A 576,716-nucleotide genomic window follows, 5' to 3' on the forward strand; every position below is an offset into this window, starting at 1 on the left:
GTACAATTTTCGAGCAGTTTTCCTTCCAGTTCAAATCTTCAGGGACCTTCCCTGTGTTTTGTCACTAGCGTGCCCCAGGCGACATGCCGATCCCACTTATCCCTCCCTCTCCAGCACTCGCCCCCCCCCACCCCCGCCCAGTGCCACCTCACTCCGTTTGCTTGGGGTTGGCTATCCTGGATGGTGGGCACTCTTCGCGCCCAGTTTGCCAACCAGAGCGATCAGCCCTAGGAGGAGGGGCCTGCGTGAGGGGGTGGGGGTGGGAGGTGGCAGCCGCCGCGGTCAGTTTCACTGTCTGCCCTAGTGACACCCAGATCCCAGCGCGCCCTTCTCCCTGCCGGGAGAGCCCGGCTGTCTCAACTTGGGCAGCTGGCGGGAGGCGAGGAGGCGCCGACTTCCCGGACTGAGATTCCACCGTTCGGTGCAGGCAGTTGCCAACAGCGGAGTCCCCAAAGCGTAGGTGACGACGAGCGCGGGCCCGGGCAGCGCTGCGGGGACGACAGGTGCTGGGAGCAGAGGGGCTAACCGGGACGGGCTGGGGGGTGCGACGGGCTTCGATCTCGGCGGCCGACGGTGCGAGCCCGCTCCGGCGGCGCCCGCGGGCCCGGCCTGCCCAGGAGGGGCCGGGGAGTAGGGGGACGCCCGGCCGCCACGCTTGCCCGCTCTCCGCTGGGCTCGCCGGGGTTTTGCCAACCGGCGGCTGACGTCGGCGCGCCCCTGCCGAGCTCTCCTTTTACTACAGCCGGCAGGCGGCTCCGTGCGGGCCCCGCCCTCGCCGGCCCCCGCCCCCCGCGTGCCCACACCTTGCCGTTTATATAGAATGCGCCGCGGGCTGAATTCGCGGCTCTCTGGGACCGGAGAGTTCTTGGGAAGGAGAGCGCGAGCGAGGGAGCGGGCGAGCTCCGAGGGGGTGTGGGTGTAGGGAGAGAGCAGGTAAGGGCCATCGGTTCCCGCTCCTCCGCTCGCGAGCCACTCGGGCCCCCCTTTTGGCAAAATAACAGCAACCTGAAAATTGATTAAACAGAAAGAAAGAGGCGACCCTCCCCTCTCGATTCTCCACGGGCAAGGAGCTGCGCGGCTCTGCGGTGTAACAGGCTCACACGTTGCTCATCACATGTTCAAACATTTCCCTTTCGGGGAGGCTCGTTATTTTTAAGTGAATATTTTCGTCTTTGTTTTGATTTTTTTTCAGCCTTCCTCGGGTTTTTATTTTGATTGAGTTGGCGGCCCGCAGCGGATTGAGAGAGGCGGGGGGAAAGCAGCCCGCCGGTGCGCGGGCAGCCCACCCAGGCAATTCCCCGCGCGGCCCGCGCCGGCCCGGCGAGCGGCCCGCGCGGAGCCCGGGGAGGCCGGCGGCGGAGCCGGGAGCCCCGGCCGCACCTCTCGGCGGCCCCGGGGGTGGCGAGCGCGGCCCTGGGCGGGCGGGCGGGCGCGGAGGGAGCGCCGCGCCGCTTTGTCTCTTCACTTCTTGAGCAAGGCGAGCGGCTCCTCCCGCGGCCGGCCGCTCGGGCTCGCGGCGGCGGCGACGGCGGCGGCGGCGGCTCCTCCTTCACCCCTCTCCTTTCCTCCCCACTCTCTCGTAGGCAGCGGCGGCGGCGGCAGCGGTGGGGAAAAGCGGATCCCGCCCCGAGCCACACCGAGGGGAGCTCGCGGTCGCGACTTGCCGCCCTAAGCACTCTCCGAAGTCCGGCCCGCTCGGCGAGGACTTCTGTCTCCTGGGCGACCCTTGTCAAGCAAGCTGGGATCTATGAGTGGAAAGGTGACCAAGCCCAAAGAGGAGAAAGATGCTTCTAAGGGTAAGCCCGCCCGCCCAGTCCGCCGGCTTCCCTTCCCTTGGTTTCCCTCGCCCCCTCGCGTGCGCGCCGCCCTTCGGCGGCTCCCTGCCTCCCTGCCGGAGCCTAAGCTGCCCGTGACCTCTGCGACCCCGGGCGAGAAAGGAGGGGGGGGGCGGGCCGCTGGGGGGGGGGGGGCTGGGGTTGCACCACTTTCCCTCCTTCCTCGTGGAATTGTCGCCCCGCGAGTGCCTCCAGCCTCTTCCACTCCCCCTCTGGACGCACCGTGGTGGCGCTGCGGGCGACCCGAGCTGCTGCAGCCCGGAGCGCCAGGAACAGCGCTGCCTGCTACGGGCCGGCCGCCTGTCTGTGCGAGTGCATGTGTGTGCGTGTGCGCGAGTGTGCATATGTGTGCTGCGCGGGTGCAACATGGTGACATACTCAGGAATCTGCCCCACTCTCAGAAACCCAAGCTCGAATCCACCTTCAACCCCCTCTCCCCGCCCCCAATGCAAACAAAGAGCCTGGCCGAGACGCAAAACCCCTCCCCCCACGCTCCTTTCCCCCTCACACCCCCTATTCCCCAACTCTCTACCCCCTCCCCAGAAGGCAGGAGCTTGCAACCTTCGACACGCCGCGTGCAAAAGTGAGCAATCCTGGTGCCCCGGCGCCGCCCGCGCTGCGCCTCGGCAGCGCAGCCTCGCCAAGCCCCCGGAGAACAAAGGCTGTTGTCCCCTTGCCACTAGTGCCCAGCGGGAGCGGGCCTCCGCGGGAGGGGACAGTCCCCTCCCTCCGCTTTCTGGGGTTCAGCCACCTGGCCCGGGGCACCCGGCCGCCGGTCCCCCGGAGTGTGCATCTCGGCCTGGGGCCTCCCACCGGCGGGTTGGGGAGGCGCAGCAGAGCAGGGCTCACACCCGGGAGAACTCAGAAGAAGGAAGGGGGGGTCCTCCTGACCCCCGCCAGCACTAGCCTTTGCCTTGCTAAGGACCCGGCTTAGCTCTGGAATGTAAGCTGGAGACGAGCATCCTTGGAGCTCCGGGTGCAGGGAGAGGCGCAGAGAGGGGTGTGGTAAGAGCAGTTGGGAAACGGCAGGTGCCTTAGAAGCAAGTGTCCGGAATGGTTACAGAGCAGACGCCGGAGTGGGCTGGACCGGTTCTGAGGGCCCCAGGAGCGCTGATCCGCAGCGACCCACACCGAGTCCACGCTGCAGAAATGGGACTGCAGGGAGGGAGCCCCAGCTTTCGTTCACGGGGCCCTAATTCCTCCCTGCACCCTGGGGCCCCCTTCCCTCCCACTCCTGTCCCTATTCCTTTTTCTCATCTCCTCCTTCTCGCCTCTCCCCATCTCAGAGCTTTCTCTCCCCGGGAGATTCTAGGGCAGCACCAGCCCTCCCCCGCTGAAAGTTGTCAAAAGTCTTCAGCTCAGGGCCTTTATCCTTGTTTCTAAATGGAGTCGATCTCTTCCAATTAGGCAAAGCCTTGAGGAAAGGCTGGCAAGTTTGTGTGTCTGTGTCCGGGGGTATAGGTCTGTTGTCCTAAGGGTCAGTGTTGCCACTGGCCTGGCTTCAGGCCAGAGTTCAGCCCCTCCGGACCCACTTCATAGGTGCTGGCTGTTTGAGGTGCGCAGATGAATTGAAACAGTCACTTAGAAAGTAGAACTCTGGGTGTACATTTCCAGAGCTTTCCTCATTGTGGTTTGTCTTAAACAGGCATTCATAGGTTTAAGAGAAAATGACTTCAGATTCGTTAAAAGGTTTTGTTTTGCCATGAGGGCCCAGAGAGGTAACAGCAATGGAAGATTGTAGCACCAAACTGATCTAGTCCAGTGATTCCCCTTCTGAATCTGGGAGTACTTCGGGTTTGTTTCTAGAACTTTGGTTCCTGATTTCCAGCAGGTGGTTACCTAAGGTTTATTTCAGGCTGCCTTTGGGAGGGCCCTGAATCCAAATTCATTCATGGAAAGTGAGTTGCTCTTTTAGGAATATAATTTGCAATTGTCCAGAATGGAGTAACAAGTCTGGAAACATTAGGACAGGTCTCTGTAACTCAATGATGAAAATTTTTACTAGGCGCATGTCGTAACATTTTCTCATGTTGACTCACCACACTTGAAACCGAATACCTCTCTGTAGGAATTATGTAATTAGCACTTGGAATTATGGTTGAAATTAGAAGAAATTAAAGTAATTTTATAAGACAACTTTTAAGAAAGGAGTTTACTTTCCCGAGGAGATGGGAATCTTATGGATGCTGAGAGCGGAGTTCCATTTCTGCCTCTGTTGGTTGTTGAATTTAGAGCATTTTGAAAATAGTCAATGCGTAATAGTTAGCTTTTTATCCTTTCAAGTATGTTAAAAGCCTTATGTGACCAACTTTGAAAGACTACTTTTTATGTTAGAGATGAAAGATAGCAGGTCTTATTTCTATTTTAACCAATAAAGTTTTCCGACCATATTCATGAAGAGGTTTGGTTATTCACAAATTTCCTATGTATGGGTCATTTTTGAATTTTTTTTTTAAGCTTAAGGGACTCATGAGCACACTCTTTGCAACATGGCAAGACACAGGATTGAACATTTAATAGATACTTTGAATATACACACATTTGATTTTGAACAACAGTGTGACAATGATTGAATCAAGTCAATTATTTGAATGAATTTCATAATCTGTTTCAGAGCCTACTGTTTATTTAAATTCAGCCTCCCACCCCATCATCTGGGGTTCATGCCCACAGCCTGGAAGACTATAATATAGTGTTTCTAGAGTTCTTAAAGCACAGATAGTAGGTAATCAGTAAGTTATTTCATGCTGCTGAATGAAATTTGGCTTTCAGACACACAAATTGCCGATTGTCTTTAAATGACATTTTCTTCATCTCATTGAGGGTAAGACCAGTCTCAGTGATGGGCAGTGATCTTTTTGATAATCTTTTCAATAACGTAGTGAGATGAGATAGTCTGTCCTCTTTGTTGGGGGGGAGGGTGGGAATCTTGATTTTGTTTGAAACTATGAAAATGGCCTCTTGTGTAGCAAATCACCTTTTGTGCATTTCTTTAGGCTTTACATAAACTTTTAATTTGGCAGATATGTATATAGTTAGCAGCACTCAGCTTCTGAACAGGAGGACCTATTTCCATTTCAGGGAAGAAGAAAGCATAACATTTGTTTGTTCAAGTCGATATTCACTTAGCTTTGACTCACTCTTCTCTACCTTGTCACATACAATCTTCTCGGCAGTTCTCTGTTGGAAAAGCACTCAGTTAAGGCTGGGTCTGGTTTCCTGCAACTGTGTTATGTGGCATTCAGAAAACGTGTAGCCTGCTCCAGATAAAACCAAATGCATCCCTGGACTGAGTAAAAGGGCTAGCCAGTTCTTGATTTCAAAGCTGCCATTTGGCTTGTAGCTACCTGTTTGGAGTTGGGTATGTGTTTTCAACCACCTTTTCCCCTTGTGCTTATGGAGAGCCATCTCAACCAGGCAAGTTTCAAGGCCCCGTGATGTGGGCTGTGGGTTCTCTTGGAGAGACAGTCGGTAATAGCGGTCAGGCTGGGCTTCTGCTGGCTGCTGGGCATGGAGGACAATTCCACGCATAGTGCAGGAAACCAGCCACTTGCACAGCTATTGCTGTACTTGGTTGTGGTGCCAGCATGCTTTTATGGGTACGGCTCATTTTCTGCTCCTTTCCTGGCCGTTCCCAATAGCCTGTCTAACCATACCTAAGGATGGGGCATTGTGGTCAGGCAGCCAGCATATCAAGTACTGAACCCCGAATGCCATTCCCAAAGATCATCTTGGTCTTGGTGGTTTGCTGTAATAGCTTCCGTCAAGTGTCTTTCTCGGATTTGGGCCAGGCAAAGCAGGTGCTTGGAGGTATTTTACCCACAAGAAATCATGACGTTGGTGACTTCTTACTAAAAACTAACAGTCATAATCTACCTATTACTCATGTAGGGACTTGATTTTTTTCACCTTGTGGATAAATCCTCATGGACCAGTGGTTTTATGGAGTGTCATAAACCCCATGTTTTCTTCTATGCTGAGGATAGTGGTCACCGCCTTGGTGAGGGTGTGTGGCCAAGGAGATCTCGAATCAGAAATGTCAGTCTGTTCTTGGGGATAGGTGCAGAAGAGGAGTGCACAGTGCCCACCCCCCCAGTCCTCTTCATTATGATTTCTAGTGGTGTGCAGCTTCCTTATTGGCAGAGGCCGAAGCGAAAAGGAGGAGCACATTGGGACGTGGGTTAGGGGTGCTGTATCTTCTTACTGAGTGTTCCTTCCTCTAAGTCTCTTTCTGGTACAGTTCAGATCCTTAAAGGGGCTTAGGGCGCATCCTCAGGGTGGAGATGTGGGTGAGGTTGGAGTGGGAATGGACTTGGGGTTGGGGCCGGGGTGAGAAGCAGAAAGTGAGCTGTGGGGCGAAGGGGAAAGGGTTGAGGCCCATGCCCAGGGCAGGGAAATGTATGGTGGCCCTGAGAACAGGCTCAGAACAGGGAAGGGAATGGGGATCAGGGTTTTTGGGTGGTAAGCTGGAGGGCCGAGTTGTGTGGCAGCGAGTAGGGAGATGAAACTGTTAACATTCCAGGTCTCTTTGCAGCTGTGCTGTTTTATGTTCAAATCAACTCCTCATTCTGGGAATTACAATCAACATAGAACAACCAGAATGTGTTGCAGCTCTTCAAATGTATCCAATAAAAAGGCTTTCTAGTGTCTGCTTCATTATGGCTTATATTTTTGGAGTTGAGAAATTTGAAAGGAATACAAAATAATTGCCACGATTAAACAATTCAAGGAGAAAAATTCCCATGAATTAAAATACGGCGGGTGGAGGGGATCCCACATGTCTATTACTTTGCCAAGCTTAACATGCTCTTTGAAATGTAAAGCTTAGGCACATACTATGGTTTTAACATTTAGTAGAGAAGACAAACATCCGCATAAATCGTTGTTTGCAGTCACCAATTTCTGTTTGTCTCTCCAGAAGACACATTAGCCCCAGGATTTCTCAGCACGGGCTGAGGAATGGACTTCAGGTTCACTGTACTGAGAAACATGATTTATCTTAGTCCTCACCAACTTGAAATGTAGCTTATCTGTTTGTGATATCCTGGTTCTACAAACTCACTTGAATCAGATTTCTGACTTTTTTTTTTTTTTTTTTACTGTGGCATTTTTGTCACTTTGGTGAATGCCATATCTTGATGAAACATTCATTAGGGATGTGGATTTCTGGGTAAATGCATTAATTTCCTAGAGAAGGTGAAATAGTATATAGTGATCATTATGACCACTCCAGCCTGCTGGTCTAATTTCTCCTTGAATTGGAGGGCCATTTATTTTTTCTCTAAAGCAGTGTTTTCCAGGGTATTGACCCTGAAAATGGCAGTTTCATATTAGCAAAGAGATAAATTCTTGGTTCTTGGGGCACAATGGAAATGGGGACTATTTTATTAAGAATCTGGGTTTGTAAGAGACAAGAAACCCAAATTACAATTACTGTAGGTTGAGATCACTGTAAGTAAAGGCAGTCCTCATACCCTACTCATGCCTCTGCTCTTTGAAATTACTTTTAGCATTGATTTTCAAATGGAAGTGGTCTTAGCGTCACTGGCTAATGACCTTCTCCAGAGGCGGGGGGCAGAGGGTAGTAGGTGTCCTTGTTGATTCTTTTAAACTCTTTCAGCACCCTTGGCTTCAGTTGGTGTAAGGTTTGAGTTGACATTCTAGGAGGTGTAGTAGGGCTGGCATGAGCTGGGTTGCTTGCTTGGGCTTCCTACTCTCACCCTTCTGCAGAGACCTCAGATTTAGTTTGGACAGTCACTATTTGGCCTAAAGGAATTCTTGGGTGTACATGTCTGTTCTTTCTGGATCCTGGCAGGAGGGCCTGGGAAGAAAGAACAAAAAATCTGGTGAAAGGCAGGCCTGATCAGAGGCCAAATTAGAAAATAGTTCATTTTTTTAAAGATTTTATTTATTTATTCGAGAGAGAGAGTGAGAGTAAGAGAGCACAAGGGGCGGGGAGCAGCAGAGGGAGAGGGAGAAGCAGATTCCCCGCTGACCAGGGAGCCCGATGCGGGGCTCCATCCCAGGACCCTGGGATCAGGACCTGAGCTGAAGGCAGACACTTAACCAACTGAGCCATCCAGGCGCCCTGAAAACAGTTAATTAAAAAAAAAAAAAGGAACCCAATTTCCTTTTGTGTAATTGAAGATTATACACAGTAACTTACACAAATCTGAAATGTGCCTCTTGATTAATTTTGACAAATGTTTACACCCATGTAATCAGTATCAAAATCAAGTTATAGAATATTTTCATCACCCCAGGGAGTTCTCTAATGTTCCTTTCTTGTCATTCCCTCTTCAGAGGCAGCTTCTCTTTTGATTTTGGTCATCATACTTTGCCTGTTATTGAATTTAATTATCAATGGAATCATGCAGTATGCATTCTCTGTTTCTGACACCTAGTCACCTCTCCTTTCAGGAAGCTTCCTTTCTCACTTGACACCCTTTCTCTGGTTTCTTGGGCACCCCTCCCCCCCCACATACTAGGGCACTCAACAGGGTCTTGTACTTGTCAGGCCCATAAGGAGTATTTGTTGAATATTCTCGGCAAGGTAAGGAATTTCTTTAAGCAGGGGTATGTTTGATCATCATTTAATAACAATGACAATAATCATCATACTTATCATTAGTATAGTAGCTTCTAAATTATTGAGTACTTATTTAGTAAGCATATATTATTTTTACATATATCTCATTTAATCCTCCTGATGGCCAAAGTAGCGATTAGTGTTTATGGGCTTTAGAGATGAGAAAATTCAAGTTTACAGATCGAATGAGGTCACATAGATAGTGGATTGCACCTAGCACAGTGATTGGCATTGTAGTAATTAATGAGTAATTGTAGAATGCATGTAGCAAAACTCATTGGTCCTGTGCTATGTTCATTTCCAGTTTGTTGTCATATCAGAAAGCTGTGTGTAACAGAATGGCTCTGTCACTGTTTCACTTTGGTGTAATCTGATAGATGGCTGGGGATATTTCCATTTTAACTAAGGATTGCCAGAGGCTGAGCTTTAACCCCAAGGAATTAATGTCTAGTTGACTTTCTAGCATCTCGGTTGGTTGAAGAATAATTTTGGTTAGGGTCTTAATAGTTTTATTAAACACTAAGGGATTTGACATGAAATATCTCCTGAAATCTTCCTAACAGTCTATCAAGGATAGATACACATACTATTATTATTCCCATTTGATGGATGAAAAAACCGAGTCTCAGAGACTAAGGCCAGTCTGAGGTCACTCAGCTAGCAAGACGGTGGAGTTTGAGCCAAGTTTGACTGACTTCAAATCCACCTCTTTTTTTTTTTTTAGAGGGGGGAGGGGCAGAGGGAGAGATAGACTCTTAAGCGGGCCCCATGCCCAGTGAGGAGCCTGAGCTCACGACCTGAGCCGAAATCAAGTCAGACACTTAACCAACTGAGCCACCCAGGCGCCCCTCAAATCCACCTCTTAACCGCTGTCATAGTGCCTCCCCACGCAACACGGGGGATGCTTTATCTAATCTCGGTTTGCACAAAGACAAAATTATTTCCTGTTTACCAATGTGGACATGGTTAGGAAGAGCGTGCCCAGGCATACATGCATGACTGCTCCAGGGCTGTGGTCCTCGTGCGGCTGAATGAGTCTCTGAACATTTGTCTGAGTGACTCTTCCCAGCCTGGGTGCACAGAGATGAAAGAAACTCAGTCCTACCTTACGGTTGCCCTTCCTTTCCCTTTGGCCTTGGACATTCTGACTTTTTACTTTTCATTGTGTATCTTCCCTCAACTGGCCATGACTGTGACTTGTAAGATTTAAGCATCTGTCAGTTTGAAAATAATGGTGCTTTTCTCCAGAACTGTGTCTGGGAATTTGTTTCACCTGTGTTCTAAAGATTACACTTCCTCTTAATTCACTGCTGGGTAAAACTCCCAATTGTTTATTTTTTTCCCTATTACATGGCATATGCTTTCAGTCTGCCTCTCATCAGAATCATCTGTCTCATTTCCTTCTCTTTCTCAACCCTACCCCATTTTCTCTCCCTCCCTCTCTAGAACTCCCTCTCTCCTTTTCTCTCCCCCCTCCTTTCCTTGTCAACAGATGTAAGTGGTCATTAGCTGAATGGGGTTCCTTCGGGTATACTGGGCTCAGTGGAGGATTCTCATTTCTGCATTTTCTCCCCTGATAGCTATATTAACTTGAGTGAAGAAATCCACCCCTTAAAGTGCAGCTCCACAGAAGAGGCTTTTCACTACTTATTATATAACTCATTTTAAATGGAAAAATAAAAAAGTGCGAGCTTTATTTATTTATTTTTACTATTTATGCTGCCTTCAGTTAGATAATATTTCCAAAAATATATCTTGTTAATGGAGACACAGCCTTGAACGAGCATATTAATTATAGTTCTCAAAGTTAGGAATCATGTAGTTCTCTGTGCTGCAGAACCTATGTTTAACAGCTGTAATTAACAGTGATGGGTGTATTGCATGGTTATAGGTAAGTTTAATAACAAACATGAAACCCAGTTCTCAAAAATCCCTCCAAATTATGGAGGTAGCATTTCTACTGCTCTTGAACTGGGGGTTAGTAAACAGATCGAGTTCTTAAAATATTTAGCTTGCTGTTAAAAGTGGAAGTAAACAACCTAAAGAAGGCAGGCTGAGTGCAGTTCTTGAATATGCCTATAGATATTTTCAGAATCTTCTTTCAAGCCTGACTTGGAAAGTATTGTGACTTGACCTGCTTCTTTTGCCTTTGGCTTGGATTCTCTGTGTGTAAGCCTGCCTCTCCCCTTGGGGGAGGGGGTGGTTTTTCTGAACACTAAGACTTCCAAGAGCTTGGATCTGCGCGTGGTTTTCAGAGCGCTGAGGACGAGGTGAGCCTTTCTCCTGGAAACAGGGCCGGACGCTCGTCGATGCGGTCAGTCCAGGGAGTATTTGTTTTCCGACTAAGCTGGGAACCGGACGGTAGCGCTGAACGTTCTGGTGACCAGCGTCCGTCAGTCGCCGTGGATCTGGCAGGCGGGTTTATTACAAACCTCGGTGTGCTCATTAGCCTCGTGATGTGGCGGCTGCCTAAAAAAGAAACACGGAAAAGTTGTGTCACCGAAGGTGAAACTTGGCGAAGCGCTGCTCGGCGCCCGGCATGACAAAGCTCCTTGCAGGCGGCGGGCAGCGGACGGCTTTGCCCACTTGCCCGGGTGCCCACGGCCCGGCCCGCCGGCGTGGGGACGCCGCCGCACAGTGAGCCGCGGCGCGGGCGGCCGCAGGCGGGGGAAGGGTTCGGTGCTCGCTCGGCGCAGCCCTCGGCCTCGCTCGCGATCTGGCGGCGGGCGCTTTGCCGCCGGTGGGGGGCGGCGTTAAGATGGTGGCGGCCGGGCGGGGCCGGAGGGAGCGTGGTGTGTGGCCCCCTCCAGGCCTCCGGGCGTCCGCGCTCGCGCTGCGCCTGACCCACCCGCTGGACGCCCCAAAGGCCGGCACGGGACGCAGAGTCCAATCCAAGCCTGGAAGTCGGGGCTTGGCCAAGACGAGAGCGTTGCTTTCTCTGTCTAATGGTCAATGCTAATTCGGTTTTAGCTCTTCAGAAACCTAGGATGAATCTTGAAGCAGAACATTCAGGGCCGATTTGAATTCATCGGGGCGCTTTTCCCTTGCTTATGTTTCATCGCATCGATTTTTTTTTTTTTTTCAGATTACAAAATAATGCATGTTGAGCGGGGACAATTTGGAAAATCTTACAAGCATAGATAAGAAAATACCACCCAAGGGTTCCACTCCTAGGTTAATTTGTTGCGATTTTCCTTCCAGTGTTTTTTTTCCTCTGAGTTTTAGAATACATGCATATACGTGGGTTATTATCTTTGAGAATGTGTGGGATCACGCAGTATATACTATAACCTGCTCTTTTCACTCAACAACATAATAGAATGTTTTTCTATGTTATCAAATAATCTTCCACACCATCTTTTTTAGTATGTGCACTCTGGGTGTGGACTTGGGGGTGATGAAGGAGAGATGGTGATTTTTGTGCCTGTGGGTGTGAACAGTTCTGTACCGCCTCGAGATCCATCTCACTGAGCTCCACAAACATTATTAGTATTTTATAAATGTACATTTATGAATATCCGTATATAAAGATCTATATATGCATGAGTAGATCTGTAAATATAAAATTAAATACATGTAGACAAACATGCATATGTCTACATAAATAGACATACAATATACTTAGAATAAATCCTCAAAGAAAAGACACCAAAAGGAATCTCTCGGTGGTTGCTTATAGAATATTTATAGCTTTTTTTTTTTAATTTGTATCTTCTATTTTCTCTACAGTGGATATATATAATGATATTAATCATATAATAAAAAATAATATAGACAAAATATTGCTCATGGATTGTCTTCAAACTGCCTTTTCTGCTCCAGCTCCCACCATTTCTTGATCTAGAATGTTCTACCTATTCTTTCTACATTTTATGATTCTCCTCTTCTTCCTCCAGGAAACAAGCCTCTCTTCCACCCTCCCCGCAGGAACTGCTTACTCCTGACACTGGGCTTCTGGCAGTTCCCATGGGCTACTGTGGATAACTCTATGATGAACTTTTCACCTGCTTAGGTTTTAGCTCCCCAACTAGATTGTAACCTCCTCAAGGGCCCTTTTCACAAAACACATGTTCAGTAAATGTGTTACTTAACTGCAGCGCTCAGCATCCTTCTTCGGTTTCTTTAAATGTTCCTGTACTTTGAAACTCCCAAACTGTACCAAAAGCCCTTAGACTCACAGCAACATTCCATCTGGATTTAATATTGCTAATTTAATTTGGGGTATAATTCCTATTTTACAGTATGTCATCTTCCATATAAAAGTGGCTACATGGTTAAAAGCATGGATTTGAGAGACTTGGGTCCACATCTAAGTTCCTGTACTTATTCGCTGTGTGATCTTGGGCAAATAATCTTTCTAAGCCTCCCCAAAATGGGAGATAGTTACATTTTTCTTACATGCCTGTTTTAAAGGTGGAATGAGATAATGTATGGAAAACATCAAAGACAGTGCCAGCTACATAGGGCTTGGTCCATGGTGATATTGATAATACACTACTAAAACAGTAGTGATTTTCATATGGATTATTTGAGTTAGAGGGTTCCTTTTAGCAGGCTTGTTGGCTGTAGAAACAAATCTATAGATTCACACATTTGACAGTCATAGTCCAATTTTAATGGATTTTAGTTCTACTAATTCATCCATTAATTTGCTTAATATTTATAGAACTTTCTATGTGCTGTAGACACTGAGAATGCAGCCGTGAGCAGAACAGATAACCATCTGTGCCTTCGTGGAGCTGATACTTTGCAAGTTTACTTTGAAGAACCAAACTATCGTTGCACAAAGCACTCTGCTCCATGTTGGCGGTATGTCAGTGAATGACCTGGTGCCCATCATGGCCATTCTTATCCTCAGGCGAGTTGGAAAAACATTGTCCTGGAGACAACACAGGACCCCTGGAAATTAGGTGTAAACGTGCAATTTTTCTGGTCAGTGGGGTCCATAGCTTTCAACTCCTCAAAGGGCTCAGTGTCTCCACAACTATTAGGTGAGTTGGAGCCCTGAGGTCTCCACCCAGCACTGTTAATGAGCTATGTGCTGTGGGTCCTTGTTTTCTCCTGGGTTGAATTAACCTTACACATGCAGATGCTTTGGTTGGGAGCCTCCTTTCTCTTGTGTGCTCCTCTTCTCTCTCCTCCATAGCATCACCTCCAGTTCTTCTTCTCACTGTCTTCTCTGTAGGAGAAACTAAGGAAGGAAGAAAATTTCTCAGTCTGGTTCCCCCCCCCCGAGAGGGCAGGGTTGGCGGGGAGCTGGGGGGGGCGCTATCAGAATGGCTCAAATAGTTTGACCATTCTGGTGGCTTGAACCTCAGTGGTTCTTTATGTGGTGGGCTCCAGGGGGTGAGAGTGGGACTTCTCAGATATCCTTCTGCCCGTCTGGAGCAGGTGGGCAAGGGAACTCCCCTTCTTGGGTACCATTTTCCTGTCTATATTTGTCTGGCAAGAGGTGGGGGCGGGTAGGAGTGTGTGGGTTAGGTCAGGCCTAGATACACCCCAAGCTCTTCTCGTCCTCTAGGTCCCAAGCAGTGTCCCTCTAATTTGTTTATGACCGATCAAGTGCATTGACCTACTACTGCTAGTTACTTTGAGTTATAAATGGTTTTTTTATTTCTCCTATGGAATCGGGGGTTCAGGCTGTATAGAATGACCTGGTTTGTATCACAAGAGCCTTTGGGACTTTGACAGATTTCACCACTTAAAAAACACACAGCTTTCTCCCTCCGCCCCACTGGACATAAAAGCAACCTTTGAATTCACAGAACAAAGAGCATGTCTTTAAAGGGCAGCATGCACAGAAAGGGAGGAAAGGAAGTAAGATAGTCCATCCTCTTTTCTGAGGCCATTGTCTCCAGACAAGTGACAAAACCGAATACCTTGGAAAATCTTGTATTGATTTTTAGTGCAGAGGATATCTCCCTAGGATCTGAAAACCCTGGCAGAAGATAATAAACTTGTTCCTCTGCCTTTGAGCCAGAAGTTGAGTTGCTTAGTTTCCATGGCTGGAGGAAACGAGAGTAATTGCCCTACGAGAGTGAGATTTTGGCTAGGGTGCATGGCTCTTGACCATATTGTAATATAGGTGAGGCTCAGTTCACGAAAGCTTTACCTATGCAGATTGGACTCAGATGGGTGAATGGGAGGTAGTTACAGTATGAATGGAGTTACTTTCTATGAAAAATCTTTCTTTTAGTAGCATCATCTCCGGTGTATCTGAATGTTTCTTTGGGGATCAAGGATCACTTGAGTAAAAATAAAGAAATAAAAGCCAAGCCTAGAGGCCTCTTGTTGAAGCGTTTGGGTTTCCTGCAATTCTGTTACTGCTCAGAGTGGCTGTTTTTGCTTCCCAGGTTTTTGAAAAATTTTGCTTATTTTATTTTTGTCAAAAGATTTATTTATTTATTATTTTATTTTATTTTTAGATTTTATTTATTTATTTGACACAGAGAGAGGCAGCAGGAGAGGGAACACAAGCAGGGGGAGTGGGAGAGGGAGAAGCAGGCTTCCCACCCAGCAGAGAGCCTGATGTGGGGCTTGATCCCAGGACCCTGGGATCATGACCTGAGCCGAAGGCAGACGCTTAATGACTGAGCCACCCAGGCACCCCTATTTATTTATTTTAGAAGGGAGGAGAGAGGGAGAGAGAATCTTAAGCAGACTCCGCGCTGAGCACGGAGCCCAATGTGGGGCTCGATCCCACAACCCATGAGATCTTGACCTGAGCCGAAACCAAGAGTTGGATGCTCAACCAACTGTTACCACCCTGGTGCCCCCCCCAAATGTATTTATTTTTAATTTTTTTATTGTGGTAAAAGAGACAATATAAAATGTACCATTTTAATGATTTTTAAGTGTGCGGTTCAGTGGCATTATGCACACCGACATTGTTCTACAACCTTCACTGCTGTGCTTCACAGGTTCTTAATCAGAGATTATAGCGGTTGGAAGGGACCGTAAAAACCATCTGATCCAAGTTTCCCATTGGGGAGAAGAGGGAATCAGGCCCACGGAGAGGCAGTGACCTGCCCAGGGTCCTAGAGCAGGTTAGTGGCAGGGGCCGGGCTTAGTGCATTTCCTCGTACCCACACTGATAGACTGAGGCAGGTGACCTCCTTTACCTTACGGATAGCAGAATCAAGGATTGGCATATTTAGGATGCTTCCCTGATTTTTTTTAATCAAGTAAGCAATCAATTGTTACGATTTAGAGCCAGAAGGCCCTTCAGACACCATCTAGTCCAAATTCCTAATTTAAAATATTGGCTCTATTTGTTCTTTCTAAATCCAAATTGAACCTCAAAGAGATGCTAACATTCTAATTTTTAAAATCTGGACAAATTCTCTCTAAATTCCCTCTTCCAATGACTCCATGGCATTCCATGGTTGAAACCAGGTCCTTTGTGGGTGGCTGTTATTAATAAGCTTTCTTTGGGATGTTTACAGTAACTGCTATGACCTAAATAAGATTGCTTGTATTGTTTTTTCCCCCACAAAGGCAAGAACATTTTTAAAAAGTGTGTTCATCTCCTTTCATTGTACTTACCCATGACTGAAAGAACTGAAGCATTGCATTTTTTCCTATCTGTGCATTAAATTAAATTTCATTAGAAGGAGTAGAGCATTTCTACACGAGTTAAACATTTGGGGCCTTTGTGTACCATAACCAGTTTTTCTTAGAGGTTCATGACACTGTACCATGTATCATTACAGCATGTTCCTTTTTAAAATTTTTCTTTTGTTTCTAATTGTGGTAAAATACACGTAACATAAAATTTACCGTCTTAACAACCATTTTTAAGCATATGGTTCAGTGCTGTTAAGTGTATTCACATTGTTGTGAAATCTCTCTCTGGAACTTTTTATCTTGCAAAACTGAAACTCTATACCGATTAAACAACAACCCCTCCCCCACCCCCCCTCCCCCCAGCCCCAGGCAGCCACCGCTCTACTTTGTGGTTCTAAGAGTTTGGATGCCTCGTATGAGTGGAATCATACAGTATTTGTCTTTTTGTGACTGGCTTATTTCACTTGACATAATGTCCTCCAGGTTCATCCGTGTCATAGCATGTATCAGAATTTCCTTCCTTTTAAAGGCTGAATATTTTGTTGCATGTCGTTTTGGGGTTCTCCAGAGAAACAGAATATACCTATTGATGTCTATATCGATATCGATATAGACCCGTAAGAGGATATTTATTCCAGGAATTGGCTCACATGGTTATTGAGCCTGAGAAGTCCCATGCTCTGATGCTATCCCTCAGTGCAATCATGAAGGTATGAGAACCAGGGCAGCTGATGGTGTAACTCCTAGTCTGGGCCTACTCTGAGGGAGGCGGCTGGTGTAAGTCCCAGAGTTTGAAGGCCCAGGAACCTGGAGGTCCGGTGTCTGAGGTGAGAGGACAACATCCCAGTTCAAGAAGAGATAGAAATTGCCCTCCCCCGACCTTTTTGTTCTATGGGGGCCCTCAATGGAGTGGATGATGCCTGCACATGTTAGTGAGGGCCATCTTCTTTACTCAGTCTATTGACTCAAACGCTAATCCCTTCCAGAAATACCCTCATAGACACACCCAGAAATAATGTTTTCTCAGCTTTCTGGGCATCCCTTAGCCCAGTCGAGGTGATACACAAAAGTAACCGTCACATATGTATATACCAGGTTTTCTTTATCCATTCATCTGTTGATGGGCATTTGGGTCGTTTCCAGCTTTTGGTTTTGTGAATGATGCTGCTGTGAACATGGGTGTTGATTCTTTATTTTTTCAATTGATGGGAGAAGTTGTTTTAACACACTCAGTTTGTCTCCTCAATCTTTAGTCCTAGGTGATCAGAATAGCATGGTGAATATAGTGAAGGAAGAGCCCAAACCCTCAGGAACCCGGAGAATTGAGGTCTTAATCCAATGACTTGCAAGTTGGAGCACCATGAGAGGAGTGATAGGGCTTTACTTGGTCCTCTTAGGTCTATTTATTGTTTCTTGTCCGGTGATTTTCCTGGTAGAAACAATTTAGTTCCTCTGTGATAACCTCCAGACCCTTCATTCCTGCATTTGGAGTGGATCGTGCCTTCCTGTGCCCTTTGCAATGTATTTCCATTTCCCTTTTGCTTTGTACGTCTCTCCTACCATACTGTAAACTTCTGATGCTGTCGTTCAGCTCTGGATTCCCAGTCCCTAGGACAGAGCCTGGCCCACCAAGCAAATGCAGTAAATGCTGGTTTGAATAGAAATTTGACTCATTCTGTCATTTGGAAAATTTAAACTTCCTAGTTAGTCTTGGAACAATTTGACATTTTTATTTGTTTTTTCTGCTGCTTTTATGTGTGAGACATGGCTTCTGTTCAGGAGCACAAATTAGGTTTAAATATGTGGCAATTACGTTTTTTTCTCAATGCTTTGCGGGGAATGGGAGAAACGTTTGCTGAGTTCTTGGCATCAAAAAGGGGAAATGGCCAAGCCTGGACTTCAGCTTTGATTTGTGTAGATTCGTGTAGCCCCCTCTGATCTTTGTCACCGTGCAGTCACCTCTCAGCCGCCTCCAAAGCCGGTGTGAGCCTTCATGTTGTGCAGCTAGCGCTCTGAGCACCGGGTGTGTATCGGCGCCCAGATGCCCCACTCCGTGTCTTGGCTCCCAAGCCTTGTTTTTCATGCCCCCTGCCATCTTCTGAACCCTCCCTAACACCTTTGTATGCTCCCAGAAATACAAATCTCCCAAAGTGGGCTCCGGTTTCTAATAAAGCCCCTCACAGTGCTTAATATGTTCTGTTTCCCATCGGTGGGCAGAGAGTGCGCAGATGCGTTTGTCTCAGGTGAGAGACACCACTTTAGAAACACACGCCTGGGAATCTGGACACCATTCCTTCAGAGAGCACCAGCCATATGGCAGGCTCAGTGCCAGGCCCCGGGGAAACTGAAGAGGGAGAGAGCCCCTGCTCTGCTTGCACGGAGCTGACTGTGGGAGAAGGAGACAAGGCTTGGGAAGCTCACAAAAAAAGGGAGCTAACCTAGTTGGGTGGTAGTAGTAGTGGGAACCTGAAGCCAGCCCCTGAAGATGGGTAAGGGTCTGCTAGTTGATGAGAAGGCAGAGACGTGTCCTGGACAGCGGGAACAGTACGCGCAGAGCGGGCAGCTTACCTATCCAACCAAAGGAGGTTGAGTGTTCGAGAGGAGCAAGTCACCGTCGTCCATGGACAGCCCTTGCATGTGCTGAATTCTGCCGCTCTCAGCTCCGTGGACTTTCCATTGATTCCAGTATATCAAAACTACCATTTCTCCGTGCATTACCAAGCAGGTTCCCTGATAGGAAGGGATGGATGAAGAGGCAAGTGACTCGGAATTCAAGCAGGCTCAGTGATAACTTAATAATGTACACGTTTAAATGCCAACTGTGAACAAAACCGTGGGATACCATCTTTTTCAATGAATAAAACACGTTCGATTTTAAGTGGAATCCTGTTTCTTGTTATTGTCTATTTTTTGCTGCTAGTGTCAGAAGCGTTGGAGTTCTGTCAGTTTTAGGCTCCATGATCAGAATCCATATATGTGTTTGCAGTGTGACTTTTTTTTAAATTGATAACCAGAGTGAGAGGTAACCTTTTAGCTATCGAGAATATGGATTGTTTAGCGGGCAGACCCTCCCAGTGCAGAAGGCAGCTTAATCAACTTTATTCAGACAAAGGTACATAGTTACATGGCCAGTATTAGTAGATCATGAATCTTTATTAAGTCAAAAAGACCATTGATATTTACAGATAATATCATTCTTGAGAGTTGGGGTTATAGTCAGGACACAACTGATTTCTGACTCCAAGTTACATCCGTTGGCTTTCAGCTTTGACTTTAGCAGTGGCACGAAAGTTAAGTTGCCAGACGTTGCCACATAGGACTTCAAGATGGTTCCATTCATATCATTTGTTCATCCACCAAACATGTATTGGGAACCAGCTCCATGTCAGGCTTGATTCTAGGTGCCGATGACACAGAGGCAAGCAAGCTATAGCTCGTCCCTGCTCTCATGGGGCTCACAGTCGGGTGGGCAAGACAGACAAGGAAATAGCCAATTGGGATAAGCACAGCAAGAGCAATGGTGTCATGGAAGCCTAGGACACTGTGCGAGCCCAGAGGAGGGCAGCTGACTCAGCTCTGAAGGGTCAGGGGAGTCTTCTGGAGGAAAGGACGTTTAACTGAGGTCAGAAAAGTGAGCTAAGAGCTGGGTGGGCAAAGAGGAGGGGGAAGAGAATTTCAAGCAGAGGAGGGACCATCACGCTTGATGACAAAGAAAGGGGAGGAATAGAGGGAAGGAAGAGAGAGAGCAAGGGAGAGGGAGAGATTGCAAATATAAGTATAAATGTGAATAATTGACTAACACTCATTGTGGCTAGAGAAGCATGAGGTGCAGCTCGAGATGTAGGCAGGGGCCAGCGCACAAAGGCATTGAGGGCTTTGTCAGGGTGAGGAGTTTGCACTTCATTTTAAATGCACTGGGAAGCCTCTAGAGGGTTGTGTGGTAGGGCGCCCTACGATCTGATGTACATTTTTACATTTTACGGACGGGATGGCAGTGGTCCAAGCTTAGACTCAGTAGGGTAGGAATGAAGATGGACAAAGTCTTTAGATTTGAGAGCACTACTCAGGGGTTGGAGGAGATTGGGTTTAATGCTAATAACATAAGTGGTCCATTTATATCTCAATTAAGGGGGAGAGAGGAGTCAAGAGTAATGACTCTGATGTTTCTAGAACCCAGTTCCACCTCTAGCACTTATAAACTGTGTAATTGGGCAGTGTCACCTCTCCTCTTGCATCTCCTTCTATTCATCTCGTCCCCAGTGTGATTGCAGGCCCATTTTCACTGGTGACTGATCATGACCCTGATGCCATTTACTTCTAAGGTATATAACAGATCCTCAGTAAATGTTGGTCAAATACATGAAATAACATTAGCCAATCACCCCTCATATTTTATGCAACGACATTTCTTGGTTAGGTACGTATTAGCATATGCAGTCTCTCTTATCTACAGCTTACTGCTGGGAATATTATTTTCAAATGAGGAGTAACCCAGTAAAAGTGAAAATCAAACCTTAGGTGGAGTGTCTTATAATGGTCCTCATATTGGAGTGGGACTGGAGAGCTCAAGTTTTTTGTCCTACTTTGCTGTTATCTTGCCTTTATTCAATGCAAGAGAAAATCACTTAAGAGGTTGATTTCAATATTGGTGTCTGCAAAATGTAGATGATAATGCCAGATTCTGACTCGAGTTTTAAGGTGTGCTATTATTAACAAGATAATAGCATTTAACATTTAGTGTTTATAATAGACCATTCCCCTATAATAGATCATTCTTTCAGAACTTAAGGGTGGTTGTCATTGAGGATGGGCTCAGGCCCAGAATAGAAATGCCTGAGGCGCTTTCCCAGAGAGCCTGTGTCCTGACTGTGTGGTCTACTTTTTGCCCTGGAGGTGAGGCTGGACTCCCACAGCCGATGCCTGGGTAATCCCTCTGCTCACTCCGGGAGGAGGGGCCCTGCTCTGCCCGGTCCTGGTCCTGTGCAGCTTGGTCTTCTCTTGTGTCAGAAACACCAAATGTAAAAGCCGAAACTACAACTGGTAAGAACCCAATCCCAGTTAAGGGGAAAGGTGCAAGTACTGGTATTGCAATTAGTGGAGGCTAGATTTTAAGGTCAGCACCGCGAAGTCCCATTGCTTTGGAATCATTGCATTAGGGGTTGGTGACTTGTGAATGGTAGAAAGGAGAGCGGGCATTATACAGTGGGGTGAAAGGAAGACTTAAATATGCACGAGCGTACAAAGTAGCACGAACTTCTAGCTAGCAAAATTTTATAGATTTCATGGATTTTGTGATTTTGCCATAATGAATACATACATATCTTTTTAAATTTTCTTATGTTCTTAGAAAGTAGTTATTGCTAGAGAGGTTGGCCCAGGGTTGCAATGTACTCAGCATACTCTTTCCCCATAGGTAGCGCAAGGTTGGCCCCTGTGGGATTTGTGAATTCTGTTAACATTGAGTCTCTTTTAATGAGTTTTGCTCGGGTGCAAAACAAAGTTAATACGGGTACTGCCCAGGGCTGGTTTCATCTGTGCATGAGCTAGAACTAAATGGTTTGTATTTGAGGCTACAAAAGTGGAAGTTGTCCTGATAATGTGTTCTGGAATATGCGTTTGAGTGTTTTCTCTGAAGAAGACAGTCACGTTAAGGCCGAAATGCATTGGTAAATATGAAGAACTGAGAAAAAGGTTGTTCATTCTGAAATAAGAAAAAGTTTGTATGGGAAAATTTTATTTCAGTGTTGAATGCAAGGATTTTTTCATGTAACATTCGTTAAACACATACTTACTGAATATCTACTATGTACCAGGCACTGTTCTAGATATACATGATATAGTAGGGAATAAGACTAAGATCCTCGCCCTTCTGGGTTTACGTTCGTGTGTGTGTGTGTGGGGGAGCATATAATGAGTAAAATATATAGATAAAAAGATATGTTGGGGCATCTGGGTGGCTCAGTCAACTGAGATCGAGCCCTGTGCCCGGGTCCACGCTCAGCAGGAGTCTACTTGGATAGTCTCTTCCTCTGTCCCTTCCCCCACTTGAGTTCTCTCGCTCAAATAAATAAATACAAATAAAATATTTAAAAAAAAGGTATGTTATCTGCCAACAAGTGTTATGGAGAAAAATAGATGTAAGAATGTGTGGTGGTGGTGGTGGTAATTGGCCACAGTTTTGTGTCTGTGGTCAGAGATGGACTCACTAAGATGGCATTTGAGTGAAAACCTGAGAGACAGCTGTGCGGATATCTGGGGGAAGAGGATTGCCAACTTTTGCACGTTGCCTGGGGAAAAAAGTGTCCGAGAATAAAAAATGTATTACGCAGCAGTCAGGCAGTCAAGGCTGTTTTTTTTTTTTTACACCGAACAGAAGTGAAGTCGTCCTTTCTGCATTCCTGTATAAATTGTGCAAGGCAGAATTTCAAGTGTGGTCCACAGTTATGCGAAACTTAAAAATGCACAGGTTTTTTGTTGCGTTCTCTGATTTCTGTGTATATGCATACACATAACATTTGCATGTACTCAATTGGTCTGTACCCATGTACACACCTGCTTCAGTGTTGAAAACTACCTGCCGATTTGCAAATGCAAGCATGCCAAATTTTCATTTATGCAAAAGAAAGCATGAACCATTCTGATATCTTGGAAGAATGAGCATCTCCCTGGTATGGGAGGTTTAGTTTGAGCTACTTTGGACCATTTGACTTCTGAAAGGAGGAGCGAGCATCGGTTAGGTAGATGAGCTTCTCCTGAGGACCTGAAAGGTGCAGGTGAATGCAGTGTTGCAGCATTTGCACTGAGTAGGGAGTGAGTCAAAGCCATGTTGGTGAGAGGTTCTTGTTAGTATTTGTTGTGGGTTAAGGCTAGAATTAGTAGATGTGTATTCTTTTTCTCTCAACAGCGCTGTGCTTAACCCTTGCCGCTTGCGGGTAGATAAGGTGAGAAGGCCCACTAGGTATGGAAGGGCAGAGTTGATTCTACACTGGGGAGACCACAAACCCAAAGTGAGAAATCTTGGCCTCTCCTGGACAAGATCTGGGCATGTGATGCTTTATCTTTGGTACAGCCCGCCTGCTTCTTGTGTGCAAAACACTAAGAGCGTGGGAGTGGATGGGTGTGAGGATAGTCGCTCTTGTAATTGGGAAGGGGCTGCAGCTAGACCTGCCCCTCTTGTCTTCAGTTAAGTGCTCATTTGTTAAAGAAGGATTTGAGTGGGATGGGGGAGGGGGAGGAGGAGGAGAGAATTGTGTGTATTTGTGGAAAGAGGACAGGAACTGGGTGCCCTTGGGTGAGCCTCTTTGTCTCAGTGGGTCTCAGTTTCATGAACCTGTACAATGAGAGGAATGTCTTTAAACACCTGCCAAGCTTGTTGGAGAAAAAAATGAGATATGGCATGTGATAGCTCTCTACACATGAGGGGACTTTAACAAATGAACAGGCTTGCTTTTCCAGAAGGCCTTTATTGCTGGAAGATTGTTACAGATGACACGTGGCCTTTTATCAGGAAATTCTCCCAAATTAGCATTATTCACATATGAAGTTGCATGTTTGTTTCCTAAGATTTCATCCCTTAGATAATTTCATTTTGATACTTTCCCCACCCTGCCCCAAGGGATCAAGTGGGCAATTTACTATTGACAAATAAAGATAATATACTGTGAAAGTGACAGGCCCGAATCAGCAGGAGAGCTTGCATTTCTGTTGCCTTGCTGTCATTCAGGGATGGAATATTATAGAATGTTTAGCACTATATGTACTAGAACAGTATGCAATTTTGAAGAAGAAACCTTATGACACTTCAGTTTATTTAACATAAAAGACTGATGGTCCCATTGAAGTTCAAAGATTGGGAGGTTTTCAGTTTGAAATATTTTCAATTTAAAATATTTAGGATATGCCTTCCATTGCCCCCTTTTGGGCTTTACCCTTTGATATTTAAGCGAAGGAAACCATGAGACTCTCACTAACGTCACTTTCACTGTGTGGAGCTTCAGCATCTCATAATAAAGAGACAGCATGGTGTAATGGTTAAGCACACAGTTTGTGCCTCAGTTTTCCCATCTGTAAAATGGGAATAACAATAGTGCCTACCCCAATGGGTTGTTCTGTCCATTAAATCAGTTAACATATATTATACTTAGAACAGCGTCAGACACATAATAAGCATTATATAAGTGTTTGCTGTTATAGTTATTACTTAAGCCCTGATTACCAGGATTATTGGCCTAGAGGGTCTCTGTCAAAGCCACAGTCTGGGTTCTGTTAGAGAGGGAAAAGAGGGTGATAAAGGAATTCTGTTCTGTAAATAACCAATGGGATCTGTCACAAATGTTCTTTTCTACCTCATCCACCTGGCAAAGCCCTTCAAGGCCCAGTTCAAACATCTACCTTCCCTACCTTCCCCACGCTTCTCCCTAAACCTAGTGGATAATTCTTACTATAATATCAACACTTTATCTAGTAAGTTCCTGGACTATCTCATTTACTGTACTGCACTATATTACCTGTTTATGGGTCTGTCTCCCTCACTAAACTGTGGGCTCCTTGAGGGCAGGGACTGGTGTAACTCCAGCACAGTGCCTTGGTACACAGTAGGCACTCAATTTGTGCTTGGGGGATAGCTGAATATGGCTGGGCAGGAGATTTCTCTCTTGGTGCTGGCCTCTCTGGTGGTCACTGCCTTCCCCACAAGAGCAGATTAGAGCCAGCCCCAAGCAGGCTCGATTCACGGCCTGGCCAGAGGCCTGCACTCTGCGGGGGGCAGCTGGACAGCTGAGGAGGTGGTGGTCACAAGCAAGGTGGGTGGCGGCAAGTGCTAGGGTAGAGAGAAAAAGAAGAGGCCGTTATAGGACAGTGTATCTCTTCCTTCCTGGGGTGGGGGGCTGGAGGGTACCGCTCTCTCTGTACCTCACTCCAGCTAGACTGAGCACTGCCTCTCGCATGGCTTGCCCAGAGTCCCCATGCAGACCTAGCTGCCCCTCCTCCTATGTGCTCACTGCATTGTGAGCAGCTCCACGGAAGAAGCGATTTTCCTGCATCGTAAAGAAATAAGAATACCGAAATCATGCTTTATTGGCCTGTCTGCTCCTCACTGGACTGTGAGCCACAAGAGGGCAGGTCCTCTGTCTTTTTGGGCTCGGTTGAACAGCCTGGGGTAAGTGGTTGGTAAATGAGTAAATGAATAGGGGAACTGGTTTATCTTTCTGCTGTGACTTCCGCGATCTGCCCAAATACATTGAAAAGCATATCTAATGACTTGTTTATCAGCCATCTTTTCTGTTCGTCCCAACCTTCAGCAAAGTGGGGACCCATTCTCTCTCACTTGGCACCTGGTACGCAGGAGGGCTTCAGTGAATGGCTGTTGAATCGAATGGTACCTAAGAGGGGTGCAGGTGTAGGGCACTTTTGCTTTCTGGGTGTATTTGGTGACAGATCCATATTCCAGGAATACAGATCGGTGACCCAGAGTGCAGTAGTCCCTGGGGGGAGCAGACCACGGTGCAGCCTGGGCTGTTTCGAAGTGGTCAGGGCAGTGAGCACACACAGTCAGGTAGGCACCAGCTACACTGGGCAGCCCCGTTACACGTCACCTCCCCCTGCATCTCGTATGTACAGCCCGTTGGAATACCGGTGCTGGTAAGGTGGCCAAATTATGCGTGAGATCCTCTGCTTGAGAAGTTAAAGAAGTATATAACATCTGTGAGAATGAGTTCTTTCCTCCAGTTCTTTTCATCCATCTCAGTACAACTAAGAAAAAACGATAACCCCCAGTATTTCAGGAAACTCAAAATTTGAGGATTCTGAGAAGGTTTGCAGTGGCCATCCAAGCTTAGAACGATTTGCGCATGGAATACCCCTAGGGAACATCAGTTCTAGAAGGCCACTGTTTAGCTGAGTGCCCAGCACAGTGCCACTTCCACAGATTGATAAGGCCTGGTCTTTGTCCCCAAAGAGTTAGCATTGATCTCAGGAGGGGTTATATCTGAAAGGGCAGTGAGCCACTTGGAAGGATATGAAATGTGAAGCTAAGCTGCATGTTTCATGCATGTGTGAGGTGTTCAGGGGGAGCATGCTGTGGGAGGGATGAAGCAGGGAAGGCCCTATGAAAGGAGGGGCCCTTGGATGGCAGTTGCACTCCACTGGGGGCAGTGGGGACACGGGACTGGCAGTAAAAATGATCATGGGCGTTAGTGATGGGCCCAGCCTGACAGGATCATTCATTCATTGATCAGGAGAGATTTATTTGACCAATGACTTTGAGCCACGTCCTGTGCGGGATACTAGGGAACAGATGCGTAGGACATGGTCCCTGCTCTTAGGGCTGTGGGGACACATAGGGACTGCATTCCTTCACTTACCACTCATTCGTGCCTTCATCAGACATCTAATAAGTGTGTCATTTGAGTCTCGATGCTGGATATTGGGCATACAGAAATAAATCAGATCCATATTCTAGGTAGATGCATATATTCAAACATGCAGTCAGCCATTGGCTCTCTGCAAAGCGCTTTTTCACAGAGGAGGCAGGTCTAATCTTTGCAGCAATCCCATGAGGTCGTTTCCATTATCGTCCCCATCTGGCAGATTAGAAAACTAAGACCCAGAGCAGTTAAGCGATTTGCCTGTGATCGTGCTGCTAAGAAGCAGTTGAGCTGGGACATGACCCCAGTTCTTCTGTATGTTTTTCCTTCTATCCTGGAATTACAAGACTACCCGACTCAGAACTGTACGAGCAGAAATAAAGCTTGAAACTGATTGTCTGTGGTAAGAGATGCATTTTTTCCCAAAGAGATGAAAGTATGATTTCTCTGAATGGGAACATTGGCTGTCAACTCATGGAAAGTTATGAAAAGTTTGAAGACAGGTCATGGGAGGGTAACGAAAGTACTAAAAATAGGAAGGGCCGCTTCTGGGTACATTTCTTCCCTAGTCCACGGTGAGATACTCACCTTGGATTTACCATGATCTGTGGTGCATTCTGTGCTGTTCTTTCTTGCCTAGGAGCTTGGATGCAATTGTGAAATCCTTCCAGACTGACTCCTGAGGACTATAGCAATCTTAATGTTTGGGGAGGACTTTGATTAAAAACTGAGAACTTACCAGACAGGAGCCATTTCCATGTGAAAAGTCTTCCCCTTCACACCACCCTTGGGATCGTTGTGATCTCTTCCTTTCCCCGAATAACCAGTGCTAGGTTGCTGACAGATGAGTCGATGGGCATCATGGAATATTGACCGTAGAGTTAAATGTTCCATAAAGTGAAACTGTTGTTAAAAAGTCACTTGGGGCATCTTATCACCTGCAAGGGTCAGTGTTTGATCTTGGCTGCCTTGCAATTTATCAATAAATTTTTTAAAAGAAAAACTTTGTTAGGTAGTCTGGGTGATAGATCTCTCTTACTCTACTTTTCCTTTTTTCCTCCCTCCCTTCCTTCCTTTCTTCTTTCTTAGGCTGAGTCAGTAATTTTCAGGTAAGAAAGAGGTATAAAAAGGGTCTAGAACACTGATGTGCAGTTTAATCCCTTATTCTTTCCTGCAATCAGAGGATAAAGTAGAGGGATAACTGGAATGGGCTTGTGAAAAGAATGGAAGAAAGAAATTGACTGTGATTACACACCTCACACCAAAATATGATTATAGATCTGACACCCAAGTTATGCAGATTGAGACCACACGAAACACATGGTGTCATGTTTTTGTAGGCATCGTTCGCTTGGTCTGTCTCTACAGCCCTTAGACATAGAGCTGACTGTTGAGAAATTCTATCGCTGGTAATGACAGTCTGGGCCTGCCCCCCTTGAGATTTTAATGGAGAGTGTCCAACTTCGCAGGAGTGCAAAAATTTCCTTATGTGACATGGTGGTGTGGAGTGTGAGCCCGTGGCTCTAAGTTGGAGGTGGGATTGTTGGGGTGTTAGCATGAAAATACCATATACTTGGCAGCATTCTCCCTGGGGCTATTAGAGCTGAATGGATAGAAATACCCATTGGTTTCATTAGAAGTCTCCTCTGGCAATATGGCGCCAGTGCTGTCCCTCACATCCTTTCTTTCCATTTTCTCTGTCATCATCGTAAACTCAGCGACCTCAGAGATCATCCAGCCTTCTAACAGTTGAAGGAACTGAGGCCTGGAGAGGGTAAAAAAGGATGTGCCCAAGGTGTTTTTGTATAGCAAAATACAGTTTCTGGAAATGCTTTCCATTGATCATATCACTTGATCTTTAAAACAATTTGACGAGCTCAGCGGGGCAGGTAGTTTTATTCCATTGTATAGATGAGACACTTGAGAGCCAGAGAAGTCAGATTGCTTGTTCAGGCTCCAAGTGGTAGTCAGGGTACAGCCGGGACTAAAGCCCAGCTCTTCTGAGGTCTGGTGGGATGCCTTCATGCCTCTGAATCCTTTTCTTTCAGAGCAGACATTTTTGTTGTTTTGAGTTTGTCAGAGTACCTCCTACGACATTTTTTGACGCTATTACTCACTGATGCTTGTAAACTGCCTTAGATTGTAATTAGCCTTTTCAGTTGGTCGGTATTTTGTTTCTCCAACTGTCTTAGTGCATCCGAGCTGCTATAACACAACGCCACAGATTGGAAAGCCAAGATCAGGGCACCAGCATGGTTGCGCAAGGGCCCTCTTCTGTGTTGCGGATGTCCCGCTTTGCCCTCAGATGGCAGAAGGGGCTAGGGAGCTCTCTGTGGCTGCTGTTCTTTTCTTTTCTTTCTTTCTTTTTTTTAAGATTGATTTATTTATTTCAGAGAGAGAGCATGAGTGGGAGGGGCAGAGGGAGAGAGAGAATCCCAAGCAGACTCCCTGCTGAGCGCGGAGCCCATCATGGGGCTCGATCTCATGACAGTGAGATCACGACCCCAGCCAAAACCAAGAGTGGGATGCTTAACCGTCTGCACCACCCAGGCACCCCTCTGTGGCAGCTTTTTTAAGGGTACTCGTCCACCTTCCTGACTTAATCACCTCCCAAAGGCCCCACCTAAAACCGGCACCTTCAGCATTACATTTTCAACATACGGGTTTTGGGGGGACACACACATTCAGACCATTGCACTAACCATATTGTAATCTCTCTGAAGATTGGAGACAGGCAGGTTTTGTACAGCATTTAAATCCCCCTTGGTACCAACCACATAATATATGCTTGATGAATTTTTGTTGAATTCAACTGGGGGCTGGGCATATGTCTAAAATAAATCTGGAAATTAAAGTGTCTTTTGGTTCTTGGCTCAGGACAAAAAACAAAAAACATGGGTAATAGAATTTGCAAGTCTCTTAGCCTAATCAGGTGTTATGTAAAATTTGTATCTTGATTTGAGAAAAATCTGGGTCTGCCAGTAGATTCTGACTGTTAGAACACGAATATACAGATTAATTTGTGGTTGCAGAGTTCTGGTGTAGGGCTTGTGGAAGGAATACCATCTAAATTATCCTCCGAGCTTTCTGGTATCTGCCAATAGTGAACACATTGATCTTGTTTCTCTTTTAAAAATTTTGTTTTCAGAGCTTTGTGCACAGGTTCACTGAGTAATGTTTTACTCCTCAAACCAGGACCTTGGAAACTGAGGATGGATCAAATACCTGGTTTCTGCTAAGAGCCAAGAAAGCAGAAGCCAGATTAGGCAAGGGTGGAAAATGGAGAGAGAGAGAGAGAGCAAGAGGAAGGAAGAAATGGAAGGTGTAAGTGATGTGAGCAGGAGTCCTGCGTAAGCCTATGTTGGAATCAAGAAACAGCGCCCTGGTGGGCCTGGTGGATTGTCATCTCCGCACATGACCAGCTGGCCAGAAAGGGTTAATAAGTATTCCTTCACTAAGGCTAGCCTTCCAGCTTGCTGCAGAGCTAGCCCAAGAACTATCAAATTCATCACGTATAACTTTCTACTCAAATTGGATTTGGGTCCTGATGTTAAGGAATAAAAAAATAACCACTTCAAATGTTTATGAAAGTATATGGGATTTTTATGGACCAGTAGGGAACGTACTAGAAATGAGAGATAGAGTAGTGTCTGAATTTTTATGTTGGAATCATATCTTGATGAAGCTAATTTTAAACAACTGTATTTATTGAGGACCCACTGGAGGCAAAACACATTCTATGTATGTTTTTCGGTTTGTTTGTTTTTATTTTATTTTTTTTCAGGAAAGAGACAGAACCAGTCACACTGAAGTGACTTGAATGTTTATAAAGGAAAATAATAGAACAATGCATATTCTTTACCCTTGAAAAGCTTATGAATCAGCTGCATGTCAAAGCAATATCATAATCACAATGCAGAGAAGATAATCCATTGTTTTCTTGTATAGAGTCATTAACATTCTAACTTATTCATTCATTCGGAAATCACACATTGAAAACAATTAGCACGCTCTTTCACTTGCCTGTGATAAGTCCTCCTTACTCAGGAAGCTGTTGAGTAAGGGGCACGCTGACTTGTTATTAATGCCTTAAATATTTTAGAAAAAAGCAGCAGATTTAGATATGACCCTGAATGTTTTCCGTTTTACAAAGTACAAGTCATTATGAGTGGCCATACGGAGACAAGCAGGTAGACAAACCAGGCAGTACGGCAGAGCTCAGATTGTGGTGTAGGGTCTGTTCACACCCCCATTTCTGCAGAGAGGAGATCATAGTTGAAGAGCATTCAGTAAGGGGTTGGATTAGAACCTCAGATCAGAAGGTATTCATAGGCATTCCTTCCCCCACTCCCTTGCACTTGGTTCTTTAACAAGCCTTTTCAGTATTCTTTGGGTACTCTGTTGTACAACCTACGAGAAATTAGGCATCTAATAATAGTTTTCTTAAGGAGGAAAAAGGAGCACAATCTAGACTTTGCATTTCACACGTTCCTAATAAGGATTCTTCTTTTAAAAATAGCCATGAGAATGGATCCTTATTCTTTCATCAAGCTTGCACTGGGCACCCACTGTCCGCTCTGGGGACACAGAGATGAATGGGACATACCCTGCTTGCCAGGAGCTCACAATCTAGTAGGCCCCACGGGATGAGACACACATAAAGACACCATCGAGGACCTATGGGAATTCAGGGGAGGAGGAAATTGATTCCTGCCTGGGGGACTCGCAGAAGAGGGCAATGGAGCCGGTCCTTGACAGCTGGGTTGGATCTGGATATGCGAAGAAGGGGGAAGGCTGGGGGAGCAGTCACAGGGTTGCGAAAGCATGTGGCCTGGTGGCTAACAGCGAGAGGTAGATTTTTCTTGGGGAATAGGTCTCGGGAAAGGGAATGGATGGAAAGTCCAGTGAGTAATGTAAGTTGAAGCTAGACTGGTAAGGACAGCCTTGAATGTCAGGCCAACAATGTCTTTTGGACTGTATTTATTGGCAGTGCTAAGACATAGCCAAATGATTAGCTAGACAGCCTTACAAACAGATATTTACAGCATATTATGGCAAGAAGCATAATAGAAACGAGTGCAAAGTGGTTGAAAGCACAGAGGAGGGAACTACTCAGCTGCCGAGGTGTGGAAGGCCTGGCACACTCAAGAAAGGCTTCATGGAAGTGATGACACTTAGCTGAGTCTTGAAGGCTGGAGATGAATTCTCCAGGGGATGGAGTGGGGACTAGCCTTCCAGGCAGAAGGAACAGTACCTTCAAAGGCCCAGAGGTCTGTGAGAGTCGTTATGCCAGGGCATGATGGTTACTTTGGTAGAGACAGTGTAGGTATATGGGAAGCAGGGAGCAAGAGATGAGACTAGGAAGAGGGCGGGGACCCCATCACGACAGACCTGGCAGGCCTGGCAGGCCTGGCTAAGCAGCTTGAACTTAAAGGGCCACACGCAGGAAAGAGGCCTGAGCAGACGTGTGCTCTAGAAACAGCACTCTAGCTGAGGTGAGGAGGGCGTGTTAGCACAAAGGAGGAAAGTTTGGCTTGCTTGGGTGGGAGAGGGATGGCAAACAGTGGAGAGGGGCTTAGAGTCTGGGATAGATGCGGAAGATGGACTGAAAGGATTTAGGGGAATGGTTTTTTTTTTTTTTTTTTTTTTTAAATTTTTTTTTTTTTAAAGATTTTGTTTATTTATTTGACAGAGAGAGAGACACAGCGAGAGAGGAAACACAAGCAGGGGGAGTGGGAGAGGGAGAAGCAGGCTTCCCGCGGAGCAGGGAGCCCGATGTGGGGTTCGATCCCAGGACCCTGGGAATATGACCTGAGCCGAAGGCAGACGTTCAACGACTGAGCCACCCAGGCGCCACCTAGGGGAATGGTTTTTATATCTTTTATTAATACTACAGTTTGAGCAATAGGACTCTTTGTTCAAAGGAGATCTTACACAAACTCTTTTGATGGTTTGGGCACTGCGAATGCAGGCTTAGATGGGGACAATCAGCATGGTTTCTCTTAGATACTCTCTCTGTCCCTCGTGGCTCTCCAGTGAGTTATCTGGGGGTATTCTTTGATACCTAGGTCATCGTAGATCCCAAGGCATTCTGAACAGTTGTTTGTACTCCAGTCAGGCTGAATTTATGAAAGGGTTTTCAGGGCTCTAGGAAGAAAGCAGGGCAAAAGTGGTACCTAGGCCAGAGGTCAGCAAGAAGAGCTTATTGGAGGGTCATTGCACCAAGGCTCCTGGCTCTTGGGGTGAATGAGGCTGAAATCCAGACAGTGCTTGGCAGCCTGGTGAGGGTCTGGTCTCCTCCAGAGAGGATGCCTTTTTCTAATTCATCAGGTCGCATTATGCTCTAGCACTGGGTATCTGGGAAGACAGTAGGAAGAGGGGGTGAAGAGCGGGAGAGAATTTAGGAGTGAAATTGGACTCAGATCCCTGCCCCACCCCTTACTAGGTGTGTGCCCTTGTGTAGCTTTCCTTACCTCTTAGGGCATCGACTTCATTATCAAGCAAACATAGATAATACTAGTATCTCATTCAGAGGGATTTTATGAAGGTGAAAGAAGAGAATTTGTATAAAGTGCTTCACACATATTAAGTGCTGCATACATTTTGGCTACTAATATTCTTATTTGTAATCAGAAGAGTGTTCACTCACTCAACACCAGTGGCTTCAGACATCGTATCTTGATAAATTTCTCTTTACGAAGAAAGAACGCCTCTTGGTTCAACAGTGTGAGCATCATTTATTTTTAGTTATGTCCCATAAAGGGAATTCCAGGAATTAACACCAGCCCTGGTTTTTTGAAAATTATTAGGAACTACTTCAGATATAAAAATGGTATGAAGAATAATCTAGTGAGCACGAATATTACGTGACTAAATATTATGGATACGGTTGGAGCTCCTTGTGTGTCCCTCACTGATCATATGTCTGTCCTCCCTCCCGCCTGGAACTTTCCAAGATTCTGAATTTGGCACAAGTATTTCCATGCATGTTTTTATGTTGCTATTCCATTTGGAACTACCCAGAAAATATATCATTTGTTTTTCATTATTTTTACTTTATGTAGAAGACCTCTTACTGTATTTATTCCTTTGCTGCTCACTTCCCCCCCACGTTTATTACGTAGACATTAATATATATTTGTTGCAATACGTGAGGGAGGGAAGGAAAACCTTTGTTAATTATTATGGAGAAGACCGTTGCCTTTTTATTGTAAAATGGAAAGAGTTCATATTTTTTAAATAGTAAGGATATTTGAAATTGACTTTCTGTGTGTTCTACACAGCAAGAAACTCCGATTTTGGAATTTTATCTGATACACGTACAGGCCAATCATGAATCCAGTGTGTCAGTGCTTGCACCTTACTAAACCTGGATTAGATGGCTTTATTGATGAAACTTCCAGAATTTTGTTTACACAACGCTCCCCTGGATTTAGAGACTTGGCGTTTTGACTAGTAAGTGTGAAACTTTCATGAAAAGTAATATGAAAAATAGTTCGGGTCACAAGTGGTTATAAGGAAACACCATGCATCTGGAAACTGTCCTCTCATGTTTAGTCATTTGAGCATGAAATAGTATCCTAGTTTTCATTTTGAATTCCAGCATCTTATATTTGTGAGGTATGATGTCTTCTCAATAAGTGCGATTGTATAGTTTTTGAAAAGATAGACATGTGTAGTTTATATTCTGATAAATTTGGCAGATTATTACTCCACAGCATTTGCACTTGGGTGTTTGAGAGGAGACCCAAGCATTGTTATTTTAAAAGCAGTATATGGTGTGGACAGGATGACATCGACCCCCATTTTTGCTGCGTGGAATTTGTCTGGCTTTGTGGGCTGATAAAGGATGCCGTGTTTATCTTCCGGATCAAACATGTGGCTGGTCGGTGCTGATATCACATATGGGCTCTGAGATTGCCAGTTGGGGCTCCAGAGACATTGGACATTTGTCATTACATATCACATGAGAGATCGGGGCCACTGGAGGTTTTGACACCTGGCCATGAACCGTGGGGATGGAACTCATCTGGCAAACTGTTATTACCACCATCCCGAGTGAGATGTCCTCATTCTTGAGGTGTCGCCACCATTCACATCTCAGATATTGGTAACAGAAAGTTGCCCGGGGTGAGTTGAGATGATTGACATTGACTGAGCTTCTACTTTGCTATAATTAATGCAGTGTTGACATATTGGCTTGATGTGTGTGTACGCATGTGTGCATGCAGGAATGTAATTGCTGACTTGACTTTTGCTTATCTTCTTCTCTGTAATTACAATATATTTTGTCTCGATGTTTAGATTAGACTTGCCATTTTCCCATAAACATTTTCCTATATGTCAGCTACTGTGCCAAGTACAAGGTGCATAGAGATTATTTTACCCTTGAAGAGTTCACAATCCAGGAAGGGAGACAGACAGTGTACTTTGGCAGGTTCTTCATTTGAGTTACATGCAGCAGAGGAACACAAGAGGGAGAGGACTTGAATTTATAGAGGATACATGCTAAGGGAGGCTTCTTGGAGGAGGGGATGTTTGGCATGAGTCTTGCTGGATGAGGAGAAATTTGCCAAATTGAAATGCAAAGAGAATACTACTTGCGAAGGCACAGAATCATGAGAGAAGCGTGAGTTTGGGAAGCATGTGTGGGGGTAGGAGGACTGGAGATCCAGGCCTGGGCCAGGTCTTAAAGGACCCTTGTGTCATGATCAGGAGCTTGGATGTTATCTCTTAGGTAGTGCAGAATTGGTGGAGAGATTTTTATGGCAAAGTGGAATGTTTGGATTGGGTTTTAGGAAGAGCTCTCTGGTGGCAGCTTGGGGGAGCTATACCTGAGATGGTGGTGGAAGATAGGGCCCCATTATGGTCTGGTCTAATGCAAAGAGCCTGGGGCTAAGTCAGACTTAGTTTGAGTCCTTGCTCTACCACTTACTGGCTGTGTGACATCGGACAAATGATATACCTTCTCTGAGCTTCAGTTGGCCCTCAGTGAAGTGGGAATGACAGCTTGTCCCTCGCAGAGCTGTCGTGAGGACTAAATAATGTCAGGCCTAGTGCGTGGTAGCTGCTCAGGAAATGCCACTTCCTTTCCTAGTCTCACGTCTGCATTCCTACCCTTCAAACGATGCCTAGAATAGTCTATTTTGCTCTGATATTTTCCCAGCAGCATCTGTCTGGGTCTTGTTCTCCTCAGATGGCTTTGTGGGGTTTACTTTATTTCACTTAGCTTTTGACTCTTCATTTCAACTTGACGTAAACAGCAGCTGAAGGACCCGTTAACTTTTTCTTCACCTTCATTGACTGTGGTCTGTAAAGCCCGAAGGTGTTGGCTGTGGATGGCACTGTATCTCGTCTTGCCTTAGATTTTAAGTCCGTTCTTCATGGCCATGCACAGTAATATCTGCAGGCAGGAAATTTGTTTGATGGCACTCTTTTTCCTGTAAAATGCTGAATTTAATTAGGAGTTGATGCCCCATTGGATCCAAACCACACTCACCAGTTTCCAAAAGATGTAATGAGTTACTTGCTATAAATACCCTGTAGGTTTCATTTCATTTCAGCATTCCTTTTATTGAGTGTCTGCCACATCCAAGCCTTAGGGTTGAGTGATGCAGTGAGCGTTGATTCATGCATGTCCTGTGCCTTCCCCATACTTGCTTTCCACGGTGACGAGAGGCATGTAGACTGCTATGTGATTGAATGAAAGTGGAATTGAATGAGTGATAGCTGAATGAGCAAATAAGCTAGCCAAGGACTTGCTGTAGGAAAGCAAAGGAGGGGGACATTCATCAGGAAGGGATTGGGCAAGCACTTCCTGGAGGGGGTGGCTTTGACACGACTGTTAGAAGTTGAGTGAGACATCTGAAGATGGAGAGGTGGCAAAGGAAGGGGCTTCACTCCAGGCCAAAACAACTGTATAAGCAAAGACACGGCATGTAGTTGAGGAAGAGCACGTTGTTCTTTGTGATCGGAGGATAGATGTATTTGAAGACAAGGCCGAATAAAAGAGCAAGGGTTCCGGATGGCCTTGACTGCCTGATTTGGCAGCATACACTTGACATTGAGGGCGTCCTAGACATTATTTACAGATCATTTTGTCGTGTGTGTGTGTGTGTGAGTGTGTTTTAGTACATGCTCATTATAAGAAACCTGGAAAATATACACAAAATCCAAAGAAGACAGCATAATTTACCCTGGGGAGAAACCACTCAAGTTTTTGGTGAATTTCTTTTCAGTGTTGAATTTATTCAGTGGGGATCATACATGTTTACAGCTATACTTCTTACATCTTTTCACCTATCATATTGTGAACATTTTTTGATGTGATTCAAATGTCCTTAAAACGTCATTTGTCATGACTGCATACTGTTCAATCATATGGGTGTATTGCATTTTATCTAATCGTTCTTTTATTGTTGGCTGTTTCAGAAGTATATAATTCTGTATATGAGGGCTGTGATGAATGACTTGGTAAATCTTTGCATTTTCAGTGAAGGTTTTTGAAGAAAGGCATCGACATGATCCAATTTCAGTTTAAGGACAATCTTTCTGGGGGTACTATGAAAAATAGATTAAAGAGATGGAGAGATTTGAAGCAGGGGGAAAGAGTAGATGGGAGAATATTCCATTAGTACAGGTAAGATCAGAGACACAGCAAGCAGGTGGCAGTGAGAATGGAGAAGAGGTGGTAGACGAGAAGGACTCCAGGCAGGAAAATGAACAGGAATTAGGATCCATTGTTTGGCAAAGTGTGGCTTCAGAATCACCATTTTGTAAAAAATTGATTCCGAGTCTCATGCCCCCCACTAGCATTGCTGAGTAAGACCCTCTGTGGGTGGGCCCTGATTTTTGATGAGCTCCCCGACTATTGTGCACACTAATGTTCGAGAACCACTTACTTAGGCCTATGGGTTGTTGGATTGAGGGCCTCGGTTTTTTGTTGGCTGGTGGCCAGAGGCCACCCTCAGCTCCTTGTCATGTACATGGGCCTTCCCAACATGGCTACTTGCTTCCTCAGAGCCAGCAAGGGAGAGTCTCTTAGCAGGAGGGATGTACATTCCAGTGCACTGCAATCGTACACACGATCATGTAGGTCCTGTCACCTTTGCGATGTCCTATTGGTTAGAAGCAAGTCATAGGTGTCCCCCACACTCACAGGGCAGGGATTGTATAACGGCAGGACACCAGGAGGCTGGGCTCCTGGCGACCACCTTAGAGTCAGACCCCCACAGAGTGTGGGAGGAATGGGAGATGGTGAGTTCAGTTTTTCACATGTGACCTCGAAGGTACTTGTGGGCAGAGGTGGATTTATTATGAATAGAAATTTCAGCTTCAAAGCCCTGTACTTGCTTGGCCCCTTCCAAGGCCATATGACTAATTTTATCGTCAGAATTTTGTATTCTATTTCTAAAAAGAGTCTCAAATTGGAAAAGCTTTAGGCCTCACAAAACATAGATCTGCCCCTGCCGGTGGGAGATGTCAGGTAGGCAGTTAGCTTCTCGGGTCTGGAGCTTAGCAGAAAGGTCAGTCAGTGCTCATCTAGCGCCTGGGTAGCCCATTGCAGGAATGGGAAAGCTGTCCATTGCCACCAAGCATAGCAGGTCCCCAGAACCCAGCTTCCGGTGAGTTCTTTGCTCTTGTTGGAGAAGTCTTGGCTGCCCAGAGCTCACCATGACAAACAGCCCCTAGCTGTGGCTTGCGACACCTTGGCCTAGCAGCTGTTACCAGGAGGTGGTCATTAGCAGGGGGAAATCCCTAAATCATTATCCCAAGCACTTTCTGAAGAGTGTAGAGGACACGTTCCAGAAGACTATGTTTGTATCTGGTCCAGCATTCTTCGGGAGCTCATGCTAAGCAAAGAGGAGAAAATAGAAGTCTCGGGCAAGTGTTTGCCACGCTCGTTTCTACGCATCTGTTCTCCACTAGGCGTCTGCATCTCCAGGGCCAATGTGCCTTTGGGTCCAGGCTCCTGTGCTGTGACCAGCAAGAGCCTTTGAATGTTTCTGCGTTTCTTTCTGTATTCAGGACCTTACAGGTTCTTAGCCCAGGATGGTGAGTCAGGGAGTCCACATTTAGCTACAGTCTCTGGGAGATAACTCATGGAGGACAACCTAGCAAGTCAAATAAGTCACATCCCTCTACCTCCTGTCATCTGAGTGCTGGGGGATGGCTTTGCCTAAGGTGGGGAGTTGAGGGGCTTTTCTTCTAGTAGGTACTTGACCAGCACTTACCTGGCAGGGTTTGAGATTCTACATCTAGAACACATGAGCTGTGTGATGTGTGACGATGCTGGACAAACTGCTTAACTTCTCTGAGTCTCAGCTTTGTTATCTGGAAAATGGGCACAATAATAATACGTATCTGAAAAGGTTGCCGTCACGCTTCAGTTAGATTTTCCCAGAAGGTTCTTAGAACAGCGCCTGGTACAAAGTGTGTGCTGTAGGTGTTAAATTTTGTGATTACTGACGTGCATATGAAAAGAAGTGCTCAGTGCATTCTAGCTGTTTCTGGCTCCTGGTTTCTCAATCAAAGGACACGAAAAGTACAGCTGTTGTCATGTCCTTAAATGCAGAGCTGGGGTGGGGCCCAGGGCTCCTGACTAGTTGCCGAGTCGTTTTGCTGTTGCAGTCCCAACTTTTAGTCTCTTAAAGCCTTTGCTTAATGAAAAGAAATTGAGCTTTTTGTTGTTCCGGGCTTATTGTAGTTTAGGAAGCGCATTTTGATATTGGGGACCTCTCGAACTGACAAGCAGTGATTGTCTGAGCACTCTCCTCCTCAGGTAGGAAGGGCAGAAGAGCCCTTGTTCGTAATTGTTTCTTTCCACCGTCATGGTATATATTCATCCAGCCCTTTCCTGAAACAATGGACGTGTCCTGGATACCTCTCTGTTGCTGATTTGGGGTTGATAAATACACGGCTTCGTTGCTGCTCCTAAAACGGTGAGTTATTGTATGCTTTGTGAGCAGCACAAAATGTTCTGAATAGGAAACCTCCTGGTAACTCTAAGTAGGGCAATTTTGAGCCCCCGTTGTCCACTCCTGCTCATGTGCTTGCGTTCTGTGTAGCCAGAACCCTGTGTCACTAACACCTGTCCTAGGAAGTCCTGTTACCTCCAGGACCCACGGACATGCCAACCAGGGTTAGTCAAGGGGTGTTAGGTCCTCGGTAAAATGAGAAGACCTTTTCTGTATTTGTGTTTTGTTTTTTTTTTCCCTCAAGATGGCACCTGGGTTAGTTTCCTAGGATTGCTAGCAAATTACCATAAATTTGGTGGCTGAAAACAACAGAAATTCATTGTCTCACAGTTCTGGAGGCTAAACATCTAGAATTCGAGGTGTCAGTGGGGCCGTGCTCCCTCTGACGACTCTAAGGGGGAATCCTTCCTTGCCTCTTCTAGCCTCTGGCATTGTTGGCCATCCTTAGCATTCCAGTCTTGGCTCCCATCTTCCCATGGCCTTCTCTCCTCGATGTGTGTCTCCTTTTTCCCCGTGACCAAGTGTCCCTCTTCTTATAAGGACACCAGTCATTGGATTAGGGTCCCCCTTAATCCAGTATGACTTCATCTTACCTTGATTACATCTGCAAAGACTCTGTTTCCAAATAAGATCATATTCACAGGTACTGAGATGTCTTAGTTCGGGTGGCTATAACAGAATACCATAGTCGGGGGTGCTTCAATAACAAATATTTATTTCTCATAGTTCTGGAGGCTGGAAGTCCCAGATCAGGGTGCCATCATGGTCAGGTTCTTGATAAGGGTCCTCTTTCTGGTGTATGGACAGCTGTCTCCCCACTGTCTCCTCACATGGTGGAGGTGGTAGAGACACCACCTTGTCCCTTGTAGAGACACCAGTCCCGTCATGGCGAGTCCACTCCAGTGACCTCATCCAATCCTAATTACCTCCCAAAGGGGAGACAACATGCATGGGGGTTAAGATTTGAACACATGTTTTTCGGGGACACAGTTTGACCCACAACAGTAGGTATACCCCTTTCTTTCTTATTTTTCCTATTCTATTTTTTAAAAAAGGAAAACTCCCCTCAACCCCAACAAGCTAATGGTACAGGAATAACTTGACTTGTAAGTTAGGATGAAAAGTCATAGACTGCTAGAGCATGAAGAGGAAGCTCTAGAAGATACCATCCATTTCTTTTATTTTCTAACTGAGGCCTAGTGGGAGGAGAGTATTTGGTTATGGTCAGAAATCTGGTGAGGGGTAGAACGAGTCATCAATCTCCTTAGGTTTCCTAACTCTCAGGTCAGGTTTTTTTTTTTTTTCATTACTCCTTGATAACGATGCTGATGGTTGTGGTTGAAAACTTTCATGTGGCAACAGTGCATTGAGGCAAATTCCTGTAAAACCAGAAATAGCTGGGAAAGTGGGAGCCAAGGTTGGTCCTGCCAATAGTTGGAGTTCTTGGCTGTCTATTGGGGAGGGGGGAATTGACAGCCAAAAGCCCTGCCAGGTTCCCAACTCTGTCTTCTGCCCATTTCAGCTCAATGCATCAATATTTTTATTGAGCTATTAACCCGAACGAGGCCCTGGGGATTCGCTGATGAGAAGAGTAAACACTGTCCCTGCCCTCACAGAACTCACAGTCAAGCAATGGCTGAAACAGTGCTAGACTCAACTCATTTATCTGAGAGCTGGGAGAGGAGAAGGGCCTGACAGGGGCACCCAGTTCAACTGGAGGTGGGGGAGCTGAGGCCCAAAAGATGATTAGGAGTTATCCGGAAAATGAAGAGTGGAGAGCGCTTGGAGGTACAGGAGTGTGTTCCCGACAAAGGGAATGTGTGCGTGATGGCTTGGAGGTGAGCAAGAACAGCACAACATGGAAGGACTGAATGGAATTCAGTTAGGGTGAAGCACAGTGTATGGGGGGGGGCGGGCGTCACGAAGAGCTTTGCAAACTTTATTTCAGGGATTTGATTGGATTTCCCCTGAGGCAGTGGGAAGTTATTTCAGGGGGGTCTAGGTGTGGAGTAAGCATTCAGGATAGGGACTCCAACCCCCAAATGAGAATGAGCAGAGCTTTATTCTGAATAAAGAAGGCATCAGGATATCTCCATTCAGGGTAGAGCCACTTTCCGGTCTTTTACTCTCCATATATGTGGGTTCACAATTAGCTCCAGCATCTGCCTCAGGCCCTGGAGCTAGAGACTTCCCTTGAGAGTGTAGTGCACAGGTTGTAGTCTGTGGTCCTGTGTGTGCGTGCGTGTGCGTGCGTGTGCGCGTACGCACCCTTATGCTGGCCCACACAGGAACACTTAAAGCCTAGTACATATTAGCCTTGTTTTTTAACTTAATAGCCTTGGTAATTGCCCCAGGGCCTCTTCCATCTTTTTGCAATAGTTTGCTCTGAGCTTAGAGTTTCTCTGGATCTACTTTTACCTTCCTGTGCAGGATTTGAGCTACGGCTTCCTCTTTACCTGTCGATCTGAGCTTCTGTGCTTTTTCCATCTCCAGGGAATTCCTCAAATTCTAGTACAGGGAGCATCCTCTCGTCTCCCAGTTGTTCACAGTGCTGCAGTTAGATCCTGTTAGGCAGTGGAGATTAGTTCATCGCCTTTTTAAACAATTATTGTTCCCCTAAAGAGCCCTTTTTTCCCTAAACCACCCCCCATGGAATTTTTTTTTTTTTTTAAGATTTTATTATTTATTTGAGAGAGAGAGAGGGATAGAGCACAAGCAGGGGGAGCAGCAGAGAGAGAGGGAGAAGCAGGCTCCCCGCCGAGCAGGGAGCCCGATGCGGGGCTCGATCCCAGGACCCTGGGATCATGACCTGAGCCGAAGGCAGATGCTTAACCGACTGAGCCACCCAGGTGCCCCCCCCATGAAATTTTAATACCAGAGATAGGCTGGGCTGCATTTCTCTTTGTATATTATATGTATATCTGTGCTTCGTATATAAAAAGAATAAGGCTTAACTTACATTTTTATAACATGCAGGATTAAGAATGACATTTTAAAGATAAAAGTCAAATTAACAATTAAAAAGCTACTAACAATAAACATATTTGTTTATTTGTAGTTGCAGAGTAACTTTTATATACTTAAAAATTGCAATGGGTCAAATTGCATATGTAGCTTTCCAATTTATAGAAATGTGTAATAATAGTAACAATGTGACCAGATTTTAAAAAAATCGTTCTAAATTGTTTTTCTAGTAAAAGCAAACAAATGGAAAAAAATAAATTCACTTCTTAAAAACACTTCCAGTGAACTTTTAACTATTCCTTGATCTGGGAAAATATCTTCTAATTTAATTGGCTGCTAGATATTTACTCAGATCTCGCCTACAGTTTCTTTGCATTTGACATAATTAGTGATTAAATAGTGTACTAAAATATAAATCGAGGACCAAATGTAAATAATATTCCCAAGGCAGCCAACGGCAGCTAATAGGCACTCACATGCCACCTCTTGCTATATAATTTCTAGGATGAGCAATCAATCCAAAGAAAGTCTTCCAATCACAACTATGTATTGATCATAGTTTTGTAGTACTGATCTTGCATATGTTTTTTGTATCATCTATGAATTAATTGTCAATGCTGCTCATCTGATAGCCGAGAAAAGCCAATGGGAGAAATTAAATTCTAAGCAATAAGATTTTGTTAAGGAGGGTGAAGTTCAGAGGACCACAAGCCATTGTAATATGTAAGTTTTTTTTGCTTCCCTCCCTAAGAAACAACTTTCACCCTCTTGGAGTCTGTATTGCCTCCAGGAGACTGCATGGTTTATCGGATTATATCCTCTTAGGAGTCTTAATTCCCTAATATATAGGGCCTAGGAAAGCTGGGTATTAAAAGGATATAGGGCAGAAGATCAGAAAAGATTCAGGGCATGAACCATTGTCCAAGCAGGGTACGGAAACAAGGGAACTCAGCCTACTTCAGGGGGCAGATGAGGGTTGTTTTCCAACAGGAAAATGGAAGGTGCACTATTTGATAAGAATCCCAAGCCACCACTTCCAGACAAAGCCCTTCTCTTCCACACCAACTCATCTACCTGTGCCCCAGGGAGGAAGTCACTGTGGATAGCTGAGTTTGACTATTTGCCCTTTAGGTACCAAAGGAGTTTTAATGTGAAAAATTTGAGCAGGTATCTTTCTCAAATGTCCTAGTCACCACTTGAAGCAAATACTGCTGAATATAACTTACCTTTTATTGGAGGCTTAAAATCTTCCTAAGAAGAATCAGTTCTTGAGGTGTGAGGCACACTTTATCTGCCAAATGGTCTGAGACCACTCTGGGTTCTCTTGGGCTGATGTTTCTGAGTTTTGTTTTTGTTTTTGTCTCCTTTCCTGGCAGGCCAGTACCTGTCTCTTTGACTTGTTAGTGGCTTACTGGTAGCACTCATTCTCCTCGCTGTCATTTGATGGTTCTCAGATTTCAGATGGAGATCAGTAGCCAACCCTGTAAAAACTTTGTATAAAGTAGGAGCAAGGAAGTTCTCGGTGAGGGGCTGTCCTGTGAATACATTTTGTAGGACTGTGTGTGTGTGCGTGCACGTGTGCTCATGTTCTGCTCCTCTCCCTGTTATCACCTGAGCTCTGCATTGGTGAAATGCACAAGTAAGTTTTGTGCTGGATAAGCAAGTGATTGGTGTACTGTCTTCTCAGAAGAGTTTATAGAAAGTGTACATACGAAGAGGTTTATCTCAATGGGCCACTCAAGACTACTTTTGAAGGGCTTCGGCCTTGAATCGGGCTACAAATTTCCAATTCATAAAAAAAGTAACCCATGGGAGTACTAGGTTGTTTTGTACATGGTGGTATGTACCTGCTCAAGTAATCTTTTCAAGTAGAATTATCCAATGGTGTTATTAAGAAGTGCTAATTAACATTTGGTTCGGAAAATGTAATTACTTGAATGGGAATTTTGACCCAGATACTTAGCTGCTATTCTTAGGCCATTTTTCACTTAAACACACTTTTCTTTCACTAAACATACTAACCAGATATAATGTTAGTAGCCCTTATAAGTGTGAGCACTTTAAATTTTCAGCATTTGTCAAAATCAAGTCCTTGTGTATTGACCCTGTGTCTGTGTAACGAAGTATTCTCAGTGTAACACAGTACGTGGGGCCTCTTGATGTCAATTCCATGTTTCTAGTTTAATTTTTAAACCTTTAATCTTATGTATCACAATAGTATATATTACATAGATAGGTCTTGAAATGGAAAACCTTTGAAATGGTGCAAATTAATGATGTATTAAGTATCACGATTTGAAGAAGGCAGTGAAAACATCCTGAAAGAATAGAGGAAGAGTAAAGAAAGGAAGAAAAGCGAAGAGAGACAAAGAATCCTCAAGGGGAATAATAGGGCTTTGCAAGTACATTGCCAAATCACCAAGACTGACAGCAGAAAAGGTCAAGGCCATTTTAACATTGCAGGAGACGAAATCCAGGTTGCCTTTGAGAAGTAATGCTGTTTTGACTAACTCAGAATTCTACTAAAGATTTGCTGTTGGCGACAAAAGGGAATCACAGCAGGACTGAGGCCCGCTACCTCATTGTCTGACAGATTCTTGTGTTCTGGGCAGGGCGGGTCAGGACCCTATTGGGTCTGTCCCCAGGAATGTCAAAATACTCTCTAGGCATCCAAGCCTCTGGGGATTGTCAAGGCCTGTTGTGCGTTGAGGGCTAAACTGACATTAGGGACTCACTCATTACTGCCAACAGCTCAATTACAAGTCCCCCAATGTGGCTGAAACTTCCTGGCCTTTCAGTGTTAAAGATGGACACACCATATTTATTTGTTTCTGTTTTTCGACGGACTTTGTGTTGCTTTACCATAATATTTCATGGTTTGTCGTAACCACTGGCCACTGACAGTGGAGAGCCCGTTTACATCGAAGCATGCTGGATCGGTGCTGATTTGGGAAGAGTTCTTAGGGTAATTATATTCAGAGTCATTTTTTCCCCTTTATTCATTTGGAAAAAAGGTGGCCTTTAGGATTTCTTGTGTAGGCTGCATACACCAAACATGCCCTCTCACTGGGAAATTCTATCCTTCTTGCTGAGAAATTTTAGCATTAAATTATAGTCCCGAATTATAAGGAGGCAATTCCTGGATAGCATTTGAATAGGCAGGTGTGTGTTCTGTATGGGGCTGACCATGGGGGTGGGGTGAATAAGGAAACGGGGGCAGAGTGGGAGGAAGGTAGGAGCTGAGAAGAAAAGCGGTTATCATCCACTTCTGTCTTTCATTTCCTCCAGGCTCACACATTTGGCAAGTAAGCGTGTAAGTAGAGAGCCTTCTGTGAGCCCAGGGCATCCCCCTGTGAAGGGAGTCCTTGGCTACTCATCTGCATCTGCAGAAAGAAGGGAGGATGTTCCCACGATCTGGGGACCTACTGTGTGCCAGACACTTCCACACATGCTCCGTGTATTCTCCCTGAAATTCATATCCAATCAGAACCCCAGAATGGGGCTTTCTTTGGAAATAGAATCCTTGCAGTTGTAATCAAGTTAAGATGAAGGCCGTACAGAATGAGGGCGGGCCCTAAATTCAGTAACAGGTGTCTTCATAAGGAAAACGAGATTTGGAGATAGACACCTCCAGGGCCCTGTGGAGATGGGTGCAGAGATTGGAGTTAATGCAGCTACAAGCCAAGGGACCCTACAAGTTGCCGGTAACCACCAGAAGCTCAAAGAGGCTGGAGGAGCCTTTGGAGGAAGCATGGCCCTGCAGACACCTTGATCTCAGACTTCTGGCCTCCAGGACCGTGAGGGAACGCATTTCTCTTGTCTGTGGTATTTTGTTACGGCGGCCCTAGGAAACCAATACATTCTGTAAAAAAGGCCTGAGGATGACCCGGGTAGGTGGATCCTCTCAGATGCCATTTGTAGACTGAGAAGCTGAGTTTTCTGCCTCACTTGCGGCACAGATATTTCGTGAGCACCTGCGATGGGCCAGGTACTTGCAGGGTTATAGGTGGCTAAGTGTGGCCCTGGCCCCCAGGAAGCTCCCTGAGTGTGTATATGGCGTCGTGATCACTTCCTCTATATTGCAGGGAGGGGGAGCGCTAAATGGAGTTAGATTTTCCTCAGAGGCCCTGTAACACTAGGCTGTTAGTCCTGGGCTGTCTTTATCGGTTTATAGGCTTCTTTGATTGGCTTTTTTGGGTGTCTCTTCTTGATTCAAAGAAGACTAACAGGAGATGGGCCAGTCTGAGGAAATCCAGATGGAGATGTGCTCCCTCCCCCAGCTCCTCTCACCTGATTCTTTCCTCACCCACAAAAGTTGAGGGGACAATAGCTTAATTTTCCTTCGAGAGAGTGTTAGGATCTAGGAAGGTTTCTTAGGCTGGTGACATTTCATGCAGATTTTGAGGAATTTCTCTGGTGGGAGAAGGGAGGGAGGCAGAGGGTGGAGGCATCCTTGGTGGGGAAGGCATTTCAGGTGGAGGACAGAGTGGGGAGGGGAAGGTGCCGGGGCTGGCAGGGGCTGGGCTACCGCACAGCTGGGGTGTACGTTGTGTGGCTTTGTCGGGAGTGGAGGGAGAGGAGGAAGAAAGCGAGGTTGAGGCCATGATGAGCAGTTTTTTTCTTTTTTCCTGTTTTTAACATCTTTATTAAAGTATAATCGACATAAAACAAACAGCATATATTTCAAATGTATACTTTGATAAGTTTTGCTGTCTGTGTATGCCGTGAAAGCATCACCACAGTCAGGACAGTGAGGGAGTCTGTGAAGTCCTACCTTTTCTAATTACGTATCTGTGTAAGACTGAACTTTCGTCACGCGCCTCAGCTATAACAACCTATCCCAGCAAGTCGAATGCAGAAGCAAGTGTGAAAATCCAGCTATCCTCTATTAAAGCAGACATGAAAGAGATTTGCAAAAACACAAACCATTGGTACTCTTGCCTCCATTTTTGGTTGTTTTAAAAAATATGGTTGTTCTCAGTAAAATGTGGTTATTTTTAATAAAAATTGTATTTATGTAACCACGTAATTCTTTATATTAACATGTAGTAAGTAGGTTTATAATGGCTAACTTTAAATGTATTAATACCTGAATAGATTATGAACTTTCAGTTTTAATTTATTTTTTCAGTTATTTATTCATTCATTCATTCATTCATTCATTCATTTAAGTAATCTCTACGCCCAACACGGGGCTCGAACTCACGATCACGAGATCAAGAGTCACATCCTCTTCCCACAAAGCCAACCAGGCGCCCCTCAGTTTTAATTTCTAGTGTGATGAATATTGACAGATATAACCCATATAAATAAATGCCCTTTGGGCTCCTCAGTTATTATTTGTTTCAAGAAATTGTCCTGTTTTTCCCCCTGCCACCTCTCAATTATTTTTAAGAATCTGAGATCACAGCATTTGAGGATTGTTGCTATAGAGGGCTTTGAATGCTATGCTGAGGTTCATGGAATTTTTTTTTTTTTTTTTACCTAAGTGGTGGGGACGAATTGAAGATCTTTCCAGCAGAGGAGTGATGGGCTCTGCCTTAAGTATAGAAGGATGCCTCTGGCAGCATAGAGATGGGGAAGACCGCAAGTGTTCAAGCATGGGAGGAGAACCTGCCCAAGGGACCTGGCCATGGGGCTGGCGGGAAGTGCTCTGCCTTAAGGGGTAGTCAGGACAGAAGGTACAATCCCAGGATATTGTTCTCAGAGTATGTGGTAGTGAACTGGCCCCCCAGAAAGGGGAGGGTCTCAGGCAGTGGTTAAGAGGGAAGCAGCTTCTTAGTTCCAGGGTTTCTGGCTAGCATGTAACAGCTCTTCCAAACTAGGGGGCCTATTACCTGGGCATGAGTAATGTGGAATCAACAGCCCAGATTACCAAATAAATATCCAAACATGAATGTGCTCAGAGACCCTGGCTCCATCCTCAAAATCTGCATAGCAGGGTTCTCAGAGGCAGGAAGTCCCCCAGTGGCCTTTTAATCTCATGGGTTCCTTGTACTGTCCATCCAGCTTTTCCAACTTAGAGGGGAGGTAGTGTTTGCATTGCTGAGCCCTAGCTTTGCCAGTGTGTTGTTTCATTATTATTTTGAATGGCCTGAGACCACTCTCCAAATGCTCATTCTTCTTTCCATTAAAGAAAGACCTCTGCTTGCCAATATCGCTTTAGCTTTAGCCCATGTTCTATGGGGATGATGGCAATTAGCACCACCACAATGAAAACATTTTGATGAGTGCTTATTCTGTTCTTTTCATATAATACTGTATTTAATCCTCATAAAACCTATGAGGGTGGTATTCTTTTTATTCCATTGTACATGTGAGGAGGAATCCAAGGCTCAGAGTGGTACCACCACTTGCCCAAGGTCCCGTGGCTTGAAAGTGGCCACACCTGGCATTGAACCCTGGTGGACCGGGGCCAAGTCATCTTTCTTAGCCACTGAACTATACCTGAAAACCACAAATCACTTCTCCCCCCAAACAGTTAAGAGTTAGAGAGGTCTACTATTTAGTGGTGGATTTGGAAGAACCATGTACTTAATTAAAGTTTTCTTGGAGAGAGTACTTTGTTATTCTCTGGAAGTTTGCACCTTGTCTATTTTTATTGTGTGCAGTTCCATTTATGATGTTTTTATGTGGTTGTGTTTTTATCTTTCCCTTTCTGCGAGCTGTCATTTTTATCTATAGAACCTATAGCTGATTATGCCATTTTCTCACATGACAACGAAAATATTGACAATAAACTTCTCAGTCATTGCTTGCAGCTTAGAAAAAAATGTAGTAAAACACATTTATCATAACTCTGTTTTGGGTACTATCTGTCTTCATATTCAGGTGACAGATGCACTTGTGAAGAACGGGTGTTTACAGCACTGATTTAGATCTCAAGGAAGGAAGGTGGTGGTCTCGCTTAGCCTGTGGGCTCCTCAGCAGAGCCTGTACCTTGAGTTCTTGAGCCCTGCAAAGTCTTAATTTGGCCTGAGCTCCAGGGAGCTCTTTTTCTGGTTCTCAGACTAATCCGTGTATCGGTCCCAGGGTGCACTAGACCCGTGACCTTATGTTCACAGAAGTGCATATGGCTTGAGGTGCGTCATCAGGCACATGCTTTTAGCAGCCGGTTAACAAATCTTGACTGAGTACCCACTATGTGCTTATTAGCACCAGAGTACTGAATTAGATAGATATGATCTCCATCTTCATGTTTTATTAGGGGAAACAGAACATCGAAGAGCTAAACAGAAACCCATTAATAAGAGAAGTGGAGAAAGGCTGCAGAGAAGATGCACAAGACTGGGAGGGCTGCCCTAGTCTAGGGATTCGGAGAAGGCTTCCCCAAGAAAGCAACTTTTCAGCTGGAATGGGAAGGATGTGGCGGGGTTGATCTCTGATGAGAAGGGAGGAGAGCATTGCTGGTGGAGGGATCCACAGATGAGAGGGCCCATCAGTGGAGGAAACAGCAACATGCTAGAGAACTGCAAGTCCAGCACGGCTGGAGCAGGAGAGTGAATGGAGGGTGGCCCGAGATGATGCTGGCTTTGCACCTTTTCTATGGCAATGGGAAGTCACTAAAGGAGTGTAGGCCTGGGGTAACATGATCCGATTTGCATTTACATTTTGTAAAGGGCAATGCGGTTACTATTCATTCCACAAATAATTAATGAGCATTTACTACATTGCAGTGTTTGTCCTGGGTTCTGGGCATAAGTCAGGGAATAAAACAGACTAAAAAAGTCCCTGCCCTCATGGGATTTATATTTGCGCGTGCGTGCGTGTGTGCGTGTACGTACCTGCGTGGTGGGGGAAGTATAGTAAAGAAAGCAACAGGTACTTATAGAGAAGCAGCAGTGGTCCGGGAGTGTGCCCTGGGGGAAAGGGTGCCTGTTTACATAGAGCCGTGATGGAGGAGCTCAAGCTGAAGGCCGTGTTTCAGCAAAGGCCTGAAGGAAGTGAGAGACGGAAGCCTGACGGAAAAGTGTCCCAGGCAGATGATAGCAAGGTACAGAGGCCCTTAGGAGGGAAAATAATGGGGATGTTCAAGGCCCAGCGACAAGTCCAGGGCGGTTGGAATGGAGTGAGCAAGGGAGAGTGGTGGGAGCTGAAATCCCTGAGATCGTAGGGACCCAGGTCATGGGAAGTCTTGTTGACTGGGATAAGGATTTCAGCTTTCCCGCTCAGTGAGAGGGGAGCCATCGGAGGAATGATGTCAGCTGCATGTTGGCTTGACAAGGTCAGTCTGATTGCTGCCCACCCCTGTATTCCCTGGCCGCCCTGTTGTGGACAGAAGGAGATGACAACTTGGACCAGGGCTTTGTGGGTAGGAGGCAAGCTCCGAATGACTTAGTACAGAACGGATCTGTAGAAGGGGAGGAAGAGAAGCAGGGAGACCTGGGAGCAGCCTGCTGCGTGAGTGGGGGCCCTGGGGATGGAGCGGTGCGGGCAGGTCTGAGAGAGAGTTAGAGCACAGAGCTGACCCACAGGACTCGCTGATGGGTGGGATGTGGGGAGTCAGGGTAAGACTCCCAGGTTTCTGATTGGAGCAACTGGGTGATATCATTTACTGGAAGCACTAGACAGAGCAGTGAGTAAGGTGGGTGCCTGATTCCACTTTGAATTGGGGTTAAGCTGGAGATACCTGTGAAACCTGAAAGGGGAGAAAAAGAGTAGCTCATTGGATGGATAAGTCTGGACTTCAGATGCATGGTGCATGCTGGAAATGTAGATTTGGACCTTGACGATGAAGATGTGAAGGCCAAGTTAAGCCATGGATTATGGATGAGCTTGTACAAGAGTAGAGTGTGCAGAGAAAAGGGCATGACCCAAGTTGAGGAACACTCTTTTTTTAATGTTGGGAAAAGCAAAATCGGTAAGACAGAAATGAAATGTCCAAGGGAGTGGAAGGAAAATCAGAATGATGTCCTTCACAGAAGCCAAGTGTTTCAAGAAGAGCAGTTGCCAGGCGCCTGGGTGGCTCAGTTGGTTAAGCGACTGCCTTCGGCTCAGGTCATGATCCTAGAGTCCCGGGATCGAGTCCCGCATCGGGCTCCCTGCTCGGCAGGGAGTCTGCTTCTCCCTCTGACCCTCCTCCCTCTCATGCTCTCTGTCTCTCATTCTCTCTCAAATAAATAAATAAAATCTTTAAAAAAAAAAAAAAAAAAAAGAAGAGCAGTTGCCTTGGTCTGTTGCTTTAGTGCCTTTGTAGATGCTGTGCTTAGTACCTGGGCTTCCCTTCTCACCCCGCCCTGCAGATTTCTCCCACATTGGGCCTCATTTTACCTTTTGTGCCTATCAGCTAGTACAGTGCCTGGCGTGTAGTTCTACTTCAGTGCTTGTTGAGAAAATGGATTAATGAATCTGTAATAGACCCACAGTGATGACAGGTCTTACTACGTTTAAATTATCTTTTTCTTTAAGGTACATACGAGAATCATTTTAAGATAAGCAGAACAAACACTTTCTCCCCCTTTCAGTCATCATTGTACAATTCTGGAAGCCTGACCATTCTTAGTACCTTTAATTGGCTGCCCTCCTTTGTGTAGTCTACTTTCAACGCTGTAAGGAATTTGACACTTCGTGTAGTAAGCTCTTTTAAAAAATATGCTAACATTTTGTTGTATTTTGAGTGATCTGACCATTCCCAAGTGTCTCTGGATACAAGTGAGGACACATAGCTCATGCCTATTTTTGTGGATTCCCGGGTGTTTCTTATAGTTCTTTGTAGATAGTGAGGTGCTCAGTAAATCTTTGCCTGACTTGCAGGGTAGGATGGTGACAGCTCTGTATTGATTAGTAACGAAAGTGATTTTGTATGGACAAGCTCAAGGGTTGGACTCAGAAGACCTGGGTCAGAGTCCACACTGCCTCATACCAACTGTGATCTGGACAAGTCGCTTGACACCCTTGAACCTCAGTTTCCTCTAATCAGAAGCGAGGGGCTCACACCTCACTCAGGAGGTATCCAGGAGGATCAGATGAGGTCGTGCAGGCGAAAGTGCTTTGTAACCTGGAACTTGGTCCCCCATGGAAGGTATGCCTGTTATTGAAACCCCAGCCAGAACATTCTGAGGCCTAGGGAGACAGGAGCCTTACCCAGCCTGTGCCAAGATGTGACGTATTGAGTTTTGGTAACTACTTCAATCCCCTGCGCACTTAGGTCTATATGGAGGGAGCTGTTCTTGTGAAAAAGGCTGATGGGCTAGGGGCCACAGAACTTCTCTTTGGACCCAGTGTGGACCTGCCGTGACCACACTGTTTTTGTCCTTAGTGCAGAAATAGCCCCTGGGTTTGGGGGGGAGGGACAGACTGGCTAGATCCCGCTGCCTTGTTTCTTCAGCTGGCCTTCTCTACTTCCACACAAGCTTCTCTAAGGCAGTGAGAGAGGTGGGTAGTGACTTGGGTGTTGTAGTCGAGTAGAAGTGGGTTTGAATCCCATCTTTATGACTTATTGGATGTTTGGGCTTGAGAAACTACTTAACCCCTCTAAGCCTGTTTGCTTCTCTGCACCATGGGGCTAATACAACTCCCTACCTCACAGGGCTCTTATGAGAAATAAAAGAAATGATGCATGTAATGTGCTTAACACAGTGCCTGGTGCACCCAGCAAGTGCTTAATAAACAGTGGTTGTCATTGTTATTATTGTTGATGTCAATTCCAGTGGGTCCTTTCAACTTTGCATCGGGAAAGGACTATCCCTAGAGTTCATCTTGGGGCAGGAGAGCGAGGGAACGTCCACTGTTGAACCCTTACTCTATGACACAGTCTTCAAGGATGGTGACTGGAACTTGTTCATCTCCGTATCCCCAAGGCCCAGGGTAGTATGCTGGCCAGAGCAGGCACTGAATAGAAGGCAAAGAACTTGAACTTGAACTGGATACATAAAGGTTGCTTCACAGTGATTTGGAAACTTTTCCCTGAACATCCATGACACCCAGCTCATTAGATGAGTCAGTGCATAGGCTCAAAGTCAGCTCCATCATTGGGTATGAGGGTCGACACAATCAGAATGTTTTTGTGAGGAAGTTGGCAAAGGTGAATGAACGTTCCCAAAGTAGGGCCTGAGGACCTGGGAGCTTCGGCTGCTTCCAGCTTCCCACCCCTGGGCCAGGTCCCAAGTGGACCCCTTTGGTGGGCTTGGTCTGCTTAGCCTGACAGGCACAGCTATGCATGTGGCATGTGCCCGAGGTCTGTGTGGTGGTGAGGGCTGTAACAGCCATCGCCCTGCTCAGTGGCGGACTCAGGAGAGTGGCTGCAAATCAGAAGAGGACCTAGCAACTTCCACATCAGGCAGCGCATGAATGCCTCTTGAGAACTTTTGGAAATTTCTTTGGCATGTGTCCTGCAAGTTGAGTAGCTTCTGTGGGTGTGTGTGTGTTTGCCTAGCCATGCTGTTTCTTCCGCCCGACTCCACTCGTGAGATGCTCGTGTAATCCTCAGTGGGTAGGCTGTTGTGGAAAAGTGCATAAGGCAGCCGGAAGTTCAAATCCTAGTCTTGCCATTTTACTGGACATGTTGTTTAACCTCTCAGCCAGTTTCTTGTCGACAGTTAGAACAGTAATGCAGACATTGTGGAGTGATGGTGAAAAGTCATGGGATTGCCAGGGTAAATTGACTACTTAAATGTCTGACATTTATTCATTCTTCCTACACTTACTGAATGCCTCCTGTGGGCCAGGCTCAGTGTGAAGTGTTAGAGATTCTGCCGAGAAGAGTGAGCGCAGCAGGCCTGACAGCTGTCCTTCAGAAACCTGCTTACAAGGTGGGTCCTTGGCTGGTATCAGGGAATTTGGATTTCAGGAGGGTTCCCACCATTCTCTAAATGATAAGAAGGCTCACTGTGCCTAAACTGTTTGTGCAAACAATGTGGTTTATGCTGAATTGAGGGAGTCTGAAATTTTGATAGGTGCTTGGCAGAGTGTCTACATTACTGTCCCCAAAGAGAAACCTTGGACATTTAGTCGAGTGAGTTTCCCTGGTAGACAGCATTTCACTTGACTAGTCGCAACTTGTAGCTGTAGGAATTAAGCATGTTTAGTGTGACTTCCCTGGTAGAGGACTCTTGGAAGCTTGCATCTGGTTTCGCCCCTGGACTTCACCCCAGGTGCTTTTTCACCCTTGGCCGATTTTGCTTTGTATCCTTTTGTTGCAATAAATTACAGCTGTGAGTGCAACAATCTGTGGAGTCCTGTGAGTCCTCCTAGCAGATCTTTGAACCTGGGGGTGGTCTTGGGGGACCTCTGGCCCATGGATAAATGTAAATGTAAGGCACTTTCTTTGCCCTCAGAAAACTCACACTTTTAGATAGAAAGACCACCATGTAAGTATTTAATTACAATATAGTGAGTGAGGTTAGTGCAGGGGGCTGTGGTAGCTCTGATGAGGGGCATTGACTCTGGCCCCAGGCGGGCTGGAGAGCTTTCTGGAAGAGTTAACATTTGACTTGAATCTTGAAGGGTAATTAGAAGTTAGTTATGTGAAGTAGGAGGAAAAGACTTTATACACCTGTAAAGTCTAACATGCTCTTCTAAATCATTTTAGATTTGATTCACTCCTTTCTGTAATGGTATTTAATGGCACTAGGCTCACTCATTCATCAAACCTGGGTTGAGGACTGTCTTAGACCACTGCATATTAGGGCTCCAAGAGTGAACAAGAATGGCCCCTGCTTTCAAGGCAGGTCTGGTAGTTTTTGGGTTGAAGTGGCTGGGTTTTGAGGAAATCATGATGCAAGGTGATATACACAATGATGAGAATGCCTAAGCTAGCCTGGGAGTAGGGAGTCAGGTAAAGCATTCTGAGAGGCAATGCCAAGATGAAAGGAGAGAGAAGTTTTAACCGAGATAGGAGAGAGGCATTCCAGGAAGAGGAAACAGCCCATGCAAAGTCCCAGTGACAAGACAGACCATGATGTCTTCTGAGAACGCTAAGTAGTTCAGGGTAATCTGGAGAGGAGCAGGTGAAAGGGTGGTAACAGGAGCTGTATTTTATAGGTAGCAAGGTCAAGTGTAAGGAAACAGGTGAAAAGATGAAGTGAGCTGTATTGAGGAATGGGAGAGAAACTGGAGCAGGGCATATGAAAGGGTTGTTGGCCAGGGTGAAGACACAAATAAGGTTGGACAGCATGAATGTGTAGTAACACCACTCCATATGGTTCCATGACATATGTTCTGCCATGTTGATCTCGAGTTGGGGGTTTGCCAGGTGGGAGAAATAGAAGGAAAAGGAAGCGCAGAAGTTAAGGATGTTGCCAAAAGAGTGAAGTCAGGGACTCCAGTATCTAAGATGGAAGCAAGAGTGGCCTAAGAGACTTCACGGAGCCTTCGTCATCTTCTGACTTCTCTATTTGCTAAGTGCTGAAGTGTGAGAGTCACAGGCTGAGAAAACTAGTGACCAGAAAATGGGCTCTTTGAACCGAAGCCATTAGAGTTGAACTGTTCCAGGTGAGTACAAATTCTAGAGGTCAACATGGATAGATGGAAGCGACCTCTGGAGATGAGGAGAGCAAGGAACTGAGACGCCAGAGGTCGGACATGTTATCCACGGGCACACTGAAGTCATTTTGAGTGCAGGTGGGACTTACGGTGGAGTGTGAGCCTGGGAGCCCCGAGTGAATGGGAGGGAGTGCTCGTGAGGTCTGAGGTGACCATGATGGGGAGCGGGAGAAGGCACTGTATGTAACTGCATGGTTGTGAACCTCCAAGGAGAAGGAACATATTTCTTATAGCATGAAGTTCTTCTTCCTCTGCTATCTAAAGCTCAGTTTGACCTGGGACAGTCTCTGCTTTTGGTCCTAAGGAATGGACACCCTTTGGAGTCTGTAGAACAGTCACCAATGCACTCTTTTCACTACCTGCCCCCATATCCTCTGCATTTGTTTTGCCCCAGCTTCCTGGTGAGAAAAAATTTTTCTTAGGGTTCTGCGAGAACTATCCCCTGCTTAACTTCACTGGGCCTCCTGCTGGGGCAATTGTGTTTGCTTGGGGGAACTTTAGAAAACTGCTTTTGTTATTCACCAATAGTGTTTCCCAAAGTGTATTCCATGAAAATACTAGTGCTTCAACATAGTTAGCGATGACGGGTTCCATGGTCAAATATTGGGGGACCTATATACCTTTTTAAGAAAATCATAATCTCCATTAGTACATAAAGACCCTAAGAAATTTTGCAGTAAGGAAACCTTAGTGTAAACTAGCATTTCCAATGTATCTGACCTCTGAAGCCTTCCCTCCCCCATTAATAGCCTATGGATGTACATTGGAAAGTACTGGTCAGCTGTCAGGAAAGAATTATGTGGATTTTTTTCCCCCTGTCAACGGCTATTATCTAGAAGAGGAACATATTGCAACACTGGTGTATTTTGATACTACTAAAATGAGATTTCACTGTGTTCCCAAGTTTAAATACCATGGCTTACTACATTTAGTTAGAATTAACACATTAAAATGTTTTGTTTAGACTAACTGTCATTCTTATGTTAAGTGGCAACATTAGGAAATTAACTAACAGCATTTCATTTTCCTTTGGAAGAGTTCCCATAACTAAGATTAGAATCTAAAGGAGAAAATGCACATTTTTCAGGGTCCTCTTGCTCTTACTTTAATTAAAAATGACAGCATAAATTTCAAACTAATCACATTATTTACTCTTAAAGTAGTGATAAAATTTCTTTGCAAATGCATGTGGATCATTCATAAAAATTAATGATATGCCTAGATTTAGATACATATTTTGAGAATATAAAAAGACAAAAGTACTAAAAAACACTTTATGAAGCCGTAATGAAATGAGAAATAAATAAGGGAAATTAACAACATGCTCTCTTAAATAACATCTTCTGAGAGAAGTGCAGAACCCAATAACCCAGACTTTTTAATAAGCAGAACAAACATAAATATGAACAAATCAAAATACTGTGGGATGTTGCCAAAGTGGTGCTTAGAGGGAGATGCATTATTCTAGTTGTTTATGTTGCTAAGAAAGGAAAGGCAAAGCATAACGAATTAAGCTTGCATCTAGATGTTTTCGAAGAGGAGCAACGTCAGAAGCCAGAAAGAGTGGGCAGAAGTAATAAACCTAAAGGTAGAAATAAACTGGAGAAAAAGCTGATAAACCCTATGGCTGGTTTTTGAAAAAAATGAACAGTGGTTTCATCACAAATTCATTAAATTAGAAATGAGACAGGAGATCTGACAACAAATGTAAAAGATTTAGAAATCTGCAGATAAACAGTACTCTTTACGCTAATAGATCAGATAAATCAGACCGGGAATGAATGATGCCTCACAAAATTACAAAATATAAAAGCTCATGCAAGATTAACCAGAAAACATGACCATACCAATTACAGAGAAAGAAACAAGAAGTTATTAAAGTCTTATAGTGAAACTCACACAAACCATGGGTATTTGGACCACATATATTAATAGAAAGATCCCAAATTTTGAAAGCCATGGTATGTTTTGACCGCCTACTATGGACTAGATCATTTTACAAACACACACACACATCTATAGGTTCTGATCCACACAATGATTATATATGGGAGCTATTAGTAACACCAGTTTACAGCTCATATACTAGGCTTTGAAAAGTTAGATGACTTGCCTGAGTCACACAGCATGTAAGTGGTAGAGCTAGGATTTGAACTGAGATCTATCTGGCTAAAAAGCTTATAATATTTCTCTACAAGTATGAAAAAATCCTGTCTCCTCTAAATTGTTTTTAAAGTCAAATTGATGCGGTTTACTCAATTCCCGATTTACTTTTTGAGGAAATATGATTTCAACCCCCAAATTGGTAAAAAGTACAAAAAAAGAAAATTATAGGCCAACTTTACTTACAGGTATTCATTATTTATTAACAATTATAAACAGAAAATAATTCCACTTAAAAATTTATCTCTGACCAAGTGATATTTAATCCAGGAGCACAAGATAAGCTGATAAAATTAAAATTATTATGACAGTTCATCATATTAATACACAAACACTGTTAAAATGATATCTCAATAGATGTTGAAAAGGCCTCTAATAAATGGAACAACTATTCTTGGACAGTGTATTTAGCCCTCAAAAGAGTCTGATTTTCATATATTTAAATATAAAATCTAACACTATCTTTCATAGAGAAGAGAGATCCATATAAATAGGAAAAATTACAACTGATAAAGTGAGGACTCTTTCATTTTTTTAAACATTGTACTAGAAATATAAGCCATAGTCATTGGTAAGGAAAAAGAAATTAGATGAGCACCATCAGCAAAGAAAGCCATATTTTCTTCAGTAGGCCCAGCACTTATTGTGATAGATACTGCTGGGATACCCCAGAAAAATTGCACTTCTAGAACATACAAGGTCATAATATACTAGTTGGTATAAATGAGGTTAACAAACGTCTTGCAATTCAAGGCAAATTAACACAAGCAGTCATGTTCCTGGTTGCAAACAACTGAAGAATGTAATGAAGAAGAGAATTCATTTGCAATGGAGACAAAATATGTTAAATACTTGGACATTAATTGAATTTGGGACGTGAGATTTATTTAAATAAAATTATGAAATCCAAAAGGGAGGAATAGAAGGCACTAAATAAATGAACGGAGAGATACCTTGTTCCAGCTGGAAAGACAAAACATGGGAAGGATTCCTGTAGTCTCTGAGCTAATGTAGAGTGTCAGTACGTGCCAATTAAAGGCCTGGTGGGATACTTCGTGAGATGTGACAAATTGCCAGCAAAATTCATCTAGAAAAATAAGCAGGAAGAAATACTAAACAGTTATTTGAAATTATACTTTCTGTGATGTATTTGTTCGATCTTGAATTAGTCTTTCTTTCCATATCCATCCAGTTCCTAGCACTGTGCCCGACTCAAGGTCCTCCATAAATATCAGCTGAAGGAAGAAGGGGAAGGATCCTTATTGTGTATGGGCTTTGAAAATGAGGTAGGGACTGACTAGTGGCTTTCCCCAAGGTGTCAGAGGGCTAATGAGATGGAGCATTAGTGACTTGGCCTCATCTTTAAGCAAGCCGGCAGGAGTGGTCATAATCAGAAAAGAGAAGTTCCCGGGATCTCATAGTTTGCCTGCTGACGTTTTTCAAGCAGAAGAGGGACCTGCCTCCAGCTCTCTGCCTGGGCTTTTCCTCAGCACGTGGAGTGCTCAGGCATTACCACCACGGCACTTGGGAGAGCTCTCACTCATCAGTCACCATGTTCATAAAGAAATGTGAGAAGTTTGAACGTGAGCACCAGTCTGCATCTTATTGCCGTCTACTGCTGCTTTGGGTCTGGTCCCTCTCCTCTTCAGATCTAAGAAATCCTCCTTTGTTTTCTGAGGTCTATCTCTGCTATGAAATCTCTTTCTCAAAAGCCCCTAACAAACATGCTTTACACTTCTATAATAGTTTACTTGTTCCATGAAGAGCCCAAAGCAGGCCATGTTAACTTTCATACAGGCATGCCTCCCCACACAACTTCCTTGGGGGTGGGATTTAGGCCTTCCTCTCTTTTTTTCTACATCACATCAATTATGAAGCTGGGCTGGTTCTCAGAATCACCGGAGCCTTCAAAGAGACAGATATCTCTGATCTTGGTGATTGAGATTCTATGGGTCTAGGAGTATAATATGTATATGATGAATGTATTGTATTATATGTTATACTAATATATATATATATATATATATATATATATATATATACACACACACACACACACATACATACATACAGAAATTTCCCAGATTATTTTGCTGAAGAACCAGGTTTGGGAAGACTGGTTCCACAGCACTAGACAGAGTATCTCCACAGGGGAGGCCCCCACACAATTTATTGAATGAAGGGATTAAATTAGGTACAATGGTCACAGTGATTATATTGTGTTGCTGTGCCCATGTGGATGATCCGGGTGCTGGAATATACCTCAGGGGCTAGTAAACACTTACAATGGGATGGTCTAACCAGCATTTTCCTTACTATGACTGACTAGCACAATGTCTCGCACATAGTAGGCACTCAACTATTTAATGAATGAAAGTAATTTTTTTTTTTATTAATTCCCACAGTGACCCTTTAGGATGGGTACTCTTCTTGTCATTTCATAAATGAGGAAGTTGAAGGAGGCTGATGCGTTCACGGTCATATAGCTTGTGAGCAGTAGAGCTGCAATTTTCCTTCATGTCTTTGCCATTCCAAAGCCCAAGCCCTTACAAGTTACGCCATACAGCGGAAGGCGCCTTTCCCGTCCATGGACTGGGCAGCTGTCAGGCCAGGAAGGACAAGGATACAGGTAGCACATGCCCCAGGCAAGATAGCACAAGCGCTGGGGAGAATAATGTGTGGCAAGGCCTTGGAGAAAATGTAGAGTATGGTATCTGGAGATACCACCGTGGGGTTGGTGACTGGAAGTTGTGGCAGTATATAGTGATTGGGAGTCCCGCTCAGGACTGAGAATATGCATTCCAGGCCCTCAGAGATGGGGAAAGAGTAAGACAGGAGCCCAGACCTGGAGGAACCGGGAACATTGTTAGCCTTGGATGTAAGAGGAGCAGGATGAGAAACAAGTGACTGGATTTGGAGGACAAGGCAGGGTCTCACTCTAAGGAACAAGGCATAACTCCAGCAATGAGAACTAGAGCCCAGGGTCAGTCCTAAGGGTGATGCTGGTGCTGAGGCTGAGTTTCCGAAGCTCATGCCCTGGGCAAATTGTATTTTCTGACTCAGAAGAGGCTGGGACCCAGGTGAAGGTAGAGCAGTGCCTGTGAGTCCAGGCTGAGGAACTATTTAGAGATAGAGAGAGAGGTGGACTTGGGCCAGAGGGCCTAGAAGCACCTTCAAAGCTGGGGGTGTTCCTAAGGTGACCTCTAGTCCCAGACCAAAGTGAAAAGCAATGGCAGGACTGGCAACCTTTTTAAAATGGTGGGACATGGTTTTGACTCCTTCTGATGTGCTGGGGGTCAGTGGGGAAATGATTAAGGTACATGCTTAATGCTGGTCTTGGGGCAGGTGGCTACGGCTGGCTTATTTGCCCCTGAAAGGTAGGCCTATATCTTGAAGTTAGTAGCTCTTGCTCGAGCACAGCTTCCAAAGGATGTGCTGAAAAAAATGAGTTAAGGTGTGTTCAACACATTGTTCTCCTCAGCCCTCTTAATGGCCAGGAACGTGGGCTTGGGTTCCCTGTGGTGGCTAGCAGCCTCAGCTGTTTGCCCCAGCATGCCACGTAAGGTTGGCGTTCTGTGTAGATGCCACGACATGAAAAAGTTGGGAAAACATCACTGGAGCCCCATTCCTTCTTGGCCTTTTCTTCAGCACTGACAGTTGTGTCCACTTCCATCTGTGCAGCACCAGAGTGGCGCCATTCACCCTTCATCTTGCCCCAGACCCTTGAGTGACAGCACCCCTCCAGTGGGCCAAGGTGCTTCACCACAGCTCTGAATCTCAAGAGAGGAAGACAATGTTCCAGATCTCCCCAGAGCTGGATATGGTTTGAAGAAGCCCCTCAGATGACTCTGAAATGTCTTCCTGGGAGAGGGGCCATGTTCCTATCATTTGAGAATTAGTACTTCCCGGAGCGAAGAGCATTTTCACTCCTACGGTCTCACTTCCTCTGATCCGGTAGCATTATTGTCTCCAAATTATAGAAAAGGAACGTGAGGCCTGAGGTGCCCAAGGTTCTCACAGTTAGAAAGTAGGGGAGCCAGTAATAACACCTGGGTCTTCTGACTCCAAGTCCAGTGCTTTTTTTCTGTGGCACTGTTCCTTATCCCTGATATTAAGATTAGTACCTGAGAAGAAAATGTCAAGGTCAAAAATCAGGCCCATGGACATGCTAGCATACCACTAGGAGGTTGTACTCAAGACATTGTGGGTGTGGCGCAACTGGTGGGTGATTGGCCAGACCAAGGTGTGGTGAGCTGGAGTGAAGGAGGTAAGCCCTTTGGAGAGGCAGGGGGACCCAACAGCCTGCGATGTGCCTCAGCCAACAGACCCCTGGGCAAGCCATGCTCAGGGCTGAAAAGAGCTTCTAGGGCAGTAGGCCTGGTGGATGAACCTTCTCTGCAAGCAGCAGGGGCAGGTTGGACTCTTGTTGATGTCTCTTCAGCCATACTTGGTTGCTGGAGAATAGCTTCAAGTTGTCGTTATTCTCACTGATGGGCCATGCCCTTGACTTCAACAAGTGCCATGGGATTGTTGACTAGTAGGTGGTGGAGGGTTGTGTGATATTACAAATACAACACAGCCAAGTCCGTTCATTCCGTCAGGATTTATTTAGTGCCATTTCTGGGTTGAGCCCTGTGTGCTGGTGTTCAGGGTCCATAGATGAATGAGCCACAGTCCCTGCCCTCAGGGAGGTCACTGTCTTGGATAATTCCAACCCAGTATGATTAGTGCTTCACGGGGCCATGGACTGAGTGCTGAGTGGGGGTGGGGTGCATATAAGAGGAAGGCTCAAATTTCCTTGTAGGGATGGTGGGGTGAAAGGTCTAGAAAGGTTTCCTGGAGAAGAGGACTCTTGAGCTGAATTTTAAAAGATGAATGGGGGGGGCGCCTGGGTGGCTCAGTCATTAAACGTCTGCCTTCGGCTCAGGTCATGATCCCAGGGTCCTGGGATCGAGCCCCACATCCAGCTCCCTGCTCAGCGGGAAGCCTGCTTCTCCCTCTCCCACTCCCCCTGCTTGTGTTCCCTCTCTCGCTGTGTCTCTCTCTGTCAAATAAATAAATAAAATTAAAAAAAAAAGATGAATGGGATTTATTGAAGTAGGAGAAAGGGGAGGGCATTCTAGGGCAGGGATCTACAAACTTTTTCTGTAAGGGGCCAAATAGTAACTATTTTAGGCTTTCTGGGCCACAAAGAGTCTGTCCCAACTATTCAGCTCTGCCTTGTAGTGCAAAAACTGCCATAGACAGTAGGTAAACAAATGAACTTGGCTGTGTTCCAGCCATATAAGGTGTAGGTGCACTTAGTGTCCCCATTTGACGCGTGAGCAAATGGAGGCTCAGAGGGGTGCAATGACTTGCCATCCAGTCGCTTGTGTGTTAAGCACGTCACCTGAGCAGATGAGAGATTGCGGGCACTAATAGCAGGGGCCAGAGGGACACCTGAGATAAGCAGGTGAGTGAGTTGGAGGAGGCGGACATGGACCGGGCCACGGCAACCAGGGCTGGTCCTAGCACTTGGAGCTACTGTTACTCTCTACCCTTGTCCTTTCCACCTACTGGACTTCTTGTTTCCAAGGCCGTGGCTCTGCAGCAGCTGTGGGCCCGTCAGCCATACAGCTTCATTCAGGCTCTCTCCCTCAATGTAGGACCTGGCACTGAGCGGGGGCCCCGCCCCCATTCGCTCCATTGATTTACTTAGGATTCATTGAATGACTGGGTCGTTTGAAGTACTGTGTGTAATATAACTGGAATCAAAATCTTTTGCTCTTACCGTTTGTTTTAATTGATGCAGCTTACTGCTCATAAAAACTAAGACATTCAACTCTGTGGAACTACATCATAAACATAGGATCTCTTCCAGATTATATTGGAGTTTCCCCAAAGGGAAAAAATAGTTTTCATTCTTAACTAATTATTTTTTAAATGAATGGCAGGTGGAACACTACAAAATCCATAATTTTACAAGCTGAAAATAGAACCCAACATCGTTTGCTTGCCAAAAAAAAATTTACTGGTGTTGGTGACAACAGTTTTTTTTTTTTTCCTGGATCAGACTGAAGACATTTATGAAATAATCAGTCCTAAATATGAATATTCCCACAGGGAGGCTGTTTCTAAGGAGACTTAAAAATACTCCTGAAGTCAGATGTGTGGCAATTTCTATTTCTGTGACTTCCCCCACCTCGCTCCCATCATGGATTTCAGTTGGTTGGATCCTTGTGCTATGTCATGACCATTTTGGCTTCATGATTTTGAAAACAAAACTAAACTAAACTAAAAGGGTTTTTTTTTCTGTCTCATGAACAGAAGCATAAAACAGATTCCATGGTTTTGGTCATTGAACTCTTGTTTTGGAGCCTGAAGATGGTTCACTGTCCATGCAGTCGGAGCGGGACTCGGCAGTAGTACCCTCTCCCCAGAGAGTCCGTTTGGAAGCCCAGGCTGCCTGTGCTCATCCTCAACTCACTGTTGCCCGCCCTCCATCCCCAGCCCCTGTTCACTCCTGTGTACCATTTGTCTTGTCCTACTTGATAGTGGTAATAATAGCAAAACAGCAAGTGTTTAATGAGCAGCAGCTCTGGGCCAGACACCATACAGACATGCTTTCGGTTGAGCCTCCAGAAAACCTTGTGAGAGTCTTGCTGTCATTCCCATTTTCCAGATGAGCAAACCAAGACTCCAAGAGAGGAGGGGAACTGGCCAGGGTGAGTGGAAGCCACAGGGTTCTGATCTGACTCCAGAAATTTTGTCAACTTTGGAGCGGTGATGTTTTCATTTTAGTGGCCAGCCCACTTGTGGCAGGAAGTGCCTATGCTTCGTTGTAGGCTCTGCACTGCAAGGCACATATGATCTCGACCTCTCGAGTAGCACGTGAGGGTGGACAGTCTCAAAGTCAAGGCCTGTGTGGGTACTGGAGGCACTGAGTGATGTTGATCCTGGGAAAGAGAAGACTCAGAGTGAAGTAACAGCTCGGTTGCCATCTGCTGGGCTTTAGCATGAAGAGATTTCTTTTTTTTATTTTAATTTTTTATGTTTCTTTAAATATTTATTTATTTTAGAGAGAGAGTGCATGAGCAGGGGGAGGGGCGGAAGGAGAGAGAGAGGGGAAGCCGACTCCCCGCTGAGTGGGGAGCCCAACACGGGGCTCCATCCTAGGACCCTGAGCTCATGACCTGAGCCGAAACCAAGAGTCGGACGCTTAACCGACTGAGCCACCCAGGCGCGGCACAGTGAAAAGATTTCTGTGTTCCTTTATACATTGTTCGAATTGTCTCCTAATTTGCCCCATTGGTGAGGGAGAGATTTGTGCCACAGGGTTATGGGGGTGGCCTGACACAACATCTGCCCCGGGACAGATGAGATGGACAGCGGTTTATTAGTCAGTCACATGTACTCACAGTGCAGGGCAGGGGGCTACCACCCTCCATGCAATGCCGTGCAGACTGAGCAGCCAGGGACTGTGGGACACGGGCTTTGCTATCAAGAGAGGGTGGGACGGTGCCCTGACTCTGGGAAGATGTGATTGGCTTGTTTGAATGATTCCATAGGCTGGCAGGGAAGTGAACCTCACTACTCACACATAAGACAAGGACCTAATGCCGGGTGGTACTAAATGCCTTGAAGGCAAAAGAAAAGAAGGGGATAGTGACTAGGGTACTGTTTTCGCTGGGAGGGGCCTCCCCAGGGAGGTGACATTTAAGCTCAGACTGACGTGTAGTAGGTGAGCATCTGAACAACTGCAGAAGAGCCTGTCTGCAAAGAGAAGAGTGGGTATAAAGGGTGTGTGCTCGAGGTCTGCTTGTCGTGCTTGAGGACCAGCAAGGGGGCCATCATGCGGGGAGCAGGGGTGGGGACAGTGGCGGGAGAGGTGGGCGAGAGCCTGATCATGTAGGGCCTTGTAAGCTGTGATAAGGACACCAGCATTTTTAAAAAATGCGATCTCGAGCCTTCAGAGGATTTTGAGCAAAAAGTGACATGATTTGACATCTTTTGAAAGGATCCGTGGCTGCTCGTTTGAGAGTAAACCTTAGGAAGGCAGGCGTGGGAGCAGGATGTTGCCCTATTCCAGGTGAAAGCTGAAGGTAGCTTGGATTTAGGTAAAGGTGGTGAGAAGTGATTGATTTAGGGCAGTGGTTCTCATCTGGGGCAAGAAAGTTTGGGTGGGAGTCCCGAAGAATTCAAATGTGAACGTGTTAATTTGGAGAAGGCTATTATTTATCTACACATTCTTTAGAGGAGCCCGAGGAGGGGTAGCCAAAGAGGCAGAATGGGAATCTAGAGAGTTCTGGTCACAGTAGCCCTGTACCCAAGTGTCTCAAGTGCCACTGAGAACTGCCTATTGGATTTGGCTCCATGGAGATCATTGACGATCATGACAGATACGGTGCTGGTGGAGTGGTAGAGATGAAAACATGCTTGGAGCAGGTTCTTGAATCAAAATTGGCCTTCTTGTGATTTCTACCCAGCAGTTCAACTTTTATGTGGCTTTGGAAGGTCATGGAGAAGCTTGCGCTTAGAGGGTATGGACTCCTCCCACCAACTCCATACAATTGTTGCTAACCCGTGTTATAGAGAAGGGGACTGAGGCCTTGTATTAACCATGCCTTTTATTTCTTGTATCTTGGTGCTTTGACATCTTGGGGCCTTGCCAACCTCAGAGGGAGGGACTGCTGTTCCCAGGGTCACCCCTTCCTAGAGATGGCAAACGAGTTTCCTTCCAGTGCACCTTTCTGAGGCAGACCAATCAATCCAGACCTCATACCCCCAGCCACCTCCGTTACGGGGCTTGCGCACTCTGAAGATTTTTCACCTGCCCTACTGACTCCAGGGCCAGGTACCAGACATCTATGGGAGCCTTGCTGCTTCAGAGTCTGCTGAAATGATTAAAAGGAGCCCAACCTAAATCTGCTTACCTCGTGTCACCTGTTCCTTCCCAACGAAAGCACAGTAGGGGCTCTTGCTCACATTTTCTTCTCATTGTCTCTTCCTCCTGGCTGGCCCCAGTGCTTCCCCGCGTGGCCCTAATGGCATGGCATGCCTCGTGCTTCTAGGGGATTGTGAGTCCTGTACTAAACTTCTTCTTCATGACAGCCACTTCCGTGTCTGTGTGTCTTACCATGTTTGCTTAAAGCAGATCCTGGGGAGCATTAAAGCAGGCCTAGGGTGGAAGCTGCCTTGCTTACGAGCACACAGGTAGTGCCAGTCATTTCTGGAATCCAGATCTCCCAAAATACAGAAGCCTGCCCTTTCTTATTTCTTATTTCACAAAGAGCGCAGAGGTGTTGGTCTCAAGAAAACACCCCAAAACATTTAAAATCCTGTCCAATCTTTTCATGGAGGATGAAAATTTGTAACTCATTCTGTGACAGGCTGTATGGATGAGGAATAGAAGGAAATGTAATAAATTATAGTGATGTCAGATTGTAACACTGGAAGCCCTTAGGGGAAATAAAAACAACAATAAATGATTATATGCTTCTCCCCATACCACTCGCTACTATAAGATGGTACTATTGCATACGGAGTCATCCTTACTTGTCAGGAGAGTGCCACCTGAAATTATTAGTGAGTAAGGTTATAATTGTACGTTTGTGGTTTAAAAATGAGTAATACGCTTGTCATTTTTCCTGCCTCCTCTGCCTTCATTAGTCATCTGTGTTTCAATAGTGAACCTGGTTGTCAGTTTGGGCCTGACTTCAATCTGGGGATGGGGAGGCAGGGGCTTTGGGCCTCCTGCTGTCTCGCAGCACACAGGGCCTGGAGGGCTGGGAGGCCCCGGCTCTGCAGCTGCCCTTGGGGTCCAGCTGCAGTGGACCTCCTGGTGGGGAACCTCCTAGAGCCAGCGTAGCTCGAAAACCATAAATACTCTTTCTTTGGCTAGAACCTGCTGTGTTTGGGGATGGTTTAATAAGGGATATAGCTGGGGAGACCCAAGAGAACTCATTAGGGCTCATTAGGGTTAGGGCTACAGTGTGGTGCTTAAGAGAATGGACTCGAGCTAGACTGCTTTGATTCCGATCCGAGATCCTCTTCTTATTGGCTGTGTGACCTCAGGTGGGTTACTTAACATCTCTGAACCTCAATGTCCTTATCTATAAAAATAGTGAGGGTGGTCCCTGCCTCATAGGGCTGCTGTGTAGATTAGAGGAGTTAGTATACAAGAGGTAAATACAGCGATTAGGGAGAACATCTGGGACCTAGACTGCCTAAGTTCAAATCCTCACTTGACCACTTAACTAGTTGTAGGGCCTTTGGCAAGCGTCTTCACCTCTGTGCTCTACTTGCCTTGCCTCATCTGTCAATTGGGGATGCAATGATAATAGGGTTGTTGGCAGGAATAAATGAGCAGCCTATGTCAAGCCATTCAAAGGGTTGCTGCCACAAGGAAGGACTATTTCAATGTCTGCTATTATTATTATTATTGCTAATTTATGCCCATAACAAAGGCGGCATGGACAACAAGAGTTGCAGACCCTGTGTGCTTCAGAGTTCAGAGGAACAAGGGAGCTCAGAGACTGGGGGCTCAAGGAATGCGTCACAGAGCTGGTAGGCCCTAGGACACTGCCTAGGTTGCTGGAGAGCAGTCGGGCTGTGGGGCCTACCAGGACTAGGCGACTAGGCTTGCCTCCCTGCTCAGCCACTCGTTAGCTGGGTGACCTTGGGTACCTAACATCACCTCTTTGTGTCTCGGATTCTCCAGCTGCAAGATGGGGATGATAAGAGTGCATCCTCAGAAGGCTTAAGTAAAGTCATACATGTAAAGCGCCTGGCACATGGTTAGTACTGAGTAAATGAAGATGTTGTTTACTAATTACTACTCATTCTATGGTTGCAGTGAGTGCAAGGAGTAACTCCTTATTAGCAGGCAGATTTCCAGCTGCCTCTGTGAAAGGTAGGCAAGGACGTGGGTGCTCAGGCAGGAGAGCTTTGGGTACTAGCACAGGCTGAGGGGGAGAGAAGCTCCCTGGGGAGTTTTGGTGGTGAGGAGCAGACCAGTTTGGATCCCTTAGCAGCTTCTTGTAGTGGGACATGTGGCTTAAGCTAGGCAGTGAAGGGCATTGGATGCCAAGGTAAAGAATTTGGTTTTTAGTTTGCTGACAGTAGAGGCTATAAATCATTGAATAGGGGGTATGTTGGGGATTTCCGGAAGATTCTTTTGTTTTGCTTAAATATCAAAAGCTCTAAAACTAGAGTGGATGCCAGGCTCCTTTGCAGTCTGTCTCCTCCTCTGTGGATTCTCCCAGTTGCCTAGTACATACACTTCTGTAGAGAAACAGTCTGCTGCTTGCCTCTGGCTATGCAGGATACCTCCTCCAGGAAGGCTTCTCTGATTCTCCTAGATGCCAAATGTACTCCTTTCCTCCTGTGGCCTCTCACAGCACTTTGTAGCTTCCGGAGACTCTTATCCCAGTTTGCCGGGTAGAAATGGTTCATTGCCTTCCCCATCCTCTGTGAACCTGGGGAGCCCTTAGCGGACCTGGACTGTGCCTTGTTTTTCCCTAGATTTCCTTGATCCTCTGCTCCTAGCTCCAGTTTAGTGCCTTGTACCAAGGAGATGATAAGAGGAGGATTGGATGCATGAGAAAGTAGGAGAGGAGATGCTTCATTGAGCAACCAAGTGGGCAGTGATTGAGGGAGGGCAGGGAGCTCGTTGTCTGGGTCCTGAGCAGCAGGAAGGTATGACCTCAGGCATCCGTGGGATGTAGTGTGTGTGTTGGGGGATGGGGGGAATCACCCCCTCCGCTCTGATTATGGCTGTGCTTCTCATCTGAAAAATCATAGTAAGAGGACTTAACTCAGAAGATCGTATGTTTTTCTGGACAGTAATGGGCTTCTGGGAAAAGAGAAGCACCTGCTTCCGTTTCTCTGAAAATACCTGGGGATTAAAGCAGTGTTTTTCACACTTGTCAAAGTAGCAGGGCCCTTTATTCAATTGAAATTTTAAACTATGGCCAATAGATGGATGGATAGAAAGGTAGATGTATAGATGATAGATAAGAATGACTGTGGACAGGGGCGCCTGGGTGGCTGTCGGTGAAGCGTCTGACTCTTGGTTTCGGCTCAGGTCACGATCTCAGGGTAGTGGGATCGAGCCCCACATCGGGCTCAGCCCTCAGTGTGGAGTCTGCTTGAGATTCTCTCCCTTTCCCTCTCCCTCCCCCTCTGCCTCTCTCCCTGCTCAGCTCTCTCTCTCTCTCTTTCTCTCTCAAATAAAATCTTTAAAAAAAGAGAGAATGCCTATGGACAGGACATATTCCTTCCGGACCTTGATCTCCTCTGTGCCATAAGGGGTAGAGCTCAATCTGGATTTCTTAAACATTGACATTTTGGACTGGATAATTCTTTGCTGTGTGGGACTGTCCTGTGCATTGTAGGATGTTCAGTGGCATCCCTGGCCTCTACCCTCCCCCACCCCTTCCCCAGTTATAACAACTAGAAATGTCTTCAGACACCACCATATGTCCCCAGGGGGCCCAAACCATCCCCAGTTGAGAACCACTGAGCTAAATGGTCTCTGGTGCCTCTTTTTTTTTAAACATTCTAAGTGGTTACACCTACAAGGTCCTTAGCACAGCGTCAGGCCCATCTCAGGTCCTCAATGAATGGTGGCTATTGTTAGTGTTACGTATGTGCTCCCCTTTAGTAGGCCTTATAGCTTGGCCAGTCCTCGTCTCCTACTGTAGCTGATATTTTTAATGTCCAATTTGGTAGCATATCTCATCTTGGAAAGGAAAATGGTCTACTTTGCTTTCTCATTAGCAGTCTCCAGGGAAGTCTAGCCATCAGTAATCAGGTGGTTGCCATGGTGGAGACGGAACATGGTCACTCTGTACCATTCTCCCTCCTGCTGTATGTTCTTCAATTTGGCCTTTCCTGTCCTCACTAACATGCCCCCTGGTGTTCTCTTCTCTCTTCCTGGTTAACTAGACACAGTGCCAAATGGAACTTTTCCCCACTCCCCCGGTTTTCCTTTCTTTACCGACTAGAAACAACAGGATTCAACCTCCACAACAATTTCCACTCTTACTTTAGGTTGCTGCCACTGAAAACCCATTAAAATCAGCTTTTAAGTTTGCAAGGAGAAGGGGCATTTGCTATTTTTATATTAATATTCATGTTTTTTTAAGATTCAAAAAAATGCCAAAACAATATTCATGGGAAGAATTCATCTACCACAATAGACAAATCCACAACGGAATTATTATAGTCTGTCATATATTAATTACCCAAAACAAGTTGGTCTTTTGGGATAAATGAGAAATATTTGTTTCTGTATTTTCTTGATCTAGGAGGAAAAATACCAATGGAAAAAAAGTATGTTAGGAATGAGCGAAATAAATTAAGGATATTAATCTTAATGCCATAGTATGAGCATCCCACTATTTTGGAACTTGTACATTTTTAATGAAAATAAGCAATAATCACTCATCATATCTTCCTTGTTAAGATTTCAGAGTAGCTCATGATCAGAGTCTGGCTGCTTTTGCTAACTTGGTATTGAGGTAGAGAGATTTTGTGTGAAGTCCGATGAAATGAATATTTGGGAACGCTTCTCTTTAGTCCTTGCAATAGGGCCTCGTACCCAGTGGATGCTCAATGAACTTTTGTTGAATTGTATCAACAGAAGTGATCCTGACAATCTGTACATTTACTCACTGAGTTAAAGGCCCCTCATAATTTTTCAAAATGGGAGGAGACCTGATACACCCACTGTAGATCATACCATATTTAAGCTACTTGAATTGTTTATTTGAAAAATATTTATTAAGCCCCTTTTATGCTAGGCACACGCTAGGAGATGCTAAGCCCAAAAGACACAGTCTCTGTAGTCATAGAGCTGACATTGTAGTTGGGAAGAGACAAGCAGCAGTAACAAAACCATAAAGAAATAAATAAAAATGTTAAGAAATGTTATGAAGGGAACAAAGAAATATTTGAGCTGAGAACTTCTATCAGAAAAGTCATTCAACACGAGACAACAGAAACTTCTCAGAATGACAGCTTAAATATGTTTCTCTCACATGGAAGAAATCTGGAGGTGAGCCTTCCAGGGTAGATAGAGTGGTTCCATGGTGTCATGAGGACACAGACACTTTCTAGCTTTCTGCTTTTCTAAGTCCTCTGGATTTAGACTGGGGCTTCCATACTTAAAGTCATGTCTTAGTCTTTCTTCCAGTCAGGAAGGAAGAGAAATGAGGTAGAGGAGGTAAAAGGGCCCGCTTCCCAGCTAAGTCAGTCCTTGGAAGAGCAATCCTTGGAAGCCCCACCCAACAACCGTCATTGACATGCCAGTTGCAAAGGAGTCTGGGACATGCTGTCTTTTGGCTGGACATGTGGCCAGAATAGAATGAGGATTTTGTTAGTAAGAAAGAGATAATAGATTTTAAATGGTCAACTAGCAGAATTTGCAGGAGACTGAAAGGATGAGAAGGAGGTATCCATGTGAAGAATAGGTGTACTTAGATGGTGAAGGCTGGGAGGAACAGGTCTGGGAGGGAGGCAAGAGTTCAGTTTGGGACTCATTAAGTTTGAGATGGCTGTGCGGTTTCTGGCGGAGTTTTCAGGCTGACATACCACTGAGCTCCAGGATGACATATGCAACTACTTACTTCTTGTGGCACCTCCAGGAATTCATAAAAGGACTTATGGTTGGAAGGGCGAGCTTAGAGATTTAACTCGAAGATGTATAATACACACACTTTTTAACTTAGATTGTTTTTTATGGAATTTGCTAAAAATAGTAAAGTTTCCTGAATTTCCTTCCTCCCTCCCTCCCTCCCTCCCTCCCTCCCTCCCTCTCTCCCTCCCTCCCTCCCTCTCTCCCTCCCTTCCTCCCTTCCTCCCTTCCAGAACTATCTGATGAGAACTTACTATAAGTAAAGCACTGTTCTAAGTACTGGTGATATAGATTAAGAATAAAACAAAGATCCCTGTCCTCATGTAGGGCATTCTAGTGGAGTAAGACAGACAAGAAATAATGTAAAAATAATCGAATTGTGTAGGTCATCCTTTACATAAGATTAAGAAAACATCATGGGTACTATGGTTATGGATTTTTATTGTGTTCAGTTTCTCCACTGATTGCCTCATTGACCTCTCACATCAGTCGTGTAAGGCTGACTTCATTCCCCCATTGAACAGATGAGGAAACAGGCTGAGAATATGGGTAAACAAGTTCAAACCCTTGCTCAGGTATCACCTCCTCCAGGAAGGCTTCCTGTTTAAGTGTCTGTCTCACCCATGAGACAATGAGATCCTTGATTTGACTGAGTTTAATCACTGGACCCCCTGACCCAGGACCTGGCACTTAGTCAGCACCCAGTAAATGTCCAAGCATTGAATAGAACTGGCTCAAGCTCACATACCTCGCATTTAATTGTCAGAGCCAGTATTTGATTCCATCCAAGTCTGTTGGACTACAAGCCCATGTTCTTCTGTAGTGTGAGCAATTGCCTCTGATACATCTATCTTGTACATTTAGATTTTATTTTATTTATTCATTTTTTCAGACTGCCCTGGATTATTAATAAAATATTACTGTATGTCTAGATTTTAGATAATTATGTTTTCTTTAAAGATTTTATTTTTAAATAATCTCTACACCCACCGTGGGGCTTGAACTTACAACCCCGAGATCAAGAGTCGCAGGCTCAGCACTGACTGAGCCTGCCAGGTGCCCCGATAATTGTGTAATTATGTTTTCTAAAGCAGACCCAGTTCCTTTTTTTTTTTTTTTTTGAGTAATGTAGTTTGTTCACTTCAAGGTAAAACAAGTTGGACTCTCCAAGGCAAATCATTCTGCACAAAGGGCATTCTCTCTGTGCCCATGAATTTCCTCTCATTCCCTTTAGTGAGCCAGCTTCCAGTTATCCGGGCCCTAAGGCTGGGGATGGAGACCTCAACTCTCCTCTCTGCTCTTCTCTGAGGAGTTCATGATTAAGTCACTTGATGACTCGTCATCAAAGGCTGTAAAGACATTAATTATTTAAATTAAGTGGGTGTTAAGAGAATCTGAAGTCAGTTTTGCCTTGCCTAGAGACATCAGCGAATTGGAGAATAATATTAGAGCTGGAAGGACCCTTAGTCATCCCTGGTTCAGTCCCCCTCACTTCCCAGGAAGAGGAAATGGAGATTCAGAACAGCAAAGGCACTTGGCCAAGGCATACTCTCCTGACTCCCACTCCAACGCTCTTTCTACTCTGTCATGCTGATGCTCATGCAGCACATTAAAAGGGATTCTTACCCAGTATAAGGAATTGTGAATGGACTCTTACTCAAGAATGAAGAGGTGATTTGTTACAATTTAACCAGGTATTTCAAATATAATAAGCCAGGTATAGTTAACTCCCAACCTGGTTTGAAATAGCATTTGTGTTATCTGCCACCATTGTAGAATACACGAAAAAGGCAACCAGACTTTTCTTTTTTAATTCCTGAAAAAGCATGAATAATTCTAATAAGGAAGCAGTGGGAAGTAGCCAAGGGAGCATAGACGCTGGAGTTAGGCGGCCTGGCATTGAATCATAACTTCATAACCTACTCTACCTTTGCTAAGAACCTTCTAGAAGCTGTTGGAGAATATGGCAGGTGTAGGTTCAGACACTTGAACGATTTGAGAAGGGCTTATGGCGAGGGAGATGACGACTTGGTCTGGATCTCTAGAGTGTGAGTTAATTCCACTTGGTCTCTGTGGCCGAATTTAGACAGTGATTATGATCATTTGGAGCAGCGTTGATAGACACAGCCCTTGGATGTGCTTGCCTCTAGTTGGCCTTAGATGTGAACGTTTCCTTTTGCTTTCATAATATTTTACTAATATTCAAGAAGTCACTCACAGTTGTTTTTTTTTTTTCTGGAACAGGATCTTGTCTGAATGAAAAGAAGCACGTGTACTTGCATGCATGTGTGTACATGTACACAACCGCTGTATGATTAAGTGATTAGTTCATGAAGTAGTGTGCTTACTGTGCAAGGCACTATACTAGGCCCTAGGGATGCGTTGTAATAGAGTGATAAGGAAAAACAGGTGAAGAAGGGGAAGAGGAAAAGAAGCAGAATGAAAGAAAAGGTGCTCACTTGTGGACCAGCCATATAAATGCTCCTATATATGCATTGTCTCACCAGATCCTCACAGCTAGCCTATAAGGTAGGTACTGTTGTCACGTCCCTTTTACAGTGAAGAAACTGAGGCCCAGTAAGGCTTAGTAACTTGCTGAGGATCACACAGTGAGCAGGTAGTAGACCTTGGACTTCAAGTCAGTTGTGACTGGCTCCACGGGGATTAAAGAGGCAGTATATTGACTGCTCATGGGTAAAAGGCTCCTTTTTGGGGTGACAAGAATTAATACAAAAAATAATTACGTCGCATACTTTAAATAGGTGGATTGTATGATATGCATATCATTATTTCAAAGCTGTTATTATAAAAAGGTAGGTTAACTTGGTGGTTAATTCTAATTGAGAGCTTATTCTATGTTGTGTACTATGCTAAGAGTTTTATAAATATTATTTTAGTAAATGTCATAACAGCCCTGTGAAGTAGGCGTACCATAATCCCCATTTTACAGATGAGAAAATCGAGGCTCAAGTAAACTAAGACACTTGCCTGAGATCACGTACCTAATAAGCATTGGAACCAGGACTCAACTCCATGATTATCTGACTCTAAAGCTTGGGCTTTTTCTGTCTCCCTAAAACAAGATAGAGATTGGTTTTCTTTTTGGTATCACAGAAACATGGCTTCAGTTTTTATTGGCCTTAGAATTTATAATCATTTCTACTGCTAAAAGGTCATGGCCAGAAACTTCGCAATGTTTCTGCCACATTACCAGTCACATGTATTATTTGTTCATGTAGGAGAAGCTGGCATGGTTGGGGGTGTTGTTCATCCAGCAGTTTAGTGATTAAAATTTAATATGTCAGGTATAAGCTGAAGATTGACAAATGCTTCATGTCTGAGGAATTTAGAATAGGGAAATGTGTTAGCTATTTGTTGTGCTCAATTTTGGTAGTACTGAGGCATTTTATTTTAAATGTACTGCTCATTTTGTGTTCTGTTTTGTTTCTCTTATGTAAACTTGCCCCATTTATGACACATAGCAGAATTTTTTTTTTTCTAGAAATAGATAGCATTCATAAACTGCAACAGTTTCATTGGGGAGATTTTCTATGGCACTGCGACAGACCGTCTTGGCAGAAATACTGGAATCCTATAAAATAGAGTTAATATTGATATACTTTAATCAAAAATTTCTGTTTAGAAGCAATAAAATTGTTCATTGTTCGGCAGCCCAGTTCTATCCTTATCCCTCCTGCTAAAAACATCTTTAATCTTTGGAGTATGATGCCATAACTATCTATCTCCAGATTTTCCTTCCCTGGTAGTAATAGAGAACTCTTTTTTTTTTAACTTTATTGAAGAATAACTGACAAACACAATTGTATATAATTAAAGTGAACAGTGATTACCAAGATCAAGATAATTAGCACGTCAGTCAGCTCACATAGTTAACATAGGTAACTGTTTGTGTGTGTGTGGTGTGTGTGTGGTGAAAAATGCTGCAGACCCACTCTTAGCAACTTCTAGGTGTATGATACCGAGTCGTTAACTATAGTCACGATGCTGTGCATTCAACCTTCAGAACTTACTCTTCTTATACCTGAAGGTTTGTATCCTTTGACCTGCATCACCCCATTTTCCCATCCCCGGGCAACCACCATTCTATTATGTGTCTGAAAACTTTTTTTTTTAAGGGGGCTCCTATGGGTGGTGATGGCACTGATGGTCACCCAGCCTTGCCTCAGGGGGGTGTGTACAGTTGTTCTCAGTCCCCTCTGATGACTGATAACACAATCACGGGGTTCATTTTGTTGCATCAGTCCCCAGAAAGCAAACCTTCGCCTGGCGGGAGGCACCTTCTCCTTATGCTCCCTGGACTGCATCCTGCACATTCCTGCCCTGCCCACTAGCTGGGGCGGGCTTACTTTCTCCACTCTGTCTCTGCCTTTTTTTGAGGTCTTCCCCATCTGTAGCAGTCAACACTCATCTGAAGGCAACAAAAGGTGCTCTTGCTGTTTTAGGCAGGTGCGTATTTGAGTGCTGTTCATTAGGTGCTTATAAAATCGCCAAGATGGGGGGGGGTGGGGAGGCCTCTAGGCCAGCTCTCCAGGAATAACACCCAGGACACCACCCACCAAAGGGAGCCTCTCCTGCTTTCGCCTCCAGGGAGCTGGGGAATCAGGAAGCTTCCACTGGAGCATGGAGCTTCCGGGCACACAGCTAGTGTGGGGGCTCAGGAGGACCGCCCCCATAGCCACCACCCTTGTCTCTCAGCGGCCACACAGCAAACACCTTGACCCTGAAACACAGCTGTGGAGTGCTCCGTGGCTCCACCGCTCTGCTTGCCAAGGAAAACAGAACAACTGGAGATGTGGGAAGATGGCCGTTACCTCACTCGAGTCTTCCAAACATAAGTATAATATATAAATAAATGAATTACTATATGTGTATGCATATATGCCCCCACAAATACACGTACATATATATTCCAAATTTAAAATATATTAATATGTTAAAGATAAATAAATATGTATTCACTCTGCTAACCCTTTGAAGTAGGTATCATTATTGCCCTCACCTTTTCGATGAGGAAACTGAGGCACAGAGATTAAAGTAACTCTCACAGACTGTAAGCATTTTCACCTACGAGGCATAGTTTATGACTGCCCCCTCCCCCCACAGTCCTAGAAGAGTGTTTTGCCCAAATGTTCAATAGATGTTTACTGAATGCATGGCCAATAGATGTGTGTCATTGGTAAACTGTCTTCCCCTCCGTGGGCCTTTGCATTCTCTGAGAAATGAAGGGCCTGGACTCAATGATTTCCAAGTTGTTTCCAGCTTCTGTACCTGAGGACTCCTTGGTTGAGTTGCGAGGGCACCCACAAGAAGAGCTCCCATTGTCATTCTCTCCCTGTGCGCCGGGCTCGGTTCGAAGCACTTAACGTGCCTTGTCTCATTTGAGACTCTCACCAACTGCGTGAGAGCGTTACGGTGGTTATGGTTGTTATGCATTCCTATTTCATATGGGAGGAAATGGGTGCTCAGAAAGGCGGGAAGTGACTGGTCCCTGGTTACACCACTAGTGAGTGGCTCAGCCCAAACGCCATATCATGTCTACCTGACCTCAGAGCCTGTGCTCTTAATCACTCAGAAAGTCTTCGTTTTCTCAAAGAGAGTGGGATCTGGGGCATGGTTTTGTCTTCTCCTCCTCCTCCCTTCCCATATATTCTTTTTTCATCTTCACTCTTTATCTTTGTCGTCATCATCATCCAAAAACCCTGCAGGTGCCCTGGTTTATATCTTAACGATTCTCACCCTTTTCTTGGTATTGAAGTGAAGAATACTTTTGTTGGTACTGAATGCATTTGACATGTGTTGACAGCTGGGAGCCTTTTCCTTGCTGGGTTGGTTGTTAATAAACACTAATGAGCTGGCCCCATCTCCCAGAGCGGGGACAGATACCACAGGACCTAGTTCTAACAGCTGTCAAGAGAATAAAAACTAGAAAACATTGTGTTTTCCACACCATCTTATCCCATTTTTTCCTTGTGTTTATTATCTAATAGTCTTCTTTTTATAAAACCCATTTATTTTTGTAATAAAATATCCTTACTTTTAAAAAAGATCACCACGTATCGTCGTCTTAAAGATCCATGTTTATATGTGCGGAATGAAATGTGAAAATACATATTCAAAGGTATCACCCATGGTTATATGTAGGTAGGGCAGTTATGACTTGAGTTGATTCTGTTTTCTTATATGTATAGTCTCATTTTTTTCTCTTATGAGTTTGTGTGACTTCCGTAAGAACAGAAGGATGATAAAAACGAAATGTTGTTTTTTTTATTATTTTTTTTAAAACAAAATGTTGACTGTGGTTTGTATTGGCATGTCCTTAAAGCTGAATCCATCCCATGTCTTTCATGTGCCCTGTCTCTGAGCCTGTCACATGTGGCACTCTTCTGTGTCAGCTCCCCAGGTGGAGCCGGGGTTACGAAGAATTAGGGATTCATCAGAAGCCCGACTAGAGCACGTACCAGAATGTCCATAGCCTAGAACTTCCAGTGACCAGAACTCTGTAGGCTTGTGACTATTGACCTCCAGACTATATTTTCGTACATGGTTTCATGTGCCTTATTTGATGTGGAAACAACAAAACTGGACTCAGTTAACTCACAAGGGGCTTGAGAAGGTACATTATTTTATGTCACAGTTAAACAGTGTTCCCTATCGGGAATAAAAGTATTACAGGTAATAACTAACGTTTGGACAAGACTTTAGAGTTTCTTTTTTAAAAAAATTTTATTTATTTCTCAGAGAGAAAGAGAGAGAGAGCACAAGCAGGGGGAGGGGCAGAGGGAGAAGCAGACTCCATGCTGAGCAGGGAGCCTGATGTGGGACTCGATCCCAGGACCCTGGGATCATGACCTGAGTCAAAGGCAGACTCTTAACCGACTGAGCCACCCGGGCATCCTAGACTTTAGAGTTTCTATGGCCCATTCACTTCCATCATCTTATTTGGTCTTCACAGTCTTCTAAATGGGTTAGGACAGGGATTGTTATTTAATTTTACAGATGTGAAAACTGAGGTCCAGAGTGGCCAGCTAGAAAGTGGCAAAGCCAAAACTTGAATCCACATTTCTCTACTCTTACCATTTCATCTTCCTTTTCATTACTGTTGTCCTTGTCTTCCTCTTCCTTCTTCCCTCCTCCTCTTCTTCCTTCTTCTATTCAATATCTTTATGGGCGTTTATATTTTATATATTTTGAGATACTGAGTATCTGTTCCCAAGTGAGCCCTCATCATTCCCATGTATTAGAACCCCCAGAAGAGGAGGGGTGACGTCAAAGGCACAAAATCATCCCTCTCGCATCTCCTTCCCTCTCTTTCCTCCCTCTCCCCTTCCTCTCTCCATGCTTCTTTCATTCTTTAGTTAATTCTATAAATGTTTATTTTAAACTCTCCTTCCCAAGATTCACTGGAGATTCAGACTTAGCCCTGGCAGATGGCCTGAGAGGCCAACTTTCATAACCTGATCCTTCTCTTTTCCGCAGTGAAGGATAAATATTTCATGATCAGCATATTTTATCGATGGCCTAAGGCTTTCTGATTACTTTCCATCTGCGGGGCCTAGTTTATTTTGTTGCCTTGGCTTTTTATGAGATTGCTTGTATGTAATGTATTCGTGACAAATAACCAGTTGCTTTTGTTTCAACGAAACTCATCTTAGAGGAGCAAGTTACACTATGCTTTCTCCCCACAACCGTAATTTTAGATATTATAAAATACCATCTGTAAGTACTACTATAAGGAGCCCGGTGCCCCTCATGCTAGTACCCTAGCATGTGCCTCTGTAGATCATTCTGTGTTATACTTGTCAATATACTTGTCCACACCCCTCCTCCTCGCTCTACTGTGTACTCCTTAGGGGTAGGACTGCGTCTTAATCACTTCATATCCCCAAGATCTGATACATATTAAAAGTAAAATCACAATGAGAAAATAACATGGCCTGTGTACAAAGGAGAATTTACAAGCTTCTGAAGCCTTCTGGAAATATCCCAAGGCTTGAGTTCTGCATCTGTTCAGCAGGTACAATAGTGATTTTACACAGTAGCTCCCAGGGACTCTTGCTGTTCTCCCCCAGCTTCTTCTTCTTCTTTTTTTTTTAAAGATTTTATTTATTCATTTGAGACACAGAGATATATATAGAGAGAGAGCATGAGCAGTGGGAGAAGCAGAGGGAGAGGGAGAAGCAGGCTCTCCGCCGAGCAGGGAGCCTGACGTGGGGCTCGATCCCAGGACCCCCGGATCATGACCTGAGCCGAAGGCAGACGCTTAACCATCTGAGCCACCCAGGCGCCCCCCCCCCCCAGCTTCTTCTTAGTCTCCGTGGTCTCCTTCTTGTCCTTCAGAGCAGTCCTTGCAGTGGCACATCCGGCCTCCTTCACACTTGGCAATGAAGAATTTAAAATCTGTTTGTAAACTGAAGGCCCATTTTAACTCTGTATAGCAGCTTTCACATATTTTCCTTGGTACATTTGGAGTCCTAACTAGATCTTAGAAGTTGTGTCTTTGTTCACATATTCTCTGAGCCCAGCCCAATAAAATGATTCATTAAAATATTTAAATCAGCTACCAGAAACCATAATGAGGATAAACATCTCGGAGGCCCAAATCGATTATCTCGTGCTCCCGTTCCATCTGTGAAGACTGGTTCTCCATCCGGCCCTAAAAGTTTGTAAGTGTGAGGGCCTTAAGACCCTAGTCAGCAGGAAATTACAAAACCTGGGCTCCTCCAACCAAAGCCTAACCTTTCCTTTAGAACTTTATGGCACTGGAATGGAACAAATTCATGTCGAAGGTATTGTGAGTGGTAGCCGTGGATTTTGAATACCGCCGCTATGGCAGGCAAGTTGGATGGCCCTGGGGAGGTCACCAAACTTTTGTATGGCTCGGGAGAGTCATCTGGCAAATGAAGGGTAATCAATGTGGAGTGCCTCTGTGGAGTTAGGAGGGCAGCTCTAAGGGGCCTCTGGGTCTGGAATGTGCTCCACGTGCTGGAGGGCGCTGTCACGCACAGGGCAGGGATTTGTCTTGGGATGGCTACTCAGTCACAGATCTTACATTAGAGGCATAGATCTGCTTTAGCTTGACAAACATGCAGGATTAGCCTTCCCATGCTGTGTCACTCACATTATTTCTGGAATCCTGCTATTGCCAACAGAAGCCAACAGAGTGCTTCCCCTCGATGTGTACGAAGCATGCCGTCTTTTTTTTTTTTACACAATGGAGGTGATTTTGAAGAATTGAATGAAAATCACATGGTCATGCAGCAACTCATATTTACTTAAAGGAAGTTCACGTTTTGCAGGAAACTCGAAGGGAAACCTGCTGAATTATTTGATAGAGGAAAAAGTCCTTTTGTAATGGAAATAATCATCTTCTATCTCTTCTATAAATTTAGATTTTTTTAAATAATTTTTTTGTAGTATGCCAGCCTGTAATGTATTCTAAGGTATTAGACTGTAAAATCATGGGCTCTAATATATTCTAAAAAGATGATGATGGGGTTTAAATAAAAGGCAAATATTTAGTTACTGTGGTAGTAGTTGCTCTTGTTTATTGACTGCTTACTATTGGGCCCCACACTGTGCTAACTGCTTAATATGCTCAATCTTATTGGATCCTCGCTATTTGATAGATGTCGTGAAGGTGAACTAGAGTCATTTATATTGTATAGAGTTTGGAACCTGAGTCATGGGGCTGGGAGGGACCATAAACGTTCAGAGGAGGACTCTGTGGCCCAGAAAGGGAAAACAGTTTTCCTTGAGTCACTCAGGAAGTTAGTGGAAAGGCAGGGATTAGAACTCAAGCTTCACAGTTCCCCGCGCAGTGCCTGTTCCCCACGTGGCCCCATCCCTACTGCACACAGCACCTCGTGATCTATGCATGCCAAATAGTGGCAGTTGCAGGTTAAAGAATGAATGAATCATCAACAGGTTTTATTTTTTAAAGTGCCCAGAAGCCTGGGGCACCTGGGTGGCTCAGTTGATTAAGCCTCTGACTCTTGGTTCGGCTCAGGTTATGATCTCAGGGTCCTGGAATCAACCCCCCCCTTCCCGTCAGGCTCTGTGCTCAGTGGGGAGTCTGCTTCTCTGCCTCTCTCTCCCTCTGCCCCTCCCCCTGTTCTCTCTCTCTCTCTCTCTCTCTAAAATAAATAAATCTTTTTAAAAAAGTGTCCAGGAGCCCTGGGTCCAGTGCCTTTGTACCTGAGACCTGTTCAGTGTGGCCAGATAGGGAATCCTACTGAAAAACCATGTTGATATTATTAATGGTCTTGGTAAAACGTGGTAAAGAATCAGAGAGTTTAAAATGGGAAAAAGTTGAAAAAATTGAAAATCATACAGGACACAGTAGCGCACTCAACATAATTTAAACCAGGGTTGGACGAACTTCTTCTGTAAAGGACCACATAATATGTTTGAGGCTTTGTGGGCCATACGGTCTCTGTTCCAACTGCTTAACTCTGCCATTGTAGTATGAAACAAGCCATAGATCATACAGAAACACACAGCCATGTATGCGTTACAATAAAACTTTATTTACAAAACAGGTGGCAGGCTGGATTTGGTTTATGAGCTGTAACTTGCTGGCATCTGAATTAAACCATCCTGGTTTCATAGCAAGGAGTGTGAGTTGGTGTGCTTATGAGCGCTTTGGAGTGTGTATTCTCCTTTTGTCAGGCAGGCAGGAAATGGCCAAGCTCAATTTAGGGTTGAGCAGTCCAGTGTTGCCCAGTGTCCCTGGTTACCCTTGGGTGTGCCAAAGGCCACATTTCTCAGAGGGTATTCCTTACTGATAGCCTGCCTATTCAGTTTCACAGTTCTTTTTGGAAACCCAGCTTAAGAAGTATTTTGAGCGGTGAAGTCAACAGCAGCTAATATGTATCTCAAATGTAATGACAAGAAGCCCTAGCCTTGGCCTCACCAAATACCAGGCCCTATAAACTGCTCCTCTGAACTTAACCCCCTGCCCCCCACGTTGTTCTTCCTGATTAGTCAAAGGCATTTCTGAATAATGATAATGGTAGTTGATCATGGTGGTTGATATTTATTGAAGACCTTCTATGTGTCAGGCAGTTTACCTGACATTAATACATTTTTTTCCTGAAGCTCTCATTCATTTATTTCTCAAAAGCCTGCCTTTGGGAACGTGGGCCCTTGGCCAGATCTTGACTTGTGAAGTTTGTTCTCGCTACCTCTTCTTCCTCCTTCGTAAGCCCTGTACCCGCTGGTGGCCGGCGCCCACTTCCTGTGTCCAACGCATTTTGTTCAATCACAGACCTCAAGGAAGGTTCTCAGAAACTCCTGATATTAATACATTTTCATTGTTGAATTCTTACCACAACTCTGTGAGGCAGATACTATCATTTCTTCCATTTTTTGCTGGGACATTGAGGCTCAGAGAGGTATAGTGACTTGACCAAGGTCACACAGCAAGTAAGTGGCTGAGGCAGATCGAAAGCCCAGGTGGAGTGATGATAAAGTCTATGCTCTTTACCATGGTAGCACACTTCTATCTCTGTCCCTGGTCCTCAAGGGCATAATCTCCATCTTCCTTGGAATCTGGGTCCAAGAATCATTTCTCACTTCTTCCTGTCCCATGTCCTTGACTCTTCCCACTTGGACTTCTGCAGTGGCTCCCAGCTGGCCTTAGCACTATGAGATATAATTCTCATTCTACACAAGTTGCCTACGGTCTATTTCAGAACATTTTTATCACCTCAGAAAGCCCCAAACCCTCCAGCTATCATGCCACTTTACCCCTGTCCCCCGCCCCCCCCCCCCCCACCGCTCCAGCACTAAGCCATCACTAATCTACTTTCTGTCTCTACAGATTTCCCTGTTCAGGACTTTCATATATATGGAATCCTAGAGTATGTGGACTTTTGTGGCTGGCTTCTATCACTTAGCATAATGATGTTGAGGTTCCTGATGTTTTCAAGGTTCATTTCTGTTGTAGTATATGTCAGTACGTCATCCTTTTTTATGGCCGAATGATATTCCATTGTATGGATGGACCATATTTGTTTATCCCTTCATCCACTGGTAGACATTTGGGTTATTTCCATCTTTTGGATGTCATGAGCTAATTGGCCTCTTAAATGTATTCTGCACAGTACTCTCTGGTTAATTTTCCTAAAGTGCAGCTCTCATCATGTCACCCCTCTGATTGAAAGTCATCACTAGGGGCGCCTGGGTGGCTCAGTTGTTAAGCGGCTGCCTTTGGCTCAGGTCATGACCCCAAGTCCTGGGATCGAGCCCTGCATCGGGCTCCCTGCTCTGCGGGAAGCCTGCTTCTCCTTCTCCCACTCCCCGTGCTTGTGTTCCCTCTCTTGCTGTGTCTCTCTCTGCCAAATAAATAAATCTTTAAAAAAAGAAAGAAAGAAAGAAAGAAAGTCATCACTGATTTCCAATGCCCTCTTGGACATTGTTTAAGCTCCTGTGAGTTTGGATTTTGTTGTGGGAAGGTGTGGCATGGAGTGGGTTCTTATTCTGGGGGAGGGATGGCGAGGGAGCTGTGCTTTCCTATGCATGGAGCCTTCCCATGATGGTGCAGCCTCTGTGAGCTCGCCCTCCCTTTTCATCAGCCAGGGCTCTCACCTCTGTTACTGCCCACTTGGTCCTCAGCTTGTGGGGCTGCATACTGGGAGGGAGATGCTTCCCTCTGTATCTCATTTGCTTTGCTGGACTGGGAACCCCTTGAGGTCAGGAATCAAGTGTAAATGATAATCCTGACTGCAAGTATAACAAGAATACATACCATTTGTTTGAGGCATTGTTATGTACTAGACCCTCTACCAGGTCCTTTGATTGGTTAACTAACCTGGGAAGTCCTCAGGGTAAGTACTATTATTCCAGTGTCATAGATGAGGAAACAGACTCTGAGAATCTAAGTAACTTGTATTTGATGACTTGGTAGGTCAATGACAGCACTCCGGTCCATCAGACTCCAAAGTTTGTCATTCCACAGTGCTGTGCTGACAAGGACATCTTTTTCTCTTCCTGCTCCTGCTTTTCTTCCTTAGCTTCCTCCTCCTCCATCATCATGCAACACTCCCATTTTGCAGATGAGGAAATTAAGGCCCAGACAAGTTAGGTGTCTTCTCAGGGTTACATTCTTAGTAAGTGATGTAGCAGGGACTTTAAAATTAGAACTTCTGCCTCTAAGCACATTTCTACTCTCCCCGACTGTACCATGGTATTAGTGTATGTTGGAGCCTCAGCAAGCTGTTTGATGGTGATAATTATCATGTTATAAAACAGTAGGGAGGAGAAGATGCACATACATAAACAAGTAGGGAAACTATAAGATACTATATTGTGGTGAGGATTATAAATGCCATAGAAATTGTAGAAGAGAAAAGTTATGAAGCTTTGTGGATGAGGGAACACTGATGTTAGGCAGGAGTTTAGTGAGGCAGAGAGGAGAGAGGCGGGGGGTGGGGAGGGGGGAAGAGATTGACATCTTCCTGCGGGGCCATTCTCCCAGGCCAATCCTCCCCATGGACCCAAATTCTCTGGTCTCACCACCACCGGGGCAGCTATTAGGAAAGAAATAGTTGCATAATATGGAAATGGGTATGTGGCTCTGTAATATGCTTCTGTTTCTCAAAGGGACAGGCCAAGGACATCGTACATCTGGATGATGTCTGTCAGAATTACTTGAAGTTCTATTTTAAATGAGTTTGTTGTGGTGAATGCATCACCACCGTTTCCGGTGGCTACAATTTGTGGGAGAGTTCACACAAGCAACCATCTAGGCATCAAAGCATGAGTCACGCCCAGACATGGTTATAGCGGTGCTCGTTGCTGTAAGAAGTCAGCCCTCCCACCAAGGGCCGCAGCCCCAAGCAAAGGCCATGGCCTGTGTAGTTCTCCTCTTTCCTCGTGTTGGTTCTGTGTTGTGAAATATGCAAGCAGACAGCACAAGCCTGAACTATTGGATCGGTCCAAGTTTAGAATAGGCCAGGGTGATAAGGAAGCGTAGATAGCCCCATAGACTGCCTTGGTGACAAGCTCCCAGGAAGTCCCCCATGGACCACAGGAAGGAAAACAGCCCATGACGGATGCCTGGGCCTCTAACAGGGCGAGCCTGCGCTGGCTTGGAAGCCTACCATTGCTTTGGGCTCTGTTTTGCATTTCTCTGAAAAGCCTCTCTCTGTCTTCAGAACAATCCACTTGTAAAATCTACTTGATTCTGAAGAATATGTCCTTGTCTAGGTACTTAACTTATATTCCAGAGTCCTGTTTTCTCCTCATCTTCTGAAACCGTTCTGTAGTAGCAGCACCACAGGATTGTTTCAGGAACATGTCTGGTGGCCCGCTTAGATAGAAACCGATTTTAAAAATCTGTAATTAATTTCATTCACTACCGTTTTAAAGGGAATAGATTGAGGCCTTGATGCATTTTTTCCATTGCAGAAGTATTTTCTATTTATTCTGAAGATTTTATAATATCCTCACATTCCATTTTTTATTCCTCAAGTATAATAGCTTTGTCAGTTCTCTTGAAAGGCAAAATAATACCCCATTGAATATTCTTTTTTCAAAATTGTAAACCTGTTTCTCACCTAAAAATATGATACCGTGTCTGATTTAAATGCACAAATAATAGCACGTGTTCAAAACAAATGCTGTAGTTGGAATAACAATAAAATAAATCTCACCAGTTTGTAGGTATTTGCAGCAGACTATTCAATAGCTTTTGGCTTCAAGGATGATTAAAAAGTACATTTATCGATTTCTAACCAAACCACTATATTAATCATCTCTGGAGGCATAGTGGACTATTGGCTTCTTGTCAGAATGGCTTTGAGGAGAATGTGGCCTTTGGTTCTTCTCAGCAGAGGTCAGAGTTGGGTCTCTGGCTCCACTGCATTTATGGTTTAGCAGCAAAGTTTCCCCAATCTTGGTGGACCTGTTCTTTTTGAAGGGACATGAATCATGTTTGGGGACTGGACAGACTCAGAGCATCTCAACCTTACAAAAGATTGCTCCTCTTGCTCGATCTTTGGTTTGTGTCTTCCTGAGATGCTAAGCCACAGCAGCTACCTTTCCTGGCCCGTGGTATTGTGGGAAAAGAGCAAAGGATGAACGGTATCGAGTCTCTTCCACTTGGGTCAAGGAAGGTGGCTCGCATACAAAGTCAGAGATGCCTGTTTCCCTTTGGCATATGAGAGATCACATCCCTGCACCTCTGAGCTTTTACTTTTCTTTTCTTTTTTCTTTTATTATTTTTAGAGAGGGAAAGAGTGGGGGAGGGTCAGAAGGGGAGAGAGAATCTTAAGCAGGCTCCATGCTGGGCGAGGGACTTGATCTCACAGCCCTGAGATCATGACCTGAGCCGAAATCAAGAGTCGGACGCTTCACCGACTGAGCCATCCAGGTGCCCCTCAGCTTTTACTCTTCAAAAAAAGAGGGAAGTATGAAGCTTTTGATCTTTCTTGGCTAGTGCATGGATCCTATTGTTTGCAGGTGCTCATACTTTTCAAAGGGAAAAAAAAAATCTTCCCTGCTACCGTTTGGGGTTTGGTCTACGATCACATTCCCGCTGTTGTTTCACGTCAATGCCACTCAGAGCCTCTAAGTCTTTTGAACTCTCTGTCGTCCCCCTTCTGCCACTTCCTCCTTCTTTCCTTTCCTTCTCCTCTCCCTCCTGTCTTTGGTCACTCCCTCTCACTCCCTTCTTCCGTCTCTCCATTCCTCTCACCGCTGGGTGCTAGGGTGTCCTTACTGAGGTCCCTACTTGGTAGCCTTTCCTTACCTCCTTCATCTTCTGCTTGCGTGTCCTTAGTACGTGGTCTGTGGAACATGGTGAAGCTGTGATTCAAGCTGGGGCCATCTGCTCTGCAGCCCCTGCTCATACCCAGTCTTTGTGTGTCACAATACGCACACTATGATGGTTTCCAGCCCCAGACAAGTTGTTTTGCCTTGCTGCTGGGTGCTACGTGTGTGTGCGTGCGCACGTGTGTGCGCATGTACTTGCTTTCCCCAGTATGGGACAGGATGACCTACATGGCTATTGCATTATTCTGGGAATATGGTTGGGCCCGCCTCACACTCAGATCTGCCTGTCAGTTGCTGCCAGTACTTTGGGTTATGGTTCTGGGCTTGTTAGACTTACTCATCTAGGAGTAAGCTGTTATTTTCATGACCAGAGCTCTTCTAATATAGCAGTTTTCACACATTTTTTGGTATTTTTGCTCTGTATTCTTTTAAGAGGATTTTTTTTTGAATCCTCACTGAAAAATCTTATGCCAAGTCCAGTATGTCCAACAGGTCACGCGGGGGCTGCTGTGTTTGACGTGTGGGTGGGAAATTCAGTGCTTGTCTTCTCCCCCACCCCAGGGGCCCACTGAGGGATACCGCGGAAGAGTGCTACGGGTCTTTGGAGCGGAGTTTGATGTATCCCTGGGCTGGTCCCTTTCCCTTTCAATTCATAGGTGAGATCCAGAGAGCAGGGCAGGGGAGAGGTCACGCTACAGAAAGGCTCAAGGGCAGAAGGTTGAAGTGTCATACCACTAGGAGCCCAGTCATTGGTCCTGAATGAACCAAAAAGGTAACCCTGTGGCCAATCTTGGGACAGAGGATATAGAATTATTGTTCTTTCTGAGACAGAAAGGATCCTCTCCCCTACTATCCCCCACCGCCAAAGCCCCAGACAGATCCAGCCACGGACAGCAAATTGACAGGTTATCATGCCTTTGTTAGAGATTGGTAAAGTAAGATTTGTTCCTATATTATCAGGTTGTTATTTCCTGTATTTATTCTTAGAAGAGAGGCTGGGTCAGTCAGACCCAGTAAATGAATATTTACTCGATACATTTGGCTCTGTTCTTCTAAGGCCCGGGGGAGGATGGGCTGTGCTTGCAGGCACAGAGTTGCCAGACGTAACAAGGCAGGGAGCCGAGATGAGACCACCAGTTGTAGCCATGGGGGGCACAGAGAGAGCGGTTCCACTATCTACTAGTAGTGGGTACAGAGCGGGGCTGTCAGGAAAGGGACTCCGGGGCAAAGGTTGCCCGCAGAGGGGCGACCTCATGGACAGGGAGGTGAGGGGTGGCTCTGGGCTCTGTTCAGACTCCTCTTTCTCTCGCCTTTTCCTCTGAGCTCTGCCAGTTGTTACGCAGTGGATTTCCCACAACAGCCCTCAGCCGGCCGTCGTCGCTGTCCCTGCACTATTCCAGGCCCTCCCATCCCTCACCTGACCTACCAGGAGAGCACAGCACTCATCTTTCTGCCTCCAAACTTTTTGTTTTTTTCATGTTCATGGCGAAACATACATATGGAAAGATAAAATGAACCCCCATGTCTCTGTCCCTGACAACCTTGCTAAATTTAATACAATTCTAGTAATTTATAAGATTCTTTTATTCTATATAATTAATCAAAGCATCAGCAAATCCTGACAGGTTTATTTCTTCCTTTCCAGTCCTTCTGCAATCTTTTCCATTGTTTTGCCTTACTGCACTGGTTAAGACCTGCCGTGAAGTGTTGAATCAGAGTATATCCTGGACATTCCTCTTTTGTTCCTGATTTTAAATGGAATTCTTATAATATTTACCACTGAGTTATCATGCCTCCCAAATCTTTTGTTATGGATAGCTTTTATCAGGTTGCTAATGGATTTTATTGTGGAAGGATGTTGATTTTTATCAGATGCATTTTCTGTATCTTTTGAGATGTTTGTATAGCATAGTTTTTTTTTTTCTTTCTCCTTTAATCCTTTGGAGCAATGCAGTGCTTTACACTCAGAATTTTTCACGTGAAAACAAACTTAAATTCTTGGAATTAACCCAGCTTGGTCATGATTGATTTTCTCTTTTAGACATTGCTAGATTTCATGTGCTGGTATTTTGTTTGTCGTTTTTACATTTATTTTCACAAGTTAGGTTCGTATGACTTTTTTCTTTCTCTATTATTCTTGTCTATGTTTGGTGCCAAGGTGAAAGTAGCCTCATAAAATGAGTTGGGAAATATTCCTTTCTTCTCTTCTCTGGAAGTGTTTATATAAGATTGAAATTATCTGTTTCTTGAGGGTTTAGTAGCTCTTGCTTGTAAAAAACCCTCTGGGGCCTGGCATTTGTTTAATATGATGCTTTAAATTTTTTAAATGGTTATAGGGCCGTTCTTGGGTCAATTTAAAAATTTATAGTTTTCTAGTAATTTGCATATTTCATGGAAATTGCTGAATTTATGGCTGTAAAGTTGCTCATAACATTATCTGATCTTTTGTCCTCTGCTGCATCTACAGTTTATACCCCTTTTAATTCTTAGTATTGTTTATTTGCCTGTCTGATCTCAGTACTTTTCCTTCGTATTTCAAAGTCCACATAGTCTTGCTTTCTATTAAAAAAAAAATCCATTTTCTTATTCATTACTTTGCATTCCAGTCACACTGGATTACTGTTTTTCTCTTGACAGATTTGTAATTTCCTTAAGCAGTGCCTTCATTTATGGCCTTCCCACCATTTTGATCACTCTTCCCTACATGTTCATCCTTTGAACTACTCGTTTCTCAAGGCTCATCTCAAATTCCACCTGTTTTATGAAGCTTTCTCCTATTTTCCTTCAAACAGGATAGCTATCTCCTCCTCCTGTGTTAATCGCATATCCTCCCAACTTCTCCATCGCAAGTCTCATGTTCTGTTTTATATTGAATGAATTGCTCACATGTGTGCAAACTCCTGCAGGTTGTGAGCCTCAGGAAAGTGAGACCCTGTCATATTCATGCCTGCATTCTAAGATCCTAGCAGAGAACAACTCGAGAGTCTGTTAAGTTCAACTGAACTGAATCAAACTGAGTGGAATTGAACAGGTATTCTTCCTTTGGCAAAATGTAAAGTTGAAAAAGTGAATTGTAGGCCGCATGATGCAATCCTGGCTAATGTGAAGATGTCCTTACCCCTGAACACTCCCCTTTCCTCAACTGGCCAAAGTCTGAAAGTCCAGCATTTGAGCTTCATTCATCTGTATGTGCTTCGTGCTTACTAAAAATGCTACCTGATCTGAGGAAGCAGAGGAGGCCTTAGCAGGCATTGATAACCACACCTCTCATGATCTTCACTGTTTCCTACCAAGTGAGTGGATTTACTAGATCCTTTCCTGAGAGCAGATATTGAGGAGACATGGACAAGGAACTTCTCTTAGAGCGAATGAGGATGCAGAAAAGGATGGCTAGGTGTACTCATAGTTGTTATGCTTTAATTAATATCTATTCTCTTCCAAGTATTATGCTAAGTTGCATGTAATCTTTGTTCCAACTCACAGAGGTAGGTACTCTTACCATCTCCAGTTTTATAGACAGAAAAACTGAAGTTCAGAGAGTTTAAGCAATTTAGCCAAGGTCAGTCAGCTAGGAAGTGGCAGAGCTGAGATTTGAAGCAAGGTCTGGCGGACTCTATTCTTGGACTCTCTTCTTTGACTACCCAATCTATCTGTTCTTTATGACCTCATCTGAAAACCTCAGCGATGGATTGGTCACCTGTTATGGGAGTCGCCTCTGCCTGGCTCCCACTATCCTGTGGTCAGTTTTTCAGGCATTTTAGTGGGTCACATGTGACCTCCTGTCTGCTGACTGATCTTGGAAGCTGCTGGAATGGGTAAGAATGTGTGCCGCTGCTTGGGCTACTTCCTGTCCCGATAGCATCTCTCTACTCCTTGACTAGGAGCTTCTGGGTTTCAGAAGGGTCTGGAGCTTCCTTAGAAACAAACGTCTCTGCTTTGTCATACCATTCTCACCTCATCTACAGGCTGTTCCTAAAACCTCAGCGTATAACATCTGGATTTTGGAAGCAATAGCTTCCTTGATTAAAAGGCGGGGCGGGCGGGGGGAGACAGCTGTTTCCAAGTAAGCTGGGAAATAGCTCAGAGGGCCAAGCAGAAACCATGAATGTTTGGGTACTGTGTATATTTGGAGGCAATTTGGGGTTTACTATTTCCAGGTAGTTGTCTGCTGGCTGGGAGAGCACTTTTTCCTCCCCTCACCCCACCATCTGCAGAGCCAATTCAGGAGCTTCCAGATCAATAGCCTTACAGGTCATCTGGTCCAAGCCCATCGTGGTGCAGATGGGGAGCCAGAGGTGCACAGAGGGGCAGTGTCTCACCCAGAGCCACATAGAGTGGGAGTCAAGTCTGAAGCCTCGGGGCTTTTGATGGAATGTCCCAGATTGGGAACCTTCATTGGCCCTCAGTGCACACTGCCCTTTCTTATGAGTTATCTTTCCAAGGGAACAGGCTTTTTATTTTCAGTCAGGCTGTAAGTGCCTTGAAGACAGAAAGCACATTTCCTAATTGATTTTGGACTCCCTACCATGACTTGCACACAGTTGGCCCTCATTGGGGAATTGGTGGCTTGATTGGGTTGGCCTTCTCCTCTTCTGACTCTTACTCTACAGGACTCCTGGTCTCTCTGTATGGCATTGCCCTTGGCAGGTGTAGTCCTCTGCCATATGTACATCTTCTCGCCTGGGGGCGGCCCCTCAGCACACTGAACCTCAGCACTTCCACACCCAGCCCTTCCGTTAGCTCCAGTTTCTTGAAGTCCATTCCAGATTTTGTCTCTAATTCATGCAGATTTGTTAAAATGGTCCCTCATTGCATACACACCGTGTGTGGTGTGTTTTTTTTTTTTTCCACTTAACTTTAGAGCTATATCGTGATTCTTCACACAGCACTATTAAGTAATGTATAATTATGTCCACCATGTCCATAAGGTGCAGAATAATTTGGTTATGAATCTTGGTTTCTGGGTCCTGCTACTTTAAGACAGGAACCCTCCCTTGGGATATCATTCTTTTTTTAAAAAAAAATATTTTATTTATTTACTTGAGAGAAAGAGAGAGAGCGTGCAGGAACACAAGCAGGGGGAGGAGCAGAGGGGAGGGAAAGAAACTCAAGCAGACTCTGCACTGAGTGCGGAGCCCAATGTGGGGCTCGATCTCATGACCCTGAGATCATGATTTGAGCTGAAATCAAGAGTCAGATGCTTTAAAAAAAAAAAAGATTTATTTATTTATTTGAGAGAGAGAGAGGACGCAAGAGCGGAGGAGGGGTAGAAGCAGAGGGAGAGAGAGAATCTACAAGCAAACTCCCCGCTGAGTGTGGAGCCCGACACGGGGCTCAATCTCACAAGCCTGAGACCATGACCTGAGCCGAAACCAAGAGCCTTATCTGACCAGGCCACCCAGGTGCCCTGGGATATTATTCGTAACTATAAGCAAACAAATAAACAGACACTATAGAGGGCCTGCATGTAGGACAACCTTACTTTTGGACGGTAGATCAGATTTGCTCCTTTTTTCTTCATCTATATTTTTATATTAGTCTGAGGTGCTACCCCTTGAATCCTCTACCAAGCAGAGTGACTTCGGTCAAGTCATTTCGTGTTTCCCAGACTCAGTCTCTTCATCCATCGATAGAGATAAAAATGTTGGGAGGCTCCAATGGGGTAATGTCTGTCAAGGCACTTGGACGTGATGTATGTAGTCCTCTGGGCAGTAGCAGTGTGATTGTTCATGATTGGAAAGCTCAGAATATAATAAAATTGAGTTGTTAAGGATCGTTATAAGAGCAAAGCCATTGTTGTGCTCCTGCACACATCCCCTAAGCCCAGAATCCTGAGTGATACCCAGTATGTGTACTTTGCAAGGCTCCATGGAAACCCAACAGGCTGGGGCCACTGACACTTGGCGGTGGTCTGAGGGCATCAGTTGTCCTGGCCCAGAAGAGCGGGTTGGAAAGGTAACTCCAATCCTGCAGTGTGGGTTCTGGGAATCACACCTTCCTTTAATATCCACGTTATAGCTGCCCAAGGACCGTGGTAAGTCCAGAGCCCCCTTCGGCATCTTCGAGAGCCCCCCCCCCCCCCCCCCGCTCCCTGGTGGAGGCAGGAGCTTCTATTTTTCTTGAGGCAGTTCTAGCTGTCACTTGTTTCTCCAGTGTCCCCACGCTCTCCTAGCCAGAGCAGATGGTTCGAAGTATACACGAGCGTCTCTGAAGGCAGCTGCCGGGTGGAACTGTCCGAAGTTGCATGCACACGCAGGGCAGTAAGCTGGAATTACTAAGGGGGCAACTTTGAAGACCAGACATCCCACGGATGTGTAAGCTGGGGTAAAATTTTGATGACAGCCATCCCCAGCCCACCGGAGCCGTACCTCCTACCTGGTGTGAAGCAGAAGGCTGACTGGCCCATTAATTTTACATCTCTGTTCATAGGCATGACTTTGCTTGCGGTGGGTTCTGGTAAATAGTACTCCACAGGTGTTTGTGGCATGCTCCGGTGCTCATCTCTAGAAGACTTTATTATTTCTGTCCCTGCTGATCACTCCAAGCTCCTTTGCTTGCTTGTGGGTGCTCCAGTTTAGCAAGACTCTAGTCTTGCCAAGAGTTGTGAAGCAGATTTTGTTATAAGAAGATTTTGTTATAGATTTGAGATGTGTTCTGCTGTTGTAGACAAGGCTTTATCAAGTAATACTGCCTTATCCGAAGATCAGTAACTCGTCTTAGGAGAGAAAACCAGATCCACCTAGTTCATGTTCAGCAGATATCTTCAGTGAACGTGGGAAGGTTGTGCAAATTGTTCTGAGTAGGTCAAACATAAATATGTGGTGCTGAGGATTGGTCTCTCTGGTGGGGCTTTTAGGTTTCTTGCAGTGTGTAGGAGCTTGGTGGATGTTCCTCTGCTCTATGATTCCCAGCTACCTTTTGCAGAGTTTTAGTTGGTAAATACTGACTTCTGAATGGACATATTTAATTGCCAAGTAGCTTTTCTGTTAGCTTTGATCCTGGGAGGCGGGTGCCTTTTGTTGAGGACTGGTGCAGCGAAAAGCTCCAGCTAGAGTCAAGACCCAGAAAAGCAGTGGTCATAGACAATGGGATGCAATTGTCAGTTTGCTCACAGTGAAAGGTCTGTTGTCTGGAAGTGGCTGGCTTCTGCCTGCGCATCCCATCCCCAGACTCCTCCCTGAAAAAAAAGCAATCAGTAGAAATGTGTTGATGAGGTCATAAAGTTTAGGATGTGAGGATGTAAAAAGGCACTCAGTTATGTAAGAGTTTGGCCAAACACAGCCCAGAGTAGAGGACTGAGTATTCAGAAGCTAGTTGGTCACATCCCTTCAGGGAGCAAGTGCCTGTAAGGAGTATGGTGTGTGTGAGCTGGGGCCACTTACCACTTCAGATCACCGAAGTGCCGCTCAGCAATTAAGCACAGACCTAGTGAAAGAGAAGGAAAAGTCTGCCGAGCAGCCCCCCTCCTCTAAACTTCCCAGGCCCCTGCCCCACTTTAGGCAGGTGCTCATTCCCTCTTGTCTGTGCTGTTGCAACAAAGAGCCTCCTGACTGTTCTCCCACTTCCTGCGTCTCTTTTCTTGGGCCTCTTCCCCTCAGACATTTACCAGAAAGCAGTGGCAAGGTGCATCTTTCTGAGGCCAGTTGTAATTGCCTCAGGCTCATGCTCAGACTCCAGCAGCTAAGGGACAGTCCACCCTCTTCCGCCCCCTGTCCATGGGCTTCCCAACCAATGGAAGAGCTTCGGTTCCTCTGTTCTCCCTTGCCTCTACTCATTTCCAGCCAAACTGGAGCCCCGCCGGCTTCCTGAACACACCTGAAAGTTTTCTCCCTCTGCCATAGCTGTTTACCTAAATGTGTTTCTCCTTCTCATAATTCCACTTGTCGCTTGCTGGTATCATCTCCTTTACTAAGCTTTCCTTGACACCCTGCCCCCCATTGGAAAGGATTCTTCTTCCTCTGAATTCACCTAGCCTGGTGCCATTAAACTTCCTTCTTGGCTTAAATTCCTGTTGCTTGTGACTTGTCTGTCTCCCTCAGTGGACAGTGAGCTCCTTGAGGGCCAGGGCCTGTGTTGGATTCATTGTCATATTCCATCTTGGGGCACTAACAGAGCCCTTGGTAAATGTTGGAGTGGCCCCACCTGCCACTCTGAAAAGCTTTCAAAAACCCCAAGCTTCTTTGGGAGGTGATGAAAACACATTGCTCCCCTTCTCAGGACTTCAGATTTCTGGTCTACCAATCAGGGGCTGGTGTGGTTTAAAGTTTGCTTGCCAAGGTCCTGGCCATCTCCAGTATTCCATGACCCAACTTTACAAGAAGAGTTTATGTGACTGGGTGTTCTACTTAGGGCCCAAATTGTTCCTCTGCAGCATGGGCTCCTGCTACCTTCTGCTATCTTTGTATAAGGACAGAAACCAAGGGACAGCCTCTGCTCTTTTGCTTTCTGGGACCCCACTTCTCCCAGTATTTCTAGTGCCTTTCTGATTTGTGACCCTGGAAACCAAGGCAGTGTTTTATAGTTGTGCACAATCTGCCTAACATAGTTGTAAGGCAGGTTGAACATTGGGTACAGTGTCTGGTAAGCACTCAGTGAAGATTGCTCTTTTCCTTATCATGATTAATAGTCTCTTTCCAGTAAGGAAGGCCTGAGTTCAAGTCCTTGTTTTGTCACTTACTAGTGATGTGACTAGTAATATAACTTTCAGGCTCTAGAGGAACCTCTACTGGGGACTTAGGCTGCAGGTGCATTGTTCGTATGAAGTAAGTTACTTCATATTAAACTGCCTAGCATGGTCATGGTGCTTGACACATCATAGCTCAAAAATGTAGTTATTGTTATGGTGATCATGATTATGGTGCACATTATAGTATAGTAGCTTAATAAATTAATTAAAAAGCCAATTTTAAGTGCCTACTGTATTCTGGGAGCTATGAAATGCACCTTCATAATAATAGTGACAAAGATGATGTTACTATTACCTGTCACTAACATTTATTGACTACTTTCTCTGCTGTGAAAGAGAGATTGAAAGAGATCCTGGGGCACCTGGGTGGCTCAGCTGGTTAAGTATCTGACTCTTGATTTCAGCTCAGGTCATCGTCTCAGGGTTGTGGGATCGAGCCCCGTGTCGGGCTCTGCGCTAGGCATGGAACCTGCTTAGAATTCTCTCTCTCCCTCTCCCTCTGCCCCTAACCTCCCCTCCTTCTTAAAAAAAAAGAGAGAGATTCCTGGATTGGAGACTCTGAGTGGGGCTGTATCATTAACATCTCTTTTGAAGTCTGGTCCACATCTACCTATGAATAGTGGTCAAGTTTAATGTTGGGTGTTATTTGGCTCTTTGGGATTTTTCTTTCAAGTAACGATGAGTGAATCCAAATGTGGCTGGCTTTGTTGAATCTGCTTGGGAAAGCTCTGTAACTTGTTCCCCTCTTGTCAAAAACCCCACTGTAAAATTGGCCGTGGCTCTAAATTGATTTACGCGCACAGATGGGGATGTGTTAATCAAATAGGACTCCCTCCCCTCTCCTTCCTGCTGAAGTTGCCACTTAACACATCATCATTGGCTCTCTGATAGGCAGGAAACAAGTTGAGCTCCTTTTGTCTCGCTCAGAAGTCTAGGGAGTGATGTTGAATCAGCCTATAGGGTTGCTGAATCAGCATATAGGGCGTTGCTGGTGTGGTGTGCAGTGGGTCAACCTCTGGAGGCTGGGATCCAGATTCAATTCAGATCGTTCCCTCCAGATGTATCCAAACTCGTCAGAATGACCGGAGCTGCCCAGATGTTTTCTAAAACCTGCCATTTGCAGGAATGGGCACACTTCAGCTTGGATTCCAAATGGTTGAATGGGGGGCGGGTCACGAACTGCAAATTGGTGACATGTAAATTAACAAAGTGATCAGAAAATCTTTGCTGCCTCTGTCAGGTCACTGCTCCTTTGATTCCAAATAGCGGATCACTGGCCACCTTGCAATTCCACTATGGAGAGACATATTTGAGAGGCATTTGATCACAGGCCTTCTGAAAAATTAATCCGTACAAAGTACAAGTAAGGTATAATTTTCTTAGCTTTTTCTGTCCCTCAAATAAACAATCTCACTGGGTTATGGGGTTAGGGCAATTGTGAGAGGTGCAGATGTAGAAACTGCTGTGTTAATGACAGTGTTTTTGAGACTCAGATGAAACCCGGATCTTTAGCTTTCCCAGGGATAAAGTGGTAGGGCCAAGAAGGTGTGGAGCATTACTGAGTTAATCCACAACCACCACCTGCTTCTCACAACTGAAATAACTGTATTAAACAAGGATGAGTTTGCTCAATACAGCTATCAAAACCCACGGTCAATGTACAGTATATCAAAGGATTTTGGGTGCACAAAGCAAATTCGGGAACAAGGCATGAGGCAGAGAATTTGACTAAACAATAGATAATTATTTAAAAATAACTTTAAAGAGGCTCAGAAAATAAATAAATAAAAGATTAGTAGTGGATGATTGTGGAAAGAACACTGTACAAAGACACTTGGATTCTGAATCCGGTTTTGTAAATTACTTGCGTATTCAAGTTTTCTCTAACCTCAGTTACCAATTCTATAAAAGGAAGTGGCCGAACTGTCTTTCAGTTCTAACATCTGTTGACTGTGATGACATGATAAAACTACATTATCGATAAGTAACACACATCCCCCTGAAACAAAGTGAAAAGTCTTCTTTTAAAATTTTGATCTAGGTGTGCAGAGTATTTACATGTTGGACACACGAAAACTAAAGAGGCACATTTCCCATGTCCATAACAAAATTACCTGTCCTGCACTCAGTGTTCATAGCTTAATTTTAATTTTTATTTTATTGAGGTGAGATTCGCACAACATACAATCAGCCATTTAAAGACATACGATATGGTGACATTTAGTATATTCACAGTGTTGTGCAACCATCAGCTCTGTCTAATTCCAAAACATCTTCATCACGCCAGAAGGAAACCCCACACTCATGAAGCTGTCACTCTCCATTCTCCTCTCTCCCCAGAATGGCATCATTTTAAAAATGTATCTTCAAAGTGAATTCAAAGGGAGATTGGTTGCTTAGGAAGCTCCAGCAAGGAAAGCAACAAATATCCCTGCCTTTATTTCTCTGTCAGAGCGAATTTGAGGGACAGCAAGTCAGCACCTCTCCGTGCTTCCTGGGAGGCCCAGGGCTCCCTGAAACCAGTATGTCATCCTCTGAAACCAAGTTTTGGCTACTTGACAGACTTAGAGACTTAGGGTTAGGGACCCTATCTGTCATGGTGTTGAACAAATACAAGTTCATTCTTTAAAAAAAAAAAAAAATCATAAAAAAAAAAACAGAAAAAGCTCAGATCAGTCCAAAGAAAAGGCAAAAAAATCACCTAAATTCCTAAGATCCAGAGAATCACCATTTAGTGTCAAGTCTTTGAGAAATTTTCCATACATTTTAACATATATACTATATATTTGCAAAAGCAAAGTCAGATGGCACACACTTTTTGTTATTTTATTGCCAAGGTAAAGCATGTTTGTTAAAATTCATACAAGATAGGCTTAATAAAGTATAAAATAGAACATCTGCAGTTCCTAACTTCCCTTTTTTCCATTCAGCAGTGTATCTGGGACCTATTTTTCTGTCAGTATACTTTCAGAGCATTATTTCAATTGCTGCCCGGTAGTATGTGCCTATTTTATGACGTCCTCAAACTCTGGCTCCTGTTTTGGACACTTAGGTGATTTCTGATCATCAGCTGTCATAATGATGCTGTGGCCGGTGCCGAAATTTGTGCCCTTATCTATGTATTAGTTCTTTTTTTTAAAAAAAGATTTTATTTATTTATTTGACAGAGAGACAGCGAGAGAGGGAACACAAGCAGGGGGAGTGGGAGAGGGAGAGGGAGAGGGAGAAGCAGGCTCTTTTTATTTTGTGAAGCACGACCATACCCATTATTTCATTTAATACTACCAATGGCTACTCACTAATATTTATTATACACATATGTACTGGACATTATGCTGTGTGCTCTGGACATAGGGCTCTTATTCAACCTTTCTCCTTATGCACTGTTCTAGAGATGGGAAGAGTCAGGAGGCTAGGAGAGATCCCCTCAATTGCCCAACATGTGATAGTGGTAGAGCCCAATTTTTACTTTTTTTTTTTAAAGTAGACTCCACAGGTGTGGAGCCCAATGTGGGGCTGGAACTCGTGACCCTGAATTCAAGACCTGAGCTGAGATCAAGCGTTGGACGCTTAACTGACTGAACCACCCAGGAGCCCCCCCAAATTTACTTTTGTCTTTTGGATTCTAGATCCAGTATTCTTTCCAGTATACCACAAACCATATTTGAATGACAGGATATTCCAAGGCTATTTATGGGCAAGTGAGTTCAATTCCACACCAGTTAACTTGGAAAGACTCACACATAAGGAAACAACGTGGTATTCATAGACTGTGTCCACTGCCTTCCCAGTCCAGGCTGCCTTCCTCAGGGGATGCCTGCCTGTGGTTGATTTCACCATGTGGTCCATAAGAACTTAAAGTGTGGTGCCTGCCATGCTGGATCCTTTCCCACAGTAAGACTAGAGTGGCTGTGCCTGAGGCAGTCAGGGATGATTTATGGAAGTTCGAAAGGGACCAGGAGCAGAGACTGGGGGGGCGGTGGGGGGAGAGGTCTCATTTACATTAAGAGTCACTGTGAATTAGGTTCTGGAGTCAAGGGCTCCAATGAATTTATCATGAAAGTGCCAATAAAAGGTATTGAAGGACAAATTGGCTGAATTCATTGGATTGTTTCATTCTATGCTGAGGAACAAATGATAGTTTGTGCTGCTTATTTTGTAGAGAAAAAGAAGCTGTAAAATGAGATGTATGTATCAGTAGGCTCCCAGGGAGAATGGCTTCCTGGAAAGAAAGTCGGGGGCTATGGGAAGGCAGCTAAGGCTCCATTCAGGAACCAAAATAATGTTGGCACTGGGAGTCTCTGCCTATTTTCAAAGACACCTGCTAAAGCTCCAAACTGTGTTCTGCTTGGCCTTGGTGCCTGGTGGCTCCACTGACCCAGATCGTGGAGCCAAGCTGGTGACTGCAAAGATTATGGATTTACAGAGGTCAAAGCTGTGAGGGTCACTGCAGATCATCTTCAGATACCAGCTTCTTGCATTGACTGGCGAAGAAACCAGGGGGCAGACAAGGAAAGGGACTTGCCCAGGGTGTCCACGCTGGTGATTCCCAGTGTCAGAGTTCAGGAGTTGAATTTGCTATCTTCAGCAAAAGTTATATTCACCACTGACGCACAGAACCAAATCACATTTCTTCCTTCTCTTTTTCTCCCTCCTCCACCTCTTCTACCTTCTCCACTCCTCCTCCCTTCCCTCATTTTCCCTTTCTCTACTTCTCCCACCTCCTTCATGTTCGTCTTCTCCATTCTCATGTCCTTAACAATCTCTCTGGTGTGTATTTCGCATGCTATCTAATGAACAAACCACTTTTACATCGATTATGTCATTTGATCCTTCATCTGTCTTGGCCACAGTGCACAGAAACGGAACACTTTGTGCATAGACAGAAAGTGCAAGCCCAAGGCCCCCTCCCCATTCAGGCTGGCTGGCTTCCTGAGCCTAGTACAGATGGTATATACGAGCCATGGACTTCCTCCCCGGGATACTTTCTGTAGACATTTGAGGGTTGGACTTTCCCTGGCACAGCCTCAGCCTTGGTGGCAAGGAAGGAAGGAAGTTAAGAAGCTTTCCTGTCATTGGAGCCGGATCCTAAATAGACCTTTGCTTGGCAAGCATACTTCCCATATTCCCCGGCTGGCCCCGTGTGTGGGCCCCACTCACTGGCACTCTTTAGCCAAGAACAAATTCCATGCAGACATCAGCACTCACATGGATGCCCAAGGGATGCCTCCCTGAAGAGCATCACTTTGTAATAGCCTAGCCTCCCGGGACATTAGATTTCTAGCCAGAAGATGAGGGGGTTGGGGAGGGAAGAAGGGGTATGGGGTTGGAGGGACAGAGAGAGAGAGAGAGACCTATAAGCATGCAAAAAGTATTTAGTTTAAAGGACACCTGTGTGGTTGTGTGTTTTTCCAGCCACATTAGGCTGCTTGGGAGCAGGCTTGGAGTCATTATAAAGAGTTGGCTTTAACCTGAGCTCGTGAGAGAAGGAGTGAGAGGGAATTGAGGGTGTATGCCTGCCTCTTCTTGGCTTTTTGTCTCCTTCGGCCTCCTTAATATTTCCTCTTTACCTTTTTGTGTCCTCTCTCATTTTATAACATGGAAGGTAACTCTCCTACGCAGGTATGAAATATGTCCTCCCAAGTTACAAATAAATATGGCGGAGAGAGCGAGAGAATGGCAGAGCTCCACAAGAAGCACATGTATGAAAGCAAGAGATACTGGCACTGAGCTTGTAGAATATTTAATTTTAAGGAACTTTGCGGCAGGTATTTTGGGGGAAACTCACTATAATTCTGCTTTGGATTATCTTCTGAGGTAGCAGTGTCTCCAGTTTGGTCAATGTAAAAGCCTCCTGGTCATTTGTTGTTGTCGTTGTTGTTAATAATAACAACAACAATAATAATAATAGCAGCTACTAACATTTCTTGAGTGCTTACCATGAGGAAGGCACTTCACTAAGTACTTTAGATGCCTAAACTCATTTCATCCTCCAACAGTCATAGGAGTTAAGTACTGTTACCCCCCTCCTTTTGAGATGAGGTTAGGTAGCTTATCCAATATGACACAGCTCACAAGCTTGAGGGCAAGGTTTTGAACCGAGAACTTTATGATTACATAGTCCACTTTCTTAACCACTCCTGCACTGCCCTTCAGCACCCAACATTTTGCATGTTAAAGTTGGTACACTCATCCATCTGTCTGTGCTTTTAGTAGAACTCTCCGTATCCTAGCTCTGGGCTAAGTCACTGTGTCAGTTGCTGGGTGGGGAGAGGGTTGTGGGTGGGGCTCAGCCACCAATCCTTCATGCCTTCTGTGCTCATTTAGAGGTTCTAAAAGAAGCCAGAGGGGGAGTTGCCTTTGTCCCCGGAAGCTGCTCTGGAAACATGAGTTTAAGGCTCTTGGTATATATGCCGATGACTAAGCCTGTGGGACTGTGCCTCTGAGACCTTTATATCTTCTGGTTTTGCTGGTTCTGTGGATAGTAGGCTTCTGCCTTATTCTTCTTTGTGCTGTCATCCTACCCCGTACCCCCTCTCTGAGCTCTCAACTCTTGTAGGAGAGTCTGAGACCTGTGTCTGGCTCCCACTTCATTAGGCTTGGCGTGACAAATTGCCTTCTTCTCATACTTAACGCTGGCATGTAAAATAGAATATGCTTTCTGTTTACATACTGCTACCATCTCCTATATCCATCTAGATCCAGGAAACCTATTTCATCAACATAAAACCCATAGAAGCAACGCATGCTGGGAATCGGTCCTCCATATCAGAGCTGATCAGGATGGATCGGTGAATTCTGTAGATCGCATCTGTCCTAAGCAGCAAATTAGCTATGCTTGACTTCAGCTACCACATTTTGCCTGCTGTGAGCTTGCTCTACCCTTCTATGAAATGTATTTTGTAACAGTGTGGAAGAAATACACAAGATTGATTAGAGTTGGCACAATTTGTGCATACTTCTGCAGTTATTATTGTAGTGGCTGCTTTAAAAGACCCAAAAAAAAATCCTTTTGCCAATTTTGTTCCTCTATAAAGTTTCATTTAAATTTTAGTGGGTATATTTATGTGTAAATTGGATCAGCTTCCAATGATAGCTCCTTATTGTTAGCATTTTGATGTTTTGTTTGCCTGAGCAGATTGATTTGCCATTATGGGAAAACGTTTGAACTAAAAAAGTCCTCTGAACTTTGTTCCACTAATCTTATCAAAGAAAAGAGAAGCAGAACATGTATACAGAAACCTGCAAATTAAATTGACTTTTCCAATTGAAATGCATTTGATCTGCATTCATTATGGAACTAGAGTAGTAGCTGCAACTTGATTCTGCAAAAACATTGAGGTTTAGACTGTTTTCCAAAGTCTTTAAAAATTCACGCAGGAGAAGAATCGGCAGTGTGAACTGCTACTAGCATCTTCTCTTTGGTAAGAAGTTAGGATAGCTCACAGATGATGTCACTGTTCTTTCAGTCCCATCTGTCAGGCTCGGTGAGCACCACGCAATGGTGCGGTCTGTGGAAACATCCGGGCCAGCCTTGCTCTGTGGTGACAGATTGTTCAGGGCAAGCCACGAGCAGCAGAAGTGTTGCAGAAGTTTTGGAACGCTTGCAAACACGGTTTGCAGTCGTGTGACGGTCCCGTTTCTTCTGCTTGACTCCCAGGGATGGGTTAGTCGGCATAGCTCTATTCGGATGTGGAGAACTGCTAATGCCCCAGCTGTTTGCTTCCTTCCTAGCTCGCATGTTTTTCATCATTCTCTCGTTCACTCTTAACTAGGCGTATGAGTCAGGACCGCTGTGGGAACTAAAGTAGAAAAAAAGAAATGCCCAAACTTAAGCCGTAGTGGTGGTGTTCAAGTAGCTCAAGTTCAAGGAGCTCAAGTCGGTGGATGGTAGTAGGAAAGAGGAGGTCACGTGGACTTCAGTCTGAGTCCTGGTTTCGTCACTTACTAGTCATGTGCCCTTGCGCAAACCACCCCAGTAAAACAATGTTTTTTACATTTTTTACGTTGGTCCTGAAGTGTTCGATTAAGGTGCATATTAAAATTTCAGAGATGCCTCCTGCTCTTTAAATAAGGACCACCAAGGGGTCTGGTGAGTAGGCAGCCTACTACTACTGAGGCTGTGTCCTCAGTGCCCGTCGGCGGCACACCACCCTGGCCTTTTGTAGAATAGCGAGTCGATCCAGACACAGTCTGGGGGCATTGATCTGGGGAAAACAGTCCTGCGTTTCCACAAAACCCAAAACTCTTCAAATCTCAACGTTTCAGGGAGAACATTCCCCGCCCCCCCCCCACTCTGTGTCATCAAATAAACACACCTGTGCTAGGCACTGCTCTCCCCACGGGCTGTCGTAGGAGGTAGGCGGGAATACCTCCTCTGAGTCTCCAGGGCCGACCCCGAAGGCATAATTTGTTATGTGTGCCAAATGGCCTCACCACTTTCAAGGCACTGAAAGTTCTCAGAGTTGCCAAAGGAACACGGGAGGGCACCGAGGAAAACATGGGACTTTTTCTTCTCCCCAGTTCCCTGGTGAGAATCCAATTCTTCCAGCCTCAGTTAAGTGATTCTTTTCACCTCTGCAGTGTTCAGATTTCTGTGTGATCATAGCTCATTAGAAACATTATGATTGCGTAGAGTTGCAGTTTACTCATACTAATACTTAATGTTCTTATTTCACTGGTCGAAGAGATGATGGAGAGAACGCATCAAGTCATTAGAAAAAACTTGCCGCCCACTGAGGTTGATTGCTTTGAAGCAAATTAATCCCCGTGCGTGCAGAAGGTGCTGTGTGGTCCTTCCCTTCCCTTTACTTTTTCCTTTTCGATTCTGGTGAACATGACAAACAGTGCTTCAAGTAAATTGTTAGGTATAAAAATGAGTGCAAATTACGCTTCCATACGAGTGCATTTATTCCGGTGATTGCACTGATTGTATTGGACCATGGGATAATTAGGCCACATTCAGATCACAAATTCCCATTTTATACCTTTTGGGTTTTCTAATCCAGGTTGCACTAATGGCTTACAGAGTGTTTTGGTGTTGGGTGAGCGGGGAAGCCGTTGTATGATGTTCTTGCTAATGGGGAGGTTTAAATGTAGGGAAGGCTGCCTCCACACACGGAGGCTCTAAATGGTCAGAGAAGGGCACCAGGATAGTCGTCGGAGAGCACTTTTGCTTAGGGGTATAATGTCTGATTGTTAGGGATTCAAACTACATAAATGAAGGTAATTGGAGAAATACACATACACATGTCATTTGCCGTGGGTTTAAAATTTAATATACAGGCATATATGAGTTTAACATTAAATTATCCATTCCAAACTAATGGGAAAATAGGCTGGAATGGAAAGACAGATTTAGCCTATGGCCAAACTGCAAGTCTTTTCTTTCTCCTCCATTCCTTCTGCTTTCAGTTTTTTTCTTCCATTTAATTATTTGGGTACCTCAGCCAACTCTGAGCCAGGTGAAGTGTATGGACTCAAACATACTGACTGTGAGGGATGGATAAGTCAAGTGTTACCTTCCCCACAGTAGGTTAATGGGCATTTTGGAAAGAGAGCTACATGGAGACAGCCATCCTTATTGGGAAGAAACAATATCCTGATGGTGGCATTTTAGGTATTAACAGGTAAAGGCTTCTTCTCCCCATGACAAAACCTGTCCCTAGATGAGGAGCAGTTGCCAGTGAGTGTCTAGGTGGAACTGGGAATAGCCCCCTTGAGCCACCAATGGAATTAGACAATGCATGTTGTAAGGAGGCCACTGGGATGACAGGTAGGGGACTGAGGAACAGAGGAGTGGAGAAGGACAGAGTGGGAAGGTAGAATCTGGGAAATAGGAGGGAGTAGGGAGAGGGTGAGTCCCTAGTTCAAATCATGGGTCTACTATTTATTTATCCATTTAAAAAATGGCACTAGTGATCCTCTCAGGGCTTACTGTCTAGTCAGGAAGAGAGACAATCAAATGATTCATGCATTCACCACATAGGTATTGAACTTACTATGTTACAAACATGGTAGGTGCTGTGAAGAAACCTGACCTTGTATTGGGGCATCAGTGAACTTCAGTGATGGAACTGCACGACCCTGAGAAGTGAAACTTGAGGTGATATGAAGAATGAAGAGTCGTTTAGTCAAGGCTGTGTAAAGGGAACATTCCCCAAAGAGGGAAGAACAGGCCTAGGAGAATACAGTATGTTCTAATGCATGATGTGAAAGCCAGCATTTCTGGACCATAGCAAATGAGGGAGAATGTGGTAAAAGCTGAGGCTGAAGAGATAGAAGGTGAGCTGAACCTTCCAGGCCTACCTGTCCCTGGAAAAGTGAACATTTTCCTAAGAACAGTAGAAGCCATTTGCGGGTTTTATGTAAGCTCATATTTTAATTAGATGTCTGGCTATAAGGAGGTGGGTGGTGGATGGTGGATGAAAGCAGGAGCCATGGAGGAGACAGGGAGACTACTGAGGAAGTTACTGTGGTAGACCAAACAGGGCATGGTGGTGGGCTAGACTGGGATGGAAGCGGTGGGAGAGAAACTGGGTGGATTAGGTGACCTTGGGCAAGTAGCTTCACCTCTCCGAGCCTAATTAGGGTCATGTTTTTCATGATTTAATTTCATGGTCTAGCATATCTAGTGATTTAAGAGTGGGCTTTGCTGCTAAGATCCTCTGCTATCTATAAACCTCCCTTTAGGTGCCAACTATTCAACAAAAACATCTGTCCACACTTGATATGAGGGAAAAGCAGAGCTAGCTTGGAAGCCTTTAGAATTGTATTTATTGCAATTCAGTGAGGCTGGTGATCTGGATGAGTTCTACATTTTTGTGATAAAAATTGGCTTTGAAATGAAGAAAGGAACACTGACATATACACACCCGTTACTCGTTTCATTCTTAATTGCTAAACAAAAGAGCCACCAGAAGTCTCCCCCGCATTGCACAGTAATTAAATACAACTACACTCATTTAGGAAATTGATAACAGCAAATAGAAATTTACCAGCCACCTGAGAAGAACCAGTCCAAGACTACCTTTTGTTCTTACAGTTAGAAACATTTCCAACCAAACTTAAAAGAAAGTGCCTTTCAGGGTTATAGTGTCTTCCCACAAACTTTTGCAACTTGGCATGCATTTCTTGCCGGCTCCTCACACTAAGCTTTGTCATAAGTTTGATCAATGTCCAAAAAGGAACAAATAGCTCTGTGAGTGAAGATTTTGATTGTAGGTATTCAAACAATGTTCCTGGTGAGGGTAGGAAAACACTGAAGCTTGATGCCTAAGCCTTTCAAATGGCTCAGTTCCATTTGATTGCTATTTGTTGGGGTTGGTGAAAGTTCTCTGGGCAATGCCTTTTGCTAGACCTCTTCAGGGAAGGCAATAATGGGATTGAGCAAGTAAACAAATATTGCTTAGGATAGAGAAGATTTGAATAACTGAATGGTTAAACCTGATCCAAAGGATATGTATAGAGGAGAGAATAAAATGATTAGAGCATAAAAATTATTTTCTAACAAATAGGGCACATGTACAAAGATTCACCTTATACTAAGCCTTAAAGGAAATCTCTAATTTGGTATCACACAGACCAGGTTATCTGACAAAAATGTAATACTGTGTGATATCCACAACTATAAAATAGATTAAAGGAGAAAAAAGCCCTATTGTCCTCTGTCCTCTCAATGGGTGCAGAAATCATTCAGTAAACTTTAACATGTATGATTAATAACAAACAACAAAGCCAGTTAACAAACTAGAAATAGATCCCCTGATGAAGGCTGTCTGCTAAAACTCTACAGCAAATATTATGCTTAATGGCAAAATATTAGATGTCCATATGTCTCTTTGAAGTCAGGAACAAGACTGACAAGAAAACCCTTTTGTTAAAAAAAAAAAGTTTTTTTTATATTTAAGTAATTTCTACGCCCAGCGTGGGGCTTGAACTCATAACCGCAGGCTCCACTGACTAAGTTAGCCAGGCGCTCCAAGAAAACCCTTAATCACCATTTTTATTCAGCATTATAAATGGAATCTTAACCAGCTCATTGGGAAAAGAAGAATATAAGGTTTGAAAGTATATTGTTATTTTCACAGATGGCATGATTGTGCAGATAATGTAAGAGTACATGTAGACACTAACAGAACTAATACAGAGTTCAACAAGTTTTCTGGATATGGGATTGGTATATAAAAATCATTAGTGCCCTTCTATAACAGTAAGAACCCAGGAGAACATGTTATAAAAGACAAATGCTAATTACCAACATGGCATCCAAAATTGTGCCTTGGTATCTCTTCTCCCACCTCTTATTTTCTTTTAGGTCTTAAGTTGTTTTTGTAAGATTTTCCTTGCTTGGGGCGCCTGGGTGGCTCAGTCGGTTAAGCATCTGCCTTCGGCTCAGGTCATGATCCCAGGGTCCTGGGATCGAGCCCCGCATCGGGCTTCCTGCTCCGCGGGAAGCCTGCTTCTCCCTCTCCCACTCTCCCTGCTTGTGTTCCCTCTCTCGCTGTGTCTCTCTCTGTCAAATAAATAAATAAATAAAAATATTAAAAAAAAAAAAAAAAAAGATTTTCCTTGCTTTCCCCCCACTGAGTTTGGGCCATAGAAGTTTGTTCTTCCTTTCAGCCAGGCCCTCCAAAAAAATTAATTTAAAGCAAAGAACAAATGAAGAGGGAACACGGTCATTGGAAAGAACTTCAAGAATAGCCCTTTGCAATGGTTCTCCTCTCAAGTTTGTAGTGACTTCGATTTAGCCACTGCTATGAAAATTGAAAACCCACTGAGAGAATGTGTACCCTCAGCTGAGTGTATTCAAGCAAGAAGTTCACCAAAGTTAGTTTCCTTTCAAACCAACCCCTTTGACTTTTAAAAGCTATTTTGGAAAAGTTCAAGGAAAAGAAGTATTAAAAAAAAAAAAGGAAAAGGAAGACCAAAAGTAAATATAAATACTTCAAGACTTTCACAAATAAATAAGAAACTATTTAAAGTCCTGGGTTCCTGTGAGTAGATTCACAGAATGGAGGGAAGCCATTCATTTGAAAAAAAAAAAAAAAAAAAAAATTAGCCTCTGGGCAAATCATTGCAAGAGGATTTTAGAACTGTATTGAAAAACTGAAGTATGATATCACCTTGAGGAGTCTTTGAAACTTATGAAGGTTTTGAAGATTTAGTAAAAAGAGACCTTGATGATTATAGATATGAATATTTAGATGGCTGTGGATCAATTTCACCTACTGGAGAATCCATTATGGAAGATACATGTTATCTTTAGTATGCAGATGGATGTGATATCAAGTTGGTGGAAGATAGTTCTTGCATAATAAGTACTGAATTACTGAAGAATATGAACCTATATCTAAAAGAAGAGGAAATTGGTGAAAAGCTGCTTTGTCTATAAAGAAGAGATCTTCAAAGAAGAGAAAATTTTAAAAAATTTCGTCACTCCCAATAAACCTTCCACTCTCAAAAAAAAAAAAAAAGATGAAAAAATTAATGGTTAAAATAAGGACAGAATGACTACAAATGGAGAACAGTTAGAGAGGAATATAGATATGGAACAAGGAAAACAGTATTTTTTAAAAAGATTTTATTTATTTATTTATTTGACAGAGAGAGAGACAGCGAGAGAGGGAACACAAGCAGGGGGAGTGGGAGAGGGAGAAGCAGGCTTCCCGCAGAGCAGGGAGCCCAATGTGGGGCTCCATCCCAGGACCCTGAGATCATGACCTGAGCTGAAGGCAGTCGCTTACAGACTGAGCCACCCAGGCGCCCCCCCGCCTTTTTAAAAGATTTTATTTATCAAGGAAAACAGTATTAAGAAGAAACACTTTATATGTTGAAAAAACCAGATAAAGTGTGTTTGCATGTGTATGAAAGTGTACATGTATGCATAATATGTCCTCTAAACCCTTTTAGGGAGAAAAAACATAACTTTGAACAAGCATATATATTTAATGAAAATAAAGGACCAACACATATTCTAAGGAATAAGAAGAAAGACTTTGTATTTAGACCTACCACAATTGAGTGAGTCCTATGCAGGGAAAGTGGAAGCTTTCATAGGAGAAAATCTTTCTGAAGTATAGAAACCATGTCACACTAACTAGAAAGCAGTCTCTGAACACAATGGAAATCGTTCTACTTTAATGAAAAGGATAAAAAGTGACTCTAATTTGGTGAGCTCAGGATGTCAGCTACTTTCAAGCACATAAGCTCTATTTTCTTAGCTATTTATGTAATTCACGAATATATACTAGAATTAGAGTTTATCTGCAAGATAAATCACTAAATTGGAAAGGAAAAAAACCATTTGCAATAGCAGCAAAATCCATAATAAATTGAGAGATACACCTAATGAAACACATGTCTTTTAAGGAAATACTGTGAAATTTCATTGAGCATAAACAATGACCTAAATATAAATAATGGAAGATATATACCAATTTAATGGTTTGGAAGACCCAGTATCATAAAGAAGTCAATTCTCCACAAATTAACTTGTAGATCAGTGCAGTTCCAATCAAAACTTACAGATTTGTTTTATGAGACTCGACAACCTTATCCTAAAATTCTTATAGAAAGAGAAAAGGCAAAGATTGGCCAAGATTCTCTTGGAGAGGAAAAATGAGATGAAGAGACTAGATCTATCGGATATCAAGAATGTTTATTAAACCGTATTAATAAAAGCATGAAATTGGTACAGGGATAGACAAGTAGAACAAAACTGAAATTCCATAAGCAGGCTCACACCTATATGAGAACTTGGTTTATGACAGGGGACATGACAAATCAATAGAAACAGGATGAATCACTCTATAAATAGTCCTTGAAGAATTGGCTATTTAGATGGAAGAGAAGGAAAATTCTATACCCTATACCATACAGAAATATAAATTCAAGGTAGATTAAAGACCTAAATGTTAAAAGCAAAAATTATTTGCTTCTGAAAGTTCTGAAGAATATCTTAATGATCTCAAGGTGGGAGAGGATTTTTCTTTAAACCACAGGATGGAAGCCATACAAAAAACATTGGTGAGTTTGACTTCATTACAAATACAAACTGCAATTGATGAAGGATACCACAAGAAGGGTTAAAATAATGAGCCACAGGCTGGTAGAAGGTATTTTTGGCTCTTATAAACAAGGCAGGATTAATATCCAGAAGCTATAAAGTACTCTAAAAATCATTGTGAAAAAGACAATTCGTGAGAAAAATGTGCAAAGGATATGACCAGCCAATTTACAGAAGGGAAAACCTGATTCACCTATTAAACATATGAAGAAAGATACTTAACCTTACTAGTAATGAGGGAAATGTGAATTAAATTCAAAAGAAGACAATCCTTGGGGCACCTGAGTGGCTCAGTCGTTAATGTCTGCCTTCAGCTCAGGTCATGGTCCCAAGGTCCTGGGATCGAGCCCCGCATTGGGCTCCCTGCTCTGTGGGAGGCCTGCTTCTCCCTTTCCCACTCCCCCTGATTGTGTTCCCTCTCTTGCTGTGTCTCTCTCTGTCAAATAAATAAATAAAATCTTAAAAAAAAAAAAAAAAAGACAATCCTTCACAACCATCAAATTGGCAGACGTTAAAAAGCATGATAATGCCGAGTGGCCATTGGAAGGGCAGATGGAAGCAACTGGGAGCTCTGGTGGGAGCATTAATGTAAACACCTGCTTTGGAGAACGTTGTGGCAATATCTAGAAAAGTTGAAAAAATGTGCATACCTTATTGTGATCCTGAAGTCTATCTTCTAGATCTTTACCATGGAGAAATCCCTTGCACAGGTAAGAAGACATAAAGAAGACTTTACTGTCATATAAGAGATTAATGTCCAACAATACTGAGAATAGATTAATATCATAAATGGCAACATATTTAAAGACTAAAAGACTATATGGCAGTTTAAATGAATGAGCTATATCCATATGCATCAATAAAGATGAATCTGGAAACTAGGGTTGGGCATGCGAAGCAACGTGGAAGAGGATCATATGGTACCTTTGTGCAAAAGGACAGGAAAATAGAGTTGGTCATGCCTAGAGAGTCTCTTGGGGCCTTTGTGTAGTGGGCCACGCAGACCCCATAATGTTCCCTGAGGAGACAGTTGGAAAAGTTTAATCTTATCTCCTGGTGCCTGAGTAACCCGAAGTAGGGAAGCAGGGAACGACCCTCCTGGACATTTTTACTTAAAGAATATTCTCGGGGCGCCTGGGTGGCTCAGTCGTTAAGTGTCTGCCTTCGGCTCGGGTCATGATCCCGGGGTCCTGGGATGGAGCCCCCGTGTACCTGACTCAGTTACACTGTGTGGTGGCTGTCTGCTGGGGAGCTGAGGGGTCAGATGACCCAGGATTCGAGATTAAAAGGCTGAGTTTACAAGCTGCCACAGCAGAACTTAAATTGTGGGGGTTTTTCCCCCTCTCTTTAGGCATCACTGAAAACATTTTGAAAGAAAAGGACCCAGTGGTTATTTTTTTAATCACTGAACTTTTGGTTGGGTTTTGAAGATTAGAAAGTCATTTCTCAAAAATTCCGAATTTTCAGGCTTTGGGCCATATTCATAATGATAGTGATGCTCAAAGTGTTCCCCCACACCCTCCTCCCGTCTCCTTTCTTTCAATCTCAGAATATGAAAGATGAAGGCAGTTCTGAAAAGTAACTTTTTGGTTGATTAATCCCCTTGAACTCAGTGTTACTTTCAAAGAGTGAAGAATGGGAGCCCCGCACAAACCAAATCAGAATCTCATCTCCTGTCACCGTATTTTAGGTGGTAGGGTTCCTGGGTCCTGGTGTTTGTATCTGAAATCCTCCCCACATACATGAAAGAGCATGGCTGGATTATGTATTCATTTGGAACTTTTTCTGTTCATTCTTGGAACCTGCAGTTATGACGTACATTTGTTGATGGGCTGCTTTGTTGCTAATTATAGAAACCATTGTGATATCATTATTGATGTATGGACTTTTTTCGAATCTTATTTCTTACAGCATTGTTTTGGGAACCTGTGTGTATGGACACTGTTTTAATATGACTGAATGTGGTCAAATCAGCAAGCAATGTAGGCAATTAGACCCAGTCCACTGTCTAAGAAAAGACATTTTAGTCATTCAGTGACTAGATCTATGGCTGTTTTTAAAAGTTTAAAAGTCCCAAAAGCCTCAAGAAGACAACTGAGCTTAGATGCAATTTTAGAATTCTCAGTCAACCCTTTGGGTGATATTTTTTGGTACACTCCATGAGGGCATGGGCTTTGGCTGTCTTGCTCACTGTGGGAGGTCCTAGCACATGGTAGGACCTCAGTATCTGTTCAGCAAATGAGTAGATGGACAGATGGACATATAGATGAATGGATGGATGGATGGATGGATGGATGGAAGGAAGGGGAGGGAGGAAGGAAAGACAGTGGGACAAATTTGCTTTGAAAAGGGCTTTCAGGGTGCCTGGGTGGCTCAGTCGGTTAAACATTTGACTTGATTTCAGCTCAAGTGATGATCTCAGAGCCATGGGATCAGGCCCCACATGGGGCTTTGCACTGAGCATGGAGCCTGCTTAAGATTCTCTCTCTCTCCCTCTGCCCCTCTTCCCCCTACCCCTCTAGCACACGCGCTCTCGCTCTCAAAAAAAAAAAAAAAAAAAAAAAAAAGAAGAAGAAAAGAAAAGGGCTTTCATGAAGAGGGTATTCACTTTGTAGGAACATTGTCTTTTATATTTAAAATGTCTGCCCTCTTACTTTGGATACCCAGGGTGCCGGCCACAGGATACTTGCTATTTATGATCCTGAAAATATTCGAAGCCCATTCCAGGGACTAAGGGAAGAAAACCGCATCAAAACTATACCGCTCCTTTTCTGCTTTTGAGTTCAAACACAGCATTCAAGATTATGCAGGTATTTGATTGTATAGAGTTACCATTCCCCGAGAAGATAGAAACAGCTGGATTATAAATAGCCTCTTTAAGTTTTTCAGTAAACTACTTTAGGAGAATGGCATTCATACAGCAAAGTGCACAAGCCCTAAGTGTACAACTCATTACAGGTTTACAAGTTGAACAAACCATTGTGACTAGCACCCGATCAAGAAAGGTACATTATCAGTACCCTAGAAACTCTTCTCCTGCCCTTGTCCAGAACTTACTCCTCACCACAAGGGTAGTTACTATACTTTTAAAAACCAATAGATTAGATTTTTATTCTGGACATTTATATAATTGGGATCGTATAATATGTAGCTTCGTGAGTGACTTTTTTCATTCATCACTGTAATATTTTTATGGTTCATCCATACTGTAGCATGTGTCAGTATGCATTCATTCTTACTGCTGAATAATATTCTATTGTATGGACACACAGATGGAGATTGGGTTTTTTCTCTTCTTTGGCTATTGTGAATCATGTTGCTATGAACAATTATGTAGAAGTTTTTGTGTGGACATACGATTTCAACGATTTGGGGTTTATACCTAGTGGAATTGCTGGGCCATATGGTAACTCTCTGCTTAACTTTTTGATCAGCTGCCAGATTGTTTTCCAAAATGGCTACACCACTTTACATTCTTATCAGTTGCTTATAAGAGTTCTGGTTGCTCACATCCTTGCTGACACTTGGTATGGTCAGTGTTTTAAATTTTAGCCATTCTGATGGGAAATCTATGGTTTTATCTCTTTGTTTTTTTATGTCTTTTTTATTTACTCAGAAAATAACTCCAAAGCTAACTTTTATAAATTAACTAATCTTAGGTCATTTCCAATGCAGGGCCCTAATTGGAGTGACCAGTATTTCCCCATCTTTCTAAAAGATGCGGAGAGACCCTTCAAGATTTAGCTCACTAAATAGATGCCACTTCTACTAGAAGGCTTTCTCTGACTCTTCTTTGACTCTTCTTTACCCAGGCTTCTCTCTGAAGACCCGTTTCTCTTATGTGTCTTTTGGCACCTGCTTGGCACAAAGTTGGTGCCCAAATGCACCTTTGCTGAGTGACCATATTTTACTGGTAGAGTCTTATTCTACATGCCATTATATAAAAGAATATCTGTACCCAAGTTCTGAGAGGGCCTTACAGGTCATCTACCCAATCCCATCATTTTACTGATGAGAAAGTGGGAAGTCAGAGAGAGAACAGGCATAGCCTGTTATTAGTGGCTGAGCTTAGTGGGCAGGTCTCTAGACTCCTCTTCCAGACAGCTTCCTCCACTCATCTTTGCTTCCCCTCTGCTGCTAATTTGCAGAGAATGAAATTAGTCTTTGGCAGAGGAACAACACACACAGGAAAAACAACAAAAATGTATGTTTCCAGGGCTTAAATTCAAAGTCGAAGAAGCAGCTCTCTTCTCGTTGAAAGTTTGCGCGCTCCGGCACTGAAAACTACCATCATTTAGGCCAGGGAAAGGAAACTTAAAGTGACTTTTCAGCAAATACAGTTTTTAATGATACACATATAATATCTTGTTCTGTTTTATACTCTGATCATGATTAAGAATTTCAAATAGCTCAGGAAGAATTAAGAAGATATACACCCACATTATTACTCATAACCACTTAGAGCAAAGAAAGAAATCTTTTTAAAAGATGTTTATGCTTTCATACCAAATGAGAATTTGAATTAAAATGATTCCCAGCACAATCTTTCGAGTTGAAAATACATTCAGCAGTTTTCAAAATCCCTTGTAATAAAAACAATGCTCTGTAATTTCATAGAGTTGGTATTTCTTCAAAGGAGATTAGGGGAAATGCTATAAACATGAACTTCCTAATCCTTGTCATGGATTGACTGCCCTAGATCAGTCTTGTTACACCTGCTCCTCAGATGGAGATGGTAACCCTCTGACCGGCTGGCCAGGTTTCAAGGTTTGACCCCTTGGTTCACTGTGAATTTACGTCAAATAGAAGAACCTTAGTTCTTAAGTAGTTATCTGACTCTTAATTCCTAGGCTGTGATACGTGATGATCATATCCCCATTTCCACGAAGGTATGTAAAGTACCTTGTCCGTAGTAGATCTTCCTTGGCTGGTAGCTACTGTTACATTCTCTGCTGGAAAAGGTTATGGACTAGAAGAAGATGGCTTTGCTGATTCCCCAGTCCCCCAGATATCTCAAGCTTGTCCATTCATTCATTTATTTATTGAGAATAGATCGATAGCTTTCTAATCCTATAAGTGTGGGGGGTGGGGAGCGTGGTGTGAAAACAATTTCCACATTCAAGCATGTCTCATTCTATTTTTTAAATTATTTTTAGCTTATGATTTTTATAAATAACCATTATTACCAGTGCTAAGGTCTAGCATACTAAAACAAGGGCTAACAGTGTTGCGAAGAATGATTCAATAGAAAATCCAATATATCACATATCATAGACAGATGAGTTGAAGTAACTCCTCCTCACTAAGTAAATGTTAGAAATAAAGCTGTAGAGACTTGTAATTTATACTGACTCCTGGATCTGGGATACCCTGTTGTTGGGTCAATGGCCTAAAACAAGTGAAAAAATGTAGTTTTTTTTTTTTTTTTTTTTTGCCAAGAGGACTTTAAGAACATGGCTGAAATCATTCCTATGCTTAACAGGGAACTCATAGAAACCAGCGCTAACTCCTCTATTTTCCAGAGCAAATACAGGGCAAGAGAAATTGCAAGAAGACTGCTAGGGATGGAGACCTGGCTTCTAGTTCCACATAGGTCACTGCTTTATAGTGCAACCCCGAGCAAATCATGTTGATATTGTGGGCTTTAGTTTCCGAGTCTGAAACCCACTGATCTAGCCAAAACTCTTAATTATAAACTCCATGTTGCAGATTCAGAGAGTTTCACAGAGGTGCCTCAGAGATCATTGAAGGAGGCACTCTGAGACCTCGACCCCCACACCCAACCCTAGTGGTTCCATTTTACAATGGTTTATACATATGGGCTCTTCTCAGGGTTACGTTTGAGTGAAGGATTCCAAGGCCTAAGATTGAAAGCCACTAGGCTAAGCGATCCTCAAGGTTATTCAGGTTTTAAGGTTCTATGATATCTAAATAACCAACGTGGGTGCCTGGGACGTCTCAATTACTAATATGTTAACTAGCCTAAGGGCTGGAATAACAATGGTAAATAGATATGCCCACTCTACTACTTAGGTACATCTCACACCTGGATTATTGGATTCAACACAGCATCTATATCATCAAAGAAATATTGAATTTGACTTTATGTAATTTTACTCTTGCATACTTCTGTGTTTAGAGTATATAATGGGGCTCCAAGTATATTTGATGGGTCTTCAATAAGTAGAATGTTTGATTAGTCCTTATGTGCCATCCCCCACCTATGCCTTGCAGCAGGAACTTTATTGAATCAGGCAGCGAACAATTTGAATTTGGGGCAGTGCTTCTCACACTTGTACCGAGGATGTCATAATGAAGAGCCAGAGAAGAGGCGTGTGTATTGAGTGTTGGTCGATTTTTATAGACATATAGTAAAGGCTGATTTATTTGAGGCATAGAGTTATTTCAGACAATCTGAATTTACTATGACTGAAAATGGTTCTTCTGAGCTATTACATTTCCAAGTGACTAAAAAACACTTGCACGAGAGGAGAAATATAGATTTTGTCCGGGTACTCCCAGCATCTCCAGGAAAATCAACTGGAGGCCTATTTGCACATTCTGTTTTCAAACATAGTGGTTTCCCTTTGAGCGACAGTAGTGCTCATAATGTCATTTTACACAGGGGAGAGAATTTTGTTGCACCAGTGATACTTTTTTTGTGCATTTCCCCATTTGTTTTCAGCCTCCATATCTATTTGCCTATTCATTCCTTCATTTTTTGCTTTGCCTTCTTCCTCTATATGTTCTGAGGCTTTTGACAGTTGACTGCATTCATGCGGTCGTGCAATCCAGAACACAGACAGGCTGGTTGCCCGCCCATACGGAGCAAGGCTGTGTGTTAGGCACTGCAGGGATGTAGAGAGAATGACGAACTGCTTTTCTTTGTATGTTATCACATTTTGGACAGGAGTGTTTTGGAGGATAGCACTCTAGGTGAGGTTCTTGTTTAAGACTAGTGAAAGAAAATCAATTATTGTATCCAAAATGGAGGCTGGGGAAGATTTGAAGAACATGAGTTCTGTACATCCTTCTTTTTTCACATCTTATTGTATAACATTGATTTGCTAACATATGTCTCTTCCTTACTAGACTGCCTTGAGAGCAGGTTTTTTGTTTGTTTGTTTGTTTGTTTTACTCATGTGGGATTCCCAGAGCCTAGCACATTGCCTGTAGAGTTGGCTATGCCCATCATATTCAATGAATGAGAAAAAGAGATCTGAGCTATAACTTGGGAGAGACTTCTCTAGAAAAGGAAAATGTGGTGAAGATATATAGCTGTGCATTGTTTGAAATTTTTATTGATATCAAGGATGAAGAAAATTTTAATTGCTTGGGCTTTGAACTCCATGAGGTAGTTCAGGTAAAGATTCCCAAGTGTTCATACCAGTCTTATCCCAAAGGTAGTATTGTTCTCCTGACTGCCCATTACACAAATGCACTGATCCCAGAAATCAGAAGGAATATCATGGGATTCCAAAACTTAATTGCCATCTGTGCCATGTATGGCTGAACTATGAAACGTCATTCAGTCAGCAAGATAGAAATAACATCTGCAGAGGCAGACAACAAACTCAGACCACTTTCCCTCTGAAGACCAGCTGCCATTGTGACTCACGGCAAGTTCCCAGCCTGAAAAAGCCAACAACTACGGAGCAGAGGCACCCTGCCTGGAGTGGAGACCAAAAAGGGCAGGAGCATTACATAAGCCAGTTTTTTGACACTCTTAACAAATAGGTTCCCACTAACTCATTCATTTCCATGGATTCAGGTTGGCAAGTGGGCAGAGAAGAGGGAGAGGGGATGAGTGACAGAAATACTTTATCAAGTTGGGTTTATTCCAGGAATGCAAGGCTGGTTCAACAATTGGAAATCTATCACTGTGATAGATATAAAGCAGAGAAGTCATATTATCAGTAGATCCAGAAAAAAGAAAATACTTTATAGAGGTTTTTAAAAAAATTGTGGTCAAATACATAAAATTTACCATTTTAACCATTTTGAAGCATACATTTCAGCGGCATTTAGAACATTCATAATGTCATGCAGCTACTACTTCCGTCTGATTCCAGAGCATTTTCATCACCCCAAAAGGAAATTCCCAAAGGAAATCTTATACCCACTAAGCAGTCTCTCCCACAGCCCCCTGCTTCAAGGCCCTGGCAACCACCAATCTATTTTCTTTCTATGAATTTGTTTGTTCTGGCAATTTCATATGCACGGAATCATATAATACATAGCTTTCTATGTCTTGTTTCTTTCACTTAGAATAATGTTTTCAAGGGTTCACCCATGTTGTAGCATGTATTAGTACTTCGTTCCTTTCTACGACTGAATAATATTTCCATTATATGAATATACCACATTTCATTTATTCATTTATTTGTCAATGGACATTTGGATGGTGCTACTTTTTAGCTATTGTGAATAGTGTTGCTATGAACTGTCATATTCAAGTATGTGTTTGAATATCTGCTCTCAGTTCTTTTCGATAGGTATCTAAGAGTGGAATCTCTGGAATTTGATAGTTTTATGTTTGACTTATTGAGAAACCATCAAAACGTTTTCCACACTTGTGGCCTTTAATATAGATTTCTTCTCCCTGATTGAGAAGTGTGGCCCAGTGGATGTGCCTCACAGTTAGACAACTTACTCTTCCTCTTTGTGGTAGGGTAAGTCCCCAGTGGGTAAAAAGCCAGGACTATTACTACAGCTGAAGTTCATTCACATGTGCACATAGGACAGGAAATGGAGTACCCTCCAGCAAATGACACACAGCTGGGGCTGACATCCATGTATTAAACAAACTTATTGAGGACCTACAATATGTGATGAGCATTGTGGGAGTGTACACTCTCAGGGAGTGTAACAAGCATTGTGGATACAGACACAAGGAGTGTTTTCTCTTCCCTATAGGTTCATGTTCTAAAAGCTGAGCACAGATTTTTAAAAATGGAATAATAATGCAGTAATCAGAATCCTTGATACATTTAAAAATCCAATTCTCTCAAATACAAATTTAACATTATATGGTGATGTCTTTCAGTGATAAGTGAACTTGTTCTCACATTATGTCCATTCATAAAATATTTAAAGGGCCATGTCCAAAGAAATTACATATAATTCAGTTGAGATGAGCACTGCACAAAATTGAATAAATTCCAGTGGATCATCTGTCTTTTAAAAATAATATTTAAATTAAGAAACCAAATGGGATCATTAGCTGTACTTTATTATTAAAATCAAATATTTTTTCCATAAATGGATGTTAATAGGTAGGCAATGTACACTGCAGTGATGATATTTGTCAGCTGAGAGAATTTACCATCATCATGTAATTTGTGAATCTGTCTCTAAATTCCTAAGTGTGGGTACTACCTATGAGCTGATTACATCTTCCTGTACTCAACTAGACCATTGTCAGGCCCTGCCTGGGATATTATACTAGCACAGCACTCCATTCTCAGGACTCCTGGTCCAAATGACTCACTTTTTGTGGATCTGCCTCCACATACCACAAACCCATGTTCTGCATGATTGGGTACTACATTAGTGTGGACCACAGAGAATACCCATCGGTGGCTAAAAATAACAGCCCTGTTCTATAGATGGAGCATAGCTTTGGCTTTTGAAATGGAAATAGACACAGGTAACAGTGCCTTCTTTACTGCTCTGTGTAAATTTCATCTAAAATCTTAGGTAATGGGGCGCCTGGGTGGCTCAGTCGTTAGGCGTCTGCCTTCGGCTCGGGTCATGATCCCAGTGTCCCAGGATCGAGCCCCGTATCTGGCTCCCTGCTCAGCGGGAAGCCTGTTTCTCCCTCTCCCGCTCCCCCTGCTTGTGTTCCCTCTCTCGCTGTTTCTCTCTCTTTCTCTGTCAAATAAATAAATAAATAAATAAATAAATAAATAAATAAATAAATAAATCTAAAATCTTAGGTAATGTAGATATACCCATTCTTCTAGTTAAGGGCGAAATGCCCAGTTTTGTCAGATACCATGATGCAACTGCTGACCTGTCAGGCTATTTCCTCTCCATGACAAGCTACTAAACACCATAAATAATTTTTTGAAGGTCTTTGACAGAAGAATGAGCATCATTTTCTTTTTAGAGAGTAGATAGATCCTTTTGCAGTTTGGTATTAAAAATCTGGACGAATTCTCTGAGGGCGTTTTCAGTGTTGTTCTTCCACCCACAATCATTAAGTGTCGTGATGTATTCTTCAAATGCCTGCTTTTACAATTAAATCAAATCCAAGTTGACGTGGTTAATGTAATTTGAAAATACCCATTGGGGTTACCTGAAAAAAGTTAGGAACTGTTATCCAAACAGCTGAGTTCTATTAAAGTACCTGGGTTTACGTGGAAGAGCAAAGCGAAGATGTGGCTAAGTGCAGTGCTGAAAATACACTAAGGGCTTAGTAGATGCCATTTAAATGGATGAATACATGTAATTAACAAAAAAGGGAAAGTAATCCAGAATATAATTTTAGGTGTCAGTAGGAGAAGTCCATCCTGAGGAAGAGACTCAGACTGAAATTCTTGTTCCAACAAGCTCACCATATATGAGCCTTAGTGCTTTTGTATACACGTTATAATCCTAGCTAATCCTCTCAAGAGTGCTATCCCATTCATTTAAATGTGTTATAATAGAAAATCTACCTATTCTATTCCACATAATAGGAGATTCAAAAAAAAAAAAAAAAACCTTTGTCGTATCAGCATACATATTGGTCTGTGGAAGGTTGTGTGAGCTTGGGTTTTCTTAGGCAACTCTTGATCACCCCACTCATCCCTCCCCAAGGATTTTGATTCTTAAGTGTCCTTTGATGCTGCCAATCTAATCTACATTCTTTTTTTTTTAAAGATTTTTTTTTTTTTTTGAGAGAGAGAGACAGCGAGAGAGGGAACACAAGCAGCGGGAGAGGGAGAAGCAGGCTTCCTGCTGAGCAAGGAGCCTGATGTGGGGGGCTCGCTCCCAGGTCCCTGGGATCATGACCTGAGCCGAAGGCAGACGCTTAACGACTGAGCCACCCAGGTGCCCCCAATCTAATCTGCATTCTATTCCCAGCTGCTGAATATCTCTCTTGCCCTCCGTCTCTGAGCTCCCCTCCACTCACACAAGTAATGCTTCAGTGAAACCTAATTCCTTATGTTGCCAGTCTTTTAGTTGACCTGTATGCCTGGCAAGTGTCTCCACCTCCCTTGACAGGTTTAGTTACTACAGGGATGATATGGGGCTATTGGGGGGCCAGGCTCTGGACTAGGACAAGGTACTCAACCTCCCTGTGCCTCACTTTCCTCAGCAGTGGAAAGAAAATAATGGTATTACTTTATGGGGCTATTGTGAGGTTTAAATGGGATAACACACTTGAAACACCTGCTCCAGGCCTGCACACAATAAATGCTCAGTTAATGTCACAAAAGATGATGACGAACACTAAGGCTCCTCATGGAAAAGTTCTCCCCAGCCGTTAAACAAACTGCTCTGGGGATGTAGCCCATTGATCTCATCTAATTTGTTTGAGAATGTAAATATTCAACTTTTTGAAAATTGTTTGCCCATCCCTAGTCCTCCAACATGTCTCACATTCTTCATCTTTCCTCGTGTTACAAAGGGTCACTCAGAAATCTAATCTGCAGGTGCTGTCTTTGCTCGTAACATGACCTAAATGGGCAGGTGACTTGATTAATTCATTCATAAGATAGTGATAGAGTGTCTGGTATGGGACAGTTGCTGTTCTAGGGATACAGAGTGAATAAAATGACATCCCTGCCTTCAGGAACCTTCTATCCCAGTCTCCTCACCAGGCTTTGCCCCATCCTAATCATTATTCTCTTATAAACAACCTTGGTTCTGCCTTTTCTAACTGTTAGCTCATTACCTTTGATAGAGCACGTAGAAGCAAAGTAGGAGTCGAAGATCTCTGCTTTCCCTTTCCTCAGGGTACAGTATGCTGTTATTCCCAAGAACAAGCCCAGTACTTTGTTTTTCTTACTGTCTAGGAAATAACAGAATAAGTCATTTCTAGGTAAACCTTATCTTATTCTTGGTGTCGGTGTTTCTGACTCTGTTCTAAGGGCTCTTGGACTTACTGATGCCAAGGACAGGGCTTTGGAATCAGACCCAGGTGGACTCAAATCTTTATTCCTTCCTAGCTGTGTGATCTCCAGCGAGTCATTTTGCCTCTCTGAACCTTATTTTCCTCCTTGTTAATGAAGGATAACAATTACTGCTTTGTAGGGTTGTTGTGAGCATTAAAACGAGAGAGTGTCTATTAAGCAGTTAGTACAGTCCTGACACAAAGTAAGTGTTCAGTAAACGTTAGCTATTATTAGCAAGAGCTGCAGAGTGTAAAGGATGCCTGGTTTCAGTCCTCTGTTCCAAGTTTAGTAGCTGATTAACATTTAGCAAATTACTTACTTTCACAGAGGATTGGCTTCTTTTTCTGTAAAAATGAAATTTAATATCAACTTATCCACATAGTTCTAAGGATTAAATGAGATAAAATTTTTAATGACACTGCAGAAGGTCTGCAGAGGGTCTTCCCCCTCTTATATCTGTCGTTCACTCAAAAATATTTTTTAACCAGCTTGTGCTCAGCCCTGGAGGTACAGTGGAGAGCAAGATAGATATGATCCCTTGCTCTCCTGGAGACAAATTAATTAATTAAACAAGCACAGATGGTCAAATGCTATGAAGGAAACAAGCAGAAGTTATTATAGAGAATAGTAGTTATTTAAATCAAAGGAGCAGGGAGGACTTCTTTTAAGAGAGGACATGGAACACTACATCAAAAACTAATGATGTAATGTATGGTGATTAACATAACATAATAAAATAAAATTAAAAAAAAGAGAGGACATCTAAACTGAGATCTACGTGATAAGAAGGAACTAGCAATGGGAAAAGCATTTCAGCTAGAGGGAACAGCACGTAGAAACGTTCTGGCATGGGAAGAGCTTGGCGTGTTCAAAGAGCTAAAAGAAGCCTGATGTCCTGATTATATTTTTTAAAGATTTTATTTACTTATTTGAGAGAGCGAGAGAGCCCAAGAGAGTGAGCATGAGGCAGTGGAGGAGCGCAGAGGGAGAAGCAGACTCCCCACTGAGCAGGGGGCTCAATCCCAGGACCCCAAGATCATGACCTGAGCCGAAGGCAGATGCTTAACGGACTGAGCCACCCAGGCGCCCCTGTCCTGATTATTTTTAGAGAATACACCTACTCTTCATTTAGAAAACTGAGGAAGAGCTGTTGACATCATCAGTTATTCTAGAGAGGTGAAGGGAGTGAGGGCAGGTGGTCACGGTAAACTTCCCAAAAGTAATTTCAATTATTTTGATCAGGTTCCCAGCAGAAAACAAGTGGTCCACCCAGAAGAGTCATTAGATGATAATTTAATGAAGGGATGATTTACGAAGCTTTGGTCCAGGTTTCGGGCTAATGGTTAAAGAAGACCAAGAAAGGAAGGAAAAGCAATCCAGGGCAAGCAACAGCAAGGCCTTCTTATCGCTGCCTGTTCTGATGAGGCTGAGGCAGAGGTGGTTACAGAGTCTGAAGTGCGTAGCAGCTATTTGGACAGAGCTGTGGCCTTTGGTCGAGGAACACATGTGTCACCGTCCTGCAGCCCAGCACCAAGGAATCTGGTGGTGAGGACTCATACCCAGTGCTCCATGCACTCTCTTGCCAGTGGCTCTTATTGGCCAAACCTCCCTGGGAGCCAGAGCGGAAGGGAGCTGGGTTGATGTAGACCAGCCTTCCGGAGCGTCGAGTGAGAGAGGGGTGGACTGTAGATCTGGAGCGGCCCGTGGAGGCTATCACACGGCACCTCATAGAGTACTTTGTAGGCTGAAGAGTGCCTCCCCCCTTCCCAGAGATGTCCACTGCCTAACCCTGGAACATAGGAATATATGTTGGTATGTGGTAAAAGGGACTTTGCAGATGTGATTAAATTAAGGATTTTGAGATGGGAAGGTTATCCTGGATTATTATCCACATGGGCCCGATGTCATCAGAGTGGTCTTCATAAGGGAACGAGAGGGGCAGAGGTCAGAGTGAGCGACGTGCTGCTGTGAGCCACAGAATCTGGGCAGCCTCCAGAAGCTGGACATTTTTCATGCACTGTTCTCTCAGGGATTCTCCCTTAGAACTTTCAGAAGGACCACAGCTCGGCTGACACCTTGATTTTACCCCAGTGAGACCTATTTTGGAGCTAGGAGAAAATAAATTTGTGTTGTTTTAGACACTAAGTTTATGGTCCGTTTTTGCAGCAACAGGGAAACAAATACAAGAAGCTCTTCTTTCCATGGTGTTTTTCAGTTGAGCAAGCAGGTTCACCAACATCACCTCCTTTTAATGCTCACAGCAACTCTTTGAGGAAGGAATTCTTTTTTTCCAGTGTATAGAGAGGGAGAGTGAGGGTCAGAGCTGTGCAAAGGCTTGCCCAGAGCCAGGAAAGGAGGCAGCTGGAGATGGAACCCAGCTGTCTTGACGCCAAGGTCAGTGTTCTTTCACTCGACACCATACTGATTGAACCGCCGTAGAGAAGTGGCTGAAGGATGCCAGGCTGCAAAGTGTTAAAGGACAAGTAGGTGGCGAAGAGGAAAGAGAGGGTAGAAGAGCTGTCTTCTTCTACCAGAGTCTGCCACTCAATCTAAGCCCACCCACCTTCCATTTTAGGGTGCCGAGCTGAGCGTCTCAGAGACTTAGGGCTTTTTACAAGAGATGAGGTGATGATGGGGTTCCTTTAACCAGAGAAGTTCTGTGTGTATCTATTTTTTAAAAAATTGACTTCAAGGTCAGATTTCACTAAAACACAACAAGATACTGGGGCTAACCAGAAGTTTGAAAATTTTGGTGGACATTCCGCAAATGGTCACTGTAGAAGATAAGAAGCAGCAGACGCTCTGGGGTGATGGCTAATCAAACCCCATGGACCTCAGGGAAAGGGAGGAAGAACAGACTTTTTGGAGTCCCCCAAGAGGCCTGGCCTTCCAGCTTCCAAGCAGGGGCTGGCTATGAGAAGCAGCAGAATGTCATGCATATGACAGCATCTGGGCTGTTATTTGATTTTTAAAGTGGATTATAAAAATTGGAGCTCTGTCACCCACGGGGCTTCAACACATTTGTGATGCCAGGGTGTTTCTGTTGCGTTGGTAAAGGTCAAAATCAATAGAATTCTCCAATCTTCCCCCATTTTATAGGTCAGATGTGCTATTATTCCATAGATCACTAGTGAATTTCTCTGTGATCCTTAAGTATTTGCTTGACATAAAAATGACTTTAAGGTTTACTTACTGGTCCCTTGGCAAATGAAGGACATTTCATATCTCTAATACCTAAAATACATCATCTGGAACGATTGCACATTGAGCCGTTGCTTTGCCTGGCTGCTGAGAAATGTGCTTGAGTTTCAAAGGGCTTCTCTTTTGGGGCTGGTGGGTAAAGAAGCTCTGTTTTCCTGTCTGCTTCTCTAGAAATGCTCTTTCTCAATGAAGTGAGCACATCAGAGAGCTATGTCCCAGAAATGCATCTCAGCCTCTTCTAAGCCCATCTTCCCTGAATTGCACTTCCACCCTAGATGCTGGATTCTCATGCAGCTCTGTAAGAACCGTCCATCAGAGACCTGTCCTTGTGTCAGTGGTAGGGATGGGGTTGGGCGCATTGTCCACTGTATTCCATTCTATACATTTTAGAAGAAACCATGGGAGGGAGGAAGTTTTCTCTGTCCTCACTGCCAGGAAAGCTCTGTTTCTCATGAGCGACTGATGTGTTTTCTAACAGATAGGCATTTGGAATTTTGTTATTCAATGATCAGATCTACCGAGTAACAGAACCATAGTTGTATATTAGAAATGTGAGTGCATGGCCCCACTCTCAAGAAGTTGATTTTTCTAGAGTGAGGATCGTTTTTAAAAGCCCTCCTCCCTCCCTCTAGTGATTCTAATGAACAGCCAAGGTTGAGAATCACTGTTACCACTGGTTGGCTTGCTTCGCTTTGGCCACTGGAAAGCTCAAAATCATGTTTGGGGCATTTTCTAACAGCTGGATAGGCCCTCGTGGTGTGCAGTTCTGAGTGTGTTTCTGATCTGGGGTTGATCTTAGTGACATATTTGGATTTACCCTTTGTCCTTATTTCTTTACCTATTTTTTTTTATCGCATCGTCATTATGAGTACATAATTGGGGCTCTTTGTAATTGATCTTTGATATGAAGCAGCAGATGGATTGGTGGGTGGAGTGATGGTAGAAAGGTCAGTGCTCAACAAGTGTTTACAATGGGTCTGTTCCCTGCCCTGGGATATTTTCACACATTAGATGCTGCAAATGGCACTGTCCTGGTCAGTCCTGCTGCAGAGATAATAGAATACGTTGTCCTCTGTGTTGCTATCATAAAAGCATTCCTATCGTTCTTTTACTTGTTAATTGAAAGGAGGAATGTTAGCCATCTTTTTAAAAATTGGGAAAAAAAAAGGAATTTAAAACATCATTCCTAATTCTACCTCTGCCCAACATAATGAAAACATTTTTTTTTCAGAACACCAATTTGTCATCAGAGGGCTTTTCTTTCAGCAAAATAAATAGGAGTAGAAAATTCAACAAAACAAGTATTTAAGAAAAATCAGCCCAGTATTCAAGATGCTCAAAAAGCCACATTTTCTACCTGTGAATTATGGAGACTGAACTATAGGCCATTTGTTTTATACCAGGCACCATGGTATATAAACCTCTCTAAGAATGGGCCCCTGTTGACCTCTTCAGCTCTCAAACCATTCACTACCAACCCCTCACCCTCACTTTACTCATAATATACTTCTTTCAGTTTCTAGAACATGCTCTTTCTTGCCTCTGGGTCTTCACACATGTTGTTCCCTCTGTCAGAATCATATTCTCTCCCTCTTGCCCGCATTCACCTAGCTAACTCCCCCTCATTATTTCCATGTTTTAGCTTAGATGTCACTTCCTACTGGAGCTTCGCCTGGAATTTCCAGACTTGTCTCTCTGCTGTAGCTATTTTTCCTATTGGGCTCCTTCTCCCAGTGAGTGGTGATTGCCCAATTCGGGTCTGTCTCCCCTTCTAGTCTGTAGGCCTCCAGGACATTGATTTTGTTTGTCACCGAATTTCCAGCAGTGACCACAGCTGTTAGCACAGACTTAAGTACTCAATAAATGGAATTGGCTATTGTGATTATAAAGCCTCTGTTTCCGGTTTGAAAGGCACTTGGTAAATGTGGATAATGCTGATAGAAGTCAGTTTTGGAGCAGGACAGCCATAATCGTTCAGTGAGAGAAGACCAAAGCTCAAGCAGCACGTTGACTCTGTAGCTAGACATTACTTTTCCTGGCCCTTTAGATACTTTGTTAGGGATAATAAGACATACAGCAATGGAGAGAAATCAGCTCATTCCAAACTAATTTTCACTTTTGGTTAACACTTGCTCTATGCAGTGAAAGGTCGTATTAGTTGGGAGCTTGAATGCTTCCAAGCTGATTGCCTATTTCCACAACTGGAAGGAGCTTCTGGAGCTTTGCCCTGTGCTTCAGTCATTAGGTCATGAAGTGGATGGTACCTGAAATATGACAGTGTGGGGGGTAGAAGCACAGTGGTGGGTGTCATGAAATGCCATGTGCATTTACATGGCTTTTTTTTTTTTTTCCCCGGCCAATAAGATTTTGTCTGTTTCCCTGGAAGAACACAATTCTGTATACTGGAAATAGCTTTGAACCTGGACTCAAATTTCTTACCTTTCTACTTCCTAACAATGTTACTTTGGGCAAGTTAGTTATCACTCTGGGCCTTTATTTTCTCATCTCTAACATATGGACAGTAACTTAAGCTTCATGGCCATCTGGGGAATATTTATCAGGTACCTAAATAGGTGATTGATAAAGACTTGTTAAATTCAAATGTCAAAAAAGATCTATGCCATTGGAATGAGTAAGTGTGAACCTTCTGTATTTTCTCTTTCTCAAAGTTTGTGGGTGAATTTAAACATTTTTATTGTTACTATTAACATTACTTATTTACACAGTACCCTTCTGCAAAAAAAAAAAAAGATACAAAAAAATGTCATGTAATTTACCTTTCCAAATAAAATTTATTTGTTTAATAAAGCAATAGCTGCCAGAAACTCTGCTTTTGCTCTGCTTTGATACAAATGCAAACTGGGAGTCTCCCTACAGAGCTGAGGGGAAAGAAGGTCTGCAAATCTCTCCAAATTAGCCCCTGAATATCCACTGCATTTCTTTTTGAGTATAATCAGCTCCTCTGCCTCTAGTCTTCTAATTATTTTACCAGGCCAGAGAAAGAGAACTGAGAAATAAGCCCGATTCTTCCTTGGCACCACAGAATTCAAAGAAGAACAGAAATCCCATTGAAGTCCTCCTCTGTTCTTTTGAAATGCGTTCGATCTGTCTCCTGAGATGGCATGGTTGTGAACTTGAAGGAGGAAGGTGGTAGAGAAATGAGTAAAGAAACATCCATCCATCTCAGTTGTCATGGCTTGTCTGGCATTCAGAGCTCAGCAGAGCAGGAAGGAGTGAGCTGCAAAGTACAAACATGAGCTCCCACTTGCTGCTGCTGATGTTTCAACACTCCTTAGGCTACTCAGCTGCTTGGCTGATGCCTTCCTTCCTACCTGTGCCTCCCAGTGTCTAAGCCAAGTACTCTTTTGTTGGTGGCTCTGAGCGCTCTGCTCTTTCCTTCTTGGAATGTCTTTTTGTCATTTGCTCTCAGTACCTAACAATGTCTTTTTATTTAAGATTGATTGATTGATTGATTGATTTGAGAGAGCGAGAGAGAGCATGCACACAAGCAGGGTGGGGGAGCCACAGAGGGAGAGGGAGAGAGAGAACCTCAAGCAGACTCCCCACCGAGCGTGGAGCCTGACGTGGGGCTCCATCTCACGACCCTGAGTTCATGACCTGAGCTTAAATCAAGAGTCAGATGCTTAACCAAGGGAGCCTCCCATGTGGCCCTCTCAATACCTAACAACTTCTTGTGTAACCTAGCTGGGAACACATCATAGGCTCATTTGGTACTTTGGTACAATTCAGAGATGTAGAGCTACAGGGAAGTATAGAAGTAAATGGGCTCTCAGGGAGCATCCTAACAGCCGTATTTGGTGGTTTTCAAACTCTGCTTCAAAGGCCCTATAGGTGCAGTCTGGAGGAGTATGAAGGACTTCATAGAGAGGAAGTCAGTGGGAGATGGGTGTCAAAGAAAGGCTGAATAGGAAAAGCTGTGGGCAACCTAACATTGCTTTGACCAGAGAAGTCCTGTTTTTGTCTGTATCTCACCTTTGACATCAGTATAAGATTTAAAGATTTATGGGGCACCTGGGTGGCTCAGTCAGTTAAGCATCTGCCTTTGGCTCAGGTCATGATCCCAGGGTCCTGGGATCGAGCCCCGCATCGGGCTCCCTGCTCCGCGGAGAGCCTGCTTCTCCCTCTCCCTCTGCCTGCCGCTCCTCCTACTTGTGCTATCTCTCTGTCAAATAAATAAATAAAATCTTAAAAACAAAAGAACAAAATGCTAGATTTCCATGATTTAAAAAAATATAAAGATTTAAAGAGACAACTCTATGGCCAAAACAATTAGTCAGGAGAGCATTTGCTCAGTTCTGTTTCATATCTATAGAAGGACAGGGATCTGTTCATTGTGAATTATATTATTCTGTACCTGTTCTGGTTGCATAGATGCATTTTCTCTCTCTCCGAATGGAATGTGAGCTTATGAAGACCAAAGTCCATATATGCTGACTGTCTTTATGCATAGACAACTAATCATCTCATTGGGCACAGCTCTGTGTTCTTTATAGATGAATTGCTCTTAAACTTTTTTGAGTCATCTTTTTGGAAAGTCTGATCAAAGTTATAGACCAGCTGCTATGAAAAAGCACTTGTACATAGTATAATTTCCATAGTCTTCCAAGGAATTATGGTGCCAGTGGAGCCCAGCCACAGTCAGAGATTAAGAATCCCTGCAGGAAAGGCTTCTTGACTGACCACAAAAACTACTGGGTAAATGTACACTAAGGAAGCATGTTTTTTTTTTGTTTTTTTTTCCCCTGATCATTAGAACTGCCCAGTATTGGAATGGACTACTTCATGAGAAAATGAATGCTTGATTCCTTTATACATACAGATGGCTGGCTAGAGGGACAGGGTGGCATAGTGGAAAAAAGCACTGGACTTGGCATCAGCTAGAATGGGCTCCAGATCCTATTGCTGCCAATTCCCACATATGTTTCCTTAGACAAATCAGTTAACTGATCTGAGCCTTAGTTTCCTTATCTGTAAAATGAGAATAATGGTATTGCCTATTTTATAATAACCTCAGAGGGTTGTTGTGAGGACTTAATGAGATAATGCATACAAATCATTTATCATGGAATAGTGTACTCGATCAAAATGTCAGTTCCCTACAACTTTCTGCGGAAAGGGCACCTGCATTGTGTGGGAAATTGAAATGGAGACTCTCTCGGGTCCCTTGTGATTCTGAGATTTCCCTTTTGGTGTATCTTTTCCGCCCTATTTGGTTGAATAATCCAGGAACTGTTATTTTCTTGCCTCGGATTTACTCTCAAACAGATTTTGTGAAGAGAATCTTGGGCAATGTTTGCTTTTCGCCTCAAAGGTCAGCTTTTAAAAAAAAAGTCTTAAAAATATCCTCAGCTTCTTTGAAGAGATTTTATATCTTTATTTGAAAGTGACTCTACATGCCCCTTAGGAAGGTGAGGAGACTTTGACCAAAACTTCTGACATGTTGCACTCTGTAGCCAAATAGTCTAGGGAAACACACATTTATGAGTAGATAGTGTAAGCTTAGAGTTTGTGATCTGATTTGGTGTCATGCTTATAAATAATTCAACTAAGGGGCGCCTGGGTGGCTCAGTCTGTTAAGCGTCTGCCTTCGGCTCAGGTCATGATCCCAGGGTCCTGGGATCGAGCCCCGCATCGGGCTCCCTGCTCCGCGGGAAGCCTGCTTCTCTCTCTCCCACTCCCCCTGCTTGTGTTCCCTCTCTCGTTGTCCCTCTCTCGCTGTCTCTCTGTCTCTCTCTGTGTGTCAAATAAATAAAAATAAAAAGATTTTATAAATAATTCAACTAAGTACAATTCCAAACACTTGATCTTCAGAATGGGTACATTTTGACAGGGCTGTGGTAGCTCGTATCCAAAGATGGCATCTAAATGAACCATGCTTCCTTGTCCTTCGGCCCTCCCTTTGAACCTGGGCTGGCTTTTGACCAATAGAATGTGGTGGAAGTGACACCGCATGACTTTCTAGGCTAGATCATATTCAGAAGCCTTGCAACTTCAGTCTGCATCTCTTGGAATACTCTTTCTGGGAGAAGCTAGATACCAGGTAGGAAGTCTGACTACCCTAGTTCCATTGTGCATGAGGAAGCTCGAATATTAAAGGGCCATGTGGAGAAAGAGATGTCTGACCAGCTCCCCACTGCTCCAGCCATCCCAGCTGAGGTGCCAGACGTGAGTGAAAAAGCCATCCTGCACATCCAGCCCAGGTGAATCTTTACAGGACTCCGGCTGCCATCTGACTGCAAGTGCAGGAGAGACCCAGAGTAAGAATGCTTAGCGTAGCCCAGTTAATCCACAGAACTGTGAGACAATACAGTAAATTGTTGTTTGGAGCCACTAGTTTGGGGTGTTTTTTTCTACAGCAGAGATTACTGAAAATGACGTGCAAATCACAGGTGTGTGGACAGACACAAACACTGGTGAATTGTATGCAGTTGCCAGCAGAGTCTCTGGTAGGATTGTTGCAGGGCCTATGGCTTCCTAGTAAGAGGGGCCACGTTAGTTGCCGTGGACTCCAGCTGTTGAGCCTTAACCCTCAAATCAAGAAAATCACTTGTAATTGGGATAAGACTGCTGTGGCAAGAATACAGCTTATTTCTCTCCCACTGGACCACTTGGTATCCAAGTTTATAGCTTCTTTGTTATTCTTAAGACAAGTTCGGTAGAAGATTTTGTGGTATGGTTTCTCCAAATTACTTGCCAGGGTGATATCATACAACTGTTAAAGCCACAGTTGGCCTAGTAGAGTCTGTGGGCAGACCACCTATTCTGTTGAGTCAAGTTTTACTATTTTTAGTAAATAGTTTTACTATTGCTGGTTTCGCACTGCGTTGGCAGACTTGAGTAGTTGTGGCAGATGGTTTGGTGTGCAAAGCCAAAAATATTTACTATTTGACCTTTACAGAAAAGTTGGCCAAGCCTTGGTAAAAGACCAGTGAGCTAACTGGTTGATGACATTTTGGACTGAGAAGTTGACTTTTTGATAATGTGCTTCTTTTTTTTTTTTTTTTAAGATTTTATTTTATTTATTTGAGAGAGAGAGAGTGAAAGAGCACAAGAGGGGTTAGGGTCAGAGGGAGAAGCAGACTCCCCAGCAGGAAACCTGATGCGGGACTCAATCCTGGGACTCCAGGATCATGACCTGAGCCGAAGGCAGTTGCTTAACCAACTGAGCCACCCAGGCGCCCTGTTGAAGTGCTTCTAACCTCATCTTTTCTTGGGACCGCTAAGCAGGTAAATTCAGCTTCAGCCAACATATATTAAAGACCTACTATGCACTAGGTACCTAGTGTTTGGATATGTGTTTTATATTATTCCATTACTGTGTGTAGTAATCCTGGGAGGTGAGTATTTTGTCTTCACTTTATAGAAAAGGAAATTTGAGACTTTTGAGAGAAAAAATGATCGCATTAAGTTCAGGTAGCTGCGAACATGATTGAGCTACGATGTGAACCCAATCCATAGGCTCCAAGTACTGGATTCTTTCTCCTGTACCAGTGCTTTTCAAACTTTTATGTTATTTTTTGTATGTACATGTATGTATGTATGCTTGTGTCATGCAATTAAGGTTTAGCAGCAGAACCTTCTTTTACTCAAAACATTCTATCCATGAGCCCCATATATAGAGAACAGATTAATGCAGAACTTTTTTGATCAAAGTACTCCATAATTATACCCTTTCTTCTTGCAACGTGTGTGCGTGCCTGCGTGTGCCATCCCTCCCCAACTCCAACTTCAGCCTGAACCTAAACATAGTGTGGATCTTCTCAGGACCTATAACAAAAGATGGAATGACATGAGGCTTGGGCCATCATTACTTGGTCTTTGTTTTTCCCATAGCACAGATACCTGATTTCTCTTTTGCCTCAATGCTAGTGACTTTCAAGGCATTCCATAAAATCTCCAATATTGCTAAAAAAAAAAAGTTCAAGGACTACTGTTTCTGTTTGTGTGACTACTTTAACCACTTCCAAGCTTCAGATTTCCCTATTCAAATCCAAAGTAATCTGAATAGTATCGTTTGGTATTTTTTATCTTATTTTTATTTTAGTACATCCACATGATGGAGCTTTATACATAAATATTAACATAATAATTATGTTTATATTGATATTTAGTAATATCAGAAAATACAGTGTAATGCTGATAAAACTAAAAGAACTCTGTATACATTATGATCTCAGCTTTCATGATGGATTTGGGTAGGGTGTGTATTAACTCACTCAGCCCTGGGTAAATAAAATTGGAGAGACCTGTGCTGAAATGTTGGTGGTCATCTCTGGGTGGAGGGGTTCTGTGTGATTGTTATTGTCTGCCTTATACCCGTGCGTATTGTCCCTTCTTTTGAAAGCTGTAGAAACAGTAAATTTACCAAATACAAGTGTCTATATGTACTGTATTGTGATACTTTCTGATATTGTTTCAAACATTTGAGGAGAAATGGCTGGCCTGGAAGAATCCAGACATGGTTCTTGAATTCTTCCTGAGTGTCCCACTGTCCTTTCATTCCTTGTTTGTCTGCATTTGTGTGCCTCTTTATTTACAGTGACATTAAAGAAAGGGTACAAAAGGCCCAGGGCCTTTGATTAGGCATGTTTAAAGATCCTTCTCTACTTCTGGCCTATCAGTAGTGACTGAAAACTTGACTCGAAATAAACCTATTTGTCTCTCAAACAGAAGAAGCACAGATGTTAATTGGCACTGTATGTTTTAAATGTCACCATCATTGTGTTCCTTTGGATGTAAACTGAATTCATGCAGGAACTGCAGAATATGAATGAGGTTTTATTTAGGCAGATAAATGGCTTGAGAAATTTAAAGACTTAAGGACTCATGAAGGATGGTGCGTGACATGCTGTATCACTTTGGACTAAAAGTTTCCTGCATCCTAAAGGGTATTGACTCTGGAGGTAGGTTTTTTAAACATTAAAATTTTTAGGAAAATGTAAAAAAAAAAAGCTGTATCCCATTATGGCAGAGTGTTATATATTAATGCCACTCTCGAATTCAAAAAGATCAGTGTCACATTATGTAAACATCTCTGTATCAGTTAGATTGTAAGTGACAGTACATTTTATAAGGTCTAAGGAAGCTTACATAAGAACAAATATTCTCCCAATACAATCAAATGCCACTTTGAATGAGGGGCACAGTAGAAGAGATGCAATGGATATGTGTAATGTGTGCTAAATTCGTGATTGCCTTGGGCACCACTGAAGCCACGCTGGGTAATTTCACTTGACAGCCCAAACAGAGGGGCTAAAGAAATGTGGCAGTTTCACCTCCTGTGTCTATTCACAAACTCCCATGGTGACCTCATTAATCTCGTGGAGGAGAAGCCCTCAAAGCCTGGCTGCATGATGCCAGAACGACTGCTTGCAAAAAGCAAAATCCAGTCCATCTGCCACTGGTTTTCTTTATGCTGGTGTTTGGCAACTTTATAAAGGGGTGTGTGGGGTCACGGTTGGGGGCGGGGGAGAATGTGGACTGAACACTGGTTGGAGTAGCAGCAAATGTTTCCCAGGCCTGCTGTGCCTGCCAGCCACGGGAGCTCGGGCTCCAGCCCTCCCACCTCTTTGCTGCTGCTGGGTCACACCATGCTGCCAGCAGGAATGGCGGGGAGAAGAATGGAGGCCACCATTGGGCCTGCCCCCAGAGGCAGTGGACTGCCATGACATCATTTGCATACTTGGGATGCTAACCTCTGGCCTGGATCTTAGTACGCCGGGCAATTTGTTGGACTGCTGTGCTTGACTTGCCTTGACTGACTTGGTGTTTTTTCAGCTGACCTATTGTTTAATGGCCAGGGAGACTCAATGACTTTAGATTTAGATTCAGAAACCTTTGTCAGGCGACGTGCTTTCTGCCAGCCATTGTTCTGGTTGCTCTGGCACCTTTATCTCACTTAATTCTCATAATATTTTTAGGGTGATGTTACTATTCCCATTTTTAAATGATTAAACCAAGGCCCTTTCTACTAACCCATGCTGTGGCTCTCCTTACTTTAGGGGGAATTAATATTAGGGAGAATATTAATAATTACTGTTAACTTTGGGGGAGATATTACTACTTTTATTAAAAATTACATAATGTGAGATGAAAATGATAAAGCCATAATCTTTTAAAAGATACTTATTGCTTGAAATCTTAATTAGGCATCAAAAATTTTAACAAGGACACATTTCACTGGTGAAGTGGTGTGAAGGTAGGGAAGTTGGGATGGTGGGAATTGGGATATAATGAGTAACATTGAGCTTACATATGTCGAGGCCAGACCTGAATCCTGTGGCAGGCGTTACAAGAGAGGCCGTGAGTCAGATAGGTGATAGTAGAACCAGGATTATGCATTGTTATGGACACCAAAGAAAGAGGAAGTTTCAAGATGGGGCAGATGTTCAACATTGTGTGCCTAGAAGAGAGGTCCAGAGTGATAAAGTCTGAGAAAAGCCACAGGATTTTGCATTTGGGAGACCAGTGCTGACCTTACTAAGAGCCCTTTCTATGAAATGAAAAGGGCAAGAAGCAGATATTATAGACTGAAGGGAGAGTAGGAAATGAAGGAAGAGAAGACTTAGTGAACAGAGAGAGGAGAAGAATGTGGTTTCTAGAGGACATGTCCTTAAGGGAGGGGCATTTTCTAAAACTGTAAAGCAATGAAGAGACTCTAGCATAACTATAGTTAGAAAGGAAAGGGCCTGTATGGAGAGAATGGTTTGAGATTTGGGAGGGAACTTGAGAGCCAGTGTCTAAGAGGTGATAGGAGGGGATGTGGGCCAGTGCACACAGGGGAAGGATTGCTTTTGAACTGGACGAGGGAACTCCCAAACCTCATTATTGAGGGAAGAAATGAGGAAAGATGCGATTTGTGAATGTTTATGTTGGAGATGTGGGAAATTAAGGACATCATAGCCAAAAGTGCCAACTGTGTTAATGAAACGGGGCCAAACGAGCCAAATATTGAAATGGGAAGGAGTAGGGTTGAGTAAGAGGCTCGTGAATGAGACAGTGAAGGCTTCAAAAGGTCACTGGGGGAGAATAGAGTATGGACTGATGAGAAGTACAAAGTGATGTTGCTGAGACTCCAGCAAAAGTTGGAGATCATGAGTTTGTAATGATGCTAAACTGCCTGGTTTGTATAACTTTCTCTTGTTGGGGAGATCAGGAAGGTAGATTGTAATATTGGACCAGGGCTTGGAATTTGGGATTGTGGCAGAAGGAAGTGGTGGAAAGAAGCCAAGGGGGCTGGGGGGCAAGTAGATTGGATTTGTAACCATGAGATCCAGGCAGGGTAGGGAATGAAGACAGAAGTCAGGTAGACTCAAAGGAAATGCAGGCATCCGTGGCCTCCAGGACTCTCAGAGGAGGATGTCAGGACTCAAGGTAGAAAAGGAAGTGGTAAACCATACTCTAAAATCATCCTGAATAGATCATAACTGTGGAAGTGTAATTAGAAGGCACAGAAAGGTATAGAGCTTGAAGGCAAGCATTTCAGGAGACCAGAGGCTTTTCCATAAGGATTTCAGGAATAACGATCAGGATGCTGGGTCAGTAAACAGCAGGGCCAGATCTGCAATATTCCAATATTGAGATATGAAGAGTAGGTGGAAGAATAACCAGTCTTCCCTTGAGAGCCTGCAGGGAAAGCAGTGCCCTCAGAAGATAGTTATGTTTCAGTAATGGTATGAGTTGGAAGAACATTATGTCAGGGTTCAGGAAATAGGCGAATTTATCTACCATTGTCTAAAGGATCCAGAGCACAAAATGAGAGTTTATGGACAGAGCCAGCAGCGGAAGCTTGAGGCAGAGAGGAGCAGCTCAGCGGGGTGAGATGAGACTCGAGGTGAGGAAGGGTCATGACCAAAGATGACAGGTACGGAATGGAGGACTCACTGAGATTTGCTGGCCTGAGGTTGGTGCATCAGGCCAGTGGGGAAGTTTGTGGAGTTTCTTTACAACCTTGTAAGTTGTAGAGAAGTGAGTCATGGGTAAGAGCTCTTGGGGTGTAAAGCTTGAGTTTAGATAAGGACCCCAAACTTCAGGATAGGGTACTTGTCAATATTTCTTACCAGGCCGACGGTTTCCTTGGATACAGCTTCCTCTTTGACTAGTGATATCTTTTTTTTTTTTTAAAGATTTTTTATTTATTTATTTGACAGAGAGAGACACAACGAGAGAGGGAACACAAGCAGGGGGAGTGGGAGAGGGAGAAGCAGGCTTCCCGCTGAGCAGACAGCCCGATGCGGGGCTCGATCCCAGGACCCTGGGATCATGACCTGAGCCGAAGGCAGACGCTTAACGACTGAGCCACCCAGGCGCCCCTTGACTAGTGATATCTTGAGGACATTATTTATTCATTAATACTCTATCTTCTGGTTGCTTTTGATATTTATTTGTGCCCCTGCCTTATTTCAAGGAAGATCTAAGGTAGGTATTTAGTATTGTGAGGTCCCTGGTACAAAGCATTAAGGGAATTGACTAGGAATGTATTGTTACTTAATTTGGGAAAGCTTTTGAAGGGGTTGAACTGACCTTTTTCCCACCCAGTTTTTGGATATTCTGTAGCTTGAAAACATCCCTGTAAGATTATAAAGAGAATGTAATATCCAAATTATTCACTTTGCAACAGTCTTTTAAAAATGCCTTTCAGGGAAACTTCTAGTCAAAATGATGTTTAGGGAACTATGTGTGGATCTCATTGATTACTGCTTTCCTACTGCTTAGTGGCAGAGCTGTGTGTACCTGATGGTCTTCTGTGGGTTCACTGCTGTTGCCACGGACATAAGATCCAGCCCATCAGGGAGAAAAGTGTTTGTTTGTTTTTTTCCCATGGATCTAAGCCAAAAATGTTTAAAAGCAGGAGAAGAGTTTAGAAACTCTTCAGAAGTTTTATAGCAATAACTGACTGAGGTGTAAGTGGTAGAAGTTTAACTTCTTTTTTCCTGATTATGAAAATAAGACATACTCGTTGTAAATATTTAAAAACAAAGAATATAGAAAAGCAAAAAAGAAAAATCACTTTTAATCATATCAGCAGCAGATATCCATTGTTAACATTTTGATACATATTATTCAATCATTTTTATGTCTGTATACCTTTTAGCAAAAATGAGAACATGGCAACATATTTTTTATGTTTTCCTGATTTTGAACGTGGCCAAATGTCATTAATATTCTTTCACAATATGATATTCAAGATCATATTCCATTGATTTACTGTATTTACTTAACCAGTCACCTCATGCTATTTTCTGGGTGTTTTTCCCCCATCTTTTTAGAATTATAAATCATGCTGGTATGAACATCCTTGAGAAGAAATTAGTCTTGCACACATTCATGATCACTTAATCTTAGAAATATAATGGCTCGATCAAAGTGTCTTCTCTGTCTCTCTTTCTCTTTCTTCTTGCGTTCCTATTGGCTTTTCTTTCTTTTTTTGTTAAAATTTACAACTTGAAATCAAATTTATCCTTGGGAATATGGTGCTGTGGATTTATCATCAGATGTATTACTTAATTTACACCAGGGGGGGTGGAGGGGGGTTAACAAATTCTAGACCATGTGCCAATCCAGCCTGCCTCTGGCTTTCGTCTGGTCCTTAAGCTCAGAAAGCTTTTTTACATTTTTAAAGGATTGAAAAACATCTAAAGAAGACTGATATTCTGTGATATGTGAAAATTATATGAAATTTACATTTCCGTGTCCATTAATGAAGTTTGTAGTACAGCCATGCCTTGTTGTTTTTATATTTGTAGCCTATGGCTCCTTTCATGCTCATATAGCTGAGTTGAGTAGTTGCAACAGAGACAATAGGACCTACAGTGCCTAAAGTATCTACTCTGGCCCTTTGTAGAAAAAGATTGATGATCCCTGATTTAGGACAGAAGGGTTTAGAAAGTTACTATAGATCATAGCAATCCTTTATTTTGACTCTAGATCCATTTCCCTTTATGCTGCTCTCTATCTTATACTGTAAACCTGTTTCCATATTTCTTCATCTGTAGAATGAAGATAATAATGTCAGTCTCACATGGCTTTTGTGGAGACTGAATGAGTTAACGCACATGAAGTGCTTAGAATAGTGCCCAGCTTAGAACTGATAAGCACTGTCACTGGAGAGTGTGTGGCTGCTTTTCAAAGTGTTCACTAATCAGGTGTGCCATTCACTTCAAAGGAGGGAAGTCCAGGCTTGCTTATTTTGGTGAACCTCATAAACGTATGGTAGACATATATTTAACTTCTAAGACCATTGCCGATCTCCCTCATGTGGCTGGGGTGGGAATTGTTCTCCTTGATCAAGGAGCATCTTTGGGTTGCTGCCCTTGGTGGAAGTATCTTGGGTGCTCCTGGTGGTTTAATGAGGTTGAGTAGGTTTCACTTCTGCTACGAAGTCCCCATCAGCAGCACAGGGATTACAAATGTTCACACGATCAACAATTGATAGAAAAAAAGGACAGTGAGGGAAATGATAAGAACTGGGTTGGATAAAGAGTGTATAAAGAAGAGGGGCTTGGCAGAGTAGAGGGAAGCAGAGAGAAGGGAAAATATTGGAGTGTGATGAGGTTTTTTAAACTTTCACTGGATTTAGGACAATCATTTTAAAGATGGCTGTGCTTTATGTGCCCAAAAAAGAAAACAGGAAAAAATATACAGAAAACATAGGCTTTTAAGTGCATCACTAGAAATGACTTCACAACCCAAAGATTGCCATGTAACCAAAGGTTGGTTGTCGTCCTTTTTATGTAACTGAAGTCCTTTCTGTGCTTCTTCCTACACCCATCGTTTTATCCTTGTCTCCCATTTTAGAGGAAAACAGTCTCTCCTTTTCTACCAAGATTCATCCATTGGTCCTACTTCCCCTTTTTCTTCTTGCTCCTGTGTCAACCCTGCCTGGTAAATCTCCCATCTTCTTCATTGGTTATCCCTTAATCTTCAAACATTCCTAGTGATATTTTATTTTTTTTAAAGATTTTTTTATTTATTTGACAGAGAGAGACACAGTGAGAGAGGGAACACAAGCAGGGGGAGTGGGAGAGGGAGAAGCAGGCTTCCCGCAGAGCAGCCACCCAGGCTCCCCCTAGTGATATTTTCTACAGAAACTTTATCACTGGGTCTTCTTTGGTATTTGGAGGACCACAGGGCCGGAAATTGAATATGGATGTAAGAGGCTGGTCACTGACGTCTCCTAACACAGTCAGTTCTCAATCTTCCAGATAGATGGAATGCAAAGTTGATATGGCAGCTCTTTTTTAAGTATATATACCATGCTTACTCTATTCAAAATATTTAAAATCCCATTACAATGTCTTTGATCTATGAATTATTTAGGTTGCTATTTCCATTTCCAAACACACAGCCTAGTAGGTCTCTCTCTTGCCCTCCTTCCTTCTCTCCCTCCCTACTCCGTTGTGGCCACTTGTCATTTGATCTTGGGATTTTGGAAAGAGCTGGTGTTCTTTTTAAAAGCATTTCTTTGGACTTCTTGAGAATGTCTTTATGGCCATTATGTGATCACATTTCCTTAATATCCTACGTGTGCTTGAAAAGAATGTGTATTCTCTAATCATTGGGTGCAGGGTTCTTTATGGTCCAGTTAGATCAGGTTTGTTAATTATGTAGTTCAAATCTTCTATGACTGTATTAATTTTTTGCCTGATTGATTTGTCACTTCCTGAGAGGCGTTTGATAAAACTCTTCCACTGTAATTGTGGATTGATTTTTCCTTGTAATAATGCCATTTTTGTGTCATTTATTTTTAGGTTATATTGGTATATTTTATAAGTAATCATTATATAATAAACCTCTTTATTTCTAATAAAACTAATAAAAATAAAATCTTAAACACTTACCTTTTAGAAATATTATACTATGTAAGGGATGGAGGCACTAATTTTTTTAACTTATAAAAGCAATCCCTGGTCCTTGTGGGAATTAGAATTATTATTGATTTCTTTTATCGGCACATATATTTTAATTACAACCCCATCACCCAGTCATAATCACTGCCAAGACTGCACCATACAGTCTTCCATTCTTCTCTCTGTACATTTTTTTCTAGTTGAGATCATATAAAAAATGTAATATTGTATCTTGATTTATTTAAACTTCACTTTACCAAGTAAAGTTTTCTCAAGTTATTACAGCCTCTTTTTGGACATCTTATTTCCATAGCCTTAACCACCAAGGGCTTTAAAATGGACTTTGGGATACGATCAAATATACCTAAAATAGTGAATAGAACAGAACCAAGTGGTGAAGTACAGAAATTAAAGACTATGACTTGAAAATTCATCACATTTAGATACCACAATTTGGAAAATTTGAATTATAAGACTTGAATGATGGTTGTAGTCCTTGGGGAAAACTTCATTGCAAACGTGGAGTTTCAGCTTAACGTTGCTCTCTTCCTCAATGCTAAGTCACCTCCATTTAATGAAGGTATTAGAGCAGGCGTGAAACAGGCCCTGTAATACAGAATGGGTGATGGAAGGTAGAGCAGGCGTCAGAAAGTTAAGGGAGACCCATGAGCTTCACTCTGGAGAGAGGAGGTATGATCCACTAATCAGGATGGCACAAAATTCCGGAGGACCTAGAATATCAAGACAGTTGCATGTGGCTTTGTTGTTGCCACAGTAAGAAGAGGAAAAGGAACTTTCATGGCTCCATCGGTCATGCTGTCTTAACTACAAATCTCTGCTGAGAAGGGAAGGACAGAGCAGAACCACTTTAAGAAACGGAGGTAAAAACCATTAAGCTGAGTCTACTGGTGAATTTGTAATTCTAATTAAGTAAAAACCAGCACATTTTATCCTTCTTGCAAAGCTTTGAGAAAGTATTATAATTATTCTGATATTAAATAGGAAGTAACCAAGGTTTAAGGAGGTTGATTGAGTGATTCTATGTGTCCATACCATTAGCCAGATCTTAGGGCCCCTAGTTTGATGGTTTTTCCATCACTCTGCACTGCTTCTCCAGGCCAAACATGATCATTTTTAATGATGGTAACACTGGTTGCTAGTCTTTTTATTCCACAATTTTCAAGCCCTTAAGGTGTTAGTTTTTCCTAGAAAAAGTCTGCAGCTCTAAATATCAGGAGGAAAAACCCATAAACATTCCCAGAGAAGGCTAGGCTGATTGTTGTTTTATAATTGACCTCTTTTTTCTAGACTGGGTTCTTGTAGGATTTTACACACACACACCTGCATGTACACACTCCATATTTATCTAGGTATGGCTCTCTTTTCACTGGTTTCGCCTGGAATTTGAGGAACCCATTTTATCAATACGCTCAGGTTTTTCTTCAGCTCACGAAAGTTATCTTCTGTTATATTTTTAAATATCATGTGTCTTCCAGTTATTCTAGTTTCTTCCTTAGGCATGCCTGTGATGCATATCTATTATCCTTTATCTCTTCTTTGCCGTGTTTTAGTCTTTGACTATTACATTCCAGAGGAATGTGAATATTTGCTTTTATTTTCTGTGGTATTAGTTTGCCTCTTTACTTAATGTGTCTTTCTTGACCTACCTTGCCTCTACTTTTACCCATTTCAATAAATGGAACTTTCATCCATCCAGTTGTTCAAGCCAGGAACGCTCTGTCTCTGAATACCTACAGATAATTCATCACAGTCTTTTCTATCAAACATCCAAAGTGTATGTTGAATTATTTCATTTCACAAAGCAAAACACTGGCTAAGGCAAGGCTGGAATCCAGGTCTTCTGGAATGTATAGGATGGAAAGATAAAAATAGCATTGATTTTAGATCCAGGCACACCCTGATTTGTTTCCTGGCTTCACCACTCTCTGCCTGTGAGACCATGGGCAAATTATTTTTCTGAGCTTCCATTTACTTTTTTATAAGAAGTTAAAATAGCCACATTTCAGAGTTATTTTCTTTAAAAGTTGTATTATTCCATGTATATGAAATGTCCAGAATTGGCAAATCTATAGAGACAGAAAGTATATTAGTGGTAGCCAAAGATGGGAGGGTGTGTGGGGGGAAATGCGGGGGTGGGGTTAACTGCTAAAGGGTCTGGGATTTCTTTGGGGGATGATGAAAAATGTTCTAAAAGTGATTATAGTGATGGTTGGATAATTCTGTGAATATATTAAAAACCACTGAATTGTTCACTTTAAAGGGTAAGTTATATGGTTTATGAACTATATCTTAACAAAGCTGTTTAAAAGGTAAAAAATATTAGTAAATAAAGTTTCTGAGATGACAGACAGTAGAGTCCCTTGGGCTGCAAAAGCCCAGACCAACTTTTCTGCCTACTTGAGTTTGGCCATCTGGGTCTTTGGTTCAAAAAAGCCCCAGAAGTACATGGTCCTGGGCCTGGACAGAGTCTCCTTGGCTGCATCATAGATGGCTATGGTGGAAGGATTGCCTCCCTTTAGGAACTACGGCTGGGAAATTTCTACCCCTTTATGGATTTTGGTAGTTGCTTTGCGCAGCTTCCTAAGGTAAGGACAGTGCAAAAATAATTTGTCACCTGGGGCTTCATAGCAGATGGGAGCAAGTGGCCTCCCAAGGTCCCCATCTGAAAAGTTGAGATACACCTCAGGCCTCAATTTTCTAAGGGATTTGATCTTCTTGTCTTCCCTGCCAACTTCCCTGGCCTGATCGTGCTGGTAATTGCAATGCTGAATTACTTGAGATGTTTGATAGAGTTGTTGACATTTGATAGAGCTGAGGGCATACCTTTTAAGGACTTCAACTTGCTTATCTCCACTAAGAAAGATCCTCCAAAGTGGAGTTACTTTGATGCAGCTTTCCTGGAGACATTTGACACAATCTGGAAGATTGAAGAGTTGGGGACACCACCTTGGACCTCCATTTGTAAGGGGTTATATTGTCTCCTCTCCACAGCAAAACACGACCAGGGGGGCTGGAAATAAATGACACATCTTGGGTCTGGGTTTTGTAAGGAGTTCAATCTATATTTCTCTCCTTGAAACCATCCCGTATTAACACAGCACAAAGCGAAGTCACCTGACACAGATTTCCTGAAGACATTCCATATGATTGGAAGGAAGCTGACATGTGAAAACGTCTAGTAGGTCTGAGAAACCAACCCAGCATCATCATGTCCCATTTATAAGATTACTTCAAAGGTTAAATGAGATAATATAATTATAGTTTCTAGCACATAGTAGTCTCTGAAAGAATGCTAGTTCCTTCATCCCTACCTCTGGACCCGTATTAGCACCTTCATTCATAGAACCAAATGGCCATTGTGTGTGTGTGTGTGTGTGTGTGTGTGTGTGTACGTACCTATATACATATGTACATTATCTTCTAGGGTAAAATGAGTAGCTATTTCAGATTAAGTCATTTGAAAGAATGCTGAATAACTGACCACAAAGGTCTGTTTTGAGCATTTGGTATGAGGGAAGAAAACAAATATTTTGGAAAGACATAAAATAAAATGTGATTTGACTGAAAAAAATCAGTGCATCTGCATCTTCCTTAATAACACAGAAACGAAAATTAAGAAATGAGCATATTTGTATGGTGTGGGAGAAAGCAACTGTCCCTTGAGTGGCCCATTTCTTTTTGGATCTCCATGCAAAAGGCAAACTGGAGTCATGCTGGGACCAGGGAGGCTGGAGCAACCTAGATAGGACATCGGTGGGGTGGCCATGTGATTGGCCCTGAGGCACCTCACAGAATGTCATCTCAAGTACTGTTGCGGAGCCAAATGCTGAAGCGAATAAAATATGTTCTAGTTATGCTTGGGAGACCTCCCAGGCCCAGCTGCCTTACTTTCCTCCTCCCTTTGCTTTTTTTTGCCAAGATAATGCTAGAAGGGAAAGGCAAGAGGAGAGGAGAGGGCTGGGTTGACTCCATCACTGAATTAGATATGTTACATTTTTATTTGCATTTGGAAAAGCTTGGATTGCCTACCAGCTCCATGTTAGCGACTTCAGGATGGGAAGGGACAAGGAAGATGCTAGAAGTCCTGATCTTTCACTGACCTTGGGCAAACTGCTTTGACTCTCTCAACATTAACTTTGTTATTTTACAAAAATAGAGATAAGGATAATAATAACTTTCCTACCTTTTGCACATACTACTTGTTATCAAAATATAAAGCACCAAACTTACTTATCATCACTTTAGATGATATTTTTAAAAAAACCGCTTCACAAGATCAAGTAATTCACATTTAAAACGAAACTAAAAGGTTTAGCTCAACTAAAAGAAAAAAGTTAACACAAGTGAACTATTTTCTACATATTAAAAAAGTGGAGATTTTTTTTTTAAAAAGACGACACATGTTGGTAAAGGTAGAGGGAAGTAAGACTTTCATAGTCTTCTAGAGAGGCTAGAAACATGATGCCCTTTCTGAGGACAACTTGGCTGTATGTATCAAAACCTTAAGAAGTTGTGAAGCCTTTGTTTTTTTGTTTATTGAGAGAGTGCCAGCACATGATGGGGGGAGGGGCAGGAGAGGGAAAGAGAGAGAGAATCCCAAGCAGGCTCCCTGCTGAGCACGGAGCCTGATGTGGTGCCCGATCCCATGACCCTGAGATCATGACCTGAGCCGAAATCAAGAGTTGGACGCCTAACCGACTGGGTCACCCAGGCGCCCAAGCCTTTGATCCAGTAACACCACTTCTTGGAATTCATTTGAAATAAAGGATGAAAGGGCGCCTGGGTGGCTCACTTGGTTAAGCGACTGCCTTCGGCTCAGGTCATGATCCTGGAGTCCCTGGATCGAGTCCCGCATCGGGCTCCCTGCTCGGCAGGGAGCCTGCTTCTCCCTCTGACCCTCCCCCCTCTCATGTGCTCTCTCTCTCTCTCATTCTCTCTGTCTCAAATAAATAAATAAATAAATAAATAAATAAAAGAAATAAAGGATGAAAGATGTGCATAAAGCCATTCTTTTCAAGGAAGTTTGGGGCAGGGTCATTTCTCACAGCTGAATGTTAGAATTTTTTTTGTCCAATAATAGGAAGTTAGTTAAGAAATATAATGCAGTTGTTGGGCGCCTGGGTGGCTCAGTTGGTTAAGCGACTGCCTTCGGCTCAGGTCATGATCCTGGAGTCCTTGGATCGAGTCCCGCATCGGGATCCCTGCTCGGCAGGGAGCCTGCTTCTCCCTCTGACCCTCCCCCCTCTCATGTGCTCTCTCTCTCTCATTCTCTCTGTCTCAAATAAATAAATAAAATCTTTAAAAAAAAAAAAGAAAAGAAATATAATGCAGTTGTTAAAAAGCATAATGTGAAAGAATATTTATTGATATAGGGAAATGTTCCCAAAGGTGGAGATCCCTGTTTATGCATCTTTCAGCACATTATAACATTGTTTATAAGAATTATGGTGAAGCCAACTACGTCCTATGCTAGAAGAGGGGTAGTTAGAACTATAATACATGCTCTGATGAAATATTAAGCATGGTTAAAAACCCTAAATTTTCTGTTTCCTAAATAAGTCCATTAGATATATTGACGCAAATGCTGAGTGAAAAAAATACCATATATTTAGTATAAATCACAATTTCTATATATACTCATCATATGTATAGGAAAGTATAAAATATCTTGAAAGTCAGCCTTACAGAATAATGGGAAAAAGACATGAACAGACAAAAAAGATCTAAAGATGGCCCTCAGTTTAAGAAACAAAAGAGATGAACATATGGGAAGGGGAAAAAGGAGGGGGGGGTTGAAACAAGCCATAAGAAACTCCTAACAATAGAGAACAAACTGAGGGCTGATGGAGGTAGGTGAGTGGGTGATGGGCTAGAAGGGGGATGGGCATTAAGGAGGGCACTTGTTGTGATGAGCAGTGGGTATTGTATGTAAGTGATGAATCACTGAATCCTACTCCAGAAACCAGTATTGTACTGTATGTTCATTAATTAGAATTTAAACAAAAATTCTTTTAAAAAAATTAAAAATAAAAAAAAATGAAGAGGGCCCTCAAACATAGGAAAAATGTTCGGGCTCGCTCATAATTTAGAGAAATGCAAGTGAAAGCAACACCAAGATGCCATGTCCCACCTATCAGAATGGTAACAGTTTTAAAGTATGATGGTGTATTCCGTTGGTGAGGTGGGGAAACGGGTGCTGTCATACATTGCTGATGTATGATGTATTGCAAACTGATACAGAAAGGGACTTTTTAAACCACCTTGTGCAGAGGTTATACAGAGGTTGAAAGCAGAGGTGTGTTTCTTTTCTAGTGAAGTTTGGGAGAAGGCTGGTTTACCGTGTTCCTGAAGGTCATTGGTAATGTAAGTTGTATTACATAAGATTGTCCAACAGGCATTTATAGGTACTTGAAATACTTTTCCAAATTCTCCCCATCCCCCATTTTTTAATCATTAAGAAAGCACATTCATGATTGGGAAGCCATCATTGTTGATTTTGCTACCTGTCCTTCCCCCCCCACCCCCCACCAAATTCTGGGATCTGATGTCTCTATAAAATGTAAATGGAGCTATAGAGTCATAAAGGTCAGCGCTGTTAGGACCCTTGGAGATGATCTAGCCCATTCCTGAATGATTCCGGGGAGGAAATGACGCCCAGAGAGTGTCAGCCATTTGCCCAGGGTCACACAGTGAGCTAAACCTGGAAGAAAAGAAAAGGGTCCTGACCAGAATACTCCATAATGTCTTGCAAGTTACTGTAAAATACCAGACACGAAGCAGGCACACAATCTATGAGAGCAATAATAACCTCTTCAGTTCTGTTCCACAAGAGGAACTTGTCTTCTGACTACCAAAGTCGAGGGAAAGTGTACACTTTATTTTTGTGATCATCAGGAATCTTCCTAGAATCCTTACTTAGCAGCAGTTCATTGGCAGTTACATCCATAACATCATGTAAAGCCACCCACAGGGGAGTGTGTGTCCACTACTAAATTCCGGGCCAACCCCATTATCCTTGGCAACAGATGGTTTAACTCCAAGTTTCAGTGTCCATGGGCCTGCACTGGGCCTGGAACCTCCATTTCGAAGGCTCGGAGTTTGTGCCCAAAGATGCCTGGGGAGGGGAGTTGATGGGGGCTAGAATTCAGCCTATGCTCTGCTAACTAAACCATGAGCCCTAACTCAGAACTGCCTCCTTCTAAGAAAGGGGCACTGTTCTCCCATAGGCTCAGTCCACATGTGTCTACAGGGTTGTAGCCAAAAGAGAGCTGAGAGACTATCTAATCCAAGCCTTACCACTTGGAGATAGACCAGAGTGTAGGCTCCCAGCAGTTAAGAGACTGCACATGGTCACATAGGACAGATCCAAGCCTAGAGTTCAGGACTGATAGTCCAGGACTGTTCATACCATCAAAAAGGCTCATACAGTGCATTTCTGGGGGACAAAAAGGAAATCTTTAATTTCTCATATTAGGAGGTCTCCAGGTATGGACACATCCTGCCCAGACAGATTCTTCTAAGATGCCAAAAAACTTCTCCCAGCTTTATTTTTCCAAAGTCTTTTACAAGCTCTGCTTAGAAATCTGTGCTAACGCTTCATTTACTTCAAGGCTGGTCGATGTTGTAGCTTATTTGGGGATTCCAATGTTCAATTTGGGTTTTTTTTTTTTTTTTTTTTTTGAGAGAGTGGGGGGAGGAGCAGAGGGAGAGGGATAAGCAGACTCTGTGCCCAGCAAGGAGCCTGACGCGGGGCTCGATCCCACGACCCTGAGATCATGACCTGAGCCAAAATCAAGAGTTGGATGTTCAACCGACTGAACCACCCAGGCACCCTGAATTTAGGGGTTTCAATGTGACCTGGTGATATGAACATGATTTGGGGTTAGATGAGTCTTGGTTTTTATCTTGGCGTTCCCCATGTTATATAACTCTAGGCAAGACCTTTAACCCCATTGAGATATGTAAATTGCTTTTTTCCCATTTAACAGTAAGTCATGAATATTTCCCTATGTCATTATTCTTTTACGTCATCATTTTTATGTCTGCATAATATTCATTGTGTGACTCAAGTATCACATTTAATCTGTTCCCCGTTATGGTTAGATGTCTGTGCTGTTTCCTATATCTGTGATGATTTCCTTTGTAGATCCAGCTCTGTGACACCCCCTAATTTTGAATGTTATCTTCAGCTGGCATCTTCCCACTCCGGATAAGTATGACAACAGCACAAGGTTTAGTTTGGAAATTTCTAAATATGAAAATTCAATAATAATAGTTACTATTTGTTGAATATTACCATGTTCCAGGTCCTTTCTAAGGAAATACTGTGGGTTAGGAAATTTTCAGAGAAACACCCACTGAGGCTATTGTGCAAAGCGTGGCTGTAGTCAGTGTAGTCTTTGGTGTCCTGGCCAGGACAACTCGGCAGTAAAATAAAATCCCAGGACACCAAATCAGTTGACTTGCTAAATGGAGTTCTTCCCTATTGACAAACTGGCTTCCAGGGAACAGAGTTTTCATTTTTTTTCCAAATACTTTTTATTGATTGATTGATTGATTGATTTGAAGAGAGAGCGCATGAACAGGAGGGAAGGGGGAGAGGCAGAGGGAGAGGGAGAGAGAATCTTAAGGAGGCTTCACGCTCAGTGAGGAGCCTGTCTTGGGGTTCGATCTCATGACCCTGAGATCATGACCTAAGCTGAAATAAAGAGTTGGATGCTTAACCAACTGAGCAACCCAGGCGCCCCCAGAGTTTTCATTTTGATACAATTCATAATGAGTCCTTCCTGATCCTTAAATACAAGTACCATTTCTCTCTTAGTTCTTCTTGGCATTGTTCCTGGTTGGAGATGTTAACAAAGGTATCATTTGCATAAAGAAGAAATCTATCTCCCAACTTGGTATGGCAAGACAGGATAGGTTTGATTCACCTTTAAGTGGCGGCAGACGCCCAAGGATACAAGTTAAAGGGAAAATGTAAAAACCCTAGTCCTCATCTTGCTTCTAAAGCTATTACTTAGTCATTCTTAATTTCTGATCTCGGCAATCTTCAGGATATTTGTATATACTTCGTAGTGACCAGGAAATGAATACAGAAATTCATTGAGACAGGAGCTGCCACAGAGAAGGTGTCCACAGGCATGCTCAGAATGAGGCTGTCGGGGGACGCCTGGGTGGCTCAGTCGGTAAGTGTCTGCCTTCAGCTCAGGTCATGATACCAGGGTCCTGGGATTGAGGCCTGCGTCGTCAGGCTCCTTGCTCAGTGGGAAGCCTGCTTCTCCCTCTCCCTCTGCTGCTCCCCCTGCTTGTGCTCTCTCTCTCTCTCTGACAAATAAAATCTTAGAATGAGGCTGTCGGTGTACAGTTTCCTCCTTTACCCCTTCCTTAAACCTCAAAACCCTGTTTATGCTAGTTCTAGCTCCTTCTTTTTGTGATTGTATTTTTTCAAGGATTTTATTTATTTGAGAGGGAGAGAGCATGCACAAGCTGGGGGAGAGGCAGAGGGAGAGGGAGAAGCAGACTCCCCGCTGAGCAGGGAGCCTGATGCGGGGCTCGATCCCAGGACGCCGGGATCAAGGTAGACACTTAACTGACAGAGCCGCCCAGGTGCCCCATGTAATTGTATTCTTAAATGATGCAGCTGGATGGACTGGCTGCCCAATTCACCTAAGTTTTTTCTTAATTGTGGCATGAACACTTAACATGAGACCTACGCTTTTAACAAGTTTTTTTGAAGTGTACAATACCATATTTTTAACTACAGGTGCTATATTGTACAGCAGATCTCTAGAACTTACTTTTCTTGTGGTTCTTGGTCCCAGAAGTAGAGGAAGTTCGGGCTTCCTGTGGAACATACATGATGTAACAGTCCTATCCACCGGTGCTTGCATAGCTCCCTCAAGCATACTCCTTCTGCATGCTAATGACAGAGCAGAGCTATTTAGAATGACAGTATTTACATTTGGAAACTGGAGCCTTTTAGGAAAATAGTAGCAAATTTTGGTACGTTTACAATCTGTGTGCGTCCCTACACATTTATGCAACATGATTTGGAGATCCCAGCTGAGGAGGCTCTGATAATAGCCTATCATTATATAATATGGATCCATTCACTTATTCATTTGTTCATTCAACAAATATTTATGGGGGACCTGGTATGTGCATATTCACCTGTGGTGAGAATTAGAAGTCTGATTTGCTGACTTAATTGCTTCGTTAGTCCTGCTATAGAGAATAAGGCCATTCAAGGGTCGGTAGCATATGGATAGTTGAAGCCAGAGAGCAGATGACATTCACAGCAGGAGAGAGAATAAAGGAGAAGCGAAAGGGTTTACTGAGGGAGGTTCTGGAACACCTAGATTTAAATGAGAGGTGTAAAAGTGAAAAAGAGCCCACCGAAAGAACACATGATGAGTTAGGTGGAAAATGATTCTGCTTATTTTTGCTGACCTAGGGAACCAGTGAGAACCAGAGTGAGTAGTGACCGAGCTTTGTAAATCAAACTATTATTTTGATCTGTAACAATAAAACTGGGGTATTTTCATTATAAAAAGGAGATTCTTTCCTATCTTTAAAGGTGTTACAAGTTACTAATGAAATCACATAGATTGTGTTTTTGGCCCCTCATCAACATTGGAAGTGAACTCACACATGAAGAGCATATGTTTTACATATACTTGGTTTATCACCAAAATGTTGTACAGGTGTTTTATAGCCAAAATCTGAATAATAGCTATTATGAAAACAAACATTAACCTCACCCACCATCCCTGAGAAATTTCCAATATGAGTTCAAGAACTCATTCCCCTCCCCACCCCGATGTATCTGACATTGCTATCAGCTAATTTGCTAATGTTAACATTTTGTTGTTATTGTTCATCCTTTGGACCAGCAGTCTAGCCACTATTCAGTAAGCCAATAAGAAGTCATTTGGGTCATTGTTGAGATTATTCAACTATAGGAACACCAGCCAAATCTTTGCTTTAGCTGAAGATGATCCGATCTTGAACTTCAAGATTTGATTAAATGAATTTAAGTCATGGCTTGACTCCCTGGAGCTCAACATCTGGAGCGATCTGCAGGCTTTGCCCCTTGCCTTTTGCTGCTGATGCTGCTTCCAGCAGTCCTGGCAGGTATTCAGAAGAACCCAGGGGGTTATTAGTAGATTAGGAAGAGAGTCTAGGAGCTAACACTCCAAGGGAAGAGGAAGGGTGGGGCCGAGCATACAGTGACCCTGGGCAGATCTGAATATGTATTTTTTTTAATTTTTTTATTTAAATTCAATTTAGGTAACATATAGTATAACATTAGTTTCAGGGGTAGAGTTTAGTGATTCATCAGTTGCATATAACACCCAGTGTTCATTCCGTCACGTGCCCTCCTTAATGCCCATCACCCAGTTACCCCCTCCTCCCCAGATCTGATTATTTAAAATAATGAGATCCCTAGAAAAACAGAGGTTGCTTGCTTTCCCCTCCTACTGAAAGTGCTGCTGCCTTTGTGGCCATATCACAACATTCCTCCTCTACCTTCCAGAAATCTTAACGAGCTCTGTCTTTTGTAAGTTGCCTCCAGCCAGTTCCTTGGTATGTACGGGTCAAATTTCCTGGAGTGTGACTGGGCCGTTCAATTCAGTACACGCCTCCAGAGGGACACATGCATTTACAAAGCTGTGCTTTCTTGTCTCTCCTTGGAAGGGTTTTGAGGTTTTGTTCATTTTGAATATTTGTTGCACAAACAACATTATAATAGTATGAAATATTTGGTTTGAGGAGATGGCAGGATAATGGGTGATTTAAAAAAAAAATTTTCATTCTATTCCTGTTAATTTTCCATGTTTCCTTCCTGTGACTCTTTATTTTGATATACTTTTCATAATATCATGTGACAAGAAAATCGAATATAACATATTCCTTTTTTTAAAATGGATTCAATGGGAAAATTGGATTGCTTTACAGAAATTAACTCTAGAGCCTCTTTAGTTGGTATGCCAGGCTTCTCTTTAAAAATATTTCTTTGGGGCACCTGAGTGGCTCAGTCGTTAAGCGTCTGCCTTCGGCTCAGGTCATGATCCCAGGGTCCTGGGATCGAGCCCCGCATCGGGCTCCCTGCTCGGCGGGAAGCCTGCTTCTCTCTCTCCCACTCCCCCTGCTTGTGTTCCCTCTCTCACTGTGTCTCTCTGTGTCAAATAAATAAGTAAAATCTTTAAAAAAATAAAAAATAAAAAAAATAAAAATATTTCTTTATGTGGGAAAAGGTGCCCTTCTCCCTTCCTATGTGTGGCAATACATACTCCTGGTGGTGTAGTGATTAACTGGAACTTGCTAACCCAGTGGAGGGCATGTACATCTTCAAGTGCATGGTGTAAGGGAAGAAAGTCAGGCTGGGGCGATGTGGGATTTTGGCATGTCTGTGCCATTCACTCGTTGTCTGATCTTGTTCTTAGCTTGAGCCTCAGTTTCCTTATGAGTAAAATTAGAGAAATTATGGTAGATGAGTTCAAAGTGCTACTTTGGTTGTAATTACCATGCTCAGGGATGGAGCTTGGTTTTATTACTCTTAGAGAGCAAAAACATAGAAAGGAATGATCCCCCCTGCATGGGTAAGTTTCCGTTCACAGAGGTAGAAACACATATTGGTTAAAGGCATGGGCTCTGGAGCTTGCCTACTTAGGTTTGAATCTTAGTTCTATCACTTATAAGCTATGTCATCTTAGGTGAATTCCTCAACCTCTCTATGCCTTAGTTTTCTCATCTGTCAAATGGGCATAATAATAGCGCCTAGTTATCTGGTTATTTTAGGGATAAAATAAGCTAATGTATGTAGAGCCTGCAGATTCGAGAGTCAATTACAAACAAGGTGTTAAATTTTTTTCATGTAGTCAAGCTATATGGTATCTGTCAATAATGCAGCAGTCTTTTTATCTCTTAAGACACCTTGTAGAAAAAAATGCCATGTTTAATTTTATGACCAGAGGGCTTTTACTCATCAGCAAGATAATAGTTTCTCCTTATAAGATTATTCTAATGCTAATCACTTTATTGAGGAAATAGTATTCTAATTTACTACTTACTTATTTTCAAACAACAATGATTGAGTGATAATTATTCCATTCCTTTAAGACCAGTGTTTGGTAAATTAGCAACAGCATTCAGTAATCACTCATATTTGTAGACAGCCATTTTCCTAGGGCCTGGGAAGAGTCAAGGTCCTTTTGATTGCTTTTTCTTCCCATAGACTGTCAGCTGGAAGCCAGTGCACTTGGGTCGGTGCAAAGCTCGGTGCAGGTTCTGCTCAGAGGTCCCACTTGTCCAGAGTGACCTTGGGCAAAGCCTTGAGGCACTTTCAAGCTCTATTAATCTGTTTGGCCAGCAATATTTCTCATCTTCTAAATTTCCCCAGAAAAAAAAAGATAGTAGGGGATTTTGCTTAAGGGTCACTTTTATTTTTAGTCTATGTAATAGGACCAGAATGGCTGGGGAGGCTTTGTTGCAGTCAACTCCATCCTGTTTACCAGATACGTTATGTGGGAAAACCATCGGCTGAGAGACAGCTGACCTGAGTCGTGTTCCATCCCTGCCACTATTCACTGCCCCCTTCGCTTTAAGTATCTCTGTAAAAGTCTGTGGTTGTGGGAGACTCCTTAGCTTGGCTGGGTAAAACACACACGCACACGCGCACACACACACACCAAAAAAAAAAAAATTACCTAAAAAACTGGGACATCAGTTCCTCTCATGAATCCATGAAGCATTTAGCTCCTTACCACATGTTTGCTGGGATCTAGACTTGGCCTCACTTTGGTCTTCCGCGTAGTCCTAATGGACGATGCTTATGTTCTCCTTCCTGCCTTCACAGCGGCGTCATGAGGACAGGCATGCTAAAAGTAGGGCTATGCCATTTGAGCTCTTTGGGAGGAAGCTACTATATAACCAAAAGGCATTAGTATGAATACGTGCAATGCCATTAATATTTCCCCAAACTATCTTTATCCTGTTAGTGCTGTAGGTAATTTTTGTGGCTGGGGAACATCTCCAGTTGTGCTTTTATTTTAATGAGAACTGATGACAGTGTTGCTTCATAGCTCTTAAAGGGAAAAAAAGAAAACAAAATCAGAAACCCCACACAGTGAACTGACACTGAAGCTTAGTACATCACATTTTTACCTTGCTTCCGGTTTAAAAAAGAAACAAAACACAAGCTAATCAAATGCTGAGGCCCCTTCCAACTCTGGTCTTCATTGCCACCAACTATTCAAAGCTCTGCATTTTATAGAGAAGCCGAGGGTCCGAGAGGAATATACTTTTCCCAAGACTGGCAGCGAGGCCAGTGGTGGAGCCGGGATGAGGACCTGAGCTTTCTGATTCCTGAGTTGTGCTTTTCCCACTCATTTGTGCTGATTTTTGCTCTGCCGCTGGAATATATATGTTAAGGTTTCTCTTCTCTCAGTCTATGAAGGCGTGTATTTGAACATATTTGGCTGAAAGAATGATTTTTTTTTCAACCTTTCTTGTACGCCTTCCTCTATGGCTTCTTTCCAATGCCTTCCTGACTTCCATGCAGAAATCTGTTACTGAAGTGCGGAATCCATTTCTCCCCACTTTTTTGTTGAAAAATTCACATTCTGAGTTTGGGTTTTATCTTCTTTGGTTTTCCCTGGCATGGATGTGCTGGATGAGGATCATGACATCCCGTAGGAGAAGGGTTAGAGATAGTGGCAAAGCAGAGAAAATACGCATGGGATAAGAAAAAAAAAGGAAGTGTAATTATTCCATGCACAGCTACTCCCCTTAACCTGAATCGGATCTATGAATCTTGACAGCATCCAGCAACTCAGATGATGTCCCCTACACCTGTCCATACCCTACCTCTGGTCCCACCTGCATTCCTGACTTTGGGGACCTTCCCTGAACACTGATTAAATCCTTCAGTCTGAAAGAACCACTTCCACTGAGACCATTCTACCCCATTAGTCAAATCCTTAAGTGTTGACTATACTCTACCCTCATGCTCCCCAAAGTGGCCACACCCCAGTAGTACTGAACTTACTCATCCCGACCCTTCTTCCAAGACTTGCCAAACTACTCAGCCCTGGTCAGTTGCCCAGTCTGATCCCTGTTCCTGACTACCTAGTAGTGACTGATTCTGGAAGCCCCTTCTAAAGCGGGGGTGGGAGCAAAGGAATTAAATGAATCAAGGGGTTGTGTGTGAGGGAGAGAGAAGAAGGGGGTGGAAGAAAAGGGTGGGGAATACTGATTATGAGAGGAGTTTCATGATGTGACTCCTGAACCTAAAATTAATGTCCTGTGCTTTGGGGTGGAGATTGAGGATGAGTTAAATACATGATGCAGGCCACTTCCCAATTTCCAAAACCCTGTGGACTATGGACCAAGTGGACTATTGGACATTATCACCTGAACCTGAAAGGAAGGGCTAATTGAAAATTCTGTGGAACCCTGTGTGGGTGAACCCTAGTATAGAATTGCTATCGATAGTAGATGGTGTAGATCATGTAGAATTGGTCTGTGGGCCCTTCATGGAGTACGTCCTACCCCTCTTCATGTCTTCCTCCTCACTCCTGGCATACTGGCATTTACCTGGTGTACAGTATTTGCTTAATAGAGGATCACTTACTCTGGAGCATTCTCAAATTTGTTAGCATGGCATATGGAGCCATGCTCCTTCCCCACCTCATTTCATACCACTATAAGCCTCCTGCCTGATGTTCTTACACACACACACACACACACACACACATACACACACACACACGAACACATTCCCTTGCCATTGCACCTGCTCTTTCTCTGGCTAGAATGGCCTTTTGCTCTAACTCTTGTTCAATCTTCCGGTCTTAGAACAAGCATTACTTTGTCCAAACTTTTTCTGCTGACCTACAACTCCCCAAGGTGTTCCTTCTCTGTGTTCTCATAGCATTCCACTCTTAGGGCATCATTGTCCTAAGAGTGAAATAAACACAACTTAACAGGTTTGTTTCTGATCTCATCCCATATTGAACTGTGAGCTCCTGGAGGGCAGAGGCTGCATCTTATTCATCTCTTTCTATCCCTAGTGACTAAGCCAAGGCCTGGCACACATTAGGCTTTCACCATCTTTTTCCTGAAGATGTGAATGTAAACATTCCTACTTATCTCGTCTGCTCCGTTTGACCCTTTTGTTCACCTCTTCTATTGTTTTTGTCTGTAAACGGAATACATAGATCATGAAGGTACCAAAATTAATGGGCATTGACAAGTGAACCCTATTCATTCATATCATCTAGAAAACAAAAGATACCTGTATCTCTCCAAACATGAATTTCTTCTATGCTTTCCCTCCATTAGTGCCAAAAAGTACGCCTGGAAGCATCCATAGTGCTGACTATCATTACTATTCACTAGAGATTATTAGCATTTATCAACCAGCTGTTTCATGGGAAGCAGTTTAGTAATTGTTTTGCATTTTGTAACTAATTGCAGGAACAAAGTGGCTACCAATGCAAAATTTGTTTTTTAAAAGAAAACATTCTCTCCCTAATCAAGTCCTCATGGTAAAGACAACATGAAATTATTACTGATCAGCACTCATGAGCCAGGGAGAAATGGGGTAAATTCTTTTTGATTCCTACTTAAGAAGTTGAAAGGTAAGATGTCACATATTTCAAGGAAATTTGCAGAATCCAGTGATACAAATGCTGGAGACTTAGAATGAGGTAAAGTTTGGCTCAGGGATTAAAAGGAATGGGTAAGGAGTGCTTTCTGAACATTACAGAAACCCATACTAATAGAGCTGGAAAGGCTTTTAACATCTAGTTCAGTGATCCTCAAATTTTTTTGCTCATATTCCCTCTAAAATGATAAAAGTATTTTGAGAAACTGCATAACTGCTCATGTCATTGTTTTTATTTCTATAAACCATGAGTTTAAGTGAATGCAAAAGGGGGCACCAGGCTGGCTCTGTGGGAAGAGCATGTGACTCTTGATCTCAGGGTCATGAGTTCAAGCCCCACGTTGGGTGTAGAGATTATTTAAATAAATAAACTAAAAAAAATAAATGGTTGCAAAAGACATAATTTTCAGCATATTGTGTATTTCTTAGCGGCTTTAAGTCTATTTTTGTCACAACCTTGGAAATGGCTCAGTTAAATAGCTCCTTCAGTTTTTGGAAAATGTCCACCATATAACCTCAATAGTGAGACCAGTCTTCATTGTCAAACCAATCAGTCAACTCAGATTGACTTTCTATTTGGATCTCATTTTATCATATTCTCCTGTGACAAATGTCACACTACCGAATTCTGACGTGAAGATAGGTAGATAAGCCATGGAACCTTGCCGTGGTTTGTCAACTTCAGTACTTCTTACCTGAACACTTCGCTTTGCTCTACAGGGACTCTCCTTCGGGAGCCTGTCTGTTCTTGAGTCCTTTGTTGTTTGGTATCCCAGAGGATTTTACTCCCTCCGACAGTGCTCCATAGTAAAATTCAGGTCAAGGGGTCTGTCTCTCTTTTGTCAAATGGGAAAAGGGACACTGTGGAAGTAGAGGTGGGGCAGGAGAATCTATAAATGATGGGCGGCTATCCCAGCCTACTCACTCTCTGTAAAGTCAGATACCCAAATTTGAAAATTTCTGATCTTTTGTACTCTTCTCTCCTTTTCCCCTCAACTAAGCCCTAGAAAGAAGCAAGGACTGATTCAAAGTGGCTTGTTAACCAGTGGTGGAGCCAGTCCTGGAAAATAAGGATTTTGATTTCCCAGCTGGTGTGCGCTTCCTACCCCGTGAGGTCTCATTAAGCTGCCCTACATTGCAGTGACTGTAGTCTCTTTAGGCAGTCACCATGGAGTTTCCTCATAGAAGATAAGAGGTCTGACCTTGACATTTCTTCACAGGGAAGTGTGTACACAGAGAACTCAGGGGTGGTAGTTATTTGTTTGTATCTGCTCTGACATTACTTGCAAGCTAAGCGGATAGGGTTACCACTTAGCAAGCCTTCATTCAAATGGCTGTAACTTAACAGGCCTGTTCCTTATTAGTGGAAAAGGTACTTTAACACGGGACCAGAACCTCTTGGTGGTTATCAAGTTTTTTGAATAGTTTACTGTTTACCTCATTTTGTCAGTCTCCTGGATTAAGTTGTAAGGTTTCCGAGTACATAAACTCTGTCTTGTTTCTTTACTTCATAGTCCTCTAGAACACTCAGTAACATGGCACATAAACGTTTCTGGAGTCAAAGTGCTTAGATTCCAATATTGGTTCTGCCGCCTGCCAGCAGTATGGCTTTGGACAAAATATTAACCACTCAGTACCTCAGTTTCCCCTTCTGTAAAATGGGTAGTAAGGATTGAATATATGGTATAAATCAAGTGCCTAGAAGTGTAATTATAATAAGTACTCAGTAAGTGTTAGCTATTGTCATTATTGTTAAATGAAACCATCAAGTAATCTAATCTTAAGAGCATGAGGGGACCTAGCCCACGAAGGATAAGCAGGTCAGAAAGTACATTAAATCCACACAGAGGCAAGCTCTGAGGGAGAGAGCAGGCCTGCAGAAAGGAAGGGGCTAGACAATTTTATGGAAGGTTCATCAGTCCCCATATGAAATAATGGTTTGAGACAATGCTGACCAACAGAACTTTTTAATAGAATAGAAATGTTCCATATCAGCATTGTCTGACATGGTAGCCCCTAGTCACATGTGGCTCTTGAGCGCTTGAAATGTGGCTAATCCTAATGAGAAATTGAACTTGTCATTGTGTTTAAGATTAATATATAGTTACATTTAAATAGCCATCTATGGCTATTGGCTACCATTTTGGCTAGTACAGGTTCAAGACTTCAGCTTTGTTTTTGTCTGTTACCTTAAATCTTTGAGTAGTAAGATAACTTAAATAGACCATGAGAGCAGTGAAGGTAAAATGGACTCAAGGATAACAAGTGCCATGTGGAATTAGGGCCAGTTCCAAGTGGTATGCCATATGCCCCTCTGTCCCTCCTTTTGTTACCACCTTCCTCTCCCTCTAGACTGCTCCCTTTCTCACCTTTCCTCCGTATTCCCCTCCATCATTCCTCCTTGTTTCCCTGTGGTCAAGCTCCTCAGCCAAATATTTTGAGACCTATATGTCCTTACCAATTAAGTCCCAACTAATTAAGGTCAAGGAAGTATATTAAGTTATCTCTGGTACAATGGCCGATTTCTTAGGAATTGAAGCTGATTGTGAGGAAGTTGCAAGCTGTGGCAAAAAGAGACCTTTTCCCATACTATTTTCATATGAAGTACCTTCTATCAATTTACTATTAAGTAGTAGATCCATTAAGTAGATCACAGGCAAGATCATTTAAGATTTTGTAGACTGTTGGGGCACCTGGGTGGCTCATTCAGTTGAGCGTCCAACTCTTGGTTTTGGTTTAGGTCATGATCTCGGGATCGTGAGATCGAGCCCCTCATTAGGCTCCATGCTCAGCATAGAGTCTGCTTGAGATTCTCTCTCTCCCTCTCCCTTTGCCCCTCCCCCTTGCTCTTGTGAGTGCTCTCTCTCTCTCTCAAATAAAATAAATAAATAAAATCTTAAAAAAAAAGAGTCTGCAAAGGCTACTACTATTTACCAGAGCTAGATGCAGATGATATTTCAATGCTTTCTTCATCTCACAACATATATTTTGAAAGTTTAACTAGTCCTTTAAGGGGAAAAAAAAGATTTAATGTAAGTCAGGAAAATGAATTGCACTTATTGCATTTGGAAGATGAAGAAGTACTATCCAGACCACATGAACTGAGAATCGTGCATATTGTCTTCTGGGCAGTGTTTGGGGCCAGTGTTTGCCATGTGAACAAAGTTACAGACCTTCTGAAACAACCCCTTTGTGCATTTCTAATATCCAGATTAAAATAGTTCGTTGTTAGTATTTTGAATATCTTAAATGTGCACTGAGTCATAGTTAATATCTTAAATGGCTTCAACATTTGCTATTGTAAAAGCAGCTATTTTGTAGAGCACCATAAAACCACTTCTATCTGTGGAACCCATCCATATTAAAATTATAACTTTATAGCGGCTTTCTGTGGGGAAAATGGTGACTCTGACATTTTATTCCATTTGACCATGGAGAAGAGGCCATAATTTCAACAATCAAATCCCAAATGTGTTGTTGTGCCCATTTTCTTTATACAAAATGTCATTTCATGTGTCTGCTAATAACCCATCTTAATCCATTTTCAATGACCTCTTTTTTTTTTCAGGAAATTCTCACAAATACTTCTCATTTTCTTTAAAATAGTGGTAACTGTTGTAACTTCTAACACATGTTCAGAGAATAAATGTATTTATTAAAACTGTAATTCACTTGGAAAATCATGAGAGAGTGGGCCTTGCTTTGGGGTGGCCTCCCAGGGTTCAAGATCTTTTCTGAGTCCTGTGTCTGCCACAGGTAATACAGTGCTGGAAGGCCAGAGTGAAAACAGCAGTTGCCAGTGAATGGCTATGAATGCAAGTCCAGGATCTAAAAAAAAAAAAAAAAAAGGTTTGTTTTTTTTTTCCAATTGAGAGACTGTGAGAAGTATCCAATGAACAGTGGCTCAAAATTTAATACGGCAGGTCCCAGACAACTTTCTCAAATCCCATTTTTCTATATAGGTCAAACTGCAGCCTTTCTAGTATATTCTCCATACTACTGCAAGCTTAAGCTCCCTAAAGCATCGCATAGTGTTCTTGCCCTTTGCTATTCTCAAACCTCTGTGCCACCTTAATGTCTATCGGATGCAGTCTTTTCCAGACTAAAAGTCCAGATTCTTCACGATTGTGCTCTTAGCCTCATTCTCAGCCTTTCTCTCTGTTCTGCTCCCCTGCAGCCCCAGGGAACTGCTTTTGGTTCTTGTCATCCCCTGTGCTTTTGTGCTATCCCTTCTTGCTCATAGCATTCTTCCTCCAGGGTCCTTTTTGTCCTCTGGATTCTGTTGGCCAAAGAACTATCCATTCTTCTAATCCTATCTCATATCCTGTCTCCTCCAAGGAACCTTCCCAAGGTCTCCAAACACATGGAAGGGCTTTTTCTCTAAAGTTCTCTGGTATTTTCACATTATGGTATCGTGGAAGAACTATCCATTCTTCTAATCCTAGCTCATATCCTGTCTCCTCCAAGGAACCTTCCCAAGGTCTCCAAACACATGGAAGGGCTTTTTCTCTAAAGTTCTCTGGTATTTTCACATTATGGTATCGTGGAAGAGCTTGAAATCAGCAACCCTGGGTTTGAATCCCAGCTCCACCATTTGCTAGGTGTATGATCTTGGACAAGACATTGAAGCTCACTTACTGAGCCTATGCCTTCATCTGGAATATGGGGATACTACTGCCTTCCCTGCACATGTCCCAAGCTTGCTGAGCACCCGAAAGGAGAGAGTGCTGTGAAAGTTCTCAGTATACAGTGAAATGCCACGAACATGGGCGTGTTGTTCCTTTTATTATTGTTCTTGCATTGAAAAACCATGAAACAATCATTTTGAAAGGTTCAGAGAGAACAAGTTTTTCATGCAATCCTTTGGCATGATTATCAAACTATCCCAGGAACCAGTGTTTCAGCCTCCAAACTCTACTTTCTAGCTGGCCTCCAGCACCAGGCAGGCCTAGAGATTGTTAGTCATGTTATGTGTTCTGATTTAGGGTTTGAAAATCAGGGTGGCTATAGTTACAGCACATGCTTGCACTAGTGAGTTGCATGAGGACAAGGATTGCATCTGATTTAGCTCTGTGTCTTCTACACTGCTTAGCACCGCTGATGCTGATACCTACAACGTGCACATTCTCATAGTCTCCTTTAGTGGGCTGTGACGAATGCCAGAAACTTCTGGTGTCATGCATCTAGCTGAAATCCTAGCTGTTAGATTCCAAAACCCATATTTTGCCAGTCTGATGTAATGTTAGGCATTTCTCTTTCCCTCATTGTCTTACAGAGTTGAGGGGTTTTCCTAACCTTCATTTAATATTCAAGAGTTGAAGACTTCGAAGTAGAGAAGAGATAATGACTCAGTGAAAAGGGAGTTGAGAGGTAAGAATGAGGTCTTAGAGTAGAGACAGGCTTCTGCAGGGTGGCAATCTTGCTGGAGCTCTTGTTCTCAGGGTCAGGGCCTCCTAAGCAGGCTGAATCATAAAGTGAACCAAATGGCACCATCCAGGGAGATCCATTCTCCATCCCACCCATTCTCTTTTAACCAACTCATCATGTCCCCAGAAACCAATAGTGAAGAGTTATGGGGGTGCGCCTGGGTGGCCCAGTCGGTTAACTGTCTGACTCTTGATTTTGGCTCAGGTCATGATCTCAGGGTTGTGAGATCGAGCCCTGTGTCAGGCTTCGTGCTGGGCATGGATCCTGCTTGAGATTCTCCCTCTCCTTCTCCCTCCCTCTGCCCCACCCCTCTTCCCCCTCTCTTAAAAAAATCATTATGGGCAGCCCAGTTCTATTAACAACATAGACTTTTCTGCTTCTTATATTCTTCCCAACTTTTGCCCTATCCCAGCTTCTCCAATTCTGCATTCATCCAGCTGCTGGCCTCTGACCCTTATTCCACTTTCCAGCCCTGAACTCACCTACTGATGTGACTTTGATACTCAGGAAGAAATTGTAGGCTCAACCTTCAAGCTTTCCTCTTGCTCAGTCCAATTCAGGTGTTCTAGCACTCAACTCCAGCATTGGCCAACATGACAAGCTCTTTTGCCCCCCACTGAGGCCAAGGTAGCTGCTGTGAGGAAATTAGCACCCCCTAGGTCTGGTGACCATTTGGGGGCTCTCTATCCTAGAAGCCGTGAAAGATCTGTTTGTCTTATCCTCTCCCCCTTCAGTCAAGGTTCAGATCTCATGGGCGGTAGTAGGGTAGCTCTGGCCCACCATGCTAGCCTGAGACCAGGAATTGCTTTCTGAATGAGCTTCATGGTAATAACCTCTATGCCTTAACTCTGATGGTTTCTTCCACTTTCTACATCAAACTTTCATTCATTCAGTCACTCACAAACACTAACTGAACATCTACCATTCAGGTGGTGTAATCCTGTGTCCCATGTATTTGTCTTACCTGTATAGCCAAAATATAATCTCTTTGAAAGGAGGATCCTCTTGAAGTAAAAAAACAAACCACCTAACTGATTCCTATGATTCTATTAATGTGCTGAAGATAATATTAAAAACACCTAGCCTTTATTCATCCTCTCTGCAATAGGCTCTGAGTTAAGTGCTTTATATGGAACATTTTATTTAATGCTAACAATATCCCTATGAGGTAGGTACATTATCCAGATGAGGAAGCTGGAGTCTTGAGAGGGTAAGTAACTTGCCAAAAGCTGCACAGCTAATAGACACTGGAACCAGGATTTAAGTGTATCTCTGACTTCAGGGCCCTCGGCAACACCCTCTCTTACCTTTCACCAGGGAACACTGGCACGCTGGGCCCCTGTGGTCAGTTCTGCCCCAATTTACTTACACTGTGTTTCACTGTTTTTCTAAGTAATGCTCACTTTCTGAAGTCTAGGCGAACAAGTACATCATGAACCCACAGAATGTTAACAGCTGAGGCCGGGTTTTTGAATTTTACTCTTAATTGGGTTGCCAATGAGTTTGCTAAAAGAATAAAGGAATTAGTGGTAGTGTCATGGGGCCATTACTTAAGCATCTAAATGTAATATTTATCTGGAATGTCTCAACCGTAGTACCTAAAAGTGCTTTATTCCTTGCCACACTTGAAAATAGGATGTGATTGCAGCAAAACGTTTGGATAGTGGGTGGGACTTAAAGAATCTGAAAGGCTGGATGAAAATCAAGTAGACAAAGGTTAGTTCAGAAGTTATTCTGTCCGTCACCAGTGAGACTTGTGTGTTAGTCACTAGCAGATGTCATAGGCCCCCTTGGTGCTTTGTAGGAATAGAAATTTATCCCAAAGTTATATTTGGTGTAAGTGGAAAGATTCTTGTACTAAAAGGATCAAAGGTTTTCATGGAAGGCTGTTTGTGGGGTGTCTGAATCGGCACTGTTTCTCTAGCACACCGGTCCCTGGACATCTCATTGAGGGAACAATGTAGCAGAGTAGACATAGCATGGGCTATAGGGGCCAAGAGCCTCTAAATCCCAGCTGTGCCCCTTACTAATTGCCTGAGTCACTGGAAAATGGGGCTGGATGCCCACCCTCCTTCTCTCTCCCCAGTTATTGTAAAAAAATACTTCTCGGGTGACACCCGTGTGCCAGGCACTGTGGTAGGAAGGATGGCTATCATGGCAAATAAAACTCTCTCCTCACCCTCATGACACTGAAAATTTAACCGATTGTACCAACCTTCCTGTCTTTCTTCTTGTCTTCCCTTTATTCTGGCAGGATAGCATTAGGTGTGCCCGACGCAGACATGCACACCTGCACGTGCGCGCGCACACAGACACGCGCACACTCAGATCCCTGTGACTTGCATCTATTTTAGTCCAAGATTATTGCCATTCGCATGCACAGCGCTCATGGCAGGTGAATCAGCCAGTCAAAAACAGGCTTGATTGATTTGCTTGAGTGACTTGCCTGCCAACAAAGTATGGATATAGTCCTTGAGTCAGGTGGCTTTCAGGGTTTCCGATGGTGTTAGAATTTCAAGTTTAGTTCTCTGCTGCTGGTTATACAAGCTATCAGCTCTGCAATTTGTTGTAGTGACGTGCTAATTAAAAGGCCTCCCTAAGACGTTGCATTTTGGGTTCAGAAGCCAGTGCTCCTATAAGAAAATGATACTAGTAATGAAAAATGCACCATGCTAACCTGTGACAAGTTTCATAAATATGACACCCCACAAACTCATTTGATTTTGTAGGCATTATATAAGTTATGTTGTTGTGTTGCGATTGTATGTGGCTAATAGATCGTCTTCTTGCGCAAAGTGCTTTGCCCAGTGGATTTCAAATCTCTGCGAGGGATGCTACCAAATATGTCAGAGACCTGGAAGTCAGCCTGGACATTTTGTTCTCTGTCTCCCACCTTCTCCCAAATCTGTTCCATCCCAGAGTTCTCTTGAGTTTGCTCCTTAAATGGGTCTCCTCTCCATCCGCAGTGCCACCACTATAGTTCAGGCTCTTGTCACCTCAGTCATCAATGAAGCAACGATGTACAAGGCCTCTTGCCCTCCAGTCAATCCTCCTCCTCCTCCTTTCCCATCTACTACCAGCCTTCCTTCAGAATATATCTCCTACCACTGTGTCCCTTTCCTGTTCAGCATCATTCTGTGGCTCCCTGTTGCCTACACAGAATAAAGCCTGAATGCCTTAGCATGACGTACAGCAGCTCTGCCCAACGTTGCCAATTCTATCCAGCTTCAACTCTCATCATCCCTGTTTGTTCCCCAGTCATACCCAAATACTTCTACTTCATTCACTCAGCAGATCTTTCTGTCTGGACACTGAGTATGCCATGGTGAGCAAAGCAGACAAAAAAGTTCCTTTCTACATAGAGCTTACATTCTAGTGGGAAAACAAACAAGCACATACATTATTTCTACAACTTCTTATCTACCCATTCTTCTGTCTAAAGAAACTTTCTTGCCCTATGTCTGTCTAGATACCACCTACCCCTTTTTAGGAACTAGCTTTTCAGCATGACACCTAAGGCAGACTGAAGCCTGCTTTCCTCTTTTCTCAAGACCATTGCATCCTTTCAGTAGAGCATCTGCTTTGCTCTTGTTTCTTGTTGTGGGCACATCTTACCCAGTCCTCATGATGTTCTCTATTTAATGGGACACTATCTTTCTTCACTTTGTCTTCACGATACCCAGACCTGTGCCAGCACTTAATCAGGACTCAGACAATGTGTTTCAGTTCGTGAAAGAATGAAAGGAAGGAAGGAGGGAAGGAGGAAAGGAAATTGTTTCCCATTTCTTCTTAGCTTGAAAAAAATTTAGGTAGTTTTGAATTACCCAGTAGGATTGCATCGTCAAGAAAATGCCACTGGATTTTACAATTGACGATATTTCTTAAAAAGTATGGAAGGAATGAGTATTCCCCCATGATTTGGTTTATAAGTCATTGTCTCAACAACTTTATTATATTCAACTAAGAAATTAAATGAAATCTTTCTCACACACGGGTTAATTAATCTTTGCCTTCACATCCTCTTCCTATGTAATAATTACCAGAGTTTGCAAGAAATTAGAAAAGCAGAAATCACAAAGACAGTGATTGATACACTTGACATATCAAAATTTTAAAAACCTCCATGCATCATAATACCAAAAATAAAAACAACTCTTCTCCAACACTCCCTTTCATTGGCTCTTGGCATTAAAGAGACTTCTGGTCTTCAGGAGCATCTTCAGGGCCGGCTTCATGGATGTGTGATCTGTGCTTGCTTTAATGTTCTTCTGTCACCAACTTGAAATTCTTTTTGAACAAGGGACAGCCCACTCTTTCACTTTGCACTGGGCTCCACAAATTGTGTACCCAGTCCTGAGTCTCTTGAATCATTCTAGAACCTCCCTGCTCCGGGTGATACTTCTTACATCAGGCCCCCATGTGTGATGCTTGGCGAAAGAATTAGGAAACCACCTGCTCAGTACATTGGACTTAAAGGGGAGTATTGAGTGGGCACCTACATGTTCCACAGCTGGGCAGTTAATGAATTAATTAACTTAATAAACATTTTCCGATTCTACCCTTGGTGCCAAGGACTGTAGTATGCTACATAGTATGCACGCTGGGAAAGAGGGATAGATATGAGGGAATAGAGCGCAGTACAATGCGGAGCTAAGTGCGGAGGGCAACTGGAGCACTGAACAAGGGCCCCTAATACAGCCCGAAAGAGGATTTAAGGAAAGCTTCCGAAGGGAGAGGACATCCAAACTAGTACTCGAAGGAAGAACAGAGGTAGAGTCGACAAGCACAGCCTGGGAAGGGCGGTCAGGTCAAGGAAACCACATGCTCCCATGTGGCGGGGACAGCTGGATGGCCTCTACTCGGGAGGTTTACCCCACTCCGAGCTGCACACTGCTGTGCTTGCATCCTTGCACCGGTGGGACTACATACTGTTTGACCTCTGGTAGATTCTGTGGCAGAACAAAGTAGAAATAGCCACTGCATCCCATAATCTCTACTGCATTTGACCAACCATCTGAATATTGAGAAAGGCCCAGATTTCAAATAGACTCAGATTCTACTAAAATTTATATGAGCCCTTGAAGAGCCAGGCTCCATTCTTAACTTGCAGGCCATAGAAAAACAGGTGGTGGGCCAGATTTGGTCTATAGGTCATCGTTTGCTGATTTCTGATCTAGAGTTAAGAACCCAGATCTTTGATTTGCATTTGCTTTTCCTTTGTCAAGAAAACTCTCCCTCCACCTCCCTTCTGTTGTAGGTCTGTCCTCACTCTCGATGAAACCCTCTTGCTCTCCAGATCGGGCTACAGCTTCATTCACTCCTACTGTATGTCTCTGTAGCATCCTTGCGACTTCCCTATCAAGTCATCCATCATATTTTAAGGACTTTTTTTTTTTTAAGATTTTATTTATTTATTTGAGACAGAGAGAATGAGAGAGAGAGAGAGCGCACATGAGAGGGGGGAAGGTCAGAGGGAGAAGCAGGCTCCCTGCCGAGCAGGGAGCCCGATGCGGGACTCTATCCAGGGACTCCAGGATCATGACCTGAGCCGAAGGCAGTCGCTTAACCAACTGAGCTACCCAGGCGCCCAAGGACTTTTTGTTTAATGTTTAACTCTCCTCATACACTGGAAAGTGAATGGAGGCAGAGTCCCTAGTTCTCTTTTCACAGTTCAACCCATGCTCCTAGCCCTCTGCCTGCCTGAGAGTAGCTGCTTAACAAGTGTTTGTTGAATGTAGGTATGAATGAGTGCGGGACCGCTGTCCTCAGGTTACAGGTGATGAAAGCGAAGCATAGTTAGTTGATCCTGACCAGAGTCAAAGAACTGTTAGGTGGTGAAATAGAAATAGCTTTCTAGTTAACCACACCCCTTTTGAAAACACTGTAAACATTCAGAGGGCATGTTTGGAAGTGAGACAAAGAACACAAGTTAAATAGGACTTTCTATATGCCAAACATCAACTCTGAAGATTCTATTTGATTTGTTTTCTCCTTGTTCCCGTGGGGTGTGCCGTGTAATAAGGGGTGTCAGAGAACTGCATCGAAAAGAAGTCCCACAGTCCAAGGCAGTATGCAGCGAGTACCAGGAGGGTTTGTGTAGGCGTGGGCTGCTGCCCTAAGTCACGGGACTTGCCTAGGCTGCGTCACTCCAGAGAGACCCTTACGTGGGGATTGGCCAGCCAGTACAAAGGGAATAAGAAGCTCTAAGGCAGATGTATAGGGACACGCCTGAATTCTTTCCCAGGTAATTTGTTCCCCAGAGTGCCACGCACCTGTCTGTAGCTGCAGGAGCCCTGAGTGTAGTGAGAGTGGTCAGAGGGCCTTGCTGGGGGGCGCGGTGGGGAAGGTGTCTAGTGGATGCCCACAGAGTTAGTGTAGGGATTTCATGACTCAGAAAAAAAGGACTCTGGGGCCTGAAAGGGTTTCATGTTTCTACCGGTGAATGATTTGGGAGAGTCTCTTAAAACCCATGTTTATTGAGTGCCTACTGTGTGCCAAGAAAGTCAAATGGGGATTCTATTTCTGGTGGCCGAACTTTTCACTCCTATCTGTGTTCTTCATCTTGAGTTGAATATAAATCGGATTTGGAGGTGAAAAGTAAATCTATTTCTGTGCCTGCTCATTCTTCATCCACCTCTCCACTAAATAATACCCAGCAGCTGTGCCAAGCTTTTCTGAATGCCATGAAATCATTTATGCATTTTGATATTGCATTATGGAAGTATTAATTGTTTCTCCTCACTACAATGCGTTCTAATTAGCTTGGACAATGCTCCCAGTCTCCTCTTTGAAGAGATTCAGGCTTGCAATGATTTCTCTCATTCTGATGTGGGAGGTTAGATGATGGGCCTGATCTTTCCCTTGCTCTCCTTTTCTTTTCCTCTCTTTTCTTCTTTGTTTGTAGACATATTCTAATATCCTAATTTATACCCAATCTAGATTTACAGTGAAATGGATTTACATGGTATGAGGCCTTTTGAACATTCCATATCCCTTCTAGCAGGGATCATGGATATCTTTTGAGTATCTGATGAAAGCTATTAACCCTTTCCCAGAAAAGTATAATTTTGCATATATGCATATAATTCAACATACAAGAGTCTCAAGGATTTAGCCTATCCATGGATGTTTCCCCACAGCACAGGAGGACCACAGATTTTTCCGTGCTGGATCAACCCTAGAGATCACTGAGTTCAATGGATTTCAGAATTATTTTAACCCACAGAATCCCCTGGGCAAAGGCAGTAAAAAGGACGGGGAGGCTGGGTAGGGCTCGCCCTGCCCCCCCCCCAGAGTGCTTCCTCAGGAGGGTCTGAGGAAACCCAGCAATCTAGTCCAATCCCTTCATTCCTTCACATGAGAATATTGATCCAGAGAGAGCCAAAATGACCAACACAAGGTCATGCATTCAGTCAGGGGCAGAGCTGAGACTGGAACCCATGCCCCTGACCTCCAGGGCAGAGCTTCCGCCATCCCTCATTTCTCTTCTAATTTTTTTTTTTAAAGATTTTATTTATTTATTTGAGAGAGAGAATGAGAGAGAGAGAGCTCATGAGAAGGGGGAGGGTCAGAGGGAGAAGCAGACTCCCTGCCGAGCAGGGAGCCCATTGCGGGACTCGATCCCAGGACTCCAGGATCATGACCTGAGCCGAAGGCAGTCGCTTAACCAACTTAAGCCAGGCGCCCCTTCATTTCTCTTCTAATTGCAAACCTCCTACCACCCATACCGTATAAGCCCCACAGAGAACCTGGGCACAACACGGTTTAAACCCACAATGATATATGTCACCGCTACCTCAGCAGCAAGAAATGGAACTAAAGCCACTTGTGTGCGGTCGTTCCATCAAGGCCGTCTGCATCTTGTCTCATTTCTGCTGGTTCTCTTGTCTTGGTGACCTGCATCCATCTGACAGCATGGACTTTATTAGAATACCCACCACAATCAAAAGCATCCCCTGTGTCCTCAACCAAGTGCCATCTCGTTGGCTTTCCACAAGCACTCTGCCATAATTCTTGAAGAAGCGGCAGCCGGCCATGGACCTGGTGTGGCGCCTGCTTGGCTGCAGGCCAACCCAGCCAGACAACCCAGGCTATCATTGGGCTGGTCTCCACCCCCATCTTCCAACCTACTTTGTCACTGTCAAGAAACCTGACTGAGCCCCAGCTGTGGTCTCCAGACTCATTATGGACCTGACGATGGGCAAGCCAAGCCAAGTCTGTCTTGGTCTCCTTTGCTGTTTGTTGGTCCAAGATGAGGACAACTGCTTCTGGGTACCAGAGTGGAGAGAGAGAAACAAACAGATGAACTTGAGAAAGCAAGAAGGCAGTTCACAGACACCTTTGTTGGGGTTGGGGGTGAGCTGGTCTCTAGACTTCCTGAGTTGAAGGTCACTATTTCTTGCACTGGAATTTCTCTGTGCTACATCAGAAAGAGAGGTAGGTCATTTGCCAGGCCAGAGAGCCACTTAGCCACAGCTTCGGCCTATCCAGAGGGCTAAACAACTAGTGAAAGCTTGTCAGGCCTGATTTCCAAACCAGGACAGTGGCCTGGTTGACCATGCACACACTGGCTCATATAGATCCAGTCATATATAAGTCTGAATCATGGCTCTGCCACTTACTCTGTGTGTGGACTTGGCCACATTGCCTTATCTTTGTTGGGCCTCCATTCCTTTATCCATCAAAATGGACAGAATAATGTTCAGAGGAGAAGAGTGTTTGGAGGAGTAAAGGAAAGACAGGACACCAAACTTTTGCTCTCCTTTCTATCTTCATCAGAACCCCGAGATAGACTTTGTACTCTGAATGTTGCATTCACCACCGATCATCTGTATCTCTGTTGCATGGAGGGAACATGGGAATGGTGGCAGGGCGTGGATATCAGAGTGCTGGTTTAGCCACTAACTATTGTGTGAGCCATGATTTAGTTCCCTCTCCTCTCTTGGGCTTCAGTTTCCCCACTGGGGGAGGAGGGATTTGCACCTGGACAGTTGTTCTGTACGTGGACCCAGGACTTGAGTACATCAATATTATCTTAAGGATTTTTTCTTTTTAAAGTACAGATGCCCACTGGACAGTCTGGGGGGATCCAGAGTGTGGTAATAGATCTCTAGATCTTTCAAAGCCCTCAGATGATTCTGATGGGTAGTCAGGTGTGGAAACCACTGATTTGGGAGAGTCTCTAGATCCTCCCCTCCCTGACTTCCTTCGGTCTTAGAACTTCTTACTCTCACAAAATTCTCTCCGCATGAATCTGGCAACCAAACGTGGTGGTTTTCACACAAAGTAGTTGACATAGAGAGTATTTACACTTTTTTTCTAGAGGACCTCAAAGATGAGCTTCCTCCCCATGGAGAGTTCCTTTTTATTTCCTTTTTAAGATATTTATTTATTTATTTATTTATTTATTTATTTATTTATTTATGACAGAGATAGAGAGAGCACGGGAGGGGTGGGGAGGGGCATAGGGAGAGGGAGAAGCAGATTCCCTGCTGAGCCGGGGGTCCTATGCGGACGAGATCCCAGGACCCTGAGATCATGACCTGAGCTGAAGGCACATGCTTAAGGGACTGAGCCACCCAGGTGCCCCTGGAGAGTTCCTTTTTTTCTTGCTTTAGTGGCTTGGTATCAGATTTCAGGGGATGTAATACTAGAACACAGTGAACTTTAAGGGACCTGCTTTCTGTTGGCTTCCCCAGAGGATCACTCACATCATTTTAAAACTGCATTTTCTCTGTTTTGTAACTGCCGCTGAAGTAATGAAGTTTAACAATAAATGGAATGGAGTTAGAAGCATCTGAGGGTAGATCATAAATAATAGCTGTTGAACATCTTCTAAATGTCAGTATTTCCTTAATCCTTCAGACGATGCTTGAGATAGGCATTAATATTTTTCCCAGTTTTAAAACAAAGGTAAAGCTCAAAGAGGTAAAGTGACTTGTTTAAGGCCACAAAGCTGATTAAGTGATCTTCACTTGATGAAAGGGAGACAATGATCTTTTGAAAATGCAAATTGGATCACTCTACTACCTCTCTTAAAATCTTTCAGTGACTTTTGGGACACCTGGGTGGCTCAGTCAGTAAAGTGTCTGCCTTTGAATTAGGTCATGATCTTGGGGTCCTGGGATCTGGCTGCTTCAAGGCTCCCTGCTCAGCGGGGAGTCTGCTTCTCCCTCTGCCCCCCCACCACTCGTGCTCTCTCTCTCTCAAATAAATAGATAAAATCTTAAAAAAAATCTTTCAGTGACTTATAATTTACCCTTAGGAAACTATCCAAATAGTTTTATTAGGGCAGTGATTTTTTACCTGTTTTGGTCACTGCTGCATCCGCAGCAATGGGAATAGTGCTTGACATGTAACACAGGCTCAATAAATAAATACTTGTGAAAGAAGTTATGTGATGGTGCCTGGATTCAACCCAAGTCTGTCTGACTTCAAAGCTCACTGTTTCAGCAATTCACACACACACACACATCTTTGACTTAGGTTAAATTTACATGCCATAAAATGTACCAAAATTTAATTTACATAAAATGTACATCTTATAAGCTTTGACAAATCCTTACACCTGTGTAACCCACAACTCTGTCAAGGTCTCAAACCTTTCCATCACCCTAGAAGGTTCCTTTTTGACCCTTCCCAGTCAACTTCTCCACACACACTGGAGGCAAAAGCTTTCTGTTTTTATTTGCATCATGTGTAAGTATTGTGTTTTCTAGTATTTCATATGAATGGAATCATACATTATGAAGCCCCTTGTATCTGTCATTTTTCTCCCAGCATGCTTGTTCTGAGACCTGTCCACATCCTTGGTGTGGGTATCAGTAGTCCCTTTTTATTGGTAAATAGCATTCCACTGTATGAATATACCACAGTTTATCATTCTCCTGTTGATGGACATTGGATTGTTTTCAGTTTGGGGCTATTGCAAATAAAGTTGCCATGAACATTGGTGTTCAGGTCTTTTTGTAGACAGACATTTTCATTTCTCTTCAGTATTTATCTAGATATGGATTTCCTTGGTGATAGGATAAGAGTATTACTTCCAAATAGACTGTCAGCAGCAATGGATGAGAGTTGTGGATGCCCCACCTCCTTGCCAGCACTTTGATATTTGCGGCCTCTTTAATTTTAGCCCTTCTAGTGGGTATGTCGTAGTATCATTATGGTTTTAATGTGTATTTCCCTGCTGTGTCCCTGGTGAGCATAGTTTCGTGTCTTTGGCCATTCATTTCTCCTCCTTGTGAAGTGTCTGTTAGAGCCCTTCGCTATTTTTTATTAGTTTGTTTATATTCTGGATAGAAGTTCTTTATTAGATCTTTGTTTTGTGAATATTTTCCCCCAAACTGTGGCTTGCTTATTATTTTTCTGCTCTTTTGGGGTACAGGATCTTTTCATTTTGATGATGTCTAATGTATCAATTTGTCAATGGTTCACGCTTTCTGTGTCCTAAGAAATATTTGCCAGCCCCTAAACCGTGAAGATACTCTCCTGTAGTGTCTTCTAGAGTCTGAATTTGAACAACTATAACATGCACCCTCTCTTTGACCTTATTTGTTATAGTGGATACATTCATTCATCAGATAATTTTTATCAGAATGAGCTGATGGGAGGCAGTGTACTGCAGAATTCAATAGGACGGCTTTGAAGTTCAGCAGACCTGATTTCAAATCCTTACCAGCATTGCGACCATGGCAAATTGATCTTCCTGTGCATCAGTTCTTTCATTTGTGTAAAGGGGATGATACCAACTGCTCAACTCACAGGGTAATTACGAGTATTAAATGAACAATTGTATGATCACTTCTTTGCACAGGGCATAACACATAGTAAGCCCTCAACAAACGGTTCTTGCTGTAGATATAATAATTTTCATTCATATTATACCATTCTCACCAAGAGCTCTTCATGCTAGAGGCAAATAAAGGAGAGTTGCCTTTTATGCCTTTACCAGACTTGAAACAGAATTATTGAACATAGAGATGACCCACCATGAAGAGACCGGCTGTGGTTATGGACATAGTTCTTTATATGTAAGTCTAAAATCACATCTTTATACTTTGTGTTTTTTTTTAAGAATTCATTTTATTTTATTTTTTTTTTAAGAGAGAGAGAACACACCAGTGGGATGGGGAGGGGCAGAGGGAGAGGGAGAGAGAGAATCCCAAGCAGAACTCCCCGCCTAGCGCGGAGCTTGACCAGAGCCTGACCTGGGGCTCGATCTCACAACCCTGAGATCATGACCTGAGCAGAAATCAAGAGTCAGATGCTTAACTGACTGAGCCACCCAGGAACCCTGCAGTTTTATACTTTTGATTAATACTGATAACAGATTCTCCCAGCACAGATATGATTATACAACTCCCTGGCATAGAGGATACTTTTTGAAAACTGAAATTGTATGAAAAAAACATGTATAATGCTTTTGCAGAAATGCACTGGTGGTTAAATGTGGTTACATGCAGATGTTTAGAAGGTTTTTAAGTCATTGTTGTAGAGTGAAAAGAGCAGAGACTTAAAGATGAAACAAACATGGAACTTGAATTCTTGGACATAGAACTTGATTTTTGTGAGTCTCACTTCTATCTCTAAATTGGAGCTTAAGTAAGTACTGGTGAGTATTTTGTGAGTGTTCCATAGAATATGAGTGCACAGTCTGGCACATAGTAGACCCTCAAAATGGTATTTATTGTCTAGACTCATATTTTTAGTGGCTTATAGTATTACTTTTATACATAATAGTAAACGAAAGTGAGATCGAATTTCAAATGAGTTACATCCTAAGAGGAAAATCATATTTTTTGATGGATTTCTTCTCTGTGTTTGGGAATATATTCACAAAATATATTTGTTTGATATGTGAAGCCATTTGCCAATCACTCATTGATTCAGTGCATTCCTGAATCATAGAGGAGGATCCCTGGCTATTTGTCATGTCTGAATGAGGGAAATAGACATCCAAATGATTCTGTGTAATGGCAGAGAATGTCGTGTTTGCTCCATACATTTCCCCCTTTAACACCTTCCCTTATAACATCTTCCTGTTGTGGGGGGCGGGGCAAAGGGAGGAGGGTGCATGTAAGTGGTTTTCTGCTGCTACCGCTGCTGCTGATTTCAGAATGAAGCGTACACAGAGCCAGAACATAGATGGCTATTGGCTGAGCATTCTGTCTGCCTTTTGAAGGCAACAAAGACTTCAGTAAAGCCTTTGGGAGCTACGTGTGCTGATGCTCTGTCCATGGGAATCACTCTGGGCCCTTCATGCTCTGGTCTCAACCTATCCTCGTAGCCTTACCTCTTTTCTTACCAGAGTAAAACCATTTACCAAATAATTCCCATGTTTTACTGTTTCTGCATCTTTGCTCATGCTGTTCCTTCCCTCGGACTTGAGAAGCCTTTCTTCTCGTGTCAGTCTGCTGAAAACCTAAGATGGCTGTACTGAGTTGAATAATGTTCCCCTGAAAGTCGCATCCACCCAGACCCTCAGAACATGATCTCATTTGGAAATAGGTTCTTTGTATGTGTCATTAGTTAAGATGAGGTCATACTGGATTAGGGTGGACCCTAATCTAGTGACTGGTGTCCTCACAAGAAGTCACTGACAACAAAGAATCACAGACATACAGAGAAGGCCATGTGAAGACAGAGATAGAGATCGGAGTGGCGCAGCTACAAGCCAAGGCGTATCGAGGATTGTTGGCAGCCACCAGAGGCTAGGAAGGATTCTCCCCTAGAACCTTGAGAAGGAGAACGACCCTGCCAACACCTTGATTTTGGACTTCTACCTTCCACAGCTGTGAGAGAATAAATTTCTGTTGTTTTAAGCACCCCAGTTTGTGGTCATTTGTTATGGCAGCCACAGGGAACTAAGACGCCATGTTTCAAGGTCAAGCTCAAATATGACATCTTTCCAGGTCTCCTCAACTAGATGTAATTTCTTACTCTTCTTGACCTCTGTAGCAATACCGTCGTAGAAAGATCACAAACTTTGGTGCCAGAGAAATCTTGGATCTAATCCTAGCCCAACTGCTGACTAGATTTCTTCATCTGTACAATGGGAGTCATAATGCCTACCTTATAGGGTTGTTATGTCCATAAATGTGGACCCCCCCCCACCTCTCTTAATTGACTCACCCACTCTGCCTCATACTGTAATAGTTTTGTAGTAAGAGCAGCAGTCCTGTTATTACTAGTTCAGGTGCTAGAGGGAACATGGATGGGAATGCAAGCAATTTTGTCTAAGACAGAATGCAGTACCTACCAGTGGTAGAGACAAGCAGTGTTCAAGGAGTCAACCTTTCCAAAATGAGGGTACCAATGAGTCCAGTTTTCTATACTGGGGTTTCCAGCCATAAATTTGTAAATTGAGTTATAAAAGAAATGGGGAGGTCTGCTTTTTAGTCTCAGAACTCCAGAGTTGTAAGATCTGGGGTGGCTTTGGTCTCAGGGGCTAAATGCGGAGTGAGACCTTCAGGAATATTAGAGCCCTGTACTGATTGCACAGCTCTAGTGTATGGTGCTGGAACGTCCTTATACTTGGCCGTACATGATAAAGCCAGAAGTTCTCCACTTGGCGTTCTGATCTGTCTTCCTCCAGAACACCTTCCCCATAGGCCTTGTCCCTTAAGGATTTCTGTTCTTTTTACTCTGTTCTTTTTGCATCCCTTCACTGCCAGGCCCAAGTCTCTTTGACTGTCTGGACGCCTCATTCCCCACCTTCACCAGTCTCTTCTAAAAGGTCAAGAGCAGCAACATCCCTTTAAGACTTTTTAGCCCACCATCTCCTTTTCCAGATATATCATCAGAATGATTTGAGAGCCTTTTTGTGAAATCACACTGAAGTGCTGATAAACATTGATTTGTACTCTGGTTAGCGTGGCAGAGTGAATAAGCACAAAACACCTGCCCGCGTTCTGTCTGGGGAAGCCCTTGTATTCGTTTGCTAGGCTGCCATAACAGAATAGTACAGCCTGGGTGGCTTGAACAAGAGACATTGATTTCTCACAGTTCTGGTGGCTGGGAAGTCTGAGCTCAAGGTGCCAGAAGGGTTGGTTTCATTGTCATGTCTCTCCTTAGCTTGTAGATGGCATCTTCTCACTCTGTCTTCCCATGGTCCTTCTTTTGCGTGAGCACGTATCTCTGTCTACAGTTCCTCCTCTTAGAAGGACACCAGCCATATTAGATTAGGGCTTCACCCTAGTGATCTCATTTTACCTTAATTACCTCTTGTTTTAGGATCGGGACCAAAAGGCTTTGAGATCACTTTGTGATGAATTTATTGTTTCGTCTTGGTTCTCTAGAGATCCCATCTTGTGAGACCTGAGACCAGGCTCATGACACATACACAGATATCACTCAAGCACAATTCACGGGTTTTCCTCATCAGGAGAGGCAGACGAATCACAGAAGTGAACACTTGTTGAATACTACCGTGTGCCAAGCACTGTGATGGGATTTTTTATTTGCTCCTCACCATCACTCAGCAGAATAGATATTTATACCCTCCGTTTTTAGATGTGGAAATTAAGATTCAGAGAGGCTAAAGTGATTTACTCAAAGGCACAAAACTAGTAAGTACTGGAGTTGGGATTTGACGGTAAATCGGTCTGATTGTGAAGCCATGCCCTTTCCACATGCATCCCTTATCTGAAATGGAAAAACAAGTTTTTTTTTTTCTCATTTCAAGCTGTTGCATTAAAATGGGGAAAATGCTTTTATGAAAGAGTTTCTAGATTTGTGCAGTCATCATTTATTCATACTTCCATTTATCCTATCCCCATACCTGCCTATGCCCTCTGTGTCATATCGCCTGGCTCGGTGCCTCTGTTTTAAAGCTTGTCATGTAAATTGCACACCCGAAGAAGTTGGAAATGGTGATAGCAAAGTAGTTCACTTTAAATTGAAAAGAGAATGGGGGGTGATAGTGCCGAGAGCCCTCTCAGCCATGCGGGTGGAATGAAGTGATTCAGATTCGTCCTATGGCTTCTGCAATCAAGCTTCAGCTCACTTTGTCACAACAACGTGGCTTGCGGTACCAAAAATGGTCTGTTTCCGTGCATCGTTCCCTACATACTTTTGTTCCCAAACTCTGAAAGTGGTCAGAGATTATACAGGAAACGTCAAGAGCATCCCAGTTCTCTGGACATTTTCTATGATTGTGATACATTTTGTGATAGTATTTCTACCCAGTGAATGGTTCGGTTCCTAAGGATGAATGAATTCTTTGCCGAGGAGGGGGGGGTGATGGCAGTTCAAGTGACAGATAAAATGCATTTCAAGAGACTGGAGGGCCTGTTAAGAATGATGATGGCAGTGATAATAGCAATGCTTCCTAGTGTTGAATCCTTTACTGTTTACAGGGACCTTCTGTGTCTCATTTGATTTTCACAAAAACGTATTGAAGTAATCAGTCCAGGATTGTTATATCTACTTTCCAGATGTGGAAATTGAGGTTCAAGGAGGTTAAATGAAGGCCAAGCAAACTCCCAAGTCTTTTGATCACCCCAACTCCCTTGCTAAATTACTTTTTATAAGTCCAACACACCAATTTCATTCATTTTAAACTGTTGAGCATTTCCAGGAGCATTTCCTCCTGGAAAAAATGGTAAGTGAATTGGAGCCATGAATAATCACTTAGCAGTTTCAAATGCCCAGTGCATGCCAATCAAGATACGGGAGGGGGGGGCTCTTTTCTTCCTAGGCTGTGCAAAGCAGAACACTTAATGAATCCAGTCCATATTCCATTCTTCCATCCAATGCTTTCCTCTCGCTGCTAATAATTCATAACAAATAGCCACCATTTATTGAACATTAGCCATGTGTCAAGTGCTGTCTTTGCATTACTTCTAATTCTCACAAGAACTCTGAAAGAGAGGTATTGTAACCAAACTAATGTGAATTTGCTCCTTGGTGAGTTACAGGTAGAGACTACACTAAGTGGTGGGAGTTGTTGCACAAAGGAAGCTTTATTTGCAAGTAGGGAGATTGGGGGCAGCAGTGGGGGTGGTTTGAATAACTTCCAAAGCCGTGACTCCCTGAGCAAGGGTGAATGGGTTCCTTTAATTTAGGGTTAGGATGAATATTGAGATAGGGGAGCCCTGTCATCGTATGTAGAGGTGGGCATAGGGTGGTGTATGAGCCTTAAGGAAACATGCCTATACATACATTGTATGTTATGTAAATGAGGCTTGTGCTCCTCCTTGGGCAGAGATTTTTAGTATTATAATGAGGTAAAGGTAACTGTCGGTCACTCCATGGTCCATCTGTGCAGGTATGAGTTGGGAGTTAAGTTCCAGCTGGTCTGGGTGTTCTGGGCTGACGGGTAACCTTTTGTCCGGGCAGTTGCTTTTGCTTGAGTGGTAGTTTTGGTTTCCACCACAGGATGCTGTGCCCTTTGGGTCTCCTGTTAAAAGATAAGCTGGAAAGAAGAGCTTAAGGAAAAATGTGGGACAAAGGTTGGTGGCTACAAGCAGGTGAGCAGTAAAGGTTAGGTCTTGGGGTCTAGCTGGTGACAATATTATCACACCTACCTTACAAATGGGGAAACCGAAGCTTGGAGCTGGTAGTCACTTTCTCAAGGTTACGCAGAGTGAGTGGCAGAGCCAGAACTTGAAATTGTCCAATCTGCCTCCAGTTCATTGCTCTTAATCACTATACCTCCTAGACTCGAAGGAGTCCATTCCTAAGGAAGCAGATTGGCAAACATAAATAATAGTCTTGGAAAAGTACATGGAATATGCACCTGGGAAGTGAAACTGTCAACTTATCTACATCATCTAATTAGGTAATAGGCTTCTACAGATAGATGGAAAGTTTATGGTGTAAGCCAAGCTTCTCTGGAGGCAACCCACAGTCACTGTGAGTGCTCGGATGCCTTCATTGCTTATTCCTGATACCAAACTATTTCTTTCTTTTATTTTTTAAAGATTATTTATTTATTTATTTATTTATTTGACAGAGGGAGCAAGAGAGCACAAGCAGGGGGAGCAGGAGAAGGAGAGGGAGAAGCAGGCTTCCCACTGAGCAGGGAGCCCCATACGGTGCTCAGTCCCAGGACCCTGGGATCATGACCTGAGCCGAAGGCAGCTGCTTAACCATCTGAGCCACCCAGGCGCCCCGATACCAAACTATTTCTCTCTCTCTAACCCACGGCATCTTTTTTCCATATGCCTATTACTTCTAGTTGATGTCTAATCACTTAATGAAAACATACTGACCAATATGAGTCTCACTTCCCGGATGCTTTCCTGGTGAAGGGTTAATCACTTCTGTTGGCAAGTGGTGTTAATAAGCATCATAATAAAGAGCCCTGGGTCCATAGAGCGCTGGGCAGTAGATCCTTTCCTCTAGGAATAGTCCCCTCTGTTCACGGAGTAGGCAGGAGTACTGAACTAAATTGCCTTCCTTCAGACTCCGTTGCCTGAATGATCTGTAGACGTTGGACTGCCTCTTTTGTTGCTACCTGTGATTGACCCTCACCATGCACGTGGGTGGAGGTCAGCATCTGTGCTGGAGGAAGGGAGGAGGAGTCCCTACCTAAGTCATCTTGATGACTTTACATGCTGTTAGGACTTAGAGTATTGCCTAGGAAGAGGACTAATGCGTATCCACGAACTCTTCCTGACGCAGCAGTGAAGGACACCACTTGAGGTATAAATACGTAGGAAATGACAATCCAAGCCCTCCATTACATGACAGTTCCAATGTGGGACTGCATTTCTAACTGCAGCCGCTGCCTTTTCCTAGGCTGTTCCTTGCAGGCACACTCAGACTTCCCCTCAGTGTAGGCTGCCTCTGTGTACTCAATACCTCATCTCGGTCTGCCCACCACCAAGCCAGTCCTGAGAGCAATGGTGACCAACAGCTTTTGTGGGAGGTCAAAAGAAGAAAAAGAAAATGATGTATGGAATAAATAGTAGCCGTTTCAATACATAGGACCAAAAGGAAGGAAGGAAGGACAGATGAATGATTTTTAAAATTAAAATGGCTTTATTAATCCTTTGGTGGTGATGGGGTGGTGGGAATGTTTATTCTTAAAATTTTACATTGCCTCTTTCCTGACTAGAATAATAGTATTGAGAAAATTGCCACTGCTTTTCAGCTACTAAAAAATTTAATATCTAAGCATGTCTGAGGAGAAGCAACACAGTAGCTGCTTTTTAATCTTTCATCCTGAAATTAGCCTGCCTGGCTCTAAAATGTAGCCTATGATCTATTGGCTGCTCAGAAGTACTTTAGAGGATTTTCGAGCTGGAAGGGCCCTTGGAGATGATCCAGTCTAGTGGTTCCAAAAGTTTTCATCACCAAGGGCACCTTTAATTAATTTCCCCCAGTATTCCATGTTTTCAAATATCAGGCCCCCTAAATAAATTACATTTATCACATCATAATTTATTTTCCCATTGCTTGTTGCTCAGAGCCATTGATAACTGCCCATTAGAGCATCTGGTCAGCATGAAATAATCAATATGACCACAATAAGCTGATAGAATGTCTTCCCAAAGCAACGGCACTCAATGTTTGAGTTAGCCTGGGGTCTGCCAGACCTCTGGGATCTTTACAATCAATCCATCTCTCTTAGGTTTATTGAAATGTTAAAAATAGCTCATAGAGCTCCCATCATGACCTCGTAATCCTTGTGGAGAGCCATTCATCTTCTCCTCCTATAAGGGTGGGCAGATGAGGAGACTAAGATTTAATAACTAAAGTGATTGGCCCAAGGTCACACAGCAATGGCAAGGAGGACCAGAACTCATGTCTCCTGAGTCTCCGTCCACTTTCTCCACATCCTCAAATTTCATGTGCTTTAAGTCTAAGAGCTTCATTAATATTGCCTTTTCCTCTTTGGTGACAAGGGCTTTTCAATGAGGAGATGGGAACAAGATAATGGCAAATTGTATCTGGAGAACTTCGAGGATGGCAGTGTCGGGTACAGACCTTTCGGAGAGCAGAAGGCACCGAGGAAGCTGGGATGACAGTGTAGTTTTGTGGATAGGGCATGGGCTTAGGAGTCAAAAATACCTGTGTTCGTTGTCTGGCTCTGCCACACAGTGGCTGTGTGGCCCTGGGTCCGTTCCTTATTACCCTGAACTTACATGTCTGGCACATAGAAGCATTCCATAGATATTCGATGAGTCAGTAGAATAGGGACTATGAGGCTTACCTCATGGGGTCGTGTGTGTATTGAATGAGCTGATGGAAATGGAGTGGAGTTCCTGTAACGTGCCTAGCACATAGGAGATGCAAAAATTAACATCCACCGTGAATTCATTAAATAACCTGTAAAATAATACTAATAGCCAACTCTGAGTCCTGAATTTGTACCCAGGCTCCTTCCTGTGAATTGTTTTGGGCATCTCCCTATAGTGCATCTCGGGTGCGGTTGCTCTTGAAAAGGTTCACTCAGGCAGTCAAATAGTGTCCATGTCCTTGTGTTATAGTTTGTCCCCAAGCGCTGAAAAGGCACGGAGTTATTCTCAGCAGTGAAGTTCACTCTCCTCTTTTGCCTTCATCCCCTTTATGGTGATGATCTTTGCCAAAATGATGAGAATTTGAATAAGACTACCTTAGGATGGCTCATTCCCAGTCCTTCTAGATAGAGTCATAGTGAAGAGCCACCTCACTTTTTGGTTTTTCCTTCTCTTAGCTAAATGGCTCTGTTACTGTTTAGATGTCCTGCCGTTCCCCATATGGGACACATGCTTTGCTCACTCTTTTTTTTTTTTTAAAGATTTTATTTATTTATTTATTTGAGAGAGAGAGAATGAGGAAGAGAGCACATGAGAGGGGGGAGGGTCAGAGGGAGAAGCAGACTCCCTGCCGAGCAGGGAGCCCGATGCGGGACTCGATCCAGGGACTCCAGGATCGTGACCTGAGCCGAAGGCAGTCGCTTAACCAACTGAGCACCCAGGCGCCCGCTTTGGTCACTCTTAGTTAATGACATTTTTGATAGATGTACCTACTTGCTAGTAGGTCAGGCAGTAAAGTTTCAGTGATGCATACTTTATGTGATTTTCATTGGAATTCACATTGGGAGCCCTGGTGAGCTCATGCTGTCTTCGCTTAGTGAAATGTTGAGAAACAGGCTTCATTTTAGGGCTTTGTACTATCCTACACGTAGGGTGCTGTTCACATCCACCAGAGTGGGTTGTGCCCAGCCCGCGAGACTAGATGGCCAGACCCTATGACACACTCCACATTGGAGCCCGCAGGGGGCCTCTGCAGGCCCTCCTCATTGGCCATGGGCTGTGGGAGTGAGCCAGCGACATTGTCATGCGCAGTCCCAGAGCCCACTTGGATGCCCCCGTCTTGGGGCAGCAGGCCCTCTCACGCCCCCCACGGTGCAAAAGGAAATAACACAGTGTGATTCTTATAGAGGATTTAGGGTCAAGAGAACAGGTGAGTTTCCCTCCTCCCCTCAGACGTTTAGGTAGAGTTGATATAAATTTCAGGAGCAGAGTAGAATCTTGGCTGGGCTAATGCTTACAGAAACTGTCAGGCTCAAATAAAATTTTTCGGTCTTTTAAAGGGCCTAGAGCAATCCTGAAGATGAAAAGTTATATGTTGCATGGCAAAACAAACAAACAAAATACTTGAAGAGCTCAACATAAAACGTGCCAGTATAATGAGAATTTCCCCAGTTTTGTTTTTCTTGCAATATTGAGGGTTTATTCCCCCCTTGTGAACTAAGGAGATGGAAAAGACCTTTGAGTCTAGTTAAGAACGGATTCTTAATTAACTGTCCAGAGATTTGTTGTGTGAGGTGGAATTCTGAGAAGAGTCCTTTTTACGGACAGGAAGAATTAGCTCTTTAGCAAAGAAACGAAAGGGTGCACTTCTTCTTACTGGCTTTTCTGAGCAAGCCAGGGGAGTATTGCCCCATGAAGGAAGGCATTATCTCATTGCTCAAGTGACCAGGTTTATTGAACCTGGAGCTGTGGCTGAGTCACAGCTGACCTAGGTCAAGGCTCGGAGGCCACCTCCACGACCTCCCTTTCTTTGCCAGATTGTTATGTAGAAGTGCACGTGTATTAAAAACACATGCCAGCTTTGGCTGTTTGGGGGGCGTCCTCTGGGATGGAGATGGCACTGTGCTCATTGACTCAGGCAAGGCATTTTGTTCTAGAGGAGAGTGTGCAGGAGTTGGGAGCTTGGGCTCTGGGGTCTAAGCTCTGATATTTATTATATATATTGTATAGATGGCCTGGACTGGAGAGCTTATCTCTCTCAGCCTCAGTTTGCTCACCTAAGAAATGAGGAGAATAATCATAACAATGTTTCGTGGATCCAATGAGATGCTCCATGGAAAAATCCTTCTGAGCATTCCAGGCATCTAGTAAGTAGTTGCTTCATTCAAGGTATGTGGTGATCATGGCAGTGTTTTGCAGAATAAGGACTGTCTGGGCTTGTAGACCATATCTTTGAATGTGACACTAATGAGAAGACCTCATCTTTGGGGCCAGTAGGTCTCACTCAGGGAAGAATTCTGACACACATCCGCCGACCGCAGGCTTAAACTCTGTCTGGTGCTCCTTTCCATTGAGGACTTGGTTTCAAGGGACTCCAGGTGAAATTGAGCGTAGATACAGTAGTGAAGAGGTGGCCTCAGGCCCCTGTAGATCACCAGAAGTGCCACATTTTCAGAGGAATGAGAGGCCATGGCCACCACCCAGTCTGGTCTCCAACTGCGGGAACAGGGACTACCTACTTGAATGCTACTATGTGAGGCTTGGCGACATTGTCCGTACAAGAAAGGATTTGTAATTTGTAAGATATGAAGCAGCATCTGTAGTTTCTCATTTTTAGCAGATGAATAAAGGCAAGATCATTTGACTTAGGTCCTGTCCTGGGCCACTTGACCTGTGGCTTGGTTTCCATAAATAAATTTTCACTAGGAGCCCTGGCAATGTCAACAGATACCAGGCAAGGCCCAGAATCATTATTTCCCGGCAGTGCGTCAACCAAGCATGAACATCTTTGGATAAATCGCGTTTTTTTGTTTTGTTTTAGGAAATGGCCTTAAATACCAGCCTCTCTTCCCCAAGCACTTTAAAAGCAAAATAAAATTAAAATTGCACTTCAACCCAACCAAGCCGGGAAAACGTCACCAAATCCCTCTCAAGGCTTAATGGGCAAGCTTCTCGTCAGAGCTTATGTGGCCCTCGTGTTATTCTGCACTCCAGCCCACAGGAAGAACTGGGTAGAAAAGACTACATTGTGTTCTGCGTGAGAAACTTACCTAAGCATCTAGGTTTAGGGCCCAATTTGTAATTAGACAGTTTCTTGGCAGTACATCAAGCTCAGCCTCGAGTCAGAACATCTCTTGGGGAGAAATCTGTATTTAGATGTTTCATTTAAAAATTCATCATTGAATAACAAAGTATTTTGTTGCAACTCCTACTTGATACATTCCAAATTCTCCCTAACTCTTTTTTGATTATAATGATGTCATTAATAATAGATGGGATGGGGAGGGTGAGAATGCGCCAGGGGCTAAGCGGCAAACCGAGGGCAGCGCTGGCTGATAATTCATGGCTCTTTGGGGCTGCAGAATCCAGCGAATCTCGGGCCAAGAGCTTGCCACCCTGCCTCTCCTTTCTGGATGCCTGTTATTTGCATCCTAGAACTGCTCTAAGTTGGCCAGGAGAGAAATGTCTTTTTAAGTAGTGGGCAGGAAATGAACTACTAAAAAGGTATTTGGCAAGCAGATTAAATTTCCCCGAAGGTTGGAAGAAGGACTTACTTTTTGTGTCTGTACTGACAGCCTATTCTTCCTCTTCTCCCATTCTCTCATCCCATTCTAGGCATCCCTTCACGGAGACGGCTCTTGTCAAGGTCACCAGGGACCTCCTGTGTTACCCAGTAGAATGGTCCTCTTTTTCCATATCTCCTTTGATCTCTCAGTAGCACCCATCAGTTGACTGCTGTCTTTTTTTGGTTTACTTGATTTCACGAAGTTCTCCTGGTTCTCCTTCCTCACTGGACACTCCTTTGCCATCTCCCTTACTGGCTTGCCCCTCTAACCAATCTCTGAGTGCTTGCTTTCTTCTCCCCAGGTGAACCCTGCCCCAGTGATCTCACCTGCTCTCAGTCCTTTAATGTTTTATGCAGCTGGCTTCCATATTTCTTTCTCCAGTCCTAATCCTTTCCCCCAATGTGTTGTGCCAAGTATTTTCTCTGAAACAGAATACTCAAGAACTGTGAAGATTTCTAACTGTGAAGAACACTGATTGCTTAATGGCTTTCTCTTTCTCTCTATGGCCTTTGGTTTCCCATTTCTAGATCATTCTCCTACAGGTATTCTTTCAACAAATATTAACAGATAATCTGTACTATGTCAGACACAGTACTAGCTGCTATAGAGATTGCGGGTGGGGGATAGAAAATAACAGTGGACTGGGATATGTGATTTCATGGGATGGCAGAGAAGGATATGTTTCTTCATGCAGTCATTACTCATTCAGCAAATACTCATTCAGCAAATTCGAACTGGAAAACTACAATGTACCAGATGCTGTGGCACACACGAGGGATACTGTGAGGACCAGGGCACAGCTCCTGCTCACATGCAGCCTACAGTTTAGTTAGGGGGTGAGAAGGCAATCATAAGGCAATATTAAGGGGCGCCTGGGTGGCTCAGTGGTTAAGTGTCTGCCTTCGGCTCAGGTCATGATCCCAGGGTCCTGGGATGGAGTCCCGCATCGGGATCCCTGCTCGGCGGGAAGCCTGCTTCTCCCTCTCCCACTGCCCCTGCTTGTGTTCTCTCTCTCTGTGTGTCAAATAAATAAAATCTTAAAAAAATAAGGCAATGTTAAGTGTCCCACAGAGATGATTTGAGTACAGAGATAAATATCGGTGAGGGTCTCCAATTCAGCCCACCTGTATTTGTGTGTGTGGTTTTATAAGTTGTGTTGGAAATATTGGTATTTGCCAAGTCCCCGCCAGCTTGCCCCACAATATACACAAAGGAACACTTTCTGGGGCTTTGGTTCTCAACTCGACTATGTAACCCTAGGGCTTCTAAGACCAGAAGGGCTCATTTGTCTAAACTCAGTCTCTCTGGATTTCTGCTAAGCTCTCTAAAGGAGGGGATTAGAGATGGGGTGGAGGGCGGGGAGGGCACCTCTACTTAAGCAGAGGGGGTCTTAGGGCTGCCCCTGTCACACCAGTCAGGTAGAGAGAGATGACCTAGTTTCGCAGGGAGGGGTTCTCCCAGGCAGAGATAACAAAAGCCATACTCACCCTCATTCTTAACCCCACCCCTCAGAGACACAGACTTTTAATCCTTTTCCTCACCAAAGCGTCAGCTCTATCCTACAGCATTGTGACCCACCCCCCCACCCATGGCCTTGCACTCTGTTAGGATCAGTTCCTGGGGTCTTAGTACTGATGGAGGAAGGAGAGTGGTGGGCCAATGGAGCAAACTCCTCATGGAAACCAGTATATGTGGGTATTTATGGGAATTTTCCCATAGAAGGTATGCTTTCACAGGAAGGAGCACCTTCCTGTGGTGCTCAATTAATTGAGGTGCTCAATTAATACTTGTTGAATAAATGACCATATTACAGTGTGAGCAGGAGTTACCTGAATCTATTCTGGGTAGCCATTATGCTGAACACTAGGAAAGTAGAGATGAATGACACCAGGTCCCTGGCCTTGAGGAGCTCAGTTCACGGTTGAATGTGAGAGATTGAATCATTAACAAGGAGATGCCACTTGGTGTTATAATTATTATAATAACAGCTAATGCTTATTGAGCCCGTACTGCATCCAGGTAAGGCTTCATATGAATTATCTCCTTTCATCCTTACAATAACTCTGTGTGAGATGTTTTGTTAGTCCCCACTCTTCAGATGCAGAATCAGTCACAAGGAAGGTAATTTTTTGTTTTTAAAAAAGTGTCAAAGCCAGGATTCAAAGCAGGCAGATGGACTCCAAAACTTGGGCTCTTCAGTGCTATGCACATCTCCTGTGGGTCTGGGCGGAAGCGTCAGGGAGTTTCGGCATGTACAGTGAGAGCTTTCTGTGCGTGCAAATGAGGCAGCCTGGAGATGGAGTTTTAGGGAGAGGCAGCGGAATGTAGTAGGCTCGGGGGTCCGTGGTAGCACAGCCTACGAACGCTATGGGGCCTTCTCTCCCAAAGGTGACTGAGTCTTAGTGAGAGTCTTGAGATGATTCATCTTTGCTCAGGCGCAACTTTGGGGCCTTGGGGTCACCCAGTATGCCTGTCCCTGTCTGTGGCTGTCGGGACACAGAAGGGACCCAGGAGAAGCGATCAGAGAGGTTCAGTCTTCACACGTATTTCTCAAACTCTCAGCCCAGCCAGGCTGTACACTTAATTCCTCACACTTGGAAGTACCAGGGCCTGCCTGCAGTTGGGCCCCATGCACATGGAAATGAAACCCCAGATGGGTTTCCTTCTTCTCATTTGTGTGACATTCTTAAAAACAAACAAACAAAACAAAACCAAACCAGAGTGACATAGAGCAAAGTGATTGGTGGGAGTTGGGAGAAGGGGGCAGGTATGACTAAGAAGGGGCTGGTTTGGGAGGGAGTGATGTGGTGGTTCCCCACACCTATACACGTGTTAAAACTCCTAGAACTGTATGTTAATTTTGAAAACCAAATTCTAAGAAGAACCAAGCATACCCTACATAGATTTTATTTTTCACTTCTTACTTCCTGTACAAAAGCACGGGTACTCAAAGCCTTTGATGATGTGGCAGGGCTGGAAGAAGGATAATAAACAAGAAGATTGCCTAAACTTGGCACCTGATTCTTTTCAAGTCATGAGAAACTCATTTATCCTTCCATGTGCCATCTCTCTTGGAAAGCTACCGGAGGCCCTTCTTTGCAAATGACCACGTGGGCACTATGGGACGATGCGTAATGATATTGCATGCTCCAGGGAAGTCTTGTGAAGCTGGGTCAAAGAGCATCTTGCCCGTCTGCTTCCCGGCTTTCTAGCAGTATTTGTCACGAATTCCGTTGTTGTTTGTATTTGCAGCACAGAGCAGGTGGACCTGGACTTACACGGACCCCGATCCATTGGAGGGGTCACCCACCAAGTTTTCTGCAAAGACTAACGGTTCTGGAAACTTTAGATCTGTTGCTACAGGGCAGAAGGACCATTCCTAGCTGCCAAACTGGGGACTTGTCCTTTCCCCTCTCCTTCTCGTTCCTCCTCCTGAAGTCTTGGGGGTGCTGACGTCCAGGGCAGGGGGAGAACAGAGGAAAAGCTTGGTCACAATCATATTCCATCTAGACTAGCTTTAGTAATACTTAGCATGGTATTTCTGCAAACTTCTCCCCTTACTGGCTGGGGACTTTGCCAAGGCACTTAAACTTCTTTGATTCTTTCTTCATCTGGGACATGTGGATAACAATACTTGCCTTGCTCAACTCACAGAGAGACTGTTAGGATCAGATGGCAAAGGGCTGGGCATATTTGTTTGATGAGAAAAGTGTATCAAATAGGACGTATGATGGGCTACCTCGGATACCTACCACTTCTTCCTGTGAGATCACGTGTCTTGATTTCCAGCCTCCTAAGCAACCACATTACGGAGACATTTTTGTAACATTTAGCACATCTCATCCAGTTTATTTTCAAAGCTGTGAGCAGAGAACCAGACTCCATGAGAAAAACACTTTTGAAATAAAGTACAAGTTCCCATCAAGGTATTCTGACACGTTAGACAAGATGCCAAATTGTTACTGCTCTGCAGAATAATTAGGTGAGATTGAAAAGCAGTTGTTTTTTTTTTTTTTCATCATGATGGCAATCCATTTGTGCCTTGCCCACGTTCGAACCAGGCATTTTTGAGGTGTGGTCATGTGGGATGAGAACATTCCTGCTTCTTCATCCCTATCAGTGTTTTGAGGGGAAAGCACCATCTCCTGCTTCTTGGCTACAAGCCCAGCCCACTCCCTCCTCTGAACTCCCGTAACATGGCGCCGGGACCACTCTGCCTTTTGCCTTATGGCATCATTGCTCCTCTACTTGCTGCATCCCGTTAGTCTAGAAGGCTCCTCTAGGGCAGCCAGGTCTCGCTCAGAGCACTGGGAACAGTGCCTTGTGCATTGCTGATATTTGGGATTGAGCTCTTGAGTAGAAAGTTAAAAGCAAAAGGGGTTACACGGAAGTCTAAGAAAGCAACCTATTTTTTTTCATTTAGAAAAATAAAATTGAATCTGTTGGTTACAGAAACTTTTGAAATAGTGATTAGCCAGACCAAGGTAATTAAAATCATCAGTACTCTACCACTTAGGTAAAAAAGGTTCATCACTTAATCCAGCTTCACGTGGCTAGCTACTGTGGTTGACGTGAATCCGCAGAGGACTGTGGTGTGGTTGGGGCCCTCGGCAACCTCACAGACTGGTGGGAAAAGCAGACACACGAGCTCAGTCCTGCAAGCAACAGGGAGCCAGGACAAGTTCTGAGCAGGACACTGGTGAGACAAAAATATTTAAGGAGTATTTGTCTGACAGCAGTTTGCCGAATTGTGTGAAGAAAATGAGGCCTGAAGCCTAGAGACTGGTTAGGAAGCCATTGCTAGGAGGCCACGCATTTTACTATTTGGCCTTAATTTAAAGACAATGCCATTCACCCAGAGTGATCTCCTCCCCAAGTTACCCACCCCAGGGACTTCCAAGAGTGAGACTTGGAGGATAGCCTTGCCCCCTTCACATTTACTGAGCAACAGGGTGCTCAGAGAGCCGCTCAGTGTAGGGAAAGCAGGCAGTGCACTCTCTCTCTCTCTCTGTCTCTCTCTTTCTGTCTGACTGGTTGGGCTCCCAGGCCACAGTGCAGAACCCGAGTCCTAAGGAACATATCTTTAACCCGCAAGTCAGCCAGTGGGTGTCCATGTTAAGAAATGTCTCAGAGAATCTTCCTAAGTCTGTCACTGTTATCCTCCAAGAAATTTAGACTTTCTTAAAAATCTGGATGCTCCTGGTCAGAAAAGCATAGAACCAAAGACATTTTTCAAGCTAGAAAAGACATCAAGACCTCTCCTTTATGGGTGAGGAAGGAGCCCTGGAGAGGTCATACTTGCCCAAGGCCTCATATTGTGAGTAAGTGACAGTGGTGGGCCTCAAATTTAGTTTCTGGCTACTTCGACCACAGCCCAGCCTGTAAATGTAAGTTGCTTGCAGGCTGGAGGAAATGGCTGAGCCTCTGCACGCCCTGGCTGGTGCTGCTGGGGGACCAGCAATGAAGCCCAGACTCACTGGATTCCTGTTGATTCTTGTGGACACAGAGCAGCGATTTAAAAAACAACCAAGAAGCAAACAAACTCAAAACTTAAACGGACAAAAGACATTACACTCCCGGCAGGCTTTTTTCCCCTTCTATTTTTTTCAGTTTATTTCAGGGAAGGGATTTAGGTTTTATCTTTTTCTTTTTTTTTTATTGTTATGTTAATCCCCATACATTACATCATTAGTTTTAGATATAGTGTTCCATGATTCATTGTTTGTGCATAACACCCAGTGCTCCATGCAGAACGTGCCCTCCTCAATACCCATCACCAGGCTAACCCATCCTCCCACCCCCCTCCCCTCTAGAACCCTCAGTTTGTTTTTCAGAGTCCATTGTCTCTCATGGTTCTTCTCCCCCTCCGATCTGCCCCCCTTCATTCTTCCCCTCCTGCTACATTCTTCTTCTTCTTTTTTTTCTTTCTTAACATATATTGCATTATTTGTTTCAGAGGTACAGATCTGAGATTCAACAGTCTTGCACAATTCACAGCGCTTACCAGAACACATACCCTCCCCAGTGTCCATCACCCAGTCACCCCATCCCTCCCACCCCACCCCCCACTCCAGCAACCCTCAGTTTGTTTCCTGAGATTAAGAATTCCTCATATCAGTGAGGTCATATGATACATGTCTTTCTCTGTTTGACTTATTTCGCTCAGCATAATACCCTCCAGTTCCATCCACGTCGTTGCAAATGGCAAGATCTTATTCCTTTTGATGGCTGCATAATATTCCATTGTATATATATACCACATCTTCTTTATCCATTCATCTGTTGATGGACATCTTGGCTCTTTCCACAGTTTGGCTATTGTGGACATTGCTGCTATAAACATCGGGGTGCACGTAGCCTTTCGGGTCCCTACTTTTGTATCTTTGGGGTAAATACCCAGTAGTGCAATTGCTGGGTCGTAGGGTAGCTCTATTTTCAACTTTTTGAGGAACCTCCATACTGTTTTCCAGAGTGGCTGCACCAGCTTGCATTCCCACCAACAGTGTAGGAGGGTTCCCCTTTCTCCGCATCCCCGCCAACATCTGTCATTTCCTGACTTGTTAATTTTAGCCATTCTGACTGGTGTGAGGTGGTATCTCATCGAGGTTTTGATTTGGATTTCCCTGATGCCGAGCGATGTTGAGCACTTTTTCATGTGTCTGTTGCCCATTTGGATGTCTTCTTTGGAAAAATGTCTGTTCATGTCTTCTGCCCATTTCTTGATTGGATTCTTTGTTCTTTTGGTGTTGAGTTTGATGAATTCTTTATAGATTTTGGATACTAGCCCTTTATCTGATATGTCATTTGCAAATATCTTCTCCCATTCTGTCGGTTGTCTTTTGGTTTTGTTGACTGTTTCCTTTGCTTTGCAAAAGCTTTTTATCTTGATGAATTCCCAATAGTTCATTTTTGCAATTGCTTCCCTTGCCTTTGGCGATGTTTCTAGGAAGAAGTTGCTGCGGCTGAGGTCGAAGAGGTTGCTGCCTGTGTTCTCCTTTAGGATTTTGATGGACTCCTGTCTCACATTGAGGTCTTTCAACAATTTGGAGTCTATTTTTGTGTGTGGTGTAAGGAAATAGTCCAGTTTCATTCTTCTGCATGTGGCTGTCCAATTTTCCCAACACCATTTGTTGAAGAGACTGTCTTTTTTCCATTGGACATTCTTTCCTGCTTTGTCAAAGATTAGTTGACCATATAGTTGAGGATCCATTTCTGGGCTCTCTATTCTGTTCCATTGATCTATGTGTCTGTTTTTGTGCCAGTACCATACTGTCTTGATGATGACAGCTTTGTAGTAGAGCTGGAAGTCTGGAATTGTGATGCCGCCAGCTTTGCTTTTCTTTTTCAACATTCCTCTGGCTATTCGGGGTCTTTTCTGGTTCCATACAAATTTTAGGATTATTTGTTCCATTTCTTTGAAGAAAGTGGATGGTATTTTGATGGGGATTGCATTGAATGTGTAGATCGCTCTAGGTAGGATTGACATCTTCACAATATTTGTTCTTCCAATCCATGAGCATGGAACGTTTTTCCATTTCTTTGTGTCTTCCTCAATTTCTTTCATGAGTATTTTATAGTTTTCTGAGTACAGATCCTTTGCCTCTTTGGTTAGATTTATTCCTAGGTATCTTATGGTTTTGGGTGCAATTGTAAATGGGATCGACTCCTTAATTTCTCTTTCTTCTGACTTGTTGTTGGTGTATAGGAATGCCACTGACTTCTGTGCATTGATTTTATATCCTGCCACTTGACTGAATTCCTGTATGAGTTCTAGCAGTTTTGGGGTGGAGTCTTTGGGATTTTCCACATAAAGTATCATATCATCTGCAAAGAGTGAGAGTTTGACTTCTTCTTTGCCAATTTGGATGCCTTTGATTTCTTTTTGTTGTCTGATTCCTGTGGCTAGGACTTCCAATACTATGTTGAATAGCAGTGGTGATAGTGGACATCCCTGCCGCGTTCCTGACCTTAGGGGGAAAGCTCTCAGTTTTTCCCCATTGAGAATGATATTCGCTATAGGTTTTTCATAGATGGCTTTTATGATATTGAGGTATGTACCCTCTATCCCTATACTCTGAAGAGTTTTGATCAAGAAAGGATGCTGTACTTTGTCAAATGCTTTTTCTGCATCTATTGAGAGGATCATATGATTCTTGTTCTTTCTTTTGTTAATGTATTGTATCACGTTGATTGATTTGCGGATGTTGAACCAACCTTGCAGCCCAGGGATAAATCCGACTTGGTCGTGGTGAATAATCCTTTTAATGTACTGTTGGATCCTATTGGCTAGTATTTTGGTGAGAATTTTTGCATCCATGTTCATCAAGGATATTGGTCTGTAATTCTCCTTTTTGATGGGGTCTTTGTCTGGTTTTGGGATCAAGGTAATGCTGGCCTCATAAAATGAGTTTGGAAGTTTTCCTTCCATTTCTATTTTTTGGAACAGTTCCAGAAGAATAGGTTAATTCTTCTTGAAATGTTTGGTAGAATTCCCCTGGGAAGCCATCTGGCCCTGGGCTTTTGTGTTTTGGGAGATTTTTGATGACTGCTTCAATTTCCTTAGTGGTTATAGGTCTGTTCAGGTTTTCTATTTCTTCCTGGTTCAGTTTTGGTAGTTGATACATCTCTAGGAATGCATCCATTACTTCCAGGTTATCTAATTTGCTGGCATAGAGTTGCTCATAATATGTTCTTATAATTGTTTGTATTTCTTTGGTGTTGGTTGTGATTTCTCCTCTTTCATTCATGATTTTGTTGATTTGGGTCATTTCTCTTTTCTTTTTGATAAGTCTGGCCAGGGGCTTATCAATCTTGTTAATTCTTTCAAAGAACCAGCTCCTAGTTTCGCTGATCTGTTCTACTGTTCTTTTGGTTTCTATTTCATTGATTTCTGCTCTGATCTTTATTATTTCTCTTCTCCTGCTGGGTTTAGGCTTTATTTGCTGTTCTTTCTCCAGCTCCTTTAGGTGTAGGGTTAGGTTGCGTACTTGAGACCTTTCTTGTTTCTTGAGAAAGGCTTGTATTGCTATATACTTTCCTCTTAGGACTGCCTTTGCTGTATCCCAAAGATTTTGAATAGTTGTGTTTTCATTTTCATTGGTTTCCATGAATTTTTTTAATTCTTCTTTAATTTCCTGGTTGACCCATTCATTCTTCAGTAGGATGCTCTTTAGCCTCCATGTATTTGAGTTCTTTCCGACTTTCCTCTTGTGATTGAGTTCTAGTTTCAAAGCATTGTGGTCTGAAAATAGGCAGGGGATGATCCCAATCTTCTGGTACTGGTTGAGACCTGATTTATGACCTAGGATGTGATCTATTCTGGAGAATGTTCCATGGGCACTAGAGAAGAATGTGTATTCCGTTGCTTTGGGATGGAATGTTCTGAATATGTCTGTGAAGTCCATTTGGTCCAGTGTGTCATTTAAAGTCTTTATTTCCTTGTTGATCTTTTGCTTAGACGATCTGTCCATTTCAGTGAGGGGGGTGTTAAAGTCCCCCACTATTATTGTATTGTTGTCAATGTGTTTCTTTGCTTTTGTTATTAATTGCCCTATATAATTGGCTGCTCCCATGTTAGGGGCATAGATATTTACAATTGTTAGATCTTCTTGTTGGATAGACCCTTTAAGTACGATATAGTGTCCTTCCTCATCTCTTATTACAGTCTTTGGTTTAAAATCTAATTTGTCTGATATAAGGATTGCCACCCCAGCTTTCTTTTGGTGTCCATTAGCATGGTAAATGGTTTTCCACCCCCTCACTTTAAATCTGGGGGTGTCTTTGGGTCTAAAATGAGTCTCTTGCAGACAGCATATCGATGGGTCTTGTTTTTTAATCCAATCTGATAGCCTGTGTCTTTTGATTGGGGCATTTAGCCCATTTACATTCAGGGTAACTACTGAAAGATAGGAATTTAGTGCCATTGTATTGCCTGTAAAGTGACTGTTACTGTATATTGTTTGTGTTCCTTTCTGGTCTATGTTGCTTTTAGGCTCTCTCTTTGCTTAGAGGACCCCTTTCAATATTTGTTGTAGGGCTGGTTTCGTGTTTGCAAATTCCTTTAGTTTTTGTTTGTCCTGGAAGCTTTTTATCTCTCCTTCAATTTTCAATGACAGCCTAGCTGGATATAGTATTCTTGGCTGCATATTTTTCTCATTTAGTGCTCTGAATATGTCCTGCCAGTCCTTTCTGGCCTGCCAGGTCTCTGTGGATAAGTCTGTTGCCAATCTAATGTTTCTACCATTGTAGGTTACATATCTCTTCTCCCGAGCTGCTTTCAGGATTTTCTCTTTGTCTCTGAGACTCGTAAGTTTTACTATTAGATGTCGGGGTGTTGACCTATTTTTACTGATTTTGAGAGGGGTTCTCTGTGCTTCCTGGATTTTGATGCCTGTTTCCTTCCCCAAATTAGGGAAGTTCTCTGCTATAATTTGCTCCATTATACCTTCTGCCCCTCTCTCTCTTTCTTCTTCTTCTGGGATCCCAATTATTCTAATGTTGTTTTGTCTTATGGTATCGTTTATCTCTCGAATTCTGCCCTCGTGATCCAGTAGTTGTTTATCTCTCTTTTTCTCAGCTTCTTTATTTTCCATCATTTGGTCTTCTATCTCACTGATTCTCTCTTCTGCCTCATTTATCCTAGCAGTTAGCGCCCCCATATTTGATTGCACCTCATTAATAGCCTTTTTGATTTCTACTTGGTTCGATTTTAGTTCTTTTACTTCTCCAGAAAGGGTTTCTCTAATAACTTCCATGCTTTTTTCAAGCCCAGCTAGTATCTTTAAAGTGATGATTCTGAACTCTAGATCTGACATCGTACTAATGTCCGTATTGAGTAGGTCCCTGGCAGTCGGTACTACCTCTTGTTCTTTTTGTTGAGGTGATTTTTTCCGTCTTGTCATTTTGTGCAGAGGAGAATAGATTAATGAGAGAACAAAATGCTAGCAGGGTAACAACGTCCCCAGAAAATATACTCTAAACAAATCAGAAAAGACCTGAAGCAGTGGGAAAAGGGAAAGAGAGAAAAAAGAAAAAGAAAGAAAAAAAGAAAAAAGAAAAAGATAAAGATAAAAACAAACAAAAGCAGAACAAAACAAAACAAAACAAAAACAGAATGTGATCAAATATGATCAGGCTGGTTTATAGATCAGTGCCACACACTAGATTTTGGGTGTATTTTGGTCTTTTAAAAGAAAGTCCCTCCCAAAATTTTAAAGAAAGAAAAACTTATATATGTACAAAAATAAGGGTTGATATGATGAAGGGATGGAATATGACTGTAAAGATGGAAATTATAAAAAATTTTAAAAAAGGATTTGATAAGTTGTTTGAAAAAAGAAAGAAGAGGATTAAAAAAAAAAAAGAAAAAAGGGAGAGAATGTGATCAGGCAGGGGAGTAGAAAAAAAACCCTACACTAGAGATTTAGAGTATATTTTGATCTGTTAGAAGAAACTATCTCAAGATTTTAAAGAGAGAACAACTTATATATATATGCCAAAAATATGGGTAACTACTATGAAGGGATAGAATATGACTTTAAAAATGAAAAATAAAAATGTTTTTTTTTTTTAAAAAGGGATTGATAAGATGTTGGTTGAAAAAGGGAAAAAGAAAAATTCAAAAAAAAAGAAAAAAGAAAAAAGAAAAAAAGACAGTTAAAAAAAATAATTAACTTTGAAAGACTAAAGAATCATGGTAAAAAAGCCATGAATTCTATTTGCAGTATTCCCCTAGCGCTGGAGTTCTGCCGTTCTCATTGATCGGTAAACTTGGTCTTGGCTGGCTGTTTTCGCTGATCTTCTGGGGGAGGGGCCTGTTGCCGTGGTTCCCAAATGTCTTTGCCGGAGGCGGAATTGCCCCGCCCTTGCCGGTCCAGGCTAAGTAATCTGCTCGGGTTTGCTTTCGGGAGCTTTTGTTCCCTGCAGCTTTTGTTCCCTGTAAGCTTTCCGTACAGCTTTGGAGGTGGAGAGTGAAAATGGCGGCCTCCCAGTCTCCGCCCCGGAGGAGCCGAGAACTCGGGGCCCCGCTCCTCAGCGAGCCCCCAGAGAAAAGCAGTCAGTCACTCCCGTCTCCCCGGTCTCCGGCCACACTCCGCGCTCACCCGGCCTGTGACCGCGCCTTTCTATCTGGCACCTGACCCCGGGTGGAGTCTCCAAACCCAGCAGATCCCCGCGGTGCGCTCCCGCACCTCTCCTCCCGGGGGAAGAAGGTGAGTCTCCCCGGATCTGCCGCTTGTTGGGTCCCTGCTGGAGGAGCAGTGGCCCGACTGTGCCGTGGATCACGGTTTATAGCAACCCCGAGCTGAGAGCCCGCGCCTGGGCTCCGTCTCTGCAGCCGGCTTCCCCGCTCCGATACCTGGGAGCTCTGCCGCACTCAGGCACCCCCGGTCTTTCTGTGACCCCGAGGGTCCTGAGACCACACTGTCCCGCGAGGGTTCCACCCCCCACTTCGCCACCAGAGTGACGTCCCTCAGCGGAGCAGACTTCTAAAAGTTCCGATTTTGTGCTCCGCGGCTCTATCACTTGCCAGAAGCGGCCGACGGAGGCCCCTCCCCCGCCGTCTGTCCTCCCGAATAACGCCTCGGATTCACTTCTCCGCACGTCCTACCTTCCAGAAAGTGGTCGCTTTTCTGTTCAGAGAGTTGTTGCTATTCTTTTCTTCGATCTCCTGTTGAGTTTGTAGGTGTTCAGAATGGTTTGATCCCTATCCAGCTGAATTCCTGGGACCAGACGAAATCCAGGTCTCCTACTCCTCCGCCATCTTGCTCCGCCCCTGGGGTTTAGGTTTTAATGGACCAGTAAACTGTGATCTGGTATGAAAGGATGGGATTAGCGGGCTGTTTTGTTGCCAAAGGTCCTAAGCTCTTCTGACTCTACACCAGGTCCCTCTTATCTTCATGGAGATGTTCGGGTTTCAAAAGACACTGTTGGGAAGGACAAGTACACCATTGGAACTAATCTCAGGAACAGTCAATGGCCATGAGCTCATTTAGAGAGGATACCTCATTGGCTAAAGCCAGCATTTGAGAGGGGTGACCTACCCTAAACGCCACGGAAGAGTGACCTTTATAATGTCGTGTGTGTTGTGGGGGTGCCCAGGTGGCAGCTGGCTTTTCATTCTGTGTGGCCACCTAAGCTGCTGGGACACGCGCACGGGGAAACACTAGCCACAGAGTCAGTGCGCTGTGGTCATTCTTTCCTATTTATATATTTGATTGTTTTGATTTGAGCGCATAAACCTAGTTTTGAATGCTGCAAATCGCCCTTTATTAGGCTCTCCCATATCTCTATCCTTGGGTAAAATGAGAAACACACAGTCTTTGGTGTATCAGTTTACAGAAGCTGATGACTCTATTCACACAGAGCTACGTTAAGCATGTTGGAAGCCTGGAGCAATTTGGCCACAGAGAGTTGTTTTTCAGTTTAGAAGAAAACTCAGCCCCCAAACTAGATAATGTGACATGTTCTATTTTTAATGAGTGTATTTTCCTGTTTCAGCTTAGAGGTGTTGGTTCATCATTTTGATTCTTGACAAAAGGATTCTGCTCAGACTCTCAGCTCCCTGGTGGGTTGGAGTTTTCACAAAGACATCTGCGCTGAAGCAAAGGGGATTCATACTGTCCTAGACGGTGTTCACTAGAAGATTTCTCAGAAACATCTGTAGCTAGAAGAGTCCCTGTCAGTCTCTACTCCCCAGCTAGAGATGGGCCTGCAGTCCTCACCACTGGCTCGGGAAAAGTTGGCAGTTATTAAAAAAGAGGGTTGCCCAACGAAGGCCAGTAGTTGTCGAGGGCCTTTCAACAAAGGACCGAGTCTGCTACGGGCAAATGGGCTGTATCCAGTGCTCAGGTATTTCTCTGAGTACCTCCTCCAGCCTGTCCTCACGCTCACTGAGCATTGTGGGTAGTGAGGGAGTAAAGAGCCCCAAAGATTGGCCTTGAGGGAGAAAGACATGATGAGAATTCTGATTATAGAAAATCATTTTCAATTTATAATCCATAAGAAATTTACTCCAGAAGAGAATTGACTTGAGAGGCCCCCCCCCACACACATTTCTACTGTCCTTTCTTTTCATTTTCCGCTTCCTGTGGACAACCGGTTATTAAATGGAGGCTACATGTGTACCTCAGTGACCCAAGTTGCTAGGGATACATCAAGTGCTTCAGCCCGATGCCGCTGAGGGAGGTGTGGGGTATCGCCATAGCCCTTGACTTTTCAACTTCAATTAGCAATCCGTCTGGTCCAGTTGCGGTTTACCGTGTGTGTGGTCCCAGCGACGGGCGTGCGGGAAAAAGCTCCAGCGCGGGAGCAGCTCGCGGCTGCTTTGTTATCGTGTCTACCAAGCCATCGGGGTCACTGCGTGGGGAGGGGACTCCGTCAGTGAAAGCAGGTAGAGTTGTCAAGTGCAGGTTCTTAGGTTCGGGGAGGGAAACGACACTTGGCCAATGACTGTTTGTGACTTTAAAGAAAAAAAAAGACTCTAGGACTTTCACATCTGTCCTCCCAAATCGCAGCAGAATGTTTTGCTCATATCCCTTTATTTCTGCCTTTTCTCTGGATTCGGAGGAGTCCTTTTTTGCCGGGGGCGGGGGGGGTGGAATTTGCCCATCCAGAGAGCAGGAGATCATATTTTTCATTCTATATGCATTTTACTAGCCCTCTGCCTTGTTTCCATGAACATTAAAATCAACAGAACTCCATACCCTAAATTTTGCTTTTACTAAAGAAGTGAACACAGTTGTTATTAGTTGAATTCAAGCAGCTTTTGGTTAGAAACATTATTCTATTATGGCATAAACACAGCAGAAAAAAAAAATCAGATGCCCTAGCACAGCACATGTTTCATTGGGAGCTTGACAAATATGTTGGCCTCAAAGTAAACAAGCTATATTCTTTCCGACTTGCTGAAGTGCGTTAACTCTTTCAGGCCACTTGCTGCTAGGCACCCAGTACCCTGCTGGCTTGAGTCCATGGCTTCGAAAACTATCCGTTTCCTGCCAAAGACTGGCTCTGAGACTGAAAAAGGCAAATTTAGACTCCGTGCTGCATTTTTTAGGCAAGTATTTATTTAGCGCCTGTTCAAGCCAAAGATAGTGCTAAGGACTGGAAATATACAGAGAGGTAGAAAACAGGGTAGCCCCTGCCTTCAAGAGCTTTCAAGCTGTTGAGAAGATTGAACACACGCACACATGCACACAGGCGCACACACAGCTAGGGCGGGGGAAATAATAGTTCATGACAGTATATGCCTGAGGATCAGCACGAATGGTGTGGACCACACAGTTGCTGTAGAGTAGTTTAGGGAAAGGAGGTCATCACTGTGGTCACAGAGCCAGGGAAGGAGCTCTGGCAAAATAGAGCTTGAATTGGACTAAGGAGAACTGGGACAATATTGTACACACACAGCAGAGGGAGTCATGATGTTGCCCAACGAAGGCCAGTAGTTGTCGAGGGCCTCTTACTTGCTAAATGCTAGGGGCAGAGCGAGGAATAAGCCAGGCATCGTCTGGGCTATCCTTCAGTAGGAAGACAATTATTTTAAATATATTTTACTGACTGAGGTATTACAAATGTGCCAAGTGCTGTAAATAAGTTGAGAATCCATGATAAACTGCTTCAATAAAAGAGGTGATCAGACCGGAGGAGGCTGTGAGTATAGCCTTCCCTTGGATCCTGTGGCTTGATCTAGGAACTGGAAGGTCAAGGACCAAGATTACTTGTTCTGTCATCTCGGGTCATATAGACATTCATTACTGCCTCTAACAGCACTTTATCTCTTCTCCCCTCTTCCCTACACTAAACACACACACACACACACAAACGAGTTTTGTTTTGTTTTTTGTTTTTCTGCTTTCACACACTTATGGCCACATCAACCTCAACTTTAAATCCACTTCCTAGTTCCGGGATCCAGCTGGGATGGACCCGAAGTCCTGTGTTCCAGTGTCAAAGTGGCTTCGCTTAGATCAGCTGTCCCAATCAGCTATGCCTAGTGGGCAAGTCACATGATCTTGAGAAGCGAGCAAGAGAAATGATTGCCTTTCAGCTACAGTCACTGCTGGGGGAGAGAGCCGAAGCCCAAGCGAGGCCTACTATATGACCGGAACGTGTATGTTGGATAAACAGTGGGGTGGCTGCTCTCACTGAAAACCAGGCTTGCTGTGGTGGGAAGTGGTGAGAGGTGGTGAGAATGTAGACTGGAAAGACCGTAGAATGGGCCTGTGTGTTAAGAGATCGTTTTCAGGTGGAAGAGGGAAGTCTTCGTGTCTCATTGGTATTGAAGCATATTCTGACTGCCCAACGCACAGAGAAACCATGGAGAAAAATCCTGCCCTGGCTGGGGAGTTGTGGGCCTGGAGTAAGCATTTTCTAAGATGGCTTCCCAGCGTATGGGTCTTTGATTTGAGGCTCCTGCAGATTCCTCTCTGAGAGAGATTTTAGTGATGTTTCTCTCCCCACAGGGAGTGTGGTGTCCTCTGGGGATCAGGAGACTCCGAGGAGGTGCTAGCACCCTTGGGTTTGGCCTTCTACCTTCCTAGAGCCCTGTGCCAACACCTTCCCACAAGAGGACTGTGTCCTTCAAAGACAGAAATGGAAGCGATTCAAAACTCTCCTGTGCTTCCCTCCCTGACTAGATGTAATGCAGGACACCTATGTAATAGCATACAAACCATTTTTCTTGGAGACCGCCCTCTTCCCAAACTCAGGTCAGTTTTCTGTATTATGCTTCTTGCTCGTCTTAGAATATTTCAATTATTTATTTAATTTGAACATTTATAAATTATACATGTATAAAATTTTAATATAGAAATTAGAATGTTTGCTCATTATGGGAAATTCAGGAAAGTACACAAAGTGCCTGTAACTCTCAACCCCAAAGGAAGATCAAGGTGGCGTTTTGTTATATTTCTTTCCATTATTTCATACATGCAGTGTGTTATTTAAAAGAAAATGATAACAATGTAGTACATTACAGTTTCTCATCCACTTTTTTCTGTAGTATATAATGAGCATTTCTCCATGTCAGCACATATTCCTGGTGGTTATAGAGTGGTCCAGAAATATATTGAAATATTTACTTATTTGGAAGAATGTAATTGTCGGCTTTCCCCCTCCCAGATACCAATGCAAATACATATCTTCATGTGGAAACATGTGACCACATCTGTTTCCTTCATCCAGGTTTCAAGAACTGAGTTTACCAGGGGAAAGGAAGTGAAATGTTAAGGTCTTATTACATAATTCCAAATTGCTTGCTAGAAAGAGTGTACCAACTTATACTCATGGGAATGGCTGACCTGCTTGGTTCTTTCTGGGGCTGTGGAGTAGCGTGGCTTGTGATCTGTATCTGCTGCATAGTGGGAAAGCTTCTCCAGAGTAGGGACTGTGACATCCACTTCTTTTTTGGTGCTGAACGTGTATCAGGCCCGATATGCATGTGTGTTGAATAAACCCCGGTCAAAAGGGAAGGTGGTAAGATCCGTTAGGATGACATGAGATTTGCTCCAGGTGTGTGGGGAAATCAAGGAGCAATTCCTTTAAGCCAGTATAGGAAGGAGCAGCAGAGGGATGGGACTGAGGAGTGAAGGAGTAGTGAGCAATGGTGTGTTAGGTGCATTGGACCTGAATATGAGCAAATAGGGGCAGGGAGAGAAACTTCTTAAAGATACAGGTGGTCTACTCCATGCAGCAGATCCCAGGTGACTGCACAATAGACTGTGAATTGTCTCAGTATAAAAATCAGTAGATTGAACACTGGACCCCAGTTGGATAGGTCTGAGGGTCCCCAGGGCCTAGGACAAAGTGAGGCTGGATAGGCTCCGGGGAGATCAGGTTGTAATAATAAGTCAGATTTTTATATTTATTCATGGATTCAGTCATCCATTTAACGAATATTTTTTTGAATCAGCACCCTTTTCATAGTGGGGATGCCTTCTTTGAACATGGCATTGGGACTTTCCCATTCTGGTAGCTTGTTCAAATGCATTAGGTAGGGAAGCTGGTTTGAGGTTTGTGCTCTGGGCCTAAAGGAATCAACTTGGCTTTCTAAGAGGCTGACTGAACCAGACTCATTCACTCTTCTCTGGCCACAGAGGCCTCCTTGTTGCTTTCAGAAATGCTAGGTGCATTCCTTCCTGAGGGCCTTGGCACTGAGCCTTTGTTCCTTGGATGTGGAATGGGCTTTTCTCAGATGCCCACTGGATCAAATCCTTCATCTCATTCAGGTCTTTGTTCATCTCTTACAATGTCAGTCCGGCCTGCATTGACCACTCTGTTGAAAAGCACAATCTATTTAAAACCTTCAGCTCTGGCACTCCTGATCCCCCTTATTCTGCTCACATTTTCCTTTTTTCATCAAATTATACTATTTATTATACTGTATAATTTACTTTTTTATTATGCTGATTGCTTATTGTCTGTTTCCCCCCACTTCATGAAAGCAAGGATCTTTGTCTGTTTTGGTCATGCTGTACCTCTTAAGTCCAAGCAGTGTCTCACACATAGCAGGGGATCATTATATATTTGTGGGATGAATAACTGATCATGTGATTGGCAGGTGACACTGAAGAGGAATTTGGAAGAGCAGGGGAGGAAATCCTCCATCCCCTGGACTGTGGGCTTGGACTCCAGATCAAAGTCTGATGAAACACCCTCCTCTATTTCTTGGGGGTGGTGGTAAGATCAGCAGGGAGATAGGATAAAACTGGGGAGAACCTGGGGTTCGAGTGTTCTGGGCAGCTATGTCATGCAGGCCAGAATCTCGCAGCTCTTGAAGGGAAGGGCCTCATCCAAATGTGGAAACCAGATTTCCATGGCTGCTGTTGTAGCTTTTACTACGATCTGAACCTTTCCTTGACCATTTCCCCCTCTGACCAGTGGTCTCAGCAGAGGCTCTCTGCCACTTAGCATTTGCATGACATGTCCCATAGCCCAACTCTGCCCTGCCTTCGACACCAGGATGCCGGAAGATTATAAGAGAAAGATTGACTAGGGAGAGACTCTTTGGGAAGTGGCGCACAAGCCTCAGGGTCGGGGAGGCAGGGGGCTTCCTGAGCAAGTTTTGAATTCCTTAGTGAATCTTGGGGCTGTTCTCATCCCTTTTGGGGTGAGGGTAATGGGATGTGGAGAGAGCCACAGCTGGTTTGTGCTGAGTCATACACTTGTATTTGTACTTTGCCTTGTGTGGAGGAATCCAAGGTTGCTTTACAATGACTTGGTTAAAATTAGCACTGTCAGAGAGCTCCTAAAGAGTCTTGTGGAAAGTCTTCCCAAATAAATCAACATGGGCTTTAGTCATCCCCCTTGCTTCTTTCTTCAACTGCAAATGATTTTAATGTGAAGGTGAGGCTGTAAGATTTTTTTGTGGTTGCCAGCTTTGAAAATACAGGTTGTGATAAGGCAGAGGGGTAAGGGGAAGGGGTCACATAGAGGGTCAAATGCCAGCTTGGTCACTAGCTGGCTGTGTGACCTTACCTGAGTTCTTTAACTTCCCTGATATTCATGCGACTCATAAGTAAAAAAGCTGGGAGGCCCTGGCTGTGTAATTAAGTGGAAAAGATGGCACAGATGGGCCCTAAACAAATGGGAACAGAAATGATAATGATAACTGCTTCCCGTCTATCCTTCAAACAAACATGTCCCAAACCACGCTCCTCCCTTCCTGCCCTACTTTCTCATTGAGAGCTGCTACTCCTTGAGTTCCCTGTAGCTCTGGGCGAGCACCATTCTCTCCGACGCCATGATGGCTCATCACTTCCTTTCTATCACCACTGCCAGAACTCTAGTTCTGCCTCTCCTCACTTCATACAGCAGTTTACCAGTAGTTTTTCTTGACGTCCTCCCTACCTCAACCACTTGGAAGTTTACCTGCTAGCATGGTCCAGAGCCCCTGGTTAGGATGCCCCTTAGGGTTTCCATCCTGTTCTGCTTGCTGGGTATGTATTTGAGTTATTTGGGAATAGTATGGTACTATGTATCTTTCAAGAACAGAGATTCGCTTTTACATTCTGCTCCCCAGCCTTTTGACCCAGGCTGGCACCGAGTTGGTACTCTGTAAAGACTGGCTAGAATTAAAATATATGGGAGGCTGGGACCAACGTGTCCCAAGGATGTGTAAAATATCACTACCATATTTATTTCTTTATATCTATCTATCTACCTATCTATCTATCATCTATCTATCTATCTATCTATCATCTATCTATCTATCATCTATCTATCATCTATCTATCTATCATCTATCTCTCTATCATCTATCTATCTATCATCTATCTATCTATCTATCTATCTATCTATCATCTATCTATCTATCATCTATCTATCTCTCTATCATCTATCTATCTATCATCTATCTATCATCTATCTATCATCTATCTATCTATCTATCTATCTATCTATCTATCTATCTATCTATCATCTATCATCTGCTTGCTGCTTGCATTGTTGCCTGTTTTACTCCCATGGCATGTCAGACAGAAGAAGATGCCTGTAGAGCTCATCATTCCCCAAGTCATGCCTCCAAGAGAACAGGGACCACATCTTTGTTATTATTAATTGCTATGTCCCCAGCAGAGAGCCTAGTGCTGCTGGTGATCATCTTTTCCAAATGTGAGAAAATCTTCCTGAAAACAAAGTCAACACAAAGAAAAGCTGAGATACAGAGAAGAGAGGAAGAGAACTGTTGACATTGCTCAAACCCTCAGATCCTGTCATGCCTGAAGCCAACTCGAATACCCCGCTTAGATGCCCCATTTGTGAGCCAATCCATTCCTATTGTTATGAAAGCTAATTTGAGTGATGTCCCTGTCATTTGCAATCAAAAGAGGACTGACTAATACACGCTCTCTCCTCTACCTCATAAAAAGCTTTGGGAAAATCAAAAGGAACTTTTCATCAGCAAAAGGTTATAAGTTCTGGTGTTAAAGTCTCTCCATGGTTATCTTTTTCTGCCTTGATCAATTCAGGAAATCAGAGATAGTGATGCCACTGGAGACAGGATGTCTTGGTAATGGGCTAAGGAGCACCTGAGGTAGTGGGGAGGTTTGCTACTTTAGATAAAAGAAGTGACATTTGAGCTGACATCCGAATGACGAGAAGCCGCCAGACATGTGCTTATCTAGAGGAAGCACGTTCCAGGTAGAGGAGACAGCAAGTACAAAGGCCCAGAGACAGGAAAGAGCTTGGTGTTGGTCTGAGAACTCTGCAGAAGGTCCATGCTGCTAGAGCTTTGTGAAAGGGGAGATGGATGGGAAGAGAGAGGGAGCCAAGGGTCACGTGCATCTTTCCGGAGAAGGCATGATTTGGCAAATGCTGAGTAGCCCGGGCATCTACCCCGTCTCATATGAGACAGGAGTAAAAATTGGCAACCACAGAGATAGTAAGGAAGGCCTGCGTTCATTTGATAACATCACCCGGTGGCTGGGCTGGCTGGCACTGTGTTGTTCAGTGTATCTGTGCAAGATGGTTTCTGCAAGGTTGTAGGAGCAAATCAATTGCTGTACTACCAACCTAAAAAAGTCAGTGAATCATCCTTCTGTTTTGATCATATATTTAAATATATTCTGTTTGATCCTTTAGTAAGTTAGCAGAGCTGGGAATAAATGACTCAGGTTGGAGAAATAAATTAACCTCTCACGTTCACTAGGGCTTAATTTAGTGATGGCCTCCTCGTTGCCCCAGATGGGCCAGTAGTACATCCGATCTCAGTGTGAGCACCTTACTTGCGGAATTTTGCTTGGCTTCCAAAGGGCAGTACCATCAAATATGAACTCATAACATTAATAAATTGGTATTATGAAGCTCATCATACTTCAAACGTGCTGGTGATTTAATAGAATGTGAATATAATAGAAGCGTATTTTTCTTTTTAAGTCCTGGGACATTATGCTCGCAAAATACCTTGAAATCATGTTTATTCCCTGGCACTGAAAGCATCCCTAAATCATTTATGTGCGCATGTTCTGAATAAGGAGACTGCCATTTAAGGAGTTTCAGAACAACTTAGTTCACCTCAATTTAATGAACATACATGAAGTGTTTGGTATGGATTTGCAGTCCCGACAGAAGACTCTTCTGTCTTCTGGAGAATGATTGGATTGGGGGCAGGGCAAGAAATGAAGCAGGGAGTCCTATTATTATGTTATGTTAATCACCATACATTGTATCATTAGTTTTTGATGAGTGTTCCATGATTCATTGTTTGCGTATAACACTCAGTGCTCCATTCAATACGTGCCCTCTTTAATATCCATCACCGGGCTAACCCATCCCCCCACCCCACTCCCCTCTAGAACCCTCAGTTTGTTTCTCAGTGTCCATAGTCTCTCATGGTTCATCTCCCCCTCCGATACCCCCCCCTTCATTTTTCCCCTCCTACTATCTTCTTCTTTTTCTTTTAAACATATAATGTATTATTTGTTTCAGAGGTACAGGTCTGTGATTCAACAGTCTTACACAATTCACAGTGCTGGTACCATAGCACATACCCTCCCCAATGTCTATCACCCAGCCACCCCATCCCTCCCACCCCCCACCACTCCGGCAACCCTCAGTTTGTTCCTGAGATTAAGAATTCCTCATATCAGTGAGATCATATGATGCATGTCTTTCTCTGATTGACTTATTTCGCTTAGCATAATACCCTCTAGTTCCATCCACGTCATTGCAAATGGCAAGATTTCGTTTTTCTTGATGGCTGCATAATATTCCATAGTGTGTGTGTGTGTGTGTGTGTGTGTGTGTGTGTGTGTGTGTGTATACACACACCACATCTTCTTTATCCATTCATCTGTTGATGGACATCTTGGCTATTTCCACAGTTTGGCTATTGTGGACATTGCTGCTGTAAACATCAGGGTGCATGTACCCCTTCGGATCACTACATTTGTATCTTTGGGGTAAATACCCAGTAGTGCAATTGCTGGGTCATAGGGTAGCTCTATTTTCAACTTTTTGAGGAGCCCTCATGCTCCTTTCCAGAGTGGCTGCACCAGCTTGCATTCCCGCCAACAGTGTAGGAGGGTTCCCCTTTCTCCAAATCCCCGCCAACATCTGTCGTTTCCTGACTTATTTTAGCCATTCTGACTGGTGTGAGGTGGTATCTCACTGAGGTTTTGATTTGGATTTCCCTGATGCCGAACGATGTTGAGCACTTTTTCATGTGTCTGTTGGCCATTTGGATGTCTTCTTTGGAAAAATGTCTGTTCATGTCTTGTGCCCATTTCTTGATTGGATCATCTGTTCTTTGGGTGTTGAGTTTGATAAGTTCTTTATAGATTTTGGATACTAACCCTTTATCTGATACGTCATTTGCAAATATCTTCTCCCATTCTGTCAGTTGTCCTTTGGTTTTGTTGACTGTTTTCTTTGCTGTGCAAAAGCTTTTTATCTTGATGAAGTCCCAATAGTTCATTTTTGCAATTGCTTCCCTTGCCTTTGGCGATGTTTCTAGGAAGAAGTTGCTGCGGCTGAGGTTGAAGAGGTTGCTGCCTGTGTTCTCCTCTGGGATTTTGATGGACTCCTGTCTCACATTTAGGTCTTTCATCCATTTTGAGCTTATTTTTGCGTGTGGTGTAAGGACATGGTCCAGTTTCATTCTTCTGCATGTGGCTGTCCAATTTTCCCAACACCATTTGTTGAAGAGACTGTCTTTTTTCCATTGGACATTCTTTCCTGCTTTGTCGAAGATGAGTTGACCATAGAGTTGAGGGTCCATTTCTGGGCTCTCTATTCTGTTCCATTGATCTATGTGTCTGTTTTTGTGCCAGTATCATACTGTCTTGATGATGACAGCTTTGTAATAGAGCTTGAAGTCCAGAATTGTGATGCCACCAGCTCTGCTTTTCTTTTTCAACATTCCTCTGGCTATTCGGGGTCTTTTCTGGTTCCATACAAATTTTAGGATTATTTGTTCCATTTCTTTGAAAAAAGTGGATGGTATTTTGATAGGGATTGCATTGAATGTGTAGATTGCTCTAGGTAGCATTGACACCTTCACAATATTTGTTCTTCCAATCCATGAGCATGGAACGTTTTTCCATTTCTTTGTGTCTTCCTCCATTTCTTTCATGAGTATTTTATAGTTTTCTGAGTACAGATTCTTTGCTTCTTTGGTTAGATTTATTCCTAGGTATCTTATGGTTTTGGGTGCAGTTGTAAAAGGGATTGATTCCTTAATTTCTCTTTCTTCTGTCCTGTTGTTGGTGTATATAAATGCAACTGACTTCTGTGCATTGAGTTTATATCCTGCCACTTTACTGAGTTCCTGTATGAGTTCTAGCAGTTTTGGGGTGGAGTCTTTTGGGTTTTCCACATAAAGTATCATATCATCTGCAAAGAGTGAGAGTTTGACTTCTTTGCTGATTCGGATGCCTTTTATTTCTTTCTGTTGTCTGATTGCTGTGGCTAGGACTTCTAGTACTATGTTGAATAGCAGTGGTGATAGTGGACATCCCTGCCGTGTTCCTGACCTTAGGGGGAAAGCTCTCAGTTTTTCCCCATTGAGAATGATATTCGCTGTGGGTTTTTCATAGATGGTTTTTATGATATTGAGGTATGTACCCTCTATCCCTACATTCTGAAGAGTTTTAATCAAGAAAGGATGCTGTACTTTGTCAAATGCTTTTTCTGCAGAAGCAGGGAGTCCTATTAAGAAACACTTCCGGTCGGGACACCTGTGTGGGTCAGTCGTTAAGCATCTGCCTTCGGCTCAGGTCATGATCCCGAGTCCTGGGATAGAGCCTCATGTCGGGATCCCTGCTCCATGGGAGGCCTGTTTCTCCCTCTCCCACTCCACCTGCTTGTATTCCATCTCTCTGTGTGTCTCTCTTTGTCAAATAAATAAATAAAATCTTAAAAAAAAAAGAAACACTTCCAGTCCTCTGGGGAAGAGAAAATATTTGCACGAACTGCAAAAGTGACAGTGGAGATGGTAAGTGGACAGATAGAGATATTTAGCAGCTAACCTATTAGGGCTTGGTGACAGATTAGATGGGGAAATAGGGAGCAATGGGAATCAAGTGTGTGTCTGTGGAGTCAACAGACCAGGGAAAATGATGGTACTTAGGTCGACTTGGGAACATTTGAGGAAATCTAGTTTGGGAAGATGCTGCCTAGTGGACACCTGGAAGGCAGGTCTAGAGCTGAACATCAGGTTAAGTCCTGAAGACGCAGCATTGGAGATTACCCCCCTCAAAGATGGTTGCTAAAGCCATGGAAATGGATGGGCTCATCCCACGAGGAAATGAAGAGAGAAGAGAATTCCCACAGATTGAGGCTTGCAGAGTTCTACACAGGCCACCCTCCATGACGTCCATCTTGATTTGGGATTCAAGCCTTATACTATGGAAGAGGGAAATTTATGGGAACATTCATATTTTGCCACTGGAAGCCTTTTTGATGGCCGAATGATGGACCTTAAACACTGAGTATAAACATCGCTTCCACCGAAGATACAGTTAGGAATCCCTAATTTAACGTTTAAGTAGCATTAAGTATTTTCAGAAATGGGAAGTGATTTCCTGGAGAGGCTCATTTGGAGGCATAGCCAGCCCCAAAATCAGCTGTTGACACCCTGAGCTATAGACCAAGATGAGGAACAATAGTGCAGGGATTTTGTATCTTTTTTTTTAATTCCATGAGAAAGACCTGGTTGGCCAATTTCTCTGGTTATTTTATGTATGTAAGTGTTATCTCCCCAATGAATTTTCAGTTCTTTTGAAGCCTGGGTTCCATCTCATAATTTTGGGATCTCCCCATAACTCCTAGCACACTACAGGACTAGTGCAGCCACATTCACATATCTCTTGTGGGAAAAACTACATCCCAACAAGTGGAATCATGAGGGTGGATGGAAAGATCTTTGAAACACCATCAAATTTGTTCACATGCCTGTGTGCAGTATTGCAATCAAGCTGTCCCATATATATTGACTTTCTTCTTATAAATCACAAGATATGTTTCTTAGGCTGAGGTAAAAAAAAAAAAAAAAAAAAAAAAAAAAGTCATGTGTAGAAACCATAGCTTCAAGGGTTCTTTATAGCTAGCAGTCAGAAATACCAAGGGAATTAGCAGTAACAGAGACGGGAAAGAATAATTGTAAGACTTACCCTAAGGAACTTGGTAATAGCATTTCTTATAATACATATCTCATCAACATAGTCACTAAAGAGGCAGGGCCACTTTGGAGTTAGAAATAATACCATAAAATGAAATAATAAATTTGCAAGGAACTTGATTAAGTAGCCATAGTATCACCACCTGAGTTCACAGAGTAAAATGAAGCCTTTATGGACTCTGAAGTTCATATTACACAAGTTCTGTGTGATAGCAATGATAAGTGGGTGAATGTTCTAAACCAATTGACTTCTTATGACCTGTTAATTCCCTGCAGGAACTTCTGAGACATGATATTGTGGTCAGTCAGTAGAGTTTGCTTTTAATATGTCATACTTAATGGTTGGACAGATTGACATTAGCTAATTCTTTAGTGTTTTCTATATACCTGGCACTATGTTATATGTTCTATATAGATTACTTCATTTAGTCCTTAAAATAACCCTATAAAGTAGGTTTTATCATTTGTATGTTTACAGATAAGAAAGCAGAGGGGTAAAGTAATCTGTCTGAGAGCATACAAGACGTAAGTGGCCGAGCCAGTTCTTGAATCCAGGGCTAAATCTAAGATCCATGCTCTTAAGAGCTAGGCTGGGACACCTAGCTGGCTCAGTTGGTGTAGCATGCAGCTCTTACTCTTGGGGTTGTGGGTTCGAGTCCCACATTGGGTGTAGAGATTACTTAAAAATAAAATCATTTTTTTAGAAAAAGAGCTAAGCTTACTGCTTATAGAATATATTAACTACCAGCCATTAATCACATTCGTGCTCTATGCCAGGCATGTTATATCCATTATTTTAATTAATCTTACAAAAATAAATCTCTTTAAGGCAGGGATTATTATGCTGACTTGATAAAAGAGGAAACTGATATTCTGAGAGATTAAGTAATTTTGTTATGGTCCGTGACAGATCTAGTCCGTGACAGATCTATGATTTGTAATTAGATATGTTTTAGTCACTGTACACAAGACTTCCTTGGGTTATCCTTTATAGCCCCACCTGCACCTTCTCCCCTCTCCCTAATCTCTGGCAACAGACCTGTTCTCTCTTTAACCTATGCTTTTTCTGTTACCGCTATTATTTATTATGACCACAAAACAATTCAAACGTAGAGTATTGGTACAGAAAATAATGTTACCTGCTCTTACATGCCTATCAAAAAGATAAAACAAAGTTAACATTTTGTCTACTTTGCCTCTGATCTACCCTCCCCCACTTTTAAAATTATTTTAAAATATTTTATTTTTAAATAATTATAGATTCATAAGGGGTTGTAAAGAAGTGTACCAGGGAAGTCCTGTACACGCTTCCCTAGCTCCTTCCAATGTTAATGTCTTACACAACTATAGTGCAATATCAAAATCATTGGTACAATCTTTAGAGCTTATTCAGATTTCACCAGTTATACATGCACTTGTGTGTGTGTGTGTGTGTGTGTAGTTCTTTTTTTTTTTTAAGCCCAAGGTTTGAACTCACAACCCTGAGATCAGGACCCGAACCAAGATCAAGAGTCAGATGCTCGGGCGCCTGGGTAGCTCAGTCGTTAAGCGTCTGCCTTCGGCTCAGGTCATGATCCCAGGGTCCTGGGATCGAGTCCCACATCGGGCTCCCTGCTCCGCGGGAGGCCTGCTTCTCCCTCTCCCACTCCCCCTGCTTGTGTTCCCTCTCTCGCTCTCTCTCTGTCAAATAAATAAATAAAATCTTAAAAAAAAAAGTCAGATGCTCAACCGACTAAGCCACCCAGGCGCCCCTGTGTGTATGTAGTTATATGTAATTTCATCTTCTGTGTAGCCTTGTGTAACCACCAGCACAGTTAATATACCACACTATGCAGAAGACTTTCCTGTGTAATTTCTTTATAGACATACCCATCCCCTCTCCCCCTCCCTCATCTCTGGCAACTAACCTGTTCTCCATATCTGTGATTATGTTATTTCACAAATGTTACATAAAAGGAATCATACAGTATGTAACCTTCTGAGATTGGCTTCTTTCACTCAGCATAGTTCTTTTTTTTTTTTTTTTTTTAAGATTATTTATTTATTTATTTATTTGAGAGAGAGAGTGAAAGAGAGCACAAGTGAGGTGAGGGGCAGACGGAGAAGGTACCGATGTGGGGCTCAATACCAGGACTCTGGGATCATGACCTGGCCCAAAGGCAGATGCTTAACCGACTGAGCCACCCAGGGGCCCCTCAGCAGAGTTTTCTTGAGATTTGTCCAAGTTGTTGTATGTAGCATGCTGTGGTATGGTGTACCACAGTTTAACCAGTTACCCATGGAAGGATATTTGGATGATTTGCAGTTTTTGAAAATAAATCTTCATTTCTCTGGGTTAAATGCCTGAGAGTGCAATTGCTGGGTTGTATGGTCTAGTCCATTTTCAGTTTTGAAAGGCACTTCCAAACTGTTTTCTGGAGTGGCTGAACCTTCTCCCTGTTGTTAACTTGCATTTTCAAGATTATATTGGAAGTAGAACATCTTTTTATATGTTCTTGGCCATTAGTGGTTTCTTTTCCTTGAAATTCATATTATCTGCCCACTTTTTTCTGATGACCTTTTTGGCCCTTTTCTTACTGACTTGTTGCAGTTCTTTATTTATTGTTAATAGTAATCCTTTTTTGATTAAATATTACAAATGCTTTCTGACCTGTAACCTGTTGAGTTAATTTGTTCATGGTGTCTTTTTTTATGTACACATTTTACATTTTAATATAGTCATATTTATCATTCTTTACCTTTATGATTGTGGTTTTTGTAGTCTTGAATAAGAAATCCATTTGCACTTAATTCATAGGTACACCCTTTAGAGTCTCAAACAGTCTCTTGGCTCTTAATTTATACACAGTACTAACTACTCCTGCTGAACCAATTTTGAAGCACCTCACACATTAGAAGCAGTACATTGGAAGGGGTAGGGAAATTCTATCAGCAGATACTCTGATAACAGCAAATAATGATTTTCAGTGAATCTCAATTAATTGTACTATCTGCAGCCAGTCGTTCACTTTCATTCATCCTTCAGGACTTAAGTTAAATACCTACTCCTCTGAGAAGACTCCCTTGACATTTCTCAAGTCTTGTTCCGAGCTCTTTATGTTCCCATGTCATCCTATGCTACCGTCATTATAGCATTTCTCACACTGCAGTGTAACTGTACATTGACTCACCTGTATCCCCCACATGGCGTTGGGTCCATGAGAAAAGAGATTGTGCCTGTCTAAGAGATGTATCCCTCAGTATAGTGTCTGGTCTCATGGTAAGTGATCAGTGACTTTTATTGAATGTAGGGATGAGGGAGATTCATTTAAAATAAGCAAACATCAGACCCCACAAAGCATAGTGGCTGAGTGCACTTCATGCAGAGGCATTTACTTCTGATCCAGGACTTCTTTTCTCCTGGGAGAAGCAGGCAGCCTGGCCAGAGCAGTGTGGGCTGAGATGCTTAGGGTAGAGAACAGGGTCTGGGCGTCATAGGCTGTGTTGTGGGAGGTTTCACGCTCACGGCAGGGGGGGGGCCTTGGTAATGGAAGGGGTCGGTGAAGTTAAACAGTGAAGGAAATCCAGAGAGAACATGTATGAACAAGAAGCCTCAATGCCAAGAGCTAGAGCTACATGAAAATAATAGTGAAGAACAAATAGACAGGGACTCTTACATTCTTTTGTGTGTGTGTGTGTGCTCTGTTTAATGAGACAGAGAAGTATGTCCGTTGTTTTGGAAAGGTTTTGCTCAGAGATGTTGAAACCATCTGGGGGTATGGTTTCCCTCCCCCATTGGATACAGACGCAGAGACACAGACACGTGTTCTTTCCAAGGGAGATGGGTCAGACCTTATAAAACTCCCGGCAGCTCCTTATTTCAGATGACGTGATCATGTACTTGCCTTCCGGCCTCATTGTAACTCATGAAAATTGCTCCGCTGGCAAGCAAGGAGAAAATAGGACCTCTTTTTCGGTCACTCCTGCTGCTCTGGAGCTCCGACTGCCATCGTGAAGTGAGAAGACGCTTCTTAATTAGAGAGCTGGAAGCCGGATCTCATGTCATGGCAACCTGTTGCCCATGAAACACACACTCCCGGATGCTGCCGGGAGCAAAATATGCCCAGAGCCAGGCAACTTAAAAGTAAAAACAGGAAAATAAATAGCAAAATTCAAGAACACGTGAGACAAGATGAACACAATTTGATAATCATTACTGAGCTGGAGGCAGTTGTCCAGAAGTGAACTATCATTTAGAATTTGTGCTAAATTATAGGAAAGTGAATTCCCTGAAACAGGACTTGTCGCTCAAAAAGTAAATTGAAGGTGCGGGAGGCTTGCAGCTAGACATGCATTTATGTAAGTCTTAGACTGCTTAGTTATTTGGTATAATGCTGCTCCTTTTTTTTTTTCTTGATTTCACTTTATTCCTGCATAATTAGCAGTGTTTTCTGAAGCCACTACACAACGATAGTCAGAGTCGGCTTCCAAAAAATCTTTTACATTTTGTACTGTCTTTCTCTTCTGCTCTTTCTTTCTCTCCTTCACTCTTGTTCCCCCCACCCCCCCACCTTTTTTTTTTTGTAATTTAGGAACTACCGGGTTTAGTAAAAGAGCTTTGGTCCAGAAGCTAGAACACATTGGCTGTAGTCATAACTCTGCCCCCAACTCACTCTGTGAACTTGGGCAAATCCCTTCTCCTACGGAGAAACCAGTATTCCCATGTATACAAAGAGAGGATTGGATAACTTGATCTCGAAAGTTCCTTCTGCTTCTGCTCATATTGGTCTCATTGAAATATGATTGCTGCTCAATTGGGTATTGATGCCATGCCTGAACAAGCAGTAATATCATCCTCCTCACTGACACCGCTTTTTTAAAGCAATCAATTTGTCAAAAATGAGTTAATGTGTTCTGCCTGCTTCATATTAATATTTCTATTAGTGATATCTCTGTCCACATCAGAAATAGGAATTCATAATCAATGCAATACACTGACAGCTAGCCCTTCTCTGACTCATTGCTGCCCCCTTCTGATGGTGGTCTGTTAGAATGTGGACCCTTTCTTCGCAGTGTAGTCCAAACACCCCTGCAAACTTCCTTGTGTTATGAAGCCTGTTTTTTTGTGAACTAGTCAACCCACATCAGAGATTTCAAATGAGTTTCCTTCACTTGCCGGCTGTGGTCAGTTGGTGAAAGATGCCAGGAGTCTGTGTTCAGAAGCATTGTGAGGACTGTTTGGTCACTGGGGACTTAGAATGGTCAGAGTGGCTGATGTGTTAGGAATTTGCCATCCCTGATGTGGCATGAGATTTCCAAGTCATCTCCTGCTGTCTGGCAATCGGCTCACTGGGGATTATGGAGCAGATGTTGCTCTACAATCAATAGGCCTCCCAAAGCTCTGGAGGCACCTTTGTGCGACGCCAGCAGGACCAATTGAGGAAAATTACCCAAACGTCGTAGAGCTACTTGCTGTTCACACTTTGCAGCTTCTTGGACCCAGGACAAAAACGAATTTATAGAAGTATTTGCTGTGAAATGGATAACAAGGAAGTGTGATCCGCGAGGGTGCTTGAGCCAGAAAGAAATTGGAGAAACCAAAACAGTTCACCATGGCAATGTAGCCATCATGTTTTCTATGCATACTCTAGGCTAGGCATTTGGAAAGGCACTTTACATTATAGCTAATCCTCGTGACAAGCCTTTGATGGAGGTACAGAAGTTTTAAGTAGCTTCCCAAAGTTCACACGGCAAGTAATGAGTATCTGTGCTTCTCTCAGAGTGTGCAGAAATTGATGACAATGATGAAGAGGAGCCCATGAACTCATCAACTTGAATCCCTGAGGATTTGGAATTCCTCACTTGTAGATTCTTTCCAATAGTGAAAGAGATAAGACGCAAGCTCCCACTGAGGCTTTAGCGGATCAATAAATAATACCCCTTCGGGGCGCCTGGGTGGCTCAGTTGGTTAAGCGACTGCCTTCGGCTCAGGTCATGATCCTGGAGTCCCTGGATCGAGTCCCGCATCGGGCTCCCTGCTCGGCAGGGAGTCTGCTTCTCCCTCTGACCCTCCCCCCTCTCATGTACTCGCTCTCTCTCATTCTCTCTCTCTCAAATAAATAAATAAAATCTTTAAAAAAAAAAAAATAAATAAATAAATAAATAAATAAATAAATAATACCCCTTCGTTCTCCATCCAAGCTCTGAAGAAAATGAGAAATAGTAGTGAGGCAGATGGATATGAACATATCACCTTGATTTCTGATAAAACTATTTAGAGATCATGGCTTAGGTCCCTGGCAAGCAGACCAGAATACATGTTCCTTCAAGCAAGCAGATTCCAAGAGAAAGGAGGGAGCTGAGCTGAGTTTGCCCAGTTCCTTCTTCCAAACTTATAAAATAGACTGGTTGGGGCGCCTGGGTGGCTCAGTCATTGGGCGTCTGCCTTCGGCTCAGGTCATGATCCCAGGGTCCTGGGATGGAGCCCCACATCGGGCTCCCTGCTCCGCAGGAGGCCTGCTTCTCCCTCTCCCACTCCCCCTGCTTGTATTCCCTCTCTCGCTGTCTCTCTCTCGGTCAAATAAATAAAATCTTAAAAATAAAATAAAATAAAATAAAATAGACTGGTTACTCAGTCCCTGGGGGGGGGGTGGTGAGTGAGCTAGTAGAAAGAGGCCAAGAGTGTTATACTGCAAGCAGTCCTTCCACATGGGATCATGAAGATGGCAGAAGACATTTCCCCTAAGAGATGCAGAGTGCACAGTGGGATGGCTGAATGGCCTGAGGTCAGTCACAGGGAAGTCTAGTTATCCAGACCAGAACCAAGAAGTATAGTCCTTACTTTGAGAATCTTCTAGGGTGGCCAGATGGGTGGTATAAGCAAGAAATCTTAGCATATAACTCCTAATAAATGACTCTGAGTAGCAGTTGTTTTTGTTTTTGTTTTTACGATTTTTTTAATTTTTATTTATTTGACAGAGAGAGAGACAGCGAGAGAGGGAACACAAATGGGGGGAGGGGGAAAGGGAGAAGCAGGCTTCCCGTCAAGCAGGGAACCTGATGTGGGGCTCGATCCCAGGACCCTGGGATCATGACCTGAGCCAAAGGAATACGCTTAACGATTGAGTCACCCAGGCGCCCCTGAGTAGCAGTTTTAATATGACATCCTTCGGTGAGCATCTCCAGCTCACCAAGTGTCCCTCCTCGTCATAGACAGTAGAATCCTACTGCTGCCTCAGCAATGCTCTAGCCCCCCCACCCCCCACCCCAGGGCAGAGACAGGCCTAGCAAAACCTCATAACTACCGCTCTTCCCAGACCTATTGGCTTTATAGCAGACATGGTCATGTAGTGATGACGGCAGGGGTTGGGGAGAGGCAGTCATGGGCCTGGGGATAATGATAAGGGTCTTAAGTCAGCTTCTTCCTGAAGTAGACCCTGAGACAGGACTTGAGCTCAAGCAGTTTACTTGGGAGGTGATTCCAGGAAGCACCATTATTGGAGTAGGGAGGTTTAGGACAGGGAAGCAAGGAAATGTAAGCTAATACATAGTACATTATTTAGGAGGTTCCAACTGCAGGCTTCTGGGCTTCATAGGAGTTGTGCAGAACATGCCTCAAGTTTTAAGAAACTAGAGTATTTATTCACCAATTCCTGTGTGTTAAGGGCTACTCCTAGAAACTTTGACTCCCTGGCAATCACTAACTCTCCAGCCTAGCCCAAGCCCAGGCTGAGCAAGTTCCTGTGGTCAGAGAGTACACTCTGGCTGGCAGAAATTGCAGATGTGTGAAGTAGGAAGCTGTCCATGTGTACGGGAACAGGGAGCTCCAAGGGGATATGGGTAGGGTATACACAGCACAGCATTTGCTATGAGACCAGATGGACCCAACCCGGAGGGTTTTCTAAGGGGATTAACCAAGCCTTTGCTTAGAACAGCTCTCCCACTACTTCCTCTCCTCTGCAAGGAGGTCTCACCAGGACTGTCCCAACCTGAGCATGAGGTTTGGTGGTATGTGTGGGGGGGATCCAAATACGAAAGATTATTTTTTCCTTCTTTGTTTTTCTGTTTGTAAGGCAAGAAAGGTCCACGAGAGGCTCAGAAACAGTAGCAAGGTCTTGGCTTTACAAAAGCTTTGGAAACCATTAGTGGGTTTGGAAGCTGTCAACATGCTGTCAGACAGATGGGTTTTAAAGAAAAAGGGCAGAGATAAATGTATCCTGAGCCATGGATGCCCCCGCCCTACTGTCTAGGGAGGCTGAGAAAGAATGTATAGCATGAGGAGCTAGGCTTTATTCTTTGCGTATGGGGAAAGGAACAGGCAGAGGCCAGGAAGTTGGCCTACATCACAGTGTGGGATACCTGCAAAATAATGGCAGGAGGAAGATTCAAGGAAAGAACTGGCTGAGTATTTGTGTGAAAGGCAGTACCTAGGGGCGCCTGGGTGGCTCAGTCAGATAAGTGTCTGCCTTCAGCTCAGGTCAGGATCCCAAGGTGCTGGGATCGAGCCCCACATTGGACTCCTTGCTCAGCGGGGACTCCTGCTTCTCCCTCTCAGTCTGCTGCCCACCCCCACCCCCTCCCCCCATGCTCTCTGGCTCTCTCTCTCTCTCTCTCTCTGTGTCAAATAAATAAAATCTTTTAAAAAGAAAGAAAGGCAGTAGCTGCTCGGGGGGCGGGGGGGGGGCAGGAGTAGGTCAAACCATCTGGTCCAGTGCTCCTTTGCCTGGATCTTAATACTTTCTTGGCTGTTAGCTGCTTGCTCTCCAGGGGAGTGGTAGAAGGTGAAGGTGGGGAGCTCTTTCAGGAGGAGCCCTAAGACTAAGATCTCTGAGAGAACTGATGATTGATCTGTAATTAGTGAATGAAGTTTGTCAAATGCACATGTAAACTTTCCATGGCTTTTTGTATTTATTTTTAAGCCTGGAAAGAGAAGAATTATCTCAGTGATAACCTTGCTCTCATTAACGAGGCATTAGCTCACCTGGTTTAAGCACAGAACAAATAATACTAACAGGGTAGCAGTGAGAGCCTTCCCTCAGGGTCGGTCTGGATTTAATCCTGGGTTAGAGGCATGTTGCTTCCATTAAGTTATTTCATCCTAGAGTCTTATCTTTGCACCAAAATCCAAAAACAAGCTATTGAATTCTTCCAATCATTGAGGATTCACAAAAGGGGTCAAATCATATCGGGTTTTTTTTTTTTTTTTAAAGGATGATTTTAAAATGCTACTTATTCAATGTGGTAGTTGTTTTTCTGTTTGCTTGCTTGCTTGCTTGGTGGGTTTTTCCTTCCCACCCTGTTCATCATTGTAATGATGGGTAATTTAATTCATTATATTTTCACAAGTCCAACAGTAACCCAACTAAATAGTAGAGGTTTCTAAATAGTAGAGGCTTTTTCTGCTCAGGTGCAAGAGAAGAAAATCATAACAAGGTCCTGTCCCTAAAAGGGGAATGATGCTGTCTGGTTACAAATGGGTTTTGAGATGATGTAATGAAAACAGTGTTTGTGGTTTATTGCTGTTGGAATCATAGCCTGGGTTTGAATGAGTTGTCTTTGCTAGCAGCTCGTTTTCTCTTCATAGCAGGATAATGTAAGAGTGAAAAGCACATCCTAAGGAAATGTCAGAGCCAAATACCGGGTGCAACCAGAGGAAGGATCAGGATACTCTATTCTGGAGACTTGTACAGGGCTCTTTAAGGAGTTCTTCTTCCCTGGATGCAGCCGGAGGACTGTCCCTACCTTCTTTGATGCCCCACCACCATTTTGTGTGGGACCTTCAGGGCCAGGCAGAACAGAGCCTGGATGGGACTTCACATCTGACATCTTTTTAGTGATATAAACCCATGGGCTCAAATACAGTTGCTCAACAGAATCACCTGGAAGCCTGTTAAAATGCAGATTCCTGGGCAATGTCTCCAGGATTTGGTGGGTGCTGGGTGGGATCTGGTAGTCTGTGTTCTTTCATCTGCTCCTTGGCTTGCCCAATTTTGGTCAGTTCATGTCTCTCCCTTCCTCGAGTCAATTAAATAATAGTATGTTGAGAGAAGACTTTTTTAACTCTAATTCAGTTATATGTTTCTTCCTTTCCTTCGTATGGACAGCTGGCTTGTTCACTAATATGCCTTCAGAGCCCAAGTTTCTGATGTCAGTGTTCTGTTCTCAGATCTGCCTCTGATTTGAAGGATGACCTTTAACATCTCCGTGGTTGAGTCTTTCCCTGTCTTCTGTGTGTTTAGCCACTCTTGTTTAGCATGCTGAATGCAAGAAGAAAATGACTGTGGAAAGTTCAAAACATAAACTGCCATGGAAACATCATAGTGGCAGTAAAACATGTACACTGTGCAGATGAAGGGGAAGACAGATCAAGGGGATGAAACTGTCCATTCGTCAACGGTGGATTAGTCCCTTTCTCCTTGTCACCTTACATAAAGTGATTTAAGAGGAATTACAGATTTGGGGGCCAAATTTGCCTGGGTTATTATTTTTCATACCAACCCCAAACATTTTTATAAAATGTATTGTGCTGCTTCTGGGATATATGCAAAGACCAGTCTCTAAGAAAGCAGGAAGTTGTTTGCTCAGTGACCTGGGAGGGGGTGTTACTCCTTAGTATCCCCTTTCCCAGGAAGGGGAAGGAGCTGTTCTTTCAGGACCCCTGTTGGGCTTTTATATATCCATTTAAGTTGTGGAATTTTTTTCTGAGTACCTTCTGGGGACAGGGGCCTTTTTCTGGGTGTTTATTATTCTAAGTGTTTCAGGACTTACAGATGTGAGGAATATGCAATCTCTGCTTTGACAAGATCACAGCAATGCTTGGGAAGTTTGGGGTAAATGTAAATTATTAGTTGCTTGTAATACAGGACAGTATATGCCCTGGAGATTCAGAGCAGTGAGGGGTCCCAGCGTGTTGGGAGAATGAACAAATACTTCATGGCGGGAGACCTGATTTAAGATGGACTCTGGAATTTAAATAAAATCTTGGAAGAAAAAAAAATAAAGGCAGACTCTGAAAAAACACACGGGATTTGACTAAATGTAGGCATTGGCACTGGAGGAAACAGCTAGAACAATGGCCTGGCAGCGGGCACAGGCAAAGTATATTTGAAATTGTCTTCAAGATCTATTGAAAGATTTTCAGATTGTCCTAGAAAAAGGGGTAATTTTCCCTTTCTTGGCATAAGTTGGGGCTTCTTTTTACTACTTAGTCATCCAAGGACTTGTTAGGCATCACAACACCTCTCTTGCATTAAAAAAGGGCCTGGGATGTCAGGGCTTGTGAACTGTGGGAAAAACAAGTAGGCCAGCTGTAGGATCCCGGCTAGGATCCAGCACTGGGACAAGTTACCACAAGAGGTCAAGAAGTTTAGGAAAGCCAAGCAACCTGCCTCTCTTCCAGTGTAAATGAAAAAGCCTAGGCTTTGGAATCAGATCAAACCCGGATTTCAATCCCGGTTTTGCCACTTACTTAACCAGTGTTATCCTGGGCAAATGATTTAATAATTAAATATAATGTACATAGTGTAGCTAACATAGCTGGTACCTTAAATGTCAACAAAATTATCTGTCCAAGTCATGTTTGTAGAGGCCAAGTTTCAAAGGGGGATGGTAGATGCTCACTTGTGTTTCCATGGGGCCACGTCTATTTCTCTTGCTGTTTTATAATATATTATGTCTCCTTCACGTCTCAGCTCTTTGCTTGGCTTTAGGCAGGATCAGGATGCCCAGTTAAGTGTTCCTGATATGACAGAAAGAAAGACCACACCTTCCAAACTTGCGGTGGCTTTCTCACTTTGGGATTCTTTCAGCTGATGCTTCCATTTTGCTGTGCTTTTTTTTTTTTTTTTAAAGATTTTATTTATTTATTTGACAGAGAAAGACACAGTGAGAGCAGGATCACAAGCAGGGGGAGAGGGAGAGGGAGAAACAGGCCTCCCCTGGAGCAGGGAGCCCGATGCGGGGCTCGATCCCAGGACCCTGGGATCATGACCCGAGCTGAAGGCAGACACTTAACGACTGAGCCACCCAGGCGCCCCCATTTTGCTGTGCTTTGACATTCTGGCCCCTCCTTGAACTTTCTAATCTTTCTGGTTTTGCCCTCTCTTCATGGGAGCCTGACCATAACCCTCCCAAGGTACCAGTGTTTCCTCTGGGCTAAGCTACCTTAATGTCTTCTTAAATGTACTCCAGTCTTTGCGTGTGGCAAGTATTGCCAGCCAGTCTTACTGATGGTGGTCAAAGGTGACCGACCTGGTCATGGCTGGCAATGACCTGGCAACTCCTGACAGATGATGCCCCTTAGGCAAAGGTAGGAGGGCCTGTGGGTCATAGCTTGATCTATACACTTGGTCTATACACTCTAAAAAAGTTGGTGGTCCAGAATGGCTCCCTTGGGTCAGGCTAGCACTCTTGGCCAGCCTTGAGCTGTCCATGGCGCTTCTGAGCAGATTCTAGACCTCATGATAAAATGGGAAGTTGGTAGTGTGAGACTACAAATACAATAACTTAACTTCATTGTTTTCAAAAATCATTAGATCATGGTACTCTTCCTGCTCATGTACACCCTGATTCACATACAGAGCCACCAACTACCCATTAACGTACCTAGAAAATAGTTTCTCCAGGCTTTAGGAAAATGTCCTCATTTAATCTTCATAAACATGCTACAAGATAGATTTATTATCTTCATTTTATTGGTGCCCAAAGTGGAGTTCAAAGGACTCATCCAATGTCATTTAATGAGCAAGTTACAGAGTCACTCACACCAACTGGAAATCCTTCTGTTCTTCTACCACACTCACTGACTCTACATGCATAAGCCTTGCTATTATTGGCCCTTATGATAGAAACGTCATGTTAGCACAAAGTTGGGAAGCAATACCCTTCCACAGGCTACCCATGTTCATGAGAATCCGGTGTTAATTTAATGCCCTGAATCTTAAAACATTGATAGGCTCTATTTTGGGGCTGAATTGAACTGGGACCGTAAAAAAAAGTCGGGAAGCTTCTTACTGGCATGTCATTCAGTCTTAAAGCCCCAGGAGCCTGCCATGGGGGCTTCTGTCATCTTTCTCTCTGTCTGGGTTTAGAAGAATTCTCAAATGGGAGGAGCCCAGATCAGGGCATAATCACCACCTGCTCTCATTGGGGATTCTCAGCTTCTTCCACACCCACCCCCAAGCCTTTCAGGCCTCTGGCTCTGGATGGGAGTGGTGGTAGAGGCTTTTGCAGTGCTGATCATTATCTTCATGCCCCAGGGACTACGGAAAAAGCACAACAACAACAAATCCTTCTTCTGAGAGGCTTTGAACTCCCTGAGTCATGGAGGAAAACCAGATAGAGACCGCTAGAAGCTCTGTGATTCCCCCCACACACACCCCCAGCAAACTCAGCTGCCCACAATTTTGTTGTACTTAGCATGTCTGAGCAGACTGGGTTCAAATGCTGGTACCTAGCTGTGTGCTTCTCTGAGCCTGTTTCATCATTCATAAAAAGGGGATAATAATACATATTCCTGTTTAATAGTGTGATTGTAAGGATTAAATGAGATAATTGACGTACTTTGTTATGTATGTTTCTGATGAACACTCCAAGGCAGGATTTGAAATAAACAAATTGCTTCAGCTAAAGGCAGATGTTCTGAATAGTTTGTTATTAATCCCACACTTCAAGACCCAAGATCAGGCTGACTGTGACTCACAAGCGAATGCGGATAATAGCAACACCTGCTAGCTCTCGGACTGAGTGTCAGAACCCCGCAGAACCGATTAGCTCCTGCAGCACATGGCAACTCTGGTTAGAGTGACTTGGAATAGTGGTAATGTCCCAGCTCCTTAAATTGCCTACTTCTACTAATATTACCCCCCCCCCCCGCAAAAAAATGTGTTAGCAACACAGGATGTTAGAACTGAAGTCTCGTCCAGTTTCTGCCTCTCCTTTTATAAATGGGAAAACTAAGGACTCCAAGAAGGGACTGTACTTGGCTTCAAAGTGACACAAATAATAAATGATTAAAATGAGATTCTTTCTTAAAAAAATTTTATTTATTTATTTATTTAGAGAGAGAAAGAGTGGGAGGGAGGAGCAGAGGGAGAAGGAGAGAGAAACTCAAGCAGATGCTCAGCTGAGCTCGGGGCCTGACATGGGGCTTCATCTCACGTCCCTGAGATCACAACCTGAGCTGAGACCAAGAGTCGGATGCTTAACTGACTGTGTTGCCCAGGCACCCCTAAAATGAGATTCTAACCCCAGTCTTTCATCTTATATGATGTCAGCATTCTGATTTAACATGCTTATTAGATAAAATCTGAAAGATACAGAAAATGATAAAGAAGAAAAAAACACCTGTAATCCCACTCCACAGATAAGTCCACTGTTATCATTTTGGCACATTTCCTTCCTTTCTGTCTTCTCCCAATGCATTTTCTTCCACCTACTTGAAGACATTAGTAAAACCCAGGCCTTCTGACCTCATGTGCGATGCTTTTCTCAACCATGTCAGGCTGCCTTTGTTTTATAATTTTTTATTTATCCATGTTTTTAAAGTAAGCTCTATACCCAACATGGAGCTCGAACTCACGACCCCTAGATCGAGAGTCAAACGCTCTACCAACTGAGTCAGCCAGGGACCCCCAGGCTGCCTTTCTAATCAGCATCCTTATTTGGTATTTGATAAGCAGTGGTTAGGTTTTTAATTCTCAAAACCAAGTAAAGGTACCAATGATCTTCCAACCCCTGCCCCTCACCCCCACCATATGGCTCATTAAGAAAACAGGTGTAATGATGAGATCAGGAACAAATTAGATCACTAGGATGACCCAGAACAGAAAGCCAAGAAGGTGCTAGACTCTCAGGGGAATCCCCCAAAGCTCTTCCCAGCCCTCACCTCAGGGAGCATGATCAGTGGCAGTGGCCACTATCTGAAGCTGGGCCTCTAAGCTGGCCCTCATCCCAGCTGGAAACCAGAGCAGAAAATGAAAAGGCCACAGGAGATGCTTCGTACAGTCCTGCTGATGTGGGGAATGCAATGCCTAGGCCCTAGGGCATTTTGACTCAGCTTCTGTTTTCTCCCGAGCTTGAGTTGCTGGAACTTCAGCTGCAGCGTGCGCTTTAACTCCTGTCTCTTCCCAGCGCACAGTCTTGTTATCAGTCTGTTCAGGGACGGGGGATTGGGGGGAGGGATTGGTGGGGGGGCGGCTAGTGGGGATATGACTGAGGGGGACTGAGACAAGGCAGAACGTCCCTCTAGTTGATTCTGCCTTAATGGGGGTGATGCTGTACCATCCTGTGCACTGAGAGAGTAGCTCCTGCTCAGTTAGTTCAGCTGAGCTAAGACGGCCCCCCGAGGCTTTTCCTAACAGGCATCCCGTCCCGTGCGCCTCAGTCTCATTGTGTGGCCACAAGTCCTGGGGGAGACAGGAGCCCGCTAGACTGTCCTAGCAGACTTGAATAATAGGAAATAAATGGGCTGGAGAGCCGTGCAGCCTCTCTGTTACACAGCACCTTACTGAAGCAGCCAGCTATTTTTAGAAGAGGAAAAAAAAAGGTAGCGGCTTACTCTTTAGGGATCGGCAGGTGGGGAATAACAATCTGCCAAACTCTAAAATTCATTTTTTTTTTTAAGCTGGGCTGCAAATGAGACTTTCTTTTTGCCTGCCTCCATGTGGTGCCGTCTGCGTCACCGCACACCCCTGGGCGACCAAACCGTGAACGCTGGGGAAATGAGACGCAGAACTGCAGGCCCAGGGAGCCTGCTCCATCGGCCACCTACGCGATAAAACTGAAACAAAAATCCGTGGCCTTGTCCCTGGGAGCACTGAAACCTCAGGTCTCTGGCCAGACGTCACCCTCAGTGAGGTCTTCCCTAACACTCTGTTTAAGGTAGCCCCTGCCACTGACCGTCCCTCGGTCCTGCATTATTTTTTAAAAATTTTTTTAAAGATTTTATTTATTTATTTGACAGAGAGAGACACAGCGAGAGAGGGAACACAAGCAGGGGGAGTGGGAGAGGAAGAAGCAGGCTTCCCACCGAGCAGGGAGCCCGATGCGGGGCTCGATCCCAGGACCCTGGGATCATGACCTGAGTGGAAGGCAGACGCTTAACCTTGACTGAGTCACTTAGGCGCCCCTCTGTGCTGCATTATTGTTCTTCCCTGCACACATCACTACCTGACAGTAGGCTTTTTATCTCTTTACTCATTTTTCGATTGTCTCACCCACTAGAATGTAAGGTCCAAGAAAACAGGGACTTGGTTTTATTCGTTGCTGTGTCCCCAGGGCCCAGAACCGTGCCTGGCGCATGCTTGCGCCCATTCTATCAGGCAATGAACGGATGGTGAGAAAGATGGAACCTAGTGTCAACAAGACAATGAGTACACCAAGGACAATGATACTTTTTGAATGCTGCACATGAACTTCCTATCCTTTCAGCAGCCATGCTGTTCTTATCCCCATTTTTGCAGTTAAGGAAAATTAGGTTTAGGGCTGAAGTGACTCTCCTCTGTGACTTCGGGGTCACAATGTGATTCCATGGCAGAGCCAGGATATGCTCACTGGCCTGGGGACAAGTCCTTTCCTACAAACCAGACTGAGGGTCTGTTCACTTGACAATATTTTGAATTGGAGTCTTTGGAATTTCTTCCCATGATTCTTCCCCAACTCTATAAAGCTCTTTCACTAAAATGGCCACGTGAGGTAGATATGCTTCCTTTGTCTCTATTTCACCTGTCTGACGCCCATGAACTGGTCACCGCAAATCCAAACTAGCAGAGCAGAATATGGCCGCATTGCTCTGTGGACGGAAAGAGCCACATTATTCAGCACAGTCGTGGCTCGATGGCGAAGCCATACTACCAGATAGATAATGAGAGTTACTTTCCTTGAAGATTGGGGAATAAAAATTAATGACCTTTCTGAATGCTGTGATGTTGACTTTCTCCTGCTGGAGACATGGCCTAGACAACCCTATTTACTGGCAAAATATTTTACAAAGCCAGAGCACGTCAGGGCCCCGGTGTCAATTTCTTGGTCCCTCATATTCATGAAAGTGCAATGCGCATCTGCTCCCCCTCCCAAAATAAAATGCGACAAAAAGGCAACAAGCCAAAATACCACACCAAGTAAAAACAGCCCACTGAGCTCCCCAAGGGCAGGGTGTATTTATATGTGCATTTGAAAGTCCCTGAGACCCCCCTCGGAGGCTTATTTCCTTCTGGGGGCTCCGAGGTTCTGTGAGCAGGCTGGCTGGGGGAACGCGCTCGGAGTCTCGCTCATTTCCATCCTGAGCGTAGCTTATCCGTGAGCAGCACCTGGTGCGATCCATTGTCAGAGTAGTCACATCATTATCGTGTGTTTATGGAAATTAAAGTCTCTATCATGCGTTTGTATTCTAATGAGCCAATTAAAGAGTTCTGCTATTCTTTTTAGAGGAGACCTACATATGAGTGAGAGAGAGAGACTCTGTTTCCGTGGAAGATTCAAGGGGTCACTGCCTTGTTACCAAAAGCAAGCTTAAGCACCATTTCTCCTGTGGATCCTGGGCTCAGTCAGCTCCCTGGCCCAAGAATCCCAGATTTTAAGGAAATTTTGTGCTACCTAGCCCTGTCTGGACCTAGATCCCTTCTCAGCATTCAAACCACTAAGATTTCCTGAGCCATTCTTTCTTTTCTTCATGGTTGGGTTGCAATTGTATTTTTATCTATTGTGAAATCACTGAGATTTTAAAGTACTCTTCTATATTTCATATTGACTTGTAGGTAATAAGTAAATCCCTAATAGAAGGAGTAAAGACTCCCGACCCTTGGATTCCTGTCACATTAGAGAAAATTCTTTTTTTAAACCAACTCTTACTTTTCAGTATATTCCATCAGATCAAGTCCTAAATCGTCAAGGAAGAAAAGTAGCCCATGTGATTTGTTCTCTTGGGATGCACATGTCTCTTCTCCCACTAGCTTGGGAATTCTCACCCTGGTTGTACATGAAAATCACTCGGGAGGGCTTCTAAAAATTACCAGTGTGCTGGCTCAACCACAGGCCATGTAAGCCAGAATGTCTGGGGGTAAGGCCAACGGAATTTTATTTTTTTTTAAAGATTTATCTATTTACTTTAGAGAGGAGGGGGGGAGAGAGAGAGAGGAGAGGAGAAACAGAGGCAGAGGGAGAGAGAGAAGCAGACTCCTCACTGAGCACGGAGCCCAACGCGGGGCTCGATCCCAGGACCCTGAGATCATGACCTGAGCTGAAATCAAGAGTTGGCCACTTAACCGATTGAGCCACCCAGGCGCCCCCAAGGCTGAGGGGATTTTTATGTGTGTCTAAGATCAAGAACCACTGAATTACAGAATTTTCAGTGCTCCCACCCAGAGTTTTATTGTGCAGCCAATGCTGTTGCGAACCACTGCGCTAGAATGGAGGTAGCTTATGGGCAGGTCCTATATTTGAATGCTTCTCTTTCCCCAGTGCCTAGTAAAGAGCCTAGAACCTGCCAGGTGCTCAACACATATATGCGAAGGATACTAGATGTTCTAAATAATTCAGTTCGCACCCATCACCTTGTGTCATTGTCAGACATATTGTTGCTGTTCTGACCCTGTTTCATTTTGAACCCAACCACGGTCCCCCATCCCCCAAGCCCACCCCCTCCCATGGTAATCGCACCAATGCAATTACTAAGCCAGTGTCTTCCTGGAAATTGCACGGTGCTTCTTTTAAACTTCAGTTGCACTCCTTCTATGTCACCACACTTAAAGTATCCTGACACAAGCCAGTGTCCTTTTGATCTACTAGTTTGCAGTTTGGGGACTTCTTGTTTGGAAGGAGCAATGATCATGATGTGGCCTGGCCACACCTTCCTGTCTCATGAAACCATGATACCATGTGACTGCAGATGCTTTAACTACTCGAGAAAAGGTCTCTGCCTGACCTGCAGTGTGGGTGAGATAGTTGGGGAGCCTCCGAACACGAACACCCCGGGGTGCTGGGTGATGCTCTGCTGAACGGTTGCGGACCTCGCTGCGGCAGGAGAAACCCCTTCCTAGACTAGGTGATTGCTTTTCGGCTGGCAGAGTATAGTTTTACTGGTCCCTGCTCATTTTGCCATTTTAATTTTTTATAGACTTGTCAGTTTTCTTGTCTTCTGTTCTACAATAACATTTTCCAGCAGTATATCAACCTCAAGATTTAACTGTTGACATATTCAGTAATGGGAATTTGGAGAGCCACTTTTTATTGATGTCCTAGAAGCTTGTATGCAAGGGACAATCACCAATGCCTGGTAACTAGCATTTTTTTCCTGGTTTTAATTGTTAAGCTTCTTTAAACTGGTAGAGATTGGCAACTGTCTCACTGGGAACCAGATAAGTTTTTTCCTCCTTTTTCTTTTTCTTGAAAAATAATCTCTACACCCAATGTGGGGCTTGAACTCACAACCCTGAGATTAAGAGTCCCACGCTCTAATGACTGAGTCAGCCAGTGCCCCTCCTTTTTCTTTCCACCATTCCCAGAAAGAATAGCGAATCTCAGCTTCTCTGAATTTGATCTTCATTTAAACCCTTTTCTTACTATAACAGATAATGAAAAGTGACTCTATGTCTAATCCAGTTCTCTAGATTCAAATATTAATCATCAGGTGCTAATATATTCCACACAAGACATAACATTTTCTTTTCTGTTGATTCTTTTGATACTTAATTAAATGTTTTTCTTTAAACTAGGAGTATTTAGCAAAATGTAGTGATGGGTCTCTCAGAGGCACCTATAAATGATTTTATGGTTTTATGTAAGCATTTAGGTGATACTGCATGCCATTTGTGTTTTGCTTTAACTACAGAAGCTAGTAGCCAATACATCTAGAATTCCTTCATAGATTTCAAAAAGCCATTGCCTGAATAAATGTAATTATGGTATTTAAGAATTTCTACCAAAACGTTTCTTATGCAGGGTTTTAATCACCATGATTTTTCGGTTCTTCCTCTTCTTTCTTCCTACGTGTTATTGCACTGGCAGAAAGTTGGGGAATAAGCAGAGTTCCAATTTAATTTAGTCTTCTTTTTTCCTTCCCTAAAAACAGGTAAAAAGTTGATGGATGGAAGGTTAAAAGGATTAGTGAAAATGAGATTGTGAGAGTATCTGTGGAAAGAGAAGTTGCAGGAGTGCGCGAATCCCGTTAGAAAAGGAAGGATGGGGGTGCCCGGGTGGCTCAGTCGGTTGAGCTTCCAACTCTCTTTTGGTTCAGGTCATGATCTGGAGGTTGTGAGATTTAGCCCCACGTTGGGCTCCACACTGAGCGCTGAGTGTGCTTGTCCCTTCCTGCCCCCCCCCACCACCGCTAGCTTGCTCACTTGCACGTGCTCTCTCTCTCTCTCTCTCTCTCACTTGCTCTCTCTAAAAAAAAAAAAAAGAAAGAAAAGTAAAGAAGGATGGTCTCCTTCAGAGAACAAGGGGCAGATGAGATGAGAATGAGATTGAATTACTTTGGTAAGTGAAACATTCCCTCAGTTTGTTTGTCAGCTGATGGGTAACATTAAGAACATTTGTATGGAAGACACCTAACAGGTGCTGCATTTACCCTTTGGTATAACCATCAAAACAACAACTCTGGAGCGCCCTGCTTTAGCAGTCTAACAGAAGTATCTGACATCATTGAATCTGCAAGTCAGCAGGCTCAGAGGTTTGGATGGTCTCAAGACATCCGGGAAAGTAGAATTCAGAGTCACCCCTCCCAACTGAAAACAAACTTTCCTTAGGTGTCTGTTTCTGTTATTTTACTGGTTTGTCTTTAAATGTTAAGACGTAGGATTAGCTTTACAAATTTAAAGCTATTCAGTTTCTCTACGTTCCTTCCAAGAATTGTAAGGAACTTAAAATGTTTTTTCTTTGATCTCCCAATCAGTATTTATTTAGATTCACTAGCAACTTCTTTGCCTGGCATTTTTTTTTCTTACATTCTACTCCTTTCATTTGCATTCAGTTGCCTTCCTCTTGAACCATAGTATATCCTTGTAATGAAGTTCTCTAAGCAGTAAACTAAGTCTTCCTTTGTCTGAAGATGTTGAAATTTTACTTTCACTCTTTGACCGATAGGTTAGCTGGGCAGAGACGTCTTAGTCCCCGCTGCCAAACTTAGCACTTTAAAAAAGCTACTCCATTTGTTGCCAATGAGAAGTCTTATTTCAACCCGGTTGTCTATCTTTTGTAGGCACTTTTTTTCTTGTTTTTCTTCACTTTAAATATTTTTTTGTTTTCTTCTCTAATTTTGGGTTTCTTCTCTAATTCTATACACTATAATTTCACTACAATGTCCAGATTTCACGACAAAGGTACAAATTTGGTGTCGTGTATCCTTCCTGGAACTTAGTGTGTTTATTAAGTCTGAGGATTCATATCTTTTTCTTTAATTCTGGGAAATTATTGCCATTATATCTTAACAGGTTTTCTCTTCCCCCTTCTCTCTATTACCTCTTTCTGGAAGTCTTGTTGGACGTCAGTTGGCATTCCTCATTTTGCCATACATGTCTTAACCTGGTCTTCATGATTTCCATCTATTTATCCCTCTGTACTACTGTCTGGGTTTCTTTTGTCAGAAAGCTTCCAGTTTACTGATTCTTCAGTTGATTCAAATAGCAAGGATTCAAAATAGCAAGGGATTCAAAATAGCAAGGATTCAAAATAGCAAGGGATTCATTATTTAATTTTCATGATTTCTGACACCTTTCAACTAACTGGAAATTCAACTGGAGTCACTACCAGTAACTGAGGTGTCTGTCGTGGTGGAAAGAGCACTGGTCTTGGAATTTTTCCTGACAGTAAGTGCTCAAGAAATGTCTAATGCCTGATTGAATTGATGAATGAATCAACAAACCCATTCCCCTGTGTAAATGGGAAAACCCAGTCCCTGACCTCATGGAGCTTACACTTTAGAAAGGAAGTCATCCCATTGCTTTGTAATTGTTGATTTACCTGTATGATATAGAGTGGGAATCAGGGGAAAGAATGGGAATAAGGGCAATATTTGCAGAGGCAGCAATGTTTATACTGGGTTTTGAAGGGTCTATAGGAGTTTGGCACAGGGATAAAGCATGGAAGAGAGAAAGGAAGCCCTGCGTAGTCAAAAGCTCAGAGATTCGCAAGAGTCCAGGATTCCCAGAAGTGGGCGTATTGACAGAAGTGGGCTCCTGACAAGGGGACTGCTACGGACATAAGGGGGACATGAAAAAGGTGCAAAAAGGTGGAGGTAACTTAAAACCCTCCGCCCGGACCCCTGGACAGGCAGCTCTGCCCCCCTCCATGCTAAGCTCCCCACCCTCCTACGCAGGTTTCCTGGTGATATATGACAGAGAGAAGTGCACGATGGCCACTGGGCTTAGGGCCTGTGGCGGAACTACCAGGCCTGGGTAAGATTCCAGCAAACAGCCCCACCCTCTGTGTCATAATTTAATTAACTCCATCGGTCCAGATGCTAAATACTGGAACTGGGGAGGAAAGAGGAATTACCGACTTCAAAAAAAAAAAAAAAAAAATCAGAAACAGATCTAGCATGCCTTTCGGCACGTACTCACTGATTATGTGCCAGACAATCTGCTGGGGATACGGCAGTGCAAGAGACAGACCACGTCCCCTAGTCAAGCGCAGATGCTGTGCCAGAGCGAGGACATGTCATACACATGTGACTCACAACATCAGGAGTGTTCTGAAGAGACTACAGCAGGGGGGACGGGTGGAGAGTAATTGGGGGAAGTTTCTTCAGCTAGGCAGGTCTGAGGTGGTATGAAGAGTGAAGAAAGAGTGGTCCAGGCAGAGGGCAGAGGAAGTGCAAAACGCCTCCGAGTCAGGAACCAAGTGGCTTATGGGTGAAGGACAGAAAAGAACAGTGACCTGGGGGAGAGTCAGCGGAGATGAAGCCAGGAAGGTGGGCAGGGCCCATGGCATCTAAGGCCTTGTAGGCCACGCTAAGGAGTTTGGATTTCCTTCTAAGCAACATGAGATGCCACTGGATGGTTTTAAGCGGAGACATAATGCAATCAGATTTGGGGTTTTAAAGGGCTGCTCTGGAGATTGTGTGAATAATTAAGTGGAAAAGTGCAAAGATGCAAGTGGAGAGATAAATTAGGAAGCTGGTGGAGGAGTCCAGCAGAGTGCTGGTGGTGTGAGGATGCTGAGCGTGATCGCGTTCCGGACCTGTTTTTGAGGTAGAACCTGCTCATGGATTGGAAGTCAGGGAGTGGCGAAGAGAAACCCAGCTTCTGTACTGAGTTGCCAGATGGTGAGGAATGGCAGGAGGAAGAGAGGTGAGGGGATGAGGATCAGGAGTTCCAGCTTCCACATGCCAGGGGATAGAGGATCACAATGGAGAGATCCTGTGTATGGACACATGGTGAAGGAATTAGGACCTGATTCTGTGTGGAACTGTGAGTGAGGGGAGGTTTGCACACTGGTGAATAAAACAGTCAAGCCTATGGCAGTTAGAGCGTAGCTGGGCATCCAGCGGAGCCCTGAAGTGTTGGCAGATGTGCAGTAAAAATGGTTTTGACTCAGATGAACAAAAAGAACTTTGCTGACTTCTTAGGCCCTTAGGACCTGTGGTCATCTGTAACTTAAGTTCTTGTTCTTGTTCTCTTCTCCCATTTTCTCTCTCTCAAACTTAGCTCCTTCTATGATAATAAACCCAGGGCAAATGCACATATTCTCACATGCATGAGGACATGGGCACATACACACACACACACACACACACGTAATTATGTCATTTCCAGTTTTCTAACTGAGAGTGAGCGACCTCACTTAGGGAGCTGGCCTAGCTCTCTGTTTCATGCCTCTCATTGCATGAAATAATCTCCTGGGGATGTGCATTAGTTACTCATTTATTAGTAACCTTAGGAAAGGCTAAAAATAGGGTTTTTTGGGGGTAAGTACACTGCGTGGAAGTTTCTTCTTTGGAGAAATCAAAGGTGAAGTTTAGCCAAGTCTTTTTTGCCCCGGCCTGCCACATATATAATCATCTTTGTAACTCTGGCTGCTTTCTGGTTAGAGATATAGAAGGCTTCTCTGGGCACCTGTCATTTGGACCTAAAACATCAGTTTCTCATAAAACCTCGCCACGCTTTCCTAGAATGGCAACTTTGGCACCATTGTTCCAGAAATGGAGAGAATAAGGCCAACGTGACTGCGTTTTTGCACTAGGGAGCAGGCTGAAAAGATGACATCGCCCAGCCGAGAAAGCTGATCTGTGGGATGTGAGGGCTACGTACAGCCCGGCCAGTGTGCTTTGCTTCACACGGCAGGGGGAATTGTAATTGGCTTAACGATCGTTACATTGAATATTGTATTTAAATATAGACTTCCATTTCCCTGTGTTTCTCCTACTCGCACATATCAACCTCAACCCATGGCCAGCAAGTGTCCAGTTTCTTCACGTTCTGGTAAGCCCCCACCTCTCCACACACACACACACACACACACACACACACATAAGCTTTTTCTTTTTCTGCATCTAAGCCCTTCCAGTATGTAAGCCACAGCAACAACCGCCTTAGCCCTGAATAAAAAACTAAATAAAGGCTAGAGGATCTGAGGGAAAACGAGAGAGCGCCGAATCCGGGTTCTGACTCAGTGGACCTGACTGAACTATGAAGGAGCGGGGAGGGCAGGCCGAACCCAGCAACATGAAGGCAAATGCCGGAACGATCTTTCGTTGGTGAGGGGAAATGTTCCTACAGTTTCAGTGGGACAGTCTCCTCCTGAGCCCATGCTGTGGGCCTCAGAGGGACAATAGGAGTAAAGAGAGGGTGACAACAATAAATCACCGAACAGCTTCACTCAGTCATTTCACTCACCAGCGGCCAATTGAATACGGAAGGCAGGTGACGCGGATTCTCTCCTCTCTATCTATAGCATCGCTCTGATGTTTTATGAAGGTGTTAAAAGAAATTGATTCTCCTTTCGATTCCCTCCTTCCCTCCCGCTTATGAATCTCCTCCTCCCCAACAAACTCGGGGCATTTAATCATCTCTAAGTATTCTTGGAACCTTCTGTTAAAAAAAAGGCATGAATGCTTTAAAATAATAAGAAGTCGTCGAGGAAAAGGGAGTCCTGACATGTTGACTTGAAGGCGAACCAATCCCCGTGTCTCTCCCTCAGACAGCTGAGGTATAAAGTGGGTGCGGGGCCCCCCGGGGTCTGCCTCAGTGACTGGATGGAAGGAAGCGTGAAAACCATCAAGTGGGATTTAACTTCAGAGGCCGCTGATGTTATGGCTAAGCTTTGTAAATGTGGAACCATTTGTCAGCAGTGTGCCCGAAAGCCCGAGAGGGTGTTCCCTGATCCAGCAGGTGTTTGAGAGAGTCCTGTGAATGGCCTCATCAAGCAAACACAGAAGCATGAGCTTTGGGGTTCCTTTATCACAGAGGGAATAATCCTGGTTCAGATGTGAGTCTGGACCAGTGCCCTGGCGCATGCGTTCACATGCCAGACCATGATAGCTGGCCATGCAGGCCCTAGACGTGGTGCGAGGCCGGAGACCCATCAGCCCGTTAGTGGTTTGGCAGGACGAGCTCTTTGGGCCCGTGTCCAGGTTAATCAGCAAGTGAGCCCAGCCTCAGGGGGCCTCCTGCCAGTCTTCTCACACCAGCCCAGCGGAGATAGCGCTGGGCCAGCAGACAGAGGCGTGGCGATGAGCGGCATCTGCTGTGGCTCGCTCAGCCGCTCCGCTGCCTCCCGGATGCGTTGGCCTTCTAGATTTCTAACAACTGTGCCTGAGGTCTTGTGGCCTTAGGGCCCCCTCCCGTAACTGTTCATAGTAGTTAGTGATCAGTAGAGTGTGGACCGTTCCAAGCCTGGGATCCATGTTCACTTAGCCAGGCAGAGCAGAATTAAGCACCCCTCCCTCCCCTGAACTTGTCACTGGATCAGGGATTTAGAGTCTACCATCATCTGCCATCCTCTACATTATCTCTTTATTCTCTGTGTGATCGGCCGCTGCTCCGGAAGCACTGGTTGAAGGATACGTGGGAGCCATTCAGAGATGGCAGAGGAAGGGTAGAGAAAGTCATCCTAGGCCGGGGAGTACCATGTAAAAGTTTCAGATGTGGAAGAGCAATTGTTTCCTTATTTTCCAAGTAAGGTCACTGAGGTTTAGAGGAGCTAAAGTTTACATACCTAGTGTGTAGCAGAGCCCAGATTTAAATCCACATGTGTCTAATTCCAAAGCCTGTTGTATTTGTGCATATGGCCCCTCATGAAGGCCAGGCTGAGGCCGTATCTCCGAAGAAGTGGGGAGCCATTGAAAGGTCAGGGAGGAGATTTACATGAAGAAAGCAATGTTTTAGGAAGATGAGCTTGCTGGGCGTGTGCAGGCTGGATTAGCAAAGTGAGAGGCTAGTCATAAATGACTTAAGATTCATTACTATGTGCTAAGCTACTGATATGGACTTTCCCCATCATAATATTGATCAGAGTTGTATTTTTTTAATGCAGGTCTTTGCCCACTGGTCTGTAAGCTGGATGAGGACATGGACCGTGTCTCTTTTACTCGCTGCTTTGTCCTTGGTGCCCAAACAGTTTCAGGCATGTAGTAAATGCACAATAAATACATGTTGGTTGAGGAAATTAATGCAGATGAAAGATGGTGAAAGAAGATTTGAAATGGTTTAGCTGAGATAAAGTAGATAAACATTTAAAACATTAGAGTAAGGATGATAAGAGCGACCATTTCATGCATACCTGTTTTGAGCTAAGCAAGTGCTTTAATTACATTTTCTCAATTCCTCTTCACAGCCACCATGGAAAGAAAGTAGGTCCTATTATCATCCCTAATTTAATGTTAAGGAAATTCCCTTTCAGAAGGAGTCCAATGGAGCATGGTGACTATAGTTGACAACTCCCTATTGTATACTTGAAAGTTGCTAGCGCAGTAGATCTCAGATATTCTCACCACACACGCCAGAGAAAGGTAACTATATGAGATAATAAGGTGTTAACTAACCTTATTGTGGTCATCATTTCACAATATATATGGGTTTCAAATCATCATGTTGTACATCTTAAACTTACACAGTGTTATTTGTCTACTGTATCTCAGTAACGTTGGAAAAAAAAGAAAAGGTAGAATGTTTGGCCACAATACCAAGAAAAAGCTGAGCCAGCATTTGAATCCAGGTCTGACTGACTCCAAAGCCTGTAATTATAAGCATTATATTTGAGGGTCTGGAGGATCTTGGGGCTGAAGGCTGAAGCTGGGAAGTAAGGAAAGAGAATGTGCTCTCTGAGGTCCCTTTTGACTTACTGACCTGTGACTTTGAAGATTTGGGTTTTATCTTGATAGCAGGCCAGTCTAGTACAGATGAGATGCCCAGCTGATGATACAGAAATGGGACTTAGATGAGAAGTCAGGCTAGGGGTAGAAATTTAGCAGGCATCAGCATGTGGGCAACAGTTGATACCCAGAGGGAGACTTTTCAAGACAAAGAATGTGGAGTATGAAGACCACAGGCCCAAAGCCTCCACCTGAGCTGATAATTGTATTCAGCAAATTAGAGGAGGAAGAGGAGCTAACAAAGGATGTGTCTTACACAAGCACAGGCTCCTAGAGTAGTGTAGACAGAGAACCCAAAGCCATAGCAGGAGAACCTGGAAAGTAGATCCTCATCTCTTCCTGTGGTTGGACATCTGGGTAGGGTATAGGCCCAATGGATTGATTGTCTGGGCTGGAGCAGGGACCTCAGGTTCTTCCCAAATAGTTCTGGGCAATAATATGAATACCAATTTCTGAAGGAAATCGCCATGATAGAACCACTAACGCACTTCCAGAATGGGTTGCCAAGTAAGGGGGCCCAAGAGCAGTACTGAGCACAAATACAGAGCCAAATGAGGTATTCTGTATTCCCAGTCTGAATACATAAGTGTGGACATATTGGGGCCATTTAAGAGGCAAGACAAAGTTCAGACTTGAGAGCTGAGTGAGGAGTTAGAAGAGGGAACAATTATTATTAGTGTTTTATGCTGACAAGAGGTCATATGGCCAGAAAATGTACTGATAAAAATGTACTGGAGAGAGAGTCTCTTGAATTGTCCCTGCTACCAGTAGGCATGTATGAACACCCTGATAGCATTACTGTCCAGAGAATCACCGAGTCACTATTACTCTGGGGTCTTGTCTTGTCTTTGGAGCTCTTAGAAATTAGTGTGTCCTCTTACTTCGGCAATCCATCAGAGAGGACAGATATGTCCTTCCCCCTAGTGGTTGCTGAGGCACTAGGGGCAGCATCCATGCCCACTTCCACCCAACCACTTCTACAATATGGCCCTGCATGCTAATTCTTGGCTCCATTGCAAGTTCTTTGCTTTATGTTTTGAGTAGTTCCTGGTTTTGGATTTGCATAATGTTATTAACTAAAAGGTATCTCTAGAAGAATCACTTCTTCCGCCTGTCTCCTTCCACCCACTTAGGACAAAAAAATGAAATGTATCAAAGAAGCTGAAGTTATGCCAGCTGGACCATTCCATTCCATAGACTGAAACAGAAATAAATTCTTTCAACTTTTCTAACAGCTTACCAACTACTAATGCAACTGTTTTCATGGAGAGCCCTCCTTCCTTACTAGAGCTTCACTGCCAGGAAGGAAGAGAAAAAAAAAAAGGCCCTGGGGTCACTGAAGCTCACAGTGACAGAGATATCAGTGTACTTCTACACAAATTGCCCTCTGCCTGCCAAGAACTGCCCAATGTATACCCGCTGTGTCACCCTGCCCATTTCTGCCCTAGTGTGGTGGGCATTCTAAGGGAACATCCTCCACATACACCTTAGCCTCCAAAGCCAACGGCTACCTGTCTGCCTAATATCAGAATCATCCTGAACATAGGATGAGAGCTTTGGCAAAGAGGATAGCAAGGCCTTTATTATCTGAGAGGCATGCGAGCCGTCATTGTTTAATGTAAGTCATTGTTTAGTTTTCCAAGTCCTTGTTGTTTTTCCATTGCACTTAGAAAGGACACTGGTGTGTAGATTCTCAAAGAGAGACAGTCATATGCTCTCTGTTGCCTATATCCTTTTCTGTTCTACTTCTGCCATCTTGTATGTGTGCAGAGTGTCTTCATCTTCTCTGAGGGGTAGCAATAACAAGTAGGTCTAAGGTTGTTAAAAAGAAACAAACATGATGTTGGACTAAACATGCACACACATACACACACGCATTAAGTGTCTCTCAGGAATCTCAGCAGTGGTCAGATATATTCTAAAAATCTGAGCCAAAGGGGCTCTGGCAGTGTTACATGCCCAGGGGCAGTATGGCTTTTCTACAGGGCATTTGGCAAAGTGGTGGGGGTGTTTTGGGGTTGTCACACTGACTGACAGCAACTGTTGGCACAGGGAAGCACTGAAGAGGAAACTGGTGAGGAGGGCACAGGGGAGTTCCTATGGGATTTCTTGGATTAGCAAAGATCTATGACAAGTGGTTAAAGCTGCTTCTCAAAGTGTGGATTCTAGATCACCTATAGCAAAATTGCTTGGAGTGCTTGTTAAAACACACTTTCCAGATCCTAACCAAGATATGCTGCATCAGAATCTCTAGGAGACGGACCAAGGAGTCTGCATTTTAACCAGCACTCCAAGTGATTTTTTGGTGCACAAAAGCTTGAGAACCGCTGGACTAAAGGATCTTAATTTTAAAAAAGAGGAGGCTGAAGGTCAAACTAATTGATCTCTCTATATAAAGTCAGAGAGAAAGCCAGCTATCCACATTGAGGGAAGTAGGCTTGGGCAATAGAAAGCAGTATTTAGGATAAATTTAGGGAGCTAGAAGGAATCCTTATTTCTTCTTCTTTGAAAATATTTAGAATCTCCTTGATTTAAACATGCCCCCAGTCTCAAAAGGCTTAAAAGAATCAATTTACAAAATACAATCTACAAAGAACCAATAAACCTATAAGAAAACATTTAACTTCCTTTTCTAGTAATCAAGGAAAGTCAAATTAATAAATCATCTATTTCTTAGATAAATATATTTTCAATTGATAAATATATCATATTGGCAAAAGGTGAGTTCATTTGTTTGTATTTTACTCATAATACACATTGTTGAAGAGTATTCAATTAAGGCTGGTATTCATGTATACTGCTATTGGAAAGGTACATTCAAACAATCTTTCTGGAAATCACATTGACCAGATGTATCTAAAGCCTTGAAATGCATATATCCTTTGACCTTGTAATTATACATCTTGAACAAAAACTAAGAAATTTCATTGTCCTTTGTCTGCAGATCTGACTTAGATCCTCATTGCTGTCTTATCTATTATAACAAAAATGGAAACAGCTTAAATGTTTCAACATTAGGGGATTGGTAGCATATTATGGGGCCATTTAAAATTTAAGTGTATGATAAATTTTAATAAATTTGGAAAACTGGATAATGCCTATTATGTCATGTTACGTGAAAAGATTAAGATGTGAACGTTTTGCTGTAATTGTATGGGAGAAAAATTAACAATATGTAGAAAAAAAGAACTGGAAGAAAAAATAAGTGAAGGTATCAACAGAGGATTCTCTCTAGTTGATGAGCTTGTGTATAGCTGTTAGCTTCTTCCTGCTTTTCCCAATTTCTAAATTTTCCACAGTGGGCATGTGCAAATTTAGTAAGCAGAAATAAGTCAAGTTAAATATATCTGTGGCACAGACTAGAGGCAGAGAAGGATGCACAGTTCTTTAATTACGTATCAGTAATTTGAGGTGGGATGGGGATCCTAGATTTCATTTAACATAGTGCAATCAGTTCTGTGTCCCCTAGCTCATATCAATATAGCATTATCTAAAAAGGAAATGTGTTAGTGCTTGCTTTCCCCTTTTGGGTACACTCTATTACTGGTCTCATATTGATCTAACTCATGCGATTCCCGGTGGAAAGTTGGTTGGAATGGAGTAGCTACTTGGATGATAGAGGAAAGTTGGGCTTTATTTATTTTAATTTACATTTCATGAATATCAAATAAATTAGATTGACCAGTAAGTTTCAGTAAGCCATCAGGAACCTTTGCAAATGAATGTCACCTTTTGTTTATTTTTTTCTGAGTATGCCATTTGCATTCTAGTCCCTTGAGCTATTTATTGTTTGTAGTGCTCATAGAATTGCTAAATTAAATATCTCTAGTGCTATTTATGAATACAGTACAGATGCAATGATATACTTATGGGGTCATTTTGGCAGGAAGAACTTGATTTTTCAATAAATAAAATACAACTAAAAGTATTCATTAAATTCAAAATCACCAAGACCATATTAATTTCATTTGGAGATTAAGCCTGAAAACGTGAATCATTATTACAGATTACATTTAAAAGACATTGATTGTGCATGTATGCAGTATGATTTTACAGATTCCCAGGAAAATTAGACTGAGCTGCTGCAAATAACAGGAATTGACAGACTAGAGATTTAACAAAGCAAATGGGCTGTAGATGGTATGTCACAACATGTACTTTATTCACTTGTTTTGATAAAGGGAGTTAGATTCTGATTATCTGTAGAACACTCACTGCATTCTTAGTAATCATAACATGGTCTTTATAATCAGATACCTCTTTGACTTTGTCCTGTGAACATGGGGCTGATAAATAGGGTGTAGTAGCTCAGATACTCTTTTTCTTTCTTTCTTTCTTTTTTTTTTTAAATGAAATGTTGAGTCTGGGGACTAGTCAGAAAGACCTGGAAGAAGATTCTTTCAAATCAAATATGTGAAAATACTAAGATGCTTCTATGCCACAGGAAATAGAATTTAGAGGCTAAGGCGACCACAGCGGAGCCTCTTAGATACACCTCTATCTCCTGATTCTGGTGGAGATGATACATACAATAGCCACTGGAGCCCTTGCATGGGGAAATGAAATACACAGTTCAGGCTAAACTGACTGAATCTTTGTCACAGAGTCAGTGGCTTGCCAGCCTTCCTGGTAGATTGAACTAATAGTCTTTTCTTTTGCAATGATTTGACAGTCATTGCCATTACTTAGATTGTTGCTGTTTTAATATAAGCTCAGCCACAGCTGCAGTTCCTAACTATATGATAATCATTTTGATTTTCACAAAGCCCTTTGTCTTATGAACTCCTGGAATATTTATACCAACTTAAATTATCTCCTTAGAAGAATTGTGTAAGATCAGCAGGGAAGGTAGTACAAGTTCCTAGTCTTCTCTCTAAACCCCTTGGGACCCAGTGCATTTTGGAATAGAGAACTTTCTTGGAGTGAGAATGGTAATAAATATTATGAAACAGAAGCTGTTCCTGGCACCCTGACTACCCTGGTAACCTCTTGTGGGCTTCAGGTTGTTCCCTGCTTTGAAATGCCTTCCTTCCTCTTCTTTGTTTATTCTTAATCATCCTCTGGCACTACCTCCTCCATGAAGCCTTCTCTTAAACTTGCTGCTTATACTGATCTTCACTGTGCTGACCTCCTGCAACACTTGTCTTCAGTAGCACTGATTCCCTACTTATTCTCTGCTTTATGTGATACGCATATATATTTCACTAGTATACATTGTTTGCTTTTGGTCAGGTGCTGTATTTACTATTTTATATTGATCATATCACTTAATCCCTACTGCTTAGAATTGTCATTTTGGCCATTTAATAAGGTTCAGAGAGGTTAGGTAGCTCGCCCATGGCTACATAGTTCATTAGTGTTGAAACTGGGATTTGAACTCAGTTCTCATATGAATTCAGAACCTATACTTAACTACTACATTGTTTGGTGTTAATCTATGCCATAAAAGAGCTCACACTATAACTGGGAAGATAATATTTTGATATCATGTAGTCATTGTTAAAGACTGAATGTTTGCATTCCCCCAAAGTTTGTATGTTGAAGCCCTAAGTCCCAATGTGATGGTATTAGAAAGTGAGGCCTTTGGGAGGTAACTACATTTAGATGAGGTCATGATGATAGAGTCCCCAGGATAGAAGTAGTACCTTTATAAGAGTAAATCAAAAGAAAAAAAAATTACTACAATAACTTCTATCACATACAAAAGCTCTACACTTTTAACTCCCCTTCCACATTTTGTTTTTGATGTCACAATTTACATCTTTTTATACCGTGCATCCATTATCAGATAATTGTAGTTAAGTTGTTGTCAGCTTACAGTAGACTTTTGGAACTACAGTATGTTTTGTGTAAGTTTCATTGTAAGTACAAAACAAAAACATATAGTAGAAACACAAAATAAGGAGAAAGAAATCAAAGCATACCACTAGAGACAGTCATCCAATCCCACAGGAAGACAGCAAGAGAGGAAGAAAGGAACAAAGGATCTACAAAGCACCTGGAAAACAACTAACAAGATGGCAATAGCAAGCCCTTGTCTATCAATAGTCACTTTAAATGTAAATGGACTAAATTCTCCAATCAAAAGACACAGAATGGTAGAATGGATTAAAAAAAAAAAAAAAACAAGACCCAACTATATGCTGCCTGCAAGAGACAAAATAGACTTTAAGTCAAAAACTGTAACAAGACAAAGAAGGTCATTATATAATGATAAAGGGGTCAATTCATCAAGAGGATATAACAATTGTAAATACTTATGCACCTGGCATCAGAGTGCCTAAATATATGAGGCAAATGCTAAACGACCTAAAGGGAGAAATAGACAGTAATGCAATAAGAATAGGGGATTTCAGTACTCCAATTTCAACAATGGATAGATCATTGAGACAGAAAATCAATAAGGTAACATTGGACTTGAACTACACATCAGATCAAATGGACCTAAGAGACATATATAGAACATTTCCATCCAGCAGCAACAGAATGCACATTTTTCTCAAGGGCATAAGGAACATTCTGCAGGATAGATCATACTATAGGTTGCAAAACAAGTCTTAAAAATTTTAAGAAGATTGAAATCGTATCAAGCATCTTTTCAACCACAGTGGTATGAAGCGAAAAATCAGTAACAGGAGGAAAGGTGGAAAAGTCACAAATATGTAGAGATTAAAGAACATGCTCCTAAACAACCAATGGGTCAAAGAAGAAATCAAAGAACAATCAAAAAATATCTTGAGACAAACAAAAATGGAAACACAACTTACCGAAACTTACTGTATGCAGCAAAAGCAGTTCTAAGAGGAAAGTTTATAGCAATAAGTATCTACATTAACAAAATAGAAAGATTTCAAATGAACAACCTAATTTTACACCTTCAGGAACTAGAAAAAGAAAGAACTAAGCCCAGAGCTAGTAGGAGGAAGGAAATAACAGAGATCAGGGCAGAAATAAATTAACTAGAGACCAGAAAGGCAATAAAAAAAGATTAATGAAACTAAGAATTGGTTTTTTGGAAAGTTAGACAAAATTGACAAACCTTTAGCTGGACTAATTAAGAAAAAAGGAAGACTCAAAAAAATAAAATAGAAATGAAAGAGGAGACATTATAGCCGATGCCACAGAAATACAAAGGATCATAAGAGACTACTATGAACAATTATATTTTCAACAAATTGGATAACCTAGGAAGAAACCAGAAGAAATGCATAAATTCCAAAAAAACATACACCTACTAAGACTGAATCATGAAGAAATAGAAAATCTGACCAGTTCTGTCATGAGTAAGGAAATTAAATCAGTAATTAAAAATCTCCCAAGAAAGAGAATTCCAGGACCAGATGGATTCATTGGTGAATGTAACAAACATTTAAAGAAGAATTAATACTGATCCTTCTCAAACTCTTCCAAAAAGTTCAATTGTAAGAAATACTTCCAAACTCATTTTAGGAGGCCCATAATACCCATAATAATAAAGCTGGACAGAGCACTGTGAGAAAAGAAAACTAGAGGCCGGTATCTCTGGTGAACATAGATGCAAAAATCCTCATCAAAATACTAGCAAAACAAATTTAATCCCAAGTGAGAGTTATCCCTGGGATGCAAAGATGGTTTCACATATGCAAGTCAATTAATGCAATACACCCCACATTAACAAAATGGAGGGTTAAATCACTTGATTGTCTCAATAGATACGGAAAAAGCATTTGACAAAATTTAACATCCTTTCATGTTAAAAACTGTCAACAATTTAGGTATAGAAAGAATGTACCTCAGAATAATAAAGGCCATATATGACAGCCTCACAGCTAACATCATACTCAATGGTGAGAAGCTGAAAGCTTTTCCTCTAACATCAGGAACAAGACAAGGATGCCCAGCATTACGACTTCTATTCAACATAATACTGGAAGTCCTAGGCAGAGCAATTAGGCAAGAAAAAGAAATAAAAGGCAAAAGGCATTCAAATAAAAAAGAACGATGTAAAAGTGTCTTTGTTTGCAGATGACATGATCTTATATATAGAAAATCCTAAAGACTCCACACACACACAAAAAAAACCAGTTCAAACTAATAAGCAAATTCAGTAAATTTTCAGGATATAAAATCAACATATAAAAACCAATTGCTTTTTTATACACTAACAACAAACTATCCAAAAAATAAATTAGGAAAATAATCCCATCTACTACAATAGTATAAAAAAGAATAAAACATTTAGGAATAAATATAACCAAGGAGGTGAAAAATTGGTATGCTAAAACATTAATGAAGAAATTGAAGAAGACACAAATAAATGGAAAGATATCCCATCTTCATGGATTGGAAGAATTAATATTGTTAAAATGTCCATACTACCCAAAGCAACCTCCAGACTCAATGCAATCACTATGAAGAGTCCAATGGCATTTTTCCAGAAGTAGGAAAAACAATCCTAAAATTTGTATGGAACTACAAAAGACCCCTAATAGTGAAAGTACTCTTGAACAAGAAGAGCAAAGCTGGAGGCATCACACTTCCGGATTTCAAACTGTATATTACAAAGCTCTAGTAATCAAAACAGTATGGCATTGGCATTAAAAAATAGGCACATAAACCAATGGAACCGAATAGTAGCCCAGAAATGAACCCATGAATATATGGTCAACTAATTTTTGACAAAGGGTGGTCAAGAATACATAATGGGGAAAGGATAGTCTCTTTGATAAATGTGCTGGTAAAACTGGATATCCACTTGAAAAAGAATCAAATTGGGCCCTTACCTTATACCATATTCAAAAATCAATTCAAAGTAGATTAAAGACATGAATATAAAACTTGAAACTGTAAAACTCCTAGAAGAAAACATAGGGGGAAAGCTCCTTGACAATGATCTTGGCAATGATTTTTTAGATCTGACACCAAAAGCATAGGCAACTAAAGCAATAATAAACTACTGGACTATATAAAACCAAATAGTTTCTGCACAGCAAAGGAGACAATAAAATGAAAAAGGTAACTTGTGGAATGGAAGAAAATATTTGCAAGCTTTATATCCAACAAGGCGTTAATATACAATGTAAATAAAGCATACTTACAATTCAATAGCAAAAATAACACAAAAAACAAACAAACAAAAAAACCCCCAACATATAGCCCAATTAAAAAATGAACAAGGGACCTGAATAGACATTTTTCCAAAGAAGACCTACAAACAGCCAACAGGTAATGAAAAGATGCTTAACATCACTAATCATGGAAATGCAAATCAAAACCACAATGAGATATCACCTCACATCTATGAGGATGGCTATTTTCAAAAAGTCAAAAAATTACAAGAATTTGCAAAGATGTGGAGAAAAGGAAACCCTTATGATGGGAATGTCAATTGGTATAGCCATGATGGAAAACAGTATGAAGTTCCCTCAAAAATTACCCTTATCTCATACTTCCAGCTTTCAGAACATCGAGAAATAAATTTCTGTTTCTTAAGCTGTCCACTCTGGTATTTTGTTATGGCAGCCTGAGCAGGCTAAGTCACTTTCCTTAACATATTGAAACAGAGCCAGCAACCTCTTGGATGGTCAATATTTGTACATTGCTTGATTGTTTATTGAACCTCTTTAAGGGCCAGCATGGCATATCTTAGTTTGGAACCTGGAAAGTGTACTGAAAACTTTTCTGGGATGATATATTTCAATACCAGATTGTGTAGTTAGGCAAAAAAAATACTACAACTTGGTCAAGTTACTTAACGTCTCTGTGCCTCAATTGACTCATCTGTAAGATAGGAAGACCTCCCTCATAGGGTCATTGTGCCAAATAAATGAATTAATATATGCACAGTACTTAGAAGAGTACCTGGCAAAGAGAAAGCCCTATAGGTATTGTTGTTGTTGTTTGTGCGTACCAACTGGAAAGGGATGGTTTTGATAATGACACCAGTGCTCCATATGTCTTAGGGAAAGACAAGTCCTAGCACTGTTTCATATACAACTCGGCACAGTGCTTAACACATGACAGACACTACAAAAATATTTGTAGAATGAACGAGTTGTGGAATGATCTCAAACCCTCAAAGTGCTGAAATATCTATGTAGGAAAAGTTCAAAACGTAGGGGTTGAATATCTTTCCCTCATTTTAAAAATGAGTGTTTCCAATGTACACTAACATCCGGCCTTTCCCTCCATTCTGAGCCCCCAAAGCCCAATTTCTGGCTCAGCACCATGGCAGTGCCCCTCTTTCATGACAGATATTTCTGTTTTCTAGTCTTGATATACAGTTATAAGCAAGGATGCCACAGTAATAACTCTGTTCTCTGGCATACAAATGAGAATGATTTTTCTTGGAGCTCTCCATGCCTGCTGCTTTGAGTTATTTGTCATTTCCTTTATGGGCCTGTTGAAGAGAGCTGGGCTGTGGGATGTTTCATGAAAGCCACATGCATTGTCTTCTCTCAGACACCAGGGAGATTTGATGGGTTTTCTTTTTGTAGGGTTCTAAGTATATGCCCTTCTAATCTTGGAAAGACTGCCTGTTGTTACCCTTGAGGTGTGTCGTGGTGCTGTCAAATCAAAAGACTTTTGTTTTGGAAGGGAACACAATCAACTATTGTTGGGAGGCACCTTTGAGACCATCTGGTTGAAATATCTAAGGCATGGACCATGTTTGCCTTCTTTTCCCTTTTTATCCTCAGTGCGTAGCATAGAGCAGTTATTTGATAAATATCTGTTGATTAAATGGATATTTTGCAAGCTGAGGTCTGGAAATACTTTATGTTGGCCTATTTGGATTTGGCCATTCTCGTCTGTACTGCAGCAAAGAAAGCCTTTTCTCTCCACATGCACCCTCATTCTGAATTATCCAGCTCTCTTCTGTACCCCCACACATCCTTAATTTCCTCCACTACAGTGCTTGCTGTACAATAATGTCTCTGTCTTTCTGCGTCTATTCTAATCCCTATAGTTCTGTGTCTGTCTTGTCCACTGCTGCATTCCCAGTGCTGAGCCAATGGCTGGTACTGAAAAAATATTAGTTGGATTAATGATTTTAATGACTATGGTGTACAGCAAAAATAATTACAGTGCCACACATCATATTTATGTCACACAAAGGGCTTCTTGTGGACAAAGATATCAGAAGAATGGTGGAATTCCTGGGACATCTACTAGGGGAATGGGTTGGCCATTGAGTTTCTTCATTTGTAACATAGGAACAATAATAATAGTGAATTCCCAGGAAGGTTGTAGAGGTTCAGTGGGAAGATCCTCTAAAGGGAACTAATTCATGACTTTTATAGTAGCAGGCAGAATTTTGCTTTTCCTCTCACCTTCAGTTCTATGAGCAGGCAGGCTGGGGAAGAAGCAAAAATGGCAGTACCTTGGGAAGCAAGCAAAGATGACCCCTCTTTCTTCGCCCCACTTCTTTCCCCTCCCCATCATCCTTGCTAAGCCAAAAGGAGTGGTAAATGCCAGCCATCAACTTTAGGGAGTCTGCGAAGCCCCACCCCAGATGAGGACCTACTGAGCATGGGTCTTAGAGGTTCAGTACAGTAGAGCACTAAGCCAGGTTCCAGGTAAGCCGGAGGAATGGGAGCCTAGGGACTCAAATGCTAGAGGTAGATGGTGACGGTCCGAGGAGAAGAAAGTTCCCTTGTCATCATAATGAGGTAGATGGGTGTCCACAAACACTGAGGTTGAGTGCTGGCTTTCTCAGTTTCAGCATCTGAGAATCTGTTCTAGTACATTTTTCCTATTAAGTAGTAGGCTTACAAAGTGATATTCTTAAGAGCATTACAATGGAATGATACTACAGAATGACAATCGTCTAAACTAACAACCAGAGAGATCTGTAAAAGGGCAAGGTAGAAAGGAGGATCATTTTCATTTCATCTGCTTCTCATTCATCCATTTACTTTTCCATTCACTCATTCATGCAACAAACATTTAATAAGCTGTTCAAGTAGGTTAACAATTGGCCGAGGAACAAGAAATATACTGGTGATCAAGATAAACATGAACCCCTGCCCTGGTGATATTTACAATCCAACAGGAAGGATGAAATCATCATACAAATGTAATTTGAGTTCCATGGAGGACATATGGGAAGAGCTATAATAGCAGGAGGAGCTATTAGGAGTCAGAGAAAGGGCCTTTTGAGCTGAGAATTGATGGATGAATAGGCATTAACTAAGAAGCGGTAGAAGGAGGAGGGAAATCATAAGAGACTTTCTACTAGGCAGAGGGAACCAACATAAAAAGCAGTCACAATTGAGTGAGATAAATGCTAGGAGAAGGGAAGGAGTGCATACTACAGGAGCCACTGCCTAGTCTCCAAACAATCTTGAGAGAGGAGGGGAAGGAGAAGGTGCTGCGAGAGTCACTGCCTAGTGTCTGAACAACCTTGAGAGCCAGGCAGGGCAACAATTATTATCCCTTTGAATGCATAAGGAAGTTGAGACTCTGGCATATGCATGTCTTTAAGTAATTTCATGAGTCACTATCGAGCACCTGTTAGGTTTAAGTCACCGTGCCGGTGCTGTATGAACATGTTTGTTTGATTATAAAGATTTTATTTATTTATTTGACTCTCTCTCTCTCACACACACACACACACACACACAGAACACAAGCAGGGGGAGCAGGGGAGGGAGAAGCAGGCTCCCCACTGAGCAGAGAGCCCAATGCAGGGCTCGATCCCCAGACTCTGGGATCATCACCGAGCCAAAGGCAGATCCTTAACCTACTGAGCCACCCAGGCACCCCTGTATGAACATGTTTAGATAGGGTCCCTGCTCTCCAGGAGCTTTTACTTTCTGGTAGGGAAGTAGAATGGATTAGCCTAGGTCACAGAGCTGGGAATGGGTAGGGCTAAAACTTGAAGTCTTCTGACTCCAAGTCCAATGCTCTTTCCATGTTGTCACATTATGGCACAACAAGGAAGAGTTCTCGTCAGTCACATCCATGATGGCTTGGCCAGATGAGGCAGCTCAGCCTTTGTTCTAGCAGCTGGTAAGGGTTTCCTGAAACCCTTCATTGAGCACATTGTGTTCATTGAGCACATCAGGAACCTGGGACTGTAAAAGGTAAAGTTGAAACAAAAACAGAATTTGGGCAACAGAGCTTAACTGTGTGAAAACCATAGCTTCCCCTTCTTGAATTATTTCTGTGGACTAGACATTTTATACTCATCATGGAGCTAATCCTAATAACAACTCTATGAGTGAGGTACATATTCATACTCATTCACCTGTTTTATGAACGAGGATGCTGAGGCTCAGTGAGGTTATGAGGCATTGCTGAGCTTGCTCAGTTAGTAATTCAGGGCTGTAGAAAGCAGATCCGTGTAGGCTCCATAGCCTGTGCTCTTAACCGCCATGCTATGTTACATCTGTCTACCAGACTAGAATGATGTAGATGACACTAGCCCAGAAACAAAGGGGCAGTCTGGTACGGAGGCCAAAGATGACTCTCTCTGGCAGGACTCCTATAGTTGTTTCATAGGTGAAAAAGCATGAGAGTGGACATAGAAGAGCAGATTGATCACATCTGCTCATTTCAAACGTCAAGTGACTATTATGACTTTTGGTTTCCTACTATCTTGTCCATTGTGGTCATAGTTTATAAAGCCTTTCTATCATCCTAGTGTGTATTTTTTCCAAGTAATTAAAGCTACAAAACATAACCTTTATCCAAGCTGAATTTTAGAAGCTTGCTGAGAGGACAGATTTACCTCAAACCTCATGTGTGTGCCTTGTTTTATGAAGTCCCTTCACATTCATGATCTCATGGGGTCCTCACAACCCCAGTGAGGTTCTTTCTGTTTTATAGTTGAGGAAATGTAAGGCGGAGAAAGTTCAAGGTCATGCAGCCACTAAGTGCTTTAGAGTCATGGCTGGGCACCTTTGCTGTTGGAAATGGGTGAAAGCATATTCATTGTTTGGGAAGCTTATCACAGCTTGGCAATTCTGTTTTTGTGCTCCCGTTGGAATGAACCAGTTAGAAAAACATTTGACTTTTCAAAATATGTATGTGTATGTAGGTGTACAGTGATTTACTAAGATTTATTTTCCATTCCAGATTCACAAAACTCATTCAGTAAGTATTGATTGTGTTCATAAACACTGTCTTAGAGAAGTAATACAAAAAGTAGCATGTATTATTTTCTAGGTTTCCTAAAATAAGTAGCATATCTGGATAGCTTTAGTTGATAGAAACTACAGGGATTTCTATTCAGATACAGCCTATTTGGGTGAGGGTGGGGGCTTTGGTCCCATTTAGGCTCTACCACGTACCTTCACTCCATTTGGATTTTATTTGTCTACTTGGTAAGTGTCAGTGGATTCATTCCTGCAAAGTCTTATCCCTCATGACTGGCAGGATTAGTTGCTTTAAACCTTTTCACTTTCAAAACAAACATGACTCATAACCCATGTGAACATGATGACTATAGTTGATTTGGGGAACATTTGAAAATATGAAGTGGGAATAAACAAGACCATTAGTGTAAATGTTTTTTTAAAGCAAACCTAATGCACTGGAAATGGTGTAGATGAAATAGAGGGGGAAAATGTGAACATTGGAAATAGATCCCAGTTAGCTCAAGCTTAGGGGAGAGGGCATTACAATTAAGGAGATACTCATTCACTTATTCAACAAATATTTAATGAACCGGGTGTTGTTCTTGGTACCAGAGATACAGCAGTGAATGAAAAAATAAGACAAAAATACCTGCCTTGCCGAAGCTGACATTCAAGAGGGGAAGAAGAAACAATAAGCATAAATAAAACACATTTTATGTCAGATAAGTTCTGTGGAGAAACATAAAGGAAGGGAGAGAGATGGGGTTGCTCGAGTGTGCATGCGCATGTGCGTGAGTGCGTGCGTGCGTGTGTGTAGAGTGGGGCTAGAGTGGGGCTGGAGAAGGCTAAGTAGAGAAGATGACATCTGAATAATGGCCCAAAGGAGGTAAGGGAGGAGTAATGCAGAAAGAGCCCCAGGTAGAGAGAAGAGCAAGTGCAAAGACCTTAAGATAAGAGTATGTTCAAGGACCAGCAAGGAGACCAATGTGGCTGGAATGGAGTGAAGGGAGAGAATAAGAGGAGATGGGGTTGGAGAGGTGGCCGGGAAGCTGGCCCACCCATGGCAGTAAGTTTTGTTTTCAAGGTATCTGGTTGATGTTCAGCCAGTGGAATGGACATTGTTGGTGCCCTGCCCACATTCCCTTTATCAGTCATTGGTACCTATCCCTTAGCTGCTGTGAGCATTGCTTCCTAAGGCTCACAGTTGCCCCCTTCTCGGGAGCAGGAGGCCTCTTGCCTGAGAGGTACTTGCTTCTTCATCCCTGGGGGCAGCCCACAGCCAATGACTGGTTCAATCCTTTTGCATCAAGGTGGGTCCAACCATGTGCTGCAGTTTGTGCTCCAGAGCTCCTCAAGGGGTCAGGTGAAAGCTAGACGCCAGCTGAGACCACAGCCTTGCTGGATCAGCTCCCTTCCCATGCCCTCTCCTGCTCCCTCCCGGTCTCCCCAAAGAATCCCTTATCTCAGGATCTGCTTCTAGGGAACCTAAACAAAGAAACCAGCTTTCAGCAACATGATTTTAGAAAGCTATCATGCTCCATTTTTCTCCTCAAAGGTAGACTTTGGGTTATATTTTATTGAACCAGGCACCCCGGATCGTGAGGCAGATCCTTCACGCCAGTCTCCGCTACCTTCCATCTAAGAAGCCAGGAAAGATATTTGTGAGCTAGATGGCACTTGAAGAAGTGCCATCGTGGATGCCCGTGACGGTCTTTTTACTTCTCCTCGGTAGAGGAGGGCATTTTAACTAGGGTCTTGATGGTATTGTGTTACAGTGATTGATTTGTTTTTATATGGGTAAGTGAATCCACAGGAGGGTCTCTCTAGATGCTTCATTTTAGTTATTTGAAATCCTAGTCAATACATATTGACTTCCCCCCTGCGGTCTTGCATTTGTGTGTGCATGAATATACTATCTGCCCTTTTCTGAGAAACGCCAGGGTTTTACACAACTTTTGTCTTAACTAGAGCCTCTCATTCCTGTTATCTGCTTTAGGTAGGGGAAATAAGCTGTGGCTAGAAAATCTGAACCCATTTCAAAAATAGCCAAGTGATAAATTTTCCTTCCCCCCACTTCTCACTTGTGTGGGCAAACTGACTTGGTTATCAGGGACAAGGTTTCAAGAACAAATGTTTTGGGTAGCAAGTGTCCGGTTATAAATCTGACCTTTAACAATTAGTGTGAGAAAACTCCAACTGAAGGCCCTCTCTCTTGCGTGGGCTGTGAATGAGCAAAGCCAGGTTCCAGAAGGGCCTCTCCAACTCTCTGAGGTTCTCCACTACCCCCTTTTGAGATAAGATTTGCCCCTGGTCCTGAGGACATCTGATTCCCCTTTCACAGAGCCACTGTTAAGGTATAAGGCCAGGGCAACTCACTCTGTGTAAGATACTTTGGGGTTCTTTGGGATCACTGCAACACAATAGCATCAAGATCCTAGTTAAAATACCCTCAGCCACAATGTCAACAGGGGCATCTCTAGTGCTACCTAGCTCACAAATAGCTTTCCTGGCTCTTTAAGACAATGGAAGTTGGTGAAAACTGGCGTGAATGATCTGCCTCACCATCTGGGGTGCCTGGTTCAGGAAAATATAAACCAAACTCAAGCTTTGAGGAGAAAACAGAGTATATTAATTTTCTAAAATTGTGTTGTCGAAAGTTGGTTGTCTTAGGTTTGGTTCTCTAGAAGCAGGTTCTGAGACAAAGATTCTCTGCAGGAGAGGGCGGGGGAAGGGAGATCACCCAGCAAGGCTGTGGTCTCAGCTGGAGTCTAGTTTTAACATGACCCCATGTCTTCAAGCCCTTTTGCCCTGCTCTCTCTCTCCCCAGCATACTCCTCTAGAGTCCAGATGGTGTGAATTGCCCTGTCTCCCACCTCAATTAATACTACCCTGTGAAGCAGGCAGAGGAGGTGCAGTTGTCCCCACTTTGCAAATGAGAACAATAAAGATTCAGAGACTTAAATGACTCACCTAAGGTCACAAAGCCAGTAAGTGGCAGAGTCAGAGATAGTCCGTAGGTCTTTTTTTGTTTGTTTGTTTTAGTTCTTATTTTTAAAGTAGGCTCCCTACCCAAAGTGGGACTCGAACTCACGACCCCAAGATCCAGAGTCACATGCTGTACTGACTGAGCCAGCCAGGCGCCCCGACCCCAGGTCTTTTAGCTGTTGTGCCCTTGCTGAGAAAAGTGTTACGGAAGTACAGGGGGTTATTTTTAGCATTCTGCTTGTTAATGGGGCCATTCTGCTTCCTCCTGGTGTGGGGGGTGCTAGCGAATCTCTATTTATTCAAGCCAAAGCTTTGTTCTCTCCAAGTAGTTGGTCTAGGTAGCACTCTCCTCATGTCAGCCTCCAAAGGGCCGGCTGCACTTCCAACCTGGTGCGGTCCTGCAAGCCTGGAGCCGCAGGATCCTGGCTGGGTTGCGCCTGCGCTTTGCCTTCCTTTCCCTCAGTTACACGGCCTCCTGTGTCCTTGGCCATCTCCAGCATCTGGCAACATAGTTGCCCCTCCAGCTTATTACCTTGGCTTCTAGTTGATTATTACGGAGAAATGTCATCAGTTGGTGCCATGCTTTATGTAAGCTGCCGATCCAGACTCCTGAGAACGGGTCTCAGTGCTGCCCGTGCCTGTAGACCGAAGCTCCCACTTACTCCCCCAGGATTTGCACAAAGCAAACAAGCAAATAGTCAGACAAACTTACGACCCGCCTCGGGATGTTCGGATCAGCTTGCTTCCAGTTCAGTCGGAAGGTTCAAGTCTTAGAGAGCAGGGGGCTGGTGGTGAGATGTGGAGGGGAGGTCCTGGGTGAGCAAGCACTTGGTGCCCACTGGAGAAGTTGTTGGCGGTGCCTTTTATTTTTACTTTTGCGGAGGAAGGTGGAACTCTCTCCGGATTCAGAGCATCCAAGATAGCAGGGACCGCTCTTGCCATTATTTTAAAGGTGGCCACAGGGAAGCAATTCAATGACAAATGTTGACTGAGCCCCCTAGGAAACTTCCTAGGGACCTTGATCTACAAGACCTTAATGGGCTAGCTTTGCAACCGGTCCCACCTAAGATAGGGCCGCTGCCTGGAATCTGATTCCCTGGGTGATTCATTGCTAGGCTTTCGCAGACACAGCGTGGTCTCTGTTTCTATGTCATCGCCACTCTTGCACTTTGTTCTGCCTATGCCCGGGGCAGGCATCAGAGACATGCTGGCCAGGGCACAGGGCACAGGGCACAGGGCACAAACTGGAACTCTCACCTTCAGTTTGTCCGTTCTGTGGATGAAGTGGCCAAGCTGACTCACGACAGGCACTGCAGTGAAGCTGGGTACACGAGAGCAGCCTCCCACACCTCTACATAGAAGCCAGGGCACCTGCTAGGTTGGCGCTCTGCCCCTTCCAGCAGGAGGGACTAAGCCTGGTCTGGGCAAAACACCCTTTGTAAGGCAACCGCCTGCGCTTGGGCGGCTTCTGTTGGGCATTGGGCTAAGCGGAGCTCCTAAAGGCCTCCTCAGTAATGTATATACCAAATGCTAAGTAACGCACATACCTCTAAATGACAGCATTCACACACTGGGGTTGCATACAGCCGACTGTATTTCCATTCATGCCAAACCCAGGGGGCACAGCTACTTATAATTTTCTTGCCAAAACATGGAAAAATTAGGGGTTTGTTACCTTTTACTTCAATGAGAAAAAGCACTACCGTCTCTTCCAGCAGCTAAGGATGTAGAGGTACTGATTAAATCTTTGTGTTTCCCTCTGGAAGTACAGTTCCTCAGTCTGGTTTTTGGGACCCCCCCCCCCCCCGCCTTCAACTCTTTTTGTTGTTGCTGCTGTATTTAAATTCAAAAAGGAAAAAGATGAAGAGTTGTCTGGAGTAATTTTCTCTCAAGAGGCAATGCTGACAGATCTTAATTGAATAATCCCTGTCTAATGGTGTTTTCTTTTCTTTTTTTTAAAAGATTTTATTTATTTATTTGAGAGAGAGAGTGAGTGAGAGAGAGCACACAAGCTGGGGGAGCAGCGGGCAGAGGGAGAAGCAGGCTCTCCGCTGAGCAGGGAGCCCGATGCGGGACTCAATCCCAGGACCCTGCGACCATGACCTGAGCCGAAGGCAGCCGCTTAACGGACTGAGCCAGCCAGGCGTCTCTGTAATGGTGTTTTCTTCACCAGGGTTGCTTCTAAATTCGCTACTGGCCCTCAATTTGCCTAGCTCAGAAGGTCTTCAGGTTGTATATGTTGGGCATGGTGTCTAGCATGGTGTGTTAGATGCTGGATTTAGGATTGGAGACCTGGTTCTGTTCCTAATTCTGGCATGTATTTTCTGGGTAACCTGTAACCAAATAACTCCTGGAGCCTCAGCTTCCCTCACTCTAATAATCAGGGTAATATTTGTCTTGTTTATTTCACAGAATCTTTAGGAAGATCAAAATTAAATCAAAATGAGGAACTAAAAGGAAAAATACTTCTTTTTTTTTAAAGATTTTATTTATTTATTTGACAGAGAGAGACACAGCGAGAGAGGGAACACAAGCAGGGAGAGTGGGAGAGGGAGAAGCAGGCTTCCCGCAGAGCAGGGAGCCCGATGCGGGGCTCGATCCCAGGACCCTGGGATCATGACCTGAGCCGAAGGCAGATGCTTAACACACTGAGCCACCCAGGCGCCCCAAGGAAAAATACTTCTTAAACAGAAATGATAATAAACACATCTAATTGGTTACTATTTTACTGGTCACACGCGACACTGGGTCTAGGTCTCCGCTGTATCATTATGATAACGGTGTTTTTCACTCACTGCATCAAAACATTTTGATAGCATCCAATAGTAATGATGCTGATTATTGACAAATTTCAATTATAATTACCTCCGAGCAAGGAGAACACAGAATTATGTTGAAGTGTCGACTTTAACCTTTTCCAGTGTGTATAGACACATGGATATAAGACATGGAAGGAAATACAAAATATTTTCCCATCAAATAGAAACTCACTCCATCATGACACCAAAGGAGTTGGAGGCAAGATTCTAATTCTACAGACCCAATGTACTGACTGCCCAGGGTGCGTGCGACTCTTGCAGTGGGATGGCTAAAGCACCAAAACCCACAGTTACTAAATTTATGGTAGAGTTGGATCAGTCTCAAATCTGGAAAAAGAGGAAGTAAAATAGTGGGGTATGAGGAGGAACGAGGGCTGAGAGATGAAGATGGGAAGCTCATGTCCTGCAACATTAGAATAGGTGTGCCTCTTGATCTTCCGGTCGCTAAAACATCCAAGGGCTTTTCCACATCTAACATTCTGGCAAGCCACTTGGGAAGATTCATAAAACCGATCACATGGGAAGAATGCCTGCGACCTGTTCAGCATTCAGTAAACAGTAGCTGCTATCATCATGGATATTTCATTATTATTATTATTATTACTATTTATCATTATCATCATTACCATGTGAGAGAGGTTGAAGCTTATATAGTCTGTACTTTGGGACACTCACCCAATTCAGTGTTTGCCTTTCAGGCTATACTCCTATAGACTATGAGAGGAGTTCCTCATCTCCCAACTGTCCATTTCACTGTGAAGGAAACTGGGACCCAGATAAGAACTAACCTGCTCTAGGTCCCACAGCAAGGGAGAGGTAGTGGCAGGACCAGAACTTGGAGTTCATTGCTTCGTGCAACTTTGCACATGTCATTGGCTGTCCACTCTGACTCTTCCATCACCATTGGAGACATGGGGATTTTGCAGCCTCATGGGTTATGAGTCTTAACATCAGACACTTCTCTGAATCCTATGTTTCTCTTAACCATATATTCCTCTGACTACGCTGGGCATTTCCCCTGTAGAACAGTGCCTGGCTCACAGAGGCTGCTCAATAAAACATGTAGAAAGAATGGATAGTTTCTGATTTCCCATTCCCCACAGCTGAAGTAACTGAGCTCAGTCTGCTGTTTAATTAGCCTTTTGGTGACAATGCCTTGTGACCCTAGATTCCTGGTGGTATGCCTTTGATCCCCTTGAAGAGGCTGATCTTCCCTCTGTTAGCTGTGATTGCCCTCCTAAGTGCAGGCCGTGGTTTCTCAGTTCAGAGATGGGCTTACCTCATGGGCCTGAATGAAAGCTATCTTTAAGGAGGTGGTATCACTTGTACTGCTCTCTCGTCTTGTGACCCCTGCCGCCCAATGCCTGACACCCGTCCGCTGGCTGAAGTTATGGCTAGATACAAATTGTGGCTGGTAGAGATGGAATCGGGCTTTACCTCCAAACCAGAAAGGGCTTACTTCTGCAGTCTCTAGGAATTTTGTGTTAGAGAGAAAATGTTTGCACTAGGCTGGGCTTATTTGCTTGGTTTACAGAAGAGTGGAAGTGAGATGCATGCTGACCCCGTAGTAGAGAGCCTCTTTGTTGAAGCCAGGGCCAGCCCTGGACAGCTGATGCTAAAGATGGCAGCACTGCAGTTTGCCTGGGCTGTGTCTTGATGGAGCCATGTGTCTATGTTTCTTCTCCATATCACATCTGCTTTGTGCTTGACTTGGAATTCCCAATTACAAGTGGTGGCTGCCACTGTCCTAGAGAATACAAATGTTTTCTGGGGCAGGCTTTTCCATCCTTTCTCCCAGCCTCAAAGCCTGTGATTTAGGGCAGTGGCTTTCAGGGAGGCCAGTTTGAGGGAGGGAAGGCAGAGGAGGAAAGCCTGTAGTGCTCCCTCCATACCCCCTCCTAAACCAGTTCATGTATTGAGTTTCATGCAAGAGTTTGTTTGAAACAAAGTTCTGCTCTTGAAGGAAGTTTGAAAAACACTGATCCGGTATACTAACTTCAGGCCTAGGTATCAGATGACCTCTGTTCTGAAACCAGCCCCATTCATGTGTCCTACAAAATGAGAGCTGAAGCTCACCACCAGTTGATTTTGCATGGCTTGAGTTTTCTGATCAAAAAATGATACCACGCTTTTATTAACGTAACACTTTACGTAGTGAGGAGCTAAAAGTTTTAATGGTTAGCTATGAAGAATTTGGAGCTCCTTTGAGGATGGATGAGAAAGAAGGAGAGAGAGTATTTTAGAAAGTCATGTGAATCCAACATGAAAGTCATTTGATTCCAAACTTCTCCTCTTAAAAGGATTATTGTCTAGAGCAACACTGCACACCAACTAGACCTAACAAGCATATATACAGAACACTTCACCCAACAACAACAGAATACACACTTTTTCTCAAGCGCACATGAAATATTCTCCAGATAGACTATATGTTTGGTTACAATGGAGTAAAAATAAAAGCCAACAATAGAGGGAAAGCTTGAAAATTCACAAACATGTGTAAATTAACTAACCCATTCTTTTTTTGAAAAATTCCCTTATAGTTAACATACAGTGTTATATTAGTTTCAGGTGTACAATAATATAGTGATTCAACAATTCTGTACATTACTCAATGCTTATCAAGATAAGTATACTCTTTAATCCCCATCACCTATTTCACCCATCCCCCTCCCCACGTCCCCTCTGGTAACCATCAGTTTGTTCTCAATAATTAAGAATCTGTTTTTTGGTTTTTTTTTCTTTGTTCATTTGTTTTGTTTCTGAAATTCCATATATGAGTAAAATCATATGGTATTTGTCTTTCTTTGGCAGACTTATTTCACATAGCGTTATACTCTCTAGATCCATCCATGTTGTTGCAAATCATGTCTTGTTTATCCATTCATCTATTTATGGACACTTGGGCTGCTTCCATAATTTGGCTATTGTAAATAATGCTGCAGTAAACACAGGGGAGCGTATAACTTTTTGAATTCGTGTTTTTGTATTCTTTGGGTAAATACCCAGTAGTAGAATTGCTGGATCATATGGTAAATTATATTTTTAATTTCTTTACAGATTTATTTATTTACTTGAGAGAGAGAGAGTGTGTGTGTGTGTGCATGTGTATGCAAGCAAGTGGGTGGGAGGAGGGACAGAGGGAGAGAATCTCAAGCAGACTCTTCTTCGCTGAGCACGGAGCCTGACATGGGGCTCCATCTCATGACCCATGAGATCATGACCTGAGCTAAAACCAGGAGTCAGATGCTTAACTGACTGAGCCACGCAGGCACCCCTATATTTTTTAATTTTTGAGGAACCTCCATTCTGTTTTCCACAGTGGCTGCACCAGTTTGCATTCCCAGCAACAGAGCACAAAGGTTCCTTTTTCTCCACGTCCTTGCTAACACATGTTTCTTGTGTTTTTGATTTTAGTCATTTTGACAGGTGTGAGGTGATAGCTCATTGTGGTTTTCATTTGCATTTTCCTAATGATGATTGATGTTGAACATCTTTTCATGGGTCTGTTGGCCATCCGTATGTCTTCTTTGAATAAATATCTGTTCATGTCTTCTGCCCATTTTTAATTATTATTTGTTTTTTGGGCATTGACCTGTATATTTTTTTATACTTTATGTATTTTGGATACTATCTTTTTATCGGAAATGTTATTTGCAAATATCTTCTCCCATTCAGTAGGTTGTCTTTTAGTTTTGTTGATTGTTTCCTTTGCTGTGCAGAATAAGCAACCCATTCTTAGCAACCAATGGTCAAATAAGAAATCACAAGGGAAATTAGAAAATACGTAGTAATGAAAATGGAAAGACAAAATATCAAAACTCATGGGAGGCATTGTTTAAAGGGAAATTTATAAATGTAAATGCGTACATTAAAAAAGAAGAAAGAAAGACCTCAAATTAGTAAATCAACTTCACACCTTGAGGAAATAGAGAAAGAAGAACAAAGTAAACCCAAAGCTAGCAGAAGGAAGGAAATCAAAAAGATTAGGACAGAGATTTACAAAATACAGAATAGAAAAACAATAGGGAGAATCAATGAAACCAGAAGTTGCTTGTTTGAAAACAAAACTGACAAATCTTTAGCTAGCCTGGCAAAGAAAATGAAAGAGAAGATGCAAGTAATCAAAATCAAAAATGAAAATGGAGACATTATTACTGAACTTACAGAACTAAAAAGGACTAAAAGAGGAACTTACAGAGTAAAAAGTACTATGAACAACTGCATACCAACAAACTGGTTAACCTAGATGAAACAGACCAATTCCTAGAAACATACAACCAGTCAAGACTAAGTAATGAAGAGATAGATATAAAATCTGAATAGGCCTACAACTAGTAAGGAGACTGAATCACCAGTTAAAAACTTCTCAACAAAGAAAAGTGCAGGACCCGATGGCTCCACTGGTGAATTCTACCAAACATTTTAAGGAGAATTATCAGTATTTCACAAACTCTTCCATAAAATAGGAAAAAAACACTTCCTAGTTCATTTTATAAGGCCAGCATTAACCTGATACCAAAGACAGATGAAGACATCATAAGAAAAGAAATTACAGACCATATCCCTTATGAATACAGATACAGAAATCCTTCATAAAATAGCAGCAAACCATACCCAACAGCATATGAAAAGGATTACACATCATGACCAACTTGGATCTATCCCAGTGATGTAAAGGTGGCTCAACATAAGAAAATCAATGCAACACATCATATTAATAGAATGAAGGAGGAAAAAAATACATGACTATCCCAACAAATACAGAAAAGGTATTTTATAAAATCCACCACCCTTTCATGATAAAAACTCTCAGAAAAACCTAGGAATAGAAGGGAACCTCCTCAACATGATAGAGGGCATTTCTGAAAAACCCACAGCTAACATCATCCTCAATGGTGAAAAACTGAAAGCTTTCCCCCTAAGGTCAGGAACAAGACAAAGATGCCCACTCTCATTACTGCTACTCCACATTGTATTGGAAGTTCTAACCAGAGCAATCAGGCAAGAAAAAGAAATGAAAGGCATCCAAATTGGAAAGGAAAAAATAAAACCATCTCTTCACAGGTGACATGGTACTATATATAGGAGATCCCAAAGAATCCATAAGAAAGCTACTAGATGGGGCACCTGGGTGGCTCAGTCATTAAGCTTCTGCCTTCAGCTCAGGTCATGATCCCAGGGTCCTGGGATCGAGCCCCGCATCTGGCTCCCTGCTCAGCGGGAAGCCTGCTTCTCCCTCTCCCACTCCCCCTGCTTGTGTTCCCTCTCTCACTGTGTCTCTCTCTGTCAAATAAATAAATAAAATCTTTAAAAAAATAAAGAAAGCTACTAGAGCTAATAAACTAAATGAGCAAAGTTGCAGGGTACCAGATCAACATGCAAAATAGTTTGTGTTTCTTTACACCAACAATGAACAATCTATAAAGGAAAGTAAGACAGAAATTCCATTTATAATAACATCTGAAAGAATAAAATATTCAGGAATAAATTTAACCAAGAAAGTGAAAGACATACACTGAAAAGTATAAAATATTGCTAAGAGAAATTAAGTAAGACCTAAATCTAAATCAAAAGGCATCTTGTGTTCATGGATAGAACGATAATATTTTTAAGATGTCAATACTACCCAAAGTGATCTACAGAGTCAATGTAATTTGTATCAAAATCCAACAACTTTTTTTTTTTTTTTTTGCAGAAATGGAAAAGCCAATCCTTAAATTCATATAGAACGACAAAGGGCCCCAGTATAAACAAAACTGTTGTGAAAATGTGGAACAAAGTTCGAGGACTCATGCTTCCAGATGTCAAAACTTACACAAAGCTATAGTAATCAAAACAATGTGGTACTGGCATAGGATAGGCATATAGACCAAGGGAATAGAATCGAGAGTCCAGAAATAAATGCAACATCTATGTCCAATTGATTTTTTGACAAGGGTGACAAGTCCATTCAATGCCGAAACAATTGTTTCTTCAACGGACGGTGCTGGGACAACTGGAATTCCCATGCAAAAGAATCACACTGAACCCCTACCTCACCTATATACAAAAATTAACTCAAATAGATTAACAAACTAAATATAAGAGCTTAAACTGTAAAATTCTTAGAAGAAAACATAAGGGTAGTTCTTCATGTACTTGGATTTGGCAACAGATTTTTAGATATGTTGCCAAAAGCATGAGCGAGAGAAGAAAAATTAGATAAATAGGACTTCATCACAATTAAAATTTCTGTGCAAGCGACAGTATCAAGAAAGCGAAAGGACAGCCTACACATTGGGAGAAAATATTTGCAAATCGTATATCTGATATGTGTTTTATATATAAAGAACTCTTTTTTTATTTTTGTTTAAAGATTTTTTATTTATTTATTTGACACAGAGAGAGAGACGGCGAGAGAGGGAACACAAGCAGGGGGAGTGGGAGAGGGAGAAGTGGGCTTCCCGCTGAGCAGGGACCCCGATGCGGGGCTCGATCCCAGGACCCTGGTGGGATCCTGACCTGAGCCGAAGGCAGACGCTTAACAACTGAGCCACCCAGGCGCCCCATAAAGAACCCTTCTTTTAAAGATTGATTGATTTTAGAAAGAGAGAGATAGAGAGAGAGTGTGTGCAAGCAGGGGGAGGGGCAGAGGGAGATAAGCAGACTCCCCACTGAGCAAGGAGCCCAATGCAGGGCTCAATCCCAGGACCTCAAGATCATGAGCTGAGCCAAAATCAAGACTTGGACGCTCAACCAACTGAGCCACCCAGGCTCCCCTATATAAAGAACTCTTAAAATTCAGCAACAAAACAAGAAAAAAAATGGGCATAGGAGTTGAACAGACATTTCTCCAAAGAAGATACATAATATCCAATAAGTACATGATAAAGTGTTGAACATCATTAGCCATTAGATTAATGCAAATCAATGGGCGCCTGGGTGGCTCAGTCGTTAAGCGTCTGCCTTCGGCTCAGGTCATGATCCCGGGGTCCTGGGATCGAGTCCCACATCGGGCTCCCTGCTCGGCGGGAAGCCTGCTTCTCCCTCTCCCACTCCCCCTGCTTGTGTTCCTGCTCTCGCTATCTCTCTCTCTGTCAAATAAATAAAATCTTTAAAAAAAAAAAAAAAAAAGATTAATGCAAATCAAAACCACAATGAGCTACCACTTCATACCCATTAGGAAGGCTATAATTTTATTTAATGGAAAATAACAAGTGTTTGTGAGGATATGGATAAATTGGAACCCTCATACCATGCTGGTGGGAATATAAAATGGTACAGTCACTGTGGACAACAGTTTGGCAGTTCCTCAGAAGGTTAAAGAGAGACTTACCTTATGACCCAGCAATTACACTCCTTGGTATATACCCCAAAGAATTGAAAATAGGAACACAGATACTTGTATGCCAGTGTTCATTTCAGCATTATTCCCAGTAGCCAAAAATTGGAAACAACCCAAGTGTCCATCAACAGATGAACAGATAAACAAAATGTGGTGTATCCATGTAATGGAAGTTCTGACTCGTGCTACAACATGGGTTAACCTTGAAAACGTTATGTGAAGTGAAACAAGCCAGACACCAAAGAATAAATATTGTATCATTCCACTTAGGCAAAATTCACAGAGACAGAAAGTAGATTAGAGGTTGAGGGGGGATGGGGAGGAGGAGAATTGGGAATTATGGCTGAAGAGTCACAGAGTTTCTGTGTGTGGTAATGAAAATTTTTTTGAACTAGATAGTGGTGATGGTTGCACAGCATGGTGAATGTAATTAATGCTCTGACTTGTACACTTAAAAATGATTAGCATAGCAAGTATTACGTTCCATATATTTTCCCACAATAAAAGATATGAAGAAAGGAAACCTTTTCTAATTAAAAATAAAGTTACTCAAAAGTGGTTACATTATTTAAAAGGTGACTGTTTTCAAATCATCTTTTTCTCTGCAAGAAGAAAGGAAGCTAACCACAAATGAACTTCTTCTAAGAATAGAAAATTTCTCATAAAAAAGAGGCTTTCATATTTCATACTTAGAATGACTTCACTTCAAGTGGAAGAAATATTACTGACACTTTAGTCTACTCATATTCTATTTAGAAAGTTTTCTTCTGTTGTAACCCTTCTAAGGTGACGAATGCTAAATATTGAGAGAATTGTTTTTCTTTATCATGGTAATCTTTATAGAACATGTAGAGATCCATCCTAATTACTCTGGTCCATCGCCACAGGCTGTTTCTTCAGTCTTAACAATCAAAACCTCAAAATACCAGCATATTTGTAGCTGATCAAGTCCCTACCAATAAACGTTCGCAGGCCGTGGCGTAGCTGGCTTCTCTGTTCAGGATCTCACAAGGCCACAGTCAAGGTGTGGGTTGGGCTACATTTTCTCCTGGAGGTCAGGGTCTTCTTCCAAACTCACGTGACTGTTGGCAGAATTCAGTTGTTTGTGGCTGTAGGACTGAAGTCCCCATTTTCTTGCTGGCTGTCGTCTGGGGGCCATTCTCAGATCCCAGAGACTGCCCAGAGTTCCTGGCCTTGGGGCCCCTCCTAAAGCTGCTCACATGGCAGCTTATGTTTTCAAGGTCAGCAGCTGAATCTCTCACTTCTAATGCTTTCACTTGATTAAGTCAGGCCCACCCAGATTAATCCTTTTTAATTAACAAAATCAGCTGATCTGGGCCCTGAATTACATCTTTAAAATGTTATTATTTTTTTTTAACTTTGCCATCTTCTGTTGGCTGGAAGCACATCACAGGTTTCACTCACATTTTAAGGGTGGGGATTAAACAAGAGTGTAACACATTGGTTGTCACCCTAGTGTCTGTCCACCACCATATGGAGTTGTCACCCAGCATTAGTAGTAAATGGGGAGAAGAAGGATTATTCTTAAAATGAAACACCAATGTGGCTAAGTCAAAGTTTGGTTGGAGAAACGGGCAAGTGGTACTTTTATGTCTCCTAGCTTCCCATGGTGTGTGTTTGCATTAGTCAGGATTCTCCAGAGAAACAGAAACAATAGGATTTATTTGTTAATTATAAGGAATTAGCTCTGACAATGATGGAGGCTGGCAAGTCCCAAGGTCCACAGGGTGAGTCAGGGAGCTGGACACCGAGGAGAGTTAATGGATTAGTTCCAGTCTGTGTCCTAAAGCCTGAGAACCAGGAAAACTGATGGTGTAGCACAAGTCCAAAGGCCAGCAGACTTGAGACCGAGGAAGAGCCAATGTTTCAGTTTGAGTTTGGAGTCAGGAATGAAGCTGATGATTCACTTCAAAGGTCATTAGGCAGAAGGAGTTCACCTTTACTATGGGAAGGTCCGCTTTTTTGTTCTGTTCAGGCCTTCAACTGATTGGGTGAGGCCCATCCACATTAGGGAGAGCAAACTTTACTCAGTCTACCAGTTCAAATGTTCCATCTCATTTCGAAAACATCTTCACAGAAATACAATAAAGTTTGACCAAATTATCTGGGCACCCTATGGCCCAATCAAGTTGACACATAAAATTAATTGCAGAATTAATTAATTAATTAATTAATTAATGTGGAACGTTTTGCCCTGGCCTTGTTGTGTGCAATCTTGAACTCTCCATAACTCTACAATAAGGAGAAAGCAGAGGGCTATCTTCAGAATGATCACTGGGAAATGGTTCCACTCCCCCAGCTGATATTTTTCAAGCTTGTGAAGAGTGGCATATTTCAATTTTTAATTTAATTAATTAATTAAATAATTAAAAAATTAATTGCAGTATTCGTCAATGATCAGTCGCATGCCCTTTTCCCTGACGAGTGGGACTGATCCAATTATCATGGCAATAGGACTCATCCAGTTCCATGTTTTTCCAGGAACCTGAGTCGAGGCTGAGGGCCTTTCCTCAGGTTGTTCCCAATAGCTATTGCTGGATCACATTACAAGTCTGGTTAATGTATTTTAGTCTGCATGCCTCCAGGGAGCTTTTGGGAGAAGAGAAGTGAGTGGCACTTGCTCAGGAGCAAAGAGGTAACAACGACGCCAGGAACACAGGCAGGAGGCCTTCCTTTCCTGGGGATTCCCAGCGAGGCATGCCTAATGCCTCTTCAACTTGCTTTTGCCACTTTCTCCAGTCATTGCAACCACCCTAAATGTGGATATCAGAAAGAAAACCATGTTCCTTTTTTGCTCACCAGAAATCTGGTAAGGGACTACCAAAGTGCCCTCTAGAACAGAGGGAAGTATAAAGAAATAGCCTACAGAGAAAGGTTGGCAACCCGAAGTAGCATGTGGGTCAGCCCATGATCATCCCCACTTCCTAAATCTGAGTGTGACGCACCCTGCTCTCAGCCCAAACATTTTGTCTAGGTTGCCATGGATTGACCGAGGAATCTCTTTGCCAACTAGGGACTGACTCAAGGGTGTTGTCTCACAGCCTCTGAGACTATCTCCCATGCATTAAGCTGATGTTTGCAAGTTGTCAGTTAAGCAAGTGTTATGCAAAGACCTTGGGAGACAAGAGAGGAAAGAACTGCTCTGTAGACAACTTTTAAACATTGCTGATCGTGATTCTTCTGCATCTCGTAGGAACTCTAAAGGTGCCTCTTCCACCAGCCAGTAGTTAGATGCCTCATTGGCTGGGAGAGTTTTTATGTGGAACGTTTTGCCCTGGCCTTGTTGTGTGCAATCTTGAACTCTCCTTAACTCTACAATAAGGAGAAAGCAGAGGGCTATCTTCAGAGTGATCACTGGGAAATGGTTCCACTCCCCCAGCTGGTATTTTTCAAGCTTGTGAAGAGTGGCATATTTCAATTTCTTGGTGGTACCAACAGGCACTTCTCAAGTGACCAGGGTTCCTGGCATGAGTCTAATTAATGCAAATATTAGAGGCATGTCGGAGGGGACAAAGTGGTAGACAGGCTATCAGAAAAGACAGGGAGCTCAGGTTTGGGAAGCTTGTGCTGCCTCCCATTATGGATACTTAGCTCCGGTGCAGTCTAAGAGGAATGAAACCACAGCTGCATTTCCCCCTTGCATTAATGTTCCTGTCACCACACAGGACCTGCATTTATCCCTCTCCATCCCTTTCTTGCTGCTTTGAAATGGGACTTTCAACTGAGCTTCCTATGGGACTATGAGAACCTCATCAATAGCTAGTGATTTCCATGGCAGCAGCAGGTTTATTACTTTTTAAATTTTTTGCATAGGTATTCTTTTTTATTGAAGTATAGTTAACACGCAATGCTTTATTGGTTTCGGGTGTACAACGTAGTGATTCAACAAGTGTATATGTTCTGCTGTGCTCCCCACAAGTGTAGCTGCCATCTGTCCCCATACAGCGCTATTACAATACCATTGACTATATTCCCGATGCCCTACCTTTCATCCCTATGACTTATTCATTCCGTAGCTGGAAGCCGGTACCTCCCACTCCCTTTCACCCATTTTGCCCATTCCTCTACCCCCTCCCTTTTGGCAATCATGACAGTTTGTTCTCTGTATTTATGGGTCTGTTGGCAGAAGGTTTTTAAATTAACATGGTGGCCAGCTCCTTTCATCTATGGAGGGGCAAGCCAGCACTCATGTCTCCCCTCCTTTCTGCCTCTTCTTTTCCTCATTCCTCCCTCCTGTGTTTCCTGTCCTAGGAGTAGAAGTGTCCTGGTACTGACCCTGCCCAGTGGTAACCATCACGAGCCAAATTGGCCTACAGAGTTTGACATTCTTGTAGAGGTTTTAGGACTTGTCCAGTACTCTAGAAACCATGATTCTGAGCATTCGCAAATATTGATGGCATTTGCGGGGGGTGGGGGACACTCTTTCTCCCTCTGTCCAAGCTGGGAACAAATTAAGAAGTCAAAAGAGAAAGGTGTATGAAGAACAAAATATCACCTTTATTCTAAATAAATCTGACACTGGGAGATGAGGTTTTTATCTGTGAAGAGGTGGACATTCTAATAATGAACACCATAATTAGATGAATCTCCTCAGCCGCAGGCAGCTCTGGATAACAGACTCCCATCTTACTCTTCAGTCCTTCACCTGGCATGGGCCTCCACCTGCAAAGCTTAAAGCATAGAGGAGCAGGGCAGAATGCATGCTTTCTGTGATGAGCTGGCTCCCAAGGAGAAAGGAAAAAGGAAAGGGCTAGGCTAGGGCTGTTAGTTTGTCATTTAAAACCTCACCAATACCCCACCCAGGAAAGAGTGAATGACGGGGCAGAGAGAAGCCAGCAGAGTTATGCTAGTGAGCTTCATATTGAAGAAAATACCAAGGAGACCGAAGAACCCCCCACCCCCATCCTGAACTTAAGCAGTGAATAGACCTTAGAGATCATCTGGTCCATTCCATTTGAGGAAATCTGGACTCACACAGATGGTGTGACTTATATAGCAAGGGGTAGGCTCCTAGGATGGGCTAGGAGTCCAGGCACCTGAGTTCTAAGGTTGTTTGCCCACCATTCCTCTCCTCCAGGAGCACTTGAAGTGTTAGACTTGTTTGGTGGAATCTTTGACATAATGACAGAAGGAAAATAGGTTTATAGAAGAGAAACAAGAATGGTGTAAAGGGTCAAGGGAATTGATTTCTCAAGAATGTTGTTTTGCAAACTGCCCGTCATCATCTCCATCACTGCCATTAATACTCTCCTGCAATGTTAATGTTTGCTGGGTACCTACTTGATCATATTCTATACAGATGGATTTAGTCCAATGAGATGCTGCAGGGGAGAACTAAGGGTGAGGTGGTGTCTCTCCAATGCCTAAAGAGCAGAATTAGCTAATCCACAGTAAATATTTTCCCTCTGGGAACTGTATAGTCCATGGAATTACCATTATCAAAAGGTATCTGTATTAAATAGTGTTGTTAGATGTTGCATACTGTTAGATATGTTCTTTTTTTAATTTATTTTTTTATTGAAGTACAATTCACATACAGTGATACATTAGTTTCAGGTATACAACATAGTGATTCAACAGTTCCATGATAAGGGTAGTGCTCGCTATGATAAGTGTAGTTACCCTTTGTCACCATACAATGTTATTAGAATATTATTCATTGTATTCCCTGTGCTGTACTTTTCATCTCCTTGATTTATTTTATAATGGGAAGTTCATACCTCTTAATCCCCTTCCCCTACTTTGCTCATCCCCCCACCCACCTCCCCTCTGGCAATTACCAGGTTTTGTGTGTTTGAGTCCGTTTTCTGTTTGTTTGTTCATTTGTTTTGTTTTTTAGCTTCTACACATAAGTGAAATCATATTGTATTTGTTTTTCTCTGACTGACTTATTTCACTTCACATAATACCTTCTAGGTCCATCCATGTTGTTGCAAATGGCGAGATCTTATTCTCTTTTATGGTTGAATAACATTACATTACATATATATATCATATATATATATACACACACACACATATATATATAATCACTTCTTCTTTATCTATTCTAGATAGAACTTCTGTTCATAAGAGTCTGTGTTCCTAGAATATGTGCCCAGAATCCTTTCCGCCTACACCACTAAGTACTATGATCACCTCTTACCTAGATTATAGTAGTGGCCTCCTAAGCAGTCTTTCTGCTTCCTCTCCCCTGAAATCCCTTCTGTACATAGCAGCAAGAGTGAGCTTTTGAACACCTAAGCCAGATCACATCACTCTTCTGGCTGAAACTATGCCATGGCTCCCTGCCACTCAGAATTAAAGCCAGTTATTACCGTGGCCTGCATGAGCAGGCTTCCCATTTCTTTTCTGACCTCCTAGGTCTCCTCCCCCCGTTCTCTCAATTCCAGCCACATTGGCCTCCGTTTTCTACAAGAACAGCAACTCATACTCCTCCCTCAGGGCCTTTACATTTTGGATCCCTCTACTGGGCATGCTCTCCTCCTAGATATCTCCGTAGCTCACTGTCTTCTGCACTTCATTTGGGCCTTTGCTCCAACATCAGCTTCTCGATGAGGCTGTCTGTGTTGTTTTGATGAGGCTAGGTTATACTCCAGTGACAGAAAGCCAACACGGCAGACTCTTACCTTGTAAAAGATCATTTCTCCTGTATCTGGGTCTGGCAACAATTCAGAGCAGCTCTCTTCCCATGAGTAACTCAGAGATCCTTGGGGGACTCATCTTTCTCATTTGTTTACTGTTTACCCCACCCAAATGTGTAAACTCCATGAGGGCAAGGGTTTTGGTCTACTTTTCTTTTTTTTATGCATCGACTAGTGAGTGCCTGGCATATATAGTAGGTTCCCAATAAGTATTTGTTGAAAGAATATTGAAAGGTAATATCATGGAGGGAATAGAAAATGAGAAGGCCAAAGGAAGCATTTTTATGCATATGTTTTCTTAGGCTGAAGTTAAAGATAAGTCAGTTCCATATGTAATATTTGATTACTGTTGTTAAGATAACTGTAGAAGGGCTTATGAGCTGTAAACCTGAGTTAGGTTTTCAGCATTAAACTTTGGATATCGTATTAGTTTTCTATTTCCGCCATGACAAATTATCACAGACTTAGCGGCTTAAGCAACGTAAGGTTTTTATCATGTAATTCTGTAGGTCAGAAGGCAGACACACATCTCACTGGGCCCAAACTAAGGTCTTGGCATGGCTGCCTTCCTTTCTGGAGGCTCTAGAGGAGGATCTGTCCCCTAACTCTTTTGGGTTGTTAACAGAGTTCAGTTCCTGGTAGCATGGAGATCCCTGTTTCCTTGGGATTGATCCCTGGGAACGAGGGCCGTTCCCAGCTTCTACAGGCTATGTGGATCCCTTAGCTCATGGCCTCCTTCCTCAGTATTAAAAGCCAGCAACAGTAGGTTGGGTCCTCTCGTACTTTTAATCTGTCCTGCCTCTTCTTTTTCATTTCACTGCCCCACTCTTCTGCCTCCCTCTTTTGCTTTTAAGAGCTCATTTGACTACACTGGAACCACCTGGATAATCTAGGCTTATCTCGATCTACAGGTCAGCTGCTTAGCAACCTTAAATACATCTGCTGCCTTAAGGTACATGGTCACAGATTCCAGGGATTAGGATGTGGACATCTTTGAGGGGCCATTATCTTGCCTACCAGGTATACAAATGATTATCAGATATGGTATTGTGAGTAAGACTGTAGGCTGTAGCAACATGAAGACCTGGGTTTGAATCCCACTCTGCATCTTGATAGCTGGGTTATTCTGGACCTGTTACGTAGCCTCTCTGACATGGAGTTTCCTCTGTGCCGAGTGGGGACAATAAGGATACTTGTCTCATGGGGTTGTTGTGGATGTTAGAAATGATATGTGAAAGCGCATAGTAGACACCAGGCACTCTATTTTACTCCTTTAAAAAATATAATGTGAGTACTCCTAATGTTTTAAACGTGAGCACCAGACCCAGCTTGGAGCCCACCTCCGATGACCTTACCTTGAAAAGGATGAAGCAGGCTGAGTGCTCTTTTGTTAAAACCTTACTTAACCAGCTGGGTTTGTAGGGAATGAGGAGGAAGTTTAATCTAAGTGTTTATGATTCATTTACACCTAAATCATTAAATGCTATTTTAAGGACATTTGATGGCTTGAAGCATTTAAAATAATTGTAATGCCTTTTTCTTAAACAGAAGTGCTGCCAAGAGTAAACAAACTCAAATACCATGTGCTTCGAAATTCAAACAAATTGAGAGTGGGTTCTAACCTGGCACAATATCTTCTCCCATCTGTAATTCCTACCAGGGACAGCCCTCCTGAGAAGAAACACCAGCTCTATTTACTGAATGGGGAGTCAGAAACTGTGGCAGACATGAGTGCAAAGAAAAGCGCTCATTGAATTGGATTGTTGCTTTTTTAGAATTTTTTTCTGTATCTCGGCTATTGTCATTGGGAACTTTGTTGTAATGCTTTCCATTAGCTAAAAATGTGCCTCTCATAACTATCTAAGGGGGAAGAATTCTTCTGCAGCATGTAGGTGAGAACTGCATTTCCTGGAGCTGTTGAGGCCTATTTGAGCTTGCATGCTGATGAATACGATGTTGCAGCTGAACTGAACTAACTGCCTTTTGATGAGCTTGAGTACAGTTTGTCACTAACTAAGGAGAGGAGGATGTAACCAGTGCATGTTTTAAATGAAACGAGACCTGCCAGGACACACGTCTTGATCAATTGGAGGAGGCTTCTCCTCCCTCTGTTCCTGGGCCTTCTTTCTCCTTTACTGTTTCTCGAATCCCTGGCACAGCCACATGACGTAGAATGCCAGGTAGCACACAGCCATGATGACAGAGGCGTTTTTTGTTGTTTCTGAAAAGTGGTTTTTATAGATCAGCCCAAATGTTGGTATTTGCTTTATGGTTCCTGCCAAAGGGTCAGTCATGACGGGGTGCTAATGGACTTGAGTGAACTTTCGTCCATGTCCCCTTGGTGGAAGGAGTGCCAAAAGGTGATAGAGACATATATGGCCACAGAACACCAGCAAGAAGGGGAAATAAGGGAACCCTCTTCGCTTGAAAATAAGGGTACTATTTCCTGACTAAGAAAGTACAATGAGTTTGCTACTTAGATACCATTTGGGGGGATATAGGGAGAGGCAGAGGTGAGTTTGATGGCATTCATCACTCTCCCAGTCATAATTTTTAGGCAGCATTGCAATATTGCTTTCCAGTTATGATCACCAGGACCAAGGAATTCCTGGCTGTCAACAGAGCCGGTAAAGTGGGGTTTCCTGAGCTCTAAAGACATCCCCGGAGACTTGGAGCAACCAGGAGATTTATATCAGAGATTAGCTTTCAAAACACGAAATAAGAACGTGAGGGAAATAATGACAATGAGTAGGACAGGACTCGTTAAGCGTGCCGTGTGAAAAAGTATGGTGTCGCTGAGCACATTTCCTAGGAGGACGTGGGTGTGGGGCTTGAGAGTGTGCTCTCTAGTATATTGGTGAGGAAACCCCAGTTGTCTGAGATTTAATGCTCTAAAAATGGAAAAGATTGATAGAAAATAGACTTTCTATAGCAATTTAGCCTGTGCTGTTGCCCAAGAAAGGTCTTAAGCTCAAAGGCTGAGGAGATTTCAGGCGGTTGCTATGAGGAGCCATGACATCATTTTGTGAGCCTAACCCGAGCGCCTGTACTAACATTTATTAAAAGCAAAGACATTAAAAGCAAAGCCTCAGACACACACACACACACACACACACACACACACACACAGACACACACACACACACACACACACAGACACACACACACACAGCCAGGCTGGCTGGAACAAACATGCATCGGGCAGTGAGTTATATGGGAACCATCCCCTTAGCTTATTGTGTCTGAAGGGAAAGGCCACTTACTGAATGAAGCCCTTGCCTCGCTGTTTATGCATGGAGGGAGAGGCAGAATTCGATGCAAAAGTGCCTGGAGTCCATGGTGCAGCAATCTTTATGGGCTGCCTAGAGTTTCAGTCTTTTTTTTTTTTTTTAAAGATTTTATTTATTTGAGGGAGAGGGAGAGAGAATCTGAAGCAGACGCCATGCTGAGCGCAGAGACTGATGCGGGGCTCGGTCCTACGACTGGGAGATCATGACCTGAGCTGATACCAGGAGTCGGACGCTCAACCCGACTGAACCACCCAGGTGCCCCTAGAGTTTCAGTCTTTAAGACACTGTGGCCAGAAGCACTCTGCATTAAAAACAAAATGAGTGAGACCAAATAAAATGTTTTAAGGAAGCCAGTCTCAAACATTTAGAAGAAATGCCAGTGTCATTCCGGAAGAAATACCATTTGCCAATTTACTGCTCTGTGAGCGGTACAGCCATCTTTTTTTTCTCCTGCAGGCCAATTCCCCTGCTTTGGTTAGAAAACTAAAATGAAGGTTGTGTGAAGCCTTGTGGAGACTAGCAAGAATGTAGGTGGTTGACGTGTTTTGCTTGGGAAAGGCACTTCCGTGTTAACTTGGATTCAGCCTCAGTCAATACTCAGGGAGTACTCTGTGCGTATGGAGTACCTATCAAGGGGCTAGGCATTGTGCTGGATGCTTCCACCCACATCATCTCTTTTAATTCTTAAAACAGCCCTGTTGAACACTGTGATTCAATTTGGTCGTCTGTAAAAGATGAAAACGGACGTGCTCAAGGTCATGGCCGACGTGGCAGGGGTCTCCCAAGTCTAGAGCTCTTTCCTCCGTCCCATGGCAGGGTTGCCACGAATATACATTGACGTGCTGCCCAAATAGTTGTTTGGCCTTGGGAGAGAGGGGAATGAACCCAGACGGAGTCCCCACTGTGCACCAGCCACTGTTCTCGGCGTGTCTCGACTTCAAGGTGCGCAGCGGTCACCTCAGAATGTTCTGAAAAGACAGATTCTGATTCTGTTGGTTTGAACTTGGTGAGGCTAAGAGCCTGCATTTCTAACAAGTTCCTATGTGATATCTGTGCGGCTGGTTCGGGGCCCTCCTTTACGAACAGCTGTCATCCCATATTATGGGTGAAGAAACTAAGCCCAAGGCCACACTGTGGAGACCACTTATGGTCTCAGAGCTGGGATTTGAAACCAGGACAGATTGATTAAGGCCTTTGCCAATACACCCTGCTGAATTCCCTAAGGTTTTTGAAACTTTCTCCTTGTCGGATCCATTTGTATTCCTTACTTAATTAAGGGGCCTAGCACTTGGAAGTCCTCGTTTCTTTAGAGCCCTTCCTTCTTTGCTCAGAAAAACATCTTTGCAGTTAATCGTGCTTACACTTGTGGCTTTAATTTTTCTCTTGTTGCCTCAATTAGCCACATTGGTTTGCCATCCTAGCTGCACCTTAGAAACACCTGAGAAGCTTTTTAAGGCCTATCAAGACCCATACCCCACTATGGGACCAATTGAATGAGAATCTCTAGAGGTGAGCATTTTATAAAAGCTCCCCAGATGATTCTGATTCAGCTAGGGTAGAGAACCCCTGAATTACGGGGTTCAAGGAAGCAATTTCTGGGAAATGGAGCCCAAATCCCTTATTGTGTGTTGTCATGAAAGAAGGGCCAGCATATTTAGCCAATCACCAACAAAGTTCCCAGTGAATTCTTGGCACCATTTTGTTTTGTGACTGTGAGCTTAGATTGTACTGTGGTCGAGACTGTAGCATAAGTAAAGTGTGAAATAGCTGTGTGGACGCTGAGGATGAGGAGCTGACGAGGAAGGACCAGGGTAGCGAGATGAAGTATCATGGGCTGGCTTCAGGCCAAAGACTCATGTTCTCACCAGCCCAAGACATTGACCTTGACGGGTGTTAATAGAATAAAGCTTGGTTTGACTCAATTCAACCAAACTGACTGGTGAGAGAGTCATTTTGAAAAAAAGTCATGAGAACAGAGGGCAGGGGTGGATTAATGCTATGGTAGAGCTATGGACAAACCACCGTAGGTGCTCAAGCTGGAATGGGGCTGCTATGTGGAGATCTGGGCTGCTGTACAATTTTGTATGTGGCAACGCTGGGCTGAGATGTGGAAAGAAATGGAAATAGTAAGATGACTGGGGGCCAGAGCCTGCCCTCCAAGGAGGAAAGAGGACTTTTCACTGGGATAGTGCAGAAAGGCTTAAAATAGTCCTTCTCAACCCTAGCTGTGCACTTGGATCAGCTGAGGAGCTTGGAAACCTACCAGTGCTCTGGCCCCAGCCCAGAGATTCTGGTTTAATTGATCTGGTGTGGCACCATGGGCATCTTATTTTTTCAGAGTTTCCCCAGTCACACTAATGCACCAGCACAGCTGAGAACCACTGGTTTAGGCTGCGCTTGCACTGGGCCGAGGAGAATGCGGCTGGCTGCGAGAGGCAAAACGAACAGCTGGGGCCGTCGTTCTCCACCTGTGATCCTTGCCCAGCAGCTGCAGCACTTAGGAACTTGTTAGAGATGCCAATACTCACGCTCCAGCCCCGACCACCTCCATCAGAAACTCTGAGGGAGGGGGCCCAGGCATCTGTGTCTCCACAAGCCTTCTAGGGGAGTGTGATAGACGCTTCAGTTTGGCTGGGACTTGAGCAGGGTGCATGGCAGGGGAATGCAATGACATAAAGCTGGAAAACGTGCAAGTAACAGGCTGGTGACAACTCCTCTGATTGTACCATTGAGATGGAGCAAGACCCAGTATTCTTAGGTGGAATGTATTTCTCTGTGGCCTTGCTCTTTCTCTCTCACATGCTCGAAATTGCAGCGGGGATGAAATATAGGTCATTCATGCAGGGGCACAGGACTTCCGAAATCACACTCTGCTCTGCCGGCGGAAGCTGCCACTTTTCTTGTTAACGGTCTCGTTTCTGTCTTCAGTAGGAGGAAGCATCCTCCCTGGTGACTTGGGCCTTTAGAAGATGGGAAGGCCAGGCTTCAAGAAAGCTCCCTGGATAAGGTCAGAGAGGGTTTCCCAGCCTCCTCTTCTTACCTCTCATCCCCACCTGAGCCAGGTCTTTGGTTGGCTGGGCCCCACCTATTATTCACAGCTCGCCATTGGTGCTGCCCAGTGTCCCCATTCACGGGACAAAGCTTTCCCTAGGTTGAGTAATGACCCCGCTGATGTGTAACGGTAGTGCTTTACATCTCGCCAAAGGCTTTCTGTTGCCTAGGTGATTGGCATGCTCCCCGGTGCATTTTCCTCTCTTTCTGGTCCAGACTGTGTGGGGTAGTATTCATTCCCCAAATGGAATAGCTGAGTCCTTGCAGGATGCTGAGCATCTCCAAGGGTCACAGAGGGACTTCCAGGATTGGTGCTTATTCTTTTTTTTTTTTTGAAGATTTTATTTATTTATTTGACAGAGAGAGACACAGTGAGAGAGGGAACACAAGCAGGGGGAGTGGGAGAGGGAGAAGCAGGCTTCCCGCTGAGCAGGGAGCCCGATGTGGGGCTCGATCCCAGGACCCTGGGATCATGACCTGAGCCGAAGGCAGACGCTTAACGACTGAGCCACCCAGGCACCCCGGTGCTTATTCTTTACAAAGAGGTTTCTAAACCAGAGGGGCTTTACCCATCATCAAGTCCAGCGATTCTCAGCTAAGGTGATTTTGTCTTCATCCTGCGAGCGAGGGATATTTGGCAATATGAGACAGTTTTGGTTGTCACAACTTGGCCGGGGTGGGGGGATGCTCCTGGCACCTAGTGTGGTAGAGGCCAGGGATGCTGCTAAACATCCTTTGGTGCACAGAACAGCCTCTCAAAACAAAGAATTATCTAGCCCCAAATGTCAAAAGTGCCAATGTTGAGAAACCTTGGCCTAGTACCCATCACTTATTTTTGAAATGGGAAGATTGAGGCTCAGAGGTCACCCAGAAGGTCAGTGGTGAGTCAGAGTGGGGGATCCTGGTTTCCTAACTACCAGAGTGTAGTGCTCAACAGTGTCATCTCCGTCCCAGATAGCATTTCTTCCATGGCTGCTACCACTGTGTGCCTGCCAACGGCCAGGCAATGTGCTGAACCCCTTCCATTTATGAACCCTTCTTCTTAGCACACGCTTTCAGGGTAGGCATGATTATCCTTAGAGGGGAGTGATCTTATGCATGCAAAGCTACCATGTGCAAAACATTGTGGGCCATTAGGGAAAGCAAAGATGATACCAAAAGACATGGTTCTTGCCCTCTGGGAGCTTACATTCAAATTGTGGAGGAAAGACATATGAAAGATATATGAAAATAATTACATGGTATAATTGATGAAAATAATTAAATAATTAAATAAAATAAAATTAAAATAAATAAAATAATGAAAATAATCATCAACCTAACTTTTCAGTAAAAGCTTATAATGATAACCAAAAAGCTATAGAGTGATAAATGAGACAAATAATGTTCCTGCTTGAGAGAGTTTGTATTCTTGTGGGGAGAATGAGACGAGACACATGCATATGTGCATGCATACATGCATTTAAAAATTATAGTTGTGGGCGCCTGGGTGGCTCAGTTGGTTAGGCGACTGCCTTTGGCTCAGGTCATGATCCTGGAGTCCTGGGATCGAGTCCCACATCGGGCTCCCTGCTCAGCAGGGAGTCTGCTTCTCCCTCTGACCCTCCTCCCTCTCATGCTCTCTGTCTCTCATTCTCTCTCTTGCAAATAAATAAAATCTTTAAAAAAAATAATAAAAAAAAATAAAAATTATAGTTGTGATGGGGCGCCTGGGTGGCTCAGATGGTTAAGCGTCTGCCTTCAGCTCAGGTCATGATCCCAGGGTCCTGGGATCGAGCCCCACATCGGGCTCCTGGCTCAGCGAGGAGCCTGCTTCTCCCTCTGCCTCTGCCTCTCTCCCTGCTCATGCTTTTTTTTTCTCTCTCTCTCTGTATCTCTGTGTCTCAAATGAATAAATAAAATCTTTAAAAAAATAACAAATAAATAAAAATTATAGTTGTGACAAGTACAGACCTACCTAAGGTAGCTGAGAAGACATGTCTGAGGAGGTGACATTTAAGTAGAACCTGGAAGAACATAAAGGGGGAGTCATAGTGAACAGCAAGTATAAGGCCTTCAGGCAGGAAAATGCCTACCATGATAGAGAGTCTGCATTTCATTCTACCATGGGAAGAACAAAAGAGCCGGAACAAACAAAATTTGGAGGAAGTCCTAATCGTGGTTGAGGGCGCTGAATGGAGATGGGGGAGGTTGTAAAGAAGAAGGTAACTGAAATTTCTAGAAGTGTTTTAAAGTTGTTTTTATGTTGATCATTAGTATTCGATTCTGTTAAGTGAATTACTTAAGTTACTCGTTTACATTTAAACCTGCCATCTTGATCGTATCCACTATGGCAGTAAAGCTTAAATATCATATACAGATAAGTAACAGTCAGTTAGCCAGAAGGCAAAATGGAGGTCTTGAGGTAACTCACCCTGTGGTTGAATGTACTTTTCAGCATGACAGGTGCCCAGTGACATGGAAGGGTAATTTGCTCCAATTACTCGATTTTCTTCTCACTTTTTTCTCATTATGTGAGGACATTTGATAATGTGTGTATTTTGCCACATTTTCTGATTCATAGGTGTTTTTATGTGTTTGCTTCTTGGAGTCACTAATACATGTCGAATAACTTTGGTAGTTCCAATCATTTCATTTCCATTGTCCTGGTGATCTCAGATTCGCTTTGATTTAAAATCATGTATCATTAATTAAGTATGTTGAGTCATCTCTGTGAAGAGTTCATTTGAAAGCAAAAAACAGCATCATCAAATAATTGAGGGCTTGTTAACTGCTTCCAGCTTGAAGCCAGCAAACCTTGCGAATCACAGTGACGTGGTGAGGGGGCAGGTGCCTACGTGGCATTGTCTAAATAGTTTCCTAGGCTGTCTCTGGTTGCTTTTCCATCTTTGGATGAAGAAAGAAAACTTTGTTGGGGGCAGGGGTAATCTTTTAAGCTAAGTCGTACTGAAGAGCCCAATCCCTTTTTAATATACAGTGTACAAAGCAGTCTTACTTTAGATTTGCTGGTAAACACACTAAAATCCTGGCTTCCAGGCTGGGCTTTTCCAATAACTCTGTGACTTGTCAAGGTACGTCCCCTTCCTGAGCTTTATTTTCCTTATGTTTTAAGACAAAGGGGTTGCACTTAATAATCTCTAAAGAAATTTTGTTTGGAATGACATGGAGGACGACGTTGTAGTGTTTGTGATACTACTAAATATTTGCGTAGCTGTTTGATGTAGCCACTGTTATATTTATTGGTAAAAGTTATAGAGTAAAACAACTGGATTTTTTTAAAAAAAATAGGGATAAATGTTAACTTCATTAATTAAAAACACATTTAAAAGGTACATTACATTGGGATGATTTTTTATCGGTGATTAAGTTTTGCTATAGATTGTTGCTTTCTCCATGTCTAGTTGGAAAAGGGAATACTGTATCTCTGTGAACATGAGTAGCTTAGGTGAGGTCATCAGGCTTTGACTTAAACCCCCTTCCCTTGCCATAACTGCCCCCGCTACCCCTGTCCTTGATTTTGGCGATTACCGAGAGATCCAGAGGAGAGTGGGGATGGTTTAGTGCCAATCCAGTGCTGCCATTGGGAAACCAATTCCTGATGCACGCTTGCCCACCTAAACGGTTAGTCAATAGAACACCTTTTATAACAGGCCCTAGTTCTTTCATAAATTGTGCTAATAACAATCACCCTCCCCCCTAAAGTCACTTATTCTTGTCACCTCCATGTCTGAGTATGCCACCTGCCAGTGTCTGCGTGTCTGGATGTGTGGATTTGCATGTGTGCACTTGTCTTCTCCCAACTCTTGATCACTCCTGTGGGACTTTGCAATCCCAAGGAGGCGGGCTGGGTGATCAAGGCCAAGGGCACTGACTATGTGGGTGCAATTTCCCAGCAGAGCCCTACCCCTCGGTAGCCGTTGTCGTGGGGCTCAGCAACCTTCCTCAGAGCATGGGGCCTCACGGTCCAGAAATCAACCATGAGCCACTCTTACCGTCTTATTTGTCTGGAAGAGTCAAGTTGGGCCTCTAAAACTGGAGGAGGCTTCGTTGTAAATCCACTGTCTTCCCAATCACTGGAGTCGTTTGTCTCCCTCCGAGATTGTATAAATCTATTGTTGGGGAGGGCAGCAGGAGTCTTTGCATAAATGTGGACAAATGGCTCAAATGAACAGAAGGAGGAGTAGTTTTCAGAGGATAGAGGTCATGTGCAAGAAGGGAATGCACTAGAAGGAGAAAAATGGCAGAAACATTGGACTAAGCCGGGGAAAGAAGAATCACATTCTTTTTTCCTGTTTTGATGAGCTGGCTACTTTACCAGCCTCCTCTCCCTTTTGTAGAGCTAATACTCCTTGAAAGATTTGCATCCTCATCCCTCTTTTAGAGTAGAATTAAGGTGCCCACCTGCTCTAGTGCTGGGGTCCTGTGGGAAGTCCCCTGCCATTCCGGTTGCTGCCATTGCACATAGCGCCCCTGTCTTAGCTGAGGGAGCCCTGGGAATAAATGGATTTGATATAATAGTTTTAATTTTTCACGTAGAATATCCTCAAGTTCAGAAATTTTATAGACCCAAGTGAGGTGTTGCCTATACAATGTCACTTCTGGTTGAAAAGTCCACAGTGTTTCTAGCTCTTGTGTCAGTATGACACCAAGCTATTGATAGGTTGGCTTTTTTTCTGTTTTGCCTGAACTGACTGATGTTCGGGGCATTGAGTAGAGACAGCCTGAGACCCAAAGCTGAGCCGTTAACTCCCAGATGTTCACAATTTCCAAGGAAATGTTCTATGCCTGTGGTTATTACTCACATGGCTCCTTAAATGCTCTCATCTTGGCACCTTTTGCACTTGCTGAATTCAATTTGAAGAAAGAACAGGAGAGAGAATTTTGTGGAAAGCAATTATCCTGCACTTTTGTGACCTTCGTGCTTTCCCCATCATGATGAATTTGGGGGCTGGTTCTTGTATTGGTCAGCATGTCGCACTTATTAGAATTTTGTTGTATGTTACAGATAACCAGTTGTATCTAATTAAACAGTAATGATGGCAGCGCAAGGCATTTTCTGGGAATTAATGACCAGCTGGGAAAAGCTGATGGCTAGAGAGTCAGCAAAAGGCTATTAGCTACAGTCCGCCATTAATCTCCAGAAATGCCCATTTGTGACGTCATTGTTGGTATTGAAAAATGAGAGTGGAAGACAATTTCCTGATGTTTATCAAGTGCTTCTGAATGACAGCTTCCCTATGTATTATCAAAAAGTTGTTCTTTTCTTCTTAATCCTCCAATTGTCCTTTCATCTTAAAATATGTTTCTTATACACAGTGTGTGAAAATGGAATTTCTTACCTTCTAGGTAATCATGGGAGTTTCTTTTTTAAAAGAGTTCCAAGTTTAGGAGGTTTTCTTTAAATATTTTGGGTGGTAAAACCAGAATTGGTCTTCAGCTGTGATGCTGGAATTTGATAAGTGTCTGTATTATCCTAACTCTCTGCTCATAGCAGGAAATGGTTGCAAATGTTTTGAATAGCAGCTGTTGCTAGCAAAGATGTGCATTTCACAACGAGATTCTATGGAGTTATAGTCATATTCCTAGTAGATGAAGGGGACTCTCTGCCAGGAAAAACTGTGATGGGGTGCCTATATAATATTTTTGATTACTGCTGCTGAATGCTAGAGGAAAATAGAGAGCTGACTAAAATATTCATCACCTTCTTGCATAATTTAATGACTTATAAAGGAAGACAACAATTCCACATACAAGCCATCCATCAAGAACTTGTTCTAAACTCATAATGCTAATTTAAAAGTTTTGTTGGTTTTTATACCTTTTTTTTTTTTTTTTTTAACCACAACATGAAAGATAGTTCTTAAAGGTCATTAAAATCCCAGCCAATGAGCTGGGAATGTTTTGCCAAACACAGAAGCTTCAGGTCCCACCAAATTTCAACCATAAGCTGTTTATATTTTACAAACACCACAGTGTTATTCTCCTGATAAGAAGGTTGCTGGTGGTACGGGTCCTTCTAAATGCATGCTAAGTGTATGCATTTGGGGGAGTAGCATGAGTCAGCATGCCATTAATCACAGCTTTAGAGGCACTGACTCACTCCTGGCAAAATGCAATGGCCTCATTGGGAAGGGTGTGAAAGAGAAAAAAAAAAATCAATTCTGGGGTCAGTTCCCTGTTTTTTCTGCAAATGCAGATCAAATTTGCACCTCTCCCCCCCCCCCCCCCCGCTTGGTGGGTGGTTTTCAGGCTGAAGAATGTTGCGGTGGGGACCCTTTAAAATCAGACCACGTGTTTTTGCAGGGAGAAAGCGCTAGACATTCAGAGTCTTGCTTAGGAAATGCAGAAAGGGTCTGGAAAGAAAAGGTGAGCTAGCTGAGAGGGGCTTGGGATCTATCTCAGGGCAATTTTGGTGAACCAGGTCCCGCTCTCCCACTGTTCAACCAGGTAGGTCTTTGATCCAGATCCAGGGTTGATTGTGAGGCTCGCAAGTAGAATTTCTTGTCCTCATTAAGGGGTCCTGAATATCTGAAGACTATCTGCAACAGCCCCAGTTCTCTTTGAAAATCAAAGATTAAAGAGCAACGCCCTTGAATCTTTGGTCTGACTGGGTATATGTTGCGCTAAAGTCAGGTTCTTCTGGGGGAGCAGACCATGGAAAGAAACATCAACGAATATACTGATAATTGGTGGACCTCGGCCAGTTCAACCTGCAAATATTTCTATCATATCTTAAATTGAAACGTGTGAGCGCTACTTGGTGTTTATTTAGATACAATATGGTTATTGGTATTAAAGTGTTTTATTGTGCTTCGCGCCCTTAAATTATCGTTATACTAGCAACAGACGTCTATGTAGTCGAGTAAGCTATTCCCAGGACTTCATTATTTTAAAGTCAGCCCCTCAAAATAACATCAGCAAGCTAGTAAATGTTTTTCTTTGAAACTTTTCTTAGGAATGTTGTTTCTTTAGTCTTCCCGGGGAGTAGATGTGATTAGAGACGCTCGCTGCCTTCATGAAGCTCTAACTTGAGTTCATTTTGTTATGTGGTGACCACAGTTCTGGATGACGCCCCCCCTGGCACACAGGAATACATTATGTTACGGCAAGATTCCATCCAATCTGCGGAATTAAAGAAAAAAGAGTCCCCCTTTCGTGCTAAGTGTCACGAAATCTTCTGCTGCCCGCTGAAGCAAGTACACCACAAAGAAAACACAGAGCCCGAAGGTTTGTGCACAACGGACGCGTGTTTTTGCTTGTGTTCTCTCATTCTTCTTTCTTTCTCTTTCTTTTTGACTGTGCGTTGCCCTCTGGTGTGCTGTGTGTCGTTCGGCCCCTGACAGCATTAGGAGGCCCCTGGCTCGCCGGTGAATGTGTTATGCAGCCTCAGATGGAACACTGTATAATACAGTCATCTCGGGCCCAGCGCGGAGCAGCCTCCTGCTTCTCACAGCGGAACCGGTTTCAGCTGCTGTCCTTACGTTGCCCCATTTTGGCTGCCAAAGTTGCTTGCTCCTGTAGCCGACATCTGGCCAAGTCTGTTCCCATCACCTTGCATTCCTGACACAGCAGTCGGCTGAGGAATGACACTTCTAAAGTGACATAATGAGAAGATGATTCCAAATTCTCTGACTCTCCTCCACTCCATAAAGCTTCTGCATTGTGCTTGAAGAATGCTCATGATCTCCTTAGTCCGCTGAAGCAGGCCCTGACGTCCCATGTAATGCACGCCCCGTTGCACTTTGCCATAGTGAAATGCATGCCTCAAGGAAACTCTGAGTAGTTTGTCTTTCTTTGCAGCTCGAGTACAGGTTTGGAAAATTCTACTTGCCGGTACTTTAAACTGAGGTCAATAGCGTGTTCATCACCATCCGTGCTACCAATCTCTCTCTAAAATCTCCGCTACAAATCTCTCTCTAAAGTACCGCGTCTGTCTAGAGAGAGTTTTCAGACATTTCCCCCACTTTTTTGCATGTATCAAACAGGGGCATTTTTCACATCACAAAATGTGGTCAGCTCTTTGCCATTTGTGTACATTTCAACTTGCAAAGTGACATTCAAAAAGCCTACTGTGTATGCTAATTACTTATTGTGAATCAGCCTGTGTGCCCTCCACATCAAATACTGGTGACGCGGTTTACTAGTGAATAACATCAGAAGTGACAAAATGCACCTGTCCTTGGGCTGTTGGTGTACACTTTTGCATAAATGGCTCTGGGATGATTTCTAAAAGCGACTTTGTTCCTGTTTCGAGTCGCCCTTTTGCAACATTATGGGTATCTGCCTTACAACTGTCTTTCTGACCTAGAAAGAACTGCCACGTGTTCTGTGTCAAGTTTGGTGTATAAGGAAACTACTCCAAATTGACTCTGGTCCAGGGTTCTGGAATCAATTTTTTACATCTCCAAGCCCCCCTTCTCCTCACTTCCAAATAGAGTTTTAAGTGTTCATTGGCAGAAAAGGAGAAGCGTACATTTTTCGATGTTCACGTATGTTTCAGCAATAGAATAGAATATTTGCATTTGTTTCTACCCGTGCTTTGATATCCAAACTGTCTAATTTGGGGATGAGTTCTGATGTCAACACTTAACTCATCTGGAGATGTAGATGGTGACCCTTTAAAGTGAGTAAAATGAATCCTTTGGTGGTTTGGTAGAGAGGATACTGACTTGACCTTAAGCTTCAACGAAACAAAAACTTTCAACCAGTGACAATTACTTTACTACTTATAATGCATTCCAATATTTTCTGCTTTATTTTCTCTAAAATTACATATACTTGCAAATACACACACACATAAAACCAGTATCTGTGTTATAGATATATACCGTTTATTATCTAGTCATATATATTAAACACATATAACATAATTAAATATATGTGTTACAGATACTGTACCGCTTTTCTACTTGCACATAAGCCTAGAAAACCAAATTTGGTTAGAGGAAGAAAAAGCAGCAGTTTAAGAAGCACCTGGCTTAAATTCAGTCAAGCAATCAGTTTAGAAAGTTACTTCAAATTATTTTAACAGTACTCAGATTTAAGAAAAATACAGTTGAATAACCTAAATTTAAACCCCCATCCCTTTTCTTATTGCATACAATTTTGTCAGGACCTATGAATTTTCCAAGTATCACCTGGAGCGTACTGTGTATACTGTTACGAATGTTTTCAGATATGAAGAATTCTTTAGAGAATGGGTAGCGGTCAAACTGCTGATACAAGGTTTGGATAGTTTTTAATCTGTCATTTCATCCACCCGTTGAGTGGCTGCCATCATGCTTCATGTGACTGTCATCCTTTCATTTGTACGCTTTGATGATGGGCATTGTCTTCTCTCAGATTGAAGATTTTCCTTATCTCGCTCTCCTTCCAGGTCCTCTGGAATAGCGAAGCTAATATTTCCCTCCTTGTTCCTATGGATTATTCGTAAATAGTGTTAGACTCATTGCAGGCTTTCTGGAATACCATTTGAATAATACGGCTTACAATTTTCCTGTACCCCCCTTCATACAAGATCCCAGAAGTTAATGGCAAAACCAGACCTTGAAATGAAAACCCTTGATCTCTGTACAAATTAGCAGGGTCCAAAGGACCCTAGACAGGGCGAAAGCAGTGATGCTGTGGAAGAGATCTAGGATAAATAAGGAAACTGTGCTGAGAAATTAACTACTTCAGGTAGGATACCAAAGCTCCTCATTTCCGGGCAGTGAAGTAACCGCAGGTTTGGGAAGGCTTCGGTGGTCATTGTGGCAACCTGGAAGATGTTTGCAAGACTGGTTTTTAAATGCAGTAAAGTACAGTCTTTAGTTTTCTCTTACCGTTGCTGTAACATATTACTGCAGTTAGTAGAAATAAAAGGCCTCTCGATTACATATAGAATCTTAATTCTAAACTATAGCCACACTTGGAAACATTCTATTCTCACGTGAAGCATTTTTGAAGAGAGTTCCTCTCATGGTTTCTGGGCCAAAGCATGAGACCTTAACTGACCTTGGCTGTGGATGCCCACCAGTTCCACCGCATGTGAACGCAATGGACAGGATGACCTCTTCTAATGAGGTGGTTTTGACATAACCCTCAAGTGAAAAATGAAAACTTCATTGAAATTTGGGAGGAAACTAAAAGTTTGAATTGGGTAAGTTTTAGATATGATGAAATTAGGTCAAAGAGCTTTTATGTGTATTATGATAAAGTTGCAGTTAATTTTCTTCTTACTGAATTGATAAAAATCGACCAACTATTTTTGTATTATTACAGACGGAGTCTTGGTGCTTCATTTGATCAGTGGTGTCTTTGTGCAGGCCAGATTATCCCCATAGTTTATGGCCACCTGAGATTTGCTACAGATCATTTATTTACTTACAGTTCACAGTCACCTGTCTTTTAAAAGGTGTTTTTGTATCACGTCCGGGGCCCTCAGAAGCCATGTGAAACAATACATTGAAGGATGGAACTGTCCCACTGGCATTTTCAGGATACACTAAAGCCACATTACACTTTGCCAAAAGCAGGTTTCTATTTCTGAGCAGCCAATTCCAAAATAAGTTCTTTAATCTGTTCCAAATGCTTGTGATTTTCAGTGATATGATAATTTCCATAAAAACCACTTATGATGTAATCTTATGTGAGTACTGGAATTTGGCTGAAGACGCACATACAAGTATCTGAGAGTCTAATGTGGCCCTGTACCAGCAACGTTCTTTGTTATAAGAAAGCCACACGGAGAGTGGAAGCTGTTACCAAAACCTTCCTTCTTACTGTTCCAGGAGACTTTTGAGAAGGGAAAATACAATCCTTGTAGCTTGATTCTTTTCTTTCATTGTCATGTGGGCCAAAATGAAACCACTGATTTCGAGTAACTCCTGAGAGCCAGTCATCGGACTTTTACTGATGTTTGAAGATTGCTCAAAAGCATCACACCAAGATATATATGCTTGCGATTCGATACTGTTGAAAATGTACTGAGAAAAAGAAATCATGGATTTCCAGCATTCACTTTTAGGATTAAAAATTCTGATTATAATAGTAAATTTGAAGGAGTTAACACAATATAGGAGAATATTACAGAGCTCGGGGGTTTGTCACCCACTGTCTTTTGATCAAGCATTTGGCCTTTTTCTTACAGCCCTGTTTTCATGTGATTTTATATATATATATATATATATGCATATATATGTGTGTGTATATATATATATATATATATATGTTCCATCTCCCTCAGGACTTCTATAACCTTTTAATTCAGAGAGGCATCCAACATAGTGACTTTGGTTGGAGGAGAAGAGAATCTGGGCTCCCGAGTGGTGATGAAGTATGGCAGCTTTTACCAACCAAAAGAAAGCAAAAATATGTGCCAAATGTTAAGGGGGCATATTTGTAACTAGCGCCAACGACCGTTGCTCTTTACACCGGAAAGAGAACATGTCCCCGTGAATATCACCAGTCTTGCCTAAATGGTAGGAGAGGAAGAAAGTAGAAGAATATTGAGGAACATGCCAAGGGAAATGTCTTTATTATCATCCTTACTTTTTCTTCAACTATGTTGTGTTTCTTCCTCATTTGAATAATAATGAGCCTTTTGAGAAAAATGGGTCTAATACTATTTGAATTAATAGTTTGATAAAAACGAAGCAACCTCTGATGCTTAACACCTTGAAAATTTCTTGACTTTCAGAAAGGATGTGCCTGGGTTCCATATCTGTCCCCTTGAGGATGAGAACTGAAGGGTTATTCTTACTTTATTAGAAAAACATGGAGCCATATGTTTGGGTGGCTCTGAAGAGACAAAAGACTTTATTCTTAATCTTTTAATTTCAAAGTAACTATGACTTAGGGTCACCTTGCCTTTGATGTATTACCTGAAGGATTGCAAAACGACACCAGAGAGTTTTCTTTGCTCATTGAAGCAAATGGCAGCTTAATTGCAGAGTCACAAGAAAGATTTTAGAACTGGTCCAAATTGAAAACAAATTAAAGCCGGAAATCTGAAGGCCTTGGTGATTAGTAATGAGTAAACACTATCCTCTCCCCAGAAAGTATTCAAATGTGTTTCTCTCGGTTGCATGTCAGCTATTTCTTAATAGACGACTTATGTCCTAAAATATTAGGAGACTAGTAATGTCACATTCTCTCTTGTGTCCTATTTCCCACCTACGGCAGCAAACAAAATTAAATCATATTTTGGGGATAGTTTCTACTCTCTGGAAAACTCATAATTCGATCAAGGAAGTATACTTAACAGCCAGTAATTCAATTTCAGTCCAGGATGGGCATTTATTATTCTCTTTTTAGTTATATGCATCTCAACTCAGTCTCCAGGCTGGCCTTTACAGTAGAAACTAACAACCATTCATTCCTAGAAAATATGATCCACTTTTTAAAGCAACAGGCCTCCCTTCTTACTTGAGCCTAGGTGTTTCCGTCGAGCTGGAAGTGACATTTTCCTGAAGTTTCCCTTGGCTAATATCAAAGGCAGATATTTCTCCTGTATGACGCCAACGCTGATAACCCGTTTCAAGATTCTTATGTTTAAAATAACACTGCTCTGGGAAAATGCTCTGAAAGGTCCATCGGATGAATGACAGTGTATGGTGATGATTTTGACTTAAAAAAAAAAAGTGAAAAATCTAAGTGCCGATACTTGAAAACCTCATCCATCCATATGGGTACTGCCCCCTTCCAAGCTATTACTTCTGAGTAATGGTAGTATAGTATGATAGTATATGGCTTTTGAGGCTCTGAGAGCTCAGCAGCTCCTCTTGTTTGTTTGTTTCTCTTCGCAGCCAGTTGATAAACCACTTAAGAAAAGATGCCATTCTGACCCAACATGATAGGACCCAGGTAGGCTACGTTCCTTGTGCAAAAAGGCATAGCCTGAATGCCTTTCAGCTCTTTCCCCAAATCAAGCCCAACCCGAATGTATGGAGGACTCCCTGTGTTCAGGAGATACACAGGAATCTGCTGTTGCCTCTGCTCTACTTTTCACTCTGTCTTTGGTTTTAAAGGATAACTTGCTTGCCTGGTTGAAGAGAACGTGGACACTAACTATACTCTCTTTCACATGTTCCTAAATAATAGGCAGATCGGTATTTTCCAAATTATGTTTCATGAAACATTGATCATATATCTATGTGAAAAGATAGAATCTATGGTCAAATGCATGTTTCCTAAACTCCACATCGCTCTTAGAGAGTCTCGATTCATAAGAGTATATTAAAAGTTTTGAGGAGTCGTACAGATCAGGAATCTGACTTCGGGCAATTCAGTGGTAAACATCTTCCAGCTACCAAACGCTTTTTGTTCATAGCACCTATCAATGTCCCACAAATACACGTTGGGAAACGCCATGCTGGCTCCATGGAGCATCAGGGTATCCCCCATCACAGCTGGGCTTTGACAAGTAATACACTTTGGAAATGGATGTTGTTCTCTATCCCTCTGCCCCCCCCCACTATCTTTAGGGAAGTGCTCCTCAAAGTGTGGTTCCACGGATCAGTGCTGGGTCTGAAATTATTAGTTACAAGTCAGTGATGAGAAAAGGAGCTTTTGCCAGAATGTAAATCAATGCACTGCTTGCTTCATCAAGAAAGTCTTGCTGTCTTGCTGTGAAAAATAATGCCAGTTGAACGAAATAAAAAATCTGCTCAGTGACAGAGTTCATAGATCAGCGCTAAGTCTGTGGACATGCTTTGAGTGACACTGCTTTCGATTACTTAGATGATTCTCAACCTTGGCAACACGCTGGAATCACCTGAGGACCTTTGGGATAATATTGATGCCTGAGCCCCACATCAGAGCAAAACCAACCATCTAACCAATAACTTGTCCAAACAAAAGCCCTACAAAATCTCTCATGGCAGAGGTAGTTTTTAAAAACTCCCCAGGTAATTCTAATGTGCTAACAGGGTTGGGATCCCTGCCTTAGGAAAAAATCACCTTGGCATAAGGTCTGGTGTGTGATGTCAACTGTCAATTCAAAATTCTTATCATGCTGATTGCATGGGCCTCTTTAGGAGGTGCCCTGTGATGAGAGGGCACTGCTGAAGAGGCAGCACTTACATGACCTTTAGAACTTGTGGCCATGTAAGGTATCCATCATTCTCAACACACACGCGTGCGCACACATGCATGCGTACTCACACACACCCCTTTCTGTTGATTGTTCCCTTTGCTGTGAGAAGTTTTTATTTTGATGAGGTCCGATAGTTTATTTTTGCTTTTGTTTCCTTTGCCTCAGGAGACATATCTAGGAAGAAGTTGCTGTGGCCAAGGCCAAAGAGGTTGCTGCCTGTGTTCTCCTCTGGGATTTTGATGGTTTCCTGTCTCACATTGAGGTCTTTCATCCATTTTGAGTCTATTTTTGTGTGTGGTATAAGAAAGTGGTTCAGTTTCATTCTTCTGCATGTGGCTGTCCAGTTTTCCCAAAACCATTTATTGAAGAGACTGTCTTTTTCGCATTGGACATTCTTTCCTGTTTTGTTGAAGATTCATTGACCGTATAGTTGTGGGTCCACTTCTGGGCTCTCTGTTCTGTTCCGTTGATCTATGTGTCTGTTTTTATGCCAGGACCATGCTGTCTTGATTGTAATATAACTTGAAGTCTGGAATTGTGATGCCTCCAGCTTTGCTTTTCTTTTTCAAGATTGCTTTGGCTATTCGGGGTCTTTTGTGGTTCCGTACAAATTTTAGGATTGCTTATTCCAGCTCTGTGAAAAATGCTGGTGGTATTTTGATAGGGACTGCATTAAATATATAGATTGCTTTGGGTAGTATAGACATTTTAGCAATATTTGTTCTTCCAATCCATAAGCGTTGAATGTTTTTCCATTTCTTTGTGTCATCTTCTATTGCTTTCATCAGTGTTTTATAGTTTTCAGAGTATAGATTTTTTTTTTTTTTTTTGAGGATCAGAGTATAGATCTTTTACCTCTTTGGTTGGGGTTATTCCTAGGTATCTGATAGCTTTTGGTGCAGTTGTAATTGGGATCGATTCCTTGATTTCTCTTTCTGCTGCTTCATTATCAGCACACACCCCTTTCTGAAGTTCCCTTTCCTCTTTGCCGCTCTGTGCTTTTAGAAAAATAATCAGGCTTCTCCATAGGAGCGTGGTAATCTGCCACCTTGTGACCAACATCCTTTCTTGCAAGCAATTGTTGCAACATGTGTCTTCTCAAACTATGATTCAGCTTGCAAATGTGGGTGGAAGAGTTTCTCAGGACCACGTATGAGTGTACCTGAAGAAGAGAAGATGGAGAAGGAGAAGAGTGTATCAATATGCCAGAAAAGTACTATTACTTCTTTGCTTGATTGCTCCTGCTCTCAGTGAGATCGCAAAAGTTGGCTCAAACTGCTCATGAGCTGGGTGTCTGTCTCTGAGTTGCACCAGAGGCTGTCGTCATTGAGACATTGCCCTCTTATCAAGTGGACATCACCAGCTCCTGCGGCATAAAATTATGACAGCAGCATGTATGTGAAACTGACTTTGACACGATCAGGAGACTTTAATTGCTATCCATGTTTCTAAATCCTCCCTAGCACTGTATACTACACTGATTTGTATTCATTTGTTATACTCTACGGCATTTCTTAGTGTGCTCCAGAATACACAGCTTGAATGATGCCCACGGGAAAGTGCGGAACAAGAGGTATAACATCCTGCATTTTATCAACACTTACCCTTGTCTTGCTTCACAGCTGATATCCGCACTCACTCCAACACATCACAATCACATGTCCGCTTGCACCCATGTGCTGGCATATTTCTACTTACGAGCCTCAGCTATTTTAAGATATATATTCTTGGAACAACTCCAGGTCATCCTTCAAGCCCATCCAACTTTGGAAGCGACAAGCGTACGTTGGCTGGAAGACCAGATCCTCACAGAGGAAGGGAAAGAACACAGTTCCCCTTAGCTGCTTCTCCATACAGACACTTCCCTCATAAATGACAGGACTTGATTTGAATCTGGTTTTTCTGGCCTCTGAAGCCCATGTCCTTTTCCCTCCATGGCTGCTTGTGTATGCTCAGTGTTCACCCTCTTGCCTTACACATGAGTTTATCGTCTAACGGCAATTTTAGTGCAGAGGAGATATGTTAGGTTGAAAGGACTAGAATGCTGCCCATACTCCATTCCCAAGCTATGCCACAGGAAGGAGCTGCCTTAAGTGGAAGGGACTCAGGAGGTATTTGTTAATTCTGTGGGCCTAGAGTTGGATGGGGTGGCACACAAAAGAAGTGGGTGAAATGTCCCTTACCTTCAAGGGGGTGATGACATCATCTAGGACACACAAAAAAGAGTCGAGTGATTAGTGAAGAGCTAAATTCAGTTTGAATGCAATAAAACTGTCCTTAGGGAAGAAAAAAACAAACATGAACAGGTTACTTGCCTAATCTCCTTTCTTTAAGCTAGGAGATACTCTTCACCTATAATGTTAGAAAAGAGGAAGGGTCTTTTCTAAGTATTGAACAGCTGATTCTATTGCTTAATTTTTTTCTCAGCTCAATAAAATTGCCACCATTGACAGGAATGTTATTAAGACTTGCTCTGAGCATTTCCCCAGTTCCATAAGATTAGGTGTTACCTAGAGGTCTGGATATTAGCAATGAATTCTCTTTCATCACTTGTTGGAACCCTACTCTCTTGCCTAAGGTAAATGATAATAAAAACAGTAATTGACAATTATCCAGAATTTACTATGTGCCAAGCATTTTACCTAACACTATCTTTATTCTCACAACAGTCCTTGGAGGCAAGTAGGTATTTTTTTTCTCTCCATAATATGGAGAGATGGAAAAATCCATCCATAATATGGATGAGGAAACCAAGAGTCCGAGAAGTGAAATAACTTGTCCAGTGTCACCTGAGTGAACAGTGGTAGAGCCGATACTCAAATGCGGCCTGTCTCACTCCCAAGACCATGGTCTCTCAATTACAAGAGACTGTATCCCATAACAAGGCTGAACCTAGAAACATCTTCCATTTTGTTCTCCAGTTACTCCAGTATCCGCTTATTGAGACAAATTGCTGGATATACTAAGTAAGCACGAGGGACCTTGGGCCCGCTGTCAGAGAAACGATAGATTTAAAAGGTGCCTTGTTCCTCAGAGAGAAGAGAAGCAGCCAGATTTAACTTTAATATGTTTACAGGGCAAATTCTCATCAAATTTGATTTGGTCAAAATGCTTTACACTCTGCAGTATCAGAATTCGGATTTATTCACTGTGCTGGTGTACATTTATTTAGCCGCAGGCCAGATCTTAATCCCCTCAGGCCAACTGATCTCCCACCTCAGAACGTTGTCTCACAAAATATCTGTTGACCTAAGTCCCTGGATAATAAAACCTGCATTTCAAAGTGAGTACTGACTTAAGGCACTTGAAGAAAAAGTCCTGCCAAACTGGGTTGGGTCACTGTCAAGATAGTGTTCTGTGTGACTTTCACAAGGAATGAGATTTCATGAAATGGTCCATTTCCCTCCAGAAGCATGAAGAAGAAGGTCTCAGGAATTTGTGTGATATATTCTGTGCAGGACATTCTATACTGTGCTTTGGTTAGATGCTTAGCTATCAATTTTTAGCATCTTTTATGTGCCAGGCACTTGAGGTTTATTATTGTTAATCTTCCCAACCTATGAGGTAGGTGTCATCAATCTTGAGGACATAATGGGGGAAACTGGAGTGCAGACATATACAATCACTTGCTCAAAGTCATACAACTAATAAGTATCTTAATTGGGATTTGAAGCCAAGTCTGTTTCGCTCCCAAGCCTGGTTGGTCTCTTCTCCATTGTGCTGCCTCAGCTTGTCCTGTACCACGACCCCTGACTCCCCCTTTCAGGTGCAAGGCATGAGAAGAGAGCTCAGCACCATCCTATCCACTGCTGGTGACAGGTGCTGTTCGGAAGAAAACTATAGAACTGTCTTTAACTTCTCAGCAGAGTGCACTTACCCAGTGCATCCTTTGAGAGACGTCTCGTGTGTTTCTCCACATCCTGGCTTGAATGCTGGTCTAAGCAGCAGGCCAAGGGTTAAAGCAGCATCCTTGAGATTTGTCACATGTTTCTTGTTTTTAATTTTTTTTTGAAATTTCACTGCCTTTATTTCTTTGGATTTGGATAATCTTTCATGCACTCTATTCTTTCCTCCTGGAACTTATTTTTTTAACTGAAGTGTAGCTGACAGGCAGTGTTATATTAATTTCAGGTGTACAACATGGGGAATCAACAGTTCTATACATTACTCAGTGCTTACTACAATAGGGATAGTCACCGTCTGTCACTGCATGTTACTACAATATTATTGACTATGTTTCCCATGCTATACTTTTCATCCCCTTGACTTCTTATTTAGTGTTATTGAAGTATAATTGACACACAATGTTACATTAGGTTCAGGTGTACAACATAGTGATTTGACAACTCTATACATTATGTTGTGCTCACCACAAGTGTAGCTGCCATCTGTTACCATACAGCGCCATAACAGTGCTATTGGACTTGTCACACGTTCTTGTCCTTTGTTCCCTATATCGACATCTACTAACTGTAGGCCATTTTTCCTGTAGTACTTCCTTAAATGAAATAATGCTTCAAAGCCATAGTTTTCCTCATGGAGCCGCTAGACCTTGAAGCAGCCTTAACTAGTTCTGCTATGAGCCTCCTCCCCAAGAAAAGAGAAGGGGTGATGTACAGTTCTGGGAGTGCCGTGTTTCTGAGGTGGGATCCACACAGATAAAGCCTATTTTGAGGTCATCCATCTTTGAGCACTCCCAGTGGGAACTCAGAGGTTCCATTCTGACACTGGATTTTTGTGACCACCTTAGAGTAGAGCAATCATGTGCACCAAAGGTGGCCCCCTTTTTAGGGTAGTCTGTCTGCAAATACAGGGAGATTCTAGGGACAGACATGTCTATAATGGGGTTATTTGCTCCTTCTGTCCCTCTCTCCTGGTGTGAGCACAGGGGACTTCCCCTGGATCAGGTGCAGAGCTGTCTCCAGGGTTCAACTCTATCAGAAATTTGCCGTTGTCCTTATGGTAGCCCTATTGCCTTTGCCCCTTCCAGAAACACAACACGCTGGGACAAGTGAAATATGCCCTTTGTGGTGGCTAGTTGCCATTCAAAGAAGGTGTGAGCACACGCACACACACATATGCACATCTCGAGTTAAAATAGCTTATTAAGAAAAACACAGACAGACAAGTAGTAGAGCTCACATGGTCCCTCTACTGGAGCCCTTTCTAGAAGACAGCCAGCCCAGCAATGTGCAGCCTAATCACAGACCTCTGTGGGATAATGTGGACTCAAGCAGGCCATTCATACAGCGAGGCCATTTGTCTAGCAGGCTGCCTCAGGCTGTGAACAAAATCTCCTTCTTTTCATGCAACAAGGAAAGAACAAAGGGCATTTCAAAAAGTAGGGGTAATGGAAACTGCCAGCCAATAACTTTTCTCTTTTGTTCCTTCTTCTGCCACCTTTCCTCTATAATCACTTGATTTTTCTCCGAGAAGATAGCATTTTGGATCCATGTTAGAAGGTTCATGAACTGATTCAGTAAATTTCTAATTGGCATGCATGGTTAACTATTCACTTAGTGGATAATTGGCTAACTATATGCAGAATATTTACTGAGGGAGGGGGGGAAAAAAATCCCCGAAGCAAATCAGGATAGTTTGGGAACCTTTTATTCTAGTGCAGCTTTTTCTTTGGGAGCAGTTAGTGGTGTTTTAAAAGAGGTCTCTCTCCCTTCCCAGTCAGGGCTCCATTTAAACATACATCCTTTATGTCATCCCTACAGAATAGAGCTTTATTAAATAGATGCCACAGGCCTAGTGGTGTCTGCCAACAGTAAATACTCAGTAACATTTACCATTAGGTACTTCTTCAAATAAGCAATTCTGATATTCTGACTTCGACCAGTCATTTGCCCTAATTCTAGGCAGCGAATGACTGACAACGCTTCCAGTCACCATTAGCAGAATTGATATATTTGCCAATAGAAACTTCTTGTCTTATACAAGCCAGAAATTTTGCTGGTTATTAGGCACAGCATTGAATGGGGGCACTCTCTCTGCCCTCAGGGAGGAAAGACTGGAAGGGAAGGCAGACTTTGACCTAGTCTATCAGTTAGCTCTTTGCATTTTAAGTCACCCTAAAACATAGTGGCTTAAGACAGGAACAGATGTCTTCTTTCTCATATCTGTAGGTTGGCTAGGTCTGCTAAAGGCCATGTATAGGTTCTGCTGCTCTAGGATGGACACAGGGCTCTATCTTACCAGCCTGAGCTCATGACCTGAGCCGAAATCAAGAGCCGGATGCTTAACCACCTAAGCCACCCAGGCGCCCCAAGCCTCTCATATATCCCTTTTAACATCTAGACTTTGTGGCCCAATTCATTTCAGTATAGAACAGGTATCTCTCCACTTCTCTCACGATAGTAAATAACTGGCCTAAATCACTGACGTGCACTTGGTTAGAATGAGTCCTGATAGGATGGAGTGATGAGGAATCATGTAGTACCTGTTATTCCTTCAGCAGTAGGTCTTTGTAAAGATGTCATTGATTTTTCTTCTCCATAATGCATCTAAAGCTTTAAGTCTTTGCCAAGACTGATTTATTCTTTTGTTGTTTGTCCTTTTTAACATAGTTAAGTTTGCTCAATATTTTTTAATAGCCTAAAAATATTGGACCACTGGGAATTCAAATGAAAAGCAAATTGCCTCTTGAGTTCAGTATTTAAAAACAGGTATTCTTTGGAGTTGTATTAATATGCTGCAATCAAGGATGACATTATGTGAGTTTCCAATAAAGCAAGTGTTCTGCCAACTTCACAAACGTGCGCTTTTGCTAGACTATGGAAATTGATTCTTTGTCTAGCGGTGAAGGTTTCTTGCTGAATCAAAGAGCTAGTGTTTAGAAAGAACAAATACACAGTTTTGTGGTGAAAAACTGTTGACAATATGATATCAAGCCTATATATTTGAGCTGAGTTCTCACCTAGGATTTGCGAATTTGGATCCCAAGGAAATGTTGACTTCCCATGCAAAATTGGATGGCAGTTTTCTCTATAGGGTGTCCCCTTGTCCAAGGTCAAATAAGTCTTCCTCCGTGGCTTCTAAAGAGTCAAAAGAAGCTTTGTATTTTTAGGATGAGAAAATAAAAAATTAATTAACTTTTCATAGTGCAAGCTGGTCCAGAGGGTTTTGGGAAAAAAAAAATTCATTTTGAAGGAAGCCTTGGACTTGGATCACCCCTTAATTAAGACTACATTAGGCTGCTACCCATTTCTAAACTAAGATCAGAGGCTACAGCTGCTGAACTCTTTTTGTTCAGTACCCTTTTTACCAAGACAGGAAAATGTCATTGTAGAAAATACTGCATTCACACACCTACCCCTAACAACATTCAATTTTGTCCTTAGCCTATCCATTGCGACTTTCCTTGCTGACTGTGTCTCAATTTAATCTGTGCTGAGACAGCAACCTGTACCGTAAAATGTAGGTGGGGTCTCAGTAGTGGAACAAGGAGGCTAACCAAGGAGACTCTATATTCCTATGGCTTGTCAAACCATTTGATGCCTGTCATCCTTTTCTCACCTGTCTGCTGGCCCCGAGAAAGGGCTTTGAAGAGGAAGATGTCTGTGCACAGAGGGGGAAGAAGGTTCGATTTAACACATAATGTGAACTTTGTCTTCTCTCCTGTTCAGTACCATTCCTGCTGGCTCTAGAGGAGTGAACACTGGGAAAATCAGAAATGGACCTGCACCCCTAGAGTCCTCCAAGCAGTAGTATTTATCATCCTTGTGCACTGGTGCCTAATTTTTTCTATATGGAAGATCTAAACAAATCAGCCAACACATCCAATACTTGGCAACGAATAACATTGGATTAAAAATGTTACCAAATTAACATGGGAAACCAAGTGAGAACTTAAACCCAGTGGGCACATTTATTAATGCTTCTTTCCTGCTATAAGAAGTAGTTGACATAACTATTTTTTATTCAGTCATGTCATCCCAGGCCCTGTGTTGAGCTGGAATAGGGATTCTCAACCTTGGCACTCCTGACTTTTGGACCAGATAATTCTTTGTCTTCAGGGGCTCTCCTGGGCTCCACACACTGGATGCTAGTATCATCCCCCAGAGTTGTGACAAAAACTATCTGTTGACATTGCCAAATATTCCATAAGGGGAGAATCCCCCCCATGAAGAACCACTTGGCTATATACCAACTATGTAAATAAGAAAGATATGGTCTACAAATTACTCTTTCTTTAAGAGCCAGTCGAAAGGCTTTTGTTTAATTGCCACCAATGTTCTCCTTCCTTGGAGAACTTAATCCAAATTCTGCCTTACCCCTCCCAGTCTTTCCCCCACCTCTCCAAAAGCTTTTCAGGCTATCTAAAGTATTTATAAGACTCTCCAGTAAAATGCAATGCATTTATTTGGTATAAGAAAACTTAGGCCTCTGGCTAAATTAATCATTCCACGGTCATTTAATGAGTACCTACTTGGTTTCTCCTTGTGTCTCCTCTAAGACATCTGGAGCAGTATGACAGAGCTCCTGCCTTCTGTGAATTTACAGTCATATATAAAAAGTAATGTAAATCAGGTTGTGTAAAGTGTCCAGGCTCAACTACAGCCTACTTCAGGAAGTTCTTTTCATTGTGGTCCTTTTAGAAAGCTTCTGTTCAGTCCACTCTCTTCAGCAGAGCTGATGATGAGCAGAGGTGAAAGTATCCCTAAATATTTTCTTTTACATGTTTTTATATCTAGTTGAAAATTCAAAAGTTTTGAGCATTAAATCTAACCGGTAAGACTCAACTAACATTTGCTGCACTGGGCTAGTTGCTTCCCTCGGGGTCCTTAAAACAACCCTAAAAGTATACTATCAACTTTTCCCTTTATCCTCTTGGTTCCCTTACAGCAACAAACATGAGATCAGGAAAAAAGGAGTTTTGTGAAGCCTTGCATAATATTTTAGGGGATATACAAAAATTAAACTCATCAAAGTTCAGAAAAATTAGTATTCTGAAGGACAGTCAAAGAACAGAATTAAATTTACCTCTCAGCCAATTTAATTTTTTTCAAAAGCATTTGTGGTTTATCTGGTTCCTGTTTTTTAGCTTTGCTTTTATTCCCTTATCATAGTAAAGTGCCCCTGGTGGGTTATGTAACTTTGGACAAGATCCATTCCTTCCTTGGGCCTCCATATCTTTTTCTGTAAAATGAAAAACAAAAATAGATTGAATATGTACTGATTTTTCTTCTTGTTTTAAATATCTCAGATGTATAAAATAAGAATCAATATGTTACTAAGTTTCATAACAGATTTATGCATAGTCAGAATGGAAGTTGGACTAATAGATATTGTCGAAGTATGACTTCATAAGTTTCAAATGTTTGCTACCTTCATATGGGCCATTCACTGATCAAAAGCTAGGGCGCTTCGTGGTCCATATGGTGATGGCCATGGGCTTCTCCTTTTCCAGATTCTTGCTGAAACTGGTAATCTTGATTCTGGGCTAGCTTTAAGAAGAGTAAAGCCTAGGCATGGGCTGGGGTGGGGATGGGGAAGAGTAACATTTTCTGAGGGCTTGACTGTCTTCATTTCAAAAATTAATTCATATGATCACATTAGCTAACTAACTTGCCCAATACCACACCATTAGAAAATGGGGGAATTGAGGTTCAAACCCAGGTGTCTTGCCTAAGCTGTATTCTGCTTTCTCCACAAGGGAGGCTTTCAGGGCCCACCTTGAGGAGGACTAGGAGGTAAGCGTGCTTTACCTTTGGTGACCTTTTCACTCCTCCCTTTAGTTCCTCTAAACTGGACTTCAGGGACCTAATGCGGTCATGGCCCTGATGTGAAGAACCCCCAATATGTACCCTTTTGTGGAGAAGTGCTTTGGAGCAAAGAGGACCCCTTCACCACAGACAATGAGAAGCTGGAAACAAGAGAGAATGGTTGGTTGGTTGGTTGGTTGGTTGGTAGACCAGCATAGCACGCCAGTCACTGGACTTCACACCTCTATTCCCTGGCTCAGAATCACAGGCACCAAACTTCACATCACTCGTCAACTTACCATCCCTCCTCTTGGGGCTGTCCTGGCATTTATGCTTCTTACATGCCCTTCCTTCTCTTCCGGACATATGGTGAGAATATGTAAGAGGTGCGGGAGTGGCTCTGTTCTGAAAGTAGCCAGGTATTCTTTCAGTTCTCTTTCCTGGTTTCATTTCAAACCCATTGTTTCATTACAGTTTCCCCTGTGGAGAAGTAGAAGTACATGCACATCACATTTTACCATCCATCTATTCCCACGTTTGCCGATTTCTGCTGGAAGCTGCCTAACAACCCTTCTCCTCCCAGTGTGTAAACTAATTCTGGGTGGGCATTAGGTACAATGGTGGGACATTTATTCATCTAACTAAATTTTAGAGTTTTCCAAATAACCCAGTTTTCTTTTAGATGATAACCTGTCATCCATAGAACAAGAGCGCCACACCTCTCTGATACTCCTACAACTGTTCTGACTGCTGGTGGTTTAGGAGACAGAAGTTTAAGGAATGGTTAGAAAACCAGAGTGATATGCCAATTTGATTGGAAATGAGAGAACCTTGTGGAACATCACCTCATGGCAGGCTCTGTATCTTACCTCTCCTCACCCCGGTCCCCAGCACCTCACATTGGCCCATTAGCAGCAATCACCATACCAGCTATTTATTTGAAGGCCCATCCAGGCCAAATACCATGTCAAGTGTCTCTGTTCTCTATATCAGTCCTTTAATGTAGGTATTTTATCCCAATTTCATACCCCAGGTAACTGAGGCTCAGAGAGTTTAGGTAAGGCAGAACTAGGGAAACTAGTAGGTGCTTAAAAATACAATTTGATTTGAATTTTGAACTACAAGTATCTAAACTGATCTCTTGATATGTCAGGTCCTCCATCTGTTGATTAAGATGTGACTACATTTAAATGTATATTTTCTATATACAAAATAATTTACTCTAGAGTAATAGCTGTACTAGACACATAAAACACCGCCTTGGTAAATCTCTTATTAGCTCTAAAGATAGTAGCTGCATACATATGCATTCAAATCCGTTTGTCCATAAATAGCAGATCTGACTTGAGTATCTTCATTTCTGGACTTTTTGTTTTTAAACTTATGGTCTTTCAGTTTTCTTTTACTGTGGACAACACAGCTCATCACTGTAAATTCGAAGTCGGTCCCATTCAAAATTCTTAAAAGCCTTGCTCAAATCCAACTTCAGCATTTGCTTTCCCAGATCTATTCCCAACACTCCCAGCCTGAGACCATCTTGGAATCAGTCTCTCCTTATCAATTTCCCTCCATGTTAGGTCTTATTACCGCCTGCCTCTGAATAAAGGGTTTTGTCTTCCCAGAGAGGGCAGGACCTATGTCTTCTTCCTGGCACATAGTAGGTGCCCAGTACACACTTCTCCATTGAAGACTACAGTGCTACTGTTTTAGAGATGAGGCAGCATGGCATATCAAATAAACAGAACCTTCTGTTATCTCTCGATGCACGAAAGGATACTTCTCAGTATTGGAAAATACTATGTGTTACACGATACTGTTAAGGGCATGTTTGTCTTACTAGCAAGAGGCTTTCACAGAATGTGTTGTACAATAATGTCTGTCTCTTGAGTGCTGTTTTACCTTAATGGAAATTTTAAAATGCAGACTGAACAATAGATAGATTACTTTATCAAGGCAATTAGACTCCACATAGAATTTGCTTGCAGGTTACTTTGGGTTAAAAACATTTGGATTGCTGATTGTATTTTTTTTTTAATTTTTAATTCTCTGCTGTGAGAATCCACTCATATGTATCATTTTCTCCTAATGCCTTCTGCTGGGTGCAATTAACTACAGCATAAACCACTGTACATGACATCCTGCAGGTCCTCCATTTTGTCTTCACCAGGGTGTTCACCAGTGTGTTCATGACCCATAGCTGTAGGGGAATGGAAGGAACACAGAACTCATTGTGGAGCAAACCTGGCTTTCACTCTGACCTCTCTGACACTGCTGGGTGATTGGGGCAGATCAGGGGAAAATAGAAACAATAATGGGATTGACACTATGGGGCTGTCTTGAGGATTGATTGACCATAGTGCCTGAAACGTAGCAAGTGATCGGTAAAGCTGAACTATTTTATTATTGTTAAAGATAATGAAGGTTCAGCTGTGGGTCTTTTAACACATCAGGCCATCCTTAAGCCAATCCAGCCATTGTCATGGATAAATGGACCTTCAGAGCCCTCATCAGTTTGTAGCCACTGTCCTAAACTATTTAATGGGACACACCTTGTGCGTGCTTCTAGACTGGTTCCTGAGTTTCACATATACTCTTGCACTTAATAAATGCTGGTTATTCTTATTGTTATTAAAATTGTCTTTATAGCAACAAATATGTTACCCACATGAAATGCTCCCCTAGGAAAGGTCCCAAGAGTAAAAATTGAGTAACAGCTGCTTGCCACATCCCTGCCCTGGAGATTTGCACTGCGCGTTAGAATATTAAAGACTCTGAAGAGTCCTGTATCATTCTTATTTTATGCATATGAAATTGGGTTGTTTTTTTTTTTTTTTGCAATTACAAAGTACCTCCGTCCAATGAAAACTCTTTTGTTCGTGCCATCTTCATTTTTTCTTTGCTATCTTCTCTTTAATGACAACCCTTACCATTCTTCCACTGTCTTTCACTTCAAGGGAGTCCTTCAATAGCCAGGTGCTATGAAGTTGCAGTCACTGCAATCAGGCCACCAGGACCATAGAACATGTCAGTCTGTTCACTGGAAGCTTCCAGGTGGTTGGTATTCAATGTTACTTTCTAGCATGTACACAAGTTCTTTTAATATCACAACACACTCGGGTAGCTGGCAGACTTCCTTTGATAGCAGCTGAATTTTAAAGTGTAGCCAATTAAACAGGAAGTACAATCTCACATAGAGAAGGCTATACATCACATATACACCCCCATGGTACGATTCCATGTGTCACAAGCTTAGGGCTTGTCTTTCAGTTTACTATGCATTAATATACCAGTATACCAGTTTAGAGCCATAATGCCCATCTTGAAATAGAAGTTGCTCATGGTATATAGCTATTGAGCTAGGGTCTCCTGGTCATAAGTAAATCCCACTTTAAGTATTACTATTTGAGCACTGGAATTTATAGAGGAGGTAAATGGGAGTAATTATTCATTTTACTAATGCATCCGCTGCAAGATTGATTTGTAGGGCCTTTGAAAAATATATTTAAGTAAGCATTGAATTCTACACAACTTTCCAAGATCAAACCATTTTATTAGATAAAGTAAGGAATAGCTGGCCTGGGCTGTGTAGTTTGATTCCTTCCCTTAGCAGCGTTCTTTGGATCTGATTTTCTTGTTTCTGCATAGTTGGTGTATCATGAAGAGGCTTTCATGACTAGAATAGTTCGTGAAATATTACCATTCACAGGAAATATCTCTCCTTTTACCGCTTGAGAAATCTGTGCTGTAGACCTGTGCTCTTAGGTTTTTTATTCTGTGAAAAGGCACCATTCTTTGGTTTCATTTTGGATGGATTTTGTTGGAACACTATAAATGACTTGTAGGGAAATGAATTAGGCATTTAAGGGGCGTGTCAACTTTTAGACTACCTGAGTGCTGTTAGTACATTATAGACATACGTTGTCTAATGGTATTCATTTAGCCTCAAAGAGAGATTTTCCAAAGTACCAAACTCATTCCCAAGAGTACCTAATGCATCGGGTGAATCATCCTGAAACTCTGAAGAATTATAGTATTAAAGTCCTGTGGGAAAGGGTACAGCCAAATATTTAAGAAAGGACAGATATCGTGATCTTCTAGAAAGGATCTTTATAAATCAGAAAGCTGAACTGACAGGGACCGAGAGGATGGATTGCTTTTCAATCAGGCAAAACTTTTCATTTAGGTACTACTTCTGTAAATGTTCTCACCTGCTCTGTGAGAACCACCATTGGGGGTCACGTCTTCTAGAATCTCTCACAGGTTGGTCCAGCATGACCAATTTCTTCATTCCCCGAGGAGTTAGAAACTCCCTGTCTAAGAAGCCAAACAACCATCCTGATGTGAGTTTGACTGCCAGCAGGGAACTGAGTTTAGCGCAGGGCTCTGGATGCTATTATTGAGAAACCTAGAATTTGTCAGACTGCCTCTGGAAAATGTCATCTTTACTCCATGAGCTAAGAGTGAGCCTACAGTAAAATATCAATTGCCTACATTTTTAGCATAACCACATACCAATCACTGTACTTGACATACATACTTCATTTACAGGTGAGAAAACTGGAGCTTAGAAAGGTAGCTTGTAAGTAGCAGAACAGGGACTCAAGCTCGGGCAGTAGAGTCCAGAGGTCAAGTTCTTAATCATAGCCATCCATTTTGAAAGGGTTTGCATGTTTATCAACGAGGGCCTGGAGAGGTAAAGGACAAGTTACTTTTCTTCTGAAACACAGGCAAGAGGAAGCACTGAATTATTTTCACTTAGCTGCACTTTATGGAGCACCACTGCGTGCCAGGTACCCAGCTAAGGCTTTATATGCATTACCTTTTGTAATCCCCCCAACAATACTGTGAGGTTGATCTCATTATTTGTCCCCAATTTTGAGATAAGAAAATGGAGACTTGGAGCATGAATTTGAATTTACTCTCCCAAGACCAAGTAGCTAGTAAATTGTGGAGCTGGGATTTGAACCCAGATCTGCATGACTCCATAGACCATAGTCTTTAACTACTCTCTCTTGATATATATTTTGCCCCAGTGAGTAACTCCTCTAAGACCATCAGAACAGTTACTTTGACCACCATGTTTATCACTCACAACCGAGGTGCTGCAGTTAATGAGTAGGAGAAGGGAAGATGAGTGAAACTGATGGTCCAACCTTCCTATGATCGTTTTCAGTGGGCCGAGAGTCATCTTCTTTAAAGGAACACTTTACTCAACTCCTTGGGCTAGTGGTCCTGTCTGCATAAGACATGGATTGGGAGCTACCTGTGTGGTGGAGGAAATGCCCAAAGGAGAAAATGCTTGAGCACAAATACCATTCTTAAGCACAAGTCAAATAGGGCGTATAATTCCTTTGCAGCAATATGTAGTAGCCTGCTCACTGAAGCAGAAAGACAGTATTCCTTTTCCTTAGGGGTTGCGAAGCTATAGGGTAAGTGAAGGAAGGGATGTGAGTTTAGATCTTATTAGAGGGTTTTTCATATGGAAAGTCCTAACCACTCTTGATTCCTTCTCTTTAAAGGCCAAATGTTATCAGATGGGCTCTTTGAACATGCTTAGAGAGAATATAGGCAGAATTCTGTGAAATCTGGCTTGTATTTGTGGCCAAGGTCTTTGACACAGCTCTACTTTTAAGATGTGTGTTTTTTTTTTTTTTTTTTTATCACGGAGAGTAAGAAGTTATTATTATATACTCTGTTATCCCTTAACTTTTGACCTCCAAAAGTTCAGTTTTTACAAAAAGTGTAGTAGTTGGTCATGTTCTAACTTTTTAGATTGTTTATATCTGGGACACAGTAACAGAAGAATTTCACCTTTGGACCCTTTACATTGGAAAGTGAGTAGGCAAAATGTATCCATGATTATATATAGCCACTGAAGTCATCAGGTCAGTCGCGTATCCTGTTGTCTCCCTATTTCATCTCCCACGGCAGATAGCCTAAACCTCTGCCATTTGGCTGAAGCCTCTGCCTTATCTGAAGCCTACCATATCACTCGGGATTCTCCAGAGAAACAGAACCAATAGGAAGGGAGGAAGAAAGAGAGATTTCAATTATAAGAATTGGTTCACGTGATTATAGAGGCCAGGAAGTCCCCCAATCTACTGTCTATAAGCTGGAGAACCAGGAGAGCTGATGGTGTAATTCATTCCAAGTCCAAACGTTTAAGAACCAGAGGAGCCAATGGTAGAAATTCCAGTCTGAGTCCAAGGGCCTGAAAATCGGTATGAGGGGTGTGTTAATGGTGTAAATCCTGGTCAGAGTCGTCAGCCCTGAGAACCAGGAACACCAACATAGGAAGGCAGAAGGTGGATGTCCCAGTCCATGCAGAGAGCCGATTCCCCCTTCCTCCATCTTTTTGCTCTATTCAGGCCCTCAATGGATTGGATGATGCCCACCGACATTGTGGAGGGTGATCTTCTTTGCTCAGTCCATTGATTGAAATTCTCATCTCTTCTGGAAACACCCTCACAGACACACTCAGAAATAATGTTTCACTAGCTATTCGGGAATCCCTCAGCCCAGTCAAGTTGCCACATAAAATTAACCATCACACCTTTTCAGTGAATGTATTCACAATGTTGCAGAAAAAAGTCCTGGTGAACGCCCACAGCTTCCCCCTTCTGCACCTTCAGACTTACCAGCGCTTGTAGTTGCCCTCTCTCCCATTCCCCTTGTCACAGGAGATGTATCTCTTCCTGCTCAGAGGCAATCCCCCATCCTGTATGTGCCACAGACCATTCTTCCTGCCTCTTTGATGACCTCATTCTCAATCAGACTTCTCTCCCTTACAATTCTAGCATTTTCCTTCCCACGGGCTATGCTGTCTTTTGGAATATAAATATGCTCAGGTAAAGGAACTCTGGAGACTGGACACATCGTGGTGCTAATTGGCAGAGGTAGAGAATATAGGAAAGTGAGTTTTGGTTCACTCCCATGCTCTGTCCCCTGTATAAAAATAATCCATTAGTGAAATGTTCTGATCTCTTAAATGGGTGCGATGATATGGATATGATATGGTTCTTTTGAGGATCAAATGAAATAATGCTTATCACTGAACAAAGGTGTGTCATCAAACATAGAAACCAGAACCTAGTAAGTGCTCAAAAATGATGACGGCTGTGGTCATGGTATTATTTATAGTACTTATAGTAGTCGTAGGAATAATTATATGGGGGAATTGAGCTGAAATACCTTCAAGGTGCCCTTTACCTCTACACATACAAGTTTGGATCTTATAATGTCCTGTCCAATCCTTTTCTCAGTGTTTAATACATTGTAACTGAATCCAAGCTCTCCCAGTTTCATTTCCTCTTGAAGAAACCCTTGTTCCAGGCATTCCGGACCACTTAGCATTCCCCACTTATGCTGTGGAGTTTTGTGCCTCATGACCATGTTCATGCTGGTTCCTCTGCTTTCCCTGCCTTTCTCCCTTCTTTACAAGACCTAGAATGGTACACCTTGATCGGTGATGTTTTTCTCATCCCCACATTCCTCTGGGCAGAATTGGTGATCCCTTAGCCTTTATATGTACTGTCCCACATTGTATGTTCATTGTTGACTTGCTTTTCCATCTGCTATACTTGGAACTCCTGGAGGACTCAGATGAGTGAAACTTGGCATCTGCAATGGCTGGGTACTCATTAAAAGCCTAACAGTCATGGTAATGGACAACTAATAGGGCCTCGTGACACCACCCACCAGTTGAAGAACTCGGTGTTCACTTTAACCGAATTTTTTATCACATGACTGGAGATTAAAGATTATTTTTAAAGCCATTAAATAGCAATGTTCCTCTCTTAGACATTCTAAATATGGGAAGTTAATACAATATTCGGTTCCCTCCTTTCTGTTCCAATTGATGCTAAGAAATCGAAACTTTTAGCTTCTTGATTATAAGGGGGAGGTAGCCTCTTAAAAATAATTGACTCCAATGAGCAGAACCCCTTCTCGGCCACTTTTCTCTCATCTCTCTGTGAGGGCATGAATGATTTTAGTGATTTCTCATCAATTTGAAAGACAAACTCTGCCATCTTCCCTGTTCAATGTGTATGAGGCCACTTAGCAAACTTAGAGGCAGTAATTATCATCAACTTACTCTTTCATCCAAGATGCAAAGCATGGCTTCAGCATTTAATGAACAGTTGCAGACAAGAAGAGAATCTGACTGGTACAGCCTCAGTCCTGTTGGAAGGGTTGGGGCTATGATGTTGGTAGGCAATCAATTGAGGCATTCCTCCGATTGAGGAGGAAGGAAGTATGCAGGGCTCCCTTAGCCAAGGGCCTGGATTGTTGCTTACTTTTGAGTTTGGCAACCTTGCGATAACTAATAGTTTATTTACATCTTAGTCACTGGCTACAGATACCCCAAAAACCTTGCTTTGTTTTTCCTGCAGGGAGATCAAACCTTTTCTTCCAAAAGTGGATTTTCTACTCAGTTCCTCACTTGTTGGCACTCTCAGGTTTAGAAATGACCTAAAAGGTCAATTTCTTCAAATGTCCTCTTTTCTTCTTGCTTGAATCATTTCATACTGTCCATACCTCTATCTTGAACAAAGTGGTTAAGATCCCCACTTAGCCACTGAGCAGATATTTGACCTTTGGCATGGCATTTAACCTCTCTGAGCCTGAGTTTCCACATATGTAAAATTGTCAGAATATTAGTACCTAACTGTTAGGATTGTTGAAATATTCCATGGGAGAAGACGGAGGGAAAGTCGGCTTTTGTCGTTATGAATTGATTTTAGTTTTTCCTTCTATCCCCACCCGCCCCCGTAGGACTCTGCAGAACAAGCTCAGTCGCCTTCAGATGTGTAAAAACCTTTACTAATGTCCTCAAGAGTCTCTGTGAAGAAACTTTATCTTATGACCATTACCTCCAGTTGATCACTCTTTCTTTTAAGAATCTGAATGCCAGGATTCAGTCAGAAGCAAGTAGGGTGAAAGATACTATACGTTGTTACCAGTTGTCTGAGAATTCTCATGGATGAGTAAAATGACCCCATTAGTGAGCAGTCTGACAGATGAAGGCCTGGCTTCAAAACAGTCATCTGAACACTTTAAGAAAGTCACTTTAATTTCAGGGCCTATTTTGATTTCATGTTGCAGAAACAGTCTATCTCAGAGTAAATGTATTTTCTGTTAAGTTAAAATACCAGTTTTTTTCTTTTTTAAGTTCTTTGGTTCGGTATACAGAATCTCTGAATTTTTTTTCCCCTCTTTTTTCATGTTCTCACTTTCTTAAATCAACCACAATACTTGCTTTTAAAACATGGTCTCTCAACATTATTGACATTTGGGGCCAGAGAGCTTTATTGTGGGTGATTGTCCTTTCTGTCATAGGATGTTTAGTAACATCCCTGGTCTCTTATCCTTGACATACAAGCAGCACACCACCCCTGCCCTCAAGTTGTGACAACCAAAAATGTTTCTAGAATACCATGTGTGCTCGGGGGTGGAGTGGGGTGGGGTAGAATGGCAAAAACACTCCCAGTTGAGAACCACTGATTTAACACATTTTGTCCATTTTGAAGCCTCCATGCCAGAACATGTGAAGAATTCTCTATTTTAGAAAGGAAAAAAAAGGAAGAAGGAAATGATGGGCTAGGCAGGTTGTTCCAAAGAATAATGTAAGTCAATCCCACTCAATTTCCAGATATTTTTGTAGTGTTTATCTAGTGTAAGCAACTGTGTGTTTTCATTTTTATCTTATTAATTGATTTTTCATTAGGTTCCTCATCATCTGGACAGAGGTTATGCCTGTGTTTTAATTTCTACTGTAGATTTACAGATTATACACCTGGTCCGAAGAATGAATTTGGAAGGCAAATAGTCCCCATTTGCCCCTCTAGATCCATTCTCTACCGGTTTTTTTTTTGGAACTTCTCTGACCATAAGGTGTGGGATAAGTGAATCATCCAGAAACCTTTGCCTTCAGGCTTCAAGATGGTTCAATTAGAACAGGCCATTACAGAGCAATGACAAGAGATGGGAGGACAGGAGGAGAGAAAGCCTGGGATTCCTCTATCTTTGGCCACAGTTTCTTTCAGGTGGCCCTTCTTCCAAGGCTACGGCTCTCTCTGGCTTCCAGTAATAACTCTCCCCGTGTCCTTTCAGGTGTAAGTGAGGTAATGACTTTCTACTCTCTAATCCCTGGGAGCTTCACTATTTCATAAGGGTCTTCTGAATGCTACCCTTGTTTCTGTAAATGGTTCCTTTATTAGACACTCTTCAGTTACTCCCTTGAATGGGCCACCTGTTTCCTTCTAGAAAGCTGCCCATACAAGATGACCCTTCTCTTTCAGTGAACCCAGGTCACTTTTAGTAACTTGTTTCCATCAGGGCCTTGACTGCCTTGGAGGAGTCTTGTAAATTTCCCATCCCACTACCTGTAACTCTGGTCCTGGAAAGTTGTTGACAAACCTTAGCATTGCTATATGTAACAAAGTGAAAGTAAGGAATTATTTTGACTCCTTTAATAAGAATATGGTGGTTACATCTGTCCTTATTTATGCAGGGAGATATAAAGGAGGCTTCCTATTTGCTTTAGAGTGGTTCTAACCAAGCACAGATATCTAAGACAGAGAACTATCACATTTCTTGACTTGATTTGATTTTGAGGTTTGATGTGTATTCATGATCATGTGAACTTCACCATCAGGTAATAGCCAACAGATATCATATGCCTTCCATTTATGAGGACCTATACTAGGTACTGGGTACAGGGCTGCAGAGCATATGAACCTTGGTTCTCCTTCCCAGATTAAAGAAACTTGGTTGCGCATGTCGACTATGGGAAGATCATTTGATTTATTTTTTTCTTTTTGAAAGCATTAAAATCATTTTTCTTTTATACTTTTCCACATATCATTCAATCTGATCACTAGCAATACCCCCACTCTGTCCCATGTAGTCCTTAAATCATAGAAATTCTCCCTTTAAAGCAGTGCTCTTCAATAGCAATGTAATAGGAACCACGTGTGTAATTTTATATTTTCTAGCAACCACACTGAAAAAACAAAAAGAAACTTTTAGGTAAATATAAATTGAATAATATATTTTATTTAGTCCAAAATAGTGTAAATATTATCATTTCACATTTAATCATGACAAAAAATTTTAGTAAGTATACTTTTTAAATCCTAAGTCCTTAAAATCTATACATTTTACACTTACAGCACATATCACTGCCGATACCAAATATTCATTGGAAATATTTAGCCTATATTTTGATTTCATCAAATTTAGGGTTGAAAAAGCAGATCCATATTATCCAAGTTGTTCCAAACATACTTGAATATTCGCAATAACTGAATTGAATACTGGCTTTTACATTTAAAATTTAATTTAAATTTTAAACAGTTTAAATATTCAGTTCCTTAGTTGTATTACCTCATTTCAAGCGCCGGTGGCTACCATATTGGACCACGCAGGTCTAAATTATCTCCAGAGTGCATTTCCTCTTGCCAGGTAACCAATAAAGCCTTAGTTGAAAGCTTAGATTGGTTGTTTGGACAATTACCACATTCTCCTATCCGACTTCTTTGTCATTCATCTTCTCCCACTTCACCTGAGCCCATCATCCTCACTGGTTCCTGAAGGATTTTGGTAAAAATTCTTCAGTGCCCACTCTTGACTTCAGGAGAAAGCCCAGTTTCTTCAATATGGCCTGCTAGGTCTTCTCTGACCTGGTCCCTGTCAACTTCTCTAGCCTCTTCTGCTGGTCCTCCTGTGCTTCAAACACACTGGACTGTTCTCTGTTCTCTAAGAGCATCATGTACAAACAACTCTCTACAAGTTCACTTGTACTACATTCTTCCAAATCCTACTCTTTATTCAGGGCTCAGACTAAATGCTATTTACTATAAGAAGCCTTCCACTAGCCCTTTGCCAGGTAACACTAATGTCCCTATTCATATCTCAAATGAAATGCTTTCCCATTGTAGTATCTTCAGATGTGAGTTGATCTGGCTCATAACTAGTCTCAGAACTCAGAACAAGGGTCACAAACTATAGACCACAAGCCAAATTGTACACTTTACTAAATACGCTCTCTCATGTACATACTGTCTATTGCTGTGCTTATGCTCTATGGCAGAGCCGAATAGTCACAACAGAGACCGAATGACTCACAAAGGCAAAAACTTTTAGTATTTGGCCTTTTACAGGGAAAGTTTGCCTACCTATGTCCTGGAGGATGGGACTTCTGTCTTATACACCTTCGGTGCCTTGCACTGCACTAGGCATATGGCAGGTTCTCAGTAAATGTTTGTGGAATGGAACAATAGATGAATTAGATGAAATTGCATTGATGACTTGAATCAAAGTTGATGTTTTGTCTTGTAATTGATAGGATTTTTGAGAAGAGAAAATCCTTTTGGCTACCTCTTTAGAATTCTTTATGATCTCTACCTTGCACTTTCTGTTTGCCTGAATAAAACAAGTTTTGTCTTACATCTTCATTCTTTTTTTAATGTTGTGTACCTACCATTTGTACTGTGATTTCTATTTGATTTCACTTGTTTCCCACGGACACAAATTGATTAACTCCCGAGAATCTGAGTGCCTCCAACACACAGAAGTGGTAGAAGCTGTGGATTCAAGTTTTGGCTTGATCTTTGGCCTAATTGGTTATTTTAAAAAGACGCTTGGCCTAACTTGTTAGGGTTATTTTCTGATTCTTTAGCGCATATTACAATATCCCACCTTCAAGTTATTACTTGTAGTGTGTGTGAGTACAATATGTAGTTTTGTAATGAGTATCATTAACATAACAGATTTTCCTAACGTTCTTAAAAGAAGCGATTTTTCTTCCACAGAGAATGGAAAAATAAGCTGTAGGTGCACCAATTTTAAACATTGCTTAGAGTCAGCCTCCATTATTAAAAGTTTCCTGTTTGGGGGAAGAAATTATTGGCCATCAATAATCCTATCATAATTGGGTAATAACACCAAAAGGCCACGTGGCCATTGCTTCTAATGTTGCATTTTAAAACTAGAATTCTGAAAGCAGACGTTGGAGATGGCTTCCACACTTGAGCCATACCTTTATGAATGAAGACCTTGAAGGATGAGAGGCTACAGATCACGTAGAAAAGTCTGGAGGCTTTATGACATGAGGGCAAAAGATGAAGGGTTTGTCCTTCGGAAGTTTCATTTCTAGCAGGACTTTCCATCTTGTAGCGGCTAGAAGCATTCCTTATCCACACCCACAGACACAGCAAGTCTTACAGTTTGTGTTTCTGCCTCACAGTTTTTCCCAGAATTCTTAGGTTAGTGACAGATTCCATGTATTGAACACTACTGTATACTATTTATATATCTTGTTTATGTAATGCATCTCTTGTCCTCACAATAAACCCTATGAGGTAGGTACTGTTCTCTTCAATTTACAGATAAGGATACTGAACCTCAAAGAGACTGAATGTCCTGCACCCAGGTCACAAAGCAAGTAAGTGGCAGATCTGGGATTTGAACCCAAGTCTCGGGAGCCCATGGGTTTAACCACTATGAAAGCTGAAATATTTTCTGAAAGGAAAGAAATTAGGCTTTGGAGGGGGGTGGAGGTGCCCATTCTGTGCTTTGAAATATTCTACTTTTTTCATTTGAAGGACTGAATCCTAGAACTAGACGGGGCCAGATAAATCACCTAATTGAATCCGAAGAGGTTGAACCACTTGGCCACGTTACCTCAGCTGATTTAGTGATGAATACAATAGTCTCCTGACTCCTAGCCCAGCGCTTCCTATACTACATCCCAATTCACATTTCTGGCTGGATATAAACAAGTGTACACCCATTTCATTTTATTTTAAGATTCGTTTTAAGAAAAGTATTTCTGCTGAAAGAAGAGGAAAGAAAACAGTACTCCAGAAGTAAATGAAAGATGATTTATTTTTACCAAATCTGCAGGGAATCCAGCAAGGGATGCCAGCACACATCAAATTACCTACTTAAGAGTTTTGCTGCTGACAGGCTGGGCTACTGTGAGTAACTCTCTGTATCTCTTTGAGCTTTGATTTCTTATCTGTAGAATGAAGAATCTGAACTAGGTGAAATCTAAGGTCCTTTCTGGCCCATAGTTTATGATTTCAGGGGAGTGATTAGGAGGTGCCAGGACCAATTAAAGGAGACAAATTTTGGCTCAGTATAAGAAATTCTTTCCAAAGAGCACAGCCTTCCTAAAATGAATTAGGGTAACTTAAGAGACGGGGAATTTCCATATTCAAGCAGAAATGGACTACATCTTGGTGGGAATGTTGTAGAAGTTATTCAGACATTATATTGATGAGGGCATGGCATTTATGCTTAAGGTTATTTCTGTACTTCATACTCCGTGAGAAATGAAATACATTGAAATTTTCAGGCATAGCCACACCATTTGACCTGCAGTCACCTGCACAATCATTCAACAAGTACTTACTGAGTACCCTTGAGGACTCCAGGTGCGGTGCCAGAGCTGAGGATGTCAAGACCTGGCCTCCCACCTTGAATGTCATAGACTAGGGATCAAGGCATTGTGGCCCTCAGGCCAAATCCTGCCCACCATCTTTTTTTTTTTTTCTTTTTTCTAAATAGAATGTTACTGGAACACAGCCACCCCCATTTACTTTCATGTTGTTGATGGCTACTTTCGCACTATTGAGTAGTTGCAACAGGGGCCATGTGGCCCACAAAGCCTGAAATATTTGCCATTTGATTCTTTTTAGCAGAAGCTTACCAATCCTTGTCGTAGACGAACACGTACTTCTTGAGCTTCAATCTCGTGGCCTCCGTGCAGACCTGGAGGACTCACAGAGGCAGTACATATAATTACTTCTTGAAGAGGCATCAGAAATTTTTCAGAGGAATTAAACTGTATAATCATGATGTCTTTGAGTGGGAAGAGACCTTAGCAGTTTCAGCTGTCCTAACTTTTCATCCATTCCTCTATATATTGCCTCTCCAGCATCCCTGATATACTGCATTTCTTTCAGCAGGAAAGCATACATGCTCCCTACAGAGAAGTGGTAACATTTTACAAAAGTTAGCCTGCCAATTCATGCAGAAGTGTGAGACAGTCATAGGTGGCCTCTGCATTCTAAAAGGGAGGCAGAACCCCCAGTCTTCCTGTGCCTGTCTGAACTTCAGATGAAGCCAAGTTCAGACTCTGTAGCTGGCCTAGGCTGATGCAATCAACCTGCAGGGAACTTGAGGGCATAAGGGCTTGGGGCTTGTCCTTCCCATACCCGAGGATGAGAGCCCAGCTGCTACAGCCATGCTTTTATCACCCTGACAGTAGAATGAAGTCCCACTAAGCTGGACTCAAAGGTACTAAATAACTTGTCGTAGGGAGACGTGGAAGAACCACCAGAACCACCTCCATTGCTTTTGCCCTAATGTCATATATGACCTCCTGGAGTACTCTCCTCACAGTAGGAATTCTCGAGATAAGTGGCATGGATTGATTGACCGACTTCTTCTACAATTTATTGTCAGCCTGAAGAGGACTACAACAGTGTGATTAATGATTTGTTAAATATCCTGCTCACTTATACGTCAAAGCCTTGATGCTCTATTTTTAAAATGCAATGTGAGATGGATACTTCGACAATGGGAGTCTTGAAAATTCCTGATAAACTTATGAGGGTCTCTTTAGAGGGGGAAAAAAAAAAATCCTTTTTTTTTTTTACTTTTAATTTTGACATGATTTCAGACTCCAAAAAATGACAAGAACAGTACTCTATGGTACACCACCGTTTCCCATATTTTTGCAATTACCGTGCTGCAGTAAGTAACCTTGTGCTTCTGTGTCTTCATATTGTTGGAGATATATGTTCAGGAAAAATCCTGACAAGTGGGATTGCTGAGTCCAAATGTAAGTACACATATAATTTGGTTAAATATTGCCAAATTCCCTTCGGAAGAGTTGTACCAGTTCGCATTCCCATCAGCAAGATGTGAGAGTGTCTATCTCTACAGCCTCACCTACAGAGTGTGTTACACTTTTTAATTTTTGCCAGTATGGTAGGTTAGAAATGGATTGTTAATGTCGTATTAACTTGCATGTCCTTAAGGTGCATATCACTTGGGTGAGGGTGAATGTTTTTCATAAGCTTAAAGGCCATTTTAACATCTGTTTTGTGTGTGAATTACCCATACCTTTGCACATTTTTGTATCTGGAATTTGGGGTTTTTTTCCCCTCAAAATTTGAGATTTATTTATACAGTAGAGAGAGTAGTCACTTATCTGTCATACATGTTGCAGTATTTCTCTTGGTTCGTCAGTTATCTTTTCATTTTGTTTACGGTATTTATTGACATTCGTTAGGTTTTTTAAAGTACTATTATATAGTGAGGTTTAACAACCGTATCTTTTATTGTTTTTGCATTCGGAGTTCTAGCTAAAAGACTTCTTACTATACCAGCTTAAAGAGGAATTCACCCATATTTTCTTCTAGTGCTTGTATGGTTTCACTTTGCATTAGATTCCTGATCCATTTGAAATTTATTCTTGGGGTGCCTGGGTGGCTCAGTCAGTTAAGCGTCTAACTCTTGGTTTGGTCTCAGGTTATGATCTCAGAGTTGTGAGATCAAGCCCCGCATTGGACTCCACACTGTGCATAGGGCTTGCTTAAGATTCTCTCTCTCCCTCTCCAAAAAAACTATTCTTATGTATGCTGTGAGGTGTGGATCTAATTTATCTTTTTTTCCAAATGGCTAACCTTTGTCCCGGCACCATCTATCAAAAAAGCCTGTCTTTGCTGCAGTTATTCAAGATATGACTTTTATTATATACTAAAGTTCCGTATTTATTTGGGTCTACTTTTGAACTTTCTATTCTTTTTTAATGGTCTCTATTGATGCACTAGTATCACACCTATCAATTACAGACACTTTATAATACATTTTATTGTCTGGTAGGGCTACTATGTGCTCATAGTTTTTCATCTTTGTGTTTCCATGACTATTATTAATTTTTTCACGTGAGGTTCAGTGACAACTTGTCTAACTCTGTAAAAAGGCTTGTTGATATTTTTATTGGGATTACATTAAATTTATAAATTAAACTGATAAATTAAATGACATCTTTATACTGTTGAGTCGTTCCATCAACAAACAAGGAGTGTCCTTCCATTTCTCTAAGACTATTTTTGTGCCTTTTATGAGTAAAAAAGCTTAAAGAAAATCAGATTTTTCTTTCAACTGTTGAAGTTATTCAGAACATGACAAATGGACTTAATGATAATGCCATTTACATTTATAACAAGTAGAAAAGGGAAGAACAAATCTGCTCCAAGCCTATTCCAGTTGTATTCCAAGATGAAATGTCCAGCATTTACTCATTCATTCATTCATTCATTTATTCTCATCAGTGACTTCACTGAAGCCAAAGAACAGCTTATCAAAACCCAAGAGAATAGTTATAAAGGATGACAGTCATGACTGGTAAGAATGAAGATTCAAAAATATTTTGGCAGTCTGGAATGATCAGCCCAAACTCAACAAGTAGAGTAAAAGCTATCCTGAGCTTCAACAGTAGAATCACATATGTCAAATTTAAGAAAAAAATCTGCTTTAGCTGCAGTACGTTTGATATCTGGAGGAGGTATCTAGATTGACCCATAAACTTAATAGGAGCCAATACTTTCTACTTAGCAGCTATTAAAATAACATATTAATCCAGGCTTCGTTGAAACAAGTGTGGTGACCAGATCGAAGCAAGTAGTGCACTGCTTTGGTTGGACCAACCTGTAGGTAGCACTCTCTTCATTTGAGAAGAAGAATCATAAATTAAGGGAAACATGAACAACTAGAGAGAATCTAGAGGAGAGCACCCAGAGATGTCAAGGTGTCAAAAAAGCGTCTTTTGTTAGGAACAGTTGGAAGAGCTGGGGATCTTGGAGAAAAAGAAGAAAGAACTTAGAGCTCTTACCTGCCTTTGATAAGTGGGTGTCAGGAACTCAGCATTGCTCTAGAGACTAGAACTAGAAAGTGAAGCAAGGGGGCAGCTGTTGGTTCAACTTGGATTTCTTAGCAAAGTTTCAGTTGACTAAAATGTTTGTGGGGGCAGGGGAAGAGGTGGAGAAATGGGGTAGGGAGAGAGAATAAGAGTGAATGTACTATAATGGAGCAACAGCAGAAGGAAAGAGCTCAGTTGGCACGGTATAGACAAAAGATGATGGTGGTTTGGTCTAGACTCCAAAGTGACAGTGGAGAAAATGAAAAGTGTTGGATTTGGCATTTATCTTATAGGTAGAATTAATGAGATTTACCAATGGATTGGATGTGGGAGTTGGAGAGACAAGCATGAAGGATGAATTTTAGGTTTGGGGGGTTGAACAACTGGATGGATGGTGGTGCCATTTACCAAGATGGGGCATATTGGGGGGTCAGGATGGAGTCATGGTGGGGTTGGAAATCCAGAGTTATTTTATGATCATGTCAATTTTGAGATGTGCACTAAACATCAACGTGAGGATATTCGGTAGGCAGTTGGCTTTATGAACATGGAAGTAAAGGGATAAATCAGTGCTGAAACCGTTGTTTGTTCACAGCTCCCTCCTATATGGTTGATTTTTAGAAGTTTGACCTCAAGCTAAGTGGTTCATTACTATATATTATACAGTATTTATCCTAAAAGAGCCTCCAGTCTGGCTTCAGAGGCAGAAAGCCATCTTAGAACAATTTAGGAAGCAAAAGTGAGCAATTGGAAGTGTGGTAGTAAATGGTAAGTGCAAATGAAAGTCTGAGAAGAGAGAGATTGAAGACTACAGTAGATGAGGGCATCCTGCAGGAGGCAGCATTTGTTCTGGGCCTTGAAGGCTATACTCAGGGAGAGAGCAAGGGTGTGAGCATTCCATGTTTTGCTAAAATATAGCGTGGCCTTAGTTCTTAGTGGGAATGTGCTTTGAGATAGCTTGACTTGATGACTTTGACATTTCCTAAGCATGCTCTGGGTGCTGTGCTCCATTTTGCTTTGCGAGAGAAATGCCCCAAGTTTGCTATAGTGTTTGCTCATGGTTAAGGGATGTGGAGAGTGCAGTGCAGCAGGGCACATGACTTGCAAAGAATCTCAAATGCTTGTGCCCTATATGGCCTGTCTCCAGCGCCAGAGATAATCACTTCCTCCTGGGATTACACCCTCTGATGGGACCACAGTGCAGAGTGGTTTCCTCAAAGTAGTATCAACGCAGTTTCTCAGGTAGAGAAGCTATGCAAGGAAGTACAGATGTGTGGGTGGGAGACCACATGGGGAGAAAAGCACTTCCCACACTTGCAAGTGTTGACAAGGGCTGCATCAATGCACTCTGAATATAGACAGCAAGTTGTGTGTTTCTGCGAAGGCAGCTGCCACCAACAGGCGCACAGGCTGTGCTATTCTAGGAAGCCACCATAATCTGATGGTAGCTCTTGCTCATTTTACCTTGTGATACATTCTTTCAAGTCAGTCCATGTTGTCCAGCTCCAAATTCATGTCCTCACATTCCCACCCTGAGATAGAACTCGGCTTTCCTTCTCTCTCCTTGCTGGAGGTAGTCCTAGAGCACTAATTTTCAAACTCTGCTTTGGGGAACCCTAGGGATTCTGAGCTGTTGGGTGCTAAGAGAGAGCTCTGCTTTTTAATTGTTTTGTATTTTGAGCTATACATACGGTTTCATTAACATAGAGTTGAAATTTACTGTTCTAAAAAGTATAAGGAGTACATTCAAACTCTTAATTTAACTAGATTCAAATCAGCCACCCCAGATTTTTAATAGTACCCCCAACATTCCCTCTTTCTCTTTATGCTTAAAGCAGCTGGGTCCTGGGGCACCTGGGTGGCTCCATCAGTTAAGCATCTCCCTTCAGCTCAGGTCATGATCTCAGGGTCCTGGGATCAAGCCCTGCATCGGGCTTCACATTCAGCGAGGAGTCTGCTTCTCCCTCTCCCTCTGCTCGCTCTCTCCCCTACCTCAAATAAATAAATAAATAAATAAATAAATAAATAAATAAAATCTTAAAAAAAAAAAAAAAAAAGGCAGCTAGGTCCTAACATTTACAGAACTCAACTGGCCCTATACATTTTTGAATCATGAAATTTTAATCTGTTTTCATTCAAGCCAGTTAGAAGAGGATTAATTAGATTGTAGGGCCTAACAGATTCCTCCACCCCTGCCCCCTCCACTTTAGGTTGCTGGAGCACAGGTCCAATCAAGTATTGCTTTTAAAAAATACAGTCCATCTAGTTGATTTAATAAGAGCATCAGCCATTTTTATATTTAGATTCCTTCCCTCAGTGTATGTGTGCACTTATATTTATCACAATTCATCTCATTTTTGGTATAAAATATCAAGTGCCTGAAAATATAGCAAAGAATTTTGAAAGACTTTAAGGACAGAAGACAAGAAGGTTTCCTCAGACCCCAGTATCTGAAAATAACTTGACATCTGATATTACCTCATACATTTATTTGCACGAAGTCGCCATATATAGATGGTTTTTGTCCTTCATATCCAAGTGTATTTATTTTAAGTTGAATGCATAGGAGGTTATATGTATACAGATTTATATTTCTATAACATATAAAAACCCATGTCAGTTTGACATCTGACATTAATTTTGCACCTACTTGAAATGTCTGCCTTTTCATTTGATTGGTATCAACAAATCATTGTTATGAGTCTTTCTTCTTAATCTCAATCAATTCGTGATTAGGTAGTCATTAGTCATACATTAGGTAGTATGAAATCATATTATTAACTTTTGCCCTACTATCAGGTGATTAAGCTGATATTTCAATTTTTCTTTCAAAAGTAATGCGGGGCCTTTTTGTTCTCACAGTCTGAAATGAACTTGTAAGACTTTAGAGAATCTGTTTTCAGGATTAAAATTATTGGAATGCAGTCCAGTGGGAAAGACAGTCTCAAAAATTGAATATTCATCTGTTTCAAAACTTATCACAATATAGCACAAAGCAAAACTGAATTGAACTGTTTCTTCTGATACACTGATGCAACATAGATTTGAATTGCAAAGAAGCCTTTTAAAAATAGGATGTGTGTGTACAAAGAGAGCCTAAGTCACATTGACAAAACAGAAATGCACATGAAGCACAGAGATAGAGTGACAGATGAAGTGAATGATTCTCCTTTTGTGAACAATAATATCCCGCAGATATGCAGAGAATATTGGACTAATCGGTGATGAAGAATTATGGTAGAAGACATCAGTGGCTCCAATGAATGATTGTGTCCACCTACCCTGGGTGCATGAAGGTGCTTATTGAAAATGAGAGTCTGGGCTTCGGGGGGATGCTTTCAGGCCCACAGTGTATTGTGCCCGTCAGGTGCGTGTGACATATGACAGGTAATGATGGTGGTAGGAGGAGCTGTGACAATGAGATAGATAGCATTTTATGAGAAAATGTAATGCCACATTTGAAGAATCTAGCTGTCCACGAGAGGCCAGTGAATGGTACTAATACGCTGAGGAGAGGGGTTTGCGAGGACAAATTCGAAGCAGAGTGCTTGCTGGTTAGCTTCCACACTTTTTTCTCGTTAGGGAGCTGAGGATATTTTAAGTGAATGAAGACGAAAATTTAAATTCTGTGGGAGCAAATTGTGTCAGGTTTTAGAAAGCAGACTGAGCCTGACCGTGGTAGAGTATGCTTCTCTTCAGAGGGGTCACCTAGAGAACTGGCCCCTTTCTGGAACTCGGGCAGAAATAATGGCAGTAATGGCACCCAAGCGGGCACTGCTTTTCAGAGTGAGGATTGGCGTTCAGAGTTTCTCCCGAGTCCCAAGCCGGACTCAGTGCTGCCACCCTGTCTCGCATCAAATCAAACAGCCGGCTCTGTTGCCCAGGAAGCACACGTAGCTGCGAAGTTGTGCCGGTTTTCTGAAGCACGGTGGAATTGTGAGGAAGAGCGGAAGGCTTCACCACAGCCTCATCAGCCAGTCCAGAAGGACATGCAAGTAGATGCAAATAGGTGGCAGGAGATCCAACAGTGACAACTTTAGACAACTGAGGCACCGTCTTAACCAGTTTCATACACTCTGAACCTAGAAATCACGTTCTGGGGCTCAAGTGCCAAGTATCAACTTGACCTCCAGAAGGGATTCGACAGGTGGTGTGCCTTTGGGTCTCAGTAGGCTCTGGGAGTGGGAATCCTGAAGGTTCAGTCTGAACTGCCAAGACCCCCACCCAGGACAATAAGTGTATGCAAGAGACCAGCCCAAGCAGAGATGAGTGACACAAAATGGGTCCAAATAAATACGAAGCAACTCCTACTCCCAGCAGTCTGGATACTCATCCTGACTCATTTTCCAGACCCGTCTCCTACCTGCTGCTAGCTATTACGAAGGGATCACAGAGACTTCTACTCAAGTTCTTTACCTATGTGCTTGGATCACCTCTGCATTCCTCCCCCCCCACACACACACGCACAAACACACACTTGCTTTTAGCAATAGCAATTATGTAGCTAAGATGGGTCATACTTTGACATCTAAATAAAGGAAACTTCAAATCCTAATGATTTGAATTGGGAAGCTAGAAATGAAGGCAGATAGGCTAATTAAAAGGTACATAGCCTATAGCAAGAACAAGATGATGGGCTGGAACCAAGGCAATTGTCATTAGAGTTGGACAGATGTAGCAGTAATTGGGTAAAAAAAGGTCCAGGAGAACTTGGTATTGTCCTGGTTGTGTGGCTTAGAGAGAGAGAGAAGACAAAATGATGAGCCTGGGGTTACAAGCCTTGGTCCCTTAACAAATGGAGATACCCTTCACAGAAAGACATCAGAAGGAAGAGTTGACTTAAAATGTTAAATTCTGTTTCAAATATTATGAGCCTGGGGTACAAATGGAACATTGCATTGATTGCAGAACTGATGCTTTGGAAGGAGGCCAAAATTTGAGAATTGTGCAAGTAGTACGCAGAGTAGATGAGACCACTAAAGGAACACAGAAAGAGAGGACAAGGAGTTGAGGATGGATCTGGGAATACCTGCTTTTAGGGCAGAGGAAGAAAAAAGGCAAAGAGGGACTAGTGAAGGGGGGTAGGGAGCAGTGGTCAGAAAAGTAAAAAGAGAAGTAGGACAGCACAGTGCAATGGAAACCAAGGTAAGAGAGAGGTGGGCCAATAATATTAGATACTTCAAAAGATCAAGGAGTGTGTGAGCTGAGACAAAGCCTTTGGGTTTGGTAGTTAGAACCCCATTCTCTCCCTTTAGAACATTGATGAGTCAAGGCCATGACCACTACCAAGTCCTTAATTAATGGTATACTAACCCCAGTGATCAGTGACTGAACGACTTTGGAGAAGTGATACAATTTTACATTATCCATTTATTCACTCAACAAATCTTTGTTGAACTTGACTACATGCCAGGCACTGTGCAAGATGTTATCTCTCCCATGCCAACGTGAGGTATAATATTAGCAGTACCCTCCCCTGGCCTTCTAGCTAGGTCTTGATATAATTATTAATAGCTCCTCATTTCATCCTCAGCAATGTCCTGATTTGGACAATAAATTATATTTATTGCCTATGGTCCACTTCTCCAGACACCTATGGCCTAGTCCACTCCTATAACTCTTTTTGCCTGAGCAAGGGCTTCTGAACTCAACTGGAGTGGGACCCCTCATGTGTGCCAAGTTGTCTGTGAATTATAACCATCTTTGTTGTCTTTGCAGTGTGGGTCATGTGTTCCCAAATGTATGTCTTACAACACAGGCTGTGTGTGTTCCTGAGGCTCACCTGCCCTAGACCTATTAGTCACATGTTATCTGCCAGGAATCCATGACAGCCTTTCAGTTTGGATTGATCTTGATGATTCAGAGTCGGTCTGTCACTTACTCGCAGGAATAACTCATGGTACAAACTAGCCTAGATTCATTGTGTTTATTTTAGGACTGTAGACATCTTTGCCAAATCATATAGTGTGAAGAATAAGTGAGGATAGCAGAACTGACTTGGCTACACCAAAATTTCTCATGTAGAAGTGAGGATTAGGGTATTTTTAGCTGGTCAGTAAAGAGTTAAGTGTGTTAGCTAGAGGCACTTGGGAATCCAAGCTGTGCTTATTTCTCGGATTTATAAATAACTTAAACCTATGTAGGAGTTAATTAATTTGGCTCCTTTCCACCTACGGTTTAGCTTCTTGAGGGAATAACTTGACCCTTCTTATACCCAATGTTTGTAGTTGTAAAGAGAACTCCCAACAGAATGAATAAAACCTCTCCTGGATTGTCTGAGTTTGGCTTCCTGTATACCTCGACGGAGAAATTCTGAGATGTCAAAATAACTCTTCGGGTTGGGACGAACATATGCCTGGTATTAGTCCTGGCTGGAGTTATTTGCGATTCTAGGGTTTTTGTTTTTGTTTTTTTCTTTGACATGACTGACATTCTAAAGCAGGAGTTAACCTGTGACTTGGTAACAGTAATAGAGACCTATTAAAAGTACCCCAAATTTCACTCACTCCATCCTGACCTCTCCTTTCCCTGGAGAATATTTTAAAACAAAATTATTGCCTTTGGGAGGATAAGTCAGTTTCTTCATCTCTGAGGTTCCCCATGATTAAATAAGCAGTTGCAGGAGTTTTCTCAGTCGTCAGAAGCCCAGAACGCAGGAACACTGAACAGTAGGAATAAAAAAGCCACTTGTCAGGCTGACAGATCTTCCTTATAACAGCTCTAAGAGGATCTGACAGATTAGACTGCAGGTAAGGCCTATGAACTGAGTGGAACAGACGAAAATGAATTGAGTCGTTTGATGTCATAATGCAAATGAAGTGTGACTTAATAGAAAGTACTCATTCCAAATGCCACATCCCTTGCGTCATCCAATCTTCCCAGCCACTCGAGCGGGTGCCACCCCTGAATAGCATGGCAGAATCTAGCCCATTAGGTGGGATGGCAGTCTGTATTGTTTTGTGGACTTCATTTTAAAACGTGTCATCCCTATGAACCATTCCTATCCTAAATGTGACTGCATTTTCTCCTGAGTTGCAAAAGAGCCATCCTGTCTTTTCAGAGCTATGAAATACGTTGGATTTCACCATTTCCCCCACTTTGGGAATTGGGTCCATGATGGAGAGGAAGCTGTTCCACTTAGGTTACAACACTGAGCGTGAGAAGAAGCCCCCCTCTTCCTTACTCCTGAACCAGCTCAAGGCCAAGATTGCAGCAACCGAGCTGCAGTCTAGGGTCTCATGACTGAACAGAGCAATTAGCGTTTATAGTGAGCACTTAACTTCGTGTCAGTGGTACTACATGTAAACTTGGAATATTTCATTTAATCCTGACAACATCTCCGTGAGATAGTTCCTGTCATTGTCCCAATTTTGCAGATAAGGAAACTGAGAAACTTTCTAGTTACATCAGCTCAAAGACTGTGACCTTGGACAGGGCCGGCATTCAGACCCAAGGTTGTTAGACCAAAGTCCATGCTCATTTCTCCACATCGTACGGCTTCAGGCGAAGTTTAAAGGCAGGGTAAATTGGCCAGATTGAAGCCTCCCCGAAGCCCACATGTTTATAGGTTAGTACATCTTCTGTGGCATTGATCGCCAGTTCGTTAGAATCCTTAGCTTCACAACTATCGAGATTCTCCTGGCACACGTGTTAGCCCAGCTGTTTCCAATCACAGGGACTTTGCTAGGCCCTGACTGACACCCACTTACTCCCTGAGCCTTATAGTCCAAGAAATTTGTCCTGCACCCTGCATTCTAAGCATCCTGGATTCTCTGATTGGGGATTTGTCACGATCAAACTACTCAGCCCTAGAGGTAGACAGAGCTCTCCTTCTATGTGTCTGCAGATGGAGGCACTTCAGTCCATACTCAGGGCATGGAACAGTTTCTGGTGGCAGCCACGACAAATTACCACAAACTCGATAGCTTCAAGCAACAGATTTTATTCTCTTGTGTTTCCAGAGGCCAATGATCCCAATTCATGTTGTTGGCAAGGATACACTCCCTCCAGGGGCTCTAGGGGAGAATTTGTTCTTTGTCCCTTCTATCTTTTGGTGACTCCAAACAACAAATTATATTCTCTTGTGTTTCCAGAGGTCAGTGACCCCAAATCATGTTGTTGGCATGGATACACTCCCTCCAGAGGCTCTGGGGGAGAATCTGTTCCGCTCCTCTTCTAGCTTTTGGTGACTCCAGGCATTCCGTGGCTTCTAACTGCCATTACTTCAATCTCCGCCTCTGTCTTCATATCACTTCCTCTTCTTCCCTCTGTCTTCTCTTCTTCTGTCTCAAATATTCCTCTGCCTTTCCTTTATATGGACATTTGTAATTGGATTTAGTGCGCAGCCAGATAATTCAGGATGACCTCATCTCAGGATCCTTAATTTAATTACATCTGAAAGACCCTTTTTCCAAATATGGTAACATTCACAGGTTCAGGGATGAGGATGTGGACATATACTTTGGGGGATCACCATTCAACTCACTACAGGGGACTCAACATCCCTCAACAGTGTCCTGAACCATAGGGAATCAGGCTATCAAGGGCCAAACTGAGTCACTAGGATCATGAGGATAGGATTGTGGCCATTGTCCCCTCCCACCTTTCTAAATACTGCCCCTCATCCATTGCACCTTCCAGCCCCCCGGCTTTCCTGACACCCCATGGGATAAGCCTCAGGTCAACCTATGTCCGTTGTCATGGAACAGGGTAGTTTAAGGGAGCGCATGAAATTAGGAATCAGGCAGGAATCTGGGTTATAAGTTACTCCAGTGCTTCCTGGTGAGGTGACCTTGGACAAGTTACTTTAACCTCTCTCAGACTCAGTTTACTCACCTGCGAAACAGAAACGAGATGAAATCATTTTGATCAGAGGTTCCTGAAAGAGGAAAAATACCTTGGCTTTGGAGACAGAGAGACATGACCTTGTTTCCTGGCTCTGCCACCCACTAACCATGTAGTTTGGGGCAAGACACTGCAACTCTCTAAACCTCTCCATTTCCTCATCCACAGAAGAGGGATAATGCCTCTTAACCTACAGAGATGTTAGGATCTAATGATAAAATACACAGAAAATCTAGTTGGTGTCAATGCACATTTATTAAACTTCTTGTTGTTGTCGTTATCTACAACTTGGCAGAGTGCCGGATCTATGCCAGACATCCTACCGCGCACTATGAGCAATGCAGAGGTGCGCCGTGGTCCTCCTGTAGAGGTGGTTGACTTAGAATGGGAAAGATGGTATTATTGTGAAAAACTAGAAACACCGCTCAACTTGTGCCCCTAAAAATGAATTCCTTGGGATATAGTTAAGTCATCTTCACTCTTGGGTGAAATTGCATAAATTTGTGGAGTCCAGAAAAGAACGAAGAAGACGGGGGTGAATTACGTTTTAACGAGCAAACATTTTAACTATGGTGAACATTTGGATATCAAGACCGCAGATCAAAGCTAATGTCTTTCCTGTCCAAAATTCATAGACTTTAAATATGTCCTGGGGATAAGTTGAGAAATGTAGATGACTAACAAATGAACCCTTTTTAATTGGATTTCACTTTTCTAGCCGAATGTGCATGGAGTTCCTCTTGTTTTACTGGCAAATTCCAATTAGGGTCATTAGAGTGACAAAACCAGCTTGACTGTTCATAAATATCTTGCTTCGTACAGAAATTAAAGTGTTGCTGCAGACATCAGGATATTACCGTTCAGACCACTGAGGGAGACTTCCAGGACAACAATCTAGAAGCCCACATTAGCCTTCCTCCTTTGATTGCAGTTAAATACACAACAGATGCTAAATCTTCCAACATCAGTTCAAATGCAATAGTACCACCAATGGTAGAGGGAAAGGACTTCCCTAAATAAAACAGCCAGTTAACTGTTTGATGTATAAAAGGCAGGCCTTGCCATCATACTAAGCACTGGGTCCAGGAAGTACCACTCTTGTTTCCTGAATGAGCAAATCCAGGATATGAGGATCCATTCTTCGGCTCTTTCATTCAATAGGCAGTGACTAAGTACTTTGAAAATGTACCAGTCTTATGCCAGGTTCTGACAATCCAGAGCCAAAGAAGTCTCAGCCTTACCAGGTAAACTCTACAAGTTCTTGTGATTACACTGCTGTGGTTGTTAGGAAGGGTATGGGCAGACTGCGGGGCGTGCAGGAGAGGAAAGCATGCCTATGCCTTGCAGACTCGGGGGAGGCTACATTTGAGAGGATGGATGGGAACTAAGAATGGGCACAAGAGGCAGAGATTTTACTAAAGGCAGAGGACCAAGGCACAGAGATGTGAAAGCACAAAAAAAGCATTAGGCCGGTCAAGGTGCAGGATGAAAGGTTGGCTCTTTGGGTCTTGACCTATCAGGGAAATGTTTTTTTGAAGCAGATTCGCCAGGAGCCGGTGTGGAATAGGATATAGGGAGAGCCCTGGGAGGGTGTGGAGGCAGGAAGGCTGTGAGGCTTTTAGGCTTGGGCATGGGGATGGAGGCCCAGTTTGGGTTTGCCCCAGTGTGCTTTGTCTGTGAAACAAAATCTGGGCCGCCAGAGCCAATGCTCCTGAAGCTCCCACAGCCCCATCTGGCTGATTAAGTGCTAATTCAAATATCAATTAATCGTTCCTCATTTAATTTCTTTTAAAACATTTTTCACAGTGCAGATAATGAGGAAAAATTTTCTCCTTTGAAAAGTCAAGCAATACCCACCACTTTAAAGAAATTAGTCCCAAACTGGCAAATTGCAAGCTAGTAAGTGAGCAGATATTGGCAATTTGGTTCAGGAGGTTAAGATTTCTGTCTCACAAAAGAAAGATCAAATCATGGGTGGAATCATAAGGTTTTCTAAGAGAAAAGGGGAAACGCACAACTTTTTTTCAAAACTACCTATTGTTTCCTGTCTTTGACCTGGTGCTAGTAGAATTGGTGATGTGCTGTGACCTGAAAACCGGCAGTTGATTCTGGAATCATAGCAACATTAAGGCTCAGAGAGGTTATGTGCCATCCCCAGGGTCACACAGCTGATTAGTGGCAGGTCTAGCTGGACCAGAAGACAGAAGGCCAAAGTTTTCCTTGCCTTTCTTTTGATCAGTGTTGCCCCCTGGTCTTGGTAGTGAATGATGCTTGCATTTGGCGAGACGGTGAGAAAGACAGTAGGAAGTGAGGTAAAGATGGGGGTGGGGGTGGGGATTCTAACAAACTTGTGGAGGCAGGAATTTCTCTGGAAAGTATTCCCTTAAGGAAGGCCCAGATTGGTGGACGGATTGACCCATGCTTGGGAAGAAACTGCCAAAGGCTTTTTATTTTCTTCAAGTAAAGCAGTCTCCTCCTCCTCAGGCACAGATGCTGGGTGAGTGTTTACACACTAGTTCCTTTACCCTCTTCCCCAGTTAGGCTTTCTTTTTTTCCTGGAAAGTGGAGACTGAAGTGCCTCCCTGGCTTTTCCCAAAGGACTTGTTGGAAAGAGGTAAGAAAAGGAGTTTGGATTTTATTCTAAGTCTGCTGGGTAGTCCCTGGAAGATTTTAAGAAAAGAAGTGAGTGATTTGATTTATTTTTTAAAAAAAGATTACTGTGGGGCTGAGTGGAGAATGGATGGCAGGGAGTTACAGAAGCTAAGAAAAAATATCAGAGGCCATTGCTTTAGGCCAAATGGGTATGGTGGATCAGATCAGGATGGGAATATTAGTGATGGATAGAAGTAGACAGAATCAGGATACATTTTTGGAGGTAGAATAAGAAGGATTTGTGGAAGAATCGAACATGAGGTGAGAGAAAGAATGTAATCCATCCTGGAGTTGTTATGTGGGCAAGTGGGAATGTCTAGGGGAGAAGAATTTTGCAGGAAAATTCATGAGGTTGGGTCTGACTACATTAGTTTTCAGGTGCCTATCAGACATCCAAGTGGAGATGGGCAGGAGGCACTGAGACATATGAGTGGAAATGTAAGCTTGGGGAAGCAACAGCACATAGATAGTATTTCAAGCTATAGGACTGAATGAGGTCACTTAAGGTGAGAAGGAAAAGAGGCTACAAAACAGATTGAGGAGAGGCCAGGGAGATAGAAATAGAACCAGGAGAGTGCACTGTCCTGGAAGCCCAGGGAAGAACAGGTTTTAAAACGGATGGAAGAGTCAGCTGTGTCCAGTCCTGCTTGGAGTCAAGTAAATTAAGAGCAGAGAAGAGAGCACTGACTTTGATTACATGAAGGTCATTGATAACTTTGGCAAAAGCAATGTTTCTAGAGTGGCAGAGGCAGAAACTGGATTAGAGTGAATGGAGGAGAAAACAAGAGGCAAAGAGTGCAAATGGTAACTGTATACTACTTATAAAAGGGATTTGGTTGTGAAGGGGAATGGAGAAATGTGGGGTAAAAGGAATTTTATGTAAAAGTAGGTGATAACAACTACGACATGCCTGTTTGCTGCTGATGATGATCAGGTAGAGAGGGAGAAAGTTAAGGCACAAGAAAGAGAGGGACTAAACCAGAGGAGGGAAACCCCTGAGAAGGTGGGGGGAGATGGGATGGACCCCAAGCCCAAGTGGAGGAGTCAGCCACTGGGAGAAGCAGGGACATTTCACTCTAGTGCTCCTGCTTTGTCAGTTAAGGGAGGCAAGGACATCATCCGTGAGTGCCAGGTTGGATGTCAGATGTGCTTATAGGTTTGTAGCTGTGAAGGGGTTGTTTTGGAGAATGGGAATGTGAACAGTAAAGCAAGTGTGGTAGGATGTTCAGGCAACATAGAGGGCTCATTTGGAATTTATGACCGTGACTTTAAAATGAAGCCTGTCAACACAGCTGTGTGTTTTTTCAGGCAATATTCAGCTGCTAAAATACAGGATGAAGAGGGTGCCTGGGTGGCTCAGTCGGTTAAGCATCCAACTCTTGATATCAGCTCAGGTCTTGATCTCAGGGTCGCGAGTTCAAGCCCCGTGTTGGGCTCCATGCTGGGTGTGGTGCCTACTTAAAAAGATAAATAAATAAAATAAAATACAGGGATGAAGTAGGCAGAGAGTAGAGTTGACTGAAGTTGGGACTTTGCAAGGCAGATGTGATAGAGAGAAAGAGAAATGAGGAAGTTAAGCTTGTTCCCAAGAGCGTGAATATAATGATGGATGGTTGAATCTAAGGTCTGGATAGAGTGATGAACTGTGAGAAGGCGGTGAGGCCAGTCAGTACCTTGCAGGTCTTAATGAAGTTCATTATTAGAATGAACTACACTTGACACTTGAACAACATGAGGGTTAGGGGTGCCAAACCCCCCCATGCAGTTGAAAATCCACATACATTTGACTCCCCCAAAACTTAGCTACTAACAGCCTACTGTTGACTGGAAGCCTTACCGATAACATACGCAGTCCATTAACATATTTTGTATGCTATGTGTATCATATACTGTATTCTTACAATAAAGTAAGCTGAGGAAAAGAACATGTTATTAGGAATATCATAAGCCTGGGTGGCTCAGTCAGTTAAGCATCTGCCTTCAGCTCAGGTCATGATCCTGGGGTCCTGGGATCGAGTCCCACATCAGGGCTCTGTGCTGAGCATGGAGTCTACTTGTCCCTCTGCCTGCCGCTCCCCCTGCTCATGCTCTCTCTCTCTCTGAAAAATAAATAAGTAAAATCTTTATTAAAAAAAATAAGGAAAATACATTTATAGTACTGTACTGTATTTATCTTAAAAAAAAATCTGTATATAAGTAGACCTGAGCAGTATAAACCCATATTGTTCAGGGGTCAACTGTACTATGGTAGGTGAACTAGAAGGAATAGAAACAGGCAGATAGAGAAATAGGAACCCAAAGTGAGATTAAGGAGTACCCAGTGAAGTACGAGGGGGAAAGAGTGTTTCTAGAAGGAAGGAGCAGTCAACAGATTGAGGCATCGAGTAAGATAGAGACAGAAAGGTGAACACTGAATAGAAGGACAAGAAGTTCATTGTTAACCTTGACAAGAGCCATTTCAGTGAAATGATAGGATACATTGTGGCGGATTGAGAATTGATTGAGCTATAAGGAAGCTGACACAGAAGTCAGAGGACCTTTTCAAAATGTTTGGCTGTGAAGGGAAACAAAAAACAAATAGGGTGGTAGTTAGAGAGGAGTATGGAGTCTTAAGTGAAGACTTTTTAAAATTGAGCAACACTTGATTATGTTTCTTTTTTTTTTCAGAGAGGGTGGGGGAAGGGGCAGAGGCAGAGGGAGAGAGAGAATCTTAAGCAGGCTCCACGCCCAGCACAGAGCCTGACCAGGCTCCATCTCACAACCCTGAGATCACGACCTGAGCCGAAATCAAGAGTCCAATGCTTAACTGACTGAGCCACCCAGGCACCCCTTGATTATGTTTGGTTTTTTTTTTTTTTTTTTGAAATTGCTATTGAGATACCTGTAGATTCAGATGCAGTTGCAAGAAATAATACAGAGATTTTTTTTTTTTTTTTTTTTTTTTTACACAACCTGCCCAGCTTCCCTCAGTGGTAACATCCTGCAATAACACAGTACAATATCCCAACCAGGACACTGACCCTGATAGACAGCACCAATCCTATCCAGATTTCCCCAGCACCACTTGCATTCATCTGTGTGTATATATATTAAATTCTATACGGTTTTATCACTTGTGTACATTACATATGTGTCACCATGTCAAGACTCCATGCGGCTCCAACACCACAGGAATCCCTCTTGTTGCCCTTTTTAACCAACCATACCTGTCACTCTCCTGCATCCTTCTCACCGCCACCACTCAGTCCCTAACTACCTGTAACCACTAATCTGTTCTTTATTTCTGTAATTTTATCAGTTTATTAACACTTTATAAATGGAATTCATGATATGTAACCTTTTGGTGTTGTCTTTTCTCATTCACCCTATTTCTTGGAGAGTTATCCATGTATTGTGGGTATTAATAGTTTACTCCTTTTTGTTGCTGAGTTCCATGATATGGATATACCACAGTTTGCTTAACCATTCACCCGTTAAAGGACATCTGAGGTGTTACCAGTTTTTAGCTCTTACGAATAAAGCTGCTGCAGACATTCATGTGCAGGTATTATGTGAAGACAAGTTTTCATTTCTCTGGGATAAATGCCCAGGAGTACAATTACTGGATCATAGGGTAGTTGCATATTTAACTTTTTAAGAAACTGCCAAACCATTTTCCAGAGTGACTGCACCATTTTATATTCCTACCAGCAATATATGAGTGATCCAGTTTCCTGACATCATCACCAGAATTTTGTGTTGCTATTCATTTTAGCTGTTCTGATAGGTGTGTAGTGGTGTCTTACTGTGGTTTTAATTTGCATTTCCCTGATAGCTGATGATTTTGAGTGTCTTTTCATGTGCTTGTCATCTGTAGATCCTCCTTGATGGAATGTCTGTTCATGGCTTTTGTCCATTTTTCATTGGATTGTTCGATTTTTACTGTTGAGTTTTGACAGTTTTCTGTATATTCTAGGTACTCTTAATCATTTTTGTCAGATAAGTGGTTTGCAAATATTTTCTCCCAGATTGTAGCTTGTCTTTTCATTCTCGTCACATGGCCTTTCTCAGAGAAAAGAATGCTCTTTTAGTACTTGAAAAATACTGTGTTACATCCTCCTATTCTCCATGGTTTCAGATGAGAAATCTGCCATCATTCAAATGGGTGTTTCTCTATGGGTAATGTGTTGTTTCTTTTGGGCTGCTTTCAAGATGTCTTCTTTGTCTTTATTTGTGAGAAATGTAATGATGATTTGTCTTGGCTTGCATTTCTTTGGGTATGTCCTATTTGTAGTTTGCTCAGCTTCTTAAATCTGTCAGTCTGCATCTTTCACCAAACTTGGGACATTTTTAGCCCTTATTTCTTTACATATTTTTTCAGTTCCACTTTTTCCCCCTTTCCTCTGGCATTCCCATGATACAAATGTTGAATCTTTTCTTGTTGTTCCACAAGTCTCTGAGGTTCTGTTCATGTTTTTTCCAGTCTGTTTAATCCCTGTTGTTCATATTGTGTGAATCCTGTTGATCCATTCTCGAGTTCATGGATTCTGTCCTCTGTCATCTTCACTCTACTATTGATTCCATCCAACAAGTTTTTTTTATTTATACTATTGTATTTTTCATTTCTATAGTTTCCATTTGGTTCTTTTTTTTTTTTATCATTTCTATTTTTTTTCTGAGCCTTTCTGTATTTCTTTCATTTATTTCAAGAGAATTTGTATTTGCTGTTTAAGCATTTTTATTTTTATTTTGTCATTTAAATTCAATTAGCCAACATATAGCACATCATTAGTTTCGGATGTAGTGATCAACAATTCATCAGTTGCGTATAAGACCCAGTGCTCATCACATCACGTGCCCTCCTTAATACCCATCACCCAATTATGCCATCCCCACACACACCTCCCCTCCAGCAACCCTCAGTTTGTTTCCTAGAGTTCAGAGTCTCTCATGGTTTGTCTCCCTCTCTGATGACTTTCCATTCAGTTTTCCCTCCCTTCCCCTGTGATCCTCTGTGCTGTTTTTACATTCCACATATGATAATTGTCTTTCTCTGATTGACTTGTTTCACTCAGCATAATACCCTCCAGTTCCATCCACGTCCATGTAAATGGTAAGTATTCATCCTGTTTAAGCATTTTTATGATGGCTGTTTTAAAATCCTTGTCTGATCGGGGCACCTGGGTGGCTCAGTTGGTTAAACATCTGACTCTTGGTTTTGGCTCAGGTTAGGATCTCAGGGTCCTGAGATCAAGCCCCTCTTTGGGCTCCGTGCTCAGCAGGGAATCTGTTCAAGATCCTTTCCCCTCTTCCTCCCTTCCCCTCTGCTCCTCCACCTGCTCAGGCTCTTTCTCTCTTTCTCTAAAATAAATAAATAAAATCTTTAAAATCCTTGTTAGATCATTCCAACATCTAAGTCATGTCAGTATTGACATTAGTTGATTATCTTTTTTTCCCCCATTCAAGTTACGATTTTTCTGGTTCTGGTGTGACAGGTAGGTGATTTTTTTTTTTTTTTATTGTGTCCTGGACATTTTGGCTAATATGTTAGGAGACTCTGGGTCCTATTTAAATCTTTTTTTTTTTTTTTAGTAGGCAGTCATTTTGTTTAGATTTGGCACACAGGTCCTGGCCTACTTTGTGAGTTGTGGTTCCAATGGCAGTTTAATTTTTAGAGCCGTTGCTGTGTTACTTTGGGTTAGTTTATCTGTACATGGAGGTTCCCACTGGCTCCTGCTGGTGTTGCCCAAGGGGACAGAGGTTTTTCCAGGCCCACAGGGTTGAAGAAACTTCCTGGAAGTCTGCTTGTAGTGACCAGATACCCCCTGCCAGTTTCACCCATCTGCCCCAACACCCCTTGGCTGGGGAAAGGGTCTTAGGTTCCTCTGTCCCCTTTCTGGTGACAAAGTGCTGATGGCACAGGGTACTTGTTGAGGTAGGATCCTCCTGGGTGGTGTTGCCTTGCAACCTGATGTTTCTCAAAGGGGGAGAGAACGCCAGGTCTGCAAGGACAAAGAATTTTTCTGGACTAGGCCTGCCTATCATGGCAGGGTGCCCTGGCTGGTCCTGTCTGGCTGTCTGGTGTTTCTCAGTAAGGGAGGAGCGTCTTAGACCAGCAGGGAAGGAGAATGCTTCTCTTGCTGGTACCACCAGGCTCACCTGATGTTGTCAGAAGGATTACCATTTGATTTGGGGAAGAAAGAAGCCTCCCTGAGATCCCTTCCATTGTTCAGCCCAGGATCAGGAAATGCTGGGTCTAGATCACCTTCTGTTGGGTGAGAGTGATCCTGTGACCCCCTGCACTGTGCTGTTCCTCCAGTCTTGGGATCCTAGTCCAGTTAGCTTTCCTTTTGTCACTTTTCAGAGTTCTCCTCTGCTTGCCTCTTGCATTATTCCCAAACTTTATAGTTATACTTTGGATAGAGGAGCAGGGGGAGATGCATCTACATCATCTTGTGTGGACCCAGAAGTCTGATTATGTTTTCAATGCCAGTAAGTGGAAGCAGATAGCGAGGGACAATCAATAGCATAAGGTCCCACAAAAAGCTAAGAGAAAAGGATCATAACATAGATGAAAATACCAGCATTAGCAAGAGGTCGGGAGGAGGAAAGGTGCAGATTCAGTTAAGTTTATAAGTTTGGTAGCAAGAATGAGAGGAATTCTTATCCAATGGACCTAATTATTTTTCTGTGAAACAGGGAGGCAGCCTAAGAGCCCAGACCCTGAAGTTTGACCCCCTTGGCTATGAACCCCAATTGTGCTTCCTACCAGCTGTGAGACCTTTGGAAAATCACATAATCCCTCTGTGCCTCAGTTTCCTGTAAAAGGGAGATAATAATAGCACATATCCTCATAGGAATATTATGATGATTAATTGAAATGAATTAATATTTGTGAAGTGCTTAGAATCAGGTGTTACATAAGTGTTTTGTACATAAACATATAGGGTTCTGGTGAGTATTAAATGAGATACGTTTGGGGCGCCTGGGTGGCTCAGTCGTTAAGCGTCTGCCTTCGGCTCGGGTCATGATCCCAGGGTCCTGGGATCGAGCCCCACATCGGGCTCCCTGCTCGGCGGGAAGCCTGCTTCTCCCTCTCCCACTCCCCCTGCTTGTGTTCCCTCTCTCGCTGTGTCTCTCTCTGTCAAATAAATAAATAAAATCTTTAAAAAAAAAAAAAATGAGATACGTTTGCTAAGCAAAGCATTCAATAAGTGTTACTATGATTTTCAGACTTACTCTTTTCAGCCTTAGGCCATTTCCTTGAAGTAAAATCATTGGCCGAAACTTGCCAAACTCAACTCGGTACCGTCCTTTTGGTGGAGAGGGGCCAGGTGAGGGCAGGCATAGGAAGAAGGAACCAGTCTGGGTAGGAACCGTTGGGGGGAGGGGGCGCAACTGAACTCCGAGATTCAGCTGGAGCATTTACTTCCCCAGGAAGATTTAGGCGAGTGCCTTCGGCCTGTTGAGCACATTCTTCTGGAGTGCCTCCCTGCCTGCAGTGTTTTAGGCAGCTCTCTGCCCTTCTTTTCCTTAAGCCTAGTGTTCCTGCAGGGTAGGGACCAGCAATAACAGAAGACTCCAATCTCTTCACATCACAACATGCCCTCCATGTTGCAACATATATCCTCTCCCAAAGTAACATTTGAAAGTCTCTGAGAAAACCATTGTTTTCAAGTGTCTAAAATATGTTCCTATGAGCAGTCAGCTGCAGTAGTTGCGAAACAAGTCATGGTTCTGTTTGTTCTCACTGTGGAGAAATCAGGGTCTTTCAAAAGCATGGTGAAAAAGGAATACAAAGAAGAATTAGGAGTGCCATCTTGTGGAGTGATCTGTCATTACCACTTAGGAGTCATAAAAAGCCACCAGTGGGAGCTGAATCTGTTTTCTTTGTACCCCCAAGGCCCAGTCTGAAAGAAATAGTTGAGAATTATTTGCTGAATAAGTGAATGAGTGAGAGGAGGGAATAGGGATGGAATGGAGACTTGCTTTGGAAAGTTAAGCTGGATGTCACGTCGATAAAATGTCTGATGCGCTGACCATTGTTGGTTTGGAGACCTTTAAAAATAAGGTTGTAAATACCTCAAGGTGTAATTATGTGCCTGCCATAGAGGAAAATGAAGAATAAAATATTTGCATGAGGAAATCAAGGACCACCAACTTTGCCATGTTCTGGCCTTTCCAGTGGTAGGTGAGTAGACCATCTGCTGGTATTATTCTCTTCCTATAAGTATCAATGTGCTACAAATTAATAAAGCATTTAAAGGGCATAAGAATATGGCTAGCTTCAGAGCTGGTACGTGTTATCTGTATCCTAGTAGGTTGAACTAAATGAAATTGACAGTCAACTATTTGGACCTATAACAATGTCAATTTCATATGGCTTGGCCTAATATTTCAAATTGGTTTACTTTCCTTTTTTCAAGATTTGTTTATTATTATGTTCAATTAGCCAACATATAGTACATCATTAATTTTTGATGTAGTGTTCAACAATTCATTAGTTGTGTATATTTAGTATTTTAGAGAGAGAGACCAAGAGGGACAGCATGAGCGGGAGGTGCAGAGGGAGTGAGAATCTCAAGCAGACTCCCCACTGAGTGCAGAGCCTGACGCAGGGCTTAATCCCAAGGCCCCAAGATCATGACCTGAGATGAAACCAAGAGTCAGATGCCCAGCCAACTGAGCCACCCAGATGCCCCTCAAATTGGTTTACTTTCAAAATGTATTCTGGACATATGCTAGGCCTGGGTCCTGTGCTAGGCGCTGGGAGATAAAGAGACAAATAAAACATAGGCCTTGCCTGCAAGCATCTCAGCATTCAGTGGGAGAGGCAGACACTTGAGATAACATGCCTCATATTCCGGTCATTTCTGTTAAATGTTAAGAGGGTTAGGTTAAGCCAAAATCTGTGAAGGAGCTAGGAGAGCTGTAGGAGGGCACAGCAGTCTGGCATCATGGATGAGAGCCTGGACTGTGGCATCAAGCCATCTGGGTTTGAATGCTAGTTTTGCTTCTTAGCGGCTGGGTGACCTTGGGCAAGGAACTGAACTTCTCTATACCTGGTTCTTCATCTATAAATTGGGCTCACATAGTGCCTACTTCCTATGACTAAAGTGGGGACTAAGTGACTTCATATGTACAAAGCACTTAGGATAGCTCCTAGCACAGAGTAAGCGCCAGGTAAGTTTTAGCTGCGAACATCATCATCATCTCTATTCCTGCTGAGGAAGCATTTCAGGTGTGCTTTGTAGGGTAGGTCAAATTTCACTATTCATTCTTCCATCTTTGTACTTAACAGGAATTTACTTGTTGGGAATAGCTGGACAAAAGCTTATCAAAATAAAGGTTAAGGGGTGCCTGGCTGGCTCGGTCGGTAGAGCACGCGACGCTTGACCTCAGGGTCATGAGTTCAAACCCCACGTTGGGCACAGAGCCTACTTTAAAAAAAATTGAAAAAATAAAGGTTAAGGGTGTGTCCCATTGCTGGTATATGGTCCTTAAAGTGTCTCTGTAGACAGTCGATGAATGCTGAATGCTCTGTGTTCTTAAGCTGTGGAATCATCCCTCCATGAAATATATTTTCTACTAAATTGCTTAATCCTAAATTAATTTTCGTGCCATAGCAAAAGTATCGACAGCTAAGAAGTAAGGTGATAAAAGTTAGCTGCTGCGGAGTATGGATGGTCAAATTCTTACTTGGGTCATAATGCCTTAGCCACCTAACAATATAACGCAGCGTGGCTTTACAAAAAGTGAATAATGTTCATCATTCGATTGTTCAGTATTTCAAAGTTCTTAGGCTAGCAGGCAGTTGTAATTGGTATTTAATATTTCATAAAATGTCCAGCTGGGAAAGTGGTATGTTTGCACCACCCACTCCAACTTGGTCACTGAAATATGGGAAGCCCATCAGCTTCACCCATTGCTGAGCTCACCTTTGATTCTTTATTCTGTAGAGGCCCAGTGAGATCAGGATTTCTCTGGAAGGCCTGCAGGTGACTCCACTGGCCAGAGCAGCACTGAGCATTAGGACCGATGCCCAGGCACACCACACACTGTGGGTATCCCAGGCCATATGGGCGGACTGACTAATTTCATGGTTCTCTTTGAATTAACTTGCCTCTTAGAATACCAGTCCTTCTTTTAATTTTATGTGGCAACTATCATTTGCTTGTACTGAGTCTCAGTTGATAACCTCTGTCATTTTTCAGCAAGGCCATTTTTTTTTTTTTTTTTTTTACTAAATACAGGCCAGCCATCAGCTTGAACTTAAAATGACACAGCAGTGAACTCAGTCAATGGTGCAGAAATAGTCTTCTGATGCTGTGATTTGAGCCCACTATATACGTTCATAACTAGCTCTGCCAGCAAGACTCAATGAATAATACTTTGTCCAGATTCCTATTAGGAACTAATAATACGAGAAGTAACACCAGGTTTTAACACAGGATCTATTTGTAGTTCGAGTACTTCATGGGCTTTAAAAGTTTTCAAAGCTAATGGCGAGTTAAATAGGTCACAGAGGTAAAAGGAAAAATGGCTTGCCCCAAACTGTAATGGATCAATTTGTGGTAGAGTTTGAGTTTCTAATTTACAACCTGGCTATGAGAACATGCTTTTGAATAGAAGAGGAGACCCAACCTCTACCCATCTTTCCCTGTCTGCAACTCACTAACAAAACTAGCAGAGTTTGCCCCGTGCCAATGTTAAACGTGGTTGAAAACAACACAGAAGCAGAGGACTGGCACACAGAATAAATAATAATCGAAACTGAGTAGCATCAAAATTCTGTCTGGGTAGAATATTTGCTATTGTTGTGGGTGCCATAATTTGAGGGCACAAATCCAGCCTTGAGGGTGAAATGTAAGGTATGGAAGCCCCCTTTTCTCTCCTTCCCCTGGCAGTTATGTTTGTGCTGTATTCCTTCCTTTGATGTACTAGAAGAAAGGCAGCCCATCGTAGATTGCTCCAGATTTAGAAATAATACAGACAATAAAGATGACAATAATATTAGCAGCTCCAATTTCCGGAACATTCACTCCGTTTAGGAGCTTAAACCGTGTTATCACAGTTAGTTCCTGTTAAAGCCTTAAAACCCAGGTATTTTTATTCTCTTCATTGTAATATTCTAAAAACTTCATTTTAAAGAGAAAAAATATGTTTAGATTTTCTCTAAAAGCAAAGAGAACAAAACTTAACAAACCAGCAGCAAAAATGGAGGCACTCACTACTTTTCACTTTAAACGTGTCCTGTTATCACAGTCTCCCCAGAATTTAGCAACCAAACCTTGATGTTCTAAATCCTTCCTGAGTTTGCTTCCTTCCTTTCTGGGAGAAAAGCTTCTTTCTCGTAAAGTATCATGGCAATAATGCTTCTTCTTGTACAGTCCATCCTGTATGTCAGGGAAGGTGTTCAGAGGGTGTTCTCATGTGTATCCATTAATTAGTGCCCCCAAAACCCTGTACCATTTTCCAGAGGTTCAGTACCAGGAAAATCTGACTTTTCTATTCTAGCTGTTTATACACAAGGGCATCATGTGTGTGGTTGCCAGATTTAGCAGAAAAAAAAAGAGAATGGCCAGTTAAATTAGAATTTCAGATAAACAGCAGCAACAACAAAATTTTTTAGTACAAGTGTGCCCCAAACAGTGCGTGGGACATACTTATACTAAGAAATTCTTTGTTATATGAAATTCAAATTTAACTGGGCATCCTACATTTTTTTCTGGCAATCCTGAATGCTATTTATAATTTCCAAATGACATAAATGAAGTACAGCAGTAAGGCCAATTTTAACTTGTTTCTTTATAGTGGGAATCCTACAGAATGAGCTCTACTTCCTTAGAGACAAATGAGCAGCAGATGTCCGATTTGGTTAATGGGCTATCAGCTGAGTACAACCAACTTCTATGATAATTTAAGCAAGAGAAAGGAAACATGCTAATTACATTCAGGCTTCCACAGAAATGTCTCTCGTTTACTTCTTTTAAACTTACAGTGTTTCAGGTCTGAAAGTTCAGTGGAGGTCAATCTGTGTAATATTCCCTCCAAAATCCCCCATCCCAGCCTGGAACCCTGTTCTTTCATTCCAGGGTTACCAGCAAAAAGGTTCCAGGCCAAAGACATCCATTGGAGCTGAAGCCCAATCCGTATTCTGCTTCCCATCTTCTGCACCTAGACGAAGGGGGACCTCCCACTCACCCACACATTCACATATATGTGCCTTGCACTTGCCAAATCATGCACTCCCAGTCTGAGCCTGCTAAGAGCAGGTGCCTTTTAATTTTTTTTAAAGATTTATTTATCTATTTGAGAGGTAGTGCATGCGCGTGAACAGGGGAGGGGCAGAGGGAGAAGGAGAGAATCTCGAGCAGGCGCCATGCTGAGCACAGAGCCTGATGCAGGGCTCGATCCCACGACCCCGAGATCATGACCCAAGCCGAAGCCAAAAGTTGGACGCTTAACCGACTGTGGCACCCAGGCACCCCGAGCAGGTGCCTTTTTAAACCATAATTTGCAGAAAGGCACTAGACTGTTGGCCCTGGTTCACACAGACCTGTATCACTGATTTGCAGAGTCACTACTGAGAGCCAAGAACTGTGCTAAAGTTCTGGGACTACAGAGATGGATTGGGCATGGTCCCTTCCTTCCAGGTCCCTTCCTTCATGCAAAGTCTGGCAGGGGACGGACAAGTAGAAAAAAAATCATTAGAATATGTGCCGTGACACGGGGTGTGCACAGGACACAAGGAGAGCACAGAGGAGGGGAAGATCTTACAGCCTGGGGGCGTGAACTAGGAGGCATTCTCGGGGAAGTTGGAGTTTGAGCAGAATCTAGATGGAAGAATGGGGCTAGTGAGGCAGGAGGGGGCTGAGGGGAGAGGAGGCATTCCAGAGGACCGAGTGGCACAAGCACATTCCTCGAGATATTCATCTCAGCTGTAGTGAGAATGGGGTGATTGGGAGATGTCAAATCATGAAGGGTCTCTACAAAGAGAATGCATTTGGAAAACACTGGGTGAGACAGTGCCCTGTGGGGTGGTTTTGTTCCCTGCTATATTCCCCCCAGTGTCTAGAATAGTGACTGGCAAAGAGTAAGTGCATATTTTATTAAATGAACAAATGAATAAGTAATCAAATGAATGGCAGGGCTTTTTCAGAGCCTGTAACAGGCCAATGTAAGTTACAGATCTCAGGAGGCGTATAGGATGCAGAATCTCCACCTCATCTGACCACGTAACTGTTTTCTTCCACTGTATAATCTGTTTTCAAAGACCATTGTTTTGGGGAACACATTTGGGGAAGTCATGTTCTAAAGGAGAGATGCAAATGAGTAACTGCATGAATGAACATAAAGTGAGAGAAATCCAGGCTGAGGTTTCAGGGATTACACTTGGGTAAAATGTTCCACTTTCGCTGTAGATTCTCCCTGGAACCAGATGATCGATTGCAGGTAGGCAGCATGGGTCAGCTGGGCCCCGTCCCAGGGGGGCTTTGCAAGACCTTTCAGGGGAAATAATTTATAGTCACTTCTTCCTTTCCTTCCTTTACAAGTCCAGATGATACCCCAGCTAGTCAGGAAAATATTCAGCTGCCCTGTGGGCCAAATGTTCCCACACCGGTGCTAATCTCTGGAACAGTGGTCTAAAGATAATAACAGCATTTATCAAGCCCTAACTTTACATCAGGGAATTTCTCCATTCCATCTTATTGATTTTTCCAAGACAGGGGCATTACAATGTTGTAATAATAATTACTTACTGAGTATTTACTCTGTGCCAGGCAGTGGGCTAAGTGCACTCTGCAAATATTATCTTTTTTAATCCTAACAACCTGACCCATTTATAACAAAACTGAGGCAGAGTTGAAGTAACGTGTGCAAGGAGACATAGCTAGTAAGTGGTACAGAGTAAGGATTCGAACCTGGATCTGACACCAAAGCGCACATGTTTAACCACCCTACCATACTGCCATTAGGTCTACTATAAATCCTTTGTAGTGAGTAACCAGATACAAGTTGAATGTAATTCCTCCCTGTGTTTGCACAAATGTGTCTTCAAGAAAACAATCCTAACCCCAGTGATTGCGATGCAATAGGATCCATTTAGGACTACTTGCCGGGTAGACAAATTTCCCAGTGTTTCCTCCTCTCCCCACAGGAATTCTAGGATTCCATGGTTCTGCTTCATGCGTCTTCTCACACATAGACCAAAATAAAAGGAAGTAGGCTGCTTGGCAGAATTAATAAGATGTCTCCTAGGCTGTTGGCACAGACACTGGCCACTTTGGGGGGCTTTTTTTAACCCTACTACTTCTTTTTGAACATAAAAGCATTTATTCACACTATTGCATAGTCTTTGTAGACGAGTTAATATGAACTACATGTTTCAAAATTCATGGTAAAGTAGGGGCACCTGGGTGGCTCAGTCAGTTAAGCATCCGACTCCTGGTTTCAGCTCAGGTCATGATCTCAGTGTCGTGAGATCGAACCCCGCATCGAGCCCTGAACTCGGTGCGGAGTCTGCTTGGGTTTCTCCCTCTGCCCTACCCACCCCCTCTAAAATAAATAAAAAATCTTTAAAAAATAAAATTCATAATAAAGTATAACACACATACGGAAGAGTACACGTATAACTGGTGATTCATGTTTACGAACTGAACACACCTAAATAAGGAGCACCCAGATGAAGAAGCAGAATATTACTAGCACCCTGAGAAGAGCCACTCTGGCCACTAATCCCCAAGGGTGCCCTCCATCCTGACGTTGAACAGCACACAAGCTAAAGAGGTGTGACAATGGCCTATTCCAGAGCTTACACATTAGATAATGCATGCCTAGAACTGTAGAACTTTCTGAATCCCATAGAGAGAAGAATGTTGCTAGATTTTTTTAAAGCATTTGATGGTGTCTGAAGATAAAATGATAGGTGCCTAAATAGCCAGGCCCGCAAGAGTGGCTGTGGCAGCAGAGAGGGTAGTCTGAGATGATGCTACCCCTGGTGGGGCTGATGGCGGTGGCTAAGGGCCAAGGCCTAAACCTTGGAAGCTTTGAATTACCTTTAGAGGGCTTGTCTCTGAGCAGGTATCCCCACAGGGGAGACTGCCAATGAGGAAGCTTAGTTGGCCAGCTAGCGTGGGTCTTAAATGCAGCCAGGTTTTCCGGGGCCAAGATGACCCTTAGCTGTGCTGATGTAATCACTGCCAGGCTCTGCCCTATGTCTCTAGTGTCAACCCTTCCAAGCTCCCGTCTGCAAGTGTTATCCCTTTTCACAGATGAGAACACTGATGTTCAGAAAAGTTAAATGCCCTGGCCAGGGTCCCACAGCTAGTGAATGGCTGGGCCAAGATACCCATGTCTGTTTTGACTGACACCTCTGCTTGTAATCATACACCATGGGCGCCTGGGTGGCTCGGTCAGTTAAGCGTCCAACTCTTGATTTTGGCTCAGGTCATGATCTCAGGGTCGTGAGATCGAGCCCCAGTCAGGTTCTGTGCTGGGCGTGGAGCCTGCTGGAGATTCTGTCTCTCCCTCTGCCCCTGCCCCTCCCCCTTCCCACTCGCTTGTGCGTGCGCTCTCTCTCCCTCTCTTTTTCTCACTCACTCTCAAATAAAGAAAAAAAAAAAGGAATTTGCATGGCCCTCATGATGGTCACTGATCCCATCAAGTCACTACTGTTGATACCAGAGAAAGACTGAAGTATCCATAGGGCCATACTTCTCCAAGCGTGGCCCATGGAAATGTCAGATCTCAGGCCCACCCAGGACCTCCTGAGTGGGGATTTGCATTTTAACAAGATTCCCAGGGGATTCTACACACGTTAAAGTTTGAGAAGCATAGTTGAATGCCAGAGAACAAAGTTCAGTGTACTCTGCTCAGAATGGGCTTACGTGGAGCTTCTGTCTATCTTTGGTAAAAGACATGGAAGATAGGAGTGAGATTATTGATCGCCTCATTTCAAGAAGAAGAAAAAGAAACCGCCTCCCTCGCTGAGGCAATGGGAAGTTGTGAGCAGATTATAATAGGAACAACCTCCCTCATTCACTTTGTTCTCTTTGTAGGCACGTGCTGTCATTAGCATTCATTGGATTTACGGTATTCACGTACCTGCTGGGGAAAATAGACACTTTAATTTGCTGCATCAGCCATCTCAGCTGTGCCTTCGTCTAAATCACATGCAATGTCAAAACGATGCTTAATCTCCCTTAATATGGGCTGCATTGTATGGTTTCTAACAGCATTTTGACTAGCAACAGCGAAGAGAAATAGGTTTGCACTGAAATGATGTCAGTGAGGAGGTTGGAAACTGTTTCCTGTACTCCACGTCATTTTGTCATCAGTGAACTGACCGCTCTGCAGACGTTAGCCTTCTGGATCTTCTGTCTCTATGAGATGATAAAGTTAATGGCCTCTTAAGAGAGAGCACGTCAGAGAGTCATTCATTCATTTATCCAGTAAGTATTTATCGATCACCTACCAGGTAGCAAGCACAAACTTACTGTTAGAGATAAAATGGTGAACAGACCTGGCCCCCTGCCTCTCATGGGTGAGACCGACATTCAACAAATAATATCCAATGTGCACTTTTAAAAATGGAGGTCTTGGTGTCAAATGTTAGTACCCAGAGGCACAGGGTGCAGTGAGGGGTTCACGGGAAAGAATCCAACTAGTTGTGTGGATGTGGGGGTAGGATTAGGAAGACCTTTCCAGGAGGAATGACATTCACACTAAGGTCTGAAATGAGAATGGGTGTTACCGAGGTGCTAAGCAGATGAAGTGGGCAAGAGTAGAGTGGGAGTGGGGGTTTGTTCCTAGCAGAAGAAGTAGCACCTGCAGAGCTCCTTTCATGGGAAAGAGCATGGAGCATTCAAGGACCTGAACCAAGTCCAATAAGACTGAAGAGAAGAGAGAGAGGGAGAGTTGCAGATGAACCAGATCCTGCAGGGCCTTGGCAGTCATGGAAAGGATGGGATGTTATCTCTGGGGCAAGGGGAGACCTCAAAGCATTCTTAATAAGCTCAAAGAGATTAGGACTTGTTCCAGGCCTCTCAGCTGTAAGGGGCAGAGTGGGAATTCGAACCGAAGCCCATCTGACTGCTCAGTCAGCTCTCTTCACCATGACAACATAGCACTGGCCCATTTTCACGTGGCTGCATTTTTTTCTGGAAATCTCCAGGCCATCTCGAATTCAGATTCTATGCTTTGATTTGTTTTGAAATCTGTCTTGGGTGCTTTCTGCTGTGTGACAAACGGAGACTGGAGCAGGGTGCCTGGAGTTTGGCTTTCCATGTTGAACAAGCTGGTGGAGTGTATACGAGGGGACGCGACCACAGAATCCTATGTGAGAAGGAAAGCAGCATGTGTACTTTCTGTAAGGGGAAGCCACGCTTCACAGATCTGGCAGTTTTGAAGGGGTTACTAAGCAAGCGAGTAAGGGAGAGATAGTACATGAAATAATAATCCCACTGGCATGGAAGGGATTTCATTTTTGCATTTAAGAAGCACTTTGACATAGCCAAGTAAGGCCCCGGACCGCTGTGAACACTAAATGAGGAGACATATTATTAACCCGTCTTACAGTCACAGATCAGGAAAGAGTTTCCGCAAAGTCGCAGGTCTTCTCTGAGTTACATATTAAGCACGGGCTAGAGCTGATATCCAAAGCAAGATCCCTCCAACTCTTGACTTCATTTTTCTTTGCCATTGGGAGGTTTAGTACGTGTTTATTGCGTTGAATAGATCCTTGCCATTATCGTGAAAGAACTAATTGAAAAGACGAAGCTAACAGCCATCTCTCAGGGGACCCCAGATTTCTTTCCCGCAAGAAGGCACATTTATACGCATCCTCTAATTTGATCCCTACAAAACTCTTAAGGTAAAGGTAGAGTTAAGGATAGCATGTTATAAAACAGGCTATTGGAACACTAAGAGAGGGGTTGGCAGACTTTTTCCGTAGAGGGCCAGACAGCAGGTGTTTTCGGCTTTGCCATCTCTGCTCCAACAACTCAGTTTGAAAGCAAGCACAGACAATACCGAAACAAATGGGGGTGGCTGTGTTCCAACAAAACTTCGCTTCTGGACCGTGAAGTTTGTATTTCATGTCATTTTCATCTATCATGAACTATTACTCTCCTTTTGATTTTTTTTTCAACCATTAAAAAATGTAAAAACCATTCTTACCTCGTGGCCAAGCAAAAACAGACAGCAGCGCACTGGCTTTGACCTTTGGGCAGTAGTTTGCCAACCTCCGCGCTAAGAGGTTGAGCAGCGTGCCTAAGGGTGCATACCTATTAACTGTTGATCTATTTGTAAAAAGTTGGGTGTTTGCATCGGCAAGAGTTAGAGGTTTGCTCTATCCCCAGATTTTATTTCAGGTGGAACAATAGAATTCGATTTGATTCAGCTAGAGTATCAGAGGGTTAATTACACATGGTTTCATCTGGAAAAGCTGCCAAGAGTCCGTTGGCCCAGGTTCAGGGTTGACACGCTGCCTGATCATAGTTTGTTTCTGTGCTGCTGGACTGTTCTCATGGGGCCCCGGATCTGAGGCCTCCTGGGCAAAGGAAGGGGCCTCTTAGCTCAGGGTATGAGCCAAAAATGCTACTCATGCAGGGGGGAAAAAGGCTGGCTTGGAAGGACTGGATCCATAGACTTGACAGTGTCTTCCTTCCTACTGGGCCTCAGGCACGGGGTGGAAAGCAAGGTATCTGGCTGATAACCACTTGCTTCTTTCTAAAGAGCAAGCAGCTGACAGTGTGAGCACTTATTGTACTTATGCTGTCCTGATTCAGCCACTTCCCCGGCTCTGTGTTCTCTCTGCTCAATAAATACAAGAGGGACAATGCTGTCCCACTGCTGAGGATGTATTCTTAGCACTGGATGTAGCACATAACTGGAACTCACCATGTGGAAAAAGAATGGAAGGCCTTGTTTTGCAGCCGGTGACTTGAATGCGGGAGGAGGTGGTGCACCACGGGAGGGGTGCCAACTTCCTTGTACCCACTGAAGCAGCCCCCATGTTAAGAGTCATGATTTAGGATAGAGGATAATACTATGAATGAAGATGCTAATTGGTACCAGAACATTCAAGCCAAAAATGAATGTTGACTTTAAGGTCTTAGCATCCAATTATCTTACTTGCTATACAAGAGACACAGTGTCTGTGGGTACAACAGCCACAGTTTTGTGCACAGGTGAATATAGTACGTGTGACATAGAAGGACTGCACATACTTGTGGAGTGAGCCATGTGTCTGTCCCCAAACCAACAAGGACACACAGGTTTCCCAATTAGAGGTATAGGTATTAAGGATTCACTCAAATAGGGAAAACCCCTCCATTGTTTAGGATATGTATCTCATATAATATACCTCATATAATATATAATATGATATGTGTAATGTAGACTTATATGTCTAGATAGATAGACTTTAACTAGAGACAGTGGAGCCCTCTGCTTGGCCCATAGCAAGCTTGGAAGAGAATAGCTTTATGTATATGTATATATATATATACATATATATGTACATGTTTACATATTATATAAAATACATATGCAATATAATATGTATTTATATAGTATGTGAACATATACATATTTTTCCCAAGCTTGCTGTGAGCTAAGCAAGGGGCTCCAATTGTCTCTACTTATAGTGAAGTATGATGGAGTAGCTCAGCCATTTTGGGAACTATCCTGTTATCAATCCAGACTATCTTGAAGTCCCACGGGCTAATGGATGACATGTCTAATGCAGATTTAGTGAACTCAGGAGGCTTGTGCCCCAGGTCAGTATTAGCTATTACTATCACCATTGTCGTATGCCAGACATTGCCCCAGGTACAGTTTGACACATTACCTCACCTAATCCTCACAATTGATCTATGAAGTAAGTACAATTACTATCCCCATTTTACAATGAAGAAGCTCACCCGCATTTACATCTCGTAAGTGGGAGAGCTGGGATTCATACCCAGACATTCTGACTGCAGATATCAAGGTCTTCCCCCCAACACTCCGCTGCTCCCCCAAGGACAGAATCTAAGCCCTTCGGGTCCTACACGTGGTGTTGGAATGTAATAAACTTGGAGAAGAGCATAGGTTCTGTCTTTTACAGCCAACAAACTGATTTGCTCTTTGAACAGTCTTGCTCTCAGCCCAAAAATCTAGTACTCACAAGAATGGATGAAATTAAAATTCACTCACTGTCTTTAGGCAACCTGTCATTTAACAAGTACTTATTGTATGTGCTGGGCCTATAAGTAGAGATTTTACTGGAGGTAGGATCCGTGCAATTCTTGCACTTACAGTTGGATATCAAGTCAAAGGACACTGGGGAGTCATAAACATGGAAGTGCCACCCGAAGCCACGCGAAGGGATCAGACTGCCACACGCCAAGAGTCTAGAGCTGCGCTATCCAGCAAGCTAGGCAGTAGCCACGTGTGGCTAATTAAGTTTAAATCAGTTGTCATTAAATGAAATTTAAAATCGGTTACGCTAATCACACTTAATTGCTCAATCGCTGTATGTAACTCATGGCTACCACAACGGACAGCAAAGGTGTAGAAGCAGAGGTGTAGTTCCATCATGGCAGAAAGTTCTACTAGATAGCGCTGATCTCGAGAGAAAGACAGGAAGAACTGAAGAGAGATGTTGACAGAACCTTGGCTACCGCCTACAATTAGGAGTTAGGAAGTAGAAAATGGGGCAGCGAAGGAGACAGAGGAGAAGGTGGAGAAGTTGGAAAGATGAGCAGGATGATGTGACCTCAGGAAAGCCGAATGGGAGTATCGAAGAGAAAGGCGTGGGTCTCATTGCCAAATGCTGGCAACAGGTCTTTTGAAGTTGAGAAATCTCCTCGGGGGGTGCCTGGGTGGCTCCGTCGGTTAAGCATCTGCCTTTGGTTCAGGTCCTGATCTCAGGGCCCTGGGACTGAGTCCTGCATCGGCCTGCCTGCTCAGTGGGGAGTGCGCTTGTCCCTCTCCCCCCACTCATTCTCTCTCTCTCCCTCTCTCTCAAATGAATAAATAAAATCTTTTTTTAAAAAAAGAAATCTCCAGGGGCACCTGGGTGGCTCAGTCATTGGGCGTCTGCCTTCGGCTCAGGTCATGATCCCAGGGTCCTGAGATCGAGCCCCGCATCGGGCTCCCTGCTCGGCAGGAAGCCTGCTTCTCCCTCTCCCACTCCCCCTGCTTGTGTTCCCTCTCTCGCTGTGTCTCTCTCTGTCAAATAAATAAATAAAATCTTTCAAAAATTAAAAAGATATCTCTGGATTTGATCAGTAAGAGGACACTTGGTGCCACTTTGGTGGGCATTGATGATGGGACTGCTTTTTTTCTTTTTTTTTTTCAAGATTTATTTATTTATTTGAGAGAGAGTGCAGAGGGAGGGGCGGAGGGAGAGGGAGAGAGAGAATCTGGAGCAGACTCCCCACTGAGTGCGGAGCCCAGGGCGGGGCTCGATCCCAGGACCTTGAGATCATGACCTGAGCTGAAATCAAGAGTTGGACGCTCAACCGACTGAGGCCCCCAGGCGCCCCAGTGGGAGGGCTTTTATGACAGACATGGTGCTGGGCAGTGAAGGGCCCCAGCCCCAGCCACTGCTCTGGGGCAGACATCACACAGAAACGCACTATTTGCTTTTTGAGTCTGAGTTACCAGGGGCTTTAACAGCGTGGAGGGCAGCATGCTTCCTGACTAGCCTGCTGCCTCAGTGGCCCGTTCAAAGCCTCTGACCTTGCACATTTTCACAGCGGTCCCAGGAGTGGGGAAGTGCTCGGGGGCTCTGGGCGAGCAGTACTGTGCAATTCAAAGGTGATGACTGAGTTTGGTAATGAGAGTAAAAAACTGGCTCTGCGACCTTTGTCAAATTCATAAGTAATCATTAATAAGAACAAATGGCAAGTGAGGGAGGACCAGGCAGCCTCATAGAGGATATTAAATCTCAAGGGCCATAAAAAGCATTGGCAAGGGCCCTCTCATTGACTTAAATTAACCCCCTGGGGGTTCTTTCAGGCACACTTAACATGGTGATTCTGCTGAGATCAGAGCCAGAGAGGAACATAAATCTGCATGTTCAGGATTTTGACGCAGGACCTGTGATAATGCAGTGTGTGACCAGACACACGTTCCTAGAAGCTGGAAGAAAGTTTAGCTTTCATTTTGTCCTGTCCATGTTCTATTGTTCCAGGTTTTCTTTGGCTTGTAGCCGTCGACTCAGGGACCTGTTGACAAAGTCCCTGTGGTGTATTTGTTTACAGGAGTAGAACTGGAAGCCTTGACATTGAGTTGAAGTGGAATCCAGGATGAGGTGGGATGGTGTGGACAAAGGCAAACCTGCTAGCCCTCAGTCTTCTAATCTGCAGTGAATGCTCCATTTACTTTTTCTTTTGTTTTGACCACATCCCCCAACACCCTATCTCCCCCATACTGGGGGGTTCTGGAGTCTCAGTTCTTTAAGGGGGATGCCTGGTTCTGGATTCCCAGGAATCAATACCGGAACCCAAAGGAAGGAACTTTACATTTCTTTTTTTTTTTTTCACTTTTTTTAAAAGATTTTATTTATTTATTTGACAGAGAGAGACACAGCAAGAGAGGGAACACACACACACGAGCAGGGGGAGTGGAAGAGGGAGAAGCAGGCTTCCCACGGAGCAGGGAGCCCAATGCAGGGCTCGATCCCAGGACCCTGAGGTCATGACCTGAGCCGAAGGCAGACGCTTAACGACTGAGCCACCCAGGCACCCCAACATTTCTTTGTAGTAATGGGAGACAACTATGTTTCAGACGCTTGCAAAGGGCTTTCTTCCTCCTCGCCTTCCCCTTCGGCATGAGTGTGCACGCGCACGCACACTCATCCAAACCACACAGCAGCGCCTTTCCGCCTGTTCAGCTGAGGATGAACACAAGGACTTTTGAAGGAGGGCAGATGTGTTAGGTGAACTACCATGTAAATAACTTTGATCTGGATTAACTGTGCCTTGTCTCGGGACTCTGACATGAACATTTCCAAGATGAATAACGGTCGCTGAGGTTGGCAGAAGTTCAGGAGTCAGCTTATTCCTTTAATTACAATAATCATCGTACCCCCCGCCCTTAACCCGCAGGCACCCTCGTATGGCCCAATAAGGCACACAGAGCATCCAGCACAGTTCCTGGCAGATAGCAGGGACTCATCAAAGGCTACTTTTATTCATGAAACAAGTGTGCTAATCAAAAGGTGAAATGCAGGGTCCTGACCTGCAGTATAAGCAGCGACAACTGCCATCTATTGCAGTCCTATCATGTGTCAGCTGCTTTCTTTGAATCATCTCCTCGGAGCCTCAGGACAAACCTGCAGCACCCCCAATTTACAGATGAGGAACTGAAGTTCAGGGAGGTGACGTCATTGCCCCAAGTCACCCAGCTCCCAAGTGGCACCGTCAATCCGGGTCTTTTCGTGCTGGAGACCATACCCTTTCCACTCCTACACATTGCACTCAAGAAGGAGGACAGAGGAAGCGATGAAGAGCCCAGGATTAAGCCACAGAGTGAGGCAGGCAGGACTGCACTGAGCAGGGTTCAAGATCATCCCGTTCCTCTTGTGCCCCACGGCCTGGGATCAGCCAGCTGGGCCTTTGTAGCTGCTGCATACGTTTCCTTTCTCCTCGGCCTATATTAGAACTTCAGTCGTCCCTCGCTTGCTTGTCCAGAGAGACAGGTGATGAGGAAAGCCCACTTGAGGTGTCTGCAGGAGCAGTGGCCTGCTTTGCTTACTATAAATAGCTCCCGCTCTGCCAGGTGCCATAAGGGCATTGTATAGGGAAGGTGGCCAGTTTGAAACGAGCCCTAAGGAGATGTCAGGACAGCGATGTTCGCTTGGCATATGCAGCGTTCCCAATCTGTTGCAGGAAGTAAGGAGCTGGTGATCCTGAAGCAGAAGTGGTCTTACCAGCTTCGTGATGTTATCCCACGCCCTTGGTCTGGGGATCTACAATTAACCCGAAATGTGCTGCTATGAACCCAAGGCCAACAGTGACTTAGACTAACCTGCCTTGGAAACTGAGGGCAGGCTGTGTGCAGTCCACATCTTTACCCTCTTCACGGAAGGTCTGCGATCAGGTCTGTGCTGCCCGTCGGCCCGAAAGAGTTAATGCTGTGCGCACAGCCCTGAAGTGTGAACACATTTGTATTAAAGTCTGTGCAGACCATCCCGAGATGATTAAAGGGGGGGGGGGGCGTGAATTTACACACATGAGCCACTTTCATTATTTTGCATTAGTAAATAGCCAAATAATTGATTGTGGATCTATTATTTAATTAGCATGAATGAAATGACTGTTACATAAGATAGAATGCATATATCGATTTTGGCTGCGTCCTTTAACAAGGATAAATGATTTTGCTTCTGAGAGGTTTTGTAATCAAAACTTGCTGCAAAGCCGAAGGAGCCGCAGGCCCAGAATGCTTCGGGGCAGGCCGCGGGAGGGGCCGCTGTACGGAGGCCTCGTGCTTCCCGGGTGACGGGAGAGCAGACCCGCTCATCTCAGCGCCTAGACCGCGGTGCCTGACAAGACGGGGTCTGAGGGCCCGAACGGGAGGGAGTTGAGAACTGGGCTGCCGGGCATGCGCACCCAGGAGCCTTCTGTGTTTCCGTGGACCAGTCCAGTGGCCCAGCTACCGTGGCTAGAAAGGTCCGGCTCTTGCTTCGAAAAGGCTGTGGGAACCCCGAGAGGGCGCCGTTCCTCTCCCAAGGGTGCATTCCCTCAATTTCGACCTCGAGGCGGGAGGACTGGCTCACAAAGGCCCTCAGAGCTCCGGTGGGAGGAGGAAGGCCCCAGACGATGACACGCAGGGATTGCTTTGGCTTCTCCTGCAGGTGCCCCTCCGCTCTCCCTTGACTCCGAGGGGCAGACGCAGCTGCTCCTGCCGGAGAACTGCGAGTCACCACGAAATCAGAGCCGAAGCATTAGGTGACGCTGGTGTTCGGTGCCGCAGACGCCACTTCAGCACAGCGGTGAACAGTGCGGCCCCTTGGAGTCTCACTGACCCGGGTTCAAACCCCGCCCCTACGCCTTTCTCGGGTGTGCGGTGTCGGGCAAGTCCGTGTGGCGTCAGACGTGGGTGTGGTACCGGTACCCGCTCCACGGGGCCGCTGGAGGCGTCGGAGCAAGATGACCCGGGCGAAGCAGCAGTTGCAGAACCCGGGCTGGGCGGGGTGCTCGGGACCCACGCCTTGCCCTCCGCGCCCCGACGGTCTTCCCCGCCGCTTCCGCCTCCCCTTGCCCCCCCACACCCCTGCAGCTGCTTCCGCCTCCCCTTGCCCCCCCACACCCGCTTCCGCCTCCCCTTGCCCCCCCCACACCCGCTTCCGCCTCCCCTTGCCCCCCCACACCCGCTTCCGCCTCCCCTTGCCCCCCCACACCCGCTTCCGCCTCCCCTTGCCCCCCCACACCCGCTTCCGCCTCCCCTTCCCCCCACACACCCGCTTCCGCCTCCCCTTCCCCCCACACACCCGCTTCCGCCTCCCCTTGCCCCCCCAACCCGCTTTCGCCTCCCCTTGCCCCCCCAACCCGCTTCCGCCTCCCCTTGCCCCCCCCACACCCGCTTCCGCCTCCCCTTGCCCCCCCACACCCGCTTCCGCCTCCCCTTGCCCCCACACACCCGCTTCCGCCTCCCCTTCCCCCCCCACACCCGCTTCCGCCTCCCCCTGCCCCCCCACACCCGCTTCTATCTCCCCTTGCCCACCCCTCCCTGCAGCGCTCCGCGCTGTGTCTTCCTCAGCGCTCTGAGCACTTGCAGGGCAGGGACCCTGTGAGGGGCATTTTGGGCTGTCCTCCAGCCCCTGCTCCTTGGCGGCCTTCCGGAACAGTTCACAGAGAGCAGCTAGCTCCTCCTTCGGGCCCTTGACTGACATTTCAGTGGTGACGGAAAATAATCGCAAGGTAGTTATTTTTAGGTTTTCTCAGAAACTCACTGAGGTGCCATGCTGGATTTAAATTCACTTCTACGTGTATATTCAACACCTACTAAGTTCAGAGAATTGCAGGTGACTTGGGACTATATCCAGTGACACACGCCGTAGGTGAAGCACAAATGCCGGTGGGGGTGTGAGGAGCGGGGTCGTGTTGGGGCGGGGTGGGGGGGGAAGCCTTGACGGAGCAGTGATTAACATACATAAAATGTGGGGGAGGACAGGGCCTTAGTCCAGCCTGGAAGTAGCTGAGGGATCGGAATTAGACAATGGGAAGGTGGGCCTTCCAGATGGAGTGTTCAGTGGGAACGCAAGCCCGGAGCCAGAATGATGCACAGTCCGTTGCCCCGGGGTGGGGGGGGCAAGGGGGTGGGCAGGCCTGTGAGTTCACCAGGATCGCTGAAATGGGGAATTTGCAACCCATACTGAGTGATGCAGTGGCCTCATTGTCCCCCAGGCAGCCTGGCTCTGCTAAAGGGCTGCGTGGGGGGTAAGGGGTATGGAAGTTAGCCAAGAGCAAGAGATTCTTTCTATAAGCTCTGCTAGGGCTCCCCACCCCGGTTAGAAACATATGGCCCTGGCAAGGGTCCTTGCTTTATTTGGGCTCATTGCTTATCCTCCCGCTGCTGCAGAGTGTTAGGGAAAAAGCAAAAAGGCAGCTAGACTGCCTGAAGGAGTAATCATTAGCTAATGCTGCCATCTCCAGGAACCTGCCTGCTAATAACCGGCACCCAGCGGGCCTCCTGCAAACGGGCTGGCCAGGCAGCCTCCTCCCCAGCCCCCACTGCAGCCCCCACTGCAGCCCCCACTGGCTGGCTTGGCTTCTCCGGCCTGAAATTTGACAGGGCAGCTGGAGGGAGGGATAAGCTGCGCAGCGCTCCTAGAATCTTTGACAGCCAGCTGCCTTCTCTTTTCTCTGACCCGACAGGGATGTGTCACAAAGGTGGTCACCTGGAGGAGAAGAAACGCCTTGTATTAGTTTGCTGGGGCTGCCATAACAGAATAGCACCGATGCGTGACTAAGCAGCAGACACTGATTTTCTCACAGTTCTAGGGCCCAGAAGTCCCAGATCAATGTGTCAGCAGGTTCGCTTTCTTTAGAGGCCTAGCTCCTTGGCTTGCAGATGGCCACTCTCTCGCCATGTCCTCACATGGACTCTCCTCTGTGATCGCACATCCCCACTTCTCTTTGTGCGTCCAGATTTCCTCTTCTTTTTTTTTTTTTTTAAGATTTTATTTATTTTAGACAGAGAAAACGCGAGGAGGGGGGAAGGGGCAGAGGGAGAGGGAGAAGCAGGCTCCTTGCTGAGCAGGGAGCCCCACGCAGGGCTCGATCTCAGGACCCTGGGATCATGACCTGAGCTGAAGGCAGACGCTTAACTGACTGAGCCATCTGGGCACCCCCAAATTTCCTCTTCTTATTTGGACACCTTTCTGTTTGGATTAGGGCCCACCGTAATGGCTTCCTTTTAACTTAATCATCTCTTTAAAGACCCTGTCGCCAAATACAGTCACATTCTGAGGTATGGGGGTGTGGGTGGGACTTCAACATATGAATCTGGGGGGACACAACTTAGTCCCTAACACCCCTCATACATTGAAGAGGGTACCCTGATTCCTTGGGACTTTGGGTAAGCTCTTTCCCTCTGTGGACCTTTATTTCCTCATCATTACAATAAATAGATTAAGAGCTAGAACCTGGGGCGCCTGGGTGGCTCAGACAGTTAAGCGTCTGCCTTCGGCTCAGGTCATGATCTCAGGGTCCTGGGATGGAGCCCCGCATCGGGCTCCCTGCTCAGTGGGGAGCCTGCTTCTCCCTCTGCCTCTACCTGCTGCTTCCTCTGCTTGTGCTCTCTCTCTGTCAAAAATAAATAAAATTAAAAAAAAAAAGAGCTAGAACCTTAGAAATCTTGTCCAAAAAAAAAAAAAAATCAATGCTTCTATGAAATACAGACAAGTTTTTCAGAAAGATATGCAAATCTGTGATGACTTGCTAACAAATGGATTTTCACAGTCCAGACTGATTTCTTATTCCAAGAGCAAACTAATGTAGCAATTTCATTATAGAGGTTGAACTTGATATATATCTTCATTAATTTGTTTATTAAATAACCCTATTTTAGTGCCATCTATATGCCAGGTGCTAAATGCAAGAGAAAAAAGCTGAATGTATTAGATCATCTTTTCCAATTAGCTCTTATTATGATTATAGACATGTATTGTACCAGAAATTGTTGGACCCGGAGGTGTCAAAATCAACCAATATTTTTTTAAAGATTTATTTATTTGAGAGAGACAGAGAGAGAGAACATGCACGAGCAGGGGGGGAAGAGCAGAGGGAGAGGGACAAGCAGACTCCCTGCTGAGCACGGAGCCTGTCATAGGGCTCAATCATATGACCCTGAAATCATGACCTGAGCCGAAACTAAGAGCTGGACGTTTAACCGACTGAGCCACCCAGGCGCCCCCAGAACCAATATTAATTCAGTTTAACCATTCTTTTACCTTTAACAATGAGTTTGCAAACGTAGTCTCAGGTTTTTATTCCCCACACTTAGTTCTCTATTTATTTGTTCTTTCATTATTTGTACATTCTGAATAGTCTAAATATCCCTACTTTGCCAGGCACCCTGCTAGGTGCTGAGGATACTGTGGTGAATGAAGCCTCATGGAGCTTAGAGCCTGGGGTGGATCTGAGGCTAGTTTGTTTATTTCGTGAAATGTGATGAGTGTACAGTGGAAGATATGTCGAGAGTAGCCAAGCCCCTCCCCAGATTTGGTGATTCACTAGAAGGACTTACAGGATTCAGAAGGTAGTCTTGCTCATGGCTAAGATTCCTTATAGCAAAGGAATACGGAACAAGCAGGGGGTAAGGTGCAGGGGGAGAAATCTGGAGGAAACCAGGTGTAAGCTTCCAAGAGTCCTTTCTCTTTGGAAAGGACATGGTTATTTCCCCCAGCAAGAAGTGTGACCACACGTGTGAAATGTCTACCAGGGAAGCCCATTGGAGGCCCAGTGCACAGAGTTTTTATTGAGGGCTGGTCATGTGGGCACCATCTGCCTGGTACATACCAAAATTCCAGATGCAGACACCAGCCAAGGCCCTATGTGTAAGCAGGGGAGTCAAGGGCCTAATTTTCTGGGAGTGAGCATTCCAGATAGCAGCAAGGAAAGATGCAAAATCCCAGTGGGATGAGTAGCTTGGCTTATTCACGAAACAAAGAAATTTGGTCTGCCTGAAGAGAGAGGGAGGGAATCAGGTTAATCTTCGTGATACTTGTATCCATTCGTTTATCCAAAAAATGTTTATTGACTGCCTACCATGTGCCAAATACTATGTGAGGCACTGAGGACATGCCAGGGAACCAGATAAATGTTCCCGTCCTCACAGAGCCTACATTTTAGTGCATTTTATATGCATATGCTAAATTATACTACATCCATTTTACTGGAAGTTCTCTCTCCAGTTTTAAGCAGAACATCAACATTTAAATGTATTTAATTTGACATGCTCCCTAATTAGAGGAAACACACGGTTTCACATTCTATCCAAAATTCCAGCTCAGCCTCTGTGTTATAACCTATTACATGTACATATTGATTGCTGATAAAGTAGAGTTTAAGTGGAAGCCATTTGTTGCTGCTATGATCAGACACTTCGGCATTGTTTCAGTTGTGGGTCTCATAATCCGAATCCATTTATATGTTGGCAGCAGGCTTTTGTTACGTGGTGGAGTGGTGGTGATAGCAAGTGGGGAATAATCCGTTAGCTATTCAGAGAGCGGTAAGACACAACTAGTCCAGAAAACAGATTCATCAGCTTTTTTCAAACAAAAAAAAAATTGATCTGGTATCTGATCAATTTTGATTAACCAACAAGAATACCATCACTTAGCAGACTAAACCATTCTCATTAAGTGTCTAGTGTAATCAGCCAGGACACGTCTCAATCCTCTTTCCATATTATATTACTGATAGTGGCTCTTGAGACATTTCACAAAAGAAAAATTTACTTCCACAGAGTTAAGTCTTAGGCTCAAATATTGCCCAGATTTGGTCACACAACGAGAAAGATCGGGATGCTTATAGGATTCATATACGCATCTCAAAGCTTCCAGGAATCTTCTAGTTTGGCATTGTTTATTTTCAGCTGAATTAGGCTCTCTTGAAGTTGTAACATACTGATAGGGTAGATGCTTAATAATTCAGACACAGCCTGGTCTTTGCACTCTAAAATTCCAAGTGTAGCTCATAACCATCAAAAGGGAAACCACTTCTGGAACTGTGGCTTCATTTCAACCAATAAAATAAATTTCCACGTTATTTCCTATGGTCTTATCTAATGATTAAAAGTGAGTAGCTGACAGAGCCTCCCTTTTTGCTGAAGGTGGCCAAGAAACTCAGAGCAAGGGAAAAACAAGACTCCAGATAAGTAAAGCTTTCCCTACTGTGTAGGTCCTGGAAAAGACAAAAATTTGAGATATGGTGACATAGGAGTTGAATGACTGTTTTAATTCCTTAGGGCCTAGAACAGTGCCTAGAACCCAAACTGCTCTCAATAAGTACCTGATGAGTGGATGAGCAAATGAATGGATGGATTAAATATATAAAGGTAAAAGGGTGCTTAGGGAATGTGTGAAAATTGAAGCCAACCTGTAATGTGGTCCATTCTCTGGGTACACGTTTCAAATTTTAAAATTCTTTTCATGTTTCAACTGTAAAAAAAAAAAAATCATCATCAATAAAAATGAGTAATGGAAGGTGCCGATTCAAACATAGATGCCTCTGATTTTTTTCTGACAATGAGAAATAGCCTCAGAAGATAAACGTCTGGAAAATAAATTGTTCGCAAAACTATATTTTAAATTAAAGCCATGGTCTGTGCTTCAGTCCAAACAATACAAAGGATTTGTGTGAGTCCAAGTGGTATGAAATAGAGAGGCTTAGGAGCATGGGCTCAGGGGACAGACATTTCTGTGTGTGACTTCTAGGAGGTCAGGGCTTGTGAGGTCTTGTTTGTCAAGGTGAGGTGTTCCACACCTCATCTCGCTCTGTGCATCCCTCCTCGGGCATCTCATCTACCCCACCTGCTATGGCCTCAACTACCATGGCTTTGCTTTTCACTCCACCTCCACAATCGTTAGCTTTAGTCCAGGTCCCTCTTCCCTATTCCAGACCTACTCATTCTAGATCGTCTCCACTGCCATGCTCCACAGGCATATCCAAAACCGAATCCATGCGTGTGTGTACACATGCGGGTGTGCACGAAACAATTAGTTGGCAAAGAATCCGAAGACATCAGCTTGTAGTGCCAGTGGTCACTCACTTTTTGAATGATGTTGGGCAAGTTTAGTTTCCTCACCTGTAAAAACAGAAAATTGGGAAACTGAACTCCGAGACACCCGATCTTGGTGAATGACAACACCCCAACCATCCAGTTGCCCAACTCAGAAACCCTAGAGTACTCCGTGACACCTGCCTCTTCCTTCCCTTCCATCTCTAATCTGTAACCAGGTTCTATCAATTCTGCAACGACAGTGGCTCTGAAGTCTCTTGCCTTTTTCCCTCTTCACAGTGTGGTTGCCTTAATTTAGGCTAGCAACACTGCTCTCTGGACCATCGCCATCCTCTTCAAAGGTCTCCCTGCCTCTAGTCTTGCACTTGGAGCCATGACACTAGTCTTCACACCGCAGCCACTGAGATCTTTCTAAAATGTCGATCACATCTGGTCTGTCCCTTGCTCAAAACCCTTGCACATTTCCCCTTGGCAGACAGGATTGTGTCCCATCTCTTTCTGTGGTTCATGAGGCGCCACACGATCTGGCCCCTAGCAATTTCGCAGCTTCCTGTCCCCTCCTTCCCTGGAGACCTGTGCGGCAAGCATTCCAAGCTGCCTGCACTTCTTAACCTGTGTCAGACCCCCTCCAGCCTGTATATCTTTGTCCTTGTTGCCTCTGCTTGGCATTCTCTTCAGCCTGCGCATGGTCTTACCGGCTCCCAACTGACTTGACCAATGACCACTGGCCTCCAAAACCCAGCTGCCATCCCCTGCTCTAAGGAAGGCTCCCGTGACCACCCCCGAGGCTGGGTTTAGTAGGTGCCTCCCTACCTCTGCGCTTTCATAATGGCTTGTGCCCCGTCTCTGTCCTTACACTTAGCACCTCCTAACGTGATTATGTGTGTGCTGGTCTCTCTCCTGAGAGCTAAGAGCTCATTTAGGGCAGAGACCTTGTATGATTCCTCTGGGTTCTGCCCATTTCTAGAGCAGTTACTCTCTTCACCTGATTGTGTCCTGCTCTCCTTCAAGTCTTAGTTTCATATCACCTCCCCTGGGACGCGCCTTCCCTGACCCCGCCCCCCACCTCCCAAACCCTGACCAGTGCGTTAGACGCCCCACCTCTGTAACACAGAACTTCTCCTTTGCTTTTTAAATGCTTGTTTACTTGTCTCTCTCGGCCATGGAATTCCTTGAAGGAAGGGACTAGATTTTATTGAACCCCAGCCCAGCCCCCTACGGCCAAGCACCAAGCCAGGTACAAATTAGGCACTCATTAAATATTTGTTGGTTTCATTTATCATTTGGAGATTGCGATTTTGCCTCATTTCTACTTCATTAAAATTGCATTTCTGTTTTTAAGCCACTCCAGGTTGTATCAGCTTAGCCAAGCATGATATACTTTTACAAGTTTAGACTGCTGTTTTGTCCTCTAGGTGGGGTTGTTTGGAAAAGAAATGGCAAAGTTATGTATGCTTTACAAGAAACAGTACTGGGAGTGCCGGGGTGGCTCAGTTGGTTAAGCGTCTGACTCTTGGTTTCTGTTCAGGTCATGATCTCAGGGTCGTGAGATCGAGCCCCACATTAGGCTCAGCAGCAGCGGGTTCTCTGCTCAGCAGGGAATCTGCTAGAGATTCTCTCCCTCTCTATCTCCCTCTGCCCCTTCCCATCCCCTGTCTCTCTCTAAAATAAACAAATAAAACCTTTTTAAAAAAAAAAAAAAGAAGAAGAAGAAGAAATAGTACTGTATTAGTTTGCTAGGGCTGCCATAACAAAATACCAGAAACTGGGTCGCTTAAACCACAGAAATTTTTTCCTCCCAGTTCTAGATGCTAGAAGTCTAAGATCAAGGTGCTGTAAGGCGTGGTTTCTGGTAAAGCCTCTTCCTGGCTTGTAGATGGCTACCTTCTCACTGTGCCCTCACCGAGCTTTTCCTGGGTTTCCATCACCTCACGTGTCAGAGGAGGGAGCTGATCCTGCTGGAGCAGTGCGGGGACAAGTGGAAACCCCAGGGAGCCCTTGGGCTGCAGAAATGATATTTGAATTCTTTCCCTTTCCATCCTTCATTACCTCAGAAGCCTAGAATCGCTGTGGCAGGCCCAGAAGCTCCGTTCTCTCTAGGTCAAGTGGACAGCCTTCTTCGAGGGCTTTAGTTTTACCATTTTCTAGGTACCAGGGATTTTAAACCTCCTTAAGGGAGCCCTAGCTTGGAAAGAAGAAATACCAGAAGCAATGGAGTTGGCCCCATCAGGGGCAACTTTCTGACCCCATCCCTGTCACCATCTGATACATGGGTCGAGAACACAACACCAGCCTGGGATTTGGGCCCTTGGGTGGCCCCTGACAATGGCTTCTCTACGTGATTCTTCTGTCTGTCAGCCCTGGAGAAAGAGGCTGGTGCCCAGGAGACATTAGCCTGGCATGCACTCAAACTCTTTTTCACTAAATATTAGTATTAAGGAATAGTAGTAGTTTTATAAGAAATAAAGGTTTCTGGGGGCAAATTAGTATGTTCAACCCAAAGTTTCTCACAGTTAATGGGTTTCTTTACTATAGGGTGTATTAGAACCTTCAGCAAGCCAAATGTATAATATGAATCTCCAAGAGAGGATGAGCTGAACAGCCTTTCCCAAACTGACCGATCACAGGATCTTCTCAATCAGAGAATCTTGGTCAGATCAGGGTTCCCAGGACTCACTTTTACAAATGCTAACTCTGGGAGAATCACGTAAAAAGCCATTGCATGAGGTGCACCTTGACTCAAGGAGTCCTCCAGGCCTGGCCCTCCTGTCTCCCTCCCAGCACCAGCTACCCAGCAGCTCTCAGAAATGCCAGATCCACTTGGCCTCCCATCATGGCTGGGCCTTTTCCTGTTCACCTGTCTCTTTCTTGGCTAACTTAGAAGTCCCACAGGATTCTGCCGCCAGCCTTGTTTCCCGGCTCCATGCTTTCCGGTGAGAATTGGCAGCCATGCAGACCAGGCCCTCTGGACCATGAGAACCTGGCTTGTTCTCAACTCCATCTGTGGGCTTTACACTCTGTTCTGGTTAGGAGGGAAACAAACTGCTGTAATCACCTTTCAAATAGAAGCTTTCCTTACAGCCCAAGCTAGAGGGCTATGGGACTTGTATATCAGCCATCTTATAAAAGACCAATTCGCCTGGTCCGGCTGAACAAGGAAGAGAAAGATGAAACTAGCCCTTATTACTGCTTCCTGTGTGCTGGGCACTGCAGTGCGTACATTACCTAATTGAGTTCCTACAACCACCCTACAAGCTAGATACAATTATTATATCCATTTGACAGAGGAGGAAACCAAGGCTCAGAGAGTCAAGGAAAGAGGCCCAGGGAGGCCTAGCTTACAATGAGGAGTAGAGTCAGGGTTCAAGTCTATGTCTGTATGGCTCTGGGGCCCATGCTTTTTCACCACTCGGCTCTGTGGCTTCCTTGTGCATCTACAAATGGAGTGGAGCCCACGTGCGCTGTGTTGGTCGAAAGAACAGCTTAGGTGACTATCTGAAGTCATCACTGTCTGCCCCTTTTCCCAACCCAAAAGTCAATTTGTTTATAGTCAGTAAAAACTAAGTTTTTTAAAAAGATTTTATTTATTTATTTGAGAGAGAGAGAGAGAGCTCGCAGGCATGTGAGCAGGGGAAAGGCAGAGGGGAAGGGAGAGGGAGAGAGAATATGAAGCAGAGATCGTGACCTGAGCCGAAATCAAGAGTCAGATGCTTAACCGACTGAGCCACCCAGGCGCCCTGAACTAGGTTTTTTATGGACAATGATCCAGGCTTCAGTGGGGTCTTCAGAAGGAACCTACAACTACATTTTCCACCTCGAAGGAAAGTACAATTTAGATCCTCATCCTCTCTCACCTATATCCCTTAACGGAGCTCCCTGTCTCCAGGCTCACTCCCTCCTCTCTCATCCTCCAGGCGGCAGCCCAAGTCTTCTGTCTGAAAGCAGTCCTATCCTTTCTGGTATAAAACCCAGTCGCCCTTGGGATAAAGCCCAAGCTCCTTAAACCAGCTTTCTAAGTTATCCCCCGCCTACCTCTCCAGTTGATGCCTCCTCCAAAAGCCTCTCCTCTATGCCACTGTGATCCCTTAGCCTGTGGCCATGCGAAACGGCTTCTAATTTCTGGGGTGTCCCATCTGGTTTCAGGATGTTCCACACCTCTGAGTCTTTGCTCTCTCTACTTTTTCCACCTGGAATATCTTCTCTCCCTCCCCAGCCCCATCTGTCCTGGGAACACGTGTTCAGTCTTCAGTGCTTCGGTCCACTCTCATCTGCTCTATGCAGCCTGGCTGGTTTCCACTTACCTTTGAGTCTTACCAGGCCTGGTTCAGCCTCTCAGGCTTGCACTTTTGAAGATGGCTTTTCACGGTTACCTCTCAGCTTTGGACAAGCTCCTCCCCAGCGGGGACCCAGGGGTATTTATTCCTGTGTCCCAAGCACCCAGAAAAGACATGGCATATAATAGGCGCCCATGAAATGTTTGCTGAATGAAAGAATGAAAAGGAAGTTTCCCTAAAATAGGCAAGTATTTGACACTAATTTTTAAATCAGCCAAGAGACTCTTCAGAATAAGTGAACAAAAGTGACTGTAATTAGATTCTTTGTTCCTATGGTCATGAGATATGAATCTAGAAAAATGGAAATATTTCATTTCTCCCTCCGTTAAAGCTCTTGAGGAAAATAAAAATCCTTGGCGTTGGGAGGATTAGCATGCAACTTAAATATGCTAGTTCTCCACCAGGGGGTGCTATGAACACAAAGAGAAACCATTCTCCATTAATTTGTTCTTCCCTCAGAGAGAAACTGCGGAAACCAAATAACTTTTTTATTTTCCCTGCATTGCGTACAATTTTGCAAGAAATGAATAACTCTCCCATCACGCTTGAAAATCATGGATGCCAGGAACAAGTCTTCCTGCTAATAAGATGCACGTGTGTATGTACACACACACACACACACACACGCGCGCGCACACACACAGAGGCATGTCCCTAGCCCCTTTAAAAGATCCAGGCATCAAGTTTGAAGATGTGTGATTTGTTGTGTATCTGAAATGTGTTTATTGACAGATGTAGGTGTTATTTACTATGCTGTCAGAAGCAGAATCGAGCAGAATAAAATGTGCTGTGCCGCTTTTAACCCTGACATTGAATAGACTGAAGACCCATCCAAGTATCAGAGATGGGCTGTCAGTCGGCTCTTGTTACCAAGAGCACACGGACACAGTGGCACCAGCTTGTGTTGTGCTGGTTCAGCTTTGATTCTTTGGAGGCCGTAAGGGCAGGACACACACGACAGGGTCAATATTTGGGGAGTTGTAGTTTGTATAACCGGTGACTTAGGCACATCAAATCTTGTTTTCAACATCATAGCTCCCGTTACTGCCTTCAGCATATCCCTTCAAGTTTATCTTCCTTCTAGACTCTGAGCTCTGTATATGTGTATTCATAGCTTCTGCATATGGCAAAGGTACATTATACAAGGTACACTGTAAGGACTCCGTTAGTGTTCACAGATTGCTTGCTTATTGATCAGTTTCCATAAAAATGCTGCCAAAACCGTCAGGAAGGATAACAATGAGATTACAGGGGATACAAGCAAATGGGCCAGAAGGGACTCGGGGGAAGAAAAGAGGACTAATTCCCATTGACTGCTCACATTCTGCTGGGCACTGCCCTAAGCACTTTATGTGAATTTCTCATTTCACTCGTGTAATAGCCCAGTGAAGAAATGATTCTCATCTGACTCCAACCACCTATCTTCTCAAGCAATTGTGGCTGTACATTAAAATCCTCAACTAGGCAGCATTCCTGGGAGTGGCCAAGGTTTCGCCTTTTGTACCTAAGAGCCGTGGTGGTGCTGATTGGATCTGGGCTGTGGGCAAAAGAGTCAGTGAGCTGTTACTGAAACTGACTCCTGTGTTCCTTGGAGTAGGGGGCAGCGTGGGGCTCCCTGGCTGCCTCTTTGGCTTTATGGAGGAGGAGGGCCATGGAATCATGACAACTCCGTCGGGAGACACCGTGAAGGGTATCCGGTTTAACCACCAAGTAACAAAGAAAACCTTACAGTGTTGTCAGGAGAAATGAGAAAAAAATGTACTCCAGGAACATATTAGGTGTCCAGTACTTCTTATTTTGATTTTTAGAGCAGTTTTAGATTCATAGCAAAATTGGGGGGAAGGTTCAGAGGTGCCCCATATACCCCTGTTCCCCCCCTCACACACACACAGCCTCCGCCATGATCAACATGCCCCGCCAGAGTAGTACATTTGTTACAATTGATGTACCTCCATTGGCACATCATTAGCACCCAAAGTCTGCGTTTACCCTGGGATTCACCTTTGGTGTTGGACATTCAGTGGGTCTGGACAATTAGATAAGGACATATATCCATCATGATGGTATCATACAGAGTGTTTTCACTGCCCTATAAATCTTGCATTCCACCTACTCATCCCTCTGTCCCCCCCTAAACCCTGGCAACCTCTTTACTGTCTCCATTTTTTTGCCTTTTCTCGAATGTCATATAGTTGGAATCACAGTATATAGCTTCTCAGATTGGCTTCTTTCACCTAGTAATGTGCATTGAAGGTTCCTCCATGTCTTCTCATGGCCCGATCACTCATTTCTTTCTATCACTGAATAATATTCCACTGACTAGATGTTCCACAGCTTACTTATCCATTCACCTCCCGAAGGACATTTTGGTTGCTTCCAAGTTTTGGCAATTATGAGTAAAGCTGCTATTAACATCTAGTGTTGGTTTTGTGTCGACAAAATTTCAACTCATCGGTACTTTTTAATGAAAAAGTATCTGTCCTTACCGGCATAAATTCTCCCTTCCCATAACTTCTTCCCAACGTGAGGGATCAGGGCAGCCAAGATGCCCAGTTGCAGCAAATTGCTCTTATTAATTAGCCAAGAGGCTGATGGCACAGCAAATAAACAATGTACTACAAATCTGTTTACATCGGCTTCTCCAGACATTTTAAAACAATTAAACTGTCAAGGGGACCTGGAGGCAGAGCTTTGCATTTTAATGGGAAATGATTAAATATCAGGCATGATTGCTTTTGATGTGTCTGGGCCCTAAGAGGAGGGCAAAGTATTGATTGGGGCCTCCAGGAAGGCAGCAAGCTTGCTTGGGCCACTTGACCACAATGCAGTGAAAGCTTGGAGATCCGTAACTTCATGGGCTGGGATTAAAGGCCACTCACCGGAGAGTTAACTGGGCTTGTCAGCTTCTGTTGAGTTGCCTTCTGCCTGAAGGGCCAGATGACAGATCATGCCTTCAGAGGGGCACTCCTGGTCGACGGGCAGAGAGAGTTAGTTGCTGACGGCGTCTGTTAGAAGAGGGTGAGTGACCTGGCGCTGAGCGCTGACCCCAGTATTGATTCCATCTAGATGAAACCCACTGTGAAGGAAGTGAAGGCCACCCATGCAGCCCCTGCCTAAGTCAACTAATGCAGGCCTGCACCATAAAGATACACCATTCTCCAGCGCTGCCCTTTGTTCACAGGTGCTTCTCAGATCACCTGTGGCCCTTGCTCTCTAGCCACTTAAGTCCACTAAAGGGGGGGGGAAATCATGTAAAGAGCTGAATGCAATCAAGTCTGATAGTCCAGTGATAGAAGTTTGTGTTGGGTACAGTGAAGGGACAAAGGAGGCCACGGTTGACTTGAGAGCCTTCCTAGTAGATGTCCTACTTGAAAGATTAGTAGGCAGACGAAGGGAGGGCACCCCAAGGTGGGGGAAGATCATGCGAAGGTACAAAAGAGCATGGTCCAGACAACTCAATTAGTCTGGTGTGTGAGGTTGGGAAGGATGTCCTGAGCCAAATGGCTGGATCAGCCCTAACCTATACCCAGCCGCCCCCCCCCCACCTTTTAAGGGGTGGGAGGATCTTAGCCCTAAGGTTTAGAAACTGATATCAAAAAAGAAGTAATAAAGGCACTGAAGTGAGGCTAAGTAGAACAGGTGAGCACTACGATCCCTTGTGCCTTTCTATCATCTGTTCACAGATCCGTGTAAATTACTTGAATCAGATGGCTTTCCTCCTTTCCTCCATGACACCTGGCCGAGATCAGACACACTGAGGACTAGGAGATAGCTATGGAATGCAAGAGAAGGTAGAAGCAGGAGTACTGAGGGGAGCCCCCACTGCCAAGCCTAGTGGGGGGATACCCCTGTGGTTCAGGTATAGCCCCTAGAGAGCAGTGTGAAGGCCCTGAGCAGCTGAGCATTCGTTTGACAGAAAGGAGAGCAGAAATAAATTTCACCTGCCTGGCAATTTGGCTCTCTGTCAGCCCTTGCTTTGTTTATTTCTGTGCAGTCTAGACATCCGAAGATTGAGTTGCTATCATCCCAGGGGACCCCCACCCCCTTCCCCGCTGCCCTGCCCGGTGCGGCCCCTGCAGGGCCATAAGAAGCTATGGCCCAGCGAGGAGACTGAGTTTCTTGATTAGACCTGATAAGACCACTCCTATTGAGATGACTTAATTTTGCCCCTTGGGAAATACTCTTTTTTTTTAAGAGCTCTTATATTGGCCAAGACACACGGCCTCCATATTAGGGTTTTCTATTTTTGTTTGGAGGAAGTTAGCATTTCTCCTGTGTAAGGAGTTCACTGAAGCCTAAATTCTTCCATTAGCCATTTTGGTTTGCAAACAGGGATCTGCGCATAGGCAACCGTATGTCCGGTGGCCTCGTCAAAGGGCAGTGGGGAAGCTCGGATGGCCACACTCCGAAGCTGAACAAATGGTTTCTTACGGGGACGGGACTGGCTACATGGTTTGCAGAGCCCAGTACAAAATGAGTATATTCAAAAATGTTGCCCTTTGTTGAAAAACCATTGACAATTAAAAACCGGTGACAGGAAAAGCATGAAACGAAGTGCAGGGTCTTTCTCAGAGCCGGGTCCTGTGCAAGGGCCCAGGACACACTTCCAGGAAGCCTGCTGAGAAACAACTCCTTGGCCCATTTGGGTTCTGAGGCCTCCTGATGTTCAGGCCCCTGGGCTGTGGGCGTCTGGTGGGGGCTGGGGGCAGGTGTTTGATTTCAAGGGCAGAACAGATTTTCTCCATCCTCTGCCTACTGCTGATATCCTGTCCTTACAGCTAAGCCAGTTTCGCTGGAGGCTGGATCCCTTTGGGAGGGGCTTACGTTTGCAGCTGTCGTCTGTTACACTCTTAGCTTTGGATGGCAAAGTGGAGGCAGAGAGCACAAGGCAATTCTGATTATGCAGAGAAGCTTAAGGGGAAAAAATTATGTAAGTTTATGGAATGCTTTGGGATATACATAATCTTCCTTTCCATATAGCGCTGAGTATGGGTGATGGGGCTCAATAAATATAGCTCCTTGTGGGTGTCGGTAATTCTTCAATATTCATTGATAGTGATGATATTCAGACCTTGAAACAGATTTCCTTTCTCTCTGACTCAAGGGAAGTTTTCCCAGAGCCACACAGAAGGAGAATCCAATCTGTTCAATAGGAAAGACTCATTTGCTCCCGGAATAACTAAATTTCCATTTTCATTTCAATTTTCAACCAAAATAGTGGATCTTCCATAAGGCAAAACTAAAAAGAATGGCAATTTGGTGTGGGGTTTCACTTTTCCTTAAAATTTTGATTCCTATATTAACACCGTCGAGTGCTTCAGTAACATGTATGGGATAATTCCAAAATAGTCTGTGTTTCTTGCTTTTTGTTGTAATTAGCTGAAAGCCTTGTCATAGGCTGCTAGTAGAGTCTCTGAATTTTTAACAAAGGACTCCGATATGAAAATGTATTTTTTGGCAAGAAACTCAAAAGTCAGGTAGAATTTCGTCATTTTACAAGTCATTGTTACAGAGGACTGAGCAACTGTAATTCTTATAAATGTCTATTTTGCTTGTAGCATTTTCTCTTCATCAATAATTCAATTTCAAAATAAAAGACACATTTTCTACATCCCCAAAGCTGCTGGGGAGCCTTTCAGACTACAAGATTCCTGACAGTGGGAGAAGCGTCTACCAAAGAAGGCAGCAAGCTCCAAAACTCCTCTGATGTGCAGAGGGATCCTGTTACAGACCATTTTTCGTAATTCTAGAAGGCAAAAGAAAATTTTATGCTTGGAACTAATAAGTTTAAGCAAATAGTATGGGCAAAGCTTATATCTGAGTCCAAGCAATGGTCTGATTATTGCCAGAACAATACTGCTACATGATGAATCATTAATGATCTGTGAGAGTCATAATGGTCTGTCACTAATGCCCATTAATGATCTCTCTATACCGCGAGTATGGGCTTGATGTTTCTGGCCAGTACCTTGGAGAATACTTTAGATATGCCTTAAACTTTCTCTGATCTCCTCTCTCTGTGTCTGCTCCAAATGTAGACAGCAATTGTCTGGGTAGGACCAGCTTATAAAGAAGCATGGCTTTGTTAAGGAAGTCGTATTCAGGTAAGATTTATTTAAGCAATGTTTTTGAAGGACATAGATTTGAAAGCTTATCCTGGACATTAACGCCTTTATAGAAATTAACAAAATTATGCCGGGGATCTTTCTGTTGAGATCTTTTTTTTCCGGATAGGACGAGGGCTCTTGAGTTTCCCCGTACTCCATGATGTTTGGATATTGAGCAGACTCTTTGAAAAATGCTTCCTTTGTTTTTCTTTTCTAAGAGAAATTGTAGATATTAATTGTTAGAGAAGAGTGAATGTGGATATCTGTCTATGTAAAGTGCTATTTGTATTTAGAAAACTGTGACACCAGCAGATTCCAGAGAGGTTTCCTACCTCCGGATTTGCATTTACTCTGCAGACAGCACAGGACATTAATTTGAATTTCTAAAGGAAGAAAAAAGAATAATTGTCATCAGCTTTAAATGTATTTTGCTTTTAGCTTAGGAAAGGAAAGAAAGAGAAGGCAACATAGAGCTAAGGAAAGGTGGACACCAGCACTTTAATTCTGAGAATCATATTAGGTGTATCTTCAGGGAAATCACAGAAGAGAGGCACTCCGTAATGTCTAAGCGAAACCAGCAGAGTATCGGTCCCTCCATGGCGGCAAGGGAGATGCGGCAGATAGCTAATGGAACCAACGCCCAAGAGCCTCTGGCTCGCAGAGAAAAACAAGATGAGAGAAGGTTTCAGGAGCGGCCAGCTTCAAGCCTCTGAAAATAGCAAGACGGGAATTCTTTTGGATGGTTGGAATCCCTCCACTGGCTACTTTTTGATGAGAAATTTTATCACAGAACTAAATGGAAAATGACATCTTTTCTTGGAAAACTTTCTGCCAGTTTTCGTGTATTATCTGAACGAAGTAGCTTCATCAAGCAAACGCTTCCATTGAAACCCTTTGCACTTTCTTGATCATTGAATTCCAGCGGATCCCAGAGAATGCTAACCCCTCTAAATGCTTTATTTCGCTAGAACCTTTCATCCAGATGAGTGATGACTCTTTGCAATTTTTGTTTCTTCAAAATCCTTCCACCTGTCTTGAACCTGCTGAGTAGCTTGAGTTTACTTGTGGAATTAACTGGAATTCATAGGCTTTCCCTTCTGAGTACTTTGCGGGATCTCCTGAACTACTTGGGGTGGTCCCAGAGCATCCCCAGATGAAGGTTCAGGTTGATCCGTCACATTGCATGCGCATTGTTTGTTTGGCTATTTTCACTTGATTTCCCCATGGGAAGGGGGAGCAGAGCTCATTTGAACGGTTGGGGCATCAAGGGCAATATTCGTGATGAAAATCATAGAATCCGTGAGCTGGATCCAGAAGTTCATTTTTTCAAAAATTTTCTCACAGTCCATGCCTCTAATAAACCCACCAAAGTTTCCTCCTGTCAGATAGGAGACAGCTTATAACCATCCTTAAAGGATGGGACTACAGACTCTATGTCCCTTTAGCACAGGATATGGTACATGTGACAGAAACATTTAAACTCCTCGCTCTGCTTATAAAAGTATTGCAGTGGAGTGTGCACATTAATTCTTTGCTAAGTAAGGTCTGTGACACAGGTAATTTTCACCAGACAATTATTGCATTGAGTGGTGCACGTATTCATTGGAAACAATCAGATTGCCGTCTAAGCTGTTTGGTTAGATTTGAGCACAAACCAACTTTATGCTTGCAAAAGACTTCTAGATTGATCGATGAAATGTTAACAAATAGACGTGTCTGTTTTCAATAGATGTATGTTCGTGGCAAACTGAGCCCCCTTGCAGAAATGAAAAACCAAGGAGGGGACAGATTGTCAGTGAGTAGGAATGCTGCACTTTCTCCTTGGAACGAATATGAAACGTACCTGGAGGGACAGAGAAGCGCTGAGTCCAGGGTAGCACTGCGCAGATGAGGCCAGAAGAGAGGATTGTGCTCCCAAAGAATCGCGAGTCCCAAGAAAGGTCGGGTAGTTTATCCCTTTGCCTTTTGACAGGAAACACTTTGCCCCTCATATACAGAGGAGACTGTCCCAGCCACAGCACCCACGAGCCCTCCGAAGGACTCATCTCAGCAGCTCTCAAGGCAAGAACATTCACCCTAAACCCCCCATTCTCTAGTTAAGTCTGGTGCCTCTCATTTGGTCCTCAGGGAAATTAAAGAATAGGCCGTTGCTGTGCTCTGTGTAACCCTTTACAGCCCGGAAGCCCTCATGATCATGCTCATTGCAGTTAAGGAATCCGAATTTCTTTAGCCTACCCTTTTAGTCTTGTGTCTAACCAACCCTGTTTTAGCTCACCCATTTATTTCTGCAAGTGTGGATGTCCTTGCTCTGCTGTCTCCTGCTCGTCCGTGACTACTTCTTTGGCTGTTCATGGTCCTTACATGTTCTTTCCTGTTTCTGGCAGGTTATGGGCCTTCTATTCTGTGGCCATGCCTACACCTGCCCATAGTCCACAGATCATATTGACTTAGAGCTTCCAAAATTTAGAACACATGAAGACAGATGTCCCTCTCTTTGGGCACTAGGGGAAACAATATATTTGTTAATTGTTTTCGTATCGATAGGCACTTAGGAAATGATCTATTGATAATTGTTTTCTTATCGGTAATTGCTTAGTCCATCTATCAGGGGACGCAGATGTGTACTTCAGCTGTTCCATAGATCGCTCTTTCGCAACACTGAGGTCCTTCTCACCTGGGCGGTACGTCAGCGCGCCTTCCCATAATACGCAGTTCTGACTGCCTGGCCCCAGGACAGGTGCTTAGTAGGTATTCGGTGTTTGTTGAGTGGATGAATATATCCACAGTGGTTGCACAGAACACTCAAAAACATTTCAGTACATTTGCTTTGGACAAATGATTAAACAATCTAAGCTGATCTTATGAAACTGACCAGAAAGACTGTCTTCAAATTGTGTCTTTAGAATATAAGGTGGAAGTCTATATTTGCCTCATGCCATTTGCTTTAGAAACTGGAGGCTCTGGAGCTGTGAGTACTACTGCAAGGGAGGAGGTCTCAGGTGGTAGGCAGCTAAGCTCTTGTGAACAAAAGAGAGTATCCACAGGAAGCGAGTGTCTCTTGGGTAGAAAAGGTTCTGTCAGTTCCCCCTTGGGATAACAGTTTCATGAGAGAAAGAAGAATATGCCATAACTTTCTTTTTTAAAAAAGATTTTATTTATTTACTTGTCAGAGAGAGAGAGCACAAAGCAGGGGGAGCAGCGGGCCGAGGGAGAAGCAGACTCCCCGCTGAGCAGGGAGCCCGATGTGGGGACACTACCCCAGGACCCTGGGATCATGACCCGCGCTGAAAGCAGACGCTTAACCGACTGAGCCACCCAGGCATCCCTATGCCATAACTTTCATTTTCAGTCCAGCAGTGCCACTGGGCATGGCCTGAGAGTTTAAGCATATCTCAATCAACAGGACAAGCATATCCTGCCTTATACAATTGAATTGTTTCCAGAAGATTATATGTAAATCAACTCCCATTTGAATTCTGCATGGAGTATGTTGTAAGCAAAGGAACCTTTTGGTGAATGTTTTTGTAGAATGAAGACTTCTTTTATAGTAGGTAGATTTAAAGGATTACTCTTTAATCTATCCATTTGAAAGCCTGAATCTTTTATACCAGAATGAAAACATGATATCTATGTTCTGTTCAGAAGGCATTCTTTGACTAGGCCTTGCTAAAGTATGTTTTACTATAACAATGCTTCATTTGTAAGAATGTGGAAATGGTCACAATTAAGTCTACTTCCTTTGTTTTGCCAAGTTTCTGAATAACTCATTAGTGTTTCTTACGAGTTAGTGCCTATTATCTGATATGACATGATACTGTTGCCTTATAAAACAGAATTTTTTAAAAACCTTACTCAAAGGGAGTTGTAAATAACAGGCATGATCATTTACATATTTAAAGAGGGCATACACATGCCTCCTGGACCCGAAACTCTTAATTCGTTACCCATGCCAATTCCCTCCGTCTAGTTCAGCATGGAGCTGCAATGTCCAAATATTGACTCTTCCACAACAGACTCCATCCTTTATTCTATTTTTAGAGGATGAAGAATTATGATCCAGGAGCCTTTCCTGGCCAAGATGGCCATTATTTAGGCATATACGAGGGCTCCAGAATACCCAATACTCCATCATTCTTTGTAACATTCATCCTTCCTCTTAGGCCTAACTGCATAGTTGAGTAAGAAGAAGGTATTTTTTCAGCTCTAATGCAAGTATGATCATAGGATATGATGAGGTCTCCAAATGCCACATTCATCATGTTCCTTCCCCATATAAAAATCTGTACTGGCTTCACTGTGAATGCCAACCAGCTGGGTGCAGGAGGTGATTGACTTTATTCTGTAAGCCAATCTCACAACAGTCTGGCTCAACATACCTTTTTAGTCCTATCCCCTTCCTTCCCTAAAAGAACTGCTCAGTTAATCCAATTGCCTTTGTTCACCTAGAGAAATTTGTCCAATTCATTAGTGTGTGCTCCATTTAGTGCCCTCTCTAGGATGTGTTATACACTGAGGGAAGTGCCAAGTTGAAAGAGCCATAGGCCCTGCCTTCCAGGAAGGCACAGTCCGGTTGCCCAGTTAGCTAATACCAGACACACTGTGATGAGTGCTCTCATGGAAATACAAAAAGCCACAGGGGATGAGGACTAGGAGAGATGTCTTCTGCTGCCAGGATCTGGCATGGCCTCACTGTGGAGGTGTAATTTAACCAGGGCCTTAAATGTGTGCGAGACTTTGGTTCATATCCTCCGAGATGTTTTTCCTATCCCCTCCCCCAACCAAAGAAGGTTTCTTCACCCCTAGAACCCTCATAGTACTCTGGCTACACCAGTCATGACCCTCATTCTAAACTCCTTCATATTGTATTAAACTTTGTGCTCATTTTCCCCACTAGATTATAAATTCCTAAGAGGCAAGGCTTGTATTCAACACTTCTTTTTATCTCCCTAATCAAGAGCGCAGTACTAATAACAGTAATAACTAAAAAATGTTATTTATATGGGGAAAAAAAACCCTTTTGGTTGGCTTCTCGGACTTCCTTGACCTCTTGGTTAACCACTGCTACACAGTAGTATGCCAAGATAGAGAACAAAACTAATCAAGGTCACTATTGCTGAGCTAGACTGGAGTGCGTACAGACTGAAGATTCCTTTTGCCCGCTTTCATTCGCTCAACAAATATGCCCTGAGACCCTCCTATGTCGCAGGCACTGTGCAAGCTTCTAGATGTACAGTGCTGAATAAAACAAGGTAGGTAGTCTAGAAGCAACTCAAGCAGCCTTTTTGGTCCCTTTCCACTAAATCACATCATAACCCTATCCTGGAGACCTTAACACTCCCAAAACAAGGAAAGATGAATCCATAATATTTCTTTCATCAGATTTCCTCTCCATAATATTTCAGTCTCTAAATATGTGATCCACTTGATCCTTGTTCTCGGTCAACAGTTTCTTTGTTCCTCCTCATTAAGAAAGAGAGGCTTAAATAATCACCGAAATGGTTAGACCGTGTGACCAAGTGAAAACGACTACCATTTGTTAAACATCAACTATGGGCCAGTCCCCAGCTTAAATACTGTACTGGTGTTACTCTAATTCGTAACAACAACCCTGCAAGATAGGTGAAGAGTCCCCCATTTTACTACTGAGGGAGCTGAAGGCTGAGGCTCAGAGAGGTTCAACAATGAGACAGTTCCCTAGTTAATGAACATTGGAGCCAGTCTTTAAAATGGGTCCATATAATGCCATACTATCCCAGGTATAATAGATTTTGAGCAAATATTGGTTTGCTGATTGGTTGATTATTACCGCTCTGATTGCAATATCTTTATATATTTAAAATTCCAATGGAAGAGGTCGGTAGTCTTTGGTCACTCTCAATCCCAAGCAGGTGTCTTTATGTTCTGATAGCAAATCTACCAATGATTTATGCTTAATAGAAGCAAAATTATTGTTTTGATACAATATAACTCACTTGCCTTAAACATTTTTACATGACCACATATTGACAATTCATCTAAATAACAGGAACATTGAGAATCTCAGATAAAATTATAGTTTCTGTCAGATGCTTAACGTTTCAAGCATCCAACCAAAAATTATGATGTCAACCCTTCTCAATAAAATAAAATAATCAGATTTTGTAGACATGTGAAAGCTGACTCATAACACTCATAACTCGTGAAAATATCCAAAATCACATTTCAAGCATTAGCTTCAGTGTTTTCTAACTACACTATTTCTATATGGTAAAATTCTGTATTCTGGACTGAAAATTCTGTAACCCAGCTGTTCCCAAACTTTAGTGTGTGCCATCAGCTTCCTCTGTGAAACTGGTTCGAATTGGAGATTCCTAGCTAATTTGGTTGGAACCCAAGAGTCTACATTTTAACAAGTACTCCATGAGATTCTGGAACAGGAAAACCACACTTATATCACTTCAGAAATCCTCCTAGAAGTATTCTTCTCCACTAATTACTGTCTTTCCCATCTTCATTGTTGACTTTCCCTTACCAGCTTCCTACATCCACACACAAGAGGTTGAGTGTATATGACTTTCAAAGCTTTCTGCCATTTAGGTATAATTTACATAGAGTTAAGTGCTCAGATCTTAAGTAGACAGTTTGATCAGTTTGGAAAAATGCATGCACTCATGTAATCTATATTTAAGATATAGAACATTTCCATCATCCCAGAAAGTTCCTTTATACCCCTTCCTAGTCAACACCCCTCTGTTGCCAGAAGCAACCACTGAACTTATTTCTATCATCAGAGGTTCGTTTTCCCTATTTTAGAACTTCATATAAGTGGAAAATCATAGTATATGTTTTGCCTGTGTGTATCTGGCTTCTTTCACTCAGAATAATGTTTTTGAAAATCACCCATGCGTCTGTATCAGTAACTCATTACATTGTACCGCTGAGTAGCATTCCATCGCATGAATATGCCAGTTTGTTTACCTGTTTTCTCATTGACTGACATCTGGACTGTTTCCAGATTTTGGCTACACTGAGTAAATCTTCTCTAAAGAATTTTTACAAATATTTCCATGGACATATGTTTTCATTTCTTTTTTTAAGAAGATTGATTTATTTATTTTAGAAAGAGAGAGAGAACACGAATGGGGGAGATGCAGAGGGAGGGGAGAGAATCTCAAGCAGACTCCCTGCTGGCGTGGAGCCTGAGGTGGGGCTCGATCTCATGACCCTAAGATCATGACCTGAGCCAAAGTCAAGAGTCAGACGTTTAACCGACTGAGCCACCCAGGAGCCCTTAATTTCTTTTGGACAAACACCTAGTAGTGAAATTGTTGGGTCATAAGACTGATGTAAGTTTAATTTTTAAGCTACTGCTAAACAAGTCCCCATCATTTTGCACTCCCCCCAATGAGAATCCTTTTTTTTTAAAAAGATTTTACTTATTTATTTGACAGAGAGAGACACAGCAAGAGAGGGAACACAAGCAGGGGGAGTGGGAGAGGGAGAAGCAGGCTTCCCGCCCAGCAGGGAGCCGGATGTGGGGCTCAATCCCAGGACCCTGGGACCATGACCTGAGCCGAAGGCAGACGCTTCATGACTGAGCCACCCAGGCGCCCCTCCCAATGAGATTTCTGATTGTTCCACATAATCACCAATATTTGGGATTGTCAGTTGTTTTCATTTCTACCTATTCTTGTTGTGTTGCATAGTGATATTACATTTTGGTTTTAATTTACATCTGCCTGATGACTAATGATGTTGAGTGCTTTTTCATGTGTTTTGTGGCTATTTGTAGATCTTCTTTATTGAACTATCTGTTCAAGCATTTTGCCTATTTTCACTGGGTTCTTTGTCTTACTGGTTGGTCACAGTGGCGTCTCATTGTCCTTTTAATGTCTGTAGCAACTCTAGTAATGTCCTCATTTCCACTTATTATATTAATAGTTTATATTTTTCTCCCTTTTTCTTGATCTGAATTGCTAGTGGTTTCAAATTTTTTTTTCATAGAACAACTTTTGGCTTTGGTGATTATCTCTACCTATTGTCCATCATTGATTCCCTTTTTCATTTTTATTACATCCTTCCTCCTACTTATTTGGGATTTAGTTCTTCCCTTTCTAGTTTCTTAAAGTGGAAATACAAGTCATTTATTTTGTGACTTTCTTATTTTTGAGTAAAGGCATTTAAAGCAATACAATTCCCTATAAGATAGCTTTAGATTCATTTCATTTTTTTATATATCATACTTTATTATTCAATTCAAAATATTTTCTAACTTCCTTTGTGGATTTTTCTTTTACCCACGACTTATTTAAATGTGTGATATTTGATTTCCAAATATGGGGAATAGTCTATTTATATTCTTGATGTTGATTTCAAACTTGATATTTTTGCAGTCAGATAACATATTCTGTTTGATTTTGATCCTCAGAAATTTATTTAAACTTGTGTTATGGCTGAGCTTATAGTCTACTTGGTGAATATTCTAAGTACCCTGGAGGAGAATGTGTTTTCTGATGTTTTTAGTGTAGTGTTCTGTACATTTATACCAGGTCAAATGGATTGATAGTGTTGTTCAAATCTATATTTTGAAATTTTGCCTACATATTCTGTCAATGCCTTAGAGGTAAGTATTGAAACCTCCAACCATTATCGTGCATTTATCTCAATCTCCTTTTATTGATATCAATTTTTGTTTTGAGTATGTAGTCCATTTGTTAATAAGTGCAAACATATAGGAATTTATATTTTTGATAAGCTGACTACTTTATAATTATGAAGTTTCCTTCTTTATTTCTGGTAACATTTATCAATTTATCACCTCTAAGTCTACCTTATCTGATATTAGAGCTACACCATCTTTGTTAGGCTTAGTGTTTGCAATATGTATATTTTCCATCTTTGACTTTCATCCTCTTTGTGTCTTTCTGTTTAAAGTGTGTTTCTGGTGTGTATAAAATTGAGTCTTTCCTTCCAGTCCCCAAATTCTGCCTCTTATTTAGGGTTTTCACACCATTTATGTTTAAATCATAATTACTGATATGTATGAATTTAAATCTTCCATTTTGGTCCTAGGTTTCTGTGTGTCCAATATTCTCTGTGTCCCCCTGTTCCTCTTTTCCTGCATGTTTGGGGTGAATCAAATATTTTTTTTCATATTACATTCTTTGTATTGTTTTTAGCAGTTTCACAGGATTACAATGTGCATCTTTACCTTTGCTATTTTGAATATATATTCTCTTCACAAGCAAGGTCAGAAATTTGCAGCATTATTCTTCCAATTATCCCATTCACAACCTGTATCATCATTTTCTCATATATTTTATTCTGTATGTGCTATAAAGCCCCGTGTTACTTTATTATTAATTTTAGTATAAACAGTCAATAGTCTTTGATGTGATTTCTACATGCACACACACATAAACACACAATACTATTTTTTAAAATAATGATCCTTTATACTTACCAATATTTTTACTCCTTCTGCTGTTTTTTTATTTCTTCCTGCAGAATTAGATTTCTATGCGGCATAATTTTACTTCAGTAATAGCTTTTTTTTTTTTTTTTTTTTTTTTTGAGCATTTCTTGTAGTGCATATCTGCTGGATAAAAATTCTTCCAGCTTTTTTTTCCCTAAAAATTTCTCTATTTCACCTTCCTCTTTGAAGAATATTTTTTGCTGGGTATGTAATTCAGCTTTGACAGGGTCTGTTTTGCTTTCAGCAGATGAGATGATAGTCTATTGTTTTCTGTCCCTCATTGTTTCTGATGAGAAGTTATATATGGTTCTTATCATTGTTCCACTGTATGAAGTATTTCTGCTTTCTCTGGATGCTTTCAAGATTGTCTCTTTATCTCTGTTTTTTTGTAGTTTTTGACTATGATGCTTAGCTGGGTTTTGTTTGTTTTATCAATCTTGCTTGGTATTCTCTGAGCTTCTTGGATATTTAAGATTGACTTTCATAAATTTTGAAAAACGTTGGCCATTATTCTCTCACACATTTTTTCTGCTCATTTTTCTTGTTCTTCTCCTCCAGGGACTCTAATTACTCATGTCAGATGGTTTGGTGTTGTCCCATAGATATCACTCTGTTCTAGTTTTCTTACTGCTTTATTTCATTCTGTTTCTTTTTAGATCCTTTCTTTTTTTTGAAAGGTTTTATTTACTTATTTATTTTAGAGAGAGAGAGCACACAAGTGGGGCATGGGGGAGGCAGAGGAGGAGGCAGAGAATCTCAAGCAGACTCCACACCGAATGTGAGGAACCCAACGTGGGACTCGATCCCAGGACCCTGAGATCATGACCTGAAATCATGGCCAAAACCAAGAGTTGGGCACTTAACACTGAGCCACCTAGATGCCCCTCTTTTTAGATCTTTTCTGTTTACATGTATCCAAGTCACAAATTCCATTCTCTGCTATATCCAGTCACCTGATAACCCATTCAAATTCATCATCTCTGATATTCCACATTTCATTCCTAGCTTTTCCAGTTGTCTCTATTTATAGCTTCCATCTCAATGCTGAAGTTCTACATCCATTCATGCATGTTATTTACCTTTTCCACTAGATCTTTTAAAATATTTATGAATATTTTGAAGTTATTTTGAAGTCCTTGTTTGATAATTCCTTCATCCAGGCCATCGCTGGAATTGATTCTATTGACTCTTTATCTCATAAGAGTGTTTTCTATTTTCTTCCTTTTTTGTAAGTCTTTTGTCTGTTCATATAATTTCTGTTAGAATATAAGCCACTGTGTATAAAAGAACAGAAACTGAGGTAAATAATGTCAGTGTCCAAAAATGGGAACACCTTTTCTTCTATTAGGCCATGAGTACTTGGTTTGGGATCAATCTACCGTTAGACGGATCTGGATCTGTGCTTTATTGTCGCTTTAGTTATATTTAACCCATGACAAGCTTCACTTTATTTAAAAGCAGGGACACAACCTTCTCCTCAGAAGGACTTTCAATCTGAGTACCTGGATAGTTTCCAGGTACTTCCTTAACCCCATACTTCGACAGGTTCTGTACCGTGGAGCCCTGGCAGGAGGGGGCATTCTCTTTTTAATCTCCTGCCCATCACAGAAGCAGAGGGCCACTGGGTGGTACTCGGTGTTCTCAATTGACTCAGCACCCATGGAGTTTCTCTCAGTTGTTACTTTGCACCTCAGATTGAGGGCTTTCCTGCCCCTCCTCCAATGGCAGATGACCACTCCTACTCATTGCAAAGCCAAGAGCATGAAAGGAGTTCAAATTCATACTTTCTGAGTTTTGTTTACCATCTTGTCTTAGATTTGTGCTTGAGTACCATTTTTGCCAAAGCTCAGTATAATGTTAGTAAAATATCCATCAGCCACACAGTACTCAAATTCTGTGCATGCTTAACTAAAGCAATGACACATATGGCCTACTTCAGCAGTCTCCAGTTTGGAGGTCAGAGTTTTTTCATGGTCAATTTTCAGCGAAAGGTCTTTGAAGAGTCAAGGGGCCATGGCTGAAGAGATGGAGTATTTGGGAATAGGTGAAGGGGAAAACATGATCTCTCTGAAAACCATGGTCTTTCATTATTTAAATGCTAGATGAGAGAGTGACTCCTCTCTGAAATTTCAGAGAACCTGGAGTTATAACCCAGAGCACCAAAACAGGAAAGCTACAAAAATTGCATCATCTTAGAGTGGAGTGTAAACAATAAGCCATCACATGATGGATTATTATTCATAAAAGGCTTTTATTTCATATAAATGTGTTCATATTTTACTGAATATAATGTTCCTCCATGGAGTATGAATTCACACACATTTTTCTTCAGTCATTGCTAACTGCAGCTTTGGAAAGGATAATATAATATTAAAATGCTGGGCAAGTAAAAGTTACTGTTATGGTTAAAATATAAGTTTTCCCATCTGTCTTCTTTTCCTACTTAGTGTTATGACCTTGTTGAACCTGAGAGACTTTTCTTTTTACACAAAATCAAAATAAGGAGTTATATGCAAGTAACATCCAATGGCAATAGCATAAACATCACAGAACTTACATATTTTTCCAGTTGTTTGTTGTTCACTCTGAGGCCTTCTGGAGCGTTCCTTGTGGGCTATGCTTCCAAGCATCTAAAGAGAAGGAAATAGCCATCATTAGCTTCATTACACGTTTTCCTAGGTAAATTTTCTTAGTAGATCACAAAAAAAGTGTACTGGTTTCATTGATACCCTATGTATTTTTAGGGTAATCAAGAAGAATTGTTCTCCCATAGAAGTAAGTAGGGTGAATTTGTTCCACAGTTATTTCTTCCATGCATCTCATTGTATTTCATCATGTAAAAAGTGATGTGATTATGGGCTTTAGTCAGAATGTTATTTTGTTCACTTAAGATTCATTCTCAGGAAGGTTGAACAAATTTGAATTTCATATGAAAGCTTTCTTTATGTGCTTCAATAACTCTTTCTCTTTATGTAAGAGAAAATCTTCTTGTTGGAGAAATCTACAGATCTCCCCAGCACCCGTGGGACCTGGACCGGCACCAGGGGGCCTCACTGAAGGCTACTGCTTCCTGTGCCTCATTAATGAGAGTGCTCTGCATATTTCCCGGAGAGAACGTTGGTGTTGCAGTTTCCAACTCTTCCAGAAATTTGACATTGAGTAAAATTTGCCTTCATCTCCCACTAGAAAGCCTCTGAGTTAAAAACAAAACAAAGGAAAACAAAACAAAGCATGAATCTCATTCTTGCTAAGAGACAACGCAGAGGAGTGGACAGAACACAGATTATGGAAACAGACATTAGCACTCCCTAGCTCTGTGATGTCGGACAAAGTACTTAGTCTTTCTGAGCGTCCCTTTCCACATTTGTAAAAATGGAGGTAAGCATAATACCTTCCTTGCAGGATTATCATGAGAATTAGAGATAAGGTTTGTATTCGTATGACACTCAGTAGGCACTTAACAAGCACGAGTTATTATTAACAGCGGCAAAACATAGTGTTAAAAGCAGGGATTTTGGAACCAGACTGTTCGAGTCCAGATCCTGCCTCTGATATGTACTAGCTGCCACTTAGGCAAGCTGCTTAACCTCCCTATACCTCAATTTTATCATCCAAAAATGAGGGATTATTATAGCACCCACCTCATCAGTAGGATTAAATTAATTAATACATGCAAAGGGCCAGTGTTTGGCACATACAGTAAGTGCAATGTACGTATTTGCTGTGATTCTTTTCCATTCCCGACAGCCCAGACCAGGGCAGGCTCAGGGGATGGGAAACCATGGGAGGTCTCAGCTAATATTAGTCACTTCTGTTGGTCTACAGTAGGTGGGAGGTTCTGGCTGATTTTGTCAAGATAGGTGTGCAGATAAAGCTGGCTTTAATAACATACATCCACAAGACGAAGACCAGAAACTGCAACTACCACTTATTGTATGTGTACCGTATGCCAAGTACATGCTGAGCGCTTTATAAACATGAACTCATTTAGTTCTCACTATTACCATAGGAGGTAGGTACCATTGTTATTTTCATCTTACAGTTGAAGAAGCTGGGGAACAGAGAGGTACTTGGCATTCTAAGGGCATACATTGAACGTGCTATGGAATCGAGTTTTCTGGTTGCAGAGCCCATGCTGTTAGCCGCTCTGCATTAAATGGAGGACCTGCCCGGGGGCTGCAGGCTTCCTTCCTGACTTTTTCAATTCGACAAAACAACTGAATATGATAGACAAAAATTCTGTGACTATGTGATAAGCTCCTGTGACCATTGTTTTCTGGTCAGTTGTGGATTAATGAAATTCAAAGAGGTTTTGTATACATAGGTCTCTTATTTTATAGATGAGGAAATAGAAGCCCGAAGTATAGACAGAGTTTTCCTAAAGTCCCAAGATTAATTAGTAGGAGAACTGAGACTCGAACCCAGGATTCTTGTTTCCATCATTCTGTTAAGCCTATAGTTTTAAGTAAGCTCTACCCCCAACATGGAGCTTGAATTCGTGACCCCAAGATCAAGAGTGGCATGCTCCACCGACTGAGCCAGCCAGGCGCCCCTCAAAGCTATGGTTTGAAAAGCGGAAATGACAGTTTACCTTGGACACAACTAAATACTGCTTCTAATTACCATGTGCAAACCCATAACAAAAGTTTCCTTATTACAATACCGAGTCCTTACTTTTGCAAATGCAAAGTCATGCTTTGTCCATTGCTAATAATATCAATATTTTTGCAGGGAGGAGAAAAGGAGCTTCAAGCTTCCTGGGCATGTAAATATCAGTGGAAATGTGTGCCAAAATACCCTTAGTTAGGGAAGAAGCCATTATATTATCAATATTCTTTGCCCTAAATGGCATCTCCTCTGCTGCAATCACAAACACCATCTGCAGCCGCCTCCTCTGAAGAGGTAAAGACTTGAAATTCATAATGCCTGGTGCTGGCAGTCTTCATGCTGAGAGATCTCACGGTACAGCTTAGGAGGAACAAGGGTGCCGTTTCTGATTCAAGAAGACCTCAAGGAGCTGTTCCTGACCTGTGTCAACTTCTTGTACTCCAGTCATTGGATTCCTGGAGCTCTATCTCCTGGTAAATAACCATATCATGGGCTTCCCTAGTCTTTATTTGTTGCTTTGCTGTTTGTGGTGACAGGGAGTGTGCGTGCCTCCCCCTCCAGACTCAGCAGCAATCTTTTTGTTGCCCTGTTGGTTCAGCATCATTTGTGTGTTCAGGAAGGTCCCCTTAACTCAGGAAATCAGAAAATCAGGAAAAAAAAAGAATGAGTGAAAAGAGGTCTCATTTTCGACACATCTTTTCCAACCCCATCAAATTCCATTACTTATTTCCCCCTACATAGTTCGGGTTAAATAGAAACTCTTTTCTGACGAGAAGGCCTCTGAGATGTTTTCTAAGTCAAGGCGAGAAACAAACCAAACCACAAGTTGCAAAACATATTAAACTATTACTCACAAGATAGATAAACTGAAGCCAGGCATGATGTGCAAGACAGGTGAAACTCAAGCTGTTTTTTAACAAACTTTGAAATTTGGGGAATAGTTTCAGATTTATAGAGAAGTTGCAAAGGTAGTACAGAGAGTTCCCATATATCCTTCATCCAGCTGTCCCCAATGTCAACATCTTAAATCACAATGGTACACTTGTCAAAACTAAGAAACCAACACTGGCATATTACTGTCAAAGCCCAGACTTTATTTGAATTTTGCCAATTTTTCCACTAATGTTCTTGTTCCCTTCCAGGGTCCCATCTAAGATATCGTATCACATGTAATCATCATGTCTTATTCTCCCCTGCTCTGTGACAGTCTCTTGGTATCTTGTTTTTTAGCTCAGACTGTTTTTTTTTTTTAAAGATATTTTTTATTTATCTATTTGACAGAGAGATAGCACAAGTAGGCAGAGTGGCAGGCAGAGGGAGAGGGAGAAGCAGGCTCTCCGCTGAGCAGGGAGCCCGATGCGGGGCTCAATCCCAGGACCCTGGGATCATGACCTGAGCTGAAGGCAGCTGCTTAACCAACTGAGCCACCCAGGTGCCCCTAGCTCAGACTGTTTTAATGGTAACTCCACATAGCTCATGTGTCCCAAAGATAAGACCACTGACTATTCTAGCAACTCACCTAGTTTACAAATTCTGATCTGAATTTGTAAGGACTGTACTTACAAAGTTCTGCCTTAAAACACGTTATGACCAAACCCAGCCCCTAAAATCCTGTAAGTACTCTTTGCCAACTTTGGAGCCACTACTGGGACTCCATCAAGGGGGTACTTTCTCTTGTTCAGCATGTTTCACATGCTCAGCTTTTTATGACCAACAGGTTTCTCTGGTGGCCTTTGTGTTGGGGTTTTGACAGAAGGGTCCATAATGATTCAAATCATCCACTTAATGCAAGAATCTCTTCCGTAACATCTGATTAAGTCTTTACCAGGTCTTTGTGAACCCCACAGCCCCTATATGGACACTTTCAATGACAGGGCACTGATAACCTCCCCAAATAATCCATTCTATCAATTTTGGGACAGCCCCTATTGTTAGAAATGGCTTTGTCAAAGTGAGCCCTAATCTGTTTCCTTGCAGCTTGTCTTCCTTGGCCCTATTTCTGTCCTCTAGAGATTCAAGATATTGGATAGAAAATAAGCTCCATCTACAGTCCCACTCCAGTGGTATGGAAGGAGTCAGACACATTGGGGTGGTCCAGTTTTGTTAGATAGTATCCCTTGATGTGTCTGAATCTGTGCATATGACTCAACCTCTCTTCTTCTGGCCTCATAGCATTATTGTCAAAACAAAATGAAGTAACACCCATGAAAGCCCCTAACACACTGCTAGGCACAGAGAAGTCTCTTCATAAATGATAGTTGGTTGGGATGCTCAACTCCTGAATACCCAGAATGAAACATTCCATTTATGTTGTTTTATATTATCATATTCTTTGCTCTTCCTCGCAACAGTGAATTCTAACTTCCCCTTCTCATTAGCTAATTTCCTAAAAGATTTAATTTTATTTTTCTGTTGACCTTTTTTTCCCTCAAGTTTTAATTAAGCTGTTACTGAACAGAACTGAAGTGTTAAATAACCTGAGAGGATCAGTTCCTAAAATTCATGAATCCCATACATCGCCAACATGTGAGATTAGTCATGGTAGTGGATGGGAGGGATTAGCAAGTACCCCTGCTAATCAGAAGAATATGCAAATTAGGCCCCAGCTCGTGGCATTGATTTAAATTTCCATGACAACACCAGGGTTAGCTATATACATGTGAAGAAGTGATTTGAAAGCTACAAAGTATAATAGAAGTCACTGCAATGAGCATTGAGGGGAAAAAAACTGAGAAGTATTCTCACTTTTTAAAGGAATTCATGGAACTTTCTAGAAGTTTAGTAGTATCTTTACTTTCCCTGAGCCTCTACTACTGGAATGTTAATTGGCAATGATGTAAACAGCAAAAAGCAACAGGGAGGATAAAAGATCAGAAATGATCCATAAAATATATAATCCATCTATTTGACTGAACAACTATAAGTTAGGAATATTTGCATGTCTGTGTGTAGCAGGATTATCTGGATTAGTACCCCAGGTCCACCACTCATTAGCTGTATGACCTTAGGCAAACTTTTAACCTCAGTATACCTCATTGTCCTCATTTATAACTTGGAGATAATAATAGTTCCTACCTCATGGGATTGTTGTGAGAATTGAATAAGTGAACATACGTAAAGTGTTTCAAACAGTGCCTGGCCCAGAGTAAATGCTCAGTGTTGGCTGCTATGATTATCACTCTCTCATCATGATTATTTTTCCTGCCAGTTGGTCATGATTCTTGAATAGAGACTATCTTTCAATTTTATATCTTGTAATGAAAGTACAGGGCGAGAAAGGTTATATTTTCCATTTTCTAATTTTGTTTGTGCTAAGGAAGAGACTTGGAAATGTCAGCAGTGGAGAGGTTTTATGGGTATTATCATTTTCAATTTCAGTAAAACACGTAGGAAAATGGTAACTGTCGAGTCTGGTTGAGGCATAGGATGCAAGTAAAGCCACATGATTATTTAAACTCTCATCAAAATCTAGGAGCAGGTAGATGTCTATAAAACATGATGTGATCAAAACTGAATGAGTTTACCTCAGAAGCCGAGTGACCTCTTGATCTAATTAATTTTTTAATATGTATGTAGCTCTGCAAAACAAGCCCCAGCCCCTGCCCTCTCATGGACCAATTTTCTTTGTGGCCTCAGCTCATTTCACCTTGCCTCTGTCTGTTGCTTGATTAGGTTTCTAGTCCAAGCAGGATAATTGCAGTGATTCAAGTTTGGCTTTAATTTTCAGTGTTTACATTTGATGGGAGAGTATTCCGATACCAGGCTACTTGCTTTGTGATGTCAAAATTGTAGCTGCTTTTTTTTTTTTTTTTTTTATGCAAACAAAACTCCTGCGGATCACCACCCAGTGGTTCAAAAGCTTCTGGAGGCAGCCTAATGGGACCTTGGGTTTGAAACCCTGCTGTCCGTCTCTAGTGTCTGACTCTTCTTTCTTCATGCTGATGCCCTTTTCTTTGCTTCCCAATCTTATTTTCCTGTACATCTTTTTGTAAGCAACCGCAATCCCTCTTTGGAATGAGGTAGGGGCTAAACTAATAAATAAATTAGTTGTGTGATGGAAGGCAAACCATGACCTCTCAGTGAGAAGTGGTTTCCTTGTCTGTAAAATTTGTATAGTTGAAACCTATTCTGACTACCTCACCGGTTCCCACGCAGATCAAATAAGACAATGGTTGCTGTAAAAGGGCTCCGTCAAACCTTAAAGTGTTGTAGGCTTCTAAAGAATTATTTTACGGACTCAAATAGGGGCCAATCTCATTACTAACCTGACTTAACTTTCCCTTTCACAAGGATCCAGTAGTTTCCTGCTCTTAGTTCAATGACTGAAGGATATAGTTCTGTTTATAATTAAAACACGGCCACATTCTACCATGAGTTGCACAGGAACCTACTCTTATCAAAATAGACCTGTCCCACATTTCATTGCTCTAGGTGCCTATTATCTGCATTCTAAACGGAGAAGGAAGAGTTAGCTAATTCATTTAGCCATGAAACTACCACTTATTGAGTCCCTACTCTGTCTCGATGTGGAGATCCAGAGAGGAAGTCCCAGTCCCTGTCTCGGAGAGTTCACTGTTTGGTGGGCATGACAGACAAGTAGACAGAAATAAATAGTGTAAGTGGCATAATAACTATATGCATAGGTTGCTACAGAGCAGAGAAGAAGAAACTCTTTACACAGGGATTGTTGGGGAAGATTTCCCTGAGGAGATGATGGCAGAGATAAATCTTGAAGAGTTTGCTGAGGAGGAGGGAGTTGAATTTTCAAAGGTACAGCAGTTGGAGTGGCTAGTGGCCTGGAGGGGGGTGTATGGGGGAAGGTAAGTACTTTGTTATGTCTGAAATACAGTGTGTCTGAGGGCAGGAAGTAAGGGTGACAAGGAAGTCTGGGCCAGATAATGGAGGGCTTGTAAGTGGAGAGCCCCTGAGACTTATTAGCAACACGATCAGATTTGTCTATTAGAATTGTAGCAGTGAGCAAAGTAGTTTGATCACAGGCCACAGAGGAGGCTATGGTGAAATTCAGGCAAGAAATGAAATAGGCATAGGCGAAAATTTTAACAATAGGAATTTAGAAGCGATATTAAGAAGGTAGAACCTGCACCACTGGGGCACCTGGGTGGCTCAGTCGTTAAGCGTCTGCCTTCGGCTCAGGTCATGATCTCAGGGTCCTGGGATCGAGCCCCACATCAGGCTCCCTGCTCAGCGGGGAGTCTGCGTCTCCCTCTCCCCACTGCTCCTACTCTCTTTCTCTCTCTCTCTGTATCTCTCTGTCTCAAATGAATAAATAAAAAAAAAAAATTCTTTAAAAAAAGAACCTGCACCACTTGCTTACTCCTTGGATGTGAGGTTGGGGAAGGAAGAATTCAGGATAATGCCCAAATTTCTGGCTTGGGTGAGATGGGGATATGATACAAGAAACACACTTAGTAGCCACATGGAATAAGAGAAGAGGAATCAATTTGGGGAGATGAGTTCAACTTTGGATTTGTTGCGTTTGAGGTCTTGAGTGCCATTTGGGTAGAAGTATCCATATATAGAGCTCAGAGGAGCTGTCTGAGCCGATGAAAGAGTAGGGGAGGTAAAAGTTTTCTCTGCCCTCTTAGGGTCCCTGCATGGATCTTAAAATTAGAAAAGACTAACAAGAGAAAAACATACAAACTAATTTCATACAAGTTTTACATGACTTAAGAGTCTCCAAAAGGAAATGAAGACCCGAAGAAACAATTAGACCTGAGTATTTTTATACTAGGTTTGATGAAGAACAGGTAGTCGGGTAGAACTATGATAGGCCGAGGAGTATGAGGTAAGTGTAGTAAACCACGGGAAACTCAGCAAGGCCCGTCAGGATTCTTCTTGGTATCCCTTGTCTTCAGAGATATGATGCTTTTTTCCTGTGGGTACAAGGAGGTCACTTTTCGCATGAGGGGTTTATGGCCTGTATCAGGGGAGAAGGGAGGAGGGAAGATCAGAGTGACCTTTCTGCTTCTGCTGTTTTCTCAAACTCCTTGAGCTTTAAATAGTCAATATGCCAAAGTGCCACATTTGGGGGTAGCATGGTCTGAACCCCATCACAAGCAGTGGAGATTTTTAGAGTTGTTACAGTAGAAAAGGTAGGGATTTCCTGCACCATTCATGAGGCTGGGTCCATTATCATATTTCAAGAGTCAACAAATGTCATCCCCTTCTAGAGGCCTTCCTTATTCACTGCTGAATACCTACAGCTCAGCCTGGCACGGAGCAAATGCTCAAAGAACATTTGTTGAATGGATGACTGAAGAGTAAGTACCTAGAAAGAGAAGAATAAGGGAGAAAATTAGAGGGCACATAGGACAGAATCCTAAGGAACTCAAATGGCCAGTAAGAGGAAAAGATGATTGAGAAGGCGTAGTCAAAGACAGGTAGGAGGAAAATCAGGAGAACGTAGTCTGGGAGAAGTCTATGGAAAAGTGTCAAGAAGATAATGGCCAATAGTGTCAAATGCTGCGAAAGGTTGTGGAAAGTAATGACTGAGAAGCCGTCATCAACTGTGACAATAAGGTTATTGATCATCTTAGTAAAAGCAATTTTAGTGTCATGGTGGAAGTAGGTCGAATAGGGACTGCTAGTCAATATGTTGAACTAAGGTACGGCAGGAACCCCTATCCTTCCATAAAAACATAGAAATAGTGGGTAAAATATTACCTTAAGTCTGACAATACACACAAAGAAATCAAAAAGCACAAAAAGGGAAATTTCCTGGTGATAGAGACAAAGCAGCAATTTAAAGCCAAAGCAAAGTGTCACAGTTGGAACTAAATGGCCATCAAGAGTATCAGAAATGGATGTACACCCTGGGGCTTAAGGTGAAGTTACAGTCCTGACACAGAGCCCTAAGCTTCCTATATAAGGTGAGGAGCCAGGATGTCCTGTCCATTTGGTGATAAATCAAGACTCAAAGCCTAGGTTCGCAGACTATAAGCAGAGTGTTCATTCTGGGCCTAGAGGACAAGAAATTGGAATCCCACATTTTAATTTGTACTAAAAAGCTGGGAAATTAAAATTAAAAACTAACCTTCATCCAGTGTAATCCATAGTGTGCTGGCAGAGAAAGAACACGGAACTATAGAAATAGATAACTCTACTATCCAGGGCTCATGTTCGACTTCTACAGAAAACAGCTCTCATGCTAAAGGTGAGCCCACAGTCAAGTTTACAGAGCAAGAAGAGAAATAAGCCACCGCAGGGAGGGTCAGCAGTGACAATAAGCCGAATAATCTACATTCCAGAAAAGTTGTATAATAAGGCAATATAAAAGAGACTTTAACTTAAGTACCTTCAAAACATTCAGTAGGATAAAGGAAGGAATGGAATCCATAAGGTATGAACAGCACGTCGTGAAAAGAATAGCAGACATATTAGAAAAGATGAAACAGCAACTGTAAAAATTATATATGTATATATACACATGTGTGTATGTATGTAAATGTATATAATTTTTAACACGCCATATATATTATCGTATAATACATGATATGGTATATGTATACGTATCAATGAAATCTAACAAAATCAAACAATAGACTAAGCCCAGAGTGGGGATCAGTGAAGCACCCAGATTCTACACAGAAAGATAAAGAGAAGGAGCTGGGGAAGAGAAGTAAGGACTCATGAGGAGAGACTGAGGTCTCACATGTATTTAACAGAAATTTCAGAAGAAGAATAGAGATTTAAGGAGAGGCAGTGGATGAAGAGTTGATGGTAAACTTCTAGAACTGAAAAAAATAAACGAACAACAGAAGGAGCACAACTGAAGAGGAATACAGTTGAGTAGGAATATTTTTAATGTTTTAAGTATATTTAAATACCAAGCAAATACAAATTGTCCATCCCTAAAAGGGATATTGAAATCTATATAGAGGAATTACTAGGAATATATATATATACATACACACATATGTATAATATAATTTATAATAAAATCAGAGTGAATGGTGAATGGAAATAAGGAAATGGGGTTGTTGGTAAAGACTTTCAAGAATCTTGGCTGTGAAGAGAAGGAAAGATTGAACAGGAGCTAAATGAGCGTGTCTGACATATTAATTTATGCTGCATGACACTCACATACACACACAGCCATAGAACCAGTACTATAAAATGGCAGGGAACTTTTAAATTGAGGTGTTCTCCAAAGCTCTTCCCTCCTCGAAGCTACTCCAGCAGCCTGTTCGTCACTTAAAATGTCACCATTAGAGGTACTCTTTTGTAGTATAATAGTGCCCCCTTAAAATCCCCATTAGAATGAGCCAACTGGGGGGAAGGAGGTAGGGTCATGAGGAGATATTCGTACTTAACCCAGCTCTGATGAGAGTGTCTGATCTACTAGCTGTTGTCTTGGAAAGCAGTGACCCGGGGATGGGATATAGGGAAGGACAATTTTAATGAAGAATTAGGACAGCCTGGATCCTAGAGTCTTAGCTGGAAGAGCAGGTTCCTGTGGGGCCTCATAAGGACGGTGGGCATCTGGGCTGAGGTGCTGGCTTTCAGAGGCCTGCCTGGAGTGTGTGTACAGAAACACACACACACACACACACACACACACACACACACACTGTGTTAGTTTGGTTATGTTTTTTAATGTAGGTGACATAAATATTATATTAGTTTCCGGTATATGACATAGTGATTCAACAATTATATACATTATAAAATGCTTACCACGATAAGGGTAATTACCATCAGTCACCACATAAAGTTATTACAATATTATTGACTATATTCCCTGTGCTGTACTTTTCATCCCTGTGACCTATTTATTTTATAACTGGAAGTTTATACCTCTTAATTCTCTTCGCCTATCCACCCATCCCCCTAACCCCCTCCCCTCTGGCAACTACCAGTTTGTTCTCTGTATTTATGAGTCTGTTTCTGTTGGTTCGTTTATTTTGTATTTTAGATTTCACATATGAGTGAAATCATATATTTGTCTTCTCTGACTTATTTCACTCAGCATAATACCCTCTAGGTCCATCCATGTTGTCTCAAATGGCACTATTTCATTCTTTTTTATGGCTGAGTAATAATCCTGTGTGTGTGTGTGTGTGTGTGTGTGTATGATATCTTCTTTACCCATTCATCCATTGATGGATACTTGGGTTGCTTCCATATCTTGGCTATTGTATGTGATGCTGCAATGAACGTAGTGGTACATATATCTTTTCAAGTCAGTGTTTTTGTTTTCTTTGGTAAATACCCAGAAGTGGAATTACTTTATTGTATGGTATTTCTATTTTAAATTTTTTTAGGAACATCCATACTGTTTTCTTTAGTGGCTGCGCCAACTTACATTCCCACCAATAGCGCACGGGGGTTCCCTTTACTCCACATCCTTGCCAACATTTGTTATTTCTTATCTTTTTGATACTAGCCATTGTGACAGGAGTGAGGTGATGATATCTCACTGTGGTTTGGATTTGCATTTCCCTGATGACGAGTGATGCTGAGCATCTTTTCATGTGTCTGGTGGCCATCTGTACATCTTCTTTGGGAAAATGTCTATTCAGGTCCTCTGCCCATCTTTTAATTGGATATTTGTTTTGGTTTGGTTCTTCTTACAGTGAAATAAGGCACTGTTATTTCCCTTAACAATTCTGTTAAGTATATATTTTTCAGACCAAAGGATACTAAGATTCAGACAGAGCAAGCAGCTGTGGGTATTTTAGTGGCAGGAAAAGGAATGTAGTAAGTAGGAAGATTTTCAAACATGTTTTCAATGTATTCAAATACCAACCAAATCCTAGTTGTCCCTCTCCAATGGAATTACTAGGATTATCTGGCTTGGACAGTCATTTTCCTATCATCTTTAATTCATTTATTAGCTTCAAATTTTATCACCATAATAAAATTATTTAATAACCGCCCACATGCAAATCTCTGGTCTCCAAGCTCACCCCAGTCATTGCAGGAGGAGACTGCCTGCCTACTCTGATTGAATTTTCATTTTGATTGGCGTCTTTCCAAAGGGATTACTTCTACTAAGCCCTCTGCTGATGGCAGTTGTAAATCGATACACTACTGTACACTTGAACATCACCAGTGACAATATGCACTGAGCACAATCAGTGGGAAAGGGAAGACAACTGGTTTACAAGCATGAAATAAACAACTCATGAATGTTCATCCGAATATCCACATAGCACATCTTATCTCTCCCAACCCCCAAGATGCTTCAGGGCCACACCAGTAATCAATATTTCCCAGAAAAGTAGGTTCCTGGAGAATGGTTACAATCGGAGATCCACTTGTTGCTGAGTGATTTAAAGTGGAGGGGCATAAAAATGTAAGGTTTTCTAGGTTCTCAGCTGAAGGGAAGTCATATGGCCCGCTAAGAATTTAGCATCAAGAGTCAGTTTAAGCCAAGTTTGAAGTCTGGCTTTACTCAATTTTATTCCCCAACTTTCTAGTTCTTCCTTGTCCTCCAAAATTCATCTTCAGTGAGATGGGTTTGGTGGTGGTGGTGGTTCTTTCTGAAGCTGATCCCAATTCCTGGCCCCCCAACCCACAGAGTTGGCTGTGCCTTTTTTTTTTTTTTTTTTTTGAGTGCACCACTCTTACAGTCCTTAATCACATTTGTGTTTTAGTTATTTTACTTACTTCTCTTTCTCCTCCACTTGCAGCCAGGGGCAGTCAAGGAGGGGGACAGTAGAGCAGTTTCAAGAACATGGGATATGAAGTCAGAATGCATGGATTTGAGTCCACTTAGCTCTATGACTTCCTACCTGAATGAACTCACTAACCTCTCTTTGCTTCATCTTCTTCATCTGTAGAATGGGGATAAGTTCATAAGGTTGTTGTATTAAGTGAGTAAAGCAGGATAAAGTACTTAGTGCCGGGGATATAGGTAGTGCTCAATAAATAAAGTATAGCTCCTAAGTACCTTTGCATCCTTTAGGGTGTAACTCAGTACATGGCAAAGAGTTCTCAGTAAATTTTGAATGAATGAGTGAACAGTGTAGCCTCCAACAAACTCATTTACTTCTCTTGCCTCACATCTCTTTGCTAAAATGAGATTGTTAATTGAGCATCAAGGTCCCTGTTATGAAATCAGGTTCTCAAATTGCTCAAGGTCTTCAGTGGTGGGGGGAGAAGTTACTAAACAATTTCAATCTGTTGATTATACTTATAGCTGTTTGTCAGAAGGGACAAGCCAGAACGAACCAGTCCTAGTGGATACTGGAGAAACCCTTGAGTTCAAAAGCATAGTGCTGGGCTTCAGACCATGCAACAGAATACACTGTGTGCAATATTTTTCTCTCATTTGGCTGAACTCAGGCTTCCCGTAGCTGAAAGCAGATGGCACGAAAAAGCTTATGGTGTGGAAAGCCAGTTTTCCGGGTATGAAAAGAACGGAGAGAGTTGGAGTGCTTAACTTCCTGCCTCTGCTAAGGAGTGATGAAGATAAAGTCCAAAGTGTCCTTTGGGCCTCCTCGCACTCCAAAACCCCAGATTACCTGACTTGGACCGGGTCCTGGTGTTAAAGGGCTCCCTGGGATGAGAAACCCAGAATGATATTAGGCAGTGATTTATAGTCATTTACTTTTAGTGAGAAAGGGAGCAATGTTTTCTTAAAATGTCACTCTAAGAAGTCATTGTTCAAAGCGTACCAACTAGGCTAATAACTGTGTACAGATCATATCTATTGTTTGTTTCAAAATTCACTTTTGTTTAAAAAAAAAAAGGAAAACACATAACTGAATTGAAAGTCATCCCATATTCCATCTTCTTCTGTTACCCAAGCCAAGAGATAGCCATATCCAGGCACTACTGTTCAGGAACCCAAATTCCAGAGTCAGTCTCGCTAGACTTCACTTTACTCATCCGTAAAATGGCAATACCTACCTTAGAGGTTGTTGGAAGGATTAAAGAAAATAGTGTAGCAGCACTGAAGTTTCTTGTCCAATCATAACCACAGCATTTATTGACTGTTCTCTCCATTCAAAACCCCAGTTTTGGCAAAAAAAAAAAAATGAAAGCGAAGTGAGGAGTTTGAGACCGCCTAGGACATCTGCAGAGTTCTCAGATGAATCACGGACCTGTCCTTCGTCCCCTCCTTCAAATCTAGAGGATACCATTTCTTCCATGCTCAGCTGGGTTCCCTGCCCAAAGCCTGGTCGGCGTCTGAAAAGAAGAAATACATTAGGACTGCTAATCCTGAAAGAGCACTGAAGTAGTTTCCCATTATCTCTCTGCCCCTTTAAAAAATGGCAAATTTTGATAGGAAATTGGTGGAAAGAGCGCCACTGGCAAATAAGAAATCAATCCAGAGTTCCTTATGCTGGTTGCGAATCCCGCCCCCATATGCTAAGTAATACTGAACATTAGATCATTTGCAAACACTGCATTCCCTTCTTCAGATCTTGCGTTTAGGTCACCTTCCTCCAGAAATCCTATTTCCTGAAACAGCTTAGATCCAGAAAAATTACTGATTGTCTGCTTTTGCCTCAAATCCTCATACCATTTTTTCCCCTAACTTTTCATTTAGATTATTTAGTTCACTGGGCAAGAAATGAACCCAGTGTTACAGATATTTTGCCTCTGAGTCTTGCACATTTTTAGTCTGCCATAAATGTTTCATCATAGAAACACTTCATTTATGTTTGTTAGCCACCAGTCAGTTTGTAAAATAGCAACCGTTCCTTCAAAATCTTTGAATATTATTGAAGAAAACCGAATAGAATTCAGAGAAGCTGGGGCTTTTGTTGGCTCTGGATGCTCTGTGACCACTGAGGCAACTCATTTGGCTAAGAATGAATTTACCATTATCTGCAAAGTATTTCCTACCCCTTGGACAACAAACTTTACAAAATGATTGTGACTGCCTTGACCCACACCATCCAAGCTCACCCAGTATGATCTTCCAAAGACAAAGGCACTAACTATCTCATGCCCCCATCAGAGAGGACCTTGAACTTTCTCAATAATGGTGTTGCTGCCCCTTTTCCAGTGACCACTTCTTGGTTGCAGTTCACGCGTGTATTAATCGTAGTGTGGTCTGAATGACAGAATGAGAGCCTTGACAAGAATCAACCCACATACCCGCTGAGATAGATAACGTTTCTGTTGTATTCATAAAACTTCCATAGGAGAATCAGCATTCAATTATGTTTTTTAAAGATTGTATCTATTTATTTATTTGAGAGAGAGAGAGCATGCACACTCGAGCTGGAGGTGGGGAAGCAGAGAGCGGGGGAGAGGAACAAGCAGACTCCACTCAGAGCATGGATCCCTATTCCGGGCTCAATCCCACGACCCTGAGATCACAACCCAAGCGGAAACCAAGAGCCAGACACTCAACCCACTGAACCACCCAGCCGTCCCTCAATTACGGTTTTTAACAGCCCTTACTGAAAAAAAGGTTTTCCTTGTACAAAACTTAAATCCCCACATACTGAAACTTAAGCTCATTTCCTTGTGTTCTGTTTTCATGATCAAGGGAGAAACCTCCACCCCAGCAATCCAATACTTCTCTCCAGGTTTTCTTGATTAAATGCCCAAGTAGGTAATCAGAGGCCTTGAACTCTTGATGTTGCAGCTGCTATGGCTAATTAAATGGCAAAGAGCTGAATTCATAGATATGATTAATACCATCAGGATGCTCTATGGTTTTAATGTTCATAAATTATGACTGAACAATAAAATTTTTATATGGGTTATAGGATTTTTCTTAAAGATCAGAATTAATCAGTGTGTTCCCCATTGACTTTATTTGTTTATTTGCTTTTAAATATAAACCAGAGGTGGCTTTAGGAAACTCTATAACTGAAGTTGTTAGAGAACGATCCCAGAGAGAGGGCACAGTGAAGACCAAGCCACCATCCTAGTGCAATGCAAATCAGGAGAGCCAATCCATTTCTAGAAAATTGGTTCTGGAGACCTTTGTTTCTGAAGCATAATTCCCCCAAGTGATCTGACTAGGAGAGACTCTTTGCCAGCTAATAAATGTATCAGGTCCAGTAGTCACTCTTTCTGTCCCTGGAATTCCAGTGGGACATTGACAGGATTTCTTTAAATTGCATTTTTCTTCCTGCTTGTAGTTAAGTGGCAAGAGCCTTTGCTAATGGCTTTTCTCTAATCTCCTCATTTGTATTTCTATCCAGTCGTTTCTCTGAGCTTTTGGACATAATTAGACGGACACGAAGGGTTGGTACTTGCTGCCCGGTCTCTTAAATACCTCCTCTGCTGCCCTACTCGGTTAATGGTGAGATCCCAGTGTTGCTTGACCTTGGTGCACTTGAACCTGTCTCCCTTTCCTCCCTTTGAGCTCATCATCAGTCCTTGACCTGGTAACTGGTCACTGAGAGGTTCTGAGGGACCGCTGAAGTGAAGATGGAGAGATAACTGGCAAGTGGCTCCAATTATGTTTATCTTCAGGAAGGATGGGTGTTTGAAAGCTCTCATTTTCAGAGTTTCAGACAGCCAACTCCTTCCTGCTCAGGAGGTACTGAGACTGCTCCTGATTAGGCTGTCTGAGTTCTCTCATTTTTACTCATCACAGTCACATCTGTTTGGGTTTCTGTCTCTCTCCTGGAGATGCCTCTTGAGAGCAGATCCCCTCAGCTTCTTTACAGCTCATCTGAGGCCTGCCAAAAGAGATTGGCAGAGAACGATCAGCATTCTATGCTCTGATAACTCACATAACTCTCCCTGAAAAGAACGCTAAAACCTGGTTCTCAAGTGAACCCGTGAGGAATGGAGCCAAAGAGACTTGTGGTATTTTTCTTTGGAATCCAATTTAGAGTTTATATTCTGGTGGGGTGAGAAGGGAAAGCAGGGGGTGGGGGGGAGTATGAGGAGAGAAAGAATAAGAGGTAGCAGGGACAGGGGCGTATACCAAAAAATCGTAGGCTCCAGAGGCAGAAGGACTTTAAGGAACATCTCATCCAGAGATTTTCAAACGTTTTGGTTTTAGCAGTGCAATCTTTCTCGTTATTTTTCTTCATAAGAAATCATACAGGGGCGCCTGGGTGGCTCAGCCGGTTGGGCGTCCAACTCTTGATTTCGGCTCAGGTCACGATCTCAGGGTCCTGAGATGGAGCCCTGAATCCTTGGGCTCCGCGATTAGCTGGGAGTCTGCTTGAGATTCTCTTCTTCTCCCTCTGCCCCTCCCCCAGCCTGTGTGCGCTCTCTCTCTCTCTCAAATAAATGAATAGACCTTTAAAAAAAAAAAATCATACAGTGAGCCCCGGTATATAAAAATAGATGAATGCAGAGGTGCTATCGTTGAAACATGGGTGAAGGAACTTACATCCCCTCCATCTACTCTTAGGGCTCTGCAGAATACAATTTGAAAGCCATTAAGATTGTCTAAAGGATGACTTTAAGGATGGGAAAACTGTAGCGCCAACCAAGGTCACACAGCTGACTAGCGGCAGAGACAGGATTAGAACAAGCCTCCTGTCACCCAGGCTAGAACTCTGTGTGAGTGGAGCCCGAGAAAGGAGCTAAGGGTGCTTTCCTCCTGAACATGATCAAGGAGAGAGCTTGGTGGACAGTGCAATGGGAAGAGGAGGTCCAGGAGGAGTAAAGGTGAGTGGACCCACCCAGCGCAGAGCAATTGGGAGCCCTGGGGTTAAGCAGGGTACAGTATGAACTGGTAGGAACAAAGCAAGACAGGAGAAAAAGGCACTGTGGAAATAAGTGTCAAAGGAAAGTTCTTCACTCTCCCACTCAGATTCCATAGTACTGGTGGGGTGGCAGTCAGACAGAAAGGAAAGGCAAAATATGCTTCTCTAGGCTGGGCTCTGGTTCTTTCTTTCCTTCTGCCTTCCTAAGGTGAATGGGGTTTGGGCCCAGTTCTCCTTTGAGAATTTGAGACTTAAATTCACTCTTCTCGGGAGTTGAGAAGCACCTGTGAAATACATATGGGAATCAGGAAAGGAGGAGAAATATCCGCGTAATTAATGGTTAAGCCAATTGCATAGTATGTTTTGGACCCAAAGTCAAAATGGCTTTCCTTCCCCTTTCCCCTGAATGATTCCCCCTCTAGTCACAGGCCTCTGTGGGTTCTATTAAGGGAGGAGACAGGAGAATTCTTGTGGTCTATAGGCAGACAGGTCACAGAGAGTTAGAGGCCCAGGTGCTCAGTGGAAGGTAAAAGCACACTGAGAGGGAGTAGGAACCTCTTAAGGTCCATTCCACACTCCAAATTATTTGGCCCTGCTCAGATCTTCTTCTGAGGCCTCTTTTGGTGAGATTATTTCCCTTCATGGTAACTAGAATTTGAACCCCTTACATTCTGAGCCAGGAAACATCCTCCTCCCCTTAAGAAGCAATGTAAACCAGTGGCTCGTCAATTATTTTCAACAAACTGTTGATTGAGCACAAACTATGTAACAGGAACTGTGCCAGGAGGTGGGAATAGAGTGGTGACCAAGACGCAGTCCCGATTTTCAAGGCGTTCGAGGTCCAGGGGGAGCCAACCAGGGTTTTTCCCTCATGAATTAATGTCCAAAGAAGTGGTTACTTGAATTGACTTGAGGTGCTGAAACTCTCTTCCACCCGGGCCTCCGTGAGCTTTTGGGAAAGCCCAAAACACAGAGGAGTCCACTAACCTGCAGGGAATTTCAGACCATTAGGCACGACTCTCCTGTAACCCTCCACCTCGGGCCCTGTAACCTTCACCCCAGCCTGTCTTTGCAGACCCCTATCAGCGCTTCTGCTAGGGCCACAGACATTTCAAGACTGGGGACAAGTGGAAGGGAGGTGGCAGTAACCTCCCCTGTGGAGCAGGGAAATCTACAGCAGGGTCAGGTGACACAGCTCTGATGGGCCAAGAAGCCTGACACAGTTTCCCAGTTGGGAGCTCAGGCAAGAAAAGAAGGACTGGGGTCTCGGCATTTGGTTTTGTTTGCATCAATAGCAATTCGGAAAAGATCTGAAAAGGGGGGAGGGAGAGGTCCAGTAAGGAGTGTAGTGGCAGCTCGGAGACAGCAGCCCTGCTCTTGGCAGCTTCCTTTCTGGCGTTAGAAATCAAGTAAAATAGTAAAAGAGTAGTGTCCGTTTGAAGATGGGGATGTGGATGGATCATTCTCTTTGTTGCGTTCTTGACCTCGAAACTCCTCTTTCTTCTCCAGATTAAAATATAGAACAGGGAAAGGACAGAACCTGTGAATAGAGAGAGTCGAGCAAAAAGCCAGACTTGATTCCTGAATTGGAGGGAGAGAGGCTGCTAGATCTGGAGGAGCAGGAAAAAGAAAGAAAGAAAGAAGTTAGGAGATTGGAGATGGGCCAGGGCTTCAGTAACGCGGCTCGGCGCTGCATTTCCCAAATACTGCTTTCTGTACACCACCCAAGCTCTCCGCTTGGATCCCAAACCCAAACCAAGGATTTGGGGCAAGAGGAAAAGCGGGGTTCGGACCGCACATATTGGCCTGTAATGAAAAGTCAGCAAAAACCACTGGGGGGCAGCGTGGTGTGCGGGCGCAGCTCTGCAGTGCCCCTGCCGCCGCCGCCGCCGCGAGGGCTGAACCCGTCTGCGAGCCGTGGCCTCTTTCCCGAAGGGCTACAAGTGTCGCCATGCGAAATGCCTGGCGGGGGGTGTGTGTTTGGGGGAGGGGGCTGGTGTGAGTCGGCGACTGGGGCAGGGGCCTGGCGAACTTCCCAGGGGCGCAGCCCCGGGCAGTGCGGCCCGCTAGGAGTGCAACACTGACAAACAGCCCCCCCGCACCCCCACCCCCCGCACCCCACCTCCAGGCAACCCCCGGCTCCTCCGGCCCAACTACCTCCTCCCGGGGCCCCTCCATCCCTGCCTCCTCCCGAAGCTCCGTTCTGGAAGCGGAGGGCAGGAAGCTTCGGGCGGTGGGGCAGCGCCGGAGCCCCTACAGGTGTGAGCCGGCGCGGCCCGCCGGGGCCTCCGGGGGGCGGGGCGGCCGGGAGCCAGCGGGCTGGGCTCCGGGAGGGAGGGGCCGCCGGGGGAGGGGGGCCTCGGGGAGGCCGCGGCGCTCTTCCGGAGGGTGCCTGCGGCGACTGGATTCCTATGCAGAGACTGTGCCGCGCCCAGAGCAGCCGCCGCCACCGCCGCCGCTGCCGCCGCCGCCGCCACCGCCGCCGCCAAGATGCGAGGCCGTTACCTGTTTGATCCCCGTCGGCCAGCTGGCACGGGCCAACTTTTCCTGATCATCAGGCCCCGAAGTTGCAAGGACTAGTCGGAGGCTCGGAGGGGCCAGGGCGAGGGCGCGCTCCCCACCCCACCCCCCCGCGCGCTTCCTCCTTCCCCCCCTCCCCTCCCGCCGCCCGCGCTCGCGGCCTCTCTCCCGCCCGCGCCGCTCCCTCCGCCCGCCTCCCTGCTCCGGCCCCCTCCGCGCGGCACAGGGCGGGGGGTGCCGCGAAACTCCGACCCGAGCCACTTGGACTCGCACAGTGTCCTCGGGGCGCAGGGGCCGAGCGCACGCAGCCGCGCCGCGCTGCCTCCGCCGCCAGTCTCGCCGCGATCCCGGCCCGGGGCTGTGGCGTCGGCTCGGACCCAGGCAGCCCGCAGCCCGCGCGGGAGCCGGACCACCGCCCGAGGAGCCCGGACGGCATGCTGAGCCCCCTCCTCGGCTGACGGCCGAGCGCGGAGAAGCCCGGGCGAGCGCCGGCTAGGGAGACGAGGGCGGCAGCGGCGCGAGACCGAGCGGACGCGCCGCGGAGGAGCGGGAGGCGGAGGCGAAGGCGAAGCCGGAGAGGGGCCGCCAAAGAAGTGGTGGTGGTGGGCGTCGTGGCCATGGCGGCGGCTATCGCCAGCTCGCTGATCCGTCAGAAGAGACAAGCCCGCGAGCGCGAGAAATCCAACGCCTGCAAGTGTGTCAGCAGCCCCAGCAAAGGCAAGACCAGCTGCGACAAAAACAAGTTAAACGTCTTTTCCCGGGTCAAACTCTTCGGCTCCAAGAAGAGGCGCAGAAGGAGACCAGGTTGGAAGGGGCGCTTGGCCGGCTTTGGGTTCCCCCCCATACTTTACGAGTGTGGAGGGGGCTGGAGGGCGTGTGTATAAGCGTAGGTGAGTTTGTCGGGGGCCCATCTGGTGCGGATGTGGCCACCTAGCCGGGGTGCGTGCGTGGGAAGCGATGGCTTTCTCGCCGCGTTCGTAACGGTAACTGGCTTGCTGCATTGCAACTGCCGTGGGACAGGCGCAGAGCCGGGGGGCCAGACCCGGCCCGGGAGGGGGGCGCCGTCAGCTTCAGACGTGCCACATGTGTGCACGCCCGGGGGCTCTGGCACGCGTGACCCAGACGTGGCCGCCGTGTGTGTGTGTGTGTGGCGTGGAAATTGCAGGCGCCGAGCTGGGCAGACACCGCTGCCCGCCCTAACGAACCCGAGAAACCCTCCTTTGCCTTTACCCCTGCAACTCTCACCCTTCCCCTGATCCAGTTTCCACCCCCAAGGGCCTTGGGCTTCGGCTCTCTAGGCATTCTGTTTCTTTGATCACTTTTAAGCTTATCGGGACAGACTTGACTTGTGGTGCACCCTTGAAATATTTGCTGCGGGGGGGAGTGGATTCCTAGAACCTTGTAGCCAAGAGCTTAGTGATCTGGTTAGACTGGTGAAACTGGTTACTTGCTACTAAAATGCTGGATTGAAGAGAGAATTTAAACTCATGGCCAGATTGTAGGTCCTTTGGAACCTATTCCGTGAGAAGAGTAGCGCGATATTCCGGTGCCAGGGGGAATTTCACACAGCTCTAGGTGTCAGGTTGCGTCAAGGTAGAGCTTCAGGCGAACAAGCAGCTTATTTGGCCGTTCTTCACCAGATGAATCCTGTACGCTCTTTTCTTACTTTTAACTAGATAAATGGTACAGAATTGCAGACTTATTCATCAATTTGTTCTTTCTCTGTGTATGTGTTCCACACACTATGGAATGGAAACGCAGACATCCATTTCCTGCTTGCTCGAAGTTTTCAAGGCATTTGCTGTGCATTGGGCTTGTTTTAAAAAGGCTGAAGCTGTTGCAAAGCATGATTATGTGGCCTGAATAATCACATACATATGATTTCGGTGCAGGTGTCTGTAGTCAGTAAAAGCAAATTTTGGATAACATGGCTGTTATTGGTGAATTAGGTACTTTATTATCTGTGGTGATTCATAATTGAAAATCATTGTAATTGAGAACCCATGTTTTAGATAATCATATTTCTGATACTAAATTTGAAAATAAGTATAAACTAATTTTCTTTTCCTCCGCACCAACAAAAACCCCGCTCTTTTTGCACCCCTTTTTCCCTGAGGATAATTAACACGATAGGGTATGGTAATGGTTGGGGTTTTTTTTCTCCTCTTCCCCCCCCCTTTTTTTTTTTTTGTATCACAGCTCAGTTTTCCAAATGTAAGTCCTTTGACGGGGTTCCAGACTATTTATGCATTTTCAACACTCTCAGAGTAGAGGGGACTATTTATTCAAAGAGCGATAATTCTGAGAGAAGTCTTTGTTAGTGTGTTTTTGGTCCCTGGTTGGCAAACCACTCTAAATTATCTTCGTATTTCTCCTTCTCCTTCCACATGAGAAGTGGCACATCGTTAAAAGGCAGAATATGCCATTTGCCAACCTGTTCCGAATGCTCAATGAAATAGAGTACCACTCTGTAAGCCAGGGGACCCGCTCTCAGAAACTAGCTGCCGTCAGAAGCCTTAGGGCTTTCCCAGTGTTACGAGGTAGAAATCAAAGGTTTCTTCAGTTTGGGGATGTCCTCTGAAACTTGGGAGTTTGTTTGCCTGTTTCCTTTCAGAGGACTCTTTAAAGTTGTAGTGTGACCTTTTACACTAAAGTTTGTAAATGAAATTAGAATTTGGAATTCTGAGTCTTTTCAACTATGTACGCGCAACTTACCGACTGATCCAAGTCCTCATTCTCTTTGCAGAGCCTCAGCTTAAGGGCATAGTTACCAAACTATACAGCCGACAAGGTTACCACTTGCAGCTACAGGCAGATGGAACCATTGATGGCACAAAAGACGAGGACAGCACTTACAGTAAGTGACTGCAGAATAAATAGTATCTCCCAGCATGTTGTTGACATTGTGTGTTTTCTTTATTATTATTATTTTTTTTTTAAATTAACAACCCTTGCGAAATTCTGACCCGAACGCAAAAAATACAGTCAACACTTCCATCCTGTTGATGCACGTTAACCTCAAGGAAGTTGAACGTGAAAATATGTAAAATAGTGAACTATAGCAAATAATGTTGACACCATCTGAAGAACCATCCAAATGTCATCTCCATGGTAATCTGGATAGATTTATGGCTGTCCTTTGGATTTTATTACTTTTTTCCCACAGAAAATTTACTCACCCACACACTGATCCTGAAATAGCACGTTATCTCTACTCTTAAGAACCGGTCTCATCCCAAGAGAGAGGAGTGGTTTCGTGTCATGAGAATTCATCATTACAAGCTTTCACTTCTGCTCCCCCCGCTCCACACACACTGATAACTCTGAGACTAATTGAGATTTTAACAATTGAGATACCTCCACAGGTGGGTGAAGGGATTTCTTTTAGTGCTTTATTTATTTATTTACTTTTTTACCATGGTTTAAGTAAAGACCAAGTTGGGACCATAATGGTGAACCTAAAAAAGGAAACACATCAAAAATGAAGTCAATTTTATTTCTAATTATTGAAGTTATGTGATTATAAGATGTTACATAACCTTTTTATCACGTATGCTTTTATTTGTCTGAAGTCATAGAAACAAACTCACAAATAGTGAAGCCCTCTCTTCCCCAATAATTGGTGTTTTCTTGCCATTGGCAGATTTCTGCAGACCCATTCACTGTTCCATGAGGCTGAAACACCTAGTTCTCACAATTCATTCTCTGTTTTCCCTAATTTATATTGCATTTTCCTCAGACTTCGATAATTTCCCAGAAACATCCCCTTCGTCCGCTAAGAAAACAGCCAAGGAAAGCCGATCAGAAGGCTAGCAGCCTTTTTAGAGATGGTCAGCTGTAGACAGCGAAGCCATAGACAGGGGTCCCAGTGTTAAGTGTCAAAAGTTTCTCACCTTTTAATAATGCTTCCTGGGCTGATGGCCAAGCTATGACCTCAAGAGGAAGTCACCTTTAATTACCCTTGAAGAAAGCCCTGGTGGTACCTAGGATGAAAAACATCCATACTGAATGATTCTTCGCTGTTTTGCAAAATGCTGTGTTACTGTTGTGATATTAAAGTTCTACAGTGAATACCCTAGGTGTTGTTTTGTGCATACTCTTCTATTTGAAAAAAAATTAGTCAAGTGTAACTAGAGGGTTTTACTATAATCGTATAACAGACATTAGTACATAATGATCAGCAATAAAACATTCTGATAAATTATATGTACAAATCAGTGTCTAGGGAAGCAATTAGGGGGGTTGTGAGCTGGTCTGTTTTTCGAAGTGCCTCAGCAAAATGGATCCATTGGGCATTATTGAAAGGAAGTTTATGATTAGCTGCTCATGAGCCCCACCCAGTCAGGTTTCCCCCGTCTATTTTTAACATCTTCTCTACATTAAAATCAGAGAAAAAATTATTTTGGGTCTAGTGTTCACATGTGTTTCTTGAAAAGGAAAAACTTTTTAAAAGTTAGTGCATTGGTTCTGTTTTGTAAACAGCAATATGCCAAATGTATCAAGATCACAGGGTATGCAGTCATTTTAAGGTACACACACACACACACACACACACACGCACAGGCACACAAATAGACGTATGTAAATCAAGACTCTTGTTTCCTACAGGGGAGCTTTAAATCATGTAGTAGGTTTTACTCTTCGGTTCCTACATGTTCATAGCTTCTGCCTTTGGTTGTCTTATACCTCTGACTGATATGAATGGCATTTCTGTGTACTAATGATATTGTAAGACCTTGAAAGAGCGCAGCCTGATAACCAGAATCTGTGTTTAGGCAGAATGAAATAATAAGAGGTAAGTCAACGGTGGTAAGTATTACCACAACATGAAGCATTTGAATGAAAAGTACCTCAGAAGAAATAGCAAGTCTGTGGGGCTTGACTTTACCCCAGATGCCAAATGTGACCAGAGGCCAGGGGACTAGCTAATCTTCCCAACTGAGGGTATTGTAGGACATAAGTCAGCATGAAACAATGTTTCATGACTAAAATGATTATTAAAATGATCATCGGGGCACCTGGGTGGCTCAGTCGTTAAGCGTCTGCCTTCGGCTCAGGTCATGATCCCAGGGTCCTGGGATCGAGCCCCACATTGGGCTCCCTGCTCCGCAGGAAGCCTGCTTCTCCCTCTCCCTCTGCCCCTGCTTGTGTTCCCTCTCTCGCTGTCTCTCTCTGTCAAATAAATAAAATCTTAAAAAGAAATTAAAATACTTCAAAAAAAAGAAAATGATCATCATTACAATGGAAGTCTAGCCATGTAAATTTATTCTTTTTTTTCCTCTAAAGCCAAGCAATTTTCTTGGCATTCATTCATTATTTTAAATGAGTAGAACAAGAATACAAGTTGTTTTTTCTTCAACTGTAACTCTTTCATTTATATAGTATTTCCTTAACACATATTCCTGATACTGTGTTTGTATTTTTCTTGTTTTTATTAATTTTTAGTACCTCTCATCATTTTTTTTTTCATTGAGTTCAAATTGATTTGACAATATTTTAATTCTGATGTGGTAAGCGCAATCATGATAAAACAAATTCGTTCACATTTACCCAGGTAGATCTGTTCCTAAAAACATATATTTGATATTATGCATTTAAGCTGACCTTTGATAGATTTATTATAATGGTAGATGTCCGTTCAATAAAATCTCATGAGCAAATCAGCCATTGTAAATTATGTATTTCCCCCTGAAAAGGAAAAGATGATAGACATTTCGTGGCAGCAGTTTTATTATTATCTTGGGTGCAATGAGGGCTATGTTAAAAGAATAGGCAACTTTCCCTTCAAATCTCCAGCAGTGTTACTAGTTCAGTGTGTCCGGTCTCCCCAGTCTGCAGTAAGATATACTTCTGTTAATTGCTCCCTTTGAGAAATTGACCTTAGCCCAACTAATGAAGAAGGATGACCTCAGTGTCATATCCAGTACACATTAAGTGCCAACTTGTGCATGTCTCTGAGAAAATGGTCCCTTCAAGGTAGAAGGAGTTTAATTGGTTTTATATAGACACAAAAGAACAAGAAACAAAAGTCCTTTTATTTATTAAAAGCTTATTCGAAACTTTGACGGAAATAAAAGAAGAGATTTTTGGTATTTAATGAATGTGTTTTAGATACACAAGTGAAATCAATTGTTTTCTTCTCATATTTAGAATATTTTCATCCTAATTGAAATAACGTCCAGGAGGAAGTACTCCAGATTTAGAGAAACACAAGCACATAGGAAAATAATGATTCTGCCCGAGCTTACCCCTGATAAAATTTCTTTGCATTTTTATCTGGAAAGGCTGACCCTTTAGACTTTCAACCAACCTAGTTTATGATCTATCTTGAATGTCTAAAGAAAAGACAAGACTGAACTAGGATGACCAGCCGCTATTTTTCCTGCTTTCTTCAGTTTTGTTTTGTTTTGTTTTAGAGTGCTGATTTTTGTTTTTGAGTGGGGTGTCACAGAAATTTATGGTACACAGTGAAAAATTCATGCTCTCCTGTATGGTTAATACCATTAATCAGGAATAGATAATCCCGGCCATGGATTACTGATGGATTTTGCTTCTCTTCTGCCTCCTGCTATCTGATGTTTGGAATTCAAGCATTTTATTGCTCATTAAAACCCACACCAGAGTGGTTGAGGCACGTGGTGAAAAGCAAATCTTTTTTTTCTCTCTCTTTCTTACCTTTTTTTTTTTTTTTGCTTGTTACCAGCTGCATTAAGAGAACTAAGGAGGTTCTGAATGTTGTGAAAAACGAGGTTCTAGAAACAGTTCTGAATTTCATATATTACTGCCTGTCCTCTATGACTATGACCGAACTAGGATTCAGACACAAGCTGGTATTCTAGTTGTCTGGTGGTACACAGTGGTATGGCTTTTATGCCAAACCCATATGGAAGTTTTTGTTTGATTTTTTAGATCTCAGATTTTTTTAAACAAGAACTTTTATATAATGGGATTGTGATCTATCACATTCCAAAAATATGATCGTATCATGTTTTCACCATACAGATTTCTGTCAATCTGCAAATGTGTGTTGAGCACCTCTGTGAGCAAGGCATCATCAACAGAAAGAGATATATACATGACATAAGCAAAGAGACAGACTCCTTTCCTATGCATTGCATTGTCAAATATAGCATGAGATCCTGGCTTGCAATCTGTGCAATTACTTTCCTTTACCTCACATAACAGAAGGGCACAGCTTTTAATATGATGAGCATTGAATGAGGTGCCATCGGTGGCATGTGGTAGGAACGCTTGTATTTTGAACTGTACAATATGTCCTAGCTCCTCTCTGGTAACACGCTGATTATAAGGGAAATATACATTGTAGGCTCCCCAAGGAATATTTAGCTCTTCATTAATATTTCTCATCCATATTACCCCACCTACTGCAGCAGTATATATATGCATCAAGGTAAGAGAGCTCAGAAAAGCTATTCTTACCCATATGGTGACTCTTTTCATATTCCTGTTCACAGAAATGATAGCAGACCGGTATATCGTCGTCAGTAAACTTACACACCAAGGCAAAAATCATCAACATTGGTCTATGACTCTTGAAAGGTGCACAGGCTAGCTTCAAAAGATGTGTGTGACAAGCACTACGTTTTAAAAATGTACTGTTTTATTTTTATTCACAGTGTAGGAGGGAGTAGACAGCTGGTAGGGGGAGGACGCCCACTGGTTTTCTCCAGTGAGTGGTGTGTGATTGTGAGGAGAGGCTGGGTGTAAGTTTCACGCAATCAAACCTTCAAATGGAGAAATGAAGGCCTCTTTGGTACCAGCTGGCTGCCTACTTACAACTATTTTGCTAAATAAACAAACAAACCTCTTAAGTTCTTCATTTGTATTCCTATCACCTTTGCTACTAGACACTAAAAGCTAGGCACTGTCCCCACCCCCAACGCTATCTTGGAAAATGTTGGTTCTTTAAGAAATACTGAAATACTACTCTGGGAACATAAGACTACAAAATGACTTTTTTTTTTTTTTTTCCCAAGGCCTGGATTTATTTTTGGGTTGTTGCATTGGAAATAATACAGATAATTTAGATGAGGGAGTTAGACTAGTATCTTTTCTAAGATTCTAGGAATCTCTCCCCAACTGGTAGATCATAACCATGTCTGTGAATTTTAGCAGTCATCTAGGGGAGCAGTTTAAAATAGTTCGTTGAGGATAAAGCTATTTAATATATAGACCAATTCCTGCAACTGCAGCTCTCCAAAAGCATCCGGATTCCCTACTTCTGACACTACACAAACCGTGGGCTTGTCTTCCATTTCCCCAGAAATGTCTGCAGCCAGACACCAAGTACACTAAAAGGTAGACGAGGCCCTATCTGTCTATGTGTAAATATATAGACACGGTTTTACCAAGCACACATCACTTTTGGAGGGCCACACCTGCTGGGAACATGAAAAAGCTATGGAATTCAGAATGATAACATTGCTTTCACATTCTTTTTGATTTCAGCTCTGTTTAACCTCATCCCTGTGGGTCTTCGAGTGGTGGCTATCCAAGGAGTTCAAACCAAGCTGTATTTGGCAATGAACAGCGAGGGATACCTGTACACCTCGGTAAGCCTTGACTACTCTAGGTTTCATCGGATGTGAAATAAAATATGTTGCATATGTGTTATCATTGCAGATTTCTGTGATGAGGAAGAATGTTCTTGATGGAAATAACTCATTCGAAAGGACAAATTAACCTCCAGGGAAAGTTATATCTATTGCTAGTTAATCATTTGAAGCTAACGTTTTTGGTATAAAATCAAAGATCCACTAAACTTTTTTGCATATGATGACACTTGGGTTATTATTTTATGTAGCATATCATATAATGCTCTGTCCTGCGTGGCAGCTGTGGGAAGCAAAGCCATTTCTATAACTCAGCTCAACACACATTGATCCATGTTTCCTCCTAAAGAAATTAAGGAGACCTCTTCCTCAAATTAACTCTAGGACATGAGTTCTGGAAGTGTGTCTATTTGTTATCTTCAGTTCAATTAGGTCACGTTTGCTGTCTCTACCCTTTTTCCATCAGGCACATTTCAACCTCTCCATATGTGCAAATTCCTGCTTTTCCCAAGAAATACGTAAACAGTGTGGACAACAATTCAGTTAGGAACATGAGGCCAAATTAAGCTTTTAAAAAATGTTTAACATTTAAATACAGGCAGAAGCGGTACAGTTATCAGGGTGAGGATTTCATTCTTACAGGAGACCACTTAATCTATAAATACTCCATAATCTTCACTTCGAATTTCACATATTTTCAGAAGAGGCTAGGATGTTTAAAGTGGAGAGAACTGCTTGTCAAACTTCCCACCAGACAGCCTTCAAGGAGGCTGTTACCATGGCTGGAGAAATCTATTCCTCAAACTACCAGAGTGGTGAACCTGTAAATACTTGTGCTCTCGCCTGTTCCCTGAATTTATTGCAAAGCCAGGTGTGTAGAAAGACTGTTGGCAGACGTGGTGGAAACCATGTCATAGCCCCGGTTTTCAGAGGCCAGGCTGGGAAAGAGGTGAGAGAAGACTAAGACCACAAAGGGCCCATTCATTTGGCAAACCGGGTAGTCTGTTTCATGTTACCATAGAAGATTAATCACCAGCATAATCCTCCAACCCTGGTCACTCTCCGCTTCTTATCAGGCTATGGCAACGGTCTTGCTGAATAAATGCGGGGGCTTTATTATTTTTACAAATGAAAAATTTGGATTTATCGCTATATTCGTGGTATCTGTCACTTATTAATACATTGCCATTATTATAAAGGGTAGAAAAGGGGATTTGTTTTTCAGATTTGTGTTAAGGTTAGAGAATGTAATAATGCAGGATTTTAATTAACCTCATTTAGATCCACAGACTACCTCAACAGGGCCAGATACAAAGGTAGGTGTTTAATGAAATAAATGCTTGTTTTCTGTAACTACTGTGCAGGCATGGGAAAGAAATGGAATATACAAAGCGTACGTTTGGGAAGGTAAATACCAGATGGCATAGAAACTAATTATTAGGAAATAATTACTGGTCAAGAATCCAGAAGGTTGAATTTTTTTAAATCTTGCAATAATAATTTTAATTTTGGAAATAACATTTAAGTTAGAAGAAGGAAAAAGTCTTGTAAGTTAGGTTATATGTCAGGTGCCCCCACTCAAGAAAATTAAGGCATTTGGTATTACATTTAAGGAACTGATGTCAAAAATTCATAGCCTACCATTCAAATTGACCAGTCTTTTAGCAAACAGGTAAATGCCAACATGAGCTCATTTCTTAGGAAGACTTCCCAGGAGGAATCAGCATTATAGATTGATGGGTTTCCTTTCCATGATGGGCAAGCTGATAGCAAAATGTGGGACACTTTGTACGCATTTCCCATTAAGGAAAAGGAACCTTAAGTAAGCATTTCCTATTAAGGAAAAGAAACTGTTTTCATTAAGGAGGAAAGATGTCTGATTGATAACCCTGGAGTTCATATAGGGAAAAATATCCAGTTAGCGTGCTCCAGGAAAGAATCTGAATCTTCTCCAGGATACATTTTCCACTTCTTATTACTCCTCCTAGGTCATGGTTTGGAGTCCCTTCACCATGTTGATCACCCATTTCATTATCATTTAAAGTATGGTGCCCAGACTCTATTAGGATAGAATCTGTCTTTGTGACTTTGACATCTTGTGTTGTTGCGACCAAAAAGCTACAGGAAATATTATGCCTTATCAAAAGAGAGAGGATCACTCTTCCCTTACATGAAACCATGGCCCTTCTACCGCTGAAACATTGTTGGGTTTGGACAATGACCTAAGGAGGAAGCAAAAATAAGGAAGTGGGGGCTACTGATGCGGGCAAGTAAAAAAAAAATCTATTAGGAAGTTATTGACAATAATCTTGGTGGGGAATGACTAAGGTCTGCCTTAAAGCACTGGCTAAAAGGACACATATTCGTGCGCTGTTTTAGAGGTAGAATCATCAGGATTTGATGGCCAACTGGATTTGGAGGGAAAGCAGGACCCCCATGGGTGGTCAAACATGTATGCTTGCCATTCACTGCACAGATGGACGTGAAGTAGCTTCAGGTAGAGACACTTTTTAAAATTTCCATAATGGCGCGTTATGAGGGGCCCTGGGGGAGAGGGAGAATCTTAGCTTTGGCAATTGGTTTGATGGTGAAGTTATTAACCAAGATGGAGAATAAAGGAAAAAGCAGACCTGGGAAAGAAGATACCCGAGGGGAGCTTGCTATAGATACTTGAAAATATGAACATGGAGTTGGAGAAAGATGTGAGCTAGAGATAAAATGTAGGAGTTATTGCATGTAGGTGGTGGCTGATGCCATGAGAATAGTTGAGAGAATATGTAGCACAAGAAGAAAAGAGAGTTTGTCAAATAATAGTAGGGAATACCATCATGTAAGTGGCCAGCAGCAGAAAAGAACTAATTGTGGCAGATTATCATGGTATTACAAAAGCTAAGAGGGGAGAGAGTTTTCAGAAGAGTCAGCAATGTCAAATGCTTCAGAGAAAATAAGTAAAACAAGAACTAGGAATATATCATAGGCAGGTCTTCAGTGGTCTTGACAAGAGCACTTTCAGTGGAGTAATGGAGACAGAAACCAGACTGTAGTGGGTGACTTGAGGAGTGAATGGGAAGGGAGAAGTAGAGGCAGTTTAGGTACAGCATTTCTAACAGGAGAGACATGAGTATTTAGAGGAGGATGCAGGATTGAGGGAGGAATGCTTTCGGGGTTCTTTCGTTAAGACACTTGAATCTACTTGTTAGGTGAAGGGAAAGGGCCAATAGAGGGGAAGGAATTAAAGACATAGGAAATGGGATCCTGTAGGGAGTGGGGTCCTGAAGGAGTTGAGGAGACTGATGGAATTGAGTGTAAGTGAAAGGATTAGATTCACCTGGATAGGAGGGAGGCTGATTCTGCAATAGGAGCCAAAGAGATGAGGACAGATGCGGACATAGGTGTACGAAGCCTGCAGGTGATGGAGAAGAAAGTTGGGGGGTTTCCAGCCCAATGACCTGCATATTCCCAGTGAAGTAGCATGAGAGGTCACCTGCTGAAAATCAGAGGCCTAGGGGTGGCACGAGTGAAGATTTGAAACAGCTGTTTTGGGAAAGGGGCGTGGAAACAGTCTAATGACCAGGGCTGTGTAAACCACAGCACATGGACCCAATCCATCCTATAACCTGTTTTTGTAAGTAAAGTTTACACGCACCCATTCATTTACTTACGGTCTCTGGCTGCTTTTGTGCCTACAACAGCAGAGTTGAGTAGTTGCAACAGAGCCCTTAGGGCCCACAAAGTCAAAATTATTTACTATCTTACCCTTTAGCAAAAAAAAGTTGGCTGACTCCTAGTCAGACAGCGGTTCTCAAACTTAGCTACCTATTAGAATCACCTGAGGACCTTTAAAAAAATTCCAGTCTCTGTGCTACACTCAAACCAATTATATCAAAATATCTAAAGCGGGGTGGGGGGTCTGTGCATGAATATTTTCTAAAACTCCCCAGCTGATGCTAATGGGTAGCCTGGGTTGAAAACCACTGATCTCGGGCCAAGAAAAATGATTGCTGAATAGCACTGAGAACCACCCCCGCTCCCCCCCGCTGCCATGAAGTCAGAAACCATGAATTCATATGCACTTTGTCCTTTATCTGAAATTTCTGATGCTGATATTTTTTCTGCTCTTGCAAACAAATTGACTTTACATTTCTAAAGGACTATTTCTTGCGATGAAGGAAAATGCTGATCCTTGGAAAAGCTCTTATTTCCTTGTATTTCTTTGTATACTTTTGCACTTCTGCTTGTACATCCCTCCATTTCTTTGAAATTCAGTTTTACGTTTTTTACCATTTCTTCCCCCCTTTTGTCCATTACATAAAGAAACAGTACCTCCGTGTTGTTATTGCTACAGAGATAGTAATTTATTTTCCATGATTAATCTCAGAATTCCCGCACTGCATCCTCCCCCCTCCTTTTTTTCTTGTTGCCACGGGGGACAGACTTGATGTAGGCTCAAGTGGCAGTGAGAAACCATCTGTGGCACAGAGAATCATAATTAGCCATTATTTCATAACATATTTACTTTTGTCGATGATAGAACTAAGGCTTTCTGGAACTGTAAGGAAATTATTATTCATTGTGCATAGAGAACTTTGTTCATACCTTTGGTTTTTCTTTACCACTAATGAGTTATACACAAGCTTTTGAGAGTTCCTCAAAACTTCATAGTATAAATATTTAATAGCATAAAGCTGTTTATAATACATATTTCAGAACCAGTTGAAATGAATAAACATTAACTACAGAAAAGCAAGGGTCTTAAATGTGAAAATATTAATAACATCCTAGTATCTGTTTTAATAGAGGAGTAATACCAGATGCTAGAAACAGGATAATAAACTCAAAGCTAAACCAAAAGCATTTTGTTTTGATTTTGGAATGTTCCAGAACTCAGTAGCAGCCTTTTTACCTGCCTAATTACTTAACCTCTCATCAACACTACTTTTCCATTTCCAGAGCACACGGTGTTGCTTGAGTTGTCTGTCGGGGCTGGGGGCACTAACATGGAGACAAGTAGAAATCCTTTGACAAGTAAACCTTTTCCATTCCTGTATTTCTAGAGAGGGCTTACAGGAGTGATTTTACTGCCTTGTTTTATGGTCCTGGGACGACTACAGCAAATTAGATGCAAGATCAGAAAGCAGGTCTCTCTGAGAGTCAGCTTGATGCCATGGGAATGAGGCAGCGTGTGTCCCTGAGCCCAGGGGCCCAGGCAGACTTGGAATCTGAACTGTGGGGACCGATTCTGACTTCTCTACGGGATTATTTCCACATACCTTAAATTTACCAAGTTTCTTCTCCCCATCACTGATGCTAATTTTGATGATCCAATCACGATGTTGTCTGATTTTCCACTGTATAGTTCTTGCTTTTTTTTTTTCTTTTGCAACTAGTAAACAATCCATTGGGAAATGCTTTGAGTAAATATTGTGCTCCTAAAAGCCCAGTTTTTAACATTGTATTTTTAAGGTCCCAAACCTCTTTAGAAAAATAAGATAATCATCAAAAATTTGAGAAATGACCATTGATTCTTAGGTATGCCATATAAGTTTACCAATAGTTAAACTGAGGTAGAGAAAAATGAACATGTTTTTCACAAAGCGAGGAAGCATCATGAAAAGTAAGATCCAGCAGCAAAGGATTTTCTGGGTTTAGCATTCTAGTCACTGGCCTTAAATACCATTATTTAATGGAAGGTTAGTTTATATTGTTTGGGTGAATTAAAATCAGTTCTGATAAATGTTTTAACTTCAGACTATGGGTGGGGCATTGGTTTATGTTAAAAGGCCTCAGGTGCTCAGTACATTTTAGCTGTCAACTGCGAGCATACTCTTGTGCAGATTTGTTTTCTTTCCCAGATTTCAGCAAGTGACGATTTAAGATCTAATTTTCAGTGATATGACTTAACAGCTCTAGCCCATATTCTAATATAGGAAGGTTGTTAAAGTTTAGATGAACCCCTCGATCAATTCAGTGTGATGAATGTCCTCCTAGCAAACGTTCGTAATGCGTAAAATGTTCGAGTACTGTTCAATCTATATATCAGCAAGTTCATATAATTTAACTTCTAGGGTTATTGTCATAGAGGCATATAAATTTAATTAGAATTAAACGGAGGGCACTGGTTTAAACATTATAACTGTTTAGGCAAGTGGGATTGACCCAATTATAAAAGGAAATAGATTTAAAATAAACACAAATGCTATTAATATCCAATATAGGAGAACATGATCATTATCAAATCAAAATTGATTTCTTGGATGGATTTTGCATAGAGCCAGTAGCCATCATATATAACACCCCTACAAAACTAGTAGACACAGATTCTAACATCTACTTAAAACCTTAGCTTCTTTGTATACTTCAGTTAATTCACAAAGTGTTGAATTTGATTTGTTTAATATAAAGTTAGAAAAGGGATTGACTATGAAAACTTAGGTTCCCAATTTTGGTGCCCACATCTAACAGACTATTTTGTTTTCAGTGGCCATGGAATTAAACATTTTTGATGGGCATTTTTGTTTCGGACTAAGGAGATTGTAAGGGTAATTAAATGCGTACACATATACTTCTGAGTGACATCACTAAAAATGGAATATGAAGAAAATGAAATTATCTTAAAGAAAAGCAGAGAAAACGAGCACATTTTGTCAGTCAGTGAATGGCTCTGCTAGCTCAAGGAGTTAAATGTTACGTTTTAAAGAGGCTTTCAGTTACCGTGTTGGTGCTGTTGAGGGTAGAGGTCATTATATTTACTGTATTGAAAAATAGACCGTATATAGCTGTATTCATCTTCGATATTCCTTCAGAATACCAGTGAATCAGCATAATTTTCGAACCCAAAATACATTTCCCAAGTCACAGATTATTTCTCATGTTTAGTTCTCTTTGCATTTCATGGAAGTTTCATTCAAATGTGAACGAAAATCTAGCTTGGCAGTATTTGAATATGAAATTAGATAAATCTGGTTGTTTGTACCTTCACAGTCAAGGGCCTTCTCTTTATGGTCTCCATAAAAACATAGCCCCGACTGGTAAATTATTCAGAGTGAAGGTATAGTTTCTTAGGTGGAAGAATGACTGAGGATGGTACTTTCTCAGTAATCAAGGAGACAATTGTAGTTGTAGCTAAATAGAGCGAGATTGGCTCCATATTCTGTTTTTGAGGCCAAGTTGAAAAAATAATCCAAATGAGAGGTCATGGGGCACATATTTAAAAGAATGTCTCACGGCTTTAACTCAGAAGCGAAATTCATATTTGTAAGAAAAAAGCCAGCCTCTTGGAGCTAAAGAATAAAGTAATTGGCAAGAGCAAGGAAGAAGAATTTTAGCAAGTAAAGCCAGATGTAGGGGGGGTAACTCATGCGTGCGCACGTACTTATGCACACATACAACACACATACACAAAGACAAATGGAAGAAACCAGTCTTATGTTCATTACTCTGTTGCTATTATGGGACTAGTTATTTTGGAATTCCCAAAATAAATCTGTTTTAAATATATATCCTACGCTGAACATATAATACCTTTGGAGATTGCTCTAGCACCATATTCGGTAATGCTTACTAGCTTTATAGAACCGAACAAATGAGACCTTTTAGCGACATTTCGTGTAATTATCAAGTGAGTCTCATGACATGAGTCCCTCCCTTCTTATTTGTACAATTTTAATCCACAGTATGGCAAAAGCAAACAGCCAACCAAGGCCTTTTTTCTTATTATCCTTTCCATGAAAGTTGTGTTTTAAAATAGTTTACCTACCAATCCTATACTCATTAAGTAGTAACTGATCTTTCTCCACCCCCCCTTAGTCATACAACAATGTCTAGCAAAAATTTCCTTTTGTTAAACTAATGAAGATGTGTATAAAAAATAAAAACAAATCATACTATTTGTGTCAGACCTTTTGAATATGTAAAATAAGTGAAAGGCCCAATTATAACCTTTCATGGATCCTCTCGAGTGTTAACATTGCCAGATTACCTAAGAAAGTGGATTACTTGGGGGCCCCGGGGTGGCTCAGTCGCTTAAACGTCCGACTCTCGATCTCAGCTCAGGTCTTGATCTCAGGGTCGTGAGTTCAAGCCCTGTTTTGGGGCCCGTGCTGCTGGGCGTAGAGCCTACTTAAAAAAAAAAAAAAATAGTGAATTACTGATACACAAAAAAATTAAAGGCGGCAGCACTGGTTTCAGTGGTTACCCCACTTAAAGGGAATTGTGACTTCCGAACAGGGAAACTTTAAATGAAAGCATTTCTCTGATCATTATAATAGCTGTAACCAAGGTTAATAACTGGCAAGCCCCTGACTAATACATTTAATATGTTTTACCCAGGCTGAATGTGTGAATAGATAACATGTCTGTGCTAAAATTCTTACTAAGTTATTCATCAGATACTCTGATGCTAACTGCTTTTGACAGTCTGGATGTGGAACTGCGGGGAAATCCTCAGTTGATTTCTTGGATAGATTTTGCATATAGCCAGTAGCCATAATATAGAACACCCCCATCCATAAGGGCCCCAGATGTGGATAGGAATTCTGGCTCAGCATAGAACAGGTGTAGCCAGAATTAGAGGGGATGTCCATTTTTACCCAAGAAAAAAATTAGTATAGATATTTGGAAACGTCAAATGTAAATAACCGCAAGGCATTAACAACTTAGACAGCAATAATACAGAGGATGAAAAAAGCTTAACAGGGGGAGGGTATGAATCATCCCATAATACTTTCATAATTGACGATGAGACACCAGAAAGTGACAGTGATCACTTTCAGAAAAGAGATTCCAACTGGTAAAACTCCAATATATATAACAAACACTGTAACAAAAAAGCCTGTGCATAACAAATCCATTGCTCTAATCTGGCCACAAAATCAGCAAGGCTACAACAACAAAAGTGTTTTGGTTGTTTGATTAAAGAAGTCTCAAAAATATTGTGTAAAGTGTTCCCTGGTTCCTGTCCACGTCGTAATGATTCCCTGTAATACAAGTGCTCACGAAAGAGCCTCTGTGCAGGCTGTTTGCACTGAAGAAGATTGAGGTCGAGCCTCCAGAAGACCTGGGAGCTGAGAACTTCTTTACTGTATCACAATGTTAAAGGCAGAGATCTGAAAGCTCCCTCCCCCACCACACACACACCTCTGGTCTCAGAAAGCCCAGTCACACGTCTCAACTCCCAGAGAACCAGAGGCATGAGGTGGTCTAGGAGCTTTGTCAACCAATCAGTTACCAGCTATCCAGGGAACATCCCAAGGTACTAGGCTATAATCTGGCCACAAACAGTGATCACATTGCTCCATACGATGGCTGGAGTTTACAGTCAGTTGTCCTATGTTCAGAGCCCTGATTGTTAATAGTTGATCTACCACAGTAAGGATTGGCATAAACCGTTCCTCCCCAACTTCTGCAGCCTGGCAATGCTATTTTTAGTTCCAAACTCACTGTAAGAAAATGCCATATAGGGAAACAATTTGAATGTCCTTGGGGATGGGGGTGGGTTGAGGGTGCCTCTTTATGGAAATTTACCAGTTGTATTAAATAATATATATTGGATATTTGGCACCACAGTCTTCAGCAGATCACATTAAGACCATGTTTATATGTCATGGGACGGTAAAATTGAATACAATGGAAAAATGGTTTTCAATTATATCAAGAAATGATGTAAGTTGAAGTGCTTTAAAAGTCTTGTAAACATGTGACTCCACTTGCATAACACAAGTGGGTTACAGTGGAGTCAACCAACCAAAGCCTCAAGATATTTCAAAGTCCACCTCCCATGTTTGGACAATGCCACTGGGAAATCTTTCCCTCCAGTTTTCTACAATTTCATCCCGCAGTAGTAGGCGCAGCAAAGAGAAACGATGCTGACCTGTAGACCCCAATACAACTTCTTGGAGCTATAATATGCAACCTATATTAACACCTGCTCTTTTGAGGAATACAAAGTACTTATTTCTCCAGAATGGAATGATCATTTCCTATCATGATTGCTGAAGAAATGGGGTAAGGTTTTGACTCTACCATCTCCTTTTGCTCTGAGATCCCTGTTACTCATGTTACTTCTCTCAGATTAGATGGGTGGTTACATGGGTGGTTAGCGCTAGAGACATTAGGTGGATAAAAAAGCACATTTATGAAAGCTGTTTATTACATTTGCGTTCCTAATATCCCTCCCAACAAGGGAAACCACCCAGCCAACTCATTGTGTTCCTTTGTACTCCTCTATTCCCAAATAGAATAATTTGCTCAAACAAAAAGTTCCGCTCCCAGTAGGACTGTCAATAAATTAAAGCATTTGTATGCCACAAAAGTATTTGAATTTAACAATTCTTAAATTTCATGTAAAAGGCTCAGGAAACACTTTAACTGCTAGTGTCTCTGATCTAGGCACGAGACTTTATTTAAACCAATAATTAACCTTGAGAGTAGAGCTCAGCAGAACTATGATGGGTGGTTTTGCTCAGTACATTTCTTTGCTCTGGACCTTGCTCTGATTTCTGTTCACATGGAGGGCACGCAGAGCAGCATTTTATTGTACATGGTGTGGAATCTCTTTTGGTCTGACTCCTCTCCAGATTTTGAGGTGAGGCTCTTTTCCTCGCCATAGCTGATCATTTTATTCACCACACCTCACTAATAGCATCTGTCTCAAACCTCTGAAACCTTAGTGAGACTAGCAGAGTTTCGACATCAAGGGAGGTTTTTTTGTTTTGTGTTTTTCAATATCTCTAACACATTCTGGTGATGTTCATCAATTTGCATGAACCCCACTCGTGGTTCTTGCTTTCGGAGAGGTAAGGGCTCTGCCTCCGGGGGCTCACGCCTGGATGTGGACGCACAGAGACCGTTTTATAAGCTGCTGGGCGGTAGTGTTGTTTTTTGTGTTGTGTACCATCAAAAATACAAAAAAAGCAAGCGAACAGGTGAGGAATAATCATAGTAAAGAAATGCAAGGATTCCACATGTGTTTGAAACAATTCTGGATTAGATTTGATTCACACTTTTTTTGTTGTTGTTGTTGCAGTCAGGACACCTCCATCTTGGCAGTGTTAGGGAGCTAAAATGAAAATGACATGCAGTTTCTTCCCCAAGGTTATTGGTACTGTGAGTTTCTGACTAGCCTCCAAGTGCTCGGTTCTACCCTCAGGGTTCAACAGCGTGGGAGCAAGTGGCCCAGGCACGTCCGAACGCCTGCCTCCACCTTAGTGCTAAAGATATGCCATAAGATTGCAGAAATTCAGTGAATCAGCAGAGATTATGGGATGGCACATAGTTTCAAATAAGTTCACCATCATTGCCCTTTTCCCCTAGTTTGTGCTAATATTCGAACAAGGAGCTTTGCAAACAGGTTTTAAACCATTTGATTACCTCCTTAAAGGTCAGGTTTTCCTATTGTTTCATTTAGCATTTTCTGTCAGAATATTTGACAAAGGGTTTTTTATGATAAATATAGAAGCGTGTGTACAATAGTCTTTTTATGTGGTCAGTCACCCACTTGGGAGGGGGAAGGACTTGCCATTTTTGTCAGAATAATTGTGAACTGCCTTAGTTTAAAAATTGGAACCGTGGGGCACCTGGGTGGCTCAGTCATTAAGCGTCTGCCTTCAGCTCGGGTCGTGATCCCAGGGTCCTGGGATCGAGCCCCACATCGGGCTCCCTGCTCTGCGGGAAGCCTGCTTCTCCCTCTCCCTCTCCCCCTGCTTGTGTTCCCTCTCTCACTGTGTCTCTCTCTGTCAAATAAATAAATAAAATCTTTTAAAAAAAAAATTGGAACCGTAATGAGATTTGATTGCTGCTATGGTAGGTTCCTGTACTGGCTACAACTGATACTAAAAAAAAAGCATGCTGGAAGAAGATGGACAGTTAGTTGGTTTGGATTTTTACTTTGCTTTAACCACCAACACTTAATTAGGTGGTTTTTTTATTTTTTATTATTATTACACATTATGGTTACACATCCCTGAATGGTGACCTAAGTCAACCTTTGAGAGGCTTTACAAATGTACAGTCTAGCCTTTTTCTATGTATAACTAACTAACCCTTAAGTATAGGTGTCATTTGCATAATTTGTTGGAATCACTCCTCTAATGGTATAATTTTCTTAGCTGACATTACATAGACTTCATCAAGTCCAAAATTCAATAACCCAAGAAATTCTACCAAGATATCAGTGTCATGTGTATAGAGGTAAAAGCATATTAAGCTCTATGTGAAGTGTGTCATAAGAGTATGAGATACTAACCCACTGACATACTGAATCAATAGCATTTATTAGTAGTCAAATCCTACTTTTTATATGGCTCCTCACTCCTCAACCTGAGAGATCTCAAACCTCACATGGTGTGTAAGAATCAGGGGAAATGAAAATAGGGCCCACTGTGAAAAAACCTGGCGAATATCTTCAGCAAGTTGCTCATTTCTGGCACATTAGTTAATTACTTCACAAATTGTTCATCATGTTCCCATTGCACTTTTATAAGCACAATAGCACTTCCTTTTTCTAAGTGTTACCAACATTTAATTTCTTAATGAATCAATGACTATTTCATAGGTTATAAATTAGCATATGGATTCACCCAACCCAGTGGCTACACTACATTTTCAAACATTTGTTGGAGCATGAGGGAAAAATCGAACCCAACTAGTAAGACTTTTATTAAGTGATATATTTTCTCTTAGAGGTTAAGATTAAACTTTGTTCTTAAAAGTTAGCAGCAAGACATTAAAAAAACAATATTCTTTTTCATGGGGAGTTTAAGTATTACAGTAATAGAAAAAATTTATCTTTTTTATTCGATTTTATTAAACCTCTCTTTGCTCTTACTGTTGCCACCCAACCTATTACCATTTCATCACGAACCAGTGTTTTCTTCAATATACTGAGGAAATTGATCTCTCAGGAAGCCACATGCAGAGCTGCTATACCAGAATCCATGATGGGCCCAAAGTTCATGGGGGACCCCCCCCCCCGTGATATAAATATATTCTCTCTCTATAGGAAGATCCCATTTGAGAGGGTTTAGTTTGTGTCATGTCAGATAAATTTTGCTATAAAAAGAATTTCCGTTCTAAGTTTTCCCTGTCTCTAGGACTATAAGAATTTTATTGAGACAACCCAGTGTAATCATAATATTAAAATAATAATATTAAGTATGGTGATGTATTCATTTGGAGCCCTGCTGCCTTGCATCACAGTATGTGTAATTGACAAGTGGTCAAGAAAAACTACTGAATTTGGATTACTATTTTGTACTGCTGAATTAAATACAAAGTCAAATAGGTATATTTTGTAACAACAAATAAACGAAAAAACAGTAGCCTGAAATTCATCATCCTAATTTTTTTTTTAATCACTATGGCCCAAGTTACACTGATAGGGTTCTTTGTCTTTCTAGAAGTTGTCGGTATGTATGTAATCTTTATATATTAGGCATTGCTGCCCAGGAAATATTAAGTGGCTTTCCTGCAAGATACATGAACTTTTCTTTAGCTGTTTCATAAGTCTCAGTCTTCCACAGAATTCTAGAATCCCTGCCTCTGGTATGATCTTGTGGCAGATTCATAGAGTTTCCAGAGTTTTTCTTGCTGTGATGTCGACAGTCATTCCCAAGGCAATTATGTACCATAAGTGGTCATCCCACGTTATTCAAGGGAAAATTGTTCCTGTAGACAGTTTTGTTGTATTTCCTTGTGGGTGCTAAAAGAAGCTTTCTGACCAACTGAGTTTCAATTCCTGCTTTTAGTTGAAATTTTCTTTTATAAGAATACCTAGTAGTTCATTTTTCCCTTCAGGTGTGACATTCAGATGTCAAATGGGAGGATTTTTTTGTGTGGTTTTGCTTTATTGTTTTGTCTGCAGTCATTTTCCTCTCTCCTGAATTGCCCCTGGAACGACTCACTGCCTCCACATTTTTATTTAGCACAAGCCCCTCGATAGAAGCTAGATTACACATCCTTTAAAGCCATACTCGGTTTGGGCTTCATTGAGTTAATTGTAAATAGAGAGAGTTAAGAAGTATCTGATAACATCAGACTGTTTCCTGGTAATGTTACAGCCTTATAAAAGCCCATGCAAGTGTCCCAGACCCCTCACTTTGTGTGCGCAGAGTACAAGTGTAATATTTTCACGTACCTCTTGTATTGGCCAGATGTTTCTTGTGTGCAAATCTGGTGCCCCCCAATGATATTTTAAGCTATTTGTGGCTAAGAATAGTGCCCTCTCCTTCTTTTATGTTTCCTACAATACCAAATTAATTACTGAAGACCCAGTAGACCCTCTACAATTAATATTTAGTAGCTAGATAGACGAAAGTTTTACTGTGTAAGAGGCCAAAGATGGAGAGTAAATAAATGATTTCTCTCTTTCACGTAATAAGAGAGGAATGAATCAAGAATGGTGCAGTTTAGTAAAGAACCATCTAGAGATCCAGTTTACACGTGTGTTTCCATGCGTGCGCAAGTGCCCATGTCTCTCCCTCTTCCCCTTGGAGGCGTATGTGTATATCAGGTCTCTGTCACCATTCCAAAATAGTGGTGAATAAAATGCTATTTGATTAATCATGTGTTTTTTTTATATACATAAGAAACAGTGGTTGACAGGTAGTAATATCGTGGCTACACTGGGCATCACAATAGGGGTGCGCTGAACCAGAAATCTAGGAATGCAGCTTCGAAGTCATGCTCAAATGAATGTACGGATTTGGGCAGCCCCTTTCCTTTGTCAGGATCTCAGTTACCTCAAATATTAAATGAGGGTATTAAATTTGATTCCCATGGTCCGTAGAATCTCTTTTGCAAGTAATAAATACCTCAGCTTTGGATCCATCATTAAATTTTTTTTTAAAGATTTTATTTATTTGACAGAGAGAGAGACAGCCAGAGAGGAAACACAAGCAGGGGGAGTGGGAGAGGGAGAAGCAGGCTTCCCGCAGAGCAGGGAGCCCGATGCGGGGCTCGATCCCAGGACCATGACCTGAGTTGAAGGCAGATGCTTAACGACTGAGCCACCCAGGCACCCCCATCATTAAATTTTTAATAAAATCCACAGTAATGGGGTTGAGGAGAGGGCAGACCTAATGAGTACTCCTTAGTACTGCTGGGCCAGGGGATCATCTTTGAAATAGATGGGTTCCACCTGGGGAAGGGGGCAGTTATTTTCTATTCATGAGCAAAATAGTGGACATGCTTCTAATGACTCTTTCATGATAACATTATTTTCTTTTTCTCTGCCTTGGATTATCCAGTTTACTTTTATGAAAGTAACATTAGGATTCCACTGGGGACATAATTGGGCTTGACCAACAAAGGATGACAGTTTGTGTCTTCTAATTGCCTCCACTTAATGGCCCTGCTCTTCATCCCACTGAACTATGGAAAATGTCACATTTCCATGGTTTATGACTCAGATAATAAATGAATGTGTGAACAGCGTCAAAATACAGCAATTTGCTATATGTACAGTGAGGTATACAGCTTTTGAAAATGGTAAGGTACATAGCTAGATATTTCTAAACTGAAAAATATCTCATTGGGACTTAAAAATATGCTTTTGGAATACATTTAGTTATTGCATCCCCTTTTGAGGGCTCCTTTGCTTACTCTGTATCCGTGCCCCACTGGTAATGACCCAGGAAGCAAATCAAGTAGACTTAAAGCTCAGATGTCTCATACGATGAGAGAAAATACACGATTTCCCTTCCTCTGTTAATATCAGGTTTTCCTTTGTGCTGGTTTGTTTAGTTTCCCCCATAGCACAGTCTTCCAAACATTTGTTATTTCTCTTTTCATGCAATTTGAATTAATGTGGATAATTGTGGTAGTTAGAGGCTTTACTCTCTCGGATGGTAATTATCCACTCTGTAGTTTCATTCCAAACCCAGTGAAACAGTATTAGAAAAGTTGATGTTAATCAGAAGGGATCTCTGGGTATAACTCAGTGTGTAAGATTTAACAAATATATACTCATAGGTCACGTTTAAATTAAATTAAAACAAATTTACCCCCAGAGTTACCCTAGTTATATACTATGTTAACAGGTTTTACTAGTGTTACTACAAAATATCAGCAAGCTTCCAAAATATTGACAGCAATCTTCTGTCTTCTATGAATGTATCAAGTCATGATTCCCCAGAATTTATATTGCTTTTGCTGGCAAGAAAACATGTTAGAGATTTCTTTGGAGGAATTGTTAGCAGATAAAACATCCAAGTTTTGGTGGTCTGAAGGGAGAGGAAGGGCTAATGTACCCAATTTGACTTAGTTTTGCTTATCTATTCCTTTATGTTTAATTTCATTGAGAATCAAAAATGCTGATGTTTAGGATTTCCAAAAATTAAACCCAAGGAGTTCTGTCCTATTCTCTTATAAATGAGCCAGGAAAAGCTGTTTCATAGTACAGTCTCCTCTCATCGATCTCCAAATGGCAGTTATCTAAAAGATAACTTTTAGAGGACATCGAATCTGTCATAAAATTCCTATTTGTGCACAAGTTATTTCATTTTAGAGAAACACAGTGAGATCAATGTTCCCAGGTTCCTCCTTTGAAAATATATTTGAAGATGGAGTTGCATATGATTCTGTCAGGAACTATGAGGATTCTGAATACATTTGACTTGTAGGATAATGCTGAGGAGTTCATGGGGTAGCTTTCCAGTGTTGACGAGTTTTTTCTGTCTTAGGGAGACAGCCCACCTCAGTGGTACAGCTTTTAGGGACAGTGTAAATAGTCCTTAGGCATGGCAATGCAGGACATTTTCTCTCAAATATATTAATGGAGATGTAGCAGAAAGAATTACAGTGGTAGCCACAAACAGCCTTATTTTCCCTGTTCATAAGGTCACAGAAAATAGGGGAACGGGGACCCACCTCTGAGACCCAATATGGGCATCATAAGCATATATATCCTATACTATCGCTTGCCAGCCGTGTAGCCTTGAGCAGGTTATCTTACGTTTCTGACCTTGACGCTCCTCATCTTAAAAATCGGCTATTACATATTCCTGGGGTTCAGTAAGATTACTTAGGTGAATTGTCTGGCACATATGGGTGGCTCAATAAATGTTGCACTCCCATCACAGTGGTTGAATGAACATTGGACCAAGTTTGGGAAACATTTCTTGAAGCTCATGCAATTGTAGAGTCTAAAATTTAATTTTAACTAAGAAGTGTGGCTTATGGAAAAGCAATCAGTGTTTTAGAGTTTTTTCGTGAAACATGTTTATAAAGAAAAACATCTCTTGTGGGGTGCTTTGTTACCCTGGTTTACTTCGTTGAGTGTACTTTGTTCATTATAGGCTGAAAGGTCTTCTAAATTCAATGAACTAAGGAATATTGGTGAAAAAAAAAACACAATACTCCTATGAGTTCAGGTTATATAAGTCTGGGATCATTTCAGAGCTAAGAATTTCCCTGGCTCACCTCTCTGTCATGAAAACATAAGGTCCCCTCATAAGTGTGCACACATGGGTTGTGACAGCTCACAGTCATGGATAGCTTTCTTCTTTGTAGCTTTGTTGTGGACCCAAGTTAGGTGTGAATGGTATATGCCCTATATTAGAAAGGAGCAGAGATTGCAGGAAAGCTACTAAAAAGAAACTGACATGACCCAATCTAACAGCTTAAGTTATCCATTTCCAGGGATAATTTATTTGTAACACTACTTTATCCCCCAAGATAGCATCCCCTAGTCCACCACCATCCCTGCTATTCTCTTTTGCAGAGGTGTTCTAACAGTGCATGACTATAAAAGGCAGTACTTAATATGAAAACAGGCAGTGATATATGAAAAGCTCTCTGGGGAAGAATCAACTAAATTTGAAGGAAGAGCTGGTTTGAAATGTTAATCATATTCCCAACCTTTGAAATTCCTTATTGGCTGACTTATGGGTAGGAGTTCATAGTTTAGTGAATTCCTTACAAGGAATTCATGACAGTCTCCACAAAGATAGTCTACTGGAATTCACATAGACCATTTTCCCTTTGTAGCCTACCTTTTTTACAGATCGGGAGACTGAGGATCCAGTTAAGGCTTTCTGAATCCGGTGATATATAGTGGGGAAGAAAACGTGTATTCATGGAAATAAACCATTACTAGACGTTTAGTTGGGTTTTCCATGCGCATTAATCCCATCCATGTTTAAACATGCCTTTGAACCCAGAATGACCCCATGAACCTATCCTGTACCTAGTTCCAGCTCATCCTCTTTCCTCAGGCTGCTGGGCTGGTAGATCTCGTCAGGACCAGGAAGCTGCAGGTTCACTGGAGGATGAGTTTTTCAGCTTGGTCACCCCAGTTCATCTGTCCTAAACCATTTGACGACACATGGAAGATGTTTCTATTCATTTAAAACAAACACTTCTCGTCTATGGCAAAAGCTTTCATGAATAGTAATGATGCCTTAGCAAGTAGCATGTATTTTCCCCGTAATTTAACAGGAGCCTGAACTACTACAAAATGCAGAGATTGAGAGGGTACAACAGAAATGCCTCTTGGAGGACTCAGGCTCCATCTCTCGGCTCTCGTTCCCTATAAAGGAGGCACATACCTCAAAATATTCAAGATGGTTATTACCACATGAGAGGATCATATAATTCTTATTTTTATGCCTTTATCAGAGTTTCTAAAATTAGTTTTATTGTATTACCTTTATAAAAGATAAAAAAGCCAAACAGTGGGCTCTTTGGACAGTGTGTAATTTATCTCAATTTTCCACTCCCATTTGTCTGTAGGTGTTGATTTAATATGTGACATTGTCACTAAGATGCATAGTAGATGATCCGAATTGCCTCAGTGTGGAAAAAGGGAGTAAAATAAATACTAAAATAGACATAAAAGTCAGAATTTTCCTTTTGCAGAATTACTGTTACGTGTGGTATGCAACATAGAGTTAAAAATATAGCAGATGACCGTTATGATTTCTCAAGCTTTTCATAGCAAAATCACAAGTAGTTCAAAGTTACGGAAGATTTAGATTTCATTTCTCCTTTGCCTTGACATTTATTCAGGAAATCCTAGTTCTTGGGCTGGGTGATGAGGACTTTTTTAAAAAAAAAGTATGTATATCTAACCAACATTTCTGTTAGGAGCTATTCACACTTGAGCTGGGCTTTCACATCCTACAGAGCCTAGCTTGCTTCATTGGAATAAAAAAGGGCATGAAAGAGTATTCATAGAATTAACAAGCTCATAGCAGCAGAAGGTAGCAAGTAGCAAATTGATGGGAACGGTGGACTGATTACTTAGGAAAGTGGCCAGAGTTTGGGGTGCTCTTCAGAATCATAACCATGAGAACTCCCAAATGTTTGTTCCCCACCTTTAGTTTACCCTGTGCTAATGCGGTGGTACACACCGCTGCTCAGTTCTCCTGCTTGCACCTCCTCTGAAAGGGACGTAACGGGATCCTCTCTTGCATTTGATTATCATTCTAGCACCACTATCCATTGCCTCTTGACAGTTTTTTTAAAGATTCATTCGTTTGTTTGTTTATATTAGAGAGTGTGTGCGCGCATGTATACGTGTGAATGGGGGGAGGGGCAGAGGGGGGAATCTTAAACAGATTCCCCACTAAGCGTGGAGCCCTTCCACTGGTCTCACGACCCACGAGATCATGACCTGAGCTGAAGTCTGACACTTAACCGACTGAGCCACCCAGGCACCCCGGCCCTTGACAATTTTAACTCCTAGATCATTGCCGCACCCTCCAACCTTACTCTTGCTATAAATCTTGATGATTTCAGTTTTCATGTAGATTATTCTCAAGTGCTCTAACTTCTCAGTTCCTTGACCTTTTTCTGTAGTGATCTTGTCCATCTTATCTCAGCCGTCACTCATGGAAAACTTTAAAAGTAACCTCTAGCCCCCCCCATCTCAATTTCAAGCATCCCACTCGTTGACTATCACCTTCTACCTTTAGTAGAAGTAAAGGCTCCTTTTAGTCCCCAGCCTCTAACAATTTCTCGTTCCCACCAGGAGAACTGTGTGTTTACTCAAAAACCTTTTCACAGTTCCTCAACACCCCTTGCCCCTCACTCATCTCTTTCCCCAGCTTAGGTGACCCGATCAATCATGATAATTGCCCTTTCATACGCCACCAATTTAATGCAATTTTCTTTCTCTCCCCCCATTTCAAGTGACTGGCAACTTCCCAATCCCAGTTAAATTTACACCTGTACCAGTTCAACATCTATACTAGTGCTACTGGAGGAAAGCAATTCTGCTGACTGATTGTGCTTTACGTGCATGACCAGTGGTGGGCCATAAGTGCTGCCCAGTAAGCCTACTACACACATCAGTTGGCTGACTTTTGTTTTCTCATCTATAATGTGGGGATAATCATGGAAAACTATGTCCTAGAATTGAGAGATTCAAATATGTTATCATACATAAAGCCCCTAAAATAGTGCCTGGTACATAGTGAGTGCTTATTTCTCCTCCTCTTAACCTCCTCTCCTCTTCCTTTACCTCATTAGTATTAGTATTATTTGAATTTCTCTAGTTGAATTACTTTTATACCAACCTAGTTGATTATTTCATAACTTCTCTTTCCTGAAATCCTGAGTGTCTCATCCCCCTCCTCTGGCTAAGATTCTTGTGTCACAGAGAAAATAGAAAGAATAAAATTGCCTTGTACTTCTACCTCCATATCTACTTACCCACTTATATGTGTACCCACATAGTCTGCTTTTTCCCCCTGTTATTATGGATCACTTTTCCTTGCTCCTACATAGGGCCAGCCCTTTCAGTTTTGCCCTGGATTCAACCCCATATCTCTTACTCGAGATCATCACTCCAAAAATTGTCCCCCCACCTCCTGGGTCATCAAATTTCTCTCTCTCTCGTATAATCCCCAACAGCACATAACCATGCTCTTATTTTTCCCATTTCAATAAGAAAAATCTCCCTTTATTATGTATCCCTCACTAGCTACCATTGCATTTATTAGTTTCCTATTAGAGCAAAACCCCTCCCAAGGACGTGTAGACTTGTCTTCACCTCATCTCTTCACATTCCCTCTTAAGCCTAATCCAGTCAGGCTTTTACCACCACCAACCCCATTATTCTACCCAGTTACTCTTCACAAAATCACCAAATATCTCCATATTTCCAAATCTAGTCACCAGTGCTCAATCTTTCTCTTATTTGACCTAACAGTGGTGTTTGATGCCATTCACCACTCCTTCCTCCTGAAAACACTTTCTTCACTTGGCTTCCAGGACACCACACTCTCTTGGTTCCCCCTTCCCAACCTTACGAGCCAATCCTTGTGTCTCCTTGCCAGTTCTTTCTCATCTTCCTCACCTTTAGACTTGGGTCTAAAGACCTTGGGTAGGTCCTGCCTTGGGTAGGTCCCAGGGCTCAGATCTTGGACCTGTTCTTTATCTATATACTCTCTCTTGATGTGCCCACTCTCACATGACTTTAAATACTGTCGGTATATGGGTGGCTCTCCAAACTCTCCAGCTGAAACCTCTTATCTAAAATCCAGAATCCTATTCCCAGTTATTTCCTTGACCTCTCCATTTGGATGCCTAATTAGCATCTTTCAGTTAACTTGTCCCAAATAGAAGTCTTCATATCCCTTCCCCAGATGTGCTCTTCCCACAATTTTCTCCATCTCAATAAATGGCAGCCCCAGCCTTCTAGTTGCTTAGGTTAACATCTTTGGAATTGCCTTGCCTCTTTTCTGTCTCTAACATTACACACCCAATTCATCAGCAAATGTTGGCTTTTCCTTCAAAGTGTGTGCACTTGAAAACCAAACCACTTTTCATCCCCTTCATTTCTGCCTCTTAGGTCCACCCTCTTATACCTGGATTATTTTAGTCTTCCCTCTTACGTTCTATGCCTCCCCACTCTGTCCTCCATATAATCATTCTTCTCAAATATAAAGCAGATCATATAATAACTGCTCTGTGATATGGTCCCCCAGCTATCTGTCTGACTGCACCCTCCTAACACTACCTAGCTTCTCACTCACCACTCACTATGCTCAGAGTCACATTGGCTTTCATGCTCTTCCTTCATCCCATCACGACCAGCCCTCCCCTGCTTTAGAGCCTTCATATTGGCTGTTCCCTCTGCCTGGACTCCTCTTCCCCAGATAGCCCCATTGCTCACTCTCAGTACCTTCAGGTCTCTTTTAAAATATCACTTTATCAAAGAGGCTTCCCTGATTTAACTTAAAATAGCACTTAGCCCCCCACATTCTCTGTCTCCCATTATCTATTATTTCTGTAGCACATATGAATAGGTCAAGTCATGATAAATATGTTGAATGTATATTTGTTGACTAAAATGTTGATTTGTATATTTTGTTTATTTGTATAGTCCATATCTATATACTAGAATATAAGTTACTTGCAGGTGGGAATTTTGTGTTCACTGTTTCTGTTGAATGAATGAATATGCACATGTTTACTGACTCACTCTACTAGAATGTCAGCTCCTTGAGGGCAGGGTCTTTATTTTGTTCAGTATTCTATCCCCAGTGCCTATAACAGTGCCTGGCTTATAGTGTGTGCTCAATACATGTGTGTTGAAATATTCAACTAATTGGTTAATTTGTTCAGGCTTTCAAATTGATGCAACTTCAACAACTTCCAAGAGTAATGGGCAAACTCAGATCAGTGTGATGGATAAATAGCCAGGCGCTCTATGAGGGAAATGTAATGATAAGTGTTGACTGTCTTTTTAAGATTCATAATTTTATCTGGCTCCATGATATGGAAATGCTGATTTATTTTTAAAAATTGCTAAGTATAAATATAACAACCAAAGTTTTTTCTTGCGAAGAGTATTTCACCATATGAGGCAGAGCTGTCATTCAGCCTAATTTATACTGAACCTCTATAGTCCAACCATTGATTCCTTCCTCACTTGTTTAGATTTGTTGCTAGAAAGCACTGTGTTTTAAGTATACGTTTATTTCCACTAAGAGTTATGTAATCAGTTTTAATACTTTTTAATATTCTTTATGATGATGTAGCTTAATAATGGGAAATACTGGGAATGCTGGTGGTGGCGGCGGTGATTATGTTATGTGCCTAAGGAACAACTTTGAGGCTTGCCATCCAATTCACACACATACAGCCCACTCACTACTAAAAAAGAATTACAAAGTGGGTCAGTCTTACAAAGTATTTTTAAAGAGATGCAATTATACCTATTCCCTAGATTAACTAAACTCTCTAATTTTTTTATTTAGTAAGGGTCCTGAGATGACCTGATTTAATGAAAAGATGTATAAATTAACGCCTCAGTTATTTACATGTGAATTTAGGGTATTTGAGGACTCCAGAAAAGTTTGTTCACAGATACTTTTTTACTTCTAATTTTTATTTGACATGAAAGTGAAAAGAAGTGAAGCATCACCCCACAGTTGGCACCCTGAGATTTTTGTGTCTGTCATCCACATGCCTCTTTATGTATATAGACACATATATGTACTTGATTGTACATAAATGTGGTAATTCTCTGTGTGCTGTTCGGTAACTTTTATCGCTCCACGTACATCTTGTACACATATTTCTCTGTCAAGAAATATACATTGACATTTTTAAAAAGTAGATAATATTCTATTGTATGTATGTACCAGAATTTGCTTATCCAGTCCTCTGTTGATGAATGTTTAGATTGTTTCCTTTTTTATTGTTATGAAAGAACTTGTGGTGAACATCCTTATGCATGCATGTTTTTAATTTGATTTACAAATATTTTTCAAGTTTCTTCTTCAGTATCGTTATTTTGTACTCTCTACAAATGGATCGTTAAACAAAAGTAAGTTTCTCCCCTATGCTGCTTTTTAATTATTGTTAAGTTTCAAAGTAGTGAAATTTGAATAAATGAGATTTTACTCTGTACTTTGCCCCAAAGCCCTCTCTTAAAATATATTCAAAGGGAATGAAAGGGCTCATTAACGGATAGAGCTATTTGAGTTCAAGATCAAATCTGTTGAACATTTTCACTTAAATATACCAATCTTATCTTCTTGACATTTTGTGTTATGTTTGATGCTGACAATAAAAACTTTGGAATAAGCTATAATTTCTGCATCCATGCATATTCAGGTCTGAAAATGAAAGAAGAATATGACAGGTTTGCATGTAGCAACTTCCCACCCACACATTTCTTTCCTTTCTGACACTTCAGCCTTTGAAACAGTTCCCATGAGCAACACTGAGATTCAGACTATTTAGATCTAAAGGAAAAAACACAAGATCTTCTACTGCTTGTATCTAGCACCTGGAAACCTCTTTGAAGAAGTGCTGAAATGTACATCATGCTGTTATTTGTTATGCATACAGGAGAAATCCTAAAGGTATTTGGGGGAGAAGTAAGAGGGGCAGTCTAGAGATAGTAAGGACTGCATGGAGCCAGAAGTGAGGGAGGGAACCCCAATCCACATTATTAAAGTGACATATTTCCAATATATTCTTGTCAACTTAAATGGAGATTGCATGTCACTTTAAAGCAAAGGTATCACATTTCATTCTTGGCTTTTAGAAGAAACCGGGTAAGACAGGAAAAGAGAGAGAGACCTTTGTTGGAAACAGCCTAGGTTTAGCGTCCGGGGAAGGGGTTTATTGGTAGTTGTCTGAAGTAGACTGGATCCTTGTAACATTACCTTGTTCTCTCCAAGTCCGTAGGAGTACATTTCCTTCACAGCTATCCAAAATTCACTATAATAGCTGTAAGATTTTTTTCATCCTTTATCAAAGAATAGTAGTATCATGAAGGGCCTTACAGGTCGTTCAGTTCAACCTCTCTCTCCCAAAAGAAGTCCTCCTCTTCCTTTTCAGGACTGAGCCCTCGGATCTTTCCCTTGATCATATCCTTTTCCAAAGCCCTGTAGACCTAGATCCATCCATTATCTCTTCCCATGCTTTCACTACCTCCTTGACCGCTGGCTTTTTCCCATTAGCTTACAAATCATTCCAGGACTACCTATTGTAAAATGTCCCTCCTGAGACTCCATTTCCCCCTCAAACTATTTGCCTATTTCCCTTGATAGCCAAGGGCCAACTTAATTTGTCTTTGCTTTCTTTTTTTTTTTTTCGTACCTGCATCCTAAGTCCTCAGCCCTTTCCATTCTGTCTTCTGCCCTCATTACCATCCTTAAACTCCCGTTGCTAAGGCCACTGGTGACCGCCCAATAAAATCCATTGTTCCTTTTCCTCCACCTCATTTCTCCTTTCTGCGGCATTGGACTGTGTTGATCCCTTCCTCCTCATTGAAACTAACTCTTCTCTTTGGCTTTCCACTATTTTTCTTTTGACTCCTCCCTTTCTTTCCCCTCTTCTTAATGTCGATGTCTTCCCTGCCCCCAGGTTCCAGCCTCAGTGGCTGTCTTCTCTTCTCCAGATTATTAAACTTCTTCTCCTGGCTTTAGTCACCATCTATATGCAAACAGCTTCCCTCTTGAGAGCCAGACCTTTATATCCCAACTGGCTACGGCACATCTCCATTGGTCTGTTACTGATGGTTCTTCAGACTCAAAATATCCAACGGTGGATCATTGCCTCTATCCCAAAGTAAAGGAATTAATCCTTCTGTCCTTTATAAATGGGGTAACAATAGAATAGAACTCAAGGGGTCCTGAAGAGGATTAAATGAGATGGCACACGCACAGCATTTTACCATGTTAAGCACAAAGAGTTAATAAATGTTGATTTTATTTGCTGTTACAGTCCATGTAGTGACATGCTGACTTCAGACCAATATGTAGCAGTCTGTAATTCTTGGAAGACTATGAAGATCTTATCTATTCCATTGTTATATTTTGCTTTTTTTTCTGAGACTGAATTAATAAGATTTACATAAAGTCCAGAAGTACAGTTATTCACAGGGGACAAAAACTGATCCACAAGGACATGGTCTGCCCTCATCTGTCAGTACTCATCACAGCATTGGGACAGTTCAAAAGGAAAAGGTAACTCACCGAGCCATCCATTTCTCACATACAATCACAACTGAAGAGAGAAAATCGGAAGTGGAATGTTGAATCAGCTGCTGTTGGGAGACCCTGGTCTGCACTCTATCTGTATGCTTACTGAAGGGAGCGCAGGGCAGGGTTTCCCATACAGAGGGCACGGGCATCCACCACCATCTCAACTTGGAATCTACCCCACCAGTCCAGTGCTTCATGAAAATTCAGCTGCTCTGCTCATAAGAAGAAGCTTCAACCCTGATAAGTCTCTTCAGTAGTTACGAAATGTCCTTGTAACTCTCTTACAATCTTCGATTGAACAAGAATTTAAACTTTCTAACGGAATCCTCCCTGCCCTTTCACCTCCCTCTCTCTAAAGGAACACTGATTTTGTATATGTTTCTTTTCAGTTTATCAATGTAATATATGTTCTTTGTAGAAAAATTGGAAAATACAAAAATGTATGCATAAAAAGATCCCCCTAACCAGAGACAACCAATGTTAACATTCTGTTATAGATTCTTGCAGTGGCGTTCTCTCTCTACACACATGCGCATGCGCGCACATACAGTTGACCCTTGAACAACGTGGGAGTATGGAGCAACAACCCGCACATAGTTGAAAATCTGTGTATAACTTTCGATTCCCCAAAAATTTAACTACTTATAACCTCCTATTGAGCAGAAGCCTTACTGATAACATAAACAATTACCACATATTTTATATGTTACATGTATTTTATACTATATTCTTAAAGTAAGCTAGAGAAAAGAAAATGTTACTAGGGAAATCATAAGACAAAGTACATGTACAGTACTGTATTTATTGAAAAAAGTCCACAAATAAGTGGACCCACACAGTTCAAACCTGTGTTGTTCAAGGCTCAACTGCATATATAGGTGTATCTCTCTCTCTCGATATATATATATACATGTACGTGTATATATATATATCTCGAGGAGGCGTCATGTATATATATATATATATATATATATATATATATATACACACACACACACACACACATACTCTATACACACCATGTTTGAAATGTTTTGTCATTATCATGAATATTCCCTCATATATAAAAAATTCTTCCACATCATCATTTTAATGGCTGAATAGTAATAGTCTAAGTTGTTCTCTGATTCTTGGGTTTTGTTTTTGTGAAACATCTAAATGTGTGCAACGTCCATGTCTAGATCAGGGCACTTGAATCCTTGGAAAAGTGTGAAGAAATGGAATAGTTAATGATGATCTTTTACTTACAAATTCTATATTGTTCTGTATCCTGCTCATCCATAACAATAGAAATTGACATACATCTAACTAACACCTTAAAAGGTATAGTGTTTTCACATTCATTTTTTTGTTTGACCCCTGAAGCCACCTTGTGAGATAGACAGGGCAAGGGTTATGGTTATGTCTTTGTAGATGAGGGAACTGACATTCAGAGAGATGAATTAATTTGCCAAAGGACACATGCTGAATAAATATGTGGCAGAACTGGCATTTGAACTCAAGTCTTCTGACTCCAAACCAGTCCTCTCTCTGGTACGTTTTGCCATGTCCCAGTGCCTCTCTTTAAGTGCTTCTTACTGACAACTCTTCTCTCACATATTTTTTGATCATGACTCAAAAGAATGGAGCTTTCTCACCATTTTCTTCATTACCAGAAAATGGAATATGGGTATATTCTAACAATACAAACACATTCGTCCTTTCAGAAACGCAAATATGCTGTGTATTGCACCTACAAAGAATTCTTCGATGCAGAATTCTTACTGCTGATGTTTATGAGGTGCCCCCTGTAGCAACTCAGGCTTTTCTCAGGAAGACGAAAATCCAGTATTTTTCTCTAATAGCTTAGGGAGACAGGGCTGCAGTCGTTCGGAGTTTGAACATCTGGATTTCAAAATGTGGACAGTCAGGTTAAGAAATCTAGTATAAATGCCAGGGAATGAAACCACAGGGCAAAAACTCCCTATCAAAACTTCTTAGGAGGATACATATTCAAATAAAAAGACTAAAGGGTGCCAGTGAGCATAGCCCACCCCATAGCCAGCCTTGAAGCTGTTGTAGATCATCTAGTGTTCTCAGTTACATTCCCAGGCCCTTGTGGAGCAGGAGTGAGGGGTGTGTGCGGGCGGGGGTGTGTGTGTGTGTGTGTGTGTGTGTGTGTGAGAGAGAGAGAGAGAGAGAGAGAGAAAGAGAGTGAGAGAGACTACATGTGCCTATGCCCAGAGTGGGGTCCCTCCTCACCTGATTTCCTGGGAAACTGATGACCATGTGCCTCTCAGTCATGTATGAGCCCTTAGTGGATGGTATTATTGCTCCTTGCCCTTTTCTGTCTTTTCACAGCGGATTGGTATTCTTTTTAATATTAAAGATTTTGTTTATCTTGGGGGGGGAGGGGCAGAGGGAGACCGACTCCGTGCTGAGCAAGCAGACTCCATGCTGAGCACGGAGCCCTACACAGGAGCCGATCCCACCACCCCAAGATATGACCTGAGCCGAAATCAAGAGTCGCTGGTCCCCTGAAACAATGCATAATATGTTAATTAATTGAATTTAAATTTAAAAAATTATTTGACAGTGTGAAAAAAAAAAAAAAGAGTCACTGGTCAACTAACCGAGCCACTCAAGTGCCCCTGGTATTCTTTGTAATTAAAAAGTAGCACCTTTTGATGCCCCGTTTTATCCTGGTGCCTGTTTAAAAAGTGGTCAGGCATGCACTTTTGTCACCTGTTCTGTGTGAGGGTAAAGACTTTGCTTTTCTTTCAAGAATGAAGCCATTACATCTCAGCTAAATTGCCTGCATTTAATGAGCACTTACAGAATGCTGAAACTGCCTACTGCAAAACAATTTGCATATTCTTTGTAAACAGGAATGAAGTGCTTTTAATAGTATCCCTTTGCTCAGAACTAATGTTTGGGCATTAAGTACAGTATGTTAGGTGCTGATGTTTCATTTCCAAAAGGCCCAGCCAGAAAGGCACCTTGGAGATACACGGATCCTAAGGGTTTATGAAATCTTTCAAAATTGTTTTCCCTCAAAGGCACAAGCAGTGGCTCACCAGCTATCCCCTCAAACCAGCCAGGAACAATTGCAGTAAGTACAAAGGCTGTTCAGGGCACAGGGATGGAACAGACTTGGTTACATAGTCAGATCAAGAATATGAGGGGCCTGGGTGGCTCAGTCCGTTAAGCATCTGACTCTTGATTTTGGCTCGGGTCATCATCCCAGGGTTGTGGGATTGAGCCCTGCAACAGGCTCCGTGCGGAGCATGGAGTCTGCTTAGGATTCTCTCTCTCCCTCTCCCTCTGCCTCTCCCCACCTTTCCTTCTCTAAAAAAAGGGGGGGGAGAAGAATTTGTAACCATAAGAATCTCAGCTTGACCCACACCCCAGAATCAATATGATATTTGAAGGAGAATTGACAGGTTCCCAGGCCTCACAGGATCAAAGAAGGGCAGGTGGCCTGGCTTTGTCCCTTCAAATTCATTATGAATGAAGGCATTTGAGGCTTAAGTAAGGTCTGGATCTTGCCTTGAGATGATCTCTGGAAACCGAGCTAAAGAATACTCTCCAGGGCTAGAAGCCTATGAAGGAACTAAAGGAGCAGACTCCAGATCACTAAGAACCCCTCTCGTATAGAGACCTTGGCTGTCTTCCCTCACTTCCAGGGAGCTCATCGCATTCAGCGTGTCCTTGAGTGTTGAGGTGGATGCACGGCCAAATTTAAAACAGCATGGGGATAAAAGTGAGTGGGGCAGTGGTGAGGAGGGTAGAAAAGGTTGAGAAGGGGACTTATTTCTTAAACTTCGGATTCTTTGGACTTCTCAGAGCTGAACTAATTATGTTTCCTGACTTCTTGGAACCTGACCATTGTTGGATATTTGGTTCTGTTTTGTCACTTCTTTGTTTCTTTCCCCATTTCTTGGTCTTCCTGCCAGTGCGTCTTTTAAAAAGAGGTAAAATAATTTTTCTTGGCCCTACGTGGGAAACCCTCTTGGCATTTTCTAACTGCCAGGTGTTCTATAAGCAGCCATCTGTGGAAGGAGTTTTTTTTTTTCCTTAATTTAATTTTGTATTAATTTATTTTCCTTTTCTCTCTCACACACACAACCTCAAGTTACTGTTTGAGGATTAATTAGCAACTGATCTCTCGTAACAAGTTCCTTTTTTTCAGCTGAACTTTATTGCTTGCTTTTCTGAATATTTTCTCCTAAAATATCTTTTTTTTTAAAGGTTTTATTTATGTATTTATTTGACAGAGAGAGACACAGCGAGAGAGGGAACACAAGCAGGGGGAGTGGGAGAGGGAGAAGCAGGCTTCCCGCGGAGCAGGGAGCCCGATGCGAGGCTCGATCCCAGGACCCTGAGATCATGACCCGAGCCGAAGGCAGACGCCTAACGACTGAGCCACCCAGGCGCCCTTCTCCTAAAATATCTTAAACGAGGTAATTTCACTGAAACAAAGGCATGATCTATCAGAGCCTGTGCAGGTATTGAATATAACTTCTCAGAACCAACTCATAATTCGGAATAATTTTGAGCTTCATGAGGGCCCTAGGCACTCCCCCCCGCCCAAGGAAAAGTAAGATGGGCTTTCACATTATTATCCTTAACAGATTATGTTAGTCAAAGTTTCCTCCCAATCTGGACAGGGAGATTCATGCCATCACAATTTTCAGACTTCACTGCGTCAATCAAACAGATTGTTCTTGTAGTGGTTACTTTCTGGGGAATTCGCCAGCTGAGAGTTTGTACCATTGAGCCAAAACAGGCCACTGGAACAGCCATTCTCTTATTCACTTATGGAGCCATTTAAGAAGGTGCTCTTGCGGCAGCTGTCTGTTTATAAGAGTGGCCATGGGGGTGAGCTAACGGAGTCCTGAATGCGGCTAGTAGACGATCAGATGACAAAGCATACCAAAGAGACAGGTGAATCACAGAAGATGATGCTGTGGGACTTTCTGTAGTGCTTCCCCACCGTGCCTAGAAATAACTAAAGTTTCAGCTGCAACGATGTTGAGTGAAGTATAAAGCACCGAAAATAGACACACACATGCACGCTTACACACACACACAGCAGCCTTCTGATTTCTGATGTAAAATTGGACTTTGGATAGTCGGTCAGTTTGCTTTCTAATAAGTGAAACATGTGCCTGCCTATCTATTTGAATGTCTGTGGCTAAGGTTATCCACGACCATATGTCCATTCATGTACTGTATGCTTACATGTTGGCAAATAAGGGAGAGTCATTGAGGATGACTCATTTGGGACTAGAAACAGTGTGCACATAGAACTCAAACATTGTCGTTCGTAGGACTTTAATGGATGTCTGTACACGGGGCCTCAGTTTAGAAATGGCCATCCTGGTTTCTGGTGTGGATTTAATGTACTTTTTCATGAAGGGCAGCAGTAGCTTGGTAGATTCTGTTTCTTAAGACTCATTAGTCAACTTTCAGCTATCCGTATATAAATAACCAAGGTACCCTTAACTACTTTATGGATTTTGTTGAGCATTTTGGCTCAGAATTGATTAGAGGCGATTAGGACATGGAAGTGATGATCTGAATTTGTACAAAATGTGAAATACAGGCCATTTCAGCCTTAGCTCACTTCCCAATTCTTCTGCCTTATCTTAAGGAGGCTCAGAAGATACAAAACCGTTTTAATATCCACCTAAGCAAAATATAATTAGGAAGATAAAAACTTCTGCCCTGAATCCTACATTGCACAATAGAGAACTCCAGGAGAAACACATTTCAGGTCATCTCTTCTCTTGGATAACTTATATTGATTTTGTTTTCTTCCCATTAGTCCAGAATCTAGCTTTTAGGAGTAAGGAAGGGGCTAGTCTTGTCCAAGCCGGGCTCCTTACAAAGCACAGGTAGTTTAGAAACCCTGAGTAAAGCTTTGGACCAGATAATAAGAAAGGAAATGTGAATGCTGAGAGCTTCTAGAGCAAAGGGACACTCCAGCTACTATCACATCTGTCAGCGGGCTGGTGACGGCCCCCAGCAGCTACTCAGTAGGCACCTGAGCCTCCAAACCCCAGCCGATGCATTCCCTGGACCTCGAGAGAATGGGAGCTAGCCGAAAGCCATTCCCTCCTTCTTAATGATTATCCGTTAGTACACCACTTTTTTTTTTTATTGCAGAATAGATTAGAAACTATTAGAAAATGGAAAACTGAAGAGGCCCTTGCTGCTTTTAGTGTTTAGAAGCAACTTTTGAATGGAATCAAGATGCTCTTTTCAGAGTCAGATGTGCCATTTTACCTGAATTACATTTTATTCCTCTGTCATGGATGCATGCTTTCCACCATCTGAAAATGGAAATTTTCCAGACATGGATTCAGTATATGTATTGCTGATTGCTGCATTTATTTTCAGATGCTTTTTGAAAACATTATTTAGTAAGCTAATTTTCTCATGCCAAACAACGTATGTATTAAAATGATGATTAAAGCATATTCCAAAGGCATCTTTCAACTCACATAGTAAGAATATGGAACCATATTGACTGCTACTTAGACAGTTTAATCCTTCATTGTTAACTGAGAACATTTTTGATTTTATCGTACTTGTCATTACCTATCACTGTACTCTTGCGTAAAAAGGAACTGTTTTATAGGAAAAAAATAGGAAAAGTAAAGGAACAATGAAATCAGATCGATTTTGTCAATGCTCAGGAAGTGAATCATTCAGTGCCAGACCAATAGAAGTCAGGGGAATGTCATTAGGACCTCATGAGTTTCAGCTTTAATAATGTGGAATTTTTTATATTTCTTACATAGACTTGGATGATGCTTTGTGTAAATACAAAAAGCCCCTTATTTCTTTTATTGAGGCATTGTTCACTCTTTGTTATTCTACCTCCTCCAAAGAGAAGCAAAACTTGATTAATATGCAAGTTTGAATTTCTATTGAGGATTGAGTTTTATTTTTCCCAACAACTAAGGTGATAAAGGTTAGACCCACCTGATGAAATTTGCATCCCGTTTAAAGAAATAGTGCTTAGGGAGTAGATTTTGTCATGAACAGTTTCACAGCTTGATTCTAGTTCTCATTATATCCCAATTATGGAATGAATCAAGTAAAACCATTCCGGTAGAATGAAACACACGACAATGGCAAACTGTCTGTGACAGCGAACAATTCAGCTATTCCTATACCTTATTTCTCACCTAATCTAGCCATTCTTTCCCCCTCTCATTTTTTTACCAGAGTATTCCAAAGCAGATCAATTAAATTACTGTCTTATATTCTTGGTGGCGACAGGAGACTATGTGAGAAGCAAGGAAAACCTCCACAGAATTGTGGTACCTCCCGGACTCCCTAGTGTAGAAAGCATCTAATACAATTAAGTGATGCAGCAGCACTAACATCATCAGAGTTCACGGTGAAATATTTTCATTGATCCCCACTGGAGCTCCAAAGCACCAAGTGGACTTGGCATCAGAGCTTAGAAAACTACAGCCTTCCTAAGTTGTAGGTCCCTTGGTAAAGAAAGAGAATCACAGTTCAGATTTATGTAGGAAGCACAAAACACATCATCATTCCATGTCCACAAAAGCAAATTGTAGAGGAGTACCAAGCATCTGAGAAGGTGAGATTTGAGGGTCATACTGCTTCTAATAAACTCTCCCAAGCTCTTATTTATTTAGTGACCAGCCAAAGGGGAAGGCTGAGTAAGACAGCCGTGATAGAGATTGGGGCAAGGAGGGGAAGTGACGTGGGAGTATACTAGCTAAGTATCACCATGCAGTTTGGGTTGCTGGGTATCCACTTAATTGGACCTAATTCTTCTAGCAAATGAGTAGCAGTAGTAGACTTCTGGAAAAACAACACAGTGTATATTATCTAAAGGAGCAGAATTCCTCATATGTGTTTTTATTGGGCCTTTGGACTATATAAGATGGTTTTGGGGGCAGAAATTCTTCTTCCTGTTTATAGTTTTCTTCAGTGGATGCTAAAGTGAGAGTGTGTTCCCTATGTAACTCCCCCAAATATGATAAATTTCAAATCACTTTCTTCTAAAAGTGAAAATCTCTTACATAGAGAAACAGTCAAATAAAATGTATGTCATAGTGTACTTCTAGGAAGGGCACTCCAAATCATTGGCTAGTGTAAATCATTTAAACAAAATGTACAGGTAGGTTAAAAAAAGATGAAGCTTCTGTTACTTATTCACAGCCCAGAAGATTTTCAGGGAAGGCTACCGCATTTCACTTTGAAAGGAGTGGGTTCTAAGAGTGGTTTCCTTTTATGGATTAAATTGGGAATCCAGGTAAATTTCATGTCCCCTGAGCAATGTTTACTAAAGTCTGGTGACAGAACCAAAGGTCCTTCCCCACTACGATTCCTTGATCAAACAGAATGTAACTGGACTTATATAAGCTTCTCCAGACCCTGGAATGCTCAAACATTTTTCAGACAAACTGAAAAGTGATTTCCCATAGTACTTGACAAGAATGATTCTTCCTCTGTACCTGTAAATTGAATTCAAACTTGTCATAATTGTAACTTTTGAATTATCTCCCTAGCCAAAATAAATCAAAAAATGTAATTTAAAAAGTACAATTAGAATAACCGGATTAGCTGCTTGCTTTCATTTAAGCATCCATACAAAGGGAAACAAGGTTTTAAGGATTAGTTTCTTGCATGTGCTGTGCAGCCCAGCTGATAGCTATTGTAGTGAGGGCAATTTCTGTTAGTACCTGTTGCTTGTATTTGCTCATGCCTTTCTTTTAAAGGTAACATGTCTGTTTTGACAAGCTCACTTTTTTTTTTTTCTCATTCTGAAAATTACTTGGGACAATTACTTGAGTGCAGAAATTTGTTTTTCCTTCTCTCTAAGAAAAAACATCCCTCCCTCCTGAGCACAAGTATTTTAGTCCTGGTGAAATCTAAGTGCTCGACTTCACTAGTTGGCTTTGTCTCGTGGAGTTTCGCAATCAGAAATGGGGGCTTATTTCACAGTCTCCATTTTCATGACTCAGCCTCGAGAAAAGAAGACAACCTGTCTGGCATGATAAATATTTTGCTGTTGACTTGTATGTACGTGGTCACTTTAAAAATCCGAAGCAAGTCAGTAAGTCAAGGTCTTCATTAGAATCTTCTGCTGTCTTATATAGTAATTGAAAAAGAAACCGAATCATCGAAGACCTATGTTAATTAAATATTTCAGGTTGTGATTTGTGGCATCAGAACAGTAATCATAGTGGGGGTTGGTTGTTTCTTCTGGCAGGCAAAATGCTGAGAAATAAACAATTTCTGTTGTGGATTACCAGAATAAGCCTTCATAAAGCCCAGCCATCAGTAAAAGATTTGGTTTCTTTAAGCATCTAGCCACAGCTGTAAAGTTCAAAATTGAGATACTAAAAAGTAGGCAGCGGCGCTTGGGGGACACAGTTGGATAGGTTGTCCAACCCTTGGTTTCAGCTCAGGTCATGATCTCAAGTTCGTGGGATTGAGCCGCACGTCAGGCTCCGTGCTCAGGGAGGACTCTCTCTCCCTTTCCCTCTGTCCCTCCCCGCCTCTTCCATGCTCACTTGCTCTCTCTCTGTCTCTCAAATAAATAAATAAATCTTTAAAAAAAAAAAAAATAGGCAGTGTAGTTCCAGCATCGTATGCGATATAGTTGTATAACATTGAGTCAGCGTTTTCAAATAATATTTTCCAATAGATTATGTATACCTGTGGTTTGAGGGAAGAGCTTCTAATATTGGCTTTTTAGGGGGAAAGGCGAGTGCCCATCCTTACATGATCGTGCTGGTATGACGTCAGTGATTGCTAGAGATCTGTGTCTGGTTCTAATAAGATCATTGAAGAGCGTGGCGAGATTAATGTTACTTTATTTTTTTTAAGATTTTATTTCTTTATTTGACAGAGAGACACAGTGAGAGCAGGAACACAAGCAGGGGGAATGGGAGAGGGAGAAGCAGGCTTCCCGCAGAGCAGGGAGCCCAATGTGGGACTCGATCCCAGGACCCTGGGATCATGACCTGAGCCGAAGGCAGACGCTTAACGACTGAGCCACCCAGGCGCCCAAGGTTAATGTTACTTTAGTAGTCTGTAAGTTAGTGGCTTTAATGGGTTGTGTTTATTCATGATAAATGAGACCCTAGGGGATCAAAATTAAAACTAAAGATTCAACTAAATCTTTTCATTTGTTTCCAAGAATCTAGTACAGTACCCTGCCCATAGGCAGTCACTTAACATATGCCAATTAATTAGCTTTGTTTTTGCTAAGATTGATTTCCTATAATTTCTAAAGGACAAGACTTCATTCAAGGAGGACAATATAAAGAAGTCATTTTACCGATAATTGGGGATTGAGCTCAGAGTGTGCAGGGTGTTTCTGTGAAATGCAATCGGGTCTGAAAAGCTTCAGTAGGGGCCATTAAATGCAAGGAATCATTCCGTTCAACACTGTCAGGTTGAGGGAATGAGGCCTTACCAGCACCTGGGTAGCTGGCGCTTTATTTCCAAAGTTAAGAGGCCTCACCGTGTTCCCGAACCAGGATTGCCAGCCGTCTTTGTTTTCCTGGACGTTGTGCCGATTTTCCAATGTTCAGAAGTGTCTGTCCATCATTCATCTTATGGTTTAGTAGTACCTGCACAGAGGGTGGAAAAAGAGGTTGTGTCCCCCCCCCCCCCACCACCATTTTTTTTCCCATTTTTACCATCCAGCATTAAATTAGTGGTCCTCAGGATAAAATAGCTGTTAAACCCGGCTCTGGGATGCTCTTCCCAGGCAGGAGTTCCTTCCCTGACTAGAGAGCCACGTGTTCTCCAAGATCCCCCAGTGCCCTGTGATTACTCCTTCAGTACTCAGCTTGCCAAAAGGGCTTGCACAGTGCTGTCTTCTGTTTCTTTTACCAGGCTGTGAACTCTGATGAAGAAAATTGCTACATCCCGTCCACTGCTCTATCCCTAGTGCTTAGCGTCGTGTCTGAAATTTTCATGCATATAGTAGGTGTGCAGTAAATGTTTGCTGAATGAATGAATCAAGCATCACAGGTACTGAATGATTCCCAGAGAGCAGGAGTGCTCCCCAAAGAAGGTGTGTGTTCTCTAGTTCCATGCTCAACACATAGGGTTAGCATAACCAATGTAGGTGCTATGAATACATGCGAAAGCATTAATATTCCCAGTTACGTTCCACATGTTAACCTGGGGTTGGATGCCACATAATAATCACACTTGGATATTAATTATAAACCCTTTTGATTGGACAGTAAATAATTATCCTTTCACCATCATTATGCAATATCATGACTGCCTAGCTAAAATCTGCTTGGGGTAGCAGCCCCTAAAAGGCATGGGAACTTTCCCTGCTCTCACCAAATTATACACCTAGTCTCAGCACCTCTTGGTTTCCTTAAACTATTTGGTAAGATCCTGAATAAATGTGTGTGTGTGTGTGTGTGTGTGTTTCCATGCATCCATCCAAGCAATAATCCACTGATTGTGTGTGTATGTGTTTCCATGCATCCATCCAGGCAATAATCCACTGATTGCCCAATACTTGGCAAACACAGCCCCTGCCTTCTCTGAGCTTATAATCAAATGGAGGAAACACACTTTGAACTGCTGATTACAACCAAGTGTCTACCCAAGGTCCCCTTTGTACCAATATCTGACCACTACCATGAACAGATGACTGCTGCTGAGCAGCATTGTAATGGTATTCGTAGACGCGGGTATGCACGAAACAACATGAAAGGCCTAGGAACGAGGAAGGACGCAGACAAGAAGGAGGTGCACTAGAATGAGACACATTTTTAGTAGTCACTATCCGAAGTTAAGCTCTTGCAATTCATTGCCTGGCAACAGGAAAGGCGGCTTCACTCCTCAAAAGCTGAGAAAGAGCAGAGGAGGGGAAGAGCATCCCCAGAGAAATCCCCCAGGGATTTCTTGGCCAGATGTTTACAAACTATTGTTTAAATTCTGGAAGGTGGAGGATCCTAACCTGTGCTCTAAGGGTGATTGATTAAGGACAGAGAGAAGAACAGAATTGACTCCAAAATGAATTCACCTGCCACCACCCCATGTTAGGAACCAAACGCCTAGATCATCCACCCTGAAGCAGATTCACCGCTGACTGCAGGCACGAACTGATTGTCAGTCCTGCCGTGGTTCCTACATGGGAGTTCTGCGGCACTGTTAGCAGTGGTCATGGCCCTGGTGTTTTATTCACGCACAACGTAATTGTGCTTTCTATAAATGCACATGTCCTACAGTACTGCCATTTGTTCCTGAGTTTAAAACGTCTGCTTAGAAAATTCTATACCTGATTGTGGGCGAGGCAGCCCTTTACAAATCTTCACCTCTTTATCAATCCTCCCAACAACCCAATGAAGAAAGTACTATTTTTCTCATTTTAAAGCTGAGAAAACTAAGGCCGGAAGTTCCAGACCATGCCCAACGTTACCCAGTTAGACCTGAGTTCTAATCATTGCTCTGCCACTTTCTGACTTGAAAGCCTGTTCTCTCAACCAGTATACAAGGTCGCCTTAATGGGCAGCCATTTGCTACTAGCCTTAGTTAGGATCGTTTATCTGCTTTTCCTTTTGCCAGTGTGCCGAAATCAACAACAAACCAAGACGTTTGATTGAAGTGAACTGATCTTAAAAACCAGTTTCCATGAAAAGAACAACTATGACCTGATATCCTTGTTGCCTCACTCTATTGCATAAAGGTCGGGATCGAGTTCATTAGTTTATATCCAAAAGAGACTGTCTTGCAAACCTCTTCATTATACCTAGATCAGGGCCCTGAACCTCTGCTACCTGCTAAACCATCCCAGGCATTTGGTTAGATATAGTTACTCATGGGTCCACTCATGAGCATTGCCGTGGAGTCCTGGTATACCTATCCACTTGCCTCAAGTGGCCGTGGTCATCTGGTGCGTGGAATAGGGGTACGCTTTGCATTTATTGCTGTTGACAGAATCAATTAAGTTTATTTATGTCAAATGCGATTCACAGTTTAAACCATTCTCTTCTCTGTCTCCTTCACTATGCTTCCTTTCAAATTATTCCTTTCTCTAAAGAACATCTGAAGTGTGGCACCGAAGTGAGTTTTCTATCCCATTGTACTTAATTAGCAAGTTGTGGCATTTATTTCTATTTTAACATCTCGCTTTCTAAAAAAATCTTTATCTTTGTTTTGGAGAGTTGAAGACAAAATGTGGTCCACGGCAAAGAAATGCGATTATGACTTATTTTACGCTCTGGAAAACCATTCCAGACAGAGGTATGTATGTAGCTGGAGATAGGTGAGTTCTGCCCAGAGCACAGACCGTATCAGGTTTTAAGCCCCCATGAAAAACACATTGGAGTTAAACACTAGGTCCCTGGCTAACCTTCTCTTGATATTTTCGTGTTTTATTCTTTCTTTAACGTGTTTTAATGAAATCATCAAAAATAATACCATTCTCTTTGGAAATATGTATTCTTCATTTCTTCTTTTGTTCAGTACAATGAACTGACGTTTCTCATATGTTGAGGAGAAGATTGCACTTTCATATATTACCGAGATAAGCCCTTGAAATTTACTAGCCATCGGGATTTGCTGCTTTCAGTGATTAATTACCTGTTGGCAGGCACACTTTTCAAAGGTACTCTTTTTAGCTCTTTCCTTTCATCTTGACCTACCCTTTTTTATGAGTAACCTTTCATGTATAGCTCCAAAGAGTTTTAGTAAAGGTTTATTTTGTTTCTTTGGGCAGAGATGCTAGTTTATAATTGTAATGCAGCTCATAACCACAGTGAAAATGAAAGCCCCAAAACCAGAGGAGCCTAAATATCATTTTGTGATAGCTCTAATTCTCTAATACTTTAATACTTTCTAATGCTAGAAAGTATTTAATAATCTGGAATAACTTGTCCCTTCAATCTATCAGGCCACCAGGATTCACACCATCTATTCATTCAGCAAATTTTTATGGCACGAATACAGAGCGTAGGGCACTGTTCCACATGCTGGAATACAGCCGTGTACAAAACATAATCCCTGCCCTCGTGGAGCTTATGTTCTAGAGTAGGTAGACAGATGGTAGATAAATAAACTAATGCATAATCTGCTTTGGCGAATAAACAAGCAGGATTAGGGGGATAGGGACAACTTCTGCATAGGGTGGTCAGGGAAAGGCTCTCTGGGAAGGTGGCATTTGATAGACAAGAGGGAAGGGTTCAGGTGGGTATCTGAAAGAAAAACATTCCTGACAGAGGTATCATCGAAGTCAAAGGCCCTGAGGTGAGAATATGCGTGTCATGTTCAAGGGACAAGCTAGGAAGCTAGTGTGACTGACAAAGTGCAGAAGAGAGCAAGTGACAGATGAGACCCGAGAAGTAGCCGGGATGGGATAGCGTGTGGTCTTACCGCCCAAGGCAAGGACTTTGGTTCTGACTCTGCGATGGGAAGCCTCTGGACAGTGCCGCATGGAGGAGCGGCATGATTCGCCTTATGTCGTAAATTAATGTTTTACTACAAGTATGGCTTTTATGGCACTGGTGGCCAGCTAACACAGTCAATTAGCGAATGCTGTCAGGGAGTCCACGATCTCCGCCAGCCCTCGCTGGCTGTGCTTTGTTCCACAGCTGCAGAATGAACCTCAAACTTGAACCCAACGTCGTGGGCATTCGTTCTGTGGGTCACCATGGAATTGGGAAGAACGTGTAATTAGTTCAGACCATCCCATCCCCACTGCAAGGAGGAAAAAAATGAGTACATTCATTTAACTCAGCCGTCAGCAATGCAGGGAAAACAACTCCCACTGAAGTGAGTCAGTAGCATGTTCATAAACCAAAGCAAGCATATTATGCCTTAAATGATGGCTCAGTGGCCTCAAGGAGGTAATGCACCTTCCTAAGCACCTAATTTACTACCAGGCTGTGACTCAGGCTCAGGGAAAATTGAACCTGTTATTGCTTCCTCAAAATACAGTAAGCAACTGTGGATAAACATTGAGACTGTTTAGAAGGACAGATAGTTAATGCTGCTAAGAAGACAAATATGTCATCTGCAGCCATTCTCACGCCACTTTTGTGTGTGTGGTCCATCCTCCAGTGGTTGCTGTTTGCACACCCATCTCTTGGCTTTCCTATTGGAGTTGCACACGTGATTTGATGTGTTTGCGCAAAATTAAACACTGTGGCTTCACACCGATCTGATTTGCCTTCTCCTGTTCCTTTCTAATGCTAGAAAATTAGCAAAGTCCCTGACAACCAGGCATGGCCGATGGAGTGCCACCTCCAAAGCTATGAGGTTGGAAACTCTCTTAGTGTTTACTCAAAATATCTGTACTGTCCTTTAGTCTGGTCACTTAGCTTACAGCCTCCCTGTTTATTCCTATCCCCTATGATTTTCAGCAAATATCCAGCTTCTGTAAACATTCTCTCACTAGATTGGAATTGCATGAAGTACAACTTCAGTGACACCAGAGTGTTTAAAGTGTATTGTTTCTGGTGATTGGCATACCAGTAATCTAACCGTGCAGGATGGTGATTTAAAAATGGGGCCTTATTCTCTCCTACGGGCATATCCTGCACAGGATCACTTGTAGTTTCCTGTGATTACACTCGCATTTGGCTAGTCAGGGGATAGACGACTTGTATGTTCTTTCAGGTACTATCACGCTGGCAACTCTGGTCACTCTCGTGTGATCCCGAAGGATCTGTTTTTTATTCTAATCGATGTCTTCACCCAGGACAGCCACACTCTTTCCAAGCGGTAAATGCTCACCTGCTGCTACTGAGGACGCTAGAACACTTAACTATGACCAAGGAAATCACCAAACGCATCACTTTCGAATGGAAAAAAATGCTCAGTCAGGTTATCCTCATAGGAAGCTATTTACCCATAGTAGGTCTCTATCTCGCTGGGCCACCGTAGACTACAGAAGTCAGTTTGGGCCCGTTGTCTCCGACTGTGAGAGCACAGCTTGGGGCAGCTCGGGAGGTGCTCTGTGGACAGCCGGCTGGGGAAGGCGACTGCTGTGCCCTCAGGAGATCCTTGTTGACTTAAATGAGTGTCATCCCCCAAAAATGGTCTCTAAAATAATCAGTCTTCATAAGTCAGCCAGAGATGATACTGCACATTCGGCAAAACCATAACCATTATATAAAGATGTTGCGAGAAGCTGTGACTCACTAGACAAATCATGCACTGATTCTGTACACAAACCGACTCCTTTCCGGGGCCGGAACTTTGACCTGCTTTACCGAGAGAACAGGGTAGAATAGCGAGGCTCATCCAAAAAATGCTTTGTTTGCTACGAACTAGCACATGTGATTGAAGGTCTTCTCTCCTCCCCTGTACCTTTGGTATTTGAGAGTCAACCACAGAACCGGTCCGTGTCTCCTTTCTCCAGCAGTGGGTTCCAGAGCACAGAGAAAATGGATCTGTGGCAGGGAGGGGGAGGGGAGAATTGGATGTCGAACCCACACCGCCTGCTCCCTGGAGAAATAACTCGGGTAGAAAAGGAAAAGGCTTGCATCTGGTCTGCCCTGTCTCCCTGACAGCCGTCACCTTTCCGTCAACTACTTTAGTTGGAAGTCCGCATTTAACCTGTTGTGCCTGAAGCTAAGTGAGGGAGTTGAATTCTGAGGACTGTGATCTCCCTGAAGGGCCACATCCTTCTCTTTCTCTTGGGGAAGGAGTGTCGTTTGCACGCTCCTGATGCTGAGGAATAAAGTAGGCACCGTCATGTGGCAACATCCCCAATTTATTCGGAAAGGTTAAAAAAAGAGACGCAATCCCACTGCTGATGTGATTCATGGGTACGTGATGCCTTGGTGATAGTTTCTCATAGACCAGTCACGTGCATTTAGAAGAACCTTTGTTATGGAGTCAATATGAGCCAAAAGACTAAATACAAACACATTGTGAACATTTGTAGTTTTAGCTCCGTCGATTATCTTTTAAGTTATATGGACCGCTTATTGCCTGTATAGATTTGTCATTACCAGCCACCTGGTAAAAATTAGCATGAGATAAATAATTGAGCTTTCTTCTGTTCAGATGTAATTTCATTGCCCCCTTTCTTGATGCTGTGAAAACTCTTCAGAAATAATCAGTTATAAAGTGCTTTTGCATTCCAGCCGGTGCTGAGCCTGGAGGTTTCTGACAACGCTGACGTTTGGCTCTTTCTCCTCTGCGTGCTGTGAAAAAAAGAGGTGCCGATTATTAGCAAGTGGCCCCCAAAGAATTGCATGCATGATGCGCAGAACCATGACATGAGGCAGCTTGGAGCCTCGAGAAGTGCACCTCATTTTTTTTTTTGAATGAAAACTCATAAGGAAGAAACTTGGGGAGGGGAGGGGGGGATCAGTTACATATTCCCTGTGACCCAGCAGTTCCCTCTCATCACGGTGACCATCCCAGCCTCCGAAGCACAGCCATTGGTTTGGAGGAGACACTTCCCCATTCATAAGACAGATCTCTGCTACTTTCGGTCCTGGCCTTATTTCTCCAGTCTGGCTTAAGTGGAGGAATGTTATTGCTAGAGTTGTAGGGGAACGTGTGCGAGATTGTGGAAGACCTTGAACACCAGGCCAGGGAGTTTGGAGTTTATCCTGTAGGCAGCAGGGAGCCATTAAAAGATTTTGAACAGGAGGAATGTAAAAAATAGGACTTGATTTGGATGCATGTTTAGTATAAAAGTGCAATGATAAGATATATTAAGGGAGTGTTATGGTTCTGTTCACAGCATGAATATAACTGGAGAATTCATCTCTACTAGCTGTCTAGTTCAGCTTTTACAGCATGCAAATTTTCAGGGCCAGCTGTAAGAGCTTGATGGTAAAAGAACAAAGTAAGAATTGATAATGTGAATGTAATTGTAAAGAGAGGGATTTTCGTGATCAAGATCACTGGAAGCACAGAATAATAATCATTTTAAGGGTGACTGTAAAATTATTTGTTATTTTGTTTGAGTTTTTTGAAACCACTTCTGTGCTATATAATTACCTTAAATTTTAAGTGTTCCCTGCAGGGATAATTTATGCATTTTGCGTTCTCATGCAAATGCTTTAACAGTCTACACTGTAGAAAATGAAAGCCAAAAATTATTCCAAATAGGTCATGGTTGTGCAAAGCTTATGAAGTATTAATCATTTTTACAGATTCTCGTAGTTTAGATTATATTCTTGCATTGTGGTTTCAACTACGGTAATACTTAGGTAACAAACATTTGAAAATTTAAATTACATATTTTGATAAAGAGGCGTGATTTGCCTATTTCAGAATTTAATGTCATCAAAAAACCCTTTTAAAAAATTAATATAAAAATGTTACAGTATCTCGGGATAGACAGAACAAACCAAACTGAATTTATGCTAAGCTACTGGAAGCTTATTTATGAATCACAGCTAGATACTTGGTGTAAACACTCCTGAAAAGCACATTTTTAGAATTCAGACTTCACTGCGGTGGTTTCTACACAAGCATCACATTCTTGAAATGATGGTGAGAATGCATGGCATCACTGGTGACGGCACTTTGGTCACAAGTAGGGGACCGTTGTCATGTTTACTGCGACATAGCTACACATCTGAGCATTACATTGCTCTTATGAAAATATAATCCACTTTATGATAGCAGCATTCATTCAAAGTGTCTTATTTTAATGAACTTGCACAGGACTTCTCTGCAATAATCCTCAGTTTCTCAAGAGACCTGGATCTCTTTGTTGTCATTGTCTTTTTCAGAGTTGGATGTGTATTACACATAGGAAAATCCCCAGGAAGAAATAGGTTTACTCTTCTGTCTGGCTCCTCTGTAGATGCTCACTTCACAGGAGAATGTAACTGGCCCTGGGTGGCCTTTCAGATTTTACCCTGAGCTCTGAGCACAACTGGGAGTTTGGACAGGAAACAGATTTTTTTTCCACAGAGGAAAGACAATTCACTTTCCCACCTTCCCCATTCAACCTTGGTGGGGAGTGCAGGGATGGCAGGCATTTCTCAAAGGTCACAGGATTATAGAATTAGGAAAAACAAATCATCACACTGACTTTCACTCTTTATTGTCTTTCTCTGTTTGTCCCCTATCCCATCTCTTACCAGCAGGTGTGCTTTCTCTCTCTCTCTCTCCAACACAGACACACAGGCACACACAGACACGCATGCGCACACACACATACACACACACACCTGAGGCGACTGATCTCTGTGTCTCCTTCCCATTACCCACATCTGCACCTAAAGAGGCGAAAGCCTAGTTTCAGTAAACGTGTTCTGGGGTCATCCCCTAAAACCTCCTAGGGTAGAGAGGTCACTGGAAAGAAGAAAAAACCCCAAATGTGCTGAAATTCAGTCATGAACATTTTACAGTAGAAGAATGAACTTTTCATGGCATAATCTGGGAGAATGTTAAATCGACACATCAGTGGAAAACTATCTGGCGAGCTGGAGAAAAGAGTGGGCTGAGACAGGCTGACTGGCTTAGCCTGAGCTCTGTGGTAAAGCTCTTCCTTCCAAGGGCCAGTTAGGACTGCAGGGTCCTAAGGGTTTTTGCAGCCCTGGAAGCGTCCTGAGAGCTCAGGTTGCCTTAAAGTAAGGACCTCTCACATGTCAACACCAGCTACCTGAAACAGATTCCAGCTTCCTCTAGAAGGAGCTGCTTCCCTGCTCGAGTTACCCTCTAGAAGAACGTGTGAAACCAGGTTCCAGTGTATTAGCATCTCTGGTTCCATTTCCTCAACAGTAAAAAGAGTTCTTTAAAGAGAAGAAAAAAGTCTCCCAAAATCCATTATAATCATTACCTTTGTTATCATCATCATTATTCAATTGTCCCTTACCTGTCACTTGAATGCCATAACTGTTTAGGCAGTTACAGAAAACTTTAAAAGTAGACACTGCTTAAACATAAGGTAATATTAGATTTTTCATTATTGTTATTAGTAACCTACATTATGAAAGTAGAACCAGCAAAACGGTAGTTTAGAACAAAAGAAGGGAGATAATAATGTTGTACTTTCTGTGGCATAGTAATTAAAATGAGACATGCAAATGTCATTGGGCCCATTAATACTGGATTATTTCACAAATCTCTTTAATATCATGTGGGTCCCACTGATACACATAGTAATGCAAATTTTAGAATCTTAGGATATTTTAAGCCCCAAATTCAAAGCTCATGTATTGTTAGCCTTGAAAAGGAATCACTACTGAATGGAATTCTCATTCGTACGCTTAATGTGTAACAGGAAGCCCTCCCAGAAGTGAGAAGGTGCTTCTCTGCTCATTTGTTTTCATTGACAACTGCTAGTTTTCTTTCTTCTTTTTTAAGATTTTATTTATTTATTTTAGAGAGAGCATGCACGAGCAGGGGGAGGGGCAGAGGGAGAGAGAAAGAATCTCCAGCAGACTCCGCTCGAAGCACAGAGCCCAACACAGGGCTCGATCCGACAACCCTGAGATCACGACCCGAGCTGAAATCAAATGTCGGACGCCCAACTGACTGAGCCAGCCAGGCACCCCCAACCGCTAGTGTTCGTACCAATTTCAAGTTGGGGTGGCAAGGGTGCCGCATCTTCTTATGTATCACATGGACTGCAGATGAAGGCGAGGGAAGGGATCCCATAGCCAGTGAGCACATACACGTGTGCTCACTGCCTCCCACACCCTTTCATTAAAAATGAAATCATACCAAGATGGGTGCCGAGGATGTTCTAGCACTTCAGGCAATTTTGAGGATCGTCAAAATCCAGAGGATCCAACACAGGATGCTGGGCTCCTCTGGCAGGTGCAGGCGCAGAGCACAGGTAGATTGCCCAAAGCCGGAAATCTGGCAAGTGGAAGAGGCAGGTTTGAACAGAGCTCTTCAGGGTTCAGAGAGGCAGGGCACGAGAAAAGGAGGAAGGGCTGGACCTTCAGCAGATAATTGGAACTGTCCTTTAGAGGAGAATTGACCTCACAGCTCTTGTCTGTCTGCAAGGTGACTCTTTGCGTGAAAGGGCACACTTGCAACCAAGTTTATAAAGAAAGGACTTGCTAAGGGCTTCTTTCCTGTGGTTTTATCGCTTGTGAGGTGGGGGACTCCTCTCAGGCCAGAGGGATGTAGTTATCCCAGAGAGCTGCCATCAAGATCAATTAGATACACACAGATCATTATATACACACGGGGGCCTCCCATGGTGTTTGGCACACAGGAGGTTCTTGGAAAGTAGTGGTTCAGAATGAATTCTTCCATTTGTGTCTTGAATGAATGAGCTGACTTTCCCCCATTCAGACTTGTGGTAAGTGACTGTCCATAGCATCGTCCGGTTAGCTCCTTTCCAGGGGCAGATGAGAGTTAGAAATGCAAGGTTTTCTGGTGCGCGGTGGAAAGCACGCAGTAGTGACTTGTGGTCGGGGTTGTCCAGCCTCGCTTTCCTACCTGTGCGAGAGAAAAGATAAGAAGTCTTCTCTGAAAGTCTTTGAAGAAGCAGAGTCCTGGTTATTGTAAGTGACTCTCTTCGACACAGACAGACCCTATCAAATTTAACACAACCACTCTCCAACACAAATCAAAATGACGATCCTCAAAATTGCCTGAAGTGCTAGAACATCCTGGGCACCCATCTTGGTATGATTTCATTTTTAATAGGCCACCTACCTTGCCAGAGTTTTTTATTTGATCTACGAGGAAAGAGCCTTTCTCCTTTGCCATGACAGTTCATCGGATCTCTGGGAAAAGTTTTCAGAGTCCCCAGGCTTTGAATTTTCAGTCAGGACCTTGCAACAGCCACCTAAAAAGTTACAACCTACTAAGCTTATTCTCTTGCTGACTACAGATACTTCCCAGGTCCTTCTCTTGGAGATGGATTTAGATCCCACTCTGAAGCTATTACACAGAAGAGTACCGCCACAAATGAGAAAGCACCATAGTAACAGAGAATATTTGCCCAATGGGCACAAATTAATTCTGGTAAGCAGCCAGAAGACAGGGAAGTTTATTTTTAGAAATCGTATCTGATATCTGATTTCCCTGTCAAAACACATAGGTCAGCCATTCTATAGGAAAAACCAACATCCAGAGTTAATGCACATCATAGACAAAAAAAAAAAAAAAAAAAGTTTTAGGGAGTTATTCAGCTAAGAGAAGTGTTCTTCCCTTGGGAAAAAAAATACTTTGCCACAGACTTTTGTTAAACAGTAAGATTAAATCTAGTAAGATTTGAAAATTAATGTGCTGGTCACACAGTCTCTCTGTAATGTGTCTTGCAGAAAATGAAGGATGTCTTCTGCTACCTAATTGCATTGCCTAAACAATCTGTATTCTTCTGCAAGGGGTTGGTCACACTAACACTGTCTTGAACCGGTTACACAGCCTTGGAGACATGTGGCCCATCCATCTTCCTTACAAATCGTAGCAAGTTACTTCCATTTCAAAACCTATTTGCTGATCAGGTTTGGAGCTGAATGAGGCCTTTGGATCACATAATTTTTGTATGATGACAAAAACAACCCCTCTTAGGCTCTGTAAGGGATGCATTGTTTTTGTTTTGTCTCCTGCTTTTTTTCAAGCTTATTTCAGTGTTATAAAAATAAAACAAATCGGGGCACCTGGGTGGCTCAGCCAGTTAAGCGTCTGCCTTCGGCTCAGGTCGTGATCCCAGAGAACTGGGATCAAGTAAGGAGAGGGGCTCCGTGCTCTGCAGGGAGTCTGCTTCTCCCTGTACCTCTCCTCCCACTCATTCTCTCAATCTCTCTATCTCTATCTCTCTCCAATAAATAAATAAAATCTTTAAAAATAAAAAAGTAAAAATAAATAAAACAAATCACTTTGTAAAATTTGGCAGTCTCGGTAATCCCTGGCATGAGACTGATTTACAAAAATATATGAAAATCCAGAACAGGCCAATACAAAGGACTAAATGAACTCCAGGCCTAAAATATGGTCAGATCTATGTCCTGATTCTGTTTTAAACAGGCAAATTGATTGACAAGCTCCTTAGTATTTTTTTTTTTTTTGTCATTTTGGTTTGTGAAGAATTGAGAAAATGCAATACTGTGCTGGCATATTTTGTGGGGTCAACATAAGATAAATCAAAGTATCTATGAAATATCTTAGAATATGAAAGTGCTACCAAGAAATTTCATTGTAGCCATATGAGGAAAAATCATCCCATATCCATTTTCTTAATTATAATTTGCATTTCTTTACAATGGTCGCTAAATAACATGTGTACTTTGAAGTCGTTTTTGTTGCATGGTATTTCATGAAGCCCATTTGTAAGCACTTCATTTCGTTAGAGCTGTGGACAGAAATGAAAAATGAAAGGAGGCGAAACAGTTTTCTGGGGAGCAGGCTTGGAGGAGAGCACCAAACACAAAGTGTAATTCATGTGCAGTCCTAATTTGGGGGCCGAATTTATATTCTCCCATGTTAATAAAACACGAATAAGCAGACCCTTTATAAACGGATTCTGGAGCGAAGAAGTACCTTGGAAAGAAATGAGAATGTATTTATTTTGCCCTGGTTTTCTGGCCATGTATTTTGAGAAGTCATCCCACATTTCATGTTTATGGAACGTCTTTCACACACCTCATCTCACTGGATCCTCGTACAGCAATCCAGTCAGGTCAGCAGGACCGGTAGGGGGCCCCCCCCAATTTTAACAAAACTCCAGGTAATAGAATTCAATTGAAATGTTTGGCTATTTGCAGACCCAGAGAGCAAGAGGAGAAGTTTAAGGCCCCTATCTTGGTTATTAACAGGAAATCTCTTTATTCTTGCTGCTTAAGCGCTGTTTTGTCTTTATTATTCCCTCTTGTCTTTCCCTCTCTCCCTCCCTCCCTCCCTCCCTCTCTCCTTTCTTCCCTCCCACCCCTCTCCTCTCTCTTCCTTTCCTCCCTCTCCAGTTTTTCAAGTTGAATGTGTCTGTAGGCCCCCGTCCTCCCTTTTGCACCTGCTCTCTCTGGCCTCACAGGCAGGTTCTCACTCGTCAGTGTCTATTCTCAACCAGCCCTCTGTGCAGAGCATGCCACACTTTGCCCTTTTCCGGATCCATACACGGGAGCTACCAAGCTCCCTTCATATGTTATTCCGGTCTTTCATTTATTTATTTCAACCTATGTGTTTTCTTCATGGACTATAAGCCAGGCCTCATGCTAGGAGCTGCCCTCAAGTATCTCACAGTCCAGAGGATATTTGAATGGACAAACCATTGTCTCTTTATCATGAATTAATAATATCGATTCCTTCTCCCCCAACCTCTCCCTTCCCATTCTTTGATCTTAATAATAATGAAGTTCATTCACATCAAATATACCCTGGGAGAGAACATCAAAGTCCTGAATATAATAATTAATCCTGGGTTTTGAAATCACTGATCGAGGGGAGACCTATATAGAGAATATAGGTAGTTACAGTGTCACCCCCATGGGTCTGATTTCTGTTTTAAGAATCTATTTTTTTAAATTTTTTTTAACAGGGGGCGCCTGGGTGGCTCAGTCGTTAAGCGTCTGCCTTCGGCTCAGGTCATGATCCCAGGCTCCTGGGATCGAGCCCCGCATCGGGCTCCCTGCTCAGCACGAAGCCTGCTTCTCCCTCTCCCACTCCCCCTACTTGTGTTCCCTCTCTCACTGTGTCTCTCTCTGTCAAATAAATAAATAAAAAATCTTAAATTTTGTTTAACAGAGTCGAAAATCTAATTTTAATTTGCATATTATTTTCATTAGACTGGGGAATAATTGACGCACACGAGTCAGACGTGCTTAAGTAACCTGCTAACTTTAGATCTAGAAAATTGTCATCTGAACATGGCTCAGAATTAGAAGAGTGACCCTTGCTTTTGGCAGTAATTGTTAAAGTAATCGGATTGTCAGGCTACTGAAAATGTGGCCGGAAGACAGGACCAAATGAGAGGATTAAAGGGAGAAATGAGTAGTTACAATATGTTTATAGAACCCGTTGAAAGGAAGAAGTCGTGTTTTACTACATTCATTTTTTTAAGTTTCTTTAAAAGCCCACTCATGTATCTATAAACTGTGTTTGTTTCCATGTTCTCCGGTGCCTGATTTACAAAGTGTTATGTGTGAATAAGACAGAACGTATTGAGAAATACTCCTCTGGAGCAGGATGTGTTCACTTAGCGTGTACATATGTGAAAGGCTACACTGGATGTCACCAGCTTTGTTCAGGTCCAAGGGCTTAGTGTTGCCATCTGACGTATGGACGACCTCAAGTAGACTGTTACTCTCATGAGATCCAAGGGAATCAGTGCAGCCCACTTAAAAAATACTTCTCTCAAGAGAAATGTGTTAAAAGGAAACATTTACAGTGTACATGGCAATCCTCAAAAGCTTCCCATCCCGCTGACGAACAGACTCCAATGAAGCACGGCCACCCGACCAGTGGTACCAGAGCTGAAAATACAAATGCAAGGGGGAAAATGTATGAACAATCTGCTACAGAGGCCCATGTTTGCCACGTGACTTTAATCAGAAAGGCGTTTCGTCATGGCGAGCGTATCTTGGTTTTGCAGACGCGTTTAGGGCACTGAGATGACATTGATGATGGACAGATATGCTTTACTCTCACCTTTTTGGTTCTGGCGACCCAGGGTGCAGGTACACAGCCCCCACTGAGTGACACTGCTCTCGATGCCAGGGGCAGCCCAGGGCCCTTGTTGCTCCTTCTGACCCTGGGGCAAAGATGCTTTGTGGCCCACCATTGGGTCTGGGCGTTATTTGCATCGAACCAACATTACTGATGGTGTGAATCCCTCAAAGTCTGTGTAGAGGCCATAAGCCCTGTTAGGGTGGCTGACCATGATCATTTGTGGCCGTAAGTACTCTCCAGTATGTTCTGTGAACGTCGTGTGGAGGGTTTCAGATGTTTTCCTGTCGCCGGTGATATTTCCACCTCCAAAAAAAACTATTTCGCCCTTAATAGTGAGTAAATTGGTAAGAAATAAATGTTAGATTTTGCTCCTGGATCTGCTCATTCTGCATAGATTCTCCTTCCTTACCCAAGATATAATCATGATAACTAACTGGTATGGATTCCTTAGATAAAAGGGTTCAATATCCACTGAGAAAATAACTAACCTTGAACTTCAAGGAGAATAGAGATGATGATACAGAGGAGATTTAAAGACAGATTGATTATTTCACGAACTAAAAAGACATTATTCCTCTGGGAAAAAAAAATTACTGATATGCACGAGAAACAACTTTTAGGAGAAATCAATGCATAAAAAGTTACAAGATATAAAGCACCTTTTCTTTTGTACCTGTGCCAAGTAACTTCTTAGCGGCTGCACAGGGAATGCTTGGCATCTTTTGAAACCAGTCGTTCATTTATCGTGATAGCAGATTTTTATCTACTGTATATGAAATGCAGAAGAGCAATGCTGCCTCTGTTTAACGTCTGCTGGGTGTCAAGGCCACGATGGTACCTTTTTCAAGAGCGCTAATGATCATCTTCACATCAGTCAAAGGAGGCTGCTGATTCCTTGCCATGTGTCTACCTGGCATCCTCCAGACAGGGCTTCCCCGATAGGGTGAACCCAGTACCCCTTTGCTAGTCCTTCCTGTGTTGGGTGGGATGTTCACGTTTTTCCACACTGGATAAAAATGAAGCCTCTTCTGCCTACTCATTCCAACACTGGATAAAATGACAGTGTCACACACAGAGAAGAGAACACTCCTCTGGTTGCTTCAACATTCTTTTTTTGGCCTCATTTGCCTCTCTGCTGAGTTTCTGAGTCCAAATTTAGTGGTGATGACTAAGAAATTGCCAGGATGTGACAGAGCATTCAGTTCATTGAGTCCTTCCTTGCCATTTTTCAATAGTTGTAACAATCGCCAAGTTTTTCCTCCTAATGTTGTAGGTGCCAGGATCTGTGTAGTATCTGTTATTCTTAACAGATACCAAATCGCTCCTGCAGGATCTGTCCGTGCGATGACAGCCTCCTTCTGCAGACAGCCGATTCCATATGGTATTAAGGAAGTTCCCTGCAGACTTTTCACTGGTTGGGACTTCTGAATCCTGGAATTTCTCAGACTGAAATCTGAATCTCCGAAATCCAAATCCTGTAAACGGGAGTTGAGTGGTCGACTGCTTGCTAGGCAATATGACCAGTCATTTGTGAGAGGAGAAGGTGGGTTCAGAAAATAAGACAAGTTCCCTGCCGTCTGGAGCCGTCATGCATGTGCCTGAGTCACGGGGGCAGCTAGAGATGTAGGTAGGGCTTAAGGGAGCACAAATACGCGTAGAATCGGTTCCGACTGAGGGAGATCCTCTATCCGAGCTCGGCTGTGAGGGACGAGAGGAAAGCCAGGAGGTAGGGAGACAGAAGAATGACATTCTAAGCAAAGGAAACGAGTGGCCTCTGGAAAGGCACAGAGGCGCACACTACCCTGTGGCAGAGGGTGAGGCTGAAGTCAGGGTGGTGACTGAATCGTGGAGAATCGTAGATGCCGCATCAAGTTGTTTTTCCCGTAAAGCCAGGCAAAACCGTCAAAAGTTCCTAAGGAAGGGAATGTTGCTTTAGCAGGGAAACGTGCTAGCAGAAGGGGAGAGACCAGAGGGGAGGTTATGCCAGCAAGCCAGCAGAGAGGGCAGAGGGCGCAAGCTAGAACAGTAGCAGTGGAAATGGAAGGTAAAGATCACGGGCTGGAGGGATTTGTGGATGATGGACTTCAAGGTCCCCTGAAGTTTGAAGCGTGAGCAGCTACCAGGATAGGATGGTGGGTGATAATTACTGAGACATAGGGGACGCATCAAAGGACTGTGGCTCTGTGCTTCAGATAGTATCCTTCCCCTCTTTCTGGTTTGAATTCCTACCCACCCTTCAAAGCTCACCTAAAATAACACCCTCTCTGTAAAGCCCACCCCTCCACAGTCCCCCAGTCAGAGCAAAACTGGGCTTTCTCTGTTCTCATAAAACACCTTTATGTCTCCCGTTCCGTACTTAATGGCAGCACACCTCGTGTCCAAATCATTTGGGTATATGGCTGACTCCTGCAAATACCTGGGGAGTTTTCTGAGGCTCCTTATTTACCTGTGAACTTTTAGGACCACCCAAGCATACAGTGGATTGTCAGAAACTGCGTATAAACGAATGAGTGAAGGCTGCCATCACATGGGACGTTAACTGCAGCCCTTTTTGGGGACCTGCCTCGGCAGTCATCCCATCCCACCCTTTGGGAGTCGGTCATACAGTATTTATGTACCTACACAGAATCACTCACCTTGATCATATATATTGTTCACCATATTTATTTTTGAACGGTTTCTGACTCTTTATGAAAGTAAAACTCACCCTCCAAGGATATTTTTTTCCCCAAATGGTGATTTCTTTTTTTAAAGATTTTATTTATTTATTTGAGAGAGAGAGAGAGAGAGTACAAGCAGAGGGAGGGGGAGAAGCAGAGTCCCCACTGAGAGCAGGGTCCCGATGTGGGGCTTGATCCCAGGACCCTGAGATCCTGACCTGGGCTGAAGGCAGACGTTTAACCGACTGAGCCACCCCAGTGCCCCCCAAATGGTGATTTCATTCCCAAGAATTTCAACAATGTTATATGCAACTGTCCTCATCACTAGAATAAATGTGGAGACTTTTAGTCACATTTATTTGTAGGCATACATTGGATTTCCCTGTTGAGAATCCCACAAAGGGGAGTCTTCACAACCCATAAACAGAACACCGGTTCTTACATATGATCATTGCCTTGGAAATACATTTCTTCTTGCACAGGTTGAATTTGTGTGAATCTTTGGAGGACTTATCAAGTATGCCCCTAGGCTGAAATAACCCCAAAAGATGACTCTAATCAATGCCTTGGAGGCCAGATGGGGAGAATTGGTGAGCTTACGGAGTGGAACAGATTTTGTGGATTCCCAAAAGAAAAGCAAATGTGGCTTAACTTTCAGAGAAAGGCTGCCTCATATGAGGAATCTGTCCCTCTTTGCTGAAGTGACTTCAGATTCTGAGAGCACTTCAGATTCTCTTGTGCAGATAGTGTGCATTGCTTAGACAGATATCTAATATGAAAAAGAAGGATGGTGGGACCATGGAGGCATTGTTCAGAAAGGGCTGGTGTCCACAAAGCATATGATATTTTTACAAGGTGGTTTTCTTTTTAGGGTTTTATGAGAAGTTCTTCCTGATTAACATCTCAGCAAATTGGCAAATATCTAAGATGGCTTCCTTGGTGCCACCATCACATGTCGTTCAGCTGCCATTCTTCTCCTTGTCTTCCACTGCTACTCCGTGGACTCCGTAGAGATTAGAATCTGCTGCTCGTTTCATTTGGCTCACAAATGGCCACTTTTGATGGCTGTTTATTTCATACACACAAATCCACAAGACTTGAAAGGTTTTCAGTTTGTTTGTTGTGTTGGTTTTTTTCTGAAATAGTCCGTTGGATCAGGAACCCTTCATTTGTATGGACAGATCCAAAGAAAACATGGCCAAGCACATGGCAGAAATCCCATTCCAGGGTTCAGAGTCCCCTGGGCTGCTCTCTCATGTCTGCTTGTAGAATTACTGTAAATTCCTTGCTTCTCTATTGATTGGCTTGTAAACATTACTGTAAGGCAAGGATGAGGCGAGCGGAGAATTTTTTTTTTTCTTTTTTAAGTCAAGGTCCAATGATTAAAAGACAAATCAATTTGGTTGACCTAAAAGCAAAAGGTAGCCTTTCTTTGTAGCATCCTTCTAGAAACGTCGGCAGCCAGTAATGGCCTCGGGCAGTTGACAATTATAGTGTATGGTAACTAGAGAACCTATGAAAATTAAGAAGGACAAAATGTTTGTTTTCTCATATTTAATCCCAAAGGGAACAAAGCTCCATGTGACAGCTTTATACTGGTCTTTTCGATTTTAGCTCTTGCATTTATCCAATATATTAGTTATGTGGCTCGTTGTAATTTTTCCATTATCTTATTACAAAGAGAGTAATCATTGATCAGTGGCACTTGCACTTAGGGCTTTTTCCAAAGCATCATATGAAATGTTATATATAGTCTGGGTTTCCAATGATAATAGTTTATGCTGTTAAAATAGAGCACCGGTCATACAAGCTTGAACAAAGTATGTCCTGGACTCTTGAAGAACAATACCAGGGTTCTCCATGAAGTTCAGAGCTATAAATATTGAGCTTTGGTTTATTTACTTGTCTTGCCAGGAACATTTTACACCTGAGTGCAAATTCAAAGAATCGGTGTTTGAAAATTATTACGTGACGTATTCATCGATGATATACCGCCAACAGCAGTCCGGCCGAGGGTGGTATCTGGGTCTGAACAAAGAAGGGGAGATCATGAAAGGAAACCATGTGAAGAAGAACAAGCCTGCAGCTCACTTTCTGCCCAAACCACTCAAAGGTAAACTTGACACGCTAGGAACTGTGGATTAGACGAGTACCCTTACTTAACTCAGTCCTTCATCATGCTTCTCTTAAGTGGAGCGTAATTCTTCCCCATTAAAGGCAATTATACAGAAATTTAGTAACATTTTATAACACTTAAAACATTAAGCATTGACAATAGCATCCAATCTTCTGATTTTAATTTTCCCATAGTACATCTGTAGATAGTAACACCTTGCTTATGTGGGAGCAGCTTGACTGCTAACCCAGGACAGCCAAGAACCCCAAATCCTGCCAAAGTGGTTCCTGGACAGAAACACAGATGCTCAAATGTCTGCATGCTTAACACTTACGGGGAAGCTCCTTGGGCCCCTCTTTAACGGCCCAGCGATACTGTCCCAACAGTTTCCATTCCTAGTTTGTCTTGCAGTCAAGGTGGAAAGGGTAAGGGAGAGAGATGGGGTGCAGAAGATAAGGATGTTAGAAGTAGCTGAGATGTGGTAGAGAAGGGATGGAGGACGTGGGCAAAGCAGAGCGAGACCTCCAAGAGGTCACTGGCCTGGGGTTAGAATCAAGGTGAGAGTAGCAACACACTGCCCCATCGGATCCACATAGCACTGCTCAGCGTGGCCTGTGTTCTGTGGCCAAACTACTTGGATTCGAATCCCAACTCCCCTCTGTCCTAACTGGGTGGGCATGGCTGGATTATTGACCTGTGTTCCTCACCTGTAAAATATGGATAAAGCACCCAAGTCATAGGATTCTTTGGGGGATCAAATGAGGTAATGCACGTGAAGCACTTAGCATAGTGTCTAGTACGTTGTAGGTGCTCTGTAAGTGTCAGCTAGTATTGTTACTCACAGCACAACAACAATACTATGTACCACGTATTGCCTTAAGACGTGCACTCAACATTTAGGCTCTTGGAGAGTATCCTTTTGAACATGATAGAAATCAGTGTTTTAAAATTTTAATATTTGGCTTGCACAGCATGCTGTAGATTATATTTAAGCTTCCAAGAGCTTTATTAAATGCATTTTTCATTAACGCCCTCACGTATATAACCATAAGTGATGGGAATGAGGCATTAGAATTCTTTGCACACCCCCGTGCCAAAGACTGGAGTTTGCTCAAGCCAAGCCAGTACGTTCTCAGCAGAGTCCTTGGAAGCAGCGTCTTCCGCGTTCGGCCTAGAGCAGGGAAGCCTAGTCACGAGAAGACAAGCTGAGGGCCAGCGCGGGGTGCGCACGCGAAGGCCCCTGACCCGGTGTTTCTCTGCTTTCCAGTGGCCATGTACAAGGAGCCGTCACTGCACGACCTCACAGAGTTCTCCCGGTCTGGAAGCGGGACCCCAACCAAGAGCAGAAGTGTCTCCGGCGTGCTGAACGGAGGCAAGTCCATGAGCCACAACGAATCAACGTAGCCAGTGAGGGCAAAACAAGGGCTCTGTAACAGAACCTTACCTCCAGGTGCTGTTGAATTCTAGCAGTCCTTCCCCCAAAAGTTCACATTTGTCAATGACGTTCACCAGACAGGCAGGGTTCACTAGTCTCTCTGCCCTGACACCTTCTTATCATCCATACTAGCTCCCCATAATTTCGATTGAGCTTGCGCAAAAGAATGCCAAGCGTTATCAGTGAACTAAATCCTGGAGAAGGACTGCCCAATTTTCTCATGATCTCACCTGTGCTTTGGGGATGACAAGCCAAAAACATTTCACAGCACTAATGCTGATAAAAATTTGCTCTCCAACCAAGAAAAGTTAAAAGACCACAATTGCTCTTCAAAAACAAAACAAAACAAAAATCAAAACAAACAAAACAAAATTAACTGCTTAAATGTCTTGTAGGGGCAAACAAAATGATGTGACCTGTGTTGTTTTCTTGGCTTAATGTTTTCTATCTACGCTTGATTCAGATGTACTCTTTACTTTGGTATAGTGCAACTTTATGATTTCTGAAATTCAATGGTTCTATTGACTCTGTCACTTAATCCAAATCAACCAAATTCAGGGTTGAATCTGAATTGGCATCTCAGGCTCAAGGTAACAGTGTTCTTGTGATTCTACCAATTTTTTTTTTTTTTTTTAGATTTGTAGTATATTCTGGTCAAGTTCTTGTGCTGTATTCTGTGCATAGAAATTGAGGTGTATTGTCAACCCCAGTCAGTAAAGATTACTTAAAAAAAAAAGATTATCCTCAAGTGTAGATTTCTCTTAATTCCATTTGTGTTACCATGTTAAACTATTGTTGTGGCTTCTTGTATAAAGACAGGAACTGTGGAGCTGTGATGTTGTCTTTTGTGTTGTTAAAATAAGAAATGTCTTATCTGTATATGTACGAGTCCTCCTGTCGTTGTATTTGGCATGTGAATATTGTGTACAAGGAAATGTTAAGACTGGTTACCCCTAAACAACATATACTTATACTTGCTTCTGGAAAAGTGTTTAAGACTTAGCTAGGTTTCCATTTAGATCTTCATATCTGTTGCATGGAAGAAAGTTGGAATCTTGGCATAGAGTTGCATGATATGTAAGATTTTGTGCATTAATAATTGTTAAAATCTGTGTTCCAAAAGTGGACATAGCATGTACAGGCAGTCTTCTGTCCTGTGCACAAAAAAAGTTTAAAAAAAAGTTGTTTAATATTTGTTGTTGTATACCCAAATACGCACCGAATAAACTCTTTATATTCATTCAAAGAAAAATCCTTCAACGCCTATTTATTGTTTGTCACGTGCCCTTAACTGTCATAGAAACTGGACCTAAACATTGACTTATGTATGTAAGGTTCACTGCCCTCAGTCTACAGTCCAGAGATTCGTATTCACATGAATACTCCTGTAAAGTGTGTCTGTTGTACTAGTTATTGGACTCGGACCTCAGATTGGAACAGAGACTTCTCATTCCCATTCAGTGATGGAATTGTACAAATGAGACCCATGTTCTAGTATCCTGTCTGCCATTCACACTGTCAGGTCCCCTCTCGGGTGCTCATTTCTCCCAGAGGAGAGAAGGCGCAGGACTAAATATCTAAGGGCCTTTCCACCTCCAAAGGCCGAAGGAAAGTGTCAGCGTTTTCAATGTCAATGGTCAATCTATGAAGGAAAGAGTGGAAGAACAGGTAAAAACACAATTGACTGGTGCTTTCCAGGGCATCCGTCAAAGTTACTGGGGCCCCGGGCAGCCTGCTTTTGCACAGAGGGGAGGCTGCCGGTTCCTGAGATGTTTGGGCCCGTCATCTTGCATTGCATCTTAAGCCCCCCCCCCCCCAATCCTGCCTCCTCCTGCCTGAGCTCTGAAGTGTCCGTGCAGGAAGTGAGGCTGCCTGCCTCGCTCGGACTCAGGAGCCTTTGTACTGCGCACCATGAGCCGAATCACTCAACCCCCGCCCCTTATTAAGTCCTATGAATTTTCAGTCGGTAGAGAAAAGTAATACATTGTCTCCTCCTTGTTCCAAGGACTTTAAGGTTTGGTTATTGACTATTTTGGTTGCTGCTTTTTGCTTTCTCATCGTTCAGAAATAGCGCAGGTCTGCTGGCGATAAACAAATCAGAACATCAGTGTCTCAGGGAAGCCTGGCGTAAATAAAAAGTGGTCACAATACCCAGGAAGGATCTGTTATTCCCAGCGTTCTCTTTGAGCCATTTCAAGTTGTTTTTAACAGGAAGTGGTGCTTAAATACATTAATAATTCAGTAGCCATCAAAACAACCTCCCTACAAGTGATGAGACTTTCACACATCTTCACACACACACACACACACACACACACACACACACTTCGATGGTAGAAAATATTAGCCCTGCTACATGCTTGATGAAAGAACAGTTTTGGAAAACACTGCAAAGACCCGGCTCTCCGACCTTAATACACACCAGAAACGCCTAGAGGGCCTGTGAGACTTAGATTGCCAAACCTCGCCTCCAGAGTCTCCGATTGAGTAGGTCTGGGGCGGGCTCAAGACTTTGGATCGCTAACAAATTCCCGGGTGGTGCTGAGGCTGCCGGCCCTGGGGAACCGCTCCTCGAGAACCACTCACATACTCTCTTCCCTTCTTTGGGATTCAAAATGTGTGTTAGCACCCTGGTTTCTAAGAAGCCCCGTGTTAAGGAAGCCGGCTTGACTTTGAGAAATACTGGGATAAAGAAATGTATCTGGCCCCACAACCACAGCGTCACAGAGCGCACACGGACACTGCGGCAGAGTGGGGACCCCTGAGCCTGTCACGGGCACCTAGATCACATGTGCTGTTAGTCCACTGCCACGGTTTTCCGCTAGGCCTGGGAATCCGCCGAGTCTGACGCCCAGCCCGGTCTGAGGGCCACCGCTCCGTGGCATAGCCCTGGATTTCATGTTGTGTCCGTGATCTCGAGTGTGTATCTGATACATACGGATGGAGCCGAGGGGGACAGCATGGAAAGACATCACTTTCTTCAAGCTACTTGTATCTAAAAGCCAAACAAATGCCGTTTCCTTCAGGAGTTGTGTTCGTATCTGCAGAGAACACCTACTCCTTGCCAAGGAACCTTCGAAGGGTTGAGAGGAGCAGGGAGCTCTAGTGCTTCTTCCCACCTCCCTCAGCAGCACGGGGTGCTGGCCATAAGCCGGTCAAGTTCACAGAAGAATTTGTTACAGGCCCCCAGCTACTAGTTTCCAGATGTTCCAAGCAGCCGTTGTCCAAGTGGGGAAACGAACTCCATGGGGGGAAACGAATTTCTAGTGGGATCACCTCTCCATATGAACCGGCTGATTATAACCAGTCTGCGGCTAAGCAGAGGCAAAAAGCAGAGCTGAGAGCCATTTTGAATCGGTGACATTCAAATGTGCTTTAGAAGCTTCCTCTAGCCGAAGCGTGCTGTTCACAGGTTAGACTGAAATGTGCCCTCACTGGCATGTCCATGTTTCTACCAACAGTCTTTTCCAGGCAGTCTAGGCTTTCCCCATCATGCTTCTCAAAATTCTTCCAACCCCTGCCCAGAGCTACATTTTAGGTATTGATTAGAGCAGCGGCCACTTGCCAGTCCCTAAACCTGTGCGGGGATCTTGCAGTGGCATCATGGATGACCATTTCCAATCACAAAAACCAGTGGAGGGGCCCCGGGCTGGCTCAGTCAGTAGAGCAGGCGACTCCTGATCGCGGGGTGGTGAGTTCAAGCCCCACACTGGGTGTGGAGCCTACTTTAAAAAAAAAAAAACAGTAGGGAGGGGCGCCTGGTTGGCTGGCTCAGTTGTTAAGCATCTGCCTTCGGCTCAGGTCATGACCCCAGGGTCCTGGGATCGAGTCCCGCATCGGGCTCCCTGCTCATCGGAGAGCCTGCTTCCCCCCCTCCCACTCTCCCGATTGTGTTCCCTCTCTCGCTCTCTCTCTCTGTCAAATAAATAAATAAAATCTTTAAAAAAAATAAAAATAAAAATAAAAAAACAGTAGGGAACTGTAGCTAGGGCAGGTCACTAGCACTCCAAATTATGAACTGTATTTACAGTGACGACTTTTCATACTTTTTATCACTCTGTATGCAAAGATGGGGTCCCCGGGTTTGGCTTGATGCATTTAGTTACCCTGGAATGAAAGCACCAGGCTGCCATGCTGGCTCATTCTGTCACCTTGGGTTGAGCCTTTTCCCCCTAAGGATTGGGAATGCTATCAAGTTGTAGTACATACAACAGGATGTCTCTAACTCAGGGCTGCTTTGTCACTCTAAATGAGAAAGAAAAGAGCAAAATCCAGACTTAGAGAAACAGCATTTGGGTATTACTCTTTCATAGACCATCCTGAACCTTTTCTTTTTTTTTTTTTTAAGTTTTATTTATTTAAGTAATCTCTACTCCCGACATGGGGCTTGAACTTACGACCCCGAGATCAAGAGTCCCCTGCTCTTCTGACTGAGCCAGCCAGGCGCCCCTATCCTGGACCTTTTCTATCTCCTAAACATTATGCTGCTTTTTAAATGTTAGTTTGAATTTGTTGCACAGAGAACAATAATCTTTGCCAAATCAACCAGGCCTTTTGCTAATATCACATGAGTATAAGTGTCTGGTATTTTCTTCATCACATTTACTCTAATAAAAAATACAGAAAAGCACATGGCACCATTTTGGGGATGTTCCACTTTCTATGTGGGCATTCTTAAAGAGGTCTGTAACAGCTGCAATTCTGTCATTGTGCAGGAAGTCTTTATAGAACACTCTGCATGGACGGTTTTCAGTATGGGACTTCGAAACTAACCAAATATCAATCCAATTTCTCTTTTTCTATTAATTTGTGTTTCAAATACTCTGCCTCTCTCTCTCTCTCTCACACACACACACACACACACAGTCACTTCACACATGCACACACAAGTAGATGTGCCTCCCAAAGATCTCAGAGATGCTCTGTCCTTTGGGAGGATGAACATAGGTCTATTCAGGAGGGAGCCTGGGACAGCCAAGTTAAAAAGCCAGGGCTCCCTGGCTTCAGAAGCCATCCTGCCAGCGATGACACATACGCCAGGAGGATTGCCCAGGGTTGTCCCTCAACATGCTCACCCGTGTGCACATTTTGTACCTGGAATAATTGTGCGTGCTCTTGCAATAATTTGTTTGCAATTCTGTAAAGTTAACAATTAGAGTAAGTGAAATATACAAGGGCGACGAATGAGTAAAAGCTTAGCTGCTTTAAGTCAATTGCTCCACTTGTTGGCTCAGTGGATATTTATCACCTTCTAAACTGTCAATACCACACAGCAAGTAACTGAGGCTGGGATAAAGCATTCACGCAAGGACAAATGGATTGAGACTGAGTCGGTATTGCAGGAAAAGAGATATTCTGGGGTTTAGCAACAGGGGAATTTTATTTCCTTATTGGAATTAATAAAGTGGAACTCCAGTTGGAAATAACTATTCATTTCTACATTGCTTACGTATGTAAACCTGTCACTAATACCCTTGTACAAACTAGATGATTACTACCCAAGTGTTTTTTTTTTCTTTAAAAATTGCAAAACAAGAAAGAATTCATTCTCAAAGCCTGGCTAAACTAGTTTTCCCTTAATGTAAAACAGCTGAACAAAACAGTTGGAACAATGTTTGAGTTTCATGGGCTTTAGAGACATTTCAAAACACATCATCATTTACATTAACCAACACACTGAATGCCAAATACACACAAAACACTGCCCTATGATGTGTGTGTATGTGCGTGTGTGCATGTGTGTGCATATGCACGTGTGTGTGTGTGTGTTGTGGGGCAGGACACTAATTAGTCTTGCTCCCTACTCGCAGAGGTTTCAGTAAAGAGATCTTCAAATTTCCTTGCATTAAGTATACTATCATGTGACTAAACTGTGCTAGAAACCAAATACACAGGTTCTACTTTCTAGAAACTCTCAGTCTAGCATACTAGATAGATACCAAATGTCGTCAGCTTTTGGTAAATGCTATATAATACAATCAAGGTCCCAGGAGAACACAGTGGAGAAGGCAAAGTTGATTAGGGAAAGGAAAAGTTTCAAAGAGGAGTTAATTTTTTAGTTGGGTCTTAGAAGTGGAGTTGGAATTCAACAGCTAGAAAGGTAGTGGAGAAAACTTTAGGCCAAAAACCATTCTAGGGAAAGGCACAGAGTCATGAAATAGCACAGAGTGTCCAGAAAACATTAATTAGCCTATAGTGTAGCCAGACAATAGGCGTCATGGCCCCCGGTATGCGAGTGATGCTTGGGAAAAGAACGGTCTCCCCACAATGTTTCATCCTGTTGCTGTCTCATCGCCTGAAGGAGACTGTGAGCCACCTAGGTCTGGATTCTTGGAGTGTCTCTGCAACAGTTGCTCTCTGTTATGTAGAAACCCAATGAGTAAATTAGTCTCGTTGGTAGACAGAAATCGAAGGAAATAGTCTATGATTCACAGCCCAGCTTATTAGACTGGAGTGGACTAATAACAATGGGTTTGTTTGCTCCGAAAAGAATTTGTCAAGCAATATGGGTCGTTTGGCCACTACAATCATACAGAAAAAGAAAACAAGGCAGCAAGATGATGAAAGGCCAAGTTCCCTCAAATTTTTTCTATCCAAAATGTTGCAGTTTAATGATTTTTACTCCTTTGAATACAGTTTATTTGGAATGCTCAGATTTCCAAAATGGTTTAAAATAGCCTTTCTCTCTCCCTCCCTCCGTCTCTGTCACACACACATGCATACACGCAAATATGCACAGATGATATTTGTATACTTCTTGTCAGGGGAGCTACAATTTTCAAATAAGGTCATGTAAAATCCTCTTAAGTGTATCAATTAATTTGTTTTGACAAATGCATACACAATGGAACACAAACCCCTATCAAGATATAGACCTGTTTCCACCACCACAGAAAATTCCCTTATGCCCTTTCCCCATCAATGCTCATCCACAGGCGACCAGCGGTCTAATTTTTTTCACCTTAGATTACGTGTTTCTGTTTTAGAACTTACTCCAAATATTATCATACCACATGTGCTCTTTGTGTAAGTCTTCTTTCGCTCAGGAAAGAGATCCATCCATGTTGCCATGAATTCTGTCCCTTTTTCTTGCTGAGCAGTATTCCACAACATGAATATAGCATCGCTTGTTTGTCCATTTTCTAGTTGACAACACCTGGGCTGTTTCCAGATTTGAGCTGTTTTGAATAGAGCTGCTATAAACAGTCTTATGCAAGGGCTTTGTGGAGATACATTCACTTTTATCTGAGGTAAATATTGAGGGTAGATTTTCTGTGCCCTATGGTAGGTGTATGGTTCATTTTATAAGCTACTGTTGGGGCACCTGGGTGGCTCAGTCGGTTGAGCGTCTCTTGATTTCGGCTCAGGTCCTGATTTCATGGTCTTGAGATCAAGCCCTGCGTCTCCGACTCTGCCCTGGGCGTGGCGCCTGCTTAAGATTCTCTCTTCCTCTCCCTTTGCCCCTCTCCACCTCATACATGCACATGCTCTCACTCTCTCTCTCTAAAAAAAAAAAATAAGCTACTGTTAGAACTTTTCCCAAAGTAGTAACACTATTTTTACACTCCCACTAGCGTGTATGAAAGTTCCAGTTGTTCCAAATCCTTGTCAACATTTGGTGTATCCAGTCCTTTTAATTTTAGTTATTCTGGTATATGTGTCATGGTGTCACATGTGGTTTTAATCTCCACTTCCCTAATAATTAGTAATGGCAAGGGCATTTTCATGTGCTTATTGGCCATTCATGCATCTTCCTTTGTGAAGTGTTTGCTCCCCTGATTTGCCCATTTATATGGCATTTTCTTTTTATTATTGATTTTTAGGATTTCTTTATGGAATCTAGATACCATTTCTTTGTCAGATACATGATTTGTGAATATTTTCTCCCAGTTTATCGATTTGTATCAACTTTCTTAATGGTGACTTTTAGTGAGCAGAAATTTTCATTTTGATAAAGTCTAATTTATAAATTCTTGTCTTTTATGACTATTGGTTTTTCTGTCTTGTTCTTAGCTTTTATGTTTACATCTATGGTCCAGCTCAAATTAATTTTTGTGTAGAAGTAAGGTACTAGTTGAGGTTATGTTTTTTTATATGTGGATATCCAGTTTCTCCAACCCCACTGGTTGAAAATAACTTTCTTTTCACATTAGGTTGCTTTGGTGTCTTTGTCAGAAATCAAATAACCATGTATGTGTGAATCTATTTCTAGACTCTCCATTCTGTCCTATTGGTGTATTTATTGATTCTTATGCCAGTACTACCCCATTTAAATTATCGTAACTTTTTACTAGGTCTTGAAGTCAGGTAATAATTCCCTCAGCTTTGTTCTTCTTTCCCAGATAGCTTTGAAAAATTCTAGGTCCTTTGCTGGTAGCTGGAGGTGTCCCTCACTCTTTAGTCTTCTGCCCTTCTACTTTTCCATCCCCTCAAAGCGCTCACCTCATCTCATGTATACACTAATCATTGCTGATTAATGTATCTCCAGCTAAGTCCAGTTCAAGCCCAAACCCTTGTATACATTCCCCTAAAACTTAGACATTTCTCCATATCAATAAAGGATTGAACTCATTAGGCTTTCTTCCAAGCCGGTCCAAATCAGGGGTAAGGTCATCCTTACCAGCTTCAAGTTCAGACAAACAAGGTCTTTGAATTGCCTCTTTGTCTCCCATACTCAGCCAATCATTGAGGATTGCCAAGTATTTATTCGCTCTTTCTTTTCCACTTTTTTTTTTTTTTTTTTTTTTGGCCATTCTTACTGCCACCTTCTCTGGAATATTCTACCTAGATTAATGTTATTGTTTCCCACTATCTCCCCTTCATATCCTGGCTAGAAAATCTTTCCAACAATCCTTTAAGCTGTATTATTCCCTTGTTTAATAATGTATGATCAATTCTAAACCTCTGGATTTGGCCTTGGATGCTTGTCTATGTATGGTCTTTCTGCAACTTTCCCACTTCATCTCCTAGTCATCTTTATAAATAAATGTGTGATCTGGTAGCTATTTGAGCCTTTCAACAATGTCATTTTGACTACATAAAATTCAGCCTTTCCAGATACTACAAGGCATAACTATAAAGAGTTTCCTCAGATCATAAGTAAAACCCATTCCTATTATTTAATAGCTACACTACATTAAAATTTCTCACCCTTCAATAACCATTTCAGCTCATATTTAGATGATTTAACCGATAGGTCCTATCTTTTCAGAGTATTCTTGGGTCTGTTGATTGATTGAGCTCCCAGAGCCACTTCAGTTCCCTTCGTTATTCTGTGACTATTCAGCATTGAGCAAGTAGTTTGTCAGACCTTCGGGTCCTCCACGACCTGAACAATGATGCTGATCAGGAATTTTCTCTTGGTTTTATTCCTTGACACTTCTGTGGGCAGCAGATTTTAGGTGTTCTTTTGTTCTGTTACTGTGACTTCAACAAGAAAGTTATTATCAAAATGGACATTAGTAAACTGACAAGTTTCCTTTTCGCATTTTATACATGACACATTTCTCACTGCATCCCTTCAGTCCAGGCTCATCGTTCCCTGAAGAAATTCCTATCCTTGTAGAAAGAAGCTTAGTGTGATTTTAATTTTATTAGAATTTGGGATATATGCACCCCTCTCACTCATTTGTTTGATAGCCTAGGATAAGACCCTTCTCCTCTCTCAGTTGTTTTGTTTGTAAAATAAGGGATTTTGAATCAATGGTATTTCAGGACACACCAGTTATCCTCGTCTAGAATTATACTGAGGGCTCCTATGGTTGGAATGTTTGTGTCTCCCCCCCCCCCACCCGCCAATTCATAGCTGGAATCCTAACTGCCAATGTCATGGTGTTAGAAGACAGGACCTTTGGGACAGGCTTAGGTCATGAGGATGGAGCGTTCATGAATCAGATCAGTGTTTATAAAAGAGACCTCACAGGGACCCATCATCATTTCTTTCTCCTTATGAGGACACAACTGGGAAATCTGCACCCCAGAGGAGGGCCCTCTCTCGATAGTGCTGGTATCCTGATCTCAGGCTTATAGCCTCCAGAGCTGTGAGAAATAAATGTCTGTTGTTTATGAGCTATTCGATCTGTAGTATTTTGTTTCAGCAGTCCAAATGGATTAAGACAAAGGCCTTTTAGGTATCTGTTAGGAGAAAGATGTTTGAATGAAGTCCTTCCCTCAAAACACCACACTTAGGCAATTCCCAGTCTATTTATACATTAAGTTAGCCTGAAATCTAGAACTCTTCCACTACTGGACCATATTTGGACCTCACATTCTGAAAGTGAAACTCAAAAAGGTAAAGAGGATGAAATATGTTACTATCATCAAGACTGAGGACCAAAGAATAAACATCTTCCAAGACTGATGAGTTCATCTGCCACACTCAATCATTCGTTTATCATTTATTGGGTTCTTCCTAAGGTCCAGGTCTCATGTAGACACTCAGAATATAGGGATGAAATTAATATGGCCTTTGTCCTGGAAAATAATACAATCTCATGAGGAAGACAGGATGTCTACAAATAAATTACCCTACTGACTAGAATGTAATATAATATTTACAATGTGTTACAGGACCACATTCTGATAAGTTAGCAACATCATAGCAAATTGTAGGGTTTCTGCCACCAATTATGGAAACTGAGTCAGTTCAGTCCCTTGGGCTGTAGGGTTTTTTAAGGAAAACTCATCTACCCCTACTTTCCTGGCATTGCTAGCACAAGAACACATCAAAGATTTTACATTTTCTCAGAACCAGAATTGTTCACGCAGAATAAAATAGAAACACAGTGGGAGAATGTCCTAGATCTAAAACTACCCTTAGTGAGGTTGAAAGACTATCATTTTGAAATCCACCATTAGACATCTACAGGGTAAAATTTTAACAACACACACACACACACACACACACACAAATAAGCTAACCTATACTCTTTCAATTCTCTCTATTATTGCATTATCCTTGTTCTTTACTAAAAGATAGTGGTACCAAAAGATGGTGCTTCAGAACCTTTCTTTCTGCCATGATATTCACTCAAATGGATGTACTGTGGTTCTTTTCAATTTCCTGATGACTAGTCCTGACCTCTTCCCACCTCTTCTCTCTGAAGAAAGCTATCGGAATGTAGTTGCATGCAACACTACGACTGTAAGAATAAACGCAAGTCTACCCTGATCACTTCATACTTTTATCTTGAAATAATTATAGATTCATAGAAGATGCAAAGAGTACAGAGAAGTCGTATGTGCTCTTTACCTAGTTCCCTCAATGGTAACAACTTACATAACTATAGTACAATATGAAAACATTGACATAACTATAGTACAATATTAAAACAAGGAAAATGACATTGGTACAATCCACAGACCATATTCCGAACTCATCCATTTTACAATGTGTTACAGTGTGCTCATGGGTGTGTGTGATTCCATGCAATTTTATAACCTGTGTAGGTTCAAGTAACTACCACAATGATCACGATATGGAACCATTTTGTTACCACTAAGATCCCTTGTACTGTTCCTTTATAGTCACATTTGTTTCTCTCTCATCTGCCCCATCCATAAAATCCATAAAAACCACTAATCTGTTCTCCATATCTATAATTTTGTTATTTCAAGAATGTTATATAAATGCCATCATACAGTATGTCACACTTTGACACTGGCTTTTCTCATTCAGCCAAATTCCCTTGAGATCCATCCAAGTTGTTGCATGTATCAATAATAATAATAATACTCAATCACTGAAATCAATCAATAATCATGGAAATCAATGAATAATCCATCCAAGTTGTTGCATGTATCAAGTGCATTCCTTTTTATTGCTGCATAGTATTCCCTGGTATAGATCTGTCAGAGTTTGTTTAATCACCTACCTGCTGAACAACATTTATGTCATTTCCAGGTTTTGTCTATTACCCATAAAGTTGCTATGAACATTCATGTACAAGATTTTGTGTGGGCATTAGTTTTCATTTCTCTGGGATAAATGCACAACAATGCAATTGCTGAATCATATAATAATCACATTTAGTTTTGTAAGAGATGGACAAACTGCTTTCCACATGGCTGCTGTTACTTTAGGTTCCATCATCAATGCATAGTAATCCAACTTCTCTGCATCCTCACCAGCTTTTGGTGTTGCCACTATTTTTTGTTTTAACCATTCTGATAGGTACATGTGATTGTGGTTTTAACTGCATTTCCCTAGTGCTAATGATGTTCCACATTTTTTCATGTTTTCATTTTCCATTAATACATCCTATTTTGTGAAATATCTATTCATGACTTTTGTTTATTTTCTAGAGGGTTTTAAAAAAAATTTACCCTGGAGTTTTAAAAGTTTGTAATATATTCTAGTTATGAATCCTTTGGCAGATGTATGGTTTGCAAGTTTTCTTCCAGTGATTGATTATTCAAAGTATATACTTAGGGGAGACCCTTGAGGATGGTAGAGTAAGGACCCATGAACATATTTTCCTCCATAAAAGCAATGAAAACACTGGCAGAAATCCTAAATCAACTTTTTAAGAACTCTGGAAACTAATCAGAATACATAAATAACTCTTACAATTTAACAATAAAAAGACAATAACCCACTTAAAAATGGTCACATGATTTCAATAGACATTTCTCTAAAGACTCCATAAAAATTGCCAATAAGTACGTGAAAAGATGCTCAATATTGTCAGTTATTTGGATAATGCAAATCACAACCGCGATGAAATTATAATAAATACACCCGCTAAAATGGCTAAAACAAACCAACAAAAGATAACAACACATACTGGTGAGCATGCGAAGAACTTGCATCCCTCATACAACTGATGGTGGGAATGTAAAGTGGTGCAGCCGCTTTGGAAAAAAGTCTAGTCATTCCCGAAAAGCTGAGACAAAGTTAGCATATGACACAACAATGCCATTCCTAGGGATAGACTAAAAAGAAATGAAAATATCTGTTCTCAAAAGACCTTGTACATGAATGTTCCCAGCAACATTAGTCACAATAACTGAAAGGTAAAAACAATCCAAATGTCTACCAATTGATGAACTGATAAATGAAATGTGGTCTATCTATAGAATGGAATATTATTCATGCGTAAAAAGAGTGAAGTGCCGCTATAGCTATGACGTGCATGAGCCTTGAAAGTATGCTGAGAGAAGCCAGACACAAAAGGCCACGTGATGTATGAATCCATTGATATGAAATGCCCAAATAGACAAATCCTTAGAGACAGAAAGTAGATTAATAGTTGCCATGGAGTGGGGGAAGGGGAGATTGGGGAGTAACTTTTATTTATTTTTTTATTTTTTTAGAAGATTTTATTTATTTATTTGTCAGAGAGAGAGAGAGAGCACAAGCAGGGGGAGCAGCAGAGGGAGAGGGAGAAGCAGGCTCCCCACTGAGCAGGGAGCCTGACACGCGGCTCTATTGGGCTCCGTCCCAGGATCCGGGGATCATGACCTGCGCTGAAGGTAGACGCTTAACCCACTGAGCCATCCAGGCGGCCCGGGGAGTAACTTCTAATGGGTATGGGGTTTCCTTCTGGGATGCTAAAATATTCTGGAATGAATAGTGTTGTTTGTACAACGTTGTTATTATAATAAAAACCGAAACAAACTAATGGTTGCCGGAGGGGAGGGGAGGGGTGAAACGGGTGAAGGGGCGTGGGAGATACAGGCTTCCAGTTACGGAACAAATACGTCATGGGAATAAAAGGCACAGCATAAGGTACGCAGTCAATGATATTGTAACAGGGATGTAATGGGACAGACCGATGGTAGCTACACTTGTGAATACAGCATAATGTATAACTTGCCAAATCCCTAAGTTGCACACCTGAAGCGAATGTAACACTGTGCGTCAACGATCCTCAAATAAATAAATAAAGCAGTGCAATGTACACTTCGAAAATTGAAAAACTTTATAAAAAGTACATAATTAGCTCACTTTGGTCTTTGAAATGGTATTAGTAACGAAATAGGTCTGACAACTTTCACAACTTCCAAATCAAGTCAACTCAACTGAGACGCCCAGCTCTTGGGAACAAAGAGGGAAAGCACTTCCTAAATGCTCTGTCACCAGAGAACTGGTGTTCTTTGGGTTGATGTGGTCCCCCTCTGCTAGTTCATATGCTGGTGCGTCATTCTGATGACATAGAACTCCACAGCCCTAGGGTTATGTTAAAGACATTCAATAGGGATAATAATTGTACCTTTCTTACAGTTTTCTTACGAAGATTAAAGCCAAGAGCTTAGAATGGGCCCTGGCAGCTGGCAAATAAGAAATGTTCGCTCTATTATATAACACAAAAATACAGGTATAAAACAAAAACAGGGCTCAAATAAGAGCTTAGTGTTTTCTATCATTATGATTGTTGCTGCTGTATGATCCCTTTTGGAAACTAACGGGCATATTGTGCAGCCCATTGGTCTTTGTTAGCCAACCCCCTATCCAAACGAGTAGTCATTATGGAGAAAGAATGATCATTTTTCTTTTTTATTATTAAATATGTAATATGTTGGCTGTGATGTTGTGATTTACAGGAAGTAGGAAATTGCTCATATGTTTTTGGTTTTTGGCTCACAGCTCCTAAAATACTTGGAATGTCCTGTGATAAGGGTGATCGAAGTGTCTTTTGTTATGTTAATGAGATGACTTCTTGACCCCACCCCACCCCCACCCCCACCCAGGGGCGGGGCTGGTTGCTTGGAGGACCTACTATGGGATTCGAGGCTTGGAACTTTAGTCCCATTCCCCTCCCCCCAACCTCCGGGGAGGGGCAAGGGGGCAGGAAGTTGAATCAGCCAATGGCCAATGACTTCCTCATGAATATGCAATGAAGGCTCCATAAAAACCCAAAAGGAAGCTGGTTCAGAGAGCTTCCTGGTTGTTGAACGCGAAGAGTCTGGGCCGGGTCCGCGGTGCACCTGGAGGAGCACGGAAGCCCTGCGCCTTTCCCCAGTGCTCACCCTATGTGCTCTTCATCTGGCTGTGGGTTGGTGGTATCCTTTATCCTGTCCTTGACGGGCAACTGTAAGTAAGTGTTTCCCTGAGTTTTGTGAGCCGCTCTAGCAAATTGAAAGAACCTGAGGAGGAGGTTGTTGGAACCTCCGACCTGTAGCCTGTTGGTCAGAAGCATAGGTTGCGTCTGGTGTCTGAAGCGGGGGACGGGGGAGGTGGGGGAGGTGGGGGGGTGGGGCAGGCTTGTTAGGACGGAGCCCTTAACCTGTGGACTAGCTCTGGGTGTCAGAACTGAGGTGCGGCGGGAATCCCCCCACGCTGGAATAGGCTCTGGCAACCCCAAAAGAATGGCCCTGTAGAAAATTTGAAAACTGTAGAATATAAAATATAAAAATCACCAAACTAAAAATAAATAGCCAATATGTATGTGTGTGTGCAAAGATATATATATAGATATATATATATATGTAAATTTTAATATAGGTTATATGTATATATTTCTTGGGAATGTGGAAGCCCATTTTTTATGAGAGTGTGGTAATTTCAAGAAATGTTTTGTCACACACGGAAACAGGCGATGTAGTAGAATATCAGAGCTAGAAAGAATCTTAGTTTATTGTCTGCTATTTCATGCTCTGAAAACATGCCCTCTTCGGTCCCATGAAGTTCACGGTACAAATATTAAATAGTTTACTCTTCTTCTGTATAGTTTTGGTTGAGAACTATATTCTCCTCCAAACGTTTATTTTTACAGACAAGGAAATGGAGAAATTGAAATTTTAATTCCCTTACCCTTGGTCACAAACTTCATAACTGAGCCTCTAGGTCCCAGACCAGTGCATTACCTCACTGATTGGACTGAGATGCATTTGATTCAATGTCCAGTGCCATTCAGCAGGACATTTGCATTTGGAGTTGAGATAGTTAATTTCCTTCTGAATGTTTATGTGTCCTCATATGTTTAAAGTGAACTTCAGGAGGGGCGCCTGGGTGGCTTGGTCAGTTAAGCATTGCGTAAGCATCACCTAAGCATCAGTTAAGCCACTCCTGGTTTTGGCTCAGGTCATGATCTCAGGGTCGTGAGATCGAGCTCCGCGTCGGGCTCTGCACTTAGCGCAGAGTCTGCTGAAGTTTCTCTCTCTCTCTGCCCCTCCCCCCTGTGCTGTCTTGCTCTCTCTAAAATAAAAAATAAAAATAAAGTGAACTTCAGGAACTCTACATAAGCTGGAACGTGAAGAGAAGTGTCTACCTCTTCCCAGATATCTGCCTGTGGAATAAGCAAAGGAATTAAAAGGATGGCAGGGGACCTGTTTCATCTCTGGAAAACAGGTAGGAGTGTTATGCACACACTAGAAATTTCAAGGAATTTCTTCTAAATATTATGAACATGTCAGCCGACTGAAGAAAGGTGCAAATCCCAGTCTCTCTCTTCTGAAAAGACATAACAGACTTGTGGCTACATGTAGAGGCCATGAAGGAAAAAGCCAACCATTACCACGTCATTTGGAAGGCAAGGGTGAGCCTTAGGGCAGATGTGCAACAAGCCTCTTCCAGCCCCTTTTGCCAATAAAGAGCCCCCGTATCCACAAGCAGCTACCCTGGAAGGCTCCGGGATGCACAGAGCTACCAGAAGCAGATAGCCAGCTCTACAGATGGCCGCATTTCTGACAACAGCCCCGGGAACAAGGCCAGACAGAACCATCAAAGAGCTGGAATGGAGGCTAAGCTGAAAGACATCTAAATACAAAGAGCTGTCCCACAGCTCAGTGGCTTTTCCAAACAGAAGGAAGTGATCTGAGAGAGATGAAAATCTTTCTGGAATTTCCCAAAGCACCAACCTCCTCTCCATATTCTGTGCCATCAACTGTTACACTGAATGTATGTATCAGCCCATTCTCTTGAATAGCAAACTGATGTATAAAAGGAAAAGCCACACACATTTGTGTGTGGGAGAAAAACTTAATTTGACCATAACCCCCCTTTTTTCATGTAATAATAATTGGTAATCTCCATTCACAAAATGTGTTTTGGGAAATAGTTTTGAGGGAAATGTTTTAAGCTAAATATCTGCTCAGTTAAGGTATTATAGATATATTTTCTGAGCCTTTGCATAACTGAGAGAATGACTGAAATACCCTTTCTGATATCTATCTATCTTCAATGACATTCATCAGCCAAAAGTCATATATATGAAAATGAATAACCCAAAAATGGAAAGTGTGACTTCTGAAACCAGTTAAATACAGTTAAATAACTTGAATCTTATGTAGCTAATTGTTTAATGAGACATTTCCTGCACTCCAAAGGCTGAGATAAATAGGTGTCCTGAAACCTCTGCATCCTAAAATGAGGAGCTAAGTCACCTATTAGGACTTGCAAAGCCTGTGTGCCCAAACTTAGGTCTACCACCGTGTGTCCATCATTCATCTCTAAGTAATGTAAGTAGAGGCCAAGAATTCTTTGAGAAGTTGAAGAGTGTGACAAATGTAGAGTTTTGACGTGACATATATAGTCAGTCCCTCATGGGAACTCACGAGGGTGGAGAGGAAACGTTCTTCCCACCTGAAGCCAAATCAGGACCACTTCAAGAAAACTGTTTGAAGAACTTGGCATATGACGTTGATATTACACTGAACCGGACTCTTCATTACCCACATGCCACTGGAGGATTTTTCTGTTGCCTGAGGATGACCAGAAGAGATATAGTACATGCCCAATATTTTCTCTAAGGAGATGGAGGAATACACTGATAGAACAAGTTTAACAGGAGGTGGTGAGAAACCGTCAAAGAGCTTCCTCCAGTCCCTACTGAGCCCAGGTCATTTAATAAACAGGTTCAATAAATTTATAAAAGATAATTTAAATGTCATAAATGATTCTCAGAAAAGATGCACAAGAGAAACATCTAACTCAATAGTAACCAACTTGATCTCAAATACCAGACTATGAAAAAACATCAGGGAGTAAAAGGGAGAGAGAAGTAAGAAGTGCAAGTGTATTTGTAGGAGTGTAATTTATACGATGTTTGAGTTCTTAGCACATTTCCCATTTCCTGTTTTTCTGGTAACAGAACCACTTGTTCCTTTTGGGAGCCTATTTTATGTGCTTCTATTGGGATTGAGCTTTCCTTGGACCACTACATGAGTGAGCATATGACTCAGGCCTGGACCTGGCCTACCATTTTCTGGCCCATTATAATTGGTTCAGGGATGCACACATGTCCTGGGCTAAGGCGGTCACAATCTTCCATGGGACTTTTCCTGAAGTGGTATGGCAGTAGGTGCTCTTAGTCTCTGGGATCAGTAGCCATGACCATGTGTGTCTAGAAGTTCTGGGGACCGTCTTTGTCACCAAATCAATCAGCCTGAAGTGAAACCAACCAAAAGAAAAGTAGAACTAAGAGCAACAGGGGGGCACCTGGGTGGCTCAGTCAGTTAAGCGTCTGACTTTGGCTTAGGTCATGATCCCAGGGTCCTGGGATTGAGCCCCATGTCGGGCTCCCCACTGAGCAGGGAGCCTGCTTGTCCCTCTCCCTCTGCCCTGGCCCCCTGCTCGTGTTCTCTCTCTCTCAAATAAGTAAAATCTTAAAAAAAAAAAAAAAAAGCAACGGAAATTTGATGACATTTGTATCTCTGACTGCAGTATTGCCTAAAACTAGTATCACTGCACTTTCCAGGTGTGTGAACCAGTAAATGAGTATCCCTGGTATTCAACTGCTTTAAAAATGCTTCCAAATTGATTTACAATGTTATCATGACCATGACATTAAAATCCAATAAATATAATAGGCAACCAAAATCACTGACCAACTTTATGAAAATAGATGCAAATACCTTGAATGCTACCTTAAAACTGAAATCTAGCAAGATAGTAAATGAATACTATATCAATATGAAATGTGTTTTACTTCAGAAATGCAAGGAATTAAATATTAAGAAATTTATTAATATATTTCTTGCATTAATATTTGAGAAGAAAAACCATAAGATTACCTCCATGGATGCCAAAACACAGTATCTTTTTTTCTTAAGTCTATCAAACTGTTATTCATCTACAATAAAATACAACTTTAAGTGTGCATTTTTTTTTAGTTTAGACAAATTGATACACTCCTATAACCACCACCACAATCAAGATATAGAACTTTTCTATTATCCCAAAAAGTGTCTTTGTGCCATCAAAGTCCCATCATGATCCCATCACTGTCGATCCTCCCCGAACCCATACATCTGGCACTAGCTCCAGGTAACTTCTAATCTGTTTTCTGTCACCATAGATTATGCTGTCTTTTCTCTAGTTTTGTATAAATGGAATAATACACTGTGTACTCTTTGTGTCTGGCTTCTTTTGCTCAGCCTGATTTTTCTGAAGTTCATCTGTGATGTATCCTGTATCAGTAGTTCATTCCTTTTTGTTGCTAATTGTATTCCATTGCATTGATGAGTTGATGAATATTTGGATTGCTTATATAGTTTTTGGCTACTACCAACAAAGCTGCTATGAACATTCATGTAGAAGTCTATGTACAGACATATGGTTTTATTTCCCTTGGATAAAAATGTATGTGTGGGATTGCTGAGACATGATAAGTGTATGTTTAACATAATAAGAAATTTCTAAATTGTTTTCCAAAGTGGTTATACTATTTTATATTCACACCAGAAATGTGTGACTGTTCTAGTTGTCATTTACCATCTCTTTGTAAATTTTAGCCATTCTAATGGGATGTGGTAGTATCTCCTCATGGTTTTAATTGGCATTTTCTTGATGACTAATGATGCTGAGCATCTTTTCATGTGCTTGCTGACCATTCATATACCTTCTTTTGTGAAGTGTCTGATCACATCTTTTGCTCATTTTTATTTGGTTGTGTACCTTACTGTAGAGCTGTCTTACAGAGCTGTAAGTTGTAGAGTTCTTTGTATATTATGTGTATAAGATTTTTATCAGTATGCTTTACAGCTATTTCTCTAAATCTAAGGCTTGCATGTTCATTTCATTAACGATGTATTTTGAAGAGCAATACTTTTTAACTTTTAAGTCCAATTTTCCAAATTTGATTTTCTCCTTATTCTGTAAGTTTTATAGGTTTAGATCTTAGATTTAGTTCTATGGTGCAGTTCAAGTTAATTTTTATGTATGGTACAAGAAAAGCATCAGGTTGTTTTGCATCCAACTGTTTCAGTACAATTGGTTTAAAAGACTGTCCTTTCTCTGAATTCTCTTTGCACCTTTGTCAAAAATCAACTGATCATATATGTATAGGTCTATTTCTGTACTCTGTTTTGTTCCATTGATCTACATTTTTATATCCTTATACCAATACCACAACGTGTTGATTACTGTCGCTTTATCTTAAGTCGTGAAATCAGATGAACTCTCTAACTTCATTCTTTTTGAAATTTGTTTTAGTTATTCTAGATCCTTTGAATTTCCATATACTTTTTAAAATAATGTTGTCAATATTTACCCTAAAAAGCCCCAGACTGGTTTTTAAAACTTTTTTCAGCATTTATTCCTAATAAAAATTCATACTGAATTAGAAGTAGGTCATTTTTTTACATTTTCATAGCATGATTATGTCTGTTTGTCTCTCTATCATCTCATATATGTGCCAACAGCCAGCATCATACTCAATGCATAAATGTAAAAGATATTTTGAAGCCAATAATGACTACTATTAACATCACTAATAATTAATACTACTTTGGTAAAATGGCATAGTGTTTAAGAACACAGATTTTGACTTCTGACTTCCTGGGTTCGAGTACAAATCCAAGGCTTAACAAGCTATGAAATTTTAAGGAGGCAGTATAATTTATCTGGCCCTCAGATTTGCATCTGAAAATGAGGATGATAATTTTTGCTTACTCCTAAGATTAATATGAGAACTAAATTGGATAATGCATGTAAAGTGCTTAACCCATGTCTAATTCATACTAAGTACTTAATGGATTTTAACTGTTGTTATCACTATTGGAATTTCTAGACAATGCAATAATAAATAAATGAGGTAGAAATTTTAGAACACAGCAGCCAATCCCTCCTTGAAATTCTCTCTCTTTTTTGGCTCCTGTGACATCGCTTGGTTGTTTGTCTACCTCATGGGCCCCTCCTTTCTGTGTCCATTTCTGGGTCTTCCTCGATTTCCTGACATAGCCTTGGAGTGCCCCAGGGCTCAGACTTTGAGATCTTGTCTTCATGTGCAAAATTATATGGTGATCTCATCCACCCAGTGGCTTTAAATTACATCTCTACAAATAGATGAATCCCAAACTCCATCTCTGGCCCAGACATACCCCTGAACTTATTCGTTGTATTTTGAACTGGCTACATGCATTTCCACTTAGATGTTTACTTGGAAACTCAAACTTACTGTGTACAAGGCAGGAACTCTCGATTCCTATTCCACCCCAAACCCTATCTTTCCCCAGACTTCCTCATCTGCCTAATAGATAAGCCATTAACCCAGTTGTTCAGGCCAAAAACAGAGAAATACTTCACCCTACTGTTGATCCCCTTTCTCTCCTTTCTCTCCTAATTTAAATCCTGCCCGTGAGTAATTATTATCAGTTCTATCTTCAGAATATACCCCCAACCTGAACACTTCTGCCACAACCACCCTAGTCATCACTAACATCATCTCTTGTCTAGACTATAGCCTTTTCTCTACTAGTTTCCAGGCTTCCATCCTGCCCTATCAGCCTATTCTTCACCTAGTAGCCAGAGTAATCACTATAAAATTTAAGTCGGATCATGTCACCTTTTTCATTAAGATTATTTCATAGTTTCCCACCTTGCCCAGAGTAAAAGTGAAAAATTTACAAGGTCATACACATTCTACCGCCCTCACTACTTCTCTGACCTTACCTCCTAATTCTCCCTCTTGCTCACTCCACACCAGGTACACTGGCCTTCTTCCTTTTCCTTGAAAATATGACTCATTTCTGATGTAGGGCAACACTTTTCTCTATCTGGAACATTGTTTACCCAGATGAAGATCTTGTCACGGCTTACCCCTAACTTCTTTCAAGTCTCTTCTTAAATGTTACTTTGTCAGAGCATCCTTCCTGAACCACCCTACTTAAAATTGCAACCTCTCTCTGCCATCATCACTCAATATCCTCTTTCCCTGCTTGATTTTTCTTCATATCCTTTTCCCTGCTGGATATGAAGAAAATCACCACCTGATATATTGTAGAAGGTTTCGTTGGATCATTATCTCTTTTCTGCTGTGAGGGTAGAGTTATTGTCTGTCTTGTTCTGTGGCTGGGGACGTATCCCCAGTGGGAGGAACAATGTCTGGCATAGATTAGGTACTGAATAAATGTATGTCAAATGAAGGAATAAATGAATCGTTATATTCAAGTGACATTATAATCAATATGGAAAGAAAAGAGAATAAACTAATAGTTAAGAAAAATAAAAGTGGATTTATTACAAGAGTGACAGCAAAAGTGAGGAAGAACTTGAAATAAGTGACAGTTAATGAAAAAATGGAAAGGAGCGAGGCAGAAAATAGAACAGTGATTGTGATAAAATATTAGAAAGGAAAGGAACTGCATGGGGCAAATCATTAGTGAAAGTATATAGTGATTGTATTTTTGCAAGATAAGAATGTGAGCTTCATTTTTTTGGCCAGGGATGGGGTCACTACAGATTTTGAGGAGGGGGAGTATTTTCAGTCCAGGGCCATTGCAGGTGGTTCTATTAAATTTTGAAGCCAGAACTTGCAATCTTCAGAAAACACATGGGCCGTTGGGCAAATACTCTCTGGATTTCATTTAACCACATGCTAATTTTGATCCTGAGAATTATAGTTTGAGGATCTGCCTAGGAAATAGATACATAAATGATGGGGTAGGTTCTGCTGCTTACTTTTTCATATGAATAAGCATTTTTATATTTTCTTAGCTTTTCCTAAACAGACAACAGAAATAGTGCTATATAGAATAAAGAAGTAGGCTTACTAAAATTAAATATCAAAACCTTTTTATATACCAATATTATTATTTCAAAAATATAAAGTACAAAAATCCTATTCACAGTAGCAAAAAATATATTGATAATTAAGCACAAGTAATGTTTAATGTTTATATAAGTAAAATTATGACATTTGGCAGCATTAGAAATAAAAACATTTAAATTTACATTAAAATAGAAAGGAGGAACCAAGACAGAGCTTACATGTTCAATATAGGATTATTTGCTTAATAGAATACTCCCTTATCAATAAGGAAAAATTGATAAAAAAATAAAATTGAAAAAAATAAAAAAAATTTGAAAGTCAAGGGGTGAGGGGCACCTGGGTGGCTCATTCGTTAAGCGTCTGCCTTCGGCTCAGGTCGTGATCCCAGGGTCCTGGGATTGAGCCCTGTATCGGGCTCCCTGCTCCGCGGAAGCCTGCTTCTCCCTCTCCCACCTCTCCCTGCTTGTGTTCCCTCTCTCTCTGTGTCTCTCTCTGTCAAATAAATAAATAAAATCTTTAAAAAAAAGTCAAGGGGTGAGTAATCATAAAACCAAAATGAATATTTTCAATAAACGTACAAGACTGCACAGCTTTATTAGTATTTAAAGACATGGACATTAAAATAAAACGTTGCTTTGAAATATAAAAGTATTCAAGGTTAGAAAGCTTTGAGGGAGGGGCACCTGGCCGACTAGGTTGGTAGAGTATGCAACTCTTGATCTTGGGGTTGTGAGTTTGAGCCCCATGTTGGGTGTGGAGAATACTCAAAAATAAAAAAAAATCTTTAAAGAAAAAAGAAAGCTTTGAGGGAATAGGAAAGCTCCAACTAACACTGTTGATCAGGGTATAAATTAATAAAATCATCTCTTGAGGGACATTTAGTAATATGTATAAAAATAATTTGACATTTTATATATTCCATGACCAGAAAATTAATTAATTAATTAATTTTTAAAGTGGTGGGGCTCAAACTCATGACCCTGAGATCAGGAGTTGGTATGCTCTACCGACAGAGCCAGCCAGATACCCCTCCATGACCCGAAAATTTAATTGTAGTATTTTAATCTTAGGAAATAGCCATAAAAATGAAAAACAAATTTTCTACAAAAATGTTCATCACAGCTTAAAAAAAATCAGAAGCAACTTAAAAAGTCCATCAATAAGGAAATAGTTAAAACAAATTATGGTTCACTCACCATAGAGATGTGTTCAGGTAATAAAACAATTTTATTCTGTAAAAGAAATTGATATGATATATGACAAAATGTTCACAAGAGTATCTGTGGGTAGTTATTATTTTCTTTATATATGTTTTCAGGCCTTACATATTTTAATTAGTACTTACCACAATAATATTCATAGGAAATGATGAATATTATTTTATGAAAAATGATTTGGTTGAGCCAGATATTTTATTTTGGGGAATAAATTAAATAGTTCAAGTTATTTATTCATTCCACAAATAATTACTGAGCTTATACTATGTGCCAGAGAGTGCTATATGAAGTTAAAACTGTAAACAAAATTTACAAAGTCCTCATCATTACTGAGTGACTCTAGGCTAGAGGGAAAGACAATGATTAAATATATAGCACAGGGCGCCTGGGTGGCTCAGTTGGTTAAGCGACTGCCTTCGGCTCAGGTCATGATCCTGGAGTCCCGGGATCGAGTCCCACATCAAGCTCCCTGCTCAGCAGGGAGTCTGCTTCTCCCTCTGACCCTTCCCCCTCTCATGTGCTCTCTCTCTCTCAAATAAATAAATAAAATCTTTAAAAAATATATATATAGCACAATGCCAGGGGCTATGAGGACAATATAGCAGGGTAGGGTGATGGGGGTATTTTAGAAAGAGTAGATGAGAAAGGTCACTCTGAGGAGTTATGATGTTAGTTAGCAAAGATCTGACTGAAGCGAGGTAACCAACCACTCAAAGATTCACAGAAGGAACATTCTAGTCAAAACAACAGCAATTAGGTGACATCCGTGGGAATAGTGGAGTAAGGAACTTCGAAACCCCTTTCCTCCATAAAAGCAGTGAAAACACTAGCAAAAATTGTCAGAATCAATGTTTTCAGAACTCTGGAAATTAACCAAAGGTTTGGAACAATCTGGGAACATTTACTCAAGAAAAATAGCTGAATCTTGGTTAAGGACGGAGAGCTTTGCGGCATTTTAATCTGCCGTATTCCTCAGCCCCTCTTCCCTTCTCCACAGTAGCCTAGAGACCCAACAACCTGCAACCAAAGGGAAGGGCAATAGTCCGGCAGCCACTGGAGGGGACAGTCCCATTCCCATCAGTGTTTAATCTGGGGTTCCCTGTGTAGTGTAAGCCCTGACAGTCGTGCGTTGTATTTTTTCTGTTTTGTTAACGCAAGTGCCTGACTTAAGCTTTGATTGCGGAGGCAGCCACTTGGAAGATGGCTGTGGGGCTATCTGGAATTAACACATGGTCAGCTGTGTGACTAGACAAAGAGCCAGGCCACCTCCCTGCATTGAGGCTCCTTTGTTTGAGGGATCTTGGTTGATTTCAGGAGCTGAGCATTTGGGCCACTTGTCTTTTCCCCACCCTTTAAATTCCTGCTCTTAATGTTTTAAATTCACCAACAGAAATGAGCCCATGAAACCCTATGTATGCTCGACCTTTGACCCCAGTAAAAGAACCCCAGCCCATTTGTTCACTCGCTTTCTTTCTCCGCCCCCCCCCGCCACCTGGCTGTGTGGCTCTAGGTGTGCTGTGTGATTCCCTACACTTATAAGGAATAAACCTCGGGGCGCCTGGGTGGCTCAGTCGTTAAGCGTCTGCCTTCGGCTCAGGTCATGATCCCAGGGTCCTGGGATCGAGCCCCGCATTGGGTTCCCCACTCAGCGGGGAGTCTGCTTCTCCCTCACCCTCTGCCTGCCTCTCTGCCTACTTGTGCTCTCCCTCTCTCTCTGTCAAATAAATAAAATCTTTTTAAAAAATAAGTAATAAACCTCTACTTTTCAGTGTTCACTGAGGGTTGTTGCTGAAGGGAAGCTTTCAATAATAAGCACCACAAGGGTCAGTCCTAACATTGGTTGGGAAAGAGATGGAAAGGGCCCCATGGACTTCTAGCCCATAGCATTACTAACGATAGGCTGAGACCAGCATAAAACACCCTAGAAGACTTCATTCCTGAGGCTTGTCTTTATTTAACCTAACTCAAAACTCACCCAATGCTATCTTTTCTTGAAGGTATTTGTTGAAAACAGTTACAGCAGTTGTTTAAAATTATAGCTGTTTGAGGCAGTTGGTAACAGGGCAAACAATAGGCCAACCAAAAAGCTTCAAAGGAAAGCTTGAAGGGGCACCTGGGTGACTCAGTCAGTTAAGCATCTGCCTTTGGCTCAGGTTGTGATCTTGGGGTCCTGGGATCGGGCCCTGCGTTGGGCTCCCTGCTCAGTGGGGAGTCTGCTTCTCCCTCTCCTTCTACCCCCCATTCATGTTCACTCTCTCTCTCATAAATAAAAATAAATAAATAAATAAATAAATAAATAAGGAAAGCTTGGGAATAAGATGCCCATAGGGGGCTTTGAAGAACTGACATATTCCTGAAAATCTAGAAGGCTATGCACATGTGTAGAGAAGTGTGCATTCCTACGATTTTGTGAATGCTCAGGACAGACCCGAAAGCATCCTAAGCTGTCACCTTGAGTTGAACTCAAGGCTCTTCACAAGCAGAAAGTAAAGACTAAAGGAGCGCTGAGAACAGTCTCGAGTGCATGAACATGAAGGCAGAGCCCCTGGGCTAACACTGGGAGACTTTTAGTTCCAGCACTTAGGAAATCTCTGGTAGTCATTAGTTGACCAATAGTCTAACTAAGCAGAGACTTCGGTGGCCACACACAACAAAGAATTTACTTATACTAGACACAGAACTTCAGAGAATTAGTTTGGGTAAGTGACTAAACAAGCAGACAACAGACAGTAAAAAATAACAAACCCCAGGGAGGAGGAGGAATCCGATTTCTGGTGTTGACACATTATTCTATATAAAATGCCCAGATTTCAACAAAAAGTTGTGAGACATGCAAAGAAACAAGAAAATATGGCCCACAAACAGGCAGAAAGTTGTCAATGGAAACTGTCCCTGAAGAAGCACAGATTTGCACTTCAGTAGACTTCAAATCAACTATCTTAAATATACTCAAGCTCTAAAAGGAAGTGTGGACAAACAACAGAAGGAAACCAGGAGGCCCATGTATCACCAAATAGAGAATATCAATAAAGAGAAATTAGGTATTTACAGCTATGAATTTCATTCTAAGCACTGCTTTAGTTTCGTAAGTTTTGGTATGTTGCCCCAAAACGCCAGTGGTGCGATTGGTGAGTAGGGGTGGAGTTTGGGAGATATTTGAAGGTGGAGTATAGTAAATTTGCTGAAACATTGGATCTGGGTATGAAGCAAGAGATAAAGCGTGAAGACACTGAGGATCTCTACCTAAGCAATATGGTTTATGGTGGTGCTGTTCAATGAGATGGGGAACACTGGGGAAATCAATTTTGTGGGTAGAAATCAAGGGTTTTGTTTGGGGCATTTTAAGATTTAGGTGCTTATTCGATGTGAGTCTGGGTGATATAGCCTTGATAAGAAAGCCTCCGAGTAAATCCCCCACAGGCTCCAATATTTAGAGATTAGATAGGAAAAGCCAACGCAGGAGATTGAAACGGAAAAAGCCAGTAGGGTATCAGGAGAACCAAGGGACTGTGGAGTCCTAGAGGCCAAGTGAAGAAAGTGTTTCAAGAAGGAGGATATGATTGACTGTCAAATGTTGATAAATCCTTAATATAAGGACTGAGAACGGATCGTTAGATTTGGCAAGGTGAAAGTTGTTCCAACAGCGCAGAGGAGGCAAAAACCTTCTAGATGTGGGAAGTGAGAAAATGAAGATAGTAAATCTATACTACACCTTTGAGGGGAGTGTGGTAGTCAGTCTCTGAAGCACTCTCCCCTGATTCCCTGACTCCCGGTATTCACACCCCAGTGTGAGCCTCTCCCCTTGAGTTCCGGCTGGATGTAGTGACTCACTCCTAAGAATAGAATGCGGCAGAAGTGATAGGGTGTCACTTCTGGAAGATTAATTTACATAAAGACTGTAGCTTCTTTCTTGGCTTTTCTCTTTCTCTTTCTCTGTCTCTCTGAGCACTGGTGCTGGGAGAAGCAAGCTGCCATTCCAACTCTGGAGAGGACCAAGTGGTGTGGCGAGGAACTAAGGACTGCAGTCCAGTAGCCCACGAGAAACCAAGGCCTACCAGCAACTTGGTGAGTGAACTTGGAAATGAATCCTTTAGCTCCACGGGTGACGGGCCTGCAGCCCTGGCTGGCAGCTCGATCCCAGCCTCATGAGAGAGCCTGAGTTAGAGCCACCCACTAAGTTGTTCCCAACTTCCTGATCCAGGTGAACTGTGGGATAATCCTTGTCATTTCCAGCTGCTAAGTTTTGGGGAATTTGTTACACAGCCATAGATAACTAGCACAGAGGTGGAGGAGTGTGGAGGGTGGTTTGTATAGTCTAAGCAGGGTTTCTTTTTTAGTGGGGAGATTTTATAGCATGTTTGTTTTTTCTGCCTGTCATAGATCGCTCTCGTCTGCATATAGTGACACAGTAGAGAGGGGTGCTAGGGATCCGGTACCAGGGTGGAAAGGTTGCTGTTAGGTAGGAAAAAAGGACGAGGCAGTGTGTGTACAATGTAATTGGGTTAGTAGATTTGATGGTAGAAGGATGTGTAAATTCTCTTCTATTTTCTCAGTGAAAGAAGGGAGGTCACCACCTAAGAATGAGTAGAGAAAATGAAACTAAACTAGTGATAAGTAATTTTTTATAACAATTAACCTGTGGTATAAAGACAGTTCATAGGATTTGAGAACAACAAAACTGTTGCCAGTACAAAGTAACTATGATTTCTCTCAGCTCTCCTCAAAATGTTCCTTTAAGCTTTTAAATCTCCCATCCTTTTCCCTAAGTTACGGAAAGATCTAATAAATAGAAGCTTTCCCATAGCCAAGTACAATGGCTGTAGAAATTCCTGGGAAGTCTTCCTTGGAGCATCTCTCTGTTAGGACCATATACACAGACAAATAGTACTGAGAAGAATGTGCATTTGAGGGTGTCAGAGGTGGACTTGGGCACTTAGACGTCACATAATTGAGGCGAATGCTGAGACTGGGATTGGAATTCCATGAGCTACGAAATTTGGGTACACTCAAGTCTGGTCGGGGTAATTTGGACTAAGTAAACTGGTCTCATCAGTCAGAACTGGAGAGCAGAAGTTGGCTGGGAGCTCAGCTAAGGATTATCAAGGGTTACAAAATAATGAAAGAATTAGAAATCCACAAATACAAAAGCAAAACCATCTAAGAAGCTACACATATAATGAGGCTTGGAATTGACATTCTAATAGCCCCATCATTGATAAATGAATAAATAAAACATGCCATAATTCTAGTCCACTGAGAAGTTCTCAGAGCATGATTAATAGGAATTGAGCAGTAATTCAGTGAACTCGTACTGCAAATAGAAAGCTTCCAAGTGTAATCAGTTTTGATGCCCAAGCTCTAACTACCATCCCTGAAAAGTTTACAGTGAGAGTCACTTTCACTTCACCAGTGTTGGTGGGAAACATTTCAGATATGAGTCCACATTATTTGGAAGCCCACTTGAAATAAATGGAGACTCCAGAATAATCACAGTAACAGCAGTTGAACTGATTTGACTATATGAACCAAAAATGTATTTCCTCTTCTAAGCTAAGTCATAGATCGAGCCCAATGGCTGATGAATCTTCTAACCTCATCTCACATTTATCTTTACCTTGTCTGTGCAGTGCACCTGGAAATCTTTGTGCTTATGTATAGTGTGAGGTGTCTGAAGTTCCTATCTAGATAATGGGCGTGATCCCCATCAAGATTAGTTTGGTCCCCCAAACTGGAAGTAAGGGGAGTACCTTTATAGAAAGGAATGGTATGCTCTTAGAGCACCATGGCCAAAGAGATCTCTTCCTCCACTAAAATCCCACAGTACTTTATATCATCTCTCTTCGGCATTTATTATGTTCTGCCCGTTTTGTAGTTATTTGTGGGTATGAGTAAGGAACTTTAGAGCATCTTGAAGGTATATATTATCTCATATTCATCATCAAATATGGTAGTCATTATTGCTATTCACCAAAATATTTCTGATTCTCCTTCTAGAAATGGCAGGAGGTTGCTGACACTTCCCTGTCCAGCCTCTAATTTACATTGAAAGTAGAAGAGAGTTCCCAAACCACTAGAACTAACTGAAGAGTTCAAAAAGGTTGCTTAACGCAAGTCAACATAAAAATCCATAGCATTTCTCTAGATCAGTAATAAGCAATTAGAAAATACAATAGAAAATAAGATACAATTTATAATAGTAGGCACCACTGTAAAGTATCTGAAACTTAATCTAATTACAAAAGCACAAAACCTAATGAAGAAAATTTAAATGATTACAAAGGACTTTGAAGACTACCTGAATAAATAGAAATATATAACATCTTTTTGTATCCATTTCTACCCAAAAAGACCTGCAGCTTTGATGCAATTATAACAAAAATCCAACTGTATTTTGGGAGTAATTGGGCATACAGACTCTAACATGTATAGGAAAAAGTGAATGTCCACAAATAGCCAAGATAATTCCCAAAAAAAGAAGACCAAAGAAGGGTCTCGCCCTACCAAATTATAAAATACATTACAAAGTTGTATCAAATCAAGGACAGGTTATTTATAAGTGGTATTGGAAAAACTGACTTACCATATTGAGAAAATGAAATGAAATCTGTACCTGTCACCATGTACAAAAAGCCCCCAATGGAAGGCAAAGTTGTAACTTCATTAGAAGAAAATATAGAATATCCATTTATTTTTGGGTTTCAAGAGGATTCCTTAAGAAAGATGCAGCAAGCACAAAATATAATGGGAAGGGTACCACTTAACCACATAAAAAGTCAAGGCTCAATTCATTAGAAGACACCACAGACAAAAAATGATGAGGGACATATTAGGGGAAAATCATTTACAATGTTAAAAACACAAACAGATTAATATCTGGAACAGTGGATCTCAATCCTATGAGATCTGATGTTCTCTTTTAAAAAATTGTTTTGTAACCACCTTGTATTACTCTGAAATAAAACTTGTAGATAATATTATCCACCAACATACATAATTAAAAGTAATTATTATAATGTCCTAATTGTCATATCAGAAGAAATAAAAGGATAATAGTTACGTGTTTCAAAATGTAAGTGATGGGGCCAAATACATTAGAGGACATAGGAAGTAGAGAGATAGTTGCATGTAGACATAGAATCACTAGGAATGGGGCAGCTACAAATGTAAACTAATGTAGGTATATTTTATTGGAGTCCCAAATTCTTGAGCCTTGTTGCCATTGGTTACCTGCCTTTCCAAAATGATAAGCAAACCTAGGTAATCATACGAACAAAAGGGAGTTGCATTCCTGAACAAAATTCAGGACTACTTTGTGCTTAAAATGATCTGCACTCAGAATCTAGTATGTTTCATACACAAACAACTTTGTTATCTCCTTGAGTATCTGACAAGACATTTGAAAGTTAGGAGGGATAAAGGAATATTTTGTGTGGGGGGGGGATTTCTAACATTCCTGGCCCTCACTCATTAAAGCCCAATAATACCCTCCAACCATTGGGACAACTAAACATGCTCCCACAAATTTCCAAAATGTCCGCTTGGGAGGAATGCTGTCTCCATTGAGAATAGTTGGTCAAGATACATAAGAAACTCGTGCAGGTCAACAAGACAAAGAGACTGCAGAATAGAAAACTGGGTAAAGATTATGAAAAGGTAGTTCACAGAAAGGCAACATGAATGAGTAATAAATGTGTGAAGGGATGATCAATTTCATTAGTAATTAGAAATATAGAAGATGAAACAGCAACATTATATTACTTTATGCTCACAACCCAAACGTTTAAAAATGGATACTATACAGTGCTAGAAAGGATATGCGTAATCAGGAATCTTCAGCTATGCTTGAAAGAAGTGTAGACTGATGCAGCTATTATGAAAAGACATTTGGAAGTTTCTAGTGAAAACAAAAATGTGAATTTCCCAGGACCCAGCAATTCCACTCCTAAGTACTGAGCCCAGAGAAATTACTGTACAGGCACACAAACACATGTAGGAGTATGTTCATCGCAGCATTGTTAGTAACAGAGAAGTATTAGACACCGTCTAAATGTTTGCAAGTAGAGAAATGCATAAAGTAAGGTATGTGCAGAGGATAGAATATTATATGGTAGTAAAAACTGAAATTGATTGGTGTAGATTTCAACAACATAATGTTGAGTGAAAAGAAAAGGAAAGGAAAAGAGTAAGATGTACAGCCCAATATTATTTGTATAAATGTAACACCAAAATTATACATTATTGGGGATACTTATTGTGTGTGCATAAACAGTCTAGAAGGTAGATTGAAAAGAGCCACATGTATTCAAGATGAAATCAAATGAACTGCATGTTGGTTTGACGTCCCTGTTGCACTTTGAGGTTGAAAGATAGGGGAGGAAATGGGGGTGGCTGTGCTTGTAGAATTGGGGGCAATAAACGCATTCTGAAAAGCAGAGATTGTATGGAAAAATGAGTCATCATTAGACAACCACTGCATTCCCAGGGAAGTCTATTAGTAAGTATTCTCTAAAAGTCCGTAAAGAAAAAGCTAGAGGGGTCCACATCAGAATGACAATAATATATTCACGTAATTTAGGAGGAAATCATGATGGTGGCAGAAATCAGTGGTCTTTTTCTTTGGTTTCATCTCCATTAGAGGCAGAGCCAACCAGGCAGATTTTATGAAGCTGAGATTTATCTGCTGTTAGGTGCCTAACAAGACACTAAATGCCAGAAGATTTTTGTGAAAGAATTATGAAATCACTTTTAGTTTCTGCTAGATACTGTCAAAGCTTAGGAAGCACAGGCCTCAGGGAGTTTGAAGGATTGGCAGGTCTATGAGGGTAGCACAGGGGTTGAGGGAGTCTGTCTCATTACACACTGGCTTATTAGGAAAAGTACCACCACTCTTAGAACTTGATTGTGTATTTACATTAGCTGCTGTCATTGCTCATGGTCAGCCCATTATCCTTGATGAACATAAACTAATCTCAATACAAATTTGCTTCTATGTAGAGTGACTCATCCCTAATGGTTGTGATTTTGTACAATTACCAAATAGACTTTTGAAAAAAAAAAAAAGATCTGAGCTAAATTTATAGCTAAGGGATAGCAGAAGTAGTCACTGCTCTGATTTCCTCTCGCTTCACAGAAAGAAAATAGTTGCTCCACAAATTAGTACAAGAGTTTGTTATCATAGGCCGGCCGCAATGGTATCCTCTGCAGGCTGTGTATGGTGCATTTCATTATCCCATAAAAGCACTGGGAAGAGTGACTCTAAGGCACTGCTGTATGATCCCAGGTTACATATAAAATTTTAATGAATCTGTTTTCTATAACATAAGAAATTAGTGAGGCACCTGGCTGGCTCGCTTGGTGGAGCAGGCGACTCTTGATATTGGGTTTGTGTGTTCGAGTCCCGTGTTGGGTACAGAGATTACTTAAAAATAAAAAAAAAAATCTCAAAAAATAAAAAAAAAGAAATTAGGTATAGATGATCTCCAAGTTTGCTTCAAGCTAAAAAAAAAAAAAAAATCTGATCCAGGTTTGTTAATTTGGGCAAGAATAATTCAAAAACACACAAAACTGTATCACAACCCCTCTCTAGAGGTACATCATTATTCTTGAAAGGTAATTTTCATATTTTTAAATTTGCTCCATTTTTTAACACAAAACTGTATAACTTAATGATGCATATGCAGAGTAACAAATATAAGGTACTAAAATTAAAAACGGGCGCCTGGGTGGCTCAGTCGTTAAGCGTCTGCCTTCGGCTCAGGTCATGATCCCAGGGTCCTGGGATCGAGCCCCGCGTCGGGCTCCCTGCTCCGCGGGAAGCCTGCTTCTCCCTCTCCCATTCCCCCTGCTTGTGTTCCCTCTCTCACTGTATCTCTCTCTGTGTCAAATAAATAAATAAAATCTTTAAAAAATAAATTAAAAAAATTAAATTAAATTAAAAACAAATACGCAATTCAAAAGAAGTCTTATTTTGAGGTATCAAAGCAAATTATGTTAGAAAATTGCAGTGACCTTCTGAGAGAGCCTAGCCTCACTTCCTAATCTCGATAAAAGCTACATGTAACTAGATGTATCAGTCCATCCATTTTAATACCTCTTTAGCAGAAAAATACAAAGACTGGTTTTATCAACACATGATATGTTAGAAATGGGATCTCTGTATGGTTGTTTTTTTCTTGTGCTGACCTTAATTTCTGTATAGGTGTAATCGGACTTTCAGGGTGATTTTGCCCCAAGCACATTAACAACGACAAGGTGTCTGAAATTCCTGCAGACTAAGAGGGCAGAAATGATTCCAGGGCCTTCTATTTGCGCCCTTAAGAATATTCCCTTTCCAAAAAAGACGACAGAATCACAATTTGGAAAACCAGGGCAAAAGTAACCTCTGCCTTTTGATGTGACAGAGCTTGTTGCATCCAGTACCCAGTCCCTGCCTATCACGTTCCTTCCTTCTGCAGCTGGGGGTGGGTTCCATGTCCTGTTTAAAAGATCTGGGAGAAATACAAAAAACAAAACCATTTTCCCCCAAAGGTCAGGAATCTTTGCCCAGCTTCCTAGAGTGACCAGGAAGTGGAAGGAATTACTGGTCTCTGAAGTCATATTATGCAAGAAAAAAATGCCTCCGTAAGATACCATCACATATATGACAGTGAAATTAGAGATCCACAGAAATAATTTTCCCTGCACATTCAGTTTTAAAAGGACTTCAGATTCTGGAAAGAATTTCTACTTTAAGACTGATTGGGCATCGAAAAAAAAATTATCAGTACCCCATCAGTGCTCTCCCTCACGCAACGGGAGCAGCCTAGTCTGCCTGCAAGAAGACAGGAAGAGCTAAAGATTGGGTCAAATGGTGAAATCGCAGGGTCTTCCTAGGGTGGAAAGATTGAATAGATTACCACCCACTCTAAACTGGCGTACCAAACAGTTATATCCTCGGGGTAAAGTTGAACCAGAAGTGAAGAAGACCGCGGATAGTCTTGAGTGGTCTAGGCAAGACGCCCTGTGGGAAGGAGTGCAGACTACATCGGGACTGAGAGCGCCCCCCAGCGGACAGTTGACCAGGCAACCATGAACTCAGTGCCACACTTGCAAACATTTTAATTCCGCCGCAACGATGACAACTTGGAAGAAGACTCTCGGTTGCAGATGAGAACGCAGCCTGAGCCCAAACCTTGCTTTTAGCCTAGAAACCCCGAGCACAGAATTGTGCCTGAATTTCTGACAGAGCTGTGAGCTAATAATTGGTTGTTGATCTAAGTGACTAAGTTTGTAGTGATTTGTTATGCAATAATAGAAAAATGATAATCAACAAACACCTGAGCAATTGGATCTATCTGTCATCAGCTATAAAACAGCTATGTTTATGGTGCTTAAAGAAATGAAAGAAAAGCTTTAAAAGATCAGCAGGAAACAAGAACCCATTAAATTTATCACAGATTTCTGCAATCATCCATGGTAGAGTATGAAGGATCAGATTTACTCTCCTGACTTACCCAACTAGAAAACTTGATAAAATACATGAATCAATTGCTCTCAGACTGGACAGCAGGCAGCACAGGACTATTATCACAAAGAGAAGAGAAATAAATGAGATGATCCCTCCAATTCCCTCAACCTATTGCCAGGAGGTACTTCCAAGCTACTGTGCAGAGAGAGGGGGAACTGGACTGAAAAGTCAAAGATCAAAATTTAGGGAGGCCAGTGCCACTGGTAATCATGGAGCAGAGCACCAGAGAGGAGAAAACTGCAGACAGAACACTCCAGAGATCTGCAGAGGTGTTCCCTTGAGTCTTTGGCTTATTACTCTTGTGCATGCGTGAGAGGAAACTGCCAGACAGAGGAAATAGAATCACTGTAAAGCACTAGGCTGAACAATTTCCAGAGGTCCCATAGGGCTGAGAATATTTTGTGTTCCTACCAGCCAGAGTGGAAAAACGTCATAACACACAGTTCATAGGGTCGAGTTGTCAAAAGGATAGCCCCATGGTAGAGGAGGTATATTAAGATCTTGGGTAAAGAATTCTAAGAAGTCTCAAAGGCTCCTAAACATTGGTCTTAGCAAAGATTTTTTGGACATGACAACAGAAGTGCGGGCAGCAAATGCAAAAATAAACAAGTGGGACTACATCAAACTAAAAAAACTTCTGTACAACAAAAGAAACAATCAGCAAAGTAAAAAGGCAACCTATGGAATGGGGGGAAATATTTGCAAACCATCTATATGATAAGGGGTTAATATCCAAAATATGTAAGGAACTCGTACAACTCAATAGCAAAAAAACAATCAGATGTAAAAGTGGGCAAAGGACTGGAATAGACATTTTTCCAAAGAAGACAGAGGGCCAACAGGTACATGAGAAGATGCTCTCCATCACTAATTATTAGGAAAATGCAAATCAAAACCACAGTGAGGTATCACCTCACACCTGTTAGAATGGCGATCATCAAAAAAGACAAAACAACTGTTGGCAAGGTTGTGGAGAAAAGGGAACCCTTGTGCACTGTTGGTAGGAATGTAAATTGGTGCAGACACTATGGAAAACCGTACGGTGGTTCCTTAAAAAATTAAAACTACAACTACTATAAGACCCAGCAATCGCACTTCTGGGTATATATCCAAAGGAGATAAAAACACACCCCCATGTTCATTGCAGCATTATTCACAATAGCCAAGACATGGAAACAACCTAAGTGTCCATCGCTGGATGAGTGGATAAAGAGAATGTGAGATATATATATCCATTATCTATCATCTATCTATACACAATATATATACACACACTATATATATTTAGATAGATAGAGATAGAGATATCTCACAATGAAATATTATTTAGCCAGTAAATAGCAGGAAATCCTGCCTTTTACAACAACATGGACAGACCTACCTTGAGGGCATTATGCTAAGTGACATAAATCAGACAAAGAAAGACAAATACTGGGAGCATCTGGCTCAGTCTATGAGCATGTGATTCTTGACCTCAGGATCATGAGTTCTGATCTCAGGGTTTTGAGTTCGGGCCCCACATTGGGTGTAGAGATTACTTAAAAATAAAATCTTTAAAAAAGAGACAAATACTACGTGTTCTCATTTATATGCGGAATCTTAAAGAAGCCGAAGTCATAGAAATAGAGAGTAGAATGCCAGTTCCTAGAGGCTGGGGTGTTGGAGAAATGAGGAGATACTGGTCAAAGGGTACAAACTCCCAGCTAAAATATGAATAAGTTCTGGGGATCTAATAGATAGCATGGTGACTACGATTAACAATACTGTACTATATACTTGAAAGTTGTTAAGAGAGTAGATCTTAAATGTTCTCACCACAAAAACTGCTAAGTACGTGAGGGGATGGAGGTGTTACCTTATTGTGATAATCATTTTATAATACATACATGTATCAAATCGTATTTATTTTTTTATATCTTAAATCTTAAACTTACATATGTTATATGTCAATATCTCAATAAAGCTGAGGGAAAATGTAAAAAACTAGTTTAAACAGATAAGACAAGATGTACCTATATGCTATCTACAAAAGATGAACATGTTGTAAATGAACATTTACAAATAAGTTGAAAACTAAAAGATGGAGAATATATATAAACAACACTGTAAGAAATCTGGAGTGACTATGCAAAACACAGTTCAAGACAAATAGTTTTATTAGAGAGAAGGAAGGGCATTTCTTAATGATAATAAACAGTACACCAGGAGGACAGAAGAATGCCAGTTCTGCATGTGCCTAAAACACAGCCAAAAAAGGAAATGAAACAAATTTGACTATATTAAAGACAGAAATCACAGTAAACCCACAAACATAATCAGAGATTTTAGAACATCTTTTCTGAATAACTGATAAAACTAGATAGCAAATAAGTATATAGAAGATCTGAAGAACACTATTAACCACCTTAACCTAATTGGCAATTATAGAATTAAACACCAAACAACTGCAAAATATATATTCCCTTTACATGTATACGGAATGTATACCAAGATAGACATTATACAGGGACATAAATCAAGTTTCAGTAAATTTCAAAAGTTTGAAATCTTAAAGAGCATGTTTCTGATTAAAATGGAATTATATTAGAGATGCCTGGGTGGCTCAGTTAAGCGTCTGCCTTGGGCTCAGGTCATGATCCCAGGGTCCTGGGATCGAGCCCTGCATCTGGTTCTCTGCTCAGTGGGGAGTCTGCTTCTCCCTCTCTCCCTACCCCCTGCTCATGTGCTCTCTCTCTCTCAAGTAAATAAATAAAATCTTTAAAAAAAAAAAAGAAAATACATATGACTGAATGGAATTATCCTAGCAATGTAATAAGATAAAAATATTCTATGTAATCCACCATTTTAACAGAAAATAAGAGTAAACATTGAAGAATTATATTTCATGAAAATTAAACATCTCTTCTCCTCAGGAGATATCATTAAGAAAATGAATAGGCAGGGGCGCCTGGGTGGCTCAGTCGTTAAGCGTCTGCCTTCGGCTCAGGTCCTGATCTCAGGGTCTGGGATCGAGCCCCGCATCGGGCTCCCTGCTCCGCGGGAAGCCTGCTTCTCCCTCTCCCACTCCCCCTGCTTGTGTTCCCTCTCTCGCTGTGTCTCTCTCTGTCACATAAATAAATAAAATCTTTAAAAAAAAAATGAATAGGCAAACTCGGCTAGATGTGATGTTTGTCACGGTCCCCATGCTTCCCGTAATAACCACAAGGACAGCTGAAGCACAGTTCTTTAATGGCATGGTGCTATTGCTCTGCCTGATTCCCCCACACTTGTGTGACCCCGTAGAGGGCTTGGCAACACAGGCTCCTGAATGCTCAACATTTAAGCTTCACTGCGGAAGTCACGGAGTGTGTGAAAGAGTCTCAGAAGCCTGCTTCCTTACGAGAGTTGTAAGTGACCATTACCTACTGGCTACTGCAGGGTCCTGGCCGCAGAGGATGCTAACCCCGACGTGGTTCCCCCACCTACTCTGGCTTCTTGATACCTTTAATGAATTCCTTTGTTGTGCTCTTCAGTGAAGTAGCCAGGAGACGATGTTTCGTGCTTTAAGCAATAGCTATAAGTCTAACAAAAAGCAGTTTTAAAAAATTAGCTATTAAACCGACATGCTACGGTCTTGGTATAATGACTCATTCCCTGGCATTACCTACCAGAGAGGCATTCACTGTAGGCTGAAGGGCATCGTAATACAAGAAACCAATGCCCTGAGCAAACAGATACTTCATTTTTGGGGGTGTGTGGTAGCAATGTTGGTGTTATTTTCTGAAGGTGAATCTCCACTGGCAGTTACAGGGGAGAGGCCTGCTGGTCGGTTCCAACAAACAGAAGAGTAAGATCTGGTCGGGGCTAAGGCTAGGGGGGCTTTGTGGCTCTCTCTCGTAAGTCACAATTGTTGTGGGTGAACATTTTGACAATGAGCTCTCTGTAAATATATTTAATGAGCACTTATGGCGAGAAAGATTTCTTGGACTTATTTAGAGAAGTACATGTTCCAAAGAGCTGCACGCCCACAACCCGTAGTATTACTTTCATCCTCAGAGTACTCCTGTGTAGCAGGCAGAGGCCATGCTGGGTCCTTCTGCCTTGACAAAAGGTGGAAAGCTGAGACCCGGTAGGTCCTCAGGCAGTGGGGAGCCAAGAGGAACCCAGTGTATGGGACGGTCTAGTTCTCTGTTTGAATTCTGACTCATTCTCAGAGCACCTTTTTGTCTCTCCACAAGGTTTACCAGACTTTCAGAGCCAGTGCATCCAGCAATCATGTGAGAACCAGGCCTAGGGGCGCTTGGGTGGCTCAGTGGGTTAAGCGTCTGCCTTTGGCTCAGGTCATGATCCCAGGGTCCTGGGATCGAGCCCCACATCGGACTCCCTGCTCAGTGGGGAGCCTGCTTCTCCCTCTCCCTCTGCCGCTCCCCCTGCTGTGCTCTCTCTCTGATAAATAAAAATCTTTAAAAAAAAAAAAAGAACAAGGCCTAAACATCTGATATATGTGGAAGAAGATAGATGTAGCTACTCATTAAGGGTACTCTGTGGTTTGCAGGCATAAATTTGCTTAATTCTCATGAAAACCCAAAGATGGAGGAACTTATTCTTCCCATTTTACCGATAAGGAAACTGATGTTCAGAGGGAATAAGTGAATGCCCAAGATCACATGGCCAATAAGTGGTGAGCTTCTGTTTTGAGCCCAGTCCATCTAGCTCTGTTGCTCAGATTATCTGGCCAGCCTCTTACCAGCCCTCTATGAAAAGGCCAGAGGGGCAGCAGAGAGTGGCCTTCGAGCGTCCAGTGAGCAAGTGAAACCTCAAGTAATGACACGGTGGAGGGTGAATGGTTATTGTTCATAAAAATTAATCTCTGGGTTTTACATGTAATGTGGTGTCTATTTTTTAAGTTCATACAGGGCATGGAAGTGTTTTTATGAGAATTGCATTTTATTTTATCACTTGGAACAGAATTTACATAGAATATGTGTACATCTTTTAAAACACTTATTCAACCACTTTTAACTCTGATGTTCTCTCAAATGTATGATCATTAGACTCATTGGTGTTTCATCAGAGAATGAGATTGATAATTCTATTTACAATGGAATACATACACAGATCCATTCATTAATATTTAATAACCCTTGAGAACTGCTTGTTTTGCATGTCTTAGGCCAGAGAGTAGCTTATAGGTAATACTCCTATTTGTCCCCAAGAGAGGACAGAAGGATCTCTTCTCCTGGAAGAATCACAGCACTATCTAATAATCCCTGCTTCAAGTCCTTTCCTGGAATGAGACAGGGTATAAATAATAAATGAAACCAACGTGCCCATTATTTGTCTGTATTCTTGTTTACCATTTCCTTCATCACCCCTCCATCTTCATGTTAAAGCTCTGTGCCATTAAGTTTATGCCAATTGTTATGTCACCCCCCATCCCCATTGCTGTCACCTTCTGACCCGTTGGCATTCCCTAGTGTGAACGAAGGCTTCTGTACCTCCTCATTTTCGGCTCCACCCCAACTACCACCATCGTCCCGGGAACTCAACAAGCCTCGGAGTCTCCCTCCCCCCGCCCCCGCCAACTTTCTGGCCTCCCCAGGGTCTTATTTCCTTGGAGCCAGCGAGGAAGCCTTCTTGCCCCCACTGCCTCAGCCAGGCACTCCCACCAGGGCCACTCCCCACACTGTTACCAGTGGAAACCACTGATTCAAGCACCCCGCACTGACCACATCCTCTATCCCTCCAACTCTCCACTGAGCTTATTCTCCTGGAGAATTCACGGACGACTTCAACCCAGTATGGCTACAATTGAGAGGAGCCAGAAGCAGGCCAGTGGAGTTCACTTCTTTATTGGCGTGTGCAGGTGTTAGCACAGGGCTCCTGTGAGAGGTTTCGGCACTGGGTGAGGTGGTGTGGACTCCTTCTGGGCCCTGGGACCCAGGTATCAGCTGTTCTTGCTGGATTAGAACATTTCAGAGGCCGGAGAAGTGGTGTCATCCTCAAAGAGGTGGCTGCTTTGCATGTTGTTGTCCATGGCCCTCTGCGCCCTGCAGTTGTGGTGGGCCTGGTTGCCCACCAGCTCCAGAATGTTGGTGGCCACGTAGTTCAGGATGGCCGACAGGCAGACCTGGCTGGTGGAGCTCAGGTTCTGGGCAGCGTGGTTTTCCTGCGGGAGGGGCTCTTCATGGCTCACGGGGAACTGCAGCTTGGTTTTTGTGGAGCAGGAGGATGTCTGCTTCCCCAGCCTATGGGAGCTCTGACCACTCCTTTTCCCAGACATGGTGTTTTGCTCTGATCGGCCTACCTCGATTGTCCAGCCGACCTGAGCCTCTCAACACACCAGTCTCCAGTGCTCATCCATGCCCACTCTGTCCCCGTGCTGCCGCCCCTCATGGGTCAGGGAGCAGCCTTTGTGACATCATAGACACTGCTATGTCATTGGTGTCCACTGGGCCCTGCTCAGGCCTCAGCCTAGAAATGTGTGTGCTAGGTCCTCGGTCATCCTGATGCCTAGACCAGAATGTGACACTAGTATGCGCACCGGCGTGGCTGGTAACACCTAACATGGATGAGGGAGAGCACCTAGAACTCTCATACATTGTTAGCAGTGTGGGAGAAGGTTACAACCACCGGTGGAAAAAGTCTGACAGTTTCTTATAAAACTAAACACACACGTACTATATGACCCAGCCCTTTTCTTCTGGGTATTCAAGAGATGTAAAAATCTATCTACACATGCACACGCGCGCACACACACACACACACACACACACACACTATGCACCAGACTGTTTATATCATTTTTATTCAGAAGAGCCCAAACTGGAAATAGCTCAGGTGTTCACCAACAGAAAAAATGATAAGCAAACCATGGTATATTCATAAATTCAGCAATAAACAAATGAACTGATGCACACAGTAACAAAGATGGGTCTCCCAGGTACTATGCTGAGTAAAGGAGCCAGACACAAGCATATATACTGTAAATGTATGTGTATGTGAAGTTCTAGAAGAGTCAGAATTCTGGTTGCCTCCAAGGTTGGGGAGGGGCAGAACAGATATGAAGGAAACTTTGTGGGTATAGGTGTGCATGGCATGGATGTATCCATCTTTCAAAATTGTGTGGTTGAAATGTGTACATTTTCCCATATGCCATTTTTACTTATGAAAAAAGTGTATGGGGGCGCCTGGGTGGCTCAGTTGGTTAAGGGTCTGCCTTCGGCTCAGGTCATGATCTCAGGGTGGTGAGATCGAGCCCCGTGTCAGGCTCCCTGCTTCTCCCTCTCCCTCGGCCCCCCGCCCCCACTCTCTCTTTCCCTCTCAAGTAAATAAATAAAATCTTTAAAGAAAAAGAAGTGTATGAATGTAATAACCAAGTAGCTTGGGAAGTGGTGGGGGTGGATATAGATGAAACGGAAGTGGCAGAATGTTGGTACTTGTTGAAGCTAGGTGAGGAGTACATGGGGTTTCATTATATCATTTTGCTGCTTTTTTTTAAAAGATTTTATTTATTTATTTGACAGAGAGAAACATAGTGAGAGAGGGAACACAAGCAGGGGGAGTGGGAGAGGGAGAAGCAGGCCTCCCGCTGAGCAGGGAGCCTGATGCAGGGATCGATCCCAGGACCCTGGGATCATGACCTGAGCCGAAGGCAGACACTTAACGACTGAGCCACCCAGGCGCCCCTCATTTTCCTGCTTTTATGTTTGAATTTTTTATAATACAAAGTTATGAAAAAGAAACAAAGGATGAAAGAATGAAAGAAATAAGGCAGACGTTAGTAATCCATCATACTATCCTTGTCTAAGAACCCTCTTCAGTCCCATCACCTCTAATAACCAGAAGAGCATGTGCGAGAACACCTATTTTCCATCCTTGGCCTGAAGCATATACTCCTGAGTTCATTCAGCACATGCACACACACACACACACACACAGAGCAAAAAATAACTAGAACAACTTATTCCAGTATATTAAAGTGCTTAGCTTCAGGTGGTAGGATTATGAGTGATGTTTACCCTGTCTATATTTTGCTGCATCTTCCAAATGGATTATTATGAATATACCTTTCTTTTCTAATCAGAAAAGTAAACCATACAAAATTTTAAAATGCCATTTTTCATTGAGTTTCTCCTGTATTGTTACTATGGTTTCAAAAATTCAACAGGCTTCACCACATTATCACTCTCAGGAAAAGCAATGCTGCTAATCTTATTATTTGTTAGCAAAAAAGCTTTTGCCAAGGTACGAGCCTCCAGGGTCCTTTTTTTGTATAGATAAAAATGCAATACCGCACAGGAGATCTGCTTATTAGACATTGGGCACGCTCTCTGTAGAACCAAAATAACTCTTCAGAAATTTCCTGCCAAGTTCACAGCTAAACTGTTATGCAAATGTAACTACATCTAAATTAAAAGTGCTGAGATGATACAGCCAACCGACTTTGAAGTTTGATTGCTTTCAGTGGTGTAGGCTGAAAGGTTGGGATGTTTCAAAGTAAACACGACTCATCACACTTTATTTTGTTTCCTGTTTGACCGGGGTTTACAGGATGCAGGAAAGCCAGAATGATAAATGAAAATAACATAGAGTGAAGGAGAAAGGAAAGGGTAGGATTAAGTGTCTGAGGGAAGAGCATCGAAGCCCTCAGAAAACAAAACTGGACATGAACTTAATTGCAGGAAGAATCTGTAAGCCTTAGTGCTCTACCTAAAAAAGGGATGCCCGCCTTTGAATGATATATGTGAGAAAGTCTCATTATTTAACTTTCTTGCGTTTGTCTTGCCTTCTCAACTCGATTTTAAAATAGCTAGCTCCCAAGAGCAGGGAATCTATCTTTTACTTCTGGCTACTTGTCATTGAGCCAGCTATAAGCTCTAAAAGGGCACGCTAAATCCTCCCTAGTTAGACCCTTTGAACTGAGCCCAGTGCCTCAGACATAGGAGGCACTCAGTATTTGTTGAATAAATGACAGACTCTTCCCAATAGCGTGTTACCTGGTGCCTTGCCCACAGTAGGAACTCGGTAGGTCTGTGTTGTCGTTCACCATCGATCCGTGTATTCATCCCACGAATATTACTGGGTGTCTGCTACATGCCAAGCACTCTTCTAGGTGCTGGAGACATGGCATTGAGCAAAGTAAATTACCATCTAGACAACATAACAGAATGTAATTTTTAGTTTTCATTGACATCATGACAACCATCCCCCATTTTAAATGTTGCCATACTAAGCAAATGGGTTGACATTTCACTCTTGCGGCACTTCACGTGGGTGGGTGAATGTGATTAAGAGTGGTTTAAGGTGATACGTAGAAGCATACATAATTCTTGCAATTGGAGGACTTTCCAAGATAACCCATGAGAATTGTGACAGAATATACCGTTCCTGAAGACTACATCCTCTGAACCAGGAGAGAGATGGTTTCCCATAGAAACAGAGCTTCCTTTTATTGACAAAGATGAATTGTTCCACTATGACTGTCCTCTTTCTAATTTCCTGGCTAGTCGAGATCAATCAATACTCCTTAGACAGTACCCATTTAAGGCTCTGACAAGTGTTATTTTTTAGAGGCCATTCTTTAAGCTTCTCATTAATGAAAAGCAGTACTGTAGCATTCATTGCTGCTTCTACTCTGTTTCCTGGCCTTGCTCCGTCTGGTCCTGGTATTACAAACAGCTGAAATCAGGACATTGCGATATTATGCAAATGTGCTCTGGCAGATTGAGCTAAGAATAGTGTACATTGGGCTATTTCAATTTATTTGGTGTATAGATGAATTTGGCATTTTTTAATTGAAGAACTTTATGGACACTTGAAAATATCTCTGCATTAGAAATGTGTTTCCTCACGAAGGTTAAATAAACACCAGTCTGTGGAACAACATTAAACTGGCTGAGGTTAAAAGTAGGAATTCAGAGCAGAAGAAAAAAGAGGGCATCTGGAAAGCAGATATTAGTGTTTTTCACGATGTCCTTTTGGATGAGCTCCAGAAGCATGGGCTGGATGCCCAGTAGAGCTTGGTGGATTCAGCCCTGGTCAATTTACTGTAGCCAAAAGGTGCTGATTATGGCTCACTGAAATCCTGGAGGGAACTTTCTAGTGTCATACTGCAGAGCTGGAAATTTGGGCTTCTCTTGTTCAACAGTTTTTTAATGACTTGGAGGAGGACACTCATAACATATATATAAAATCTGCTTCTCACAAGAATTTGGTAGGGACAGTGAATGGATTGTTATGACATAATCAGGAGCCTTAAAGATCTCTCCAGGCAGACTCTTCATCTGAATCTAGAAGATGAAACTTGATTGATATAAATAAACATAAAGTTTGATATTTATGTTGAACAGAGAGCCCGTTTCTTATTTCAGGGGAATTCTTAGTCAAAGATCAGAAGACACTGCTTTCCAGGCCCTAAATTAATTGATTGATCATTTTCATAAGGTGGCAAATGAAAGATTTTGGACTCAAAAAGAAAGTTGAAAGTTTTTCAACAAAGGATAATAAAGGTAATATTTATTTATTGACTTATTTTTATTAGTATTAAAGAACAATTCGTTTTTACATGTAGTGGTTTTTCTTTTCTTTTCTTTTCTTTTTTTTTATTTATTTATCTGAGAATGAGAGAGAGAACACGAGAGGAGAGAGGGTCAGAAGCAGAAGCAGACTCCCCGCTGAGCAGGGAGCCCGATGCGGGACTCGATCCTGGGACTCCAGGATCATGACCTGAGCTGAAGGCAGTCGCTTAACCAACTGAGCCACCCAGGCGCCCCTGTAGTGGTTTTTCAACCCTATGCTGGTAACGTTTTTTTCTTTTTCAAAAGAGTCTGGAAGGTGTAAACCCCACCCCTCTCCACCTTGTCAGGAGAACCAAGCTCCTTGGGCATTACCTATTTATTGCATCTTAGGGGAGAGTACACCTGCCTCCTATAACTTGTCTAATTGCCAGTTTTCCTTTTTCATTTGGGACACGAGAAGTGGGTTTCCTCTGTACTTAAAAAATTACAAAGTAACCAACATACATATTGTCTCAGGACAGAAAGCAAGATGGAACATTTTTGCAGAGCATCTCAGGTTTTGTTCCCTTCCCTGGTAAAGCATGTGATGCCTAAATTATCATTTGGAAATAGGATGGCCAAGTACTGGTAATACCACTTCCTAGGAATCTGAATGAGAGTCTATTAAGCCCATTTCTTTTTTTTTAAATAAAGGATTGTCATAGGGCTCCTGGGTCCCTCAGTCTGTTAAGGGTCTGCCTTCGGCTCAGGTCATGATCCCAGAGTCCTGGGATCGAGCCCCACGTTGTCATTTTTGGGCTCCCTGCTCAGTGGGGAGCCTGCTTCTCCCTCTTCCTCTGCCCCTCCCCATCTCCCCACCCCCCGCTCCTGCTCTCTGTATCTCTCGCTTGCGCTCTCTCTCAATGAATAAATAAAATCTTTTTTTATTATTATGTTATGTTAATCACCATACATTTCATCATTAGTTTTTGATGTAGTGTTAATAAAATCTTTTTAAAAAATATAAAAATAATGATGGTCACATGGAAAATGACCAAAACCTCCTGGCTTGGAAAGACAGGATTTTTCAAGTGTCTCCTGGCACAATACTAAAAGGAGCATACCTGAAAATAAGAATAAACCACATAGGTTTTTCATTTACTGAAAGTAGATATGAATAAAGTATAAAATGCAACTTCCAAAAAAGCTAGTGTAGCCTTGGTTCTGTTAAAAAAACGGAATGTCTGAGGAAAACAGGTCATGGTTCTGCTTGCTATATACTAGTCAGACCATCCTTGTGTTCTGTATTTTGTTCTGGACGCTGTATTTTGAGAGAGACTGACAAACGGGAGCATATCCAAATGCTGCTGTCCCTAGAGAGGATGAACATTCTGGAACGTATGTGATCACTACGACCTTATTATAAACAAGTTAGGGCTATAAGCTCCTTGAGGATGAGACAGCACAGAGAGATCATCAGAGGCCCAGCCTTCCCAGCTGTAGCAGCCCTTAGAGCTGGAGATGGGCTAGAGAGGACATCTAGGAACAACCAGTTCCCCAGCCAACCCACCACCAGACTGAAAATGCATCTCTGCAACTGGCAGAATGTGGACCAGAGGTGAGCCATGCCACCCGAGCCCTGCCCAGATTGCCAGCCCATGAAATCATGAACAAATAAACGGCTGCTGTTTTATAGGGCAGTTTGTTATGCAGCAATAGAAACTGCTGTGTGCTTTTATCTAGCAAATTTTGCTCCTAAAAATAACCCTATGCATGACATATGTACACATATGACCACTACGGTATTTCTATTAAGGATCAAAACAGAGCAAAGAGGACTGGTTAAAAATTATGGCTTATCTGGGTAATGGGATATTCAGCAATGGAAAGGAATCGGGTGGTTCACCATTTATACGTGTGAAAGATGTCTAAAGTATGTTGTTAAGTGAAAAAGTGATGTTCAGAACAGCAGGAACAGTTAACCACATTTATGCAAGTAGACAAGCATAGGCATACACGAAAATGTATACACAGAAACCATCCAGAGGGATGCGCAAGAAACTGGGGGCAGTCTCAAGCTAAGGAGTTAGGCTGAAAGTTGAGGACAGGAAGAGGACTTCGTGCCTTTTATTCCTTTCAATACGTTTTTTCATTATTTGTTTATTTTTTTTTTTAAGATTTTATTTATTGGACAGAGACTCAGCGAGAGAGGGAACACAAGCAGGGGGAGTAAGAGAGGGAGAAGCAGGCTTCCAGCAAAGCAGGGAGCCCGATGTGGGGCTCGATCCCAGGACCCTGGGATCATGACCTGAGCTGAAGGCGGATGCTTAACGACTGAGCCACCCAGGCATCCCTGTTTCTTATTTTTTTTTAATTTTCTTAGATTTATTTATTTATTTGAGAGAGAGTGAGAGCATGAGCACAGAGGGAGAGGGAGAAGCAGACTCCCTGCTGAGCAGGGAGCAGGATGTGGGGCTCAATCCTAGGATGCTGGGATTATGACTGGAGCTGAAGGCAGACGCTTAACCGACTGAGCCACCTAGGCGCCCCCTTTTCAATATATTATTTTAAAGATTTTATTTATTTATTTGAGAGAAAGAGAGAACGAGGGGGGAGGGATGGAGATGGGGGAGGGGAAGCAGACTCCCCTCTGAGAAGGGAAGCCCAGGCAGGGCTCGATCCCAGGACACTGGGATCATGACCTGAGCTTAAGGCAGATGCTTAACCGACTGAGCCACCCAGGAGCCCCAAAACGTGTACATTTTCAATGAATTCAGTTTATTGTATGTAAATCCTATCTAAAGTTAATTAAAAAGAAATATTAGAAAGTATACTAACCGGAGTACACAAGAGGGAAACGGAAGTACTCTGCTAGGTGCTGGGGATACACTGGTGAGCAGAAAAATGCCTTTGGTCTTTTTCATGTTGTTTACAGGTTATCCAGTGAAGAGGACTACAAGGAAAATAATCCTGGAGAGTTACCGACTCCAGAAAAGGACTAGCAAGGAAAGCGGAGGTTTTAGGAGAGCCTACACTGAAAGAGCTTGCCCTAGCTTGTGAAGTCAGGGGAGGAAGGTAGAAATTGGTCCAAACAGGTGGGGAATCATGAACTCCCCTAACCTTTATAAGCCATACGTCTCATTTGGCACATGGCACAAACTTTTAGTGTAGGATTGTCATGCGTAGATATCTTCACTCCCTACCTAGACTATAAGCAACTAGAGTCTGGAGCCCACGCCCCGTATCTCTTTGTATCTCCCTCTTACAGTACTTAGAGGAGGGTGGACACAAGTAGGCAGTTCATAGTTACCAGTTGACTACTTTGCCGGCAGGCCAAAGAGACTAGAGGCATCCAGTGTTGCCTCCTGTGGGGGCTAGTGGCCGTGGAAGGAAACAGGATGCCTGGCCCCCCACCCTCCCCTCCCCGTCCCTTTCTAAGGCCAGATGCACCATGGCTCTTGGCTGCCCCTTGCTTCTGGCTTTCCCGGTGCCTCTCTCTGGACACACCGTTTGGGGGAACTTTTAAGATAGCTCTGCCTTGTTCGCCCAAGCATTTTCATTTTAGTTTTTCACTTCACAAATTTGATCTGTGCTTTAAAACTCCTCTTTCACCTTCTAACTCAATCAAACAATTCAGTCACTTTGACAGCCATGGACACATGGCGAGGGCTCAAGAAATATCTATCAGTCCGTCGAAATGTCAACCTCAGCCCATAAAAGGGCTCGTTCCGTTGTCCTAGAACACGAATTCAGCGTCTATCTGAACCTGAGCTGAAAATAGCTCTCCCAAAGTTGTGCCGGGGTGCCATGTTTACACAGCCCCGGATTTAACCGTGAACCACATAGAGCTTTTAACCGCCAGGATTGGGGATTGTAACAGTGAGGCTACATGTCACCTGTCTTAACATGCTGTTTCAGGTCACCGTTTGGCCAGGTTGCTCTATTGTGTGAAAATCGGCCATTAGCACGGGCTAAAAATAGAGAAGTGGCTCTTCTGTTAGATCCATGACTTTAGAGGTGTAGGGATATGAAAATGGTTGATGTCCTAGAACAAAGAGAATATCTCACAGACTTGAAGAAAGAATCTCCCAGAAAGCGCAGGGGAATTTTTTTTTTTTTTTAAAGCTACAAGCAGACAAGCCATAAATGGGATTGCCCTCAGCATGACCATTGATTACTTTATCGGCTGCTCATTCAATTAAAAGTCTTTTGGTGATAGCTCTTCTAACTCAGCCTTGCTCTTTAAAAAAGAAAATTAAGAAAAGAAACGGAATACTTTGCATAACCGCTAATTATGTAAATTGTGCTGGAACGGTTATTTCTTATGTAAACAAGGGCATGAAAACTAAGAGGAGGATTGAATTAGTCTACAAACTGGAGTTCTATACTAAATGTCAGAGTCCTTGACCCTCAAAATACAGCATCTCTTCAGGCCGAAGCCACTATGCTTTAGAATACTGACAGGGCATGTTCAAAGTTAGTATAAAGGAAAACCATAGACCTCCAGAACTTCAAATCAAGGAACACTGCACTCCCAAAACTGCATCGATGAATCATGTTATGAGGTGTATGCTGTGGCAGATTGGCTATTATTCATGTCACTGTGCTGTATTAGTCTCGATATTGACATGAAATATAAAGCCAGCCATTTCTGCATGTAAAAAATTAGAGTGATGGTGTAATGGGAGAGATTGTAAGTAAAATATGGCAACAGCCAGTTAGCATGAATAATTAACTTCGCTAGGAGGCCCCAGGAGCCACAGGAAACTGGGATTTGGTGAAGTACCTTTATATTTTAGATAATTATTTTCTTCGCCACTTTGTAAAGTGTCAAAGGCTTCATTCCTTTCCAAAGGTTACTTATTTGTCCTTACTATTCCAATAAGGATAGATTTCCTTTGCTTGAAAAGTGTTTTTGCTTCTGTTATCTTGTTTCATTCTCACAACAGCCCTAAGAAATTGGCAAGAAAGGTGTTATCCTATTTTATGCTTGGGGAATAGAAGCCCCTAGAAATTAAGAACTTGCACAGCGTTGTCAACTAGTATGTGGAAGAGCTTGGCCCTGCTGACACCTTGGTTTCAGCTCAGTGAGACTAATTGTAGACCTCTGGCCTCTAGAACTTAGAGTTCAGAGAACACATCTGTGTTGTTCTCAGCCTTTCAGTTTGTGGCAATTTTGTTACAGCTGCAATAGAAAATGATTACAGGGAGATATATAACCAGATAATAAAGTGAAATGTGAGTGTCCATTTTGTCAGCATATATACTAAACCTGGAGCCATAAAGAGAAGAGTGGCTTGAAGCAGAACCACGAAGTGTTTCATAGTAGGAAAAGGAGAACAGTTTAATAATTTGTTCTAGAAAAATAAGCTACCCATATGAAAATTAAGTACATGTGGATTTCTACTCCACACTACATACAAAACTCAGTTCTAGGTGGCTTGAAAGTCTAATGTGAAAAGCAAAACTTTTATTAATCTTCTAGAAGAAAATCCAGGAAGATATCCTTATGAGTCTAGAGTAGAGAAATAGTTCTTTAAGAAGACAAAGAAAACATACACTGTAAAAGGAACAACTTGATAAATAGAACCACCATGATTTTTAAACATTTGAATACAAAATAATAGGTTTTTTTTTAAGATTTCATTTATTTTTTTGACAGAGAGAGACACAGCGAGAGAGGGAACACAAGCAGGGGGAGTTAGAGAGGGAGAAGCAGGCTTCCCACTGAGCAGGAAGCTTAATGCGGGGCTCCATCCCAGGACCCTGGGACCATGACCTGAGCCGAAGGCAGACGCTTAATGACTGAGCCACCCAGGCGCCCCCAAAATAATAGGTTTTTAAGTGATAAGACACACCACATGTTGGGAGAAAATATTTGCCATGCACATATCCAAAAGAAAAAAAAAAAAAAAGATTAGCATCCAGAATATGTAAAGAATGCCCACAAATCAGTAAGGAAAAGTCACTCCAATAAATGAAGGTATGATTCTAGCTTCACGCTGTGGTGGCCCCACAGAGAAGGGACTGAGGAAATGAAAATTCTGCCCTCCATTCAATTTCCTTCTGATGCTCCCCATGTGAAACCCAATAGAAGTGGCACAAGACCCATCAGATTTTAAGTCTAACCATTATAAGTGTTGGAGAGTTTGGAGACCAAGGGCAAATCCCATACAATTAGGATAGGAGTGTAAATTCCTACAACTGCTTTGGAGAGCAATTTGGCAATATTTATTAAAACTTAGCTCATACATTGCTTTTTTAAAAGATTTTATTTATTTATGAGAGAGAGCGAGTGAGTGAGCATGCAAGCACCGAGCGGGGGGAGGGGCAGAGGGAGAGGGAAAAGCAGACTCCACACTGAGGGTAGAGCCCGACCCAGGACTCAATCCCGGGACCCTGAGACCATGACCTGAGCTTAAGGCAGATGCCCAACAGACTGAGCCACCCAGGTACCCCTCATACATACTTTATGACCCAACAATTGTACTTCTATGTATATATTCTACAGAAAGATATACACTAGTGCAGCAAAAGACAAATATAAGAAAGTTAATGGCATAATTACCTTAAAACATGTTTTGAAAAACAATCCATCGATTAGAAGAATTCATGACTACCTTTGGTAGACTCAAGCCTGAATATGTAGTATACTGAAGGAGACAACACAGGGGATTCTCACACACAACACCGAGTAAAAGTGCACATCACAGAAGGATACTTTCAGTATAATTCCATATAAGGTTTTAAAAACGTACCAAATCATACTGTATGGTGTATAGTTCTACGTCTGTGTGTAGCTGAATGATATAGAATTGCATGGAATGATGGACATCAATTCAGAATAGTAGTTACCTCTGAGAGTTATGGAAGGGCTGCCTAGGAGGCTTCAATATACCTCGTATATATATGAGGTCATTCCTTTTTAACCTGGTGATGAGTAAATAAGTGATCAAATATTATTTTATCCAATTTTATGTCAGATATATTTTATAATGTTCTTTCAAACATGAAGTGTGACAGGTGCTAGAAAAGAGATATGCCCAGGGGCCTCTGAGAGCACAGAGGAGGGGCCCATAACCTAGACCTGGTCAGGATGGTCAGGGAAGGATTTCTAGAGGAGCTAGCATTCATCACATGGTTTAGACCATCATAAAATCTCCGTGACATCAGTGCAAGAAGAAATCAGTGCGGTGTGTCTACATCATTGAGGAGCTAGACTTTACATGGGCCTGAAAGAACGGGGAAAAATTGCATGGAGAGAGCAGTAGTTGGAAATAAGTAGTTAACTCAGAGAGAGGGGATAGGCACGTTTCTAGAGAGAGCATGTTTCCATGCAAGAGACAAGTTTTAGCCAGTAGGGCTTTAAGTTTTATTCACTTAGAAACTAGAATTTCCCTGAACAAAATTTACGCTCAATCCATAAAGAAAAGTTCAAGGTAGGGGAATTTGTTTGGTTATGGTATGGCTATCATCCCTTCAATGTGTATTGTGCTCTCTTGCCTACAAAGCTTGTCTATACTCACAGACCCGAGAGGTAAGAGGACAGGCAGCATTATCCCCCCTACTTTACAGGAAACAAGTCAAAGTCTTAGAAGGATACAATGACTTGCCCAAGGTTACCTGACTAATAAGTGATGGGGTCAGGCCTGGAACCAGTTCTTCCAGGTGCAAGTTCAAAATTTATTCTACTAACGTCTGCATATTATTCCACATTTTCGCAGCTGAAGTTAGATCAACAGTTGAACACATTGTCTTACATAAACACGAAATCAACTGAAGAGCTTTTTAGCAAATTTGAATGGAAAGAGAGTGCTCACAGACACATTTCTGGTAATTTATTTGTACAAGGCAATGATTTATTGCAGTGGAGTGAATTGCCCAATCCTTTGGGAAGGGTGGATTGGTAAGTAATTGGGATATTCCAATATGCATAACCTTTTTAAAAGTACACAGCCTGATTAAAAGTGTAATCTTCCAGTAATAAATGGTTCAGAGGTTACAATTCTTCTATTAGACTGAAATTCTATAAATGAAATTAATGAAATAAAGCTGATGAGGTCTTTTAATAGAGTGGTTATGAAAATTGTCCTTTGGCAGATTGGTAAGCCTGTCTATGAGCCCACAGAGGGGACAAAGCATGATCTCAGTGCAGTTGTAGGTGACCGATTGGGTTTAAAAGATTAATTTTCCCGGATTTTATACTCGGAGAGAGCCATATAGCACAAAGGCTGGTAGCCAGGGCATTGAAGGAGAAATGGTGCTGAAACATATCGATGACTTCACATTTGGAGACCCATTCTGACCCTAACATTTCACTTGATATTATGGGGGCAAACAAAGGCATGATGTAAGTTCTCTGCCTTCAAGAAGTTTATAGTTACATTTGGGAACCATAAAACATTGCAACACAGGAAATTTTGAGGTATCCACTCCAAGAACTGTTTGGAAGAAAGTAATTACAATGCCTAGCAGATAGTTGTTACTCAATAAAAATAGGTGGGGTGGCATCTTGAGAAATCTTGTGCCAGTGGTTGGCTTCTTTATAAAATATTTGAGAAATATGGTGAAACCACCATGTTTCTCCGATGTTTTGAGCCCCACACAATGTGAAAGGCAAGAAAGGACAAAATGGCTCCTGGACTGATTATTCAATCAACAAAAGGGCTTCTGAAGCCATTGATTTGCAAATAAGGATGCAATTTTGTTTAAATTGCACCTACCTTCAAATGGTAATAGTTTAAAGAGATAAAAATGGTTTGTTAAAAAAAAATTTCAAACAATATTCTGTAACTCTCATTATTCCCCAAGTAACAAAGAGATGATATTTTATCCACTCTTTTAATACATGCCAAAATACGAGGCATTTAACCATGATTTTAAATACAACTGGAAATACTTTATAATTAGGACAAGATCTAAGAAAAATCTCATAAGGAAAAAATAATAAAACTAGTGTTTAGGGCTAGGAAAACAAAAGCAGTGTGCAGTAATTGGATGAGCTCAAAGAAAAAGAACAAAGGATAAGCAATAACATATTAAATTATTGTTAATTGGAAGAGCCAAGATGTTCCTCCAGGCAGAAATCAGTAATTAGAATGTGGTGAAGCTCATTATCATCATCTGGGTTGGAAATAAAAAGTGGATTGCATCTTCTCTCTACTCAAGTTTCTCCCAGTCAACAACATTTAGATATTTCTACCGGTGAGAGAAAGCAGTTCAGGGTTTCAGCCTTTTCTCCCTTAGAGACAGTATACCTGGAGGGTTCTGAAGTCCTTGCCTTCCAATCAACATCTTCACGCTCAAGGTCACCCCGACACAGCAGGGGCTCTAGAGCAAGGCAGAGAGCAGCCTGTGGTAGGAACAAGCTTTAGCTCTTGCAGATCTCACTGATTTCCTGATTTCTGCTCTTTGGAACAGTGTCTGACTAGACCTGTGGCCTACACCACCCTACCTCTATCCCCTCTCCAACCCTGATTAACAAACCTACGTGTTCCACTTGGCCCGCCTGTTCCATTGTCACCCCTGCCTCCAGGGTTATGAGATTCCATGGATCCTTTCTCTAGGCCCAAAGCTCCGGATTCCCCAACCCATTTTGGGTTTCAGTATGCAAATCCATCCCACACACCCAAGAAGCAGGCCCTAGATCCGTGTTTCCCAAAATATGATTCATAGACCACCGGAGTCAGAAATGCCTTAGGGTGGGCATGAAGCTTGCTAAAACTCAGATTTACTGAACCAGAATAGTGGAGCTGGAGCCCAGAAATTGTCATTTAAATCAGTACTCTGGGAGATTTTAACATACATGAATATTTAAGAACCAGTCCTTGTTGCTTGTTGTTGTTTCTTCCCTAGGAAGTGCCTTGCCCCAAAATCCACATATAGCTTTTTTTCATCCTTCAGGGGTCAGCTCCTATGTCAGCCCCTCCTAAAGGCTTTCCAGGGCCACTCTAGAGCACGGTGCCCTGCCCCACACTTTAAGTCATCGTCATATCGTCATCTTTAATTTTCTTCGCCGTAGTTAACGTTATCTAAGGTTATCTTATTGTGTATATGTTGACTCACGCATCGTCTATCTTCCCCAATGAGAATGCAAACTCCACGAAAGCAAGACCTGATCTTTCTTTCACAGCCCTTCCTTCACTGTGCCTAAATATTTGCTGAATTAAGCAAACACTGACCTAATGGAAACACCCAACTTCCCAGGAACAAAAAGCTCTTTTTATTTTACTCAGTTGAGTTTTGTTTTTTAACAATCTGAACCAGGTATGTCTGTGCATTTTGAATCTGCCTCTATGGTTGTGCATTATCTGTGTGAACATCCAGCAGTTGCATTTGCCCTATAAAACTGAAGTCTGTGTGTGTGTCCGCTCTAGTTCAATTGAAAAAATCCTCTGAAACCTTTGGAGTAGTTGTTTGCGTAAACTATTTTTCTAGATAGATGAAGAGTAACGCTTAAGTTTAATGGGATTTTTTAAAAGATTTTATTTATCTTTAAATCTCTGAGGCGCCTGGGTGGCTCAGTTGTTAAGCGTCTGCCTTCGGCTCAGGTCATGATCCCGGGGTCCTGGGATCGAGCCCCGCATCGGGCTCCCTGCTCCGCGGGAAGCCTGTTTCTCCCTCTCCCACTCCCCCTGCTTGTGTTCCCTCTCTCGCTTTCTCTCTCTCTGTCAAATAAATAAATAAAATCTTTAAAAATAAATAAATAGATAAACAAATAAATCTCTAAAGAGAGAGCACAAGCAGGGGGAGCGGCAGGCAGAGGGAGAAGCAGGCTCCCCGGGGAGCCCGATGTGGGACTTCATCCTAGGACCCTGAGATCAAGACCTGAGCCTAAATCTAGAGCCCAACACTTAACCGACTGAGCCACCCAGGCATCCGGCCTTTTTAAATGTATTAAAGGGCCGGGAACTTGGCATATGACTTGGGATCACCTGAGCAAAGATTCCCAGGCATTCAGATATCAGGGGTTCATTAAGGATGAAATGAAGCCCCATTATCAGCATGTGTAGAATGCAGTAATCCCTCAAGTTAATAAATTTATTTTGGCAGTTTATCAATGCTTTCCTGAGTGTTTGGGCACCTATGGTGGCTCTTTTGAAGAAATGTACCTTGTTTTATTGAATCCAGCAGCTCAAATGATCTTCAATCCACTATTTTTACCACTCTGTTTTGGTTGTTTATTATCAAGGGGGCTAATACTTTTGAGTAGACCTTGCTCCACCAATGCCATTTAATTAAAAGTTGCAGCCTTTTACCATTATCTTTATTTTACAGATAAGCTACAAAGGCTCAGAAAATTTAAATAATTCACCTAAAGTCCACACCGGTGTATGACTATGTGTAAACTGATGTTCCAGAAATTGTTTACTTGGCTGCCCAGATGAGTAGCAAGACCTCGTTGGAGTCCCAAATTCTAGTCCTTCCTAATAAGCTTTGCCCATTGCTAGCTCATCAAATACCGATGAGAAGGAGATATGTGGATTCATTTTTATTTTCCTTATTTTTAGGTTTTTATAGAGCCTTTTTTGAGAAAGTAATACATTATCATAAATTCCATACAGTATAGAATGGTATACAATGAGATGTACCTGAGGCAGGTACAGTGCAAACACCATTCATGGTCTCTTGTCTATCCTTCCAAAATATCTTATGCAGAGAATACAAGAAATTACACACACAGACACACACCTATAGTATAAAATATATATACATATACACACATATATAAAACACAAATGGAAGCGTCTGTACCTTGACTTTTTTCACTTAATGATATATTTTAGAGACAATTACTTTTTTTTAAGAAAAAAAGATTTCATATATTTATTTGAGCACAAGATAGAGCACAAGTGGTGGGGAGGGTCAGAGGGAGAGGGAGAAGCAGAGCAGGGAGCCCGATCGATGTGGGGCTCAGTCCCAGGACCCTGAGATCATGACCTGAGCCAAGGGCAGATACTTCACCAACTGAGCCACCCAGGTGCCCCTAGAGATAATTATAATAATATAATATAAAAATAATAATAATATTAAATAATATAATTATTTTTCATTATAAACCTATACATCTACTCCTGTCGGTTTGAATTTACCAGCATCTGACAATCTTTGAAGCACACACAAATAATTGGAAGAATGAGACAGTGAATATGAATATACACATTATGTAGATTTTAGAATTAACAGTTTACAATATCTGTTTTATCACATATCTATCCACTGATCAATTCATCTCATTTTCTGTAATGCATTTCTTTTTTTTTTTTAAGATTTCATTTATTTATTTGAGAGAGAGAGAGAGCACATGAGAAGGGGGAGGGTCAGAGGGAGAAGCAGATTCCCTGCAGAGCAGGGAGCCCGATGCGGGACTTGATCCAGGGACTCCAGGATCATGACCTGAGCCGAAGGCAGTCGCTTAACCAACTGAGCCACCCAGGCGCCCTGTAATGCATTTCAAAATAAACGGCAGACATCAGTTCACTTCAGCAGGAAACACCACAGAATGCTTATCAGCAACCAGAGTTAAATGTTTGTTTACAATTCTTTTTTTAAAAAATTTTATTTTATTATGTTATGTTAGTCCCCATACAGTACAGCATTAGTTTTTGATGTAGTGATCCATGATTCATTGTTTGCATATAACACCCAGTGCTCCACGCAATACGTGCCTTCCTTAATACCCATCACCAGGCTAACCCATCCCCCCACCCCGCTCCCCTCTAGAACCCTCAGTTTGTTTCTCAGAGTCCGTAGTCTCTCATGGTTCATCTCCCTCTGCAATTTACCCCCCTTCATTTTTCCCATCCTTCTCCTAATGTCCTCCATGCTATTCCTTATGTTCCACAAATAAGTGAAACCATATGATAATTAACTTACAGTTCTTAAGGTAAAATTTACACAAAATGAAATGTAGAAATCTTAAATGTAACATTCAATGAGTGTCAATAAAGGACTACACCATGGAACCCCAAACTCTCTCAAACTATAGAACATTACCATCACTCCAGAAATTTCCCTAATGCCTCATTCTGTCACACCCTACCTACACCCTCACCAGGGTCAATGTTCTAATTTTTTTTTATTTTTTTAAAAGATTTTATTTATTTATTTGACAGAGAGAGACACAGTAAGAGAGGGAACACAAGCAGGGGGAGTGGGAGAGGGAGAAGCAGTCTTCCTGCCGAGCAAGGAGCCCGATGTGGGGCTTGATCCCAGGACTCTGGGATCATGACCTGAGCCGAAGGCAGACGCTTAACGACTGAGCCACCCAGGTGCCCCCAATGTTCTAATTTTTTTTTTCTCACAGCAGATTCGTTTTGTCTGTTCTAGAACTTCATAAAGTGGAATCAGACAGTATGTACTCTCTTGTGTAGTAAGGCTTTTATTTGACATAATACTTTTGAGATTCGTTCATACTGTTGTGTGTATCAATAATTTGTTCCTTTTTATTAGTAAACTGCATTCCATTGTATGAATATGCAATATATATTTTACATTTATGTCAATGATCCATCTCAAATTAATTTTTGTTTGTGATGTGAGGCAGAGGTTGAGCTTTATTACCTTTCCATATGGATAGCCAGTCATTTGGCTGCCATTTATTGAAAAGATGTTCCTTTCAACATTGGGTTGCTTTAGTGACTTTTTCAAACACTTAAATAACTGTTGTAAGTGTGGGTATTTTCCTGGACTCTGTTGCATTATTTCTTTATGCCAGTACTGTACTGTCTTAGTAATGTAACTGGAGAGCAATCCTTGAGATAAGGTAGTGTGCTTCTCCAAATTTGTTCTTTTTCTAACTGCTTTTACCATTCTAGATCCTTTTAATGCTATATACATTTAGGGAAGCGGGTTGTCAGTTTCTCCAGAACTCATGGTGGGATTATGTTTGAGATTGCATTGAATCTATAGATCAGTTTGGGGATTGATAACTGACATCTTAGAAATGTTAAGTCCTCCGATTCATGAACATAGCAAACGTCTCCATTTATTTAGGTGTTAATTACCTCCGGTAAAGTGCTGAATAGATATGGTGAAAGTGGTCATTCTTCCCTTGTTCTGAGGGGAAAAGCATTCAATATTTCACCGTTAAATGTGATGATGACTCGAGGTTTTTTTTGGTAAATGCCTTTTATCTAAATAAAGAAGTTCCCTTCTATACCTAGTTTGCTGACGGTTCTTATGATGAGTGGGTGTTGGATTCTGCCATATGTAGCTTTTCCTTTATTCAATAAATATGGCAAATTATGTTGTTTAATTTTTTGAATTATACCAATCCTGTATTCCTGTGATAAATGTTGCATGGTTATGATAACTCTTTCTATATTTTTGAGTTTTATTTGCTTAAATTGTGTTAAGTGTTTTGTGCCTGTACTCATGAGGGATACTGGTCTCTTAGTGGGTTTTTTTTAAGTTTTATTTATTTTTAAGTCATCTCTACATCCAATGTGGGGCTCGAACTCACAACCCTGAGATCAAGTACTGCAGGCCCCTCCAACTGAGCCAGCCAGATGCCCCTGCTTTTAGTTTTGTTTTTTTTTTTTGTAATGAGTTCCTCACATTTTAAGATTCTGTTTATGCTTTGTCTCATAAAGTAAGTTGTGAGTTGATCCCTCTTCCTCTGTCATCTGAAATAATTTAAGATTCATGTTATTTTCTTCTTAGATATTTGATACAATTCACCAGTGAAACCATAAGAGGCAGAAGTTTTCTTTTTGGACAGTTAAAAAAATAACAAAATCAATTTCTTGAAAATTTATTGTGTAATTTAGATTTTCTGTTTTATTTTTTGTCAGTTTGGGGAAGTTATATATTTCAATAAATTTACACGTTTCATCTAAGTTGTCTGCTTTGTTCTAAAATGATCCATAATATTTCTTTATTATACTTTAATATCTGTAAGATTTGTAGTGATAACTACTCTCTCATTTCTTATCTTACTAATTTGTATTCTTCCTCCTTTTTTCCTTAATCAATCTAACTAAGGGGTTTATCCCTTCTGTTGGACTTTTCAGAGAATCCAGCTTTGGCTTTGTGTCCTCTGAGGATTGTCTGTTTTCTATTGCATGGATATCTGCTCTTCATTATTTATTTCCTTCTGCTTAATTTAGAATTAAAAATTATCTTTGCGTTTCTTTTTCTAGCTTTTTGGAGTGGAATTTTTTTCTATTCTAAGTACTTACAACTACAAAGTTTTCTCAAGCACTGCTTTATCTGCATTCCACAATTTATATATGTCATATTTTTATTTATTTATATTTATATATTTTATTACTATTGTTATTATTATTCAGTTCAAAATATCTTCTAATGCCCCTTGTGATTTATTATTTCATCTCCTGATCATTTAGTAGCAAGTTGTTTTAGTTCCCAGATATTTATTTCCTTTTCTAGAAATATGTTATTATGGGTTTATAAGTTAACTCCCTATGATCAGAGAACCTATTTTGTATGATTTCAGTCCGATTAAATACAATGGACTTTTTCTTTTGGCCCAGGCAGTGGTATCTCTACACTCAGATGGGAAGGTGCACTCTACAGTTGTAAGGTGTGGTGGCCCATATATACAAACCAACTCAAAGTGCTTGGTAAAAGTTGTTCAGATCTTCTCTTTACTGATTTTTGTCTTCTCCTACAGTTACTGAAAGAGGGATGTTAAAATCTCCACCATGAATGCAGAAGTGTCAAGCTTTCCTTTTTACTTTGTCAAATTTGTTCATTATTTTGAAGCTCATTATAAGGTACATAAACATTTATTATTGTTACATCTTCCTGATGAATTGACCCCCTCTCTTTTTAATTATGAAATGCCCCCCTTTATCTCTGGTAATACTCTTTTATTGAAGTCTTTCTTATCTGATATTAATATAGTGACCCATGACGTCCTAGGCATGCTTTAATATCATATATCTTCTTTTCCCATCAATATATTTTTTAAAGATTTTATTTATTTATTTGAGGGAGAGAGAGTGCGAGCATGAGCAGGAGGAGGGGCAGAGGGAGAGGAGAAGCAGACTCCCCCCTGAGCAGGGAGCCCAACGCAGGGCTTGATCCCTGGACCCCAGGATCATGACCTGAGCCAAAGGCAGACGCTTAACGGACTCAGCCACCCAGGCGCCCCTCAATATTTTTTAAATCAATTTGTTTCTGTACGTTTAAAGTGTATCTCCAACCGATAGCACATACTTGGGTCTTGGTTTTTATCCATTCTGACAACTTCTGCCTTGTAATTGGAGTGTTTGTTTATCATCAAAATTTACTGTACAATTTGATATGGTTGGATTTAGGCTTACCATTGTACTATTTATTTTGTGATGTCTCCTTTGTCGTTTATTCTACTAATCCTCTTTTCCTTCCCCCATTGGATTAATTGAATATATTTTTCTAGAAATCCATTTTATTTTATCTTTTGGCTTTGTAGCTATATCTTGTTCCTATTTTTATTTTAGTATTTACTCAAGAGATTACAGTATACTTCCTTAACTTTTCAGCAGTCTACTTAGGGGCGCCTGGGTGGCTCAGTGGGTTAAGCATCGGATTCTTGATTTCTGCTCAGGTCGTGATCTCAGGGTCATGATTTTATTGATTCCAGGTGTTCGTAGTTTACATATTAACATAGTGACTCTAAGAGAAGCAGGATCACAGGATCACAGAATGTCAGAGCTGGAAAAGATCTTAAAAATCATCCAGTCCAGTGTTTCCCCAGAGAGACACTACTGGTATTTTGAGGGAGACAATTCTTGATTGTGCAGGACTGTCATGCACACAGTAGGACTTTCCATATCACTGGCACCTGCCTTCTAAATGTCAAAAATGCCACCATAGATTTCCACAGTCCCAAATGGGGGTATTGAACAGCCCTCAGTTAAGAATCATTGTTAGGAAATCACATTGTCCAGGTGGAGAAACAGAGATTCAGAGAGGGTAGGTAACTTGCTTAAAGTTGAACACCATTTTTTTTTTTTTTTTTTTTTTACAGAACTGTGACTAAACCCTAGTTCCCATTTTAATTCTCATAACTGTGTTGTGCTGTGAGATTGGTCATGAAAATATTCCAACTATAACTAAAACGTAAAACTAGGAGATATTTTTATTTCTTATGTCCTAAATTAATACCATGTGTTGGAAAAATCACCCTGAAGAAGTTAAGAGGTGGGGGCTCTGAATAGACTTCAGTCTACATTTCATGGACCTTTCATAGCACGAGAGTTGCATTTGCTGTTATTCTCTGTTGGGCTGATTTAGCTACGTTTATAAAATGCTCCATGCAAAACCTTCACACACACAAAAAAGGCTCAATATAATCTCAGTAGAATAATTAGTGCTTTATTTTGGTTCTGTATAAATATGTATACATTTCTATTTTTAAATTCTGAAAAGCTCAGTTCTTAGTATTTTTTTTTTTTTAGAGTTTAATGGGCATGAATACAATCTTTTGCTGCTTACTGTCATAAGCCTAGCTACTCGAACAGCTCCTAAAAGCAGCTTGAAAACTAGCTCCCACAGTTGTGCCCACACGCAGCTCAGCCCATCCCGACAGTCCCAGTGTGAGGCAGGTATTTAACGCAGTCCGTACGAGACCTGAACCTGTGTCAGATCAGCCTTGTGGTGAGCAGGGCAGGTGGCCCAGATGCGGGATAAGCCCTGGGAAGAGAAGGCTGTTGTTCAGAATGCCCAGGATGAGAAAAAACACCAAGTCTTGGACAGGAAAAGGCTAAATGTGTACCAAACACTGAGATTATGCTTCTTCCTTTGGACGAGAAAAAGTTTAGATGGGACTAAAAACAAAGCCACAAGGCAAATACATGAATAGAAACATTTAGCAGATGGATAGGGCAAAGGGGGTTCTGAGTGGGTGTTGGCAGAGATTGTCATAGTTCTTGGATTCTGTCCAACCGGATTGATGCTGCTTAGGTATGTTAGACTTTCTTTGTTAGCATTTGTTAGTAATTAATAGGAAGGATTTTCACTAGAGCATTTATTTCATCATTAGGCGGCATAGGATTATTAATTTTTTCATATAACAAATACTTACTGAGTACATATTAAAAGTCTGGCATTATTCTAAAATGCTATAGTGAGAAAGACAAATACTGCATGATCTCACTTATGTATGGAATCTTTAAAAAAAAAACCCAAAAAACAAAAAACCAAACTCTTAAGTACAGAGAACAGATTGGTGGTTTCTAGGGGTAGGGGGTAGGGAGGGGGCAAAATGGGTAAAGGGAGTTAAGAAGTACGAACTTCCAGCTATAAGATAAGTAAGTGCTGGGGATGTCATGTACAGCATGGCGACTCTAGTTAATGATTCTGTATTGCGTGTTTGAAAGCTGCTAAGAGAGGAGATCATAAAAGTTCTCATTGCAAGAAAAAATTCTATAACTATGTATGGGGAAACATGTTAATTAGACTTATTGTGATTATTTCACAAGGTATACAAATATGAAATCATTATGTCTTACACCTGAAATTAATGTTATGTGGCAGTTGTACCTTAATTTTCAAAAATGCTGTAGATACCATGGGGTGTGTGTGGGGGGGAGAGAGAGAGAGATTGAGAAAAGAGCTTACTCTTCTGAAGCTAACCCTCTCACTGGGTATATCGATAATAAGGGGGATAGGAAGCACAGGTGAGGATGGTTAGGGAAATCTCAGATAAAATATCGTGGCAGCAGAGACAGGAAGGAAGTAAAGGAGAAGATAGGTCCAGGCAGAGGCAACAGCAGGTATCTCTCTAAGCCTGGGGCAAGCCTAGTATATTCCAGGAATAGCAGAGAGACAATATGGCTGGAGGGAAACAAGGGAGGGGAGAGTGGTAAGAGATGAGGAACACTTCCATTACCGTGTTGTCTCCTCAAAGTCAGGTTCAGGATGGTCATAAGAGTCATGGCTGCTAGCTAACTTCTCTCCAGAAAATGAATCCAGGCCTCTCAGCTCCTGAATCCTACCTCCTAGAGTCTCTATTAATATTTTCCTATCAACTGTGACCTTAGATTGTTCTGCAGAGGGCTGTGTGTCTTTCACAATAGTCTGCTTAAAAGATGAGCATCTCCTCTTCTACGATTCCAGTAACTGACTGATTTTACTCCCGATCACCTGATTTTACTCCTCTCCAGTGGCTTGACAACTGCTGATTTGAGCAACTCCTCTGGGCCCTGTTAGCATCATACTCTATGTCTACTGTGTGGAAAGCAAATTACAGTAGTCCAGGTGCAATAGGATCACGGCTTAGACTAAAGGAAAAGCTGTGGAAAGGGAGAAATACTTAGCTGGGGCTATTGCCAGGACTTGAGGATGGATTAGCTAGCAGGTGTTGAGGGAGAAGGAAAATGTTATAGCTGACTCTTACGTTTCTGACTTACCAAACTCAATGGAAGGTGGAACCATTCACTGAGGCATGGCATCTTGGAAGAGGACCTGGCTGGTGGAGGAAGATTATAAGGAAAAATTGCATTTAACATGCCTTTGAAAAAATCAAATATCAAGTAGACAAAGGAAGAGATGTGTTTCTGTGGGTCAGAGGAGAGATTTGCCTTGGAAGTATAAATTTTTGGAGTCATCAGTATATAGATACGAAATGGCTCTTTGGATACCTTCCAAGGGAAGTCTCCAAAAAAAAAAAAAAAAAAGTAAAGAATGAGAAGAGATGCCCCCATGACTGAATCCCAAAGTGCTCCATCATTTTCAAGTCAGGTTGTGGAGGAAGGGCCAACCCAAGGACACTGAATGAGATGGGAGGTAAACCAGGAGAATATGTGGTCACTCTCAGTCCCTTACATTCTGAATTGCTTTCTTGAATGAAAAGAAAAGGGATACAATTATGACTAGTGCCCTGGGGCTTTCTCAGAGGAGCGGGGTAAGCATATTCATGCTTTCCATTCCATGCACCATGGGAGAATCAAGTTGAGAATTGTTGCCTTGAGTCATGCTATCTTTCCGTTTACAGTAGCCAGATAAATATGAAGTCTTTAAAAAAGATCTCTTTTTAACTACAGCCAGGAAAATTTAAGAATCCTAAGACGAAACTGTTTTTGCAAGCTAAAAAGGAGTAATTTTGGAGAATGAGTTGGTGGTGGGAGGGACTATGGGACTTAAAGGGATGGGCTATACAGTATTTTAATGACATTGGTGAAATGCTTCAAACAACTGAGTCCTTTCATTCCTGGGAATGTTCTAGCCCACAGAATAAAAATATTCTGCAGTTTCATCTCAGCCATAACTGGGCCAATCTATGTCATGGCAGAGTGTGCAGGGAACAGCTTGTAGGGAGGACAGTGCTACCGAGCCAACGGCACTAGTGAGGGCGGAGGCCGTGAAGTGGCTTTTATAGTTCACACTTAGTGGGAAGTCATGGCCAAGATAAAAAATGCCAAGAATGCATTTCTTTTGTGCTCTTGGCTGCTAATCAGCTGGGGCAGCCAATGGTCTTTGATACATAGTCTCTCTGACCTCTGTAGTAGCCGTGACTAGAGATACTTTGAAATGAAGGAAACTACCAGCTTCTGTTCCTAAGGCTGACATGGTTCCAGAGATGGACGTTTTGTTTTGTATCCAAGAAAGGAGGGTGGCATGTGGGGTGAAGGGGAGAAGGGAGACAGATTGGTTTCCTGATGCGTGGCCAAGAAATAGTTCCCTCCTGACAGGAGTATCATCTACAGAAATTGTCTAGGATAATGTCTGGCTCCCACCGAGTGCTTCATAAATGTTCGTTGGAGCTGATCTTCTCTTTAACTATTTCTCTCACATGGAAGTGACTCATGATTCCGATCAGTATCTGGCATACTGATATCAGATCATTAAATGAAATAAGCAACGACTGAAGAAGCAGTTAAATAATAACACTTAAGCCCAATATTCGGCGTCACATTGTGTGTTTGTGGTTTATCTTACACCAGTAACCTAGTTCTTCACAAGTCTGACAATTCTTCAATACTTCTTAGTAGGCAATTGAGTAGGAATGTTCTGCAAGTATAGGAATATTGACCTGGTGGTGCTGAGCAGCTATTTATCTTTACTGAGAGAAGGACAAGAGAAAATGGATTTCAGTTGTATAAATTAAACACCTCCTGTGACATCAGATAAAACTTACCTATAGAGATTATTTGAAACTGACACAAGGCAGCCAGATTAAACTTCCAAAAGCATAGCTCTGATCTAATAATTCCCCACTCAGAAAGCTTTAATGGCTACCCTCCCCCCTTGGCTGGGGAATAAAATTAATCCCTTAATCTGGCTCTATGATGTATTCTGCCTTTTAAGGTTATATCCTGCTCTTCCACTTCACAGACCCTAAAACTTGACCTAAACTATTCTTGACATGTTCCCTTGTTTTTCCTTATGCTGTGCCTTCTAAAGTATATAACCTTTTTTCTTTTTTTTCATATTCAGGTCCATTCCCAGCCTATCCATCCTTTATGTTGAGCTCGGTTCAGATGTTACCATTTTCAGTAAATTATGGTTGATCCCTTCAGAATAATCCCATCCTCCTTTCTGCAGAAACTTGGAAGAGTTTTTCTGGTGCTGACCCAGACCAACCATCACTTTCTTGCAATTCTCAAATCCTCAAAGCTATGAAAATAAAAAACATACCATAATTCATTAAAGAGTCAGAACTGACCCGAACTTATTTGGTAGTAAAATCGTACTTGAAGTGATGTGAGACTCTCTCTAGTCTTTTTTTTAAAGATTTTATTCATTTGACAGAGAGAGACACAGCGAGAGAGGGAACACAAGCAGGGGGAGTGGGAGAGGCAGACGCTTCACTGACTGAGCCACCCAGGCGCCCCAGAGACGCTCTCTAGTCTTTATTTATCTCACTTTAGTGTTAATACTCATATATTTCAGGGCACCTGGGTGGCTCAGTCATTGGGCGTCTGCCTTCGGCTCAGGTCATGATCCCAGGGTCCTGGGATCGAGCCCCACGTCGGGCTCCCTGCTCAGCGGGGAGCCTGCTTCTCCCTCTCCCTCTGCCCCTCCCCTTGCTCATGCTCTCATTTGTGCTGTCTCTCACTCTCTCATCTGAGTGAATAAAATCTTCAAAAAAATAGTCGTATATTTCAGTTCAGAAATATAAATGTGTTTGATCATGGGCTATTGCCCCAAATCCCACTCAGTGTGTTATTTAATATGCAGTATATGGATCGTATTACTGTTCTCAGTCTGAAAATTTATGAATTATGAAATAATCTGTTGGGCGCCTGGGTGGCTCAGTTGGTTAAGCGACTGCCTTCGGCTCAGGTCATGATCCCAGGGTCCTGGGATCGAGTCCCACATCGGGCTCCCGGCTCAGCGGGGAGCCTGCTTCTCCCTCTGACCCTCTCCTCTCTCATGCTGTTTCTCTCTCGCTCGCTCTCCAATAAATAAATAAATAAAATCTTTAAAAAAAAAAAAAAAAAAAAAAAGAAATAATCTGTTTCCAAGGTTTTTAGATAGGGACTGTAAACCTGATTATATTTATGCACAATTGTCATTTTTGGGGGGGCTGCCTAACGTCTCAACCATCATTCCGTTCTGAGAGAATTGGCCACCATGTAAGTCCTGGGGGTGATTGGTGTTCTATCTCCGTCATGGATTGTGAAGTGGCTAGGTACTTCGACCTCTTCCTCCTTGGGGCCTAGTCATGGAGACCTAACCTCAGCTTCCACCAAAGCCTAGGTTATGCTCCCTCCTGGGGCTTTGAATTCTGAGGGACTGATGCAAGGAAACAGGAAAAGTTAAAGAGATTATTAATGGAGGTGCGAGAGTCCAGTGGCCAGTGGCAGTGGTGCCAACACCAGCTATTCCTCTGGAGGGACATTGGCTGTATTTCTTGCTTCCCAGTCACCTTTGGTTCTTGACTATTTCTGAACATACTTTGCCAGACTTCCTGTTGGTTCTGTGAACTAGCCAGTGTTATTTCAAGAAACATTTCCCTTACGTTGTCCAGAGTTTGTTTCTATTATTTGTATCCAAAAATCTTAACTTATTTTTTTATTATGTTATGTTAGTCACCATACAGTACATCATTAGTTTTTGATGTAGTGTTCCGTGATTCATTGTTTGCATATAACACCCAGTGCTCCACGCAATACGTGCCCTCCTTAATACCCATCACCGGGCTCATCCATCCCCCCACCCCCCTCCCCTCTAAAATCCTCAGTTTGTTTCCTGGAGTCCATAGCTCTCATGGTTCATCTCCCCCTCTGATTCCCCCCCTTCATTTTTCCCTTCCTTCTCCTAATGTCCTCCATGCTACAGATAAAGGGCTGATAATCCAAGATCTATAAAGAACTTCTCAAACTCAACACCCAAAAACAAATAATCAAGTCAAAAAATGGGCAGAAGACATGAACAGACACTTCTCCAAAGAAGACATACAAATGGCTAACAGACACATGAAAAAATGTTCATCATCATTAGCCATCAGGGAAATTCAAATCAAAACCACATTGAGATTCCACCTTACACCACTTAGAATGGCCAAAATGGACAAGGCAAGAAACAACAAATGTTGGAGTGGTTGTGGAGAAAGGGGAACCCTCTTACACTGTTGGTGGGAATGCAAGTTGGTACAGCCATTTTGGAAAACAATGTGGAGGTTCCTCAAAAAGTTGAAAATAGAGCTACCCTATGACCCAGCAATTACACTACTGGGTATTTACCCCAAAGATACAAATGTAGTGACCCGAAGGGGCACCTGCACCCCAATGTTTATAGCAGCAATGTCCACAATAGCCAAACTGTGGAAAAAATCTTAACTTATTATAGACTATTTTGTCTTTCCATATTTGCCTGACTTAGTCCATCTAGGCTTCTATAACCAAGGACTGTAGACTTATAAACACAACGGAAATTTGTTTCTCACAGTTCTGGAGACTGGAAATTTGACATTAGGGCAGCATAGTTAGTTTCTGATAAGGACTCTCTTCCCGGTTGTAGATGGCTGACTTCTTGCTGTATTGTCACGTAGTGGAAAGAGCTAGCTAGCTCTCTGGCCTCCTTTTAAGGGCCGTAATCTTATTCATGAGGGCTCCATGCTCACAACCTAATTGCCTCTGAAAGGCCCCACCTTCTAATACCATCACATTGGGATTAGGGTTTATTTTGAGGGGACAAAAACATTCAGTCCGTAACACCACCCTCATCTAGATTTGAAGCTCTTTAAAAATAAGAATCACATATTTTTTCATCTTTGTATATACTCAAAGCCCCTAGTAATAACAGATAATTGGTTACTTTTATGTATGGTAGTGATAAGATCATACTGGTATTTTAGCAAGATCACTCTCTTTGACGTATGAAAAATAGAGTAGAAGAGGAAAGGTTGGAGTATTCCACTACTGGAATACTGGGAGGTGATAGTTTTGTGATATATAGTGGAAGTGAAGATGGAGAGAAATTTTATGGATTTGAGAGATGTTTAAGGAAACAGAAAGGTCAGGATTTGGTGGTTGATTGATCATGGTGGATAATGGATAAGGAGGGAGAGAAATGACTCCCAAATGTCTGGCTTCAGCCACTGGTTGGATAATGGTGCTATTCAAAGAGCTAGGAAAATAGGAACAGTAGGAGTTTGGGGATAATGAAGGAGATAATGGGGTCAGCTGGCATTGTGTTGAGATTCAGTACCACTGGAGAGGTCCTGTAGACAGTGAATGATGGGTCTAAAGCTCCTTCAGAGTCAGAGATTAGGTATCATCACAATATCCATAAGGGACTGAAAGTGGCTGAGTATGGAGCTGACCATTTTTATCTTGGCTTGCTCTTGGCCCTTGAGTTTTTTTCTTTTCAGGAGGACTATTTTAAAGCACAAAGAACTCAGCAGTGAAAAGAGGCATCCTGGTTTCTAATTCTACCTCCATTGCTCGTTAAATCTATAATCTTAGAAAAGTCACTTTTGCCCTCTGGGTCTTAAGGTTGCTACATCTTTCAAGGGGAGCTGCTATCTGGCCCAGAGGCCTCACAGGAGAGTTGTGGGACTCAAGCGAGAACTTGACGGAAAGTTGCTTGGGTAACATAGAGGTGCTTGCGGAAGACACTAGCGCTCTTGCGTTTTCCATATGCTCCCCTACAGATCCCAAGATCTTTTGAGTTATGTTGGGACCATGTGACTACTCTGGCTAATGAGCTGTGCGTAGGTGTGACACACGTCACTGCTAAGTCAAAGCATTAAGAGTTCATGTGCCATCTCCAAGCTCTCTGTTCCTCTTCTTTAGTAACCATGGATACGCTATGTTGAGATGGGGGCATTGTAAAATAGAAGGAGCATCAATCTCTGAGTCATAAAGTGGAGGAAAGGAAACCCCACCTCCCTCATGACCCCCAGTTGACTTTGAGTGAGTGAGAAATTTTTGGGTCTTAAGTCTCTGTGATTTGGGGGCTATATGTCACTAAACCATATCTAAGCCTCTTCTGGTTAACATTGTGTTGCAAGCATAAGGCATCATTACTTGAGATTTTCTGTGGAAGATAATTTGGGGTGAGGAAGAACTTGGAACCTGGGGGGCTTGACTAGGAGGCTGTGGCAGTAAGCCAAGGGTGAGGAGATAAATATTTGGAAATGGGCATAGAGGAGGGAAATAATATGGATGAAAAATGATGGTCATTTTGAAAGAAAATGGACAGATAGGGTCTTTGAATAACTGGAATGAGAGCTATGTCAGTAGAAATTGCCAAGGATGATTCAAAGTTTTAAGCCTGACTAACTGAAGAGAATAAAAGTGTTATTAATAGGGACAAAGTTATTTGGAATGGAACAGAATTTGACTGGAGGAGGTAGTGGTGGAAAAGGAAGTTCACTTACGGCTATAATTTGTTTGGGCGGAAAGAGCTCACAATTCAAGAAGATGTCTAGCATCCAGGCAGAGCTATTAGCACTGGGACGCAAATGAAAAGATCAGACTGGAAATATAAATGATACGTGAAGCCATGGTATGATGCATTGGTTAATACTCCTCACTTGGGAGGATGGGATGGAGGATGAGGAGTCCATGAGAGAAACTGGTAAAAACCAACTGGGGATGTTCATTCATTCATTCATTCATTCATTCAACAAACATTTACTAAGCACAAATTATGTGTCATGTATTTACCCAAACATTAATTACTCAACAGACTGGTAATCGTGATTTGGGTTAATTTTATTATCTCAGCACTTCCAAGATGGAAGGCGGGCACAGTAGTAAAATCGGTACACATATCTGAGAAGTTGTTTTACAGACATTCTATTCAGAGCCTACCTAATAAAAAGTAACCAATACAATGAAGTAGTCTGCTGAGACTGTAACTATGACTTAATGTCATCGTTATATTAATGCAGAAATAAGAGTCAGCATGTCACTTACATACTTCATGATTGTGAACAATACATAGTAGTCTGGACGATATTAGACATTTTCAACATTTTCCTCTTTCATCAACAGAGAGGGAAGGCCATTTTAGTTGCATAATGAAAGTTACAGAACCTAGATGTAGAAGATTGTTTTATTTCAAATTCCATTAAATACGTTACAGAAGAAAAACAGGCATGTTAGCTAAAGGTATTTTGACATTAAAATATATATTAGCAGAGAACTGAGAAACCTATTTCAAATTAAATCATCTCCGAAGCTCCCTTTATTGACAGGAGGGTAATAAGGCTTTTACCACCCATAAAATAGGAGGGTGGACTGTTTGATCACTAAAGCAGTTCTTGCTCCGGCTTTCTATAAATAGGGAGCCAAGCCTAGAATCGTGGGATATCTTGAAGTTACAAAACATTGCTGCTAGTTTGTAAGCACTCCCACATAGCTTCTAGTGATAGCCACTTTGAAAGGACCATTCAATATTTTAATTACAGCCACAAATCTGAGGCACTTTTTAGCTAAAAAATGAGGTCATTTTATAAATCAATAAGATGATTCTGTAGGGGACAGAAAGCTTACTTTCAGCAGAACAGTGACAAGAAGAGAGGACAGAAGAGTGTAGAGGGCATCAACAGAAATAAAGAAGAAGGAATGGGTTTTCATAAACCAGGTTCTCACCATAGCTCCAAAGATTCCAGGAGGAGAAACTTGGCCTCGCAAATGACCATATTTATTTAGCCCTAGGTTGAGATAACAGTCTTCTGAAAAATTCTCCACATCACATAATTTGTTTGCACTACCTTTGTGATCCAATTGCAATATTTTTTAGATCATAAGTCCTTTTGTTACTGGTTTTCAAAACTCCAGGCAATATGCGGCCTCTGTATGACAGAAAGATGAGGTTCTCGGAGTGCCCTCGGGGGTGCTTCTCCAAGAGTGGATGTGGAAATACACTAGTTCTCTCACTTCTGCCCAGTGGCTGCATCACAGTGTAACCACCCAGGGTTGAGTGGAATGTTGAAGCAGACCAGAAGCTTTGACTTGCTTGGTACAATTTTTAACCCATCAGGTGAGCTGGCCATAGATCATATAAAGATTGGTTGTCTGAAAAATGAAATCTCTTCTAGGAAACCTGCTAGGTGTCAGACATTTTCTAAATATTGAAGGACCATTCTATAGATAAATATTCAGGCAAGACATTTGCCAGATTGAACTCCTTGTAGCCATGAACGTGTTTGTGATGAGAGCAATAAGATACTTTAGCTCTTTACCTTCGACTACAGCTTAGCTCCTTTATTTAATAGTGCTTTATTGATTCTATGGTTATTTTTGAAACAGAATGTGTTTCATATCAGTATTTAATTTATTTCCACAAAATGCCAAGTTTACCTTGAGAAGAAATTTTACCGTGTTTGAATGTTAGCTAAAATAGCACAAACCAAATATCCCTGTACTAAGAAAATAACCCCAGGATGGAGGGGAAGCTTTGCTCCTCAGCCAGTAAATCCTGCTTCCTAAGCTATAGTGTGCATAAGGCTTTCCCACACATCTCCTGTTGCTACGGAAACCTCTTTCAGTGTCTGGGCTCTAAACAGCTGACTCATTTCAAAGTCTGGCTCTCAAACTCTCAGCTCACAGCTTAGAGAGACAGTAGAAACAAAGAAAAACACAGAAACAATGAAATATCAATATATACCATTTCATTAAAAAGTTATTATGTGTCTTGATATATGGGGAAGTGGTTAAGGTCATGCACATCACCGGCTGCTACAGACCGCAGTAAAGGTACCATGGAAACACAACAGAGGCCACCGTCACTGAAAAGAGATTTCTGTCCTTTGGACTTAGTGACACAGGCTAAAACCAAAGCTTAACAAGAAATTCTCAGTAATTCCGTCATATCAAAACAGTCTACCCAGATGCATAGGTAAACACAAGCCAAGAGCTGGAGCAGCGAAGTAGCTAGCATGGGGTGGGAGTGCAGGGAGAGAGGGGGGAGGGTAGAGGTATCTTAAAAAAATCCCAAAGGGGTCTTAGGAAGGTCCAAACAAAGCTCGAAGGCCTATCTTCCAAGCATATTCTAAAAGGGCCTTCCAGGGGCGCCTGGGTGGCTCAGTTGGTTAAGCGACTGCCTTCGGCTCAGGTCATGATCCTGGAGTCCCTGGATCGAGTCCCACATCGGGCTCCCTACTCGGCAGGGAGTCTGCTTCTCCCTCTGACCCTCCCCCCTCTTGTGCTCTCTCTCTCAAATAGATAAATAAAATCTTTAAAACAAAAATAAATAAAATAAATAAAATAAAAGGGCCTTCCTGTTTTAGTCTCTTTGGCCCTATTAAGTCAACATATTCAGTGAATACACAGAGGCGTGTTTGGAATCTCAGGCTGAGGGAATAAATGTCCCAGCACTCTCGTCCCTGTCGACTGGCCCAGAAGATCTGGTACGATTTTCTATATTTTTTACATTTACAACTAATAATAGTCACAGGGAGTAATGGAACTTCAAATCTGAACTCCCGAAAAAGCTATTTACTTTTATATATTGAGGGTCGAGAAACTTCCTTTTGAAGACCTAGTATGCTATGGTAGAGATTAGGGAAAAATGCTGCCGAGTGGATATGCCTGCACATTTTAATGTGGGGAGTTATATATTTAGTAATATATAAGTGACATATAAAAATGAGATATATAATCTTTCATATTTTATGTATATTTAGAAGAATTATTTAGCTTTTGTGAGATTATATGGTCTGTTATCTTGTGCCTCTGAAAGTACTGGTGACAGCGTAGCTCAAAGGAGTATTTAAGCATCAGTTAGTTCTATTTACCAATACAAATTATTTGTGACTTTATTTTATTTTATTTTATTAGAGAGGGAGGGAGGGGGTGGAGGGGCAGAGGGAGAGAGAGAATCTTAAGCAGGCTCCATGCCTACCGTGGAGCCTGACGTGGGGCTTGATCTCACAACCCTGAGGGCATGACCTGAGCCAAAACCAAGAGCCGGACACTTAACCGACTGAGCCACCCAGGCGCCCCATTTGTGACTTTACTGTGGGAAAATGCAAGTCAATAATACCTGCCATCAAAATAATATCTTGGTGAAAAGATGCAGAAAGAATCATTAACCAGTGCATATTGAGGCTGCAAAATATCCCAAGCACTGCTCCCAGGAAGGCAGAGTGTGAACAGCAGTAAGCAAGCTTGTACCTCAATAAAAGTTATAGCTCTAGAGAAGTCATTGCGTGTGTGTCCAGACTTTGGTGCAGGATAATTGGCTTGTCCAGTTTATTGTGGTACTTTCCACTCAGTTCATTCAGTGCATTGCAGTTAAATTAATGGGTTCTGCTGATGATCCTTGAAAGGCTAACCAGGCTGGTAAATCAGGGGAATGCTGTTGAACCAAGATGTCTGGAATTCAGCAAAAAATACTGTAGTAGGCTGAGTAATGGTCCATCAAATATGTTTGCATTCAGAACCTTAGTATCTGTGAGTCTGTTAATTTACACAGCAAAAAGGATGGTGCAGGTGTGATTAAATTAGGGACCTGAGATGGGGAGCTAACATGAAGTACCCAGGTGGGCCCACTGTAATCAGTCTTATAACGGGAAGCAGAATTAGGGTCAGAGAGAGGGGGGCTGTGATAATGGAAGCAGAGGTTGGAATGATGCTTTGGAGATTGTTGAAGGGGCTGGGGAGGCTAGGAATGTTGGTATTCTCTGAAACCTGGAAAGGACAAGGAGATGTATTCTCCCCTGGAGTCTCCAAAGGGAATGAATGCAGCCCTGCCAATACTCTGATTTTAACCAAGTGAAGCCCACTTCAGACTTTTGGCCTTCAGAATTGCAACATAATAAATTTGTGTTGTTTTGAGCCACTAAGTGTGTAGCAGTTCATTACAACAGCAATAGTAACTAATACAGATGCTCATTAAATTCAGCAAAGAATGTCGCCATAGCCTTAGAAACAAGAAGGAGAAACATGGCCTAGAGGATAGGATAGGTAAGTGGCATCACACCTGGTGGAAATGTACACAGTGTGAATGGAGCAATGTTAACGTGGGTAGAGAATGCCACTGACATGCTAGCTGGCTTTGTGCTTGCCTTTGGCCCTTTCATAGGTTTCTCTGAAGACACAGAAGGCAGATGGCTTGGATGGATCTCAAGGGAATTATGCTGAATGAAAACAACTCCTCTCAAAAGGTTACATGCTGTATGATTGCATTTAGATAGCTTTCATTTTTTTGTTGAGGTGGAATTCACATAACATGAAATTAACCATTTTAAAGTGTACATTTCAGGGGCATTTTCATCACCTCACAAGGAACCTCTGTACCCATTAGGTGGTCACTCCTCCATTCAACCCTCCTCCCAACCCCTGGCAAAACCAATTTGCTTCTTGTCTCTACAGATTTACCAAGTCTGCATATTTCATGTAAATGGAATTATGCAACATATGACCTTCTGTGTCTGGCTTCTTTCACTCAGGATATTTTCAAGGTTTATCCACGTTGTAGCATGTATCAATACTTCATTCCTTTTTATGGCTTAATAATATCCTATTGTATGGACATACTACATTTGTTTATTCACTCAACCCAGTGATGGACATTTCTGTTGTTTCCACATTCTGGTTATTGTGAGTGGTGCTGCTAAGAACGTTGATGTACAAGTTTTTGTTTGAATGTTTTCAGATCTCTTGGCTATATTCATTCCCAGAAGTGGAATTGCTGGGTTGTATGGTAATTCTGTGTTTAACTTGAGGAACCATCAAAATGTTTTCCACAGTAGCTGCACCATTTTACATTCCCACCAACAATTTTTCACCATCCTTGCCAACACTTGTTATTTGGTTTTTTTTTTATTATTATTATAGACATCCTGATGGGTGTGAAGTGATATGTCCTTGTGGGTTTGATTTGAATTTCTCTAATGACTGATGATGTTGAGCATGTTTTCAAGTGCTTGTCATTTGGATATCTTTTGGGATAAATGGCTATTCAAGTCCTTTATCCATTTTTTAATTGGGTTGTTTGGGGCTTTTTGTTATTGTTGTTGAGTTGTAAGAGTTTTTCCATGTTCTGGACATGAGATCCTAATCAGATATGTAGTTTACATATAGTTTCTCCTATCCAGTAGGTTGTCTTTTCCCTGTCATGGTAACGTCCTTTGCACACAAGTTTTTAAATTTTGATGAAGTTCAATTTACCTATTTTTTTTCCTTTGTTGCTTATGTTTTTGACGAATCCATTGCCAAATCCAGGGTCATGAAGATTTACACCTATGCGTTCTTCTAAGAGTTATACTTTTAGCTCTTTCATTTAGGGTATTGATCCATTTTTTGTTGATTTTTGTATGTGGTGTGAGACAGGGGTCCAAATTTATGTTTTTGCACTTGGATATACAATTGTCTAAACACTATTAGTTGAAGAGACTATTTTGAACCCCATTTATTGGTCTTGACACCCCTGTTGAAAATCAGTTGGCCTTAGATGTTTGAATTTACTTCTGGACTCTCAATTCTAGTCCATTGGTCCATGTATCTATCCTTATGCAGCACCACACTGTTTTGATCATGGTAGATTTGTCAAAAGTTTGAAATTGGAAAGTGTAAGTTCAACTTTGTTCTTTTTTCCAAAATTGTATTGGCCATTTGTGGTCCCTGGCAACTGTATGTAAATTTTAGTATCAGCTTTTTCATATCTGCAAAAAAGGATGTTGAATTTCAACAGGGTCACATTGAAATCTGGAGATTGATTTTGGTAGTGTTTGAATATTATCTTTTTTTTAAAAGACTGTTTATTCATCCTAGAGAGAGAGAGAGAAGGAAAGAGAGAGAGAGAGCAGAGGGAAGGGCAGAGGGAGAGGGAGAATCCCAAGCAGACTCTGGGCTGAGCGTGGAGCGTGACGCAGGGCCCAATCCTAAGACCCCGAGATCACGACTGGAGCCGATATCAAGAGCCAGACACCCAACTAACTGAGCCACCCAGGTGCCCCTGAATATTATCTTAGCAATATTATGTCTTCCAATCCATAAACATGGCATTTATTTCCATTTATTTAAGTCCTCTTTCATTTATTTCAGCAATACTTTATAGGTTTCAGTGTATAAAACTTATACCTGTTTGGTTAAATTTACACATAGGTATTTTATTCTTTTGGATGCTATTGTAAATGGCTTTTCAGATTGGGCATTGCTGGTATGTAGAATTATAACTGAGTTTTGTGTGTTGATCTCATATCCTGTACTTTTGCTGAATTTCTTTTAACAGCGTTAATATTTTACATGTGTGTCTGTGTATTCTTTAGGATTTTCCATGTAAAAGATACTATCTACAAAGATGGGTTGATTTACTTTTGCCTTCAGATCTTTGAGGGTTTTTTTTCCCCACTTGTGACTTTCCAATGTGCAAGTTCGGTTCACCTCATACCCAGATTAATTTAAAAGATAAATTATATTAGGATTAAAACCAGCACAGATCTTCATAATGTGTCCTTGCCCTCCATCCCCACTATTAACAGTAAAGCATTCTTCTTGATGCATTAGTAAAAAACAAACATTATTGAGGAAAGTGGTTTTCTACCCTTATGGTACTCTCTGAAGTCATAAGGCCTTAAAAAGTCATGTTTAAAATACTCCTAGTTCCCTAAAATAAAAGTGAAGCACTTACACAAAGTGTTAAGTGAAGTCAAACAAAGTTATAAAGTACTATGGAGGAGTCAGAAGAAAAAATATCTTTAAAAAATGATCTGAGTGGACATTTTTCCAAAGAAGCTATACAGATGACCAGCAAGTACATGGGGAGATGCTTAACATCACTCATCATGGGGGAAATGCAAACCCAAATCCCAAAGAGAGATCATTGCACTCCTGTTAGAGTGGCTAAAATCAAAAAGGTAAGACATAACAAGTGTTGGTGAGGATGTGGAGTAAAGGGAACTTTTGTGCGCTGTTGGTGAGAATATAAATTTGTGCAGCCACTATGGAAAATAGACATGACCTAAGTGTCCACTGGATGAAAAAAATATGGTAGGCGCAAGTGTGCCCACGCACGCGCACACACACACGCACACACACACAGACACACACACAGACACACACTGGAATATTACTCAACCATAGAAAAGAAGAAAATCTTCCATTTAAAACAACACGAAAGGACCTGTAAATCTTTAGAAGACAGATTTAGGACCTACCACAGCTGCCCAACAATGCGATTGGTGACCTTTTGTCCTCCTAGTCACTGTGGATATTTGAGCAGGGACTAAAAAACTCTGTGTCAAAGATGTCAAAGAGGGAATCCTACACAGAAAGGGAAGTGGGACTTGCTAAACTTTAAAATAGTTTTCAACACTGAGATTCTATGGCTCAAATCTAGGAAGGTAAATAGACATATGGCAAAGCAATATGTTGGGTATTTAATTTCATAGCTATTCAGAGAGGGAGGAATCCATGTTATACTATTCCCTTTGAAGAACACTATTATGTGAACTGTGAATCAACCAGTGAAATTAGAAATGGTTACTTTGACCATGATTAAAAATAACTATGGTATATATTTTCATATATATGTATGTGTAGATATATAAAAGAAATATATATTTATATATATTTATATACATATATATATGAAATTCTCAAGTGTAGACTTTAGAAATGATTGTGTCTCTGTAAAGGTTAAGCAACTTCTTTGAGTTTCAATTTCCTCAATGATAAAATGACCATATACCTAGCCCATAGGATTTCTATGGAAATTATATGAGATAACATGTCAATTGTTTAGTTCTATGCCTGGCACATCAGGCTCTCAGTAATTCACCTATATGCTTATTATTGATGTACATATGTTAGAGCCTTGATAGGTGGTGAAAGACTCCATTTTATTTAACATACAAATGTTCTTTCTCCAGGTTAAACTGCTCTTCATATGAACCTCACACACACCCACATTTCACCCACATTAATCTATACATTGGCACTTGATTGAACGAGCTCCTTTGCTACTTATGGCTACAACCAATGTTGGCAGTGTAGAAATTTTGAACTGTAGTAAAGACCAGAAAGTCAATTTTATAAATGCCCATATTGGCCCAGATAAGTCATCTTATTTACGTTTGGTTACGCCTTGTGATGAGAATAATATATGTATTCTACAAAAATATTGATTGTTAGCACTTTCTACAAGTTGGCCTATTCCTAGCGGTAATCTCTCACATCATATTCAGGTATATTAAATATGAGATAATTCCACAAATAAGATAAACAGCAACTCCACCACATGGTTTGCAATAAGTACAGGGTCCTGCCATAATTGTATATTCACTGTATTGGATCTTTTTATGGTATATTGATGAGCTAAGATTAAAACTACATTGAGTGGCAGTTTTCCTTCAAGAAGATTTTTAATTCTATCAACTGCAAGAATGAGTGCTCTTAATTGGTTCTCTGGCTTTTATAGTTTTAATTCTATCCTGATGATTTCCAAATCTCTACTCTCAACATAGAATGCTCCCCTGATACCTTTTGGTCATTTCCATTTGGCTGGTCCACTAGTGCTACCAGCTTAACATGCCTAAAATATAATTTGTCATCTTCCCTAAAAATCTAATCCCTTCTCCTATATTTCCCATGTCATTTGTCTAGTCACTAGGGTAGGACATTTGGAGTCAGCCCAGACTCGCTCTCTCTCATCACCCCATGTAGTCAACCACTCATACTTCTGGATTTTACTCCTACAAGTTTCTTCTATGGTCTTATCTCCATCTCTCCCAACTATTGCATGAGTTTAAGCTAACATCATCTCTCCTGGATTAACCTAACATTAGTCTAGTAATTTCCCCGTCTCTACTCTTAAAGACTTGAATGCATGCTCCATGTGTTTTCAGAATAACTCATCCGAAAGAGAAGTCTGATTGTATTACTCTTGTGCTAAAACCTTTTTCCAGAGCTCCTGGGTGGCTCAGTTGGGCTAAGCATTTGCCTTCGGCTCAGGTCCTGATCCCCGGGTCCTGGGATTGAGCCCCATGTTGGGCTCCCTGCTCCGCGGGGAGTCTGCTTCTCCCTCTTCCTCTGATCCTCCCACCCCTGCTCGTGCTCTCACGCATGATCTCTCTCTTTCTCAAATGAATAAATAAAAAATCTTAAAAAAATAAAATAAAATAAAAACTTTCAATGGCTCACCATTGTTCTCACAACTAAGTACAAGATGCCTGACTTGGCAAACATAGTTTTTCATGATCTCACATCTGCCTACCTTTCCAGCCGTGTCTCCCATAATTCCTGAAGTGCACTTGACATTCCAACAAACCTGAAATATGTTTGTTTCTCTATATAAAGAGTTGCCAGACATAGAAAATATAAATATAGGACACCCAGTTAAATTTGAATTTCAAATAAACAACGAATATATTTTTCTTAGTATAAGTATATCTCTCATGTAACATGTTGTGTCTTACCTTTGCTTTAGTTCCTGCTATCACATCTCCCAGGAATGCACTTGGCAATTTTAAGATTCAACTGAATTACTATCTCTTATAGGGCATCCATCCTCCACAGTCCCTCCCACCAATCCTGAATGAATGAGATGATGGCTGTCATCATATACTATAATTGTTGGGTTTTGTGTCTTTTCCTATCAGATTCCTTGAAGGCAGGGACCATTTGTCTCTGTATTGCCATTGTCCAGCAGGGTGCCACAGATGTAGTAGACACTTTGCAAATATTTGATGAATAAATAATTCTCCTGATATTAATATTTATATTTTCTTTTCATACCCAACATGAAAAGTATTTTTACCACCACAAAAGAAAATTAGAAGGAAACCCTTCTTAAAACAGAGCCCCAAACTCAAAGTTGATAGGGTAGTGTATTTTCCCCTAGAGATTAAAAAAAATAAATTTAGTGGAAACAAGTTTTTTCTTTATTTTTGAACATCATGAAACCGATTCTACTTCATGAACTTTTAACACCTTCTTTGACCTCAAGACAATATGTACTGGCTTATATTATTTGATTTTTCATTTCTGCACCCACACATCTTTAAACTCATATATTTTCCATACTTCAAAGACCTGTGGGCATGGGAAACTGATATAAATCCCAGCAAATAACCTGAGAAAGAACTTGCACTAACAGTTTGGTAGGTACAAGTTTATTTGCCTATTGCCTACATTTTATTTCACTGAAAATAAGTTTTTTACTTATCACTGGAAAAAGAGTGTGTTTGAATATCCACTAAAAAGTGAGTCAGCTGCAAATTTGATATTCAACTCTGTGCTCATGGAGAAGACAGGTAAACACATTAATCACTGAGTAAGCAAAGGTTAGTCATATGGAGAGTCTGAACACTGCAATGAAATTTTGGCTACCAGCCTCTTCTGTTTTCAAAGCACACTCTTTAGTGGTTCATTAAACTATGCAGTGATTCTTAAAAGGTATAATATTTTGTAGTCTTAGTCATAGAAGTTGCAGCAAATTTTGCTTTATACTTTCCTCAAGGTATCGGGTCTGGCTGCTGAACAAATACCTGAAAATGGAAGGATCCTGGGTTTCATAGGTTGCTAAAAATATTTATAATAACAGACGGGACTTGAGAGTTCGGGTATTAGTTTGCAAGGGCTGCCGAAACAAACTGCATAGCACAGAACAACAGAAATTTATTGTTTCACGATTCTGGGGGCCAGAAGTCTGAAATCAAGATGTTGGTTTCTTCTGAGTGTTCTGAGGGGGAATCTGTTCCATGCCTATATTCTAGCTTCTGGTGACAGCTTCGATCTTTGGTGTTCCATGGGCTATGGGAGCATCATACCAATTTGTCGTCATCTTCATATGGCATTCTCCCTGTGTATCTGGCTCTTCACATTGTTCTCCCTCTTTCTGTAAGGACTCCAATGGTATTGGGTTATGGCCTACCCCTAATGTATTGATTACATTCTAGAAGGACCCTATTTCCAAATAAGGTCACATTCACAGGTACTGGGGGTTAGGACTTCGACATGTCTTTTGGGGAACACAATTCAAGCCGTAACAGGGAAGAATCTATCAACCTTGAAATTATAGACAAAATTATGAGTTTTGTGCACAAACAAGAGAATTTTCTTGGCAAAAGTTTCCATTTCCCCTGCTTTTCATCAGATTCTGAAAGGGATCCATAACCCCAAAACATTAAAAGCCACACTCTGAACTAAAGCAACATTGATGGGAATGGCAAAAAGGGTGGCCTTGACAAAGTTTTGGAGTGTTCTTTGAAAGCTGCTAAGTGACTTCAGGATGAGTGTTGTATATCCAATTCATGATTCAAGAGTCTCTCTTATGCTTACTGTCTGTGAAGAGCCAAGTAAGGAAAAGTGAAATCCCTACCAGATTCTTTTAAGTGCAGGGCATGGCTTCAAATGCTTTGCCTGTCTCCCATTCATGGCAAGTAATTATTTCTGTTTCCTTATATAGATATTCAAGAGAACATTCCAACTTCCTGCCTATATAATATGGACGTTGTCATACTTTGCTGTATTGAAAAAATAACAAAAACCTTTAAAACTGCAGAATCTTGCTGAATAGAATGTAATGTTATTTTATGAACCCAGGCCAACTTAGTTTTGCTTACTTTTTAAGTCACACATTTTGGCTGATAAGATTGTTCTAGTTCCACAGTATTTGTGAGTTCCAAGAAATTTGTTGAAACAAATGGTTTTTGATTTAAACAGCATGAAAACTTTGAAAATATATAGCAACCAGACTTCTAGGTATATGATTCAGAATAATTAGGCACAGATTTATAAGATTCTGATTTCATACTAATTCTGTCTCATGACAATTATGTTTTAGGTTCTAAGTACCTAAGTAGCAATTACTTACAGTTTGAAACACATATATTAAATGTAAATATCTATTCCACTAACAACAATTTTAGCCCAATTTGAGCAATTTAACTGGCTTAGATGTAATAATGCTTAAGCCAGTTATTTGTGTAGATAGTTCAAGTGTGTGCTAATTAGGTTTGCAGATGACACTAACTAGTGAATTTGCTAGTACATTTAAATTGGGATTTAAATTCAAAGTGACCCACTACTTAGAGACACGGCTTTTCAGAAACAGAAATTTAATAGTTGTAAGTGCACAATATGGCATAGTTGGGTAGAAGGAGTAGCTGACTGCTAGATATCTATTTCCTGCCTCCAATCCGTTGTATCCTTCAAAATTGTTTTTTATTGAACATAGCTCTGATCATGTCAGTATACTTCTCAAAAATCATCAATGGCTCCCCATCGCTCAACACATTAGGTACAAACTCCTCACCCTGGCATTTTAGGTCTCCACATTTATTTAGTTTTTTTATGTCAGCAGGATCCCTAGATATTTGGAAATTAAATAATACCTTTTTACTAGCCCATGCTTCAAAAGAAAAATGGAAGGAAATTAGAAAATAGTTTGAACTGAATGAAAACCTAAATACATATCAGAATTTATGGCACTTCACTAAAGCAGTGCCAAGTGGGAAATTTATGTCATTAAGTGCTTGTATTAGGAAAAAGGACTCAGTTTGATAATATCAGCTTCCACCTTAAACTATAAAAAGAAAAAGTTAATTAAATCCATTGCAAACAGAAGGATAGTAACAATATATGTAAGAACAGAAATCAATGAAATTGGAATTAGAGAAATGATAAACAATGTCAATGCAACAAAAACCATTTCTTTGAAAATACCAGAGAAACGGAAATAGCCAAGAATTTTTTTTTTTTTTAAAGACTGTTATAAATCAATAGCTTTGGACATTGTCTTAGCTTTGACAGGTTAGGCTCCTATAACAGAATACCATAAACCAGGTGGCTTATTAACAACAGAATTTTATTTCTCACAGTTCTGAAGGCTAGAATTGTGAGATCGTAGTGCCCACATGGTTGGGTTCTGGGGAGAGCTCTCTTCCAGATTCTAGATTGCCAACTTCTTGGTATCCTAACATGGCAGAAAGAGAACTAGCTAGTTCTCGGGCCTCTTACAAGGATACAGTCCCATTCATGAGGGTTCCACTTTTGTGAACTTCCCACAGGCCCCACCTCCAAATACATGAATTTGGGGAAGACACAAATATTCAGCCTATTGTAGACATAGCTTAAAGTATATGAAACTGTGCATATAGAGGAAAAGATTTACAGAAGTTTGCAGAAAGGGCAAAAATGACAGGACACCTACGATCATAAATGATGTAGTAGTAATCTGTAATTGTTGGGCTATAGTCATCAAATTATTTAGACCTATAGCAAATGCATATAAAGGCAACAAGGTAATGTGGGAAAGTAAGGAACAGTTTTAATTTTGCAGGGGGAAAATGCTAGCTCAATATTACATGGTGTTCGTAAAAAAAAAAATGGTATTGGCAGATGCTGGTACTTATTAATTCACTTGCATCTTTCTTTGGAGAATGTGAACCTATATTCTAAAAGGGAAAAAATAGAAGTATTACAAGATGATTCCATTGCAAATAAATAAATAATGTGTATATATTTTATGACTTAAAATCTACAGAAACACCTTTGGATCCCAATCATTTGGTAAAATTCTGGGATTTTCAGTTTCAGAATAGTGCCATGGTTCAAAAAATAAAGAGAAAAGGCTCACATGAGGAAAGAGGCTGTGTAGTTGTTCTAAAATAAAAGAACAAGTAATACAGTGATGAGAAGATCCTAAGGCACACAAATAATATGGAATGATATCGATGACCATTTAATGGCTTTGGGCAGTGTGTGAATGAAATCATTAAAATGGTGGAATTATTGAATGCGGAATGGGAGCATGTGAGATACAGCTAAAAACAAAGCATATAACGTATATCGTAGAGACGTATTATCCAAATTATGAATCAAGACTTTTTACACGGTATTTACTTTGTGAAAGATAATTGTGTGTTAAAAAACTGTGTTGATAGTTGTGTGCTAGTCTCTGAAAGAAGGATAAACATTCTTATGAAAATGTTGCATCAATCAGGAAAATCAAAGTGCATTTCAGGCACAATTTGGAATTAATGCGGTAATGACTGAAGAACATATTTTTAAAATAGCATGATTTATTTATTATGAGCTTTGACAAGAGACATAAACAACACTCCTAGTAATGAATGTGATAATTCTAATTCCTTCTCCTAAAATTGCTTGTATACTATGCTTCCTATAAATATTGGATCCAATCAAATCATGGAGAATATGATTTAGATGTAAATGTAATTTCCCCTTTTAAAATGTGTGAATACTTTTTCTGGAGAGAGGACCTTATTTATTTATTTTTAAGATTTTATTTATTTATTTGAGAGAGAGACAGAGAGAGCACGAGAGTGGGGTGAGGGGAGAGGGAGAAGCAGACTCCCCGCTGAGCAGGGAACCCGCCCAATGTGGGACTTGATCCTGGGACTCCGGGATCATGACCTGAGCCAAGACGCTTAATCGACTGAGCCACCCAGGCGCCCTGGAGAGAGGGCTTTAAAAAGAAGATAGATTCTTACTGTACAGTATTGTCTTTGAAAGTGTGAGGAGAGTTGCATAACTACACATAGCTAACTAAATGGATTGCATTTCTTTTCTTTCTAGTCAAACAAGAAGTAGGCATGCCAGAGGTGGGTAGAATCTGGTGAGAGACTGATCAATTTTGTAAACAAACCATCTAAAGAATGTGTATTAATTTTTGGTAGTCAAAATCACATTTTGAAATCCTTACGTTTTATAATTATAAAGGTAATTCATGTGTTTCATAAATGTTGGAAATTTTTAAAACCATACATAAGAAAATGAAGGGATCACTTATACTTCCACTAGTAGAGGAAAACACTGTTGGTACTTTCCCGTATAGTCTCCTGGTTGCAAATTAGTATGTCTATGTTAACATAAATGTGTCCACAGCCTTTCAGTTCTGATTTTAATTTGAATAAGACTGAAATTTTGGGGCATTTATCATGCCTAGGTAATTTAGATTTTAAATTCAGATTATAGGACTTCTAGCCACAATGAAGTAACAGGAACCGAACTCTGACATGATATACCTAAAAATCCAGATGAAACATACAAAACAATTTTCAATTTATTGGACATCAGGTCACGAAGGACAGCGATCTCTAAGAAATGGAAAACAAATGAGGTCAGTTCTCTGATACCCTCGTTTATTTGCCTGGGGAGGTAATGCATGCCACAGTGCACAGAGGGGGAAGCCTGGACAGTCTCCTTGAACTGAGATGAAGCTGGGAGTCCAGGAAGGCCAAGGTAGCTAAAATTTGCAGGACAGAATATTAAGAGGAGATTCCTGCTTCCCATTACTGGGGACCTCCAGCCCCTTGTTCTGTTTGTGATGAGAAACTAGTTACTGCAGAGCTTCCAGCTGCTTAAAACAGACACACTAAGTTAGAGGACATAAGTTTCTGGGTATCGGTCGATGTAAGCTCAGAGCTGGACAAAGGATGCCAAGAGTAAATGGTTTGCAAGAAGTACATTTGCACAATCACCTTTGTTGTTTTTTTTTTTTTAAAGATTTTATTTATTTGAGACAGAATGAGAGAGAGAGAGCACATGAGAGGGGGGAGGGTCAGAGGGAGAAGCAGGCTCCTTGCTGAGCAGGGAGCCCGATGCAGGACTCGATCCAGGGACTCCAGGATCATGACCTGAGCCGAAGGCAGTCGCTTAACCAACTGAGCCACCCAGGCGCCCGCACAATCACCTTTGTAATTAAAATATTTAAATCTGCTTAACCACAGAAATAAGTGCTGGGCATTAATTAGTTAAAACAAGTGTTAGCTTATGCAACAGAGAAGTCCTGAAATGTAAATGGTTTTGTACAATGAAGGTTTATTTTTTGTGCACATCAATTCCGACGTGGGTTGGCAGGGGCTTTCATGCTCTCAGGTAATTCAGGGATCTGGGCTGTTTCCATGTTATAGCTCTCTATCTTGACATGGGGTCCAAATGTTTGCTGCTGAACAGCAGAGGAAGGATGGAAATGGCATACTGGCTCCTACCTACAAGTGGGCCACCCAGGAAGGAGAGAGAGACAGATGTGGATGAGCACTTGTAGTCTCTCCTAGAAGCCACCATCTACTAGATAAAAAATAAAAAGCAATTACTAGAATTTGGTATGATGACAACCCCTTCCATTTCTTGGAGGAGTTCCTGAGAAAACCAAATTTGCCTTGAAATTCACCAACTTTTTCAAGTGCCTGCTATGCGACCGGTGTTCTCAAATACAGGATCACATCTAGTTTTCAAGTGACCCTGTCAGTGTTGGCAGGCCTTGCCCTTTCCAGTAACCTCTATGATCTCAGTAGCCTGGGAATGTTCTCCGTCCTTATGGTGTATAATCAAAACCTTAACTTGTGAGTCTCTGCTCCCCTCCGCATGACTGAACAGTCCCAAATACCTGCACAGGTGCCGTTAGGCAGACTGCGAACTAGGATTTTCCTGTGGGCAAGATATATGTACAAGAAGCAGTGGAAGGATGGCTAACTTGTTTTTTTAAAACCAGAGCAACATGTCCACCAAAAAACCATTGTTCACCTCCTAGGACTCCAGGGTTTTACATTCAGCCCCTGTAGCTGTTTGCTTACACAGTGGTTTCTGTGCTGTTTCCTCATCTACCACTTAGCAGAAATGTTTTGGTTTTTGGCCATCTAGGTGAGCTTGCTCATCTGCTGATGTGATCAGTGGCCCGTTTCAAATAATACATCTTATTAGACTCTTACTGCAACTATTAGTGTGGTTTCAAAAACCCTAACATCAGGGTCACATCCTGAGAACCAGTAGATTATGTGCAAATCAGACTCACCAGCTCATTTGAAAAACAACTTGAGAGTGTGTCGAGGATGCCAGGAGGGGGTGTTCAGGCATCTAACCATCCTCCAAAGTGCACTTCTACTGCCAGAAGGCTGTTGCTAACAGGGTTCCAGAAAGCGGGAGGGACAGCCAGGGGGACATCCTTTTGTAAAGAGTAGGGATGCTCCATGACTGGGGGAAGATGGGTGACTGCGGCTGTTCCACTGAGAGCACAGGTCTTCAAAGGAAGAGGAAGTGATGTTGGTCAGCAGGCCAGATTCTAGAGTTGGACAGGAAAGCAGACAGAGGAAGACCTGGGCAAGGGTGCCGTCACGCAGGAAGTGCTGGGACTGGACACACACAGCCACGCCTGGGCAGTCAGCTCTCCAGGAGCTCTGGGGCTCAGGCAGGCAGACCCTAGGGAAATAAAGCCCAGATAGTCCCCAAATCTTGTCATTGTCCCCTTCCTTCTTTGGGCCTACTTTGGCCATAGGACCCGTCTTTTTGTTGCCTGAAAGACCTTACAGAGCATGGAGAAGAGAAATGAGCAAAGAGACAAAAGGTCACCCTCAGGGTGGGAGGAGTGAGAACAGCCTGGGCTTAGACAAATTTGGACCAGGGATTTAGTCCCAGCCCTGTCACATACTAGACATGTGATCTTGGGCAAACTGCCAAGTGCTATGAGCCTTAGTTTCTTCAATTGTGAAGTGGGTTTGATAAGCCCTATCTTGTAGAACTGCTAGAATCTATGTAATATAAGTAAAGTGCCTGGCACAGTGCCTGGCATTTATTGGATCTTTAATAAATAGCAGTAATTGTTAATATGATTTTGACCCCAGACTCGACTCTATCACTCTCTCCTCTGGGACTGACTCTGTGTGTGTGTATGTGTTTTCCATGGCCTCTTGGAGAATATGCAGCACTCCAGGACACAAACCACGAAGTGAGCCGAAGATGCTGCTTTGTAGATACTCTACAAAATGTCCCTGTTCATGGATATATTACTTAATTTGGATATGGGGAAGTCTTCCCCGGCCGAATGCAATCCTAGAATTTGAATCAAGGACTAACTCTGTTCCTCCCTCCCAGCTGCTCTTCCATCCAAACCACTATTTTCACTCATTTCACCCCCACCAAAAGTCTAGCCCTTGCTTAGAGGTGGCCAAATCACACTCAAGATAATTAAAATGCCCTTTCAAAGGAGTGGGCTCTGGGCTTTCCCAGGCCAGGGAAAAAGTGCCAGCCCATGGGCACCACCTCAAAGAAATATCCCCCTATTCTCCGGAAATCCTGTAGGGAACGCATATAGAACACGTGGTTTGTCCACTGGGCTCAGTGGCACCTCCCGTCCCTGCCACAGGTGGAGATTTCTCTCTGGTTTACCCACACTCCCAAAGGAACTGCTAAGAGCAGTTTTCCATTCTAGACTTTTCTCTTACCTGTAAAACACTTGTAAGAATAAATGAGCCAGTGAGCCAGGGCTTTCATTTATTAAGATTTAATTTCTCACGCATTCTTTAGCCAAACAAATCCAAGTACAGATCTTTAATTTTACTACCCAACAGACTAAATGGGATACAGGAATCCTAGGATAACCATCTTTTACATTTCCCCCCCGTTTCTTGATCCCATCTATTTTACTGCTGGGCTCTTCCATATTTCTAAGGAAATTTCGCTATCAATGCTATGCTATCCTCTTCCAGATCAGAAAATAAAAGTTTCCCAATAGGTTTTCCAGAAGAGCAAAATTCATATTCTTAAACCCGATAAACAGCAATAAGCATGTAACCAGTATAATTCATGAGCCTAGACTCTGAAGCTAAAAAACCTTTTAGAAAGCAGAACATTTGAAAAATACCAAAAAGATAAAATCTGCAATTCAGTCCTCCACTGTTCAGAGCCTTGACTGCCCTCTTCAAACACAGAGTGGAGGATCTTCTTCAGACGTCACTCAGGGCAGGAGAGGCTGCTAGATGGGACGCTGGAACTTTCACTAGCCGTGGCCCTAGTACCATCAGTGGCGGAAACTCTGGCCTGGGCTCGCTCTTCTTCATCTCTCAGAGCTTCCTCATACCAGGGTGAGAAGGAAGCGGCGTCGGTACCACTGAACTTGGCAAAAAACTGCAGGACTTTCATCTTGCTGGTTTCAGTGTGGGCCCTGGGACCCCACAGGAACTCATAGCATGGAGGATCACTGCTGGGCACCTGCTGGTACTCCAGGTACTTTTCCTGCACGAAATCTTTGGTGATGAGCTTCCTGGGCTCCCCATAGATGAAATCCTTCCTCCCAGCACACACTCCGATCTTACTCAGCACCTCCCAGATCCTCTTCTCAGGGACACGGTTGCCCTCCACAAAGATCATACCCAGGATAAGGATCAGGAGGCCGGTCTTGGGCATGCCCTGGTCATCACTCAGCATCCCATCGTAGGTGAGATCTAGGGTTTTGACAAGCACATAGGAGTGGCTGATGGGGTCTACTTCCTTCACTTCAATGCCAAAGACAATCTCCATGCACTCACAGGCTTTCCTGAAGATCACAGGGAAGTGGCCCTTGTGCTCTTTGATGACGCTCTGCAGCATTTCTGCCTCTGTGACAGGCTCCTTTGTTGCATACTTGGCACTCAGGAACTGCACCAATTCAGCCATCTTTTCGTTTAGCACATCACTGAGCAAGGACTCAGGATCTGGTGGAGCCTGGGAGGTGCTCGGACCCTGTTTTGGGCTGCTGGAGCCCTCCTTTGGTTTGCTCGATGGAGTGGCTTTGACGGTGGTGGAGGAGGAGCAGGCTTTCTGAGAATTCTGGCGAACACTTGGTTTTCCAGCAGGAGGCACCACCTCTGGGGTGCCCTGGATCAAAGGAGAGAGAGAGGAGGAGGCAGCTTCCTTCTCAGTTACAGGAACCTGTGCACCCACCGGGCCCTGAGCTCCTTTTTGGGCCTTAAGGCCTCCTTCAGCCTTGTGGCAATGATTCTTCTTACTGCGAGGCATGATGACTTGTGTTGGGCTAGCAGGCCGGAGTGTGGGCAGGAGGTGGGGGATGGCAACCAACTGGCCTGAGGGAGACACGAATCATGTGAGAAACTCACCTCTGTCCGCTCTGACAGAAAAGGCCCCCACCTCCCAAAGATACCAGGAAGGAAGTGGGAGGGTGGAGGGGACATCTGTATCTGAGAGCCCTGCCTGCGACCTCTCACAGCTGAGAGAAAGGACAAGTTTCTGTGGGCCCTCTCCATCCTCCCAGCCTTACCTTAAGATCCTCACCTTTATACCTGGCACGGCCTGAAACTCCTCTCTGTGATCACCACATACTGGGTCCTTCAGACCAAGGCCCTCACCTCTCAGAGAGCCCCAATTTGGAAACAGAAGAAAGTTCAGCCTGACTGTATCTTCTGGGGTCCCCAGGGCTGACAGAAGGGATCAGGATAAATTTCTGTGGAGGAGGTTCCTCTAGGTTCTGTGGTGGGGCATACTAACAGTCCTTCCCAAGGACTTTGTATTTATTTATTTATTTATCAAAGATTTTATTTATTTATTTGACAGAGAGCGCGAGTGAGAGAGGGAACACAAGCAGGGGGAGTGGGAGAGGGAGGAGCAGGCTTCCCGCCGAGCACGGAGCCCGATGCGGGGCTCGGATCAGGACCTGAGCCGAAGGCAGACGCTTAATGACTGAGCCACCCAGGCGCCCCAGAACTTCGTATTTATTCCTGACAAGGCCTGCACCCTTTCTCCCTTCTGCATACATGGGAATGAGACCCTCAGGCCAAGGCACCCATCTCCCGGAAACCACCTACAAAGAAGTACAGACAATTGGGGGAGACACCTTGCCTAAAGGCCCTGCCCTAAGCCTCCCAAGGCTGACAACAGGGCAGGGTAGCTGTGTGCTTCCTGTCTGGAGGGAGGTCCCCTTAGCCCTCCACAAGGGTCTTCACCTTATGGCCCAGTTGAGCCTAGGACTCCTCCCTCTGATGGCTTGAGTTCCCACCCCTCAAAAAAAGCCTCATTCCTTCCGACTCCCAAGATGGAGGTCCGGATACACCACATCGGGGGCTCTGCGTGGGGCTTTTAAGGCAGACAATGGGCAAAGTAGGGGTGAGGAGTGATTGCGCCCCTCAGTCCTTATTCTGGGTCCTCACCTTAATGCCTGCCAGAGCTTGGGACACGTCCCTCTGACGACCGGAGTCCACTTCCGTCAGAGAAAGCCTCACATCCCCCAGACTCCTAAAATGGACGTCCTGATACACCACACCTGGGGCCCGCGAGGGGCCTTCCGGGCAGACAACAAATGGCAGGTGGGGGCCTGGGCACCGTCTCTGCGGTGAGAGCTCCCCTCAGTCCTTTCTTGGAATCCTCACCTTAGCGCCAGCCAGGGCCTGGGACTTCTCCCTCTGGCAACCTGAACGTGCCTCCGTCAGGAAAAGCCTCAAGTCCCTCAGACTCCCCAGATCGACGTCCGGATACAGCACATCCGGGGCCCTGAGCGGAGCATTCTGGGCAGATGCTAGGGGCGGGGGGGGGGGGGGGGGAGGGATGTGGGGCGGGGGGAGGGGGGGAAGGGATGTGGGGCGGGGGGGGGAAGGGATGTGGGGAGGGGGGAAGGGATGTGGGGCGGGGGGGATGCCCGGGGGCGGGGCGGGGAGGCGCAAACCCTCCGAGGTGAGATTTCCCCTGTGTTTTTTCCGAGTCCTCACCTTAATGCCTGCCAGAGCCTGGGACACGTCCCTCCGAAGATCTGAGTCCACACCCCAACGATGAAGCCTCACGTCCCTCAGACTCCTAAGGCGGAAGTTAGGATACGTCACTTCCGGAAAGTCTGCCTGGGGCCTTCCAGGGATGACTTGGAGGCAGGGTGGGGCTGCGGGCCCCTTCTATCTGGTGAGAGGCCCCCTCGCTCCTTGTAGTTCTTTACTCCTAAGACTCCTCCCTCTGCTGACGAGAGTCCAACCCCCTCAGAGTAAACCTCACCTCCCTTAAATTCCCGAAGTCCGGACACAACACATCCCTGCACTTCGCCTGGTGTTTCCCAGGGCTGATAGTAGAGTGGGGTGGGTTCCAATCTGCTCAGGATGGGAAAACCCCTGAGTCCTTACCTTGACTTCTTGCACTGGCTGAGCGCCCTCTCTCTGTTGAGCTGAGACCTCACCCATCAGGTCAAGGCCCTTATCTCACCAAGATACTAGTGAGGCTGGGTCTTAGCATGACAGGCTTGTGTGAGGTCTGTAGGAGCTGACAGTAAGGGCAGGGTCGTTTCTTTGTGGCTCCCTATATATTGTGGGTTGGGGGGTTATACTCAGTCCTCCACAAGTACTATTTCTTCCTGATATGGCCTGTACCCCCTGCCTTCACAAGGCCCCTATCTCCGTGAGATGCTGACCACACAAATGTAGGTGATAGCTGAGTGGTAGTTGATACCTGTTCCTGGGGCATCCCAGGGCTGAAAGCAGGTGTGCATTCCTGTGGGGCCCCTCTGTTTGGGGTGGGTGGCTAATTCAGCCCTCCATGAGGGTCCTCACCTTGATGCCTGGCAGGGCCTGGGACTCCTCCCTCTGCTGACCTTGGTCCTGCCTCCAGCTTTGTTCTTTTTGCTTATGTTTGCTTTGGCTATTCAGGGTTGTTGTGGTTCCATATAAAATTTTAGGACTGTTTTTTTTTTTCTATTTCTGTAAAGAATACTTGTGGGATTTTGATAGGGATTGTACTGAATCTGGAGACCACTTTGGGTGGGTTTTTTAACAATATCAATTCTTACAATCCATGAACATAGAAGTCTTTCCATTTATCTCTGTGTTCTTTAATTTCCTTCATTGATGTTTTATAATTTTCAGTGTATAAGTCTTTTACCTCTTTGGTTACATTTATTCTTAAATACTTTATTCTTTTTGTTGCTATTGTGAATTGGATTGATTTCTTAATTTCCATTTTCTTTTCTTAAAAATTGTTTTTGAAGACTTTATTCATTTATTTGAGAGAGAGCGAAAGTGATCACAGAAGGAGAGGGATCACAGAGGCAGAAGGAGAAGCAGACTCGCTGCTGAGTGGAGAGCCCGAAGCGGAACTCAATCCCAATAGTTTTTTGCCATTGTTGAGAATTTTCTATTTATATGATCATGATAATGATCTGCTTAGCATTTCTTCTAAGGCAGGTCTAGTGGTGCTGAACTCCCTCAGCTTCTGTTTGAGGAAGTCTTCATTGCTTCTTCATTTCTGAAGGACAGCTTTGCCAAGTATAGTATTTATGTTCATGTATTTCATTATTAACCTTTTAATGTCCATGGGATGAGTAGTGATGGTCCCTATTTCATTTCTGATATTGGTAATTCTGTTTTTTTTCTTGGTAAGCCTGACTAGAAGTTTATCAATTTTATTGATCTTTCCAAAGAACCAGCCTTGGGTTTCATTGATTTTCTTTATTGTTTTCAATTTCATTGATATTTGCTCTGTTTTTCTCTCTGCTTTCTCTAAACTTTGTTAAGTTGTACTTTTATTGTCACTTAGGTAAAAATATATATTTTAAATCTCTCTCTGAGCTTTTTTCTTTGACCCATGAATTATTTAGAAGTGTGTTATTTAATTTCCAAATATTTAGGGGATACTCTACCTTCTTGCTATTGCTTTTTAGTTTAATTGCATTGCAGCTTATGAACATACTTTGTATGATCTCTGTTCTTCTGAATTTGTTAAGGTGTGTTTAATGGCTCTGAATCTTTTTCTATCTTGATACATATTTTATGTCACTTGAGAATAATATACATTCTGTTGTTGTTGGATGGAGTATTTTATAAATGTCAAGTAGATCAAGTTGATTGATAGTACTGTTCAGGTCAGCCGTATCCCTACTGATTTTCTGCCTGTTTGATCTATCAACTACTGACAGAGCAGTATTGAAGTCTCCAAATAGAATAGTGGATTTGTCTATTTCTCCTTTCATCTCTATCAGATTTTGCTTCACATATTCTGACACTTTGTTTTTAGTCACATATGCATTTAATATCTTCTTGGAGAATTGACTCCTTTTTCAGTATGTAATGCCCTTCTGTATCCCTGATGATCTCCCTTGCTCTAAAGTCTGCTTCTATGAAATTAATATAGCTACAACAGCTTTCCTTTGATTATTGTTAGTATGGTATAATTTTTTCCATCCCTTTACTTTTGGCCTATCTGAATCTTTGTATTTAATATCAATTTCTTATAGACAAAATATGATTGGATATTGTTTTCTATCACTTGGTCTGTCTGTGTCTTTTAACTATGTAAATAGGTCATTCAAATTTAAAGTGTTGATATAGTTGGATTAATATTTATCATGTTTGTAACTGTTTTCTATTTGCTTCATTTATTTTACATTTCCTTTTTCTCCTTTTTTCCCGCCTTCTTTGATTTTGAGTACTTAATATGATTCCATTTTAACTCCTCTTATCACTTAGTATATCAAAGATAACTTTTTACAGCTTTATTGAGACATAATTGACATATAACATTGTGTAAGTTTAAGGCATGCAACATAATAATTTGATATACATATGTATATATGCATATATGCATACATATGTATTGCAAAGTGATTACCCTAATAAGGGTAGTTTAACATGTCCAATACTTCATATAGTTACAATTTGTGTGTGTGTATGGGGTGAGAACTTTTAAAATCTATTCTTTTAGCCACTTTCAAGAATCAACACAGTATTGGGCGCCTGGGTGGCTCAGTTGGTTAAGCGACTGCCTTCGGCTCAGGTCATGATCCTGGAGTCCTGGGATCGAGTCCCACATCGGGCTCCCGGCTCAGCGGGGAGCCTGCTTCTCCCACTGACCCTCTCCCCTCTCATGCTGTTTCTCTCTCGCTCGCTCTCTAATAAATAAATAAATAAAATCTTTAAAAAAAAAAAAAGAATCAACACAGTATTATAAACTGTAATTATCATACTGTATATTATATCCCTACAACTTATTCGTCTTATAACTGGAAGTTTGTACCCTTTGTCCACCTTCACCCATTTCCACTCCCCCACCTCCACCCTGGCAACCACCAATCTGTTCTCTGTTTCTATGAGTTTGGTTTTTTGGATTCTACATGTAAGTGAGACCTTACAGTATTTGTCTTTCTCTGTCTGACTTATCAAATATGTCTTTATTTTTTTAATTGGAAGTATTTTTTATTTTCCGTATTTAGTGAGCTCTCCTTGTATATGAAAAACATGATTAAGAAAATTCAACTAACATTTATTGTTTTGGTGAAATATGGCATTGATTTTTTTTTAAAAAATCATTTGCACAAAAGCAATCTTGGTATGAAGCAATGGCATATTTCACCAAACTGTATGTCTTTAAAAGTTTTTAACAATTTCCCTAGTTTACAATTACATTTTTAATTCATAAAAGTCTACCTTGAAATAGCACTTAACTGCTTCACATGTACTACATATATTTTATTAGAGTGTTCCCAATTCCTTCCTATTATTCATTTTTCTTATGCATATACTATAATCATCCAATACATTGTTACTAGGCAGTTATCAGTTAGATCAATTAAGAATAAGAAAACTAAATCATTTTATTTCTTCTTCATTTATTCCTTCTCTAATGCTCTACCCTTCTTTACGTAGATTGAAGGCTTTGACCCATGTTTTTTCCCTTCTGCCTGAAGAACTTCTTTTTAACATTTCTTTCAGGGTGCGTGTATAGGCAATGAATACCCTCAGTTGTTGTTTGTCTGAGGAATTCTTTATTTTCTCTTCCATTTCTGAAGAACAGTTTTGCTGGATATGGAATTCTAGGTTGGTGGATTTTTTTTCTTTCAATACTTTAAATGTTTCACTTCACACCTTTTTTCTGCATAGTTTCTGTAATTCTACTGTCTACTGTAATTTTTATATCTATGTATTAGTTTCCTAGGGTAACCATAATAAATTACCCACAGACTGGGTACCTTAAAACAGAAATGTATTCTTTTTTATTATTTATTTATTTGTCAGCGAGAGAGAGTGAGTGAGAGCACAAGCAGAGGGAGCAGCAGGTAGAGGGAGAAACAGGCTTCCTGCTGAGCAGGGAGCCCGATGCGGGACTCAATCCCAGGACCCTGAGATCATGACCTGAGCTTAAGGCAGACACTTAACCAATTGAGCCACCCAGGCATCCTTGTATTCTCTTTTTTAGATTTACTTATTTATTTTAGAGTGGGGGGAGGGGCAGAGGGAAAGAGGGAGAGAGTCTTAAGCAAACTCTTCACTGAACGTGGAGCCTGATGCGGGGCTCGATCTCACAACCCTGAGATCACGACCTCATCTGAAACCGAGAGTCAGATGCTTAACCAACTGCGCCATCCACGTGCCCCCAGAAATGTATTCTTTCACAGTTCTGGAGGCCTGAAGTCTGAAATCAAGGTGTTGGCAGGACTGCACTTCCCAAGACTCTAGGGAAAAATCCCTCCTTGCTTTTTCCATCTTCTGGTGGCTCCAGGCATTCCTTGACTTGGGGCTGCATAATTTGAATATCTGCCCCTATCTTCTCATGACCTTCTCCCCTGTGTCTCTCCTTTGTGTATTTTGTATCTTTTCCTGTTCTTATGACATTTGTCTTTGGATTTAGGGCCCATCCAGATAACCCAGGATGATCTTATCTTGGTATTCTTTAATTAATTATATTTGCAAATAACTTCTCTTTTTAAGATTTTATTTATTTATTTATTTATTTATTTATTTATTTGAGAGAGAGAGAAAGAGCACACGCGTGCACATGAGCTGGGGGGAGGGGCAGAGGGAAAAGGAGAGGGAGAAGCAGATTCCCCGCTGAGTGTGGAGCCTGAAGCCAGGCTCAGTCTCCTGACCTGGAGATCATGACCTGAACCAAAACCAAGAGTCGGATGCTTAAGCACCCAAGAGCCCCAAGATTTCATTCTTTTTGATGGCTGAGTAAAATTCCATTGTATGTATACACACTACCTCTTCTCTATCCATTCATCAGTCTGTGGACATTTGGGCTCTCTCCATAGTTTGGCTATTGTTGATAATGCTGCTATAAGCATCAGGGTTCATGTACCCCTTCAAATCTGTATTTTTGTATCCTTTGGGGTAAATACCCAGTAGTGCAATTGCTGGATCGTAGGGTACTTCTATTTTTAACTTTTTGAGGGACCTCCATACTGTTTTCCAGAGTGGCTGCACCAGTTTGCATTCCCACCAACAGTGTAAGAGGATTCCCCTTTCTCCCCATTCTCACCAACATCTGTTGTTTCCTGTGTTGTTAATTTTAGCCATTCTGACAGGTGTGAAGTGGTATCTCATCATGGTTTTGATTTGTATTTCCCTGATGATGAGTGAGGTTGATCATCTTTTCATGTGCCTGTTAGCCATCTGTATGTCTTCTTTGGAAAAATGTGTATTCACATATTCTGCCTGTTTCTTAACTGGATTATTTGTTTTTTGGGTGTTGAGTTTGATAAGTTCTTTATAGATTTTGGATACTAGTCCTTTATCAGATATGTTATTTACAAATATCTTCTCCCATTCCATAGGCTGCCTTTTAGTTTTATTGATTGTTTCCTTTACTGTGCAGAAGCTTTTTATCTTGATGAAGTCCCAATAGTTCATTTTTGCTTTTCTTTCCCTTGCTTCTGGCGACATGTGTAGTAAGAAGTTGCTATGGCAGAGGTCAAAGAGGTCGGCGCCTGTGTTCTCCTCTAGGATTTTGATGGTTTCCTGTCTCACACTTAGGTCTTTCATCCATTTTGAATCTATTTTTGTTTATGGTGTAAGAAAGTGGTCTGTTTCATTCTTCTGCATGTTGCTGTCCAGTTTTCCCAACACCATTATATTGTAGTTTCTAATGCAAATACTCAGAACAACTTTCAGCATGTGAATATCTGCATCCTCTCCATCTATGCTGCAAAAGACCTAAGTCTGGGTAATACTCTTTTTGAGATGAACATAACCCCTCAGGTTTAAAAAATACTAGGCTACTTGGTAGGGCAAGTTTATTTTTATTTTTTTTTACTTTTATTTTATTTTTTTAATTTATTTTTTTTCATTATGTTCAGTTAGCCAACATATAGTACGGCAAGTTTAATTCACTGAAGTCTTGACAGAAATGATTGCCTTGAAGCCTTGAAGGCAGTGATTTCAGGCTGAAAATAGAAATCTGAGAAGTGCAACATGGACACTGGGAAAATGAGGAGGGATGGAAAAGTTACCTAGAAGTAGCCAAGAAGTGAGTGTTCTTCAAGGCACATAAGGGAAATTTGTAGGAAAGAAGTGAGATGATTCACATATCTACCGACACTTAAATATTATTTTATTTTATTTTTTTTTTAATTTTTTTAAAGGTTTTATTTATTTATTTGACAGAGAGAGACACAGTGAGAGCAGGAACACAAGCAGGGGGAGTGGGAGAGGGAGAAGCAGGCCTC

General features: G+C 42.4%; 2 protein-coding genes across 4 annotated transcripts; one reads left to right on the forward strand and one right to left on the reverse strand.

Moving 5' to 3' along the window:
* Nucleotides 1-821: 821 nt before the first annotated feature.
* Nucleotides 822-477,338, forward strand: FGF13 (fibroblast growth factor 13). 3 transcript variants are annotated; one of them, XM_078065334.1, is made up of 7 exons: nucleotides 822-933; nucleotides 1,584-1,796; nucleotides 289,801-289,968; nucleotides 412,555-412,665; nucleotides 418,278-418,381; nucleotides 474,450-474,648; nucleotides 475,919-477,338. In XM_078065334.1, exons 2-7 carry the CDS (start codon nucleotides 1,748-1,750, stop codon nucleotides 476,053-476,055), a joined length of 768 nt encoding a protein of 255 aa, XP_077921460.1. In that variant the 5' UTR covers nucleotides 822-933; nucleotides 1,584-1,747; the 3' UTR covers nucleotides 476,056-477,338. The 3 variants fall into 3 exon arrangements, with proteins under 3 accessions (XP_077921460.1, XP_077921462.1, XP_077921461.1); XM_078065336.1 differs by lacking the exon at nucleotides 289,801-289,968 and having other exon boundaries at nucleotides 826-933; XM_078065335.1 differs by lacking the exons at nucleotides 822-933; nucleotides 1,584-1,796; nucleotides 289,801-289,968 and adding an exon at nucleotides 410,030-410,612.
* Nucleotides 477,339-566,834: 89,496 nt separating this feature from the next.
* LOC118522286 (putative MAGE domain-containing protein MAGEA13P) lies at nucleotides 566,835-570,096 on the reverse strand. Its single transcript, XM_036071227.2, has 2 exons — nucleotides 570,010-570,096; nucleotides 566,835-568,374 (listed from the first exon to the last, which is right to left on the reverse strand). The coding sequence occupies exon 2, from the start codon at nucleotides 568,307-568,309 to the stop codon at nucleotides 567,266-567,268; it is 1,044 nt and encodes a 347-aa protein (XP_035927120.2). The 5' UTR covers nucleotides 568,310-568,374; nucleotides 570,010-570,096; the 3' UTR covers nucleotides 566,835-567,265.
* Between the last annotated feature and the right edge of the window lie 6,620 nt (nucleotides 570,097-576,716).

The sequence above is a fragment of the Halichoerus grypus genome, chromosome X (assembly GCF_964656455.1).
Source record: "Halichoerus grypus chromosome X, mHalGry1.hap1.1, whole genome shotgun sequence".
Taxonomy (NCBI): domain Eukaryota; kingdom Metazoa; phylum Chordata; class Mammalia; order Carnivora; family Phocidae; genus Halichoerus; species Halichoerus grypus.

Bases quoted from the DNA above. Each gene is read 5' to 3' on its own strand.
- FGF13 (XM_078065334.1), top strand. From the start codon at position 1,748: ATGAGTGGAAAGGTGACCAAGCCCAAAGAGGAGAAAGATGCTTCTAAG. The intron at 289,969-412,554 runs GTTTGTGCACAA...TTCTCTTTGCAG, and splicing joins AGAAAACACAGAGCCCGAAG to AGCCTCAGCTTAAGGGCATA. The intron at 474,649-475,918 runs GTAAACTTGACA...TCTGCTTTCCAG, and splicing joins TCTGCCCAAACCACTCAAAG to TGGCCATGTACAAGGAGCCG.
- LOC118522286 (XM_036071227.2), bottom strand. From the start codon at position 568,309: ATGCCTCGCAGTAAGAAGAATCATTGCCACAAGGCTGAAGGAGGCCTT.